The 430,935-nt window shown below is 53.5% G+C and overlaps 149 protein-coding genes across 149 annotated transcripts, besides 1 other annotated feature; 78 read left to right on the forward strand and 71 right to left on the reverse strand.

The window, feature by feature from the left end:
* Window positions 1-5,863: 5,863 nt before the first annotated feature.
* CTAM01_06022 (calcineurin-like phosphoesterase) lies at window positions 5,864-7,081 on the forward strand (the record flags this gene model as incomplete). Its single annotated transcript, XM_060522052.1, has 4 exons — window positions 5,864-6,043; window positions 6,141-6,542; window positions 6,619-6,918; window positions 6,983-7,081. The coding sequence occupies 4 exons, from the start codon at window positions 5,864-5,866 to the stop codon at window positions 7,079-7,081; spliced, it is 981 nt and encodes a 326-aa protein (XP_060383242.1).
* A 1,571-nt stretch (window positions 7,082-8,652) lies between these two features.
* On the reverse strand, window positions 8,653-9,751 carry CTAM01_06023 (selT/selW/selH selenoprotein domain-containing protein; the record flags this gene model as incomplete). Its single annotated transcript, XM_060522053.1, has 2 exons — window positions 8,653-9,294; window positions 9,644-9,751. The coding sequence occupies 2 exons, from the start codon at window positions 9,749-9,751 to the stop codon at window positions 8,653-8,655; spliced, it is 750 nt and encodes a 249-aa protein (XP_060383243.1).
* Window positions 9,752-11,863: 2,112 nt separating this feature from the next.
* On the reverse strand, window positions 11,864-12,133 carry CTAM01_06024 (uncharacterized protein; the record flags this gene model as incomplete). Its single annotated transcript, XM_060522054.1, has 1 exon — window positions 11,864-12,133. One exon carries the CDS (start codon window positions 12,131-12,133, stop codon window positions 11,864-11,866), a length of 270 nt encoding a protein of 89 aa, XP_060383244.1.
* Window positions 12,134-13,127: 994 nt separating this feature from the next.
* On the reverse strand, window positions 13,128-13,775 carry CTAM01_06025 (guanine nucleotide-binding protein subunit gamma; the record flags this gene model as incomplete). The annotated part of the gene is made up of 2 exons (XM_060522055.1): window positions 13,128-13,248; window positions 13,357-13,775. The coding sequence occupies 2 exons, from the start codon at window positions 13,773-13,775 to the stop codon at window positions 13,128-13,130; spliced, it is 540 nt and encodes a 179-aa protein (XP_060383245.1).
* A 660-nt stretch (window positions 13,776-14,435) lies between these two features.
* Window positions 14,436-14,880, forward strand: CTAM01_06026 (uncharacterized protein; the record flags this gene model as incomplete). The annotated part of the gene is made up of 2 exons (XM_060522056.1): window positions 14,436-14,584; window positions 14,661-14,880. The coding sequence occupies 2 exons, from the start codon at window positions 14,436-14,438 to the stop codon at window positions 14,878-14,880; spliced, it is 369 nt and encodes a 122-aa protein (XP_060383246.1).
* A 1,613-nt stretch (window positions 14,881-16,493) lies between these two features.
* CTAM01_06027 (eukaryotic translation initiation factor 3 subunit A) lies at window positions 16,494-20,003 on the forward strand (the record flags this gene model as incomplete). Its single annotated transcript, XM_060522057.1, has 3 exons — window positions 16,494-16,496; window positions 16,650-16,913; window positions 16,977-20,003. 3 exons carry the CDS (start codon window positions 16,494-16,496, stop codon window positions 20,001-20,003), a joined length of 3,294 nt encoding a protein of 1,097 aa, XP_060383247.1.
* Window positions 20,004-20,930: 927 nt separating this feature from the next.
* Window positions 20,931-21,284, reverse strand: CTAM01_06028 (uncharacterized protein; the record flags this gene model as incomplete). Its single annotated transcript, XM_060522058.1, has 1 exon — window positions 20,931-21,284. The coding sequence occupies one exon, from the start codon at window positions 21,282-21,284 to the stop codon at window positions 20,931-20,933; it is 354 nt and encodes a 117-aa protein (XP_060383248.1).
* Window positions 21,285-24,352: 3,068 nt separating this feature from the next.
* On the forward strand, window positions 24,353-26,203 carry CTAM01_06029 (WSC domain-containing protein; the record flags this gene model as incomplete). Its single annotated transcript, XM_060522059.1, has 2 exons — window positions 24,353-24,578; window positions 24,633-26,203. The coding sequence occupies 2 exons, from the start codon at window positions 24,353-24,355 to the stop codon at window positions 26,201-26,203; spliced, it is 1,797 nt and encodes a 598-aa protein (XP_060383249.1).
* A 2,997-nt stretch (window positions 26,204-29,200) lies between these two features.
* On the forward strand, window positions 29,201-30,706 carry CTAM01_06030 (uncharacterized protein; the record flags this gene model as incomplete). The annotated part of the gene is made up of 6 exons (XM_060522060.1): window positions 29,201-29,218; window positions 29,455-29,473; window positions 29,544-29,699; window positions 29,791-29,895; window positions 29,983-30,040; window positions 30,091-30,706. The coding sequence occupies 6 exons, from the start codon at window positions 29,201-29,203 to the stop codon at window positions 30,704-30,706; spliced, it is 972 nt and encodes a 323-aa protein (XP_060383250.1).
* Window positions 30,707-33,593: 2,887 nt separating this feature from the next.
* On the forward strand, window positions 33,594-34,445 carry CTAM01_06031 (uncharacterized protein; the record flags this gene model as incomplete). Its single annotated transcript, XM_060522061.1, has 1 exon — window positions 33,594-34,445. The coding sequence occupies one exon, from the start codon at window positions 33,594-33,596 to the stop codon at window positions 34,443-34,445; it is 852 nt and encodes a 283-aa protein (XP_060383251.1).
* A 162-nt stretch (window positions 34,446-34,607) lies between these two features.
* CTAM01_06032 (major facilitator superfamily transporter) lies at window positions 34,608-36,574 on the reverse strand (the record flags this gene model as incomplete). Its single annotated transcript, XM_060522062.1, has 2 exons — window positions 34,608-36,021; window positions 36,078-36,574. Coding segments are annotated over 2 exons (1,911 nt in total), but the record flags the coding sequence as incomplete, so codon positions are not given.
* A 610-nt stretch (window positions 36,575-37,184) lies between these two features.
* Window positions 37,185-39,556, reverse strand: CTAM01_06033 (uncharacterized protein; the record flags this gene model as incomplete). Its single annotated transcript, XM_060522063.1, has 3 exons — window positions 37,185-39,309; window positions 39,381-39,459; window positions 39,517-39,556. The coding sequence occupies 3 exons, from the start codon at window positions 39,554-39,556 to the stop codon at window positions 37,185-37,187; spliced, it is 2,244 nt and encodes a 747-aa protein (XP_060383253.1).
* A 1,395-nt stretch (window positions 39,557-40,951) lies between these two features.
* On the forward strand, window positions 40,952-41,716 carry CTAM01_06034 (uncharacterized protein; the record flags this gene model as incomplete). Its single annotated transcript, XM_060522064.1, has 1 exon — window positions 40,952-41,716. The coding sequence occupies one exon, from the start codon at window positions 40,952-40,954 to the stop codon at window positions 41,714-41,716; it is 765 nt and encodes a 254-aa protein (XP_060383254.1).
* Window positions 41,717-44,368: 2,652 nt separating this feature from the next.
* On the forward strand, window positions 44,369-45,007 carry CTAM01_06035 (uncharacterized protein; the record flags this gene model as incomplete). Its single annotated transcript, XM_060522065.1, has 1 exon — window positions 44,369-45,007. The coding sequence occupies one exon, from the start codon at window positions 44,369-44,371 to the stop codon at window positions 45,005-45,007; it is 639 nt and encodes a 212-aa protein (XP_060383255.1).
* A 60-nt stretch (window positions 45,008-45,067) lies between these two features.
* CTAM01_06036 (uncharacterized protein) lies at window positions 45,068-45,923 on the forward strand (the record flags this gene model as incomplete). The annotated part of the gene is made up of 2 exons (XM_060522066.1): window positions 45,068-45,298; window positions 45,357-45,923. 2 exons carry the CDS (start codon window positions 45,068-45,070, stop codon window positions 45,921-45,923), a joined length of 798 nt encoding a protein of 265 aa, XP_060383256.1.
* Window positions 45,924-48,236: 2,313 nt separating this feature from the next.
* Window positions 48,237-48,413, forward strand: CTAM01_06037 (uncharacterized protein; the record flags this gene model as incomplete). Its single annotated transcript, XM_060522067.1, has 1 exon — window positions 48,237-48,413. A coding segment is annotated over one exon (177 nt), but the record flags the coding sequence as incomplete, so codon positions are not given.
* A 1,298-nt stretch (window positions 48,414-49,711) lies between these two features.
* On the forward strand, window positions 49,712-51,883 carry CTAM01_06038 (uncharacterized protein; the record flags this gene model as incomplete). Its single annotated transcript, XM_060522068.1, has 4 exons — window positions 49,712-49,734; window positions 49,793-50,145; window positions 50,196-51,451; window positions 51,518-51,883. 4 exons carry the CDS (start codon window positions 49,712-49,714, stop codon window positions 51,881-51,883), a joined length of 1,998 nt encoding a protein of 665 aa, XP_060383258.1.
* Window positions 51,884-57,217: 5,334 nt separating this feature from the next.
* On the forward strand, window positions 57,218-58,904 carry CTAM01_06039 (uncharacterized protein; the record flags this gene model as incomplete). The annotated part of the gene is made up of 5 exons (XM_060522069.1): window positions 57,218-57,327; window positions 57,500-57,780; window positions 57,884-57,988; window positions 58,143-58,246; window positions 58,857-58,904. 5 exons carry the CDS (start codon window positions 57,218-57,220, stop codon window positions 58,902-58,904), a joined length of 648 nt encoding a protein of 215 aa, XP_060383259.1.
* A 1,596-nt stretch (window positions 58,905-60,500) lies between these two features.
* On the forward strand, window positions 60,501-60,875 carry CTAM01_06040 (uncharacterized protein; the record flags this gene model as incomplete). Its single annotated transcript, XM_060522070.1, has 1 exon — window positions 60,501-60,875. A coding segment is annotated over one exon (375 nt), but the record flags the coding sequence as incomplete, so codon positions are not given.
* Window positions 60,876-61,121: 246 nt separating this feature from the next.
* On the reverse strand, window positions 61,122-61,427 carry CTAM01_06041 (uncharacterized protein; the record flags this gene model as incomplete). The annotated part of the gene is made up of 1 exon (XM_060522071.1): window positions 61,122-61,427. The coding sequence occupies one exon, from the start codon at window positions 61,425-61,427 to the stop codon at window positions 61,122-61,124; it is 306 nt and encodes a 101-aa protein (XP_060383261.1).
* A 971-nt stretch (window positions 61,428-62,398) lies between these two features.
* CTAM01_06042 (PHD-finger domain-containing protein) lies at window positions 62,399-64,735 on the forward strand (the record flags this gene model as incomplete). Its single annotated transcript, XM_060522072.1, has 2 exons — window positions 62,399-62,406; window positions 62,596-64,735. The coding sequence occupies 2 exons, from the start codon at window positions 62,399-62,401 to the stop codon at window positions 64,733-64,735; spliced, it is 2,148 nt and encodes a 715-aa protein (XP_060383262.1).
* Window positions 64,736-65,543: 808 nt separating this feature from the next.
* Window positions 65,544-66,358, reverse strand: CTAM01_06043 (uncharacterized protein; the record flags this gene model as incomplete). Its single annotated transcript, XM_060522073.1, has 3 exons — window positions 65,544-65,582; window positions 65,644-65,672; window positions 65,794-66,358. The coding sequence occupies 3 exons, from the start codon at window positions 66,356-66,358 to the stop codon at window positions 65,544-65,546; spliced, it is 633 nt and encodes a 210-aa protein (XP_060383263.1).
* Window positions 66,359-66,913: 555 nt separating this feature from the next.
* CTAM01_06044 (uncharacterized protein) lies at window positions 66,914-67,534 on the reverse strand (the record flags this gene model as incomplete). The annotated part of the gene is made up of 2 exons (XM_060522074.1): window positions 66,914-67,222; window positions 67,388-67,534. 2 exons carry the CDS (start codon window positions 67,532-67,534, stop codon window positions 66,914-66,916), a joined length of 456 nt encoding a protein of 151 aa, XP_060383264.1.
* Window positions 67,535-68,529: 995 nt separating this feature from the next.
* CTAM01_06045 (NAD dependent epimerase/dehydratase) lies at window positions 68,530-69,977 on the forward strand (the record flags this gene model as incomplete). The annotated part of the gene is made up of 3 exons (XM_060522075.1): window positions 68,530-68,932; window positions 69,002-69,590; window positions 69,653-69,977. 3 exons carry the CDS (start codon window positions 68,530-68,532, stop codon window positions 69,975-69,977), a joined length of 1,317 nt encoding a protein of 438 aa, XP_060383265.1.
* A 371-nt stretch (window positions 69,978-70,348) lies between these two features.
* Window positions 70,349-71,227, reverse strand: CTAM01_06046 (uncharacterized protein; the record flags this gene model as incomplete). Its single annotated transcript, XM_060522076.1, has 1 exon — window positions 70,349-71,227. One exon carries the CDS (start codon window positions 71,225-71,227, stop codon window positions 70,349-70,351), a length of 879 nt encoding a protein of 292 aa, XP_060383266.1.
* On the forward strand, window positions 70,413-71,078 carry CTAM01_06047 (uncharacterized protein; the record flags this gene model as incomplete). Its single annotated transcript, XM_060522077.1, has 3 exons — window positions 70,413-70,463; window positions 70,545-70,674; window positions 70,840-71,078. 3 exons carry the CDS (start codon window positions 70,413-70,415, stop codon window positions 71,076-71,078), a joined length of 420 nt encoding a protein of 139 aa, XP_060383267.1.
* A 1,305-nt stretch (window positions 71,228-72,532) lies between the features above and the next one.
* On the forward strand, window positions 72,533-73,552 carry CTAM01_06048 (NmrA family protein; the record flags this gene model as incomplete). Its single annotated transcript, XM_060522078.1, has 2 exons — window positions 72,533-72,805; window positions 72,866-73,552. The coding sequence occupies 2 exons, from the start codon at window positions 72,533-72,535 to the stop codon at window positions 73,550-73,552; spliced, it is 960 nt and encodes a 319-aa protein (XP_060383268.1).
* A 160-nt stretch (window positions 73,553-73,712) lies between these two features.
* Window positions 73,713-74,985, reverse strand: CTAM01_06049 (uncharacterized protein; the record flags this gene model as incomplete). Its single annotated transcript, XM_060522079.1, has 2 exons — window positions 73,713-74,839; window positions 74,916-74,985. The coding sequence occupies 2 exons, from the start codon at window positions 74,983-74,985 to the stop codon at window positions 73,713-73,715; spliced, it is 1,197 nt and encodes a 398-aa protein (XP_060383269.1).
* Window positions 74,986-75,048: 63 nt separating this feature from the next.
* CTAM01_06050 (para-nitrobenzyl esterase) lies at window positions 75,049-75,499 on the reverse strand (the record flags this gene model as incomplete). Its single annotated transcript, XM_060522080.1, has 2 exons — window positions 75,049-75,140; window positions 75,220-75,499. The coding sequence occupies 2 exons, from the start codon at window positions 75,497-75,499 to the stop codon at window positions 75,049-75,051; spliced, it is 372 nt and encodes a 123-aa protein (XP_060383270.1).
* Window positions 75,500-77,186: 1,687 nt separating this feature from the next.
* CTAM01_06051 (uncharacterized protein) lies at window positions 77,187-79,602 on the forward strand (the record flags this gene model as incomplete). The annotated part of the gene is made up of 7 exons (XM_060522081.1): window positions 77,187-77,253; window positions 77,422-77,551; window positions 77,599-77,688; window positions 77,740-77,895; window positions 77,947-78,169; window positions 78,219-78,788; window positions 78,841-79,602. 7 exons carry the CDS (start codon window positions 77,187-77,189, stop codon window positions 79,600-79,602), a joined length of 1,998 nt encoding a protein of 665 aa, XP_060383271.1.
* Window positions 79,603-80,092: 490 nt separating this feature from the next.
* On the reverse strand, window positions 80,093-80,833 carry CTAM01_06052 (UVI-1; the record flags this gene model as incomplete). Its single annotated transcript, XM_060522082.1, has 3 exons — window positions 80,093-80,218; window positions 80,312-80,557; window positions 80,636-80,833. The coding sequence occupies 3 exons, from the start codon at window positions 80,831-80,833 to the stop codon at window positions 80,093-80,095; spliced, it is 570 nt and encodes a 189-aa protein (XP_060383272.1).
* Window positions 80,834-83,576: 2,743 nt separating this feature from the next.
* CTAM01_06053 (repetitive proline-rich cell wall protein) lies at window positions 83,577-85,769 on the reverse strand (the record flags this gene model as incomplete). The annotated part of the gene is made up of 5 exons (XM_060522083.1): window positions 83,577-84,128; window positions 84,197-84,532; window positions 84,609-84,776; window positions 84,832-85,069; window positions 85,243-85,769. Coding segments are annotated over 5 exons (1,821 nt in total), but the record flags the coding sequence as incomplete, so codon positions are not given.
* Window positions 85,770-86,780: 1,011 nt separating this feature from the next.
* CTAM01_06054 (uncharacterized protein) lies at window positions 86,781-87,933 on the reverse strand (the record flags this gene model as incomplete). The annotated part of the gene is made up of 2 exons (XM_060522084.1): window positions 86,781-87,087; window positions 87,437-87,933. 2 exons carry the CDS (start codon window positions 87,931-87,933, stop codon window positions 86,781-86,783), a joined length of 804 nt encoding a protein of 267 aa, XP_060383274.1.
* On the forward strand, window positions 87,725-87,994 carry CTAM01_06055 (uncharacterized protein; the record flags this gene model as incomplete). The annotated part of the gene is made up of 1 exon (XM_060522085.1): window positions 87,725-87,994. The coding sequence occupies one exon, from the start codon at window positions 87,725-87,727 to the stop codon at window positions 87,992-87,994; it is 270 nt and encodes an 89-aa protein (XP_060383275.1).
* A 1,274-nt stretch (window positions 87,995-89,268) lies between these two features.
* Window positions 89,269-89,589, forward strand: CTAM01_06056 (cytochrome P450 98A3; the record flags this gene model as incomplete). The annotated part of the gene is made up of 1 exon (XM_060522086.1): window positions 89,269-89,589. The coding sequence occupies one exon, from the start codon at window positions 89,269-89,271 to the stop codon at window positions 89,587-89,589; it is 321 nt and encodes a 106-aa protein (XP_060383276.1).
* A 126-nt stretch (window positions 89,590-89,715) lies between these two features.
* CTAM01_06057 (uncharacterized protein) lies at window positions 89,716-90,856 on the forward strand (the record flags this gene model as incomplete). Its single annotated transcript, XM_060522087.1, has 2 exons — window positions 89,716-90,609; window positions 90,677-90,856. 2 exons carry the CDS (start codon window positions 89,716-89,718, stop codon window positions 90,854-90,856), a joined length of 1,074 nt encoding a protein of 357 aa, XP_060383277.1.
* Window positions 90,857-92,174: 1,318 nt separating this feature from the next.
* On the forward strand, window positions 92,175-94,139 carry CTAM01_06058 (uncharacterized protein; the record flags this gene model as incomplete). The annotated part of the gene is made up of 9 exons (XM_060522088.1): window positions 92,175-92,307; window positions 92,370-92,546; window positions 92,608-92,828; window positions 92,880-92,972; window positions 93,025-93,163; window positions 93,218-93,293; window positions 93,352-93,500; window positions 93,556-93,700; window positions 93,755-94,139. 9 exons carry the CDS (start codon window positions 92,175-92,177, stop codon window positions 94,137-94,139), a joined length of 1,518 nt encoding a protein of 505 aa, XP_060383278.1.
* Window positions 94,140-95,091: 952 nt separating this feature from the next.
* Window positions 95,092-96,800, reverse strand: CTAM01_06059 (LysM domain-containing protein; the record flags this gene model as incomplete). The annotated part of the gene is made up of 3 exons (XM_060522089.1): window positions 95,092-95,185; window positions 95,258-95,965; window positions 96,145-96,800. Coding segments are annotated over 3 exons (1,458 nt in total), but the record flags the coding sequence as incomplete, so codon positions are not given.
* A 1,048-nt stretch (window positions 96,801-97,848) lies between these two features.
* Window positions 97,849-105,148, forward strand: CTAM01_06060 (glycosyl hydrolase family 18; the record flags this gene model as incomplete). The annotated part of the gene is made up of 5 exons (XM_060522090.1): window positions 97,849-100,676; window positions 100,762-103,204; window positions 103,302-103,426; window positions 103,499-103,553; window positions 103,679-105,148. 5 exons carry the CDS (start codon window positions 97,849-97,851, stop codon window positions 105,146-105,148), a joined length of 6,921 nt encoding a protein of 2,306 aa, XP_060383280.1.
* Window positions 105,149-105,557: 409 nt separating this feature from the next.
* Window positions 105,558-106,616, reverse strand: CTAM01_06061 (uncharacterized protein; the record flags this gene model as incomplete). Its single annotated transcript, XM_060522091.1, has 1 exon — window positions 105,558-106,616. One exon carries the CDS (start codon window positions 106,614-106,616, stop codon window positions 105,558-105,560), a length of 1,059 nt encoding a protein of 352 aa, XP_060383281.1.
* A 623-nt stretch (window positions 106,617-107,239) lies between these two features.
* On the reverse strand, window positions 107,240-109,587 carry CTAM01_06062 (uncharacterized protein; the record flags this gene model as incomplete). Its single annotated transcript, XM_060522092.1, has 4 exons — window positions 107,240-108,054; window positions 108,122-108,333; window positions 108,384-109,136; window positions 109,190-109,587. The coding sequence occupies 4 exons, from the start codon at window positions 109,585-109,587 to the stop codon at window positions 107,240-107,242; spliced, it is 2,178 nt and encodes a 725-aa protein (XP_060383282.1).
* A 1,051-nt stretch (window positions 109,588-110,638) lies between these two features.
* On the forward strand, window positions 110,639-112,300 carry CTAM01_06063 (arylsulfatase; the record flags this gene model as incomplete). The annotated part of the gene is made up of 1 exon (XM_060522093.1): window positions 110,639-112,300. One exon carries the CDS (start codon window positions 110,639-110,641, stop codon window positions 112,298-112,300), a length of 1,662 nt encoding a protein of 553 aa, XP_060383283.1.
* Window positions 112,301-112,535: 235 nt separating this feature from the next.
* CTAM01_06064 (uncharacterized protein) lies at window positions 112,536-112,796 on the forward strand (the record flags this gene model as incomplete). The annotated part of the gene is made up of 2 exons (XM_060522094.1): window positions 112,536-112,582; window positions 112,631-112,796. The coding sequence occupies 2 exons, from the start codon at window positions 112,536-112,538 to the stop codon at window positions 112,794-112,796; spliced, it is 213 nt and encodes a 70-aa protein (XP_060383284.1).
* Window positions 112,797-112,814: 18 nt separating this feature from the next.
* CTAM01_06065 (uncharacterized protein) lies at window positions 112,815-113,126 on the reverse strand (the record flags this gene model as incomplete). Its single annotated transcript, XM_060522095.1, has 2 exons — window positions 112,815-112,819; window positions 112,877-113,126. The coding sequence occupies 2 exons, from the start codon at window positions 113,124-113,126 to the stop codon at window positions 112,815-112,817; spliced, it is 255 nt and encodes an 84-aa protein (XP_060383285.1).
* A 1,845-nt stretch (window positions 113,127-114,971) lies between these two features.
* On the forward strand, window positions 114,972-115,724 carry CTAM01_06066 (uncharacterized protein; the record flags this gene model as incomplete). Its single annotated transcript, XM_060522096.1, has 3 exons — window positions 114,972-115,028; window positions 115,078-115,635; window positions 115,680-115,724. The coding sequence occupies 3 exons, from the start codon at window positions 114,972-114,974 to the stop codon at window positions 115,722-115,724; spliced, it is 660 nt and encodes a 219-aa protein (XP_060383286.1).
* CTAM01_06067 (uncharacterized protein) lies at window positions 115,252-115,503 on the reverse strand (the record flags this gene model as incomplete). Its single annotated transcript, XM_060522097.1, has 1 exon — window positions 115,252-115,503. One exon carries the CDS (start codon window positions 115,501-115,503, stop codon window positions 115,252-115,254), a length of 252 nt encoding a protein of 83 aa, XP_060383287.1.
* An 844-nt stretch (window positions 115,725-116,568) lies between the features above and the next one.
* On the forward strand, window positions 116,569-117,557 carry CTAM01_06068 (uncharacterized protein; the record flags this gene model as incomplete). The annotated part of the gene is made up of 2 exons (XM_060522098.1): window positions 116,569-116,717; window positions 116,804-117,557. 2 exons carry the CDS (start codon window positions 116,569-116,571, stop codon window positions 117,555-117,557), a joined length of 903 nt encoding a protein of 300 aa, XP_060383288.1.
* A 334-nt stretch (window positions 117,558-117,891) lies between these two features.
* CTAM01_06069 (uncharacterized protein) lies at window positions 117,892-118,320 on the reverse strand (the record flags this gene model as incomplete). Its single annotated transcript, XM_060522099.1, has 1 exon — window positions 117,892-118,320. One exon carries the CDS (start codon window positions 118,318-118,320, stop codon window positions 117,892-117,894), a length of 429 nt encoding a protein of 142 aa, XP_060383289.1.
* A 922-nt stretch (window positions 118,321-119,242) lies between these two features.
* On the reverse strand, window positions 119,243-120,471 carry CTAM01_06070 (ABC transporter; the record flags this gene model as incomplete). The annotated part of the gene is made up of 2 exons (XM_060522100.1): window positions 119,243-119,738; window positions 119,843-120,471. 2 exons carry the CDS (start codon window positions 120,469-120,471, stop codon window positions 119,243-119,245), a joined length of 1,125 nt encoding a protein of 374 aa, XP_060383290.1.
* Window positions 120,472-121,952: 1,481 nt separating this feature from the next.
* Window positions 121,953-123,869, reverse strand: CTAM01_06071 (uncharacterized protein; the record flags this gene model as incomplete). The annotated part of the gene is made up of 6 exons (XM_060522101.1): window positions 121,953-122,659; window positions 122,711-123,010; window positions 123,061-123,124; window positions 123,176-123,460; window positions 123,521-123,725; window positions 123,793-123,869. 6 exons carry the CDS (start codon window positions 123,867-123,869, stop codon window positions 121,953-121,955), a joined length of 1,638 nt encoding a protein of 545 aa, XP_060383291.1.
* A 1,218-nt stretch (window positions 123,870-125,087) lies between these two features.
* Window positions 125,088-125,249, reverse strand: CTAM01_06072 (uncharacterized protein; the record flags this gene model as incomplete). Its single annotated transcript, XM_060522102.1, has 1 exon — window positions 125,088-125,249. One exon carries the CDS (start codon window positions 125,247-125,249, stop codon window positions 125,088-125,090), a length of 162 nt encoding a protein of 53 aa, XP_060383292.1.
* Window positions 125,250-127,780: 2,531 nt separating this feature from the next.
* On the reverse strand, window positions 127,781-129,573 carry CTAM01_06073 (uncharacterized protein; the record flags this gene model as incomplete). Its single annotated transcript, XM_060522103.1, has 2 exons — window positions 127,781-129,226; window positions 129,466-129,573. The coding sequence occupies 2 exons, from the start codon at window positions 129,571-129,573 to the stop codon at window positions 127,781-127,783; spliced, it is 1,554 nt and encodes a 517-aa protein (XP_060383293.1).
* Window positions 129,574-131,454: 1,881 nt separating this feature from the next.
* Window positions 131,455-131,637, reverse strand: CTAM01_06074 (uncharacterized protein; the record flags this gene model as incomplete). The annotated part of the gene is made up of 1 exon (XM_060522104.1): window positions 131,455-131,637. One exon carries the CDS (start codon window positions 131,635-131,637, stop codon window positions 131,455-131,457), a length of 183 nt encoding a protein of 60 aa, XP_060383294.1.
* A 5,589-nt stretch (window positions 131,638-137,226) lies between these two features.
* On the forward strand, window positions 137,227-138,792 carry CTAM01_06075 (triose-phosphate transporter; the record flags this gene model as incomplete). Its single annotated transcript, XM_060522105.1, has 4 exons — window positions 137,227-137,490; window positions 137,628-137,803; window positions 137,946-138,168; window positions 138,373-138,792. 4 exons carry the CDS (start codon window positions 137,227-137,229, stop codon window positions 138,790-138,792), a joined length of 1,083 nt encoding a protein of 360 aa, XP_060383295.1.
* Window positions 138,793-139,973: 1,181 nt separating this feature from the next.
* Window positions 139,974-145,525, forward strand: CTAM01_06076 (3-oxo-5-alpha-steroid 4-dehydrogenase; the record flags this gene model as incomplete). Its single annotated transcript, XM_060522106.1, has 3 exons — window positions 139,974-141,557; window positions 144,473-145,088; window positions 145,137-145,525. The coding sequence occupies 3 exons, from the start codon at window positions 139,974-139,976 to the stop codon at window positions 145,523-145,525; spliced, it is 2,589 nt and encodes an 862-aa protein (XP_060383296.1).
* Window positions 145,526-145,545: 20 nt separating this feature from the next.
* Window positions 145,546-147,105, reverse strand: CTAM01_06077 (calpain; the record flags this gene model as incomplete). Its single annotated transcript, XM_060522107.1, has 4 exons — window positions 145,546-145,911; window positions 145,988-146,227; window positions 146,298-146,812; window positions 147,000-147,105. 4 exons carry the CDS (start codon window positions 147,103-147,105, stop codon window positions 145,546-145,548), a joined length of 1,227 nt encoding a protein of 408 aa, XP_060383297.1.
* A 1,268-nt stretch (window positions 147,106-148,373) lies between these two features.
* CTAM01_06078 (uncharacterized protein) lies at window positions 148,374-153,201 on the forward strand (the record flags this gene model as incomplete). Its single annotated transcript, XM_060522108.1, has 3 exons — window positions 148,374-152,325; window positions 152,377-152,606; window positions 152,665-153,201. 3 exons carry the CDS (start codon window positions 148,374-148,376, stop codon window positions 153,199-153,201), a joined length of 4,719 nt encoding a protein of 1,572 aa, XP_060383298.1.
* Window positions 153,202-154,247: 1,046 nt separating this feature from the next.
* Window positions 154,248-156,461, forward strand: CTAM01_06079 (TGS domain-containing protein; the record flags this gene model as incomplete). The annotated part of the gene is made up of 7 exons (XM_060522109.1): window positions 154,248-154,268; window positions 154,378-154,398; window positions 154,699-154,981; window positions 155,087-155,615; window positions 155,805-155,913; window positions 156,098-156,185; window positions 156,442-156,461. The coding sequence occupies 7 exons, from the start codon at window positions 154,248-154,250 to the stop codon at window positions 156,459-156,461; spliced, it is 1,071 nt and encodes a 356-aa protein (XP_060383299.1).
* Window positions 156,462-157,903: 1,442 nt separating this feature from the next.
* Window positions 157,904-158,038, reverse strand: CTAM01_06080 (uncharacterized protein; the record flags this gene model as incomplete). Its single annotated transcript, XM_060522110.1, has 1 exon — window positions 157,904-158,038. The coding sequence occupies one exon, from the start codon at window positions 158,036-158,038 to the stop codon at window positions 157,904-157,906; it is 135 nt and encodes a 44-aa protein (XP_060383300.1).
* A 1,099-nt stretch (window positions 158,039-159,137) lies between these two features.
* Window positions 159,138-159,485, reverse strand: CTAM01_06081 (uncharacterized protein; the record flags this gene model as incomplete). Its single annotated transcript, XM_060522111.1, has 1 exon — window positions 159,138-159,485. A coding segment is annotated over one exon (348 nt), but the record flags the coding sequence as incomplete, so codon positions are not given.
* Window positions 159,486-160,705: 1,220 nt separating this feature from the next.
* CTAM01_06082 (uncharacterized protein) lies at window positions 160,706-161,385 on the forward strand (the record flags this gene model as incomplete). The annotated part of the gene is made up of 2 exons (XM_060522112.1): window positions 160,706-160,962; window positions 161,019-161,385. The coding sequence occupies 2 exons, from the start codon at window positions 160,706-160,708 to the stop codon at window positions 161,383-161,385; spliced, it is 624 nt and encodes a 207-aa protein (XP_060383302.1).
* Window positions 161,386-165,007: 3,622 nt separating this feature from the next.
* CTAM01_06083 (uncharacterized protein) lies at window positions 165,008-165,271 on the forward strand (the record flags this gene model as incomplete). The annotated part of the gene is made up of 1 exon (XM_060522113.1): window positions 165,008-165,271. One exon carries the CDS (start codon window positions 165,008-165,010, stop codon window positions 165,269-165,271), a length of 264 nt encoding a protein of 87 aa, XP_060383303.1.
* Window positions 165,272-166,763: 1,492 nt separating this feature from the next.
* On the forward strand, window positions 166,764-168,571 carry CTAM01_06084 (centromere binding protein B; the record flags this gene model as incomplete). Its single annotated transcript, XM_060522114.1, has 2 exons — window positions 166,764-167,302; window positions 167,359-168,571. 2 exons carry the CDS (start codon window positions 166,764-166,766, stop codon window positions 168,569-168,571), a joined length of 1,752 nt encoding a protein of 583 aa, XP_060383304.1.
* A 221-nt stretch (window positions 168,572-168,792) lies between these two features.
* Window positions 168,793-169,191, reverse strand: CTAM01_06085 (uncharacterized protein; the record flags this gene model as incomplete). The annotated part of the gene is made up of 1 exon (XM_060522115.1): window positions 168,793-169,191. The coding sequence occupies one exon, from the start codon at window positions 169,189-169,191 to the stop codon at window positions 168,793-168,795; it is 399 nt and encodes a 132-aa protein (XP_060383305.1).
* An 82-nt stretch (window positions 169,192-169,273) lies between these two features.
* On the forward strand, window positions 169,274-169,363 carry CTAM01_06086 (uncharacterized protein; the record flags this gene model as incomplete). Its single annotated transcript, XM_060522116.1, has 1 exon — window positions 169,274-169,363. The coding sequence occupies one exon, from the start codon at window positions 169,274-169,276 to the stop codon at window positions 169,361-169,363; it is 90 nt and encodes a 29-aa protein (XP_060383306.1).
* Window positions 169,364-170,071: 708 nt separating this feature from the next.
* Window positions 170,072-173,436, reverse strand: CTAM01_06087 (PXA domain-containing protein; the record flags this gene model as incomplete). The annotated part of the gene is made up of 3 exons (XM_060522117.1): window positions 170,072-170,639; window positions 172,050-172,851; window positions 172,908-173,436. The coding sequence occupies 3 exons, from the start codon at window positions 173,434-173,436 to the stop codon at window positions 170,072-170,074; spliced, it is 1,899 nt and encodes a 632-aa protein (XP_060383307.1).
* Window positions 173,437-174,326: 890 nt separating this feature from the next.
* On the reverse strand, window positions 174,327-175,948 carry CTAM01_06088 (uncharacterized protein; the record flags this gene model as incomplete). The annotated part of the gene is made up of 3 exons (XM_060522118.1): window positions 174,327-174,357; window positions 174,413-175,070; window positions 175,120-175,948. The coding sequence occupies 3 exons, from the start codon at window positions 175,946-175,948 to the stop codon at window positions 174,327-174,329; spliced, it is 1,518 nt and encodes a 505-aa protein (XP_060383308.1).
* A 340-nt stretch (window positions 175,949-176,288) lies between these two features.
* On the forward strand, window positions 176,289-180,259 carry CTAM01_06089 (pre-mRNA-splicing factor rse-1; the record flags this gene model as incomplete). The annotated part of the gene is made up of 3 exons (XM_060522119.1): window positions 176,289-176,532; window positions 176,680-178,759; window positions 178,945-180,259. The coding sequence occupies 3 exons, from the start codon at window positions 176,289-176,291 to the stop codon at window positions 180,257-180,259; spliced, it is 3,639 nt and encodes a 1,212-aa protein (XP_060383309.1).
* Window positions 180,260-180,585: 326 nt separating this feature from the next.
* On the reverse strand, window positions 180,586-181,511 carry CTAM01_06090 (uncharacterized protein; the record flags this gene model as incomplete). The annotated part of the gene is made up of 2 exons (XM_060522120.1): window positions 180,586-181,275; window positions 181,347-181,511. The coding sequence occupies 2 exons, from the start codon at window positions 181,509-181,511 to the stop codon at window positions 180,586-180,588; spliced, it is 855 nt and encodes a 284-aa protein (XP_060383310.1).
* A 1,494-nt stretch (window positions 181,512-183,005) lies between these two features.
* On the forward strand, window positions 183,006-183,275 carry CTAM01_06091 (uncharacterized protein; the record flags this gene model as incomplete). The annotated part of the gene is made up of 1 exon (XM_060522121.1): window positions 183,006-183,275. A coding segment is annotated over one exon (270 nt), but the record flags the coding sequence as incomplete, so codon positions are not given.
* Window positions 183,276-185,479: 2,204 nt separating this feature from the next.
* CTAM01_06092 (uncharacterized protein) lies at window positions 185,480-187,003 on the reverse strand (the record flags this gene model as incomplete). The annotated part of the gene is made up of 4 exons (XM_060522122.1): window positions 185,480-185,796; window positions 185,859-186,344; window positions 186,401-186,617; window positions 186,833-187,003. 4 exons carry the CDS (start codon window positions 187,001-187,003, stop codon window positions 185,480-185,482), a joined length of 1,191 nt encoding a protein of 396 aa, XP_060383312.1.
* Window positions 187,004-188,473: 1,470 nt separating this feature from the next.
* On the forward strand, window positions 188,474-189,001 carry CTAM01_06093 (uncharacterized protein; the record flags this gene model as incomplete). Its single annotated transcript, XM_060522123.1, has 1 exon — window positions 188,474-189,001. The coding sequence occupies one exon, from the start codon at window positions 188,474-188,476 to the stop codon at window positions 188,999-189,001; it is 528 nt and encodes a 175-aa protein (XP_060383313.1).
* Window positions 189,002-192,350: 3,349 nt separating this feature from the next.
* On the forward strand, window positions 192,351-192,815 carry CTAM01_06094 (uncharacterized protein; the record flags this gene model as incomplete). The annotated part of the gene is made up of 1 exon (XM_060522124.1): window positions 192,351-192,815. The coding sequence occupies one exon, from the start codon at window positions 192,351-192,353 to the stop codon at window positions 192,813-192,815; it is 465 nt and encodes a 154-aa protein (XP_060383314.1).
* Window positions 192,816-195,298: 2,483 nt separating this feature from the next.
* CTAM01_06095 (uncharacterized protein) lies at window positions 195,299-195,622 on the forward strand (the record flags this gene model as incomplete). The annotated part of the gene is made up of 1 exon (XM_060522125.1): window positions 195,299-195,622. The coding sequence occupies one exon, from the start codon at window positions 195,299-195,301 to the stop codon at window positions 195,620-195,622; it is 324 nt and encodes a 107-aa protein (XP_060383315.1).
* A 125-nt stretch (window positions 195,623-195,747) lies between these two features.
* Window positions 195,748-196,034, forward strand: CTAM01_06096 (uncharacterized protein; the record flags this gene model as incomplete). Its single annotated transcript, XM_060522126.1, has 2 exons — window positions 195,748-195,755; window positions 195,815-196,034. 2 exons carry the CDS (start codon window positions 195,748-195,750, stop codon window positions 196,032-196,034), a joined length of 228 nt encoding a protein of 75 aa, XP_060383316.1.
* Window positions 196,035-196,344: 310 nt separating this feature from the next.
* On the reverse strand, window positions 196,345-198,474 carry CTAM01_06097 (peroxin 8; the record flags this gene model as incomplete). Its single annotated transcript, XM_060522127.1, has 1 exon — window positions 196,345-198,474. The coding sequence occupies one exon, from the start codon at window positions 198,472-198,474 to the stop codon at window positions 196,345-196,347; it is 2,130 nt and encodes a 709-aa protein (XP_060383317.1).
* Window positions 198,475-199,003: 529 nt separating this feature from the next.
* CTAM01_06098 (uncharacterized protein) lies at window positions 199,004-199,543 on the forward strand (the record flags this gene model as incomplete). Its single annotated transcript, XM_060522128.1, has 2 exons — window positions 199,004-199,314; window positions 199,423-199,543. 2 exons carry the CDS (start codon window positions 199,004-199,006, stop codon window positions 199,541-199,543), a joined length of 432 nt encoding a protein of 143 aa, XP_060383318.1.
* Window positions 199,544-199,625: 82 nt separating this feature from the next.
* CTAM01_06099 (galactoside O-acetyltransferase) lies at window positions 199,626-200,724 on the reverse strand (the record flags this gene model as incomplete). The annotated part of the gene is made up of 4 exons (XM_060522129.1): window positions 199,626-199,933; window positions 200,023-200,120; window positions 200,187-200,309; window positions 200,525-200,724. The coding sequence occupies 4 exons, from the start codon at window positions 200,722-200,724 to the stop codon at window positions 199,626-199,628; spliced, it is 729 nt and encodes a 242-aa protein (XP_060383319.1).
* A 1,957-nt stretch (window positions 200,725-202,681) lies between these two features.
* CTAM01_06100 (isoprenylcysteine carboxyl methyltransferase) lies at window positions 202,682-203,929 on the forward strand (the record flags this gene model as incomplete). The annotated part of the gene is made up of 2 exons (XM_060522130.1): window positions 202,682-202,701; window positions 203,020-203,929. The coding sequence occupies 2 exons, from the start codon at window positions 202,682-202,684 to the stop codon at window positions 203,927-203,929; spliced, it is 930 nt and encodes a 309-aa protein (XP_060383320.1).
* A 152-nt stretch (window positions 203,930-204,081) lies between these two features.
* On the reverse strand, window positions 204,082-205,817 carry CTAM01_06101 (MBOAT family protein; the record flags this gene model as incomplete). Its single annotated transcript, XM_060522131.1, has 4 exons — window positions 204,082-204,308; window positions 204,365-205,370; window positions 205,431-205,471; window positions 205,526-205,817. 4 exons carry the CDS (start codon window positions 205,815-205,817, stop codon window positions 204,082-204,084), a joined length of 1,566 nt encoding a protein of 521 aa, XP_060383321.1.
* A 1,794-nt stretch (window positions 205,818-207,611) lies between these two features.
* On the forward strand, window positions 207,612-209,793 carry CTAM01_06102 (WD domain-containing protein; the record flags this gene model as incomplete). The annotated part of the gene is made up of 3 exons (XM_060522132.1): window positions 207,612-207,723; window positions 207,898-208,013; window positions 208,075-209,793. The coding sequence occupies 3 exons, from the start codon at window positions 207,612-207,614 to the stop codon at window positions 209,791-209,793; spliced, it is 1,947 nt and encodes a 648-aa protein (XP_060383322.1).
* A 609-nt stretch (window positions 209,794-210,402) lies between these two features.
* CTAM01_06103 (DNA/RNA non-specific endonuclease) lies at window positions 210,403-211,467 on the reverse strand (the record flags this gene model as incomplete). The annotated part of the gene is made up of 1 exon (XM_060522133.1): window positions 210,403-211,467. The coding sequence occupies one exon, from the start codon at window positions 211,465-211,467 to the stop codon at window positions 210,403-210,405; it is 1,065 nt and encodes a 354-aa protein (XP_060383323.1).
* A 2,001-nt stretch (window positions 211,468-213,468) lies between these two features.
* On the forward strand, window positions 213,469-215,217 carry CTAM01_06104 (ZIP Zinc transporter; the record flags this gene model as incomplete). The annotated part of the gene is made up of 3 exons (XM_060522134.1): window positions 213,469-213,532; window positions 213,611-213,741; window positions 213,814-215,217. 3 exons carry the CDS (start codon window positions 213,469-213,471, stop codon window positions 215,215-215,217), a joined length of 1,599 nt encoding a protein of 532 aa, XP_060383324.1.
* A 1,264-nt stretch (window positions 215,218-216,481) lies between these two features.
* Window positions 216,482-219,185, forward strand: CTAM01_06105 (uncharacterized protein; the record flags this gene model as incomplete). The annotated part of the gene is made up of 2 exons (XM_060522135.1): window positions 216,482-216,838; window positions 216,927-219,185. Coding segments are annotated over 2 exons (2,616 nt in total), but the record flags the coding sequence as incomplete, so codon positions are not given.
* A 3,244-nt stretch (window positions 219,186-222,429) lies between these two features.
* On the forward strand, window positions 222,430-223,434 carry CTAM01_06106 (S-formylglutathione hydrolase; the record flags this gene model as incomplete). The annotated part of the gene is made up of 3 exons (XM_060522136.1): window positions 222,430-223,110; window positions 223,180-223,284; window positions 223,345-223,434. 3 exons carry the CDS (start codon window positions 222,430-222,432, stop codon window positions 223,432-223,434), a joined length of 876 nt encoding a protein of 291 aa, XP_060383326.1.
* Window positions 223,435-223,883: 449 nt separating this feature from the next.
* Window positions 223,884-226,511, reverse strand: CTAM01_06107 (spindle pole body interacting protein; the record flags this gene model as incomplete). Its single annotated transcript, XM_060522137.1, has 3 exons — window positions 223,884-224,303; window positions 224,360-225,604; window positions 225,663-226,511. The coding sequence occupies 3 exons, from the start codon at window positions 226,509-226,511 to the stop codon at window positions 223,884-223,886; spliced, it is 2,514 nt and encodes an 837-aa protein (XP_060383327.1).
* Window positions 226,512-226,772: 261 nt separating this feature from the next.
* Window positions 226,773-227,836, reverse strand: CTAM01_06108 (uncharacterized protein; the record flags this gene model as incomplete). Its single annotated transcript, XM_060522138.1, has 3 exons — window positions 226,773-226,990; window positions 227,272-227,475; window positions 227,560-227,836. Coding segments are annotated over 3 exons (699 nt in total), but the record flags the coding sequence as incomplete, so codon positions are not given.
* A 1,149-nt stretch (window positions 227,837-228,985) lies between these two features.
* Window positions 228,986-229,900, forward strand: CTAM01_06109 (uncharacterized protein; the record flags this gene model as incomplete). Its single annotated transcript, XM_060522139.1, has 2 exons — window positions 228,986-229,427; window positions 229,485-229,900. The coding sequence occupies 2 exons, from the start codon at window positions 228,986-228,988 to the stop codon at window positions 229,898-229,900; spliced, it is 858 nt and encodes a 285-aa protein (XP_060383329.1).
* Window positions 229,901-231,483: 1,583 nt separating this feature from the next.
* Window positions 231,484-231,816, forward strand: CTAM01_06110 (uncharacterized protein; the record flags this gene model as incomplete). The annotated part of the gene is made up of 1 exon (XM_060522140.1): window positions 231,484-231,816. One exon carries the CDS (start codon window positions 231,484-231,486, stop codon window positions 231,814-231,816), a length of 333 nt encoding a protein of 110 aa, XP_060383330.1.
* Window positions 231,817-233,377: 1,561 nt separating this feature from the next.
* On the forward strand, window positions 233,378-235,599 carry CTAM01_06111 (tetratricopeptide; the record flags this gene model as incomplete). The annotated part of the gene is made up of 3 exons (XM_060522141.1): window positions 233,378-234,026; window positions 234,083-235,244; window positions 235,296-235,599. The coding sequence occupies 3 exons, from the start codon at window positions 233,378-233,380 to the stop codon at window positions 235,597-235,599; spliced, it is 2,115 nt and encodes a 704-aa protein (XP_060383331.1).
* An 87-nt stretch (window positions 235,600-235,686) lies between these two features.
* CTAM01_06112 (uncharacterized protein) lies at window positions 235,687-235,887 on the forward strand (the record flags this gene model as incomplete). The annotated part of the gene is made up of 1 exon (XM_060522142.1): window positions 235,687-235,887. The coding sequence occupies one exon, from the start codon at window positions 235,687-235,689 to the stop codon at window positions 235,885-235,887; it is 201 nt and encodes a 66-aa protein (XP_060383332.1).
* A 706-nt stretch (window positions 235,888-236,593) lies between these two features.
* On the reverse strand, window positions 236,594-237,147 carry CTAM01_06113 (transcription factor subunit Med10; the record flags this gene model as incomplete). Its single annotated transcript, XM_060522143.1, has 2 exons — window positions 236,594-237,036; window positions 237,108-237,147. 2 exons carry the CDS (start codon window positions 237,145-237,147, stop codon window positions 236,594-236,596), a joined length of 483 nt encoding a protein of 160 aa, XP_060383333.1.
* A 667-nt stretch (window positions 237,148-237,814) lies between these two features.
* Window positions 237,815-239,113, reverse strand: CTAM01_06114 (uncharacterized protein; the record flags this gene model as incomplete). Its single annotated transcript, XM_060522144.1, has 2 exons — window positions 237,815-238,765; window positions 238,814-239,113. 2 exons carry the CDS (start codon window positions 239,111-239,113, stop codon window positions 237,815-237,817), a joined length of 1,251 nt encoding a protein of 416 aa, XP_060383334.1.
* A 643-nt stretch (window positions 239,114-239,756) lies between these two features.
* On the reverse strand, window positions 239,757-241,341 carry CTAM01_06115 (tyrosinase central domain-containing protein; the record flags this gene model as incomplete). Its single annotated transcript, XM_060522145.1, has 5 exons — window positions 239,757-239,861; window positions 239,970-240,568; window positions 240,639-240,714; window positions 240,791-240,947; window positions 241,085-241,341. 5 exons carry the CDS (start codon window positions 241,339-241,341, stop codon window positions 239,757-239,759), a joined length of 1,194 nt encoding a protein of 397 aa, XP_060383335.1.
* Window positions 241,342-243,644: 2,303 nt separating this feature from the next.
* Window positions 243,645-244,353, reverse strand: CTAM01_06116 (RNA polymerase Rpb6; the record flags this gene model as incomplete). Its single annotated transcript, XM_060522146.1, has 4 exons — window positions 243,645-243,681; window positions 243,788-243,907; window positions 243,998-244,267; window positions 244,319-244,353. The coding sequence occupies 4 exons, from the start codon at window positions 244,351-244,353 to the stop codon at window positions 243,645-243,647; spliced, it is 462 nt and encodes a 153-aa protein (XP_060383336.1).
* Window positions 244,354-244,882: 529 nt separating this feature from the next.
* Window positions 244,883-246,388, forward strand: CTAM01_06117 (uncharacterized protein; the record flags this gene model as incomplete). The annotated part of the gene is made up of 1 exon (XM_060522147.1): window positions 244,883-246,388. One exon carries the CDS (start codon window positions 244,883-244,885, stop codon window positions 246,386-246,388), a length of 1,506 nt encoding a protein of 501 aa, XP_060383337.1.
* Window positions 246,389-247,407: 1,019 nt separating this feature from the next.
* On the reverse strand, window positions 247,408-249,795 carry CTAM01_06118 (RNA recognition domain-containing protein; the record flags this gene model as incomplete). The annotated part of the gene is made up of 1 exon (XM_060522148.1): window positions 247,408-249,795. The coding sequence occupies one exon, from the start codon at window positions 249,793-249,795 to the stop codon at window positions 247,408-247,410; it is 2,388 nt and encodes a 795-aa protein (XP_060383338.1).
* A 9,349-nt stretch (window positions 249,796-259,144) lies between these two features.
* CTAM01_06119 (asparaginyl-tRNA synthetase) lies at window positions 259,145-260,983 on the reverse strand (the record flags this gene model as incomplete). The annotated part of the gene is made up of 2 exons (XM_060522149.1): window positions 259,145-259,271; window positions 259,359-260,983. 2 exons carry the CDS (start codon window positions 260,981-260,983, stop codon window positions 259,145-259,147), a joined length of 1,752 nt encoding a protein of 583 aa, XP_060383339.1.
* A 1,207-nt stretch (window positions 260,984-262,190) lies between these two features.
* Window positions 262,191-263,978, reverse strand: CTAM01_06120 (arginase; the record flags this gene model as incomplete). Its single annotated transcript, XM_060522150.1, has 5 exons — window positions 262,191-262,305; window positions 262,402-262,996; window positions 263,119-263,448; window positions 263,543-263,630; window positions 263,850-263,978. 5 exons carry the CDS (start codon window positions 263,976-263,978, stop codon window positions 262,191-262,193), a joined length of 1,257 nt encoding a protein of 418 aa, XP_060383340.1.
* Window positions 263,979-267,201: 3,223 nt separating this feature from the next.
* On the reverse strand, window positions 267,202-268,412 carry CTAM01_06121 (cell division control protein 42; the record flags this gene model as incomplete). The annotated part of the gene is made up of 4 exons (XM_060522151.1): window positions 267,202-267,267; window positions 267,367-267,745; window positions 267,967-268,086; window positions 268,393-268,412. 4 exons carry the CDS (start codon window positions 268,410-268,412, stop codon window positions 267,202-267,204), a joined length of 585 nt encoding a protein of 194 aa, XP_060383341.1.
* A 2,199-nt stretch (window positions 268,413-270,611) lies between these two features.
* Window positions 270,612-271,338, reverse strand: CTAM01_06122 (uncharacterized protein; the record flags this gene model as incomplete). Its single annotated transcript, XM_060522152.1, has 2 exons — window positions 270,612-270,862; window positions 271,083-271,338. The coding sequence occupies 2 exons, from the start codon at window positions 271,336-271,338 to the stop codon at window positions 270,612-270,614; spliced, it is 507 nt and encodes a 168-aa protein (XP_060383342.1).
* Window positions 271,339-272,519: 1,181 nt separating this feature from the next.
* Window positions 272,520-272,901, forward strand: CTAM01_06123 (uncharacterized protein; the record flags this gene model as incomplete). The annotated part of the gene is made up of 2 exons (XM_060522153.1): window positions 272,520-272,562; window positions 272,702-272,901. Coding segments are annotated over 2 exons (243 nt in total), but the record flags the coding sequence as incomplete, so codon positions are not given.
* Window positions 272,902-274,772: 1,871 nt separating this feature from the next.
* CTAM01_06124 (uncharacterized protein) lies at window positions 274,773-275,513 on the forward strand (the record flags this gene model as incomplete). The annotated part of the gene is made up of 1 exon (XM_060522154.1): window positions 274,773-275,513. One exon carries the CDS (start codon window positions 274,773-274,775, stop codon window positions 275,511-275,513), a length of 741 nt encoding a protein of 246 aa, XP_060383344.1.
* Window positions 275,514-276,210: 697 nt separating this feature from the next.
* CTAM01_06125 (uncharacterized protein) lies at window positions 276,211-278,255 on the reverse strand (the record flags this gene model as incomplete). The annotated part of the gene is made up of 3 exons (XM_060522155.1): window positions 276,211-277,422; window positions 277,472-277,778; window positions 277,834-278,255. The coding sequence occupies 3 exons, from the start codon at window positions 278,253-278,255 to the stop codon at window positions 276,211-276,213; spliced, it is 1,941 nt and encodes a 646-aa protein (XP_060383345.1).
* Window positions 278,256-278,847: 592 nt separating this feature from the next.
* On the forward strand, window positions 278,848-281,776 carry CTAM01_06126 (voltage gated chloride channel; the record flags this gene model as incomplete). The annotated part of the gene is made up of 6 exons (XM_060522156.1): window positions 278,848-279,669; window positions 279,720-279,872; window positions 279,926-280,040; window positions 280,091-280,182; window positions 280,231-280,416; window positions 280,466-281,776. 6 exons carry the CDS (start codon window positions 278,848-278,850, stop codon window positions 281,774-281,776), a joined length of 2,679 nt encoding a protein of 892 aa, XP_060383346.1.
* A 2,306-nt stretch (window positions 281,777-284,082) lies between these two features.
* Window positions 284,083-284,935, reverse strand: CTAM01_06127 (uncharacterized protein; the record flags this gene model as incomplete). Its single annotated transcript, XM_060522157.1, has 2 exons — window positions 284,083-284,772; window positions 284,846-284,935. 2 exons carry the CDS (start codon window positions 284,933-284,935, stop codon window positions 284,083-284,085), a joined length of 780 nt encoding a protein of 259 aa, XP_060383347.1.
* Window positions 284,936-286,243: 1,308 nt separating this feature from the next.
* On the reverse strand, window positions 286,244-287,490 carry CTAM01_06128 (uncharacterized protein; the record flags this gene model as incomplete). The annotated part of the gene is made up of 4 exons (XM_060522158.1): window positions 286,244-286,272; window positions 286,438-286,798; window positions 287,079-287,204; window positions 287,380-287,490. The coding sequence occupies 4 exons, from the start codon at window positions 287,488-287,490 to the stop codon at window positions 286,244-286,246; spliced, it is 627 nt and encodes a 208-aa protein (XP_060383348.1).
* Window positions 287,491-288,683: 1,193 nt separating this feature from the next.
* Window positions 288,684-289,461, forward strand: CTAM01_06129 (uncharacterized protein; the record flags this gene model as incomplete). Its single annotated transcript, XM_060522159.1, has 2 exons — window positions 288,684-289,013; window positions 289,078-289,461. 2 exons carry the CDS (start codon window positions 288,684-288,686, stop codon window positions 289,459-289,461), a joined length of 714 nt encoding a protein of 237 aa, XP_060383349.1.
* Window positions 289,462-292,630: 3,169 nt separating this feature from the next.
* On the forward strand, window positions 292,631-293,893 carry CTAM01_06130 (macrophage migration inhibitory factor; the record flags this gene model as incomplete). The annotated part of the gene is made up of 3 exons (XM_060522160.1): window positions 292,631-293,017; window positions 293,073-293,468; window positions 293,522-293,893. The coding sequence occupies 3 exons, from the start codon at window positions 292,631-292,633 to the stop codon at window positions 293,891-293,893; spliced, it is 1,155 nt and encodes a 384-aa protein (XP_060383350.1).
* A 1,474-nt stretch (window positions 293,894-295,367) lies between these two features.
* CTAM01_06131 (uncharacterized protein) lies at window positions 295,368-295,595 on the reverse strand (the record flags this gene model as incomplete). The annotated part of the gene is made up of 1 exon (XM_060522161.1): window positions 295,368-295,595. The coding sequence occupies one exon, from the start codon at window positions 295,593-295,595 to the stop codon at window positions 295,368-295,370; it is 228 nt and encodes a 75-aa protein (XP_060383351.1).
* Window positions 295,596-296,203: 608 nt separating this feature from the next.
* On the forward strand, window positions 296,204-297,521 carry CTAM01_06132 (uncharacterized protein; the record flags this gene model as incomplete). Its single annotated transcript, XM_060522162.1, has 3 exons — window positions 296,204-296,445; window positions 296,504-296,605; window positions 296,663-297,521. The coding sequence occupies 3 exons, from the start codon at window positions 296,204-296,206 to the stop codon at window positions 297,519-297,521; spliced, it is 1,203 nt and encodes a 400-aa protein (XP_060383352.1).
* A 129-nt stretch (window positions 297,522-297,650) lies between these two features.
* CTAM01_06133 (uncharacterized protein) lies at window positions 297,651-298,878 on the reverse strand (the record flags this gene model as incomplete). The annotated part of the gene is made up of 5 exons (XM_060522163.1): window positions 297,651-297,704; window positions 297,756-297,917; window positions 297,972-298,142; window positions 298,201-298,505; window positions 298,554-298,878. The coding sequence occupies 5 exons, from the start codon at window positions 298,876-298,878 to the stop codon at window positions 297,651-297,653; spliced, it is 1,017 nt and encodes a 338-aa protein (XP_060383353.1).
* A 959-nt stretch (window positions 298,879-299,837) lies between these two features.
* On the reverse strand, window positions 299,838-302,565 carry CTAM01_06134 (anaphase-promoting complex component Cut20/Apc4; the record flags this gene model as incomplete). Its single annotated transcript, XM_060522164.1, has 7 exons — window positions 299,838-300,181; window positions 300,244-300,393; window positions 300,446-300,503; window positions 300,556-301,266; window positions 301,318-301,903; window positions 301,954-302,281; window positions 302,334-302,565. 7 exons carry the CDS (start codon window positions 302,563-302,565, stop codon window positions 299,838-299,840), a joined length of 2,409 nt encoding a protein of 802 aa, XP_060383354.1.
* A 646-nt stretch (window positions 302,566-303,211) lies between these two features.
* On the reverse strand, window positions 303,212-304,975 carry CTAM01_06135 (adaptor complexes medium subunit family protein; the record flags this gene model as incomplete). The annotated part of the gene is made up of 5 exons (XM_060522165.1): window positions 303,212-303,301; window positions 303,355-304,162; window positions 304,214-304,416; window positions 304,473-304,916; window positions 304,973-304,975. 5 exons carry the CDS (start codon window positions 304,973-304,975, stop codon window positions 303,212-303,214), a joined length of 1,548 nt encoding a protein of 515 aa, XP_060383355.1.
* A 615-nt stretch (window positions 304,976-305,590) lies between these two features.
* On the forward strand, window positions 305,591-308,389 carry CTAM01_06136 (uncharacterized protein; the record flags this gene model as incomplete). Its single annotated transcript, XM_060522166.1, has 1 exon — window positions 305,591-308,389. The coding sequence occupies one exon, from the start codon at window positions 305,591-305,593 to the stop codon at window positions 308,387-308,389; it is 2,799 nt and encodes a 932-aa protein (XP_060383356.1).
* Window positions 308,390-313,417: 5,028 nt separating this feature from the next.
* On the forward strand, window positions 313,418-315,046 carry CTAM01_06137 (uncharacterized protein; the record flags this gene model as incomplete). The annotated part of the gene is made up of 7 exons (XM_060522167.1): window positions 313,418-313,434; window positions 313,536-313,579; window positions 313,641-313,666; window positions 313,754-313,844; window positions 313,901-314,152; window positions 314,206-314,497; window positions 314,557-315,046. The coding sequence occupies 7 exons, from the start codon at window positions 313,418-313,420 to the stop codon at window positions 315,044-315,046; spliced, it is 1,212 nt and encodes a 403-aa protein (XP_060383357.1).
* Window positions 315,047-316,147: 1,101 nt separating this feature from the next.
* Window positions 316,148-317,144, reverse strand: CTAM01_06138 (40S ribosomal protein S3; the record flags this gene model as incomplete). The annotated part of the gene is made up of 2 exons (XM_060522168.1): window positions 316,148-316,907; window positions 317,122-317,144. 2 exons carry the CDS (start codon window positions 317,142-317,144, stop codon window positions 316,148-316,150), a joined length of 783 nt encoding a protein of 260 aa, XP_060383358.1.
* Window positions 317,145-318,395: 1,251 nt separating this feature from the next.
* CTAM01_06139 (uncharacterized protein) lies at window positions 318,396-321,317 on the forward strand (the record flags this gene model as incomplete). Its single annotated transcript, XM_060522169.1, has 3 exons — window positions 318,396-318,410; window positions 318,504-320,702; window positions 320,844-321,317. 3 exons carry the CDS (start codon window positions 318,396-318,398, stop codon window positions 321,315-321,317), a joined length of 2,688 nt encoding a protein of 895 aa, XP_060383359.1.
* A 325-nt stretch (window positions 321,318-321,642) lies between these two features.
* On the reverse strand, window positions 321,643-321,927 carry CTAM01_06140 (uncharacterized protein; the record flags this gene model as incomplete). The annotated part of the gene is made up of 1 exon (XM_060522170.1): window positions 321,643-321,927. One exon carries the CDS (start codon window positions 321,925-321,927, stop codon window positions 321,643-321,645), a length of 285 nt encoding a protein of 94 aa, XP_060383360.1.
* A 290-nt stretch (window positions 321,928-322,217) lies between these two features.
* Window positions 322,218-324,221, reverse strand: CTAM01_06141 (phenylalanyl-tRNA synthetase; the record flags this gene model as incomplete). Its single annotated transcript, XM_060522171.1, has 3 exons — window positions 322,218-322,263; window positions 322,342-324,075; window positions 324,169-324,221. 3 exons carry the CDS (start codon window positions 324,219-324,221, stop codon window positions 322,218-322,220), a joined length of 1,833 nt encoding a protein of 610 aa, XP_060383361.1.
* Window positions 324,222-325,959: 1,738 nt separating this feature from the next.
* On the forward strand, window positions 325,960-328,225 carry CTAM01_06142 (uncharacterized protein; the record flags this gene model as incomplete). Its single annotated transcript, XM_060522172.1, has 8 exons — window positions 325,960-326,025; window positions 326,117-326,222; window positions 326,276-326,427; window positions 326,480-326,971; window positions 327,024-327,283; window positions 327,335-327,435; window positions 327,484-327,821; window positions 327,872-328,225. 8 exons carry the CDS (start codon window positions 325,960-325,962, stop codon window positions 328,223-328,225), a joined length of 1,869 nt encoding a protein of 622 aa, XP_060383362.1.
* A 441-nt stretch (window positions 328,226-328,666) lies between these two features.
* On the reverse strand, window positions 328,667-329,602 carry CTAM01_06143 (S-adenosylmethionine-dependent methyltransferase; the record flags this gene model as incomplete). Its single annotated transcript, XM_060522173.1, has 2 exons — window positions 328,667-329,429; window positions 329,550-329,602. 2 exons carry the CDS (start codon window positions 329,600-329,602, stop codon window positions 328,667-328,669), a joined length of 816 nt encoding a protein of 271 aa, XP_060383363.1.
* A 1,337-nt stretch (window positions 329,603-330,939) lies between these two features.
* On the forward strand, window positions 330,940-331,418 carry CTAM01_06144 (uncharacterized protein; the record flags this gene model as incomplete). The annotated part of the gene is made up of 3 exons (XM_060522174.1): window positions 330,940-331,095; window positions 331,172-331,246; window positions 331,317-331,418. The coding sequence occupies 3 exons, from the start codon at window positions 330,940-330,942 to the stop codon at window positions 331,416-331,418; spliced, it is 333 nt and encodes a 110-aa protein (XP_060383364.1).
* A 338-nt stretch (window positions 331,419-331,756) lies between these two features.
* Window positions 331,757-334,687, reverse strand: CTAM01_06145 (uncharacterized protein; the record flags this gene model as incomplete). The annotated part of the gene is made up of 2 exons (XM_060522175.1): window positions 331,757-332,820; window positions 332,869-334,687. The coding sequence occupies 2 exons, from the start codon at window positions 334,685-334,687 to the stop codon at window positions 331,757-331,759; spliced, it is 2,883 nt and encodes a 960-aa protein (XP_060383365.1).
* A 409-nt stretch (window positions 334,688-335,096) lies between these two features.
* On the forward strand, window positions 335,097-335,747 carry CTAM01_06146 (uncharacterized protein; the record flags this gene model as incomplete). The annotated part of the gene is made up of 1 exon (XM_060522176.1): window positions 335,097-335,747. The coding sequence occupies one exon, from the start codon at window positions 335,097-335,099 to the stop codon at window positions 335,745-335,747; it is 651 nt and encodes a 216-aa protein (XP_060383366.1).
* A 2,992-nt stretch (window positions 335,748-338,739) lies between these two features.
* CTAM01_06147 (uncharacterized protein) lies at window positions 338,740-339,998 on the reverse strand (the record flags this gene model as incomplete). The annotated part of the gene is made up of 4 exons (XM_060522177.1): window positions 338,740-338,843; window positions 339,042-339,345; window positions 339,555-339,704; window positions 339,984-339,998. The coding sequence occupies 4 exons, from the start codon at window positions 339,996-339,998 to the stop codon at window positions 338,740-338,742; spliced, it is 573 nt and encodes a 190-aa protein (XP_060383367.1).
* Window positions 339,999-342,985: 2,987 nt separating this feature from the next.
* Window positions 342,986-343,783, forward strand: CTAM01_06148 (uncharacterized protein; the record flags this gene model as incomplete). The annotated part of the gene is made up of 3 exons (XM_060522178.1): window positions 342,986-343,166; window positions 343,285-343,516; window positions 343,624-343,783. The coding sequence occupies 3 exons, from the start codon at window positions 342,986-342,988 to the stop codon at window positions 343,781-343,783; spliced, it is 573 nt and encodes a 190-aa protein (XP_060383368.1).
* A 1,687-nt stretch (window positions 343,784-345,470) lies between these two features.
* On the forward strand, window positions 345,471-347,282 carry CTAM01_06149 (Pro-kumamolisin; the record flags this gene model as incomplete). Its single annotated transcript, XM_060522179.1, has 1 exon — window positions 345,471-347,282. One exon carries the CDS (start codon window positions 345,471-345,473, stop codon window positions 347,280-347,282), a length of 1,812 nt encoding a protein of 603 aa, XP_060383369.1.
* Window positions 347,283-348,855: 1,573 nt separating this feature from the next.
* Window positions 348,856-348,927: a sequence feature (Short protein (CTAM01_06150, KAK1501425.1) was converted to a misc_feature.).
* Window positions 348,928-352,726: 3,799 nt separating this feature from the next.
* CTAM01_06151 (uncharacterized protein) lies at window positions 352,727-355,660 on the forward strand (the record flags this gene model as incomplete). Its single annotated transcript, XM_060522180.1, has 5 exons — window positions 352,727-353,143; window positions 353,203-353,748; window positions 353,802-354,544; window positions 354,600-355,243; window positions 355,302-355,660. 5 exons carry the CDS (start codon window positions 352,727-352,729, stop codon window positions 355,658-355,660), a joined length of 2,709 nt encoding a protein of 902 aa, XP_060383370.1.
* Window positions 355,661-356,650: 990 nt separating this feature from the next.
* Window positions 356,651-357,413, reverse strand: CTAM01_06152 (60S ribosome subunit biogenesis protein NIP7; the record flags this gene model as incomplete). Its single annotated transcript, XM_060522181.1, has 3 exons — window positions 356,651-356,905; window positions 357,006-357,094; window positions 357,188-357,413. The coding sequence occupies 3 exons, from the start codon at window positions 357,411-357,413 to the stop codon at window positions 356,651-356,653; spliced, it is 570 nt and encodes a 189-aa protein (XP_060383371.1).
* A 455-nt stretch (window positions 357,414-357,868) lies between these two features.
* Window positions 357,869-359,983, forward strand: CTAM01_06153 (nucleolar complex-associated protein; the record flags this gene model as incomplete). Its single annotated transcript, XM_060522182.1, has 1 exon — window positions 357,869-359,983. The coding sequence occupies one exon, from the start codon at window positions 357,869-357,871 to the stop codon at window positions 359,981-359,983; it is 2,115 nt and encodes a 704-aa protein (XP_060383372.1).
* A 778-nt stretch (window positions 359,984-360,761) lies between these two features.
* On the reverse strand, window positions 360,762-362,439 carry CTAM01_06154 (uncharacterized protein; the record flags this gene model as incomplete). Its single annotated transcript, XM_060522183.1, has 2 exons — window positions 360,762-362,182; window positions 362,232-362,439. 2 exons carry the CDS (start codon window positions 362,437-362,439, stop codon window positions 360,762-360,764), a joined length of 1,629 nt encoding a protein of 542 aa, XP_060383373.1.
* Window positions 362,440-363,890: 1,451 nt separating this feature from the next.
* On the reverse strand, window positions 363,891-364,765 carry CTAM01_06155 (uncharacterized protein; the record flags this gene model as incomplete). Its single annotated transcript, XM_060522184.1, has 3 exons — window positions 363,891-364,509; window positions 364,595-364,645; window positions 364,701-364,765. The coding sequence occupies 3 exons, from the start codon at window positions 364,763-364,765 to the stop codon at window positions 363,891-363,893; spliced, it is 735 nt and encodes a 244-aa protein (XP_060383374.1).
* A 1,772-nt stretch (window positions 364,766-366,537) lies between these two features.
* On the reverse strand, window positions 366,538-366,840 carry CTAM01_06156 (uncharacterized protein; the record flags this gene model as incomplete). The annotated part of the gene is made up of 1 exon (XM_060522185.1): window positions 366,538-366,840. The coding sequence occupies one exon, from the start codon at window positions 366,838-366,840 to the stop codon at window positions 366,538-366,540; it is 303 nt and encodes a 100-aa protein (XP_060383375.1).
* Window positions 366,841-368,109: 1,269 nt separating this feature from the next.
* CTAM01_06157 (ubiquitin carboxyl-terminal hydrolase) lies at window positions 368,110-376,324 on the forward strand (the record flags this gene model as incomplete). Its single annotated transcript, XM_060522186.1, has 10 exons — window positions 368,110-368,818; window positions 368,881-369,046; window positions 369,103-371,800; window positions 371,853-372,210; window positions 372,259-372,562; window positions 372,614-372,830; window positions 372,882-372,991; window positions 373,050-376,042; window positions 376,094-376,150; window positions 376,227-376,324. The coding sequence occupies 10 exons, from the start codon at window positions 368,110-368,112 to the stop codon at window positions 376,322-376,324; spliced, it is 7,710 nt and encodes a 2,569-aa protein (XP_060383376.1).
* Window positions 376,325-383,106: 6,782 nt separating this feature from the next.
* Window positions 383,107-383,454, reverse strand: CTAM01_06158 (uncharacterized protein; the record flags this gene model as incomplete). Its single annotated transcript, XM_060522187.1, has 1 exon — window positions 383,107-383,454. One exon carries the CDS (start codon window positions 383,452-383,454, stop codon window positions 383,107-383,109), a length of 348 nt encoding a protein of 115 aa, XP_060383377.1.
* Window positions 383,455-384,540: 1,086 nt separating this feature from the next.
* Window positions 384,541-386,067, forward strand: CTAM01_06159 (uncharacterized protein; the record flags this gene model as incomplete). The annotated part of the gene is made up of 2 exons (XM_060522188.1): window positions 384,541-385,202; window positions 385,272-386,067. The coding sequence occupies 2 exons, from the start codon at window positions 384,541-384,543 to the stop codon at window positions 386,065-386,067; spliced, it is 1,458 nt and encodes a 485-aa protein (XP_060383378.1).
* A 305-nt stretch (window positions 386,068-386,372) lies between these two features.
* CTAM01_06160 (uncharacterized protein) lies at window positions 386,373-387,563 on the reverse strand (the record flags this gene model as incomplete). The annotated part of the gene is made up of 1 exon (XM_060522189.1): window positions 386,373-387,563. The coding sequence occupies one exon, from the start codon at window positions 387,561-387,563 to the stop codon at window positions 386,373-386,375; it is 1,191 nt and encodes a 396-aa protein (XP_060383379.1).
* A 395-nt stretch (window positions 387,564-387,958) lies between these two features.
* CTAM01_06161 (stress-activated map kinase-interacting protein) lies at window positions 387,959-390,492 on the forward strand (the record flags this gene model as incomplete). Its single annotated transcript, XM_060522190.1, has 3 exons — window positions 387,959-387,981; window positions 388,037-390,305; window positions 390,376-390,492. The coding sequence occupies 3 exons, from the start codon at window positions 387,959-387,961 to the stop codon at window positions 390,490-390,492; spliced, it is 2,409 nt and encodes an 802-aa protein (XP_060383380.1).
* A 4,375-nt stretch (window positions 390,493-394,867) lies between these two features.
* Window positions 394,868-395,176, reverse strand: CTAM01_06162 (uncharacterized protein; the record flags this gene model as incomplete). The annotated part of the gene is made up of 1 exon (XM_060522191.1): window positions 394,868-395,176. The coding sequence occupies one exon, from the start codon at window positions 395,174-395,176 to the stop codon at window positions 394,868-394,870; it is 309 nt and encodes a 102-aa protein (XP_060383381.1).
* A 1,489-nt stretch (window positions 395,177-396,665) lies between these two features.
* Window positions 396,666-397,165, forward strand: CTAM01_06163 (uncharacterized protein; the record flags this gene model as incomplete). Its single annotated transcript, XM_060522192.1, has 2 exons — window positions 396,666-396,713; window positions 396,770-397,165. 2 exons carry the CDS (start codon window positions 396,666-396,668, stop codon window positions 397,163-397,165), a joined length of 444 nt encoding a protein of 147 aa, XP_060383382.1.
* Window positions 397,166-397,946: 781 nt separating this feature from the next.
* CTAM01_06164 (acetamidase) lies at window positions 397,947-403,565 on the reverse strand (the record flags this gene model as incomplete). The annotated part of the gene is made up of 10 exons (XM_060522193.1): window positions 397,947-399,036; window positions 399,653-399,707; window positions 399,765-400,044; window positions 400,101-400,276; window positions 400,352-400,623; window positions 400,691-400,914; window positions 400,971-401,083; window positions 401,113-401,541; window positions 401,608-401,666; window positions 402,175-403,565. The coding sequence occupies 10 exons, from the start codon at window positions 403,563-403,565 to the stop codon at window positions 397,947-397,949; spliced, it is 4,089 nt and encodes a 1,362-aa protein (XP_060383383.1).
* Window positions 403,566-404,218: 653 nt separating this feature from the next.
* On the reverse strand, window positions 404,219-404,383 carry CTAM01_06165 (uncharacterized protein; the record flags this gene model as incomplete). The annotated part of the gene is made up of 1 exon (XM_060522194.1): window positions 404,219-404,383. One exon carries the CDS (start codon window positions 404,381-404,383, stop codon window positions 404,219-404,221), a length of 165 nt encoding a protein of 54 aa, XP_060383384.1.
* A 445-nt stretch (window positions 404,384-404,828) lies between these two features.
* On the forward strand, window positions 404,829-405,035 carry CTAM01_06166 (uncharacterized protein; the record flags this gene model as incomplete). The annotated part of the gene is made up of 1 exon (XM_060522195.1): window positions 404,829-405,035. One exon carries the CDS (start codon window positions 404,829-404,831, stop codon window positions 405,033-405,035), a length of 207 nt encoding a protein of 68 aa, XP_060383385.1.
* A 1,046-nt stretch (window positions 405,036-406,081) lies between these two features.
* Window positions 406,082-411,368, forward strand: CTAM01_06167 (ABC transporter transmembrane region; the record flags this gene model as incomplete). The annotated part of the gene is made up of 6 exons (XM_060522196.1): window positions 406,082-406,384; window positions 406,455-407,261; window positions 407,316-407,931; window positions 407,987-410,494; window positions 410,633-410,701; window positions 411,034-411,368. The coding sequence occupies 6 exons, from the start codon at window positions 406,082-406,084 to the stop codon at window positions 411,366-411,368; spliced, it is 4,638 nt and encodes a 1,545-aa protein (XP_060383386.1).
* A 10,189-nt stretch (window positions 411,369-421,557) lies between these two features.
* CTAM01_06168 (uncharacterized protein) lies at window positions 421,558-423,204 on the forward strand (the record flags this gene model as incomplete). Its single annotated transcript, XM_060522197.1, has 3 exons — window positions 421,558-421,703; window positions 422,097-422,306; window positions 422,772-423,204. The coding sequence occupies 3 exons, from the start codon at window positions 421,558-421,560 to the stop codon at window positions 423,202-423,204; spliced, it is 789 nt and encodes a 262-aa protein (XP_060383387.1).
* A 52-nt stretch (window positions 423,205-423,256) lies between these two features.
* On the forward strand, window positions 423,257-423,507 carry CTAM01_06169 (uncharacterized protein; the record flags this gene model as incomplete). Its single annotated transcript, XM_060522198.1, has 2 exons — window positions 423,257-423,271; window positions 423,325-423,507. 2 exons carry the CDS (start codon window positions 423,257-423,259, stop codon window positions 423,505-423,507), a joined length of 198 nt encoding a protein of 65 aa, XP_060383388.1.
* Window positions 423,508-424,822: 1,315 nt separating this feature from the next.
* On the forward strand, window positions 424,823-425,161 carry CTAM01_06170 (uncharacterized protein; the record flags this gene model as incomplete). Its single annotated transcript, XM_060522199.1, has 1 exon — window positions 424,823-425,161. One exon carries the CDS (start codon window positions 424,823-424,825, stop codon window positions 425,159-425,161), a length of 339 nt encoding a protein of 112 aa, XP_060383389.1.
* A 2,382-nt stretch (window positions 425,162-427,543) lies between these two features.
* On the forward strand, window positions 427,544-429,541 carry CTAM01_06171 (uncharacterized protein; the record flags this gene model as incomplete). The annotated part of the gene is made up of 5 exons (XM_060522200.1): window positions 427,544-427,669; window positions 427,723-427,921; window positions 427,975-428,457; window positions 428,516-428,752; window positions 428,802-429,541. The coding sequence occupies 5 exons, from the start codon at window positions 427,544-427,546 to the stop codon at window positions 429,539-429,541; spliced, it is 1,785 nt and encodes a 594-aa protein (XP_060383390.1).
* Window positions 429,542-430,935: the final 1,394 nt, after the last annotated feature.

Below are 430,935 nucleotides of genomic sequence, written 5' to 3' on the forward strand. Positions count from 1 at the left end.
ATTGAATCGGTGAGAGAATGACGGCCACCACGACCAACCCACCACTGCGAAGAGGTGAGTGTGCCTGATGGGGGGACGTCGCGGGGCAGTCATGTGATGCGTACCCACCCGCCGAAAAGTTGGGGGATTGACCAGGAGGAAGATGGACTTGGAAAAAAAAAAAAGGCCTTCATCTGAAGGGAAAAGCAGCATTGCGTGGCTTGTACCTATTCAGAGAATTGGCTGAAGGGCTTTTCTCATTGGACGCTGGAAAGCGCAAAGGTCAGCCAGCGGGCGGGGGGAGGGACGTCGGTATGGATGGGGGGCACCGCCAATTGGATCATACAAAGTACTTGACTTGATGTAACTGGGCCACTTTTCCCCGATTGCCCCTCCTTCCCCCCCTCTTCATCGACTGAGAGCGGCGGCCATGGCATCTGTTGGATAGGAGGGGAACCCGAACTCAGATGTAGATCCTTCGGTCCTGGCCGAAGGCTGCGAGCGAGTTTGTACTGTAGTCGATGGACTCAACTGATTACCCATCCAGCAGACTGCCTAGTAATACCAAGGAGGATGTGCTGCACGACATGATCCTGACGCACTCTTCATACACTTACATGCTGTACGGCTTCCGTGGATGCAGGCTGACTGACAGGCAGACAGACACATGACTGACGTAGTTGGCATACTTTTGCTGCGGTCGAAGTCTTGTGCCGTTGGTTCCGCAGCTTGCGTCTCCCCATAGTCACTTTCTTGTTGAACATTTCGACCCTGACGTGACGTGAGGTCCCGTTTCGTCCACATTTCCTGCATAGAGAGATTGAGCGGTATGTGCCGGAATTCCCTCAAGGATCGACTGCGGAATTTTCAAATGCAACGAGGCTACCCCAATATTCTACTGGTCAGACAGTTTTCGACTTTCGGGTGATATCTCTCCATTGAGTGCCCGTGCCAAATCTTCGCCTTGACCGCTTCAAGTCTCGGTGGTCAGAACCTAGAGCGCATTGGTGGGTGTAATTAAGAGCCGCCGTCAGCCTCTGGTTGGCAACTAAGAGCTGGGCAAGGCTCTGGATGAGGGAACGAATAGGCATCGAGCCGGTCGAATGAACGGGGTCAGTTAGCCCATCTTAGCAGCTCCACAGCCCGTCTGACGAAGCTGGCCTTTGATGTAAGTTGAGAAATATCACCATGCTTACGGTTGGATGCTGCCCTTGAAAGTGCTGGTCCCGATTCAAGTCGATTTGTGAGAGTATGATGCCCGTGTTCTCAACGGTAGCGGTTGGCTGGGTTGATATCGGCACCTAACTGTGGTCACAGTGGTGTTAGAGCCACATCTCTGTCGATACCGCGATGTGATCGACGCTAGATTAATATGTCTTGGTCTGAGTCACTGGGTTTGTTGCCTCGCGGATTTGATCTTACAAACAAATCGTCAAATGTTCGGGCCGGATGCGAGGCCTGGGAGAGAGTAAAAAAGAGGGCAACAATGTCTTGCATCGAGCTGGCTTGCATGTCTCTTCAGCTGATCTTCGAAGCGTTGGCGTTTTCCCTCAAATGGCCGTGCCACGCGGGGAAGCTTTTGAGTAGAGGCTAATCTTGGCATCTGCTGAGTACCGTAGTGAGACGGAGAAGTTTTCGAGGGTTGGGGTATGGGCGGGCGGTGTCTGAAAGCGACCATGGACCGAGAGCGTCGCTCATCGAACAAGACAAATGCAGGACTCAAGTGTCACTATCTCATATTCTACTGGCATGGAGCAGCGCCTGCGAATAATTGGATGCTTGAGGATTTCCGACGTACAGATGTTGACTGTCCCTGGACGCGGAAACATGGAGCGTCTGGTCTGCGTACGACTCGCCGTCGTCTTTAACAGCACTGATAAAGTTCAGGTGCGAGAAACACACGACACGTACACACGATGACTAGTGGTAAGGTTGGTTGTGTCGAGCGCGAGCGGCTTCAGATGAATGCGGTGAATGGTGGTATTGGCGAGCGCCTTGACTTGTGTGGCCACCCGGTAGACCGTCTGACATGGCGTTACTCAGGGGCCTATTCGGGGTCGGACCCTGATGATCATGGTGTTATGGTTGAGGAGTGACACTCAGTAACCACCAGCTCGTAGGCGGAGACGAGGAAGGGAGATGCCGAGGGAGAGCGGCATGGATGGGATTGCTTCCGTTGCGCTGTTGGAGAGGAGGCACAAGCTGGGTGATTGGCGGTCCAGAAGGGGTCATCGCTGTCCGTCGTCGGTCTCGTTCAAGCCTGTCGGCCCAGCGTCCCAGAGGCTGCAACATGTGGAATTTCGAGTGTCATACATAGAGTAGAGTTGAAACGGAAGACTGGTGGTTTGTTTAGCAAACGATAAACCACTATGTTTGTTACTTTTCTGGCCCAAGATGTCTCGCAACTTAGACTTGTGAATGGATGATGGACGAAAACGGCCATGGCAGACATCTTTCTGTGTTGTAAGGTGCCAGTGGACAATGAGCGTCAGGTCTGTGACAGGCTTGGGGGGGAAGGGAAATATCTTACGAAGCAAATGCCAAGTTGTATGAAGGCAAAGTTTAAGGTAAGAAGGAAGTCAAGCTCAGCGCCCGCGCAAGCCACAGGTGGAAGGAAAGAGACAGTCAAGTGGGAGATAGAATGATCTTCCACTTGACTTATCTAGATCCCTACTACTATGATTACTATTTCTTTTCTCTTTGCCCTCTATCTATTCTATGAATAGTACATGAAAACAATAGTAAGAAGAAATAATAATAGAAAAGACAAGTACCTTACAGTATGAAAGATAGCAGCGGTAGGGCGGTAGGCGATGGAACTTGCCTACCTCAGTATGTTGGGGCATTGGCCGGCATAAGGTACTATTTTGTCCAGTGACGTATGGAAGGCTTCAGGCGGCAGAATGGCATACATACCTTCCTCACAGGGCACCTTCCCGAGGCAAGTAATTCAGAGAGGCTCGCTAATGGTACCTACCTAGGTAGGGTTGCATAGAATCAGAACAGAGGTACTAATAAACTGCATGCATAGGAAGGAATTCATCATAATGCAATACCAACGACCTACTGCCTATTACCTAGGTACGTAAGGTTGGGCAGATAATCTCCGTCCGAATGTTTGACTCGCATGGGCTGCACTGTCAGTTTGCAAGCCGGATATCTGGTTGCAAGGGAGGGAAAGCACTCCCACTCGGGGATTTGGAGAAACATCTCTAGAAGTAAACAAACCAGATGGGGGCACAGGCGATGACTTTGGCACTAGACGCTCGGGATTATCAAGGGGGAGGCTGAGCCGGATGTGATATTCGACGGGACGCCGCCATGATACAAGTTTAGAACAGCGGTATCTCCAGGTCCAGCTCCAGCTCCCGAGGCGGGTCCCGTCGATTCGATGACTTGGACCATGGTCAAAAGCCAGTCGGTCCGGCGGGTGGGGTTTTTCATCTCTTCATGACCCCCGGTGCGTGACACCTTCATCCACCAGCACCACGTCCGAGGCCCCCAGCCCAACGTCCACTCCCACGGCATACGGAGACGGCCCACAGGGTTCCGCGCTCATGGAGTGTTACCGCTCCCAACTGAGGAGCCTCACCTCCCGCAAGCTTTCAGGCTCGATGAGGCCCCTGTGGCTAACCCTTGCTGCTGGGTCGTGGATTTGTTCTCAGTGTTCCACGGGTGGGCAATGCCCCAGACTGGCACTTCAGGGACAATGCCATGGCAGATTTGCCATCATGCTTCCTTGGATAGAGTAGGAATCCTAATGGCGCATCTCCCAGTAGCACCCTCTGGCTTCAACACCTTGATAAAGATAAAAAGTCCCAGCCTGAGATGGTCGCGAGCCACCTACCTAAGCCCGGTAGATAGGAAATGCACATGCCTCATGTAACATGTCAAAACCAACCAAATTATGTAGGCCGTACAGATGTAGATGTGTCTGATCCAAGGTGAGGCAGGTACTCCCAAGGCGTGTTGCGGTAGTTGCCGTGGCCGGCAAGACGGGTAAGGTGAGAGGCAAGCAAGGGAAGACACGAACAAAATCAAGGGCAGGCACCCCCTGCCGCACCTACCCTACCAGTCAGTACCTTACGCATGCCTGGGTCGCGCTTTCCCATTCCTCCCGTCGCCGAGAAAAACGTGCCTGCCACTCCTGCCCAACCTGAAGCTCCCTGACTGGTCGACGGGCGGGCGACTGGCGTGCTGAGAAACGGACAACGGGAGGCGCTTGCCGATGCAAAGACGCGGTGATGCACCGAAATGTGCCAACCCAACCAGCGACACGCTTCAAAACACCACACCTTCACTTTCTCGCTGGTGTGCTTACCTTACCTGTGGAGGGAGGGCATGTCTTCCTTAGCAGGCGGGAGGACGTGGAGCGATGCGCCTACGTACCTTAGTCGGGGGCGGCATCTACCTACCTAGTTGGCAGGCGCGATGGGAGAGAGGGAAAGAAGAAAAAAAAAAAAAAAGAAACGTAGATACGGATTAGACGGGGACTGAGGGAAAAAAAAAGTCGAGACCAGTACTACGACCCCAATTTTATCCCGTCCAGATCTCCCTCTCTTTGATTTTTTTTCTCTCTTCGTCCTCCACCTTGCCTTATTCCTGATCACGATCCTCGGCTTCGCTTTTCATTTTCGTATTATGAGGCCGCTTGTCCGTTCTCAAGCGACATAGTGAAGCAGCGGAAACGCGAACAGAAGAAGGGAAAACCCAAACCCCCATAAGTAGGCATAACATAATACCTACCCGGTCTCACATTGTTTTCCGTCTTGCATCCTTGATATTCGCACAAAGTGCAAGTTCACCTCAAAGGCAACCTAATTTAATTTTGTCTGTCGCCTCTGGGTTTGGCATCTCTTTCTTGCCCGTCCTGCCTGCCTTTAACGCTTCGAGAGCCCATAATATCTGCACCACCCACACCCATCAGCGATCACTTAGTGCCCATAGCACTATCCCTCTTTAGCCATCCCCCCTGTAGTACGAGCGACCCCCCTCACGCTTTTCTCACCCAGACGCAGGCAGAGGAGACCAATCCCTCCACACCTCTCTCTTTTCCTCTCCCATTTTCTGCGCTCCTCCTGCCGACTCCTGCCTTTCCGACCGAGCAGCCCGCCGCCGCCCAACACAAAACACGAAAATCCTCCCCTCAAACCCACCCTCACCTCTCCCTCCCCCCAAAGCCTCTTTTTTCCCCCACGAGGCCACCTCTTGACCCAACGGCGACGATACGTCTATTCAAGACGACAACGCGATCTAGAGATTTCCATCTCTTCAATACATTCAAAACAACGACGATCAATCAAACAGACGAACTCCGCATCGCTGTTTACGGCAAGAGCGGCACCTGCTGAAAAAAAGGCGAAGCTATCAACAGACGGCCCTATCTCCAGCGGCGAATCCCACCCCATACAGGCGAACTCGATCCCGCACAGGGACGACGAAAATTTTCTCAACGACGACGCGAGACGCTACCACACTTTCTGGTCTGCGAATAATCCATAACGTCGAACATTTCTGTCGCCGCTTTCTCTTCCTCGGAAAGAAAGGCCTACAAGAGCTGAGATCACTTCGCCGTAAGTCTTTCGCCCTGTCCCGCTCGCGCTTCCCCTCTCCTGCCTACTCACAACCACGTTGCCCTCAACCTCCCCGCGCCCTTCCCAAACAAAGCGGTTAAACAAGTATTTTACCATCTTGCGGCATACTGACCACGCGTCTTTTCCGAACAGACACGAGAAGTGCATCGTTCCCGTAAACTGGGCATTCTTTGTCTCTGGCCGCTGCAAAGTACACCCCCCCCCCCCCCCTTCAGTGCTCTTGCTTGCCGCAGTCGCGAACAATCCCCTCGGTATCAGCGGGCCATCTTTCTGGCTGGTGAGGATTTAAGATGGCGGACCAACATGAGGTCGACCTTGACTCGATAATCGACCGCCTCCTCGAGGTTCGTGGAAGCCGTCCCGGTAAGCAGGTGCAGCTTCTCGAGGCTGAGATCCGCTACCTCTGCACCAAGGCTCGTGAGATCTTCATCTCCCAGCCCATTCTTCTCGAGCTTGAGGCTCCCATCAAGGTACGCTTAATCTTTGGGCCTGGGTAGGCCAACTTACTTCCCCATGCTTTGCCTTCCCCGAGTTGCACAGACCTGCTGACGCCAACCCCTCACCCAGATCTGCGGTGATATCCACGGACAATATTACGACTTGCTGCGTCTCTTCGAGTATGGCGGCTTCCCTCCCGAGGCCAACTATCTCTTCCTGGGTGATTACGTCGATCGTGGCAAGCAGTCCCTCGAGACCATCTGCTTGTTGCTCGCCTACAAGATCAAGTACCCCGAGAACTTCTTCATTCTCCGCGGCAACCACGAGTGCGCCTCCATCAACCGTATTTACGGTTTCTACGACGAGTGCAAGCGCCGCTACAACATCAAGCTATGGAAGACATTTACGGACTGCTTCAACTGCCTGCCTATCGCCGCTATCATCGACGAGAAGATTTTCACCATGCACGGCGGTCTCAGCCCTGATCTGAACTCCATGGAGCAGATTCGCCGCGTCATGCGACCCACTGACGTATGTTTGCACCCCTCACGAAGCCAATTGCTGGCCTCGTCTCGAATTACTTATTGACTAATTCTTCAAACCACAGATTCCCGATTGCGGTCTTCTCTGCGATCTGTTGTGGTCTGATCCCGACAAGGACATCACAGGCTGGAGCGAAAACGACAGAGGTGTCTCCTTCACTTTTGGTCCCGACGTTGTGTCCCGGTTCCTTCAGAAGCACGATATGGATCTGATCTGCCGTGCCCACCAAGTCGTGGAAGACGGTTACGAGTTCTTCTCCAAGCGCCAGCTCGTGACCCTGTTCAGTGCACCGAACTACTGCGGAGAATTCGACAATGCCGGAGCCATGATGAGTGTGGACGAGAGCTTGCTCTGCTCGTTCCAGGTGAGAAGACGGCGATGGAAATTCTACTGTGCCGGCCAAGTCAACTGACGAGACTCTCCTACAGATTCTGAAACCTGCTGAGAAGAAACAAAAGTACGTCCCTGGTGGTCTCGGAGGCAACAGCCGACCAGTCATCTCTCCCCGGAAGTCCGCTTCCAAGTGAAATCAAGAGTTTATACGAACATGCACATCTTTTTAGGTTCGGCCGTCGTTAAATGCCTCCCGTCCATATCGACCGCTCTACTTTTACGTCCACCGACGCGGGTCTCTCGCGACCCCTTCACACCGTCCTCCCGCCTTCTCGATCCTCTGAGTCACCATCCGTCCACTCTTCGACTTGTCCGATTCTTCCCGAGCCCACCCACCGACTACAACCCGCGCAAACTGTTCACGATTACGGCTGTCTGGTAGCAGAAGATAAACACACAAAAACACTGGAATTTGCAATGGCTATCACAACGTTTCACGTGCCTCTGTGCGAAGCCCCTCGGTGGACATGAACTCACCCAGGGGTGTAATAATGAGTGATTTGCACGCCAATAACGCGCCAAGAGCAGCCTCGATTTACTGTTCCATCGTGGGAATACTTGTCCCCTCCCCCAGCCGCCACTGCCACAAAGGCTTGTCCAAAAGTCATTGTGCTGAGGCGCCAATTGGCAATATCCACCGTGGTCACGGGGATCATATGAACTTGAACATCCGCTATTGTGCCCTCGAGCTTGCGTCGCGGCCGTAGGGGGCCGTGTCTCAGCTCAATGTCGTGGTGGCACTTGTAAGACTATAATCTACTCGGCATAGACAGAAGCAAGCCCGTCGCGGGGTTGGTATTCTGGTTTCTCAAAGGAGGCATTGCTCATCGGCCGGGCAACGGGGGGGTTGGGTGTCGCTTTTCACTTCTTTTTCTGCTTGTACTATTCTCCATTGACTCTGGTCTTTTTTTTTTCCGTCTTTTCTTGTAACGCTGGAGGAGAAGGGGCGTATGGTCGGCAGAGGTCTGTTGCTGAGACATGTGTTCAGGGGATCGCTGCACAGATCACTGTGTGTACGATCTTGGAATGATGGGGTCTAACAATCCGGCTCCGAATTGATGGTTTCTGTGAACAGTTCGCTCTAGGCATTCCTGTGGGGTTGACCCGGCGTGGTCAGGTTCACGTCGAGTTCTGTCGCAAAGGAGGATGCTGCGGCTAGTAATTGCAATGAAAAAAGCCAACCTTTATACGTTTGATCAACCTGACCGGATTTTCGGATGCGGAAGTAACGTGCTCATTGTGTATATTGTCTGTGTTTACTGAAGATTGTATGCTCCCGCTGACGGAGAAGAGAGTTCTTGAAATCATGCATTGCATGTTTTGTGTTATCTAGTTAAACGCTACATGCCCACGCGTGCCACCTAGATACCGCGTAGACGTTCCCGTCCGTGCCGATCCCCAGGTCCGAATCACTAGTAATCCCGGTTCGCATTCCAAAGCCCTTGCTTACCGCCCCCAACTTCCCCGGCCACTGGGCAACAGAAGTTGAGAGACATATTGAAATACCTAGGGGTAGCAGTTGAGGCGAACATTGCGAGCTTGGGATCCCGTGGCCATGGTGCTACCTACGGCTAGCCCCGCGCTCCGGTCCCCCGCGCCAGGCCTAGCAAGGCTGGCTACACCAGAGTAGAGCAGGGCAGGGCTGAATACATTGGCCTACTAGACCAGATCAGGTGCCGATTGTATCTATAGGGACCCGGGTTTCTCATGCACAGTCCTCGCACTTCTCCTTGTTGAACTTGGCCGGCGGATCGTCATATTGCTGGCCAGGCAGCTGGCCTGCGGGCGAGATCTCGGCCTTGGCCTGCTGTCCCTTGTTCGCGCGAGCTGCGCCGATGGCGTCTCGGGCTGCGTCGCTTAGAGAAGAGGATTCATTGTGTTCTTTGCTCTCGGAGGTGGGCTTCGTTTCGCTGCCGGCTGGGGAGTGGCCTGCGTTGGCGGGGTGCTTCTTGAGCTGGGAGACCACGTCCGAGGCGGCTGCGGAGGAAGGCATCGTCATTGTCGGCGCCGCGGCGAGTGCGTCGGAGGCCAGGGTCGGTGGTTGTTGGGTAGAGGTTTCGGGTGTGATTGCTGTTGCTGTCGTTGAAGTCTGATCCGTCGTCGCGTGTTTACGGTCGACGTGGCCGAGGTCTCTGTCGGGCTGGATGACGTCGCGGAGACGGCGCTTGAGCTCCTTGGTCTCGGGGAAGCCTCCTTCGGTCTTGCGGTCCCAGAGGATCGTTGAGGAGGTCGTTGTCGCGCCGTCGGGTTGGTGGGTTAGCGTCACGGTGAAGGTGCCGCCTGTGGAAGGTTGGAGGGCGACCTCGCCGATGGAGGTTCCGAATGTCGATAGGAGCTCTTGGGCGAACTGTTTGTGGTGTAAGAGAGGTGTTTTTTTTTTCCCGACTTGTGTATACCTGGCTTTTGAGTAGGGTAGAAGGGACGGATGATGGGCTTGATTCACGGCGGAAAGGGCAACACTAGGCCAAGCACGAGTTGGAGGGGTTGGAAAAGGAGGTTGAGGGTGTCAGGGATGTTGCCGAGGATGAGGTCATCAACGGCCACCTCCCGTATAGAGGTAGGACCTGTGTAAGTGTATCCTACCTTGCGGCAGATAAAGGTAGGTGTTTACAAATTAGGAAAGGCAGGAAGTAAAGATGGATGGCAAAAGACCCGGCAGTGAGGTCTCCCCCTCCTGCCCTTTGGCTTGTACTTACATATGCTGCGCGAAGCATCCACTTACACTGAGTGCAGAACTGGATCGCGATGCGGGGCAGCGGCGTTGATGTCGACGCTGACTGCGGTTCGGTAGATGTTTCGGCCATTTCGGGATTGTTGCTGTTACCTGGAACGAGGAACAGGAGAGTAGACTACTGTGCAGACCTTTGTGGTCTCCTCGTTGTAGTGATTAGGTAGGCTGCGCGAGGAGAGAATGGGATGGTGAGGGAAATGGCGTTCTATTCTCTTGTTCTTCCTGCGTCATTGGCGGCCAGCCAGTACTTTTTCGGATTGGGGAAGAGGGGGGAGGAGGAGGGGCGGTTGGTGCCATCCCAGCTTTCCTCTGATGATCAGGTAAGCGTGCAGGAAGCTGTGGCCATGCCGGCGCTGGTTCCATTGAGACTGGGAGGAGTGGAAATGGAAAAGCCACACTTGCTGGCTTACGAAACAAAAAAGGACCCGGCGGAAGTGTGCACGGGGAGATGGAGTGGAGGGACCTACGGAGTATTGTAAGAAACTGTTCGGATCCGAACTCGCACTCGGAAGGACGGTGATGCACCAGCCAGCCGGCAAGAGCCTTGCTCTCAGCCGTGACCATCTGGCGGCACATCCCATTGAGCAACGAAAAGAGAAAAGCCAGGCACACGCCAGAAAAGAGAGAATAACGGGCCCGCATATGAACTTCCCTCCCAGGACATTCCCCCCCCAGAACCCAGCACGTCGGTGGCAGCCAGTGGCTCGAACGCCCTGCAGCAATTCAGGTACGGGTGGGCCAGCACCAGGGATCAGGGCCGGCAGGGCTTTTCTTCGGACTTGTCCTGTGCTGCAAAATAGCAACACCAGACGGGGAGTGAGTCGTGCGGAAACAGTGTCTGTTGTTTTGGGACGCGTTTGCGCGCCGGGCCCTTTCTCGACTGACGACGTTGGGAAAAGCCGGTCCTGAGTCGACTCCGAGGTAGAATAGGCAAGGTAAGGTACGGATACGTGTGCATAAAGTGCGCACACGTAACTCCGGGGCCGGGAAGACTTTTGGAAACACGTGTGTGCCCGTGGGACCCGTGGAAAGTGGTTTCCGGAATTTCCTGACCGTGAGGTGAGGTATCTTACCTTGCTGCATAGTGATACAGCCAGCGCCTGCAAAAGCCCCAACGTCTGCAGAACACTGGCGGTGGGCACATCGCCTTGATCTTGGGGGTTTTGCTAGGAGGAGAGGACGGTTATCACCCACCTCGGGTACAGCAGCAACCTCGGGATAGGGGCGTAGTAACAGGGGGTGCTGGAGTACGGAGCCCCGTCCGGCAACGAACACCACAAGGCAAAGATACCTTGGACCAGAATTGAAAGGAAAGATTTGTGGTGTTGCAGCGGCGATGGCGGGAGGGAGAAAGGGGAAAGGAGAGCAGTAGAAGTAGTAGTAGCCATCATTCAGTATCTGGACACAGTGAAACACCGTATGAAGCAAACCAGAACGTTGAACCTCATCTAACCAGCGTTTTATCGAGCGCCGTACGCAGTACAGGCTACGGATACAACGACTCCAATTGGCAATGGCGGCTCACCGACGGTCCAAAGAGAAAACCACAGGTCCCACCACTACTGTACTCATTCTTAACCCCCCCCCTCCCCCCGGTAGCCGAAGACTCGAAGCGAAGGGGAAAAAAGATGAGTTGACAGGCGGACCAGGCCCGATGTAATCCTCGGGAAATGAAAGCTGGAGCTCTTGTAGCTCTTTTCGGCCTCGAACAGGCGGAGTGCGGTAACCTCCCCCCCATCGGCATCCAATGATCCAATCCCAGGATTTCGAAAGTCGGCGCCGAACTGTTCATCCCCCAGTCTCGCTCGGCCAGGGCGCAGGGGGTCATGAATCCATAAATCTGGCTTTATTCATAATTTCACAGTGAGAGAATGGAGGTGAGGACAAGAACGAAAGAGAAAAAAAGGGACGCTGCATATGTCTCAGATTTCCTGCTCTCTCACCTGTGACCTGAAGTGGTACCAGCCCAATCGTACCCCCCCAGAAAGACCGCAAGGCGAGGAAGGGGGAGTAAAAAATACCACACGAAAAAGCTTGTCCCCCATTCCCGTTTTTAATCCCTCTTTGCTTTTTCCCCAGAAGTCTGCCTGTCTCTCTAGGTATCCGTAAGGTAAACGGCCCTGATGTGAACTGGTTTGCAATGTCTCTCGTCTTTCCCTACTTCCAGGACCCTGGGTCACCACCCTCACTCCCCCTCTCGCTTGCTTACCAATACGCGATCGGGTTGGCCATCATTTCGAAGATGCGATGCGGAAATCTGGCTCAGGTCACGGGAGTTCCTATTACTTTTGCGTAAGCCTGTAAGGTAGTAAACCATACCTGAAGGTAAGGTCACGCTGCTTCTCAACCTCCCCCCCAAATTGGATTGGCTGCTTCCCCCGGGGTCCCGCCAATGCGGCCATTGGTTGGCCGAAATGACCTGATATGGGACCACCGCAGATGCGAGTGATTTCATGGCTCCACGGGGGGCGCGCGAGATGCAGGCTTGAGGAGGGTTTTGGTGATCTGCCCTCTTGTGAAACCCCCCTTCAGGCTTCAGGTATCCGTAACATGCACACCACTTTTGTTTGATTCATCGTTAATCGAATTGCTGTCCATGATTGCCGCCGTCTATCCGCCTCTTACCTACCCCAGTGATCGATCAACTGCATGGCACCAAGCACCCCCTGACATCAAAGTACGACGCGACCGTAAGCCGTGGTAATTGCTCGAATTGTTATCTTGTTTTTTCGTGGAGACCAGGGAATTTGATGGATTGAAGCTATTCACACACTCGGTGCGGAATATAGTGGACAAGGGGGAGACCCGAGAAGGAAAAAGAGTACAGGACATCAAGAGAATTATTACATGCTGAAGAGCTGCCCGCCAAAAAGCCCTGCCTCCCCAACGACAACCTCCCAATAACAACAGAAAAAGAACAACATAGAAGCATTATCGTAGCGGGGTCCGTTGCCTCTTCAACTCTCAAGCATCTCCCCTCGCTTCCTCTCACCCACCTCCTCCGCTGACGGAGCTTGCTCGCTTCTCCCTTTTTCACTCACTCTCTCAAGTATTACTAACCCGTGTCGCTGTCCGTGGCTTTTCGTTTTGATCCGTCAAAGGGGACAAAGGTATCTGTCGTTTGGCTGGCATTGTAGAACCCCCCTAAACCCTTCCTAACCCAGGAAACTTTTGTTTGCTTTTTCTCTTCGACTCCAAGCTGGTCCAGGGCTTTTTTGGGATCCCGATGATTCCACGACCGCGTAAAAGAATAATCAGCAGGTGTCCTCTGTTTTTCTTTTCCGGTTCTTCGAGAAGAAGCGATCGTTCGCTGTTTACGGAAGGTTGCTGCATTCCCGATGGCCCTCGGGGGTCTTGGTATTCCACGCGTAAAATAGAAAAATGACAGTCCGATCGGAGCATATCGACTGTTCCGATATCAACATCGCTAACCCATAATATACGTTGCTTTACATCACCAAGCAGCATCCGCCGCTTTGTTGTGGTGCGTAGGGGTCTTCGCCGCGGGGGACAGCGCCCCAAACCGATGGAACCATGTAGTCCCTCGTGCTGTTGCAGTAGGCAATGATGCTAGAATGATGTGAGTTAGTCGCTGATTCGCCCGTTCGCGATGGAATCAATGGCTGTTTGTTCGCATTGATTTGCATCGATGATGATGATTGATAATCCGAGACCTACCTCTTAGAAGCATTGCTGACCGGAATCCGTTCCCTTTCGAGATCCTCGCGCAGGCGGTTGTTGAGTTCCGTCAATCGTCTCAGCTTGAGGTCGGCCATCGACTGCTTGTTCTTCTTGATCTGCGACGGGTCGCCGACATCGCGGGAGGTGTATTGAGGCATTGCTGTCGCGGATCGGGGGGCTGGAGACTTTGATGAAGAAGGTGTCGCGGAGGATGAGGCGACGGCGGCGGCGACAGAGGGTTCAGCGGCGGCGGGTTGTCGTCGTGATTGTTTGTCGTCGGAACGAGGCTGTTGGACCTGATCCTGCCGCTGGCGAGAGGTGGGAGAAGTGGCTGTGGTGGCTACAGCAGATGATTCGGCGGTGGTAGGAGAGGTGGTGGTGGTGTTGTGAGAAGAGCGTTCCTGATGAGAGAGCATATCGTGTCAGTTTGATTAAAGTTTCCCTCTTTTGACTCCGCTTTGGCGGTGGTTGCCGCGTTTTCCCACCACCCCGTGGTACGAGCTCAGGATCGGAAGCGGGATGGGGAGGATTTAAATGGCCAGTAGGGGGGCGAAAAAACTCACAGCAGCGAGAACCGCGGGGGAATTGAGAGAGTGATCAAGGCCGGTTTCGATCGAAGCGAATCGACAAAGGAAAGAACGTCGGGGGTGATTGGATTTGGGGGGGAGGATTACGAGTGTTGGAAGAGATGGGTAGGTTGGTTGCTCGGATAATGGGTTGGGATTTGGAAAAGCAAAGGAGAGGACGGGACGGGCGACGGGGAAGGAGGAGGGAGTGAGTGGAAGGAAAGGTAGAGGTAGAGGTAGAGGTAGAGGTAGGTAGGTGCAGGCAAGCCGCAGGTGCAGTTGGGAATTGGGAATTGAGTAGGTGAGAGAGAGGACGGGAGGGAAGTCACGTACTGCTAGTGTCTGGGAGACGGGCTGGGACTGGGAATTGGGACTGTGGACCAGGACTAGGAAGGCTGGGATTGGATTGGATTGCGGAGCCCTTGGGAAAGATTCCCCTAACGTGAAAGGAAAGGTCAAAGGTCAATGGACGCAAGGTTACCTTCTTGCGCTAGGGCCACCAGGTGCGCCATGGAAGCAACGACCGCCCCGTCCCTGGAGGGTACCGAGCCGCATTGCATCTTTGCTGTACGGAGTACCGCGCGCGGATTTTTATGGAGCGAACCGAAGCGAGAGTATTTGCCAGCTGCTGCCAGACCATCACAAGTTTACATCCTGGGGTCTACTGCACAGTACCTGTGTGTGCTTGTGTGCATGTTTGTGCATTTGTGCAGGCTGCATGCTGCACTGCTGCAGGTCAAGTGCGTTTGCGTTGCTGTTGGCAGCACCCTCCCCTGGGTGGAGTGTGGTACCTGACAGTGTGTTCCAAGCGGTTAAAGGTACATCCACTTTCTTCTCCTTAGTCATCATTGTGGCTTTTGGATTGGACAGCGGACGGGTCGGCAAGGGTGATGACTGGACCCGGCGCCGGCGGGGGTGTTCGCTGAGGTTCCAGTCGCCTCACAAGAAATACTGAGATTGTACGTACGTACTTGTAGAGAAGCGACTTGGCGCACGGACCCCATCTGTTGTAGACCAGCATTGGTGGGATTGGTTGGAAATTGGCCGGAGCGGGCAATCTCCCATATTTGGGTTTCCCCTAGTTGGCCGGTACCCCGATTGCGCCCAAAGAACACGGATACAGTCATGACGATGAGCACGAGACGCGACACCACGACCGTACAGAGTACTCCAAGTCGCAGCATGTGGTGTAGGTTGATGACGATGAATGAGCTGCACATCTTGGGCATCAGGTGTGGCGAACCCAACATTTGGCCTTCGTTTTTCTCCCCTTTCTTTTGCGATTCCCGTGCCCAACTGCCATACCAAGACCCGGCATCTCGATCAGACTTTGACTCTGCACTGCCGACTATTACACAGAAGTCTCCCATATATCGTGCGGCACTCTCTAGCCGGCTCGCCTCGATGCCGAAGCCAATAGATGTCGCGAAGTTTTCACGAGGACCGTCGTATGTATGATAGGGTGTCAACGACATTTTTGCTTTTAACATTGAGACGTGCCATGGAACTCTACCTCATGACGTTTTCAGTTGGGCTGACGACCCTTGGCCCTCCGGCCAGACAAAGAACGGAGAGCTGCCGAGGGGCTAGCTGAAAGAACACGCTCATGAGAGATGCCCACGGCGCCATGCTCTATATCGGGAATATTCATAATAGATGTACCGATTTATATCGGTCCTTTTCTCGTCTTGTCCAACGCGAATTCTTTGCCAGCTTACCCGAAGTGACGACACGCTTATACTTACGCAGAAGATACTCGTAACTTACAAGCCTGTCCGAGGAAGTTATCCATACTGCTGCCCTACCCGTTCACGAATGTATAATTATGCACATGTCCCCTGTGCCTGCAAGTTGGAAGTGAGGAGATTCGATTCAAGATTGGTGATTCTCGATCTTCCCGCTCTGCCGAAAAAAAGTGTGTGAAGTCGCCATCTACCTCGGTCTCGGTGGAGCACAACGGGAGCATGCCCCCGTCCGTATCCGGGATTAAAGAAAGTTCGGGGAGGCTTTTGACTAGAAACCGACAAGGCTGGCAAATAAGTCTGAAAATCACGGTTGGGACCTATCAAGTGAAGTGACGGGAAGGAAGGTTTCGAAGAGACTTGGTGCAACGGAAAGCGCAATGTTCACTCGAATTGGACATCATCTCAACAGTGGAATCGGCGACTTCGTTCCCGTGACGGAATTGAGCCATGGGACAACAAATGACATCGGAGGTACCTCAGTCCTAGCCTGCCCAATAATTTGGGACGGGACGACAGAAGTGAACTGAGGGACGGGAAGGTGCAGCAAACCTTCAGTGGTAAATCAGTCAGCCTCGGCTGACATAATCTCTCATCACGTGATATCCGTTTCGCACAACGCACGGACGTTCGGAGCCCCTCAGGACTCGCATAGCGGCCACACACGAAATTGAAAAATTCGTCTTTGCTGTGTATAGCATCAACGCCAACGCACCGAGCGACAGCCAAGTCAATATCTCGCTCGCACGAAAAGGCTTGCGCTGCAACTCCTCAAACCAAGGACCCTCTCGAGAATAGTATTTTCCCGCAGAGGAGGTTGCCCATCATGGTGAGTTCCTCTGTTCGCTTTCTCAACCTCTGGGCCCGCCTGCCCAAAAATTTCCCACATGGATTTGACGCTACCCCTCTCCGACTTTGCTATCACGGGGCGTCATCTTGCTTGCTGCTGTTGTCGAACTGAAGTACTGACAAGAAGCCATAGCCTCCTCCACCTCACCAGAAGCCGGAGAACGTCCTCAAGCGTGCTCACGAGCTCATCGGCGTCAACCAAGTCCCGGCCGCCCTCACCCTCCTCCACGAGCACATCACCTCGAAGAGAAGCCGAAATGTTCCCATCGCGTCGCTGGAGCCGGTGATGCTCCTGTTGGTGGAGCTCTCCGTCGAACAGAAGAAGGGAAAGCTGGCCAAGGATGCCCTTTACCAGTACAAGAACATCAGCCAGAACACCAACATCGGCACCATCGAGGTAAGCCATCTCGCCGCCGCGGAAATGGGTTAGGGCAACCGTTGCTAACAGGGATATGCGCAGCTGGTTCTCAAGAAGTTCATCGAGCTCGCCGCCGAGAAAGTCACCGTTGCCCAGGCCAAGGCCGATGAGGTCCAGTCCAGCATCGAGGCCAACACCTCCACCACCAACGTCGACGACTTGGAGGCTAGCGAAACACCCGAGTCCATTCTCCTTGCCACCGTCTCCGGCGAGCAGTCCCGCGACCGTACCGACCGCGCCATCGTCACCCCGTGGCTCAAGTTCCTCTGGGAGGCATACCGCACCGTTCTCGACATTCTCCGCAACAATGCCCGTCTCGAGATCCTCTACCAGAGCACTGCCATGCAGGCCTTCGACTTCTGCCTGAAGTACACTCGCAAGACCGAGTTCCGCAGACTTTGCGAGCTGCTCCGCAACCATGTTCAGACTGCCGCCAAGTACTCTGCGCAGATGCACGCCATCAACCTCAGTGACCCCGACACCCTGCAGCGTCACCTGGAGACCCGTTTCCAGCAGCTCAACGTTGCCGTCGAGCTAGAGCTCTGGCAGGAGGCCTTCCGCTCCGTTGAGGACATCCACACTCTCCTCAACCTCAGCAAGCGCCCTCCCAAGAACATCATGATGGCCAACTACTACGAGAAGCTCACTCGTATTTTCCTTGTCGGCGAGAACTACCTTTTCCACGCCGCCGCCTGGTCCAGATACTACACCCTTCTCCGCCAGTCCGCCGCTGTCGTTGCCAGCGGACAAGGCAAGAAGGCTGACAACCCTCCCGCTACCGAAAACGACCTTCAGAAGGCCGCCTCTTTCGTGCTGTTGTCTGCTCTCGCCATCCCTGTCATTAGCACCACCCGCTCCCGCGGTGCCATGGTCGACTTCGATGAGTCTCGCAAGAACAAGAACGCCCGTCTTACGCACCTGCTCGGCATGGGCCAGGCCCCTACCCGTGCTGGCCTTTTCCGCGATGCCCTCGCTAAGCAGATGCTGAAGCGCGCTCGCCCTGAGATCCGCGATCTGTACAACATCCTCGAGGTCGACTTCCACCCTCTCTCCATTTGCCAGAAGATCTCCCCTATTCTCACCAAGATCGGTGACGATGCTGAGATGGAGAAGTACATCCTGCCTCTGCAGCAGGTCATCCTCACCAGACTGTTCCAGCAGCTCTCCCAGGTGTACGAGACTGTTGACTTGGCCTTTGTTGAGAAGCTTGCTCAGTTCCCCGAGCCTTTCCAGGTTACTCGCGGCACCATTGAGAAGTTCATCATGAATGGTAACAAGAAGGGTGACTTGGCCATTCGCATGGACCACGCCACCGGTGTCCTCAGCTTCGACAATGATGTCTTCTCCTCCGCCAAGGCTGCCCACGCTGGATCTTCTGCTGGCTCAGCTGAGGCCGACGGCAGCTCTGTCCAGCGTCTCCAGAGCACCCCCTCTGAGATTGTCCGCTCTCAGCTTACCCGCCTCGTTAAGTCTCTTCACACTACCTGCTTCTACATCGACCCTACATACAACCAATCCCTTGTTGCCGCAAGGGAAGCCGCTCTGGAGCGTGCCCGTGCCGGTGCCGAGCAGGAGCACCACTCCATTCTTGCAAGAAAGGAGGTCATCCACAAGCGCAAGGAGGAGGCTTCTGAGGCTCAGGCTCGTAAGGAGAGAGAGAATGCCCGCCAGAAGCGTCTTCGTGAGCAGCTGCTCCAGGAGGCCGAGGACAAGCGCCTCGCCGCCGAGCAGAGAGAGCGCGAAGAGAAGCGCATGAAGGCCGAGCGTGACCGCGTCCGCAAGGAGGAGCTGAAGAAGCAGATTGCCGACCTCAAGATTGGCAACAAGACGATTGACATCGACATGGACAACTTGGAGAACCTCGATTCCGGTGCCATTCATGCCATCAAGCTAGAGCAGCTCAAGCGTGAGAAGAACGACGTTTCAGAGAAGCTCCGCATCGTCTGGAAGCGTATCGACCACTTGGAGCGTGCCTTCCGAAAGGAGGAGGCCAAGAAGCTGCCCGAGGACTACAAGAAGCAGACAGAGCAGGACCGGGCGACCTACGAGGCTGTCAAGGCCCAGACCCTGAAGGAGGCCGAGATCAAGCACAAGGAGAGCGTCGAGCTGAAGCACCGCCTCACCCGCCTGATGCCCGAGTACGAGTCCTTCCGCGCCAACCTCCACGAGCGTCGCCGCGACGAGTTCGAGAAGCGCCGCAGAGACGCAGAGAGGGAGCTGGAGAAGCAAATCGCCGCTCGCAAGAAGGAGTACCGCGACCGCAAGCTCCGCGAGAAGCGCGAGCGCGAGGAGCAAGAGAGAGTCCTCCGCGAGGCCGAGGAGCGTGCCGCCAAAGAGAAGGAGGAGCAGGAGAGACGTGCCGAGGCCAAGAGAGCCGAGATGCAGCGCCTCAAGGAGCAGCGCGAGCAAGAGCGCCAGGAGGGTCTCGAGAAGGCTGCCCTCCAGGCGAGACGCGAGGAGGAGGCCCTGGCCCGTCGCAAGGCCGAGAGAGAGTCTCAGCGGGCCGCACCACCTTCCCGCGTTCCCGAGCGTGGCACCGATTCCGTTCCCGAGGGTCGTCGCCCGCTCAACCTGCCCGGTGCCGGAAAGTGGCGCGAGCGCGAGGCCGCCAACAAGGCCGCCTCCCCCGCCAACGCCGATGCCGCCCCTGCTGCTCGCGCTCCCCCATCCCGTGGCCCGGAGCGTTCCGAGCGCCCCGAGCGTTCTGACCGCTATGAGCGTCCTTCCGAGCGTGCTGAGCGCTCTGAGCGCCCTGAACGTTCAGAGGACCGCCCCAGTGCCGGAGGCCCGCCTCGTCTCGCCCTCGCCGGCAACAAGCCCAGCTGGCGTGAGCGCGAGGCCGCCAAGACCGCTTCTGGTGGTGGCGCGTCGTCCGACAGTGCCCCCCCGCCCCCTCGCGCCTCCGGCGACCGTGGTGGTGCCCCCCTTAACCGCGGAGGCTCCGGACGCGATGACCGTGAGAACGGCCGCCCCGACCGAACTGCCTCGCCTGCCACGCCGGCAGAGCCCCTCAAGGCTTCCGGCGCTCCCGGCAAGTGGGTTCCCCGTCACCTTCGCGACAAGGCCTAAATGTGTAGTGTCGATAAAGACACTTATCATGGCAAGAGTCACATAGGAAGGACAACGAAAATTGTGGGGGAGGAGGGGTAGATGGAAGTGAAGGGAAGTGGTTACCGCAAGTTCTGCATCGGCGTTCTAGGTTAGGCAGGAAGTTGTTTTAAAAAGGATGTAACTCTAGAAGCCCCCCGGGAAGGATGGTTTTCTTCTCTAAAAACCCGCTCCTTTAACAGAGGGGGCAAGCTAGAATGGAAGTAACAGATAGCCTTTAATCGTCGATCAGGACGGGGGTGAAATGTGACATGACTTTTTTTGGCATAGCTCCTGGCTGGAATTGAATTATTTTTTGCACTTTTACCCGTCTCCTTCTTTTACGGTGATGCTCGAATGTGTGCTGTTGATGTTGTCGGTGGTCTACGGTGGACTAAGGTTACGATGCTGCCCAGTAAGTCGCTATCAATGGCGTGTAAGAGCATGTTGACCTCGTAGCGGTGGTCGACGCGGCAGGGAGGGCATCGGCATGGTTTGGCTCAGGCGCAGACAGCAGCTTGATCGCTTTATTGCCTAATATCCTCCACACCAGACTGTCGACTCGATGAAGGCCTCACGAACTCTTAGCGCCTAGTTCTAGCAGTGGTTTGGTTTACAGTCATCACGAAGCAGCCTCGGTTCGAGTTGCGAATGAACATGTGCGATGTAGGTCAGACTGATAGGGAGTGAGGAAGTCAAGCAAGACGAGAGGAAGACGAGAGGAAGACGGGAAAGGAACAGAGAACATCTCCAAAGTTCATCCTGCTGAATCGGAAGTCCCGACGTGTCCAAACCTTCAGTTGGTCCGCATAAGTCTAGGCCTTTGAAAAGGTCCAGTTAGGGGGTAAGGTAAGCGATAATTATGGCGATCCCGACGATCTGCCCAGAGCCTCGTCAGGGGTGACTACCCTACATCTGCTCAGGAGGGGTCGGCATCGCGCCGGACTCCGCATTCGCATCGAACAGATCTCGGAGGATTCTAGGAGATCCACGGGACGCCGCGGGTTTCCTTGGCTGAGCCGTCGTCGGTCTCCCGTCGATACGAGATTCAGCTTTGCCCCCTCCAAGGTGGAGTTTGAGGATCAAAGCCTGTGGAGTAACTTGGTGAGAAGCCATCACGGGGTTTAGATCCAACACGAAGACGATACCGAGAGCCGAAGAGGTGGCCTTGGCATCCACGGTGTGGCGCCGGCGACCATCAGCGTTGTTGAAGAACTCAAGAAGCCGTTTTGGCTGGGCGCAGATTTTCGACCGAGCAACCATTATCCTCAGTTGATGGGCGGTCGGACTTTTGCAGACTAAACAGTCTAAAGCTGGCTTTCTTAGCTTAGCTTCCCTTGGAAAGGGGTGTTCATTAGCCCATATTCTCAGGTGGGCATGGTTCAGTTGCATTGGCATTTGGGCCGGCGCCGTCGACGGGAGAATGGGGCGCAGCTCTCTCCTTCCAACGTCCTAGATCTCTACTTGTAAGAACTGCGAAGAGGTTATCAATAAGCTTATTGATTGTACAAAGGAGCCGTTGCCTTGGGAGAACCCTGTGTTGCGACTCCAGTCTGTGGCCTGTATGGGGTAACAGAACGAGGAAGAGTCGAGCTGCTGGCGTAGACGATTCGTTACTTTTCTCGGCCGCTTACACTGGAATGTCTAGACACCGTGGGTCTTTGGTCAGTCAGTCGAACAGAGGGCGCTTTCATCCCAAGTTTGCAGTCCCTGCAACAAAATTTTTGGGAGCTGAACAGAGGGTTGATGTGACTAACAGCGCAGACCACTGTGGTAGGGCCACTCTCAGTTTGTCGACAGTTACTTCGGTCAGTGGCTCGTTGAGTCGTTCAACATCAGATGCAAGCACAGAAACCCAATTAATCGTTTGCAATAAGATGTTGTCTTCTGGTACGGCCGTTGGAAGGCTGATTTGATGTTTCCACTTCGGATTCGCTGCTCACTCGTATTCCGTGTTGACTTTGCATTGGAGGGTCCGACTGTGCTCACCTGCAGTTGAGAGGTCTGTGTCTCGTCGTTCATCGCCAGCAAGGCTGTCAGTCCTGCCGACATAAACCGCGCGATGAACGACTCGAGCAAGGTGGAGGAGGCAGCCGACCCCTGTTGGCGGGAGTGCCCTTGATCTGCGGTGCTCCATCTCAAGCACCACTACTGCGTGTATTGGATCAAGACCACCCCGCATACGATCGACAGCTGAAGTGTCCGAGATGCAGTTGTTTATACGCACCGACGCCGGAGACCCGAGACCTTGGAAGGGAGAAGGGATACGAACCACGGAACATGAAGTTTGCGCGGGCAGATGCCAGAGCATATTTCGGGATTTTCGTCCGAGGTTCATGGTGTTTTCGTGTAAAAGCCGGGAACATTGCATCGATGTTCAATATTTTGTCCGAGCGGGTGCATGTTACGAGGCCCTGCAGCAATTGCCCTGTGCTCTGAGACGGTGCCCACTGCCAGCGGCTGAATTGTTGTCGACTGTAGAAGCAAAACAAAAGAAAACTGACGGAGGGTCCTATCAAGGCCCTAGTCAGTGTCTTTAGTCAACCGGGGGGTGGACTTCAATATTGCAACCCGACTGCATTATGCATAGTTGAGAGGGGCGCAGCGAGCGGCGAGCGACTGTGCGGATCCTGACAGGTCGACTGGCCTAGACGCACGAGCAAAAGACTGCTTGTACGATATTGGGCTTGGATTTTACGCTGCTAAGAACCTAAGAGGGTCCAGTCCACCACGGTCGTGAGTTGGAAATGAGAATGACGCTGGGACGCAGAGACGAGAAGAGAAGAGGAGAGGGCCCGGCCCGAGTCAGTGCCTCTGTCGGGTATCTTTGTGGTGAGGACAAGAAGAGTGGTCGATGATGGAGGCTTCTGGGGTGGTCGTTCTTGGAAGGCATTCAATGTCAAAAAGATATTCTTAGCAAAAGCAAAAGCCGATTACCCCTGATCGAGATTGCTTGGAAGAGGAAGCATAATCCATAAGCCACGTTCGACGTCGGTGGCTAATGTGTGCTTGGAAAAGGTGATTCCAAGGAGATTGAATCTGACAGCATGATAGAGACTAGGAAAGCTGGCCAGCTCAAGCTTGTTTAGGGCACTTTTGGTAAGCGGCAGATGGAATACGTAAGGTAAGGTACCTAGTGGGAGGCTCAAGAGACTCAGAAGTCTCCATGGGCGGGAGGCAAGGCAAAGAGGGCAAGAGGGCGAGATGAGATTAGCAGTCAAGGAGAAAGCGGCCTAATGCAGGTACGGACTTTGGAAGTACCCCTGTTCGCCTGTCGGACGGGATGAACTGGGATCAAACTGAGCTTAACACTCGCTGTAGCCAATAAGACTGAGCCCCTGGCCTGGGTATGGGGCCGTCATCCTTCCCGATTGGGAGGCACCCTGGTTCTTGCCTGGGCTGCCCGGTTTTTGTTTTGTTTCCTTCCTCGCGACTCTCTTTTTAGTCTTTGTGTGTTTTAGCCCTGGAAACTGCACCTAAGGACCTACCTTAGATATGGTATGGTATCCATGAATCCTCCCACCGTCATCCGACGACTTCCGCCGATCCAAAAGGAGTCTGGTCTCTTCCTTCACTTTTCAGCTCTAATCCACTTCTGGCGTGGGCTACCTTTGCTCGGACTCCTCGACTTTGCCCATTTGCACCTGTCCGGCCCCAACTGGGCGGGTAATCCAACATCAGAGCATCTCGGCCCTTGCCTCTTGACCCAAAGAAGCATGGCATTCGCTGACTTGGGTCCGTAGACCTGACTACTGGCGCAGGTGAGGATACACCGACCGCCGCCCCCCTAACGTTGCTGTCTAAACTTGTATCCCTCTTCCCCTCGAGGCGCCGCCCACTTCTGTCACCTTGCCGAGTCTATTCTAGCTTTTCACGACCTGGCATCACGGGCGCGATGTGACCGTCCCCGTCACCGTGGCTTCCGTGAAAGACGTGCATGCAAACCAACAGTTCCAAACAATGTCTGCCAAGGCACCGTTCACGCTGGGTATCTTCCATGCTTTACTCTAAATATCACACTAACTCTAGTCGTGGCGCTCTGCCCCCGTCCAACCTGACACCACTCTATCGGCCGCTACTCGCATCACCCGTTGAGTTTGTTCCCCTGATTGTGACTCTGCCGGCCGGGATGTCTATCAATCACTCTTGAGCTGCCCGATATGATCAAATTTCACTATATATGATGGCCCTCGATGCCTCTCATCCCCGTCTTTTTTCCAGCTCATCACTCACAACCCAATCTGGGAAGACATTCGCTCGCTCTTGCACACTCGTTTCTTGCAAAGAGATATCACATTCTTTCTAATAACTAATACACACCATCGTTTATAATGGCTCCCATCATCCGGGCCCTGGCTGCTCTCGCAGCTGCCACCCTCTTTAACCAGGTCACCGCGACCACCACCGAGCTGCCGCCTTGCCTCGACGAGTTCCAACCCTTCACCTACCAGGGATGTTTTCAGGAGAAGGGCACCAAGGGCGAGAATGCCCTCGATTTCCGCTCCAGCCTCAACCAGCAGAACATGACCATCGAGACATGTGTCGATGCCTGCAAAGGTAAGCCGTCCTGACCAGCTTGATGTTTGACACGAAAGCCTAACACGATGACAGGTAATGGATACCGCTACGCCGGTCTCACCTACTACGGCGTCTGCTACTGCAGCGCTACCATCAACAGCCCTACCCTCGACGAGTCTGTTTGCAACTACAAGTGCACTGGCAACAGCTCCGAGACCTGCGGTGGTCCCTCGGCTTTCTCTGTCTGGCAAGATCCCACGTTCCCCTCTGGCGGTGCCACCGTCGACGACTACACCTCCATTGGCTGCTACACCGACGACACCAACCATGGCCGCACCATTGCTGAGCGCCAGGACTCTGTTGACTCTGCCACCATGACTCCCTCCACCTGTCTCGCCGCTTGTGCCAGCGAGGGATACGCCTTTGCCGGTGTTGAGTACGGTGGTGAGTGCTACTGCGGTGTCGTGATGGGCAACTACACCACCGCCACTACCATGGACAAGTGCAACAAGCCTTGCAACGGCGACAGCACCAAGAACTGCGGTGGCTCTGCCGTCATGGAGATCTACGTCGCCAGCAAGCTCAAGTCTCTTGAGCCCTGCGGATACGTCCCTCCCGTCAACTCGGTCTCGTCTTCATCCACCATCTCCATCAGCACTTCGGCCACTATCCCATCCATCAGCATTCCTCCCACTACCTCCACCACCTCGACCACCATCTCTACCCAGGCTCCTCCCTCCACCACCACTGCTCCTGTTACCACTTCTCAGCCTCCCGTGACCACGTCTAAGCCTCCCACTACCATTGCGACCACCACTACTCCCGCTGTCTGCACTACCACCATTGTCACTCCCGCCACTTGCGAGTACGGCTGCGGTAGCTGGTGCAACAAGAACCTCCCCGACTTTGACGACAACGACAGCTGCACCAAGGCCCACAACAGCTGCAAGCTTCAGGTCAGTGCCTGCCTGAAGAACGCTGGATGGCCCGGCTCTGCCAGCTGCATGGACTTCAAGGCCTGGTGCAGCGATGTCAGCAGCTACTGCTCCAGCTCTTGCAAGGGCAAGGGATCCTGCTCCAAGAAGGACTGCTTCGCCAAGAAGGCTCCCAAGGGTTACAAGCCCGGTACCACTTCCGTGTCTACCTTCCCTTGCCCCTCCAAGCCCACCACGACCTCCACCCCGGTCACCGTCGTCCCTCCTCCTCCTACCGGTGTCTGCAAGCAGCCTTCCAGCTGGTGGTTCGGATACGGCCCTGGCAACCCTGTCGGTGGCATCGAGATCCCCATCGTTACCTGCAATGACATTGCCGTCGACTTCAAGGCCGGCAACCAGTTCAAGCTCTACCTCCAGGCCGACACCAAGCTCTGCAAGTCCTTTGGCCGCGGAAGCGTCGCCAGCGTCTGCCAGGATGCCTGCAAGGAGCAGTACAACGCTTGCCAGAACACCTACGCCCAGGGCTGCAAGACCTGGAACAACCGCCGCGGCCGTCGCGACGATGCTGCCGTCTACGCTCGCGCTCCCGACTTCGCCAAGCGCTGGTTCTTCTCGGACAACTTCAGCGTCGCCATTAACAAGTGCACTGTCCAATACACCGACTGCCTTTCTGAGAACCGCAACTCCTATGCGGCCAGCAAGTGCGGTTCTTTCGGCACTGGCTACTAGAGAGCTTGCTTGGCTCGCTCTCTCGGGGATGATGCTCACGAGTAGATGTGATGGATGGGGAGTTTGATTTTTCCACTTTAAAAAGGCATTGGCGGCAACTTTACACTCTTTAGATGGTTGAAACCTTATCGGTATTTAATGGCTAGTCTTCTCAATATAATCGGGCTTCGGCTCATGTTCATACTCATATTTGCTCATGATGCTTTTGGAATTTGATGGAAACGACAATGACAGAGACAATGAGCTGTGACACTATGCTACGCCGTACCCCTATGGGAGTCCGTCCCCCAAAGGCTGCATCACCATCCCGACCACGCTTCCCTTCACTACCACGAATACCGACTTATGTCACTTCCGTGAAATTTTTGGGTATTGAGGAAGACCACATTGGCACATTGGGGTCTTCTAGGCCTCCCCGTTATTCTGACCGAGGTAAGCACGTGGTAAGGTAAGTTGACTAGGAACTAAATCTTGCGCTTGAGATAGAAGCTAGTGGGCTTGTGGCGTGATACTAAAACCGGGGTAAATTGGATGCTAATGAACTTCCGAGGTAAAGTACTTAATCCAGGTGGTCTTGAGTATAATATTTGAAATCCAGCACTCGAGAAAGCAGTAATCAATAAGTGCGGATCGAAAACCTGGGATCTGGGAAATAAGGAAAACTGTTTCCCGGTATAAGCTTGAGCAATGAGGTGAGGTCAGACACGATCGGCCCACTGGACTGCCTACCCAAGGAAGGAGAGATTGATTAGGGCTCGTGCGGCTTTGCCGATGCATCGCATAGCTCGCCAGCATGGCCAAGTGGTAAGGCATCGCACTTGTAATGCGGGGATCCTGTGTTCGATCCACAGTGTTGGCACTGCACGAAAGTTGATTACTATCAATCTTTGTTCTTTTTGATTTTCTTTGATATCGGGCAATTTTCTTTTGTGTTTGGTTTATGGATCTGTAAGGGATGGGGGCATGCCGTTCGATATTTTTGGTTCAAGGTTTGTATTCTTGTCTTTGAGTTTGGAGGTGATGGAGGTAGGGTAGTATTGGGGTTGCTGGGAAGTTGAGTTGGATGTCATGTGAGGGGCGAGACGTTGATTAGGTGGCAGGCAGGGGACCTTGCTGGGCAGGACCATGGCTGGCTGTAAGACTCGCAACCATAACTGCGGATGAGGGCAAAGACACGCGAGGTTTCTTTCTATGATCATGTCTCGGTAGTGAGAATTTCCTGCTGGGGTTGGTGCTGTCGTAGATGATCTGTCTGAGTTGCGTCAGTGATACCTCAAACAACATGATATGTCTCGTGGGCCGGGGGTTTCTTTTTCTCTCTCATAGTTCGGGGACAGTGGCCTGATGTTTCTCAGGAACATTGGGTGAGGCGCGATTTTAATTCCAAGTTGAATTCTTGAAAGGATGAAGATCAATCAAGTGCTCGATTTTTTCAAGGGAGGATTTGGAGATAACCAGTTGTTACCGTTAGTATGAAGGAATACTGTCATGTTGGACCGGAAGTTTTAACATGTCCTAAACCACGACGGCGGAGTGATATGCCAGGTTGCGTCTTACGAGCGAGTAACACCACACGACATCACTGCAAGCTTGGGACACATATACATCTCACAACATCATAGGAACATGTGGTGCACACCGAAGACCCGGGTATGGGCGGCTGCGAGCTTGCGGAATGGTAGCGTTGCTCGAGTCGACGAAAGTCCTAATTGGGATTGAGTTCGCCGTCTTCCCCAGCTTTGTGGAGCTTCGCGCTCAGATGGTATTGGCCGTCATCGGGTAGCCACCGAGGAGGCTTGGCTCGCATCTCGCGGCGGGGTGAATACGGTGTGCGTGTGTGTGCTTCGACACCGAGAGCTGGGTTTCAAGAGCTGGGAGGTCAGGGCAGAGAGGGGCACCGAGCTCCCTCGTTGACCATGTCGAACCTGCCCCGCACAATGTCATGCTCTCTTGGGATTTTAATGGAGGGGGAACAAGCGATGTCAGTTGAACTGTTGGCAGCAGCGGCAGCGACGACAAGCGACAACGACAGCGGCAGCGAATACGGATGAGAGAGTTCGGTGCTCGGTTTGGTTTCCGTTTCGGAGCCGGGGGCGCCGGCTGGCACAAGATAAGGGACGATTGGTTGCCTTACGAAGAGGATGTGCCGAGGATCCCGCCCCTCCTTCATGATTGTTCTTTCTCACAATGGTCCTCACCTCCTCGGTTTTCGCGCAAGCAGCATAGACCTGGAGATTGTGTTATGCTAGAGCGAAGTTTGGACGGGTCGAATGATGCTGGAGACCATTCGGCACCGGAGACCGGGACCTCAGATTGGCCGAAGCCGTCGAGACCGGGAGCTAACAAGGTGAACCAAGATTTGGGCGGCGTGATGGGCAAAAAGTGAGGTAAGAGGGTACATGGTGAGGTACCTAAGGTGAGGGGGGGGGGGAGAGGCCGACGCGTCTAGAACCCTAAACACGGCAGGTTGTTCACACTGAAATTGGCAGGCACGGCACACAAAATTGGAGGTCGGAAGAATTGCTAAGCGAGCCGGGAACGCAGAGCGATGATCTCACACCAAAACTGCCCTTTGCTGGGTGGAAAAGAAAGAAAGACAGTGCCCTTTCCCCCCCCTTCTACAGGGCTCAGCGCTGTGCTCCCGGCGTGTGCAATGCCCGTGCTGAAGCCATTTCCGGGCTGCCATTGGGTGAAGGGAGCACAGCGTGCCCTTTCTGCCTGACCTAATTTGCTCTGTGCTTTCCCGTCGCTTCCCTCTCTTGCGCTGTGTGTGGTGCTGTGATTTGTCCCGCCCGGAACCCCAGTGGCCCCATCGTGCGCAGTTTCTTCACCTCAGGTCCCATCCGTAACATCACCAGAGCACCGGCACCAATTGGTCCCATACCCCCCCATTGAGCATCACCACCACCGCCAGGTCATGGTGTTCTAACCTTGTCTCTTACCCCAATCATCATCCTAGACTAGGTCGCTATTGTACACCACAATCCAGGCGACAAGATGTCGGTCGCAAGCAAGGTAAGCTGAACCTCTGTCTCTATTCTCGATGTCGTTTTGCGTTTTATTTTGGTGCGAGTTGTTTGTCGACGGAGTTGTTGTGTGTTTGTGCGTCGACCTCGTCGGCCTCGTCATTCCCCTTGTTGGCGGCCTCCTTCTCGATGTTGTTTTGCTCGACTTTTTTTTCTGGCTTCGCTCCTGCCATACATGCCCTTGGGCTCCAAAGACAATGAAAACTAACAAACGTACCTGTATAGAACCTGTTCGAGCTCCTCGGTATGCGTCTCCCGAATGAACGAACCGACAAGTCGTACCTCTGAACCAATGCCCTAACTTCCCACAACAGGCAACGATGCCGAGGATGACACTCCTCAGGCGCCCGTGAAGACGGTTGAGAAGAACTCTCTGCGCTCAACCAAGCGCGGCGTCGAGCCCGAGGCCCCTTCCCGTGCCCCCGCTGCCGGTGGTGCCCGTCGCAACAACGCCTCTGGCAACGAGGCTGGTGAGTCTGCTCCATCATCAATTTGCAGACCTCGGGAATGCAGACCCCGCTTTAGACCTTGACCCGCTGACACGACTTCTCCCGCCCATAGCCTTCCGTGACCGCGGTGCTGGTAGCGACCGCAACCGTGGCAAGACCACCGACGAGCCTGCTAGAGGCGGCCCTCGTGGCGGCTACGGTGCCCGTGCCCGTGGAGGTTCGTGATGTCCCACTGTCCCCATGCTTCGACGTCGCATGCGTGGAGAAAGGATGGAACTATTCGCGTACTAACAAATACAATCAGGCCGTGGTGGACGTTTCCCCCGTGAGCGTGATGACCGCCAGTCTAAGGGTCTCGCCAGGTAATTTGAACCGATTCACGCATAACACTCCACGTACTTACTCGTCGCAGCGGCTCCGAGAAGCAGGCTGCCCAGTCTTGGGGCGCCACCGAGGGTGAGGCTGAGCGCAAGGACGAGGTTGCCGGCGAGGCCATTGCCCAGGCTGAGGCTAAGGACGCTGAGGCCGAGGCCGCCGCTCCCCTCGAGCCCGAGGAGCCCGAGGAGAAGCAGGTCTCCTACACCGAGTACCTTGCCCAGCTGGCCGAGAAGAAGCTCGCCATCGAGGGCAACAACAAGGTCCGCGAGGCCAACGAGGGCACCAAGCTCAAGAAGGAGTGGGCTTCCGCCAAGGAGGTCTCCCGCGATGAGGATGAGAACTTCATGATCGGCACCGGTGGCAAGACCAAGCGCGAGCGTGAGCGCAAGACCAAGCAGCTCTTGGATATCGACCAGCGTTACGTCGAGCCCGAGCGCTCTTCCCGCGGCGGTGCCGGCGGCCCCCGTGGTGGCCGTGGCGGTCCCCGTGGCGGTGCCCGCGGTGGTGACCGTGGTGACCGTGGCGGTCGCGGACGCGGCGATGGTGCCCGCGGTGCCCCCCGTGGTGGTGCCCCCCGTGGCGGCCGTCCCCAGGGCGCGCAGATCAACACTAAGGACGAGTCTGCGTTCCCCAGCCTCGGCGGCAAATAAATGCCCACCATAGGTCGCCTATATTCGCCCACATATAGGTTGAGACAAATGTGCTCCGACACATATATCCGGCTCTAGTCAACGATGGAGAATGGAAGGGAAGGACCAGTTTTCGGGGAAAATTTGCAGAAAGGATTGGTTGCGTCAAGGTTTCCGAGGACTGGGCCGGCTGATTTCTGGTCGTTGCACGATAAATGAAAGGCTTTTTTCTATCTAGGTACTCATGGACGGTATCGTTCAAAAAAGTCAAAAATGGTCTCGTTTGCATTGGTTTTTTAAAGAGAGTAAAATGTCCCATCCACTATCGTGTGTTATTTGACGGCTGGTTATTGAAATGTTTCGATCATCCATTATGTTTGTGACAGTAAAGGGGTAATACGTATCGAGGAAGCTCTTATGCCTGTCTGTCACATTCCCATGACGATATTCTTATGATCATCAGTCGGTCTGTCTTTGGTTGTAGATGGTTATCACATTGGGTAGCTTCATCCACCAACGTCGGCCTAGTAGCTCCCCGTCTGAGCTGATGGAACAGCACATGCTTGGCTGAAAGTAAGCCCACCTGACCTCCACGCGAGGTCATCATCTTGTCGATCATTATCTTTTAGGAAAGCTCAGGGTCGTCGAATCAACTAGTGCACGCGAGAGCTCGCTTGTCTTCATACCAACGGATGTTGAAACTGGCAACGGCAGCGACAGCCTCTTACTGTGCTTACGAGTGCCTTCAACTCGGGAGAGCATGTTGTAAGTTGTAAGTAGATCCTGGAGAAGACGTTCCTTATCATTCAACAGCGTGGGAAAGCTTGAGGAGAGTCAGCCAGATAAAGAAGCGGCTTTTGTAAAGGATGTAAGTGGTCCATGATACTGGATTCTGGGAGGGTTTTTGCGCGTATAGCCAATTAGGCCGCTGAGATATCGACGACGTTTAAGGCTTTTGTTTTTTTGCTTTTTTTTTCCTTTTGGGGAGATGGCCAAGAGATATGAGGAGCAGCTACTCTATGTACAACTATCAGATAAGGCTGGACATGATGTCAAATATTTGATGAACCTATTTATAGCGCTTCCGAGGCGGGGCGAAAAGTAGGTTTCTCAGACCCTTCAGGTTGTTGTTTGCCATGATGATGATGTCGGTGTTTGGGCTTCACATTCGGCGTGAAGAGTAGGCATCGTAGAACCATCCCCAAAACTCAGAAACCAGCCGGCATCAACCCATACGTATAGCCCTCCACATCTCACTGCTTTGCGGCTGTGTGTTCTAGAGTGAATACGCTGCGACCTGGGGAAAAGACAACCCAGAGCGACAAGCTACTATTCGCTACCTAGTGGTGCGGGAAATGAAGCCACGAAAATGACAACTCAGACCTGACGAAAAGATGATCCAGGGCGACATGCTGCCATTCATTAGCGGTGCGGGTGACGAAGGAACAGAAATGACAACCCATGAATCACGCTGTATACCAAAGAAGTAGAGCCGCAGCCTGCATCTTTGAAGACGACCAACTCGGAAATTTGGAATCTTTGAAGTTCGAACCAATGCCGGATTGACACTTCCGCGTCCTGAAAATCCATCGTGCTGGATATGGATATTTGAGGTTTCTGATACTAGCAGTCACGGGCAAGCTTGATGGCAGAATCTTTGGTTGACTAAGGAGTCGATGTTGTCGTGTGGTGTCCCCTCTACCGGCGAGGGGGAATGGGTGCTCCTGACAATTATGGCAAATCCGTTCCTGAACTTGCACTGAAACCCTGGGCCGAGGGAATCGTTTGCCTGTATTCACCAGGGCGCGAAGCAAAGCATGAAGAGATGAGTAGAAAAGGCCATAAGTTCTGTAGGTAGCCTGTGCTTATGGTCTCAAGCGCCATGCAGTCATCCCCGAGAAAGCGTGGGTATTCGATATACAGTGAAGGCAGCGTTTGGGGCCACCTACAGCTAAACTTATGAGTATCAAGTACCTCAGCAAACGGCAATATCATGCATAGCTCATTACATCTTTTGAAGCCATGAGGCATCCGCGTGACTTTGAAAACACCTTACTTATGATCATGGAAGTTACGGCAGATTTTCCTCGGGCGATCCCTAGGCTCGATCACATTCGCAAGGTCTGTGTATTGGCAAAAAGACTCAAGAGGCTACTGGAGGTGTTGATTTCGGGACTTCATGACGCAAATTATTGATGTGCTCCTCGTGATCCAATGTCGACCCGTAAGATTGGTAGCAACGACACGCATTGGCTGGGGAGCAAATCTGAGCTACTATTTCCTTGAAGGTTGGAGAAGAGATACGCAATACTGCGGTGTATCTGAACCAGCCCATTCTTCAAACTTCCATTATCTCTGTTTTGTATTCCTCAAATATAGAGTATGAGAGAAAAGAAGATACTACCAAGTACGCGATCTACAACGCGACGTGGCGAAGACCTTGTAACAGAATAGAGCTCTTAATACAAGCTGATAAATGGTACTGATACGACAAAGAGACGTGCCATTCAACACACAATCCCGAGAAAGAACATCGAGATCTAAAACAACAGCCCCTCGTCAAAGTCATGGAGAACCCACAAAGCATCATCTATTTCCTCAGACAAAGGACTTGACCTACCAACGTTCCTGTTCAACACAGAGGGGTGTGCAATGCCATGACTGTGTTACCGAACATTGAAGAATGCATTTGTCCTCAACGTCTTTGATGGGCTTGTTGTAGAAGACAATTCCTGGCCCATGCGAGCATTGATGAATATATAGAAATACTTGAGAACCCCCAGCCTAGACACTGTAAAAACAACTGGACTTGTCTATCATCCTCAACATATACTGGGCTCACTGACCTCTGACGGATACACTCACTTACACAGGCTCCGCTGATACCACGGTATCAAACCCCTTCGAAATGAACGCGCCTCCTTACATCCATAACTGCGACGATTCCAAAGGTCCCTGGACCGTCAGCAAGCGATGCTCACTCTGCATCCCAGCCCGCCATGACGCAGGCAAAAAGCCCGGCAAGTCCGCCGCCATCAACCACCGCCTCCGCCGCGCCACTAACAAGCTCAAACGCCGCACGCCACCCCCATCACATTCCGTCTGCTCCGAGTGCGGCGACGAGGGCCGCACGACAGTGATACTCACCGAACCAGACTGGAGCCCAGAGCCAGAGCCAGAGTCAGAATCATCGTTGTCCGGTTCTGCTGCTACTACTACCAGCCAACGACCAACTGACAGCATAGGTCCCATGAACGAAACCCCAGCCGACTTCGTGTACAGGCCGCTGATTCCGGGAGATCACAAGTACCGCCACGAGAAACCCGCCGGAGTGGACGAGTGGTTCTGGAGCAGCGGCTCCGGGGAGAGCTACAACACCCGGTTCCCTCCCCCCTCGCTCGCAAAGAGACTGATCTACAGTTTCTGTTGCTTCTGCGTCGTCAGCATGGTGGCGCCAAAGCCCCCGAAGCTGACGGAATCAGAGCGTCGTAAGAAGGAAGAGGAGGGTTGGAACAGACTCCAGCGGGGCAAACGCCGTTCTCGCCCGTGGATCCGGATGAGCGATTGGAAGGCTATCAAGGCCGCCGAATTGGAGGAACGGCAGCGTGCAAATGATGAGGCCGGCGAAGCCGCTGGTCTCGGAACTATCGTAGAGGGGACAGTGACTGGAGACGAATGCGAATTAGTCAGATCAGGAGTCTTTGATTCGGACAGGCGTACTGCACAGTGGAACATCAGGATTCATACAAACGGAAGGTAACATTGGCAATCTGCACGAAATCAGGATTAGATACACAGCTTGGCTTATGGGAGACACCAGCATAGCAAAGGTATGTTTTTTTTTTTTTGGATAAATAGACAGTTCACAGAAATGATAATGATACATCAAGGTAGTAATACGTGTATTTCGTAAGTCATACCATCACTGCTTGTCCCTGTAAAAACGAGCAGCATCAATGCCCAGACTGGTAAAGAAGAGGATGGCATTGAAGGAAGCCATCATGTAAAACGGGGCGCCATTGGACACCGCGTCGAATAAGTAGCCTCCTAGCTTGGTAAGAAGCAAAATAGCTGCTCCTCCGAACCAGGAGTACATGCCGGCGATGGAGCCCTTGAGTCGCACTCGCGACACGGCATCCACGCTAGCGTTGTGTTGTAATAGAGGCGCAGACTCTGGGGAAGTCTCCATGGTTTCTGCTGAGTCTTCGACCGTGTCGATGACCTGAGACTTGGGGATATCTGCAGTCAGAACGCCACGGCCAAGGAAGCCGAGACTGCAGACAATGGCACCGATCTGGCTGATGCCGATTAGGATCACGATTAGGAAAATGGCAGGGCTGCCGCCTCGGCCGTCGACGTTCTTGTATTCCGGGCTCTGCAACTGTGGCAGAATAATGTAGCCAACGATACCGAAGGCAGTGGCAAGGAGAATGGGGTAGTTGACACGACCGCGTCTTCTGTTGAAATATCCGAACGCAGGCGCAGCAAAGAGACCAAACAGCTGAGCTACGCCAGTCAGGATTGACGAAAGCAGGTAGGCGGCCCGACACTCCTTCTTCAGCTCTGGCGAGGGGTCATGCGGGGAGCCCTGGCAGAAACCGTTGCTGATATAGTAGGTGTTGATGTAAAGGGGGATGAAGAGCGAAATGGCAACAGTGGATGCGCGAGCCACAAAGCCGCCCAGGTATCCCAGAGCGATCTGAGAATCCGTGAAACCGAGAGTTACGGAGTCGCGCAGGAGGCGGAAGTATGGAAGCACCTTCTGTAAAACGTCAGCAATTTCTCCAGAAACATTTACGAGGTAACGTACCGGCCGGGTTGGGTGGTCTGCCCTGTTGTCGTCAGACTCGTCTTCCGAGTCCGAGTTCGTCTTCAGACCCAATAGAGTACTCCAGCCCTTGCCTTCCTCGCCCTTGAGGTTTCTCAAACCAAAGAAAACGAAGACCGAGATCACAAACGCCACAATTCCCACCACATAGAAGCTGTCGGCGACAGCCGTAGCAGGTGTGATGCCGTCAATCTCACCAAATCGGGCGGGAAGCGGGAGGAACAGGGAAAGCGCGACCAGCGCGCCGCATCCTGTGAATAGCCCAACGTAGCCCGCCAATGACGAAGGCCTTCCAGCCTTTGCCTCCTCTCTCTCACTCGCTGTCGCAGTTTGTCCGTCTCCGCCGAAACCATGGAAGCGCGCCGGGGTGATAGTCATGTCGGATTCGAGGGACATGGCCACACTGTTGCGAGGATTATGCGTCGGTTTGTTCGCAGCGTCAGCGGAGCTGTCTGAATTGTCGCCATCGTCCGTCAATGAAGGCAGAATGGCCGTTACCATGGTGGCGCTGAGGGAAGCATATTAGCACATGTTGCCTGCTCTCGCTTTCTGTTTGTCACTTACGACGCTGTGGCGCCAATGGCAAAGAAGATGCGCGCCAGGAGTAGCTGCGGGTAGACATTCTTCGCCTGAACGAAAATAAGCAATGCTGCGCCGATTACGGCATACCCGATGACAGCCACCCATCTCACACCGAGCCGATCCGAGACGAGACCCCAGACCGGACATGCGACGAGGGCAACGAGCTCGTCTACGAAGCCGAGAGTGCCGACAATGTCGCCAACGCCATCCTTGACGCCAATGAGGTCGGTAATAACGAAGGATATGCTGCTGTTGAGGAAGACGAGAAAGGAAATAGAAAAGAGAGATATGCCGAGAAGGTATGTCACTGCTTGCAGCGTAGTAGTTGCCTCGGAGAAGGGCAGATATCGGGAGAGAACCGCCATGATGGAAAAGTCGAGCGCCGTGGTATTTGGTCGGGCGATTGAGTTGGTTCTCGTTATTTGCCGCAGACCACCGTTCAGGTCCAAGCTTACATCTCGCGGCGGGGGGAGGAGATGCTAGGAACGTCGGGCGGTTGAGTTTGTTGTTGTTGATCACAAGGGAGAAACGTGAATTAAGGTAGGAAGTGGGTGGGTAGCTGCGCACCTGCTGGTAGTGAGTGCCGGTGCGGGACGTCGGGTGAGCATCATACACCTGAATTGACCTGAGCTCCCTGCTCTAAACTCCGGTCGAGCCGCCTTACATAAGCCCCTTTATGACAGTCCAGAACGACGACCTTGCAATGACCGCCTCATTACGACCGGTACACACCCGTCCGGACACCCGCTACAGTGCGGACCCCGTGGCCGCCGACGTCGACAATTCCGGTCAGTAAAGTGCATGTTACGTTTAGGTTTACGAAGCTCCCTCAGCTCCAGAATTTGAAAGTGTTTGGCAATCGCCTCGGATTTACGGATACTTCGATACGTTTTCTCACAATACCTCAAAAAGTTCAACTCCGGAAAGTAGTCTTTCGTTTTGACACCAAACGCCATTGGCTGCTAGACGTTCCTTACGACTTTTGCCTCCATAAATGCCAGTTCCCGAGTGCCATTGTTCATTCCCCGACTCCGTTGCTTTCTCGTGATCGCATCCTCCGTTAAGATATTCTGCCGTTGTCCTTCCAATTTACCATGACCAGAGCACCTTGTGGTGCAGCACGCGAGCCCCCAGTCGTTCGAATTCGAACGGCGTGACCCAAGAGTCGTTGGCCGGGAGTTTGGCGAAAACGCTAGCTCCTTTCCAGGTCACAACCTGCTCGTCCATATCCCTGGCACTTCGACTGACCAAAATGCGATCGAAGAGATCAGGTCGCCGTGCCTTGAGCTTTTCCTCAAGCACAACTGTGAATTGGGGCGTCTTCGAACCACCTCCAATGACCATGATACTGCCCAGGTAATCACGCAGCTTCTTGTCGTCACCCTTGGCTGCGTTGTAAATGCTGGTCAGAATAGCAAGATCCAACGGTGCAGTGGGCAGAACGCCGTCGCGTTCAACTGCTATGGCCTTGGCGCTGCGCGCAGAGGCGTCAACGAACATGCCCGGGGGCGGCTGTGGAACAGCTGTGCCGTTCGGGCCCGGCGTACCGCCGTTCCTCACAGGGGGAGCGGGGCTTCCTCCGTTAACGCCCTCCTTGCTTCCGCCGAACACGAAAGGAGCTGGCACAGGCGTGCTGACACCCTCCGGCGCTGGCGATGGAGCATTGGACCCAGATGGAGTGCCGTTGATGCCGTTCTCGCCCCGCTTCAAGAAGTCAAACGGCTGTAGTCTTTCCTTGACCGGCGTCGATACATCGTTCTGCGATTGGGTAAAGCCATTGGTAGGCGCAGAATTTAATGATGGCTTGACGAGAGCCAAGATTCCAAACTGGGCTGCTGATGTCGGATCGTCGGGGATATCCACGTCGTATGCATTGTATGATCGGTCAAGCAACTTCCTCCGGCCTCTTATCTTGGTGCTATTGTCGAAGATGGCCGGATCATAGAAGCCCATGGGAGCCAGAATGACCTCGTCATACGTCTTGAATTGGTACTTGTGGGTCGGTTGGTTTGGAGCTCGCAGATGGAACTGATATAACTGGACAGATATGTCCGCTTGCGCCATCGTGCAGTGCTTCATCTTGAGCTCCTCAGCCAGGAGAAAGTCATGTCGCCTCCTAAGATTGATGTCTTGATAGGGGAAGTTGTCGTAGAGGAGCATCTTGACAAAAGTCTCCGTCACATCGTACCCGCCGTACTTCAAGTTGATGCGAGAGTCTTCAACGCAAAGGCCATCTTCAACGCAGGTGATCGATGTCTTTTGCGCTCCCACATCAACGACGCAGGCCTGAGTGTAGCCTGCACCGAACGTAGCAGCCATGCCTTCCTGAATAAAACATACCCGGTTGAACTCGAACCATGTCATGCAAGATCGAAGCACCTGCTCCACGTACTTCTTGTCGTAGAGATCTGGGATGACGAAGACGCAGCTGTACTGTCTCCAGGTGCTGTTCTTGGTCAGGCCAAGCTCCTGCCTGATTGCCTTGTCGAGGAGGGTTTCTAGATCGTCAAACATGTGTTCAGCGTTCAGGTACTCATCCTCGTTCATGTGTCCATGCTGAATGGGCCACCAGAGCTTGAATTTAGGTTGAGAATCGTCTGGCACTCTTTGCGCTTGATGCCCGATGAAACAAGACGCGGATGATTTGGGGTCGTCGAGATTGTTGACATCGGTCCAGTCGATTTGTAAAGGGTCGTTGTGTGTTTGAATAATTTCGGGCTCAGTCCGGCGGTTATAGTTCAAGACAAGTTCCTTGGAGTTGGGTAGAACTTTGCGCTTGTTTGCACGCATCTCCAACTTGAGATCGCTGCACATTTTGGTGTACTTCTTTGACCACTCCTCGCCGTATTGTTGGTCTTGTGTCTTTGCTTCGAATTGGCGCCGGGGAAGCGCTTCGTGCATTTCCGCCTCGGTCTGAGGGAACTTTGTCGCAAGTGTCATGGGGATGGACTTTGGAAGTGCGTCGCTGGCGAACCCAATTCGGAGGTTTTGACTGCCAGGGTGAATGACGATAACTTTGGAAGGATCGAGACCGGCATTGGCATCGGCAGGTGCTTCGTCAGGCTGAAGTTCGGGTATAACGAGAGGGACCTCGGCGCGCCCACTTTGCGCAAGAGCACGATCTCTGTCCTTAGCAGCTTGAACGATCCTGTCGCGGGTGGCGTCGCCTTGAAGTCGCAAAGCGAGAATCTGATCATCGCGCTTCATATAATCCCTGTTGGACGAGGAATTGTCAGCATCGCCGCAATGGAGATAACGCAAGGTAGTCTGTTTTCGAAAACATACGTGTAGTAGTTCTTCTGATTGATCGGTGTGACGTCTGGCCAGCTGGTCTGCTTCATTCCATTGTCGGTTCTCTCCAGGCCTATGGTACACGGTCAGCTTGCCGCTCTAAAGGGTGAAGGACTCCATTTCCACTTACCCTCCCGAAGGAGAACCCTCTCGCTGACTTTGCCTACCATGCTGTCGGCTTACTGCTCGGAATTGGAGCCAGAGAGCGAGCTGGCGTTGGTGTTATGGGTTTCCGAGCGGAAAGGCAGTGAGAATCGCCAGCCTCAAGGTTCGGATAGCTCTCAGCCTCCTACATGCAGCCAACCATCGCGACTGGCAGCCTGCTGGCCCGTGCAGAAAGGTGTGGCTGGTGTCATTGTCTCTGGTGGAGGAACTTGGAGGTCCGTGGCTCAGCACGTAGGGGCGGGAATATAATAATCCGAGCCCATCCTATTATGTAATAATCTCGATTTCGCCAGGTCCTGCCTTCTCCGCGCAGTGTATGCCCAAAGGAACACCGTCGACACGTAGCATGTCACGTCTCGACTCTACCCTACGACATAAACACTTTTCTTGGCGCGGCACAAAGTGTGTCTGGTGGAAGCTGCTCTGTTGACCACATTGGCACGATGTCCACCAGGCGATCCTTGTGGGATCGTTGCATTGAGCGCACAGTTGGGCACAGTTAAGGTCAAGTCAGGTCCTCAACGATACAATTCCGTTCTCTCGTCCAAAGAAGCTTAGATTCGTGACTCAGGGCGGTCCAAGCACCACGCGGTGGCAGACCATTTTGCGGCTCCAGAAGCAGCAAACCATTGGTCATGAGCTGGGTTGCTCGGACTCGGCCTTGGATGTTTGGTTGCTTGATGCTTTGCAGCTCAACTGTTGCTTGTTTTGCATGAGCGATCACTGAGTGGATGAACTTGACACGACTTCCGCCGAATCAAGATTTCAAACAACACAATTCGATACCAGCATCTCGTGGAAGCCTTGGCGAGAGCCATTCAACTTACCATTGAAGGTTTTCGCGTTGCAACTGCATTCTTTGCCAGGATGTGAATTTTGGTAAGCGATGCTGCGTCAGGTTCTGCGACTTTCAGCAGTTTCCTCTATCGACTTTAGTGTATGGTGCCTAGTGGGCTATTGTTCACTTTCCTCTTTGTTCACATGGGTACGATGATGACTTTGTCTCCTCTCAAAGCGACGCGCCCTTCCTCTTTCCAAGGCAGCAATGAGTTCAAGGTACCTTAAGCCGTTGGTACCTGACGTGCTCACCTTCCAGGACCAGGCATTTGACTACCAAAGTGGTAGGCACCTCACCTTGAGTCACCTGACATCGCCCCAACCATCAAGCAATGACGTCGTCACGTAAGGTTTCGCCTGCCAGATGGGAAACCACACATTGTGCCACGTTTGCTTCATGACTCCGAGCCGACTTCAGACACATCTCACTGAGAACGCTCGCGATCTCGCCCATCTCAACTAAAACCCTCCAACAGCCTAGACCTTTCCACTGTTCGCAGGCGCCCAAACCCCACGGCTTAGTCCCCCCTCTCATACCTAGGCCAAGAGCATCATCATCAACCATGCCTGCCATTCCCATCTTCAAGGACACTCCGATCAACGCCTCCAAGGCATCGGGAGCCACTCCGCAAACCGAGGAACCACAAGCCAAGGACCATTCCAATAACGTCGCCGAATTATCGCAAAGTCAAGTCGGCGCACCCGCACCATCATCCACCGGCCAGCAGCCATACCCGCCGGCACAGCCTGGTGCCGCCCCGTCTCTCCCTGTCCAGACAGCTTCCGCACAAGCATATCCTGCTCCGCGCCCAACTCCCACTCAGAAGACGAATGATGTCAGTCCTCCGCCGCCCCAACCAGGTGCTGCCCCCGTGCCGGTAGCGGGTACGTCGACTCTGCCTCCTCCGCCGAAGGCAGGCCAGACCTACCAGCCTCCAGCCCCAACACCCGCCACTACGGCCACCGTTTCTTACCCTCCACAAATGGGTATCCCTCCTCCAACCATGTCACACGCGGCGTTGCGAGGATCTTCCACGTCTACTACTAATGGACCTCAGATGACTGGGCCGCGACCTGTCCCACTGGGAGGCGATCCTCCACTCAGCCTCGAACACCCTCCAGGATATCAGCAAGACGTTAGTGCGTCTGAATTCAGTAGCCATCAAAGAGCTGCTCACCAAGCTGCGGTAGCATCATCGGCAGAGAAAGGCTATCAAAGTCAGCCGGAAGAAGGAGTATGGGACACTGCGAAGAAATGGGCACAAGCTGCTGGTGGCAGTTTGGCTGCGGCCGAGCAAGAAGTCTGGCGAAGAATCAACAAAGACTAGCACAGTCAGTCATGAGTTTTCCGTGTCACCGTATCAATCAACTTCACACTATCAAATACCAAGCCCATCACTTTGAGCTCTAGCTTTGAATAGACACCTTTGTGAATATAATGAGGATCGATTCGAAGCTTTGCCATCGGCGTTCTGCGCCATCTTGGCCGGGTAAAGCTGGCGATATGTTGTCAGTCTCCAACCGTAGGCATCAGGCGTCTAGCTCTTTAGGCCCCTCACCCTTACTCGCCTATTTCCCAGGTTGATCCATCCTGACACCTCGCACCAGTCGACTAACTAGCGCAGGGTTTTTTCGGCTTCGCGATTCCATCATTGTCTCCCTGATCACTTCTCGCGGTCTTGCCATAGTTGCAATCACTTTCTTTTTTGGAGTAATCGAGACTTGCCCGGGTCACAATGTGGCAGCAGCGCGCCCAAGACCGAAGGCCAACACGGTCTATGTCACTTCCAACCTTCTATTTCCGTCGTTGCCATTGTTGGTGCTAAACTTACACTAACGTTAGCCGGAACTCCTACCTTGTCCAGCCCGTCATTTCCTAGCCGTCCCGTCAGAGAGCTGGAATCATTCTGGCTATGGTAAACATCAAACACATCGATAAGACTGATAAAACGCCGACTAACATAGCGTACTGGAAAGAGTTCATCGCTACCCTGTTCGCCGCCCCTTTTCCCCTTGCGGCTGCAGATGTGATCTTGTCAGCCTCCCCCAATGATCCGCCTGATGTCTGGTACCCAGTATCGAGTCCAGTCGACAAGCAACCGATGGCGGGGTAAAGTCGCGTCATCATTGGTCTATGATCTCCATAAGAGCCGAGCTATAGACAGCGGCCACGGCTGGAGAGTTGGCGTAATTTCCCAAAACGTCCGAGGTTGTTATGCAAGCAAGACAGCCACTCCTTGTCGGCGGCCAGCCCGGAGGATCCACAGAACAACTCATCGAAGGCTCGGTAGAAGCTGACGGCGGATACTGGGGGCTCTTGGAGGCCACCGGCGCGAGACGTTGCATCTTCGCACAGACAAAATTATCAAAGACGGCCTCGTATGTGGTTGCTCTCAGATTCGCACGTCTGATCTAACGGGAGCGTCGTTTGTCTAGATGCTGCTCTACGGCGTAAGACGGTCGAGATGGATACCCGCGACCGTTGCCCGACTGAGGAAGACAACGCTAAGTTTCACTAACGCTGTACAACACACAGAGCCTTACGACAGAGTTTTTGGCGGACAAGCGATGTGCGTCGTTAGCGCCACGTCAATATTTACGGCGGGCAGACTGTCGCCAACGGATTCGCTCAACAAGCTTTAACAGCACACGGCCTTCTTCCTAGCGACGAATGATGGATGGCGGGTGCCACTTTACGCGTGTACAAGCTGTGCCGGATGGCGGTCCCCGGGCGTCAAGTCGCGCCCGCAATCTGGATAGCGATGGCGGGAGCTGGCGACCGTCTTAGGCGAGGGTATTATGGGTTCTATCAAGGACATCCATGGTTTAAGGAGCTATAGCGGGTGACCATTATATGGATGAACGGCTCTCCACCAACAACACGAATAGAGCAGCAAAGGCCAGAGGCATTAACGTGACGCGTGTTATTGCCGCCAAGTCGCCGTAAGTTGCTGAATGATTGGTCTTTTCTTCACTGATTCTTGGTCACAGGAGCAAGAAGTTCCTTTTCCCGTTTACACTGGTTCTCAGCCGGCTTTCAGCCTGACCCATGGCTGTCAAACCTGAGTCTTTTTTGGCCATGATCCACATCAGCTCATCGTGGTAGTATAGGTGCTTAGAGGGGCAACTTTGTGCGCACACTAGAGCAGACGATGGAGCGAATCACAGGCTGCGGGCGGCGAGGTGGGCGCGGCTCGCAAACAGGCGCGTCAATGAATGACAACTCGGGTTGAATGTGAAGGGAAAGAGGAGGAACAACCAGTCCCTTAGTCAGACGTGTTGGATCGCCAGCCCCGGTGAACCCTCTTGGCGCAACAGCCAAACCAAGGATGTCTCTACGGAATACAACAGGCAAACACGTCAAAGGGGAAGACCAGATTTAGGTTGCGACACCCAGAAGGATTGGTTGAGTAAGCGGACAAGTCACGACAGACAGAACAGAAAGTCACGTCGAAGCAAGTCGACTAGAGCCGAGCTCACACTGGGTTTCGTCCTGAAATGACCAGTTCTGGACAAGTCTCACGTCTCATACAAGAGCCCAAACGCCATCATCTGTGCGGCGTATTTGAATTCGAGGCCATCTTGATTTGATTTCCGTCAAAGCCAAAGTATTGGCAGAGTCTCAAAGAAGACAGTTTTCAAGAAACAACAGTAGATGGGGATGAACCTCACGGACAGCGCCGCACATGTCTGATTTGGGACCAAGCAGGGCTTGTCACAGCTGGTTGACGGCCTTCGCAAATGAAGTATAGGTGCAAACGAAAGCGAACGGGGTTAGAATGAAGCCGGAGAGCAGCTGACAGTTGCTGCTGCTGTAGGCGTGGCGTGGCAGACGCAGTGCCAGCTGGCCATGTATGGAAGCAAATGGGACGAGGCGGGCATCCAGATGCTAGGCAGATCGATCTTAGACGGGGTGACAGGCGACGGATCACTAAAGTTAAGGCACTACGGATCCATGTGGGAGGAACAGTTATCTGGTGATGCGGAAGATATGCTGCACGAAGATGCATAGCATCATTCTCGAGCACCTCCAAACTGGCATCCCTCTCATCAGGACACTGCACGGGACGAGACGGCATATCGTCGTTTGTTTGTGTTCCTCACGGCAACACGATCGACTGCCTTTGGCAGCTGGCAAGATTGTCGAGAGAAGGCCTGGCAGGCCATCGACATACGAAAGGCGCGGAGAAAGCAAAGGATGCGAGAGGCAGGCCGTTCCGGCGGGGATGAGGGCAACAGTGACAGACTCGGAAAGAGAGGGACTGCGGTCAACGGTCAACCCAGTCGAGGGGCTGAAGCGAGACAAGGGTGTGTCGTTCTGCGACAGATCTGAGACAGCTTCTGCCCCTGCTCAACCCCTGGCACAGCCCCCGCGTCCCCGGTGGACTTGCAGTAGCCTGGACCCAATCCAGCGAGTCACGACCACGAGTCAGCGGCGATGGGTGGGATTCCGACACGCTGTACAAGATAGTAGTGTTCCACTATCAGAAGCCGAACAACTTTTCCGTATGGCGTACCGTGGTTCTCTTTCTACTGCGATGTGTCACTGTCAACGCCTGGACATGGCCAATGATCCGCGGAATGGAGAGGACGGTACGCTACGGTACGCTATAGGATGAGAACGAGGCGAGAGTCGGACGAGATCAAAGACACGGCAACAACTGGCCAAAAGTCTGAAGATGAAAAAGCGGCCTAGAAGGCCCAGTGGGAGCATATCGGAGGACAAGACGGGATCGAGACCGGAGAACGTTGAGAGTGTTCGGCACCGAATAGGACGCAAAGTTTGGCCCGTCGATTTCAGAGATGGATCGCATGAGAGAATGATGAACTTCCATCATGATAATCCGCATCATCCATCCGTTCGTAACTTTCAGACTCAAGAAAGTATGGATGGTTGGAGCAATAGGCACGTATGAGCTATGGACGAACAACTTCAGTACGGGCAGAATACCTCACGGATATTCGCAGGTAAACGTGCCAACACTGCAGTCTGCAAGGCACGCCGCACCGTACGCTACAGCACAACACCACACACACACAATCATCCACACACTGGTGCATCCATCATCGAGTCTGACGAGGCACGAGGCACGCGGCACGACGCACAAGAAGCAGAGAGGCAGAGAGAGGGGACGAGCCCAATGGGTACGTACTGTCGTCAGGAACGGAACAACGGGACAGGAAGAAACCAAGGCCAAGACCAACCAACCCACACACCCGCAGGCTGCAGCAGTGCAGCACCCCTCCTACACCCCCCCTCGACCGCCCCCTGCAGATGCTTACCTCAGCGACAAATCATATTGCGCCGCCGGGCAGCTCAAAGTCAACTTCAAACGTGCTTGCTCCGTGCCACCACCAGCAACGGCAGCAACAGCACCACCACCCTCGCCCTCACCATCATTACCACCACCCTCACCATCACCACCACGATGTCTGCCGACCAACAATGTCAACGATGTTGACGACGTCCCAGCTCCATCATGGCGCACTCATATACCCTCCTTAATTGTTGATTACGGGCACGCCTACCTATGATCTCGTTCCCCCCTTTTCAAAATGCGTCTTTGGTCTGGTAATATCCGCGTGGTCTGGTCTCTCTCTCTCTCTCTCTGTCTCTTATGAATCCTAGGCACAAGAAGGTTTCTGTGCGGCAACGTGTCGTCCTTTTCGGAGACGCGATGCCTGTCGCGTGGACACACTCTCTGTTCGGCTCGTGCTCACAGTCACTGCTGCTGCTCAGCAACTGCGGTTGACTCCTCTCACTCAACCATGTCCAAAACATTTGAACCCACTCGCTATCCTAGGCAGACAGCCAAAAGATTCCATTTCTTCGATGGACCGCCTCAGGACACCAACAAATGGACTGGCCTGGAAACTGCAACTGGAACTGGAACTGGAGCTGCGACTGGAACTTCTTCGTCTGACCCCCTCATCCACATGGTCCCGAGGCTCCCTCCTCTCGGCAACCCTCCGCTCCTGAATCCCCTGCAGCCCTTCCGGAACGCAGCCAGACAGATATCTGGATAGACAGACAGACGAAATATGGAGAGACGAACAAACCGTCATCCACTCGCCGCAACCTTTCGCGCATTTTCTCCGATCTCCAGCCGTGTGTGCTCTGCATGCTGCAGCTAGTCAAGCTAGCTTAGCTCAAGCTCAGCTAGCTAAATCAAGCTGCGACTGAAGGCAATCTCTCCTTCTCCGCAGCCGCCGCTGCCTCCGTCGCCGAGCCATCAGCCTATCTGTAAACTGACATTTTCCTATGTACGCATCGACCCAGGAGCACATACCTGCATCTGTGCTGCTTTATGCCTGCCGCTCCTGTTCTCGCCATTGGCACAACGGCCGAACAAGAAAAATGAAGCCCGAGAGCGGATCTGCTGGAAAGGATAGGATGCCAGGTTCATCATGTGGGGAACCAGGGATTTGACAAAACAGGAACAGGTGTCATCCCTGTACCGCACTCGCTGCCAAAACAAGAGCCCGACGTCAGGATTCTCTTGCTTCTCCTGCCAAACACTCTCGTTCATGATCTTCATACCCGAGCTTGATTGGCCCCAGGTACTCATGGGTAAAATCTCAGGTTTCCACACCAGTCACTCTGCAGTCTCTGCCCGAGGCCCCTCCCCATGGCCCCCATGCCCCATTGGCCTGGGACGGGATGAGGGACTGGGCCTTGTACCGCGGCGGATTTACCTTGCAGACGTGCCGTACTCGGCCTACTGACACTCCAGACCAAGTCGTATCGTATCATTCCGATACTGGACTGAGGTTCGTCCGTGAACCCTGCCTTTTCCTTGGTTTCCGCTGCGAAAGGTTGGAACGCAACGCAAAACTCGTCCGCTAAAAGAGACGAGAGAAGAAGGGTAGAGTTACGGACAGGGGGTGGACAAGAGAGTACCTTACTGTCCAGTGTCACCTGTGGTCACTGGAAACTCCCAAGGAGGGAAACCAACAACGATGACTGAGGTGAGGTGAGGCCCGCTCCAGATCAGGCCCAGTCCAGGTGGTTTCGGCTCCGCTCCCACTTCTCAGTAATCATACATTCAGCAAGTTCAACGTACCGGCCGCCGGCTGCAAGCCACTAGCAGTAGCTGTGATCCATTCCGCTGCCTCACTTTCTTCCTCCCCGATGCTCCCCTTCTAGGCTCTGCCCTCTGCCCCTCGGCCCCTGGGGCCATGTCGCCACATGTGGGTGTATGGGATGAGACAAGCCACCTCCTCGGGAACTATTTCCTTCGGATCGCTAGGGTCCTCGCCAATTCTCAGCCCTGAATAACTGACGGCCCTAGTCGGAGACCACCGAAAGTGCCCTTCTAGCTCATACGTCAAGTGCGGTTATCGTCGATACAGGGCGATCTAGTGGATGGCCTTTGGTCCAAGTTTGGTCCTGTATTTCGTCACGACGAATTTCTCTGCTACAAATCCACAGCTGCACCGCCGCCGTGGGCTGCACAATATGGCGAGGGGACGGGGAGGTGAGGGGGGGCTAAAAGGTCTAGAAGGGGGAGGGGGTCTTGACAAGGTCTTGCAGGTGTATCCGTATGGAAGTGAATGGGTGGATGGGTGGATGGAGAACCAGGCCAGACTCGAGAGTAAGTGAGAAAGGAAGTATCCCATGGCCCATGGTTTGGTGCAAGTGAACCTCCTCCATACGTTATGGCAATTGTCTTTCCTACCGTCTACCCTCTTCCTTTCCGTCCCATCACTACTTTCTTCCTGACTGGCTAGTCTTGCCATGTTCATGGGCTATTCCTTACACTTTTTACTCCCACTCTCCATATCTCTCTTTTTCTCTCTCTGTCTGGGTTTCTCTCGGCCTTTCTGTCCGTCCTTTTTTTTTTTTTTTTTTTGTCCTCCACCCCCCTCCGACTCTCAGTCCCTCGGACTCTCCACACCACCATCAGCCCTCCTCCCCTCTGCTTCCTTCATCATACTCTCTATCCGGACCTCTCTCTGCCTCTTCCTCAACTATATTTCCCATCACGCTCTCATCGCGGACCCGAGTTCGTGCCATATACATAGTTTATGAGCATACATCCATCATCTGGGTACAGCCCTGTCGGCGTGTTTGATCCTTGTCCCCGTCTTCCAAAAGCAGTCGGGAGTAGGCCGCTCCCTGGTTCATCGGCATCTTACTCCCACACATCCACATCGACGAACAGATGTTACCTTGTCCACCACCATAAGAACCCCCCTGCAACTCTTGCCCTCTCGCTGAGCCAGGCCAAGCAGATTCTCGCACACCTGCCTCTGGCCCCAAGTTCACAGACAGGAAGAGGTTTGTATCAGGGAAATCCGGCTTAGCTCCAACCGACGTTCCGAACCTGACCGTGCTGACTTATTGGTCCGTTCATGGATGATGCTTCTTTTTCTACACTACTTCTTTTATACCTCCAGGATCCGTCTGCACCGCCCCTCGACCTGTCTTCTTTTTTGCTCTCCTTTCGCGTCCCACTTACCAAGGCCTCACTGCCCTTGATTCTCTGCTAGTCACTCCTTTTTTCAAGCCTTGTAACCTATAATACTTTTTTTCCTTTTTCGAGGGGGCTGCCTCTTCGCATCTATAATACCTACTCTCCGGGAGCTGGCTCTCTTCATCCCGCCAGGAACCAGGACGGCCAGCTGCGCGCTCCAACACTCACACACACACACACACCTTCAGCCATCAAAGCACCAAACGAGGTTGCCGATTATTGCAAACTCATCACGCTCCTTTACTGCCTTTGAGGATCGTACGCATACATACATACAATATAAATACAGAGTACCCAACACAAAGACTCTTATTACAAAAGATCCTCAACCGCGCTGTCTAGCTGAGGACGGGAACCCCTACCGCCTCCATCTATACACCACCCACTAGCCTCATCGCGAGGAACCGCTGTCCTTAACGCTCATCATCGTTCTCCCATCCCCGAGGGAAAGAGACCGGAAAGGGACCAAGAGAAAGCAGAAAGAGAAAGGAGCCAAGAAGGGAAAGGAAAAATCTACGCGTCCCCTGGCCCCAGCAAACATAACCACTCACGTCGCCGTCCATTACTCGTCCAGTCCGGAGATTATTTGTCTCTCTCCGCTCAGGTTGGCCACTGCGCCAGATTCTTCCAAGTAAGTTCCTGGAAGCCCTTCTCTGTCGGCCTGCCGGATCGCGCTCGTCGATACGTGGGCAGTGTGGATCCCCCTCACCCCCCGACTGCCGTCAGATACAACTGCCACCCTTGATGTCCCTCGTCCGAGGATCAATGCTAACAACCCACCGTCCCCGTTCAGCATCAACCCGATAATTGATTAACCGCACGCTCCCTTGTTCCTGTCTAAGCACCATGGACTCTGGTCAGGCACAGCTGTAGGCCCCATCCCGTCCCTGCAGCTTCCGGCATACATGACTTACAAGTACATTTTAGTCGGCAACAAATACACACATCTTCCTTCACCTTCAACCCTAACAACAAGTTCAGAAGAGACGTCCCGCATCGTACATCGACCATCATCAACATGAACGGTAATGATATGCCCATCAAACAAGAGGGCGTGGGAGCACCCGCCGGTGTATGGACAACCCCAACGTCTCAAGGCATGAGGCCCAGACCTGCGACCATTCACGAAGGCTTCTCTTACAGCATGGGCGATGACTACGGCGCCCTCCCATCGTGGGATTCTTCGCCACTGCCGATGCAGCAGACTCCGAGCGATGCCATGTCCCGCCCGGTATCAGTCCATCAACAAGACTTCTATCCCGTCACCACCATGGAGAACAGTGAGTCAACCTCATCCGAGGTTAACCCTTTTGCTAATCATTTCCATCAGACTGGCAACAAAAGCCATGCGAAGACACTTTTGAGTTCCATGGATTGGACACGGAGATGATTGGCCAGGCATACACCACCGATGAAGCCATTCCTGTGCTTGATCTGAGGTACCAGCAACAGGATAACGAACCGTTCAACTTTGACTGCGGCCCCAACCCGCGACGCATGTCTGGCTCATCTTTCACCATGTCCACGTCCGGTGCCCTTTCAGACATGCCTTCGTACGAAGACTTCTCAGCTGCACTGTCAGAGGCGCCATCATTCAGTTCAGACTACCCACCGCCGTCTAACCGCAATTCATTGATGTCGTCGACTCAATTGTCGCCGGTTGCGTCTCCTCGGATGACTCCCCAGAGCCGATCTGAACTTGTCAGGACTCAAAGCCGCGGTCGTGCCTCCCCTTCGCCTCGCCCAGGCATGCGATCTGCTCCCTACAGCGTTGAGCGTGGAACGACAAAGAGGTGGTCGACGGGATCGTACGGAACTCAGCAGAACAGACGTCAGACACCGTTCGTGTTTCATCAGGGGCACGATGCATTTGGTGCCCACCAGCGCATGTCTTCGAGACACTCATCGCCGACGATCCAGCACCAGCAGGTCCCATTGAACTTCACCAATCTTCAAGCCGCCCAGCAGCATCCCTTCATGATGGCCGCCCCGCCGCAGTACCAGAGAAACAGCATGAACAGTATGCTCTTGCCGTCGCAATTGCCCTCCAATGGCTTCCACCCCGACGCTCACCACTTCGAGGCCCCGCCGCCGCTTCTGTCTCATGGCCTCTTCCGCATGCTCCAGAGCAACGCCGATCCTCACTCGCTTCACAGCCACTACACGGATCTGTCCGACCCGCCCGACTTGTACGCTTCACTTCACGAGGAGCAGATCCCACCGCCTCCCGAGGACATGAACCCGTCTGACCCCGATCTTGTCCCTCACGAGCAAGAGTTGCGGTTCGAGGGTGACCTTTACACACCCAGATGGGTGAGAGGTCACGGTAACAAGCGTGAAGGATGGTGTGGAATCTGCAAGCCGGGTCGCTGGCTTGTACTGAAGAACTCGGCCTTCTGGTACGACAAGTCGTTCACCCACGGTATCAGCGCCGCCACGGGCAACCCATTCCAAGAGCCTCAAGAAACGCGACGAATGGACGGGAACCCGGATGTGTGGGAAGGTTTGTGCGGCAGCTGCAACGATTGGATTGCGCTTGTCAGCAGCAAGAAGAAGGGTACCACATGGTTCAGGCATGCGTACAAGGTATGTGGCACGGCATCGATCGTGAAGGGTCTTTTATCGTTGCACAGCAGGCTAACATTCATGTAGTGTCACACCCACCCCAAGATCAAGGATGCGCCAAAGCGTCGACGTGAGAGCAATCACAACCGCAACCTTGCAGCATCTCAGATGGCCAAGCCAAAGGTTGAGCCTCAACAGCCACAGCAAGCACCTCCGATGCCGCAGCAGACTCCAATCACGCCTCAAACTTCGTCGGCATCCGTCACAAGCACGCCTACGCCAGCGCAGATGCAACAGCAGCACCAGCACCAGCATCAGGTTCAACAACACCAACACCTTCAACAGGTGCCGCCGCCCATGCCTCAAATGAACCAAGGGCAGATGATGGGTCAGAACCAAGTCCAGCAGAGGAATGTCATCAATCCTATGGAAGGCATGCCTGGCATGATTTGATGCGGTTCCTTGATCTTGATATGGCAGAGAAATAACACAAACACGACTGATACCACTTTTTTTCTTCCTGTTTTCTCTTTTCCTTTGTCACGCAGACTTACCCCCGCCGCAGCGCGTGCCTGTGGTACACTACCGAAACGTCGTCACGAAAAACAACGAACCTTTTCCTGACCTACCTTTTTATAGACTTGGGCATCACGGGATACCTTTGGAGGATGGGACAAAAATTTTGGGGATGGTACTAAAGGGTGTTGGAATCTTTTTGGACGAGTCAAGAAAAAAACAAAAGAAAAACTCCGAAACTACTTCCCCCGGATGACAGAGAGAGAAAAGGGACAATGTGTCATGACGATTTTCCAAAACAATCTTACTACCTTTTACCTCAGCACCACCACAATATCCATCACTACAACCATCCACGATTTGATCTTTTTCATCTCCTTTTCCTTTCCTTATCTCGAGTTCCGCTTCCTGACCGACGTTTCTGAATTCATTTGAGCACGACCACCCCATGTTTTATGCCCCGAAAGAGGAGGATACCAACTGTTTGGTTTCGCACGTTGGCCTTTCCAGCCTCGTGCAAAACACGACACCAGAGTGCAGGATTTTCTTAATGGCCCAGCTTCATCACTCCATCAACAACCAACGGAAGAGACATTGGAGGGGAAATTTGGAGGGGCAAGTTTTGTTCTGTTCAGTTCGTTCGCTTCTTCTTTTCGATTCTCTGATTCTTGTTCAGTCCTTTCTGTTTTTTTGGTTCTTTTTTTTTCTCTTTAGTTTTTCTGTACCGCCCCACCATTCCCTTTCCCTTTTTTACACGCTCTTCCACACCAACTTAATCGTAGATAGCTAAATAGTGAGACCCCCAACGACTGGATCTGCAGTCGTAGTTTTGAATTTTTGAGGAGGACATACCAATGATATCAAGGGGAGGAAAAGGTGGAATAGGGAATAGGAAAAACTATGACTTGGACTAGGGCGAAAAAGGCCGGGACCGGAAGGAAGTGGAGGACAATTTTGTGGCAACGGTCTCGAAGGACTGTTCTTGAGGAAGGGGGATGGGGGCCAAAAATGGGACAAAATTCGTTTGTTATCGTTGGGAAACAAAACCTCGAGGGGGCAAAGCCAGTACTAGTTAGATTTTTTCGTTTAACCTGCGCACAATGAGGAATACACGGTCATTTCAGAATGAGGTCTTTGACTATTAGTGAACTTGGTGATACAGCATCTCACAAATATCTTCAGACTGCGTATCACGGATCTTGAGTAAGAGTGACATGGTTGTGCGATTTCCGGGCTCTACTGCATCTCCCGAGAGGAACGGGGAAAACTACAGACGAGATGGACGGCCGGTCTCACGGTCTTTCGCCGGCAGTTGGAGGGGACAGAGGAGGAAGGGGTTCCTGATCTGTTCCGTCAAAAGACTCGGGAGTCACGTAGGACCCGAGCATCTCTGTCTCTCGTGTCGAACTGCCATGCCATGACTCCTCGACCCCCGCTTCCTCGTGCCTTGCGCCGCCCCCTCTTAGTCAAGAACTCAACGCCCACTAGCACCAACCGCTATCAAAGCCATATCCCGACCGTTGGAATCGCGATGGTGGATGGACGGGGCTCGTGGGAAGACCGAGAAAGATGTGCCGCAGAAACACATGGAAGACAAGATAGGGGACATGGGGAGTCAGTCAGGGGAGTGGAAAACGGCGCGCGGGATGGGTTCAGGGGGTTTTCTTGGGCATGCGTAGTATAGACTTGTAGACTTGTCGAGCTGGGATGGAGGGGGACTTGAGGACGTGGCATTGCCCAAAGGGGGAAGGACGATGAGCAGCAGACGAGGGAAAGGAGGAGAAGGCCGGCGGGAGGTGATTCGACTTTGACGCTGCGCGGGATCCGGGGACAAGGCAGGGGTGAGTGTAAGTCGTGAGGGACCCCCCCGGCCCCCCGACCCCCGATGCCGATGGGTCGAAGATCGGTGGAGTCCTAAGAGGGGCAGGTCGTTTATTCACACATAGCCGGACAGTTGGCACTTTGCAGAAGATGGGCCTGGGCCAGAGCCAAGGATGGGTGAATGTGCTGCGGTCTTGGGGTTGGGCAAGGCGTGGGCAGTTGGTGCCGCGTTTTGTGAGTGTGTGCTTCCGTGTGGATATCTGTACATACTGCGCATGCTTCCCGTACCTACATATCCCGTACCCTGCGTGCGTCTTCTCCTCCAGTGCCTGGTCCAGGAACGCGGTCAACTGCCGATCGAGACTGGTGTGGTGGGGGAGAGACGGACGATGGGTGGTATTCCGTAGGACGACGACGTTTTCTTGGCTCTTTGTTGGGTTCTGCACTACTTGATCTCCCTTTCCCTTCACTGTCTGGATTCTGGAGTGAGGAGTCATAGCCTTCTGGGGGCTTGGGAGAACCGCGAGAAGAAGCCTCAATGCTCGTGGGTTTACCGGGGTGGTGGTGGTGGTGGTATTGCAGGGGAGTTTGGGTACGTGGTCAAAGAAAGCGGGTATGTGTAGGCTACGGATACCACACACACACACATTTACTCGCCCACGCACTTATTATGTACATGGGCAGATACGGCAAGTGCTTGTCATCGTCGAGGGACCATGCTACAGTGGACGAAAGATGCCAGGGGTTTCCGGGTTGGGGGCAGGGGGGAGGAAGAAGATCAGACCAGGAACCGGAACCAGACTATACTACGATGTGGTGTTAGGCGCAAAGCTGAACTACAAGGGGAGCCTCCCAAACGGAAACCCGGCGTGTCCGGTGGAGGTGGATGTGGATGATGCTCTTCCCTCCGGAGGGGGAAGCCGGGAGGGGCACTTCGCTTCGATTACCTGTCCGCCATGGAAGGGGGCCAGAGGGCATGAAGTATGACTGCGGGTGGATGCTTTGGACCTTCCTTTTTGCTATGGGCTTGGGACTTTGGAAGGTGGTTCAGCTGGCAGGGGGATAGACACCAGCAGAGCGAGCAACCTATGGATGTTTTGGGCTTGTGGTACGGGTGTTTGTGTGATGGCCATGGGGAAGAGATATGTTCTGTTATGCCCGTTACAGTGCTGGAAGGGAAACAGAAACGACGTTTCGTCTCTTACACAAACGCTCTGGCACCGCACTTGAGGTGACGGCGGCTACTGTGACAGAACATTGCATAGTTTGGACGGAAAACCCGCGCGGAGATGTGATAGACACACGACTCGACGTATGTTGAATGGATGGGCGCCGTGAATCATGGCTGGCCGATTCGACGGACAACCGGGGGCCACTGATCTTTGGTCTTCGGATATCGGAGAACGGCCGCTCCAGCTTTTCCTTTACCTTTGCAACCTCTGCCTGCCTTCTTCTCCTACTCTGTCGCCCGGAGAGACCCCGGGTTTGACAGTCCGTGTTCTCAGGGATCTTCCAGGAACCTCGGTCTCTAGCAAGAACTTCCTTCTTTTCTTCTGCGGCTAGTGTGATCTCTCCCCCGGGTCCCTGACATGTCTTCGGGTTCTCACTCGTTCTATGGACCATTTGCGGTTGTTTCGGTTCGGCGGAGCATCCCAGAGAAAGAGTCTTTACATCCCGGAAGAAGATCCATTTAGGCAAAGGGCAGAAGATCAACCAAGGAATTCTGTTGGTTCGTGACGAGTGCGATGGGAAAAGGAGCAGAAAAAAAAACCCAAGAACCACCTTCACTGGACCCCCTCCCGAAAAAAGGAGGAATAGGAACCAGAGAACGCAAAGAAGTGTTCCTGAGAGGGCTGCATGCGTATGTGCGTAATCTCCCGGAATTCATGCATCTCGACCGGGAGACCCCGCCATTGTTTATATATCCTGTGGGCTGTACCAGGGGGGAGGACTCTGAGGAGGGGCAGCGCGCGCCGCGCACAGGCTTTTCCCATCTATTTTCCGGGCGCTGGCGGGGGTGAGTGATTGGCGGGCGATCGTGCTTATTCTTTTCTTGCCCTACGAGAGTATCCATATTTACCATATGGGACACACGGCAAAAGCTGCAGAAAGGGGAAAAAGTGACGCAGAGTACTGGGGGGTTTAAGGAAGAAGTGGAGAGAGTTGTATCCGTACGTTCAACCGTTGGCCGCCGTCGGCCGGACGAGGTTCCAAGTTTGTGGTAAAGTCCCGGGCCCGGTGAGGGTAGGCAGGTAACTACCGTAGTCCGAGGTCGTATCCGGATTCTCTTTTCTGCACGCAGTGTCGGCTGCGGGAGGGGAAGGGAGAGGAACGGTGGGATGTTGCCGGGAAGAAGGGCAAAAAGGGGGACAAGCTACATGCTGGGGTCATTGACGATTCACGAGGCGGTTTTGGCCTTGACGTCGATGTCGTGCTTCCTGCATCCATTCCCTCCCCTGCTTCCTAGGTAGACCCAGTGAAGCTTCTCCAGCTACCAGCTTGCGAGGTCTCTAGCGACGCTGCAACTCTCGCATCGCACGATGGCCGAGGATTCAAGCAGGGGGAGACTACCTCGGAGCTAGTGATGGGCTCTGGGAGTTGTAATGTGAACATAGACGTTCGGCGTTGGCTCGAAAGAAGCCAGACCCAACCAATTACGTTCAACTGCAAGCACTTAAAACCCCTTGCAGCTTGCAGAGACCACGAGCCAATCGTCTATCAGCACGACACCCTTCTCAACCAACTCAGTCCCCAGCCACTTCCTTCTCCGTAGCATCCAGGAACACGGTCACAATTGCTGCCGGGAAGTCATCTCATCCAATCGTTTGCTTACGAATATTTCCTCATGTCACGGTCTAAGCTGGTCCTCCCCTGAACTCTGATATAACCTTGATTTGCGATTTGAGTTCATCGCTAGGGAGGCTGTTTGAACTCTGCTGAGAAGATGCCGCGCTTTTCTTACGTTTTTGTTTATTCTCTTGATTACTCTCCTTCGCGTTGTCGATGAAGCCCCAATATCGCATACATGCCTTGTTGCGCTGAGGCTCTACTTTTTGCTCAAACGTTTTGCCAGTGTTTGACTCACTTTAGATTCCTATCATGAGTTTCTACGATGTCGTGATGCCCCAACATCCGATCATGATCTCGATGCAGTCGGTCATTCTGAGCGTCTCAAGACTGATTGTTAGTAGGATTCAAGAGATTGATCACGCATTGAGTGCACAGTTCGTGATTTATGCAAGACCCCTCACGTTCACAGAAGATGAATGATCGCTGACAATGCAGGCCTGTTTAACCTCAACTCTGCGTCCTGACGCTCGTGTCGGCTAAGATACGCTTCCGTCGCGATAGTATGGCCGATGAGAAGGTCTACTTGTTATTGAAACTCCTGGCTGGGCCGAGTTGACGTGGGCCATCAGACCGAATCTATTCAGCGCGGAGTGGTCCAAAATGCAAGATCCTTTCGACTGTGTCGAGGACATGCATCTCTCCGACGCTTACACTGTCATGCTCGGTGATAATGTATCGCCGTATCGCGAGGACGACAAGGCCGCGAAGAGGTCCCACATCGCGCTGTTGGGATGGCCGCAAAGGTCGATTGTCAGACCGAATCTATTCAGCGCGGAATAGTGTCGAGTCTGGCCATGAGGACGCCGCGCAACGCCGAGCCCAGGAGGACGAACTTGTAGATATCCCAAGATGCAGATGACAGCTGTTCTGACTTCCGCGAAGGGCCCAGAAAGCACAACAGCTGGCCACGACCCAGGCAAAGCTTTCGCTCGACCAGACATTGGCAACTTCGGCCACGTTCGAGCCTTGCATCAACAAAAAAATAATGAACTCTGTTGCCATGGCGCAGTGGGAGGCAAGACCACGGCAATATCGCTCGGAAGTTTGTCCCTCAGCTCAAGAGGAGAGGCATCTTCGTGACGGCCTTGGGCAACCAGAGACAGGAACGATTTTCGAGGAAAAAGAAGCACAATACGTTATTACCAATTCAGCCCTTGCCGCTCGTACAAAAACCAGCATTGGCTTGGGTTAGACGAGGCGAGTTTTGCTTGCGAAGTCGCATTCAATTGTGAGGAGCTTCATTTTGCCGCACCGGATCATTGCTAGGCCGTATCTGCGTCTACCCCTCCATCGATGAGCCTTTTGGGGGAGAGGGTACGAGGCAAGACTGCGCGCTTGCGTGGAACGATTTGCCGACCGAGGCGAAACTAGGTGAGAAACGTGTAGCAGGATTCCTCAACGTGATCTTGGCAACAGCAACCCTGAGACGCTGCAGTTCTGCAGCCGCGACCGTTACGATTGTGAAGCAAGCAATCTCGTGTAAATTCTACGTCGTGCTTTCTCAAACACGTTGACACATTTCTAGGTCAACTGAATATGGACCGCCGGGCTGCGTGTCTGGAAGTTGGCATCTGGGAGAGGGCGGCCGAAACAGAGTGGACAAGAGAGGTCACCGACTTCAAGCGTCGGGTGTGTGATGTTTGTTGCGGATTGCCATCCAGTTAGGGTACTCTTAAGGGGCTAAAATGTAGCCGCCCAGTAGCACATACTTGTTCCGCGATGGCGGCGGTTGTCTTTGGTCATCTACTGAGTTGGCAGAAGAGCCATCAACTCATCATAGAAAGGACCCAAACGTAAGAGAGTTCAGCTACCGAACAGATAGTTCGGAGTTGAGATGGAGACGAGATCGCTACTGGATGTCGATGATTGAGCCACCAAAAAGAAAGTGTCTCAACCCGTCTATCCTCTTGACCCGGGTCCGTTCGGCAGATGCGCACTACATCTTGCAAGTTCCAAACCGTCTGAAACTCTGGACGACGGACGAGGGGAAGCAGGAGCGGGAACGTCTAAAAGAGGCTCGTAGGTCCGAAGCTCAATCGCTCCATCGGATATCGGACGGAAAGCTGCCCGGTTTTGCTCGCGTTGTCTATCCAACCGATCGATCTGGGGAGTTTGAAAGATGAGAAAGATTTGAGGTTTGCCCAGCGAGGTTTCAGGCGTGCAAAGAGAACCAAAAACCTCCCTGCCCCGCCCCTGGCGAGGCGTAACTGAAGCGAGCTGAGGTCCGGCCCCGAAACAGTGGGGCTCTAACCGGAGCGCGGAGGGAACGGCGCAGGTCGGGGAATAGTGTGGGCATCATCATCGTGACGGTTCACGGCTCGCCAAAGTTTCGTAGGTGAGACGATGGGCGGATAATTGGTGATACGGCAACGTGATCGAGTTCCAGAGGAGCACCTTTTTCTCGTTCAGCGCACAGATGACATCCTGTAGTCTGGTGCTGATGCAGGCTTGCAGGAGGATATACGAGTACTAGTTTTCAGTAGCGCAGCGCCGCGTTGACTCACCAGTCTTGCCGCTTACATGCCGGGGCCCCAGGAGTTTCTGATGACCTGCCAAACACAAGTTCCGAGACTTCGACCAGTGCTGGTTGCTAGGTTATCTCTGGGGGGATGTATCCGTGGAAATGGTTTGGTGGTAGACTGACGTGATGTGCATAACATTGTAAGAAAGATTGGCTCGGTGAGAGAGAGAAGGAGGGGAAAATTGTCTTGCTCACAAGGCTGCAGAGACTTTCTGCATTCGAAATTATTTCGTCATGACTGCATCGAGCAACAAGGTTCAGACTCGCCGCTGTGTGGATGGGCATTATTGAATGGTATTTGGCAGCTGTCATATCGGTTTCTACTGCAGTTTGCAGACTTGTTGGCTCGTTTTTTGACAGATGTCGCTCATCCTATCATCGCCTGCCCGCCATACACCTGCAGTAAGACTACAGCGAGACTACAGCCCAGATCGGCATGGCGCTCTGCAAGCTGTGCCTGCTTCCCTGTCCACAGGAGCGAACGGGAGAGGACTGTTCTGGAGATTCCCTCCTCTCCTTCTCCCTCGCTGGCTAGCCAAGGTTTGTACCTGGCCGTGTAGCCCCCCCGCCTTACGGTGCAGTCGCGAAAGATATGGCTGGCTTTGGTCAAGTACCTTGCATGGGCTCTCTGCAGACGATCCTTCCTCGCATCGCATTCTACATTTCGCTTCGATGGACAGCCGAGCCCCGTTGCAACCAGCAACCGGCTAACTTGTCTCGGCAACCGCATCAGCAACTGCCATCAGCAACTCTTGGAACAGAGCAGCAAGAATGCGGAAGCAACTTTAATAAGCTATCCTTACAGATAGCTGAGACGTAGGTGGTGACTGTCACCATTCTCAAGGAATGTATGAATCGAGGTTCGGAGACCGAGCGAGTGAGAGACGGGAAAGACCAGGGAGTATAGCTTACAGGGCTCAGATCGGGGGGGCAAGTCAGGCCAAGATCAGGCCAGGGCAATTCCCATGTGGTTAGACGGATGCTGATTTGCATGCCTTTGCTCCCATTTCCCTCCTCCCCATCCCCGAGACATGCCCATTTTCAGCAGGAACATCCTTGAACCGGCCCCTTCTTCAGCCTCCCTACTCACACAGAGGACCTGGAGGGGGGTTCATCGCATATCTCTTGTCGGCAAAAGTGCACAGAGAGGTACACCGTACGGAGTACATGAGCTGCTCTCCCATCGCCGAAGCAACACAGCAGTGAACGATAGCCACTAACAGTAGTACATTAGCTGTGTTAGCCGCCGCCCGGATCAAACATGAACCCCAGCAGACCACTACACCACCCACCACTGTGCCCGTGCCTGGCAAGCCCGTTCATGCCATCTGATTGCGCCATTCCCTTTAGACGGGGCCTCGAAGGTCGTTGGTTCGCTGTATTCTCTGGCTTGGCTCCCCAGGACGACGACGCCGGTCGAAGCTTGTGTGCCGCCCTCATCCCGTGTTTGCCCACGTTGAAACCCTAGATAGGCGCTGGCGTCTGTCCAAGGAGAAGAGGATCTCGACAACGACACATCTGGTCACCAAGGAAAACAGAGACTGCAGGCAGGGTAAAGAGCCCCCTTTGCAGTTGGTACCGTGGGCTGTTTCAGTTGGCACAAGTTGCGCTCTGGCTCGGCGACCAGAGCCTACAGAGTATCTTAGTCACAACCTCTGCTATCTGTACTTGCCCATCACCAAACGCTACAGCTGTCAGCACAGGTGCCCAAGGACACCCTTCCGGCCTCCTTGTTAAGCCACGTTGGCCTATCTTTTCCTCCATGGCGTTGGCCGAGTTTCCCCTCATCGGTCAGCTTCTAGCCTGGAAGCCAACGCCGTTAGGGGGCGTCGTGGCGATCTGGTCAGACTGGACTCAACACATGTGGCTTTCCCTTTGGTCTTTGTCTTCTGTGGAAGAGAAGCCAGAGAGAAAGAAACAGAATATCTAGGGTTAGGCACGTGTAGTCAGAGATTGTTTCGTTTGTCTAATTGGCCCTATAATCTAATTACGAAATAGCAGAGCACTTAGCAGTCTATCCACCGGGAAGCTCCCAGCAACATGGGCAGTCAGTCGGACGAAGCGCCTGTAACTTTCGCATCTGAGTTTTAATGGTAAATTGTAGGCGAGCAGCGAAGTCTCACTAAGTGCGCTGTGCTCTCCTGGACAGTGCTCCCATCCCGCTATCTTGTCAAGCCTCGCCCAATGAGATATGCTTACTGCTAGGGATACGTACCGTCCCACGACCTTAACTCGAGGTACTTCCTTGCATTTCCACCCCAGGTTGTTCCTCTCTGTGTATTTCTGCATCCCTACGGAGATGAATTAAGGAATAAAAAATAGCCAACTCCAACGAGAAAGAGAGAGAGAGAGAGAGAGAGAGAGAGAGAGAACAGGCCATCTCTACCTGCCTTGAGGTACCTTGGCTTGCGGCTTGCCATCTGCCATCTGCCAACTGCCAATATCTACGTACCTAGTACCTAGCATTGAGGCACAATTGTGCGCCGTCCTGAGGTTACCTTTCCTCACCTGGTTATGCAGTACCTTGCCATTAATTACTGCATCGGCTGCGGCTGCTGCTGCTCTTAGGTACCTTACCTGACCATTTCGTTTCCCAGGTGTTGGTCTTTTGCACACTCTACCTATCCTCTCCCTCCCACAAAGTGAACGATTGGTTCCTGGACGCTCCTTAGCACTTCTTCACCATCTCTCTTCTTCCCCCTTCTTGTGCTGCCTCTTCTGGATTCTGCCTTCTGCTTGAACCAGGAAGCGCCCTTCGCTGCAGACCAGTCTTCGCATCTGCCGTGTTACGATTCTGACGACTAGATATTTCATCTGCTTCTGTAATCACGCTCCCACCGCTCTGCTCTACAGAGAGTCCCGATACGCTTTCCGCGCCGCACCTCACGGACCTCCCTTTTCACAAACTTCCCCTCGACTCCCAACCTCCCCCAGGCTCGAGTTCCTCCGACACCTTACGCATACAATCCTCTTGCTCACGCCAGCTCTTCGCCATCCGGTGTAATCAGTTTTCTCCCCATGAAATTGCCGTCTTGGACCTTCTGTAATGATCAATGATATACGCATCTGACGTCGCCCCCGCCTGATATCTACCTACCTACCTACCTCACATTCACCAACCGACCAATCGACAGCACTCATTCTTCGCTTCCCCCGACCCCCAAGCCGCCGATTGTACCCCTGGTCTTCCTTTGGCTGTCCTCTGAACTCCTCGATATCTTCAGACTTGCACAATTCCGTTTGTTAGGGTGGTTCATGTCATGCTCAAGTTAGGGTTGTGTGAACTACAGTAGAATTGCTATGAGTGGGGATCAGCTGGCGTCCAGGCAAGAATTCTACCAAACCCGCCCCGTTCACGTTCGTCTTTCTGTTTCTGCCTCTCGACCAGGTCGCAAAGATTGGCAGGCCGGACAATCTATCAAAACGCCATTTTGCTAACCAGAAACTCTGACAACAGCTTTGGAAACCCAAACGCTCAGCCGCCCACCCCCAAACAGACTCCCACCTCCGCCGTTTTCCCGAGCCCCGTTTTCGAAACTCCCAAGCAGTCCCAGGGTCACTTTGACGACGCTGGCGGTTGGACGCCTCGCTTTGCAGAGGAATACTCCGTCTTCAACACAACTCCAGGTAACCTTCGAGGCTCTCCGGGGTCCTTTCCCGACTTTGCCACAGGTGCTACTACCTTCCCTGCTTCGGCAAGCCTCAAGAGGCCTCTGTCCGCCGAGAGCCTCGCTGCTCAGATAGCAACACATGCCAACCACTTCTCTCCCAACACGAACCTACCTCTACCCCCGGTCACCGCAGCTCGACGACTGCCCTCTTCTCCCAGGCCCCCGATCGAGCAAGCAGACTTTTCCAGCCAGGAAGGCGGTTCGGCCAGCCCAGAGCAGGCGTCACAAGACAACATCGTAAAAAGTTCACAAGGCAGGGAGAGCGTGGCGGATCTGAACGGGCAAACGGCAACCCCTCCCCCATCTTCCCACAAGGGTGGCCGGAAGCTTGCTCCTAAGCTACAGGACGACAACATGCAGAATGACCATGGCTACGGCCAGCCTGACTTTTCTGGAAACCCACAACATCCCAACATGGCGGCCTTTGTGACTGCTACCGATATGTTCGGATATCCCATGTCGGCTCCGGCCAACGCTTCTGCAAGCTTCTGGGATCCGAGTGCCGATATGTCGGGCATGGAAATCGACTTCTCCTTTGGTCCTAATGTCTTTCAAACTTCGGGACATCGCCATATGCCTTCCTTTGATGCCTCGCAAATGTTTCAAGAGCCTGCTACCCTGCCGCCGTCAGGTAGCCAAGAGACTGCCCAACCCATCAAACGGACACGGCCCCTGGCTCCCAAACCTGTCATGAACAATGTCCAGTCCAGCTCGGCAGACATCTCCATGGTTACAAACTCGTTCTCAACCTCCATGGAGGACCCCTTCGGTATTATGAGTCCCGGCGGAGTCGATCCTGGTGTCCTATTCGGTCGACCGCTATCTGCAAACATGGGTGCAAACATCCCCGTCACACAAGGATCGGCACAGTTTGCCCTTGCAGCGGCTGCAGAATCACAATCGAGAGCGCCTATGCACGGCGATATTCGCCGCTCCCTCAGTACCAAGGAGCTGGGTCAAGGAAGGCCATCCGGTCATGCTTCTATCAATTCCCCGGTCAAAATGAATGGGCGGCTCAATGGACTGCAACGAAGTGCCAGTGAAAATCGTGGAAGACGCGGACTCGCAAAGCCGTCACTGCCTAAGCTCGCTCCAGCCATACAGCCGAGGCCTCAGGTGGCTAATGGTCCCGTAGCTGGCCCAAGTAGGCCACCGAGCCGCCCGTCTGGCAGGATATCGCCCCTGAAACAGCAGCACTCTCGCCTCTCGAGCTTGACTTCGATACCCGAGTCGGCTCCTCCGAGACCTCGCACAGCTGTGAAGTTCACGATTGACTCAAGAGGCAGGGCGCGGGCCGAGACCACCATGGTGATGAATGAGCCGCGACTTGAGGAGGTACGAAGACTACCGGTGACACGGGAAATGCCGCGCAGGGAGAAGAGCTGGGAATCCGAGGATGACGACTCTTCGACAGACGACGAACCAATCATCATTCCCAGCCGAAATACTTCGTTCGCATTACCAGATCCCCGTCGACCGTCGTCGGCTTCCATGTTCCATTCGTCTCGAAGGAGCGTTAGTGAACATAGCTCGAGCAGCTTGGGGGCGTCGGTTTCGCAGCACGAGGCTGAGAGCGAGGCGGAGACCGTGATGAACGAGGCACAGGGAAAGGGGGGGGACGCAGCAAGCGAGCTACGGAAGCTCGTTGAGAGCCGCCAAAAGCGTGGCCATCAGGCACCTGGCAGTCAACGATCACAGCGATTTGCGTCGGGCAGTTTTCAAGATCACCTCGGGGGTATGATGTCACCGACGGGTTTCACGGAGGCCAGCCTACCCTCGCCGACGAAAGCGACGTACAACGTTCGATGCGTCTGCAGGAACAGCACGAATAGACAGGGAGAGTACATGGTCCAATGGTATGATGCCGTCCCCAGCCTGCCTCGTAAAGATGGCCGACTATCACCTATGATGATTCAGCAATGCTAACATTCCACAAGTGAGTCCTGCGAAATGTGGCTCCATGGGTCGTGTATCAACATATCCAAGCGGACACTTCCATCTGTGTACATATGTGCCTTCTGTTCAAACACACCCAACATGCGAGGCGGTCGACTCCGGGGTAATGGCCCGACGCTGGGACCGCCCGGGGCGAGCCCGCTAGCCCGCAAATCATTCAGGTAATACGTGAGTGCATTTTGGAGCACAACGATAATGACCGGCCCCGAAAAGTCGATGACGGCACGTGAGGAAAAGAAAAGGTTTAGAAAGAGAAACGGGGCAATCCGTCATCAGGTCATCTTGGATTATTGATGAGTATATATAATTTCCGAGTACATACCTTGCGGCTTAATTATGAATAACAAACGAGAGGATGCTAAGAAAAGAGAGTGCTGAAGATATCGTGAGATGACTGGAATTATGCAGAGTGACCAAGGAAGCGAGCTGAAGGCGGGTGTACTGATCTTCGGAGTTCTCAGCAAAGGTCTAGCTGGACCTCGCCGGTAGCTCTGACACCAAGGAGACTGGCGATGCTATCGTTGCTGAGCTGACCAAAGTTCTCAAGGCACCAGTGAGAGCGTGAGTAACTCGTATTATGGTTGGTTTACAGTTTCCACAGCACGATCTGAGAGGACCTTTCAACACGCTAATGCAATCTTCCCTGTTGAATTGCGACAGCTTTAAACAATCTGCATTGGAAAGAAGAGTGCTATGCCGACGTGACTTCTGCCGTGCCGCGACTTTCCTACCTTTTTAAGCTTGCAAGTGCTTAACCTTAACTTCCTCGAAGAGACCCTCAACAGAAGGAAGTATTGATGTGCGTGTATCCGTAAGCCTGGAGCACAAGTTCAGCCGGCCATCCCGTTAGGGTCCAAACATTTGGAGGTTCATCTCACCTTTTTCCATCCAGGAATTGTGAGGTAGGCTGTACCATTTCAAAAGTCAGCGCGCTCATACACCTTTACACGTCCTTGCAAGATTTTCTACATCAAAGACTGGGAGGGGGGGGGGGGGGTAAATATAAAGAAGAAGAGGAAGAAACTCACCACACTCCATATACCCATCCCCATTCCTGCCCCCGCAAGCCCTGGCAGCCCACTCGACGGCATCAACCCACTCCTGCACAACACACGGGTTCCCGCCGTCCCTCCCGTTGCCCACGTCCCCGCTTCCGGCATACGAACACATGTACGCCACCGCATCGCCCCAGTGACTATAGATTTTCTCGCGGTAGCCGAGGCGTTTGCCGTTGAGGGCGGCGCACTGCGCTGCAAAGGCGTTGCGGGCGCCGTTGGGGTTGGAGTTGAAGGCGGCGGTGGTGATCCAGGGGCTATCGGAGCAGAGGGGTTTCGTGTCGGAGGGCCAGGATGTTGCGTCGCGGCGGGTGAGGTGTGGTGTAAGTGGTGGTGTGGCTTGGGAGAATGGGGAGAGTTTATCTTCTACGGCGTGGATGTCGGGGATACCGGAGACTCGGGTGTGGAGTTCTTCGCCTTCTGGGGTGAGGGTTACGATGTAGGTTCCTTGTTGGGAGCCTGGGGGCACGAGGGTTGACAGGACTGGCCCGGCTGATGCTATGAGGATGGTTAGGTGGTGGAAGGGCCTGGAAATCATATTTGCTTGCTATTCGTGTCAAGGTCGGGATCAAGAAGCACGTGGTTGCAAGTACATGATGATGTGAGGGGTCATGGGAACGCTTGGAGGGAGGCTTTACTTATACTTCATGTGTCAGAGGTCCGTTATCGAGTTTTGGTGTTTCGTCACATCCGTTCCGTATCTGGCAGTCGCCAGTTCCAAGATCGCGCCGGACAGATCCCGTTGTTTGAGTTGCGGATGTTCTCTACCATCATGGCGGTCGCCAATCATAATAAAAGGTAGGATACTCATACAAAGCGATGATTGAAACGAAGTGCTCACACGTACCATATCTAGTCACGAGGTTAGACTCGAGCAACCCGATCGAAGATGCAGCCCAGCACCGGTGACCATCGGATGAGCGAGTGCCACAGGTAGAACGAAGAAAACGAACGATTTCTCGTTGTACATTAATCAGCTGTCTTACTTCCTTCTTATAACCAAGAATGTAGGATGTGTCTCTTTGGTCTATTGCTTTCCTGCCCACCGTGTCCCATATGTCGTAATTGCAAAACGCCCCTCCCCCATCTATCATCATCCCCTTTTCACCATACAGGCGACCGTCGTCGGTGACATGTTTAACATGGAGATCAAGTCCTCGTGCTCGTGATCGTAGACCAGAGCGTTGCACCTGATGTTGAACTTGTTCTGCATCGAGTCGTCCACGATGATGGTCTCCTCATCCTCACCGTCTTTGCCCCTAGATCTCACCGAGATGTGCCACTCTGATGGGTCGCGGTGCCGCGGTAGTAGCTTCACCGCGTGGAAGTTTGTCTGTTGTAGTGAAGATACCTGGACAAGCACCTCGCGGTCCCAGGCTTGACTGTCTGTTACTTCACGGCCCTAGAAAGAAGTTTGTGGTGTTAAATCATGCAATGATGAGATAGAAGCGGTGAAGATGGAAAGGAGCATGAGAGCTTGAGCACAAAACGGACTCCAACTTGGAGTCAGGGGATGAGTAATGGAATATGACTACCGAGCACATGTGGTCTATAGGGGAGGAATTACATTTGATGACGTTGGTGAAGAACCGCCACAGTCTGATTTCGACCTTGAACGAGCTTCACTTTGCAGACGGCGAGTACCTCGCCCTGAAGGGTTCATCCTCCAGTCTTCTGAATGCACGACATCGACCGTCTGGAAGTAAATCTTCATCTTTACGAAGCGAGTCGGCGGACGAACGGGGATATCGCGGAGCCTTTGTGGATTATTTGCTGAAAAGGATACACACGCGCGATGTTGGATTACAACTTCATCAGGGGCTCTCTCCGGGACAGACGGCGACTTTAAGTCCCCACAACAAACTTCATCCCGCCGGAGGTGGGTAAGTCCCGTTGGGTCGACAGATCCTCGACGCTGCCCGTCTATCGGTACCGGCTTGCGGGGTCCCAAGCGGCGAGGCGTCGTTCTGCAGCCCCGGCGCGCCATCCTTTAGGTCTTACCGTCTTTAGCCAAAGGATTGCCTTTGAATGGCGGTGGACCGTGGGCCGTGTGCCGTGGGCAGAATACCCCACTTGCCTCGGTCTGAACCGCGGCAAGGAATTTTGGTACGAAACTCGGCCGTACAAGAGGACGTTGCTTGATGAACTCGTCCGTACGGGATCTCGCATTCTCGCTACGCATCGCAGACTGGGCCACCCGGATAGATAGTTAGGCCGAAGGCTCCACCGATATGTAGATCTAGAACGTCAGAACCGCGTTCTGGCGAATACGCCGTTGGAAGAACACTACGTAATGACTTACATTGAGTGAGCTGCTAGATGTGGATCGCTGACATACATTCAACTCAGACTTTGATGCGACTGTGAACACTTGCTTTTCATAATGTTGAACGTCTCTTAAGCTGTCGAAGCTGCGGAAAACATATCCCGCCGTGACCTGTCAAATGGCAAGAGACACAGCTGTAGGTATGCGTCGACACATCTTCACCCACTTGCAGCCGGTGGGGTGGTGAGACGAACATGACCAATTGGCAAACAATCGCCTCTTGCGAGGGACCTTCTCCAACTCAGGGCCTCGGTAGTGTACCGTCCAATGTTTGTATAAGTAAAGGTTGAGTGTATCCAATCGGCAATGGATTTCCAGTAATCGGTAGGTCAGATCAACATTTCGGAAACTTCAATCACGCAAACCATTCATACACCGACGCGATGTCTCAGGCCCTCCCTCTTCAGAACAAAGGCATCTTCCGCAACTTGCCAACTTTCCCATCGGATATCACAGACTTGACTGCCCTCATCACTGGCGCCAATGGCATCAGCGGATTCCACACCCTCAGGGTCCTCCTCGACGCACCGCAGCGATGGAAGAAGGTCTGGATAGTGTCGAGAAGCCCCCTCTCGGAGAAGATGATGAGCTTCTTCTCCGCCGAGCAGCAGGCACGCATCGAACACATCTCGCTCGACTTTCTGGCGGACGCGGACGTCATCGCGCGGGGTCTAAAGGAGCGTCAAGTCACGGCGGACTACGTCTTTTTCTACTCCTACCTTCAACCCACACCTGAGCCCGGCGCCGCGGCTTGGTCCAACGCCGAAGCTCTCGTCAAAGTCAATTGTATGTTTTCACACAAGCGCTTTTCCCCGCTCGAGGAGAAAAACCACTCTGGTTAACACTCTTGGCCAGCCGCCTTGCTCCAAAACTTCCTAGGCGGACTCGAAAAGTCCTCCATCCGCCCCAAACGCATCATCCTGCAGACCGGCGCCAAGAACTACGGCGGCCACATCGGCCAGGCCATCTCGCCGTTCGTGGAATCAGCGCAGCGCGTCACCAGCGAGCCAAACTTTTACTACCCGCAGGAAGACGCTCTATTTGACCACTGCGTCAGGACGGGCGCAAAATGGAACGTCTTCCGCCCCTCCTGGATCATAGGCGCCGTGGAGAACGCGCAGATGAATGCGTTTTACGGGCTCGGCGTCTACGCCGCCGTGCAGGCTCACCTCGGCAGGCCGCTCGAGTTCCCCGGCACGATGGCGGCTTGGCCCAAGGACCACGCGCACTCGCATGCGCACCTTACCGGGTACCTGTCCGAGTGGGCTGTTTTGAATGAGCATTGCGGGAATGAGGCGTTTAACTCGAGTGATCAGGGGTCGTTTAGCTATGCGTTGTTCTGGCCTGAGCTTGCGAAGTGGTTTGGAATTTCAGAGGTTGGAAGGCCTGAGTTGGATGAGTCGAAGATGCAGACGATTTCAATGCCTGGCAAGCCGCCTATCGGGTACGTGTCTCTCTGATTCGTTGTGAGGATGACGCCCTTGGCTGACTTTTTTCTGTGTCTAGTTTCGGCCCCCGTGCAAGCTTGAAGTTCTCCTGGTCCTTCGTCGCCTGGGCCAAGGAGTCCGAGAACCACGAAGCCTGGAAGGAGATTATGAAGAAGCACAACCTGCTCACTGACCCGTTCGAGGACCCCGAGGGCCAGTTCATGTTCACGGACGTCGCTGTGGTGCCAGATGCCTACGGCCGCCTTAGCCCGAATAAGGCCCGCGTGATGGGTTGGAACGGATTCCTTGACACGGCGGAGGGCATCTTTGCGACGTATCGCGAGTTTGGCAAGCTCGGTATGCTGCCGCCGATGGCTGTGGAAGAAGCTCGACCGTTGATCTAAGAGAGGGTGGGGGGAAGCTGTCGATTGTGACGCAGCTCGAGGGGTATAGTAGTGTGCGAAGCAGAAAAAAGGATGGAGTGAGTTGATGAGCACGGAAAAGTTTCAATTGGTACTATTTAGTGTGGGAATGGTATTCATGAATGCTTGCTTTTTATTAACTTCGCGATGGGGAAACGGTCACAGAATGTTGAATCTGATAACACACCCCCAACGGTCTTCGAACATATTGGAGAAATCTCAACTAAGTTTGATTAAACATGGTTATTTTCTATTAAACTCAATTATGTTATGAATGTGACCGGAGGGGCAATGAGAGATAATACAGGCCATGACAGAATGCAACCTAGGGCCTGCAAGACATGAACCCATGTCTAGACAGGGTTGGTTGGGACGGCGCCCGCGAGAACTTGCAGATTGAAGAGAACTCCGAAAGAGATGGAAGCAACTCCTGTGGAGCTCGCCGGCGTCGAAGGGGTGTCAGATGAAGTAGGGGATGGAGTGATGGACGGAGTGGTGGACGGAGTGGTAGACGGACCAGGGAAAGCTAGACCGATGGACGGATCGTAGACTCCCTTTGTATCGGAAGTTAACGTAGGCGAGACGACAACAGAAGAGGATGACGACGACGGAGTGAGAGTGGTGAGAGAGCTGGTCAAAGAGCTGGAAGTTGAAATCAGGACGGCTGAGGAGTTGCTTGGTAAGATAGAAGCCGAGATTGTGGGCACACTGATCGAGGAGAGAGAGAGCAAGGAGGCACTGCTGCTGCTGCTGATGCCGCCGAGAGTGCTGCTGATGCTGAGAAGGCTCGTGGCCAGGCTACTCAGAGATGTGCTGCTCGAAGATGAAGTTGCCAAGCTGCTAGTCAAAGAACTTCCCAAAAAGCTAGCCGAAGAAGTTCCAGAGCTGACCGTTGAAGAGCTTTCTAGACTGCCGGTAGACGAGCTAGTGCTACTAGCAGATGCCGTGCTGCTGGTGTCTGCGGTAGACGAGCTGGAGCTGGATATGGTGGGCGTAGCGACGGTGCTTCCACTAGAGTTTGAATTGCTTGAACTTGAGGAAGTAAGACTGTCTGTGCTAGATGAAGCCGTGTCAGTGCTATAGGATGAAGAACTTGTTGTTGTCGGTGCGTCCGTAGAAGAAGACGAGGTAGAAGAGGACGTTGTTAGGATTAAGGTAGTAGAAGAATCAGTCGAAGTAGAAGAGTCGGTAGAAGTGGGGGAGGTAGAAGAGGGCGACGTAAGAGTAGGCATGGTTAAGGATGATGAAGAAGACGAAGTTGAAGTGTGACCCGAATGCTCGGTATCACACAGCAAGACAGAACCGTTGAGTAATGTATGTCGAGGTACAAGCATAGCTACTTTCAACGGGCCGTTTTCAAAACCAGTAGAAAGAAGTGGAGTGATGATTTCTCAAGCTTTTGATCAATTGCGGCTCATTTGAAAAGATCGGGACACTTAGAATTATCGGATGAGATGATGGAGATCAACTTTAGCAATGGAGGGAGCCGTCACGTTTGAGGATCTGTGAGAGTTCTACGGGCCGGGGCGATATGTGGTTTTGTCCCTCTTCGGCCCGGTGATTACATGAAATACAGACACAGGCTTCGGTATCAGAAGCGTTTCCTCTAATGAAATCATTTTGTTGCATTCCTCGGCTGATGAGTGGCGAGACAGCCGTCGGGAAGCCGACGTTTGGTTTTACGTGCCAGCGAAGCCCTAGGCCAATGGTCAACGTCATGATACAGAATACTAACGCGCACCAGAGAGATCCAGCTATGAATCTTCAAAGTTGCTGAGGGATAGGTCTATAAAGAAGAATGCCCGCTTGCTAGATACCTACTTAAGCTTAAAGGATCAAGGCCCATTCCGAGTACGAGTCTCAAAACCCGACATAAACCAAAGTGGATGTAGCAAATACAGGCAGCAAAACGAGAACTGACCGCCGCAAACGAATAGCCATATTGAAACGGCACAAAAACAATGAAGCTTTCGTTCGGACTAGCATTCCAATCCTAGCCTTCTTTCATCCCGCGGGGCCGGATCAAGGGGGCCGGAGGCGAACGGTCGAGGGACCCGCTTTTCCCGGTGTGAGGGGCGGAGGCGGCATTTCCCCGACCGGTGACTGGTCCGGGGAGCACTGCGAACTGAACTCGTAACGAGTGAGTAGGAAAATGTCGCCTTGAATCTAGGGCTAGAACAAAGCCTTACATTCGAATGCTTTAACTCATGATTTTTTTGGTTCTCATGGCCTCGTAATCAAGTCGCGCCACGGACTTCAACTCAGAAATTTCGTCTGCAGAGTGATTATTCAGCGATGAGCCGATTTCTAAGGTCGAGCTTGAGCGAAAAGGAGACTGCTTGAAATTATCCACCGAAACTACCCACTTCACTGTTATCCGGTGTTCCACGGATTACAAGGGGCAAATGTGACGTTTCTGCGTCTCAAGTGAGAGGAAGTACTACTTAATGATCTGAGATGAACCGTCCAAGTTGTCTCGAGTTTCGTAAAATAACCACAATATTCTACATTATCAGTCTATAATTCGTGTAACAAAAATGAGTTCATCGACGCAACACAAAGTTGGAATTTTCCCCGCCTCTGGGGGTATTGGCGGAGGCACTGCAAAGCACATTCTCCAGCGCCTTTCTCCATCGAACCTGATCCTCATCGCTAGAAACCCCAACAACCTTTCGCATGCACGAGAGCTGGGAGCAGACGTTCGACAAGCTGATTACGATGACGACGAATCGATTCGGAACAGTTTTCGCGGAATCGAGACCTTGTTTTTGATCTCGTATGCATCAGTTGAGGTTGAACACAGGTTTGAGGTAGGGCTTTACTATCTGAATGACTTTAACATGTATGAGAGCTAAGAAGATCACGCAAAGCGGCACAAGTTTGCCATCGACACTGCCATTGCAAGTGGTGTGAAGCACATCTTTTATGGGTCGTTGGGCTTTGCTGGATCTGCAAAGAACCAGGAGTCAGTAGCTCACGTTATGAAGGCACACCTCATTACTGAGGGATACCTTCGAGCATGCCGTAAAGAGCATCCCGGATTCGACTTCACGATCGTCCGCGAGGGGCTCTACACTGAGTCTTACCCACTCTATACCTCGTTCTTTGACCCTGCTCGACCTGTCAATGAGATCAAGATTCCTCATGACGGCGCCGGCCCCGGTATCGCATGGGTCAAGAGAGAAGAGCTGGGGGAAGCAACAGCTGAGCTCATATCTCGCTACGTCACAGACCCTGACGGTTTCCCCTACCGCCAACAGACGATTCTCTTTTCGGGAACAAAGACATTGACCCTGTCGGAAACAGTCAGCATCCTCAGCGAGATCGCAAAGGTTCCAGTCCAAATCAAGCAGGTTTCGGATGATGAGTTCGCCTCCCAGGCTCAGGTAATTCCTAACTTTACCTACCGTGGAGTTGACTACTCGAAGCCGTGGGCTTCGGCCTTTGAGGCGTTTCGTAGGGGTGAGGCGGCTGCTGCGTCACCGTTGCTGAGTGAGCTTTTGGGAAGAGAGCCGGAGGGTTTCAAAACCACCGTGATGAACTCTCTCAAAGCCTAGATGAGGAGTTGAGTAGCCTAACAAACAAGCTGGTTTCTTTCGTATGAATTCATGCGCCTGGTCACATCATCGTTATTTTAGTCAAGGTGAAGGTTGAGGGTGATTAGCGATCGAATTCGCGCTTAGAGATGAAGCAACCTATAGCTCAATTGTGATGCTACTACACTTTCCTAGCGTATGACGCATCAAAGAGATTGCAACGACTATCGATCACATTTGAATCTGTCATAGATACTCCGTCCCCGACAACACCACCCAAGTTTCCCAGGTCCATCGCCCCAGGCTTGCCAGAAAATTGCGTCCACGCAGGCACTCCAGGTCCATTGGCGGGGTTCTTGGCAAAGTTGGCCCATGCCGTCTGCATGAACTTGCTCAAGGCAAGAGCTTGGTCAGGTGTTGCCGGCGGCGGCGGGAGATTGCCAAAGACGAAGCTGATCTCAGAGCCGTGTACCGGGCGAGACAAGATACCTCCGGGTGTTGGCGGGAACGAGGTGGAGTTGAAGAGATATCTCCAAGTTGGCACCCCGGCTTGGGCCGAAAGACGAGCTTCATGCGCAATGCTGCAGCTCCAATCCAAGTCCGTAGCGAATTGTGTAATTGCATCCTTTGGAGTTGAGAAAGGCATCCCGGCTCCGACTGGATATCCGGCAGTCACAGCTTTTTGCAACGCATCGTCGCCAGGAAATGTTGCTGCGACAAAGGCATCCAAAGCGGTCGGTGGCTGACCCATCGTGAAGATTTCGGCTTCTCTGAGGTTCGTTCCTATCATCATAGGTATCTTGGAAACCTTGCCGGAAGCCCGTGTAGCATCAGGTGAGGTCGGTACGTTTGCATCTCCGTCGGCTACAGGTGGGAAGTTGAAAGGACCTTTAGAGAGTACGGACACAAGGGCGTCGACCGGAGCGGCTCTAACGCAATCAAGCGGCTTCTGGCTGCCGCAATTGAGCGAAGCTGCAAGAGTTTGAAATGGGGTCGTCATGTTTGGTCTGCCCAAGAGGCCGGTCATGAGTCCGACGATATCTCCGCCTGCTTGGGGTCCAGTTACGAGATATGCGGTTCCAGACTCGGTGATCACCGCACGGAACGGGGGCTGGGCACCGCTTGTGAGTAGTAAGAGGTCGACTGATGAGCCACCAGCTGACTCTCCGAATAAAGTCACCTTATTTGGGTCACCACCGAAGGCTTTGATGTTACGCTGAACCCATTGAAGCGCTAGTTTCTGGTCCATAAGACCGACGTTGCGCATTTGCTGAGGTATGCCCTCGACATCGCCTGGGAATCCGAAGACTGCAGTCAAAATAATCAGCAACGCCCACCTCCAAAGGCATAAGGGTGCTCTCTCTCATCAACAATGGTTACTCACCACTCGTCCGGTAGTTTGGCGTCACGACGATCACGTCTTGATTCTGTGCAAAGCTCGAGCCATCGAACATCGGTGTGTTGGCAGAACCAAATTGAAAGCCCCCGCCATAGTACCATACCATGACAGTTCTTCCTTAGGCGGGTGAAGGAGAAGAAGGTGCGTAGACATTGACGAACAAGCAGTCTTCGCTTTCAGGACCGGACGGCATCATGGCAGCAATCGCAGCTTTTGAAAGTCAATGCCATGATCAACCGGAGTAAAGCCCCAGACGAGCTCCGATGTGTGTTAGGGGACGTTCACTCACCAGGTATAGCCTGAATACAGGATGGAGCGAAGGCTGTCGCGTTGATTACGTCGTTATGAGGCGCCATCGAAGCAGGCACCGGTGGTGCAAAGCGTTGTGGTGGTGCCGCATACCGAATGCCCAAGAATTTGTTGACGCCATTCGCTGTTAAACCAGAGTATGGTCCATCGTCCAGCTTGACTTGTACTGGTTGTTGCGCAATCACAAGTGTAAGTAAAGTAAGCAAAGTAATGCCGATAGTCGTCGATCGAGGAGACCAGCCCCTTCGTGAGAACTCCATGGTTGGCTTATTAGTACGTTACACGGCTGGAATTACGAGATCAAAAGAGAATTTATCGTTGTCAATGTTCGTTTCAATATCGCAGTCTATCGAAATTTCACGAGATCTGGGCTTAGTTCCTTTATGTCTTCGACTCTCAACAGGGTTTAACTTGGTTTTCTCGGGTTTTCCGTAGCCTTTCCATGTTCCAACTATGTACTATACGCGACTTGGCACTATCGTAAAGTAGTAGATCATTTTCCATGAGACCCAGGCGTTTGGAGAGAAAATAAACTCGGTGGAGAAGCCGCAAGGAAGACCCGAAAGCTTGGATTCGGCCCATTACTTAATTGGAGAGAATGGACGGACGAAACCTCAAGTGGCACAATGAGCGGGTGCACCGGTGGGATAAACAAACTTGTTGATATTCACAGGAAGTCTATTCGTCGCGTCCACCCCGCACGTGTCGTTTCACACCTTTGCCAGGTGGACGGCCGTCAAAATGGGCAATGGCGAACGACAGCTATAATGCGTTGTGCTACATTACACTAGCAATGCCCAGAGGCTGAAATGATGGCTAAACGGAAGACCCGGCTCTTACAAGACTCATGGTAAGCATTGGGTAATGAAACATATTCAGCCGCAAGAAACGAGGAATGATTTTGAGGAGTGGAAACGGGAAGGAGAGCTCCGAGAGCCCCATGGGTAAACCGAGGTGTTTGCGTCTATCGAATGAATGGGGACTTCCCTCGCGCAAACATCACATGCGGGTGTGACTAGATTTCGGGATTGTGTGAATAGTCTTGATTTCACAGAGAGAAGCTCCATCAGTTTGTCATTCCTCTCTATTTCGCTTGTCCGGCGCCCAGAACACCACTTACTGTCGCACGAACCGGCGCCGAAACAGTCCCACTTGTATTGCCGGACGCGGCTTTGGCCGGCCCGCTTTATCGGCCAGCCGACCGCGGGCTTGTCTAAGGGCTATGCGCTTGTCCTCAGGTGCTATGAGTGATGAAGCAGCTGGTGCAATGAGAACCAAATTCTTGCACAATGTCATAGCCCTCCATAATGCGTACTAATAATGGACCATCTTTGAATCGAGTGCACGGAGCGGGTGATATTGGCGCTCGTAGACAGCATGGTACTACCTTGTCGCATTTCACTTTGCTCATTATCGGGGCATTCATGAGTTCTCAGCAGTACTAGCTTAAGATGGGGATTGATTGGATGAGACTACCCGCTGTTCCCATCGTAGTCTGTGAAGAGATGAATCTGGCAAATTAAGAGCATTGCGCGACTTTGCTTTCTCCTCGCGAAGAGGAACACGGACGAAGACGTTGCACATCAAGGCTTATTGCCGTTCTTTCACGTTGGTGTCGGAATAAGGGGTGTAAGCTGACCACATTATCTCCGAGTGGATTGCCCTACGCCAAGGCCGCCAACCAAAGCTCATCGGTTCTTTTAAACTTCACCAGTCCGCCAAGGACCGACTATAACTCCGCCAAGTAACGCTCAGTAGAAAATTGCAGGCTGTGCTGGTGAGCAGCGAGTCGACAATGGGTTTAGCCTCACATGACCGGAACCCTGCTAACTCATCGCAGATGGAAAACTCACCATAGTTCCGGTATTTGTTCTACAAGACAGACTGCTACAATGAAGGATTCATGATCTGGCCTCCTCAGCCACCAATTTTCGCGTTTGTCACAGCATGCGCAATGAGGATCTGGACGGTGATGATCAAAACTTGGCAGACACTATGACGACGCTTTCAAGTTGTGCGTCCAATGCTGGATACATGCTTCTCGCGGTGATGCTTTGCACACTTCAAAAAACCACTGTTGCAAAGGTCTTGGCATCATGATATATAAAAGAACACTGTCTAGCCGGTGTAATTAATTGCTTCAATACAGCAGATACAAACACGGCAGTCAAACGTTCTTCAGACACGATGATGAAGCTTCTTTCTTTCGCCTTCTTTCTACCCCTCAGTGGCAGCGCGGCTGGAAGTCCTCTCAACGATACAGCATATGACTATGTTGTAGTTGGCTCAGGACCTGGAGGTGGCACTCTGGCGTAAGGATATCGCCTCCGACTATGCTCTTAATGCTAACATTTCTCAGCGCAAGCCTTGCACGCGAGGGTCATTCTGTCTTTCTCATTGAAGCTGGAGGCAATATGGGTGATGATCCTCTTCAACAAATTCCCGGCTTGTGAGTTTCCAGACCGCTCGATATACAAAGCCATGTGCTTATACTTCACAGAGCGGATGTCAACTCGGAGGACCCCGCCATGTCTTGGCAGTTTTTTGTGTCTCACTACCAGAATGAGACTCAAGCCCGTCGCGATCGTTACTTCACCTACCGTCTTTCAAATGGCACACTCTGGTACGGCATTGATGCCCCCGAGGATGCAACTCCGTAAGTCATGCACCAGACCGTTGCTTGGTAAGTCATTAACCACCGGTTCAGACTTGGCATATACTATCCCAGAGGAGCTACGGTTGGTGGTTCTGCTATAGCGAATGCTATGAATGTGGTTCTTCCACCCGACAGTGACTGGAACCACTTCGCCGAGGTTACAGGAGATGAGTCCTGGGGCCCTGAAAACATGAGATCAATGTTTATCGAGCTTGAGAGAAATACCTATACGCCTGAAGGGACGCCAGGGCATGGTTTTGATGGGTATATTTCGGTACGAGGAGCTCATCAACCGCAATGACTATATGACTGACAGGAGATAGACGAATAGAAACAACATTTCTTATGTTGTCGATCGTCCGGGCGTACTTCGTGTGGTCCAGAATGCCATCTCCCAGACCGAGGGCATTGAAGCACCCGACCCCGAACAAGTCATCGAGCTAATGGAGAGAGACCTGAACCGCCCTGATAGCAATCGCTACGAAGTCCCGGGCTTGTACCAAATACCACTACACGTTGACGAGAACCGCCGCAGAAGCAGCCCCTGGAATTACATCACGGATACTCTCGCTTCCAAACATGAAGATGGAACGCAGCGATACCCGTTGACCTTGAGCACTCACAGCCTCGCGACTCGCATTCTGATGAAGAATGCTGAGGCCGGCTTGAGAGCCTACGGGGTAGAGTTCATGGTTGGAGAAGGACTTTATGAGGCCGATCGGCGATACGACCCCTCGGTCGAGCCCCAAGTGCGCACTGTCAGGGCTAAGAAGGAAGTCATCATCTCAGGCGGTGCATTCAACACCCCTCAGCTTCTCAAGTTGAGTGGAATCGGACCTCGAGAAGAGTTGGAGAGATTCGGCATCCCAGTTGTCGTTGATCTGCCTGCCGTGGTAAGTATCGGCCTCCTCATAGGACTTCTCTTCATGCTAATGAACCTCTTAGGGTGAGTTCCTGCAGGACAACTACGAGGCGGGCATCAACGTTCGGTCAAACATCGTATGGGAGAATAGCCCCTTCGCACAATGCACACCTGGTAGCCCCGAGACAGATCCCTGCCTTGCACAATGGGAAGCCGGCTATGGTGCATATGGCGAGGCCGCCGCCCCAATTTTCATGCTGCATCGTAGCAACCAATCCAGAAACGCAGACTGCGACCTCATCATCTTTGGTGCGGCCGGTGGTGTGTTTGATGGTCACTATCCCGGGTTCAGCGAAGTTGCGTGGCCGCCAACATCCTTCTTCTGGGCCGTCGTGAAGATGCAAAACGGCAATCCGACAGGCACCGTGAGACTTCGATCGTCCAACCCCCGAGAGACCCCGGAGATCAACCTGAACTTCTATCAAGAAGACGCCGATGTCGACATTGCTGCTCTTTCCGAGGGCATTGAACATCTCATGTCCATCATGAACGTCACTGGAGAGCCGTACCAGCCCTTCCAGGTCATTGATCCCCCGGCAGACCGTTCACTTGAGCAACATATCCGGGAAAACACTTGGAGCCACCACGCAGCCGGCAGCTGTAGGATGGGCAAGACAAATCTGGACAGTTGTGTTGACTCAAAGTTCCGAGTTCATGGTGTTCAGGGACTCAGAGTTGTTGATGGCTCAGTCTTCCCGAGAGTGCCCGGCGGGTTTCCTGTTGGTGCGACATATGCTGCCAGTCGTAAGGCATTTCATGATATAGTCAGCAACGAAGGAAAGTGACAGTGTTCCCTGTCTTGTCTGTTGTAATCTGATTCGGACTGAGCTTTCACAACGATATGGCTATGGGTGCTTTTTTTGTTCTTTATCGCCGGAAAGTCAATACAGGATTGTCATAAGTAGCCGCACACACACACATTCATGACTTAGTATGCAGTGTCTGTCTCATTTGAAAAGTTCACCATTGGCTTTTTAATTGCTTTGGAGCCCACAGGTGATGTTTGAGAAGACTCTAGCTTAGTGACAATGCAGTCATCTCGCTCCTAAGGATGGTGTTCAAGCAACCACTCTGAATAAAAAAGCATGCTTCATTAAACAAGAAGATAATAATAGAGAAAGATAAGACTGTCGTAGCGTTGAACGCAAGCTCCCGTGGTTGAGTCCAACCTAGAAGCTCCGTTCCATTGTGTCAGCACCAAGAAGTGAAATGGACCTGCCCCCTGGTCCAAAATAAGCCCATCCTTACTCGTTCAAAGACAAATCGACAGATCATTTAGTTGAGTTTGAGGCCCTCGTAGCGGTCGATGGTGGTGGTGATAGTTCCGGTGAGCATGCCGGCCTGTACTTGGAGGTCGGTGGCTCTGCTCTGCACGGCGCTGATGAGGGCAAAGGCGACAGACTTGGGGAGTACGAGGGTCAGCCACCACTTTTCTAATCTTTGAAACTATGAAGAATCCTTGAGAGGGCGGGCAGGCGGGAGGGGGAGGCTCACATCGACAACACTCTCGACCTGTCTGAGGACGGCAGCAATAGGTGCACCGATTAGGGGTACAGTCGAAAAGAGACCGGCCTTGCCGATAAGCACGTTGAGAAGCATCTGATGGATGCGCACGAACTCGCGGAACGCCTCAAAGATGGCGTCGGACTGGGGGCCGGCCGGAACGGGAGGCATGCCCTGCATTTGGGCGAGGGCCGTGGTGACGGTGCTAACAATGTCTACGAAGCCAGTGATGATTTTCTGCGGATAAGAAAGATAACGTTAGCTTCTGGAATTTTGACGAAGTTCCTATGCGGCAACAGACGGGGCCCGACTTACCGGGAAAGGACCCAGGCCGATGATGAGCAACGGCCCGCTGACGAGGTCAATCTTTTGCGCGGGGGCAATGAGGTCGTTGGACTTTTTGGTGACCATGTCGATGTTCTGGACGACTTGGGCTGGGGTCGTTTGGCCGAGGACGGAGTCGCTGCAAATTGCCAGGGCGGCGACGGCAAGCTTGAGGATGGAGAACTGCATGTTTTCTGATTTGAACCGAAGGGAGAAAGGGCTGCAAATATGGATGTTCAGCTTGGAAAAGATGGGCTGGGCTATGTCGAGAAGATGAGTATGTGATGAGAGCTGTGATGAGAATGGCGATAATGCCGGGAGATGAGTAGCTTCTTATATTTGGTTCTGCGTAATAACTCGATGCTTTGGATACATCTTCAACTTGAGCTTCAATTAACTTCAGACTTTGCGTGCCTCTCCTGCCGACTGAGATCTTGATGCGCTCATGGCTTACACTGCCGTTTTCATGCCAGCAAACTTGGGCACGAGGTATGCCAGGCTCCTCCATTAGGAACGATCAGCAACTTCACGGATCTCTTCATCTTGCTGAAAACTTTTGATTCCAGGCTAATTCGGAGCAATTCTGGCAGAAAAAAGTCAAGAATCACGGGCTTGAGCGAAAGAGCTTCAATGATGAGCCATCATCAATTTGTTGCCAAGACACCTAGTATGTGTGTAATCAGAGACATTTAAGATCCGAGACAGCAACGGATCCAACTTCTTTAGCCCGAGAAACTTGTCTCCTAAACAGGCAACATCTCAAAGTTCTCCCTTCCGGATTCTTCAAAGTGGATATCTTACAGCAACCCAAATCAAAGGCCGGTACCGCGGCGGAGCGAGCATCTCGGGTATTCAATCTCCTGGTCCCAAGATCTGCAACGGTTTCACTCAAAGATTCCGACTGGCCTTCCTCCCAGTCCCGCAGAAGACCACAGAGATACCCGCTTCAGGGAACGTCTCGTAGGATGAACCCAATTGTGATCTAGGTTAGCGTTTAGGCAGCGCGGCTAAGGCTTGCGAGAGGGACAACGCGACGACGTAGGTGGCATCTTGGCAGTAGAAGCTCAACCTCTAAGAGCCGGAGCCAGCCCACTTTCGGCGACTGTAAAAACTGTGCTTGATGTAAGCATAAGCATTCCCGAACGGTTGTCGTACTTTGAGGTTTGGCATTCGACACTGGCGTGGGCTAGGGCGGAAGCTTGACTAGATCCCGAGATAAAGGTTGATTAGAATGCGGGACTGGCCGCCGTCAGTCAAGTCCCTCCCACTTCGGCCTCTTTCGTCTACTGTGTCGCCAGCGCGCATGCTCAAGCATTCGAAAGACGGCAGACGGAGATGCGAGACATAGACGAAGCCTGTTACGACTCTGTTAAGAGATGTATTCATTCGATGCTACACCGGGCCGTCGAATTAGTATCAGCCTACTTCATCTCTCCCCTTGACCCGTTCCTGAAATGGTCCGCCATAGGTCTCAGAGTCTTCAACACCGACCAGAACGGACGTATACTAGCTTAAACCCGATTTACCGCTTCAGGCTTAACGGTGTTTCTCCGCATGAGATGTTAGATCTCGGGCTGGAGACGTGCCGGGCAGTTAGGGGCATTCCAAGAGGCCGCTTGGCTGAGTCCCTCCGAGTCCAGGGCAGTGGGGAGGGAGACACTCTGTGGAGCCCGCGGGCGCTGATCTTCCCGATGATTTGCACATCTCGACAACGGCGTGTTGCTACAGTCGGAAGTCGAGGTAGGGAAATATCAACGTTTGAGAGTTTTTATTGCGCGATTTGATTTTACGGTGTTTTTTTTTTGTCCCGAGATGAACGATGTCTAGTGTTGGCTTGCATGCGGTCACCGTGCGAAGTAGAAGGGTGAAACGGATCCTGACCGTGGGCGAATTAACCTCCTCTGAGAAACGGTGTCCCTTTCGAGTCTCTGGCGGCTAGTGGCCAAGAGAAAAGGGAAAAAGGAGTGAAATTGTGGCTTGTTAACGCCGAATCCCAAAGCTGCTAGATACCTGTCCAGGTACTCTCCCGTGGTGACGGCGTTACCGGAGTCGGACCCATACATCCGGGTTATCCCGCTACCGAACTCCCGAGGAACCCATTTCCCCAGACTTTCACACTCCCCTGCCACCATTTCCAACTCAAAAAATGACGTCCAATCCTACTACACACCACCACACCACCAGCCCCTCCCGCAATTGACAACCACACTACGACCACCGCACCACACCGCTCGCGCGGGCCAAGAGCTAAAGGTCACATTGGGCATCCCCGACACGAGGTGACATCGCTCCGATCGACGGCCAGCACATAAACAATGCGAGCAACGCAACGATGTCCGGGGGTTGGGTGGGAAGCCAGCAGTCGTCACCATCCAGTCATTCGCATCAGCGGAATACCATGTTTTCTTGCTTACGCAGGTATTCATTAGGTAGTATGAAAATGCAATGTGCTACATTATATTGATAAGGCTCATATAGCCACCTTTGAATCCTAAGTCCTCTGTAAGTCAAAAGTGTCTATGTACATGAAGTGAACCCGAGGTCTGCTGCAACTGGAGTTGCCTTGAACACCCCTTTTCTGAGAGAGTTTTGCACGACCTTTCTGCTGTCAAATAGAATTACCCTCCATAACCATTCTCCTGGGATATCATTACTCCAGTCATCTGGATGCCATGTGCTTCTTCCCATCATTCCAGTCCTTCCTTTTACCGGTTGATCATCAGTGAGTGTAAGGGGTATATCTGTATATCCGTGCCGTCGTAGCATTGAGCTTGTCGTCAAAGTCGTATGGATGTGATCCATTATTAAAGGCCCGACCGTCCCGGAAGAGACGGGCATCAGTGTAGAAATGAGGTTATTAGTGCCCTCAGAGAAGTAAAATGAGAGAAAGAAAAGTTCGGAAACAGATGGTCCATCTTCCAGGACCAAATGTCTAGAGGAGCGCAACGGCACCAAAGAGACCAGCCAGGAAGGCAGCTGCCGGGGCTCTGCGGGCGTCGGCAGCAGCAGTAGGCACAACCACTGGAGCCTGGCTCGACACCGTGACCGGGGGAAGGATCACGGCGCTTGTTGTAGGGACGACGAGGGTGCTGGCTGGCCGGGTCTGCGTAGCGTACACAGTTCCCGACACGGTGATGTAGACCCATGACTTTTGCGTCACGACACTCTCGCCGCCCACGGTCACGGCCTGGGTGACCTCGACGTGTGCCGTCTTGGTCTCGACAATGACTTCCGTCAGGGTGTGGACCTTCTCGACGGTAATGGTTTTGGTGCCTGTGGCAGTGATCCAAACCGTCTCTCCGTGCTCGATGGTCTGATAAGTCGTCACGGGCTTTGTAATGGTCTCGTAGACTTCTGTGGAAAGATGCTGAGTGGTCTTTACGGTCGTCCAGACGTCCACTTTGGTGGGAACTTCCGTGACGATGGTTGAGGTAGATGTGTAAGTGACGACTACCGTCTCTCCGCCAATAGTCTTGGTCTCGGTCTGGCCATCATGTTAGCTCGGGGAGGTCCGGGAAGTCTTGGCTGAGGGAAGGGGTTCTCAAGACTCACCACAGGGCAAAGAGAAGTGATGGTGGTGTACTCGACGTCCTTCTCCGTCTTAGTGACGTCAGGGAGCTTCTCAGTCTGCCAGACCTTGGTAGGAACGTGAGTCACAATGGTGGATGTGGTGGTGTACGTCTTGGTCCAGGTCTTGCCGCCCTCGGTGTAGGTCTCCGTGACCGGGCAGAGGCTTGTGAGGGTTGTAAGCTGGACATCCGTGGCCGTCACTACGGCCGTCGGGCCGGGAACGGTCTCGATGATCTTGGTCGGCTTCTTTTCGACGACGGTGCTGAGTGTGGTGTACACAACAGTCTTAGTGGTGCCTTCTCCAACGATCGTCTCCGTCTGTAGGAAGTGTTAGTCAGGATGCCCTTTGCTCGGAGCTTTTGGCTGGGAAGCTTTGCTTGGAGGGACCACTTACAATCGGGCAGTAGGTCGTGTAGGTGGTGTAGTCAGTGTCGATTTCCGTCACGACTTCAGTAGCGCCTGGAAGGGTCTCATAGATCGTCGTGGGGTGCTTCTCTACAACGGTGGACGTGGTGGTGATGGTCTCATACTGAGTGGTGTGTTCGCCGGGCTTGGTGATTGTCTAACAAGGAATGTAAGCCACGCCGCATCATAAAAAGGGCTCGAGGTCTACTTACAACAGGGCACACAGTCGTGTACGTGGTCAGGACTTCCGTGACAATAGTCTTGGTCTTATCCTTACCCCAGTCGTGGTCCTCGGTTGCAAGGGCAGTGGCGGCCAGAGCCAGCAGAGCAGTAGTAAACTTCATGGCTGCGGGTGGAGGTGAAATTGAGAGCTTTTCAAACGAGAGATACTCTTGAAACGATGGGCGGAGGAAGCGAGGCTTTAATTCGAGCGAGAGTCTCTTAAGTAACCTTAACGAACGAGTTACTTGATAGCACAAGATCACGAATATGTGGTTGGCTGGGGGATGGAGAGAGGCTGGTGAGAGCTGCAAGAGGATGGAGAAACAAGAGAAAGGTTCGAGCAAAGAAGAGATGGCTGGGTAAGCTTATATCTTGAGGCCATGAACAGGTGGCCGGCATACCCGGTCTGCCTGCAGGCGGACGGGCGAGGAGAAGAGGAAGCAGAGTGCGAAGGACGAGATGACATCTCTGCTTGTCGACCAACAGAGGTTGGCGATCTCCACTGCGGCTTGCAGTAGTCTTGGGCCATGTGGACAGCAGACCGGCCGCGGCCTGATCCATGAAAGAGGACCTTGGGTAGGGTGTAGAGGACAAGTACGCCAAGTGTGTGATACGAGGGAAGACGATCTTGGAGATGCAGCCTAACAGTTGGGAAGAACCTGGAGCTCAGTGAGTGGCTGGAGGAGAGCTCGATGGGATAGGTGAGAACGCTGGTGTAGGACGAGTCCTGTGGTGTGTATGGATGAACGACTTCGTCTCGGCCGAATGGCGACACGACAGCCAAAGGCGCAATGGTTGACTCGAAATCGGAAGATGAGGCATACGCCACCCGGTGTGCGTAGTGCAACTGCAGCCAAGAGACGAGGTTGGACGACGACGACGAAAGACGAGGACGGCGAGGCTCGACAAGGTTCAGCGACACCCATGTCGCTTTTGGCCGTCAGACGGGTAGCTTATGTGATGACTTGAACGAATAAGAGCGCGAGTATTGACTAGGGCCGATGGCATTGCAGCTTGCAGAAAGACGACTAGGTAGGCAGACCGCCATCCCCCGGCTGGCCATGTTGCCCCGGCCGTGATGCCGTTGTCAAGGCTGTCAGCTCAGGCTTTGACATCCTAGCCGGCTGGTGTCGGTAGTGGCCGACTGATGATGACGGCACAAGGAGGGGCATTTAATATAATCCAGGTGTCTTATGTGGTGAGCTTTGGGAATCCCTTGGCCCAATGATAGCCTTATTGACACGACACTGGCTGCGAGCAAGGCATGCCAACATTTCCAGGGCTTTTCGTCAATCCTGTCTGACTAGATGCTCGAAAAGGCGGGCAAGGCAGCACTGCAGGCCGCGAGGTGACGAAAATGTTCGCTGGCGATCGAAGAAACCCCCTCACTTTGGACCATCTGTGCCTTAGTTGCTTCACACAACCGCGTTCTTTCTTGAGACTTGACCGATCAAGTATACCCGAGTAGCAGCAAAGTTGAGCGCCAGCAAGGAGCGGCGTCTTCGTATTGCTGATAGATGTTGAGCCTTGCGCTGTCAGTTCTTTTCTAGCCGCATCTACTTTTGATTAAATTTCCGCCGTCAGAAGCTGGGTATGAGGCGGACTCGACCGGCGCATAAGTTTCTTAATGTCGGACAGACGTAGCTCGATGCTTGCTGTGTCCTCGAGGGGGGCTCGTGTCCATGTCGTGGCACCAAGCTCAAGACCTGCAGCTCGCGGGAAACATCCAATGAAGAGACGCACCAGTAATGCAGTCCAAGTCGTTGGTGTACAGGAACGCGTCCAACCAGATCCAGGGGCCGGCTCCGAATGAGCACAAAACTTGTTTTGGTGTGGCCGCCAAAATTCTGGAAAAGAGCCAAGACAGCGGTAACCAGGCCAGCGCCGGGCAAATCCAAGAGAAATAATGTTTACAAACTAGACCTCGGTCATCCGTTTACTAGCCTTGCTTGGAAGATGCATGCCCTTCGAAATACTCCAAAAAAAACCATCGTCGGGTTAAATAGAGCGGGCTGAGCCATTGCCCGACTGTGCCCTTGGCAGCCAAGACGTGAAGCAGCTTGTTGCCCGTGAAGCTGGCGTGCTCGTAGGTTGATAACCAAAGCTCGGCACAAGTTCCCCAAGTGCCGCCATTGCCAGAGGACGATCCAGTGATCGTCCAAGTGGCCCAATGTTTCCCGCGGGGTACCCCTGACTCGCCCCAGCTAGGACCAGCCGCCCTAGACTGAAGTCTGATGTGTTGGTTTCTATCAGGAATAGCAACAGCTAATACCGATAGCCCCAAAACATGGCCCCGGGAGGGCAGGCATTTGCTGGTGCGAGACGCCGGCGACTTTAGAGTCGATGAAGAAGCTATCTGATAAGCAAAGCACGCCATAATGGCTCGGGTGTGTTAGTCGCGTGTCGGCAGGAGCGACTGACAAGGAGCGGCTCAAGAGCATTGAGCATTGGGAATCGAGAATCGAAGCTATGACAAACGGATCATATGGTGCATGCGACAAAGGCTCCAGCCTCTTAAATCTGTGCGAATAAGCCGCGTCGGGGTGGCGCCATGGAACATGGGTGAGCGCTGACAGTCAGCAGGAAGTTGGCTACCTCGCAATGTTGTCGCATGCCCCGCCATCTTGTGTTGACGGTTGACGGGGAGTTGAGGACGCGGGGCCAGTGGCTTCATCTGCGCCGTGCTCTTCGGGCACTTGCGCAGTCAATATTTCTTTTCCCAACTCTCCGCACTGCCCGCCGTTGCCGAACGACAGCCAACGACGTGCAGAACAGGGAATAGAGGTAGGCAATTGAGTCTGGGGAACTTTGGTATTGAGGGAATTCCCAATGGTCAGGTGCGTCAGACCTTCTGGAAAGTAAGCCAGTTGGCAAGCCGATGCCATGGGTGCCCATCCTTCTCTACACAGTAGAGCAAGGTCTCCGGGCAAAGGACTTCCCTGGCAACAGAGCGGCACAGCTTTCGGTAGGAGCCCCGCAATGGTCGTCAAAGATGGCTGGCGTGATGATGATGATGATGGACGCCTCGGGAGCGGCACGGTTGCCCAGACTTTGACCAAAGCGAGGACCAGGAACTGGCTTCCAGTGGCCATGCACGAGAAGACGCCGGGCCGGGTACAGGGGTTGAGCGCGAGAAAAGAGTGGATCGAGTAAGGCGTTCAAATCCGATGCATGATGCACATTGGCGTGGGCATCGTCGACAGGGATGTGTGGAGAGGAAGAGGGAAATATTGGAGCCAAGGACGGCACGAAGAGGTGAGAAGTGACGAGCAGGCAAGTTGGAGCGAGCCATCGACATCGTGAACCTAAGGTTGAGGGAAGAACACACTGAGCGATTGGATGAAGCGGAGAGAAGAAGAGACGAGGGAAGGTTGGTTGGGTTCAGATGATGGCTTCTGCCGTCTTCCCTTCTATTGTGTAAGCATCCCATGCAGAGGACTTTCTCCCCACATCGTTCCCACTTTGCGACAGCTCATGGATTCAATTTACAGTTCTGGCCCCCAAACCTAATGACAACGGACGCTGTGAGGCGGGAGCGCAGCGTTTCTGTCGTCTGGACTCTCGGCATTACCTGCAGCCACATGCAGCTCGACTTGAAGGTGAGCAGGTACGTAGTCACGCAATCTACCAGCCATGTGTATTGCATAAATCGTATATTCAATTGTCTATACGATAAAGAGAAGCGAAGACCTGGAGTCTGGCAAGTAGGCAGGCACAAAGGCAAAGTGGACGACAGTGGGGAGCGGGGTAGGATTTACATAGCATAGGGCAGCAGTGGGAATGCCTCTTTCTCCATCGCCCCTCCCGGCACATGTCCCACCAGGTCCCACCCGCCCCACTCTGCAAGTTTACTACCTAGTGTACCTTTGCCAGGCCCGAAGCGGCAGGAAATTTCTCCGTTCATACTACTGTGTAGTTACCTTACGAGAGGATCTTGATGGAGGCTTGGTGGCAGCAAAACGAGGTATGGCGAGCGCGTAGCAGATGTCACTTGGATCGAGACGGAACCGTGTGGCTCCGATTAAGGACCTCAAACTGCCAGTTATCAAACTGCAACGGGAGTCTCGGCCGAGCCCGAAAAGAAGCCATCCCGGGGCAGCGGAAGCCTCGGCCGACCCAGAAATTGATCTTCGTCTCTCATGGAGATTTTGACCTGTCTGTATCTCATGAAGAGGAAGCGAAGTGCAGAAATATGAAAACGAGGCTCACCTCGTTTGCGTTCCCAGACTCGAGATTGATCAAGTCGAGCGTCAAGAGGCTATTGTCGACTTATTCCAAGACTTCAAACAATGTCCCTCTCGGATTACCTTCCAGCAAACTGGGACAGCCCTTTGCACCTGGCAGCCTTTTTCATATCAGGACCCATCATCGTTTTTCTGTTATGGGTTCTTGTTTCTTATGGTCGGGTGTTGTACTTGAGATCTCGCATGCCACCCGGTCCGTTCCCATATCCCATCGTTGGAAATATCGGGCGTGTGCCCGCAGCGAAGCCCTATCTCATCTTTGAAAAATGGTCAAAGGAATATGATAGCCCTCTGATCACTATTTGGACGGGAAACCGTCCGACGATCGTTGTAAACGACTGTTGGGCAGCGTCGGATTTATTGGACAAACGAGCCCAAATCTATTCGTCGCGTCCACATTCCTACCTAGCCGATGCATTTGACGAAACAGAAAACAATCAGACCAGCCTCGTATATGGAGACAAATGGCGTTTACATCGACGTATCACGGTCAGTTGCCTATAGCGATATTGTTGCTACCTGCGTTGTCTTTTATTGACGGCCTTCCAGCATACCGTAGTTGGCAGCCAAGCCGTTCGGGGACACCGAACATTCCAGGCCAACGAGTCCAAGATATTGATTCGTGATATCATGGAGACCCAGCAGTTCGTCTCGGCTATTGAGCGATACGCATGCTCAGTTGCCGCCATTATCGGATGGGGCCGTCGAGTTCGATCGATGGATGACGATCTTGCTAAGCTTGCGTTATCATTCGTGCAGACAGGGGCTGGCTTTTCCGCACCGGCTCAATATTTAGTCGAGGCCTATCCATGGATCAGCAAGCTTCCTAAACGTATCTACCCGTTTCCTTCCATGATATGGGATGAGGGGCAAAAATTGCTAAAATACTTCTATGCCCTTACCGTCGAAGGGGCTCAACTTGAACAGGATAGCTTCTCCAAGCGTCTCATCCAGGACCAGGAGAACAACAACAAGTTATCTCCTAAAGAAATCGCCAGTCTGACAGGTAATTTGATCGGAGGTGGCGTAGATACCACGACGACCACTATCATCGTCTTCATCTTCGCCATGTGTGCCTTCCCGCGCGTTCAGCAGAAGGCACAGGAGGAAATTGATCGCGTCCTGGCAGGCGAACCCCCTACTTGGGCAGATGAGGACTCTCTTCCATACTGCAAGGCGCTTCTTACGGAAATATTCCGCTGGCGAGCCGCGATTGCACTTGGAGGTCCCCCTCATGCACCTGTTCACGACGATTCCTACAAGGGCATGTTTATTCCCAGAGGTACTTCGATTATTGGAAACCTTTGGGCCATCCATCGCAATCCACGAGACTATCCTTACCCCGATGAGGTACGACCTGAGAGGTTCTTGGAAGAGCGACTGCCAAGTCCTAGCAAAAAGGGCATCTTTACGTTTGGTTGGGGTCGACGCCTTTGTAGTGGGCAACCCCTTGCTGAACAAGGTATCTGGTTTACCATCGTGGGATTACTTTGGTCATTCAAAATGCGATCTACCGATGAATATGTGAGTGAACTGCGGATTCGCCGCAATGCGTCAATTGATCAGTTGCTGATGATTTGACTCAATTTAGGGAAATTCCAAGGACCTGGATGTTTTTGCATTTAATGATAGCCCAGCCCCAAGGCCGCTGCCATTCACGGTGGAGTTTAAGCCCCGGACTAGTAATACCAAAGGCATCATTCAAGCTGCTGCTTTGAAAGCTGAAGACGAGCTGCGCAAGTACGACGTCAATAGTAAAGTAGCTATATAAAGCTTCCAGTAATCGTGTAAATAGTGTTTCCGGGCGAACTTTCCAGTGAGCAATTGGGAAAGGGGTGGGGTTGCTTCTTCGCAATATACAGCGTCCCTCGTAAGCAACTCAATCAACCATGAGGACCGAACTGGATTTGGCTGCGACACTGTTATGCCATGATTCACTATAATCAATCATCGAACGCCTACTAACCGAAACTTTCCAGACATACAGCAAGACAGACCTCGGCCCCATGCCCGACGCCCGAATGCCCGCCCGAATCCTGTCTTCATGTAAGGAATCGGCCACACCACTCTGTGATCAGATACGCCTGGCTCTCGTAGTTAGATTAGTCAAGTTGCCTTCACGAAACTCATGTGATCATTAATCTGCCATATCGGCGTCGATATTGTCGTTATCTCTACTGACTACGGCCAGCCATGAGAATCTGAGATACCTCGAGCTAGAATAGTATATGTGGCGTTCTGAGAGGAACAGAGACCTTCTCCCTCCTTTTTGAGGATGCATACTGGTTGTTGCCAATCGATATCTCGGGTTTGCAATGGTCTGGAAAGAACACTCATTTGTCAATGCGTTACAGACCGACCTCATGCTTGGCTCATGGAAACCCAGTTTTTTGCCATCAGGCATTCGATGTCAAACAACCCCAATGCTGCTTTCTCGCGGATTCGGAACTGATGCACTCAATAGCCGTCCTATCATAGGTTATCATTATTCAATCCGAGCAATCGGGGTCAGTCTGTCGAAGATGAGTGCGATAGCAAAGCACAGCATAAAGCGACACTCATAGATGATTGGCAGTGCCCGGCCAATTTCAGCGCCTGGGAAAGTTCGGGGAATCCGGGGAAAATACACCGATGGAATTGATAAACGTCAACCACGGTTAACGTCAACCACGGTTCCCTGATTGGCTCAAGCTGGGCCGTAGGCACTTCTCTCGCTGATAAGCTGCCAGGTGTGCTCAGATTTACTTGTCTTCTGCGGGTAAGCCACTCAAAAGGTTGCGATAACTTGGGAATAGCTACGGATTCCTCTTCCTTGACCCTGGACATTAATGCCAGGCTCTGCCGTATACTATGCTTATCTAGCTGAGTCGAAGGGGGGGGGGGGGTTGAAAGAGGCAAGCTGTGCTCTACTCCAAAGCCGTTGAAGCTATGGCTATAAAAAGAGCCCATGTCGGGTGTCGTCTCCACCCCACATTAGTTGAGGCTATCTACACTTGCTACATCTTTGCAAACCCAGGCAATGTCAGTGCTTCATCGGAATTTTTATCGAAATCGTTGAGGCACAGTCATTCGAAACACGTTGCGCAAATATGGCTTCGCTGAAACTGGGCAGTACTCTTTCGTATGCGCTGATCTTTTGCGAGGCAGTTTTCAGCATTTGCATTATCTCCTACGATGCCGCCATGATCAACAACCTGAACGCCGTCGTGCCGTACCGACAACGTGGGTTGACTAACATCACATCTGGTATAAAATGAGCCACCTTAATTGACAAACTGAAACAGATTTTGAACTCAATAGTGATATGGTCGGTCTCAATGCTGCCATCATCAGCGCCGGGTGCATCGTTGGCGCTCCCGTTGTTGGCCACCTCGTCGATCGCTGGGGGCGCAAGACTGGTCTTGGGCTAGGCGCTACGAGCATCATCATAGGCGTCATATTAGAAGCATCCGCAACTAAAGGTGAGTGCGACATGTCGGCTTCTCTCTCACCAGGACCTTCACTTACACACATGTTCCTCAGTTGCACAACTCGTCTGCGGTCGCTTTCTCATCGGCTTTGCTACTTTGATCAACGGTTCTGTGCCGCCCATGTGGGTTATGGAGCTGGGAGCGCCCAGATATAAATCAATGCTGGCCAACGCCGTGCTAGTCTCCGCGCCATTTACCGCTTTTTTCACTACATGCATCTTTTTAGGGATATGGGATAAGCAGTCGAACTGGGCGTGGCGTGGAATCATGCTTGTGAGTGACTTTTGATGACGACGCAGACCGTAGCTGACTTGTTGTATAAAGGGAGAAGCGGTGCCATCTGTCCTTGCTCTATGCCTCCTACCATTCGTTGACGAGAGCCCACGATGGCTCTTCCACAAGGGCCGCACTGAAGAAGTATGTAGCTGTATGTGATATAGGCCGAACCTTTGTGTCTAAAACTGTTTAGGCCATCGAAATTCTTGCTCGTCTGCATGCCAACGGAGATCGCCAACATCCCTTGGTGATCGCAGAGACTCAGGAGATCATGGGAACTTTGGAACATGAAGAGCAACACGACGGTGGCTGGAAAGAACTCATCGCGCCTGGTAAAGCGGGTCCCTGTTCCTCTATCCAGGTCTCAGACTAACATCTAACGAAAGCTTCCAATCTGAAAAGATTCATCATCGCCGTGCTGATAAATATTTGCTATCAAATTATAGGGGCAAACGCCATTCTGTAAGTCTACACGTCCTTCCAATGATGCGCGAGCTGCCGCCAACTTATGCACACCCAGATACTTCTCATCCTTCCTAATTGCCGGACTAGGAATTGAAAACTACGGTACTATCATCCAGGTGAACATGGGCCTACTGTTATGGAACGCCTTTTGCAGCCTTGCCGGCGTCTTCGTCATTGACAAGATCGGCACTCGTAAGGCTCTTAGTAAGTTTTGCTACTTTGATCAGTGTGACGCGTGTGATTCACAGTATATGTCTAGTCTTTGGCACAGCTGCAACTGTCGTCCTCTTTGCTATTCTTTCCGGCCTTTCGTACCTTGCAGACCAACATCCCGACGACCATCGATATGCCATTGGCGCCATCGCTGTTGTGGGCTTATTTCTTTTGGCCGTGTCTTTCAGCTGGTAAGCCTCGTTATAGCCTCGAAGACGATGCAGATCAAGCTAACACGATTGAAGGATGCTCCTTGCCTATACATATCCACCCGAGATCTTGAAATACTCACAGCGGTCTAAGGGTGTGGCAATTGCTCAGGCCATTGGCTATGCTTTCAGCTTTCTCAATCTCTACACGGCGCCGATAGCTATGGAGAAGATTGGCTGGCGGTACTTTGCCATCAACGGCGGGTGGAACCTCGCAATCTTGGCTACTGCGATTTGGTTATTCGTTGACACAAAGGGCAGAACTTTAGAGGAGATTGATGAGATCTTTGACGGAATGGGTCATGCCGATGGCGTGATTATAGGAACGGATACTGCTCATAGCTTTGAGCTAGATACGACGGGCGAGGCAGGAAAGATTGTCAAGAAGAAGCCTACATTGGCCTCTACCAACACGAGTTAACTAGGGGGCCTACAAATATGGGGAGACGTCTGGATTGCAAGTTGAATTTTTGGTCAGCTCAGTTTCGGTCGACGGAGAGAAGTGGATGGCATCCGCCCCTATGATTGGGTTTCTATCCGATGCACAGGTCTTACCGACGAAACTATTAGAGATTCTGCCCTGGGCGAAAGATAGTTGAATGAGCGATGAAAGCCAGACGTTGCGTTAAGAATGACCGGGTGCTGAGCCCCGCATGTCCGCGCCCCAAAACGTTAGAAACTCTATCGGGCGTGGCTGGTGGACAGTGCACTTGGAGCACATACCCCACCTTGGTTCTGTGTACGTACCTCAACTCCCATCCTCCATCCATTTCTCTTCTCCTGCCAACTCTTACCAACTATCCTCTTCGGCAGACACAAAATACAGTACAATACTCATGATCCTTCGTCATCTTGAAACACTCTTGACTGATTATTCTATGGATCCACTACAGATAATCATCTTTCGAATTCCTAGCAGAGAATATTGTGATCGAATATGTGTCACTGCATGTCATTACCGACCTTTCAAAGCTTATGACCCCTTCAACCCAAGGGATACTTATTCGTAATTGTGGAGGCTAGAATAATACTTGACGATAGCAGACACCTTTATATTCAAATACGACCCTCTACATTCAGTCTTTCGAAACGCCAAATCCTCAGCCGCGGAATGACAAAGCTATTATAGTATATTCTCGATGATGTACCGCAGCACCTACTGGATATAAGTCATTCCCTTTGAGATCTAATTGGGACTGACGATGTTCTCCTTCTCGCTGCCTGCTATACGTCATCGTTCTCCCGTACAAGTAGCTCAAGCCCTGTCGAGACAAATTTTGAGTACTTCTCTTCTGTCAGTTGTGGTTTTTGACTGCATGATAGATGCTCCGAGGAGGCTTTTGAGATATCGGGCAAAGCCTGATTTGGTCACTTCAAAGTTCCTCGTCGGCCCAAATCGGGATCGCGCCCACAGTGGTGAACCCATTATTCATAGGAATTGGAGTCATGGGTAGGGTGAAGACAGTGCTTTGAAAGCCTTGTTAGCTGTAACTCATCACAGGGTCCGTAGCCGCAAGCAACTTGCTGGGGCTCACTTACTCAATGTCAGACGTTGCGGTTATGCCCGATCCGGTCGTGGCCGTGGGCTGGGGGTTTGGATCGACCCAGCTGCCGCCTGGGTTGGAGGCGCACACAACAAAGCCGACATATCGTGCGACGTTTTGACAAGACCGGCCGAGCTCCGGGTTCCAGGACACAATCTGGGCCCAGGTGGCCTTTGCCGAGTTCGCAATTGTGGTGCAGGTGTCGTCTGCCTTGACCACGTATGGCTTGCAGACGGCCGCGGTCGGGATGCAGAGCGTGCTCCCGGCGGCCGTGGGGAAGTTGAAGAAATTCGCGACAAGGTTGTTCGCGGCCAGCAGCTGAACTGTGTCGATGCTCTGCTGCTCCGCAACGGACTGGCACGTGTCTCCGGCCTTAATGGTGTACTTTGTCCCGGCGCATGAAGGCGACGCCGCCTGAGCTCCCGTCGAAGCCGTGACGGGCGTGTCCATGACACTCACCCAGGCAGGGCTTGCAGACGGGGGAGGTGTGACGTTGACGGTTGTCTTACAGGACGAGGCGATCATGCTGAGGCCACTCGCCAGGTCGGCGTTTGAGGCCAGGGGAGCCTCAACCTGTGTCTTTATGACAGAGAGGGCGCACTCATTGCACATCACGCTGGGGTCCGACGAGCCGGTGCGTTGCTGGTTCTCCGGGTTGATGCCGGCAAGCTTTCCGATGACCAGGTTACAATTCTCACCTGCACTTGTTTTTCGTTTAGTGTGAGCCTTCAGCTTAACGATGCCACGCCGCTCCTTCTTGTGAAACACATGTGAAGTGAAGAAAGCATAAAACACACCTACGCACCAAAACACACATACGAAGAGAGAGAGAGAGAGAGAGATGTACAGAAATGGGTCGAAACGAAGGAGAGGAGAACCTACGCGTTCGTCGCGCACAAGACGTTGAATCTCTCCCAGGCCAGTTCGGCGTCGTAGCCGGCGTGATAGCTGAACCCATTCTTGTCGTCGGTGTAACGACTCGTCTCGCAGGCGGACTTCACCTCATCGAGATAGACGCCGAGAGCAGCCCTGCAGGTGGGCGTGCACAGCGAGTTAATCGTGTCACTGTCGTAATAGTAGTTGATCTCAGTCGCCCAGGTCAAAGACTCGTTGCAGTTGATGTCTTGATTGAGAACGCCGATGCAGGTGTCGTTGAGGCCGGGAGTGCCAGGGGGGATGTTGGCAAGGCGGATATCAGCCACAACGCGGTGGGCGAAGACCATGACCAAAGAAGCCACACCCTTGAAATTCTTCATTTTTCCTGATTCTGAGTATATCTGATGACGATGGGGGAAGCTTTCGCGGCGTAGGAATCGGCCGGTAAGATAATGGATGGGTGAAACAAGACGAGAAGGACTCAGTTGTCGAGCCGGAGTGAACTCGCCCAGCTCGAAGTGCGGCTTTTTGATGCCGAGTCCTGGTCGTCTGCAAGGTCCAGATTTGCCATGGTCTGAGTATGAACGATAGTGGAGCCATGGCCCTGTTGCATTCAAAGAGCTTGTTGCCTCGATTAAACTTAACGAGCCGCTGCCGTGCGGGTCTGCCAAGTCGGAAATGTCACACTATTTGAGACTGGTGTACGGGGTTCGCATCGTCGGCTTCACCTATCGACACATCTCGGATGTCAGCGCCGGCAAGGCTCTACTGTTACCGGAGGGGCGTACAAATGACCATGGAGCAGTAAGAGTGAAATCCTTGCTGCACCGACATTAGAGATGCCTGAGTGGGTACGGAATAGGTGTATGGAAACAAGCTTCGGCTTGTTGGTTGTTGGTCGTGTCGGCTGTGTTGGTCCAACACGCTCGAGTTGATCTATCCGTAGGCACCAACCGGACGTTCTCCGACGAGCTGTCCACCGCCAAGTGTCCAACCTAAGCGGGCCGGCAGGCCAGCTAGTCAAAAAAAAAAAAATGGGAAGGGGTTCTTTTGGACCCTGTTCCAACAACTTCACTTCCAACAAACTTTGGTTGCAAGGGTCCAGTTGCCGTTTTGAGTCTAAAGCAATCATCGTGGTTATCCTCTCGAGCCTCGTGATGCAGTCGCGTTTAGCGCGCTGTGTTTATACGATTCGTTTCTCGCTGAAGAATCTGCTCATGGTGGAGATAACTAATTTGCTGCTCGCAAATGTCAGCAACAATCATCAGCCATGGCCGGCCTGGAACCAAGTCGTGATCCATCCGCAAGACAGGGGCGAATGAGGTTCTTCTCCGAGGCTCGTTGCAGAACCGCCAGTAGATCAGGTTCTCGGAATGGACGGAGCTTCAAGAGAAGATAATTAGAAGGCTAAACTAGAGAAAAAGAGACACTTCTTGCACATTATTCCCTTCCTCCTCCCGCTCTGTCCTTCTCTCACTTAGAAGAGACTCCCTCTCAAATCTCAAGAGCGTGAAGCTGCGCTGAAAGCTGCCACTCCTTTGGTATTTTACTTGCCCATAATTTTGTTCCATCATCAAACGAAACTTCCAGTCTTTTTTAGTTTTCCCTTTTTATTTTCTATTTTCTTTTGGTTTTCGTCATCGTTTATACCAAGACACTCATTACCTTCACTTTCCTTCGGCTGGCTACGGCCTCATCATCATCAGCACCATGCTGTTTTCCCCGGTTCTTCTTTTCCTACTGGTGCTTAGAGTCACCAGCGTTGCCCAAGGAAAATCCGTCTTCGCCCACTTCATGGTTGGCAATACAGAAGCCTTTGGCGTCAGCAACTGGGAGGCTAACATCGAGACTGCGCAACAAGCCAAGATCGATGCCTTTGCCCTGAACATTGCCCACGGCTGGTCACATAATGACGAGCAGATAGCCAATGCCTTCACTGCGGCCAGCGCCAAAGGCTTCAAACTGTTCTTTTCTTTTGACTACGCCGGCGGCGACGTTCCTTGGCCGCTTGCCGAAGTCAGAGCTCTTATTCAAAAATACGGCGCCAGCGCGGCGCACTTCCAGTACCAAGGCAAGCCCTTCGTGTCTACCTTCGAGGGCCCTGACAACGCCGATGACTGGAACACGATCAAGGCAGACACGGGCTGTTTCTTCATCCCGGACTGGTCGTCCCTCGGTGCTGGCCCGGCTTTGGACGCCGGTGGCGGCGTAGCCGACGGCCTCTTCAACTGGGCCGCCTGGCCTTACGGCGAGCGGAACATGACGACCTATATCGACGCCGCGTATCACGGACTGCTGGGCTCCAAACCCTACATGATGCCCGTGTCACCGTGGTTCTTCACAAATTTGCCCGGATACAGCAAGAACTGGCTGTGGAAGAGTGGTGATCTGTGGTATGACCGCTGGAAGCAGGTCACTTCAATGGACTTCGAGCCTGAGTTCTTGGAGATCATCAGCTGGAACGACTACGGGGAGTCTCATTACATTGGGCCCCTCGACGATTCTCAGTACGAAGCCTTCACTGTTGGAGATGCCCCTTACAACTATGTCAAAGAGATGCCCCACGACGGATGGAGAACGCACCTTCCGTTTCTCATCGATCTCTACAAGACCGGCTCGTCCTCCGTCACCAAGGAGAGCATGGTGACTTGGTTTCGCACATCTCTCAACGATGTCTGTGCTGACGGCTCCACTACCGCCAACACGGCTAGTCAGCTACAGTTCGAGTATTTGCCGGGCCAAGTGATGCCGGACCGCATTTACTTCTCGGTTCTCTTGGCCAGCCCGGCCGAGCTGAAGGTCTCCTTCGGAGGCACCGACTATTCCATCAGCAACTGGGACTACATGCCGGACGGCGGTGTCGGAATCTACCACACAAGTATCCCGGTCCTTAGTGCCGGCGGCGCTTGGCGTGCGCAAGTCGTGAGAGGAGGCAGCGTGGTCATCGACTACTCGGTGCCCCAGGGTATCTCTGGAAGCTGTCCATCCGGTGTCGTCAACTGGAACCCGTGGGTAGGATCGGCTTCCGCGAGCGGCTCCGTCTCCGGGAAGCCTCCGCGTGACCTGTCCGAGCAGACTTGCATCCAGGGCTGGGGCGAGGGCAACTTCAACGACATCTGTAAGTTCACCTGTAAGTACGGCTACTGCCCGTCCAGCGCCTGTGTCTGCACCAACATGGGTGAAGCCATCAAACGGCCCAAGTCGACAGGTGTCCTCGGCTACCCTGCCAACGGCGATGCCAATTACGGCGGGTTGTGCAACTTTGCGTGTAACCTGGGATACTGCCCTTCCACTGCATGTTCTACGGAGAAGCATAACCCGTACGTACCCAAGACTTCACCTTTCAACCCAAACACCTGCACCGACGGCGGGGGACACGGGACCGTCTCTCGCCTCTGTTCGTGGACGTGCCACTACGGCTTCTGTCCTATTCACTCCTGCTTCTGCACCAGACAGGGCCCTCTCAATCTGCCTCCTCCGACGGTCAAAGTCAGCGGCGTCAAGGCCAACTTTGGCAACGACAACGGCCTGTGTGCTTTCGCCTGCTCTCACGGATACTGCCCTTCGCCCGAGTGCAGCTCCGATGGCGGTGATGGTGGCGGCGACGACGACGGCAATGGCTCCGGCGGCGGGAGCCCCGCCGTTGACGTGGTCGTCGGATACTTCCAAGCAGATAGCATCACCCGCCGAGGCTGCGCTCAGAGATCCGCCAGCTTCGTCCCGACGAACTCGGTGACGCACGTCAACGCGGCATTTGCGTGGGTCGAAGCCGGGAGCTTCTCCTTGATCCCCGGCTCCAGCACCGGGATCGATCAGCTCAAGCAGCTCACTGCGCTCAAGAGCCAGGCGCGGGGGCTTCATGTATGGCTCACACTCGGGGGATATGACTTCTCAACCGGCTCGCGTCGGGCATCGGATACGGAGGGTATCTTCGCCGACATAGTGAGAACCTCGCAGAGTCGGCAGAAGTTCCTGAACAATCTCGCCTCCTTCATGCAAGAGTTCGCTTTTGACGGCGTCGACATTGACTGGCAATGGCCAGCGGCCGGTGATGAGTCTAAGAACTATGCGCTACTGATTCAGGAGATGCGGCTGTATTTCAACTCGCACTCGGCGACGTCGTCGGCCTGGGGTATCTCTTTCACGGCGCCAGTCGAAAAGGAGACTCTCGCACGTTTCGACCTCGCAACCATGGCGGATGCCGCCAGCTGGATCAACCTCGTCGCCTACGATGCTGACAGCAAGGATCAGAGCGTCACGCGCGCCATGTCGGACCAGAAGTCCATCGAGGCCGCAGTCGACGCGCTGGGTAGCGCAGGCGTCCCGGCGACCAAGATCAACCTCGGCATCGGTTTCTTTGGCCGCTCATACACGCTGGGCTCGACATCATGCTCCGGAGTCGGATGTGCTGCGGTGGGCGCCGGAATCTCAGGACAATGTACCGGGAGACCCGGCTTCATGTCCTACGACGAGATGAGTTCAAACCTTGGTCTTCGTAACAGCAAGGTCGATGAAAGCACTGGCATCAACTACCTGAAGTATGTTTCTCATGTTTCCTGCTTGCTCTTGTGGGCTTTGTTGCCCGTGATCGGGACGTTCATGATGGCTAACTCGCTTCCTCAGCTACGGCGAAGATAACAAGCAGTGGATATCCTACGAAGACCGCAACTCAATCATCAAGAAGGTCAAATACGCTCAAGGCAAGGGGCTTCTTGGAATCGCGGTCTGGTCCATCGACCTAGACGATGACGATCACCACCTGCTGAACGCCACGTTATACCCAGGTGGTCTGGGGAGCTTTGCGTTGGCGACGGGCACCGACCAGGCCGACTCATCCAACTACACCTCGGTCGAGATCAGCTCGTGTGCCTGGTCCGACTGCGGGACGTCGACGAGCCCATCGTGCCCGCCCGGCCAGCAGGTCCTCACGACCGACCGCTGCAACGTGGCCTCGGGAACCGGAGAGAAGCTCTACAAGGCCTTATGCTGCCCGTTCGGGCAGACCCCCGACTCTTCGACTTGCGATTGGAACCGGTTGGACGGGGGCGACTGCGGCCGGGGCTGCGCCGACGGCCAGGTCCCCATTGCGTCGGACAAGTGGCTCATCAACAAGAAAGGGCAAGAGAACTACTGCTTCTTCGGCATGGCTGACTACTGCTGTGCCGCCGAGGAGTCAGGCCCCGCTGTATGCGGCTGGGAGAACAAGTGCGTGGCTATCGGGACCAACGGGCTGCCCACGTCCAGCACCAACGTCTGCTCGGCAGGTCGCAAGTTCGTCACGTACGCAAAGGACTCGCCCGTCGTCGGTGCATGCAAGGGCGATGGGAAGGTCAACTCCTGGGTACCTTACTGCTGCGACCAAGACGTCGACGTGTCGTCGTTCAAGTGGTCAGGGGTCGCAGGCACAGCCGGAGATGGCTCCGACAAGTGCAACGACGCGAGGATCTGTCCCCTGGGCAAGACCTCCATCGCCACCTCATACCTGGGCGCCGGAAAGGACTGCACATACTTCCAGCAAGGGTACGCACTCTGGAGCGCCCAGGCGTTCCCCCGCGACGTCAAGCGCACGTTATGTGCGGACCCAAACGCCCTTCGAAGGACCATCAAGACTCTCCCGGTGCCTTTGGAGAACATCTTCCCGCACCCGGGCCCGGGCACGGACGAGCAGAAGTGGCAGGTCGAGCTTGACCCAACCATGGGCGGCGCCGATCCCACCCCCGAGGAGAGTACCAACGCGGACAAGAACTCGTTCGGCTGGTATATCATGTCCGGGCCGAAGGCCGAGCTCACCTCGCTGGACAAGCGGGACGGATACCACTGGGAGCTCTTCGACTGCGAGCCGGGCGCGAACCACGAGGGTCGGCAGACCGTCAGGGCCGTGTGTACCGACAGCTCCTACGAGAGCAACTGCGGCGTCATACACGAGGGCCACGGAGTCGTAGGAACTGTCATCGAGATGCCTGCCGGCTGCGGTCCCGGGAGATATGCCATGGCCGTATCTCTCGAGCCGTCCCAGAATCAGTCGCTTCCTCGACATCTGGAGAAGCGAGCAGACGAGCTGGCCGACTCTCCCATTTTCGACCTCACCTTTGACTACGACTTCTCCCCCCTGAAGAAGCGGGCCGGCGGCTCCAACGTCCTGCTTCGCATCGACTACAGCGACGATCCCGGCTACTGGAACCATATCGTTGCCGCTGCTCCGACCAAGGTGAAGCGGTCAAGACGGGAGATGGAGGAGGAGGTCCAAGGGACGCACGGCGGGAACTACCACCAGTATCTGTACCACTTGTGGACGGTGGACAAGCGGTCTACGCCGGAGGACGAACTACACGACCTGCACGCGCGTTGGTTTTCCAAGTCAGGCGCCATCAAGGACTGGATCGACCGGCTACACAACGTCGACACCGAGTACGAGCTGGTTAGGCACACGGTCAACGAGCAGTTCCGCTGGAACATCTACGATGAGTCCGTGTTCTGTAACATCAAGGGCGTAGACACGACGGGCTACTTCACCGCGTGGGCGGATCTCAACGTCAACATCCAGTCGTCGGCCCTCGTGACGCTCATCGGAAATCTGCAGGACCTTAACTCCTTCGACGAGTCCCACGTGCTGTTCCGCAACAGCGGTTCCGTCAAGGCATCCATCAACGTCGAGGCCCTCGCCCGCCTCGAGTTTCTCACGGGCGAAATCGAACTCTTCGGCCTCGAGAACTTTGGCGGCACCTTCACCGTGCCCGGCATCGTCACCATCGGTCCCAATTTCCGCGTGCTCGGCCAGCTGCAGGGTTCCGCGACACTTCACGGAACCGCGCGCGTCGACCTCACCCTCGCAGAGTGGGACTACTCGCAACAATACCCTGACGCCGATGGCGGCGCCGGCGCCGGCGCCGTGACGGCGGCTAAGACGCCCAAAGCGGCCGGTATACGCTCGTCAGACTCGCAGGCAGCGCTGCAGGCCCCAAAGTTCTACTACGACGTTGACGCATCTGGCGAGTTGACTTTGTCAGTGGTGCCAAAGGTGACGCTGGGCATCGTTTTCAAAGACGAATTGGTTTCGGACGCATCCGTAAGTGAAAAGAATTCACTTGCCCCTGCCGTCGAATTCAACCTTGAGCCAAAGACAAGGACCTCATCTTTCTGCTGCTAACTGGCTATTCTCACAGATCGACTTTGGTGTGAATGGTCGAGTCACCTTATACGGATCGGCCGGTTCCAGCTCCAACGCGGCATGGGAATACTGCTACGGCGTCAACGGAGATGTTGAAGTCTTTGCCCAACTGAATGCTCCGTAAGTCCTCGGCCCTGGATCGCCTGCTTCTGTTTTCTTTCCGTAACCTGATGTCGCTGATCGATGAACTAGAACGCTGTTTGGCAAAAACATCAACACATATTTCCCAATATGGGGAACTGGATTGGTAGCTTTCTCTCTTTCTCTTTCACTTTCTCGCATTCCCACTTGTTTCATTACTGTTTCTTATGTTTATACATATCTATCCAACATGTTGTCTCTTCATTTACTAATAACACGTGCGAGCCTTAGTTCCCCATTGTCCAACAAACCTGCGCCGCAGCCGCTTCCTCAGTCTCGAAGACGACCTCAACGGTCCAGCCGGCCAGGCTGATCAAGCGCGGCGACTTTATCGGATCACTTATCTGCCCCGCATCGTCATCGAGCTCAGATGACGTGACACCGTGCCCTTTCTGCTGGGAGTCCACTACTGGCGATGGAAGCAACAAGGTCCGGAAGCGATACGGTTACGTGCTGGAACAGCGCGCCGACGATGCTTGTGAGTTGCTCGCTCCGAGCGACCCTGGCAGCCCCAGCTGCACCGTCAACGACCTCACGACCCGCGACACCATCCTCCGTCGTCTCGATAGAAAGAAGGTGGAAGTCAAATACGGCGCCACCAACATCGTCGTGGACTTTGGGCAGTTCGCGACCTGCGGGGAAGCCAGGGTGAGCAGCAATATTCTCAAGTCGCTGATATTCAGCACAGAGGGCCGGCGGTGTAACGCCAATATCTTCAGGGCCACAAATAGAGAGGCTAGAGACGTCAAATTGAACACCGACCACGTCTACGAGGCGCAGACTCTCACCGAGTTCTTCATGTGGCTAATGAGAGGGCCCAGCGTGACGGTCGGCAGCTACACCATGCCGACGGCGGAATGGGTGCTGGAGGTGTTGCTGGGTGTCGACATCCCAGGGACCCAGCCGTACTCTTTCATCATGAACACAGCGCCTCTGGGCGTGAACATGCCTCCGGCGACGCTGGAAACTGTCATGATTTGGGGTTTCGGGCGGTCCGATGGCGTCGGCCCCTCGCCCTTCACCAAAGCACGCGGCGAGTCCCACCTGGTGCTTGTCGACGAAGTGGTCAACAACATCAAAGGAACATTCATGAAACTGCAAACTCCATCCGTGTTACCCCGCGAGAAGACCCTGAACAATTATCGGACCAAATACCGCCAGGTCTTCGGCGTATTCGAGTACCTAAGGTGGTCACCCCCGAGTGGCACAGCGGGTTCGGGTCCTTTCCCGGTCGTCGAGCCTGTGTGGAATAAATGGATGCGCGTGTCCAACTGGTTCGACCTGGTGCTTTGGGAGTTTGATAACCAGTATGCCGGACGGTGGAACGAAAGGTCTGGGGCACCCGTGAACAGCAAGGGCAGCCCTTCACTCCGCGCTCTCTACGCTCGGTACATTGAAGATTATCTCTTGTCCATCGAACAGACAGCTGCTAGCCAGAGCAACGAGGCCAAGGCCAACTACGAGGCCGAGTTCAAGAGCGTCAATGCATTGGGGAACGTGGTATGGGCTAACACCGACGACCCGGGTTGGTTCGACGCCGCTTTCGGCGCCGGAGGCTGGGCCAGTCCGGCCGGGGCCAGGTTTCCGCGCCCAGGATCCGGGGGCATAGGATGGTCCATTTTCGGCGCTACCGGAAATCCTGCCCAAACCATCAACGGACAAGGCAATGCGATCAACATTGGTGCTCCGGCTCGCATCTAGAAGATAATGATGTTGTTTTTGTTGTTTTTTGATGCTCTTGTTCAGCGGTTGATTGTTGGACGGCTCCTGTGGCGGGAGCAGTTCTCAAATGTGTACTTCTCAATAGATACCCATTCTAGCACCTGTAATTCTGTACAACGCCTGATTCAAGTGGCAAGTATGTATACAGTCATGAGTATGAAGTCTTCATTTGACGCGCTTTCGACTAATCAAGGATCAACTTCTACGGCACGTGAGATACATGCAGAAAAACTAGGTTCAGTAACCACTTAAGACATGTTTCTTTCCTCAAAATTCCATAACCTTCCCGACTGGTCTAGTGTAAAGAAGCGTGGCCACCTCTTTCAACATCAGCGAGGTGTAGGCTGTCGACACTGCCCGACTGATAAAGGCGAGCAAAGGGTCTAGTCTACATCGGCAGGTCCACCCTATCGTCTGCTCCTCGTTCACGAGCCTTCTCTCTTTCAAAATCGAATATGCCGTCGGGAAGGAAATGCTCATAGAAGGTTCTTACTCCGTATCGGGAGGAAATTAACACCGACTTCCCCAGCATTTCAAACGCGATCTTATCCCAGTTGAGTGGCAGTGCTTCATCGTCCTCGTCGTCCCCGTCCTGGTCGCGAGGCCGCCAGTCGACCAGCAACACTCTTCCGTACGGGCTGCTATCAGCCCTCTCCGCCCTATTCCTATCCGGATTTCTTTGCTCGCTTGGAAGAGAGTGTGTCCAGGCGAGCGTTTCCTGCCAACGGGTAGGCCCGGGTGGGTTCTTGGGTTTATCCTCAAGCCTATCGACAACCACAATCTGACGGGTGAACTCGGCGTCGCTTAGACCTTCTGGGAGATACCACGAAACCGCCTCCGCCCTGTCCGCAATGGCCAGGCGGTTCTGGACTTCCCGCTCATGATGATTTATGCAAGCGGCGGCATGCTGGAGACAGTGTGCGTTCTGGGGGTCTCGCGACGCGCGTGCGGCGAGACGTGCGTACCAGGGACTCTCTCGTGAAAGGACGAGGTCAAGCCCCACGTCCTCGGCAGAACACGGGCTCCCAGTCTCGGGCAGAGGTGGAAGAGGCATAGCAAAGACCTCGACTCTGTCCGGCAGCCCGCAAGAGCTGCGGTTGTCCTCGGTGCCGTCGAATATGGAGCGGGCCAGGTCCTCGGCGCGTCCCGGATTAAGCGCGCCAGGAGAAGTGTCGTAAAAGACGTAGGCGTACGGTGGGCGCAAGGGCGTCAGGTCGGCATCCTCCGGAGTGTCTGCGGGGACTGAGTATGCCACGACAGCTGGGATGCCGTCATGGCTAGGCGCCGAGTGAACGATGGTCTTGGGGTTCGGTCGGAGCTTCTTTCGAGGCGCCGGTCTGTCGAAGTCTATTGGCTGCGGCAGCGGCTCCTCGTCCTCCCGGTCGTGCACTGGGTCAGGCGGGGGCGAGGGTCTCGCGAAGCCGAGTCTGCGGCAACCATAACACATTGTTTCGATTTTCTTCGGCAGTCCAAGCAAGCAGTAAGATTGGATTAATGGGCCGTCATGAAAAAGGTGTGTGTTGGGCTGCGGGCACAGTTGAATTCCTTGAAGAATGCTGACTAATCATAATCATCCCAAGCTGTAGTTTCACCAGCATCACCACAGCCGATGCGATGAATGACTGACTAATTGCATATCATTTTCCCCCTACCTCTTAGTTGACTACTGCTCGTATCCCGTTGTTTCCCATTTCTTGATATACATGGAAATTATCAACTGTGTATTCTCCGGTACATTCTTCAGAAGTTTACTCCTAGAAGCATAGTTGATGGGAATATGGTGGTGGTAGATCGCAGGGGCACCTATACACTGACCGGCACCTTATCTTGACTGCCAACCCTCCGCTTTGACAGGCATGAAATCAGTCTTGAATCTCATTGGTGTAATTAAAAGCATTGCTCTTACAAAAATGTCTTCGTGATTTCTATTACTAGAATAATCTTCTGCAATTTGCCATCCCCCGAGCGCCAAGCAGCAGTAACCTTTTTGACAACATCGTGTTGCACAAGTATCGAACCCCACAAAGCCGTGCCTCTGTATGTGTGCTCCAGCCATTTTTATAACTGCTGTCATGATTCTCCAGTATATTCGTTCAATTGAGGTGGAAGAAACGAGTCCCAATCGACCAAGGTACTCGCGGATTCTTCCCACTGCAACATGTCACAGTCAAAGCCACTGTCGGGTGGCATCGAAATTTCCATCTCATCTAGAAAATAAGTCGCAGGCTCCTCAGCTAACGAAGATTTCGGTATCTGAGACGATGGGTCCCCCGCAGAGTCTTCTTGCGGATGATTATTCATGTTGCCAAAAGTTTGCGAAGAGTCCCGCTGTATGTGCCGCGGGCCCGTCTCTTGAGGCTCCTGGTCACAGAAGATCTTTCCGCCCTTGGAATGGGGGGTTGCCGAGTCTGGCTGAACCAATGTCTCATGAGAGGCTACAGAAGTTGAGCCTGGATGAGAGAAATCTTCTCTACCATAAAGGGGTAATTTGAATGTCACCTGCGATGGGTGTGATGGCCCCAGCTCCTGTGTATCTGCGGTAGCTCTTGAGAGGCCGTGATCCTCATCGACAGATATGTTCTGAGACCCGACCCGTTGGCCACCCATCATTCCTGTAGTGGTCGAAGTGAATATGTCGCGAAATTGGTCTGCAACTTCCGGCTTGTGGACTACGACAATTTCGTAGAGTCTCTTCATCATCTCGCTGATCATGTTGCGAGATGCGCGAAATTCAGTCGGGCTGGAGACCTCGCCCCGTTCGAAAGCTTGTTGAGCCTCAGAGTCAAATATGGAGCGAGAGACCTCTTCAACTTTTCCTATAATGAAGTCCCCGTAGTCATTGCAAAGTCCGACTTCTGTGATAAGATTCTCATCGTCCTCGCAGACTTCAAGAGTGTTAGTTTGCAGAAAAGTCATCGGGCTGAGCCTTAGGAAGCCGACGCGAGGACTTACAAGGAGACTGGGTCCAAGGGCCACAGTCTGGAAAGAGAATGCTCCAAACTTTCTGGAAAGTGCCCAGATGCTTTTCATAGGAAGCGTCGGTGCCTTTCTTGGGCCTCGTTTTGCTGGCTTCCTTAAGTACTTCTTCGATGGCTTTCCAATCGTCCTCGTCCATGTGAAGTTCATCCTGAGAGCACCCGAAGTGCATCGAGTGCAGGTGATTCCTAATTGATTTAGAACGCCTATTGCTCTTTGGGACGATGCATCAACTTACTTCAGATCACTGAACGTCCTGAACGAGGTCGGCGCTCGACAAGCTCCACCCACCAAGTTCCGATACCTCATGAAGTAGGGACAGAGCAAGTGTTTGCCTAGCTCGTCACACCGAGCCTTTTTAGCCGGCGGCACCTCTTGTTCCTTATCTTCATCCTCATCGTCATCCCTACCTCTCTTGATTTTCGAAGGCGGTGATAGACGGGCCGGAATGGTAGCACTGGCAGGTGTTGCTGAGCTTTGCTTCCCTAGCCCAGTCGAGCGCTTTCCTTTTGAGGAACTCCCTCCATCGACCGCTTCATATTTCGCATGGTTTCCCAAGGTGCATAGAATGCCCGTAAGCAGTGTTGATACCTCCGAAGAATCATGGCTACGCGGTATGAAATCTTGAAGTCGACGTTGGAGGACGTCGACTACGGCGTCGGCATACTTTGGGCTGGCAGCTAGCACCCTTCGAATAGAAATCTCCAGTGAATATTGGTCGTCTTGCCCAAAGTTGTTTTCGGAGGAGTCATCACTGTGCTCGCCATCTATGCTGCAGGGCTTTTGGTGTCCTTCTTGAAACTGGCCAAGGGTATGGTCTTCAGAGAACGTGCTGGCTGTCGTATCTGAGATGGACTGCTGGCTGACTTTGTCGAATATCGACCCTGTTTGAAGAGTCGAGTCTGCAGCTGAAGATCCGGATTCTATCCGTCGTTCAGATCTTTCCGAAGTCGTTTGCGCTCGCGCTTGCTCAAAGAACGCTGCCCATGGACTGAACGAATAAGTTAGCGTCCCACTGTTGCGCAAGGGTGAGAGACAACTAACACTTTGGTGGTAAACTTTCCGTTGTGCTCGGTGCTTAATTTTGGAAATCTCTGAAGCCAATTCGCCCGATCTGCCGAGTTTTTTGTGAAAGCATTGTCTAGATTTTTGATTCTCTCTCTCAAGCGTGCTAGGTACGATTTTCTTGGATCATATGTGTTTCCTCCATTGACAAGAAAATCATCTGAGCGATTGTAGTCGTTCTTGAACGCAATCAACCACCCAGGCGAGGAACTTTGGTGCGATGGTACTCTCGTTGCATGGGTCTCCGCTATGGGATTGCGGGGGGCTGAAGCCTCAACTTCTTTGTCGGGGCAAGTCGGTTCCACAGGAAGTCCCGCTGTCGTTGGTATCACCGCGCCGTTGTCATCACCGCTACCGCAAGGAGGGGATGGAGGCATGTCGTACACTGAGAAAACCCTTTTTATCGCCCACAATGCTTAGGAAATCTAATAATTGAAGTTGTAAGGCGATGACAACATAGGAACGATCTCAGGCGGGCCGCCGACTTTTTGTACCAACCCGAACACAAGTTAGCAAAAGAAAGGGGTTAACTTGTCCAGAATCGTGGACAAAGATTTTGGTTGGCCTGCTTGGTAAAACGCAACGTCGTCGTTCGTACCTTTCCCACCTACCCCCTGAGGTAAGGTACTTCAAGTCCTTGTATCCCACCAAAGCAGGTAGGCTGTGGACGTTTGTGGCGTTCATCGACCGCTCTCATTGGAAGACATCATCGTTACAGTGCTTTGTCTGCCGGGCGCTAGGTATTTCCCCAGATGTCCTCGATTGTGGGAAAGTTCGACGTATATGACGTACCTCAAGCCACGATTAAGCAATCTTTGGTACGCTCGTGTGATCAAATTATGTCCAGAAACTGAGGCTCAAATTCCGCTGGCAGGGAATTTCCAAGACCATACAACGGCGTTCTTCTTCATCGTTATTAGCCTGAAGCTTCTTTACGATGTCGATAAGATCATCCAGGAGCGCTTCAAGTGAGTCTAGGACTCGGGTTTCCCCCGCATAATACCCCGGATTTCGAGGAGGCTGGTGGTTTCCACATTGTCCACCTACTTTATTCGTCCCGGTGCTTGAGTGCCAGGGTCAAACATCACCGACAGCCGTTGAACAAGTATGTAGTTGTTGTGCTCGGAAATTCCGAGCGCAAGCTCTGAAGTTCTGAACTTCGTTGCCAGAAGAGTCTTGGAGTGGTACGTGCTGGGAGCAACCCCGCAGATCCGGTATTCCCGCAGCGGCACCGGCTCGGGCCTCTACCTGACCCTGAGACCCGCCGAGCAGTGAAGCATCTATGCGTTTCGTCTAGTCCAATAGCCATGATAATCTGTAATGAAGCGGCTACAACTGTGGTATTTGAGCTTTCAAGCCTCTTTGACAACTTCAGCTTCTCGCGATAAATAATACTTTTTTTCGCATACTTTCTGCTGACTTTCAGCCATGCAAACATCCAAACGACCCAACTTTCTCGTCATCGTCGCTGACGATCTGGGGTTTAGCGATACAGAGCCATACGGCTCCGAAATATCCACCCCGGCTCTGCAGCGTCTTGCCAAGGATGGTCTGCGTATGACAAACTTCCATACGGCCCCAGCATGCTCGCCTACAAGATCCATGCTTCTCTCTGGCACGGATAATCACATTGCTGGACTGGGCCAGATGGCCGAGTTCATGATGGGTGCGCGACAGAAATACGATGGTCACCCAGGATACGAAGGCTATCTCAACTTTCGCGTTGCTGCTTTGCCTGAGATACTTCAGGATGCCGGCTACTTCACTCTGTGCTCGGGGAAGTGGCATTTGGGCATGACTGCCGAAACCTCGCCCTCTAGCCGCGGTTTCAACAAGTGTCTTTCCTTTCTCCCAGGCGCTGGGAATCACCACAATTACGAGCCGCAACTTGATGCGAGACTTCCCCCTTTCATCAAGAGCTCTGGCTTCTGGATGGAGAACGACAAGTTCATCGATCGCAGCAAAGACTTGCCCGAGAACTTCTACTCGAGTGACTACTTCACCGATCGCCTGCTCGGCTTTTTAGATGAGCGCACAGGGGAGGAGAAGCAGAAGCCCTTCTTCGGATATTTAGCATACACTGCACCACACTGGCCACTGCAAGCACCACGGGAGAAAATTGCCAAATACCGTGGGTTGTATGATGATGGACCGAAAGCTCTCCGAGATCGACGTCTGCGTCAGCTTCAGAAACTGCATCTGGTCCCGAAGGATGTCATTCCGGCACCAGTAGACGTACCTGGTGCTGTTGAATGGAGTGAAAAGGGTGAAGGGGATAAAGCCACGGCAGCCCGAGCCATGGAAATCTATGCGGCCATGGTGGACAAGCTCGACGACAATATTGGACGTGTCATCGATCATCTCGAGGCCAGTGGCGAGCTCGACAACACATTCATCGTCTTTATGTCTGATATCGGTGCCGAGGGTTCCACCATGGAATCCATGCCCATCATGGGCTCACTGGGCATCCGGGAGACACTTCGCCAATTTTATGATAACTCATATGAGAACATGGGAAATGCCAACTCCTTCATCATGTATGGGCCGCAATGGGCCCTTGCTGCCACAGCACCTTCGCGAGGCTTCAAAGGTTTTACCACCGAGGGCGGCATACGGTGTCCGTGTATCGTGCGGTATCCTCCCCTTGTGAGGAAGGAGGGAGGCATCAGCCACTCCTACACCAACGTCATGGATATCCTACCTACGATGTTGGATCTGGCAGGCGTGTCGCATCCCGGTACTACTTTCCGCGGTCGTGAAGTGGTCGCTCCACGAGGGAAGTCCTGGGTCCCGATGCTTAGCTCCAAGACGTCCGAGGTATATGGCGAGGGTGAGGACGTTGCCGGATGGGAGCTTTTCGGCATGAGAGCGATACGGAGAGGCAAGTACAAGGCTGTGATGTTGCCTCCACCTCATGGCACCGGCGCATGGGAGCTTTATGACATTGATAGGGACCCAGGCGAAACTAAAGACCTGGCCGCCTCAGAGCCGGGAGTTATGAGCCAGCTGCTTCAGGACTGGGAGATTTATTTCTCCGAAACAGGAATGATCGAGTATCATGTGAGAGGGGAAAAAGTTGCAGGCATGTAATATTCTGGAAAAGATGCATAACAGCTTAGCGTGGGACGCATACAGCAGGGGAAAAGCATCTATTATGTCGTGCTCTTGTTACTATATATTGGACTTTGAGTGATTTATTTTTCCTTTTGTACATGTATCTGTATGTCCAATTGTTATGAGCTCCGAAGCCGGTGAGAAATTTGTGGTGATGGTTGAGATCTGAACTGTAGCAGCTGCTGATGTCCACTTGCAGTTCCCACGCTCTATGTTTATAAGCCTTTTTATTCTTCTTCGTGTCTCTAATCTTGAACGGTATGTACTTGACAGACCGGAGACTGTTCATCATAGCTCTTTTCACAGACAGTGTCTCACCAAGTTCCCTGCTCTCATTCTCGACACTGAGACCGTATTAGTCGTTGACTTTATCCACCAACAGCCTATGAAAGCTTCGCTACCGCGCAAAACCATCCAGGCTTCCTCTGAGGGAGACTGCACCATCTCCACACTCCGCCCATCAAGCATCTAGTACATGCGGAGAACATGCTCAACCTACCGCAAATATATCAGTATCAAAGCTACCAGTTCTCAGCATCAAGGGAAACTTACAGCCGGGCTGGGGCTTGCAGCACTTCATCGTCTCCATACCAACGGTGCCGGGCTCAGATCGCTGCCTCTCGCCAGTGATCTCACAAGTCGTCTGGCAGGGCAAGTCCTCAGGAAGATCACAGACCCACCCATTGGTGAGGCCTCGCGAGATAGGACCGACGTCTGACTTGCAGACCTCGGGGGCGGAGCGGCAGCCCGCCATGACGCCGAGGGACATGGAAGCAATAACGAATGCCTGGGTGAACTTCATGATGACTGATTTATATGTAGAAAAAGGATTGAATGTGATATTATTGCAAGATCGACTCGATGTGGCTAGCGGGTAGTTACATTCACATCTATCCCCAGTTTCTGTTGGCGAGTCTAATAGATTGGCTGGTCGTGAGTTCTGGCCTCATACTGGCTTTACACTGTTGATCATAATCCCCATGGACTTTTGATTCATGATCCGCTATTCTTCTCCGTACTGGCGAGTCAGTACGAATAAGACGAACGGGTCATCCCACGCGGCGACAAGCGAGTCATTGTACGTCGTTGAGCATCACCAGACTACACTGCTTCATGCTGACCCTGAATACGGCAGGCTGGCCAATCGGTCTTGCAAACCCCCACGGGGAATGAGGGTCATAGTATGACTCCCGCGGTGGTCCACTCGCGGTCTCAGTGTGGAGTCACCGCGTCAGGAGGTTTCCGCTGTGTGATGGTGTCTACAGAGTACTCTCTCGGGTCGTTAATCACTCTATAGATATCCTCTTCCTTTTATATAAAAGTTATGATAGTATGAAGCTCTCAATATTGGAAATTGGACCTTTTGGCATTCTATACCGCCTCGAATGACGTTGTAACGGGGCAACATACGATGCCCAACTATCTGTGCAAAGATAGAGTTCACCTCACACCTGTGTCTGATAAATGAACGGGGCAATGCTGCGGGCCGCCCACGGGCAGTGGAAGTTTCTGCAGTTGCGGCTATAACCAAGTGTCCGTGTTTGCGGCTCAACAACGTCCCGCGTGTTAATGAGCCCGGCCACAACCACAAGGAAGACATCGTGAATCCACTTTAGCCCACCAAAACTTCAAAAACATACAACACCAGGTATTCGCTGGTCGTCACCGACCCAACTACTAATCCGGCCCTCATTGACTTATCTATGGGAGAGCGGACGGGATCCCGAGTTTTCCAATGGGTATGGTCGTATGTGGTTGTTGACAATGGTGAAGCAGTTGATAGAGGCAGCTGCAAGTTGTGGAAGCTGGACGTGGCTGCACTTCTGGCTGCACAGTGCCACTAGAGCTGCAGGCAAACAAAGCTCCGCCCAAAGAGACCTTGAAAATGCTCATCTCGGTTGCTTTATTCATTAGCATAGAAATTCGGATAAGTTAGGTGCACCCGAATTCGCAGCTCAAGCGACGCGCCGGCCTTGAAGAGTGAATGAAGCTGGAGCGAAGCTATTTCCCACTGGTCTCATTGGCCAATTGAGTTTCCCTGCACACCTGCCTGTTGGGTCAGCGTTTTCCAACCTGAGCAGGGGTTGGGTGCCGTGTTAGTGGGGCCGGCCGGCCGGCCGAGAATGACCGCCGCTACCCCTCAAGGGCGGGAGCGAGGGCGGTGCTCCCCGAGACACTTGCGTGGTAAGTATCCTGCCATGACAATGGAACACAAGAAGGGTTCCTCGCTCCTAATCATTGCATTCCAAGCTCTCGATAGACCTCCAACGTAATTGAAGGTCACTGGACCTACCTTAGTTGCAGTGAGGTTAGATCAACTGGAGCCTGATGAAGTGGGGATTTGACGATAGATTCGACGGTATTGTACTAAGACCAGCCCGGGAACACGGCCAATACCATTTTGTGAACTGCCGAGAGCCAGTCAGGCCGGACTCTATTCTGCCCTCTTAGGTCGATCTGTATTTTCTCGAGATCCAGCGCTGTATGGTTGTCTTTCCATAGTGCAGAGTTTGCTGATTATCAATCACGGTGAAGATTAGCACACAGCACCGAGCACAGGTACTTATATGCACTGATTTCCCATCATGAGACGAGCACAGCTATCAACGAGAAAGCAATGGGAAGACGTTCACGATAGCCGTTCAAGATGGGTGTCTTCTCACCTGACAGTCTTCCGTCAGAGATTCTCCACGATATACTCAAGGTCCTCGAGATTAGTGATCCATGAAAGCAAAACGACTAACACGCTATAGCATCTAAGCAAGCACGACCTTTGCAGCCTGCGCCTAGTAAGCCGCACATACGCAGCCTTCGGCCTCCCCCACATCCTCAAGCTCATCGCGTCAGAGCTCCAAGAGTCTCCAAAGAAGCCATTCGAATCACCATCCTACATCCATCGGCTGACAAAAAGCTGCTTACACGATATGCTAGAGTCCGTCGTCAAGCTCGGCGTACCCACCGACGAGTTCAACGCGCAGGGGGAAGCGGCACTGCATGTGGCGGCCCGTCATGGCTGCGGGAGTGATTGCATTCGGATCCTTTTGGCTGAATCCGCGAACCCGGACGTGGAGAGCCGTCTTGGGTGGACGCCGCTCATGGTTGCGGCGAGATACGGCCATGCTGAGGCTATCGCGGAATTGATACGCGGCGGTGTGCGGCTGGATCGGAAAGGGTTTCATGGCTGGACGGCTCTACATGTCGCAGGCCAGAACGGCCGAGAGGATATCTCCGGATTGCTTGTAAGGGCAGGCGCAAGTCTGAGGATTGCCGATAATGATGGTTTGAAGGCGACCGATACTCCTGTAGGAAGGGTAAGTAGTCATCTCCCATGCCAATATGTGAGGAGGCCACACAGGCTGCTGGTTTCCTCCGGTATCCCACCGCCATGATTCTGGAATGAGACAATCACGCGCTCGGCTTTTGTAGATGAATTGAAGTAAAAATACATCCAATTGGTATTGCCGCTAACTGCCTTCATCACACAAGAGTATTGTGCGCATTTGTGCATGCCTCGCCGAGCTGAGGACAGGGTGTGCTCTCTCCTCATGATTACTGATCTATCGTTTCTGCTTACTCAATCTTCAACATCTAAATCCTTCACCGAGCCCTTCACCGAACATTACATGCCATTGCTAACCCGACGTGGACTGGGCCATTTCCCTCTCTGGAGAATACGAACACACGTGCCGTCGTGCACGGTACTTCCGAGTCGAGGAGGCAGTCAAGGTACCTTACGGCGTCGAGTCATCTGATTGCCGAATCGAGTCAAAAGCTGTAGTGTGTATAAGTATTTCCCAGACCGGGATCAGTAATCACCTCACTCCCGGGAAGCATCCGATGTACCCAGGGGCAAAGCACCGGCAGCCCCATAATTCGCTCCGTCTTACGGCATTAGCTTGCTCAACCGATCTCCGGACACACTGCCCCGCATTGCGGGCCGTGGCGTCTGTCTTACACTTGCGAGCGGGGCACCGGGGCTAGCCTATCGGGGAACGCCGTCGCGGCCGCTAGGGCCTGTATTATGTATAGCATATGATTCATCGCGGCTATGCGGTTCCACGTGCAGATCACCCGTACACAGGGTGTCTTGCCTGCATCGTACCAGATGAACACTCCGAACCCTGGTTGTGTGTGTGTGTCTGTGTGTGTATCTGACCTTATTATGAAAAGTAGAAATAGTCACTGACTTCTCTTCACTCCTGGCTATCTCAACTGCCCAGTGTCCTCCAGACATTGAGAATCACATGAACGCCACATCAACACAGTCCGACAAGCAGCGCTTCAATTCAGCTTCGCCCGCCATGGACGCCTCGAACAAGCCCACAATCACCTTCTACGACATCATCCTCGACCCGAAAGCCTACCCAATGGCACCGAACCCGTGGAAGACGCGGTACGTAAAACACCCCCGCCTCCGCATCTCATTTTCGGGGGGTGGAGGGGATTGGGGATAACTTCGAACCGACTAACATTCTACAGCTTCGCACTCAACTTCGCCAAAGTCCCCTACCGCACAACCTGGGTCCCCCTCAACGCCGTCGCCGAGACGCGCAACTCGCTCCAGCTCCCCGCTAATCGCAAACATGACGACGGCACCGACTTCCCCACCCTACCCATCATCTGCGACCCCCTCGCGTCTTCTTCCGGCTCAGGAGAGAGTGAGGAAATCCTGGTGGGTGACTCGTTCGACATCGCGCTGCACCTGCAAAGAACCTACCTCACCGACAAAAAGCACCAACTCTTCCAGGACGGAGAAAACGGCAGCAGCACGGTATCTCTGCACCGCATCTTCAACGCTTTCGTAGACCAAGTCTTCAGCCAGTACGGCGCCCCGCTCGGCGGCTTCTACATGCCCCTCGACCCGCGCACCGCCGAGGCCGACAGGCAGTCGTTCCTGGACCGGTTCCCAGGCAAGAAGTGGGGGGACCTCGAGATCCCACCCGGTTCGGAGGTAAGGAAGAAGATGCTGGCGGATTTCGAGACGAACTTGGAGGCTAAGCTCGGTCCCTGTTTTCCTGCCGGGGGAGCAGGTCCATTCATGGACGGGCGCGAGAGCCCCGTGTATGCGGACTTTATTGTCGGTGGCTGGTTACAATTCATGAGAGGGTGTTTGCCTGAGTGGGAGCCGTTGAGGAATGAGTGGTCTGGTGGGAAGTGGGGGAGGCTCTTTGATGCGCTTCAGGAGTGGACGGGCGTAGATGGGCGAGAGGGCGTCGTCCCGGCGAGGCCATGAGAAGACAGTCTTCCCGTAGACAAGGGTCTTCTCAGCAGGTGTTCACTCTGAACTCTACAAGTATGGTGTTCTTGATCGTAGGGACTGAATTGGCTCCAAAAGGTACGCGGCTTTCATAGTACAAATGTTTGCTTGCTTCAAATATTATCCTTGCCATGAAGCGTTCGTGGTGTGGACAAAAGACCACACTATCCCGTCAACATACGCTTGCGAGCAAGTCTCGCTACGCTCCCACGACGAATCGAGTATTCCGACCAAACATCTCAACATCTGAGGAGATCCAAACAAGACGCATCAGCCTTCAAACCTCCCCACCTTTCCACTCCCACCACACTTAAGCGGCACCGCAGTAAGCGCTCTTCCACAACAATCCATTCGAGCTCCTAGAAGCAACGCAGCCTCCCGAGCCGCTATTAAACCCAATCCGCCCCTTGGCGCCACCGCAGTTGTATCCGTCATACAGATCGCACCCGCCGCTCGTCTGGGCCCCGTTACCCCGCCACGCGCCGGCAACGTTGAGACTCCCGCTGGCGCCCGGCATACCGAGCGAGAAGCAGTCGCCCGCGCTCCCGCCGTTGACGTACTCGGCCGCGCGCGGCGAGCGGGTCCACCACGCCGCCGTCTCGCTGGTGTAGGCGGAGCAGCCGGAGTTGGAGTAGAAGTTGATCTGCACTGCTTTGCCGGATTCATAGTTTGCTGAAACGGGGGTCGCCAGATGGAGGGCTGCTGCTGCGAGGAGCGTGAGGATGGATGGGGTGTACATTTTTGCGTGGTGGAGGAGCAGGTTTGTTCGATAGTCGTTTGTGAGAGATGGAGGAGTTGATGATGGGCAATAGGAAGTTTGCTTGAACTGGATGGCTAAGGGCTGGATGGTAGGTGCTACAACCGCCCGAAGCTGAGGTTATATACAAATCCTGCTCTCGAGATTTGAGGCTGCTAGCTGCCATTACGAAACCATCGACTCCATTCTGTAAAGCAGACAGACATTGAACCAAAAGTTGATGCCTAGACTAATGGAATTCCGACTGGCTTCTTAGTAAGGACTTCCTTGGTACACTCTGCTAGACAATTCTACCTTCCAGTCTCGTCCCTAGGAGCCCGTAATCGTGGGGACTCTCAGGAGTGGGCGCTGATTCAGCTGATCCTTTGATGCAACCTAAACTCGACGGGATGAACCACGCGGGAGGACCCGTCCCGCTTATTTCGGGCTGCAGCATGTACGGGCAAGGGTGTACCCTGCGGGTTCGGTAGCGGAATTCCGCCAGTCTCGGGAGCATCGAGGAAAAGAGGATAGTTGAGTTTCTTTGTGTGCTTAGTTAGTCGAGACAACGGTGAGAGGACTTGTAAAGGCTCCGGAAAGATGTCTTGGATGAGCGATGACAATGTCAAAGTCACTAGATCACACGGCTGAGCCCAAGGTGCGAGGAAACGTAGACGCCTGAAAATATCACCGTTTTCAGTAAATTCTCCTACTTTGGTCAAGATCATCTGCCGATGGTAAGATACTGAGAACTTCTAGGCCTCATCAATGCTGAACCTAAGGCAGTCAATAACAATGTCGAGCCGATGTCATCGCCTCGATGACACTCCACTTCGACTCTATCAACCAATTTTTCTCAACTCTAATTCAATACCTATCGTCTCCAAAGCCACAGCTCCTGAAAACCCAACTCCTAGGGGAGGAATCACAAATCATCAATAAGAGGACTCAACCCCTGCGCCGTCCCAATCTTATCCTCAAAAAACAGCTTCAACCGCTCAACACGCACCCGGTCCCCCATAAACCTCTCAAACTCAACCGGATTCGTCGTCTCGACATCCATAATCCCGGGGTACCCCGACGGCGGCGCCGCATCCTTCCTCACACTCCATGACCCCGCGGCCGTCGCCGCCGACTGATACTCGTCGCTCAGCATAAAGTTGTGAAGCAACTTCGCGCCCTCCGGATGCGGCGCGTCCCTGAAGATAGCCGCCCTCTGCGCCCACGTCACAAAGGTGCCATTAGTGGGTATGGACACGTTCAGCGGCGCCGGGGGAGCGAGGCCGATGCCCGCGGTGAAAGTGGCGGAGAGAGTCGTGTTGGGCGAGGTGAGGAGGGTGACGGGCGTCCCGGTGCCGCGGACCCAGCGCGGGTTCTGCGCGAGGAGCTTTTCGAACCATTCGTAGCCGAACTGTTGCATGCTGTTGAAAGAGAGTGTCAGCTGAGTCTCAGCTACGATCTGTCTGGACAAAAGACTTGGCTTTTGGTTTGGGGGGGAAAGCCCGGAAGAAGTAGCTGTACTCACATCAGATCAAACGCATACAACACCGCATCATCATCGTTAGGATACGTAAGAACAAGCCGATCCTTAAACCTCGGCTCCAAGAAATCCGCAAACTCTTGAGGGCCATCCTCCTCCCGTTCCGCATTCCAGATGAACGTCCACGCAAAAATCGAAACCCCGTACCACGCGCCGCGAACGTCCCGGAATGCGGGGTGGATCTTGTCAAAGTTGACGGGCTGGTAGTGCAGCAGTGCGCCCTCGAGGTCCCAGCGCGGGTAATCGTGCAAGGTCTGCAGGATCGCCGTGTCGACGTACAGCGCGCCGGCACCGCCGCCGGCACCGCCGAGAGCGGAGAGGGCGAGCTGGCGGTCAATGTTTCCGTCGTGGAATTTGGATACGTCGACGGTGATGTTGAGCGTCATCCCGGGGAACCGGGACTCAAAGGCCCGCTTGAGGCCGTCTTGCTGGTTCGTCTCGTCGCCTCCGTGCCAGGCTGTGACGATGCCGCCCTCGGCGAGGGCGGCTTGGTGGATCTCGTCGAGGGTGCGGGTTTCGATGATGGGGGCGCCATTGAAGCCGAACGTTGTGTCGTATGCTGCGGCTATGGTGGCGAGGCTGGTGGCGGTCAGAAGAGTTAAGCCGATCATCATGGTGAGAGGGATTGGTCTAAGTCGATGATGAGGGGGTGAAGTGTGTAAGTATAATCCAAGTCGTGGAGGGAAGCTGAGGATGACGAGGATGATTTTGCTCTGATGAGAAGTCATACTATGAGGGATGCTACATCCGCTATATATATCAAAGTTGAACAACACAGCTATTGCTTGGAAACATCTTGCCTTGTAAGTCTACAACGAGACTACGGACCGGTCAACAGCATTGATTCTCCCACGGCATCTCTGTTCAGACCACTCCTCTGCTGAATAATTCAAATCATCCAGCCTATGCCACCTTCAAGGCTCAACGTCGCAGAACCTGCATGTTCTGGCTCGACCCAGATCGCGACGACTTCAAGAAAATCTCAATGTTGGTAAGCATCGCGGTCACAAGCAGTGTCTACTCCAGAAAAGGTGGTGAATAAAAGAGCCGACGCGCGCGGTAGACTCACAAACCCAGTGGGGACCTCCAGCCCCGGCCGACCCCACCTCATGAAATAATGTCGCCGTAAGGTATTAGTCTGCTTCTCTCTAGCGTCTTCTCCCCTCACTACATCGACCACGCCGCATTTTCTAGTGTTTGTTGGAAAGAATATCTGCTTTGCCCTGTCTCCGTAATCGGAAGTATGGGCTGACACATGCCACGGCCGTGGCCACGGCCGTGGCAGTCAGGCCAAGTTCCCTGATGAAGATGAACTCTGCCGAGATATCGTGCAAGAACGGAAGAGGGCGAAAGTTGATGCCAGGGATTAGTTTGAATTCACATTACACGACGCACCGGGGCCATCCAAAATTTAAACAATAAGCTTATTCCAATACACGCCGCCGAACATTCTACAAGTGCACTGTACAGTATTTCGAGCGTTGTTGAGCCCCATGTAAGTAAACTCCCGACAACCTCTGATCGGCAAAAGCCAAAGTGAATGAGTGAGCCAGACTAGGTAGCGGGTTCAATACTGTATGAGTGACGATAGCCGCTGCGGTGAACATAGTCGTCGTTGTCGTTCCTGCGACCATGATAAAGAAATTCCCCAATTAGGAAACATGCTTGCCATGGATGAACCACTTTTGCATCTTGACCTCGTGCTCGTTTTCGGATCGCCGGCCGCTTGGGGCCTGAGAGTGGGAAGGGGTCACTTCCCGTAGCTTGGTCAGCATCGCATGATACCTAGGCAACAAGACTTCCTGATCGGAAGCTGGCGTCGGAAGCGGGCAGCGCCATCCAATAAGGGTCCGACATGTTTCTATAAGACCACCTTACTGACCAATGAAGAGACGTGAGTCTCGTGGATTTCTCGTAGAATCATTATTTCCCTGAAGTGGTGTTAGGAGCGAGGGCTCGCACTGACAGCATAAGACAGAGAATACAATGCAAATCTATTAATCTAGTACCATATTGAGAAAAACAGCCAAACTCCAAAGCTATGCTACGAGGGAAGGGGGTATCTCAGCTCCGGACCATGCTACAACACCTAGCACTAGCTGCTCTCTGCTTCCAGAGCGCGCTTAGTGCCCTCCTTTGATGCCACATACTGATACACATTGGGGTCACCACCGGTTAACTTCAACAGATGACGCTCGTACGGCCCGAGGGGCTCCTCCACCAAGGTCCTCCCTCTGGGACTAGTAGGAGCGTTCTCCTTAGGGCCACAGTACTCCCAAACCCAGCGACCATCAGAGTCGGCGTCGGCAGGATGCTTCATACACTCTTGCTGATCCGACTTAGGTTCCCAGACTGGATGGTGCGGAACCGGGTCTTCATAAGCCGCATTCGAGTACACAAGCCGCCAATTCTTCTTCATAGCCGGGTTGTCCCACTCTCCAAGGTCATTCAACCCCAGGCCCTTGCAAGCCAGGCGGATACGGACCGATGAATGGATGCGCTCGTTCGTGTCCGTGAGGAAAGTAGCGGTTCGAGCATCCGTATGAGCATTGACTTGTTTGTACAAGCCAGGCGAGCGAATGATCTTTCCGGCCAAGGTGTAGAGAAGGTTCGAGGTCTTCTGAATAGAACCGAGACCCCAAGGCCGGAGGGGGTGGTTCTGGCCGTAGACGGGCTCCATTGCCCACTTGATGTTTTTGTCCTTGATTTGTGCCCTGTAAAAAGAATTGGACTGCTGCACGCAGCGTTCGAGTGCGAGATGGTTAAACTCGACACCAATGGATGCCAGCTGATCCATCATCCCTGGATCGCAATGTTAGGTATTGACCAGATACATCATGGAGGTAGACTTACAGGCAAGAGTGATGTTAGAAATTCCCTGATCGTTCCAGCCGCCACCGCAGTTTGAGTGGTTTCCCGGGAACCAGACTTGTCGAAGATCAGTCGTATGCCTATTAGCCTTAAGACGTTCCCAGACAGCTGGCTGAAAGGAATAGCGCGTCTCGTCGAGAGCCAGAGCCTGGAATGCGTGTTCGACTCTGTCAGACAGGCTCGTGTCCCAGAATCTAAACTCGCGGTTCGACGCGTAGATCCCAAGCTTGTTCAACCAGGCAATTTGAGGGATGCCCAGGCTACCGACAGTGTCCCAGACGGCTGTTTTTGGTGTCAGTTGTGGAGTTACACTAGGGTTGGGGGTTCCTTACCAACTGCTTTGACCTTGATGATATCCCCTTGGCCCTCATTCTGTTTGACACGGGTCATGCCGAGCTATGCAGGTTAGCATCTAGTACTCTTCATCACAGGGAACGTCGGCTTTACCTTTTCTAGCCTGGCCCTGTACACCTCCGCCGCCCCCTCACCCTTGGGTTTGTTGTCGAACGGCATCGTGGGGAACTCGTCGCGGTAGCGGTGGTTGTTCCAGTTCTCCATGTCTTTAAAGATGGGCCAAAAGTGCTCGACACCTTCACGGGTCAAGAGTCCCAGGTCGGAAATCATGCCAGCGACGGAACGAACAATGTAAGCGCCGCGAGAGAAGCCGACAAGGATGATCTCGTCGCCGTCGCAGTAGTTGGCGCACAGGAAGCTGTAAATGTTGCGAACTCGCTGTCGTGTATATTAGTACTTGTTCAACCCCCCTAATCAGATGGGAAAGGAGTCACGTACCTCTCCGAGACCGAGGCCGAAAGCACCGCCAGTAAGGGTGTCGAGGGTATTGCTGCCCGTGCCGACGCCAGACTCGTACTCGATGACTTGCATTCGACCATCGCTGCACCTCCGGCGAAAACACCTCGAGATGCGAGTCACATTTGAGGGAATCTGCAGCGACCCCTTGGGCTTGAGGAGCGTGGGCTTAACGTATGCACTCTCTCTATGGGGTTTCAGTCAGCAAACAAGATCAGTGATACCAAGCTGGGGAAATTGATTTAGTGACATACGAATTCATCCAGGTGCCGTCGCAGCACACGATCAGTCTCTTTGGAGAGTAGCTCATGTTAGTGGCTGGGGCGACCATGGCGAGCAGTAACCTGTCAGCAAGAAGAGGGAGGAGGACGGCGTTGTCTCGTAGGTTCTAGGTGTAGGTAACGAGAGGCGATGGGAGCAGAAGAACTGATGGAGATGAGGCGGTGAACGGAGGGATGGACGTCAAATCAGAGTAGAAGGGAGAAACGGGAGTCAAGGGGGGATTCCGGATCAGTTGCCGAGTGTTTTGGTTGAGCCTGGGTTTCTTTGAACGTTGAGTGGATATCGTGAGACTTGCAATCTTTACCTTCCCAGGAAGCAGAAGCGGATGCTCCCTTCTTTATAACAACAGGGGGGGCGAACTGTGGGAAGCGCAAAGTACCGAACAAGGCATGCGGGAGGCACAGAAGAGGCATGAGAAAACGGAGCTAGGGAATCCGTAAGGCTACCCTATGAGGAGCTGTCGGGGAGGCATTCGCGAGTGAGATCCGGGCATTCCAGAGAGAGAGACATGAACAAGAGCAAGAGGAAGGAACCTGGAAGCGCGCAGGCGCGCCCTTCTCTCGCATCGCTCGCTTCCATCCACCACAGTTGCCCACTTGCGCGAGAAGGGTGGGAGGGAAAACAGCCAAGAACGAGGCTGAAGTCTGACATTGGGAGCACAGAATAGGTAATAGGGAAGGACCAGGCAGGCGTTGCGGTGAGGGATGACTCTTGTGGCTGTTTGTTGAGCAAGAGCCCGGGGGCACAGCATTGCAGAAGAGAGGCGGGGCAAGAAACAGTCCAGGCACCAGAATAAGAGTTTGTAGCATCGAATACCTACCTTTGCGGCATTGGATGGTTCTTGCCGCCTTGATTGGTCGCCTTGCGGCTTACATCGTGTTTGAGCAGTGTACCTACCCTTGGGAAGGTATTTAGTACCTATGCAATGTAAGCGGGAAAGCGCAAATGTGGTGTTCTTGTCATCATTTGGGTGGATCGTGGGGGTGGGTGGTTGCACAGGGCAGGACTCGCTTGGCGGGGGCCGCCTTCCCATCATTGAGGACTCAATTTTCGGTGGCTTCTTGTGATTGGTGACACAGAGTTGCGGTAAGAGAAAAGGCATCTATTGGGTATCTCCGTTCAAGAACTTGAACGACAAAGACGAGTCTTGGAGTCACTTGCCGTGGAGGCGCTCAGCCTCGATGACATTACCAGTCACCTGCTCTCAAAGAATGGCTGAGAGGAACGAGTGTGAGCTCAGGGTAGTAATAGAGGAACAAACCCATCGTCAATTGGATGGGAAAGGGGGCTGCAATTGAATGGCAAAGCCTCCACAACGGACAATTTTAGGAATTTGCAGTCTCATTTGAGCCGCTTGCCATAGGTCAGCTTCTTCAATCGCTAAAGAGCTTATAGAAATGAGCAGGCGGGCAGTGCCGCACATCTGCATCTCGCTGAGCCATTGAAGAGAGGCGTCTGGGCATTGGCAAGGAAGAGACGGCACAGGGGAGAGCGACGGACTCTTGCCTCTTGGGGCAGGTGACTGGGAGGTTCATTTCCACCAGAGGCGACGAGCAGGCGAACCAATTGACTGCAGACGTCTTGGGAAAGGTACTAAGGCAACCGTTTTGAGGCTCTCGATCCAGGGAGTTTCATAACAAAATATGTCAACCGGGTTATGGAACTTCAATGGTATTGTTACTAGGTAGTTCACTGACATACAAATACAGTTGCACCAATTCGGACTAGACATATGTCGTGGGATGGGCATTATGTTAAACTGACTAGACAAGTGACGACAACAATGACAGAATCAGAGTTAAAAGGCACCACATTACCCGTCTGCCACTCACCATTCGGCAACTCTCAATCTTCCACAACCTTAGCTTCACGGGAAAGCCGTCGTGCATACCCCGCCAGAAATGACTGCATCAAGCATCAGTTGTAAGACCATACCCATCAACATCCGTCCATCCATCCATCCATCCAACCAGCCCAGCCCTACGATCGGGATCGCCCAGTCCCGCATCTCACCTCAGATTTCAGAACCACTCCCTGCTGTCCTAGACCAACCCTCATGAACCTCGTGATCGTCAATAGCGCACACTGCGAATGCCCGTCGTGAGACCCTGCCTCAAGATCAGACTTTGGAGCCGCATTAGACTATGCCGACGAAATGCGGGAGCGGGCATTCCGAGTAGTCATGATGGGATGAACCATCCAGCCTTGAACAACATCAGCCAGAGAACTCTACCAAGCACTCTGTTTTCTACAGGAAACACGTTCCGTCTTTCGAGTAACCGAATCAACGAAAATACGCACCAGCGCAAGTGCTCACGCAAAACATTCAGTAATCAACCACTCCCAAAAAGCCTCCGCCACACCCGTATCCCGTCTGACTGACCCTGCAGCCCAAACATCTCGAATGACTCCCGTCTTACCTACCCCTCCAGCAATGAACCTTACCTAGTCTCTCATCCAATCCACATCCGCCTTCTTTCCTCTCCCTTCCCAAATCCCTAACCTCCAAAATCTCCCGCACGAAGGCCGCCGAATTTCTCACGATGTAGAACGCATCCACTAGCACCCAACTACCCACCACTGGCCCCCACAATCACACGCAAAACCCACCCGTAACCCACCACGATGCTTACCTGGGGCAATTCTCCCCTCCAATGCCTTCATCAACTCGCCCAGATCGTCTAGTTGGTTAGGATGATACGTTGTGGTTCTTCTATACAGCGATCCGTGTTGACGGCGGTTCGAATCCGCCTCTGGGCAGTCGAAGCTGGTCCACCTGGACCAATTTCATTTTTTTCTCTTTTAAGTCTGCATCTCGAGAGTTTCTTTTTTTGGCTGCCCATCTTTCTTTCCTTCTTTTGCGTACATTCATGCTTAACTCAGTCGAGTCTCATCCCAAATCCAGCCTCACTACAAAACCTGTCTCACAATCAACCACTCCCTTTGATGCGTCGCAGCCTAAACCCGTCACATCACGAGACCTCTCAGGTAGCTAGATTCTCAAAGGACGCCAAAGTCTCAATCTCCAAAGGGTAATTAATACCTACCAAATCCGACCAAATACCCCAAGGGTGGGATTGGCCGCGACCCGGTTCGTCTTGGCAAGCCTCCGGACCACCGCCGCCACCGAAGAAACTTTCCAACGCCATCAGCCGCAACACACCAGGCTCCAACCAATCACGCCAAGAAAGTGACCCCAATACCATCCAAATTCGGAAGGAAAGGACACAAGGCCAGAATAAATAAATAAAGAACCTCAGCTACTACCTGCAAGGAGACCCGGAAAAACCTTAATTATCGAAAAACTAGAAACGCGCCATCTCATCATCCCGGGATAGTCATGTACCTACCTGCCCTCCTTCAGCTACTGCGAAACATTGCCGCTCAATAGTTTTCTTTTCAATCCCCAGCCCTACATCAGGTCCGAACAGTGGCGCGGCAGCGGAAGCAGGGAGAGGAAGAGTCAAACTTGACTTCACCTTGTCGGAGCAAGCCCGAGACTGCCAAGACTGTTGTTCTAGACACGTCCAGTCACCGGATAATCCATCAAAACACATTGAGCTAATGTCAAAGTTGGCATGTCTTAAATTTTGCCGCCCGTCGTTCTGACGGCGGTCTGTCTATTGCTTTTTGGTCGCTATGCTTTACGTACTCAAACACGATATCAGACATCGCTAAGATATGTGAATAAAAAAAATCAGGCACACAAACATGGTGGGTATTGCATCGTAGTATGCTCAGCGCAACATGCAAACCGGGCCGTTTCATTTTGTTGTAGTACGGATACTCTTGTTCCAGTACTGACTGCAAGCAGCTCTCATGCTGCGAATCTAGTGCAGGTGGTTCCCTTTGAACCTGCACTGTATTTTCCAGACCTCGTAAACCCAAGGTGCTCAAATATGCTCAAACCAAGTAACACGCGAGAAAATCCTCCCTTCCGCCTTCACGGAGAACCCTTACTTAATCTTCCCCAAACAAGATACCGTGGTGCTCTGCGCACAGCTGATCGAATCCCAGCCAATACACGGTCCCGTTGTCGTTGGCAGTGTCTGACCAGGCACCTCCATCGTTCTCCCGAATGTCCTTGGGATACGGGTGTGCGGGATACCACACTCGGCCGTCAATCAGCTCAGGCATATAATGTTCCTCCTGCTGGAACCAGTTGATAGCGGAACGGATCAGGGAGCGGCCGTAGGGGAAGAACCACATGCGAGGCCAGAACACGTCCAAGGCTCCCTTCTCTCCGGTGACGTGCAGCAGCGGGAACGTCTGCTTGGTCACAATGTTGGCGCCGAATTCGGACTTGCGGATCAGCTCGTTCACCGTCGCGCCCATCGTTTCGTCCTCGGTTGTGTTGAAGATGCGCTTAAGCGACTTCATGCCGTCCGCTTGCATATGCAAGCTCCAAGGCACAAAGGTGGAACTGTTGCGATAGTTTTGTGAGATTTCGACCGAGTACAGGGGGCGGTCAAATTTGCGCCAGTTCACCCACTCGCCGTAGCCAGCCCATGTCTGGAACATCAGACTCCAATAGTCCATGGCGATGTGGAAGTTGTAGCTGTACGCGGGCTCCAATTCGGGAACCCAGCCGTCTTCCGGAGGCAGCATGACAGCGGCATCGGGATTTTCTTCCTTTTGCATCTGTATTCTCTCAAGCTCCTGCAAACCCCAGACGTCGCTCATGTAGAACTGGTCGCTCTCTCTGAACTCGTATTCCGGGTCGTACACTTCGTTTATTAGGTCGAGAGTGGCTCGGAACATCTCGCGGACCTCCTTGATGGGACCAATAATGGTGCCGCTGTTGAGCCATCGGGGGTGGTTGAAGGCCATATCCTCGCCAGTATTCGTGAGAGGGCCGAACTCGTGGCCGTCCATGTTGGGCACCGGAGGGACCGCCCAGCAAGCCGGACGCCGCCAGTCCACGGGCCAGCAGACCTTGTCCGCGCCGAAGAAGATATGTCGGCCCATCGGACCAGCCAGACTCTGGGCCCTCTCGGGTCCCAGCTGCTGGATGATTCGCTCGTCTTCCTTGGCCGCTGCCTTGAAATATCTCTCAATCAAGACATCGGGGCCAAACTGGAGAAGGACGTCATAGCCATCAATCATCATGAAGAGATCGTCGTTGCTGGATTCGGGCAAGTCTTCGAGGTACTTGGTGACGACGCGGATCTTGGCCAAGTGGGACAGAGCAGCATCGTTTTCGCCGGTGCCGTTCCATCCTGCAATGACTGGCGCGCCGAAGCGGTTGGCGGTAGATGAAACGAGGGCGCGGCAGAACTGCAAGTTCGGGGCGCTGGCGGCGATCAGGAAATGGAAACGGCCGGTGCCTGCGCGGGCGGGTTTGGCCCCCTTGGTGGATGGCGCGGAGGATTTACTTCCGGTGGGGAGAGAAGCTGAGATGTCGGACTGTGGGAGGAGGCCATTGTCAGTACAAATGTCAAGCGCAAACAGCTACAACGGGTGTCTCAGAGTCCCGCATCGAGGAGTTCGGTCGAAGTTTCAGCCCAAGTCGGCACGTGGGTGCGCATTCTTCCTTTCCTGGGGGAAAAACTGCCCCAGTAGACGGGGGGCTTGCGACGGCGATCAAAAAACGACAAGAAGTTTGAAGTAACGACAGGAAACAAAAAAGAAGGAAAGAAGCTTACCCAGCTTAGGTTCTCCGGGTAGAGGGACTGTGAGAAGATGAGAAGCGCCGAAACGATGACGAAAGCGGCCAGCAGAACGAGTCTGCGGCCTTTCAGAGCCATCAACATGGGTGCGACTCGGGTTTCATTTAGCTGCCGGATTGGCTTGAGATCCAGGTTGGGCGATTTTGGGGGGTTGACAAGCGGGCAAGCGGGCTAGTGCAGTGCAGTGCAATGTTGGTTTGCGACGGCGGCGATGAAGCGATATCCACGAGAGAGAGAAGAGGTCGAGCGTGCAACTTGGGGTATTAGAAAGACGGTAACGAACCAAATGAACACCTAAGGGCCGGCAGTAACGAGAGTAAGGAAGGAAAGTAGAGAAGAATATGCACACTCCCAGGACTCGAGGATCGTCGTCGTTGTTAAGGGGTTGGAGGGTAAAAGAAAGAGAAGGGAAAGAAATGAGTGGAAGAGGTCGACAGTGGCAAGAAATGCTAGGTGACAGATGGCGGATGGAGATGGGCGGGGAGTTTTTTTCCCCTTGGGTTCAGGTTGAGGGCCAGGAATTGCCAAGGCCAAGTGCCAAAGTCAGTATGTCCAAGAGCTGTCAGGCCAGAGGAACAGGAGACGCCCGTTGCCGCTGAGAATGCTCCTTTCTTCCCACCCTCGTGGTCGAACCCCTTGGTCTCGGTATCGTCTACTTTTGTCTTGGTGTGCTGCTCTTCTCGGTAAAGACAGGCGTGTGGGTGGTCATGTGTCGACGCGGAAGAGAGATGGAGAGAGACACAGGCTGTCGACCGATACGGCTGTGACTTGAGCCGCACTGAAGTTTGAGTTGGTGAATTCCAGTTCAGGTACCTCTGGATCCTTGGGACAGATACGGGTAGTGGACTAGACTCCGAGAACGTCGATAGTCCTTTCGAGTCCGGGGAAGCAGCGGCGGAAAGGAAATTGGAAGCAGGGTCTGGCTAAGTGGACCAGCTGCACGGGATGATTCGCCCAAGATTGGATTGGACGAGCGGGAGTCTCGAGGGGGAAGGAAGAGGTCAAAAAAGAAGAATTGTAATAATACAGGACGGAATAAAAGGGAGGATTAGGGAAGAAGGAAGGACAGACCCGGAGTGACGACGACTCGGAGGAGCCAAGATTGAGCTAAGACCAAGGTACTTTTTGGTGGTCGATGACCACTGCACATCAGGTATCAAAGTATCCATAAGGTAACGGTAGTCAGGGCAGGTACGGATATTGGATTGTTATTGTTGCTGCTGCTGCTGCTGATGCGGCGGTGCGGGCGGTGTCCCAAATGATTACCTTACGATGTACCTCTTGTTCAGCGCATGGCAGGAAGGAAGGGATGGGTGGGCGGCACTAAGAGAGGAGGGCGTCGGAGCGGGAAGCAGCCACGCAGCCCCATGTGAGGTGCGGAAGGAGCAGGGAGCCGCTGGTGAAGGTGCGGTGCAGGTGCGAAGAAAGGCACTAATGCGAGGTACCTTCCTCGGATAGCAATTAGGGGGAGGCAATGTCCAGCGTGGCGTAGCGGGCGGGACGCCGGGACTGGCGGAGAGGGAGAGGTCATCTCACCGTCCGCCTTCCAACACTCCCCATGGAAGTTCCAGGTGCTATTTGGTTCATCAGGTCGGGTACATGTTAATCAGCTTGACCGGCACATCAATCTCCTTTCTCATGGCACGCATGTTTTGAAGAGTTGATAGACAGAGGGAGTCCCTGGCGTCCTGAGCGATGCGAGGAGAGGGACACGCACACAGACGTCTCAAAGTTGCCGTCCCGCCCAGACACTCACACACACTTTAGCGGTGGACGTCGCGGTGTCGCATGGCATGGGCTAGGCTTGTCATTGTTCTGTGTACGTCGGTACGCCAGTACGCGTGTTAGGAAATAGCCTACTGGGTCCAGTCGTGGGCACCCAAGGATCTTGGGACCATCGGAATATCAAGCCATGGGGAGGCACGGAGGGGGGGCGCTGACAAGGGCCGGATGGCATTGGCTAGCTCAGGGCCCGGCTGACGGTGACGGTCTGATGTTGGTGGTTCGGTGGGTGAGGTGGGTGATGACCCAAGATATCAGACTTGCCGTGTCGTCCGGCTTGGATGCTTGGTATCGCCGCATCGGTGCCGCATCGGTGACGGTTGAGACCTTAGCCGTGCTGCCTCTTGTCTTGTCTGCAGCCAGCATGGCGGGACTTGATTGACTGATTGACTGACTGCCTGCCTTAGCTCAGCAGTCTGCAGCTGTTTGTGCTACCTGCAAATACGCACAGAAGTTTTCCAAAGTCGTACACGGGAATACCCCGTACTGCTCTTCGTTAGAGTCAGACTCAGACACAGTGACAGACCACCCTCGTCCCTGGTGGCCTTTGGCTTGGCGCATTGCTTTATTCTCCTACCTTGCATCGCCGCTTGCCTTACGCACGGCAGTCGACAGGGAGCAAGCAACATGTTCTATTGCCAGAAAGACTCGCGGCTTTTTCATAGAGCTGGAGTTGAGCACTTGGGGCAAGCCGCGAAAGGGAGGGCGCACTGTCCACTACACAGTACCTCCCGCCGTCAATTGTGGCTGTCCCGGAAGAGCCGTTGCCAGTTGACCAGTTTTAGCACGGTAACTAAGTGTGTAACACCGCTCCCGCCAAGAGAGGCCGCGGCAGAGTGGCTAAATTTCCATGTTGTCTGAGATGGGCTACCGACCGTTGCAGACGCCACCGTCCTCGTCGATTCGTCCGTTGTGCTCCCTTAGTGCTTGGAGAGTCTTGGGGTCTTGGAGTACCTACCTATCGTAAGCAGGTATTGTCGGTACCTTACCTGTTATGCTCTTACTTCTCTCTGGGTCGATACATTGCACGTTGTGCGCCGCATCGTGGATGGATACCTACTCTGTCCTGGCTAGACGTTGATGATCTGAAATAGAGGCTGTAAATTGTGAGCGGCATTTGTATCTCCACGATGGTTTCATTGTGTGAATCTACCTGGCGCAAGAAGCGAAACTGTGGGTTTCCAATGGGAAAGAGATAAGATGCGAATTGCGTGCTGAGGTAAGCGGGGCCATGTTAATCTGCGATTCTGCGCAGTTGCACCTTCCGTCAGTGACCTCACAACGAAGAAAATAGAAAGATGACATAATGGCCCATGATACGTACTTTTTTACATCGAACTGGAAGTGTTCCCGCCGCCATCCTGAGGTCACACTGTCTCCACCGCATCCCGTCCGTTCCCCTTTTCCACTCCCACGGCGCAGCCACAATCCTCCTCCACCTCAGTGTTCTCTGCTGCAATTGCTGTCATGAGCCCCAGTGTCTTGGTTTGACGTGCTACTTGTGCTGGAGCTGGTGCTGGTGCCATGCTTGGCTCGACCATACGCAGTTGGGTACCTACGACCTCCTACTGAGCTTTGCTTCTTGGTCCTCATTTCCCGCCCTGCATCTCTCCTCAGCCAGTCGCATCCAATGTCTTTGAAGTGTCAAGGCTGCTTCCCGCTCGGTTTTCCTTTGGTTTGCTTGCAGCACCTCGCGGCTTGGCTCTGCAGCCGTCCCTTATTTGCTGTCATCAACCATCACCCTCTCCACCGAGCTTCCACCGTTCCGCTCCTCCCTCCCCTAAAAAAGCCAAGGGAGGGAACCAAACCCAAAATATGAAGGAAAAAAGGCTGGGCATCGCCAGACTTCGGATTCATCGGCTTCTCTTTCTTGTCAGCACACTGCAGCAAATCAAATTGCGCCCAGCTGATCAGCCAACTCAATAATCCGAACACAGTATGTGCAGGGCAGCCTCCTCCTCCCCCTCCGTGCAGCAGCTGCAGGGCCACAGACAAGAGAGTAAGAGAAACATGAGACAGGCATCGCCATGCTGCCACGCGCACGTCTTTCTGCTGGAGCCCTGCCTAACACTTATCCCTCACCTAAAGCTAGAGTGAGACCTGCCAAATAAACCTCCCGTGCCATGACAGAACACACGGTAGGGTACTTACTGATGATATCAATGGGCCGAAACCTGTGAGCAGCCGCAGACAGAAGACGAAGTATCCAGATAGATTGCCTTCGGTAACTACTGCTCTTCAGACTTCTCCGACAGCCCCTACATCATTACGGAGTATTCAACCTTTCGGCTCGCTCGCTCGCATCTCATCAAGCTAGATTTTCCTCCTTGGATGCTGGACCCTGCCTAGAGCCGCATTTAAATGAGATCGGCCAGTGATAATGACTCTCTTACCCACGCGCTAAGGAACGTATGTATACCTGAGTATTCGTACCGAGCACACAGAGCACTAGAGTCGCTTTACCCCCACTTTTCCGCCTGCTTTTTTGTTTTTGGCTTTTTTCTTGATATGAAGAAGGGACGACAGCTGGAGTCTTGGAGAGTCAGTCTCCAAAGTCTGTTTAGAAAGCTCGGGCATGCGCAAGCCTTGTAGCTTAGGTAGCTTTACGGGAATACCTAAGTAAGTTACGTAGGGTCTGAGGCTTTTTAGATCAAGAATTGATAACAACGCGACAAGATGCGGATTGCCAATCATGCACCAGCAGCAGCGGCCGCTCAACTGGAATCAATCACTCTGTGGAATTTCTCCAAGTGATCCCACATAGATAAAAACCAGACTTTGAGACATCAACAAGACCCGCCGCCTAAACGCAATTAAACGTGTTCTAGAGCTTGATGGACTGATCCAGCTTTTGCCAGTGATCACTGATGCTCCCAGACTCACCTTAGCTAACTCGAGCTTGCTCGCCAGCTAAGGTAGGTGTGCTCCAAAAAATGCTTCCATTCCACTTTATCCAGGTTTCTTCATGATTGATCCCGCCGAACCCCGGCGGGGCACAGTCCCACGCAATTGGCCAACCTGGTGGCAGGTATTTGCCTTTTCCATCCCACCCCTTCTTGTTGATGTTCTCCCAAGTTCCGTACTCCAGTAGGTACCTACCGTCCCCCCGGTCTGCCAGAGATAATAGCTGCCCTTCCTCCAATTGAACCACATCCCCGGTCTCTCATCCCGCAATTACACTGTATCTGGCTCCTCTCCTTTATTAACTGGCCCCGTTTCGCTAGGTACTTGGCCATAGGATTCTTGTGGTTCCCCCTTCCCCCTTCCCCCTTCCCCCTTCCCTTGCCGTCCGGCCGCACCAGGATGAATCAGGGCCCCAGGCTTACGCGGCTGCCAAGGGTGGTTATGAGGGGCGCTCTTTTCTTCCCAAGACAAAGCTCAACTTCGGACGCAAAATCCCACCCGCCACCGCACTGTACGAAAGTACATCCCACCGCATCTTTGGCCCGTCGGGCTTGTTCATCCCGCCCACCAGTCACAGAGCTCTATCCGTACGGTACCTACCACAGGTTGAGTGACTTTCACTCTTTCCCAGACCCGCGAGACCCTCCAACCACCCCCGCCAGTCTCCAGACTAGAAATGAGGATAGATGACGATGATGACCTGGCAGCCACTGATCGATGATGGAGAACTGCACCCCGAAGCCCTGTCGCCCCCATCTAAACCACCACCACCACCTCATCCAAAGTGAGTTAGAGCGCACTCATACCATTGTATAGGTAATCAACCCGTGAGAGCAGAGGATCCCGAATGGGAAACACGGCGGCATCCGCTCTGCTTTATGTAGAGCAGCCGCCAGCACGCTGTAAAACGAAGCGGCGTCACGGTGAGCCGGCCAGTAGGTAGGACACTGCACTGGAGTCTGGTGAGAGAGCCCGGCTACTAGCTGCCGTTTAGCTCAAACGGGCGGGCAGATTTCACGCACAATGTACATCACACACACGACGCCGGCGGCGGCCCATCACCACCAGCGCCAGCGTTAGCACCAAAACGACAGCGACAGCGCGATCGACTACGAGAGGCCGTTCGAGAACGATGGGGTCGCATCGAGACTAGAGCAAGCCGAACCGGCCAGATTTTGCCGATGTAATTATCCCCAAACGCGCAAGCCTAGGTTTGATAGGCGGATTGGACATTCAGGCTTTTGAGTTCTGTTGTATGAAATGTGAGAAAAAGCGTTGCGTACGTGAGCGTGTCCACGACGCCTTCTGTCCACTATTGAGTATCGCCTCGTGACAGAAGATGCCGTATCGCCCGTGGCCGTGGCTGAGTCCTGCTTTCGCTCCCTTTACTGTGGTAGACACGTCGTAAGCTCTCCCATATAAGGGCGGGGGCGATAAAGCGATAAAGCCAAAGTGTATGAGATGAGAAGCCGTGATGCCGGGTTTCGTTTCCATTCAATAGACTCGGGAGAAACCCAGACAGATCTGAGAGACCCCTTACTGCGCACCTGCACTGCTACTCTACGTACGGATAGTGGCGGAGGATCAAGTCTTGTTTCTGGCTTTTTCCTTTTTTTTTTCTTGCTGTCTCGATGTGGTGTGCTCTCCTGATCTCCGAGCCTCGAAGTACCCTTACTGTTTGAGGAAGCTCCCTTGGGTTAGCCAGACCAGCCCAGGTACGTGTGTAATTTATCGTGTGCCGGGGCCGGGAGATGGTTGTAAGTCACCAGCTCACCCACTCAGCCCACTTACTCATTCGCTCAATCATTTACTCACTCATGTCATTCTCATTCAATCACCATTGGAGGATGCATCTAATGTTTATTGTTGGAAAGTATTCCGAGTGAGAGTCTGGCAGTCTGGAATCCGTACTTCATCTCTTGTACACCGTAACGGCAAATGAACAAGAAGGGGGCTCGAAAAAAGGAGGACTGGCAGTGAGCAATGCCGCCAGCCGAAACGTCATTGATGCCAAGCGCGGAAGCGAGAAAGATGCCCGTTTGAGTATCTCGGCATCCTCTGCTTCCTCTTCTTGTCCTTCCACCCCGGTGGGTCATGTCTCCTCTGCCATGATCCATCCCTCCCTCCCCTCTCCACCCTGTGCCTGTCCTCAATCCCGTGTGTTCACTCTCTGAGATAGTCAGTCTCCGTACCGTGCTTCCCACTCCTATTCCCACCCTCACTCCCGTCCGTCCTTCACCTGGGCTACCTGTCTTGCCGTGTGCCCGTCTCACCACTCACTTCACTCCCCCATTCCTTTTCTCTCCACACGTCCTTTCAACCCTTCCGGTTCCTGTCGTTCCCTTTTCTAAAAACTTACCTTAATCCTGCCCTGCCCCCCTGTTCCCAGACCCTTTCTGAATACATTGCTGCGTCGGATTTAGCTGACGCCTCGCAAAGCCCGCGATCCGAAGTCTTGGGTTCATCTACAGCCTGTTCCACTGAGCAAACGCCCTTGCCTTGTGCCTTGTACCTCCCGTCTCTACTATCCGCCCCCCAATTACCACACCTCACACCTCATCTACCTCCCTCCATCTATCCAGGTCCCTATTTTCTTTTATTCCTTCTTCCTTCATTCATATTGTCAACCACACACTCCTTCGATCGCTCTGCCTCTCTCGTTTGGACCTTTTCTCTCTTTTATTTACACTTTGTCCGCATCGTCCGCAGCCGTTCCTCCATTCGTCGCTTTTTAGTCCGATATTTTTTAAGCTCGACTACCTGACGCACGCCCGTTTGCCGCCCAAATCCCCCCGCCCGCTCGGGACCGATCTACGTCGTGAAACCAGGACAGTCGTCAGCTTTCTCGACTTAAACCCCCCCTAAGCGACAGGGAACTTGTGGACGAACACACGGTCTCTAAACAAATAAACGAAAGAGGATTCCAACACCTTGCGACGAAAACGTGGAAAACCCAAAAGGCTCAACCTCTTTCTCAACAACGATCCAAACGCCAAAAACCCACCACTTCCCACACCCTACCGTTCCGACGACGAACCCTTTTTGGAAGCAATGGCGGAATCCAGCAACCTCAAGAACGAGGCTCGACGGAGCGAGGAGGGCCACGGCCTCCTCAACGGCGATGAGAAGCGAATCGAAGAGAGCTACGATCTCGAAGCCAACAGCACTGCAGCCACCGAACAACAAGCCAACGCCGACAGAGTCCGCAACCCCGTCGAGTACACCATCTCACCTCAGGTCAAGTTTGGCTGGTTGAGCGCCTATTTCATGTTCAGCTTGGTTTTGACCCTCTACAACAAGTTGATTCTCGGAGCGGTATGTACATTGCCTCTATCATTGCATGCGTGAGCTCCGAATTCTCATCAATATCGTTGAGAAAACGAATGAGCAGCGATGAAATGATGGGGAAAAAAGCACCCTTTCCGATGAGCTTCCTCTAACTTTCATTCTAGTTCCCCTTCCCGTGGCTTCTCACCTCACTTCACGCCACGTGCGCGAGTTTGGGTTGCTACTGCTTGCTGCAATGCGGCTACTTCACCATGTCCCATCTGGGACGCCGCGAAAACCTCATTCTCCTCGCCTTCAGCTTGCTTTTCACCACCAACATCGCCGTGTCGAACCTGTCACTGTAAGTAACCAAAATCCTTCCTCTTTGGGCCTGTTCTGTGCTGCGCCGCATGATGGTGCGCATTCCGCCCGCACCTCCGCCGCCGCCGGAAGGGGCGGAACCCGAATAACTTGACGAGCAATCATGCTAATTCGCTGCGCAGTGCCATGGTCTCCGTGCCATTCTACCAGGTCCTCCGAACTACCGTCCCCGTGTTCACGGTTCTCATCTACCGCGTTGTCTTTGGTCGCACTTATGAGAACATGACCTACCTGACGCTGGTTCCCATCATGATTGGTGCTGCTCTGACCACGATTGGCGAGTACACTTTCACCGACCTGGGCTTCCTGCTCACCTTTGCGGGCGTGGTGCTTGCTGCGGTCAAGGTACGTTATTTTGGGTTTGCTCATCTCCCGTCCATCATCCGAAATACAACGCTTTGTCGAGTTTGCGGAGAGTGGTCCCGGCGACTCCAATTGGGTCCGCCATCTCCGCCCTCTGCGCCCTCTGAAACTCAGCCAGCAAACCTTCGTCCCATTTACAGTGCTACTATCAATGCATTTTACAGTTACTAACGAACATGTTAACAGACCGTCGCTACCAACCGCATTATGACCGGCCCCCTGGCCCTCCCCGCTATGGAGGTCCTGCTGCGCATGTCGCCCTTTGCGGCTATGCAATCTTTGGCCTGCGCCATCGCCGCCGGCGAGCTCGGAAACCTCAACACCATGCGCGTGGAGGGTAACATCAGCCTCGCCACCCTTATCGCTCTCCTCGGTAACGGAATCCTCGCATTCGCCCTCAACGTTGCCTCTTTCCAGACGAACAAGGTCGCCGGTGCCCTGACGATGAGCATCTGCGGTAACCTGAAGCAATGCCTGACGGTTGGCCTCGGCATTATCGCCTTTGGCGTCGAAGTCCACCTCTTCAACGGCTCCGGCATGATCCTCACCATGATTGGTGCTGCGTGGTACAGCAAGGTCGAGCTCGACCGCAGAGCCCGCAAATAAACTGGCTCACATGGATTGGCGAGCTGCGCATTTCATACTGCGCGTGTAACGAATATCAGTAACGGCCGAATATCATATAGAACCGGGCGCAGGCAAAGCCGGGTCAGCCTGTGAGGGTGTTGGGGTGTATCGGGAAGGCTTCTGGTTGTATCAACCACCGGAGCCGCGGTCGACGCCGTCCAACAGCCACGGAGCTACGGGACAGGGCAAGACGATCTGCCGCACATCGTGGCGTCGGGAAACCCGCATGGGTTAGGGCGGCGCCGGCGGAAGCCAATCAAAGCTGGCCGTCCAAAAAAGCCGGTATCGCTTCCGCCTGCTTCCCCCCTTTCCGCTAGGGAGTTCCTTGCCGACGCACCGCACTCTGGACAAGATGATGCCGCGTGTAAGATGGAGGAGCCGAGTGCACCAACGAAACAGAAGCATGCATGCCGTGGGCCATAGGGTTCGCGCATCGATTTATACCCTTCGCATGGAGTAAAGGAAACGGGCATAAACACGGGATGTTTTCATCAAAAAGGGCTAGGGAAAAGACTTCATTTGTCCTCTAGAAACCCTGGGCTTTTTTTTTCTTTTTTTTTTCTTCTTTTTTTTTTCTTCATTCACTTCTCAATTTACCGTCAGGTAATAATACAAACATTCAAAAAATGATCTTAACCAATGTTCCCCATACGTTTTCGTTTATGAGAGGTAGTGTTGACTGTTCCGGAGTGCTCACCTCAAGACCAAGTGTGATGATTATTCCCGGACTAGATGACGGGTAGTCATCTGCAAGACACCACCCCACGCGGGCACATCCCGTGGGCGGAGTGGGTGTGGTCGGAGTTGTTCATCCCCCCCCCCCCCCCAATTCATGCTGCCCTTTCCCGGAAAAGCCATCTGCTGCAGAAAAACGACATGCGCGAGCGCTGACCGAGAAAACGCAGGCGGGAAAACCTGCTGATGGTGCCGTCATGTGAACTCGATTGGGACCCCATTTTCCCCCACACGCACTACCTACTCAGCTCAGCTCACTTCACTCAGGTGAGAGATAGAGATTTGATAAACGCTGCTTCCATCCATCAACTCTTCCCACGGGTTTCTCATGAGTGTTAATTGTAATGTTTGTTGTACAATGGCAATTTGGAAACCGCCTTGAAAGAAACCCCGATAAAAAGAAGAAGAGATAATCTACCTTAATAATGTCGATTGATACCCGACCCCGCAGAGATGACGACAATCTCGCCGTCGCGAAAGCTTCGAGACAAGGCCATGGAGGGTTTACTTCGATGATACCGTCGATTCTATGCGATGCGGCAGAGATCAACCCAGTTCCGGGGTCAGGGGCCCGGGACGCGGGTGGGCAAGGTACCACCGACGGCAAAGACATCGAGACCAAGGACACCGAGACCAGAGACGACGACGGCAAAGTCGCGGCGTTCCTGGCGAGGAACCGACTCCACCCCTCCGCCATCGCGGCAGCGCACGAGTTCGCGCAGGCAATGTTCCCCGGGTACGAGGTCGAGAGGGCGCCGTTTCAGGGGTACTGCTCTTATACGCTGCTCCTGAGGCCGCTTCCCGGTGGAGCGGCGGGACGGCGGCGGGATAGCGGTATTGAGGCCGGCGGAGGGGAGAGCGTCGAGAGTCAGAGCCAGAGCGAGAGCGGTACGAGTTGGAAGAGCGGCGGCAGTAGTGGCGGTGGCGGAAGACTCGTTCAGTTTCGACCTCGGAGGCACGGTATTGATGTCGAGATGTGTGTCGAGGCTAGGGGCGTACTTGGGGATGGGGTCGTGCCGGGTGTGGAGGGGCTTGGTGTGTTAGAGGGGCTGGATACGACGGCAACTCGTGGCGGAAAGGGGAAGAAGGACGGGGAGTTGTGTGCGTATCTCCTGGAGAGGGTCGGCGGTGTATCCTTGACGGGCTTCCGGAGGATATCTGCGGGTCTGGAGACGGACCCGAGAGCGTCGAGAAGGAGGCTTGTTGCGGATCTGGCTGTTGTCTTTGCGGATTCGTGGAGGGGGAGGCGGGAGGATTTCGGGGACGGACGCGGACACGGGGGTGCGGGCGGCAGAGGGCGCGTGGGAGGGAGTTTGGCGTGGCGGTTGGAGATTATGGGAAAGGGGTTGCCTTGTGAGTTTCGGGACGTTGTGAGGGATGTCAGGAGGGATCTTGGGGGTATCGAGAGGTTGCCTTGGGTTGTTACGCACGGGGACCTCGTGCCGGATAATATCATGGTTCATCCGCCGCGCGAGGAGGCAGAGGACGAGGGCGGCGAGGCGTGGGTGAGGCGGAAACTGGGGTGGGGGAGGGAGGAGAGGGCTGGCGGGCTGGTTGGGTTGATTGACTGGGCCGAGCTGGAGTGGCTGCCGTTCGGGGTGGGCATGTACGGGCTCGAGGAGGTGTTGGGGGAGGATGTTGTCGTTGGTGGGAGTAGCGATGTTGACTTTGTTGCTGGTGGGAGTGCTGCTACTACGACGGCAACGATTACGACTACGACGATGACGACGACATCAACGAGATTCGAGTACTATCCCGAAGCAGCCTCCCTCCGCGCACTCTTCTGGGACGAGGTCGGACGCGTGGTGGGTGACGAGGAGGTCATTCGCCGGGCGAAGAGGGCTCAGGTCCTGGGGGTACTGCTTTGGAGGGGCATTGCCTTTGATGATGGCGCGCTGGGGAGGGTCGTGGACGGGGCGAGGGACGCGTGGGACTTGCAACGCTTGCGGGCTTGGGCTTTCGAGGATGGGGGTCTCGGGTTGACTCGTGGCAAGGTCGAGGTTGAGGTGGTTCGTGGGGGGAGCGAGAATAAAGGTAGTAGACGGTTGTTGAAGAAGGTTATGGGATGGATGAGAGGGTGCTTTAAGGGGTTGTGAGATGGCTCATGTGGGTGTTTGGCTGAGTATAGAATTGGGAGACTAGACCATATATGGAGTTCCGGGTGATCTTTGAGGGTTTCCAAGACTTCGAGACGGATTTAATCAATTCATTTGGGCAATGAAGCATCATGAATGCCTTATTGAGAATGCGGTTTCGACTTCAAAGTACTCGCAAATGTGTACAGAAATCCCTTCTATATACCCAACCCACTCAGCATCCTTGTGAGCGACGTGACTCTAAGCCCTTTCGTCATAAGTTCTAAAATCTTTTGCTTTTTCAATGTAGTTTACTCTCATGTTCACACCTTGGTTCCAAAAACTGGTCCAAAGTGAAGAGGAAGATGAGTTTAGGACGCCCCTTGCTTTTCTTCTGTGAATACGAATAGTAGAAACGGACGAGCTCCACGAGGCAGAGAACAATCTAGCAATGTTCACGGCCTAGAATGTTGATAAAAGTGTTCTGGTTTCCCTCCTGTTGGCAGCATCTCTAGTGATAGAAAGTGAGTATACTATATGTTTGTAAACAAACGTCGATAAGCAAAAAAGATCGCGGATTTCACATCTCGGAGTTCACGAGTATTGATATACGGGCAAAAAAGATGAGTTTTTTTATCCCGATTTAGTCGTGGCTTTAGGCGTTAGTATGCAAATGACCTCCTCTCCATGTCCCAGGCTCATCATCATTAGCACTACTAGAAAACCAAATCGGGGACTCTGAAAGTAGCAGCAAGGTTAGCAGTTCGACTTATCTAAACATGTTCCTACCCTTCTTGTCTAGAGATTTGGCAGCGCCTTTCCAAATGAAATTTGCCATCTAGACGAGTGATCACCTAGGACTGAGGTTTTGTAGATTGTGCTTGTGGGCAGAGGCATCATTCATGTTACCCAAAGTTACGGATGGCCCGAAGACTCTCGTGAGAATGTTCCTCAGATACGTGGTTGACAAATTGAACAGAAACTGACGAGGGCCGAGTTTAATAGAACTGGCCAAGGAATTCCAGTTCTCTGGTCCTCTCATTACTCACTTGTCTGTGTAAGTGCCTTGGCTTTGTCCCCCTACAATTCGAACAGAAGCGGTGATGAATCATGTTACTAGACGAAGTTATCCACCTACTATGTCCTGTGTGATAACAGACGAACAAGAGGGCCGTCTCCTAAGATTGACGCATCCGCCGAAAATCCTTCAATGGCTGCATCATGAGCTTCTATGCCACTCTTCTCCAAGGTCTACGAAGCAAGTTTGACTGTAGTTACACTGTCACATAGTCAGGCCATCATCTCCTTGTCCCAATTACTTTACTACACAAGGTTACAGTTCCGATTCAACCGAACCAACCCCGTCAATTGCGTATGACCGTCCAAACCCCAAGCCCCAAAATCCCCCGCCCGCCCCTTTTCTACTATTCCATACCCAGGTCCGGGCCATCATACATTCAGCCAAAGCTCTTCGAAGTAGTAATCAGACCCACTACCTGTATACTGCAGTAGATCAACTGGCTACATTCCTTATCTATTCGGGAGGAGCTCGCTAAAGCACAATAACAGGTAAGATCACGTATCAAAGGGCGATTGCCACCTTATCACGCTGGTCACGATACGGTAGCCTCGTGAGCAGAGAGCAATACCCTACGAGCTTCACACGGAAGATGAGAGACCGGGTAGAGATGCGGCAGAGACTAGAAGCGTGCCCGGACTGGGACATATCGTTCGCCGTCACGGTGTAGGTCGCGAAACGCAATGGCTAGATGCAGTCTTGAGATGTGCGCAGATGGGCCAAGTATCAAAGTGAATGGTACCAACACCAAAGAGGAGAAGGACGGGACAATTGTGATTCGATGCTTCGTGATGAGAAGATGGGGGATGGACTGGATTTCTGGGGAGCGGGAAACCCCTTATATACGCAAATTCCAAGGAGGCGGGCGAACCACGCTTCCCACTTGATTCATACAATCAGCGCCAGCCACACCAGGCGAACCAGGCGGACCAGCACCAACGCTCACCCACATCAGATGTAAGCCATGATCAGGCTATCGCCGACCTTCTTCACAGCGAACACGCATGCACACTATGGAATGGAACTTACGCATGCCCTGTACAAATCATACTTCCACTTTCCCCCATCAAACATCTAATCATCCTTACCCGACTATCCAACAAAAAGAAAGCCTGGAGCCCGATGCCTTGAAGGCGAAGAGACAGGTTGAGAATCAGTGTCACCGGAGACCACCTCAGTAGTTACCAGATACTATATTTCCCGATTCAAAAACAAACATTTCCCGATTCCAACCAGCCAACACGGCAAGCCACCCCCACGCGCTTCGAGAGCTAGAAGCCGGGTTACAACGAGGCAGCTTCCAGGCAGGCAGACAGGAGAGAAGCCTGCAGCCTGCCGCGGTGTTGCAGCTGGGCTTGCAGCCTGCAGAGCCGTCGGCCCCCAAAAGATGTGACTGCGCCTCGAACGGGCCGCCTTGCACTTTTTAACAAGCAACAAGAAAGACGGGAATGCGTTGTAAGCCTCACTTTGGCCGGGCGAAGCGGGCGGGAGGACGCAGTGTGCTGATCTCCCCCCTCAGCCTGCATGTGGCATGCATCTCTGGAAAAGTCCAATAGGGGTTGTTCTTGGATGTGACCCTGTGAATGGCGCCCTCGAATAAGTTTCCCGAGGCACCTTGAGTCTCGAGGGTTGAGCCGCTGCTATACGCCCGCATATGTCATCGGGAGCGGCTGGGAGTTGTTCCGATTGATCCGGCTCGTCATACTGGACCGTATCAAACAATCCCGCAACACTGTACAACAAGTAACCCCTGCTCTAACCTCAACCACAGCTTACAACAACCGCTCATCATATACCGGCCACGGCCATGGCCTCCCTTACACCGACGACGATGATGGATGCTCTCTCAACCTGGCCGCCGGCCCATTGGTGCCAGATATTCTTCGGGCTCTCAACAGCAGTAGTGTTGGCTATCCAGGTAGTGCCAAAGACGACCCAGCGTCTTCTTCTCGACTACGGCGCCCGCTCGCCGGCTACTACCACCGACACCGACGACCGGACCAAGGAGCCCACTGGTCCCAATAGATTGGACTTCTTCACGCAAGCCGCCAAAGCTGTGACTTCCTTTGGTCAAATCCCACACGCGTGGTTCATGCACTTCTACGTCGCGTCCGTTGCAGGTTCGGCTTTCTGGGCATGGCAGTATTTTCAAAGCGGTTCAGTCATGGCCATCATCTCTGGCCAGCAGGCGGCTTCGGGCGGCCCGGTTGTGAGCTTCGAGCAGACAGTGCTCGTCTGGACATTGATGGCGCTGCAAGGCACGAGGAGATTGTACGAGTGTCTCTTTGTGATGAGACCGGGGTCTTCTAGGATGTGGTTCGTTCATTGGCTGCTTGGTTTGGGTTTCTATCTCTGCATGAGTGTATCCGTCTGGGTTGACGGCTCAGGTGAGGACCGTCATTTTCCACTTTCAGATACACACTCACCTTTCCCAGCCGCCTTGAGGCAAGAATCAAGGCCAAACTTGGAAGGCCTTCTGTCACCTGGGGTCGCCGCTGGGACCGTCGCGTACCTCTACGGATGGTCTAATCAGCATAAATGCCACAAACACTTGGCCAGCCTCAAGAAGTATTCATTGCCGGAGGAGGGCCTTTTTCGGTATCTCATCTGCCCTCATTACACTTGCGAATGCCTGATCTATTTGGGCCTTGCCATGATAGCCGCGCCAAAGGGCTACATGGTGAACCGCACCCTCACGGGTGCTTTGTGGTTCATTGTCGCCAATTTAGGCACAACGGCAGATGGGACCAAGCAGTGGTACGCGCAGAAGTTTGGTGCTGAGAAGGTCGCCAGTAAATGGAGGATGATACCCTTTGTCTTTTAGACACACTTGCGCCTCGAATATCACTTCTTTCCAAACAAGCCAAACTTGGCCCCGAGTTTCGACACCTGCATGACGTCCCGGTATGTCAGACTCGTCCTGGTCGCGCGTGCGCTTCGGCCAGCAGAAAAGTCATCCTGCGAACGCAAAAGGTCCCAATTCACGATCGTCTCGGCAGATAGCTCAACGTCCTCCTCGACATCGGCTATGCCGTGGAGGTAATCGGTATAGAGGTCGTCGGTGGTGATAAGAAGACTCCTGGGCTCCTGAAGAATGCGTCCCACAGGCTCTGGGTCCATGGCACCATCCTCCTTGGTTTGGTATAGGTTCAGACACAGACTTGCTCCAAGACTGACAGTACACACAACTGGATGATAGGCAGCCCCGTCCTATAGCCAGCATGAGATTCAAAGCTCTTCACGTGAACACCTACCATGTACTCAACTTATGCGGCATGATTCCTACTCCCGAAGGATACTCGTTTATCAGCACGTGGTTCGGTCGTTTGTGAGGACTGCTAGCGAAGAGATTGGACGAATCAGAATCGGCGGCAAGAGGTAAGGAAAGAATTCGCGAGATCACAGGCTCTTGCAACCACTGTGGCAAGGGAGCATCGATCAGCTTGTTGTTGACGAGATCGGACGGCCATGTTTGGAGACGTCGATGAGTCAGTTGCTTCCAGCGGGGTTTCGGCGCCTCAGCTATCTGTTGGTTTCAAGGGCAAGTCAGCCACAGCTGTTGGCTCGACGGACGTCGTCGAAATAAGTTTCCGTACCTTTTGTAAGATTAAGCGTTCCTCCTCCTCTGATATGAAGTCCGCAATGTAGTAAGAGGACGGCGGAAGCTTCTTGACTCTGACGTCGTCGAGGGAGGCAGGTAAGTTCACGGCTGCCAAAGGCATATTGCTGGCTTCGCCTCGCAGCTGTGTGGTCGCAGACGTTTGATAGTCGGGACACAGGTGGTGTGATCTGGGGCTGCGCCCAACTTTATGGATGGGGATCCCAAACGAAGTGACGTGATGTTGGTTGAAGGGGTCGGGAAACCTAGGTCGCCGAAGCTTGTCGCAAGTTGGCACGAGGTGCGCAAAGGTCGTCGACGTAAGATCCAAGCTCCGGCTGCAAAGCGGCATAAGAGGCCAAGAGTCAAACGGTTCTGCGTCCAGCTGGGAGGATCCAGGCAACGACGGAAGCGACGAGGACGGCAAGGTTGGGTGGAGAAGCAAGGACGGGAGCTGGATCATGGATGGATGGAAGCGACAGGGCAAGAAGACGTCCAACTCCAGTCTCCGACCTAAGACTTGAGCGCGCCTGCTTGTGGTTGTCAGACACGCCAAACCTGAGGTCGCCAGTTGCCTCAAGCAGTCAAGGATGGGAGGTATTGCACTAATAACAAGAAAAGGCGAGAACGGACACCTGCTTAGAGTACACTAGGTCTAATCGGGAAACGGCAGGTCGATTAGTCACAGGCAGCGTGTGACTGACGGTAAGGTGTCCGTTCCCAGTGGTAGTGGTGCTATCCGCCACAGTGGGTGATTGGCTGGTCTGGTCCCGCTTCATGAGCTCTCCGTTTTGAATGTCGCTCATGATTCGCCATTTGAATTCAAGATGCGACGGCCGGGGAGGGGGAAGAGGAGCCTGCTGCGACTCTGGAGGGGGCTAGGATTGGCCGAGGTGGGGCATGGGGAATTTGGAGGCTTCGATACGTACCATTCGAGTCGCACCAAGAACACGCACCGGGCAGATTCGAGGTTTTCCACCAGCGGGAGAAAGACGAGTTTTTGGACTAGCAAACCACAGAAAAAAGCCTTGGATGGACGAGCTACTCGTTTTGCATTAGAACCATAGGAGATTTCCGCAGGTTAGTGTGTCCAGGGTCAGGTGGCCTAGCGACAACGTGCAGCCAGCGATGCAGCTTGCGAAGAGAAACATGACGGCGTTGCTATCTCAATCTCACCCTATCTTTCTGAAGCAAGGTGGGTGCCGGGGCTAACGTCCAGGTTGAATCCTAGGTCGTTTGGTCTGCCACCCAAGGAGGCAGCGTACTTTTCGTCGACGCCGGGTACTTGTAGATACTGCAAAACTCCGGTGGGATCCCAAGTACCGCTTGTCGAATTCGACCCCAGTACGTACCTAGTGCCGACTGCTGGCTGATGTGGCCACCTCAGTCGTCAGGCTGCCACTGCCAGTGCCGCTACCACCAGGTGCCTGCTGCACACCTCACTTTCCATAGCCTGCTGCTTGCCTCAGGGCTGCGTGCTGTGTGCTGTGTGCCTGCTTGTCTGATGCCCGGCTGCTACTGCTGCTTTCTCTGTCAGGTCTCCTGTCTCCTGTCTCCTTTGCTGGTTGTGGCTGTTCCGTGTCCCGTATTCTCGAGCAAGTCCCCTCCCCCCTGGTCGGGCCCAATCAAAGAGGTGGCGATCAGACTTTTTGACTCTGAAGACTCGCTCGCGGCCCCATTTCCACCTTTCAGCCAAATCGAAGCATCAAGCGTCACCAACAGTCTCTTTTCCCGCATTCTCTACCAACGCCCGCCTCCGTCCATCTCGCCCGCATTATTCTGTCCCGGCCAGGCGCTTCCTCAGTCGTTTTTCTGTTCCTTTCATACTCGACGTGATCCGATATCCAATACGCAGCATTTTCCTCCCCGTCCGACACCCACGCCCAACGCCTTTCTCGCGCGCGCACCCCCCCGTGACTGACCTGGCCACTTTCTCTTAGGGGGGTCACCTCGAGCGACTGAGAATTAGTCTACCGGCCGTCTTCAATTCAATCCGCCTCTCCAACCCTCTTTCTCGCGGCCGACCTTTGGCCAGGATGGTGCTGGCCAGTTTTTCGACCTCTAGATAAATGATATGGATGCGCAGAATGCTGCCGGGTCCGACAAGTCGAAGCCCGTCGCTGCGGCGGAGAAGCGACCGGGCAATCACCAACCTGACGAGTCTCACGAGTCCAACAGCAAACCGACCAAAAACGTGGACGATTCCATCAAATCCCCGCCTCATCTATCCAAAGACGTCAAGCCTAGCGTAATCGTATCTCGCGCCCCTCCCGTAGCCGACGATGCTCCTGTCGACCGAGATTCTGATGCCGAGACCATCGTACTGCCTGGCAAGGATGGCCATTCGCCCTCCAAGGCGAGGAAGGTAAAGCACGAGGACCGCAGCGATGGGGAACCCCCGGTTCTCCCCGTTCCCCTGGTTCCCCGGAAAAATCGTGATGCGAGTGCCAGCAGAGATGGCGACAAGGAAAAGACGGCCAATCCTGCCCGTCTGTCCGAAACGGCTTCCTCTCTCGGGCTGAAGAAGAAGCGCCTTCACGATCAATCGGCCAGGAGCAAAGATGGTTCCAGCGGCCTCAGCTCGGCTCCTGCATCCCCTCCCCACCACAGGCGTCGATCTGGTGGGCACTCCGATTCCGATACGGGCGCTGACCGTAGGAAATCCCCCAAGCTGTCCCTGAAAGACCGGGCAAAGTCCATCGACAGAATTCCCCACAAACGCAAAGCTTCCAGGGCAGACTCGGATGATGAGGCGGAAAATCGAAAGGTCCGACGGCAACGAATCTCGGATCACAACACCATAGAAGCTCGAGCTCGCCTACCCAAGGAACCAAAGTCTTCGTCTTCGTCTAGGAGAGAACACGACGGCCACTCAGGATCACGCACCAGATCCGTCTCTCCACACCACCCACGTGCCCACAGGCGGAGCGTCTCGACCCAACTTCCCGCAAACTCGTCTAATGGCCTGAGTTACAAGAAGAAACGTCTGCCTCCGCCGCTGCAATCTACAGACTATCACTCGGATGAATCCTCTGCCAGTGGTAGCCCTCATCCTCGGAGCTCCAAGCTGCGAAACCTCTCCACCCCCGCCACCGCCGAGTCAAATATGTCGCCGGCCAAGATTGCACCACACAAGAAACACCTCGACGCCCACGGCCAAACCTTCCTCGCTAGGGCATGTGCCCGAGGCGAGTACGACCTGGCCAAGCAAAGACTGGGAGAGCGACCCGAGGATCTCAATGTGGCCGACTATGCTGGCAACACGCCACTTCAGATTGCTGCGATTAACGGATACGAGGACATCGTCAAGCTCCTCATCGACGCGGGCTGCAATTTGGATTGTGTCAACTATGACAAAGACACGCCATTGTTAGACGCTGTCGACAACGGTCACTTGGGAGTGGTCAAGCTGTTGCTGAATGCGGGGGTAAATCCGAGGAAAGCCAACCTGAGCGGAGAGGAACCCTTGGACCGAGTCAGCGACGATTTGGAGAATGCAGACGATTTCCGAGCCGCATTGAACGAAGCCAAGTCACGACAAGGAGAACGCAGACGTACATCCGAAGATCACCACCCTACCGACCAATTCGACAGTAGATCATCTCATGGCCCAGACAGCCCTCGTCGGTCACCTGCACCATCTGCGTCCAACGCCAGCGGTCGGCGAGCCGGCACCGTCAGGGCAAACAAGACAAGCAATCATCTCTTGTACATGTCACTTGACGACAAGACGTTACGGCAAGCTGCAGGAAAGGGCGACGAAGAGACTGTTACGCGGATTTTGCAAGTCAAGGACGGTTGCGATGACTCAGAAGCCATGGTTGCTGCTGCTCGTGGAGGCCATGAAGTGGTGATTCAACTGCTCCTGGCTCTTGGTGGAGCGAACCCAGACCCTGCACCTGTTTCGAGCATGCCACCCGAATTCGCCACCCCAATGTTGGCGGCGATCGGCCAGGAAAATATTAAGGTCGTCAGACTACTCTTGGACCAGGGGAATTTTGATCCGACTCGCCGATTCAAAGGCGAGACCTATCACGAAATTGCCCGCCGTCGACAGGGAACGAACTGGAAAGACGAGGAGCACATGCTCAAGGAGTCTTACGATGCCTATAGAAAGTCACACCGCGACATTTCGAAGACAAAATCTCCTGGCAGACGCGAGCGTGAAAAAGAACGCGAAAAGGACCGCGACAGAGAGCAGGACCGCGAGACAAAGCGCCAAGGTCGGAATGAACTCAAGGATGAAGCGCGTGCGCACAAACGTAACCTCTCTAGCCCGTCCCGTGATCCGGAGAAGAGGAAGAAACTTTCTTCTGGACGAACCATCACAAGTCCAAAGGAGAAACGTAGGGCGGATTCATTTCACGAAGATCAGATCTCACCGAAGCGTGGTCCTGGCAGGCCGCGTAAAGAAGACCGAGTACCTACAATCGCTGTTTCAGACCGAGAGGCTTCACCCGCACTTTCGCAGAAGCAGGCTGCTAAAGCAGCGAAACGAGCCGAGTCCGACGTCGCCGCGATGTCCTCTGAAGGAGAGGCTGCTAAGCCGCGCCGTAAGCTCGTATCCAAGGGGGAGCTTCGTGGCGAGAGAGAAAAGAACCGACGAGCGAGCATGGTGTCCACCACATCATCATTGAAAGATCCTTCGAGCCCCCGCGACCCAACAAAACTTGACGATCATCCCGAGAAGCCAAAGGGCGAGCCGCTGTCGGAGAAGTACCACGATCGCACGAAAGCTCTCAAGAGGGACGAGTCTCGAGATCGGCTATCGGTGTCTGGCGATAATTCGTCCAAACGACATCGTTCTAGTGTCACGCCACCACACTCAAGCACGGGAGACAAGGATGAAGGGGAGGCACCCGTGAAGCGTCGGCGGCTTGATGTTGAGGGTAAGGAGCGACGACCAAAATCGACCGCTTCACCCGATGATCCTCACAGGGCACCTCGTGATGGCCCGCCTCGATCCAAGTCCAGCTTGAGAGACTACGACGACAGCGATCGGAGACCGACTAAGGCTAAGGCAGATGTCGATGGCCACAGACGAGAATCCGGCAAATCGAGCAATAGTGATAAGTCTAGTATCCACGTTAAATCTGAGGATTTTGACATCGAGATGCCAGATGCGTCGGATGTAAAGGACACAGTGGAAGCGGAACCACGAATCAAGAAGGAGCGCGACGACGAGAAGCGGCGTCTCGAAGAGAAGGAGCGTAGGAGAGAAGAGAAGCGTCAAGAAGAACGAAAGCGCCGTGAAGCTGAGGCCGAAGAAACCCGCAAAAAAGAGGAGGCTCGTCAACGCGAACGCGAGGCTGAAGAGAAGAAGCGAGAGGCTGAGCAGAAGAAACGTGAAGCTGAGCAGAAACAGCGTGAGCGCGAGGCTGAGGAGAAACGCCTGAAGGAGGAGGAAGCAGCAAGACATCGTGAGGAGCAGGAACGTAAGCGCAAGGCCGAACTCGAAAAGAAACGCCAGGAGGAAGAAGAACGGCAGCGGCGCGAGGCCGAAGAGAAGAAGCAACGCGAGCGTGAAGAAGAAGAACGAAGGCTCCGCGAGGAGGAGGAGAAGAAGAAGCGACGTGAGGAGGAAGAAACGAAGAGGAAAGAGGAGGAAGCTCGCAAGCAGCGAGAAGAAAAGGAGAGACTCCGCAAGGAACGCATCGAGCGCGAAGCTGCCGAGGAAGCCAAGCGAGTTCGCGAAGAGGAGGAACGGCAAGAGCGTGAGCGCAAGGAGCGACTTGAACGCGAGGAGTTGGAGCGCAAGCGAGCTGCTAAAGAGGCCGAGCAGCGCCGTATCCTCGAGGAGCAAGAACGCGTGCGCGTGGCGAAGCTGCCTCCTCTGTTGCGCTGGCTCGACGCTTGCCCGAACCCCAAGACTTCGGAATACGCCGCCAAATTCAAGCATATGCAAGGCGTGCGGTTCGACACTATTCAGCCGCAAGCAAATGGCACGGCAAACGGTAGAGAACAGTGGGTGCTAAACACCCATGTTGCGCTACTCCTCGGGGAGAAGGACCTCTCCTTGTCAAAATGTAAGTGCTCACAAGATCTTTCCGCGTTGATCATTACTGACGGAAAATTAGATGCGGCTTGGGAACATGTTTCCGTGTCCGACCTCGCTAAAAAGGTTATCTGGAGACTCGAGTCGGATTGGTATGCCTTGCTTAAGGAGAACTTCTACGAACTTGGGACTGGCCTTTCAGATTATTACGGAGAGGGCGAGGATCCCTTCAAGATGAGCTTCCGCTCAAAGGAAAAACTCCGTGGCGAGGCCCGTGAGAAGTTCTTGAAGATGGACATGTTCTTCGTCAAGGTGCGTCTTAATTTTGTCCGGTGATGATAATGTGTGGTTGGGCTGACTCGGAATACAGGTGTCGGATTTGATGTCGATTGCTCAGGACGTTCCGCATCTTCGGGACCTCAAGATGAGCGTTGAGTATCGCGAACTACCAGACAATGAAGGCCAACTCTACGGATGGCAAGTCCCGCAGAAATGGAAACAGGACCCCGATGCTGATCGATTCTTGGGATTCGCGCCGAGGAACAAATATTATATCAACGGTGTCATGGTCGAGGAGCAGATGCCTGGTTTGTCTGCTACAAGCAGCACACCGTTTCCCGAGAAGCGGGTCCCTCGAAAGGGATTGCAGCAGGTTTTCCCTGGCGACCCCGATTATGCCCGCGTGTGCAAAGAACAAGGGCTTGACTTCCTTTTGAATGGCACGAAAACGCCGACGATGCCCAACGGCGGACATTGGTCGCCACGGAGCCAGTCGAATGCCACAGAGGCAATGGTCGAGACCGTCAATGATACCCAGCCGGCAGCCTCCGCTACAGCGCCCGTGTTGCCCGAGCCGAGACTTGTTCCTAATGGCGTTAACGGCGTATCGGCGCCAAGCACCAACTGAGTTGAGTTGGATCACAAGTAGATCGAACGAACCAATATTTAATATACACATGTACACATTGCCACAGCAATCCCCGGATCTTTACGCACCGAGTGCCGATGGAACGTACCAAGGCACCGCTGTGCATCATCAGAGATAGACCCAGCTGCCTATCTGCCCTTTAGCTGGCCTTGCGATCCTTACGATAGGGGCAGTTGCTTGACTTCGAAATGGGGCTGGAGGATGCTCAAGGCGTGTTACTCACGCCAATTTGTGGACAGCAACACCATGGTATTTACTCTTTAGGCCCTGTTGGGTGATAAGACACTATATCGACAAATGGAACTTTCATAGTTCATGAAGCGCAAGAGTCAGCTCTTGTGTGTGGTCAGTTGATGAGCAACGGATTGGATGGCCATGATTAGATCTGGACGAGTGCCGAGAATCAAGAGCTTGGGAGCCTGGGAAGCATTACTAGTTGGGATGGGACACAGGGTTAGGGAAGGTAGACGACGAAAATAACACATTCACAATGCTGTCAGTCCTGGTCATTTCTTCGTGCCTTTTTCAATATCTTCAATAATTGTTGCGCATCATCAATCACCAAACCAAGTGCTGGCGTTTCTTACCTAAGATATGAAAGACTTTTGATTGAACGATTCAGGTTTCTGACATCACTGCGTTCAAAAAACCTGTGCAGCCAATGAAGGCGGTGCATTCCCACCATGCCCCGCTGAAATTTCATGTGCAGTACCTTAGCCTTTTCGCACAAGGTGCCAATGTCCCCGCCATTTTGCACCCCAAAATCCACCACCAGGTGCACAACCAGAATCACCAACTGCCAGAACCATCAACCCAAACCTGGGCAGCGAGACAGAAGTTGGACGACGACGAACGTTACTTATTTGATACCCCCACAAACTCTGCGAGCCACGGCACACTTTCTATTCGCTTTCTCTTCTGCCCGCGGCTTGGACGTCGACGTCGCAATCGGAAAAGCTAGCCATCCATAAATCGAACCCCTCCATACAGCGCAGGAACGTCTCGAGTGACGAAACACCGCAATCATGGCGACCACAGTTGACAAGGTAATGTTTCTCGCCGAGACCTTCATAGCCGGCTAGATTGGATTTTCCATCCTTTCTCCCTTATCTATTCGCGAGGACACCATCTTGACTAACACTTTTGTTCATGTAGATCAAAGATATCGAGGCCGAAGTACGTGTCCAACCCCTCCTTCCCCTTCACCTTCAAACCGAGGGCAACCCTCGTCCCGCCCCCTTTTCCGTCGTCGACGATGTCGAGAAAACTCGAAGGCTGTCTCTGTCTATGACCAGAACGAGGGAACATGCGTTCGTGACGTTGGCGACAGACAGGCATCCGCCCCCGAGAAACCCAAATCTTCGATCCGACGACATCAGGAAAAAATCCCCCTCCACCCTCTACACAGATATATTAGACAAGAACACGACGCGCAAATCAGCAAGCTGACGGAATGGTTTCTCTTCCCTCAAATAGATGGCCAAGACCCAAAAGAACAAGGCCACGTCCTTTCATTTGGGACAACTGAAAGCCAAGCTCGCCAAGCTCAAGCGTGAGCTCTTGACACCCTCGGGTGGTGGTGGCGGCGGCGGTGCCGGCTTCGACGTTGCGCGTACGGGTGTCGCGAGTATCGGCTTCATCGGCTTCCCGTCCGTGGGAAAGAGTACCTTGATGAGCAAGTTGACGGGCCAGCACTCCGAGGCCGCGGCGTACGAGTTCACGACATTGACGTCCGTTCCGGGTCAGGTCACTTACAATGGTACGTTTTGACAGATTTTATGTGGTTCGGGACGACGATATGGCAAGAGAAAAGGAACGAGGAAGTGAAAGGTCGAAAACGCTGACATTCTGTTGCGTTCCTCAGGTGCGCCGCTGCAAATCATTGATTTGCCGGGTATCATTGAAGGAGCCAAGGACGGCCGCGGTCGTGGTCGCCAGGTCATCGCCGTCGCAAAGACGTGCCATCTCATCTTCATCGTCCTGGACGTCAACAAGCCCCTGACGGATAAGCGTGTCATCGAGACGGAACTCGAAGGCTTCGGCATCCGCATCAACAAGTCGCCGCCAAACATCACCTTCAAGAAGAAGGAAAAGGGCGGCCTCAACATCACGAGCACCGTGCCCCTCACCCACATTGATCACGACGAGATCAAGGCCGTTATGAACGAGTACCGCATCAACTCGGCCGACATTGCCATTCGCTGCGACGCCACCGTTGACGACCTCATTGACGTCCTCGAGGCGAGGAGCAGAAACTACATCCCCGTCATCTACGTCCTCAACAAGATTGACGCCATCAGTATCGAGGAGCTCGACTTGCTCTACCGTATCCCGAACGCCGTGCCGATCAGTTCGGAGCAGGGCTGGAACATTGATGAGCTGATGGAGGCAATGTAAGGATTTTCTAACTTTGTCTTCCCCCTTGCCTTCATTTCCTCGTTAGCCGTCGGACCTTCGGCCGGTTCTCGCCTCCCGGAGCGACACGATCGTCGTCCACGACAAGGATGAACCCGCTACCCCTAAAATTGCACTCACGAGACCAGAGAAGCTAACGTTTTTGATTTTCTTTTCTTGGCGTATAGGTGGGATAAGCTCAAGCTGGTTCGCGTTTATACGAAGCCAAAGGGCAAACTGCCAGATTACTCTCAGCCCGTCGTGCTCCGCTCAAACAGGTGCACGGTCGAAGATTTCGTGAGTAGCCGGTCCTCCGCGTGACATTGCGTCTCGTCCCGAGCGAACCCGTGTCGTAGGGTGAACCTTCTTTTCTCTCCCCTGCGACAAAGGGGCGCGCGAAAGTTGGACGGACGGAAGCGCATATTGCTGCGGCTTGCTCTTGCTCGCTACGCTTAGCTAACCGGTTCGTGTTTCCGTCTAGTGTAACCAAATTCACAGGAGTATCCTCGAACAGTTCAAGACCGCCATTGTGTACGGCAAGTCCGTAAAGCATCAGCCTCAGCGCGTCGGTCTATCTCATGAGCTAGCCGACGAGGATATCGGTACGTTTTCATCTTGTGTCGAGGATTCCCCCCACCAATCCTTAGTTTCCCTGGTCGTCGTCGTCGTCGCCGTCGTCGTCATCATCATCATCTCAAAACCTTCATTTGCCCCCGCGAACTACTCTACAAGAGCCGGCGAGGAAAGGAAGCGTGCCTCAAGTCAAGTGAAGTTCGGTTAAGGAAAAGCAAAACAATGGCACTAACATCTCCAAACTACTCGCAGTCACAATCGTCAAGCGCTGACGAACGCGGCGACGAGCTAAAACTCGGCGGCGCATGGCGGCCGTTTGTCGTCATGCTTCTCCCCACGCCGCCTCAAAATGCCTTGCCTGGCCAAGGAGAAACAAGCCCAGCCCAGCCCAGACCCAGACTTTCAGCCCGCCTTCGGGGTCCTCCTCGTCCGCAAACCCCCCATTTTGGCGAAGGGAACACAAAATTCAAGCCACTTGCCTCTTTCCTCCGCCATCCTCCCCCCTCCACGCCCCCTTCCCTCCAAGTTACCATCTTACTCGAGTCCCGATTCCATGGCATCGTGTGCAAACTCAAAAGAAAAGAAAAAGGAGAAGCACGTTACCCTACCTCCTTTCAAAAGCGAACAGTGAAACGAAAGGAACCGGCCGACCCCTACTGCATCTTACGCGCGTAAGCTCTAAGCCAAGGCCGGGAAACACAATGGCACTGTTTGGTTGCGACTCTCTCTCCTTTTCCCAAAGGAACAAGGCTGAGCTGGGCGAGTAAAAGAGTGTGTGGGGTTTTTGCAGTCTTGGTACGCTACCTACTTTTCCTTACCGAGCATGGGATGTGGGAATGTGTGTTGGCCGCAAGCAGACATTTCGTGGCGGGTGGGGGGGGGGGGGGGGGGGGGTGGGGGTGGTGGGGGTGTGGTGGTTGTGGGTGTGTGTGGGCTTTGGTTGCGGGGGGGGGGGGGGGGGGGGGGGGGGGGGGGGGGGGGGGGGGGGGGGGGGGGGGGGGGGGGGGGGGGGGGGAGGGGGAGGTTAAAGCTCCCCCCTTTGATGGGCGGCGTCGAGGCATCTTCCCTGCTCTCTATCTTGTTTTCTTGCCGCCGAGATTTCGATGGGAGACGGGAGCTGGGGAGGGATGGAAGGATGGATGGGAGGATGTGTGTTTGACGGGGATCAAGGGCGACGTTGGTTTCTGCAGTCCAGGCAAGCGTTTACACGGTATCACCATGCTGCTTTTTGCATTACAGAGGAGAGACGAAGATACAGAGATGAAAAGGAAGGGAGGGAAAAGGGGTGGTGGGAGTTCAGGCTTGCAACAAAAAAAAAGTGATTTGTTCTCAATCAAAACGGCTTCTGGCAGCAGAGAGAGAGAGAAAAAAAAACAATGTTCATCTTCATCTTTGTTGCGTTCAAATCGTTTTTCCCATCTCCACCTGGGGTATCCTTCAACTAGGAAACAAACATTGTACCATTGTATGCGATCATTGTAACGAATTTGGGTTGGATTGGGAGCGGATGGACCGGTCCAGTTCGCGCGTTAGGGTCCAGACTCCCACGGTACGGTAGTGAAGCCAAAGCCCACACTACCTAGACACTTGACTGCCCATCCCGTCCATAACAGTTCGAGTGATCCGTGGTTCCCATCCTCGCCGCGAAGCCGTCGGGCACTAAAGGCTGGCTGCCGGGCGGCGCGTGCCTGACAGGACAAGCCCGCCGTGCCGCCTAAGGGGGAAAAAAGAGAGAAGGGCTCTCTTGCCAGTCTCCAACCCGTGTGGATACGGAGGAGCGTGGCTTCTTTTTCGTTAGCCAGCCGTGCCAGCCTCGCGCTCGTGCGTGCGTGCACGGCACCGCCATCATCTTGCGCCGTCCGCTTTCGCGTGGCTGCCCTTCAAAATGTCGTCGTCGAAGGGGGCGAAAAGCGAGATTCTGGATGGAGTACGGATATAGATAGACTGTCGTTGGAAAGCTGCCCCCATCCCCGCCCCGTCCCTACCCCACACGCGCCACCATCTGAAGTTCACCCAGCAGCAGCAACTCAATGGGAGAATAAGTCACGGAGCCCAAATCGTGGGCGAACCTGCATAGCCGAGGGCCTCTTGTGATGCGGCCGCAGATGCCTCCCAAGAGAAGCGTGGGTTGCATATTCTTCTTTCTGCAAGAAGGCTCAACGCATGTGTCCGTACCGGGCGTGTATCCCCTTGGCCAGCTTGCACTACTTTGCTCCGCGTGCGAATGGGAAAGGAAGAGGTGGTGGAAGAGAGACAGAGAAAGGAACTAGAGCAATGAGTAGCGTGGACGAGACCATGCAGCTTCCGCGCGCACACACCTCTACCAACACACACACACACACACACACACACACACACATATCCGCAGACACACACACTTCGTCTTCTGCCTCACTCCTCCTACAGGGCATGGGGTGACAGGCAGAGGAGGGGTGGGGGATGGCGGGCGGGTGTGTGGGTGAGCCAGACGGGGGACTCCCTGGATCGAGGGCAACGTCGGCGCTTAAAGCAGAGCTAAGACGACACCCTTTCTCTGCTCTCTGCAATGCTGCTCTTCATAACTCCGCCTTTTCTTCTGTCCTCTCATCCCGTTGCTGCTGACGCTTGTCTCGAGACGGACTCGGCACTACCTACTGGCGCGATGCACTTCACTGCAATTCCCCGACGAGAAACGTGCCCGGCGGAATGACAGCAGCCACGGACCTGGTTTTCCTCAGTAGAACGAAAATAAAAGAGGGGGGATGGAGGGCTTCACCACCAGTCAGATGCGAATCCTCCTCTTCCGCCTGCCTTTCACAGGGCTTGCTTTACCGCCCATGTCTCGCGGTCTCTTTTATCTCCCCTTCCTCTCGCAAGTCCCGATTTTTGTTTGCTAATGCTGGGCGGGACGTGCTAGTTGGTGGTGGGTCGGCCGCGGCCTTCGCAGCGAGCCGTGATCTCATCTCATCTTATCCTCGGAGGATGATGGGAGGAGCTTGGACGAGGGGTCCCGGGTCCGAGTCCGCGATATGCGAAGCAAGGAAAGGTCGATTGCGGAGTATGGTAGCAGTCGACATCCATCCAGCGATCTTGGCCCTTTCGTCTCGAGTTCGACTCGAGATTGCTTGCGAGCAGATGAGTGTGTCCGTACCTTGCATCAGATACAGATGAGGCGAACGGCGGGCGATAGGACACAGACCACGGGAGAACGGCTGCAGGGAAGGGTAAATAGGCGCAGGGGCAACACAGACGGCGGCGGCGGCGGATGCTGCGCTGCAATGTTGCTCGTGCTGCCCAGGTCCCCTGCTCGCTCCAAGGCGACATGAGTCGACCAGCCCAGTCAGTTCCAGCGGGTTTTGGGGGAGGGCTCGGGAACAAGCAAGCTGCGCTCCACCCGAGCACTGACGCAGCTCTCATCTCCTAGACTCCTCCTAGATTGCTGCTCCAAAGGGCAGAGTTGGTAGAGGACGTCTCGTGCGTGCAGGCGTAGGTGGTACTTTCAAAAAGACCAAATGCAGCCTTGATCGGAGGTAGTCTACCAATGGACCAGGCGCTGAAGCAGGCGTCGAGGAGGGCAATGACTAATTGGCATCTTGCCCATCATGTTCCTCGAGACATGAGAACGTGGATGCGGTCATCCGCTGTGTCAAATGAAAGTCCTCGTGTCTGGCTAAATTCCCAAAGCCCGAGCTTCTCATGGCTTGAAACAATGGCTTGGTTGTGAATTCCTGCTACTTCGACCAGGTAGAGCAGCTAAACGTGATTAGCCACGGCTGACAGCCACTGACGAGGCGAGTACCAGAGCCTGAGATTTTCCCTCGTATCCGAAAGCTTCTGAAATAAAGTTGATGGGCAGACTACTCTCGCCGTCGTACTAGCATGGCTTCAATACCTAGTGATATCGTCAGCCTGGCTAAGACGCGTCAGTCATGAACTCATGGAAAACCCTTACACTACCTAGCGGCGGGAAGATGCCAAGGGAAAGATGGAGTAGATGGGTCTCCGAATCAGCCTTCTTTCCTGTTTAGTATATTCCCCGGCCCGCCCATCATCATTATGCATGTTGATTGCCCAACGTTGTCGTGAAATGAGAGCCCATTCTCATGACTGATGCGAAGCTACGGTTAGAGCGATCAGATACTGCTTCGGGTGAGGGTTGAGTCGGGGATGCTGTGGTATCAATTCAGCCTGGCCTAGGATACCGTCGGCAGGGCCCGCTTCAAATTGAGAACGGCGCACGTTGCGGGCCACCGCGGGTGGATGCTGGTCGACCCTGGATCGCAACCTGGATCATGCCCCAATCATAGTTGTACCTTCCGGCCATACTCTCCTCTCCGTTGAGGTAGGTATTCACATTTGCGCGCCATTGCGTCGAGGCTTGGCCAGACCATCCGTTTAACGAAGCCTTTCGTAGATGGACCCACGGCTTAGCAAGTCTTTGTATCCGTACGTGACCATCTGGCCAACTGAGAATCAGTCTGGGTCTCTCAGTGGCCTCGCTAGGACCGCCTCATGCGAAAGAAATCTTTTCCATCCAATGACCAGCCCGAAGCTGGTGACGAATCCGGAATTTATGTCCAATGGGAATACCGAAAACGATTTGAGCGCTGCTGTTGGTCAGCAATCCTTCTTCAACTCTGGTTCCCTAGACCGAAATGGCGCTTGTGCTTGTCTTCTGACTGCCATATCAAGTCTTGTGACGACTGCAAAGGTGGTCATGGAGCTGGAGCTACCCAGAGATCAATGGAGTTCAATGCCTCACAAGAGTGGACCGGATATGGGCGAGTATCCCCTGTTCTTGACCCATTGGTTGTAAAATGAATGTAAAGGTCCGGCCTATGATGAGCTAGCCAGATCTATCCAAACTGTATCGACTCAAATCTCCAACCGCATGACCGCGGCAGCTCAATTGAATGGGAGATGGGCCACAAGATGGACGGCATGGACCGGCGATCTAACCGAGTACAACAAGCTATGATTAATAGCGAGAGCATTGCGTTCAGCGTTGGAAGAAGGGGAGGCGCCCATCGCGATTGCCTGGCCGTCCAACGAGGGGCGTTGGCTGTTGAGCGACGCTCCACGATGAGTGTGACGGTGGTGGATGCCAATTCCATGAATGTTGGATTGCGTCGCGAGGAGTCCTTGTATCTTCTACGGAAAGCTGTCGGGAACGGCTTTGGCGATGTCGTGGCGGGTGCGTCAGAGTGGTTCGGTTAGTTCTTAGTTCAACATCGGGCAGCAGCAAGGCTTGACAGACTGCCATTGACGTCGCATATCAAACTTGAAATTAGAGATCAAAGCGTTCAGCAGACCTTGGCCTGTTTGACGTCGGAATTCTGGTGGGATTTGAGTGTTCGCAAATGGATTTTGGCGGGAGGTGGTTTGAAGTAATCAGACCAGACTGAAGAGGCCCCTGTGGTAGAATGCATTGATCGCCATAAACTGCCGCAGACGTTTATGCTGGCAACGCCCGGTTGACTTGATTTGAACAGACCGAGGCTGACAAAATGGCACGCTATTTTGATACTTGCTGACAAGGGCCTGAGGGTTGCTCGAAAGGCGATAGCAGTCCGCGAGTGAACGACAGGATATCCGCAACAGGTTCTACGTCTATCAAACCACACCCCCTCCCTAGACGGTCAATGGCCTTGTATCCGTACTTTGAACGGCTCAGAGAAGGGTGGGACGTCGGGGTTGCCCCCCTGCCCTGACAACGCCAGACAGGGATGGGTCAGGTCGCCGGCGGGCCATTTCTCGTAGCATCAGTCGATCGCTTGACAGCTTTGACGGACCAGAGACAACCAAGCAGGCTTGTTACTTGTACGGCGTGGTAGGGTCGGGGCGATGTATCCGCGAGGCGTTTGCGAGTTGGGGGACTAGATTTGGAGAAGGGCGAGAGCAAGAGGGGAAAGGCAAGTTTCGCGGTTGGCGTGCGGCGTGCCGAGTTAGGCGCAAATTGAATCGGTGAGAGAGAATACCATCTATACAGCTCTGAGCTAATAGGCCGTGGTGGGAACAAGGTGCGATAGGAGGTCAATGTGGCACGGAAGGCGCCTCTTGGTAAAGTATTCGCGCATCGCAGGCTCTTGGACTCGTATCCATGGAGGAATGGCGAATCGAGGTTATAACGAAGTGTCGGTCAGGAATCAGGATGGGTATCCGTAGCGGGAGTGTCAGATGATGAGGCCGTTGAGTGGATGTGTTTCTGGCAGGTCGTTCACATTGTATTCGTCCATCGTCCAAAGGTAGCTTGGTTGGGATGGAGTGTACGGATAGCTTGGTGGGAGCGGCTGGAGACATGGAGGCAGGCGGCCGAGCGGTCGAATGAAAGTGTAAGGTGCCGAGGGACTAAGGCAGCGGGAAGGTAAAAAAGTTGGAGCCCCGATCCAGTCAGGGTCTTTGAAGTGCAAATGAGACTGCTACTGGCTCGCTGTAAATGCCCCTGCGACGATGTCTGAGTAAGGTATTCATACGGAGGACGGAGTAGAAGATGCTTGTTGACAAAATGGGAAGAGTGTACTTCGTGAAGCAGGAGAAAGAGAGCCAGGCGAGCATCCATGAAATTGAAGGCATGGAGCTTCATGAGTCGCAATGAAGGAGCATTGGGCAGCGATGGCCCTATGAGAAGCAACAGCAGCAAAAGACGACCCCTCATAAGCTGGCCGGGGTATCATGGAAATGGAAGGCAAGAACGGGACGGGACCTTGGTGGTTTACCACTTGCTACTTCCTTTTTTTTTCCTTTGCTCTCCGCTCAGGGCAGGCAGGTCCCCCGGTCACCAAGTGTTTCTGTCCATCTCTTGCCCTCCACTGTTTGAGCTTTGAAGCTCGTTCATTCGGGGAAGGTACGGACCATGGCGGTAAAAGGTGGACCCGTATGCTTGAAGTGGGTCCGCCGTGAGGTTAAGAAGGCGGAAGGTCAAGGTCTTCCTGCCACCCTGGAGCAGCAGCTTGAGATGGGAAGGAAGCAAGGATTGCAGAGCTCACAGTGCACATGTTGCTCCTGCTCTCTCTTGAGTGAGAGTCTCCTTCCCCCTGCTCAGATATCCCTGCCCCGTGCGTCCTTAGGGCTTGTGGTGGAGCAGGGAATGGACGGGTGAGCCAGTCAACGCTTGCCCGCCGGTCCACTGCCCAAGATGGGACGACGTTGTTTCCTTCCTTTCCTTTTGGCGTCCGTATCCGTCCAAGTCGTTTCCTTCCATGCCGCCCGTTCATCTCAGGTCGACTCCAAAAGACGGGCAGGTCTGAATCATCCGCGTGCTGAGGCAGGCACGGCAGACACCTTATCCAAGACCACTTCTCCGAGAAACATGGCACTGGTATGGAACCGAAGCGAGGAATGCAAGTACCGTTACATGTCAGATACCTCAATGTTCCATTCCAGACTTCAACCACGTACCTTGACAGGCTTTAGGTAAGCTGTCTTCAGTTGACAATAGAACCGTCAGGAAATGCGTTACTGCCCAGCCTTCGGCAGCTACCTCTGCACGCTTTCCTTAGCTTCCATACCCTTTTCACCCTGGGGAACAGCTAGATACTAAGAAATAGAAACGGCGGCTTCATCTACGAATGCCAGACTAACACCCTTTCTCATTTACTTCTCCATGTCTCGTTTTTTGCCTCGTCTCGTCTCGTTCTACTTACTCACTTGTCATATTGGGATGATCCCTCCATCCGCCATCGCTCACACTACTCCGTAGGGATACCTCAACGTTCCGCCTTGTCCTGGCAATATCCCCACGCAAGCCGCCGCACCGTTCATCTATATCCCCCTCTTCTCAATCTAACCCCTTGTCGGGGCAACACTCGCCAGTACCTACCGGTACTTCGTACCCATCGCGGAAGCAGAGGGAAGGGCAGAAGAGAGGAGAGGAACCGACCGTCACACCATGTATGAATACCTACCTTACTACGGCGAGCGAGCAAGGCAACGAACCCGCTCTTCTCGCCTAGGCCCCGTCTCCTACTAACCCGATCTTGCTCTCAGTCTCTCCTCTCACGCAACTATAGCTCGTCAAGGGTGCAAATGCTCCGTCCGTCTTTGGATCAAGACCTCTCGTCGTCTCTTTTCCGGCCACTACCTACACAGCACTCCAGTGAGCATGTTTCCTAGTGCGTGTGTGTGTGCGTGTCGTGTGGGTGGTAATCTCAGCGCAAAGCAGGTCCTGATGTCAGCTAATTGGCGCGCGATTCTTCCGTTTCTCGACCCCGACTCGGCTTTTCCTGATTATTGAGCACCCAAGCAACCGTTTTCTGTAACATCTCGCTTTCCCCCTTTCCTTTTTTTTCTTCCCATCCGTCGGCTCCAGGCTCGTTGTCGTCTGCCATTGTATTCCTTGGGTGTTACAAATTCGGCTTTTTCTACAGAATCTCTCCAATCCGCACCTCCGGGCCCTCCATCCCATCTGCTGTCATCATCTAGCATGAGGCCGACAGACTCAGCTCCACAACCCAGGGGCCAAGGATATGGCTAATCTCGACTCTCAAGAGGCCAGAAGCAGCCGCAAGCCGCAAGAGAGGGCAGCATATTTCGCCCCGAGTGGCTAGTAGCCGTTCGCCTACCAGCCAGCGTTGGGGGAATAATAAGACATCAGCAAAGTCGAGGCGAGCCGCGAGGCCAGGTCTAGACAAGGCGCTATAGGACGAGACGAGACGAGACGAGACGGAAGCAAATCAGCATCCCAACTAGTGTCTGTGTGTGGCTTGTCCCATTCCCGTCGACAGCGTTTTCCATATGGTCCGTCGTTTCTTCCCATGCGGCAACGGAGACAAACTGAGCCAGTGGCTTCTTCTAGCTCCTCCTCAATACTCTAGCCGTGGCGGTTGTCAGTGGTCTAGACATGAATTCTAGGCCGACTATGATGTCTTCATTGATGAAAACACTCACACCATCGCAGAAGATACGCAACCTCGTCAACGTCAACAATCATCCCCCATTTGCCTGGAACTCAGTTTTACGGCATTTGCCTTGTCCCCGTTTTTCTCTCTTTGACTCTCTCATTCAATCCCGCCGGTTGCGAGGGATCTCTTTACTGCCCTCGCGGAACCATTCTCCATTCTACTCTGTCTCATTCCCTGCCAATATCATGATGCTTCATGCATAAGACGGTGCTGTACTCGAGTCCTGACGTCGCACCTTTGCGGCTTTACCATTCTCTTAGGCCTATCACAACCACTCTCGTTGCCGGGCGCTTTCTTCTGACGGGCAAGTTGCATTTGCATTCTCATTGTCTTGATCAACACATCGCTCATCAACCAGACTTTCACCTGGCCGACGTTGCGCGTGTCTACTCTTTTCCTCCATCGCCTCTCAACGCCTACCTAATGACCACGCGGTTGTGGTACGTAGAGAACTTCATCTTATCCTTCGTAAGGTCTGGTTTACTGCCACACACCCCGAGGGGCCGAGTCGAGACCCCGGCTCTACTGAGATTCAATCATACCCACCACACCCCCAGGAGAAGACGAGACACACACCCCAGACCCTTGCCGGTAGTGTACTTACATGGGCATGGGAAGCATCCGCCGTCGCTTTGCCTGCAGAGCTTCTACATATGTACACTGCGGCCCACCGCCGCCCACACAACCTTCATCCTTCCGTGCGCCTGATACCTAGTATTACTATCTAGACAAGCCCGCCTACCCCAACCTCGACCTGCTAGCTTTGTCCTTCAAGCCTTGCCTTGTGCGTCGCGGCGTCTGATTCTTGCAGCATACCGCTGTCTGATTCACCCCTTCTGAGTGGCCCGATCCGACTTTCCAGTCCTGTCAGGCTCGTTCGCCATCACCCTCAACTGGTCGACCGAATAGACAGACAAGCCTTCTCCCCAGGAACAGCACTCTTTCAATAGTCGATCATCCCTCAAACATCCCTCTTTCCTCCCATCCTTAGTTTATCGTTGCGAGGCGTGTCTTCGCCAGCACCCGACCAACTCGCCAAAGACCGGCACAACAACCTGAGCCCGGTTAATCCAGGTAGTTTCAACCCGTAATACGGTCAGGAAACCCTCTAGAACAGACTCTGGGTACTCGCTGGGGGTTCTTGATACGGCAGAGAACCAACTTGGCGGTTGCCGCGACAGGAAAGGGTTGTTGGTGTTGCACCCGCATTCTAAGCACGACCTCAAACTCCAACTCCAGAACCCGCACACCAGACCGGCACTTCTCGTTTAAGGAACCCACGGAGAGACATACGGCTAGCTGGCCCTCCAACTCATAGACGACGTTGCCCCCGACACCTCTCTGCAGCCTGCAACGCACTTGCATCGAGTCACCCTGAGAGGCCCAGGGCTTCTTGACCTACAAAGCAGACCGCCTGCACAGCGCGCTTTCAGGAACCAATTGGCCACCTCTGCCATGCATGGTGTCTTCCTTTCTTGAAGCCAAACCCACCAACATCTGTCGGGACCAGCAATCCCCACCCTTGGCCTGAGTGTCATCCCATCAGTCAAGGCGAAGCCTTCGGCGGAACCCCTCCTCGCAATCACCAACCTGGAACCTGGACTTTACGACAACAGGCCAGCCAGACAGTCTCGTTTTGAGTACTGCCAAGTTGGATTTTGGGGATCGAATACGCATCTTACAGTTATATAAGCAATGAACAACTCCATCGTGGGGACTGCCACCATGGACCAGGACAACCACCTCACCCAGGACGAAGACACCCATATGGGTCACAATCACACAACCTTCGGCGCCGAGAGCTGGGGAGATATGAGTCCATACGGCCATCAGAACAGCATGTCGGATTTCGGAGGTTTCACGTTCATGCCATCAGTCACCCATGGATTACCGTCTGAGTCAATCGGCAGAATGCCTCCTCCGCCAGCTCCTGTGCAGCCGATGCAGACTCATCAACAACAGTCTCATGCCCAGCTACCGATGCTCATGATCCCTTCTCAGCCAACGTGGCCCAGCATGTTGACCAACCCCAACAGCTATTCGGCACCTCCCTTGGGAATGGCACCCGTCGTTGCCCCAACCCCTTCAAGGCCTACACGGCTGACAAACGGCCCGCAGCCGCAACAGCGAAGGGTCTTGACCGACGACGACCGGAAAAAAATGTGTCAGTATGCTGCTGAGCATCCCAACGTGAAGCAGACGGATATCGGCGCCATGTTTGGCGTTGAACGAAGGTGGGTTCAAGCATGTGCATGAAGAGTGCGTTGAAGTTCTAACCTTGACATCCCAGCACCGTATCAAAGGTTCTACGCAACAAAGAGAAGTACCTGAACCCGGAGGCGGACAGAAGTCAATCTCCCGCTGGCAGGCGGCACACCAAGGGAAAGTTTCCTGACATCGATCGGGCTGTTGCGGCATGGGTCAGGAGACAGCAACAAGTCGGATTAACACCTAGCGACGATGAGATTCTCGATCAAGCAAAGCACTTTTCTCGTACCACCAACGGCGGACCTGAGGCCAGCCAGATGAAGTCCATCAACACCACTTGGTTGGAGAGGTTCAAGCAGAGGAACATTCTGGTATCAGGGAAGCTCTTGCGAAGAGCATCGGAAACGAACATCACAGACCACGCGAAACTATCTGGCTCTCCCTCTCTTGGAGCATCCGGCATCTCACCGGCATCGCCAACAGGACACCCATCTCCACTTTCGGCCGACAGAAGTGATGAGGACGCTGTTCACGGTCTCGGTTTTGTCGGATATGGTGATAGCGGCGCCTACAAACACACCAACTCGCAAAGCACTACGTCTCTCAACAGCGCGTTAACCGATGCGGGAAACTCGTCCTTCTCGGGAAGTGCGATGAGTCCCACCGCCACATTTACATTCTCCCCTGACCCCAACGCCGGCCAGTTCCTCCCCAACGATACGTCACGCCAACTGCATGGAGGGGCTGCTTCAAACTTTCAGAGACCAAGAAGCCAAACCTTTCCCACTCTCGATCTGGAGTACATGAACCAGGCCGCATCAACCGAGCCCATGACTCCCAAGTATCACCCGGCGTCTACGGCGCCTTCTTCTGCTTTGGAATCGCCGGTTCACGAAATGGCAGCACCCCACTTTGGCCTAGATACCGCCATTACTTCATCGCCGCATCTGCACCACAGCAGCAGCAACAGTAGCATGGCTGGTCGATCAGCCACGACTCCAGCCGGGTCATCTCCGACATCACCGACACAAGAGGATGCTCGAAAAGCTGCGGACACATTGCTGAGTTACATCCAAAGCACCAATGGGGGAGCCTTGTTGGACCAAACGGAGTATGTGGTGATGGTCAGGTTGACGGAGAAATTGCGCCTACAACAGCATCAGCTTGCGAAATCCGGGGTACCTCAATCCCTAGGCATTTTGGACCGGATACCTGAAGGAGACACCGAGATGGCACCGCAACACGTTCACTCAATGTCGCTAGGGGTCAAGTCCGAGCCCGTCGTAACTCAATGAACACCCGGCCTGATGCTTCGGCAAATCACTTTGCAAAGCAAAATCATATCAGCTCGCGTATAATCTCCTTTTTCGGCAAGAATATTATTCGTCATTCTTCAAGGCGTTTGTTTGTTTGTTTGCTTTGATTCTGGACTGGATTGGGAAACAGGCCATCCCGCGCATGGCATGCGTGGGCATCTACAACAGGACGACGACCTTCATTTTGGTCTCACCAATCTCTAGACCCGACGAGAGTTCTGCAAAGAGCACATCCCCCTCGCCGGGACCGGATTTCCGATTTTTGGGAAAACTAAAGCCCACTTCACAATGGCGATACCTATCATGGGGAATATGACACCCCAGGAATACACGGTCAATGTCTCACGACAGCCCCGAGGCTTTTCTCGATTGGATCTTGAGGCTTCAGACTTCGCGACAATAATCTCGGGCGCCTGTGTCTTCCCACCACCGGTCCACAGTCTCACGACAGTTGGAAATATGGGCAAGTAATTATAACTTATCAATACAGGACCGGGGTGGACACTGGCCAGAGACAACGGCGCGGAGACATTTTCTCTATTACCTTGAAACAACAGCATCACTATTATCCATCCCATTCGAAACTTCAGTCGAGACATCCATATACCCCATTCTTATCGACGCTCACGCTCCCCTCGAGGGAAGACCATTCCGCTCACGCGAAACACCGCAAAATTCTCCATGCGCCACATCGATTCAAGCCTGGTTTTCGATAGTCATCTTTTTCTTACTCTCTCTCTTTTTCTGGTCCATATCTGTCTCTCTCCATAGTTTCCCCGAGCACGAAATTCGCAACCATTTCACCATTTTGATACTGTATTATCCTAGCCTTCTCTTATACACTCTCTGCATCTGTGAGGCGACAAGGATAGGAAGTAAGGAGAGGATTCCGGTTGGTTGGGAGGTGGCCGGTCAGCCAGGCACGGTATCTACAAGGGGCGGGTGTCACGGAAAGGGGCAAAGGCTTTTTGAGCCGGGCACGGGTTATCATAATTGATCAACGGGCTAGGAACGAAGAAAGGCGAGAGGTCGAGAAGGCACACACAAGACAGAGGGATGCTCAAGGAACGTTAAGGGGAAAAGGCACGATGCGACACGTACGCAAAGACTCATCATCTAGCCCCGGCCAAAGAGTCTGCGTGGGAAAAAAAAAACGAAAAAAAGGGTGGCCCCTTTTGCATTTGATTTCCTAGGGATATGCCCCTTTTTTTCCTTCTTCATTCTCTCCCTCTTGCCCCCCCTCTCGACCAGTTTGCGAATATACGAACATCACAAAACCATTTTCTCTTGCCTTTCACGATCAAAAGTGCGTTTGTGACTGGCCCCGACCATGTGTCATGTTCTGAGGTTCCGATGAGGAACATTATCTAAGAAGGAATGCACTGCTTCATCATGCGGAATTACAAAATGCGTTTTTCAGACTAACAAGGGTATCTAAAACAGGCAGAAAGGCATAGAAACTCATTCATAATTTATCCGTCACAGACTCAGACGCTCCTCCCAGAGTTCAACGACGCCCTTCTCCACCAGCTCCGGCATCAGTCTCACCAGAATCAGCTCCAGGATGCTGTACACCAAGTGCTTATTGCAGTATTCGTCTGAGAAGATATCGAGTATGCTCTCTTCGATCTCGGCCAGCATTCGCTGCTGATCCTCGTCCTCATTCTCTTTACTTTCATTACCTAAATCATTAGTTCTGTTCCCGTTAGTGGCATCACCCCTGCCAGGAACATCGGCCTCGCTCTCGCTCATGGGCAAAGGAGCAGCATCATCAGCAGCACCAGGCCTTGACTCCGGTCCGGACCGCCACCGGAAGCCAAGGCCTCGCCCGCCTAGATACAGGCCAGCCAACCAGGGCGGGATGCTGGCTAGCATGGCGCTAGCGCACCTGCGGCGTAAGGAACGCAGCTCCTCGTCGGAAGAGGGGGCCACCAAGGTCGAGACGCCGGGGGCGTTGTTGGGGAAGAGAGCGGCGCGGATGGAGCGGAGAATGGTTGGCAGTAATGCGGCGTCGAGAAGACGTTGGTGAATGGTGTGCGAAATGAGCCTGTATTTCGACGCGGCAAGCGCTCCATGTCAGCTTCTTCCCGGGTATGCTTCCGACTCGGACAGTCGCGACGGTCAAGTGTGTGGGGGGTTGCAGGGGCTTTTGTGTGAACCGACAAAGGGAAGCAACGATCTGCGGGAGGGGAAGTGAGAGAAGGAGGGATGTCAGGAAAGGAATGGAGACGGCTAGGTCAAGGTGACACGAGGTTGAGAGCAGGGGTAGCTGAGCGCCCCCCCCCCCCCGATGACGAGATTGCGACGGATGTTGTTGTCTTTGGTTGTTGAGATGGCTCAATGGCTTCCTGGATTGACGAGCAGGTGTATCTGGATTTTGAGGCCCTTTGCTGGCGATGGGGACAGTCTAGAAGGCTCTGATTTGGTCCTGTAGTCGAAGGCGCGTGGATGATATTGGTCTTAATGTCGAGATGTGTTCCTTCCATTGCGGTGAGGTGTATGTGAGCACATGGCAATGCGCAGAGACCCGGAAATGCCAGCCGGGATACAGCTAAGCTCCCAAGCTTGAGTCCGCCCAGCTTCGCATCGGTCCATGGAGGGCAGGCAATTAGGCGCTGAGCGGGGACCGGCAAGCTGCTAGCCCGTTTTTCGGGACGGATCGAGTGACTGCCCATGGCCTGGACCGTTCCGGCCTGATTATACGCATCGGCTGGCGGTCAGGGACGGAAGCTTGCGATCAGCCCAAACATGACCAGATGGTGAAAGAGGCCGCGCAGGTAGGATTTGCGTCCCGATATGCGAGGCCGCTTTCACCACCGACTTCGCAGCGGGGCGTCAGGAGGCGAGCAGGACTGATAGCTTTCCGTAGGTGACCAAGCGTCGTATTTTCGTAGGCGTGCGCTGGGCAAAGAAGATGACGGTGATGAAAATGAACCCCTGCAAAATGATGCTCGCTGTTGGACTTGGGCGCGTAAATGAGGCTTGCTGGTGGATGGAAGCGCAGCCCCGCGAGGGCCCATCGAGCAATCGGAGGCGAGCAAAGTTGACGCCTGCTGCGATTGGTCGGAAGCCACGAGGTCCTTGGGATGCAACCGCATGTTTTGAGGATTCGGGGGGACGAGGTCAAGTCAGGGTTGGGTCGCAGAATGGGCCAGGTGTGAATGTCACACAGCATATTTCGGCTTTTTCGCGCAGTCCTGCAAGAGACTCGACCCCCATCGCTGCGTGCACCCCAAGGTGTGTGTCGCCATAGCCCGTATCAACTCATTCACAAATCCATCCCCAGTGCAGCCAACTAGGCTGTCGTGGGAAAAGCCATCCCGTCTCACTCACTCGCCTGACGGGGCGCTGCTGATTGCTCACTGGAGCTGGTTAAGATCCAGTGACCTGAACCTCATGCGGTGTGACGTGAGATTGCTAGAGAAGGGGAGGGAGAAACAAAGTGATGGTTGCCTACCTGTCCATGGCTCCATTGAGACCAGCAATACGTCCTGGGCCGCTCATTGCCCCGAGCTGGAAAAGTGACATGATTCCACTCAACCAAGGCATGCGAGAGTCCATTTCGATCAAATCTGCTACGCAACTCCACAGCTTGAAGGCAGCAATGGGTGTTTTGACAGGCTGCCCTTCGTTCGAGCTAGCTGGAGGATTCAACGTCTTCGAATGCGATATTTGACCAGTCGCTTGGTCCTTTTCATTCAGCTCGCCGTCTAACCTTGGTGGCAGGGATGAAGACATTGCGAGAGTGATGACGAGGAAGCGGACAGTCGAGAAAGCGAGAAATGACCATTGTACGAGCGACCAGAACGCGCCCTGAATGGACCAACTGCGGCGAACAGGCCTGGGGAGGGCGGATGTTGACCCGGCCTGCAACGCCTCCGCCACTCCCTCTTCGATAGGCTCTGATGCTTTCCTGTCGAGAACTCTGGTGAGGATGATAAATATTTCGTAAATGAGCCATGGTTGCGAAAGACGATTGGCGAGGACGTTGCCAATGATGAGCTCGGAAAAGATTTGGCCAACCAGAGAGGTCAAGCAATCGTTTTCGAGGTCTTCGGTCGGTAGGAGAACAGCCAGGACGCCCTGTACCAACAGCTGACGATAAAGCGTCTCGTTCTCTTGCTGTCTCGCAACAGACGAGGGGTCTTCGGGGCGAGGTATGGGCGTCAAAGGAGCCAAAGGGCATAGTGAATGATAGATTTCTCGTGGGTCTATTTCAGTTGGTGGTCGAGACACCGGATCATGCGCCGCGCGGTAGGCTATCGAGTGGACGTTAGTGAAAGACTGGCCTAATAATTTGCATGTCTTGACTCACCGAGGATATGTCTATCCAGTAAATCGGGAAGCTCGTCAAACAAAAGGCTCTCGAGGTCGACTTCTCGCAATCTCTGCTCCAGGGCCCTTGTACAATGGGCGATTATTTGGACGACTTCGTCTACAAAAGTGTCATCGGGTGTGATTTTGCTGTACCACACTTGTACGTATTCCCTCAGAATCACAGATATGAGTGCGTATAGCTGAAGATCGACATCGTTTCGGCTGGTCAGGGGTGGCAGTAGTTCCTCGATCGGGGACGGTGTTGCCCTCCCCCTTTCGGCGAGGTGCTTGGAGCACAGGACACGGCGGATGAAGGCGGCGGTTGCTTTGTCGGAGAGATAGTCTGTAGGAGTAGGTCGAGCAGATCGGCGAGCGGAAGGATTGGTCTGTAGCGGAGGGCGGGTTCGTTCGGCGCCGGGGGTGGCCAGAGGTGTAGGAGCGGCCGCGGCCGGATCGTTCAAGAAGCTGACGGTCGCGGGGGCTTTCGGTCGCGGCGTCGGAGCGCGAGGGGTAGCGACAGCTGCCATGGCCGTCTATGGTTGGCGCGACCACACTATCATGGTACGAAGCTTCGAAGTCTGTCGCGTGTAAGCCTTTGACGGTGGCAGTCAAAAGTCGCGAGAGTGAGCTGTCGTCAAGTTTGACTTGCAGCCAGCAAGATTTCGGACGACGCTGATCTGTGAGGTGGTCGAGTGACAGCAGGCGGAAACTGGGGACCTGCCCCCCGGTACTGGTCGGTTACAAGGAAGGGCTTGTCTCCCGTTGCAGGTGCGTTTAGCGGCTCAATGGCCGTGGCCCTGTGCTCTGCAGGCCGCTAGGACCGCCAGGGCGGGCGCCTTACATAAGGTACCTTGCCTTAAGTCCCTTCCATTCCATTAAGGAGGCACCTGCCGGAGTGGCCCGCATCTGCAGAGGACAACCCGGCACTTGCCCCGGCCACCGGACCCGACCTGCCGGAACATTTGACAACGCATGCGCTTGTCTTGCCTTGCTAATGCGAGTTAGCCTACCTACCTTGTCTTTGGTGCAAGGTTGGCGCAACAGAAAACGTCGAGAATCGCCCCATCTTAGCACAGCTCAGTAGCATGACTGAACTACGCACATGTTCAAGTCGAATCCCGAGCAGCGTTATACTTAACCGTAGCTGCCCTTCACTCTGTGATCTTCGTGCGTCATGATCCTCGCAGTATCTTCGGTACAGATCATACAATTCTTGGATCGGACAGTCAGTCATGAAGAGGAGGTAGGACACATTTTACAGCAAAATTGATTACAGAGTCGACTTGGTCTTGATTTTTCTCCCCCCTTTCGTGTTATACAATGCACATGCCGGTGAGTATGATACACTTATTTACAGAACCTCTATAAGTGGTCCAACTTCATTCCCATTTTGATTCATCAGCAATATGATGAGCGTCTACTCGTCATCCTTCTTAGTCGTCTCATACCTAGGCATTCCTTGTTAGCGACCGACCACATCAATGGCGACTGTGCATTGCATACCTCTTTCCACGGAACGCCCACACTCCCCAATTTCCACAGCTGACGTCCTGGGGATCCAGGTCATTCAGATCCCACCTCAAGCTGCGGAAAAGGTTTTCGCCAGGCTCCAACAGAACATCAAACTCGCCAGCAGCGGTCTTTCTGACCCATTCGATATCTCTCTCCATATCAAACTGGGTGTAACCTGTAGCAATGATCGGGACCTTGGTCTCCAGAAGCATAGGAAGCGTCTCGGTCCACTCGTGGCTGCTTGCGGGATGGCCCAAACCAGGATGGAAGAGGCAGAAGCAGTCAAAGTACGGGTCGTAAGGCGCAAAGTATCCGGTCTTATGGATGGTGTGGTAGTAGTCCACGATGGTGCTGATCTTCATCTTGTGCGATATCCGGTCCTCGATTACCATACCAAATGGGTTCTCGGGCGTCCGCTGCGGCAGAGGGAATTCATCGTCTCGGTTAGCCATGCTTTCGGGGCCAATGAAGATCAGATGAATCTTGCTCTCTGGGAAGAGATGAGCAAGCTGGAGCCAGACGTTTCTGGGCAGGGATGATTCGGCACGCGCTCCCAAGCAGAAGACTCTCACGGGAGGTGCCTCAGGACGAAGTTCCTTCATGGTAGTACCCTTCCCGGAAAGAGGAGGATGAAGAGTATACCGCAAAGCTGCCTTCTTGTCAGCTCATCGCACTCGTGAATTATGCAACTAACTCACCACTCAAACTCTTCAAACCCTCGCTCGTCAACCTCTCCCCCTGCTTGACGCTGTAAGGGCTCAACTCATGCAGAACACTGCCAATTGTGATGGGGTATGTGAGCATCTTCGTGACCTGTCGCATGCTGCGCTCATCATTGATAGCCTCGAACTCGCGGCTGTACATGAAGGTGTCCCAGTTGGTCATGTTGACGACCGCCTCGGGCATCTGATCATCTGCCATAACGAACTCCGGGAAGGTCCGGCCAGATCGTAGGTCATGGTCATCCTCGTTGATCTCCCTCAAAGTATCGCAGATCTCGAGGTGAGCCTCGTAATCGTCCATCCAGTGCTCCTTGCTACAGGAGACGGGAATTCCACAATCAGGACACTCGAAATCGACATGCGCCGGCGCCAGCTGACCCGTTTGCGATTGCTTCTCCTCGCCATGGGGTGCGACAGTCGGAACCCTTGTCGCGCGATGATCGGGGTGAGAACAGTAGGCATGTTGGCGCATGAAAGCCGCACGTCGTCGAATCTCCGGGATGGGTGAATTCGTGAAAGAGTGGAACAGGTCGTCTGATCGGAGCTTGGGGGTCGACGATTCGTTGGCAGAGGGCTTTACAGCAGCCGCCTCGCTCGAGGCTTTCGGGGACGAAGAGAATTGTCTTGTGGGCACATTGTTGGCCTTCGATCTCCTAGAAACGGTGGAATGGAGGCTTCGGGTCGAGTGGGCTGATGCGATGCGAGGGGTGATTCTAGGGACTCCGTTGGCAATCAATTGCCTTCTCAATGCTGCAGAGCATTGCCCGCAAGCGCTTGACGCTGCTCTTCTGAAAGCCGGCTCCATAACGCCCGATGGTATACGTAAGTCCAGTAAGTCCAGTTGCAGCCTGCGTTGACACCAAGAATACTCCCTCTCTCACAAGCTTCCAGAGAGCTCTGTATCGACGACGGGGCCGACCCGAAATTTCGGGGGGCTCGGATCAACAAGATGCCGACGCCGCGGGTCTCCACCACGCAGGTCTCAGGCGCCAAGTGGGAACCTGGAGCTTCTGAAATTTCGTGCTGGAGCTTTCCAGCCTCCCAACCCACCATCGCTCCAAAAACACCATCGCGTCTTCTGCATCGCCCATCCATTCGAGCTCTAATTTTGAGGCCGCGCAGGCTATCTGCGCTCACCTGCAAACATGGCGACGACCTCGAACATGTTTCTTTACTCCCTGACCCTTCAATCGCCTACCAATGTCACACAGGCGGTGCTGGGTCAGTTTTCTGGCACCAAGGAGCAGAACATTGTGACAGCATCGGGGTCGCGATTGACTTTGCTTCGCCCGGATCCGTCACAGGGGAAGGTCATTACGCTCCTCTCGCACGATATTTTCGGCATCATCAGGTCTATGGCCGCCTTCCGCTTGGCTGGAAGCAACAAAGGTATGTCTCGTGTCCCACATTCCATTTTAAGCTTCACTTAGTGATTTGAGAAGCTTGCCGGTCGCGACAGGTGTCAATGCAGTCAATGTCGCTCGACCTCGGATGTGAGACTTGATTGCCAAAGGACTTTGCTGACCTTGCGTCAAGACTATCTCATCCTTGCGACTGACTCTGGAAGGATCACAATCGTCGAGTACATTCCAGCGCAGAATCGGTTTCAGCGTCTGCATCTGGAGACTTTTGGCAAGTCTGGGGTACGACGAGTTATACCTGGAGAATATCTTGCATGCGATCCGAAAGGCAGAGCGTGTATGATCGCGTCAGTCGAGAAGAATAAGCTCGTATACGTCCTCAACCGCAATTCGCAGGCCGAGCTCACGATCTCTTCGCCTCTCGAGGCACACAAGCCCGGAGTCCTGGTGCTATGCATGGTCGCGTTGGACGTCGGCTATGCCAACCCAGTCTTTGCTGCGCTCGAGATCGAATACACTGAGGCAGACCAAGATCCTACAGGAGAGGCAGCTCGGGAAGCAGAGACTCAGCTGGTGTACTATGAGTTGGACTTGGGATTGAACCACGTCGTCCGGAAATGGTCCGAACCCGTCGATCCCACGGCTTCGCTGCTGTTCCAAGTCCCAGGTGGTCAAGATGGCCCCAGTGGAGTCTTGGTTTGTGGAGAGGAAAACATCACATACAGGCACTCCAACCAGGAAGCCTTCCGTGTGCCCATTCCGCGCCGAAGAGGTGCAACGGAAGACCCGTCCAGGAAGCGGCACGTGGTGTCTGGCGTCATGCACAAACTGAAAGGTAGTGCCGGCGCCTTTTTCTTCCTCTTGCAGACTGAAGATGGGGACCTTTTCAAGGCGACCCTCGATATGGTTGAGGATGCAGATGGCAATCCCACCGGCGAAGTGAAGCGGCTTAAGATCAAGTACTTCGACACGGTGCCGGTATCATCTAGCCTCTGCATTCTCAAGAGCGGTTTCCTCTACGCTGCCAGCCAATTTGGCAACCACCAATTCTACCAGTTCGAGAAGCTCGGAGACGACGACGAGGAACTGGAATTCTCAAGCGACAACTTCCCAACAGACCCTAGGGCTGGTTACGAAGCGGTCTACTTCCACCCCAGACCGCTGGAGAATCTTGCTTCAGTCGAGAGCATTGACTCCATGAACCCCCTTCTCGACTGTAAGGTGGCCAACCTGACTGGTGAGGATGCGCCACAAATCTACACAGCCTGCGGCAACGGTGCCCGTAGCACATTCAGGATGTTGAAGCATGGCTTGGAAGTCAACGAGATTGTGGCGTCCGAACTGCCCGGCATCCCTTCGGCGGTTTGGACTCTCAAGCTGAGCCGCGGCGATCAATACGATGCGTATATTGTGCTATCTTTCACCAACGGAACTCTGGTTTTGAGTATCGGTGAAACGGTAGAGGAGGTCAGTGATTCCGGTTTCCTGACATCTGTGCCGACTTTGGCAGCACAGTTATTGGGCGAAGACGGCCTCATTCAGGTCCATCCCAAAGGCATTCGTCACATCCGACATGGCCAAGTCAACGAATGGGCCGCACCGCAGCACAGATCCATTGTCGCGGCAACCACCAACGAGCATCAGGTAGCAGTGGCACTCAGCTCGGGTGAGATTGTCTATTTCGAAATGGATGGTGATGGATCCCTTGCCGAGTACGATGAGAAGAAGGAAATGTTCGGAACTGTCACATGTCTGAGCTTGGGTGAAATCCCCGAAGGACGCCTGCGAAGTTCGTTCCTGGCTGTGGGCTGTGATGACAGCACTGTACGTGTCCTGTCGTTAGACCCCGAGTCGACGCTGGAGAGCAAGTCAGTCCAAGCCTTGACTGCTCCTCCATCATCCCTTGCAATCATTGCCATGGATGACTCCTCGTCCGGAGGCTCAACACTCTACCTCCACATCGGCCTTCACTCTGGTGTCTACCTCCGTACAGTGTTGGACGAAATCACTGGAGAGCTTACGGATACGAGGCAGAAGTTCCTCGGTCCCAAGCCGGTGCGGCTTTTCCAAGCTACTGTTCAAGGACGGACCTGCGTGATAGGGTTGAGCTCCCGTCCGTGGCTTGGCTATTCTGATCCCATCACTCGAGGCTTCCTGGTGACGCCACTGAACTACGTTGACCTCGAATGGGTCTGGAATTTCAGCAGCGAGCAGTGCGAAGAAGGTGTCGTTGGCATTCAGGGCCAATCATTAAGGTAAGCAAGCATCATGAGTTTCTTAGCTCGTTTCCTTTACATGACATGATGAGAAATTTGGGATCCTATGCCAAAGCGCCATGAGGTCTTACGCAACATACCAATTGTTCCTACTGAGTCATTCTTCAGCCTTGTTATTTTCTGCATGCAAATTCTTTTGATCAATAACTGACGCAGAGGATTAGAATCTTTGCCATTGAGAACCTAGGAGACACCATTACACAAAAGTCGATACCCCTCACCTACACTCCGCGACGTCTACTCAAGCATCCTGAACACCCCATGTTTTACACGGTCGAGGCAGACAACAACACGCTGCCACCTGACCTACGGGCCAAGCTCATCGCAGAACCTGGTGTCGTCAATGGCGATGCTGTGGTGCTCCCGCCTGACGAATTCGGGTACCCTAAGGGCAAAGGCCGCTGGGCTTCTTGCATCAGCGTCATCGATCCCTTATCAGAGGATCAGCGAGTTCTGCAGACTGTTGACCTTGACAACAACGAAGCAGCTGTCAGCGCTGCGATCGTGTCGTTTGCCAGCCAGGACAACGAAAGCTTCCTGATTGTTGGCACCGGTAAGGACATGGTTGTCAACCCTCGCCAGTTCTCTGAAGGCTACATCCACGTCTACCGCTTCAGCGAGGATGGCCACGAGCTAGAGTTCATTCACAAAACAAAGGTTGAAGAGCCTCCGTCAGCGCTCCTTGGCTTCCAAGGCAGACTACTCGCGGGCGTTGGCAAGACCTTGAGGATTTATGACCTCGGCCTGAGACAGATGCTCAGAAAGGCCCAAGCCGACGTAGCTCCGCAGTTGATTGTGTCTCTGAGCACGCAAGGAAGCCGTATCGTCGTCGGTGACGTCCAGCATGGCATCACATACGTCGTCTACAAGGCGACGACTAACAAGCTCATTCCCTTTGTCGACGACACCATCTCCAGGTGGGTTACGTGCACCGCAATGGTGGACTACGAATCGGTTGTTGGAGGCGACAAGTTTGGCAACATGTTCCTCGTCCGCTGCCCTGAGAAGGCAAGTCAAGAAGCCGACGAGGAGTCAGGCGGTCTTCATCTCCTCAACACGAGAGACTATCTCCACGGCACACCACACCGTCTGAACCTCCTAGGCCACTCCTACACTCAAGATGTTCCTACCAGCATCACCAAAACAAGCTTGGTCGTCGGTGGCCAGGACATTCTACTCTGGAGCGGTATCAACGGTACTATCGGCGTCTTCATTCCATTCGTGACCCGCGAGGACGTGGACTTCTTCCAGAATCTCGAGCAGCACATGCGTACCGAGGACGCGCCGCTCGCCGGAAGGGATCACCTCATGTACCGTGGTTACTACGTCCCCGTCAAGGGCGTCATTGATGGTGATTTATGTGAGAGGTACACCCTTCTGCCTAGCGAAAAGAAGCAGATGATTGCCGGTGAACTTGACCGCTCAGTGAGAGAGATTGAGAGGAAGATTTCAGACATTCGAACAAGATCTGCCTTCTAAGGGCTTCCTTGGCCGGGAGGGGTTTTTGTTTTTTTCTATTTGCGGACACATTCACCGATCGAGTACATCTCGCATAGGAGGTATCGGGATATGTCACGTGTATTGTGTACAAAGCGTTACAACGGTATATGGTAGCGGCGTTTTCATACAGGCCAAACAGAGCCATACAGATGGTTGAGGACATGATGACGACGCAATGAAGAAGAGCTCTAATAATACCAAAAGTGCCCAAACGCCCGTTCCCAATTTCCGTTTCGCAACCAGTGAACCTACGTGGGCAAACAAATCGAGTTCCCACTCATCCGACTCCGTACATCCAACCCCTGTTACGCAGATCCCCTCCAAAACGGGCCCCGATTCCGCGGTGCAGCTTTGGACTTGTTCTTCCCCCTGCTGCCGCCGCCGCCGTCCTGGACGGGATGACTCTTCTCCCACGCCTCGTCGTCGGCGTACGCCTCCATGGCGGCGGCGAGGTCGTAGCCGACCTGCTCGAGGTACAGGACGGCGACGTCGTAGTCGGAGACTTTGCAGCCCGTCATGAAGCGGCGGATGCGGCTCTTGCGCAGCTCCTCTTCCTCGCCCTCGACGGGTCGCGGGGAGAGGCTGACGCCGGCGGCGTAGTAGGCGCCCGGGACGAGAACGGTGCGGCGGCCGTGGAGAAGATGGTCGCTGGTGATGTTGTTGCTGCGGCGGAGGACGGCGGCGGGGACGCCGTAGCGGAGGGAGAGGGAGGCGATTGTGTCCGTGTCGTGGTTTAGGAAGTGGAGGGTGTCTTCGGGGGGCGTGGCGGTTGAGGAGGAGGAGCCGCTGCTCTTTTCGTTGAGTTCTTCGTCGACTCCGGCGTCGGGTGAGGTGTATGTGTAGGGCGGGGGCGGGGCCGCCGGGGCGCCGGAGGAGAGGTGGTGGGTTGGCGGGACAGAGGTGTACGACGGCGGGTCTTTGAGGTTCGGGGGCAGCACTGAGGGCGCTGTGGATGTCTGGCAGTATGGGCAGTAGGATGCGAAGCGGGTGTTTTCCTGTATTACTGGTCAGCGTTCTGTTTCCAGTGGCGGGATTGGTGATATGAGCATTTGTCCAGCGGACGCACATGGATACAGTTCCCGCAGATTACACGAGCGCAGCACTCGAGTCGCCTATCGTCCGGGAGAGGCTTCTCGGTGACAGCGCTGTACCTCGGCACGGAGCTGAGCAGCTTCGCGCAGGTGCAGCAAGCTTCGTCGGATGGATTTATGGTTGCGTCGGTGACCTTCATGATTTTTGAAGATGGACGACGGGGGTTTACGATTATTTCGCTTCTTCGTCTACCTTGAGTATTCCCAACAAGACGGTCAGGAAAGCCTGCATGACGCGTTTCCTGCGAATTCAAGGAGGTGTCGACGGGCCGGGAAGTTGCGTGAACCTTAGTCCGCAACGATGAGCCGTTGAACGGCCTGGTGTCACGGGCTCTCTCCCCCCGCTGTCTTGCCACCCCCACTACTCCGCACCGCCACCGCGGCCGAGTCGGCCGGCGTTTCGACTGACGTCTTCCATCCGATCGGGCATTTTTGCTAAGGTAGCCACTGATAAGCGAGCACAGAGTGATCGGGTGGCTCGTACTTCGTGTAAGACGATGGTAACCCTTTCACGCTTGATCAATTCCCGAACTGATGATGGATGTGCCTGGACTACGAAATCGATTCTTTCAACGACACACTTCACTTGGTGCAATATGACCTCAGATAGAGGTGCGTATGAATATTCTGAGTCTACTTGACGCGCGGTGTAAAAAGGGGTTCAAAAAATGGCGAAAGACTTCATGATGGAAAGTATCTTGAGTAGCTAGGCAATTGACGAAAACCTTGCAACGTGTTCCCCAAGCTGACAGCATTCCAAAGGAGGGGCTTGCGGGATTGCCTCATACTTTTGCTTTCCCATCGTTCCTGTGCATCGCCTTGCGTGACTTCGACCGGCTGTCGATTGTGCTCATATCGAACCATCGGCAGCCAGCCAGCTCTCAATTCACATGTAGTCATTTCTCAGCGTGACCGAGACTAACTGAGAATATAGCATTTCGATGAAGCGTGGAAGATGATGCCTGAACGCGGAAAAGGAGAAGCATAGTGAACAAAAGAAAAGCGATCATCCATAGGGAATCGAACAAAAGGTTAGGTTGAGTGAGGCTCGACGGTTTCTGAGTTAGTACATCGACTCCCCCAGGTACCCCTCGACCACGTTCCCCTTGTGCCTCTTATGACTGGAGACGAGATGAATTGACCGAAGTACCTCGATTCCTCCCTTCCTGGAGGCAGTGGCTGAATATAAGCTGGACGGTATACGTATACTGAACACGCGGTGAACCTGACACAAGAGGAACTGATCAGGTGCTTGCAATATGAAAACATCATCATTACCTGATACGTACCAGCGAATACACAATCTCTCGATGATTCAGAACATGACTAGGTGAACGTGATACAACCAATTGCGCTCACGTTTTGCTCCGGTTCATGAACTGTGAGAAGCCCCCCAATATCTCAGCTCACCGGGAGCTTGCCCCCTATCATGAGAATAACGAGCGACCCGCCTTCGCTCGAAACCGCTCATTTCGTCCAGCCCATTCTCTAGATCTAGAAGCGTATCAAACTCCCTCGCCGAAATCACTCTACAAGCCGTTGAGAAACCACGTCACAGTTACCAAGCCATACGCCTCCTTGGCCTGTCCCAAGCCAAGCCTCTATACGTACGTACGTACGTCTGAACCAACAAGTCGAATCCCACACCCGGTCCAGACCCAAGGGCCCCTCGTCAACCAAGCCAACCGCCGTTCCGAAACCCCGTCTCTGCCGCCCGGACCTCCCGGTCTCTCTTCCCCAGCGTTCCGGAATCCATTCCCCGTCTACCCTCCCTTTTGGCTCTCCATCTATACACTTATACCTCCCAAACAGGCATCTCTCTTACAAACATTGCATACGGAAAGAGCAACAAGATAAAATCACAATCTCACGCGGATACCTGGAACAAGCCCCCATCTCTATAAAGTCAAGAAAAAGTCCTACTTACGTAATTCCCGGATGCCCTCGGTGGGAACAAACTGGGCCCTTCACGGGAAACCGAACCCAACCTCCTCTCTCTCTCCGCCCCCAAATGATCCATCTCCCGCAGTCACGGTGGACCAACAGCTCAGCTTCGAACGGGTTATCATTAGGTCATGGAAACGTCCACATGCCCCCGGTCACAAAAAAACAGGACGCACAAAAGCGTAACCCACTGCGGAGTATACGGAGTAGTAGCAGGGCAGCAACAAAAATTGCAATCACTCAAATCAAACGAAACGGGGGGCGGCGCTGCCCCAGATTCTTTTCCCCGTCTTTTTAATATCAATCTCGCAAAGGTTCCAGACGGGGGGGCCAGCAGTCACACACGGCTGTTCCCATGCGTACACATTCCAGTAGACCCGCCCTTGCAAGGTAAGGCAGACAGGCGGGCAGGTTCCATGTCAGCGAGTGCCGAACTCAAAGCAATCACTTGTCCAAACAACCTCTCATACCCTCGGGGTCACAACATATGTTCTTACCAGCCCAGAATCTCGTATATGTCACTTCCAAGTCGGCTCACCGATCGGAATCCAAGGAAAACGCAAAGATTGTAGCTTTACCGCAAGAAAAATATAAGTCCCAAAAGCCTTGGAGATGGGGAAAAAAAGAAATTCACATGATTTCAAACCCTCTTACATTCTATGACCAAGAGGAATCCAGGAACACGCAGCTCGGACCAAGGAACACCTCCCCCCCCCCCCCCCCCCCCTTGGCCTCTCCCTCCCCTCATCCGGGCTCGTCCCCTTTCGATCCGAGTGAGAGCTCATCGTGACTCGTAATACTGAAGGAAACGACACACACCCAGAAAAACTTTGGTAAACCTGAAGCTCCCCAATCCCAAGGCTTTCTTGATACGCACATATCCCGTATGGTAACACCACGTGTCTTCATTCTCGAACCCACCAGGATAGAAGGCCCTTGGCCATTACCTAAACTCCCAATAACGACGTCACATGAATGCAACCAACACTGCATCCTTTGGTTCCAGATACCAAGAGACAGAGAGAAGACACCAATCGAAATACAGAAATGAAATCTGTAACAGTGAACACGCAATCCTCGCCAGCTTGCTCGTAATAATGACGCCTTTTACATAAAATAAGGTGTGTAAAGATATTCACAGTGAAGAGAAAAGTACACAAAAAAAGCTTGAGCAAAAATAAACGTCCCGATCAGGCGCCGGGTTTCATTCAGCTAGTCACTTCAACTCAATTCAAGCCAACAAAGTCTCTCATGTACGGAACCAAGTCCGAAACCCGTTCGCCCCGTCTTGTCCCAGACGCGCGGCAGCCACAAGTGGGCGCGGGTTTGTCCATTTCCCTCCCAGATGCCTCCGTGTTCCCGCACTTTCCGCCGTCGGCCGATCTGGACCCCACGGCCGGGAGGGCCTGTAGCAACGACATACCATCAGTCCCAAAACCGTATACACCTTGCAAATGATGAGTGACGCTGACTTCACAGAGAAGATTTCAACCAATATCCATTTCACCCAAGAGATAAAGACTCTGTCTTTTTTTTTTTTGAAATCCGAAATAGAAAAACTTTTTTTGGTTCCGCCTGTATCCTATACACCATCAAATATGCGATGTGTGAATGATGAAAAATAAACGCCATTAAAAACAACCGCGGGGTTCCATTGCGGAAAGCTTCCCGGCATATAAAAACATAAAAATAAGAGACAAGTACTGCAGGCCGCCAAACCTCCCGTGGGGTATTTCCGCCGCCCAGTTTTGACTGTCCAAATTTCGAAAGAGACAAAATGATTTGTTGGTAACTTTTTTATGTCGTGATCGCATTTCCCCGTAGATGACCGCACGGCGCGGGTATTGAAAGCCATCTTGATAATTTTTGTTTCCCCTCGCTAGTGTTTGTTGTAGTTAAGGACGCCGCTATAGGCTTCGCCCAGAAAACAATCTCGCCGTCCGAATGCTGATGTCGTGTCGTCTCGGGTATCGAGTTGTCTTCGCTCCTCGCAAACCTCCCATGTTCACATGATTAAACTTCTTTTTTTCTTTTTGAATCAAAGACAGCGACCATGTAGGCCTTGATAAAACAAATTTGGACAGATCCTCCTCTTTGAACACAACGATCCCGGTCCACGTGCAGGTGTCGAGAATTTCGATTCTTTCACCGTGGGGGCGCAGGGTTACCGCATGTTGCTGGTATCGAAAGAGAATTGTGATGGGAAGGCCATGCTGGCGCTCAGCCCAAAGGGATCCCAATCAATGCCGGTATCCAAGAGCTGGGTCATGGAGGGATATGCACCCTGGGTCGTGTGGGTAGGTTGTGCTGGCTCGGCCTGAGACGTCATGTGCTGGCCGTGGCCGGGACCAACGGAGTTTGGCGAAGTCATCATATGCTGCGGTGCGTCGCCAGAGAAGCCGCTGGGATATGGCCCAGGCCCGCTTGGGGTGTCGATCTCGGAGTCTTCAATCATGTCCGCTGGAGCATCATACTCTTGTTCTAAGCTTGGTGTTAGGAACAAGACGGCAAAATTCATCAGTAAATAGCGCCGGTTGACTTACCTAGCTGCTCAATGTGGTTCTGGAACCCAGGTGTTGGGTAGTATGAACCGTTATTGCCGACGCGAGGAGGGCCTCCGGACATCATATGAGCTCGAGCGGCCGGGTTCATGGGACCCATGGGGCTGAGTTGAGACTTCATGGACGGTGCCATGCCAGGACGAAGCGGTCCGTGGTCAGAGGCTGCCGGTGAAAGAGCCTGCTGGCCTCCATACGGTGCCGTGCTTGATGGCGAGTTGGAGTGTGATGAAGGGGTGGGCCGGCCCTTTGGTGAAGCAGCAGAGTGGGCTGCTTGTATCGGCGGGGGCAGAGGGCTGATGCCGGGCTCCAGCTTCGGGGCGATGCTCGAATTGGATCGGCGAGACTGGTGATGTCGGTTCAGGATGGCTCGCTGGATAGGCGGTGGCTGGACCATATTTTGAGGAGCATGAGTCGGCCCCAAGTTGGGGCTGCCAGTTTTGGCACGAAGCTCAGCTTGAACATCGATGCCTAATGTACTGTTAATACTCGAGCATTCTCGACCAATTGACGGCGTGTCAACGTACCTTTCTCCAAGAGGATGCGTTCCAACAAGGAGTTTTTGTAGCGCAGCATCAGACACTCATCGGCAGCAGTGCGATGAGCGGCCTGAAGGTTGTGCAGGTTGGACTCATGAACACGAATGGCTTCCTCGAGCTGTTTGATGTACTCTGTGCGACGCTCGCGGAAGGCAGCTTGAGCCTGGCGGTTGCGTTGCTTACGCTCCTCGGAGGTGGCGTAGATCTTGGGGTATACAATTAGCCTTCCTCTTGAGTGGGAGTTGAGATAGGACCAAACAAGGTTTCGTCCCAGGTGAAACCTTAAGATTGTGTGACACAGACGAAAGTCTGGGGAAGTTGTGGTGTTGATAGAGAACAACAAACACCCGCAAAAGATCGCACACTTGAGTAAAGGTGTTGATGCTGAGATAGGCATTGAGGGAGTAAAGAGATACTCACAGGCTTACGGCCACCCTTTCGCTTTGGTTGCTGGCCCTCAGCAGCACCATTGGGATTATTTGAAGTGCCATTAGGCGCAGGCTGATGTTCGCCCTCGGGACTAGAACCCACGGTCTCTGGAGTATCCTCCTTGACGGGATCTTTGTTGTCGATGGACATCTTATCTGCCATGCCTTATCTGGTCCGGGGGTTGAGGCAGGTTGCCGGTCGGCGTTGGCGGCAGCGGCAGCGTGAGCGGCAGCGGCAACGCAAGCACGGGAGGATCTGTATCTGGATCTGGATCTGTAGATAGGACGCCGTTGTGACGTCGCGTGTTCCACACTCCCAGCCCTACGATGTTCTGGAAGTGTTCGTTGTATGGGTGTTTGGCACTTCTCGCGCGTGGTTGCGGGCGCAAAAGAGATGACAAGCAGGGACGGGGTCGTAAAAAATTGCCCGAAAAAGGGATATCCGGGGGAGAAGTTGCCAGTGGCGCCTACGAGCGCCCGCACGAGAATTGGGGCGAAACCGCCAGCGTGGTAGAGGGACTTTGAAAGGGTGGGAGAATCTAAACAGCCGCGAGATAAGGTACGGAGCGGTGCGCTGCTGAGACTGTGACTGGGGGGAAAGGCATCCAAGCGGGCGCAATTGAGCTTCAGTTGAATCTTTGACAGCTTGTTTTTGCCAGCCCAGAGATAAGGGACGCAGCGATGAGAGGTTGCAGTGTGTAAGGAAATGGAAGAGAGCGGCGGTCTTTTATGTAATGATAATAAACTGGCAGCTTGAGGGGGGGCGCACTCCAGCCATTCGCCTAGACCCAGACTTTGCGGCTTGCCAGACACCACCGAGCAGGGCCGCCGGCGTGGGAGTGGGCGTGCAGCGACGAGCGGAGAGGGGTGAGGGATGAGGGATGGATGGGATGGAATGGGTGACTGGTGACTGTGAGAAGAGACGGTGGGGATGGAGGGGATTCAAGGAGGAGGAGGGGGGTGTGGTGAGTACGGATACGTGTGAGTGACCCTCTTGAGAGGAGAGATCAGGAGAAGACTTCCGACTGTGAGAGAGAGGGAACGAGGGGGTGTGTGGGGAACAGGCTGTAGGCCAAGCTTGACCGGGTCGTTGTTCCTGTTAAAAAGGACGGGATGTTCTGCTTCACAACGTCCACACAACTTGACAGGATGGGACCTGCTTGTCTCTTCTCTTTTCCTTGCGGTTTGTGTGTCTTGGTTCTCTCCCACGGTCTTCCCCACGTTTTGGTGCAGATGCTGTGCAGACACACAGACAACCGGATGTTCAATTCGTATGGGTGAGAGGGTCAGGTCAGGCCTCTTTCTCTCACCTAGGGTCTCTGTCACTGGTTGTCTCGATCTTTCTAGACCAAGCACACACACACACACACACACAAACACACACACCACACACAGTTATGAGAGCTGAGTGGCTGGTTGAGTTGGATTGGTGGTGGCTGCTCCGACAACGTGAGAGGGCGAAACTGAGAGAGAAAAGAGGATCGGGTGAGCAGCAGCAGACGACGAACGATGAAGGGTGTGTGGTGGCAGAATCTGTTGCCTCTTTCTCTCTTTTGACGATCCAAACGCAGCTGGGGCCGCCAATATGTTGTGGCACCTTTGACGACGAACAGCCAGCAAGCACGAGACGACGATGCTCGTAGGATGGATGGATGAGAGGGTCAACGGGACGATATGTCGCTCCAATGGTGAAGGTAACCCAACAAGGAAAAGGGGAAACAGGAAGGACAACTCGGGCCTGGTGCTGGTGCTGGTGGATGGATTGCTGCAAAAAGCCTCCCAACCGATGCTTCGCTTCCCGAGCTCAGCTCCAACGACGATGCAGTTCGCTGGGCAAGTTGCGTGGATGCTGCGCCAGCTCAGTCAAACCCCGCTTCTCACACTCGCGGGAGAGGGAAGGGGGACGTGGAAGGTAAGAGGGGTCGTAAAGGTAGGCGTGCGTCTCTTCCCTCTGGGTTCCGGCTCTGGGCGTGATGATGGCTTGCTGCGCGATGTCGCTGTAGCGCTGTCTCGGCCTCCCGTCGTTCGTTTGGTTGTAGTCTGGTTGACGGCTCGTACGGATTTCAACGGCGTTTCGATGTGCCCTGCATCCCTTTTCTGGGTTCTCGCAGATCAGGCGTCCTATATCCAAGGACCAAAGGTCAAGTTCAATGATGTATGAAAACGTTTGGGACGGCCAGAAAAGCTTTTCAAAACCCTTTTCCACCAACAATCTGCACACGAGGTGGGACTCTTCTTGGTTATATGGCATTGGAGAAGCTAGGACGGGGTACGGAGTACTTGATTGGAAGTCACTTTTGCTGTCCAGCTGTTACTGCGTAGAATGCGCCCCCTCCAGAACCACACACACCCCTGGCCAAGTTTCCCAACTGGCATGTTTTTGTGGCACACAAGGCATTAACATGAGCATTCGTCCCGTGGAAAAAAAGGTGGGAAGCTGGGCCAGAAACCAAGGCACTTGCCTCGTCCTGTAAAGTGGGCAATTATTGGTCCAGAACCTCCGTTCCATCCAAGGCCAACCAGGGCCAAATGTGTCAGCGACGACCACCGGTCTGAAGTCTCTGGGAGGAGTCTGTGAGCAGGAGCCTGCCTACTATGTACTTCGTAGTGTGTACTCCATACACTAGGAGGAGCCTTAGGAGGTGGCTGTTGAGCTGTTCATCGCGCCCTATGCGATATTGTGCCGGGCAGCCTCTTTCCTTTGACGGCTTGACCAGTGACCACCACCAAAAAGCTTGAGTTTCTCGACTCTCATCACGTTCCTGAAGTAATTCGAGGCCCCGTGCCGTCTGACCAGGACCTGCCCGCACCATCTCTTGGCTCTTTTGGCTCCCATCTCCCTCTCACCCTCTCTTGAAGTCGAAGCTCAGGGAAGGGGTCATGTTGGGGAACCTTGCCCCCAATCACCGTCACGACACCCCCAAAAGAGGTTGTCCTCGTCGGATCGTTGCGGCAAGGTTCGAATACGGCACACTTTGCCAAGCCTAGACATGCAACGCAACACCTGCTCCGGGGAAACTAATTGCTGACTCGGAGACGTGAATTTTGCGGTTGCATTCGTGACAGACATGGACAATAGCCGTAGGTTGATGCGCTTGTGCGAACCTGATATCATACCAAAGGTCAACCAAGTCCATCCAGTAAACCGGAATCGAGGATCCATCCGCGCGTGTAAGAAAGGGGACGGCAGTAGGTACGGATACTCCGTACGGCTCCTCAAGATGCATCATTGATGCAAGATGCAATTGCCCGCCGTTGGACCTATCTGCCCAGGTCCACCGTTCAAGGCTGGCGGATTGCGATGGTCGCAGATGAACCCAAACAGTGATGCAATGTTAAACTTCCATCACGACCAATCTCCCACACTCCGATTCGGAGATGCTCCACAGGCACTTCCCTGCGTAGCCAAAAATTCGTCAACAGGGCCACCGCAAGACCCAAGTGACACAGACTGGTTCTGTCATTGAACCACGGTTGAGGCATCATCACCACGAACGACCATCCTTGGCGCAAAGGGAAAAGAGGTCATTTCACCCAGCCCTTCCAGACGCAGAACGTCCCAGGCCCAGGCGTGCCCTCGCGGCAGGCCGGCGTCGCTGGCGACTGGTCGCGCTCGCTGGGCTTGGGGTCATCAGACGAAGCTGGGGCCGGGCTTTGAACAGGAGCGGAGCCACGTTCACAATCGATCAAATTTTCAGATCACCTGAGCTCTAGCCAGGCATCCGGGCGGCGGAGAGCTCCAACCTCAGACCTGGTTGCTGTCCAGTCCAGTTGCGCGGCACTCTCACACACACCAAAAACCAATGCCCCTCCACCAATGTGGCATTTTGGAGGTACCTGCGCAAGATGTACCTCTGGCTGGCGAAACGTTAGAAACGTTTCGATGGCCGTCAACAAAACAAAGAGTGCGGGTGTGGTGGTGCCTGTCGGTCTCTGCGAAAAAAGCTGCGTAGATATTTCCGAGTTGTGTCCTCCAGTCGGAATGAGGCTGAGATGCGTGATTTGGGAATCGGAGCCCCCATGAACTTGAAGATAAGAAGCATCAAAAACCTATCCTTACCCCAGCTAATGATCGCCAGTTGGGGGGCTTCGACAAGGCAGAATGAACATTTGCTATCCGTAGACTGGCATCCTCCCCCCCCCCCCCCCACGGTCTGAAGGCTGAAGGCTGAAGCATCTGGTGGACAGTCTAAAAGCATTGGCATCACACCCAGGCTTCGAGCACGGCGGTACCGATGCAATGATCAGCGACGGGCAGCATTGGGAAGTGCCGTAGGTTGTAACAGCCCTGAAAGCGTTTTGCAGGCTTGTAGGCTTGCAGCACAGATTGACACGAATTGGCAGCCCCCAAAAGGCCTAGCGACACTTAGACGGTATCCCTGCGAGACTGCGCGGTAAGGCAACGTTAGCGACCACACTAATGGATGCCTGCCTCAGATCCTTGAGAATGCAGAATTTGCATCTCCGCGGAGCGCCCCTCTCCAGTTGTGACGAAGGCCAAAGGTCGGACGCGGTTGAAGTTTTGGTGTGGTGGTCTATCCTGGTGTGGGAAAGGTTTGGAAGAGAAAAAAGAATTGGCGGCCAATAATTGAACGATTTTGTTGCCCATTCAAGACAAAACGCACGCCTCTCATTGTTACGGCAGGACCCGAGCATTCGGGAGAGGGCAATGGCGGCGGCGTTTCGTCACACCTTCATTCGTGCTGCAGCTGCGATGTTGAAATATTTTTCCAACCCTCCGTCATGCTTGGAGATGTTCTCCAAAACAACCCCCAACGTTTGGTACACTCCAATTCTTTGGTTTGGGTTGGCGGCTGCGCCGACGTCGTCTGACTTTTCCGAGCATAGCCGCCAAAGTTCGTCTTTTCGCCAGAGATCGGGAGACCGTCACCAGGGAGGAAGCCAAGACTTGTCGGTTGCAAACGAATTGTTGAGTTGGCAGTCGATCAGACCGTGCAAGTGCAGTACCTTGCGTCGTCCGTCGTCTATCGTCCGTCGTGTCGTCCTTGAACACGGTGGCCGGTCGACGGTCAAGAGAGAAAGTCGCCAACCTCATTTCGTGGCTCCGTTCAGGTGACCGTCTGGACGAATTGGTCCTGGCGTCGGATCGGGGGTCCAGGTGGTCCGAGCCTCGGTACGTATCTGAAAAACTGAGCAGAACGAAGAGCGGGGACGCTCCCATGTTCTAGAAAAATTCTAGTCTTGAGACCAAACCGGGCAAGTTGCCAAGTCCTCCTAGCCTCCGAGTTCCGGACCATTTCCGCACAGCGCGGTCCTGCCATCGTTCGCCGCGGCATCCGAACATCGGAAAGCCAATGGTCTGACACAAAAGCCAAAAGGACCTTCCGCCGCGTCGCATTCAGTCGCACTCTTCCATTCTCCCACGTTCCCTTCCCTCCTTTCTTCCAGGTTTCCTGCAACGTAACTCATCCCATCCCGTACTTGGTACGCGAAGCCCTAGGGCGGGGCGCTCCCCTCTGTGCCAGTGCCAGAGCCAGTGCCTCTCTTCCATGAGGTGGTGGACCGCGCTGGTGGAGAATTCGAAGACGGGGAGGGGATTCCTTCAGACGCAAGTCTTGTCGTTTCATTGCCTCTTTGGGCCAAGCTCGTGGAGGTGTGTGGGAGGGGGTAGCTGGCCGCCGGCCACTGCTGCTCATGTCAGCACCTGGCACGCCGCACGTAGTGTAGTACTCCAACGGTCATCGCAAACACCATGTGCAGCAGTCAATAGTCTAGACTGCAGCGCGGTTACGTCGGTCAGTCAGGTGACGAGGTTGACGAGGATCGCAAAGCCCCCAGGTACCAACACAGATACCCGTCAAGGTTCGCGAGATCGTCATCTCTCGGGGCGCTGCGGAGGGGGTTCCGGGGAGGGCATGAATACCTGCAGGCTGCAGTACGCAGTAATTAGACATTTGGCATTCCATGGGAACCTTTGTCACGTCGCGATGCTTGGCTTGATGCCTCACAAATAAGCGTTCGGACTACATCCGTCGTTTTGCCAAGAAGTGTCGATGCCGCCGCGTCCGATGTTCATAATCTTCAGGCAACACACTCCAGTGACACCACCTCAATGTGAAACCTGGTCCGTACCGTGGGACGAAGAGAGATGGTTCGGGAAAATCTGCTCAAATCCCTTTCGTTTCTTCGGGCCAGGGTCGTTGTGTTTAGCTCTGTTCATGATAAGTTTAATGCTGAGCGAGACAGAAGTCAAATCGCTGTTTCGAGCAAAGAGAAAGTGAGTTAGTTAGTCGGTGGCATGTCGGGCAATTCTTGAACGTCTTTTGAGTAAACTAGGCAAGGTCAACTCTCCAGAGCTCTCTCCCAACTCAAGGGTCGGCGCATTGGCGGCTCAATGCCAACCATGGGTTTTCTCTATGTGAACCCTGTCTTCCGACTGCAGGTAGCAATTCTCAATTGAGTTGAATATGGAAACTTGCAACAGGTTCGGCTTTACGCTCGAGTCACCACGATGTTAATTGCCATCAGACTGGTCCAGAAACCAAGCAGTTCAGAGCCGTTTGAGGATCACAGAAAAGAACCGCCCTGTCAATGCACATTCCACCAACCCCAGACACGCCGCTAGTCATCCTAGTAACGGAACAACCAATCACAGACATGGTTCTGCCAGTATATACTAACTATTGGCAGCAAGAAAACAATCCGGCATGGTGTAGCGGTTAGCATACTCCGCTTTCAATCAATCAAATGATTCAAAGTCCCGGAGAGATCCGAGTTCGACTCTCGGTGTCGGAACACCAAATCTTTTGATGTTCTCTCGAAGTTTGCTTTTTGATGGTTGTTGGTTTGCATACATGTTTTTGGGACCGGCTTGGCCCAGAGCGACTCTGAGAGCATGAGATAGAGTTTAAATTTGGTGCCGCGTCTCTTGCCTCTTGACTTACATGCCTGTTACACGACTTGATCTGGGTGACATTGGGGAGACTCTTTGCTACTTGAAGTAGAGACATGCATTCGCATGCTTGCAGACTTGCCATGAGAAGTGGCTTTTGACTTTGGTCTGGGAAGAGCATTTTTACTGGGGGTTCCTGTCTCTTTGGTCCGACTGCGTTCAACACTGAGAGTGCCGACCGTCTCAGGTTCCTGCTAGAGGGCAATTTTGTCATCCAAAATTGCCGGACATTCCCTCGCTGTCCAGCTGAACGACCCAGAAACGTGGCAGGAGTCGTCGATCCTCGCTAGACCGTGATGGCAAACCACTGCCTTTCGATACTTCAAGTATCAAACCAATCTAAGCCAGCTTGAACATAGAGTGGCAAGATTAACAGTCCATGGTGTCCTGGCGACGGCCCTGGATTGCAGTGCTTCTCGACATATACTCCCAGGCATGATCATGTAAACGCGAAGAGAGGCGAGCCCCTGCTGATCCGACTTGAGGCTTCAGGTTATGAACTCGCTCTGACCACTGCAGGCCTGATATTATGCTGCTGAATCCCAGAATACTTTAATTTGAAGTTGAGGCGTGCGATATACCGACATTCACGCGAGGAGTATTCTCTGGAGCACATCTCCTACAAATGCAATAGTTTTGGGAATGAGAGATGCAAGGTCTACCAATCATTGCCATATGTTGGCATCCAAAACAGGAGCTTTCGCGTTACTTCTCTAACCAGACCAAATGCCCGCTCATCTTCTCTCCTTTAATGCGCTTCGTAGGGCATGGCCTTTTCCAGATGCGAGGAGGCATGGCAGTCATCCAGAGAGATGAACAAAATGAGCGCTGAGATACTGAAGAGGTATTTCCCACTGTCAAACAACAGTCATGTGCCCCATGGAACCTTGTAGATTTGATTCGCTTACGCGCAGGAAATCATGGTTGTCGAGCTTTTTCATCGGCTGTCGTCTCACTCTGTTCCTGTGTTACGCCGCGTTATCACCCCTATAGAAATCAAGTGAGAACTGAGTTTGAATGCGAAGAGGAAATCTACTTGCTCGTCCCTTGAGTATATCAAAGCAAGCTTCTCGGCTACGTGTCATCTCTCGGTTTCCTTGGTTCTGTAGAATCACTACAATGCAGCATCAATAGCCACTGGACAAATGCAAGACGGATCACGAGAAAAGGGAAACAAGCCATCACATCTTGAAATGAATATACTCACACCGATGATTATTCGGATGAGAAGGGGGGGCGGGGATGAAGCTTGCTCGTAGCCCGAGGCCGGTCCTTCCTCTAGACCATGATGTCTTGATCGCTCCTTCCTTCTCGCAACCCACAAAACAAAACCTTCTCTTTTTCTTCTCTGCCTCATCAAAGAGACATCTGTCCCCCAAGCAACAAAAAGAGATCGTACAGTCCTACAACATCTCCTTGTCCTCCACATCACTAACCTACGACAACTCACCTTATCCTCACCAACATCATCACCCATCCCTCTTCACAAACAAGGAAACCGTCACTTCTATCCATACACCTCGAGCAAATCCATCCCCTCAAAAAATGAAGACCAAACGAGCCAACGCGGCCAGAGGCCCCTCGGAAATCCTCTCCGACGCACCAGAAATCACCCGCCAGGAACGCATCGTCATCACCCGCCTCCTCGGCGGCCGCCAGTCCTTCCACGTCAACCCGCTCACGGACAAGGAGATGGCCGTCCTGAAGAGAGTCGTCCCGCGCCTCATCAAGGCGTCAAAGGACCCGCGCATGCCGGACGCCGACAGCTTCTTTGACCGCAACTTTGAGACGTACCTCTTCATCTTTGACGACGCGCTCCGGGTCGTCATGCAGTTGAAGAAGTGGTACGGACCTGTGGTGTCTCATTGATGTTGATTTGATGATGGTCGGCCTGCTTTGGATGTGGTCTCCTTTCTTGCACAGAGGAAGAGGGCTGGATAGCTTGCTTGCTTGCTTTGGCTACTACCCGTAGCATCTGTGGATTTCTCTTCTGAATGTTTGGGTAAGGCAAGAACATAGGCTATATTTCCTACAGCATCAAGCTTTCTAACTATTGGCTAGCAGGCATTCTACTCGTATTGGAACAAATTACAGACACCAAAGGAGCCTCGCGAGTACTGTGGGCATCGGGTGGAGAGCACGCCGGGCACCAGCCAGGGGAAGTGGGAAAACAACGTTGCAGAACCACGACTGTCGGGAGGACTACAGAAGCAGAAGCAGGGCGATGCATCACCACTACATACGACTAGCGAGATACAAATACGGAACATCAGTTCAGTGACAGTGGTCACCCTGTCCCGTGATACATGTCCATCTCGTAGAGCTCATTACGTGACGCTCACAGGCAAATTTGGATTCTGACCTCCTTCCCTTTTGCGTGAGACTTGCTACACGTGTCTGTACATCGAGTCCTCATATCAGAAAGAGCAGTCACTTGACACGTCACGGATGCGATGATGGTAAACTCTAGATTCGACAGTCTTGGCCTTGAACTCCTCCTGCTCATATTAATTTTTCATTCTACATGATATATCATCTCATTGCCGCTCAGATACACAAAATAAATCACACGCTTCTCTCTGACCACAGTCTTACAGCCTACTCGACTTACTCTCATCCATAATCGCACCACTCATCAACGGCATCTGCTGCTGCTCTTGCTGCTGCAGCAGAACCTGATCCCTCCCGACAACAAGCTCCCGCCCGCCCTTGGTAGTCCACCACGCAACCCCAATCGTAGCCCTCTCGACATCCATCTCGCCACTCACCAGCACCTCCCAGAACCGATCCCTCACAGGCCGCCGCACAGCCGGGTCCGCAATCTCGTTCATCGCCTGCGCCGTCAGCGTCAACCACTCCTCGACCAACGGCAGCGGCAGGAACGGAAGCGAATCCACCAGCGTCAGCACGAGCGAGCTCTGCTCCGAGAGGACCTCTGTTTGCTCGGCGGTCGCCTCGAGGCCCTTCTCAGCCTGCGCGAGCGCGTCGTGCGTGGCGGGCAGCGGTGCCGTGCCCGCGCCCAGCGCCTTGAAGCGCACCATTTCGAGGAGCGTTTCGGAGAGCTGCGGCTCGGCGAGGGATATGGGGAAGGGTGGCGAGACGATCTGCATGACCGTCTTGAAGGCCACGCGGAACTGCCGCGTCGAGATCTGCGCCGGGAACGAGGCGAATAGGGCGTCGATGTAAAAGGGAACGAGGGTGACGGTCAGGGCGCTATTGTGCGGGCACGAGAGCACCGAGAGGACGGCGCTGTGGGCTGCTTCAAAGAGCTCAACCGTCGTCGATGTGAGAGCACCCGTGTGGGTGAGGTAAGCTGTCGCCGGCCGGACGATCAGCGCGTCGCAGGCTTCTGTGAGCATGTTGAGGGGCAGGTGCTCGGCGACGTTGAGGTAGAACAGGTCTAGTGTTCTGTCGAGGGGGCCGGGGGGCACCACTCCTGCGTGAGGGGGCTTCGTCTCCGTGAGGAAAGAGACGCAAGCATCTCCGAACCGTGCGAGGATGTCGAGGGATGTGAGGTAGGTAAAAGTGTACGCCTGGAACGAGCTGGCTCCGTGCCTCGACGAGATGAAGAACAGAAACCGCAGAGTGAGCAGTGTCTTGGTCGCGACCTGAGGACCGATGACATCGTTCCTCATGCGCGGATCAAGAAGACTGCGCCCAACGATGGACTGCAGAACAGCGACCGTGGCGTACATTGTCTTCTTCAGCGTGCCCCAGAGGACCGGCCAGGTCCCCTCGAGCGTGTTGTGCTCCAGCCGCGCCGTCTCGTCCGCGGCGTCGACCGTCGACAACGGGTTGCGCTGCCACTGCTGAAATAGCTTTTGCGCAAACTCGAGCAGCGAGTCCTGCGCGTCGAGCACGGCCGACGAGTCCGTCGCGTTCGTGACGGCAAAGGCCGCCAGCCGGGACAGCGGTCCCATGCCGCCCATCAACGGCTTGCCCTCCAACGCCTGCTGCAGCCTGAACGACGGCGACGCGGGAGACCACTCCACGAACGGACCGTTCTGCTTGACGTCCCTCCGAACGTCCTCCAAGAACCCGCCGTCCTGGAACCCGTCCTCTCCCGTGATGGCTAGCACGGTGATGGGCAGCAGTGCGTTGTAGTTGATGGCGGACTGGTGAAACTCGGAGAGGAACGGAAAGACGTAGTTGAGCGCCAGTACGATGGACGCCGAGGCGAAGGACCCGTCCTGGCGCTCCAGCGCGAGGTTCGCGGCCGTGACGACGGCCTCTTCCAGGGTATTGCGCAGACCCCGCGACAACGAACGCTTATCGTTGCCCTCCATGCCCATCAGGATACCCGTCAGGACCAGCAGATGCTGCCACCTGTTGGAGCGGTCATCGGCGCCCTTGACCACGGCCCGCACCCACGTCTCGCTGCTGAGACCGCCACCCTGCCTCGTCGGTGTCGGTGTATGAATCGTGCGGGAATCATTGTTGGCGACCGAGGAAGCCTTTGCGTCGTCGAGCTCGTTCTGCCGCACCCGTATCGCGGCGCTGTTGTAGATTGAAATGATGCGCAGACTCGTGCGCAGGCCGTCACGGCGGTGCCAGATGGCGGGGGCGATGAGGAGCTGGGAGGTGAGGACGCCGAGGTTCAGCGGATTCGAGAGGGAGGTGAGGAGGTTCACGGTCGAGCCGACGATCTGGTCCGTCTTACGGTCGTCATGGACGTTTTGGTACAGCTGCAGAACCGTGTTGAGGAGTCTGTCGGCCGGCATCGTGTCGGGTCGGGTCGTGTCGTATCGTTTCGCGAGACTGGTGGATCATTCGACGGCTATGCTGGGAGGGAATTAACCATAGACGGGGAATAAAAGAAGTTTCACAACGGAAGAGACGGTGGTGGAAGGAAGGTGCGGCTGGTGATGTTGCCGGTGGATTGCGATATCGAAGCCGGTGCCGATAGCAGGACGTTCGGCGGGCGGGCGCATTTGCCGAGGCACCTAGAGACCGACGGGACACGCCCCTAAAGCCACACCTCGAGCTTACCTTAAGCTGCGCCATCCCTGCAACACCTCCCGCCCACCTCAATTGGCACCCGAAGATCGTCCACTCAACCCCAGCAACATCGTCACCGCGCGCAGGAACTGCAACTACCTACCTATACTAGGTACGCCAACAACCTCCGAAAACCTCGAACAAAAAGGCCAACGACCTCGTACTACCTACAACTCTCGCCGCCTACATCCTCTCCTTCTTCCAACGTCGAATCGAACCGGAACCGAAAAAGAACACCCGACACCCCGAACAATGTCGCAAACGGCGCGCGACTACCCGCCGACGAACTACAAGACCCCCTCGTTCCCTAGCATCAACTGGCAGCTCCGCGACCTGACGGACGACCACCGCTGGAGCCTCTTCTACATCAACGACATCTGGCGCTTCACCGTGCTATGGACGACGATAATCTACAGCGTCGTGCACCTCGGCGCGGCGGCCATCACCATCGCCATGCACACCAACAAGCGCGGGTCGCTGACGTACATCTGGGCCGTGCCGCTGCTGTACCTCATCGTGTCGGGCGTGCAGGCGCTGGTTGCGGGTAGTGTTGTTGGGTTGATGTGAGTTCTCTTTCTCGTATTTCGCACTCGGATCAAAGATAGGAGTGCAGAAGATAAACACAGAGAGACAGATAAAGAGAGAGGCTAATATGGGATACTGCGTCACAGCCTAGCTGCGGTTTACCGTGCCGGTTTCTTCTCCATGTCAACTTGGATCCCGTTACTATGGGGCGTCGTCAACGTCCTCGTCCTCATTATCGCATCCTTCACTATTCAAGGTGGTCTATGAACACGAATACGACATGAATACACATAAACACCTATACATACTACACGCACGATGAAAAGCCAGGCACGCGAAAACTGTATTACTACATAGTAGAGCTAGGAACGATCCTGTTTGGCACTTCGTCCGACGCCTTTGTTGTCGTCGGCTGCGACTGCTCGACAGTCTTGATTACCCGCGCCGGGTTACCCGCCACGCATACGAAATCCGGCACGTCCTTGGTCACGACGCTCCCGGCGCCGACGGTCACGCCCTTGCCGATAGTGATTCCGGGCAGTACGATGACGTTGCCGCCGAGCCAGCAGTCCTCACCGATGGTGATTGGCTTACCCGATTCTGGCCCGCGGGTGCCGTTGCGGAGACGGGGTTCCAGCGGATGTGTGCCGCTGTAGACTTTTTGAGAGGTCAGCTTAGGTAATTCGCGGGTCGCGGGTTGCGCCTGATGGGGTATAGTAGAAGGGAGGAGAGAGGAGGGGACTTACACGAGCAGTTTGGACCGATGAGGGTGCGGTCGCCCACGGTTATGAGACAGGTGTCTATCCATGTGCTGTTGGAGTTGACGTAGACATTCTCACCGAGCCTATAGGCGGTGAGTACGAGGCGCGCTTCACTTGGCTGTGGAGATCCGGGGGTGGATGTTACATACTTGACATTGTAGCCGTAGTCCATCTTTATCGGAGTATCGATCCACGGGTAGTCTTCAAGCAGGGCATCATCCTCATGATGGCGGAGACGTGGCGGAGGGAGAGGGATCGTGTCCCGGTTGATGCTGGGTGGGTTCTCAAGTCAGATCCTTTCACTCCTTATGCTAGGTACGGAGTATACATGAGGTAATGCAAAGTTGCGGGGGACAAGGGAAGCTCTCAAAAGGTCTGGAAAGTTGCCGATACCCAAATGATGCGGGGACATGGCGATACGCGCAAATAGAACCGGGGGGTGGAGATAGTGAAATAGAGAAATAGAGAAAAGAGAGAAGGGACTCACTCTTTCCACATGCCAACGAGGGTACGGCGGCTGACATCGCCAGCGTTGTTTAGCTTGTCGCAGGCGGCTTTGCAGCGTTTCCTGTCGGCGATGAGATCCGGGGTAAAGGCCCAGTAGAGCTCGCCGTTTCTCATGCGCCTCCTGTTTTCTTCCTTGTCGATGGTGCGGATGTCCATGGCTACGTCTTGGAGGATGAGCATGTGGGATGTGTCTTTTGTGCGCGGTCGCGCGTAAGGTATGTATGTGTAGGGGACGTAGGTATGAGTTGAAGTGTGTTTATGTTTGCCAAGCTTGTGTAAGGCGAGGTAAAGCGAGGTGAGGTGAGGTGAGGTAAGTTCAGAATGGGGGTCAGGGGAATCTGGGGTGGAAACAACCGACTTGTCGGTGAGTTGACAAGAAAAAGGATATCCACAGAGATGGACAAGGGGGGGATGAGGAGGAGGAATGTAATTGATGGATGGAAGAAGCGAAAACAAGGTGTTTCTATTGAAGACGGGGTCGTTTGGGAAAACCTAGAGCACACCCCACGACTTTTTGTATGATGAGGAGGAAGAGGAAAAGGGTCTCTATGGAGGAGTATGCAGTAGTGTAGGTACGGAGAGTAAAGTAGTGTGTATTGGATCTCGGATGCCAATTGCCGGCCGTTGTCGAGCTATGGCAGTAGTCTGGTAGTTTAATTCACGAGCTGGCAACCCTGAAGAAAGAGGCATTAAAGGATCAAGTGACCAATTGAAGCAATGGAGCTAGGAAGGAGAAGGGAAAGGGAAGAGAGCCCAGAGGCTACGCAGCAGAGCTAAAGGTGGATGATCTGGTCGGTGAACCCGAAGCAAGGTACGTGTAAACGGGGACGGGGGGGGGAGACGAAGAAAGAAGGGGACCAGACCTGGACCATGTTGGTTGCTGGTGCTGCTCCTCCCCAGTGCCCCCCCCCCCCTCCCAAAATGGGAAAAAGAAGCAGCTGCCAGCAACAGCAGTATTTTGCACGACACCTAAGAGCAGTCAGTCAGTGTACGAAGTATCCGCAGGTGTTCAAAGCGCATCGATGGCCGCGGGGGCTCCACGCACTTGCGTCACCCGCCCCCCTTAACTCGGCCCGCGCTCGCGCTTGGCCTTACCCGCGTCAACTCTGTGTGTGTGCACCAGACAGACACGACGCACTCACTCCAGGTCGTCATCTCTATCCGTCTGTCTCTATCTGTCAGCCACAGCAAAACATTGAATTGCCAGATTCCGTTTCTCCCGTCCCTCCCTCGTATTCTTCCTCGTTGAATACCTGGGGCAGGGAATTGTTGAAGAACCCATTGAGTAGAACAGCCTTACCTGACATCACAACGGGAATAACCTCAGCATCCCCTAGCTGGGCTGAGGTGGAGAGACTAACGCTGGAAAGAAACGGTGGGGGACGACACCTGATTCCGCATCTTGGATTCCACAGTCTGCGCAGTACAGAAAGAAGGATCCAACGTCTGTGCAGTCTCACGTCCACATCTCCACGATTCTTGCTAGTATAGTACATACTCGAATACCTCCGAGAATTGCAGCAAACGACCGGGAGAACGCACCCCATCACCCACACTGGACGTCGGAGTCTCGCAATTCACGAATCCGAGAGACTCCGTTTCCACGCATGTTGGCTGACGAACGCCGACTTCATACTTTACTTTTACTACCTAATTCACTCCATCGCAAACCCATCACAAGCCCACCGCCACAGAACCGCCATGTTCTGAACTCGAACAGAGTTACCAGCACTGCCAAGTTTTTCGTTTTCCTCTTTGCCCTTCTTCCCGCTTTTCCCTTTCGTCGCAACTATCCGTAGACGTCTGTGTCAGTGTTGCAAAAAACGGGAAACTTGGGCTCGCATTGGTTCTTCTCGCATGTAAATGACGGCCACAAAAGAAGCTAGAGCCAACTTGCCCCGCCACAAACAGCGCTCTTCCAGTCTCAACGTCGTTCCGCGGCTCGTTGAGGCTCTGTTTTTTCTCGCAACGTAAACTCTGCCACGCTCGCATCTGCCCCTTTGCCGTATCCCGCATCCCGCGGCCGCCACCACCACGACTCTGCATGTGGGCTCCCGAGTGGCTTAACCCGACCTGCTTGGATTCACAGAAACATCGGATCAACGCATCTTTTCACACAAGTCAGCCAGCCACAACCATGTCGACTTTCCGTCGGGTGTAAGTACCTATCTACATTGCCTAGTACCTATCTCTCTCTACCTTTCCCTACCTTACCTTGCTATCCGTCACCTTCCCTTTCCTGTGCCTTCCCTTTCTCGTCTTGCTTCAACCAGAGCCGCAAACTCAGCCACACCACCCTCGGTCCCGGCATCAATCACAAGAACACCGCCCCGATCTCCCGTACCCCGTTTCCTCTCCGCACATGTCCGGTCCCGTACCGTCCTGTCCTGTCCTGTTCTGTCCTATCCCTGGTGGGAAGTGAAGTGAGGCGAGCAAATGTGGCTGCGACCTTGACGTCCTCGGACACCTCCAAAGGACGTCCAGTTCTGCGAACCTCCTTCTGCCCCTCAACACCAAGACCCCCACCATCGCCATGTCTTCACGCACGCCCACGAACCCCCTCTACTCCCAACCATCAAACCTCCCGAACCGCAACCACAACCGCCACAAAGACCCCCAAGCTAACATCCCCCCCAGCGACGCCCGCCCCCAGGACCCCCCAATCCCAGGAAAAGAATACTACCCAAACCAACCAAAATCCCTCGCCGGCATCGCCCTCCGCGCCTTCCTCCTCGGCACGACCTTCACCCTCGGCCTCCTCTCCCTGTCCCTCCTCCTCCTGACCACCTCGTCCCCGCTCTGGCGCCTCCCCTTCTTCCTCTCCGCCCTCTCCCTCTTCCACTTTCTCGAATTCTACACAACGGCAGCCTACAACACCCCGCAAGCGACAGTCCACGCCTACCTCCTGACAGCAAACTGGCCCGCCTACGCAATCGCCCACGCAACAGCCTTCCTAGAGTGCCTCCTCACGAACCTCATCTTCCCCGACAGCGCCTGGGCGCCCTTCGGCCTCCGACCCTCCTTCCTGATTGCGGGTCTGCTTCTGGTCGGGCTGGGCCAGGCGGTCCGCTCCGCGGCCATGGTCACGGCGGGCCAGAGCTTCAACCACACCATCCAGCACTACCGCGCAGAGTCCCATACCCTCGTCACGGGCGGCGTGTACGCCTACTTTCGGCACCCTTCGTACTTTGGCTTCTTCTGGTGGGCTATCGGCACGCAGCTCGTCATGGGGAACGTGGTGTCGCTGGTGGCGTACGCCGTCGTGTTGTGGTACTTTTTTTCAAAGAGGATACGACACGAGGAGGAGCTGTTGGTCAGGTTCTTTGGACAGGATTATGAGGACTATCGCAAGCGTGTCGGGACCATGATTCCCTTTTGCGGGTAGTTAGTATGGGCACGTCATGGCACGCAAATTGAAGAATGACATGTTGAGCCAACTGCCAATTATTGTGTTTCGTCTAAAACCCAGAAATCATAGTGTACATAGAAAGATTACCAGGCCAACGCCGTGCCCCATTTGACGATTGTTTTCGCTAGTTACGAGCTTGCAACCGAATTACAGGCCATTTGCCTGCTGACGCTGCCGTACTTGGCCTGCCACGCGTAAAAGTACATCAAAGCTGCAAAGGGCTGCCCGAGGATGGTAAACGAGACCCAGAAAATGCAGTTGCCGAGCATGCGACCCGTGGGAGACTGCATCTTTTCCAGGGGGGTGGTGAGGGCAATAAGGGGAAGTTGGAAGAACATGCCCGCAAAAGCAACACCTGTTTTTCTTTGTTAGCCGACTGACTGTACGAGTATTTCCCCCGGGACGACTTACCAATAATGTTATGTGTCGGGATACCAACAAGAACCTCGTGCAGGACGGCAGACGCGAAGAAGACGGCCAGTTGCGCGGCCCTTGGGCTCCATCCTCGGCCAATGAGGGGTGAGTAGACATGACGCTTGAAGTACTGGTATACGGGCTTGTTCCACAATCGCCAGTATGCACCCAAGCTCTCGCTGTTCCACCAGTCCTCGTAGAAACACCGGTCACCGAACCGGGTAACTTCGGCGAGAGCGTTGAGAAACGATTGGAAGAGGGCAAAAAAGCCGGCGAGCCAGATGACCAGAGAAATCGTCGAGAGTTTCATCAGCCGCTCGAGAATCTTGGGGACGTCCAGAGAGGCAATCTTATCAAGAGAGTTGATGAGGACAGGCGCGGCGTACTGGGCGCTAGCGAACCAGATAAAGACACCCAGGCCAAACACTTCTGCCATGCGCTTCGCGACAAAGACCCATCTGATCTTGTCCGTCCTCGGATACGCGGGCTGGTAGACCAATGTCGGTGCCCACCAGAAGTATGCCAGGTTGTGCATCGAAATGTTCTGAGGATACGGGCACTGCTGGTAAATTTCGGGCATGGCGGCAAGTTCGCCCTTGACAGGATGCAAGTAGGCATGACGCAGATCTCGGTTCGTAAAGGCGTACGACGCTGTCTTGAGCCAGACGATGATGGCGTGGAGCTCAGTCAGGGTGCCGATCAAGGGGTGATGAATGTGGAAGTACACGACGTAGGATGTAACGGTCAGAGCGAGAGTGATGTTAACGGCGTGGATCCAAGCGATAACCTTCCAGGTCGAGTTAAACCTCGCGCGCTGGTCCTCTGTTGGGCTGGCGGCTCCGTCTTTCGATTTCGCCCGCAGGCCCCTTGCTTGCTGGGCGGCAGCCAGTTCGATTAGGTACGCGGCGATAAGATGACAAGGGATCAGAAGATATAAGCCCAAGCCGAGAGCGAGATCTTGCTGGCGGAAATCGTGGCAGCGAACACAAATCAAGACACCGTACTACAAGCGCCTGATTAGTGAGGTGTGTCTTCATATCAAGAACAATTCGTTGAAGCCTACTTTTTGAATGTTCTCCATCATCAGACGAAGATTACCGACAACTATGCTTGGTTAGCCAATGCCATTGAAGCAGCTCCGGCATCGGCTCGACGTACTTAATACAATAATCATTAAGTTCCTGAAGCCAATGAAGCTCGGGGCCGTGTTAGAGTCATGGCTCAGGGTTGATGGGCGCGATTTGGAGTGGACGGCAGCGACGTGTCTGTATTTCTTTTGAATAGCCCTCCTCAGCTCGTCGGTCGTGCGGTTGGTGTCGGGTGTAGTCGGCTTGACGGCGGCCTTGGGGTTGGAAGTGCCATTGGAGGTGCCATTGTGCTTGTTCCGCAGAGAGGAGGAGGTAGTGGTGGTGCTTGAGCTCTCAAGGCTCGTCACCGTGGCCGTGTTCATGACGGGCAAGACGTCCCTGGAGCTATTGGGTCCTCAACAAGAATGTAAGAGAGAGGAGGAGGGAAAAAGGAAAAGCGGCCGTAGTGGATGACGAGGGGGAAAGATGGGTGAAAGTATAAAGTGAGGAGACGTGTAGGTAGGCTGTCAGGGAAGAGCTATGTATATGCAATGCAGGGAGTGAAGTGGTGGCAAGCGCGATAAGATATCGGACTCGTTAGTATAGATCTCTAATGCAAGACACCGCGCGCGGCCGGGTCAGGCAAGATGAAGAGTACGGATTGACTTTGTAGCCGGCGTTTCCAAAGGGAAAACGGACGGCGCCCGCGAATCGATTTGAGCTCCTTTCAGAACTGAGGAGAAGCTATTTTATCTGGATTGGATGGACCAGGTAGGGCGCATTGGCCTTTTGGCTGTGCCTGGTGAGGGGCAATGGCTGAGGTGCAGGAAAATGATTGAGTGGTGAGGTAGCTTTAAAGAAGGGGGTACGTCAAGGCACAGGGGGGGGGAAAGGTAAGTGAGGTATGTAGTCGGAGGGAAAACCAGGTGGAGGAAGCTAGGCCGACGCCATTAGGCCTTGTAGCGTGGGGATTCGTTCATCAACGTGGAGGAATGATGGAAGAGGAGGCGCGCTGACGACAAGAATGCAGACGGCGTGCAGGACGGGCCAGTTGAAGAGATGCGATGCAGAGAACTGATCAGAGACATGGAAATGCAGGAGAGATGAAGTAAACAAAACAGAATTTACGAAAAAGAGAGAGACGAGTGACGACGGGCCAAGGTACTAAGGTAAGGTAAGGTAGATACGATGGCACGGCCCATTGGGGCGGGATTGGAAGGGGGGACCTTGAGAATGTCAGGGTCGTTGAGCTGTCTGACCCGGAACCTGGCTGGATCAACGGAGAGCGCCTCAAAGCCAGCGCTAATGCATGACCGCAGAGAAGGAGACAGCCCAGAGAGACAGAGAGCAAAAAGCCCGTTGTGTTTAAAATCACCCAACACATCCTGCATCCTGACGCCGCCAGCCTAGGCAAGTTGAGGCCTTGAGAGAGAGAAAAGTCGCATGCATCCAATGCACGCCAAGGGTCTCTACGGCTCCACGGATAGTGACGGCGATCCCCGGTGGCAGCTCTGAGTGGTCCAACATGGGGTTCACCTCGTGGGTCCAGGGAACTTGGGAGTCAGAGTCTAGAGAAAAACGAGGAGGGAGCCGTGGCTTTGCAACTGAAAAATCACATGTGAAAGTGCCTGACTGACTGAGCAGTGGGGAGAGGGGCCAGAAGAAATCGCACCTTGCCATAAATTATCACCTCACGAAGAATCGCGGGATATTTTTGGGCATTCGTGGCATGGGAATGGAAATTTGGGACATGGGCGCCCCGATATTGGCCCGGATAAGAAAACCGATAAAAACCGTGGGCCGTCGACCTTCCCGGGAAGTGAACGGGTACGTACCCAGGCTGCATTAGCTCATCGACCGAAATTGACGACGTTGGAAGGGACGTGCCTCTGTGCATCCTTCCTTCAGTCCACAGCAGAGCTCCCAGCTCCCAGCTCTCAGCTCCCTGGGTCATGTGACTGCGAGAAAAGTAGCTGGCCTGTGCACGCGTCGCGGTCGTTTTCACTGTCATTGGCGACGTACCAACCTCGTGGAACCGAACAATGCTGAAGCTCCCTCACCAACAAACGCCATTTCACATTTCACTGCAATTTCGGGGTTTATTTCATCAGCCATAAACTACATATGAGCTCAATATCAACAAAGAGAGATTGCGAAACCCTCATGAGAGTTTAAAGATGGCGTATGATCCTCGAGGGGATCACCATGGCAGGAGAGGAGGAGGAGGAGGAGGCCCAGGCGGTGATGGAGATGGTCAAGATGGCGGTTTCGTGAGAGCCAGGGGTCGACGTGAGTTTTTACCTAGATTCTCTAGCACGAGCTCATGCGTAGAATACCCAGAGCGGAAGCCCTCAGCCTACATGATGAGAGACAGGGGCGAACACCATCTGGACTTCTCATCTCAAACTCCTGCGCGCTTGAGACAAAGACTAGCTTCCACGAGCATATAACTGACGTCCCCAGGTCCTGTTACTGATTATGGCTCAACCGTCGCCAACTGGATGCGCCATCGCTCGCCACTTGACGGCGATGCATACACCGGAGAAGTCGAGAGGCCAAGTGCCAGCTTCATCGTTGATGTGAGTCCTCTACAAGGTCGCCTTCTCCTCATCTGCATCCCTGACACTAACATGCTCACAGTTCATACCACCCGCCGCGAGGAGGACAGATCCCGGTGACACAATCCCAGTGAAGCACCTACACTCATCACTGAACAAGATCAAGCACCCGGTCAACGTCGTCAGGTGGACGCCAGAAGGACGCCGCCTGTTGACCGCGTCGAGCAGCGGAGAGTTCACATTATGGAACGGTACCGGATTCAACTTCGAGACCATTATGCAGGCCCACGATTCCGCCATCAGAGCTCTCGCCTATTCTCACAACGACGACTGGCTCATCTCTGCCGACCACGACGGAAGCGTCAAGTACTGGCAGCCCAATTTCAACAACCTTCAGAGCATCGCCGCACATAACGATCCGGTCAGAGACCTCGCATTCAGCCCCAACGACTCCAAATTCGTCACTGCATGCGACGACTCGACGCTCAAAATTTTTGATTTTGCTGGAGGAGTGGAGGAGTCGACCCTCAAGGGCCACGGCTGGGACGCCAAGAGCTGCGACTGGCATCCGACAAAGGGCTTGTTAGTATCAGGCTCAAAAGACCATCTGGTCAAGCTGTGGGATCCCAGGACAGGCCGGTGCCTGACCACCCTCCACGGCCACAAAAACACAATCACAAAGACGCTGTTCGAAAAGGTCCAGGGCGACTGCCTGGCAACGTCAGCACGAGACCAGACGGCCCGCGTCTTCGACCTCCGAATGATGCGCGACATCTGCCTGCTCAAGGGCCACGAAAAGGACATTTCGACCATCGCCTGGCACCCAGTCCACTCCAACCTCCTCAGCACAGGCGGCCACGACGGCTCCCTGTACCACTACATCCTTGACGAGCCCAACACGCCCGCCGGTCACGCAAACTCCGTAGCCCCCTACGACAGCTCCGACCCGTCGACGACCCCGGCGCAGACGATATATCCCGCCCACAAGGTCCCCTTTGCCCACGACTTTGCCATCTGGTCTCTCGACTGGCACCCGCTAGGCCACATCCTCGCCTCGGGCTCGAACGACCGCATCACGCGCTTCTGGTCTCGCAAGCGGCCCGGCGACGCAGACGTCTTCCAGGACCGCTACCACGTCGGCGAGACCGCCGCCGAGGCCAACGGCACATGGGACCGCCGCGGCGGGCGCCGCCAGCGTCAGGAGGAGGAGGAGATGGAGATGGAAGACGAGATGGACGGCCTCGTCGACCAGAAGATGCCTCTCAAGCAACCCATGGTCCCTGGGTTCCCAGGCCTCCCTGGTCTTCCTGGACTACCGGGCCTACCGGGCCTCTCGATGCCGCAGAACGGCGGCGCAGGTGGTCCCGTCCCGCCACCGCCGATGATCCCCGGCGTCGGCGGCGCAGGTGGCGCACCCCCTCCGCCCCTACCCTTCCCCCTGCCCGGGCTAAACGGTGCACCGCCGCCGCCCATGATCCCAGGTCTCCCCGGCGGCATCGACCCGAGCAACCCAGCCGACCTGGCCAAGATTGCCGAAATGATCCAAAAGGCCGGCGGCACCTTACCTCCCCCGCCACCAGGTGGCTTCGCGCCGCCGCCCGGCATGGTGCCGCCGCCGAATTTCGTGCCGCCGCCCGGGTTCCCGCCCATGCCCATGTCCATGCCGCCGCCTCCTGGCGCGAACAACAACCACAGAGACCGCGACGACGGTGGCCGTGGCGGCAGGCGGGCGCCGCTTCCTAGTCAGGAGGAGAGTCTGAAGCAGGAGCAGCGACGTGGGAACTATACGCGGTCCCGTTAGGAGAGCGTAAATGTATTGGGGCGGGCGTAGGGGGCGTGGAAACCGCAAACTGGTGGTAGGAAGGCAAAATACGACTCGGAAGTCGTCGATTTGGATTTCTCCGGCACTCGGCGGTCCTTTCAGTGTACGAATAGTGGCTTTGAGGAGGAAGTAACGGGTTGATGATACCCTGGCGCTGGAGGGGAACCAAAAAACACACAAGTCAAGTCACGGTACTCGAGGAACTCTGCATCTTTGGACAATGTGATGATATACGTATGCGAAGGCATGCTGTCGACAACTGTCGACTGACCAGGCTTGTCTAGTGTACATGTGCCCCACAGCTTGTGGCTTGGGATCCCTTCGCATGATGCTTGTGTCGTAGCTCTGTGTATACAAATATGCGATGCAGCCGACCCCTGGTCTGTTTCTGCCTCTCTCTCTCCTCGGTCGCTTCCCCCTTTCAAGGTACAGTGATGGTACATATGTGAAAGCAAAGGACAACTATGGAGAGCCAGCTCGGCCTCATGCTAAATCCCCGCCAAATAGAAGAAACCCCAACGGTCCATATCGGAAAGCAACCTCCCCACGCACTCCTCCGTCATCCTTGCGCAACCCCGCCGACCCATTCTATGAACGGCCCTTGCCGCCACCACCAATCTGCTTCTGCCTATCCGCGTACTCCTTGACGACAATTGCGCACGTCGCCTCGGTACAGAGCCTCTTGCGGCGCTGCGGCGCAAGCTTGCTCGCAAACTCGAGTCCCGCAGCGCGCTCCACGGCCTCGAGCGGCATCTCAAACTCTGATAGCGGCTTGCTGTTGGGGATGGGCGCGTTGGGCATCACAAAGGCGCCAATGGCGACGTTGCCGCCGGCCTTCCCGTCCTCGGCGAAGATGACCTTGTAAAAGTGCGTCGGCACAGCGACGTTGGGCGGGTTGCCGATGACCTCGTATTTGGTGTACCACTTGCCGTCGACGGGGTCGCGCTTGGGGAGGTACAAGGGTCCGGTGACGATGCGGACAGACGGGTACCGCGTCGTCAGGCGGCGGCAAAAGTCCTCGAAATGGGCCCAGTAATCGCGGTTGAAGCCGTCGCCGACCTGCGGGCACATGTTTGTGAGGTAAAAGGTGTCGTCCATGGCCTTTTGGGACCACTTGCAGTCGGCGGCGGGGACCTGGTGGCCGCGGTCGTAGCCGCTGCGGAAGTAATCCTTGAGCTTGGCCTGGAACTTTTCGGGGACGGAGGCGTCTTCGAGGAAGACGCTGTGCTTGCGGTCGCCGTCGCGCTGGGCGAGGGAGGCGGGTGTGATGTGCTCGACGACGTAGTGCGGGTTGCGGGTGCGGCGGTCGAAGGAGGAGACGAGCCCTTGCCGGGTCGCGAGGTCGGCTACGGGGCCCGGGAAGCCGTATTCGAAGATGCCTGCTGGGTCGACGGGGCTGCCTGACGCTACGGGAACGGGACCCGGGCCGCCGGAGGGTGAGGGAGGGAGCGGGACGGCGTTGGGGTTGGTGAAGACTTGCGTGCTGGGGACGGGGACGGTGGGAGCTGTCGAGAAGGAGGAGGTTGTCGTCGGTGCCGTTGTCGTCGCGGTGGGAGGTTGCTTTTGGGAGCGCATGGAGTAGATCGAGGCCGTGAGCGCGGCGCCGCCTCCGGCGCCTAGCGCCATGAGGGCGATGGAAGTGGTTTTCGACATGGCGACGGTTCGGTTCGTGGGGAGACGGTTTCGGCCTTTTTTTTTTATTTGTCTCTTGCAACTGACACGATATGATGGCGGGAGAGGGAGTTGGAAAAGTTGCCCGATTTCAAGGATCCGCTGTTGCTGACACTACTCTGGCCACGGGGCAAGGAGAAGAGGGCATGTGATGATGTTGCTGGTGTTGGTGTGGTGGGTGTCTCACCTCATGGGACGGGGATCTGGAGCTCGGAGCTGGAAAATTTTGGGCAACGGTCGGCAGCGCATAGCCCGGGGCGGCGATTTCCAGGGACCTACTCGGAAAAGGAACAGCTCAGTGCGGCAGCCGGCAGGAGATGCAGCCACGCAGCTTCCTTGTCCCGAGCATTTGCCGGCGTGAGGCAGGTGGACCGTGGATGTGGGGTGGGAAGGAAACCAGAGCAGGGGCCCATGGGAAAAGTTGAGGTCGACGACTTCGGTGTGACATACTCACCGGGATCGGTATCTCGGTGAGGGCGGGGCCTTGCGGATGACCAAATCCCAGTCTCCGATTCGTGGCGCAATTCTGCCCTGCGCGCGCGACGTAAACTCTCTTTTTGAAGAGGGATCCTGGCCTACTGGCATCAAGCATTCAAATAAGACATAACATTAGCATGCCGCTTCCACCACAATTGCAATATAGATCTTTCACGTGTTGCGCAGTCTTCTCTGTTAGCAGGGCGCTTCGGGCGGCTTCAGTGAGTTGGCGGCTAGCGCAAATCACGGGGCTCGAGGAATAAGGTACTTCGTAAGGTCAGGTATGGTACGTGGATACCTCGTCCCGCCATCCGGGTTCTCAAAGCCAAGACTTGATCCATTCACGGACGTGAGCTGTCAACATGCCTTGACTCGGTCTGGGACATGGGCGAGGGATCCCCAACAAAGGGGCGAACAATAGCACCATTCTGCGTTGTTTCGTGACTTTGCCCGGCTCAGCAGGATCGAAACAACCTACGTTCTCAGTGTACCTAGTGTTGGCTGGTTCATCGCTTCAACTCTCGTTAGAAAAAGAGCCGCATGTTTCCTGCATCAGAAAGGAAGAAAAGGTGGGTTGCTTTCGGGGAGGGTCAGACGGCAAGCTGCAGGGCGGCAATCGACTAAAAGAAGGATGAATAAACCTAGTAGCACCAGCCTGTAGGTACGAGACCAAAACAGAAGAAAGCATGCAAGTAAGAATGGAAGGGAAACGGACTCTGTCGGGACATGAGACTCCCTCATAATACTAATCAGTAAGGTGACGAGTCTGACTGGGAAAGGCCATCAAGGTTCTCAAAATCCGGTGCAAGAAAAGCCCATGAAAAAGGCAGGCCCATAAGGCCCCCCCCCCCCCCTCCCCAGCCATGGACCATCACTGGGAAACAACGCACCGGCCCCGCCAACAGAGCCAGAGCCAGAGCCAGATTCAGCGCCCCCGAATCCACGTCCCACGCAGGTGGAAAGCTTAAGGCGCAGAAGTCTCTCCCAGTCTCCCCACCAGTCTGCGCGCAAAGACGCATTTGATCTACTAGCGGCCATCGACATCACCACCTTACCTTATTCTCTCTGCAACATTACCGTACACTCCTTCGTTCCCTAGACCTACGCCTTCACTTCTCCTCCTCGCTCCTCTTCTCTCCTCTCCTCACCAACCCGTGGCGAATACCTTCAAGGCCTCACCTTAGCACCCTGATATCCTTTCATACACCAGCTATCCTACCTGCGTCTTCCACGACCAACCTACGTACCGTACACCACTTGCGATTCAACCGGGTCCTTGCGCACATACAACCTTACCCTACGTCAGAGGCCTGCCGCTCTGCTGCGGACGCAGCCACCTAAACCATATACCGTATTCAAATTCCTAGGATTGCGACGATACTCGAGAACCATATAGGTCGAATCGCATACGAGAAGAATATCAAATCACGCATCCCATTCTGCATGCGCCGAGCACACAGTCATCCTACAGCCATCGATTGGAGGTGTTGAGCTGAGCTGCCCATCATGGAGTCGACGGAACTTGACAACGACACCAGGGGGTGGATCATGTGCATCGTGAGCGGAATAGGTGGGTGATCAAACACACACTGCGTCCTGCCTTGGCCTCCTACGACGAACATGGGCTAACCTTTTGCTTGCTTGACAGCTTGTGTCGTGGGCGCATCTATCATCTGTGTCGACCTCGTTATACGATACCTCCCCGGGAAACGCAACTTTAGGATACAAGACAGCAATGCCTTCCTGGCATGCTCTCTTAGTCTGAGTTTCGGTGTCATGGTGGGTTGAACCCCAGAAGCTCACGCAATTGGATTCTGGCGAACGCATACTGACTTTATGCTTGCAAAACAGCTTTACTCAGCGTTGAACAACATGCTCCCATCCGCAAAACAATACCTTAAGGAGGATGGCTTCCAAGACCAGATCGCTGGGTTCCTTATCATGGCCTGCTTCATTGGAGGCTTTGTTGGCATTCAGGTCATTTCACGCCTACTGCATCAGTACATGCCATCTCACGTTGTCGATTGCGATCACACACATGACCATAACGAGACCGATACCCGATCGCGCAGCCAGAGCAGAAAGACTTCTTTGTATACCTCTAGTCGCCGCTCTTCTCGACGGCCGCTTGTTGATAGAATAGCAAAGAATGGCCACGCTACCGAGTCTACACCACTTCTGAATGGAGAGGTTGCACACGAGAACGGCGCACCACCCATGGCGAAGCGCCATGCCTCGAGTAGGGGCAATCTGAGTCTCAGCACCAATCACGCTACTCCCACGACCCGACCCTCGCGAAGCCGTGGCCCCACCGTGGATAGACGACCGTCCATGGCCCAAGTCCAACAGCGGGTCATGTCCTTCGTCAAAGACACGAAGACGAATTGCGACGAAGAGGGGCCATGCTTTGGATACACGGATCCTTGTGGTCAGGAGTGCTTCAAGCACCTGAACGGCCGCTCGACATCCACATCAAAGCCTCCGGCTATCCTGCGCACCAATACAGGGCACTTTTACGCTCATAGCCATACGGATTTGGAAGACTTGGAAGAGGGTGGTTCCTCGTGTAACTCTCCAATCAGTGGGACAATGCGAACTAGCCGCGCAGCTTCGAGGGAACCTCTGCCGGTGCCGGAGCACGATGAGACGCATCACCACCACGACCACAGTCACAGTCATGGCCACGATCAACCGCATCACGATCATGACGCTCACGGTGACGGCGAACACGCGGACGAAGATGTCGAGGCGCAACATCATCATCACGTACCTACCAATGCCTTCCTCTCTCTCGGCTTGCAGACTTCAATCGCCATTGCGCTTCACAAGTTCCCAGAGGGTTTCATTACTTACGCAACGAACCACGCAAACCCGGCACTGGGTTTCAATGTCTTTATGGCGCTGTTCGTCCACAACATCACTGAAGGATTTGCCATGGCACTGCCGTTGTACATGGCGCTTGGGAGTCGCATGAGGGCTATGTTCTGGGCCGCGATCCTCGGTGGCCTTAGCCAGCCTTTGGGTGCGGGCATTGCTGTGTTGTGGTTCAAACTTGCGAAGCATACTCACCTCACACCGAATGCTGTCTCTTACGCTTGCATGTTTGCCATTACCGCTGGAATCATGGTGAGCGTCGGCCTTCAGCTCTTTGTTGAGGCGCTAAGTTTGAACCACAATCGGAATCTCTGCATCTTTTTTGGTTTCATGGGAATGGCCTTGCTGGGCATCACAGGTGCCATCGCTTCTACGCATTGAAAAGGCGGCGTAGCATTGGTAGGATCATCAAATTAAGAAATCAAACCTCTCTCAATCGGCGGCGTTAAGGACTGTTTGTTTATATTGGCGGGTACACATTTTAACAAGGATAGGCATGGACAAGGGTGGCAGGGCACACATGCATTTATACCATGGAATAGTCTACGGCTGTGCGGGTGCCAACTTTATAGACTGGATAGGTGGCTCAACATTGAGGCTTCTCGTGAGCATTGGGCCTCTGGCCCTAACAGCTTGGATTGGGATTTGCTGCAACGCATCGACGACCGCTCGGAATTATAGATAATGGCCATCGAAGAATGACGTTTCAAATCATATTGACCTAAGTCTTAATTCCAAGAGTGATATAAGATTGTGAAATCCGAGTACTATTTGAAAGCAATCATTCGCTAATCTCTGATGGTAATATGTGTGATATAGATCAAGGTAAAGTTCATGTGCTTTCATGAGCTATATGGAAGCCTATGTACGAGACAACATTGCAGACGTGATTCACTGCGAGACAACGTGAAAGCAAGAGAATTTCAAGTATCGCTGAACATTAGCCCTCCGACAAGACCAAGGGCCAGGACTGAGAAGCAGAGGTAGAGACTGTTCCCCACGGGATTGGCACTGGTCAATCTACGCAGTAGATACCGACGAGAATTGAGTTCGAAGCGCGGGCCATCGTGGCTCACGCTCGGCTTGGGCTATGCCTTCGGCACTGCTTAGATCCAACGGTCTCTTTGCACCGCATTCCTCGGGATAAAAGAGACAGGAGCACGTGGACGGCCTGCTATACTATATAGGCGATAGGCAGTGTGCGGATACAACATGCCATGGGCCAAACAAGCTGAGATACGCCGGTTTTCTTGAAACAAGAGAGGGTTCGAGAATAAGTGGCCGTGGGTCCCTAGCCAGGCGCTCCCCTTGTCTTCTGACCCACGAGGAGCACGTCGAGGGCCATCCGAGTAAACACTGGTCGTACTGTAATCGTGAAGAGAAGAAGCACCACGAAATTTCCACTGTGAATTCGCAGCCAAAAAAGCGTAGAAACCCATGGCTTCTCTGAACTTTCACTGTGCCCCCCCCCCCCCCCCCCCCCCCCCCCCCCCCCCCCCCCCCCCACACCCCCCACCCGACCCCCCCGCCCCCCCCCCCCCCCCACCCCCCCCCCCCCACCGCACCACCCACCACAGCCACCACCAACACCAACCCCCCCCCACCCCCCCCCCCCCCCCCCCACTTTCATCCCGCCAAAGATCACAGAGCCAAGGGGTCCAGAGCTTGGGCCGTCCCTCAACTGCCATCCAATCACAGCTCAGACCACAGCGCGCAATGTAAACAAACGAAGCGGCCCCTCTCCAAAATATCCCCGTCGCGCTCTACGTACCGCAACCGCAGCCCGGAACCCCCATCCACTCCTCTCTCGCCTGACATCATCAACCCTTCCTCTTCCAAACCAGGGACTCGCTGGCTCGACTTCTTCCGTCTCTTTGCTCTCCTCTCGATCGTCACCGACATTCACGCATACGAGCTTGACAATTCTCACTCGCAAACAGTCAACATGTCGTCGCCGCCTCGCCGTCGTTCGGCCCGGTTGGCCAGCACCAACACGCCCAAGGTAAGCAAACAGGCTACGCTCTTTGACCGCTTCTGTAAACAAACGGCGCGGCGCCTAACTCACACAATTTTTTTTTCTTTATCTATAGCCGAAGGCCAAATCCACTCTGGCCTCTGTTGCCGAACGCGATGATACTCCTCCTGCTCAAGAGGTCGCTGAGAGTCTGAATGCGCTCGCCGTCCCGAACCACGACCCCGCGACGCCCTCTTCCCACTCAAACATTAAGGCCCCGTTGTCGGAAATGCACCCGAGCAAGGTTCACCCCACCGCAGCACCTCCCTCCGCTACCTGGCTCGGCTTCAGAGATATGGACCCCTCAGACAAGAAGGCCGATCCTCAGGCGACGCCTTCCAAGACGCCATTCAAGGCCACGGGCGTCCCCGAGTCGCCCTTCACCTTCCGCGTCGCCCAGCCTACCGGCGATAATGGCTTGAGCAGCGATGCCCAGCAGATGATGAACGAGCTGCGCGAGGAGGCAGCCAGAATCAAAGCCGAACTGCTGGCCAAGCGCGAGCTGGAGAGAGAGGACGAAGAGATCAACGGCCGCAGGATTGCCAAGGCCAGGGGCAAGTCTGGCCGCTTCAGCGCTGTCCACATGGCTGAGTTCAAGAAGATGGACTCTATCGAAGGTCATCCTTCAGCCTTCCGAGCCCAGCCTGGCCGGGTCACTCCTCTCAAGAGCCTGAAGCGGACTCAGTCCAAGGCGAACCTGGACGATACGCCTACGCAACCCAAGTCTAGTTTGAAGCGATCGCCCTCCAAGGCTAACCTGGATGACACGCCGACGCAGCCCAAATCTGTTCTGAAGCGATCTCAATCCAAGCCGAACGTCGACGATACGCCCACTCACCCGAAGTCGATCTTGAAGAAACCGTCCAAGATCAACTTGGGCATCCCCGATACGCCCTCGCAGCAGAAGTCTAGCCTCAAGCGCTCTCCGTCCAAGGCCAACCTGGACGATGCGGACTCCAGCAGTTCCACAAAGTCGACTCTTGGACCTCGACCCAAGTCTCGTATCTTTGCCAACATTGAACCGCCCTCATCAGTCAAGCGTATGCGACAGCGTTTCGAGGACGATGCCACCACTGCCCGGCCAGTTTCTCGCGACGGCAGCTCTCTCCCGCGTCCTAAGTCTAGCGGAACAGATGCGCCTACTGGCCTTCGATCTCAGCCCAGTCTGGCCTCCCTCACGTGCCCCACTGCATCTTCCCTGGCTCGCGCTGCTGGTTCCAAGATGCCCTTACCTGGCACTCTCACCAAGTCAGCCAGCAAGCCTGACCTGGGATCGCTCGTCAAGTCACCGTCAAAACCCGAGCTTGGAATCCTCAGAAAATCGCCCTCGAAGCCTGATCTGGGTGGCCTCACAAAGTCTGCCACTACCAACAACCTTGGTGCGCTGGAGAAGACGGCCGAGCTGAAACGCCGAATTGTGAGCCCCGGTCGCTTCGAAAGAGTCAAGTCGATTCTTCGTGGCGGAAAGGGAGCCTTGAACCAGACGAAGAGTGCTCTTCCCAAGCCCGCTTCTAGCATCTCCCAGACTCCTGCACCGCAGGCTGCAGAGAAGACGGTTCCCGCCGTTCCGTTCACGACTCCGCGAAGAAAGTTGTTTAAGAGAGTCGACTTCACCCCGGACACTAACCGAGCCGCCGATGTTCCGAATACAGTTGCACACCGAGCCTTTGCGAGCATAAGCCCTATCCGTAAGAATGGAGAGGTTGAGTACCCCAGCCTCGACGCCATGCTCGGAAACGGCAATGTCACCCAGCGAAAGAAGGGCGAGGATCTCTATCCCGAGCTGAATGTTGGAAGCCCGTCTGACAAGGCGACCGAGAACGCCAGTGAGAGCATCAAGCCTCTGCCTCCGACTGTACCTGGCACATTCACTTTCCGCAGCGACCACACCATCCGGTTTGGTAGCGCCTCTCCGACTGGTTTCGGCTCGACTGCTGGACAGGCCAGTGTCCGTCATGTGCGGGCCTCGCTTGACATGCCGGGCAGCTTCCCCACTGGCCCCGAGTTCACCTCCAACAAGGAGAATAGGTCTCCCATGCAGTTCCTGGCCGGAAAGCCTCATGGAATGACCAACAAGAAGCGGGCTCGAGCTCGTGAAGAGGAAGGAGACCTTGAGGTGGATTCTGGTGATAGGGCCGGCAAGAGGCGCAAGGCCGAGCATGTGCCCGAGGGCGATGCTCTCCTGGCCCCCAGACTGATGGGTGCTACCCCGGGCACAATTGGCAAGAAGCTTCAGAGCCCTCGCGTTGCTCAGTCGCCGAGTCCCACGAAGAAGCGTGGCGGTATGAGTCTGAGTCGACTCAACATGCTGGCAAAGCCAAAGGCTCGCAACTAAGGGTACGAACAGGAAACGCCCGACAACTTGGTTAATCAAAAGGCACACAGCCACTTACACCAGTCTTGTTGGATTTGTATAATATGACGAAGAATGCGGATGTTTGGCGAACTGGACACGCTGCTGTCGATCGCATTGCATCTTCAATAGTGCTGGTCCAGAGGAGAGAATTACGACTGGCGTAAACAAGGATGGCTTACGGAATGGAATAGGCTGGACCAATGGCGGTTGCATGGAGGGGGGGCATATGGACTGGTCTTGGCGTTTGTGTTTTGCTTTATTTTTGTACAATACCTACCGGGCGTTGGGATGAGATTGTCTTTTTTTTTTTTTACTTTAGTTCTTGGCCGGAGGTTCTCTACCTTGGCCGAGCTTCAGGTCTATGAAAAGTTGCACATCCATTACGTACAGAAGCATGTTTCCAGTCGTCTGCTCATAGGGAACCCAGCTTCGTTCTGACATGGTGAGAAGGTCGATGAGCCGATGACATTTCCCTCAGCGTATTTACCTAGCATGGCTCCGTCGCGAACCTGTGTGAGAAATATGGGATGAGCAGGTGGCTTGTAAACTGAATCCGAACTCGAGCAAGAGATGGGACACGAGTCAAGCATGCATTTCTTCGATCGTCAAGAATATCGACAACGAGGCCAACGAACGAGCAATACCACGAGTCCGGAGAACTACTCCGGGCTCGAGTACAGGTGTATTCTAGTCGCCCAAGCGTACGAGCGATCCCGTTCGCCGTCGTTGCGGGTGTAGTTCTCTCAACTCCCACCCAGGGGATAACCTGGTTCTCCTAACTGCCCGGGCAAGCCGGCCCGTCCGGAGGTTTTGCATGACGTTCGTGCCATCATGGACCCAAACACACGGAGGTGCCACCTTGCGGCCCGTCACCCGAGCGATCTCTTCCGGTTCGTCCGCCTTGGAGGGGGCGATCGCGACGAACCACGGACCAGATGCGGACGTGTCGGGTGCAGGAGTGGAATCAGTCTCCAGAGGGCGGCTTCATGCTTCATGCTTCTATGCTCCCTCGAGCTCGAGTCTTTCGCAGCCTTTTGGCGGCGGTCAGGTATAGCAGACCCGAAGTCTGCACCCGTCTCTATGCCGGACCAAATCATACGCAGGCGAGTTGGCTAATTCGTTCAGTTGGGCAGTCCGTTGCGAGAGTTAGCATGTTGTGCCATGATCCATAGAGCTGTTGGCGTGAATGCTGGGATTGCCTTTTAAAGCTCAATCAGGCGCCAAATTATGATCCATATTCGCGATTAGCGGGTGCAAAACCGAGTGGACCAGCGCATACTCAGAACCGTCTTGGCATCTTGTTCCCCAAGAGCCCGCCATCCAGAGAAAACCTCGAGGCTCTCGTCTCTTGTCGCCTTGCTGACGATGGCGCGGCTCGATCTACAAACCCTCAAGCCTCCAATATAGTCATCCGAACCCGAAACCACAAAACGGTGTGAATCATGGACTGGTCTTTTGAGTCCTTGTGTGGCGGGCGCCTTCCTCGCTTTCCCTTGCGTGGCGTCGTTCGAGAAAGCGTGGAACAGACTCTCAATCGGCTCTCGGGCCCTCTGCGAGTCCATCCCAACTGTCGTCCCTGTGACAAGACAGCATGAACATCTCGCATGCAGGTTTGCGCTCGGTGGCAGCGAATCTGGCATATGCTTGTGGTAGCTTCTCGCTCCCAATGGCTGAAGAAGTAGAGTCCAACTTTTGGCATGCAAGCAAATTGATCGCATGCTTCTAGCGAGTCGTTCGGGGGTTAGATTTGCTGACAGCTGGGGAAGATGAAGAAGAACAATTGCGATTGGCCGTCCACAAGCTTTGGTCAGTAGTCGTGTATTTCTCGCCAGCTGTAGAGCGAAGAGCACCCGGTAGGGAGCAAGCTCGCCGTCCATCAAAGCCTGCTGCTCATGTAGTAAACTTTGGTGTGTGCCGCCAACCCGCCGTGTCCGACTGAAGCCTTCTCAGCAAGGACCAGCCGATCCTTCGAAATCGAGTTCACATCGAGTTCACATGTTGACCAATGCTGGGGAACCGGGCATGCTCGTTGGTCCCAAAGAGGATATACGGTCAATATACACCAAACCACGATGGAAAAGTTTCAATGCCTTGAGTCGGGACTTTGACTTTCCGCGCACTGAGCGTTCCCTCAAGAAATACATACTGTAGAACAGCAGAGACAAGAGCGAGAGAGATTACTGTGACGGAGCAGGATGAGGCTGTTGTATTCTTGGAATAGCATGGCATGGTACGAGGGAAAGCGTCTTGGTAGTCGGAAGTTGGTAGTTGATGTGAGAAGAATTAAAATAGTACGCCGGGAACTTTGAAGGGAACTGTCATTCTGGGGGACCACTCAGCTTTCGGGACAGCTACCGAACATTGGTACCGAATTATAAGCAACAGCGGGTACCTTCCCGGGAAAGTGTCTCCTGGGCTTGCCCCTCCATGCCGAAGGCTGATGACGCACACCCCACCTTATTAGTTCCAATGGTTGTCAAGGTAGGTTCAACCTCACTGCCCAAAGATAACTGCCACCGTACGAAGTAGAGAAAGCTCTCCCCTCTCTCCGGTCCCGCAGGAACAATGCGGGGTTCGTCGCAGCTGAGAGCATGAAGTGAAAAGACCTCGCACCCACACAATGCATTACAAACGCAAACTGGATCGCCGGGCGATAGATAGCTTAGGTATTCGTACGGAGTAGCTGTAGCTATACCCAGCCGTACGTAAGTACTTTCCTCTGCCGGGTAGCTTTGCCACCTTTGGTATGTTATACGCCTAGCAGCACTTGTACACGGCACACCTTGCTGGGTGAGACCTTGGAGGGGTTCGCTCCTGCATCCCTGCTGGGCGTTCGGCGGTCCATGGTGGGGTAAAATCGGCATCATGATGAAGGAGGGACAAACGGTCAATGGCAGGACGAGGCGGAGGGGGGTAGAGATGAATCCAAGCCAAGCCAAGCTCTCTCTCTGTGCTCCTCCTCCACTTCTCCGATCTGAATTCGAGTGGACTTAACTCGGTGTTTTTATTTATTAGACCTCCTCAGATGCCGCCCTTCCTCTTGATAACCCCCAGGTCCTCTCTTTTTTTCCTTTCTTCCAGGCATAGAATAATTTCAAGCTCTTCTTCCTCCCCCACTCCCTTCAACATCTCTCGTCTTGCTTGATAACGAACAGCATTATATACCCCCCTTTCAACACCCAATTGACACATAGTTGATACCCAAAACAGCAAAATAGCAACAATGGCCACCGCAACCTTCCAAACCAAGGCGACCATCACCTCCTTTGGGGGCCAGCTCCTCAAGCTGTCCCACAAGTCAAACTCCACCGGCACCGACATGGCCGTGAACCTCTACCTGCCCCCGCAGGCAACCACCCGCGCCGTCCCCGTCCTCTTCTATCTCTCGGGCCTGACCTGCACCCCGGACAACTGCACCGAAAAGGGCTTCTTCCAATCCCAGGCCTCCGCCCGCGGCCTCGCCGTCGTCTACCCAGACACCTCCCCGCGCGGCCTCGACCTCGCCGGCGAGCGCGATTCCTGGGACTTTGGCGAGGCGGCCTCCTTCTACGTCGACGCCACCCGCGAGCCCTTCCGCCAAAACTACAAAATGGAGACCTACATCACAAAGGAGCTCCCCGAGCTGCTCTTCCGCGAGTTCGCAGGCAAGCTCGACCGCTCCCGCATCTCCATCACGGGTCACTCCATGGGCGGCCACGGCGCGCTGTCGCTCTACCTCCGCCACCCGGGCATGTACCGCTCCGTCAGCGCCTTCGCCCCCATCGCCAACCCGTCAAAGTGCCCCTGGGGCGAGAAGGCCTTCACGGGATACCTCGGCGACGACCGCGCCGAGTGGGCCAAGCACGACTCCACCGAGCTCGTCAAGAACTGGAGCTACGGTCCCCTGAACGCCCTCATTGATGTCGTAAGTTACTTGAGCTCATATGATCACAATGACGCATATGGGAGCTGGCACTAATACAAGAGACACCAGGGCCTCGGTGACAACTTCTACATCCAGAAGCAACTGCTGCCCGAGAACTTTGAAAAGGTCGTCAAGGAGAAGAACCTCCAGGGTCTGAGCCTGAGATACCACTACGTAAGTTGAGCCCAATTCATCGTCATATTCAAACTTTTAGACGCTGACTAGAGTATGTAGGGATACGACCACTCCTACTTCTTCATGGCCTCCTTCGCCAAGGACCACGTAGACCACGCTGCCAAGCACCTGGGTCTCGGCTCCGCGTGACTCGAAGGTCGGACAAGACTGTAAACAAAGTAAACGATAACGTTGACGTCAGTGATCAGGGAGCACGCAGTGAGGGAGGGAAAGGAACCAAAGGTCAACCCGGGTCGGAATACCAAAGATGTCGAGAGGACAAAGAGACGTTGCGTGCGCGCAGTCGACATGTAGTTCTTCTTTTATAAGTAGGGTAGTAGTAGGTTGCTGCTGAGATTCTTGAAATTTGAGAATAATAATCGACGTTTCATCCACCCCGTTCCAATCATGACCTTCGTGAAGAGAAAAAAACAAAACCCCCCAAAAGCACCTATTCTCCTGCCGCATGGAGTATTTTGCGCATGACATGAGTGTGATATAGCAGAAACGCCGGTGCCGGGTAATATGAGAGAGAGAGAGCGCCGGCCGTGATGGGAGTATATCTAGTTAGATGCAACCGAAGAAGTCAGGAAAAGCGCCTAGCTGACCCGTTTCTCCACCTCGGGACTCAAGCCCTCCTTTTCGAGCTTCGCCCGCATCTCGGCGTCCATCTCCTTGCGAATGCGGTTGTAGGCCAGTTTCTCGAACCGGCTGAGAGCCTTCCACCAGTGCTGCCCCGCCTCGTGCTCGCCAATGCGTTCCAGCAGGTCGGCCGTCTTGAGGCGCACTTCGCGGTCCTTGTGGAAGAGGCCAAGTGCGACGTAGAACAGGCCAGCATGCGACTCTGGCGCAACGCTCAACAGCAAACAGATCTCGTCGTAAGAGTGGACATACTTGTGAAACGCTGCGTAGATTTCCTTGCTTTGCATCGGGTTGAGCCGTTGTGTCCGTAGTCGGTCGTGCATGTGGTGTAAGTCGAGGCCCTTCAACGGCCTCACTGTGTAAAGCAGTGCGAGATCCTACGACGACTAGTTTAAGTCCTTGAGAACAGGGACAGATTCCGTGGCTCCCTTACCTGGATGAAGCTGTAGTAGCTCCTTGTGTTCCTCCACCCTTCGATCCTCGTCACATTACCCGCAAGCTCCTTGTGTTTCGATTGTTCATCAGGCCACACGTAGCCGTGCCCGTTCACGCCCACCGGACCCATCTCTAGTTCGTCGCCGCCAATGTAAAGAGCACTTGCGCCGTACACACTTTCCTCAAACGCAGCTGCGATTCGCGTGAATTTGATAACCCAGTCTCGCCATTTGGCGCGTATTACTCTCTCACCGTGCCTTGCCGCGATACTTCGTAGGATATCTTGCATGAAAGCCGCGTCGCCTGTCAAATCACTTTCGGCCGCGACCTTGGAGGTGCCTCCGACAAGCCCAGCATATGACGGGTTTTGCTGTTGAAAGTAGACCATCCCCTCCGTCACTGGAGCCGAATCGATCTTGCTACTGATCTTGACTCGGCCTGTAGGTAAATCGCACAATACATCCCACCACTCGGGGTGCAGTTCGAATGTCGGATTGGTGACTCCAGCAATGAAGCCGGGAACATTGAGGAGATCATCAATCTTGGTCAAGTCGGTATAAGGAAACGCGTGACGCGTGAAGCCCCTGAGCGTACCGCCGGATGCCAAGGCGCAGGCCGCCAAGACTGCCTCCGCAACCTCGCCTGATGGCATATTGTGCCCCAGGAAGATCACCCGCTTTTGCGTCAACAACGCATTGACCAATACAATGATGGGGTGCGTATGCGGGCCGTTTGTCGTCAATTGAGGATGCAGGGGGAACGGTTGTGGCGCCTTGCCTTGTGGCTCCGAAAACTTCTGGATCAGTTTGATCAAAGAAAAGTCGCCCACCGTTTCCGGCATGACAGCAACGGGAACTTTGATGGGAATTGGTATGCCCTTGTACATGACTCTGCTTTCAAACTCGTGTGTGTCCCTTGGAACCGAATACTGCGATGCACCTTCGACGTGCGCTTTTGTTCCTGCTCTAGAAACACCCGGCAGTTTTGGAGGGTCTCGACTTGCATCGAAAGGCTGATCTGAGAGGTGTTCGCCGCGGTCCTCGGCTATCCGCATTTGAATCATTTGCTCAAACTTTTCCACGAACAGATCTTTGTTATCACTAGCCAAAAGCAGGTGCCTCTCAAGCAGGCTAAGCTTCGGCATGAGAGACAGGTCCATTGCGTTGACGGCATCGTAGAGCATCGCCAGCGTCTCGGGAACGGGCGCCTTAAAGTACTCGTCCAAGGCAAGCAACAAAAGGGGCTGATATAAGTAAGCCGGCTGATCAAGCGAGGGGAGCAGAAGGCTAGCAAGCTCTCACCTTGTATATATGCAGGAAGGGATGCCTCGTGCAGATTGCCATCGCCTTGACAACAGCACCTCTCTTGACCGTTTTGTCCTGCTTTGTGTTGACCAAGTTCAGAACATAGATCAACGGCGGGCCTGCTCCGCCTTCGGGTTCGCCGTCGTCCGAATCCTCGTCGTCGTATTCGTCTAAGTCATCGAGGTCCCCCTCATCTTCGTCCAAGTCCGCGCCGTCATCTTCCTCATCGACGATGCCAGCAGCGCGATTGCGCAAACGCCTTCTTCTCCTCTTCCTGGCCTCTTTCGCCTTACGTTCCTCGTCCTCTTCCTCTTGGCTCGTGTCCTTGTGTAAGAAGAAAATAGTCCAGTCCTGATTCCGAACATGGGCCTGATCGGGCAACATGAGTTCTGCGAGCATATGTTCGTCGCCGGTAATGGAAACAGGGTATTGGTGCTCCATGACCGGGCCCCGATCTATATCGAACGAGGCCACCAAGATGTACTCGACATGGTTCTCGGTGGAACCTCGCGGGTATTGCGAGCGCAACTTGCGAGGAGGATGCGCATCCGGATTGTATCGCCTCGGGGCAGACAGCGACGAGTGTTGTGACGAGACACCGGTAGACGGTGTCTTTGACTTTGAGCTCGGGTTCGAGGAGCGGTCCGTCTCGGCAATGGGAGGCGGCTGGGGAGATCGCGACGGGCGAGATGTGTTGGACATTGACGAAGGCGATCGCGAAGCTGGGAAACTGGAGAGTGAAGTGCGACGACTAGGCCAAGGGCCGTTGGGCGGTGGAGGGTACTGGGTCTGCGTGTTTGAATAGTTGCGCGTGAGGAACGGCAGCGCAGCTTGGGTCGAAGCCATGCTTGTGAAAGCAATGTTAAATTGCGGAGTTGTTCAACGAGTCGGTAGCTGGGGGGTTCAAGGTGTTGCGCAGGCTGCCGGTGGCCACAGCCATCCAAATGCAGTCGAGAGGTCCGTTCGTGGAGGTGCAGCAAAAGTAGGTTTGTCTCCGATCGAGAAATGCGACGATGGTGGGAGCCCTTTGCTGACAATTTCCCAGAAAGATTAACGGCTCGCAGCCAACGACATTCGACGGTGATGCTGCGACATTAACAAGGGCAATCAAGTGATTATTTGCCAGGTCGTCGTCGCTGAAATCGTACAATAGGTGATTGGAGGTCGGGCGTCCTTGAAGCCGAGTGCGAGTCGATGGGCCAGGATGCAAGATGCGAGATGGAGGGGGGGGAAGGGCGGCGACGGAAGGGTAGATGGGTACGAAGCACGGAGTACGAGGGAACGGGAGGACGGAGTTGGAGAGGCGGTATAGTACGTAGTTGTATCCTTAGGTGCAAGGTAGTCCAGGAGCGGTATTGGTAAGGTGGTGTAGGTATGCGCGGTAGGTAACCGTATTCAAGTCCAGGGTAGCGCGTGGAGGCGTTCTCAGACGATAGCCGAATGCGCTCTTCGAAACGTCAGATGCAGGCGAGTGACTGACATTTACCAGTCTTTGCCAACCAGCGGAAACAGGATGGCCCCTCCGGCACACGAGGGGGAGAGAGAGCAGGTATATCCTGTCGGGGGACAGATGCAGAAAGCGTCAATGCGTGGAAGAGAAAATCACCGAGACATGATCTGCTTCGACGTTTGGTCTGGTCTTCTGGTCTCGTCGGTTCTAATTGGGTTGCTCGCAGGCGTTCTTGGTATCCTTGACTTCTTAAAGGTAGGTTTCCGTACGGAGTAGTGCGTACAGAAAGGTTTCTAGGAGTCCCAAACCAGGCAGGACTCCTGACAGGGGATAGTTGATAGTGCGGTGCTTCTTTTTCCTCTTTTTTAAAATTGTGCAATCCAATTCGATCCCCCACCGGCTCGAATAATGCTCAGCTAAGGCGCGCCGAAGCAAGGTACGCACCTCTTGGTGCGAACCAAACAGGGCGTCGGATTGAGATGGAGGGGGGAGGTCTTGCAGTGTGCCCCTGGATGGATTGCCGCGACAAGGACCTCTGGTTGGTGGTCGCCGGACACTGGCGGCCCTCCGCGTGTCGCTCGGGGCTAGTCAAAGGTGACGAGTAGAGCAGGTCGTGGTTACGGATAGATTCAGATTCAGAACTCTTCAGCGCGCGTACCTCGGAGGAGCCAGACAAGCCAGGGCCAGCTGGTGGGCAATCGACCGACACACAGACGGGCAATCTGTCAGTCAAGTCAGACACTCAGCCCGGGGACAGACAAAGAGGGAAGAACAGACACGAGGCGGCCCTACGTTGCTGTTAGTGTGTCGTAGGCAGGCAGGTAGTTGACAGCGAGTGTGGGCTCAAGCTGGGATCCGTATCCGTGAGCCAAGTGGGCAGTGTCTGCGAGAGAAAGCGAGAAAGCCTTGGACGAATGCGTCGGGAACAATGCTGATCACGGATTCTCAGTGTCCTCTTTTCCCTCCTAAAATCCCTCTCAAGCCCCCCTCCATTTGCGGCTTGCCCACCACCTGGCATCAGTGACCACCCACCGACGAATACCTTCCCTTACTATGGAACTGGAAAGGCAGGGCCTTCTTTTCTCGGCTGCCCCCAAGGACCCCCTTGGTCCCCTCCTGCCTCTTCCCCTTTCCACGTTCCTCCCCCCCGCCTTCCCATGTCCTTTGTGCTTTCCCCTTTTGAGAGATTGGTGGTCCGAGCTGTCGCTCTCAACCTAATTTTTGCTTAGCGCCCCAAGGGACCTTACATGAAACCCATGTGGCTGGAGAGTCTCATTTTGGCAGCTGACACAGGGAATTGTGATCAAGCCACATATTGACAGCCACACCTCCCCCCCTCCCTGAGGGATGAGGCTCTCCCCCCTTCCCCCCGGAATTGCCATGCACGGACGGGAGGGTCATGCAAGGCTACGGTTGTCACGGAGAAGACGCCTCTGTTTACATTCATCTGTCACCCAAAGCCACCTATTGTCTCTGCTCTGGGTCGGACCTTTCCACAATTGAACTGCAACGCCATTTTAAAACCAACGCAGAACCATTCAACAATACATTCTATTCGATACTGATACCAGAAACGCGATACGCAATTTTAGCAGTTGCTTTTCTTCTTCACATTGCCGTACTCTACTTGTCTCTCGTACGCTTACCGTCGTCTCTCGGCCCAATCCCCATATTTCTCATTGTTTACTTTGCTGCCAAGTGGGCGCGCGGCATCAAAGATCCAGAGCAAGGCACTCCCTATTTCCCACCCACAGCTGCTCCCGCCCCGAACACCTTTTCGATATGGTAGGCTAGGGCCCATTTCGCGCGCGGATCATTACATCTCTTAGAAAGTCGCATGAATTTTGACCTGAAGAACCCACAACAGGCAATGCCCGCTGGCTACAAACCTTCTCCACTAGGGCCTCATGGCTCTCCTCGCAGTTCTCCATTCAGACGACCAGAATCTCCAGCATCGCCATCAGCAGTCCGACAGACCTCAACGACCCAGGTGACACAAGTGACGCCTTTCGGGTCGCCCACGAAGGCATCCTACGCTACGAATAACGGGCGCTTCGGCAACCCAACCACCCCAACAGACACGGCCGAGAGCAAGACGCCGCGAGTACGAACACCAACAGCCGAAACCACCACCATGACCTCGCCACAGCCTCTGCGGCCCGGTTTGAAGAAGACAATGAGCCATGGGAACGCCATATCGCATTTACAACCTGCGCAAGTCAGACAGCTTCGAGAGGGTTTCGAGGTCCTGGATCGCGACAGCGATGGCGTCATCAATAGGGAAGATGTAGCCGACATGCTGAATCAGTTGGGTAAGATTGGAAAACTCAACATATCAATCGAGTTCCCTCGTTTAACAAATTTTCCAGGCCTGCCGTCCAAACCCTCCGACGTGTCAAACTTCTTCCCGCCATCAACACCTCAAACGATGACAATGGCTGCGTTCCTGAATTCCCTTGCTACGATGCTCGCCTCCCTATCACCACAATCTGAGTTGCTATCTGCTTTCTCAGCGTTCGACGACGATGACAGCGGACAGATCGACCTCGCGGAGCTGCGGGATGCGCTTCTGCACACCGCGCCAGAGCCTGGCGAGCGACCGCTTACAGAGACCGAGGTTGAAAAGGTCATCGAAGGATTCACCGGCAGACGAGCTTTCAACCGCAACATGCAAGGCGGTTTAGGAAATCGCCGTGAGGTGTTTAGATACCAGGACTTTGTCAACTCCATCATGGGGAGCAATACGACATCCGAAGCCGCATCGGCGGAGGGATCTGAGGATTGAGCTTAATTCAGGCAAGGTACGCGGCGCATGGGGGAATCAAGGTAATTGTTGGTGACGACATGAGCGAGAGGCACGTGGGGACAAACCTCTCCGGGATGAAAGCACAAATACATGGAAACGAGGATTGATGAACGCATTTGGACATGACTGTACTTTATTTGCATCAAGCACATAGGAGCACGGTAATAACAGGTATAATTTCGGCTGGGTTTCACAGCATGGCAGTTTGGTTTCCGTTTAGCGCCGAGTCCAGGGTGACAACGTGCAGCCGCAGGCACTTGATGTGACCACCGACAACATGAAGAGTGAGGGAAGAAGATGTGTGACTGAGATCGGGTGGGCGCAGCTCCCCAAAGCTCGAGGACATCATCCAAGCTCGCAAATCGAGACGCGATATGGGATTCTGGGTAATGGGAAAGGCTGGGAGACAGGCACCCCCGTTGAACGGGCAGTGCATGCACGATGTATGACTTTGGCTTCGACCTGCATGCGTGAGAGACGTTGACGACCCGCTCGCTCCGCTATACTTCTGTAGCTCTTGACTATGAGAGAGCAACGAGATCTGTCAAGAAGGCGGAAATTGTGAACCGGCAAAGAGGGCGGCATGGGATGGGCCATGGTGATGCCATCAGCTCGGTTTGCAGGAGGTTGGGGATGGGATTGCTGCAAATCAGCCAGTGCTAGGCCCCCTTCTGCAGCCTGCACTCGCACCCGCAGTGCAGCACACATATTTCCAAGGGGCGGGCGGTAGTGGCGACTAGGACATGGGTCCTTGGATGGTCTGGTCGCTGCGTGCTCCAAAAACTAGGGACTTTTCATCAGTCCTGACACGGAGAGAAGTCTGACCTGAGGCATGAGGTGAGGCCCTCTCCCACGCTCCCACGGTGCAGGAAGTGGTCGGGTGTCATCAGAGACGGTAACGCTTTTCTTCGGGCGGTTCGGCGGACCACCCCAAGCAGCCTCCAAGGGTTCCATGACAGCGGCCAACCGTCAAGGTTGATTCGCTGACTGTGCAGGGTCCCGGGACGGGGCCCCACCGAACCTTCTCGAACCGGCCCGCTGGGTTGCAGCGAAAGAGAAGGAAGGGGTCACCGTTGGTTGCAAACGCCCCGATATGGCGATTTTCGTCTGTATCCGAGCCGGGACGTCGGACGGACGAGACATGAGGTGACGGCAGGTGCCTTTGGGCTAATACCTACCTTACTGTAGCATTTTAGGCTTTGACGCTCCTGTCAGTTGGGAGCCAATTCAGATGTAATGTATTCCTGTTGCCCGTCAACAACGTCCCTGAGTTTAACATCCGTTCTTCTGTTCGTCCCTCCACATGATACCCATCACATTCACTGTAGCTTTTGAGACAGGTCATTTGGGTCCCTGCAAACGCCTTGACGCCATCGCCTTCTGGGGGTCCCGTCTGGAAATGGAGACCCTCTAAATGGAGGCTGAACAGCTCAAGCTCCCCCCTCTCTCGCGAAACCAAAGTCTAGCCATCATCCTAGTCTGTTTCTATTTTCTACTGCGTAGTCAGTGGAAAGCCCAGGTCCCATATTCGTATGGACTCCGTACGGAGTACAGACATACGGATGCATGATACGGATACCCAGACGACTTTCAACCTGGTCCCCTTGGCAAGCTCCGCGAGAGTTCTTGCGCCTGGTATACCATTGGTCATTGGCCACCAGAAAAAAAGACAACAAGAAATAAGGGTGGCTAGGAGACGACAGGACACCAGGTCAACACTTCAACAACGGTCCAGTGGCGGTCGTCCGACGATCCCCTTCATCCACTACGGTGCAGGTATCACGGTAAACAAGTTGCGGTCCCCAAGCGTACCATTGGCTCCGCGGGGACTGCCAGTAGTCAACGGGGGACGGGACTGGGCCGTTTGGACAAGCTTCTTGTGGGGTTGGGTTTAGTGGCGGGCGACTCTTTGTTTTTTTTTTGTTTTTTTTCCAAATCTCTTGGTGCTTGAGGTAAGGTAAGGTAAGGTATTAGGTAGGTGCCAGGTGGTGCTTGGTTACATCTACCTCGCATGCAGAGCTCAGCACACGCAAGTGACACGCAGTTCTGCATGTACTCGATACCGAGTTGGGTTGGGTGCCGTTGGTGATGGCCACTCCCCAATGGGAGTTGCCATGTGCCAGTTGCCCAGCAGAGCCGTTATTGTACATCCACGTTTGTGTTTCTCTGCGGTCGCAGCGGTCCTGCTTCTGCGCTGGTCCAGGGGGGGAGGATATCTCCTGTGCCTGCCGGGTAGGCTGTGGGCGTAAGTTTCGTACCATAATCCGTACAATGTACATCTTTTTGCATGGCAAGCTGTGTATGGACAGCTACCCAGCTAGCACATTTTCCACATCACGCATAGCCAGCCCAGCACATGGGCATACGGTGGTGACCTTGTCCAGTCTCCGTCTCCCCCGTAATCCATAAGGCACTGGACAGCGGACGAATAGGCAAACCAGTCAACAGGCCTGGCAGACGGGAAAAAGCAACAAGATGAGGATGGAAGAGTGGGAGAAAAAAATTGTGCACAGCTGATAAATCTACACGAGTCCCTCCCCCTGCCCGGAGGTGGGAGAGACAGCCACAGCTAAGGCTCGTCTCGCTTGATGAATCCTGGGATTTTCGGTATTTCACCTTTGGCCTTTCTTGTCCCCCTGCCTTGGATTACCGAAAGATGACAACAGAAAAGCAACTTTGTGCATCCCGCTCCTAAAGCTTCTTCTTCCTGCTTTGCTTGCATCGTTACTTGCCTCTTTCTCTCGAATCTTTTCCTCTCTCTCGCTCTCTCTCTCCACAGATCCCGCCCCCCTCCCCCTCCTCTATCCATCGGCTTTGCCCAAAAGTAACGGATACTTTTTTTGCTCTGCTTCCTCACTGGAAAAGCACCCTGCAGCTTGCGCCGGCTGTATCTCCCCTCCAGTGCCCACTCCGATGGGCTGTGTGTCTTCTCGCCGAGCCTCTTCTCAATAGCCTGGGCTTCCTTCCTCTTTTCCCTCCTCATCCGCCCTCACCTAACCTTGCCTTCCGGGAGCAGCCAATCCGTCTTGTTCTTCTCTCCTACCTTACTCTCACTCACACTTCAACTATCTCGCTCACTCACACCACACTGCCTCATCATCGTTGTATTCGTCGGGATTCTTCGATACGAACGAACATACTGGGACGGCCATCTGCAATCAACTTCCGCACAAGCCGCCCTCTCCCGTACTCATCCATCCGAGTCAAGGCAAGGTTCCGCTGCCTTCCGCTGGACGCACCCAAGCAGCCCAGAAGAAAAAAAAATAGCAGGTGCTTTTTTTCCGCACTCTTGCCTGCCCGCCCTCCTTCACTAGGCCCGTTATTGTGGTTTGGGGAATCTGGTGCACAAGCATAACCTTGCATCGAGGTGTACCGACCCTCCTTACCTAATTAACCAACAAAAAAAATAAGCCTGCGCATTCTTTGGTTCCCCTCAGAGGGTCGCCTGCTTTATCAATGAAGCTCTTCGCAAAGAAATCGTCCAAGAAGCAAGGTCAGGACGACGACGACAACCACCAAGAATCGAGCTACTTCCCCTCCTCTGAAGCTTCTTCTCCCACAAAGTCGCCCACAAAGCCCCGGTCGCCCATCAAATCGCCGACAAAATCCCCCACCAAAAAACCCTCCCAACCTGCATCCCCAGGCCCTCGGGAGACAAAGCCGTCGCGCACTTCCCGCACCTTTGGCCGCCACCCCACCGATCCCGGCTCACGAAGGAGCAGCAAAATCGACCTCGATTCTCACCCCCTCAATCTTCCTCCTGAAGAACGTGCAAAGAGACTTTCTGCACTCTCAGCCATGAGTGGAAACGCCATGGATATCGACCGTGAGTCGAGCGCGGCGCCTTCTTCGCCTCCTGCTGCTGCCGCTCCCGCTGCTGCTGCACCCCAACCCTCTGCGCAGACTTCCTTCTCCGTGCCCAAGCCAAACGGCATCAACACCAATATTAACGGCAATGGCGATGCTCCAGCCCCTCCTCCTCACAAGTCCAACCCCTCCAGTCCAGTCCCCACGACTGAGGACGAGGCCGAGGCCTACAAGGCTGCTGGCAACAAGTTCTTCAAGGAGAAGGACTACAAGAATGCCATTCTTCAATACTCCAAGGGTAAGTGTTGCCGATTGCGAATCTGTCTAGGCTACAAATTGACAAGTCTGCTCCAGCCATCGAGTTGGTCCCCGATTCGGCTACCTATCTGAGCAACCGCGCTGCTGCATACATGTCCAACACCCAGTACGAGTACGCCCTCGATGACTGCACCCGTGCCTCCGACTTGGACCCCGAGAACCCCAAGATCCTTCTCCGACTTGCTCGCATCTACACCAGCTTGGGACAGCCTCAAGAGGCCCTGCTCGTCTTCGGTCGCATCAACCCCCCTCCTTCAGCCAAGGACCAGGCTCCGGCCAAGGAGATGCTGAAGCACGTCAACGCTGCGCAGAGTGCCTTGAGAGACGGCACTGCTGGATCAATGGTGCTCCACGCCCTCGACCAGGCCGAGCGTCAGCTTGGCTTCGGAGCCTCCAGACCCCGGAAGTGGCAGCTGATGCGTGGTGAGGCGTACCTCAAGATGGGTACCGTCAACGCCCTCGGCGAGGCGCAGAATCTTGCCATGGGCCTGTTGAGAGGCAACAGCCAGGACCCCGAGGCCCTGGTGCTCCGCGGTCGTGCCCTCTACGCCCAGGGTGAGAACGACAAGGCTGTCAGCCACTTCCGTAAGGCCATCAGCTGCGACCCCGACATGCGGGATGCGGTTAAGTACCTCAGAATCGTGCAGAAGCTCGACCGCATGAAGGAGGAGGGTAATCAGGACTACAAGATGGGTCGCTGGCAGTCCGCCATTGAGAAGTACAGCGCCGCGCTCGAGGTTGATCCCGCCAACCGTGGCACCAACTCCAAGATTCTGCAGAACAGAGCGCTGTGCAAGATCAAGCTCAAGGAGTACGACGCAGCCATTGCTGACTGCGAGCGCGCCATCAGCTTGGACTCAACATACCTCAAGGCTCGCAAGACCAAGGCCAACGCATATGGCCAGGCAGGCAAGTGGGAGGATGCTGTGAAGGAGTGGAAGAACATCCAGGAGTTGGATCCTGAGGATCGTAGCATCGCCAAGGAGGTGCGCCGGGCTGAGCTGGAGCTGAAGAAGAGCCAGCGCAAGGACTACTACAAGATCCTCGGGGTTGAGAAGGACGCGGATGATAACCAGATCAAGAAGGCCTACCGCAAGCTAGCCATCATTCACCACCCGGACAAGAACCCCAACGACGAACAGGCTGCTGAGCGCTTCAAGGATATTGGAGAAGCCTATGAGACCCTGAGTGACTCTCAGTAAGTTGATACGTGTGTACGTTATCCACTATTTGCTAATCCCGTTTGCAGGAAGCGTGCCAGCTACGACAGCGGCGAGGACCTTATGGACCCGTCTGACATGTTCAGCCACGGTGGTGGCATGGGCGGCATGGGAGGTATGGGCGGCATGCACGGCGGCATCGACCCCGAGATCCTCTTCAACATGATGGGTGGTGGCGGCGGCTTCGGCGGCGGTGGCGGCTTCAATGGAGGCGGCTTCCCCGGCGGAGGTGGCGGTGGTGCGCACTTCAACTTTGCCGACGGTGGTGGCCGCCCTCGTGGAGGTGGCGGTGCCGGCGGCTTCGGCGGACGCGGTTTCAACTTCTCGACCTGACAATCCGAGTCGGAGGAAGAAGCAGAAACATCCGACGAGTCAGCAGAGTCGGGACGAAATACGGGCGGCTCATTCGCTGCAAAGCCGATGAAGAGCCACACGAAGCGGCGCCAAGAAGAAGGCGACCGGATTGTGGACAAGTTTCGCCAGTATGGAATCTGGATCGTGGCCGCCCTGGTCCTTGTCCCGTTCCAGCTCCTGTTGCTGGTAGCGGCAGCTGTGGGATTCGTGTACATTTGCATCATAGGGGCCCGGAAGCTGAGCATACGGCTCCGCGGCGGGGAATGAGTTTTGTGTTGTCTTTTTTTTCGACTGCAGATCCGGATAGACTACAAACGCACAGAAAAGTGTCACGGGCGGCGTTTTTTACCCAGGCATCGATCGACCCAAATCGTCCCTTTTTTTGACGTTTCTCTTTGCCACTTTTTTTTTCCTTTTCACACCTTTACAACCCTTTTTGTAGAGACATACCAGGGACAGAGAGGGAAGAGGAACAGAGAAGAGAGAAGAAGAGTTCACGACCAAACAATATCCCTCAGAAACCAATCCGAATTTCATGACCGAACCTGGGGAAAGGATGGGTTGGAAGGCGTCTTGCATATCTCATTGAAAGGGGCATATGAGTGATGATGCCCCTACAAAATCTTGTCGTGTGTTTTCTTCTTGCGCGCGAAGTTAGTCATAGTTAACCAGCTGGAAATTGACTCTGCAAACGTCGTGTGGAAAAGACTTGCTAGCACAAGCTTAATTTCGTTGCTAATTAGTCCGTATATTCCATTATGGTGCGTAACGTGCTATTCACACGACTCTGTCTGTCTCTGGGTATCAAACTCTCTCCATGCACCTTCACCACTGGGTATCCAACCCTGGCGCTTGGTCGTCTCCAGCTTGCGCTCATTTCGTCTGCCCGGATTCCCCGAAGACCGCATGTCCTGATCCTCTCAAGGCCTCCCCCGAAGCTCGTAAACCAAACACTTCCGAAAAACAGCGCACCTCACAGCGCGCCACCAGGCTTCCCGCTCCCAACAACCTTGCCCCCCTCAAGCACCCGCCCAACATCCTCCCTCAACTCCGGCATGCCCCTCTCGACATGATCCGCAAGGACATCCCGAAACTGCGCAAACGCATTCATCTTGCCCTTCATGAGCTGATTCCCGCGCCTAACAAGCTCCACAAACTCGCGCGTGTAGATGTCCGGGTTCCGCCCGTTCTCGACGTACTGCACCAGCTCGGGCGGGATTTTCGGCAGCGCGCCGGGGAGGTCGGGGGAGGGCGGGGCGCCTGCTGTGGCGGTCATGTGGACGCGCTGGAGGGAGTGCGAGAGGGCTTGGACCGAGTCTGCGAGGGCCGGGGCGGTGGGCGCGGAAGGGGTCGCGTTGTAGGTTGTTACTTGGACTAGGATTTGGTAGAGGTCTTGAATTGTGTCTTTTAGTTGCTCTGTTTTTTTGGGGGCACGCGTGCGTTAGTGAAATGCTTGGTGGCGCAACGTGGGTGAGGGTTATACGTACGTTCCAGCTCTTCGGGGGTTGGTTTGTCTATCGGCGCCATTTTGGGTACGGGTTCCCGCGATATCTCGCTGCGTATTGTCGTATGTGTAGTTGTTGGCTTTAGGTAGAGGGTAGCAATGCGACGCGGATGGGAGAAGCGCCTCGGTCGAGAAACGGTTGATGGAAGTTGTGGTGGGTGAATGTGAGGTTGCGCTGTGAGGGACGAGGCTGAGAAATTAGCGGGATGCAGTGGAAAGTAATCAAGGTCGAGGTTGTGTCTGGATTGATTGATGGATGGATGGATGGAATTGGTGCTAGCCAGTTGGCGGGATGGGCCGGTGGCACACACCTTGTGGGTGAGTGTGGGGGCGCTTGCAGGGATGACAAGTGCGACTGCAGACGGGGTCCCTGGCGCGACCAAGGCCGTTATGTCGCGACCCCGGTCTTTATTTGTGAAGAGGCTTTCCAGTCTTACAACCCCTCTACATGAATATCAGAGGGATGATGTTACAGCCAGATGGATTAGTTATGCTTCTCGATTCAGCCATGCTGTCGAGGCTCCGGCAAGAGCCCACAAAGTTGTGAGATTAGCACTGAGGCATCCATTGCTGAAGATATAATCTATTCTCGAATGTTTCCCGCATTCCACACTATCACTAGCGGTACAAGATACTTGCTCAAGTGCTATTCCATCTCTGGGGTCTGGCATGTTTGCCCCGCCACTTTCCTCACTTTCCGCTGAACAGCTTTCGTAAAGCCTGCAAATTCCTCTTCTTCCCCGCTTCGCCTGGCGAGTCGGCCCCATCCGAGAGAAGCCTCTCCATGCTCTGGTTCGGATCTGGAGTCGGGCCATTACCATCATCCTTAGTCGCATGCCTCGACACCACCAAGCTGGCTCTGGCACGACTGGGTGGACTGAACGCTGACATGACTGGTCGTGTGATCCGTGGTCGCGGCGACGGGGACCGGATGGGATTGTACCGCTCTAGGTACTCGGACGACTGAGGCGGAGGCGTTCGACGCACGGCGTGACGCCGTGGGACACGAGCAGGGACCAGTGGACTCTGCGGCCGCACTCGCCGTAACTGCGGCTGCGGCGGCGGCGGTGGGGTGTTGTACCGCGTCTGCTGCTCGGAGGGCGTCTCTGGCGGAGTGACATAACCCGACGACGTCGTCGTGTCCGACTTCTCGAGACGGGACGCAAATCGAGAGGACGGCCGCTTGAGGGGCTCGTTGCTGACCCACGAGAGAGGTGGTGCTCGTCGAATTTCAGACGGCGTCCAGATCGAACGAGATCTCGGCGGTGTTTGCGGCGGCGATGTGGAGCGGGCCGGTGTAATTGGTCTGATGGTCGGTGTAAGTGAATTCGATGACCCTATTGAGGGGGTCCCGGAGATTGACGTCACTGGAGTCTGCGAGAGGCCAGAGAGTGGATGAGACACATAGATTTCTTTTTGCTCTTCACTGGCCACTTGCTTAAGGCCCCGAAATGGCTGCATCCATATCGGTATAGGCTTCGTTGGACTTGGCTTGAAGGCAGGTTGGCCGATGGGATCGTTGATGGAGACGTATATCGTAGAGTTTCCGGGTGGTGTTGCCAGATACCCTCTGCTCTCGTCGTGGGATCCGTCTCCTATTCTGCGGAATGATGACGAGTCTGGGCTGAGAGATCGGATAGACTAGGGTGAAGTCAGCATCGACTCCCTCATCACACTCAGATAACTTACCGCCGGAGCCCTTCTCAACTGCCCGGCTCTGGTCTCACCAGCACCCCATCTCGCGCGGCCGAGTCCACCATCAACCCTTTCAACCCTCCTCAACCCCTTCTGCACCACGTCCTCCCCCTCCGTACCAACACAACACGCAGCACAAAGCGGCACCGCCTCCACCTCTTTCATGTTCCCCTTGCCTTCCGTTCCAGCAATCCTGCCAGCCATGCTCCTCCCATCAACAACGGCATCGAGACCATCGTCAAAGAGGTCCAGCACAGGCACCCCTCGGTAGATGAGCTTGCTCCCGTAGAACATACATCCATAACACGCGCGATGCCAGAAGCACTACCCCAAGCTGACGCAGTCGTCTCCCCGGTAGACGATCTCACCGCAAACCCAGCAGATGGCCAGATCGATCAACGCGCCGTAGCAGGGCGAGCAGCTTAGGCGGGCTTCCCGGCCGATGACGTGTGAAGGGCCGTCGGAGGGCTGGAAGCAGAAGGTACAGGTGAACGGGGTAGGCGCCGTTGATGCCATATCTCGTGGAGTATGTCCTGATCTGGGACGGGCATGAATAGTCCCTATCGTAGGAATGAATGGATATCGGTACTAAAGTCTGCGGATAAGTCTGGAGAGAAATGCACCGGTAGCATAAGAGTAGGTAGGTGCTTCAGGAACTGTTTATTTATTAATGCAAGTACTTTAGATACAAGTAGTGGTTGCAACTACTATAACAGTCCGAGACTCCGTTCCTTCCCATGCGTCCCATCAAGCCGCACATCGCGGCTGCTGCAATTTGGCAAACATCACTTGTCACTCGCTCGGTGCAAGAAATCGATGATCAGCAGTTCTTCTCTATTATCTTTGTCTATCTTACACACATGCACCGCTATTATGAGAAAATGAGAATGCTATATCGCAACTTGCCAACACAGACTAACTCAAGCCCCTCCAAAGCTCACCTGACATAAAGCGGTCTCCTCAGTCCGATGCGTAACAAGTCGTCGAGTGTCACATTGGCGCTAGCCGGCTGGTTCATGGTGGTGTTCGTACCGAAAATTGTCTATGGCGGAAGTTAGTGCCTCATTCATTGATCATCACAAAGTAAGGAAAAGAAGATGAGCGGAAGGCAAGTAAGTGAAAGCAAAGACTGTGCGAGTTGATAACTGACCTGACGATTCTGCCAGTCCAAGTTCTGCCAGATCCAGTAGAGACGGTCCATCTGAGCGTGATGAAGATAGAACACGGGATCACCAGGGCTGAGGTAGACGTCGCTCGAAGGGTCCCCTCCTAGCGCATAGTGCCCGCCCCCGTGGACGCCTAGCTGGCCCGTTCCGACGTACCGCGAGTCCCCCTGTGCGACGGCCTGAAACCTCTCAATGTCAGCGGCGTCACGGATCAGGTCCGTCGTGTTGCGGAGGCTGGCCCAGCGCTGGAGCGGGTAGACGTTGAGATCGCGGCGCAGGCATCGCGGGTTGTCGTCGGTGGGCGTGGCCGAGTTGTAAGAGGTGACGTTGCCGTAGTCCGGCATGGCCTGCGGGCCGAGGTGGACCGTCTGGTTGGCAAACGGGGCCGAGGACGAAGCCAGGCAGCCGCCGCCTGTGCCGGCGGGGAGTACTGTTGTGGTGTTATCCCACGCGTTGACGAGGACGAGCCCTTGGTGAGGGGTCGGGACGCCGTCGCTGCCCATCGAGGTCGCGGAGCCGTCAAAGACGGGGCTCGCGGAAAGGTTGGCCGTGTCGAAACCCCATTCCCAGTAGGGGAAAGATCCTGGCGTGGTGTTAGTCTTGCTCATCTTGCTTTCATGTTAGAGCATGTGTATAAGGAGTGATAAGCGTACCGTTGTAGCCGCACTCCGACTCCAGCTTGTTCTCATATGTCCAGATGTAGTAGCGATGCCAGAGGAAGAACGTTGCCTGAGATGAGTACTCCAATTAGCGGGAGGTTCTCCTACACATACAGGAAACTGCTTCGTCTGGGTCGATAACCTACCGACAGGTGGACGTAAAGTGTCGCTGCCTGGTGCAGGGCCACAAAGTCATCAAACATGGACTTGGACCCGGCAATCTCGGTGAATAACTCCGGCTGCTGCTGGAGGCAGGTCACGGCATCGGTGTACCTAATGCGCTCTTCATCCGGCATGTTTCTCCTGTAAGGCAAAGCACAGTCGATGTCAGTCCACAAGTTACTTCCCCTATCAAATTGTCTGCCCTATCCTCTTCCCCCTTTCCTCAAGACTGGGCCAGGAACAAATCAGACCCAAAAGACCGGTATCAAAAGACTCACCACTCGCGACGGACTCTGACATTGTCTTTTGTGCACTGCGCGGTCCCGTTCTGACCGGCCGCAGTCGCGTTCCCGAGACGAGCAAGAACGTTGCTGTAGGCCTGTTTGTTGAGATCAGACAGCACAGCGCCAGAGTCGATGGCTTGTTGGGTATAGTTCGTCGCTCTGGACGCCACCGCGAGGCCATAGACGCCGCCTGGGACCAGCAGCGTCAGCGCCGGCAAGACGGCCGCGAGAACAGATGCTTGAGGGAGCATTGTGAAACTGAGAAAGGACTTGTGGACCTAGGCGGAAAAGGGCCTTATAGAAAAGAAGCGAGCATGTGCCGGCTTGGAAAGGCTCTCTGCTGCTAATGGAATATACCGAAAAAGGTATGGGGAGGGGGAAGCCAGGCTGAGGATTGGAATGTCTTGCTTGTCCAGCCATCTTCCTCTCGTCGAAAGGGCGGTCACTGACTCTACTCTTTATACTGAGTTGGAAGTCCACAATGTTTTGCCAAGAGAAAGGGTTAACATGTCGTGCCATGGGCTCGGCGATGATCAACGTGTTCGAAGCTTCATTTTCCCCCTCTGCCGCCCTTCGTCTTCCTCCTCTTCCAGAGAAGGTGACAAGCACAAGCAGCTGCAAAGCTACCCGGCTAGTCGGGATACAGACCCACAGGGATCACGACGTACAAGGGGGGGAAGGTGAGCAAAATAGACAGACATGACGACGCTTTCATGGCTGTGAGTATACGTGTACAGGTTGGTGGGAAAAGGAGGGCAAGGGCGGGAAAGCGCCAAGAGTTGTACTTGAGAAGCACGGCGTAGTGTTGGAAGTGAAGCGGAGCCAAGAGAAGTATGTGAGAAGCCCGCCGGTTGGGTGAGGGCCAAGCCGGACAGCCGCGGTCTCGCGTTCGGGAGCTGAGGTGTGGTGTGGACGGGATGGTGGTGGTTCTGGTCTTCCGGGTGACGGGAGAAGAGATCCAGCTTGCTTTCCGTGATGGACGGCGTGATTCGAGAGGCCAGGCGGGGAAGAGAGGGGGCCAGAGTAGGAGTGAAGGCTGTGAAGCAGAGACGATAACCCGCATGCTTCGTGGACGGTGGACATTGAAGACGTGGTCGGCCGAGCGCGGCGGAGGAGGTCCGAGCCAAGGCGATGGGAAAGTGATGTGGGATATGTAGAAGGGAATGGAAGGCTGCAAAGGAGAGAAGACCGCCGTGTTAGCAAGCGTCGTCGGTCCTTGTCCCCCTCCTTCGTTTTCGCTCTCTGTTCACAATCAAAGTGTGGGAAAATGGATGATGCTGGTCGTCTTGGTAGTTGCGCCCGGCTCGATCCGTTGCGTTATCCAGATATCCTTCATGCCAAGAAAGAGGCGATTGAAAGGCTGAGTGTGTATTCGTTGGAAGCAATAGAGTGTGAACTAGTCTAGTAGACATATTTGGGCGGATCGAACCACGATTGCCAGAAGCTTGGATCAGAAGGTAAGCTATTCGGCGTCAATTACCCTTTGACGAGCATCTGGGCCAATGAAGACAAGATCCAATACGTCGTTTAGGCATGGTCTTGGCTAAGCTTTTCCCTCTCGGTCTTCTCTCCCAACCTTCTCTAGCTTGCCCACCAGCCTCAGCCTCAGGTGCAGGCCAAGTCGTCGCCCATAAGCTTCTTCGTGCCACCCCGGCAAGCCTTAGTTGAAAGAAGGAAGGAGGTACATGGGGGCGGTGGGGAGGTAAGGGAAACAGAAACAACCTTGTACCTAGGTTAAGTTGTGAGATATCGGACGAGAGGTGGGACCTGGGGTGAACGGGGCTGTGTAAGCTCAGATAGAAGAAGGAAAACGTTGTTGTTTACGTTGACGTTGCCGATCCTCATCGATAAGGGGACAGCTCCACGGCTTGACGGCGCCGAGGTCCGTGGCCCGTCGCGCTCCGGAAGGCGGGAGGCTCGCGGCCGGGAAGGAAGCGACGATCGGTTCGCTGACTCGCCAAGCCGGACACCTCGCTTAATTTCGGCGGGGGTTGGTAGGGACGCTTCTCAGTGTTGGGAAGGTGCGTACCGGCTCGTCTCCCACTCTCCCACTGGTTACACTGCAGGCTGCCACTCGAAGCGAGGATCTGAGCAGGACCACGTAATCCTGTGATGAATCACTGCAGTCCGCTATTTTCAGCCCGGAAAAGCGAATAGAAACAAGAAGAAAGTGACGAGAGTACGAGAACTGGGATTCAAGGTTTTCTTCTCACAATTGAGATGGTTCTTTGATGTCTGAAAATTCCAATTTCTTTCCTAGAAAACGCCACGCTCAATGCAAAATCAAAGTACAGCACACTAACCCCTGTGGTGTGTCTTCTTTTTATAACGGTTTTTGGATGGAACGTCTCTTCTCAAGCTTGCCTGCGAGCGTCTGGCTCAACGGCGAAGCGAGCTGGTAATGAGATCCATGGTAGGAAACTCTCTGCTCGGACATTTGACTACTCTTGAGGCAACGACGATAGGAGATGGGTATAAGGTGCCTTGCATCTAGTCGCGCGTCTCTCTTTGTCCCCCGAAAAGTTTGGAGAGAAAAAAAAAGTCAGTAGTCCCCTCACTGGAGAAGCTCCTCGCAGGTCCAATCCTCGTAGCTATTGGCGCGCAAGGTTAGCCGGGCATGGCTCAAGATAACGGTGCAGAATGGCCACGAAGCTTGCGTGGACAGTCCGGGGGAGGGGTTTGTCGTCCGGCACTTACTATCCGTCGGGCATGTAGCGGCGCACAATGAGAGGGATCTTCTTCTCTCGGAGCTCCTTGATCGCGATTTGAAGAGGATCCGTCTCTCCTTCCAAGTCCACCAGCACCGGCGCATTCATACTAATCCCATGCATTAGCTTGTTTTTGTCCGCGTGCATCGCGACTTTATCGCGGGGTATTTGCTTTGGGTGGGATTGCGGTTTGACGAACCTGATCTGCAGGGCGCGGGTTCCCAGAATACGGGCGCGCTCGTACTTTGTCATGTAGGGAGTCGTCGTACGCTGGTCATCGGGAATCTTCTTGTCGCGGTGCGACTTCTCGTTGCCCTTGCCCGCGTTCGCTGCCGCAGAGGGGTCGCCCGATGCAACGACATTGTCCGCGTCCTCCTCGTCGCCCTCTGCCCTTCCGACTTCCTCATCGTCCGCAGGAACCTCGGGATCCCAGTAGTCGGCGGCCTCGTCCTCGTACATGGTCTCGTCGCTGAATCGCGGTTAGCAGTCGCGCCGCAGACGCAAGTGCAAGTAATCTTACCCTCCGCCAACATCGTCATCGCCAAAGTCAGACATCTTGAGGTTTCAATTGATGGGATTGATGACTTCCGCAATGGTGTGGTTCGTTGCTGCGTCCTGGTTCCTACGTTCGTCGCGTGATGTTGGATTGTCGCAAGCGGAGCGTCTGCTGGACCCAGCCGTGAAAAAATATTGACGAGGCTGCTGCGATGGACAGAGTTCCCCCTGGTGGGTCCGCACTAGTCTTATCAGCAAGAGGAAATAGCTTATCCGGACCGAGTCGACCCCGGCCCCTCGTCCCGTGGCTGGTGCAGCGCACAAAATTTCGCCAGACCGCCCGGGAATCCGCCAATTCTGCCAGGAAATAAGTTCATCGGCTCTCGAAAAGTTTGGCAATCGACCTCTTTTTTCTCATCGCCCAGGCAAGGCAGGCAATGCTCGATCACAATTGCTCCTCATGACGAAACGGAAGGCCCAAGAGGCTTCCGCCTCCCCGGATCTGAAAAGATCCAAGGTAGCGGCGCTGGAAGACACCGGTTGGTGAGCCCGCTTTCGAACTACAACTTGGTGCGATTTGGCTAACACGATGGGAGGGAAAGCTGCCAGCGACGACGACTACGATGATACAGCCAGCAATTCCGGCTCGACCGCCGACGCCGAGGTAGAGTCTGTCATGACAGGCCAGACCTCGGTCACCACTCGATCCCGCAAATTCCCCTCAGACCTCAAGACCATCCCGTGCACATATCCAGACTGCGACAAGACGTTCAACCGGCCCGCCCGTCTGGCCGCCCACCTCCGTTCCCACACGGACGACCGACCGTTCAAGTGCACCTACCCCGGCTGCGACAAAGACTACCGCGAAGAGAAGCACCTCCGCCAGCACGTCAAGGGCTCCCACACCCAGGAGCGGGCCTACGTCTGCACCCACGAGGACTGCGGCAAGTCCTTCCTGACGGCGACGAGACTGCGCCGTCACCAGGACGTCCACGCCGGCCAGGAGCGCTTCCGGTGCCGCGACTTCCCGCCGTGCGCCCAGAGCTTCCGCAAGCACAACACCCTCCAGCGACACATCCGGTCGGAACACCTGGGCACGCACGCATACCCATGCACGGCACCCGGCTGTGGCGCCGGCTTCGACTCCCAGGGGGCTTTGCGGAACCATACCAAGCGCGACCACAGCGAACCGCAGTTCTGGTGCGAAGAGTGCGGCGGCGGCGACGGCGAGACCAAGGTCGGCTTCACGTCCATCTCGCTGCTCCAGGCACACATCCGCAAGGAGCATCTCAACTGCATCTTCTGCGAGTACAAGTGCACCGGGCAGTGGGAGCTGGAGAGGCACGTGGAGATGCGCCACTCGGGCATCCCCGTCGACGCCCGCAAGACGGTCGCCTGCACGTGGGAGGGCTGCGACAAAAAGTTCACCAAGAAGCACAATCTCACCGTCCACATCCGCACCGCGCACGAAGGTTTCCGCTTCGTCTGTGGCGAGGTCGACGTCGCGGGCTCCCCTGATCTGGAAACCTGGTCCAACCACCAGGGCTGCGGCGGAGGCTTCGTCACCAAGGCCAACCTCGAGGACCATATCCGCTACGTCCATCTGGGCATGGAGCGTCCGGTGCCGAACCAGAAGCCACCCAACATCATTGACGATCTCGCCGGCACCAAGCGCACGATCCTCTGCACAATACCCGGCTGCGGCGCCCGCTTCATCCGCCACCACGACCTACAAGTTCATCTCGAGGACCACCCTCCACCAGTGGTGGCCGGCGCCGGCGACGGCGACCCGCAGATGGACATCGACGCAGCCCTCGCCAGCTTCGCGGCAGGCAACCCCAACGGCGAAGCCGACCTCGCCCCCTTTGACGGCGACCGCGAGATGCCGGAACTACCCCTGTACGGCATCATCCCCGGCGTCACAGACTTTGTCGGCGGTGACCCGGCCAACCCGAACGACGACTTCTGGATCGGTGCCGCCGACGACTTTGGCACGCCGCCGCAGACGTGGCAGGAGGAAGAAGCAGCCATGCGCGCGCTCATCGACGAGGACTTTTCCCAGTTTGTCGATCCTGCGTTGGGAAATATCGTCTGATTTGGGGGGGGGGGGGGGTGTTGGCGGGAACCAGACCAAAAAAGGAAGGATAAGACGAAAGCCGGCAAATTTGCAACATGATTTTGATGACAGTATTAGATACCCGGCCACGGAAACGGTGAGCCACGACAAAAAAAGCCTGATAGACAAAAACAAGGGCGTCACCAAAAAGTTTGTTGCGTTTTAAACTTGATGAATACTGTATATACTACAAAGGGCGAAAATGGAAGAGGTGCTTAGCTACTAGCGCTCAAAGGATATCAAGAAAACTGTATTGAACCCAGCCTTTTACACCTTTAATCGTTTCCCTCTTTGCAAAAACCAGAAAAGGCATCAGGACGAAATATTGGAATTCTTCCTTGGAGGAAAGTACCGCTGCGGGCGGAATGTCTCCTTGCTGAGGAAAGATGCGGGGCAACTACTCATCGATCGACTCACCTTTGCATAGTCCACATGCTCCGTACACAGTTCACGTTAGAGGGAACAAAGTTTGCAAACAAAGATTCGCTTGCATTTATCCAGGGAAACCATACTTTTCCTGAAGTGCGCTCTGATAGACATACAAGTGATTGATGCTGGCCCATGAAGCCAGCATCGCCTCCTTCTGCTGTATCCTATGTCTCCCTCCCCAGACCTGAGCCAGCCCCCTCTCATTTCCATTCCACGTTGGCGACAGATCGTGACTGCCATGTTCCAGGCAGATCATAATCTGGTATCTGCTGCTATGTTCGACCACAATCATATGCATGAAAGAGGTGGTGCCAAAATTTTGTGTGGTTAGTCTCCCCCGAGCTCTGGGATCGAGAAAACAGCCCCTGACCACTTTGCCAAACCGGCGATGAAATTATAGATGAGAAGAGACAAAAAAATGAAAATAGAATCAAGAATCAAGGATGAAGTGAGAAGACGTGAGATGCAATTACAACAATTAACCAATCTTTACGCTATGTTCCTTTTGCATCATGTGCAGGGGGTGAGAAGAGCGCCGAGAAGGACGCTATGAGATAGGTTGGGTACCTCTAGTTGGCAACCTCCTCTTCGACCCAGCCGTTCAGGCCACCTTGAATGGCAAGACCGTAGCCAGCGCCCATGCCGCCGAAGCTAGCCTGGTACTGGTGTCCACGGCGTTGCTCGCCGTCGTGGCCCGAAGGGACGCCGCCGTTCTCGAAACCGGGGTTCAGGGCGGGCAAGCTGACGGCACGGTTGTGTTGGCCGCGACCGTTGCCAGGGGCCAGAAGACCACCAATGGTAGTCGGTCCGGAACCCGATGCACTCTGAGGGTATCCGTTCGAGATGCTGGCCGACTGTTGGTGCCCAGAGATGGGACCCTGGGATTGCACATCGATGGAGAGCTCGCTAGGTGATGACTGGGCAGTGCCGAACAAGGCCTGTTGCTGAACAGCAAGTTGCTGGTGCTGCTGATGCTGTTGATGTTGCGCTTGCTGAGAGACGTGGTTCAGGTACATCGTAAGGGGATGGTTGTTTGAGCCGAACATCGTGGCTGACTGTTGGGGGGTGTTGCCGTTGGTGGGAGAACCAGAGTTCTGGGAACCATTGGGCGGAGGTGACGAAACACCATCGGTACGAGGAGACTGCGCCTGTTGTTGAAGCTGACGGGGTGCGTTTCCGCAACGATCCTTGCCGAAGTTGACCTTGAACTTCTTGTACTCGTCCTTGCTGCGGATGGCCTCGATAGCCTTGATAGCGTTGGCAATGTTGGTGAAGTTGACAAAGGCGCAGCTCTTCTCTCTCAGGGTGTTGACCAGCTCAATCTCGCCGAATTCCGAGAAGTCCTGTCTCAGTCGCTCTTCAGTCCAGGTCTCATCAAGGTTACCAATGTAGACATTGCGAGAAGCTCCTCCGCTGACAGCAAGGGCGATGGCCGGCGGCAAAGCACCAGAGTGCTTGCCCCAGCCAATCTTGAGCCTGCGATTGTGGATCATCAAGCCCTGAAGGTTGCTCAGAGCGTAGAAAGACGCCGCGGCCGTGGGGTCGATGAAGGTAACGAAGCAGATGTGCTTGTCAGGGATGTAACGGATGTGGTGGAGAAGACCTCCGCGCACAACGTTGCAAATCTCCTCAATGGTCGTCTCGGGGTGGATGTTGCCCAGATAGATGGTGCGGTTTCCGAGGTTGTTAATACCACCGGCGGTCGTCGCAACAGCAGCTGCTGCAACAGATTGCTGAGCCAGCGCATTGGAGATCACGTCGCGGTCTGCACCAGTAAGCATGTGCGCATAGCCAGGCGCGATACCCAGGTATTGAGCAGCGTTCTGCTGCTGCGTCTTCGAAACGTAGGCGCAACGGTCCTTGCCGTAGTAAACGCGACGAGGAGCCTGCCACTTTGGCTCTTGAGGAAGTTGAGAAACAGCCTTGATTGCATTGGCAATGGACAGAAAGTGGATGAAGGCAATGCTCTTCTCACGAACAATCTTGACCGTGTCAATGGCACCGAACTTCCCAAGGTCCTCACGAAGCTCCTCCTCGGCAATATCCTCCGGTAGGTTACCCAAGTACACGTTACGGGAAGCACCTGACTGCTGGACAGCCAGAGCCACAGAGGTGGGTACCTGCGAAGGCTTGCCCCAGCCGACCTTGATGTCCTGGCCCTTGATGCAGAGCTTTTTCAAGATGGCATCAGAGTGGAAGTGGGTTGCGGAGCTGGCGTCGAGGAAGGAGATGAAGGCACAGTTCTTATCGGGCAGAAGACGGACGGACTCGATTTGTCCGCTACGAACGTGACCCAGAATCTCCTCAGCGGAAGTGTCGGGGGGAATGTTACCGAGGTAGACGGTGCGGCTGGTACCAGTGACCATGCCAGGGCCCATCGAAACGGGAGAGCTGGGCTGCATGGGAATCTGCATGTTGTTGAAGCTACCACCGGTGGGAGACTGAGGCTGGAAGAACTGGGGAGCGCCGTAGGTCGAAGGAGAAACCATGGCCTGGTACTGCTGAGGAGACATGCTCTGCTGAACAGGACTCTGCAGGCCATTGTGCTGTTGCTGCTGTTGGCTCTGGTGCTGAGCTTGCTGGAAGCTCTGCAGGTTCTGGAACTGAGGGCTCGCGAAAGCCGCAGGAGTTCCAGGCTGGAAGGGGCTTCCGAGCAGCAGCTGGGAGGGAAGAAGAGGCGTGAACTGCATGTCGAAAGCGGTGCCAGGAGTGGCCATGTCGGCGGCGGAAGGGGGCGCCTGGTGCTGGTGCTGATGCTGGAGCTGGTTCAGGGGCTGAGTGTTGATGGTGGGAATGTTTCCACGACGAGGGTGCCTGTCAGCGAAGCCAGAGATGTTGGAAGTGAAAGCTCCGTGAGAGAAGCCAGTTTCGCTATTGGAAGGCTTGGAGGCGTGGCCGAAGCGGTTCCCAGGAGCACTGGGGCCGCCTTGGCCGACGGGTCCTTGAATTTCCTGCATCCCGAGTAGATGCGGAGGGACAAGGCTGTCCCGACCGATTTGAGATAGAATCGCCGTTTTGAAAGATTAGACGTGCCCTGAGCAGGCACGAAGAATCGAAGACTGGCGCGTTGGAATGCTACGATATCCGAGGAATACCGTAGTTTTCAACGTGTGATTGGGTATGTCTCAAAATTCGTCCAAGGGGCAAGCCAACGATGTCAGAGTCCAAGACAAAAGGTGGAGCGAGACTGATGGTGCTAGCTTGGTTAAACCAAACTATCAACGGGCCGTTTGGTGAGGTGTGTGGCGAAAGGGTGCCTGGTGCCAAAGTCGAAGTTTGTGAATTATATGGATCGAAGCAACAAGACCTAATCAGGCAGCGGCAAGATTGAGGCGGCGGCGACAGTTTGCGACTAGAAGCCTGGGTATCTCCGTTGTTGCCGTAGAAAGCAATGTGGTGCAAAGTATTCCGAGTGAGTTTGTCGGGGTCGGAGCAATGTTGGCCTGGAGCAAGTCGTATAGCAAGTAGGTCGAAGCAACAATTTGCAGGTGATCAGCGAGCGTCGGATTCGGATCGGATCGGTGTTGAGATGGGTGCTGAGACTGATCACTCCTTGCAGGCAGACCGGGTGAAGGTCAAATAATTATGGACGAAGGATATACGGGCAACGAATGTAGGAGCCAAGGCGAAGTGTCGATCAACACAACAGCAGCGGTAACGATCGCATAGGCCAGTGAGTCGACGGCGGCGACGAGCGAAATAGCCGAAAGGGTGAAGAATAGAAGATGTAAGAATAAGGATGAAGGCGGCCGGAGGGAGGAGGTGAAGAGGAGGAAGAGGATGTAGAAGGGAGGTATAGGTGATGGAGACGGGAGGGTGAAGAGGAGAAAGAGAGGTGAGGTTAGGTTAGGGGGTTAGAAGTCCAAGGGTGGAGGTAGGAATAGGAGGGAGACAAGTAAGGTTAGGTAACAAGAATAGGAGCAGGGAAGAGCCAGTAGAAGGAGAGAAGAAAGAAGGATAGAAAAGCTCAAGGAAGCGAGAGTGAGAGAGCGTGAGAGAGAGAGGAGCACGCACACACACGCGCAAGGTGGAAGGGATGGAAGGAGAAGAAAAAAAAAAAAAAAAAGAGGTGAGCAAAGGCGTGAAAGCGGAGTGAGGAGGAGTAGGTAAGGTACAGACCACGGTACAGCGTAAGGTAAGGTACGTGAGGTACCTACTCCATATGTGAGGTACGGGAGGAAAGGTAAGGGTAGCAGGAGGGCGAGTGGTGGACTGTGGGAGACCAGGAGAGAGTGGACGGGGGGGTTCGTGTAGGCGGTAGATTACCCAAAAGGGTCGAAAGTAGAATTGGCTGCGCTAAGTTTAATGAGACGGGCCAGGGATTACGGCAGGAGAACCCACAGCACGAGAGCCCACCAGTCACCAGAGGAGAGAGAGATTCAGATCAGAGAGAAGCCAGAGAGACTAGGAACTACGAGCCCGGGGGGATGGATGGGTTGGATCATGAACAAGGACAAGGACAGTCTCTGTCTCGGTCTGCTTCTGCCGTCCTTCCAGCTGGTTGCTAAGGTACGGAGTACTGGTGATGGGTGATGGGTGCTGCTCTCTGTTCCGAGGATCTAGAAGACCTAATGACAGCTGACACTTGTAACAGAGAGAGGGGGGTGAATGGCAGAAGAAGCGAAAGGCTGATTGATTGATAGCACTTGATCTTTCACCTTGACCATCAATGGCCGAGGCCGTCGTCAAAGAGGGACTGGCCCTGGACCAAAGAGAAGAAAACAAGACGAAAGAGAAGAGTTGCGCAAGGCACCCAGAGCCTAGAGGTGAAAGGTGCTCGTGCTTTGTGAAGCGTGCTATGAGTAAACATCCCATGTTGCCATGTATCTTTGCTTCCTTTCTCTCCCCTTCACCCACTGCACGGCTCTGCTGGTACAACATGGGTGACTTGGCTCTGGTCTGGCCCCTATGAGCCTGCTCTGCTTACGTCCTTTCCTTCCTCTCTTGCGTTGGTCTTGCGTTGCTCTTTCGTTGGCTCGGCTTTGGCTCTGAGCAGCATCTGGTCCATCCGCCCACCCATCACGAGTTCCCCATGACAGGAACCTGACACTGTCGGTCCGTGGTATCTTTGACCTGGACAACTGACATCCCTTTGGCCTGTTCCTGACGGTTAGACAGCCGGTTCGCAAGCCCTTAGAAGGAGCCTAGATGAATGATCAACGGCTTGCCGGACCGCCCGACTTCTGTGTCTAGTCTGTCTTCATTTCCAGGGCAATACCTCCAGAGCATCTGCCAAGTGACATTTCCCATGCCAACGGGCCCTTCCCCAGGTGCATAAGACGGCCCCCTTCTTCTCTCTCGTGTACCTCGCTCTGGAGATTATATATCAAAGATACTTTCAACGGCGTGATGGCCCCTTCTGGGCGCTATGCACGGTTGCATTTTAGGGGAAAGAGCAAAAAAAGGGGGGGCACACGCTGCGATATGGGGGCCAATAAGACGAGTCATCTTAGCTCACCTCAAGGTACCTTACCTTCTTGTGGTAAGTCAAACCACCCACTTTTGGCCCACCCCCCCTTTTGGCCCACCCTATTTTGGTAGGGCTACACCAAAACCTACTATTTTTAATTACATACTTAACTAGCTTATTTATATATATTAAATTATATAAAAAGTAAGTCAAGTAGAATATTAATTAAATTTAAAGAGTATAGAATTTTTATAGTTATATACTAGGTTTTTACTACGTAATAATACTAAAGCCTTAAATATTAAAAATTATATAGTTAAGAAGTATTATTTTAAATCTAAATAACTTAAGTAATACATAGTTATATACGCTAAGATTTAGCTATATATAACTTACTTATATAGATTTTTTTAAAAATATCTTTTTTTAATCAGTAGTATTTTTTCTCGCTTAGTAATATTAAGTTAAAATTTCCCCATAGTAAAGTTTATATAGGGAAAATTGAACTTACTATAGCTATATAAGTATATATTATATAATATTAATAACTATTATATATACTATCTTTAAGTACAAAGAACCTAAATAAAGTTAATTTTTCTTTTTTTAATTATAAATAAAAGATTTATTTGAGGTTTTTAAATGTTAGTATATACTAGTAATTTGTATATAAACACTAACATTTCTCTAACTTTAGCTTTAAGTTACTATAACTACTTTTATACTTATTATTACGTAATATAGTATTTTTTTATATAAATAATATTTATTTTGCTACCTATATAGTAAGTATAATAAATAAATATATAAAAGTGGATTTATTAGATGTATAATAAGAAGTAGAACATTTGGTGTAAAAGGGGGTAAAAGGGTGGGCCAAAAGGGGGGGTGGGCCAGAAGGGGGTCTTTTGACTTACAGATGCTCCATAAGGTAGTGTACCTTATGGTTCTGACCTCGCGACACTGACAGAACAGTGGGGGACGAGGATGAGCTTGCAGTGAATCGTGTCCTGTCCACTGTCCATGTCCAGGACGAGTCTTCTTCCATGAAGAGAGAAGATGGGGCCGGTTCAGTAGACGAGCCCGCGCGGGCTGTGGGCACGTATTGCTCACAGCATATTCCTGGCTGACCAGGCCGATCTGCACAATTAATAGAGCCTCTGGCAAGGTACATCCGTACATGACATGTACATTGCATAAGGCAAGGTGGCAAGCAAGCAAGTCGACTCTGGAGAAGTCAGAATATGTACATACTTCGTAGCCACAGCTCGCCCCATTTTCCTAAGGAACCCTCCGATCTTCAGGGCGGCAATCGTCGAACTGGCACTAATAATTGACAAGACAGGCGCGACAAGGAGGCACTCAACCACCTTCATCCTGATTGGGATCTACTTTGTATGCAAGTCTGCGTTGGAGACTGCTGCAGCAAGCACCACCTTGAAAGATATCTACGGATACCTCAGTAGTCGTAGTACAAGGTGAGGTAGGTACGGAGGACTCTCAGGTGGGCCAAACCAGACTCACCAACTCCAATAATGTCTGACTATGTGTCCGTAGGTACCTACCTGTCGACTTGCGCGGCGTGCCTGACTTGTCTTGATGAACCAGCACTACTCCGTAATCGAGTATCGAAAGTTGCCAGACATTGGTAGCTGCAGCCGCCGTCAATTTTAGCCAGCTGCGGCGGGTAGGGCCAGCCACAACCACGAGACTCGAGCATCGACCGTCACCGTGGTATTTTGGCGTACGCCAATACCGCCAGTCCAACTTGCCGAATCATGAACGGAGAAACGGGAGCCTACCACCTACCTTAGCCTTCCTTTATACAGTAAGGTACCGGTAGGTCCTACGATACCGCTTGGTGATGGCCAAGGCTCGAGGGAACCAACGAACGAAACATGCTCACTCTCCCATTCGCTCGCTCGCTCGCTGGTTCACACTCTTGGGGCGAGACAAGTCATAGTTATATCGACTCAGCTATGACTGGTACGGGATGCCGTGCCAGTCTCGTCTTGGCTGATTGAGTTGATATTGCGAGCGCTGCAAAATGGAACAGCACTGAACACTCATTCACATAACACGGATAATCATCAGCCTTTTCCATTTGGTCATCAACACTTCTTTTCAACAAACCAGCCAACCGCCAGCCCGGATACATCTCCATACTGCCTACACCCGTTCTCCGCCCACCCGTCCGATGTCACCAGCCATACGACGCCTCGATTTCTTACGCAGTAGTCGTCCTTATCCACATGAGCAGCTTTCATCTCCCCCCTGTTTGGTCCCCTTTTTGGCCCCCCATCCCTCGGATTACCCCTCGGTCTGGTCCCCCATTCTCGATGCTCGGAGTCGGAGCCAGGCCGCAACCAGAGCCTCGTGAACTTGTCGCAGTTCAAACATTTGAGCTCCGGTCGTAGACTTTTACTTTGACATCTGGGCAAACAAACGGACATTCCAAAGAATCTTGCTCTGAACAGAGTTGATCCCATTCCCGATGGCATCAGTATATCCGTACGTCGTACTGTCCTGGAATACATAATACCGTGAGCTTCCGATCTGGACGGAGATTTTGTGCTTTTGCGCAGCCAAGATGCGGATATTGCATTCCAACTATATGGGGGGGGGTTTCTTCGCGCAGATTCCCGACCCTTTCTCACACTACATGGCGAGCCTGCGAGGTACATACTCTGTTTCCCCTGGTCTAACCGAAGACACCGCGCCGCACCCGACATGGCACTTTGATACGCTACTTTGACGGTACATTGCCGCGAAGCTCCTCGCTCCGTGCGGGTGGCCCCCTGGAACATGGACCTTCCTATCCCCCTCCACCTGGCCCCTTCCAGCCTCCCATCCCTACTTTTCCCCTTGCCTCCCACCTGGCCGACAAGCATAGCCAGGGGAAGGCACCATCCTTTCAGGCTTGGTCTGTCCCCTTCTGAACAGCCTCCCCGATCCATCCTCCAAACCTCCAAGGGTTCATCTTGTTCTCTTCCTCCACCCCAAGCCGATGGATCATGGAACTGGCAGCCGCCTTTGCCAGCAACAGCAGCCAGACACCGTCACACCCAAACTTGCCAGAGTTCACTGTTCACTGTTCTCAACCTCAAGCAGGCTGGCTCACGTGGCTCCACCCCTTTTCTTCGCTTTCCGTTGCTGGGGTCATGGTTAGCAGGTACCTGCACACTACCTACTTACGCAGTGAGAAGTTGTATTCATAGCTTGACCGTTTTGTATCTTACTCTATTACTACAAGCTGGGCCGACTTCGTCCCTCGATGGTATAATGCAACAGAAAAGTGGCGTTCTAGACATTCTTGCCCTCCACGATTTCCCCCAGTATTGATAGACGGCAGTTGGTATTCTATTCATCATGGCCATAGACAGTTGCCTTCAGATATACCGACTACGGTACTCATCAGCTATGGCGATACAGCGTTCTGCTTTCTGATTCTGGGAAAGGGTACTTCGTACGAATACAAGACATGGGTCTGACAGTATTTGACTTCCTGGAGCGTCAGGCATGCGGCTGCGCGGCATGCTGTCCAGCTGTCGTTCGTTCTTTCGCTCGTTCGGATTCCCCATATTGGATGTGTCCCCCCTTAGCCCAAGCCGCCCCCCATAGGCCCTGTCTTGCATCGACTCTGATGAAGAATTGAAATTGCATCAGCTGCATCTCAATCTCTTCCACCACACTCTTGGATGTTCGCCTTGCCCATCACGCTCTCGGTTCTCCATCTCTTACGAGGCTCGCACAGCATTATCCGACTCCACGTTACATATTGCCAAAACTCGTCGCCGTGCCAGACCCAACATTGCTCTATGGATACGGGTACACTATGGATACAGTCTACTAATCACACGCAGAGCCTGCTTCCCCACGGTACGACGGGTTTCGCAGACTAAAGTAGAGCCTCCAACTACGGACACTTTTCGCTGTACCTTGCACAAGTGTTAGCTAGTGGCTTTGCACTATGCAAGGAACAGCATTCCTCGGCCCTTACGGATACCCTGAACGGACACTTCTAATATGATACAATGGTGCACAGGAATACGAATCGCCAGCAGCTTTGTCGTCGGAATAGCCTCCTCCTTCGACCTTGCAACCGCTTTTACTCCTTGCAATTGTGGTTGCTGCATCCGTGTTCCAATATCGAACCCCCTAACCTCCACATCTCTCCAGCTATTCGGATGAAACGCTGCCGCAGGGAGCCTAGGTTCGTCGAAAATAACCCCAGACTGTCACAGAAGCTTTGGGACAATCAAGTACGGAGTAGAAGCTCGTGACCTCAAACTTGTCAATCAGCCTGGCTCCGTCTCTGGTGGCTCAGCTTTTCGATTGTGTCTGCCATCCGTGGCCAGCCTGGCCTGGACCGGCAACGAGAGAAACGACGGGCAGAGTCAAGTTTGAATACACGATATGGATACAAACCTCGAAACTGCTTGGCACCAAGCATTGCCCAGGGGCAGTCGAGCACTGCATCCTTTGGCTGGCCACAATGGCACACGATCGCCATCTCTGACCGTTCAAAAGACTTCCGAGCTCACCGCTACCTGATGCGTTTTATCTTTGACCTACCTCGCCCACAAGTCATCATGGCTGGAAACCTTGCCCTCGGGATCAGCCCGATCCATAAATCAACTTTCCGTCTCAATCGTTGTAGTCTCCCTGAGCCATTCAGTGAACTCTGTTGACGGAACACGCACAACTTTTATCGATGCTCCCTCGCACTTCTCAAACACAACTTTACGCTCCACGCCTTGCCGACCGGATCCAAAGGAAAAAAAGACGGAAGTGGTTGGTAAAGGCTTGTCGCTCGTGGTTGTGCCTTACATAGCCCCGACATGTATTCGTTCTGCATGGCACCAAGGCAGTTCATTGCCGCCGGTCCAGAATCCCGAGTGCAACGGCCGTGCCCCCTAGATGGAAGTTTGAGCCGGTAGCCAGCTGCAAGCAGGATCCGCAGCGCCGCGTTAGATCCGCCTTGCATCAAGTCGTTTCTGATCCAATTAATTCTGACATCGGATCATCAACAGACCACACAACTGTCTTTCTTACCTGTATCCTGTGGAGTGTCGACGATTCCCTGGATCACATTCTCCCGAAAATCCATTCCTTTATACAGGATACGCGCCTCGTCTTTGGAACATTAGGACGGGGCTGGCCTCAAGACTGTCCTCGAGTCAAGAATATGGGCGCCGATCGCAGCATCGTTATTCAATACTCAGTAGCGTAGAGCTGATTGGTGCCTTGGTCCGGCATGAGCCCTAGAAACTCTTCGTGTGCAGCGACTATTGCTGTGGTGTCTGCAAGGCTCGAGGTTTAAGCTTCGCAATTAGCCTCTCTAAATACTACGCTGCAGGCCTCCTTTCCCGACCAACTAGTCATGTCTACGCAACCAACCAGTACTGACAACCACAGGCCAGAGCCTCATCTAAGGGCGCCTGATCTCCTATTGTTTACAGGAGCTGACTGAGATGTTGCTCAGCAAGTATCTTCGTGCTCGATTCTGTAGTCTTCACTTGCCTGTTGATGTTGCTGACCGTCACCTCAATACACAAGTCGGGGCGATCGATCGCCAGAACTTGTCAATGCGTACGCGATCTGCGTATTCGACTGCAGCTGCAACGGTAGATTGATGTTTCCATGCACGACGGTTGAGCCGCCGCTTTGGGCTACATCACTCTGGGTCGGGTTCGATAATCGGGCGTCAGACATTCCAGAAAGGTAAACGAGTTCTTCTCGACTGTTCAAGGCTCTGGGACCTTTGATGCAGGCCAGATGAGTTGGGAGACACGCGAGGTTATCACGATGTCTTATTGGGCCACCTACACCTCTCCCTACTACTCACGGTCAAACGCTCGGCTCCCCGGCACGACCCTACCTGCACAGACATGATCTGAATTACAGATAGCCTGTAACCACTACTCTTCGCCGCCCGACATTCCTTTTGAGACGGGAGAGCATCGAGACCTTCGAGAAGGAGGTCTGATGTGTGGTGGCTTCAAACGCAAGATCGGCCGAGCAAGCACGAGCTGCAAAGGCTCTTTGACCCATGTCCGGACTTTTCACCAGCCCGCTTCGCAAGCTCGCGACGAACACGGATCACAAGAAGTCCCGACCCCCCAATTGTCGACCATTGCGGCGCGCACCATCCCGTTCGGAGCCGGGGCCTCGGTCTGGCAATGATTCAAGACTCTTACACACACCATCGAACATTAGGTGAAGAGAGAAATAGGAGAGAGAGAGTTCGTGTCTGACACTTCCTACCGGCAGTTCGTGTTAGGTTCGGCCTAGGCTCGCTGCGTCTCGCGACTTTGGCTTCGACTTTTGACAGCTTCTTTTTTTTTCGGGCTCCCACCTCGTGGAGGGCATGGACCCCTGGATGGGGAAAGGCTACGCCGTCGTCGTCGGTCAGGGGACGCGATTTGCTGAATGTTGGGACGTAATAAACGCAGAGCAACACGGCTGAGGTGACTGCCTTCTCACCCTCGTTGGAAGATTGGGAGACTTCAAATCGTCTGGGTCACAATCTCTGCCCACTTGCTTGAATCACTGCGGTGGATAGCTCAATCGTTTTTGTTGTCTTCTTTCTCACTGGAGTTTCAGCGCTCCGATGGAGATTGTGGTTGTGATATTCCGTAAAACTCCTATCTAAGCCCACCGACACCGTCTCTGGTTACCCTTTTGCAGCAAACCGCTGTCAAAAAACCATTTGGAAAGCCCCTCCCTTCGGAAACCTGATTGATCTCGCTCATACCTCTGCCGCAGCGCTTTTTTTGAAGCACGCCGGGCCGATTTTCCTTTTCCCTTTCTTCCCCTGTTTCGTTCCTCTCATCTCTCTCGTATCTATATCTTTCTTCCTCTTCAACACCGGACCACACACACTGGCTATTTCTCTAAGGCTTGCAACGTCCCATGTAGCGGGGGTACAAGCATGTCGTACGGACGGTGTGCTGGTTGGCCAACCAGGCCAGGAAGCGCTCGAGGCCGAGACCGTAGCCGCCGTGGGGGGAGGTTCCGTACCTAAAGCAGTGTTGTTAGCAATCGTTGTCCTTTTTGGTCTATACAACAGCTTCGAGAGGGGGGGGAAAGAAAAAAAAGTAAACTCACTTTCTCTGGTCAGTGTACCAGTAGTAGTCCTTTGACGGGATTCCCTCTCTGTCGTAGGCGGCGAGGAGCTCGTCGTAGCCCTCCATTCTCATGGAACCACCAACAATCTCTCCGACACCGGGCATCAGGCAGTCGACGCTCTCGGTGACGCGCGGGTCGTTGGGGTCCTTCTTCATGTAGAAGGCCTTAATCTCTGTGGGGAAGTGGGTGAGGAAGATGGGCTTGTTGATGATGTCGGTCATCCTGCGCTCGGCGGCCTCGGCAATGTCGTCGCCAAACTTGTGGGTCTCGCCGTCCTCGTTGAGGATGGGGGGGTCTTGGGCGTTGAGCCAGTCGATGGCGTCGGTGTACTTCATGCGCAGGAAGGGGCGGACGGGCTTCTTAAAGTCGGGGTTGAGCTCCTTGACGTAGGCGGCGATTTCCTCGTCGGCGAGGACATTGTCGATGACGCGGCACATGACCTCCTCGAGATGGGCGAGCAGGTCGGGAAACTCGATGAAGTCGAGCTCCGCCTCGACATGAGTGTACTCGGACAAATGTCTGCGGGTCAAGCTGCGCTCCGCACGGAAGGACTTTTCGATGCAGTAGACGCTTCCCAAGCTGGGGAGGACGGTCTCGAGATACAGCTGGGAGGACTGGGTGAGGTAGGCAGCCTCGTCGTAGTAGGGGACGGAGAAGAGCGTGGAACCGCCCTCGACCTGGGTCTGGACCAGGGCCGGGGGAGAGACCTTTGTGATCTTGAGGTCCTTGTAGGTCTTGGTGAAGGCCCACTCGACGGCGGCGCGGATCTTCATGATCGCGGAGGCGTTGTCACCGCGGAGAACCAGGTGGCGGTTGTCCAGCATCTGGGAGTCCCACTGGTTCTGCAGCAGCGAGACCTTGTTGGTGATGGCATCTTCGTCCGTGGGCGACGTGCCAATGACCTTGTAGTAGTCGACGTGAAGTTCACGGTTATCCGGGGCGGTTTGGCCCTCAGGGACCTTCTTGAGCTCGCCATAGACCCAAAGGGAGGTTCCCTGGGCAAAGGTAAGGGCGTCGTACGTCTTTGTGAGGTCGCCGGCCTGGAGCACGCACTGGAGGTGTCCGTAGCCGTCGACGAGGGTGATGAAGGTGGCCTGCTTCTGGGCGCGCAGCCTGTGAATGCGGCCGGCAATCTTGACGCGGTCGCCCTTCGTATCGCCCTCGCCCAGCACGACGGTCTTGTCGGCGATGGTGATGCGCTTCGCCTCGGGAAGGGACTCGTCCTCCTTGATGACGATCTGCTTGGCAGCCTCGAGGGCCTGCTGGCGGGCCTTCTTCTGCTCCTCCTCCTTGGCCTCGATCTGGGCCTGCTTGACGAGCTTCTTGCGGTGGGCGTCGAGGGCGGACTGGGCCTTTTTCACGGCGCTCTTTGCAGGCTCCTTCCACTCGAGGCGAGCGGCCTCGTCGTCACCCGTCTTGGAGGCGCGGGTGAGGAAGTGACGCGATGTGACGGACTCGTTGTTGGCGATGTAGGCGGCGGCGAGGGACTTGAAGGGGGAGGACTCGGTGCCCTGGGTCGAGGGCTCGTCGGCGCCGACGTCGATGTCGATGTAGACCTTGTCCTCCGTCTTGGGACGCTCAGCCAACTCCTGTGGGGCGGCCATGGTGTGTGGTCGAGGATTCTTTGACGTCTAGGGAGAGAAAGGAGTTGCGTCCGTCGACTATTGACTCAAAAGCCGGTTGTTTGTGTGCAGTCGAAGTTTTAGGAAATTTTTGGGATGGTTTCTGGATGGCGGGGTAAATTATTCGGATTGAGTTGGTGGGAGGGACGGAGGGGTGAGGGGAGAGGGTGACCTGGTCTGATGTACAGCGTCGGGTATCTTTTTTGTGACTATGCTGCGTGAGTCACTTGCAACCGCAAAGCCAACAACAATTGGGAGAGAGAGAGAAAAGAATCAGGAATTGGTATTACAGGAGAAAGTCGTGCAATTGGGTTCGGTCAAAGGCAGAACCCTTTTTTATCTAACACAGACTATCCGGACCTGACCTGACATGTTGCTCGAAGCTGTGTGAGTCACCTCTGTTGGCTTTCCAGTGTCTGGGGTTTGTTACAGTGCAATTACACCTACCCCCTTGATACCTTTGCTCCCTGAGATCACCGCCGGGCGCCCAGTGGAGGGACACCGGGAACTGAGGTGCTTTTCAAAAGACATTACCCTGCCCAATTCCCAATTGAGCGTTGTAATTGCTCAGAGATAAGGGAGCTCGGGCCTTACGTTACGGGGGCCCTCTTTCTTTTATGAGCGCCCGCCCGTTTGGCATTTGCTGAGGATGAGGTTGGGTCTCGCCCAACTTTGCTCCGAAGATAGGAAGGTAGGCGGGTGCGTAACCGTATCTAGGTACATCTGCTGGGTCTATCCCCCCTTGACTCGGGCATCTGAAGGACAAAGCGACGGTGAGGCGGTTTGCGTACTCACCTTGGGGTGGCGGTGAGAATGCTGGAAACAGTGAACTGAATAAAGTCTCGTTATTTTGGTTCAAGCGTAGAGGGTGCAGAATGAGCGGTACACTATACTACTGCGTACGATACATTATTTGTGAGGAAAGCTTTAGATTGTCCGCAACTGTTATAAGTCGAGATTACCTCAGGCTGGGGATGAGATTCGGGAAAGGGGAATCTTGATATCGGGAAGCTTCACAATGCACCTATTGAGATTTACTTACAGAGTATGAATCACTCGTGGGAGTCCCAGCTGGTGCCAACTCGTATGGTGTATCGTCAATGACTTTTGTCTATTTCATTTACTCATTCTTGTCATTCTTCGTATAAGGATGGCTGACGTGACAAGTCGCCCTAAGAAACCCAGCGTCTTATGCAGGTCCATAATACCCAACTCGAGCTGCTGCCGTTCCGGTGAACATGCCAGAGTTTAACAAGTCCTCCTGCTCATTCCACTTCTCTTCCTGACATCCAGAGACCTGCGTTCTGCATCTTATCAGCGAACGAACCACACCCCCCCCCCCCCTTCTCAACTCCCTTTTCAAATGCCAAACTCCATCTCATCCGAATCAACCAACTCACAACTCATCCTTCTCATCTACAACAGCAGCAGCAGCCTTGCCCTCCTTCCCCATCCCCTCAAGCCCCTTCTTCACCATCGAGCTGAGAACCTCATAAACAACCTGCGCCGCCGCCAACGCCGTCTCCTCCCCGGCATTCTGATACGCAGGGCTCACCTCCACAACATCGGCACCCACCAAATTCAACCCCTCGATGCCCCTCAGAATCCGAATCAGCTCGCGCGTCGTCCAGCCACCGGGCTCAGGCGTGCCCGTACCAGGCGCGAACGCCGGGTCCAGCACGTCGATATCGATGGACAGGTACACGGGGTCCTCGGTGCCCAGCGTCTCCATGATGGATTTGACGATACCCGCGGTGCCAATCTCGTCAATGTCGTCGGCGGCGATGCGCACCCAGTTCTGCGCCGTGTCGTCGTCGTGGTCGGTGAAGTCGGTGCCGGAGAGGCGGGTGCGCAGGCCCGCGTGGACCGAAGGCTGGCTTGAGGCGTTGGAGAGGAGGCCTTCGTTGCCGGCCATCCAGAACATGGAGCCGTGGTTGAATTGCGTTGCGGTCCAGTAGGAGGGGTACTTTGCCGGGTGCCAGGTGTCCAGGTGAGCTGTGTATTTCGTGATATACGTCAGCCATACCATTCTTTCTCAAGCATCTGTGACGTGATCCCATTCCTTCGCTCCGTCTGCCCGTCTCGCTCCACCTCAACAGGGACACGAAAAAACTCACCGTCAAAATGCAACACCCTCAACGGCGCTCCGTATGCCTCCCTAAGTGCCCTCAGCGCGGGCAGCGCGAGACTGTGGTCGCCGCCGAGGGTGATGAGCTTCGGCCTGCTCAGCGAGCTCGACACGGGCCTGCGCTGACCCAGCTCCTTGAAGGCGGCCGACATCTGCTCCACGGCGATGACGTTGTCCATGGGCGTGACGGGTATGTCGCCGCAGTCGAGGATCGTGGCCCAGTTGGCGTACGGGTTGATACTCGCGCGCGGGTTGAAGCCGCGGAACGACGTCTGTCTGCTCGAGGCCTGGCGGATGGCGCGGGGGCCGAAGCGGGCGCCTTTTGAAATTCAGTCAGTACCTTGTTGGCAGTAGCAGCGATTGTGAGTTGGTGAGGTGTAAGATGTGCAGGGGGGAACATGTTTCCTGCTCACCTGGCCTATAGCTGACAGCCGTGTCAAACGGCGCGCCGATGATGGCGATATCGTACAGCTCGGACGGCGTCGTCAGGCACTTGACGTGCTTAAGATGAGCGAAAGAGCCGATGCCCGTGAATCCTAAATCAACATCGTGAGCCCCTCAATGTTCTCCTCTCATAACCCATTTACTCTCCTCTGCGGTGACTGGTACTAACCCCACTGAACAAATATCAAGTTAGCCCTCCATTCTCTCGTCTCATCTCATCTCATCTCATCACCAAACAGCAAGTCAATGACTTGTGAAGACATCCATCCGACGTACCTCGAAACCCCATTTAGCCTCCAACTCATCCAGCTCGGCCTTGGTCCACTCTTTCTCGTCGCCGTGGTTGCCGCACGCGGCGGCCAGCAGGGCTGACGAGCAGCCCAGCAGGAGAGACGTCAACTTCATGACGGCTAGGTCTCGTTGTTGTTCTGTTTCCCCCTGTGATGTTTCCTGCACCGAGTCGTTGTGACAATCACAAAGTAAGAACGGTCGTGAGAGGGGTTGTTAGGTGATGATGAGAATAGCAAGGATGAGAGAATCCTCAATTCAGGGCAAGTCTATCAGAAAGGAAAGAAGCAACTCCTTTTAAAACGAGGGAAACCGGGCCAAGGTATATCGAGGACCGGAAGCGTTCAGAACGGGTCACACACCTCGACCGGCCCGGCGCGGGTTTGCGCGCGCACGCGCCCTTTGTGGTTGTCTGATTCGAATGGCTAGACCGACAGCTCGCTCCACGTGTATTCGGGGGATATACATAATGGATCTTATACTTGCAATGAATCCCGCCTATTGCTTGTTCATTATTGGCCAATGGGCATTGCATCTGCTGATATTCACCCTACTCGATAACCCCAAAGTTATGAGCTTGCTTTACGTACATGGTGGGACACGGTAATCAGATCCGGGCTGTCACCAGGAAAATCCAGGATTAAAGGTGATGACTTTTGTCACCTTGTGGCATTCAGTAAACCCAGCGGAGAACGTCCGGCGGGGAAAGTCTGATGTGGGGGTTGCAGGAGAGCTTCCTCAGCCAGTCGATAACGGGCATCTATCGTCCGAAAAGAGTGCGAAGAACCCCGCCGATGCCGGTAGTGTAGACTGAGTGAGGAAATAAATTGTCAACGAATGCATTAGACTAAAATGCCTGGATGCGGTGCGCCGGGCTTTCTCCAGGATGCCAGTAGTAAGGTAGAGGTAGACCGTAATATGGCGGGCAATGCGGGGTCGGTGGTGCATCGTTCCTGGCCGCCGGCGCGCGGTGGGGATCATGGAGCCCGGATATGTAACTACACGGTATCCGATCTCTTCCCGGGAGGTGGGGTCTCCCGTTAAGGATGGGCACGTCGGGGTGGTGGGACACCCACCTCGAGAGCGAGAGAGAGAAAACGTCCAATCGCAAAAGTGCGATATTAGGTGCTCGTTTATTTCATCATTTTCAGCGTCCCAAGTTGTGGTCCGTGGATGAGGTGAAGATGGTGGGCTGCAGAAGGTCCCTGGACCGTACGCCCAGAGAACCTAATGCCATACCTCACATTAGTACAAAAGCGACTCTTCCCCCAAGTAATAAACTCCCCAGATCCCTCGAAGCCTGAACCACATCCGGATTTTCCATTATTCCTCTCGAACCCCCCTTATCTACCTCCATTACTCACGTACTTTGACATCCTTTGCGCTCCCCGCCTCAAATCTTCCAGGTTCCCCAGGGAAACCCCATGAACGCCTTCGTGGCGTTCGCAACGCGTCTCGAACATAGCCTCCGTCACGGTTGCAGGCACCGCTACCTAGGCTAGGTACGCGGCACCACAGGTGTGTTCGTAGGTAGGTAAGCAACGTCAGAACTTGGAACGAGAACTTGGAAAAAGGGGATGGTGTCTCCGTGTATGTATGGCTTCGGAGGCGGGTAAGACAATAACGCCTCCTTCTGCCTTTCTCTCTCTCGCTCTTTCTCTTTTAATCTCTCCTCTCTCCACCAATCCATCGGCCGTTCCATCTCTCTTGAAAGAAAAAGAGGCACACAAACAAACCGATTGTAAATACACACGCAGAGTGAGAGAGAGCACAGGCCCGGGAGTCCCTGAGGCGTAAGCGTTTTGAACCACGCGAACGCCGTAAATCCCGTTGGGGGGAGGGAAAAGACACAAACGGCACACTGTCAAGTTTTCCTTAACCGCATCTGTCTCGCATTGATGACCGATTCCTTCGGATGGACGACGGCACGCCGAGGCTGCGACGTCATTCTTTTATGCGATTCCCTTCCCCCCCCTTCCCCCTCCCCTACCACCAGCAACTGTACTAGTCCACCCCCCAGAAATCCGTCCTCTTTAACCTCAGACCCCTTCAAAGACTGCTGGACTTTTGCCCAAGAAGTTGGGCGGGCATGCGCTCAGGCAGACAGATAGGAAAGCGCGGCCAGTGAGAGTGAGGGGTTGTTGGTGGCCTTTGCGCTAATCATCGCGCGCCGCAAAAAAAAAAAAAAAAAAAAAAAAAGAAAAAAAAAAAAAGGTCAAGTAGAGTTTCAAGAGGGCGCAGCTGGACAATAAAGAACATTCCAACGATAAGATTGGCAACGTTAGGCATCCCAGTTGAGAGTCCTGGGCAGACGGAACGAACGTCGGGTAGCTCGCCAGCATCATAGTTGAGCATGCTTTTGGTCCAAAAAAGCTACTGCCCACCGTCCATTACTTGCGCGCTTCCAACGTACGTGCCTTGCTTGCCATATCTCTTCTTTCCGTGCCCCCACAACGTGCAGAAAGAAAAAATATGTGAGTGAACGGATGGCGTGTACCGAGGCGGGCAGCAAACGGGAATGACTCGCCTCGTCGATCCGATGTTGGAGGCTCTGATCCGCCCACGCATGTTAAACATCAGCAGTCAGTGGGTGATGATCCCCACGAGGCCATGCCTTCCAGCTGATCGGTGCTCGCTCCGCGCGGGTTGTGGCTGTAGATGGAAAGTTGCGCGCGTACAGACACTTTGGGGGTTCAGCGCGAAGAAAAAAAAAGACCATCGATTTAAAGTGCACTCCAATCGCCAAACTGTCCTATCGAAGTATTCCTGCCTGCGTGATGAATTTACCCATCCCTAAATGTAGAAAGAAGCAAGAAAGACCACCAAGATCCGGGCCAGAGCAAGGCGTATTGGGGGATGCGAGAGGGATGAGGGGCTGGATTTGGTAAGAGGGCATGGTATGAGGGAGAACTTTGGGGATTGGTGAACAAAATATGGAAGGGGGGAAACACAGCCCGTCGACTTGCCCATTCGTCCTCCTCGCAGTCCCCAACCAAGATATGCCTAGAAGCCCGGACCGCCGCGGCCAGATGATCCAATCCAAACCTTCGTTGTCGCTGAACCAGGAAGTGCAATCCATTAATTCGCGAGGAACGACCGTTCTTGATCGGTCCAAAGCTGTGACTGATCAAGACCTAAGCGTGTCCAATGCCATGCGCGCTGCAAAAAAAGGTCCAAAATGCCGTTCAAAGATGGAAACCCAGAACCGTTTGCGCGCGCATCTGGATGGCAAGAGAAAATGTCCAAGCCTGGTTCTCGGCTTTTCCGCTCGCCGCCAGAGCCAGAACTGGGTGGGCATGGCGGGAGGAAAGCAAGACCCATGCGTCAAGGGGTCCCACGATCAAAGCACAAGACACTTGTGTGACTTCTTCTTCGGGGCAGGAGGCTCCAGAGCCGCAACAATTGCCTGGGGAAGTAGTATGTTAGTAACAGATCTAGAGCTGCGACATAGGCAGGTGTAGGAGGGGAAAGAGCAAAACAACAGATCCAACGGGAGAATGCATACCTCGTCAAAGACGTCCTTCAGCTTGTACTGCGTCAGAGCACTGCACTCGACGTACTTGACCGCACCCAAATCCTTTGCCATCCGCTCGCCGTCCTCTTTCCGTACCGGAGACATCTTCTGCTTAGAAAGCTTCTCGCGGACGCTGGGGTCCTCGCGCAGATCGACCTGGGTGCCGACGATAAGGCAAGGGACGCCGGGGCAGTGGTGATGTACCTCGGGGAACCACTTCTCGCGGACGTTCTCGAAGGAGGCAGGTGATGTGACGCTGAAGCAGACGAGGAAGACGTCGGTCTGGGGATAGGAAAGGGGGCGGAGTCTGTCGTAATCTTCCTGACCGGCGGTATCGAACAGTCCCAGTGTGTAAGGCTCGTCACCGATCCTGCGTAAGAGAAAAATCCACCATTAGCGAAATGGCCTACCAACAGTCCAGCAACTTCTCGTCTCTTGCGGCTTCTTTTCTCTCTCGAATCCCCATTGTTTTTGATTCATCCACTCGTCGGCTCCTCCGCCCTTTGACCATCTCTTGGAAAGACCCTTTTGTCTATGCTTTGTGGAACCCGATCTTGGATTGTTTTGGAGGTGTTGCAGGGGAGGACTCACATAACAGTGACGGCATAGTTATCGAAGACGGTCGGAACGTATTCGGAGGGGAACTTGTTCGTCGTGTAGCTGATGAGAAGGCATGTCTTTCCGACCGCACCGTCACCGACGACAACACACCTAGAGGAGGAGAGAGGGAATTAGTTTTTGTTGCAAACAGAAGTGGCTAGTGACATGCGCGCTTTGATGGCTGCCCATTTGCCGATCGTCAAGTTCAAGTCAGGATTGGCAACGGTGAAGGGAAGCCTTCCCAGCGACAGGGAGCAGTGGAATCCGACAGCAACAGCGACGATGCAGACAGGGCAGAAGCAGCAGGCAGGCGAAATAGTGGAAAGGGCGACGACAAGCCGTCAGGTGTCAGGTGTCGGGAAGGGGGGGAAAGTGAGAAAATGAAGCCTAGCGAAAAGAGGCTCAAAGTGTACGCACTTGATAGTAGCGACGACCATTGTCTAGATCAATGTTGTTCCTGTGCAGGAACAGAGACCTGTGGAAAGAACAATTAAGACCGGTCTCTCAGTCTCTCCCTTATCGCGCGGCGCGTCGTGTCGTGTCGAGTGTATTGTCTTGTCGAGGTCGGGGTCGGAGTCGGGTGTGATTTCCAGGCGCAGGTAGTTGGGGGTTAGAGTGGCAGCGGGCAAGAGGAGTCGAAGCGGGTGGTAGGTAAAGTGTGGTGGTAGTGGCAGTGGTAGTGGTAGTAGTATTGGTACGGAGTAGCAGCAAGGTATGGAAGAGACTAGGAGCAGTGGCGGTGGTGGTTGCCGTTGCTGCAGGGCGGAAAGATGAGGTGGGTAGTGGAGACGGAGAACGGGGTCGAGGTCGAAATGGGGGGGCGGCGACGACGAAGGGGAAGAAAAGACGTGGATTGGGTCGGGTGCCGGTGTGGTGGTCTTTTTTTCTTCTCTCTCTCTTTTGGGTGCAGGTGGTAGTGGTGGTAAGAAGAAGGTGAAGTAAGAGAGCAAGGCAAGGGACAAGGTGACAAGGTGACGGCGAGGGACGCCAGCAAGGTAAATGGAAAGAGTAAGGCGAAGGATAACGGAGCCAAGGCAAGGTAGGGAAGGAGCGAGTGAGAGAAGGAGGTGACAAGGTGACGGGACCCAACCAAAGCACAAGGACGTCTACGCAGTAAGGTATTGTGTACGCAGTACTCCGTATAGTCTGGGAGGTCACAAGTGAGATGTCGTCGGGGATTTTTTATTTATTTTATTTTAGCAAGGTAGCGATGGCGTCGGCGGTGGTCTCGACACACGCTGCAGCGGTGCATCAGCGGCAGAACACACGCGGGAAAGTGGGACACCTCAGCAGACTGCCAGACTGAATCTGGGAATAGAAGGGGGAGGACGGGGTCGGGTAAGGTAGCAGCAAATTCGACCTTGCGTCAGGGGTTTTGAGTTTTATAAACTCCCTGAATTTTCTTTCTTCTTTTCGTCGAATGAGGTCAGCATCTGGGTGAGAGGAGAGCGAGGGGAGAACAAGAAAAGATGAAGGCGTAAGGCAGGTACCTAAAGGTAAGTTGAGTCAACAGACGGGTGGAATTGACGAGTGTCAGTTGGTGTCAGTGTCAAGGCAAGGCAAGGCAAGGTAATGGGAGGCTAGAGGAAGAGAACGTTGCACACACCACACGTAAGTAAGGCAAGGTGCAGAGACAGACGAGACCGAAAGAGTTGTATGAGGCGCGCGTGGTAAGGCATGTGTTGTATGCTGAGATATTGTGTGTCTCGACACTCTCAGAATGAAGACACTCAATCACTATTATGTATACCTCTCATGTTGTCATCTTCGATTCGAATGCAAGGAAACTGAACATCTGCCCTGGGTTGTTTCGGCCAACTATCTACCCGGCGACAACCATACCCACAAGTACTTATTCCCGAGTACTTATTCCCGAGTCCCATCTCCAGGCCTACTGAATGGAAGGACGAACAAAGACGTCCATCATCTATGGCAGTTGACAGCAAGAACCTGGGCAAGAAGTACGGCTAATAAGCACAGGGCAAGTACAAAAGGATGTAGCTGCAGCATATACAGGAACCGTCCCTTCCTGTTTACCCAGGTTCTGGTTCTCAGCAGAGAGGTAGACTCCAAGGTACTTTACAAAACCTCGCAGAGAAGTATCCTCACGAATAATTACTGTCCAAAGCAATTCGGAAGACCTCACGAGGGCAGCAAGCCCCCAATGAGTGACAGGGTCATGAAAAGGAGAGAGATGGAAAGGGGGACCCCTCGTCTCCAGTCAATGGGCAGTCGAAAAGCAAGCAATTCCAAAGCCTCTCGTCTCATCTTTTCCTCATCAAAGTGACTTGTTGCTGGACCAAGTGTCTCGTACCTCGTGCCCTGAGCCTAGGCGTCAGGGTGAGCCAGGCTGGGGGCGGGTAGAAATTGGAGAGTGCCCGTGTCGTGTCAGGAGGGTCCCTCCAGGTCTCTGATCTGTTTACCACCACAAGTCCATAACCGCCGCCGCCTCTGCTCTTCTTTGCTCCCGCATCAAAGTCAACATGTTAATTTGGTGTTTGCAAGGCTGGTCTTTGCAATAATTGGGGTTGGAAGGGGTGGTACTGGTCAGTGTTCCAGAGGAATGGATAGCGCCTGATCGGTTGGCGTTGGGGTGCTTGAGATAGCCTGGTGCAGTGCTAGCTGGAGGACATGGCCTAACCCGGAAGGTCAAGAACGTCCAGCCATGTTCCCTTGGTCCTTGGATTGTGTGGAAAGCAGTAAGGTATGTACGGAGTACGAATAGGCACCAAGGTATCGAATAACCCAGTGCAGGCCGCAGACGTGGGTTGATGCCGCTGCTGGATTCTGGAACAAATAGCCTGGTCGGGGGTGAGCGGGGCCTTCTTCACCAATCTTCCTTCTCGCCGGCTTCCATTCCCTTTAATTTGTTCGACGCTCACCTCAACTTCCAGGGGTTACGTAGCCAGCGTCGGTGCCATGCCCCGGTCTGCTCATCTCAGTCTCAAGGGCGAGTCCTCCCTCCTGTGCTTTCCGCTAATATCAGAAGGGAATGAGATGCGGTAGGTATACGGACGGGAGGGCAAGCAGCCACCCATTTGCCCATTACGGATAGGTATTTCGTATGAAGGTGAAGGAGGCACCAAGCCAACCCCTCATGCGCTTGTCTTGGATACCGAGAGGTGCGTTTGTTGGTGCCATTGCCGATGTTGCCCGATACAGCGTACAGCGTAGTTCTGCCCTCCCCATCCGCACCAAGAACCTGGCCCAACGCTCTCCAGCAAGTGCCAGCAAATCTACCCAAGCGGACCTAGGTAAGGTGATAAGGTAGGCGCGTGGCCACGATGGTGATGAGTTGGACAAAAGTCTTGGGACCCTCGGCTTGATGGTTCCGTCTGGCTCGGGGTTGAGGGCGCGGGGCATTCGTAGCTTGCTCCTCGTCTTCGTCTTGGTCCTTCACCGCCCTCACTGACCACTTTTTTAACCCGTAAAGAGTGGATCGTCCCCCCGTCTTTGAAAGAGCGGCATCCGCTGGCTTGGGTCGAGCTGAGAAGATCTTTGGACCGGCTTCGACTCCAGCAGCAATGGCGTTGCAACTTGCGACTGCTTCTGGTAACCAAGGGACCAAAGCCGCAAGCTGTTTGTGCTTGTGGTGCCAAGTGGTGTTGCGTCTACTATGTAGCGTACCCGAAGTGTCGAGTTTTGACAGTCGCCCAGGTGAGGTATCCGTACATTGAGAAACCCTCGTCACTTCTTTGCACATTGTGTAGAGGGACTTGGGCCTGAGGCGTTAGAATTCCGTTCCCCACCATTCTCATGTTGCAAAATGCATGTGCTTTTACCTCTGTTGAAGTATACGTAACTACGTACCTGGTAAGCTTCGACGAGGAAGATGCAAGTGCAGAGGTAGGCAACCACCTGCCTGCGTCTCTACCAAAGGTACAATAAGGCACCTTAAGGTACACTTTTAATCCGCGTAGGTACGCTCGATTCGTCTTGGATGAACGTCTATGGCGGGCAGGAGCATTTACATTGCTAAACCCTACTCGGTCCATCGTCCAAGCTTCTGCAGCAAGTCCCAAGTAGCACAGATTTAGAGTACTCCTCCACCAGCAAAGCACGAGCATAGGTAACTTAAGGTAGGCACTGTGTGTGCATCACGGTCCCGGCATCACGCCAGCGAACCCGCATATTGCATTGGCCTTTCATGGTAGGGACGCTTCCCAACGCACATCTCGCCAAGTGCCGTCTGCCAACGGTTCAATTGTCTCTCTCGCACCTACCATAGAGGGATCATTCTCGTCCAACTAACAACCCTTTCGCAGCGGAGCGAGGTGGAATGTGCCCATTCCCACCAGTGCTGTATGCTCTTGCCACTTTGCAGAGACGCCTTTTCACCAGAACAATATCAGACGATAATAGACCGGCACCTTGACACCTACTCCATAGATGAGGTAGGTTTCCTCAACGCATGAAAAAGAAAGGAATGCCCTCATGTCATCAACAACTCAGCTCAGCCCAGGTTTGTCCAGCAGAGTTTTCACCAAAGTTTGCCTGATCTATTTTTCTTCACGTAACCGTCCCATGCCTCTCTCCCCTCCCTAGGACCAATCCGTATTGACGCCTCCTCATATCAGCATGGAAATCGTAAGTTCAACCACAAACGTCGGCGACCTCCCGCCACTCGCGGCCTGCTGCGGCCGTTTATCGAGATGGGAAGGGGCACCGGATCCAGACCACACATTGCTGCTCTTCGTTAATGCTGCAATGCACTGCGGGATCTAAGCTACTGGGCCCCACCGTCTCAGACCGACACTAATTAATGATCGACCTGGTTCTGAGATGGTCTTCTCGGGCGGATCCGCACCTCCATCGACAGCAACGCGGACCCAGAATAACATGCATTTGGGTATCGACTACTCGACTTCGTCTTACGGTTCACATCGAAGCATGGTCGTGAATGCCCTTCAAGTAAGACAGGCGTGATAATTACGCTGTCGTGCGTCAGCTGTCATTGCCACATCGCGAAAAAAGGAAAAAATACCTAGGCTGGATAGTACTTGGAAGCGCGGACTGACCCTATGTGTGGCTCGTTAACCTAGAAATCAAGCCGGCAATCCCTTCTTTGTCTTCGGCTCGACCACAAGGTCTTGAACCTCGACGTTTGACACTGACACGCCGCCATTTCGTCGCTCGCTCCCGGCGTGCCGTGCCAATTCGATTTCAATCCCTAGCAAGTCTTTCTTCTGCAGTTTGCCGTCCCGGATGCTAAGGTACCCTCGCTTCGCGCTGTCAAAGTGGGCATCGAAACACCGTCAGGCCCGCGAAGTAGCCCTGGGGTTGGACGATGCCTTCCAAGTCATATGGACGACACGCGTTTGAGGCAGTCTCTCATGTACAGGGTATAAGCTAGACGGGAGTCCGCAGCCTTCTTTAATGCTTCGATCCATCCGTCGCTCACGCTTGGCGCGATGGCCCGGTTTGCTTCCCTTTTTGCATTGCGTTGTACGAATACTGTTCTCGATTATTCCTCATGGTCTTCGGCCGAATCTCATCATTATTCCGAGCTGCGTTCAGAAGGCCAAGCTCTGAGTGCCTATTTTCCGACCATCCTCCCCAGTCCCACCTACGTTCATCGCTCAGGGTCCTGCGAGATAGATCACCGGGATCACCGACATAAAAGGACTATCCCCGGCTCGTGCTCGACAGATTGGCGCTGACAACGGGGAATCCAAATAGGTCCCCAACAGGCAGTTGGACCCCATGGCGGCGTCGGTCTGCGTGGCCATCAGTTATCTTCATTTCTGTCCATCATGTCTCCCTTTCAGACGGCATCCTTCCCTGCTGGGCGCACGGGAGCATTCGACAGCAAATCGTATCCATCAATGTCGAAAGCTGAAACAGGAAGCTATGCCAGAAAGGTCGCATTGGTACGAACGCATTACAAACAACCACCAACCCGACGGCCATCCGACAATAAAAGTACACTGGCAGGGCATGACAGGACCCCAAAGGATCAAAGGAGAGATGTATCCGTATTACTGAACCCATGCTCTCCATCCATCCGTCTTTGTTCTCGCTTTGTTTGCCGCCGAGCCTCGACATCGCCTCAGTCCCTTTGTACGTGTGTTCTCACGTCACCGTTGCTGTCGCATCAGGTTTCCTCGCACGCTTGTTTGCTCAGCCGTTTTCTCTCTTGTCTTTTTTTGGGAAGCTTTGTCTTGGCAGGTGGCATTACCCGTTGGAATGTCTTGACCGCGGGATCGTCGCATGTCAAGAACTTACACGGGGAGTTATTTTGATTAAAAAGTCGCTGGGCTGGCGGCTCAAGGCGGACAAGCCCAAAGTAGAGTGACTTGACAATACTTATATTAGAGTATTGTTTGAGCGATGAAAAGGCGCCAAGGATGGATGAAGTAAAGTATAGGTACCGATTGCCGCAGACTCGGGTATTGCAGTCCCTATCTAAGGTACCTACACAGTAAGGTAGCTCAAGGCTACCCCTGCATGATAGTGCCGTTCCTTCTGCGCAGATCATCACTCAAGCCACAAATCTCCAACGCATGTGAGGCTACAGCCAACAATCACCCTCATGCATAGCCCTACGGGACCATCTCATCTTCATCGCTCAGAGTCAGCTGCATAGGCAACCTCGGCGACACAACACGACAGGTCTTTACCTACCCGTACATGCTTCTGAGTCCCCTTCAGCCGCACGCCTCAGCCACAGCAGCCCGACCCCTTGCATCTTTCAACCTCTCCCATAGCGCTTTGCTCACCTTGAACCCCGGCCGCCACATTCTCATATCCCACACGCCTCGCAACTCACAACCCAACACGCCAAGGCAGACAAGACAATGGAGACGAACCACATCGATAGCCTCCTGGAGCGCTATCTCATCCTGCTGGACGAGTACACGGCCTTGCGCGAGCGCCTCAGCGGGACTCAGGCGGGCATGTATCAGAACATTGCACGAGCCAACTTCTCCGCGGAGAGGGGCGTCCGTTACGGGCCGGATTACTACGACGAGCGCATGCGGGCTTCGAGGACCCTCGAGCTGGCCGTGGATGACAGGGGTACCCCCCGCTTTGAGGTTGTCAAGGTTGTGGAGGGGGCTGATGCTGTGACGGAGCCGAAGACGGAGACCACGGAGGCTGCAGCGGCGGCGGCGGCGGCGGCGGCGAAGAATGATGATGTCAATGAGGCTCCGAGCGTGGAGCCGGAAGGGGTAACCTCCGTTGATGAGGAGCAGACGGAGAATGAGGCCGGGAAGAAGGATGAGGCGGAGAACGAGAGGGAAAAGACGAAGCAAAAGAAGAAGAAGAAGAGTAATGATCCCCTCCGGTGGTTCGGGATCCTGGCGCCGATGCCTTTGAGGCAGGCACAATCGCTCTCGGTGCAGGCCGTGCAGGACATCATCCCCCGGTTAGTCTCGGTGGACGCCGAGATGAAGGATATCGAGATCGAGGTCCGCCGGGCGAGGAAGAGGCGAGCCAAGGCTGAGGCTGCGGCGGCTGCGGCGTTGAAGAGGGACGATGTCGATGAGGGCGCGGAAGCTGTTCGGCATGAGACACAAGCCCCGATGGCTGCGGTCTGAGTTGATGTGAGGGGGTTTCATTTCCTGTATCGATGGAGATTTCGATATTGGTCTGTAGCCATCAATGTGAAGTTTTCTTCCGAGCCGGGAAGACTATGAACTCTACAACCCTTTTGTTCCTCGCGAGACCTTCGCCTAGGCTGTAGATTATGACTGTTCATTTCAAGGCGATAATTTAAAAAATTATGAACCTACCAAATCACCTTACTTGGGAATAACGACATTTGAGCGTGATTTTCGTTCCCTGCCTCGATTACTCTGACATTCAATCGCAGTGCCCTAGAACGAACTTCCTGAGTTGTAAGTCACTTCGTACAATAAGTGAGATAGAGGGAGAGAGAGACGCTGGTTCTTTCTTTATTTTTTCCTTTTTAACTTTATGAGTCAAACTTGGTATAGTATTCCGTTACAGTTAGCTCAACTGAATTTTGGCACTACGCAAGTCGTACAGCCCATATTCATATGTGAGGGTGGTTTACAGAAAATCGTTGTTAATTTCATTGACTCATCAGAGTACCTTAGTTGATGGATATTCTCATCTATCAACCTCGCGGCTTCGTGGTTAGATTCTCTCAGCATCATTTGAGCGGGTAGTCACTCAAACCTTTGCTGGCTAGATGGAAATCTCTTGCCACGTATGTCTGCGCACATGGATTCGCCAGTTACAAATGATCTGGTTGTCTACGAAGCTGTAAAACTAGCGAAGTCTATCTAACGTCTGCAGCACATCGTCCAAGGACTCCCTCAGCGGGTCATCCGAGCTCACGTGCTTCTCAAGCTGCCCAGCTATGCCCAGCACGGCGCTCGTGGAGTGTACGTAGCGCTGCCTCATACCATACGGAGCACCCACCAGTAATGCGGTGGTGAGCTGGAGAGCCGCGATGTGAGCCTCCTGTACCAGCGCGGGATGCTTGACTTCGGGAGCGTGCCATGCGGCTACGGTCGTCACGAGGGCCATCCACTCTTCCCTCGAGCCGGTTTCCTCGCCCTCCACGATCGGCAGAAGGATGCGGACAATCTCGATGGCGCGCGCGGCTTCGCTTTCGTCACTTGACGTGGTTGTGGATTGTAAGATGGCCACGAGGTCTTTGGTCAAGACGTCCCAGCCGTTGTGTGTCGTGAACTCCTCCAGCCCAGTCTTCTCGACCAGCGTCCCCTCCAGACCTACTAGGATCGGTGATCGGAAGTCGAGACTTGACGGTGAGCTCGACTTGTAGAGGTCGAGGAACATGTCCGTCAGCCCTGCTCCTTCCTTCCTCAGCAAGTCGTTATCGTCCTCGCGAAGCCAGATGGCCAGGGCTTTGACAGCTGCCAGGATTAGAGGGTCCTCGTGAACGTTGCTCTTCTTTGACTCCCAAGAGATTGTCAGTCTCTTCCCCATGGAGGTATCGGTCTCCTTTGCACGCGCTTCGGGGTGTAGGCCAAAGGCGCCTGCCACGGACGCATCCCACCTGTCTCGGAGGAACTCGATCGCGAGAGACAGGGCCTCCGAAATGGTCCGACGGATCTTTAGTAGAAAGTCGGGAGGCATCACTAGCGCAGCTGACGATGGACTCTCATCGTCGAGGCTCTTCACCAGATAGCCAATGAAGTGCGTTGTGACGTCAAAGGCCGAGCCCAACCGTTGTGCGATGGCTGGGTAGATAGGATCATTGAGAAGCTCAAGGAGGCGGGGAAGGCTGGCTCTGGTGTCGGTGAGGAGGAGAGTGATAAATAGGTACGAGAAGGGCTTATCATCCTTCTCATCGCTGGTGAACAAGAGTTTTGATGCTTCTGAGGGGTATACCTCAAGCAAGGATGCAGCCGCAATGGTATAGGCGTTCCTTGCCTCTGGCGTAGGCCGGCTGGCCAGAAGTTTCTTGATGAAGTCTGTGGATGTTTTGATCCACTTCGGATTCGATGGTAGGGACTATTCAAGTGTAAGTCAGCTGCCTGTATTGTCGTAAAGGGGAAGGTACCTTGGGATCCGAATTTCGCAGAAATTTGCCGAGGAACTCGAGCAAAGTAACACCATCCGTGCCGTTGAACGTCGACACCAGAGCTTGAATTGTCTTGTCTATCTTGAACTCCAGGACGATCCTGTCTTCTGCAATGTCCATGCAGTTGATCCAAGCAAAAGAAAAGATCTCGAGAGCAGATGGGTTGTTTGGGGCGACCTCAACTAGGGGAGTTACATCCTCGATGTCGAAGAACACCTTTGCTCCTTCAGGAAAAGCGGCCATGGTGAAAAGGGTCTGAATAATCATTTCAGAAGTTTCTCCAGAGCTAGATATATTGTAAGTGTGTATACCAAAGTTTTTTCTGTAGGATAGTGGCATACCTTCGTAGCAAACTGGACACTAAAAGAGGCATTCTTCCAACAAGTCGTTTGTCTCTTTTCGCTTGATCTGGCAGAAGCAAAGCAAAAGTATGGATAACTGATACTGAGAGGTCCAGCATGTTTTTTGCGTCCTTCTGGCCAGATTGCGTAGATGAGCCTGTCTTCAGCAGCCGGTCCAGAAACTTGGGGGATATAGATTCCCAAAGACCCGAGACGGTGTCTGCGTCGTTGCGCAGCTCCTCCGAGTTGTCGAGTACACTTTTCAACAGAGCTAAGCCAACGAATCTAGAGGTATCATCTTTGGCCTTCAACATACTCTGGATTTGGTCGAGTGATGCGGTTTGCTGCGTTCCCGGCGTCGACTGAGAGACACCAGGAGGTGCTTGCGCCGCGGCGGACTCCGCAGGAGCTTGGTCTGCCATATTTACGTCTTCTTGTTGTCGTCGATGTTCCTGGAGTTCTGCGTTGACGTGAATAGTAGTTCAGACAAGGCCAAAGAAGTGAGACAGCGTGTAAGTCGAGTGTCTGAGTTCTTGAGTCGCAAAACCAGTGGGCACCACACACACGGACGACATGTGCTACAGCCTGGCCTCTCAAAAATAATGAGCTTTCTTGTTTAAGAAAGTGTGCGATAATTGCAGGCTGTCAACCCCACAGGAAATGCGCAAGATGCCAAGATCAGACGAAAGGATGCCGTCGTGAAAAATTGCCCCGCGCTGGAAAGACCCAGATCGCTGAAGGAAACCCCCCCACCGTCAGATGCATTCCATCAACAAGACCCCTGCAGGTGGTCCCCTTGGCCACTTGCCCCGGCGTCGCATCAGCCGCAAGACGGACCGCAAGGAGGCCCGAGCTCCCACACCGAGTCAGCCACGCGCGGCTCGTCACCGAACAGGTATCTATCCGGCGACGGGGAGGTGATACCGTTTCCGTCCTGTTCAAGAGAACCTTGAAACGACAACAGGATGGCTATGATCTGAGGATACTGGGAGTCAATGTCGCCAGATTCGCACCATGGCCGGTCCTGTACACTATGATTCGTCTGCCTCGTCTTCATCGCGTCCGCTGAATAGCGGCGCCGGCAACAGCAACAGCAATACAGACCCCGCCGATCCAGACGAATTGGACTTCTGGAGCGAAGACGAAGACGTCGCCGATGTCCTGATCGAGGACCCGATACACGAGGACCTCGACGAACCCCTATCTTTCAAGCGAAAACAGAAACAAAACGCTCTCTCAGCTCCGAGCCGCCTCCTATCCGCCTTCACCGGTTCGCGATCAGGCACTGCCTCCCCTCACTCCTCGCCGCGAGCGCGAACGCCTACCCACGATCCAAACCGATCACCTCGGAGAGCAGGCGCACATGGCCTTACGAGCCAGAGTACCAAAGATGGCGCGCCGCTAGATTGGTACGTGGAAGGGCCGGGAAGGAGAGTGGGATACGAGGATTTGACGGCCATCGATTGGATTTTCGAATACACAAAGGAGCGTCAGCGTCTGCGCGTCCTCCATTCAGGGGCGCAAGGGCTGCTTGGGCTTTTCAAGCAGCTCGTAGATGCCAGTGAGGTCTGGATCATTCTGATCTTGACTGGCATGGCTGTTGGCGCTGTTGCTGCTGGCATCGACATAACCACCGACTGGCTTGGCGACCTGAAAACAGGGTACTGCTCCAGCGGCCCAGAAGGAGGCGCATTCTACCTGAACAAGAACTTTTGCTGCTGGGGTTACAACGAGATGTCAAAGTGCGGCGGCTGGACACCCTGGGCGAAGGCTTTGGGGGTTTCTTCCGGCGGTGGAAAGTGGTTCATAGAGTACTTCTTCTTTCTTGTCCTTTCTGTAAGTCTCGCACTCTCACAACCTCGCGCCTCTTTGCTGATGAGTTGAAGGTCATTTTGGCATCTGCCGCAGCTATGCTAGTCCAGGAGTACGGAATGTATGCCAAACACAGCGGTATACCCGAAATCAAGACGGTGTTGGGTGGTTTCATTATCCGAAGGTTTCTTGGCAGCTGGACTTTGATCACCAAGTCATTAGGTTTGGTAGGTCATAAGTTCGTTCTTTGCGTTCGTACCACGTCGACTAACCCATACAGTGTCTTGCGGTTGGTTCAGGCATGTGGCTAGGCAAAGAGGGACCTCTGGTTCACGTTGCATGTTGTTGCGCCAATCTCTTTATCAAGCTCTTCAAGAACATCAACGACAACGAGGGTAAGCCAAGTCTGCAAGGCAAATCGCGTTTTTTACTAATGTCCCGACAGCTCGAAAAAGAGAGGTTCTCTCTGCTGCTGCCGCCTCTGGAATTTCGGTCGCTTTTGGCTCGCCAATTGGAGGAGTGTTATTCAGTCTAGAGGTTGGTACGACCGGGATTACTCCCTGTTCCATGCTAATCGCATACTAGCAACTCTCATACTACTTTCCGGACAAGACCATGTGGCAGAGTTTCGTCTGTGCCATGACTGCTGCCGTCGTTCTGCAGGCATTTGATCCGTTCCGCACCGGGCAGCTTGTCATGTACCAAGTCAAATTCAGCACGGGATGGCACGGCTTTGAACTGATTCCGTTTGTCTTCCTTGGCATCCTTGGTGTAAGTGCATACCGCCGTAAGCCCATGACCTCAACTAACAATCTGACAGGGAATATACGGTGGCCTCTTCATCAAAGCGAACATGGCCGTAGCACGATGGAAGAAGAACACGCCGTGGCTACCAGGGCCCATTACTCAAGTCGCTGCGATCGCCCTTCTGACGGCGCTCATCAACTATCCCAACCATTACATGAAGTTCCAGACGTCGGAACTTGTCTCCAACCTATTTGTCGAGTGCTCCAAGTACGTCGACGACCAAATCGGTCTCTGTAAGACTGGGGCCGCATCAGCACCAACTATTGTTCTTCTGATATTTGGGGCTATCCTTGGTTTCTTTCTCGCCACCATCACATTCGGCCTTCAGCTACCTGCTGGCATTATTCTGCCTTCAATGGCTATTGGAGCTCTGACCGGCAGAGCCGTGGGTATCATCATGGAGATCTGGGTAACGAACCACCCAACGTTCTTCGCATTTGCCTCCTGCGAACCAGATGTTCCTTGCGTAACACCGGGAACATATGCCATCATTGGTGCTGCAGCTACGCTTGCCGGCGTCACTCGAATGACGGTCTCAATTGTTGTCATCATGTTCGAGCTCACAGGAGCTCTGACCTATGTACTGCCCATCATGATCGCTGTCATGCTGTCTAAATGGGTGGGAGATGCGTTTTCCCGAAAGGGAATTTACGAAGCATGGATCCACTTCAATGAGTATCCCTTCCTGGATAACAGCGAGGAGATGGTCATCCCCGATATTCCCGCCTCGCAAATTATGACTCGCATCGAAGACTTGGTTGTGCTCACCGCGACGGGCCATACTATTGGCAGCTTAAAGAACATTCTCGACACGCACGCCTACAGAGGGTTTCCTGTTATTTCAGATCCCCGTGAAGCCATTCTGCTGGGATACATCTCCCGTGCAGAACTCACCTACAACTTGCAAATGTGTTCGCAGCCACCGCGATCGCTTCCGCCAGAGACGGAAGCCTTCTTCTCCCACCAGCCCCTCGCAGACCCACGTACGACGCTTGATCTTCGACCGTGGATGGACCAGACGCCCATCACTATGGCGTCAAGGTCTAACCTGCACCTTGCCGTCAGCTATTTTCAGAAGCTCGGCCTGCGCTATGTTCTGTTCAGTGACCGCGGTGCTTTACAGGGTCTCTTGACCAAAAAGGACGTGTGGTACGTTCTAAATGGCGCAGAGGAGACGCGGCGGACGAGTGGGTTGTCGAGAGATATGGGTGTCGAGACCGGCCTCACGAGAGAGGGCGGCGGTGGCGAGCATCAGGGTCTGTTAAGGGATGACGGGCATGAGGAGGGAATTAGTCCTGCAGAAGATCGGGGTCCAATTTTATAAGATAGAGCGTTATATCGTGATAGTGAATGATTGTACGGATACTTTAGACACATACATGCATAAATGGGAACTTCGGAACTTGGTAGCTTGGTAATTCGCGTGGCATAACGCGGCCCCTGTCAAAATAGTATGCTCACTCAGCTGGGGCTCTGTCTTCTTTCCGAATATCAAGCCATTGATCGGCCCAATGCCCGCAGGTGATAGATCAATGGATTGTATGGTGGTTCTTGTACCTTGTTGGGGGAACTTGAAAAACTACCGCAAAGCCAGTATCTAGTTTCATGTATGGAGATGAGTTGATCTGCCGTTCTCTACTATTAGTAATGAATATACTTGGGTTTGGAAGCAGACCTTCTTTCCTTCCCACTCTAGTGCTCACTCACCACGGGGTCACGCCGAGAACCTATCCTACATTAAAGCCTATTCACGACCTTCTCGAGGCTCTCAAGTTGGCACGACATGATGAATCTCAAGTAGAAAGTACCAACGAAGACCCAGCTGGAGCGTCGGCTTGAAGAATCTATGTTCTGTAGGAACATGGACCTGGCCGGTTCGCTTGGTGGGTACACTGCATAGTCTTTTTGTCTGCCGTTCCCTCCCTCCCTCGTCTCCCTCTGTCACCGTTTATTCCGCGACAACACTACCAACATGGTTAAGGACGGAATATTCGAGATAGCAAGGTGTTACATACGTACTGGCTGAGGAATTTCGAAAGGCCAGAAGGATCCAATACGTTACCCAGAAGCCTGCAGGCAATGGCTCTCTTTTGGAAGGTCACTTGAAAGAGATCGATCCATCTGCCCAGCGTTCTGGCCATGGCGTGTGGTATGGAAAACTAACCTCCTTAAGTACTGTTTCTGGCATTGATGGTATTCACGGTCCACTGCAGTGGACAAAGCGTCTTGATATTATGCCCGAGTTCCAAGTAGATCTAGGAATGAAATTGCCGAAATTGTCGGTGCGATTGCTTCAGTTCCTGCGCTGGCTCGGCACGAAATTACCACGCCGAACTCTAGGTTTGAGGCTGAGAATTGTCCGTCACATCTCGCGGATTCAACTAGATTCGCGAAATTGTTTGCGAGGATCTATGCCATTCTCATGTTACACCCGCAGATCTGAACGGCGTTCTTCTGATCCAAACCCATGTATTTGACCTACAAAAAGGAATGCCCGAACACACTACTGCCCTGGATAATAGAATCATTCTCTCGATACAGCACATAGCAAAGGCGTGGAAGGACAAGACCAAGACCCCCGTGTCTGAAAGAGACTTTACCCATCTTATGAGTGTATTGTAGCCATTGTATCTAGATTGATTTCCGCCGATTGAGTAGCCTCACATACTTGGTCAATCTTACACATATGCCGTTTACTTCTAACAGACATCATGAAATAACTATAACAAATTCACATCAAAGCTCAGAACGCGAGTTGCAATGCTTCTCAAATAACCCTTCAAAGCTACCAACTCGGAAGTTCCGAAGTCACTCCCTACTAGGCCCATAAGGGAACCAATTGAAGTGGTTGTGAGCATTATCCTAATCCGGGCTCAACTTTCGAAAAGAGATTCAAACATCACGCCACTCCTTGCGTCTTTGTCTCAGCAATGTCCGGGACGGTCATCTCGGTATTGGTTCCCCCACATCACACAACACTCGAACATGATGGCATTCTTAAAACTGCGAGGTTCTGTCCGACGTACATTAGGCTAGCTAATAGGTATGGCAAGGTGGGTTGAAGATTTTGAGCGGAAGGGTTAGGGGATGGAAGTCATGTTGAATATGATGTTCATTGGTTTTCACATGCGTTTCTCTTGCATCCCACTTCCTCAAGCGTGTAGTTTTTCAGTAGCAAAACTCGCCCAGAAGACAATTTCTAATGAGATCACCTACATGGATTCAATAGCCATTTTCCTCAATGACGAATGAGGAAGGCAAACATCAATCACAGTCGTCTCTGTGCGATGAAAGAACTGAAAAAACTTCCCTTGTTCCCGCTTTACATGGTTGAAAATTATCACCCACATGGCTCGTAAATGCTCCCTATCAACACAGAGCTGAAACAATTTCTTCGCAATACATTGCTAGTGTTCCATGACGCTTAAACAGTAGAAAAGACAAAAGGGGTATCTTGAAATGCAGTCTGACCAGCCCAATACAAAGTCTTGAAGTTCATGCTCGTGGCAGATCCACCTCCCTGCCCATAAAAAGGCGGACGTTTCATCGACGCCTTGCCTTACTGAAGAGAACCGGGATTGAATACGCTGGTCCGTTAAGGCCCTATCATTCGAAGTGATCCCGGGGGGGCTACGTCGACCCGAGAGCCATAATACACCACCGCGGCGGTGTCCAGTCCGGAAATAAGTCGCAAACGGCTTTCATCGCCGCCTCCATTTGCCTCGCCATCTGCTGCTCGAGCACGCCGTTCGAATTTGCAGGCACTAGCTCAACCTCGTCGTTGTAGACAGGGTTTTCGTCCCGCGGCACAAAGACGAGCTCTTCCAGCTTGGGCATACGCGCGCGGATCTGCTTGAGGACCTCCACCGTCAGGTTGGCGGCGCTCATGGACTGGTACATTGTGTCGACCCAGAAGAGCGAGTCGTTGATGGCAAGGCGGCGCACTTGTGAGATGTCTTCGGGATCGCAGAGGGCCATGACTGTGCGAAATTGCGCCTCGGAGGCCATATAGCCGTCGCGGGCGCCAAAGTAAAGCACATCATGGACCTTGTCGAAGAAGATTTGGCCCGGGTTGCGCGTCATGCCGAAGCTGAGGTGGTACGACTTGAGGGCCTCGAGGCGGGATTCATGGCAGGCGTGGAGGTTGGTGGGTACGGCTGTGTACGAGGTACACCCGCTCGACGAGGGCCTTGGTGACTGGGCGTGGGAGGCGAAGGAGAGAGACTTGGCACCGCACCGGATGGGCACAACCCGCGGTGGTGGGAGGTTGAGGTTCCAGATCTTGAGGCGGAGTTCTACGGGCAGCCTAGGGAAGAGATGCTGTGATGTCTTCGGTCAACGGAGCTGGGCGCGGCAACGGGCTATACGGGAGATCGACGGATCTGAAACGTACAAATTGGGTTAAGGACTGAGGTGGTATCGCTTGCGCGGGGCAGCCGGTTGTTCGCGTTCTTGGAGCGGAGGTTATCGTGATGGTTGACATGATCTGTATGAAGCGAGGCCTGGCGCGAGACTAGCAGAATGGTTTTGCAACGTCGAAGTCCCGCAATGTGAGAATGGATGCCGAGAAACGAACGGATGTGTTTGTTAGGCCAGTGCGGGACACGACGACAGGTTGATGGAGGGGTGGCAAGCGTGAGTGGTTATTATATCGGCCGCGACGCCGCGGGTACCAGCGCTATCCCGGGCAAACGATACAAAGGATAAAGGATATGCCTGCCAGTCTGCGTCCCACAAGGTCCAAAGCGACCCGAGACATCATTAGACTTCTTTGACAAATACCCAGCCCCGGTTCTCCTCACAACACTGGGGTAGGAGGGAAAGCTATGTGCATGCCATCTTTTTCGTGATTCATGACCACTTGACGAACACGCCCCCCAGACTGCATATGTGTGTCAGGGAAGAAAGTGTGGCTGCCCAGAACCCGAGGCTTTGGGTCGGGGCGACCAGGGATGTTCGCGCTGCTGCTCGCAGGATTCTGACGGTCATTTCTCCCATTCCAGTTAGAGTGTCATCGGTGACATAGTACTCCGTACTCCATAGTCAATTGTCAAAGTGGTCGGGAAGTTCGAGGGCAGGGTGCCGTTCTAAGGGATGGTCAACATCCGTCTGCACGATAGAACTGGAGAGATATTGGCACTGAGCCATGACTTCAGGACTCTCGTAATTACAATGATATTCTGCCGTATTCGAGCCAATGACGTTTGATGTACCCTTGAAGATGGAATAATCGTTAATCTCAATGTGAGAGAAGAGTATGAGAGGTTCTCTGCAATGCAGGTAAAATATAGAAGCCTTGGGAGTCTCGAATTCGGGCCAAGGGGTGCAGATCTGCGGGAGCGCTGCTGGGAAAGCCAAAGCGGTGCGAATTGTGATGGGCCGGACCCATCAGGCACATGTGAAAATGCTGCGGATAGACAAGGAGGGCTTGCTGGACCTGGCTAGCACCTGTGTGGGCAATCAGGATTCCCGTCCGCTGTTACCTGCTTTCCTGAGTCTTGTGTGCCTGTTTGGTCCTCCCGGGAGTCGAAAGAAAGGAATTCGACCGGCCCGGCCGTAAGTTGGTCTGTAGATCATTAGAATGCAATGACGGGTGATGAGCGCCTGGTTGGTTCCAGTCAGTTGGGCTGAGCCAGGGGTCAGGGGCCTGGACAGGGGATGTCTCGGTGGCCGCTGCAGTCTGCTTATGCTGTAGTCTGTGTGTCTGTGTGTTGAACCAGGGCCTTTCTGACGAACCATTGAATTTGGGTGGTTCTCAAGCGTCGTATCCCTCGCTTGGCTATAGACAATCTCAGCTGAAGCGGAGTACGTAGTCCCGTCCTGGTCCGGACTTTTAAAGTTGCTGTATTGGATGACATTCAGAGAAACCCTGCTGCAAGGAGGACAATGTCGCCTGTCAAAACCCAATGATACTCTGTAATTCGCACAAAGAGGCAGAAAAATATCGTGTCTGCCATGCGGGACATGGATCAACGACTGACTGACCTGCTGCAATGCATCTTGATGGTGCAACAGGAGTCAACCCGAGCATCTGGGACACCCAAACCCAGAGGGATGGACTTGGGAGCCGTGCCGCAGTGAATCCCCGTGGCGCCACGGTGAGACTTGAGTCGGCGATTCGACCTGTCACTTCGTAGCCGACTTGAATGGGCGAACCGTCACCCCACAGTCTCTGGCTGCCGAACTCCGAGTCCTGGGCCAATACTTGCAGTAGCCAGCTGAGTACGGTAGCCGCAGTGCTGTAGCTGGCAACCTTGAGACCTTTGGCTTTCGCTAATGTGCTGACGATGGCTTGCTCGACATTCCACACCCGGTGGACGTTGAGAGCCAAGCACCTAAACTCTCGCTTCCCACCGATGTGCAGTCACGTCTGCCAAGTTCATCGTTCGCCAACTGAAGACTGGTTCGCTAGTCTGTCCAAACTGTTCTGACACCCTGGACGAGCTGGGGTATCAGCTAGGTTCGGCCGCTGGCCCGCTACTTTGTCCGTTAATGGCCCGCGGGCTAGTGCAGACAATTGTTGACATGCGGAGCAGTCGGCCCTACCCGGCGGACGCCAATGTCTCTTGCAGTGGAGGCCAAGAACTAGGCCGGACTGGGCCCAAAGGTATGGTCGTCTTACCTACCTGTGAAAGACCTTTGGACGAGGCTGGTGCCGCAAAGAGCTTCGTGTGCCGGCGATAAACCGACATGGAGTTCGGATCAATGCTTTCTAAAACCATACAATGGCCGCTATCCGTGTCTAGGTGCCGCTGTAAGTAGTCGTCATCTCTAGTCCGACATGCCGGCTTATTGATGGCTGCAGAGTTTTGACAGCCCCAACATCAGTTTGATAACCGCAGCCGGCTGCAAGGTTGGTACAGCCTCATCTGCAAGCCTGCAGTTCTTCTTGTTGTATGTACGAATACAATTGCTTGCTTAGCTCACCCTTTTGTGGAGGGGTCTGATACCCTGTCGTCCAGACGCCCCTGGTGATGTGGAATCATTACCATCGCTCTCGGAAGGTGGAAACGCCATTGGTTGAGCAGTGTGCTGCATGTCGCAGCTCAGAGATGAGACACACTCGTGGTCATGGAGAGTTCATCGCAATCCAGCCTTCAGGAACGAACGTGTCGGACAACGTCGCAGTGACCACCAGTTGTCTCGTCCAATCTCCGTGCCCGTACTCCGCAACCTTGTAGTTCCGTGTCCGTGTATGTCATCAGGCCTCAAGGAAGAGAGACCAACAGCAGGCTTCACAATTTGACGCTCAAGTTGGGCAGCCTTTCGTGAAATCCAGCTGGCGAAGTTGTATATTAGTTTTGCAGATACGAAGGAGCGCATTTCTTTTTCGTCGGCGTCGGCGTGGGATGGAGTGGATGGTAAGCCGTCCCAATATGGAGATGAACAAGGTCAACTTGACTCGCCAGCTGGTGACGCAGCTAACCAGTTGTCAATAGAGTAGGTAGGAAGGAAAAGTATCACGTGATGACCCCACTTTCCCCATGGCACTTCCCGTTCATCAGGTGAAAACAAAAGAAGCTTACCTAAGGTAAGTCGCCTGGCCTGGATCAAGGATGCCGGGAGTGCATTTCATCTCCACTCTTCCCGCTTGACGTGAGCTTAATCCTCGGATTCCTTTTGACGGCGGCAAATAAGAACCTCCAACATCAAAATCTGATTCTATAATCACTGACTTGCAGCAACCTCAATTGTGGTCACATCCTGATCAGCGAATAAGCGTTCTTGTCTCGATTTTCGAAACGAGGTTATCTGCACCTTATCATTGGCCTCCCGCCATTTTAAGCGCCGGGGATGACCGCCAATGGGACCGGCATTTGCGGGCTTCTGACCAATGTGAAGCTCACCGGCTGTTCAGGGGTGCCCGATGATCGCCTCCCTCAGAGCCCCGAGATGTCGCCAGCGCGGCTATCTTGCATCGGCGCAACGCTCGTCACGATAATTTTGGACACTACCTTTCTTTCCCCATGTGTGTTCAAGATTACGTGCCGTGCCTAGACACGGCACACGGCGCGTATTCAGGCTATAGAGAGGTTGTATATGTACGCTCCATGATCGCACTTTCGTAGGTCTGTGATACTGGAAAACCACACAACTGCCTGACTGCCATCCCGTTTTCTCTTCTCTTACGTATTTTCTTTCCTGGAGATTGTTTCTCACATTACGTCTAGTCATTCTCCATTGTAATACACCTCATTTTACGACAATATTTCACGACTCTCTCTTTAGCCATGTCTTCCGATCTCAAGAACGTCACGCAAACCTCGGACTTTGAGGTCGATTCTGATGACGCTCACTACCCTCCTCGCGCACGTCTTCTTAAGACAGTCGATACTGCAAGAGTCAGCTTGACGGCTGTAGCCCTTCTCATGAGCATCACCATCCTTGGTACATCAGCAGATGCCCTGGCTGTCTACGATGCCACCCATGTATCAGCCGGCTTCATGCTTCCGCTGTGGCCGGACGCCTTTGACTTGCGTCCAACAGTCGCGCTCGTGGTTGGGAGCTCCATTCTCATAATCGTCAATCTCGTCTCTCTCCTTTTCAGTCGAGTTCAAAGCGTAAGTCAGGTCTGCTTTTTGACATCGTACCTTTAGGAAGTCAGCTCAGACTGACATCAAAAAGCTGCGTGGTCAAACTCTCATCCACAACTCATTGGCAGTGGCCGCCCCATCGGTTGGATTGGTGGCATCGATCATTGCCATGTCCTTCTTCTACAGCATCAACGCATCGATCACGGTCGACACCCTACAGAGCTGGAGCTGCCGCTGGTCCGATGTTGTGATGATGACGAGGCCGCATTTCGGTACCCTCTGCAAGCAAAGCAAGGCGGGCCTCTACCTGTCCATCCTGCTGATCCCGATCGAGGCCATCATCGTGGGAATGGGCGGCTATCAGATGATGCTCGAGCGGTACATTAGCAGGTCCAACAGAGTAGTACTGGAGCAGCGCAAGTCTGGCAGCCCGGTGCCTTCATCAGTCCGCGACGTCGAGGGCGATCACCACTGAGAGGAGCGGCTGAGTGTTCGTTCAATAGGCCTAGGTTAACGGTCGTGGTCTGCTATGTATCCACAGGTTGGGTCCAGGGGATAAAGAGGAAGCCGGAAACGGAAGTTTTCCATGCTTGTAATCAGGCGTCAAGGATGTGTAGCATTAGCAGAGGTGGGAGCCAACTACGTCACGTATCAGCGTAGGTATCCAATTATTCAATGTTTTCTGAAGTTTTCGCGTCCCTCGTCTGCAAAAGTGAATGGCGCTTCTCGACTTGCCGGTACCAACTCAGGGTTTGATCCGATTTTCATCCTTTTAGCAGCTATGCTCCTCGATCGAAGGCTGCATGCGGCATTCCCCGAGGTCTAGCAGCTTGAAGCTTGCAGCCACCAGGGGATCTACGAGCCGCCACTCGAGTGTCCGCTGACGCAGGTGTATCCTCAACGTGCATTTAAGTTGGTGAAACCTGAGAAGTTCCTCGATTATGACCGTTTGCGGACGAAGTGCTACTGCACTGGAGTGGATAAGGGTCGATGGAGCTGGCCGCCCCTGCTCCGGCACGATATGCTTAGCCGCCCCTCTAAGGATATCGGCATGTAGATTTTTGTTGCTACTTATCCATGTAATCCTCGAGTCTACGCAAAGTAGCAAGCGAGGGTTTGGGCCATAAGCGAACGAGTTTCAAGCTTATAATCTTGTCGGTAAAAGAGTCAAGGTGAAGTCTCGCTCAGACCGCTTGAACCCCTTGATAAACGACTGTAAGTCCCTTGGGCGCTGGAAACCATCCTCCTATCTTGGAGAGAGCTTGTCCCCTATCTTTGAGTTTCAGTGAGACGCCTTCAAGCCACCAAAGACTCGAGAGACAGCCAAACCGGAGTGAAGGGTCGTAGGGGGACTCGGGAGTCGCTACACCAAGTTAGACGCACGACTGACGACCACGGCTAGGGCGGCTAGGCGCTGCCGGGCGACAGGTCGACGCGGAACGATTGGCCCGAAAGCACAGCGCGTACAGTGTGCTTGGTGAAGTTGGACTTGGGGACTTGGGATGAACATGGAAGAACCAAAATGAGCGCCGCTTTGGCCCTCGACTAACAGAAAGTGGCCGTGAATTCTGCTCATAACCCCGTCCTTAGCGTGATCCACCTCTCATCTTTTCTCCGGTACGTACCCTAGCGTATCTGCACCTGCACCTATGAAGGTACCTCGTTTGCTCCAGTGCCCACTCATGACTGCCAATGGCTTCCCATTTCCCATGTTTTAGACTACCCGGAAACATAGTCATTCCGTCCAATCTTTACCAACTCCGTCGAACCCAGCAGAAACACACTCGCCTGTTGTTAATCACCGTCTCCATTGTATTGACATATTCGCCTTTGACCCGGCCTTGTTCCTGTCAAGACGGCGCAATCAGAACCGAAGGATGGAGCCAGACGGACGTGAGGGACTCGACTACTTCGGACCAACCCTCCAACCGTGAGCTTGCCCAGCCAGTCCAGACGGCTCCAGAGCCCAGAGGAAGCAGACTTGCCACCCCACAAACCACGCGAAATCAGCAAACAAGACAACTTCTTTCTCCCTCTCTTGTCAGCGCCTTCCGGATGTCGCACAGTCCATGATGCGGCTGGCCGAGCAGCTGGCTGCGGCGTGCCTTTGACCTTACCCTTCTCGCTCTCGTCTACCGATATTTCAGGCACCACACTCTACTACCGACGTACCGTAGACCGATTTAGGCGCTACTACATTCCAGAGCGGCCCTCGCGTACTGAACCCTGAATTTCTGGTATCCAGACTGCCTTTGACCATGTCTCTGGCCCATGCCACATTAGCACTGACGGCAGCGGGAAGGCTCCAGACCTGCGGAATCCCAAGCAATCTCTCGTGTCGCAGACATGTAGCTTGATAAGTTGAGGGCTGCAGCGGGCAACACTGCCGAGAATGGCAGAGGTAAGGTATGAATGAACCAAGGCACGGTAGGATGATTGCGGGTTTCCAGGTTGTTCACTTCGTGTGCCACCCACATCCAAACTCCATGGTCGCAATCAACGGAGAACCCTGGCAACACACACGTTGTAGTCCAGCCGTAGACAACTTTAGGTAACACGGCCATGCCTCGCCTCCAGACATCGCGTGGTCAATCAACATGAGGTGCAGCCCTCCCGCACATTTGCTCTAGAGTAGTTCAAGTAGTTTGTTACCTGGCCACATAATCTACGGTCTGCTACCGAATCTTTCCCATACCAACCGAAGTACCAGATGAGGCAAGTAGCCCTACCTACGTAACGTACCCTGAAATCAGAGAGCACCGGTATTCAAGTGAGGCAAAAGAAGATGCGAGCTTGGGCAAGCTTCGTCCAGTCCATTTCAGTCCAGCCCGCTTTCTTTCTCCATCTTTCCTCCTTCCGTTCGTTCTGATCGACCTGTCTTGCGTTGAAACCGGGCTTCGTTAAGTGGGAAGAAAGACGTAGAGTGCGCATCTGGCCTTGGCTTTTTCCGTTTTCAACCATTTCCTCGCGTTTCTGGGTGGCTAACCGCCTCTGCATCGATTCCGTCTCAACGACTCGCGCCCCCATAGCTCCTCCGGCTGACGACCAGCAACAGCTAGCACCAGCCATCTTCACCTCATATAATAGTCCCCCGAGTCACCAGGCAGTCGGATCCTGGTTTTTTTGGTATTCGCTCGTCCAGCTGTTTGTTTCCCGTATCAAACACCCTCGGAACTCCGCCTGTATTCCGCCCAGCGCGTCTCGTCCCCTTGCCACATCTTGTAAGATCGGCAAATCGACTTCTATCAGTGGCTGGTCCTTTGCATCGACCTTCTGCGCCTTTATCATCCTTTCGGCGACTGTTTCTAGCCCTAGCCGCCTCGAGTACGAGAGACTCCGTGCGCGTCGACCGCTCGACCTATCTACACTGCACTTTTGACAGCTGAACATATTACGCCAAGTCCAAGGGGAATCTAGTCGTCCAGACTTGCTCAGTTCGCTAAACATCACTCGACGATAGCGGTTGGTCTCTATTCGGTACGTGTTGAGCTAGGTGGTTTATGGGCGATGGACGACACTAACACGGCCGCTACTAGTGAAAGACGCCGTTCCCAGACAGCCACGTCTGATACATCAGCCCAATTCTTAAGCACCGTCGAAACACCTTTATCTCAGCTTCGGGCCTTCGAACATCGTCGCAGAAAATGGCCGACCCTGTCTCCCCGCCTTCTTCCCCTCCCGCGGACTCTGTCACCCCTAGCACGACCAACTCTCACCCACCCGTCACCCCCGAGAACAAACGTCTTTCGCAGGTCGGCGGTATGTCTTTTGCTGAGAGACGGATGAGTCGTCGTCCCTCCACCGCACCCACTCCCATTGTCGAGGGAGACGGCCTTACCAGAGACGTCATTCACTCTTTGCCCGGCGATACTCGCAACAGCAATAGAAAGTCCAAGACGCAAGCCGACATGGCCAAGCGCCGCAGCTCTTACTACGAGGAGGCTTTCCAGGGCGATAGGGAGTCCAATGTGATCAAGGACCGCGCCTATGCTGAGGCCATCGTAATGGCAGAGCTCCGCACCAACGTCATTGTATGTACTCTCCTCGTGTCACGAGTGGAGAACCTCAACTAATTCATTTTCCTAGATCAACGACGAGTTCAGTTTCATCACGGACTTCTCATACCAGCTGTCGGTTAGGTACCAGCGGCCAGTAACTTCGATCGTGGTCAACCTGCAGCATGGAGCTTGCATGCTCTTTGGAGGTACCTTTGAACCGGCCTACACCATGTCGATTCACGCATTACCGCTCGAGGTCGGCGTAACCAAGAACAAGAGGAACACGGCTCTGCTTCAGAAGCACCTCCACGAAGCTCTCGGCGTTGCGCCCGTCCGTGGATTCGTCAAGTTCGTCGAAGTTCCTGCGGAGAACATGGCTGTTAATAGCAAGACTACCGCTTCTCACATTGCAGAGATGACCGGCGAGGAGGAAGAGACCATTGCCGAGCGCCGTGGTCGCAACCGCAAGAGTATCAGTGGCAAGGTACGTACTATGAAAATCATGGGTGAATACGAGAGATATTAACAGACTTGCAGTCCATGTCAGCTCTGCGCCACGGCTCCATTGTCGGAGGCAGGAAGGGCTCTGTCTTTGACTTTAGAAGAGAATCTGTTGCTCCTCGCAAAGATTCAGTTATGCCTCCTCCTCATGAGCTTACTCCTCCGCACAGCGCAACCGATGCGCCTCCGATCCCTCCCATCCCCGAGGCCCACGCCAACAAGACCACGGCCCCGGTTCCCGATGAGAAGTCGGATGCGCCTATCAAGGAAGTTGAGAAGGCACCTACCAACACTTCTGCATCTCTCAAGAAGTCCAAGGTGGCAAAGCGCAAGAGCAGCTTCGTCACTTCCCTGTTCTCTCGCTCTCCCAGGAACACGCCCGCGCCGATGCCCACCGTGGCATCGTAGATGGTGGCTCTACTTCCCTCGCCCAACTGAAGTCCCTCTTTCTCTTTGTTTCGTATTGTACTCATTATCGGGTCTGGAGCAGTGGTCAAATTGGAAACTTGACGAGGTCAAGAAACAGAGCATTGCATCGATAAAAAGGGAGACGGAGTTCTGCATTACAGCCCGCTCGGGCATGCTGGAGTCATAGTCTTGGAATTCAACCATTTGTAATCGTCTCTGTCCTGTCTAATAGTAGGAGTTATGATTGGGAGATAGACTGATCTGTACTCGTCTCAATCAAGCTCGTACGTGCCAAAACTAGGCATTCACTAATTATATCACACTGATAATCAACCATCTTTCGGACCATGTTCTTCGCCTTCTAAGTGACGTTCAAGTAATTAGCCAATAGCACTTGAGACATCAAGTGCTATAACTTCTTCGATGACAGATTGTTTTGGAAATGCCTCCTTGGTCGACGTTATCCGATTCTACCGGGCTTCACGAAGCTCCGTTAGAAATCTGTGTGATGAATTTAGTCCCGGAAATCTCATTGGCAACCTGGTCGACTCATCAATTGAGGTGGGGGTGGTGAATGCAAGCAAGTATGCCTTTTACGATGAGATGAATGGGGTGACAATACAGTCTGATTGAAGTAGGTACGTTAGTACCTTGGAACCTGCAAGGTGGGTCTCGCTTAAATTGCCAGCGCTGCCCGCTCAAACGCGCTCAGCACGGGGTTTTCATCAACTCAATGTTTACGTTATCTTATCGCTGCTCCTGCATCGTCATTTCTCCGCTACCGCCTTACCACTTAGGTACGCAGTACGGATACCTTAGTAGTGTTTGATTGCCTCGCCCGCCCACCCGCCTTGCCCGCTCCACACGTCTGATATGCAACCTGGAAACGGTCACGGCATACAGATACGCATCCGTTGATAGGCCAGAACCTCTCTAACATCCCGTACCCAAACGAAACAGGCTTCTTTACTCAGCTTCTCTACAACCACTGTCGGAGGGTCGGAAGGGGTTCTACCAAGCAAGAGAGCGGCACATATTTTCGCACCTGCCTGTGTCAGCGTCCATTTCGGGAAACGAAAGGGTCCTATCAGCGGCCGTCGCTGTGGAGTGAGGCGACCCAACGACTGAGGCTCGACAACGATTGACCTGCTCAACGGCGCAAAGCAGGCTCGTCTCGTGAACTAAACGGCAGGACCTGAAGGAAATAGTTTGGGGAGTCTTGGTGGAAAATGGAAGTGAGTCCTTACAGTTTCTTAGTGTCGTGGTCTTCATGTCCTACCCAAGCTACTGCGGCTCTTTTTGCCCTGCCTTTTCATACACCATTTACGCTCCCCCGGTGAGGCTTCGACATACCAGTCCCGAATACAAGACGAATCAACCATATGACTATCCGGTATATGCCTACTTAGGGTTGACTCTTGGTTCGAACGCTCCATAGCAGACCCAAGCTCGTTTGAGGAGACAGATTCACTTCTTACAAGGAAGTTCTGAGCGACTCGAGCATTGTCAGCATACGCAACGCGTCGGCCTTCTGCGTCACCTCAATGGTCATGCCAGGGAGGCCATCGGACAACAGGAGAGCCAGCATGGGTCGTCCGCGGGAACGGGGAGTCAGGTCGCTGTCCCTCGTCAGATCAAGCGGGAAGGGCTGAGCCACGGTGTCATGGATGATGTGGTGTCTGTACGACAGTGAGATCAGCATCGAGTCAAAGCTAGTTCAACGCTCTTGGGCATCGACGTATGATTCTTCTCGAAAGGAGACCGCATGAACGCCAACTTTTTCTCAACTTTCCGCCCCTGCTTCCCAGCCACGTTTTCTGTTACGAAGATGCGCCAGACCTCGAGCCGGCAGATCTCTCCTGCGTGTGTCCGTCGATGGCGGTCGTAATCTTTCGACGTGTCTGAGAAAAACAAGCTTTTCAGATCGGGACATCTTGGAGAAGCCGCGAGCGAGTTGATGCGAGGGTTTGGTGGCAGGTCAGCCAGGGAAGCGGGAGCTCCCAGGGCCTCGCTGGCAAAAGTTTTGTTTGAGAGACTCGCCTCGATTCCCGGCACGGATCGTTGCCAGGCTTGAGATCCGGTCGACCTCATCAAAGAATCCGCACAAACATCGAGTGTCCCCTCGGTCTGTGGCATCCATCTTCCCGAGACAGCAACAAACAAAGAAGGGCAAGCAGTCTACGGCATTGCAACCAGCCCGGCGAGACTATAACTCGCTCACACTCGAGCCCTCGTGACTTGTCTGCATACACGAGTTACGCATCGAAGAAAGCTGGTTGCCTTTCAACACGATCCCCCCCCCCTTGTGAAATGAACAAATCGCCCCGTTCTATAGATTCCATGCTGTCCCAAGCGGTAGATGGCTTAGGTGTTTCTTCTTACGGGGGTTCTTTGCGATCAAACGGCCGTCTAAGTCCAGCTAGGCTAACACTCCAGCGTGTCTACGATCAGAGTCAAGGAGTGCAGCCGCAGGATGCGAGCAAGATGGTAGAAATGCCTCCGGGCCCCCCTGCAAAGGGCAAGCCCAGACTCCTTTTGATGGGTCAGAGAAGGTATGTCATCCCTCCATGCCGGTGCTTCATATGGATTACATACCAATCACAATGGCAGGAGCGGCAAGTCATCAATATCGAGCGTCGTCTTTCATAAGCTCCCGCCAAATGAGACGCTTTTCCTGGAGTCGACAGCTCGTATTCAAAAGGACTCCATGGCGTAAGGCCTCAAACCAAGCCAATGTGACGAGCAACCTGTCCCACTGACTATCTTCAGATCCTTCATGGACTACCAGGTCTGGGATTTCCCTGGTCAGATTGACTTCTTTGAGAACCCAAACTTTGATATGGACGCCATCTTTGGCGAGATTGGCGCCCTCATCTGGGTGATTGATGCGCAGGACGACTATCTCGAAGCCGTAGCCCGTCTCAACGCCACGGTCCTAAACCTCCAGCGCTTCTACCCGAACATCAACATCGAGGTCTTTATCCACAAGGTCGATGGTCTCTCGGACGACTACAAGCTCGACATTCAGCGCGACATCACCATCCGCATCCAAGACGAGCTCTCGGACCACGGCTTCGAAAACGCCCCCGTCACATTCCACCTCACGTCCATCTATAATCACTCCATCTTTGAGGCCTTTTCCAAGGTCATCCAAAAGCTCATTCCCCAGCTCGGCACCCTCGAGGCCATGCTCACCAATCTGTGCCGAACCTGCCGCTTCGAAAAGGCCTACCTCTTTGACGTGCTCTCCAAGATTTACATCGCCACCGACTCCGCCACGGCCGACATGGCCTCGTACGAGATCTGCTCCGACTACATTGACGTCATCATCGACATCACCGAGGTCTACGGCTCCTGGCCGCGGTCCGACGGCCAGCGCAAGCGTCTCGAGGCCGAGCCCTGGAACGCCAAAGTCGAGGACCAGGTCGCGTGCAACTGGGCCGAGAGCTGCATGGTCCTGCACGACTCGCAGCGGCCTATCATGCTGCGCGAGGTCGATCGGTACCTGGCTCTTGTGGCGATTATGAAGGAGGACTCGTATGACCGCATGCCGCTCGTCAATATGAATGTGGAGGCTGTCGTGCAGGGCGTCACGGAGTTCTTTGAGATTACAAAGTCGAGGAAGTGAGACTGGTTTGGTGGGCATGTGTAGTCTGTAGGGATTGAGTCTATGTTAGCCACATGTGGCTGTGGTATAGCCATGGGGCTTAGATATATATACACTGTTCCTCCTCGAAGCAACTTCCAAGCCTCTTAGCTAGAACTTCATGTGACTAACTAATTCCAGTGAGAGTCTTTGGAGCTTGAACTCCTACGTAGAATAGGTTAGTGAGGAAATCGAACAGAGGAGGGAAGGTCTTACATTAAGTATCTCGCCCACGCGACAATGCACGTCTAAGAAGACTGGGTCTGGCAGCGCGACTCTGGGGTCCGTAGAAGTGAATTCTACTGATTCGGGGTAGTTCTTGAACATGCTGTAGGCGGGATTCCATCCGCAAAACCAGCGAATGTTGTATTTCGTAGTCTATGAGGGTTTAGTTGCGATTCAACAGTTTTGACCAAGACGATGACAACTTACCGAACCATATTGCTGCTCGAACCCGAAATCAAAACCCCCGAAATCGTTATGGACCTCGCCAAACATTGTAAATGCGTTCCCCGTCTGATTGACGGTGTCGGGGCCGATCTTCCCTTTGAGATCTGGGAAGTATCTCCACAGCGCCCACCAAATCTTTGCCTTCGTACGAATCTTTTGATCTTGTTAGTATCATAGCAAATACCTTGTTAAGAAGATTAGAAAATCTCACCTGCATCGACCTCCGATCATCAAAATCACTAATCGAGAACGGGATGATGTGAGCGCACTCCAAGATGGCTATGCGGCCTTGGGGCATCATCTGGCTAGAGAAGTTCTTCTCCACCCAGCTTCTGTCAAAGATCTTCGTGACAACACATTGGCCTCCATCCCGGCGGAGACAGTCCCGCCTTAACTTTGAACCACGGTTAGATGAGTCGAGCTGCCAATGGAGTGAATCTGGACGGTCTGTGTCGGACCCCGAAGCAGACACTGGCGATACGATGTCTTCGCTTTTGCGCTTCGAACAAGTTTTGACTAAAAAGGCGTTAGCTTTGAATCAAGCGGGAAAAGCCAATTACATACGAGGCATCAAGATAGCTTGGGCCAGGAAGTCACGAAGCTGTCTCAGTCTGACTGGTTGGCTCTGGTGTCGCTTGATCTCGGAGAGCAGGATAAGCTGTCCATTGACTGGGAGTTTGCTCGCGAAAAGACGAAGGACTTTGGTAGTGTCGTCCTGTGCTCCGAGGGGGACGTAATCCGCCAGCATCTCTAAAACTTCCCAGTGTGACTTAGCCCAAGTTCCCGTGTCTGAAAGTGCTGATGTGAGCTGGCTGTCAATCACGGAGTTGATGTCTGAGTCGCCATCTGGATGCTCTCCAATTTGATTGAGTTCCGCACTAGATGCCATGTTTGACTAAGGCCTTGAGTAGGCTGAAGAGAGGTTCCCTTATATAGAAAAATCTTGAGATTGGTTCAGAAGAGGAGGGGCTAGAGAGAGGGGAGGTTGAGGAGAGGAGAGGTTGAGGAGGGGAGAAGAGGCCCCTTTATATAGAAAACTATTGACGACCTTGACGACCTTGGCGGTACCTATCTCCGGACTCGGACTATTTAGCCAGGCCAGATAGCTTCCAATTACCTATTGGCTGGTCACATATCATGCCGCAGTGCGCATGCTTCTTCTATCTGCGGAAGTGGAGGTTTAAGGTCTGAGGTCTGAGGTCTGATTTAGATACCGTAAGACGCCACGATATCCATCTACACAACCTCAACTCAGCAACTCGATATTATAATTGTCTTGCTCACTCTTTTGCAGGTCTCGGAGTGTATTCTTAGAGAATATGCGCAAAGTGTAAAGACCTAGGTGGAAAGGACCTTGTGGTTCCATTAAGAGGTGAGATAAGGTTCATTGCACCAAGACCTTGACAGATTGTGGCTGAACTTGCCAGGAGATTTTGGCAGCTAGGCCGAGAGGGCCTCGTTACACGTTGTCTAGGTATCTTGTAATCGAGAAACCCAAACGCTTTTCATGTGAGTCGCAAGTACGAAAATGTAGTTTCAATAAGACAGTGCAGTGCCCACCCAGATGTTCCGTGTCTGCCAAGGTTGATGTAGGAAAAGGAGTGCTCATGCAATTAGCTTCACAGTAAGATACTCTGATTCACTTATCCACCTGTCCCAAGTCATGAAGCTAAGATAACTTCCTCCCGTCCTACTCTAACAAGATTACTCTCGATGGAAAAGCTCATCTAGCCTGGCAGCCTCTAGCCCCCTCATGTCCAGCACAGCCATGCGTTTCTTGCTGCGCGGCGTAAACCGCTTCGGCGGCACCCTGAACATGTTACCCGGCGACAGGGGCACGGGCAACTTCTAGTCGCCGCATGCCGCTGCCGCTGCCGCTGCCGTTGCCGTAGCCGGTTTTCGCGGAGCGTCCTTGTCGTCATGGCCGGACGCGAGGCTGAAGACCCTGTAGACCGAGCGGTTGGCGCCGAGGAGGCACACGCGTGCCGGGACTTCGCCGCGGGCGTTCGTGACATTCTGTACGTCCATCCGTATCGGCGTGAAGGACTGGTCTTCGGGGAGTGTGGTCGTGACGAGCCCTGTCTGAATTTGTTTGGTCAAGGGTGTAGAGACTGGTAAGTCGTTCTCTTGGTAGGGAACATAGTTGATGGCGGGAGACTGTATAGGTACCATGATGACATTGGCGGGGCTTCCTAGAGAGAGATTTAGTAGAAGCCTTACTGATGAGCTATAAGATATGCAGGTCTTGGTGTACCTTGTATGTTCACGAGCAGAACTAACGTAGTGCTGTCCATAAACTTGACCTCAGCGATCTTGCCATTGTCTACAGATAGAGCAGCAACCGTCGTGGCAACGCTGCTGCTGATGCCGTTGATGATGCGGATAGATGTTCGGAATATGAAGACTATCAAGCTGTTAGTATGAGACTCGGCTTGCTCTCGCGAGAAAGTACTGACACTCTTGGTCCCGGCCCTCTCCAGTCAGGGCGGTAAAGGTGAGGCCATAAACTTCGTCCTGCAAGAATGTCAGTTATACGTGTCAACAGTTGAGAGATTTCAAGACTTACGTCTTGTCGTTCCGAGCACATGGTAGAGTCAATTTTTGCAATTTTCTGGCCCAATCCGATCTTTGTCGGCTGACCAAATCGAACGCTCCTTTTTTGTGCTTCGGCAATATCCTTGAAGACTCCATTTACGCGGGCAGTAAGGTAGTCGACGAGGAAGCCAACGTTCGGGAAGGCCTTCAAATATTCTTGTCCCTCTTCCTGGCGTTTGAGTTGGGTATCTAGCTCTTCGAGCATTGACTTTCCGCTTTCAGCTCGTTCCCAGTTCGCCGAGTAATCGTCTGTGGCTACTTCGTCCAAAAATATGGCCATGGGGCTCTCGACAAGGTAGCGCTGCACGTAGACAAGGACCTTGCTGTTCTCCATTGTAGCCTCCTTCTCTGTCAGTTCTTCGCTCGCCGAGTTTGGGGCCGCAAAACGGTCAATCTGGAACCGCATCCATGTAGAGAAGGCATGGAAGAGGTCCAGTTCGTCCATGACGTTCAGGAGAATCTTGTGTCCGACCATTGTGAGGCAAGATACGATATCCATTGCGCGAGTGATCTGGGCCACAGAGAAGCCAATGTCGTCGCGTGAGTCGTAAAACTGAGCAAGTCCACGCAGGCGGCTGAGTATGATGGCACATCTTTCCAACGACGGGAGTAAATTTTCATGGATCAAACCACGCAGGTTCTCCAGTCCTGCCGTCACAGCCTTATCCCAGCGTTTGTGGCCCTTGAGATGTTGTCAGAAATGAATCACATAGCGAGAAAAGCGTCTACTTACGCGCTCAGCTAAACTGTCGACCAACCATTCTCGGAGGGGCTCATGCGCATGGCCAGTGACAACCGTATGGAAAAGAGCTTGAACAATGTTCGTCGGCCCATGTGCTATCTGTTCCAGGTCTCCCTCAACACTACGCAAGAACTTGGACGGTAGTTCTCTCGTGTTCTTATACTCTACTTGCATGTGGAGCTGTGTCTGCTTCACATAACGCAGCAGCTTCTGTAACGTAGTGAGTTTTGACGCCAGGAGAGAGATGTTGATGGGGGACGAGGGTATAAAGGGCAGATCCATGGGAACCAAGTATACTGGCTGGTCGTTGTCGGCTGAGGATTTCAGGAGGAGAGTGTGAGTGGAAACTTCTGGATGAGAGGCATGTTGAATGAGCTGGAGAACGCCTGGTCTGTACATGGAACTTGGAAGCGTGTATCGGAAGTCACCGATGATGAAGGAATCATAGATGCTGAGATGGAGGCGCCCATCGCTTGTGCCTACCACCATGACGAAGACTTGGTCACTATCTTCTGTGTTGAAGGGCTGGAACAGGAAGTCTATGCCAGTTCTCAAGGTAAACACCAGGCCATCTTCGCTAAAGCCACAGTCAGTAACGACATCTGAACCATGGCAGACTTCACTTACCCTGCACCAGCACTGGAACTAGGTAGAGGACTGATATTTGGCAAGGCAGAGTCTACCTCCAAGAAGGTGAGTTCTCGGGGTAGATCCAACGGGGCCGGGCTGCCGGGCAAATTCAGCTCCTCTGACATGAGTTTTTGCCATGGCTGCGCAGGCGACTGCCGGGCCATCTTCTGCGGCTTGCCCACAATGTTGCGCGACCAACCGATGTGAGTGATGTTTGGCGTCGCTGTGTCGTCTCCACAGACGCGAATGTGATGTGCAGCCTTGTTGTTCTCCAGGCCCATCAACCTCACGTATCCGTCGCTCCAGCCAACAGCAAGGAACTGCCCTGTGATCAAATTAAAAAAATTTCTATAGATATATTGAGTGCATCTTCGTACCATCTGGTTTCCATCTTACAGCTTGGGGCTCGGGAGCCTGTTGACCGGGCTTCGCGAACTGATGGATTTTGGATACAACGTGTTCCCTTGGGCGGTAGATCAAAAGATTTTTCCCGTGTGCGTCCCAACTGACCGAGAGGTCAACCGTTGGGTTACTGCATGGAAAGCCTTCGGCGACGCGGTGGTCGAACTTGGTATCGCTGTAGTGCCGTAGCTGCATGGCTTCATCCATTTCGGATATACGAAGCTATCCGGATTGACAGGGGAGTGGTGACGCCTCGAAGGACCATTGCTAGTCCCGTAGGACGATTTGCTGACAGAAATTACCAGATGTTTGGTTATTGAATTTCAGGAAATCGAGCTGTGCAGTCCGTAGTTCAATTAGGTATCGGCGAATCTGCTTCGCGCAAATAGCCGTTGTTGTTTGGAAGGTTCACTCACGACTTTTACAAATGTAGAAGTGAGTTGAGGTACATCAAGCAGGTACTCCATACCTCTCAATCCAATGTCCGTTCTGTGGGAACTGCACCCAAGGTTGTACCTGCCACTGACAAGGATGAGTTAGCGCCCCGCGCAACACTGTCACTGCAAGGCGTGGTGGATCAGCACCTTGATCGAAATGGAACACTTTCTTTTCAGTGCAGTAGTCAATTCCAGGGCAAAGATGATGTTAGTCGACAAGGTAAATAACTTCTTTTACTCGAGGCTTTCGCATCCCCTAGACTCTCTAAGATACGTTTCATTTCATGCAGCCAAATATCATGGCCGTTTCCCAGCACCGCAAGTCAACCCGCTGTTTGGAAAACTCATCAGTTGGCGCCGAGCTTTTGCTACCCCTGACTATCCCGCTCCAATCTCAATCTAAAAGTACCTGCATTCTATTCGATTAAGAAGTTGTCTGCGTGAGACTTGATCTCCTTCGAGAAGGTAACCTCCTCGTCCTCTTCAATCAAAGAGACAGTGGTAACCTAGTATGTGCATTAGCTTTCTGGGACATCAAACTGCCAGAGTCGTGACTTACATCAACATCGATGAAGGGCGAGGTCTTTGAGAACCTGACTGTCATTGGGAAGAAGTCGTTCTCGTCATTGGTCTCGGCCTCGAACTCGAAAGAACCGCTAGGGTTCTCGTCCGAAACCGTGCCAATGTTCCACTCCAGCGAGTCGCCAGAAACCTCATACGAGGCATCAAAGCTCGATACCACAGGTTCACTGGCCTGGTAAGGGATGATCACGCTAACGTCCTTCAACGTGTCCCCGCCCGTCAGCTCGTACTCGACGGTCATGTTGTACTTGTCTGCATCCTTGTTGATCCAAACAGTGAATGTAATGGGGCAAGCGCTAGTATCGTCTGCCTTGGCCGTTGCTCTCCAACGCAGGACACCAACGGACTGGTTGATAGGGAAGCCACGCGCGGTGTTGCTCATCTGGATGGTCTTGGAGCTGTTGAAGAGGTTCTTGTCGACGTTGGGGTGCGTGCGGAACTGAGCACCGTGGGAGGCATTGGCAGTCAGGTTCAGCTTGACCTTTGTCAAGCTTGGGTCCGAGATACGAAGGTTCAGGTCACCGCTTATCGCAAGGGAGTTTAGGGCGCCCTCTCTCGACAGCTTAGCACTAATAGCTTCGTTGACCACGATGTGAATGGCGTCCCGGTCAAGAGTAGAGGAAACACGAGACTCTGCTGCAGGCTCGGGAACGTGAGCCGGGGTTGGCGTAACAAGCGGGGTATCATCGACTTCGGCTCCCATTTCGCCTCGAACGCGCTCGAACATGTCGGTGGTCTTCGACTTCTTGCCGAGTTGCATACCCTTGCCCTTCGGGGCACTCAGCCTGTAGATGTTAGCCAGCAGCCTCCGCCACGCATATCCAAGGGTCGCTTACTTGTTGAAGGTCTTGTTCTTCTCAGCTTCGTACGAGTCGTACGTATCCGTCGGGGTCGGGCGCGTAGGTGGGGTGTAAGTCGGGTAGTTGGGTGTTCTGGGCATTCCACCACCGACACGGCCAGCTCGAGCCGACTCTTTCCGCTGCATCTCCAGCTGCTTGGCCTTCCGCTTGCGCTCCTCTGTCGCCTCCAGCTCCTTGTTCTATTCTCACGATCAGTATCATGTATCTCAACATGCTGGGTATCGGCTAGACGGACTCGTGCGATGATCTCCTGGATCCGCTCCTCGTGACTCTCCATCTCGAGGAAGGTCTTGATCTGGCTGATGGTCAAGTTCTCGCGGTATCCCAGCGTTACCAGCTCATCGAAGGCGCTGAGAAGTTCGTATGCATTCTTCAGAATCTCTCTCTCGTCGAGGCTCTTGCATGTGCTGGTCACAACCTGAGCGAACAGGTGCAAGGAATCGATGTCTTGGAGAATGTTGGATTGGCGGTTGGTAATGAGTACCATGTAAAGCTCGTCCAGGGGCTGATAGACAAAGCGCACATTGTCTTGTTCAACGGTCGTGTGTTGGGTACCGCTGTCGGCGAGCTTCGGGAAGGACGCGAGGAGGGCTTCAATGCGGGATCGTGGCATCTCCCTGAATTGGCGGGAGAGGACAGCTTTCCCGCCGCGGGTGCAAATCGAAGCTGCGAGGACGACCTGAAGGTGTAAGCATGTCGATACGGAAAGTGCAGCAGCCGAAAGATTCCTCTTACCATTTTGACGGAGTATGATGAGAGGTATAGGACGAATTGGAGATGTAGGTGGACTGTCGCAACTCGACTTCAAGGTCCACGCCAAAGGAGGGACCACACTGGGAGCTTGAATATTGAGGTCGGAATTGTGAATCTGGCCAGTGCACTGACCATGCTACCTTACGTACAGCAGCTGGGGCTAGTCCAAAAGTGGTAAAGCGGCAGCTGCCTCCAGAAGGCGCGTCAACCTGCGCTTACGGCACGTAGAGGGGCTGCACCTGGGACCTTTTTTTAAATTCCCACGCGCTTTGGTCAACTCCACCTCATCCGCACTGCTTCTCAACTCGCCATATCCATACTCTTTGTTACCAAAGCTCCCTTTCCTCCCTCAGTCCATACCTACGAAGACACCTTGAAACGATAGCGTACCGGAGACTCAGATCCCTAGGCATACGAATCACTACCGACGTGACATTCAACCGATACCTGACTATTGAGCTTTCGTCAGCGCCATCGAGCGGACATCCGAATCCTTACAGCCCGAACCTGCCAGACAAAGAGACAAGCGTCCCAACAGAGGCAACGAAATACCTACCGCGAAATCGAACATCGCTCTACAACTTTTCAGTTGTAGTAGGGATGACTACTGAAGCAGCCCCAGCCCTGGGCCTCGAGGGCCAACTCCACGAGGAGTATATCGACTACTCGGAGGACGATTCGGCAGCTCCTGCTGTCGTCGTAGAAGGCTCTAACATCACCTCATTTCCTGCCAACGCCCATCCTGTCACCGATGAAGTGGAGTACACTGGAACGAGCGCATTAGAGCCGGACAACCAGACCATCGGCCAACAGGTCGATGCGGAGATCGATGCTATTTCTATCGCCGCCGATGCCTCACTACAGCCAGGCAACCTAGACCCCACTAATGAGCTTCAAGTGGATGGCGTTGATTCTATTAGCGCGATAGAAGCTGAAGACTCTTACATGAACGAAGATGAATCTCTTGCCTACGCCGATGTTGCCAAGCCTGAAGATGGGTTGGCCGCCGAGAATGAGATTAGTTGGGAAGACGGCCCGGCAAACGAGGAAGACGCAGCTCAGAACGAGGAAAATGAGCACGAAGACAACGAGGTCAAGGACGGTCAAGACGAAAATAGCCAGGATGAGAGCCACATCACTCTCGAGAAAGATGAATGGCAACTAGTGGAAGAGAAGGACAGCCTCCCACGAGGCGGCTTGAGCCCTGCGAACAGTGCTGGGGAACAAGAAACGGAAGCCCACGAAGTCGATCAAGAGCTTGCGGACCCTTCAAACGATGCAAACAACTTGAACGCAAATCTTGACGCATTTGACGTGGCCGATGTTGATGCTGGCCTAGATGAACAACAAGTTGCCGAAGCCGACAATACGGAAGTCAATGACCTGCACGAGATAGACTTCAACGATGGCGGCAACGTAGCAACAGTCGATGCTACAGTGGGTACCAGTGATACGCGTTCAGAGCATACTCCAGAATACCAAAAGATCGATGGCGATTTCCCGACGAAACAGGATGCTGAAGATCATCCCATGGGCGTAGATACGGAATCGCAGCCGGAGGATGAGCTTGAGAGCATCATGGGCGTTGCCGACGCTGACCAGGCCAATGATGAGGAGAATCATGATGATGTCGTCAACGCCGACGACTATGACGCAGTTGCTGAAGACTTGTCTGTTCCCGAGCACGTGGAATTTGATGACGAAGTTCTTGCCGACGTGCGATCGTCCGTATCGGCTGAGACGCCGACTCACGAAGAGATGGAAATCCCCGTTATCACTGTCTCGTACAAGGGCATCGACTATCCATTCTTCTATGGGTCCCCAGACAGCCAAGGCAAGGAGTGTTTCTTCAATGATCTGACTCTATTGCACTGCAAAATGGAGGGTGTATTGGCAGGCTTCCGTCGAGAGCTTGCCAATGAGTTGGGCCCTTTTGACGAACTTGTGTTCCAAATCGACGAGCTTGGCCTTGAGTTCACTGAAGTACGTTCTCATCCGCCTGAAACACAAGCTCTGCTAACATATCCAAAGTCCAGCCAAGCAGAAGTCTTCTCGGACATCACGTTGGGCCAGATAATTTCCGTATTTGACTCACTGGTCAAAAACCAGAATGCCGATGCATCCAAGCCCCTCTACGCCTACTTGACAACGCGGCCGAACTGCAAGAAGCGCTGGCTTTCGCTCGTTGACGATGCCTACAATGGCAAAGGACTCGATGAAATTAGCTACTATTTCGCATCTCGCGCACAGAGCGAGGTACTCGAGATCATGGATGATGAGCCTGACCTGATAGGGGAAGAAGATAACGCCGATGCTGCCTCTTGGCCGCAGTCTCCCGCCGTGAGCGGACATGGTGAGCACAATTTGGACGAGGCTGAAGGCGAAAATGAGGAGATCAACGAAGATGACGATGTCGGTGATGGCATTACCGGAGAAGACGATATCCAGTCGCAAAACGCACTTGAGGAGAACCCCTTGCAGCAAGACGAGAGCGCTATCTCGATGCCGGATGCTGAGGCTACCATGCTTGATACCGAAGCTTCTCTGTTGGACGAAACCACCGCAGTTGCAGACCTGAGCGTTGTTGAAGACAGCGGTGACGTGGAAGATGCAATGGAGGATCAGCAGCCTCAAGAGAATGGGGAGGCAGGTAAAGACGACCTTTCTCAAGTCACTCAATGCTTCTTCCCTAATTTCTGTCTCTGCGCCACTTGTACTTCGACCTTTGTCGCAGACCAAATGGCGGAGGAAGACGACTTTCGATTCGAGACCTTGGTGCGAGTGGCCAAGGAGTCTGCTCGACAGCGAGGGCGCTCTCTCTTTAGCAATTCGCATTTGGCGCTTCCCAAGAGACTCCTCTCGCGAAGAACGTCCCGCCATTTGCATTCTTGTTCAGATTCCAGCATTACATTTTCTTCGACTGCAGACGCTGACGCTAGAACCCAAGCTCCAGAGATTGATGAATCTAACCCACTCGCCTCGGAAATGCAAGACGCAGCCATTCTCGGCACTGCTATTGACGCACAGAACACGTTTGACGACGAAGACGCAGCAATCATCGCAGATGAGATCGTCGAAAACGCCAATGAGAGCTTCGCAGAAAAGGTAACCCCCGATACCAGTGCCACGTCTACCTTGAACGGCGACGAAGAGGTCACCTACGAGAACGAGCTTGATATCAACGCCGACCTACCTGAAGCCGAGGTTGTTGAAGCCGAGGTTGTCGACGAAGATGATGGGCTAGCGGAGATTGACTGGAGAGAATTCTCCGGGCAAGGGGATGACGAGATTGCCGTAGAGTCCCCTTCAGCTTCTGGCAAACGCCAGAGGTCGGATGTGGACGACCTGCTGGATGCTGAAGCTCAACAAGGTACGCTCAAGAGGCTCAAAAGAATCTGAACACGATGAGCTAACTTAGTGCTAGACGTCAAGCGTCGTCGCCCATGAGCTTTGGGTAACATCCCAACTAACCCCCCTTTGGTGTGTCACTCAACGCGACCGGATCTAGGTCCACGGGGCTTCCCCCTTCCCGCCGTAGACCAGTCCGGCGACTAGGGCACAAAACAGCCTGATTCCATGATCGCCAACATTTAAAAAACATGGATGATACACCCGGCAAGTAGGGCATCGCAATCGGAGCGACCATATAGCCCTCGAGGTAGGTTTCCAAAATTGTTATTCCCACTGACTTACAGCTTTTCCAATTTCCAACCATCCCCAGGCGGTGACCTGGCAATTCCATGAACGACATACCCTTAATGCCGTCCTTCCCCGGAGCTTTCGATACCCCCTCTGTTCTCTTGCGATATTGGTGGATTCTGGCGTAGAATGGGTCTCAAAAGCAATGCGATCATCTTCGTGGTTATGGTCGATCTTTCTTGTACAATAAGACGTCTCAAGGATTTGAGGGGTGGTCATGGATGTGGCCACCAAGAACGGCCCGCTCAGCAAGGTGAAGTGTACGTCTGTCTTTTTTCGAGAAAGAGTTGGACGAGATCAACATCTGCATCCGTTGGGATATCTACTTGATGATCAGTCACTTTGGGGCACTGGCTCGAAGGAAGATATTTCAAAGCATCGAGCTGAGGCGTTGATTTTCTCGAACAGAGCAACCGGAATAGTTATACCTGAGTTATCTGACGAAGAATACGCATATTTTACTTGCCTTGATGAGGGGCTTTGCGTGTCATTGTCTAAATAAGCGGCTACACTCGCACCTGAGCTTCATTTTCCTTAAATGTCATCACAGTCACAGTCCGGCCGTTGAGCCATGTCAATACTGAACTGGCTCTTTTGCGCGAACGCTTCTTGTTCGTCTTATAGTGCGCCTCCATGGTTTCTCGAAGCTTTTCTAGGGCTCCCTAGTAGACGTCTAGGAGCCATGACAGCATGAAGATTGGCACGGGGATATAAGCAGTCAGCCCCCCACACCCCTTGCAAAGGCAGAGCTCCAGCGTTTTCCGCAGGTGATTAAGAGCTAGCAGTCACTGGGGAGGGAAAGTATATCACGGTTTTGGGTGATTTAGCTGGTAAGATTAAGGTCTGCCAGTGATGGAGTTTTTCTGGCCTTGTTGGAACTCTATGTGTGGTAGTATGGGCACACACATAGTCGCACCGTCACAGACGCTAATAGCTGGGTACCCGTACTCAAACTACATATATTAAAAAGGTTGCAGACGTGTTGATCAGGTACGGAGAGTGATAGAGTTCCCCTTGAGTAGTTTGCTGCCGTTGGAAACTTGGACGGCATACACCCTGGAACGGTGACAAGACGTGGGAATCCCTGCTATTGTTCTGTCCGATTTTTTTGCGACATACGCTCGTTCGTTTTCTTCTTCCTGTCTCGCTTCTCCAATTCCTAAAAGGACAGATAGTGGTAGACTTACGGGTAGGTCGCCTCCGTAACCGAACTTTTTGGGTGGTGGGCTTCGTTTCGACGACCGTTCGCGCTCAATGCGCTACCTCTACTCCGTACCGTGGTTGCCACTTTGCTTGAGCCCCCCTCTCTACTCCACCTGGTCTTCCCTTCTTCCAGGGCTGTTAATTGAAATGTATGGGTTGCGTGCGGCAGCGGAGGAAACGAGCTGTCAGTGACAGACGCATTTCTCTTGCTTGATTGTTTCTAACGGCTCGGATGGGGGATCCGGGGGACGATGTGAGGGCCAGCTTGAGATATTGACAGGGGGAGCGAACGGTCTCGCATTTCGAGTTAAGTGAATGGTACTCCGTATCATGGCTACCGTTTATCACTTGAATTGAGCCCAATCCGCATTACCTAGGCACCTAGGGCCGACGGTCCCATGTGAAAGGCAAAAGGCGTTGGTCACGAGTTACGGCATGGGAATCGCGCCTTTCATTCCTCTTGTCGTGGGCACTCTTACCTAAGATATGGTAAGGGAAATCAAGGGTTTGACACGACGAAAGGGCTTGGAAGGGCTTGGGATGTATGGAAGAGGAAGGGGGCAGACGGGCAGAGTCTCCAGTCATCTGCTTGATGGCTGACTGATCAGTGGTACCTGAGTCTCTCTATCTCACTGTCTTTCAGGTGGATAAGAAAAGACAGAGATAGAGACAGAGAAACGGCAGACCGTCGCCGGCTTCGGGCCCTATCGGCAAAGCGGACTCGAGATATTCCCGTCCGCTGGGTGGCAGACTGGCAAGATGGGCAGTGACGAGTGACGACGACGGCTTCCGCATTAAGGATGCGCGGTAAGGATGGCCAAAGAGTGAGATGGTGGCTGTGGCTGTTGGTTTAATTAACGAGGGCCAGTTTTGGTGGTCGTGTCGAGACCCGTGGGTGCCATTGTGGGTTCGGAGGGTGAACTGGGAGACGGCGGATGGTGGTGTCCAGTCCAGGGGAGGCCGCAGTCACCAGTCACAGTGTCATTCGTAATGAACCTGTTTCAATGGGACCCCACATGGGTTGTGAGAGAAAAATAGAAATGCCGATTTCTCTCGTGGATCGGATCTTCGTATGGAGATTTGCAGGGGTGGAGGAGAAAGCACTGACTTGTTCTGTACGGATAGTGTCGACTGATGGCCGAGAGGACCAAGCCTCCTATCATTTTTCGTATAGGCCCTGCTGTTCACAGGGAAGAAGGGTGATATTTCTTTGCTGTGTATACGTACATAACACTAAAGACATCATGCCAGCGGGTGTTCATTCAAGGTTGAGCGAGAGTCTCCTGTAGGCTGTACTCTGCTGACTGCAGTCCGTTTCGTTCAGGGGTTCATGGGCTCAGCGTGGATCGAGGACGAGACTAACCAAGGAACCGCCCCTCAAGACTGACACTCCAGGAGGAGAAGGTCTGGAGACTTGGGGAGACTTTGGGGGGAGTCGTGGGAGTTTGCTGCCAACCACGGCCCCCTGCGGATAGAGGTGGTGTCCTCCTTTGGCGCCCTTAACACCCCTGTCGGAGTTGAGTCGAGTTGCGTTAGCACAGGTAGTACTACGTAGTTTCCAGTTGTGACTTGTAAGCCCCTGCTTGCTGGCTCTGCGATGACCTCAGTGATGGAGGATAAGAGTTAGTATGCTAGGCAGGGTGAAGGCATCGTGAGATGCTTTGATAGTTAGCATAGTGAGAAGACGGCGAGATATGTTAGATGCATGGATAGACATGGGTAGATGAAGGAGAAGAACAAGAGAGTTTGAACACATAAGAAGAAAACGGTACGGACGAAGAAGCAACGAAGTCTTGGCGTCCCTGTCAGGAAATCGCCTTCCGTCCAAAATCGCATGCGAAGCCTGTTCCATCCTCACTGAATTCCGTCCGACATCCGTCCAAGGCTTCTGGTCGCACTGCTGGTATGCCCAAGGTGTATAAGATTCGAGTATTGGCCACTGCCCTGAATCGTTGCATGTTGTATCAGTCCAAGGCATGTTTGTACAACACCGTGGTCTGCTAATGAGGACTGGACCAAACCAAGTCGGGCCAAACCCACCAGGCTGAGCGTTTGGTCATGACAGAAAATTCGGCGCTCCCCCGTGCCTCTAAGGCGTGCCCACTGCAAGGTCCAAAATGGACAGCTTGGCCTGGCCCTTTCCTCTACGAAGTAGCGGCAGTAGCCCCCCATCCGGTCGGCCTCAGCCCCTCGACCCTCTCCCCCGTCCGGTCGACGAGCAGCCCACATGTAGGTAGTGTGGTAAGTACCTGCTCAGTCAGGTAGCCGTAGCTAAGGTACCTTGCTAAACCCCACCCGCGCTCAACAAGTCTGGCGTCCGCGGCCAAGTTCGTTCCCGTTCTTTCGCGCAGGCCCGTCTGGTATTTTTAGGGACAAAGTCACCTTTTTGGGGCTGTATTTCCACAGGTACCTCTCATTGGTAGCGCTAGGTAACTATTCGCCTAGGTAGGTAGCTAATATTCGAGCACCACGACGACCCCAGCTGAATAGCACAAGGAAAAAAGAAGAAGAGAAAGTGCGCTATCGTCAAGAACGCGTATGCTCTAATCTGCCAACCCAGGTTTGCCCAACAGGAGATACCTGGGTCACCTAAGGTAATGGACAAAAGTGATTGGAGGCATAGCAATACCAAACACCTCTGTCTGTATGGATCAGATACCTAGGTGACCTGTCCTGCTTCACATTTCGCTGCAGGGCACCTCTTCAACCCTTCCCAGGGGCCTCTGAAACTCAAACCTGTCCCTATCTGGCTGGCTGGCATTCCTCGACACGCACCTACCCACCGGGAAGTCAGACAAGACCACCTTTTTCCTGCACCTCAGTATTCCCAAGATCCCACCACTTGCTTGCCTTACCTAAGAAAAGGTACCTGTCTACACATACTCTTGACACCAAGATACGGAGCACTGGACGGATACCTGACGTACCTCACTTATCGACCGATGCAGCAAAGGTACCTTGCCATCCCGTTACCGCCAATACCTTGTTTGCCTCTGCATCGCCTCGCCTTGCGGTATTGCCGCACCTCGAGAACCCTCGAGAGGTACCTGTCACGCTACGTACCACTCTCACAGTTTTATCTGCAAAATCCCACGAAACACTCTCCCTCCCCTTTCGGCTTTCCATTTGCGCCAACCAACCATCCCCGACCCCTACACACCTCTCAGTGACACCAAGACCACGACGACTCCCTCGACTCAATTTCGAATCCCCTCCACTCGAACTCGACGACGAACGGCCACGATCCATCACGAACGCCCATCTCCTCTCTCTATCTCTTCTCAATTACAACTCCCCGACTACCTAGAGTCACCCGGGTTCCAGATTTCCATGTGTCGCTGCTGACGAGGTTCGACCTACCACTCCAAATCTCTCTCTACCTCGCCCGGCGCGAGCCTCGCAAGCTCCCCTTCACGGGACACGACACTCTCTACAGCGACCGCACTTGCCTCGGCGCACACCTCTAATCACCACCGACGCTCTTTTCGCTGTCCGTCGCAGTCGACGCGCTCATTTTTTGGCAAGATGATGTTGGACGAGAAGTACGTTTGCGACTCGGTCGGCCTTTTGGCCGCCCTCCAGACCCTGCCCATACGTCCACCTGGCCTCGGAACTCGAAATCGCTGACAGACCACCCGCGCAGATACATTGGCCTAGGCCTCGCCATGGCATCCAGTTTAGCCATTGGTATGCATTCCTTTCCCACAGTTTCTCGTAGGCTACATCGCTGACAATGCTCGTTTCACAGGTATTAGTTTCGTGGTTACGAAAAAGGTACGCGCGGTTCCTGATCGCTCGAGTTGCCCTTGGCACTACTTACAATTAGTCCTACACTGTATGGGAGCTAACCTATGGCTATAGGGTCTTATGCAAGCAGAAGAACGTCATGGCTTTGAGGGTGACGGATTCGTATATTTGAAGAGCCCGGTTTGGTGGGCTGGTATCTCAACTTGTGAGTCTGCATTAGGACCTCGACGAAAGGTGACGAAGCGGCTAACACATGGGTAGTGGTCGTTGGAGAAATCTGCAATTTTGCTGCCTATGCATTCGCGCCAGCCATTCTCGTTACACCTCTTGGAGCTCTCTCTGTCCTGATCGGTGCCGTTCTGGGTTCATACTTCCTGAAGGAGGAGCTTGGAGTTCTGGGTCGCTTGGGCAGTGCAATCTGTCTAATCGGCGCCGTCATCATTGTGCTGCATGCGCCCCCAGATGAAGATATCCAGACTGTTGACCAGATCCTGCACTACGCCATTCAGCCGGGTATGTCAATAATTCTGCATAATAATGCGCCTGAGGACTAATCCCTTTGTCAGGCTTTTTGTTGTATGCCTTCACTGTTACCGTCTTCGCAGTGGTCATGATTTACAGAGTTGCGCCGCTCCACGGAAAGAAGAATCCGATCATCTATCTCTCCATTTGCTCAACTGTTGGATCAGTCTCGGTCATGTCTGTCAAGGCCTTTGGAATCGCCCTGAAGCTCACATTCGCCGGAAACAATCAGTTCAGCCACCCTTCGACTTACGTTTTCATGATCCTCACCACCGTTTGCATTCTGACGCAGATGAACTACTTCAACAAGGCTCTTGCTCAGTTCCCCACCAACATGTAAGTCAAAGAACGCCGAGCCTGTGATTGCCAAATAGCGCTAATCGAGGACCATGTAGTGTCAACCCCCTCTACTACGTTACCTTCACGACGATGACCCTATGCGCCTCCTTCATCCTTTTCGGCGGTTTCAATACAACCGACACGGTCAACACGATATCCCTTCTCTGCGGTTTCCTGGTCACTTTCACCGGCGTCTACTTGTTGAACCTGTCGAGATCTGACCCGAACGGACACAAGTATGTTGCAGGCCGCGGCGGCGACGATGCCACCGGCACGGACATGATCTCTACAATTCAGACTCGTTTGAGTATGCAGGCACGCCGGAGTGGAGACCCCCACCGGATGAGCATTGGCAGCCGTCACGGCGATACAACAGGGTTGATGAGGGCCTACGATGAGGAGGCTGGTGCCGAATTCGGTCTGACCGATCTGGCCGATGAGAGTGACGACGACAATGACCGCCACAGAGCCAACGGGTCCGCCAACGGCCATTCGAAAACATACAATGAGACAATCGAGCTTCAGAACCAGAGGTCCGATAGATGAGGGACCTGGAGGATGAACCGTCTGTTTTCTAGCTATCGGCCAACACCGAGGCGGTGATTGTCTTTTTTCTTCGAAGCATTTCTTACCAGGGGCCCGAATGGGGGCAGCATTGTACATTTTCGCGAAAGTCAAATGACTGAGAAGTTTTCCACGACATGATCGGATTCATGAAAGAGGCAAAGACCCACGGAACAAGGCGCGCGTCCCGAGTGAGGGAGGGGGGAAAGCACCAAAGGGAAAACCCAGAATCGAGCTTTTCCCCATACTATTTCACTTCTGCCACGGCACGAGGAGTATTCACTGGGCAACGGGAGGGATCACTACTTGAGGGGCGTTTATCGGGGTTTCCAATGGATACTGGGTGTGCGGAAAGCACCTCTTGTTGTACGATTAAGGGCAAGGCGAATGGGGGAGAGGTGCATGAGGGCGAGAGAGAGAGTGAGAAGCATACCCTGGTTCGCCTGGAGACTGGCATCTTCTGTTCACTCTCCAAAGCATTTCAAAAACCATAGACGTAGGCTGAGGCCTAGAGCCTCGCGAATTGAGCATCATGGATCGACTACAAACCACCATCATCTAGCGACAAAGTGACAGGATGGGCGAGTAGAAACGGCTTGGACTGCTGTGCTAATCAACGAAGACGCAAGAGTGAGGTGGCTCATGACTTAGACGGCAGGATCTCTGATTATAGTCGGTGGATTATAGATGGCGTCACGTATTGGGCATGCAATTTACTTTTGAATGATTTCGTTGCTCATTTCATGGTTTGTTCTACCATTACAAGCCAGTCGCAACTATCCGAATTCCCTTTCGCAGAGTAATGCAAATGTTGATCAAGACGCCTGAGTAGTTATTCCACCCCCGTCCTCCCATTTTTGCTGGTCTTTTCGCGCGAAACACCCCGTTTTTTGTATTCCCCTAGTCTGGTATTGGAAGAAAACTAGAGTGAACTAGAAGACAGAAGCGTGCGACAAAGAGAAGCAGACTCGAAAAATCCCCGCTTCACGCTGAACAGTTCTCCAGTCCCCTTTTGTGGGTTTACCAACCGGCGGGGCTGGAAGAGTCAGCCTGCTCGAAAGAAACCTGCAGCTCGCCAGTCTCCTACGACTGAGCCTCAGCCTCCTCGCCAGCCTCGGGCTGCTGCTCCGCTTGTTGCGCCTCAGCGGCGGCCTGGGCCTGGGCGGCCTTAGCGCCGTAGTCCTGGGACATGGGCTGGACGACGGACTGCTCCTCCTTGGGCTCAAGGATGGAGACGGCGTCGGGGAGGGTCTTCTGGGGGCCGGCCTTGCCCTCGGGGTCGGAGCCGCGCATGATCTTGACCTTGATGCCGAGAACACCCTGGCGGAGGAGGACGTGGCGGGTGGCGTGGTCGATGAAGTCCTTGGCGGGCTGACCAGAGTGGATCATGAAGCCGTCGGTGAACTTCATGGACTTGGCGCGGGCGGCGCGGAGCTTGCCGGAGACGACGACCTCGCAACCCTTGGCGCCGGACTCCATGATGAAGCGGAGGACACCGTAGCAGGCGCGACGGACGGCGAGACCGTTGAGGAGCTTGTAGCGGAGGGACTCGCACTGGGCGACGGCGGAGAGACCGCGGTTCTGGACCTTGGCGGCGTAGAGGGAGACGGAGTTCTCGGGGAACTTGAAGCGCTTCTGGATGAGCGAGGTGAGCTCGCGGATGCGGCGGCCCTGCTCGCCGAGAACCTCCTGGGTGTGGGTGGCGCGGATGATGATGTCGGTTACCGTGGGGGTGACGCGGACCTCGACGCCGGAGTAGCCCTCCTCGGCCAGCTCGCGCTGGAAGAACTCGTTGAGCTCAGCGTAGAAGACGCCATCGGCGACGAACTTTCTGCGCTTGGAGCTATATTGGGGGGAAAAGACGAATCGTCAGCAAAGACTGTTCCTCCAAATGTTCATTTTGTTTTCCTTCGCAACATTTCCATCCCCGGAGCATTTCATCCACCGGGGGAAATTCGAGATTGGCGAAATTTGGTCGATGGGCGGGGAGGAGGGATCTCGAGGAAATGTTGCAAAGGCAAAGCCACCATTGGAAACAGAGGAAGGACAATTCTTACATCTGAGTGCCTGGAACAGCCATCTTGACTTTCGTTTGCCCGAGTTTGTCGAAAGGGGGGGATAGTTGGACGAATTGTTGGAGTGTCGACGGTTTCGTTCGGCGGAGGGGCGGAAGGTTGAGAAGTGAGGTTGTTCGAGTAGTCCACACTTGCCCAATCGTCAGTGCCCCGGATCGATTTTGCGCTGTAAAAATTGAGCAAATTCTGTGTGCCCTAGAGAGGCGGGCGATAAGGGGAAACCTTTGGCCTTTTGTGGTCTGTGCTCTATTCTTATCGAGACGCGCCAGGTCGCTGGCAGAGGACCCCACTTGCCAGCTGTGGTGACCTGCCAGGCGTAAAGTGCATTTTCCTCCTTGTCTGCCCGCCCTGGTCAGCAAAATCGATACGTACCCCATTCGAGTGCTCTTTGCACGTGCTGGCTGGCTGATCATCGGGACATCGGGAGAGAGAGCTCCGTCGGCCGGTAGTGGGGTTTCAAGGGGCCAGCTTTGGCTTGGTGGGGACCACAGTCGCGGGAATTTGGAGGTCCCCTGTTGGGTTGCAGGCTTGCAGCGTGCTGGCCACGACGGTGACGGTCACAGGGGAGCTGAGAGCGTCAGGTGGGTGACATTTGATGCTCTGGATCCAGATCAACATGCGATTCAGTACCAAGCGCCTTGCCTCCTGGTAAAGAATTCCCCCGATGGACTTTATCTAATGATTATCATATGGCATCTGATGGGTAGTCAATAATCGTAGAAGAGTTCAACTTCTCGAAAGCGCAGTTTAGTTTCTATGAAAAAGGCTCCATCACCCAACTTTGCTGATTTGGAAGAGAGCACTCAAGCACTGACACTGAAAGCCGTGACGTCGGCTCTCTGTTCTCAGCCCCGCGCTAAGCTAAGGGACCAGGTAGATGGTGTGGATCAGCCGTTCCTTCTCTTCCTGCTGCTCCTGCTCTTTGCGACTGCGCAGCAGCAAAATCAACCCCAGACAGCCGACCTCCGACCTGACAACCGCAACCGTCCCTCCCCACGTTACCTGACCTTGCCTCCAAACCTTACCCAGCCCAACCCTCCGACCTCCAACATCGTGTGGTTGCATTGATTTTTCTTTGGTCTCTTCTTTTCCCTATTCAACCTTTCTACCCTCACTGAAGTTGCGCAGCTTTTCTGCTGCTCTTCTTCCAGTGAATTTATCCACCTGCAAACACTTACCTCCCGGGCCTTCCGCATTTGCGCGCGGCCATGCTCCAGTAGCTCAAAAAAGCATCATCTTCCACATTGCACTTCACCATGGAGGCTAGGAAGGTAAGCCATGCGCGTTTTTCACAGACTGAATATTCTCACACGATATGGCATGAAACGGAAAAAACTGACCATGTCGTGATTGCAAAAATACAGGTAGTCGAAAACGTCCAGTGCATCAACGGAGGACTCACCTCGGTCGGTACCTTGCGCTTGACCGATTTCCACCTTGTCTTCTGCGCGCCGCCACCACCTCCCAAGAACCAAACCGCCGACCAAGCCGATAAACCTCCCCCAAAACCTCGAGAATCATGGATCACCTATCCTATTCTATCGCAGTGCATACTCCGACTCATGCCTCCTACTCATGGCATTCACAGCTCTATCCGCATCCGCTGTCGCGACTTCATCTTTGTCACTTTCAACTTTGAGGACAATAACGTTGCTCGAGACGTCTTTGAGTTTGTGAAGCTCAGAACTTGCAAATTAGGCACCATCGAGAGGCTCTTTGCTTTCAGTCACAAGCCCTCCAAGGCCGAGCGACAGATCAATGGCTGGAGCATCTACGACCCCAAAGCCGAGTTCCGGCGCCAGGGCATTAGCGAAAAGTCGTCAGACAAAGGATGGAGAATCACAAACATCAACAAGGACTATACTTTCTGCGACACTTATCCCGCCGTTCTGGTGGTTCCCTCTTGCATCTCAGACAACGTTTTGAAATACGCCAAGGAGTATCGTTCCAGACACAGAATTCCCGCCCTGAGTTACATCCACGCAGACAACAACTGCACTATTACCCGCAGCTCGCAACCTCTTTCAGGCATTACCAGGAAGAACAATGTGCAGGACGAGAAGCTGGTCTTGGCGTCATTTGCACCTATCATGCCCCGAAGCAGCATTGATCAAGACCAGCCTCCTCGCCTGAGCCAGTCAGATATCTCTGAAAAGTCGTCCACAGATGGAGAGCTCTCTGAGCAGATTGTCGCAGACGATGAGCCCAAGATGTTTGATGAAAACGGCAAACGCCTCATCTATGGCGCCCAACAAGCCAACATGATTGTCGACGCCAGACCTACTGTGAATGCCATGGTCAATCAGATTGGAGGAATGGGCTCAGAGCCCATGGACCGCTACCCAGGTGCCAAGAAAGCCTTCATGAACATTGAGAACATCCATGTGATGAGGAAGTCGTTGGAGAGTGTTATGCTTTGTCTCAAGGATGCCGACCTGTCTCCTTTGTCTCCTGACCAGAACGCCTTGGCTGCCACCAACTGGCTGAAACACACGCAAGCTGTTTTGAATGGAGCCGATATTGTCGCCAAGCAAGTATGGTTGAAGCAGTCGCACGTCCTCATTCACTGCTCCGATGGCTGGGACCGAACCAGTCAGCTTAGTGCTCTTGCACAGATCATGCTGGACCCTTTCTTCCGAACTATCGAAGGGTTCATTGTTCTTGTCGAGAAGGACTGGCTTGCCTTTGGCCATATGTTTAGGCTTCGATGTGGCCACTTGAACCACGAGGACAACTTCAAGGTCCAGAACGACTCGATGGCAGGCTCAACCATTCAGCCTGGAGAGAATGACGGCCGCGCAGATGCCTTTCAGAATGTCTTCACTGGTGCCAGGCAGCTGTTCAATCCCAGCAAGGAGGACAAGGCTGAACTCGATGCCATTACCGAAGGCTCTACCGGAAAAGTCGCAAAAGACGAGGCTACTGTTCCTAAGATGGTCAGCCCCGTGTTCCACCAATTTGTGGACTGCGTCTATCAGCTTCTCCGCCAGAACCCGACCAAGTTTGAGTTCAATGAGAGATTCCTTCGTCGATTGATCTATCATCTCTACTCCTGTCAATATGGCACCTTCCTCTACAACTCCGAGAAACAGAGACACGAGGCTCATGCCTCTGAGCGCACTTCTTCGGTCTGGGACTACTTCTTGTCCCGCAAGCCAGAGTTCACCAACAAGGACTATGATCCGACCTTCGATGAGTATGTTAAGGGCCGCAGCCGTATCATAGTGCCAGATATGACCAACATCCGCTGGTGGCACCAACTCTTCAATCGGACCGACGAGGAGATGAATTCGCACCTCAACGCCGTAGCGACCGCTGCAGCCAACAGAGCTACAGCCATGAACGAACTGCACCCGACTACGGAGGATTCTTACGCGAATAGCCAGCCTGGTACCCCACCCCAATCCACCGCAAGCCCCAAGCCGCCTTCTCTCCCTACCAGCCAGTCGGTTCTGGGAGGTGTAGAGAACACGCACACTACTTTGACGCCCAATTATCAAGAGCGACAGGCCCCGGTTCTCCGTCGAAGTGTGTCGGCCGAGAACTCCAATGCCTTCAGTGCAGTAAGAGATGGAATTGCTGGCTTGAACATTGGCAAAAACGTCAGCGGAATGCTGAACAATCTGGCCGGACGTAACGCCAGTCCTGCTTCCACTTCGAGGGTTACAAGTCGCAGCGAGCAAGAGCTCCGGGAGATGACATAGGGCGTCATGTTCGAACGAATGCACGACGCGCCGTATACCGTCGAGGTGACTAGTGCTACAATGAAACTCGACGCCGAGCTCTTCTACCAGGAGAATTGGGCTGACTCAACTTATACGTTGAGCAACTGGGGCGATTCAACAATCTGGGAATGGGGTACTAAAGCCGTCGCCAACGTCGCCAACTTGAGCAACGACTGGTCAAACTTGACCGATGGCTTGGCCGAGGACACCCCTCATGGAGATACTTGCGCTGACAATATCGCCCGCGATGATGATGATGACGATGGCGTCTGTGTCACTGTCACTGGAGATGCGTCAACCGACATTGACGCCGGTTCCGACGCGTCCTCGGTTCATTCTCTCGATAGTGTCTTGACAGGGGATGTTGCCGATGTTGGCAACTTCATTTTGGTGAACACGAGCACGGAGGCCGTGTCTGCCGAGAACGGCGGATCTGTGACTCCCAGCCACTAGCCGCAGAAGACTTCCTAGTTCAACATTTCAGGAGTTTAGCATGTACTTGCTGCATTTTCACCGCACAACTACGAAGGGCACGAAAGAAATGGGGTCTCTCAGCGAACGCAATTCCAACACGTTTGCCTTGGAGGGGACGAACTGATTTACGGCTTTTCATGACAGCGAGCCGGAGTTTTGTACAAGTATTACGACTTTTTTCTTCCTTTTTTTTTCTTTTTTTGACGCATTCGCCCCTTTTTCTCTCGACGTTCGTCGTGCTGGATACACCGCAATTCTTTTCCCCCTTGCTCTGTTTTCCGGCGTCCAAGAGGTATGATTGCGTTCAAGACTGGTAGAGGGAGGGTTCAAAAACGGATCTGGGGATGAAACGGATTCGTTCATACAGCAGCAACGCGGTTTGGAAGGGTAGGGGGGGCAAGAGAAAAGTTTGCGTGAATGGACATACGCACAGGGAGACACGGGAGCAAGACAGAAAACGAGAGACGAGAGATGGGAGAGAGGTGGAGAGGCTTTGGGGTCCGTGGTATAGATCCACTTGGATTTTCGAACTCCTGTGTACTCTCGATTCCATAATTCTAATCAGTCTGAAGTTAACCGTTGCTCCCATAACGATGTGCGCGATAACATGCAGCGGTCGCCAGGCGCGTGCGGCATATCCAACTATCATGGCTTGTAAGAAACCTACCCTCGGCACTCAGTAGGTAGGTCACGACGGGTTTCTCTTTTTGTTTGATCTTTTTTTGTTATTCTTGGGTGCCCGTTGCCTCATCTAGCTCGCCTAGTGTAAAGAACAAAGTCTATATCCGACCGCCTTACGTCTAGCAAAGCCTTTTTTTACGTTTTTAGAAAACTATCCGAAGCCATTCATCATGTCCGTATCCCATCATGCTTCATCAACTACAAGAAGACCTCGAGGTTGATCTCGAGGGTGCTCACAGGGTATCTGTCGTCAACGTTAGCATCCAATGGTCATTTACCGTAATTAGAGAGGGAAAGAGGGAGGGGGGCTGTTTAATATTACCTCAAGTCAAACTTCTCCAACACAGTAGGGTGCAAGATGCCGAACTCGCCGATGCGCGCCTCCTTGCCACCCAGACGCAGGTAGATGGCAGCCGCGTGGCCAGCGAAGAAAGTGGCCTCGTCAATCTCCTCGATCCAGTAGCCGTCAGGCTTGCTGGGGTTCTCAACGACCTTGAAGTCAACGCTCTTGCCTGCCTTCAGTCCCTCGTCATGAGTGAGGAAAGCTGTACGGAGCATCAAGAGAACACGGTCCAGAAGACCGTGAACAACCTCGAAACCACTGGTCTTACCATACCAGGCAGCAGCGAAGTGGCGCTCATTGCGAGCCTTGCGCTCCAGAGACTCGTCCTTGAAGACGACGTCAGCTGACTCAAAGATCTTGATGGGGACGCTGTGCTTCTTGTTCTCGCGGATGGTCTTGAGAAGACCAGGGACCAGGGATGTCCGCACAACCTGGTACTCGGCAGTCTTGGGGTTGGCAAGCTTGACAGCAGTCTTGCCGTCATCCTTGCGGTTCAGCCAGCCGAAGTTCTCGTCGTGGCTGCACAGAATCAGAGGCATTACTTCGCTCCAGCCAGACATGGCGGCCTCTGTCCGCACAATATCAGCGAGCTTATTGATCATGAGAGGCGCTCCAATGGTAGCGCTCTTGTTGGGAGAAGACCTAGGGAGGTTGTTGTAGCCGTAGCAGATAGCCAGGTCCTCCATGACGTCGCATTGGTGGAGCACATCGGCACGGGTGACAGGGATTGACACGCTGAGAAGGTTGCTGTCCTTGTCGGAGGGCTTGGCGATGTACGCCATCTTGTTCAGGAGCTGGCACATCTTCTCGGGTGTTTCGCTAAGGCCAGTGCAAGCGTTGAGGTAGTCAATCTCAACATCGATCGTGCGGGGGGCGAGGGTTGGTGTCGTTCTTGATGCGCCGTTGTGCTCGGAAACGATCTTGACGGGCTCAACGGTGAAGGGCTCGGAGCAGTACTGCGAGAACATTGTAACCATCATGTCGCAGACAATATCGAGCTTGGTGGCGTCCGTTGCTGTCATCTCGATGAAGACGTTCTTGGTGTTGACGGTGATCTTAGAGTGGTCGCCGTTGATAATGGGCGGCAGCGAGCAGACAGTCCGGTTCTTGTCGTAGATGACGGGGTAGACGGGAGAGTCCTTGATGATGTGCAGGTACCTGCCGAGATGCTTGTCACTCTCGTAAAACTGCATCAGCTCCTCGCCGTTCATCTCCTTGGTCTGGTTCAGGGGCTTGAACTTGATGTCCTTGGCCGGCAGGGCCTCATATGTGAAGGGGCCTTCTATCGTGTCGAGGTCGTGAGTTCCGATGGCCACCAATGTTCTCTGTCTCGCCAAGTTCATGTGCAGCTTGTCCTGGAGGCCGATGAAGGAGTCGTAGCTCTCTTGGGTGAACTTGATGTTTCTAAGAATGGCACCAGCAACGAGGGGTCGGATTTTGCTGGTGTCCTGGGCGACGGTAATGACGGAGGCTTCGGGGTTCTTGGGTTCTACGACCTTGTAGTTGGGTGCGGCAACCTTCTCTCTGAAGATGTTGAGCATGAGCGCGATACCCTCGAAGCACAGCATGTCGTATCGGTTGGCGGGGATCTCGATCTTCAGCTGGGGCGGCTCCTGCACGCCATTGACAATCGGTCGGTCGTCATTCTCGGTGTCCTCGTCGAGCTCGATACCGAATTCGAAGCACAGGTCTTCGAACTCTTGGGTGGTGAAGCTGTGCGGGCGACGATCAGCAAGAGGCAGTATAGGGATGGCGGGGTCAAGATGTCTAGATCGGGGCGGACGGTGCCAGCACGGCGCAACTCACTTTTGGCCTAGGGCCTTGTACAGATCGTACTTGTTGACGGATATGGTAGGCATGGTGAGAATTGGCGAGAGTCTCTCGAGGGTGCAGAGGTCTGTCTGGCGTCAGGGGCAGGAGAGGATTCAAGCAATGGTCAATTTCCGTCTCCAATATGGCCTTGAGTCACAGAAATTTTGGGATACTCGGAGGTGAAGCAACTGCATGCACGCATGGAAGGTTCGCCGGGGCGGGATGAAGTTGCTGCTTTAAGAGGTTAGTGGGAGTCATTTCGACTTCATCGCAGCCATTGGAGGGGCTGCGGGGTTGAGGGGCAGCAAAAGCAGCGGTCGCACTCGGCATCTCAATTTTCCAGGGTCCGATGTCAGAGAGTGGTCCGTGTCAACCGACACCGGGACGGGTTGCAGCGCAGCACAACGCAACCCAGCGCAGGCAGGAGAAATGGAAGCCATAAATCACCATATTCCTCTTCGGTGCAGGCCCATCGACAGCTGGCGGCCAGTGCACACAGCCGTGCGCATATTCCAGCCACGACATGTTTCGCCGCTGGTGGAAGGTGGGAGGGACACCTGAGCTGTTTGCTGGTAACGGGAAAGTTTGGCAGATGCCTCACTGACAGCTCGTAGCTACCCACGGCGGTGACTAAAGGTATGGTAAGGTATTTCACCACCTTACCTAGGTGCTGGCCAAAATGCGCGCGGAGCAGAAAATGCTGGATTCCGATTCATTGCCTCAATCACAATCATGCGTTTCCGAATACCCAGACTCGGGACAACGTTAAATATGATGTAGCTGTCCCATAACCCCTCCCCTCCATGAAGGTAGTGCATACAAAGTACCTACCTATGATCAGGTAGCTTAGCTGCAGGCTGATGACCCCTCCTCGGCCGGTCACCTGGGAGACATCTCACCAGGCCAAGAAGGTATGAAGCTGGACTTGAAAGTTGGCATGTCTCAAGCACAAGGTAGTTAGAAGAGTGCTACCGATGGTGCTTATTGTGTTAGCTATAGAGGGCATAGAAAATTCCAAGGAACGTGAGGACGTTGGAGGAGCGATACGTCAGTTAGTACCGAACCTGTGCTGCAAGTCCGCTTTTCAGCTGCTACGAAGATGCGGCAGCAAACGACAAGCAGCAGCCCCTCACCAGAAGAAAGGAAAGAGCACCTCCTCCTGGCTCCTGCACCCCTGCCTTACGACATCCACCACCAAGAAGTTACGGGTACGTACCTTCCCTCTGTCAGACCTTGCCCAAGGCGGTCACAGATACAGGCTCTCGTAGGCGCCTAGAAATGCTGTTGCCCATCACCGAACGACTAAGGTGGCCACCGCAGCTGATAATTTAGGTGCGGTAAGGTAGCCCATTTCTGGTCGGGTGGGACAGCACCTGGAGCAGAAGCGAAAGACGAACCTCAGAAACAGCACGTCAAACTTCCCTTCCCATGCCTCGTGCTTCCACTATCTATCTCAAATCAACACCCGGCCACGCTCTCCTCCACCACTGCCACACGAACTTCACCACGACAACTAGCTGTGCCTTTCGCCAACCTGACGTCGGATCGTTGGCATGGTCTGCATGCTCGCAACCTCCTGATAATATCTGCCATACCACTATCCTGGTTGCGTCGTCTCAGATTTTAGAGCCCCCCCAATCCCACAACGACCGCCGCTCGCCCTCAACCAACCCATTGCATCACCCGCACGCGATCCACTCCGATCGCTCACAACCACGACGTCGACTCTCCTGAACATCATCCGACCCTCCCATCGATAAACGCGCCTGCGCAACCTCGCTCGCCATGGCAGACGCGCCGAATACCCAGGACGAGCTCTACCCCATCGCCGTCCTCATCGACGAGCTAAAGGTATGGCGGTGACTCTGCCTGTCTAGCCCAACCCCGACGTCAGCCTTCAGCCGCCAGCGCACAACACATTGCTAACCCTTTCGCGATCCAGCACGACGATGTCCTCCTGCGTCTCAATGCCATTCACCGCCTCTCCACCATCGCCCTCGCCCTAGGCGCCGAGCGCACGCGTGAGGAATTGATTCCCTTCCTCGACGGTATGTCTTGCGCATCCATCCCTATGTGAGCCAATATCTAAACTTTCAACCAGAGTCCGTTGAGGACGAGGATGAGGTGCTAGTCGCTCTCAGCGGCGAGCTGGGCAACTTCATCGAGTATGTCGGAGGCGCCCAATGGGGCCATGTCCTCCTCTCCCCCCTCGAGAACCTCGCTGCCATCGAGGAACCCGTCGTGCGGGACAAGGTAGCTATTGCCCCCTGCTCCACCCACCAGTCACATCGCCTAATCAAAGCAGGCCGTCGAGTCCCTTAACAAGATCTGCGAGGAGCTGTCCTCCCAGCAAGTCGAAGAATACTTCATCCCCTTGACCATCCGACTTTCAAAAGCAGACTGGTTCACCTCCAAGGTGTCTGGCTGCGGTCTCTACACATCGCCCTACAAGAAGGTGTCCCCGGGCATTCAAGAAGATCTCCGAAAGCAGTTTGGACAGCTTGTCCACGATGAGACACCCATGGTCAGACGCCAGGCTGCCACCAACCTGGCAAAGTTCGTCAAGGAGATGCCGGCCGCTATCGTTGTCGAAGAGATGATACCCCTTTTCCAGCACCTCGCCCAGGACGACCAGGACAGCGTCCGCCTACTTACCGTCGAGATCCTCATTTCCATCGCCGAGGTCGTACCCAAGGAGCAGCAGTCGAGTCACGGCGTTCTCCTCACTTCTCTGCGAAACCTGATCGAGGACAAGAGCTGGAGGGTTCGGTACATGATTGCAGACAGATTCGAGAAGGTTGGCAGGAATGAATACGCTCGTAGGGAGGGCCACGCTAATGCGCAAACAGATTTCCAAGGCTGTCGATGAGGAGGTCGTTTCAAGGGATCTGGTGCCATCTTTCGTGAAGCTCCTCAAGGACAACGAGGCAGAAGTCCGGACTGCGATTGCTGGACAAATACCAGGATTCTGTGCGCTTGTGGACCGCACTGTCCTTCTGAATGATATCATGAGCAGCGTGGAGGATCTCGTTTCCGACACCTCCCAGCATGTCAGAGCTGCTCTCGGTACCCAGATCAGCGGTCTCGCACCCATCTTGGGAGAGCAAGAGTAGGTTCTATGAAGGCTACACTTCCGCCACAAGCGACTAATTCGTCACAGAACTATCGACCACCTTCTGCCCATGTTCTTGCAAATGCTGAAGGACGAGTTCCCCGAAGTTCGCCTCCACATTATTTCCAAGCTTGAACTCGTCAACCAGGGTATGTGCTAGCTTCTGAAACAAAAGCATCTTACTAACCCCTCTGCAGTCATCGGAATCGACTTGCTCTCCCAGTCTCTTTTACCCGCCATTGTGCAGCTTGCTGAGGACAAGCAGTGGCGTGTGAGACTGGCCATCATCGAGTACATTCCTCTTCTTGCCAGCCAGCTTGGAGTTAAGTTCTTCGATGAGAAGCTGAGCAACCTCTGCATGAGCTGGTTGGGCGATACCGTCTTCTCGATCCGCGAGGCGGCGACGCACAACCTGAAGAAGCTTACAGAGGTCTTTGGAGTCGAGTGGGCGAGCGAGGCGATCATTCCCAAGGTTATGGCCATGGGCAACCACCCCAACTACCTCTACCGAATGACAACCGCCTTCGCCATCACCGTAAGTTGAGGTCTTCGCCTTTATGATACCAGAGATGCTAATGATTTCAGACCCTTGCTTCTGTTGTGAGCCTTGATGTCATTGCTGACAAGATCTTGCCCATGTTGGACAAGCTCGTCGACGATGAGATCCCCAACATTCGCTTCAACGTCGCCAAGACATATGGCGTTCTGATTGACGTCCTCCGCCGTTTGCCTGAAGAAGGCACGATTTACTCCCTGGAGAAGGAGGGTGGCAGCTTCACCGCGTCTCCCAGAGGCATGGAACTGATCCAAACACGCGTCATTCCTAAGCTCGAGAAGCTGCAGAAGGACGACGACGTCGACGTGCGGTACTTTGCGACAACGTCTGCGAACCAAGTGTCTGGACCTTCTTCTGGCGAACCTATGAATACATCACCATAGATGAGAGACGTAATGAAGCAATTCCCAATCTTTTTATCAGGACCGTCCCAAGACTCTTACCTTGCATGCTTCGACCAAACGCTACATGGTGCTGGGTGCTACTTCGGTTCCCCTGTCAGGCTTTACAGAAAAAGAAGAAGACTAACTAGACAGAGAGAGGCGAGGTTTTCACTGGTGGTTAACGTTAGGAGAGATATCTCCAGGGGCATGGAAGCGACCATAGATGGGGCACAATGGAGGACGTGCATGGTTGAGCGTAGGTGACGTTGCCTGACATTCCCCCATTAAAGAAACACATTGTATGATACACCAGCAGCCGTCAGAGAAACGAGATGCAATAACGAAGAATGTTATCTAGTACCGTCGTGACCGACGTTCTTTTGCGGGGTATCTTGAAGGTCTTGTCATTCGTCTAACTCGTTGCATGATGCTCTACCTTAGCTATGCCTGCCTCTGGAAGCACAAACTGCTGATGGTCTGGCCTTTGGCCCCGCCAAAGGTGAAGCTAGGATAATCCACCTTGCCCACAGCAACAAACTTGCCCGCATCTCCCTCATTCGAAGGGCCCTCGAACCACTTCCTGAGCTCCTCCTCTGTCCAGTTACAGCTCGTGATGAGAAGCAGGCCGCCGGGCTTGACGAGGCGGAGCGCGCGGCCTCTGTATCCCTCGCAGATGCGCCTGCCTTGCGCGTCCTTTTCGTCGCTGAGGCAGATTGCGTCAAAGGTGCCCTTGTCGAGGACGACGTCCCAACCGTCTTTTTGGGACCCGTTGAGCACGGTTTCCCAGGGTCCGTTTAGGACATCCCACTCTTCGAATTCTGGCTCTCTGGCGTCTGCCTCGTCGTCTTCGTCCCCGGCGGGTGCGTCGGACATGTCCTCATCCTCCTTGGCGGCAGCTTGCTGTCTCTGCGCCGCGATGCGGCGCGCCAGCTCGACGCTCTGCGGGGCGTAGTCGACGCCGAGGGCGCGGCCGGCCCAGCCCTCGTCGCGGAGGGCGAAGAGGAGGGAGCCGTTGCCGCAGCCGAGGTCGAGGAAGGTGGCGTCGGCTTGGCGGAGGGAGTGGTCAAAGGGGGCGGACTCGGTGAGGTCCTCGAGGTAGGTCAGGAGCTTTGACTCGGCGTCCGAGTCGTCGAACCAGACTGTGCCGCGGTCTTCAGGGTTCTGAGCGTTGTTTGTGAGTTCGGTTGTGTAGAGGGATGCCCAGCTGTTTCAGTGGACCTGTTAGCTGGGGAATTTCCTTGGTGATGTAAGGGGGTTGGTTGTTGAGCGAAAGGGGTATGTCATTCACTCGTGGCGTGGAGGGGTAATGAATTGAGTGACGAACTATTCTTTTGTCCCGAGCTTGGAGGGCTCCAGGTGTGCTGGGGTAGATGCCATTTTGGGTGCCGTTGTTGTCAGAACCGGAGTTCGAGAAGTAGTATGATAGCTTGGTAAAAGGACGAGTTCTTTGTGCCGAGAAAATGGACAGTGATGAGCTATCCTTCAACCCGACACTTTGGATCCGAATTTGATGCCATCGCGAAAAGAAGTTTGGCGGGGTGTTGTGCCGTTGTCGACCCGGAGTGGAAGGCGGTGAGGCTCTTTTGGCTGGCGGGTGGGACAACCCCCACTTCCTTGCCTGGTCTCTGTTCTGCCTATGGCTCAGAGGTGCTAGGGATCCTTGCCCTGGCAATGGAGGGGTTGAGTTGGAAAGTTGCTGTAGGGCCAAAGGTTATGGCATCTGGCAGCTCGACATTGGTTGGTAGGATGTGTTTTGGGAGAGCAAGAACCCAAATCCAGATGGCGGTTCTGAGCAAGCTGCGGGGTAGAATTTGATGGGATAGGAGGAGGAAGACGACTGGCTTGCATTTGGTGGATTGATGAAATTGGTTACATGTCACCCGGTTCTTGGGGATAGGTACCTAGTTTTGACCTGTCTCTGCTTTCTCAAAAATCAGACCAGAGGGTAGAAGTACAGAGATAGGACAGCGGGAGCATTGACGTTTCCAAAATAGTTGGTGCGGTGCCAATGGTAGAACATACACCAGACAAGCTACTGCACCCACACGAGCCTCTCTCCCTCCTCCTCTCAGTCTCAGTCTTAGTCTCCCATGCCTACAAATACTTTCGCAGCGAGGAAATGCAAAACCGTTTCGATGGCAATAGTACCCACGTCCATCGAGGGAGAAGAGAAGTACAGATTACATATAAGCTGAGAAATAACGCACAGCTGGTAAGTGATGACTTCTCTGGATGGGAGCAGAGAGAGGGGTCTGTGTTTTACTAAACCCATTTGCCTGGTGACCCAAGTACCTCCTACACCAGGCGACGACATCGCCACCCATGTGTTTGCTCGTTGTGATACTTTTCGTCTCAAATGTTTTATTGTGCAAAGAGCACGACCGCGCCCTGCTGACAAGAGAGGAGGGGGTTTGGGGAAGGGGGGAGAGAGGAGAAAGGTGACGTTTCGTCTGGTGTCGTGAGGTTCGTTCATATACAGACACACAGCGCACGCTGACACCGTAACAACCCGTCGCCCTCTTTTTCTTCATCCACTCGTTCTCCTCCTTTCTTTGGCGTATCGCCAGACTCCTACTGGTGACTTCTTTTGCCTTCCAAAATCAGTTAATCAGAGTCAGCTCTCGATGCTCGCTCTATCACGAATCGAATAGGATAATCATTAATCGACAACCTGACAGACTCCTGCCATCTATCGAATAGAAACGGGAGCCATAATGTATAAGTTTCACCTCCTCCTCAGCTTCGCCCTCTTCCTCTTCCTAGCTCTCAGCGCAAGCGGCGCCGTTGCTGCAGCACACCATATCGACCGCCGGCAGGTTCATCTTGGAGCGCGACAGACTCCGGGCCAGGAAGAGACCAGAACCAGAGGAGTAAGTCTTTCGTAAAACGACGCGAGCAAACCTATCGTAAAGTCGTTCTTTAGCGGCTGACGTCGATATGAAATAGACTTGTACGCAGATGAGCAACAAATGTAACTTGACAGGGCGAGATGCCCAGGTCTGCCCGGCGGACTACAACAGAGTCAGTCACCTACCTTGACATCACGGGTGCGAAAAGACCTCCAGTCGCACGAGCTAACATTAGCCCCCAGTGTCCCTTCGACGGCGCATCGTGTGTCCTGATTGAGCCAAAAGGGGATTCCAGCCGCAAGCCTGAGGTGCGTTGCGGCTATCTGGGCAGTACACGTTCGTGAATTAGGAATGGGATGGTTGTGAGAAACGGCAAGAAAGTAAGCAACTTGTGAAGGTACCCTGGAGACTATCTAGGCTCTCTGTTTTCAGTAGAGAGCAGACATCCAAGTGTTCCTTCTGGTATGAATGTGAATCTTCAGTCATGAATTCCGCCCTTTCCATCCGCATTGTTGATGGTTGACTCCTGTCCCCTTCCTTCTGGCCAAGACTCTTCAACCAGTATGGACCTCTTTCCATGCTCGTAACGCAGCAAATTCGATTGGATATACCGCTCATCTACATGGACTGCCGCCAGGTCACCAAAGCATCTTTCTTCGCACTCGGCTTATCTTGAACACGCTCAAAGTGCCCAAACAGTCGCCTTGACAAGAACCTGGCGACCACGAACTTCCACTACCGGGAAGCCCGCAAGTCTCACCGTGCTGTTGTCCTTAGGGGGAAGAGCTGAAGGAAGGGCGGTATCAGTACTTGTGCCAACGATTGACGACGCAGTGCTGCCCTTGCGGCCCGCCTGCGGTCCACCGCTGAGTATATTTGTGAACATACCGCTCTTGGTCTTGTCCGCCCGTTGGTTCTTGCCGCTCTTGTCCTTATCGCCTTCATCGGCCTCTGCTTCGCCCTCCGCTTTTTGAATTTCCAAAGGTGGAAGCGGCGTCTTCTCGACATCCATGATGTTCAGTTGAATTGGGTCTCCAGGTAGGGGATAGTTAATTGCGACATCTCTGCTCTCTAGCGGCAGGTTGGCAGCGATGCCAACGGCCAATTCAACAATCATGGACGCGCTGCCGTCCACTCCAGCTGGCGGCGGGTCTGTCATGTACTGGAAAAGTGTCGCCGTGAGGTTCGATGTGCACATCCGAGTAAAGTCCGCCCTGTTGTCTGCACTCTCCGGGGAGTTGAGAACTCTCTGCAGACCCTCAAGGGTAGCCATTCGCCAGCTCACGACCTTATTTGTCAATGCATCGAACTCTTCTTGGCTGCTCATCGTGTACGAGAAGCGGCGGATGTTGAGCTCAATCTCCTTCAGCTGCCGGCTGAGCTCGAAGTTGAGGCCGGGATGGAAGCACTTGTTGAAGATCTCTTCTACAATCCACCTAGTAATGACGGCACGACCAACGGCTGTCATCTCCTGTTTTCCGGTCTTAAGAGCATCAATGCTGACGAACATGTCTAACCACTGCGGTACTGTACGCCAATCTTTTCTGATATTGAATGACAGATTGTTGATAGCACCATTCAGACGGCTGAATCTCGTTATATACTCGCTGTCGTCGAGGGCAGTCCGCGACTGTGACATTCGTTGGTTGGCGACTGCATTTTGCAGCACCTCAATTTGAGAGTTGAGGTTATCGATCTGGGTCTTGCCGTCAAAGTACAACCGCTTAACATTCTTATACTTAGTTACTGTGACTTGTTAGCACACTTCCAACACAGCAATCATGTCCTCCTTACGAAGCTCCTTGAATTTGTCGGGATCTGTGCCGTCGCGATCGGGGTTGGAGGGCTGTGGGCTGTTCCGGCCTTGCTCTCCGGTGGCGCCTTCAAACTGCCGCGAGTCTGGAGCACCGCCTGGTCGGAAGGCAGCGTTGGCGCTGCCAGTGGTGGGAGGCATGGTCTGGCTTTGTCTGTAACCGGGAGGGCCTGCAGATGCGTCGACCTGACTGCGCAATGCCTTCTCTGTCTCTTGGGATCGTCTGTTCGGGGGAGGGCCGCCAGAGGGAGGGGCCATATTCTGCTGCTGCGACTGCTGCTGCTGGGCTTGAGGTCCTCCTTGCTGGGCAGGGGGAAGTGTTGGGGGCAGCGGGCTGTCTGTGGTCTGTACGGCGTACCTCACTGCGGGGGAGGTTTGGCTGGAATGTACGTTTGCCGACAGAGCGTCTGAATCAGTGATGGGTGATTCATGCGACAACTGGGAAACAGTCTCGGGGTTTTGATGCGAACCGGCACCCAAGTGACTAGTATAGATCGTGGGTGGTCCAGCTTGGTACTGACCAGGCTGCTGGTTGGAGTATTGTTGCTGGTACTGCTGCTGTGAGGGGTCGTAAGCAGGCTGCTGACCGTGTTGGTGCTGTTCCTGTACGGTCGGGATCTGCTGTGGCTGGCGATCTCCGTAGTCGGCTTCTTCGTAGGGGGTATTGTCGAAGTCGGTCGGGACGTAGCGAATGGAGTTGCGATTGGAATCGGGGTTCTGTAGACGAGGGTCTCTGTTAGGGTCTTGTGCAAATTGGTGATGCTCGGTCTCGCCGACGCCCTGTAAGGAAGAAGGTTGTTGATGAGGTGCCGTAAGCGGCCAGTCGACAGATTGTTGGTCCAAGGACTGCTGAGACGGCTGCTGGGACAAAGTAATTCTTGCGGGTGGTGGGTTGCTCACTCTTTTGGACGGTCGGCGAGCAAGACCACCGGTGTTATCGTAGGAACTTGGCGGGGTAGGTTGGGGGGGCGGGGTGTTGTGATGATCGCGGCCCGATCCGCCCAAAATGTTCCTGAGCAGCTTTCGTGCAGATCGCTTTTCGGGGACGGGGGCGGGTTGCTGTTGCGGAAGAGGTGAGGTTGCTTGAGTTTGAGCGGAGGCGGGAGCAGATGAGGTGCTGTTGACGGAAGTTCTGAGGTTGTCGACGGAGCTAGATGCAGCACCGGTTTTGGCGTTATTGGAGTAGGGGGCCACGCCGGGCGGGTAGCGCTGTGACTGGGAGCGGGAGACGGAGTCGGTGTAATCCTGCTGACTCCTCTGGCGCAAATCAGCTATGGGTGGATTGTGGTGCTGCAACAGGAGGGAGTTGCGCGAGGTTGAGGCAGGAGGATGGTAATCGTGGGGCTGTTGCAGTGGAGATGGCCCTTGCTGCCCTTGCTGGTGTTGTTGTTGAAGGAGTTGTTGCTGCTGCTGTTGTTGTTGGAGCTGATGTTGTTGATGAGCTGCCAGCTGGTTTGGGTGGATGTCAAAGGATTCGCTGGAGCTGAAGGCGGTCGACGAGGCTGAATGGGGGGTAATTTGATTGAGACTATTAGCGCCGGCGGCGTTGTTGGCTGTGGTTGTGCCAGAGCCTGCACTCAAGGCAGGAGCGAGGGAGGAGGAGTGAGAGTGAGATGAGGAGGAAGGAGCACCGGCGGCACCAGCAGGGCCGGAAGGACCAGGCGTGGGATGCGATGCCACTGAACCTCCTAAACCTGAACCTGAGCCTGAGCCAGATCCAGCAGCAACCTCTCCGCCCGGATCAACAAGTGCTTGCTGCGAGCGGTTGTGGTGCCTTCCAATGCGACCGAAGGCCGGCATTATAACACTGTGATGTCGTGGTGCGCAGCCGCCGCAGTCCAACCTGGCTTCTTTTTTTTTGTTTATTGGCCTTTTTTCTTGTTCCCTTGTTGCTTGTTTGGGACGCTTGCCCTCCACTAGAACACTGCGGGTAAAGAGAGTAGCAAGCAGATCGATCGTCCTAGGTATGCCAAACGGCACAGCCCTTGGGTTGACTGACTGAACAGACTGAAAATGAGAGAAAGCAGAGACAGACAGATACACAAGACCGGATGGTGGACCGAACGCGCAGCTTTGCTTGCTTGCTTCCGGGGGTACGCAGCAACGTAGCGGGACAGGCTTCGCTTCAGCTCAGCTTGGCTCAGTCAAATGTCGGCTCGAATCTTGTCTGTCCGTCGATGTGCAAGGTCGAGATGCAGTGGCAGAAGCAATGACAGCTAGCAACCAGCGGCAAGCAAGAAAGGGAAGCAAGAGGATGGCAAGACGAGAGATTGATCAGCCCGTCCTGCTGGTCCCTGTTCCTATTTTTTGCGCGCCTGCGCCTGCGCCTGCGGTTCTGCGTCTGCGAGACCCTGTCTGTCCACTTCTCATCCAAGTTCAATCTAACCTACGTGTGCAGGTGCCCGCCAAAGGAAGCACCACCACCAGAGCAACAGGCAGAAGAACAGATGGATTGGTTCGGGTTGGCTACCCAACCTGCAGAAGCGGATGCCGCGCTGGGCGACTGGGTCTAGGTCTGGGTTCCTTGGAGGGGCTTCCTTGGGGCTGTGCACAAGTCAACCCAGGTCGCCGTACGGATACTCCTCGCAAGCTGGAGAGCTGGATTCGCTTATGGCTTGATGCTAGGGTGCTGCCGATGGCTGCTTTGATAGAGGCTGTCAGACGCTGTCTGTATGTCCGGCCAGTCCTGGCGTGCAACGCTATCCCGTTCTCGACCAGCAATCGCAGGCCAGAGACGAATAGCTGCGAAAGAGGGTTGAGGGACGCGCAGTCTCCTCCCTCGAGTCTTTCTGTCGAGTTTCTCCTCTGGCTGCCTCTATTACTGGCTGGGGTCACCTCTCTTCAGACGAACAGCGGTTAAGGCTCGATACTCGTGGGGGACGATGAGCGACACGCTACAGCTGCTGCGGGGGAGGGATCTGGGGTCGTTTGGTGAAACACAGGCTGGTTTCGATCCGCGTCCTCAGGGGTCGCCGTTCGAGGTCTTGTCATCGGCAACCCAAAGATAAAGCCTCGAAAGCCAAGCGCTTGGGTGGCAGAGACAAACGATGAGCGGTTGGACAACGAATTGATAATGACGGGCGAGAGTTCCGGGTTGCTCAATGGTCAGTTGTGGATGTCAACGGTAAATTCGATTCAACCCGATGGAAATTGGGCGGAATGTGGAAGAGGGGGGCGTAATCAGAACGGAGGAGAGGAGGTGAATGGTGTCGTGGTGGGATCCCACGCCAGGATAGGGCTGATCAATTACCTTTTCGCCGGTTGACCTTCTTCTTCCCACTGAGAACGAGCTACGGACACGAGACGTTGCTTCGCGAAATGAATTATCGGATGGGTAATTGGCCATTCAGAGGAAGCCTTGAGAGAGATAAACCGCCAAGGAAATGACACCAGATCCGACATCTTCCTCACTCCGACTCTGAGCTTACTTACATGCAATGTTTGTGTCCGGAGCTCGCGGCAAGCAAGGCAAGCTCAAGGCTAGCAAATGCTTGCCATCTGTCAGCACCAGCGATGTATCTGATAGTTATTAGGGTATCGGCACGGGCTCAGGCATTTTCAACATCAGATCTTCCGAAAATTTGGCTCAAGTCTGGACGTAATAGGCTCAAAGATCGTCGGGCATCGGATTCACACAAGCCTTCGTCCGAATTACAACCACGAGCTCATTCACCTTCCGTCAGCAACGACCACCCTTCGTTGTTCAGCAAGACCCTCGTTCGCCTTCAGTCACCTTCTTGGCCACTCGGTAGTGCGGGAGAGCTGCTGCCACCCTGCACCGAGCAGGCCAAACCCAGCCCAGACTAGCCGGCCCTTGGCCTGCATCCCCGTTGTCAAAAATCACCGACTACGCAACAACGTGCGGCCCTGCGGCTGACACCCAGCCCCGAACAGCATGCGTAGACGGGGAAAGCGGACCACCCATAATCCGTATGTTGCCCAAGCTGAGCGGTACAGCCCAGAGGGGAAGGGGCAAAGAGGGTTGCCAGATCCCAGGCTTTGCACCCAAGCATTGGGCTACGACTTTCCCGACAGCATTGAGCACTCACTCACGTCTACCCTGGGAGCGTGCAGAAAAGCGCACGCCTCTTGCGGCCGTTCTTCGTCTCAAAACAAGTCAGGAGATAATGCAAACCCTCGTCGATATCTTGATATTGAGGACAGATTCGACATGCTTGGGCATGCAATTTTTGGAAATCTGGGAAATGATGACATTTCACAGCAACCGACACAGTTTGAGATGGGCATCTGGAATTACTCTCCCCAGAGGCTATGTAAGTACCACTTACCTTATCCCCGCCGAACAGGCGCAGCTCGGACAGCTCAGCCCTAACGGAACCTTGTTCGTGGGCATAACTTTCCTGGTGCGGCGTGCCAAGATGGTTTCTCTTCGTGTGTCCTCCTCCTTCACTTTAACTGCAAATGAGCAGTGGGGAGCTCTCTCACCTTATTCTCGGCGAAGGCTTGCTGCCCGTGTCTCCTCCCCCACCTCACGATGCTTTGTCTCGCTCCAATATGGGACAGCGTCACCATGAGGCTTTAGCTCCATATTCGCAGAGGTGGTATCATTAACATATCAACAAGCATACGGATATCTGCAGCATGAACAAGCCATTCCACCTATAACGCTACGTCCGGCTTGGCATTCCTTACGCCGTGTTTGCAAGAAACTAAGCTCCAGCCTTTCAATCGTCTCAAGATGCTTATCAGCTGTTCTAGTCTCCGGTTCGTTTTATGCATCATCGGCGATGGGATGTTTCCTCTAGACACGCAGAGCTATTTTCAGGGTATAAACAGGAAACGCGGTTGCCACGATATCCTACTTCTTTGCAGCGACTAACAGGACTAACCTCATAGCTAGATGCTATCTTTACAACCGAGCAAATGAGCTCTGGCAAATCATTAGACCTCGAGCCTAGCTAGACAGCTTAGGTGGAGTCGTCTCCAGAGCAAGATGAAGCTACCTACCAATCAACCTACTGGGGACAGAGAAAACAGGGCCAACAGTACGGAGTAAGCTCAGTAAGGTTCTTCATGTTGAATGAAGTACCGATGCCGTCTACGTAGCACAGCTCATGGCAAATTACAAACACGTGTGCTTTTGCAGTGAAGCTACCAGGGGGTGAAGCTACCAGGGGGTGAGTCATGCTGCGTCATTTGAATTGAATCGCGAGAAATGACATTTTGCTGTACGAATGGACGAGGTAGAGTGAGTCCACAAAGCTACTTTGTATCTCTGGAGCAACTGTCCAAAGACCTGTATCTCCGGGTCTATGGGAACCAAACGAGGGCTTGACGATGCCGTCACAGAATGCAGCATTTGTTCGCATCGTCTTCTTCACCCGTTCAACCGACTGCAGCGCCCTCTGAGCTTGATTTTCTGCCATTCAAACCTGGGCAGTCGTTCAGAGGCTCGCATATAGCTGGGAAAAGCATGCCGACGGCCGGCCAAGCGATCCAATGTCGGCAGGGGTCTTGTACAAAAATGGGGTTTGGAGGGGGGCAGAGGGGAGACCCTTTTGCCTCAAGGTCCTCTACAAAAAAGTTTGTTTGTGGTTAGGGTCTATTAATAGACCCCGTCGTACTGGGAGAGGATGGAAAGCGGGTCCCAGCCCTGGACAGGGTGAATCCGATTTGACTATTCGTGCCATTCTGGACTCGCAGTCTTCAGAGAGCGGACTTCCATTGGCGATGGAAGGCGACTCTCTCTCTGTCTCTCTATCTCTCAGCTCTCTCTCCGCAACTGGACCTATCCGAATCAGGGATGGCTCGGGCTCTTTCCAGCTCGCCTCACCTAAGACAAACGACAGGGGGGCAAGCGGGAGGAGGAGGGGCTCCACGGTCCACCAGGTTCACCAACCCATATTCAGCACCGGCCGCTGGGGACCGCAGATCTCGCCGCCATCCACAATGACACGACACCGCAATGCCATCTGATCTTTCATGTTGATGATCCCTAAGAAATCAGCAGATCTAGCCATGTCTACTGCATTCGTGGCTGCCAGCAAGTCCAGGAAATGCCGGCTTTCAGGTTGGGAGAAAGTGCTTTTGGATGGAATTGAGACGTAGTGATCTCCATACCGGATGTTTCTCGGTGTAGAGCTTTGAGTCGTGACAAGCAAAGCAGTGGTACTCGTAAACACTCTTCGTCAACAACTGATTGCATTTCGGCGGGCATCCTTTAGAGTACCGAGGGTGCCCTTCTTCTTCTTCTTCTTCTTCTTCTTCTTCTTCTTCTTCTTCTTCTTCTTCTTCTTCTTCTTCTTCTTCTTCTTCTTCTTCTTCTTCTTCTTCTTCTTCTTCTTCTTCTTCTTCTTCTTCTTCTTCTTGTCATATGCATCATGCAAGGCTGATGTGAAGGTATGCAAGTAATCATCATCATGGCTGAGTCCAATAGATCCGGGATCTCGGCCGAAATATTGGTTCTCTGCAGCAGAGCCACGTTCTAGAATCGAACACTAGCAGAGGAATACGATACATTGGTCGTACGCCTTGTTTGCTTGCAAACCAACCATGGTTGGTCTAATGGATGCTTTTAAATGGTTGGTAGCTACTTCTCGTGATCCCTCGACGTAAGGCGATCCAGTATGGCATGAGAAAGTCTGTACTCTCAAAAGTTAGGGAATCATGCAGCGAGAGGCCGGGATGGATTTAACTCCGCACTAACGATACCAGGAATGTATGATGATTGTCTGTAGCCCAGAACATCACTCTGGTACTTGGGACCGAGGGGTCCTCCTCGGCACGCCTGCGGTTCCGTTCCGTCTGGGTCTCCGTGGTCCGCGGCCCGCGGTTTACTCAGCGGCCCCGGCAGACACTATAAGTCAGCGAAGCCTGCCAGCCGCGGTTCGAGACTCGGCCCTGTCCAGGACGTGTGGTTATATGTTGAGACATGGACGATGCGGGCCATCACATGACAGCCTTGTAACCGGTCTGCTTTGAGTCGTTTCAGGTGATCAATCTTCCGTGCTGTATCTTCTGGCATTGCAGTGGGACGGCTCTCAGGGTATTGATAATATTTGTGGCTCGGCAGAGGTTGATGATGCGGATGATTCGATGAGGACCGTGGTTGGTAGTGGGCTGGGAAGACCATCACTACAGAGTTGATCATTTCGAGGGGGCCTGTGGGGAAGGGCCAGTCTCTGGGGCAAATTGAGGAAAAATTATCAACAACATCAGTTCTGGATTACTGCAATCAGAACGCAGGCCTGTCACCTCGGGCTAGATATGACGACGACTAATATTCAAACCATAGAACGTGATATCCAAGTGATGGTCAAATCACTAGCTTTTGTCGTTAGGATTGGCTCTTTCAGTAAGTATGAGGAGACAATGACTGACTTAGAGAAGAAGACGCCAGGAGTCTCAAACTCAGAAGATTGACGGAATATATATGTATATATTAACATGACAATGAAACCCTCGAGGTCGTTTCATTTAACTTAGCTTGCCTCTTGACTTCACAATTTTGCCATCACAAGCACGTTCGCGACTCATGGTCGCTCTTGGCCCAGATCGATAGAGGCAGGACTAGTGACTCTGGAAGGATTACATAGAGAATTGCTAGTCGGACGCACTCAAAAAATGATCAGGTATCGTTGTTTCCGTCTCAAGGTATGTATTGGTAGTTATTTCCTATTGTTTTCAAGAGAGACGTTTGGCTGCTCATTTATTTGAGAACAGCTTTCCCAGTTTGTTTTCAGGTGTCCCGTGGCAAGATAACACACGGCTGGTCGCTGGTTGCGCTGCTATCCTTTGCCAAGTAATGAGACGTTATTACGATCAATTTGCAGATCTGGCTTTCCACACAATCCAGCAGAGTTCTCGTGAAAAATTGTCGAACCAAGAACTCATACACCGCCGTTGGCTAGGGTGGGATAATGATTAAGATAGAATCATTTTCTAATATTCCAGGATATGATGTTTAAAGTAGTGGACTATGGTTTGAGGTCATGGTGTCGAGATTCGAAGTCTCGAGGAGGTCTTTCCACTGACGGTTATGACCCATCTCCGTTGAGCCGTCTACCAGAAGCCGGACCATAACGAAGTCGTCGACTGTGTCAAGAATGTGCAAGCCTTGGTAATGCTGTCTACGTCTCATCTCAGCTGCCAAAACAAGTCCTCAATTCACTGAGAGACCGGTAGAACCCAAGGCGAAATGCGTGCCTTATTGTGTGAAAGGTCTGTTTAACCTTTGCCAAGTCGTTGCTTCAAGACACTCAACACCAGCAACGCCGTCTGTCGTTTGCCTGTCACAGGTGGAGCCGTCAAAGAGACTAGTCTGTGCCTAGATTCCACCGTCCGACCTACAGTCCTCGTGGCAATAGGTCCTGTTGGGGTTTTCAAGATCAATCCTGGTTACATCGTGGGCTGGCAACACGAAGCTTAGTTACCCAGGCTGTTTTTCGTGAGCAATTACATGGACCGGTGACACGAATGCTCTGCACAAAACGCTGTGATCGCTTGATTGTATTGTGAATCGTATAGTCAGCGTAGCTGTGTGAAGAGCGGTGTGAGTGCTGCGAGACTGTTAACCTTAGCTTTGGCTATCAGAGTAGCATATGCCATTAAACGTGTTGTCCTGTCTTTCGACTACAAGCCGTGGGACAACCAGTCAAATGCCGAGTTAGCAACAGCTGCGCTGCCTTCCAACGGCTTCACCTCGGAGATCGACAATGGAAACACCACAAGAATTGCCAGAACCAGCCTCGTATATCTATTGGATGTCTGAACAAAAATCTTACCGCTCGATCGCTGCCTCCCATACTGGAAGGGGAATCATCAAGCGACCCCCGATAACAGCTCTAAAAGCCTATAAGCGGTATCACGTCAAAGATGCGTTGGCTACCAGAACGACAAGGCTTTGGCTTACTGCTCTGCAGCAGGAGTTGCAAGATCTGTCTGGAAAGGAATGGATGGCCAAATTCGGCTCCATAGCTCGCTCATTCCGGCTCAAGGGCGCTGCATCGTCAGCTGGATGGCTGCAGTTGATCACGCTACTAGCTTACATTTCCAGAAGACTGGATATGCTTCTTGTTGGAGTGCCGATGTTCCGTGAATTATCAGAGGTGGGACGAGGGAAAGAGCGTGTATCAAGCAAACAGCTGTCTGCGGCATCTCTTCCGCTGTCCAGACGAAGTTTCACAGTAGAGGCAGAGAGGCAATTTGCCGTTCCCGGTAGCACCAGGAAATATCATCTGTGATCTGCCGTTGCTTATATGTGATTTGATACGTCAGTGTCCCTTAGTCGAGGACGCGTGGTATCCTATGGAGGATGTACGATCAGAACCGGCTCAGCCTGGCACATAAAATTGAAGATTTCCCGCTGAATGGAAGGCAATTGTGTGTGCGGGCCGAGCGTACATGACAAGTGACAAGGCCATCAAATTCCTGCGCGGTACAATGTGGTCATTGGGATTCTTGTAGTCCTCATTTGTGTTGAAGGTCAGGGTTCCTCTTTCTGTCCCCTCTGCCGCCTTACTATGACCACATTAGCAATTGGACATTATAAGCCATGGTTGATTTTTGATCGCAAGGGCTGTCACGAGTGGCTTCTTGTGGACTACGTCACTTCTGTCGAACGTCGGTAGCTCTTATTACTTGCTAGACCTGTTTTGCCTTGAGCAACTGTATGACTGAGGCCTAAGATGAGCAGCGATCCGGACGTGTTCAGGCACATCCCATCATATCTGTACCTTCCGCATTCGTCATTCCTGGCCGTACTGCCAGCTTTATCTGGCCACGGTTGATAGCTCGTATAATCCACAGTCGCCATGGTGTATGACCACGCACAACCGCGGATGCTCGCACCGGGCCGCGTGAGCATACCGTCGGTTGCTTGCATCATGATCCGTCTTTGATGGCAACCTGGTCAAGGGCGGTCTGGGCATATGACATGCTACCACCGTGAAGACCAGCGAAACCGTCACATGCTGTCTCCCCGAGATTCTATAAAGCTCTTCCAAGGACTCGCATCGATCCTGTGTCTAGTTCCAAAGGTCGAGTGGCATCTATTTGAGTTAACGATATTGTAAAGCTCTTGACCTATCTCTCAGCAAGCCAGGTTATCTATTCTTGAAATCTCTTTGAACGCTCATCATGAGATTCCTCAGATTGTTTCCGCTGTTGTCTTTGCACTCTTTCGTGTCAGCATTGCCAGTACTAGAGGCACAGGAAGCTGCCAAGTTCCGGTATCCATGGAAAGACTTCACACTCAGCAACCTCGAGTCCGTCTGCCGTAAACAGGACGGAGACCAGCGATACACTTGCACTCTCAGATGTGAGTAGTAATCAAGTCCGGTTGATCATCAAAACCGTACCGGCGCAACGCTTGGCCTGGACTGGTGCCACGCACTCCTTCAAGACTAACTTCTGGGGCGGCCGCCTACCCTACCTAGTCGACGTTTACGATTTCAACACGGAAGACGTCGTGGAAGTCAGCGGAGCACATTGCGGCACGGCCTGGCAATGGGACGGCATCACTCCAAACCAGGGCCCGGATAATAACTACCCCAGCACCGGCGTCCTCTGCTGGAGCGCCGGTTCAGACGCCTTCCAGTTCAGGGTGGCAAAGTTTCGTTCCGCCTCGAACTTTGAACTCTACGTCAACCACTTTTACAGGGACACGCGGTGAGTTTGTATCCGGCCAAACCTTGCCTTCGTACTCGCAAGTCATTTCAGAGTTTTGTTTCTCTGCTTGTCTGGCTGACGAGTTCAAAATTATCGACATCGTGCAGATACTTCAAGCCGCCGTATGACGGGAGAAAGGCTCTGGTGAATATTGTCATCCCGGATGCCCATCCTCTTCCACCAGTGGCTCCCTATGTGCCTCCTGTGAATCAATTTGAATTCATCGCGACGGCAACGATCTCGAGACGCACAGACGGGTTGTCATAGCGGGACAGAGTGTAGGTACTGATGGTGTTGTGTCAGTCCCCTGTACCCTTTTCGAAGGTTGTACTGGTTCGTCGTGAGGGCGCTCGGTCGGAAGAACTTTCCGTCGTGTTTTAGTACCGCCTCATGTTGTGGAAGTTGAGATGGGTTTTTCGACCCCTGACGGAATGTTTATGGGATAATGTGTAGTTTAGCAGAGACGAACGGGGAAATAAAATGAGCCTAAACAGAGAATTCATCGAAACCGCACTAAGCACTCAGAATTGTGAAGTTCCAAAGTGAAGATGACTTCACAATGTTCATTGTCTTGCCTGTTACTCATTGATGAAAAGTGTCGAGGAACAACGAAAAAGGGTTGGCATCAAAGGAGTATAGCTCGGACTCGCGAGTTGCATTTTCCGCAAGGCCACCCTTGGGCTTCGCAACTCACCATGTTCCCAAACAAGCGCCGAAGAAACCGCAATTGAACTCGCTAGAATGAGAATGAAGAAAGGTTGTCGTAAACTCGCTGGACATTTGGTTTTTGATATCTGCGGGCGGAGCCATAGTTAGGTGATGTGTTCTCGAACGAGACTATACGCGCGTCTGACATGAACGTGATCGACGATTAGAGAGCGGCACGATTGCTTATCACCGACGATTTGCGGGGATGTTTCTCGGTAGTCGGTAACGGGCATCAAGCTTTTTTGAATCGCCAAGAGATGCAACCTCTTGTCATGTTCTCTCTTGGCTTGTTTTGAACATCACACTGGCGATCGGTTCATCCTCCACCCCCACAGATTGCAGGGAAAGCTGCCTTCTAGCCATGGACTAGAACAGCGGAGAGTAAAGCGAAAGAAACACCGATCACGATGCAGGGCGGATGATCGACAAATCATATTCCAAGAGACCTTGTGCTGACATTAGACGCTGCTCTACTGTCTACACTGACAGAGTTAATCAAACACAAGCTCGAACTCAGGAGCGAGTAGATCATGAGGCTTGAGGATGGCAGACCGCAAACGAGATAGCATACGACGACCGAGTGAGAATTTGTGTATTGTTCGTCGAAAGAAGGTTAATTGTTCCTGCATTACACTTCTCCATGGACCATGACTAGTTATTAGTCTTTCCGCCGGCAAGTTGCGAAGGCGGCACTGGACAGGTAAGGGGTAGGGTTCGTGTGTTGAAACGTGCAGATTTGCAATTGTTTTGGAAACCTGTAACCTTAAGTGGGATCAAAACGCGAGCAGAAATGTTGGGACGAAGAAGGCCTCCGCCGCGAAGATCCTACGACAAGTTCTGTCACAACTGTCGCACCTGTCCTAGTTGAAGCATTAAGTTTCTCGAGGGGAGATTCAGTTCCCGGCGCTAAGGGGGAACCTTTCGATGGCCGGCCGAGACGTGTTCCCTGGCGAGACGGGCACTTCCGTATGGTAGGACCTGAATCCCTCTCTGTTGACTCGTGATCGTTTTCGTCCCAATCGGCTCTTCTTGCGTTTTCTCAGATCGTTATACAAACTGGTCCTGTAATCCGCATGTGCTTCTCATTCCCCTTCCCTCCATAGCTGGGCTATCTGGTTTGTTCTTCTTCCCCCGCCGCGCTCTCTTACGTTCGGACCTCTGCGAGACACGAACGAACGGCGCCGATAATATCATCAACCCGTCTTCGTGCACTTCATAGCAAAAGAGACAAGGAAGGCCAACCAGAATGGCTCCTCTCAAAGCCCTTTTGGCCCTAGCGGCCGCCTTCACCGGCATCGAAGCCCGCCTCATGTCCAGGGCAGCCGCGCTCGCCAACGGTGTCCAGATGACAAACATGGCCGCAGACGACCAGCAGATCAACCTCCAAATCGGCATCAAGTTGCAAAATATCGACAAGCTGGAACCCATGCTCAGGGACGTCTCCGATCCGGACAGTCCTAAGTACGGTAAGTACCTGACGGCGGCTCAGGTCAACGACATGTTCAAGCCAGCCGAGGCCTCAGTCAAGGCCATCCAGACCTGGCTCGCCAACGAGAACGTCACAGACGTCTCGTACACGGACAACGGCCGCTTCGTCAACTTTGCGACCAACGTCGGCACCGCGAACAAGATGCTCGGCGCCACCTTTGCGTACTATGACGTCCAGGGCACCATGAAGCTGCGGACGACCGAGTACTCCCTCCCGAACGCGATGACGGAGCACATCGAGCTGGTGACGCCCACGACGTACTTTGGCAACATGAAGTCCGACCCGGCCTTCACAAACGCCCAGCTGCCACAGATGCCCGCGCCGCTCTCTCGCAGACAGGGCACCGGGCCCAGCGCGACCGCCAACTGCTCTAAGGTCTTCACACCGGCGTGCTTCGAGCTGGCCTACAACTACGGCGCCTACCAGGCGGACCCGGCGGCAGGCAGCCGCGTCGGCTTCGCCAGCTTCCTCAACCAGTCCGCCCGCCAGGACGACCTCACGGCTTTCCTGGGCAGGTTCCAGCTGCCAGCTCAGAAGTTCACCAGCGTTCTCGTCAACGGCGGACAAGATCACCAGGATCCCAAGGGCGCCATCGGTGAGGCCAACCTCGACGCCCAGGTCATGGCCGCCGCCGTCAAGACCCTCCCGATCACGCAGTACCTCACAGGCGGCAAGCCGCCCCTGGTCCCCAACCTTCGCACACCGACGCAGGCAGACAACCAGAACGAGCCATTCCTCGACTTTTACCAGTTCATGATGACGCAGGAGAACGAGAAGATCCCGCAGGTGCTCTCCGTCTCATACGGCGACGACGAGCAGACCGTCCCCATCGAGTACGCCACGCGCGTGTGCAATCTCATCGGTATGATGGGCCTGCGCGGCGTCAGCGTCCTCGAGTCCAGCGGCGACACGGGCGTCGGCGCGCCGTGCCGCGCCAACGACGGCAGCAACCAACCGCAGTTCACGCCGCAGTTCCCCGCGACGTGCCCGTACATCACCGCCGTCGGCGGGACCCAGGCATTCGGGCCCGAGACCACGTGGGTGGCGTCCGGCAGCGGCTTCAGCAACTACTTCAAGCAGGCGTGGTACCAGGAGACGATGGTGGCCCAGTACCTCCAGACCGGCATCCCCGCTGACGTGAAGGCGTACTACCAGCCCTTTGCCAACTTCACCGGCCGCGGGTTCCCTGATATCGCAGCCCACTCCGCCAGCCCCCCGTTCGCCATCGTTAACGCCAACAAGCTCGTTGGAACCGGTGGCACATCAGCTTCTGCCCCGTTGATGGCCGGCCTCGTCGGACTCCTCAACGACGCTAGAATCCGTGCCGGACAGCCGACTATGGGCTTCATGAATCCGTGGCTGTACAAGAGAGGCTTCAAGGGCCTCACCGATGTCACGACCGGCGTCGCCCAGGGTTGCGGAGGTACGGATTTGCAGTCGGGCAAGCCGTTGCAGGGCTCCGGTGTGATTCCCTTTGCGACATGGAACGGCACTCAGGGTTGGGATCCCGTGACGGGACTCGGCCTTCCCAACTTTGAGGAGATGAAGAAGATTGCTCTTACTAAATAGAATCGCTCTGCCTTCTCTCGCCCCGGAATGATTGGCATTTGAGAGTTCATTTCAGAGGCTGGCTAGCCTAATCGTAAATACACTTGAATTACTGTTACCGTCTCATTCTCCTGATAGAAACGACCTTTGAAATGTAAAGTTCTGTGATAGAAGTACGATGTTCAGTAACTTCAGTTGTACTTTGTCAAGCTGACGCCGAATAGAAGTAATCAACCACGAGAGAATTACCACATGCCAAAGACACTTGCAGACTTCTCGTGGTCTTGCTCGCGTGGCATCTCGCAGCGCTTGCGAGACCATCTCTACTAATCTTAGCCTTGTCCAAACCGTATCTAGGCAACTTTGCCTAATTATTCGGGTGTTTTTGTCTGATAGCCACTTGACCATCGCAGACGAGACCAAGAATAGATAGGTAGGCAAAATGCGAGATCAGACGTTGACAACTGAGAAATCTAATTCGTCAGAATCCGACGAAAAGGAAGCGTTTGCTCAAGATAGGGCTGGGAAGCTGGGGACGAGAGACAAGTGAATAGACAATGAAACAAGACATTCTTGCTCGACTTCACCGAATGCAACCTAGTTTCAAGGGTCCTGCGATGCGATCCCGGGACCGTGGGAAAGGCTTCGTACGCATCTAATGAGCCCGGCTATTCTCGTCGCGTGGCTTGCCTGACAGATTCGATGTCCCGAATTTGACCATAGGTCCTCTTCGAATTTCGATAGCGTGCTCTCGGCGCGTGGCAAGGTCCAAGGTCCGAGCCCCGCGCCAGTCTCGCGGATGGCTGACAGCTGAAGTCTTGGCGCCAAAATAGAGGCTTTTCAGGGGTAAATTCGATCCTCCTGAGGAGCCTCTGCGAAAATCTAAAAGTGCAAAATTTCTTCCAGTGCGGCTGTCTTTTCAGCTGGCCTTTCCGGATATGGAGATGTTGCCGTGTTTTCTCTCGTAGAATACAGCGAACGGCACTGTTTAAGACGTGAGCGCTTTGTTGATCCCATGCCCCCGCGACGTTGCGACGGATGATTCAGCCAGCTGTCAAAGTCCCATTTCGAGAGTCGACACTTTGTTCAGATGCAAGGTTGCTTTTCGCCGTTTTCATCGTGTCTCTTGCTGATTCGAGGGGTCTGGTAACAACCTAGAATAGAATCGTGACTGGCCCATGCAGGCCGAGGCGGGAAAGGAGCTGCTAAAGTGACCAGAGTCTTATCATTTGACAAAGTCAATGTGATATCGACAATCCAGATCGGATGGCCACAGAAAGCGGGACCAGGCTGCGACGAGCTGGACGAATCCGATTTATCTGGGCGGCCGCATTATCAATGTGATGAAGTCGTCCTTGCCTGCAGTAGCCAACAAGAGAATTCTTCCTTACAGTCGCGCACCCTATTTGCCTGTTTGTCACAATGCTATTCGACATCTCCCCCGAGATGAAGACATTTCAGTAGATTCATGTTGCGTATGCCAAGGTAGGTTCTCTCGGGAAGAGCAATGGTCCAGCAGTCCTGGGCGTAAAAAAGAAAGGGACACTAGTGAATAAGGGCCTTCCACTTTTCGAAGTTTCTGCCGGCGTTCGCGATGTTGGTCACAGCGCTGCCAGATGCCGCGAGCCTGGTCTCGACCTTTCGACGCAGTCCGACGTGGGACTAGCTAAGGTCTGAAAGGGCGAAGGCTGCTCTGGAGAGTTCAGGGTCACAACCCTTGCAATCTTTCACGATGTCCTGAACAACTGGACGGCAACCCAGCTCTGGCTGAAAACCATGAGTTCGTAAGGTTGGCGAGACGGGGCGTTGCAAGGATTCGATTGGACAGTTCTTGGGCGGAGATATCGTGAACCGGGAAAATTGTATGCGGGATGGCAATAGTCGAAAACGGGATCTGCGCAGGCTCAGGGGTTGGCTAGATAGGCAGTACAGAGTTCAGACACGCCGACAGCTGAACTTGATGCATAAGGTTGACCGGTATTAGCGCTCGCTACGCGAAAAGAATGCAATTGCCACGTTCGTCGTCAATTTAATAGAGATGATGCGTTGAGAGCTGAAGCCAGCATGTGTTGAGTAGTCTTTGCTCGCGAATTGAGACAGAAACTATTCGTTCAACCGCTGGGCTGAGAGATCTGCCATCCATTGTTAAGCAGCACACAGCGGACGCCGGCAACAAGACCGCGTCCTGGGCAGTGTCGATCAAAAAGAGAATCCAGAGACTTGACTGATTCGGGGCAGCAGACCGACACTTGCGTTTCTTGTTTCCTTTCAGCAGATTCAGCGTTATGGAGGCTTTCTAGTCAAATTGACTCGCGTCTTTGTTGGGATTCACCGCACCCATTGTTCAGCCTGTTCGGACTGCTCAGGCCTCTAGCGCAGAATTTGGCCGGGATGGCGAAACGAATGCATAGACCCAAGTCGAAAGATGAGGCGATGATACCCAAGTGGATTTGAAGTAGCTGAGGTCATGGGAAAGACCGAAAAAGCGCCACGGTCGGGATGAATGGAAATCGGCGCGACCAGACGTTGGGAACTTCAGACCAATATTCTCCATTGTGCAGCATTGCAGCACAAACGTAGCTGAGAGTCGAGATTTGAACGTATCACAGTCGAGCCTGGTGCCTAGAAAAGCAAGATAGTCGTATGCAGCCACATGGTATCTGCAGCGTTGCAGTGGGTGTTGCGGGCGAGAGATTTTGGATGTTTGATTGTCGTGACCCAAGGCGAAAAGGACCAGTAACACAGCTTACCTACCTTAGGTACACGGCGGCCGCTTCCCGAAGAGCCCGATAGGACGTTGCGGATATGCGAATATGCCGTTCAAAGTGCATATGCTCTGGATCACGTCATCCAATGGAACTTCTTCACGGTAACGAGTACGCAGCTAAACAGCATAATGAGCAGCTATACGTGTAATGACATGCTCGTTTCTGCAAGGCACAGGCGGGAGGGAAGGTGCCGGTGGAAGGATGCCGCCGAAGCAACCAAGACACCACCTCAAGACACAACCTCATCTAACCAAATGCAGAAACGACATCCAGGATCTGCCGCCATCCGTGACTGCGCTGCCGCTGCCTTGCAATCTGCATGTATCGCCATCATCATCACCTTGGGCGGCGTGCCAGCTTGCCTACCAACGTGCCAACGAGCCAACGTGCCAGCTTGCCTAGCTTTCCCGTCCCTCCTCCACCCTCTTTCAATCGGGTTCCATCGTCTGCCTCTGCCGGCTTCCTTCAGCCACCATTGTACGACCAACACATCTATCTACGACGTGCATGGAATGGGCCTGGTCTATGGAATACTTACACACTAACACTTTTTGTACGCCATACCACCCCTGGAAATCGGCAGGACCAGGCAATGTCACAGGTTCAGCAAGCCACTCTCGCCCACCTAATCTCTAGCCATCTCATCTCAATCATCCCATATTGACAATTCCGCCCGAACCTCGCCGCTACATGGGATGACGGTGGTTTCCCGTCTTACGCCCAAATCCTCTCCAGTCATTCTGCAAGTTACCGTCATGCATGGCTCTCGGACGAGACAATGACTGAGAGCACACCATTCCCGAAACATTGTTGCATGCCTTCGTGGAAAACACCGTATTGCTCCCAAAAAGCAAGTAACAACGGGAAGCCAACTCCTTTGGGGTTAACGAGGCAAGAATCCACCTCCACTCCGCCAGAGGTGTGCTTCAGGTCGGCCCCAATACGTGATTTTTCACCACCGCTCACAACTTTCACCGTGGCTAGTGCCAAGCGGAGAACTGTGAATGCCCACCAATCTTAGATGTAGGCATCCAACCGCCCTTCTACTTCCTCGAAAAGACCGATACCTTATTCTAGAGCCAAAACACACAAACCTTATGTGAGGACTCGGTCTGAAGATCGCTCTTATTGTACGAGCGTCCCCCCACCCACGACGCAGAGACAACGGGAAACCTACTGCGTAGAGAGACACTCGGCCCGGTCAGCGTTATGTCTCTCCCAAAAGTGGGATACCCTCGCAATCCCAGGGTTGCTCGCCCAAGTGGTCAACGAATAAGGTTACCAAGACCTCGGAAGGCCCTGCCAGCTTGCCGTGACCAGGGTTCTGGGACGAAAGTAGCTAGAGGCCAAAAATCAATTGTCCTGCAGCTTGCGGTATGCCAATTTTAGCGCCCACAACCAACTTGGCCGGCGCAAGCCAAGTAGACGAGCGGAGGTTTTCAATGGTCAAAGACCTCTCGGAGGCTTGCTTTGCGGCAAGGCTAAGCTTGGTCAGGAAAGGACTGGAAAAAGGCCTTTTCCTCTCTCGGCTGTTGATATCAGCTAGCTGTCTTGCGCTTCTCTGCTTACACGACTTCCTTGAAAGCACAGTCTAGAGCCTCAGGAGATAGCCGATTTAGACCACGCTAAGTCAGGACGGCTCTGGTCGTTCCTGAGCTAGACTGCCCCATCATCCGCCGTTCTTCTGTCTCTAACCTTTTGTTTTGCTAGCATGTTGTTGATCACCAAAATCGCCGGGGTTTTCTCTGGCCGGCTTCGACTATCGTGTCTCCGGCGTGGGCGAGTGCCCTGATCAACACTGTCGTTGCCGGTGTCAGTTCACAGGCAGTCTCCCGGCTTGATGAGAAGAACTTTTTCGCGATCTTCCCGTGTCGTCCCGCTTGGCCAGTGGCCTGTAAACAACTCGCCTATTCCAGATCGGCATCATCATCATGATGGCACTTGACCAAGGCAACGCCGATGAGCTAGCACACCTTTGCCTTCGCAGGGGTGTTTATGGCTGTTTCTCAGTCTAACGGCTTGGCCATGCAACGCTTGGAGAGCCATCGTTTGTGCGATAAGGCCTCGACTCTCCTTTGTCGCCTCCATCCACGCTACCCCCTCACGATGGGGGAAAGCTTCTCTCCTTCTTTGTACCTGACTACCGGGTTTCCACCCAACGCACGGGTGGCGCCAGCTTTCGAGCACCAAAGTCAGGAACCATTTCGCTTGTCACCAGTCCCATCTCAGCTAGGAGTCCGTCTTGAACGGACGACTTAGGCTTGTGGAACCCAGGTTTGCGTGCGTGGTCGACCGGCGAGTGCTGGCGAGGCCAACCGTTGTTTGTCCCCCCCCCCTCCTCGATACGATCCTTGACTAACGCCTTTCATTGCCGCATTGGAGGCGTCCATGGCCGCCCATATCGCTCCTGGCGTACTCAGCTAGACCAGATAATATTGCTCTCAGCTGCCGGTGCCCCCGTGTATGCGGCTTGACTAGACCTTTGTCCCCAGGATGGATGCCCTCCGCACTTGCAGAGTCTCTACTATGGTCCCGTCTCACATATCTTGAACCGATTTCCCGTCCCCCTAAGCTACTGGTTACCCTGACCAACACTCATTCCATTCGCTCACAATCAACCATCCTGTTCTCTCTTCACCTCAAGGCGGGAAGTGGTTTGACCAGTTTGTGGTTCGTTCGTTTCACAGTCTCCACAAGATGAAGGCTTTCAAGACATACTTCACGCCCGACCAGGCGTCGGGCCAAACCGAGGCCGAACCGTCGAAGCCGACTACTTTGCAACCGATTGCACCGCAGCCGAAGCCGCAGGCGGCCGAGAGACCGGCTCCTTACCGGACACACAGCGCCAGAACATCCGCTCGACAGTCGACAGTGAGCTTGGCGCTCACTGCCGGTATGAGGGACAAGCATGCTAGCAGTATCATCGACCTCAGGGCAGATGTCACTGTCCACAGCATCTACCAGGACCAGCTCAGGAAGATGTATGCTTCGGCGTGGAACTTGGGTGAGGGTGTTGTTCTCAAGAAGGGTCGGAACGATTATGTCTGCGCTCCTCCTCAGCTATCCACTGTACCCAATGGTTTCTTCGATATGGTCACCCAGCTGAATGTCAGCGTAAGTACTCACAGGCACTCGTCATAGTAGCCAAGTTTCCAAGTTAACCACCTGCTTAGTGTGCCATGACCGTCAACACACCTGTTATCCAGTCCATCATTCACGGACTCCTGAACAGCGGCGAACCCTTGAACTCAATTCCTCTCGCTGGAGGCTTACAGCTTCAAGTCCTCCAGAGGATGACCGATCTGCCCAGATGTCAGAAGCATCACTTTGCAGCCTTCATTCTCGACCCTCCCCTGCTCACCGTCTGGGATGATGATGCCAACAGACTGCATGCCCGCGCAGAGAGCCTGGAGCACATGATCATCTCCTACATCTGGCGTAACGAGGGAGGTGATGAGGAGGATGGCGACGAGAAGAACGAGAAGCAGGCCGGCGTCAATGTTGAGGAACTCTCGCCTGCCGCTCTTGAGGAAGCCCTCAAGGCTGAGGTCAGACCAGTCCGACTTACCAGTTCTATCATGGTTTCGGCGGCGCTTTGCTTGTCTGTGGCGTGCTTGGGTCTCGGTTACCGTAATCTGGCTCTGGAGTCCACCATCGACGGCAGCTACACGCGCTGGGCACTCCTGGCCGTTACCCCGCTTACGCTTTTCATCAGTCTCGTGAGTATTGCGAATCTGAATTACCTGATTGTCATGAACTAACGCACCACAAGTTCTTCTTCTTGTCTATTTCCGGAAATATCTTCCAGATCCTCGGTCCCATCTCGTCGGTTCACGCAAACTCCAAGAACTACTCTGGTAAGGCACCGCGTCGCCTTGGCCCTCACCGTGGCGAGCTTCCCCACGTCACCATCCAGATGCCCGTCTACAAGGAGGGCCTGAACGCTGTCATCAAGCCCACGGTTCTCTCTCTCAAGACTGCCATCTCCACCTACGAGATGCAGGGTGGCTCTGCCAGCATCTTTGTCAACGACGACGGTATGCAGCTCATCAGCGAGGACGAAGCCTCGGCCCGTAGGGAGTTCTATGAGGAGCACAACATGGGATGGGTTGCTCGCCCCGGCCACAACCCCAAGCCTTCAGACCCCACCGTTCAGCCTTTCATCCGCAGAGGCAGATTCAAGAAGGCCTCCAACATGAACTACGCCCTGATGACTAGCAACAGGGTTGAGGAGAAGCTCAAGCAGATCAACCGCGGAAGCAGATGGAGCCAGGATAGTGAGGATCAAGCCTACGAGCAAGCTCTTGCTGAGGTTCTCGAGGAGTCTGAGGGCCGAACGTGGGCTGAGGGCAACATCCGCATGGGTGACTACATCCTTCTTATCGACTCTGACACCCGTGTTCCCCGCGACTGCTTTTTGGATGCTGTTAGCGAGATGGAGGCTTCTCCCGAGGTTGCCATCATTCAGTACACCTCCGGTGTCATGCAGGTTTCCGACTCTTTCTTCGAGAAGGCGTAAGTTGATTCGAGTGATCATTCCATACGCACACCAGCTAATCTCTTTTCACAGTGTCACATGGTTCACGCAGATGATTTACACTATGATTACCTTTGCCGTCGCCAACGGTGATATCTCGCCCTTCGTCGGTCACAACGCTATCCTCCGCTGGTCTGCTCTCCAAGATGCTGCTTCCTACATGGAGGATGGCTACGAGAAGTTCTGGTCTGAGTCTCACGTCTCCGAGGATTTCGATATGGCTTTGCGTCTGCAGACTTCCGGTTACTCTATCCGTTATGGTGCCTACACCGGTGATGGCTTCAAGGAGGGTGTCTCCCTCACTGTCTACGACGAGTTGGCCCGCTGGGAGAAGTACGCCTACGGATGCAACGAGCTGCTGTTCCACCCCTTCCGTTTCTGGCTTACTCGTGGCCCCTTCACGCCCCTCTTCAGACGGTTTGTCTTCTCCAACATCGCCTTTTACAGGAAAGTTACGATTCTGTCCTACATCGGCACCTACTACGCTATCGGAGCATCATGGATCCTTACCTTGATGAACTACTTCCTGACTGGATGGTTCTTTGGTTACTACGACAAGTACTACCTCGATTCGTTCGCTATCTTCTTCTCCATCATCGTCGTCTTCCCTCTCGCTGGAAACGTTGCCTTGGCTGTGCTCAGGTACAGACTGGGCCAGAAGTCTCTCCTTGGAGCCCGTAAGTTTCCCTCTCTTCTTCTGCATCGACACCAGACAGCTAATCTTTTCATATGTAGTCTGGGACAACTTCAAGTGGATGCCTGTGTTCACCATCTTCCTGGGCGGCATTTCACTCCACGTCTCCAAGGCTTTGCTCTGCCATTTCTTCGAGATTGACATCCAGTGGGGCGCCACTTCCAAGGAAGTCGAGAACTGCAACTTCATGGAGGAGATCCCCAAGATCATCAAGAGCTTCGCGGGCACGTTCATCTTCACAGCTCTGGGAATCGCTCTCATCGTCTGCGGATACTACGTCTTCCCCGTCCAGTGGCAGATTCGCTACTTTGCGACCATCTTCCCCGTGGCTATCTCCATCACTTCGCACTTCTGCCTTCCGGTACTCCTCAACCCCGCTTTGATGAAGTTCACCTTCTAAACCGGCACTCATTTTACGCGACCATTTAATGAACATACCATTCACTTTATCTTAGAAATCTATAGACGGAGTTTAATTTGGCAGAAGGGTCCTCCACGGAGGTATAGACTGTTGATAGCGTTCTGGATGGGTCTTTTACTCACTCTTTCCTTCCATCTGGTCTTGATGATGACGAGCATCGTCACGGATACAGCATGATTTAATGTTTTCAATCTCTCTCTCTCTCTCTCTCTATATATATACCAGGCATGTCTATGATATCCAATAAAAGAAGATAAGTAAAAGCTCATTCACAACAGAGACAGTGCCCTTATTCCCAATTGCCAACTAAGAATTCATTAACATTGCATCCGAGTGTTTGATAATCCTTGCGAAGGTAGAACCGGGATCGGCAAGCCAACTCTAGGGCAGTGTTGACCATCAGATTTAATAGTCCAAATCTGCGCTGAAGTAGACACACTCGCAGCTATAGAATCTGTTTTCGAACTCGATATCGAGGGACCGCATAGTACAAGGCAAGTAAATCATCAAGATCCTAGCCGACGCTACTGACCGTAAGAATATCAACGTCATTATCAAGCCATCGCATATGAGACTCATTGCCTTCTCAAACATCTTGCAAAGAAACATGATATGGCAGTCGATGAAATTTCGCAATATATGCTAGACAGCCAGCAGGTCTTCGCAGACCCAAATCCTGGAGAGCCGTAAGCTAACAACAGCTAACTGCGAATTCTTCCCCCCAAAAGTAAAACGATCAAGATTGCCCATGACCAACAATCACAGTAAAACGCCATGTAGAAAATGCCCCGCCGTTCTTCAAGCTCTTCTTTTTTGGTGAACCCAAAACGCCGTTCCAAATGTGCCAAACATGAAAACCCAGAGGGTATCGAGAGCAGCAGCAGCAGCGGCGCAGCTACCACAGCCATTACCTCACAACGACCCCCCACACCCCTCCTCTTCTAATATCCCATAACAAGACCGACCCATCTAACTGTTCGTCGCAAAGAGGGTATCTTCGTCACGAAGGTACTCGCCGGCGTCGGACTGCCTGAAGCAGACGACACCGGTGGGATCGAGACGGCGCGCCTCGGCCGTGGAGCGGGCGGTGACGCCGAAGCCGAGGGGCTTGTCGTCCATGGCGTAGACGATGACGCCCTGGTGCTCGGGGCAGTCGTCGGACCAGCGGCCGACGTGGGCCTTTACGATGTTGCCACCGTACAGGAAGGGCATTTCTCCGTTGGGCTGAGGGATTTTTTCCCTGTTAGCATGTCTGTCCCACTGTACATGCTTCCTTTCGCGGGCTCCAATCGAACGAATTGGGGGTTTTTGAAGTCTGACATACCTTGACCCAAATCTTGTATCTTGCGTGCTCGCTGAGGACGGGAAGAGCGGTTACGTGCAGGCGGAACTTGCCAGTCTTTGTGAACTTTCCTATATGGCGAAAAAGGGGCGGTGGTTAGTCCATATATACACAAAGACTTGACTGAGAACTGGGGTTGGCCTTGCACGCGCACAGGAACATACCGAGGCAGATACCGATGCTGAGAAGCTTATCGCGGGCGATGCTGGTCGCAAGATTGGCGACGGAGAGGCGCACATAGTAGACACGGTCCTTGATCATGCGGAAGACGTAACGATCGGGCTCGGGACCGTTGTCGAGCGGGGCGATGAGGTTCTTCAGCGAGCTGCCCATGTAGCTGGCCAGCTTGTTGAAGAGGGTCTCGGTCTCTTTTTCTGTGAGGGGACGCATCTTGGGCTTTCTGGTGGTTTTTTGATTTCGATTCGAATGTGCTCGGTTCGGTATCGGTGTAATCGGATTGGGACTCGGCGAGCGTTGGTGGATAGGTAGGATCTTTCACAATAGAGGTGCCGTTGCCGAAAGGTGGGATGCAGGTGCATCGCGATGCGAAAAAGGTTGGAGTAGCGGCAGAAACCCAAAAAATTTCGGGCGGTCTGAGGGTGTTCCGGGGTTTCCATTGGCTCAATGGCCAAAACCTCCACTAAAAAGTTCTCGATGGTCCCTCTTCCCGCTGTTGGCGGTCCCAGGGTCCCCAACTCAATCCCACCGTACATTGAGAAATCTCTCTTTCAGCGAGGACGAGAGCATTCTAAAGACCAGCGAAGCGGCGAATCCCACAAAACAAACTCCTTTCGAAGTGTTCTATCCCTTCCGATTGATATTCCAAACAAATCCGTTGTCCCAAAATGTCTTCTAGAGCTTCAAAACGCCGCAGGCTCACGCCGCCGCCCGACGACGAAAACGATCACACCGGCAAGTCGTCCAAGAAGATCCAAAAGTCCTTCTTCAAGAGCGCTGCCGGCTGGAACCTAGAGCAGGACTACGAGAGCCGCCAGCGCAAGGGAAAGAAGGACAAGAAGGAGAGCACCCGCTTGCCCATCAAGACAGCCGACGGCCGCCTCGAGCAGTACCGGTCCCTGCAGGGCGACGATCACAACGACGATGCCGACTCGGTCGCGAGCGACGGCGAGTGGCTTGAGGGCCGTGAGGACGAGGAGGCCACCGCCGAGGCGGCCAACGAACGTCTGCGCCAGGATCGTAGGAAAGAAGAGGAGGAGTCGAACCTGCCCGAGCCCGTCCAGATCCACCAGGCCAAAGAGGAGCTCGCCAAGATTGCCATGGCGCTGAACGAGGATCCAGAGGAGAACGTCTCGGCCTTCAAGGCCATTGCAAAGATTGGCCAGTCGCGCATCCAGGCCATTCAAAAGCTCGCGCTGGCCACCCAGCTCGCCGTCTACAAGGACGTCATCCCGGGCTACCGCATCCGGCCCGTCGCCGAGGACGCCCCCGTCGAGAAGCTCTCCAAGGAGGTCCGGAAGCTGCGCGCCTTTGAGCAGGCCCTCGTGTCCGGGTATCAGGGCTACGTGAAGGAGCTCGCGAAGTGGGCAAAGGCCGATATACCGACCACGAGGAAAACGGGGCAGAGCATCTCGAGCGTCGCCATCTCGTGCGCCTGCACGCTCGTCAACGCCGTCCCGCACTTCAACTTCCGCAACGACCTCCTGAAGATCCTCGTCAGCAAGCTCTCCAAGCGCAAGATCGATGCCGACTTTCACAAGTGCCGCCGCGCGCTCGAGACGCTCTTCGTCGACGACGAGGAGGGCCGTCCCTCCATGGAGGCCGTCTCCTTGCTCGCCAAGATGATGAAGGCCCGCAACTTTGGCGTCGATGAGAGCGTGCTCAACCTCTTCCTCCATCTGCGCCTGCTCGACGAGTTCGCGGGCAAGGCCTCGCAAGATCGCGTCGACCGGGAGCGCGACCCGGGTGCCCCCCCGCCTCAGTCACGCAAGAACTTCAAAAAGGAGTTCCGCACCAAGAAGGAGCGCAAGATGCTCAAGGAGCAGAGGGCCATCCAAAAGGACATGGAGCAGGCCGACGCCCTCGTCAGCCATGAGGAGCGCGAGCGCATGCAGTCCGAGACGCTGAAACTTGTCTTTGCGTCCTACTTCCGCATCCTCAAGATGCGCGTGCCGTGGCTCATGGGCGCCGTGCTCGAAGGCCTGGCCAAGTACGCCCACCTCATCAACCAGGACTTCTTCGGCGATCTCCTGGAGGCCCTCAAAGATCTCATCCGCCACGCCCAGGAGGACGCAGAGGGCACCAACCGCGAGGAGGACGACGACGACGGTGAGAACCAAGACGAACAAGACGACGACGACGATGACGACGACCTCGGCGGCGCATCCCGCAACACGAGCCGCGAAGCCCTCCTCTGCACAGTCACAGCCTTTGCCCTCCTCGCAGGCCAAGACGCGCACAACTCCCGCTCCGCGCTGCACCTCGACCTCTCCCACTTCGTAACCCACCTCTTCACCTCCCTCCCTTCCCTCTCCCTCAACCCGGACCTCGAACTCACCTCCAAATCCCTCCACATCCGCCCCGCCCAGGCCGCCGCCACCCGCGACAACCGCGTCAACCTGCAAACCACCACCGTCCTCCTCCTGCGCTGCCTCACGGCTGTCCTCTTGCCAGCCTACCAGATCCGCTCCGTCCCGCCCCTGCGCCTCGCGGCCTTCAGCAAGCAAATCATGTCCGCGGCGCTGCACATGCCCGATAAGTCGGCGCAGGCGGCGCTCGCGCTCATGCAAGACGTCGGACACACCCACGGCAAGAAGATTGCCGCGCTGTGGTGTACCGAGGAGCGCAAGGGCGACGGCAACTACAACGCCCTCAGCGACAGCGTCGAGGGAAGCAATCCGTTTGCGACGACGGTGTGGGAGGGCGAGCTTCTGCGGAGGCACTTTTCGCCCAAAGTTAGGGAAGGTGTCAAGTTATTAGAAAAGGAGATTAATAGCGCATGAGGATGAGCATGAAGTGTAATTGGTTTGAGGCATCAGTCGAACGAAATCTAAAAAGGAGTTGGGAAACATGGGAAAAAGTGACAAAAAGGGGTTACCTTTTTACGGGTGTTGCGGGCTTTGGCATTTAGAGACCACGTACATATTACATACACCGCCCATGAACACCGGAGCCATCTTCAGGTTCGATCATGATCCCTTTGGTAGTGCCTTTATGTCTCATATTGAATCAAGCCCTGGCATTCATGGAATTTTGAGAAACTGTGGATTGACTATCTACCTAGACGGCCTGTGAGGTATCATTCCTGAGCAAAGTGACCTGGGCGGCGGACTACCTAATACCTCCAGACGCACAGGGCGGCTTCTGTACGAGATAGCTCGTTCCGCTTCCCCAAGTTGAGAGACCCCCAAAGCCAATATCAAAGTCAACCTTCCATCATCATCTTCATCATCAAGAACTCTCTCTGCCTTGTCGAACCCCCACCATCTTCCGACGATCCGACGACGATGCTTAGTGGCGTCCTCCATGCCCTTTCTCTGTAGCAGCTCAAGGTCTTGCCGCTATAAGGCATCATTAAAGAGTGCTAAGAGAGATCAGAGATGCTGTCACAACTTCAACAATATGAGGATACGGCTGCGGAAGTTTGCCTATCCATATCGCGTCCATTTACTGTCAAAGTAGTGCCCCTCAAAGGATTTGTTATTGTTGCCCGATCATAGAGGAGCAACGATTCAAACATTCCAGAGTTGGCGACGGTGAGAGATGCATCCCGATGACGATCTAAGCCCACATCGATTCGTTGATGCCTCTACGGCGGCGGACAGACGGCTGTGGGACTGGAGCACCAGCCAAAGGAGGACCGGACGAGTTGTTGAAGGCGACAGCCAAACTATTCGAAGCGCCGGGCGAGTTGTTCTGATGGCCAGATGAATTGATATTCCGAACGGGCACACTGCTCGAGGGACCGGATACGCCGTCCGAGTCCTTCCATTGGATGACCTGGAGATGATCGTCGGGGTCATCTACCATGGCAGGGCTGGCGCCGAAGTGAAGAGGGAATTGGGCAGCAGCCTGAAGCAGCTTGGGACAGTCTGGGTTCGAGTGCTCGTGGAGGATTACGTTGACCGCGAACCTGTTCTTCACTGCATCCGACGCACCTTTCATGCGAGTGAGGTCATGATCGCCGTCAGAATCCGTGTTGTAGCATGAAGCCGCCAAGCCAATAATTGGGTGGCTTCTCTTAGGGCAGTTGCAGTAGGGTTCCTTCATTTGAGGCTCCGCTGTTTTCTTTTCGTCGGTTGTCTCCTGCTGCTCAATGAGGGACTGAGTGTTGTTGATAATTTCGGAGTGAGCATCAGTGGCGGGCATAGCGCCAGACATGTTTCCGACTTCTTGAGCCATGCGAGCGTGGAACTCATGGTGGCCAGGAAGTTCCCGGCCACTTTCGAGCTGCGCCAGAGCCCATTCGACGGAACCGAACTTGAGCTCTGACTTAACAGCAGAGGTCTCAGTCTTCGTGGAGGAGGAGGCTTCAGCATATTGCTTGTTGTGAACGGTTTCATGAAGGAGAGGAGCCTGTACGTTGTTGTTAGACTGCGGCTGTGTCACCAACTCAATGTCTTTGGCGAAAAGAGCGAAAGCTTTGGCATCCAAGTTGGAACTGACAGTAGTTCCCACTCCGCTCATATTATTCTGCTTCCTGACGACTTTTGCCTCGTGAGCGATCCGCAAGCTCTTTCCTAAGCCACTCGGCTTCGAACGGACAGTCGTCTCAGGAGGGAAGACAGCCTCATTTTCCAGAGAAGGCGGAGGAGCGTTGGATTGGAACACAGCTTGAGCATTTCCGGGAACGGCGGCTTTCGATGTCTCGGGGCCATCAATCTTGGTGACAGGTATGCTTGACGAGGCACGGCTGGTCGAAGTCTCCTTGGGAGAAGCGGCAACCGGGCTAAGCTGGGGTTTAAGCCAGCTGGCGAGTTTCTGATCGATTCCCATCGGAGCGTCAGAGCGAGCAGGCACTGTGTTCGCGGGAATCGACGGCATCGTGGGCGTCACCGGCGTCGCTGGACCAGTCTTAGGCGTGTTTGCCAACCAACCCGCGAGAGTGGGATCGACACGAGTGACGGCGGAAGGCTGGACTCTGGCTCGATTGACTTGCGGCTGCGTGAAGACAGGACGCGAAGAAGAAGGCATAGGACGGTCTGCAAGGATTAGCAAATTGAACAATGGTCTCTCAAGGATTCGACTCACTCATCTGAGTCGGAGGAGCATCGTATCGAGTAGGGGTTGCTCTTCCGATGCCGCCAGGCCTGCTGCCACTGCCGCCATCGTTCATGCGTCCTCGTCCGCTGTTCCTGCCCCTACTGCTGCCTCCCTTGGCTTTGCTGAACTCCGCGGCAAGAGCTCTTGCTGCTGCCATCTGTTCAGCCTGCTTCTTGGGGTCCATGTTGGCAAACATTTTGGCAGCACGTCCTCTGTAGCTGATAGTTCAGAACTTTCTCCAATAGATGTCTAGTGATTTGATTAGTGTCAAATTTCTCCTTGCACCTGGAAATAGACCGGGATATCTGCCGATCAATGGTCAATGGTTTGGAAGCATTCAGCAAACGCAATGCAGAAGATATAGAAAGTGTTGAAGTCGAAGATTTCGGCACAGATTGTCATGATTGTGAAAGGCATAAAACTATGAAAAGGCATACGCGACATCAAGCTCGTTATCCCAAGGAAGGGGCCTTCGTAGAGAAATGCCCTCAACCGAGTAGATGAACCTTGAAGGAAAGAAATGAAGAGGATGTTTAGTACTGACCTTGCCTAGGTAGAGCCTCTTTCTCTGCCTTTTTCTCGTTGCTGGAAAGAGAAAACTCGTCTGTTGGTGTCCTGCTAAATTCGGCGTCAATGTGAATGTTGGCTGGGGACGGCGCCCAAGGTGGGAAACCAGATATGTTTGGATAGGAACTTGGGTAGGTAAGTAAAACTGACGAGCGCTGAGAAGAGTAGTCGAGTGCAAGGACACGAGACTGTCTATGAGATGTAGAGAAGGAACCTTGCCCAGTGGTCCAGCGAGGAAGGATAGCTTGCCTTGCCAACCTGGACAAAAAGGGAAGGTAAGGTTGCTGGGCAGGTGATCTTCGAGGAAGGTAGGAGCTTGGGAGAAAATCCAGGGGTCAAAGGCAGGTATAGGCAGGTTGCTTTGGAAGAAAAATCAGAGTAAACAAATATGGTTCACCCGGCTTAGGGCATAGAGAAAAATGAGACGGCAACAGATAATGGGACGGAATGGGTCTTTGGGACGGTTGCTGGGACAAGTATATGGGACTGAAGAAATGTTTTTGTTGGGAAGGTGTGAGGACTATCACCAGATGATGTTGGAGAGTAGAAGTATGCTGCTCTTCTTGTCTGTCTCATAGGGCCACCGATTCATGTGGGAAGGCTTGACGGGCTGCTAGGCTGGGCGTGAAGGGCTAACACATAGCTGCAGCAAAAGTAACAAAACAGAGGAATCAGAGAGCTCTTTGTTAGATATCCGCCTTATCTGGCACTCGTCAGCTGAGGTTCATGTTGAAGAAGAAGAAGAGACGTCTACTTCAGATGTCAAGCAGGGAGCCAGTATAATGCCAAAGCACCTGTACAAGACAATTTTCGCTTACATTTGTGGGCGTCGCTCTTCCTCGTCATGAGTGGATGGGAGAGGCACATGTACTGACAATCGGTCCCCTTATTTACCTCGAATATCTAGCATATGCATACCATCAAATAAAAGCTAATTCAGCGAGGGCAGAATGGGAAAATCTGGGTATTCGAGTTGGCAGGTCGATTTGCATTGCTGGGCGAGCTATGGGTATCTCATGACCATCTGTATTTCGCTGTAGTTCTTTCAAGTCGAGCAGAAATTTGGCGTTTCCTATTATCTTATGCCTTGCCGCTCTTCTTGGCCGGTACCATCTTTTCTTCCACCTTCAACTGCGTGGAACGGTAGACAGCATCCTTTGCCTCGTCCAACCAAGCGACGTGGATAGGCGAGACATGCTTCTGAACGTAGTCTACCAGCGCCTTCGACATGGGGGCACCGACCCGGATTCCAATCGACGAGACCCTCGGGATACCGACGGCAGCGCTGAGTTTCTCGCCACATGGCTTGGAGTATCCGACTAGTCTTGTTGCAGACGCTGGTGCAGCGGTATTGGAGGCCACGGCTACCATCTGGGGCAGTTGACAGTTGAAGGCCGATGACTGGCCGGAGCGGACGACGAATATAAGGGCATATGGAGCAGGGGGGACTGCCGCCGTGCTGGCTCCATCGGTGTCTGGCTCTGATCCTTGCTGCGTCGATGCGAGTCGTTCGAGGTTACGGGTGATACTTGCTAGACCAACGTCGACGAAAGAGGCGATTTCTGGCAGTGGTGGACGTTCGCTCTTCTCGGGCTCCTTGCCAGCAGCTCCTTCTTCCTTTCTCTTCCTTTTGGCGGCCCGTTTACCTTCCGAAGCCTTGACGTGCCTTTGGCGGTGTTGACCTAGTGGTGTCAACAGACTGTGTGTCTGGTCAGCTCAATTTCAATGTAGACACGTGCCAGTAGCCCGAGCCAGTAGCCCGAGTATGAATCTCAAAGAAGTACCTGCAAAGTAACTCTAGAATGGCGTCTTGATCTTCAAAGGCGACCTCGGGCCTGTAGTGTGTAAGCAATTCGAGTACTTAAATAGACCTGTCAAAAGCACTCCTACCATTGTACTGCTGAAAATGGTGTGCCAACTGAATGCACCAACTTTTTACGCAGTTGGTTGGCCATTTTGATGTCTTATTCAACGTGACCAGACGTCACGATTGGTCGTTTGGTATGCAAGTCAAGGACTCGAGTCGGGAGCGATACCAGCACCGTGCCCCAGAGAGTGAGTTTCCAGGTGAAGCAGCCGAATGAGCAGACGAGTAGAGCGTAATGGTAGCCCTGTGAATTTCTGTTGCAACTGAGAGACGTTGGATTTGACGGTCCACTGGAAGTAGTTTAGGGGCTAGCAAATCAAAAGTCGAAGGTTGGAGTTGGGTGGCTGGTGCTCGAGAAGTTCAAATCATGGATGGGTATTGACCCGTAAGGCTTGGTCGATGCTTGTAGGAAACAGCAAACAATCGAGTTGAACTTGGCTTTTCCAATCGGGATAATTATAGCAGGAGGTGTCATGCAATTAGCTGTTGACCAAAACGCACGGCTGGAGGGGTCAATACCAACACTTGCGAGTCGTTGCCCAAAGAAAAGAAATAAGGACAAAAATAAAACTCGTCAGTCGGAAGCAACAAGGGGACTAAGGTAATTGGCTTTAGCGGCCGATAGACAGATAAGCGAGGTGGCACTAGCGCCACATGATGGATCATTAGAGGAAGGAAACAGATGAACGGGCATCGAAAGCTTCAAACTTTGGAAGTTGGAGGGTGATGATGAGTCGGGCCAGGAGCTTGGCACACGGCTGGAAAGTAGGTAGTGACAGAGGTCGGTCCTTGACTAGGGCCTTTGGACGCCCTCTTGAGCTCTCTGAGGTACCTGATCCCAATCATGTCGATGCGGGCAGTCGGCTGAATGTCGACGTTGGGGTCGTTGAGGGGAGTTTGCATGGACATGGGCCGCTAAGAATACCGGCCCCGCATGAGCTCCAAGCCCCTCGGGGGGGCACGGACAGACAGCTGCGGATGGAAGAGCCGGGTCGCGCAAGGGTCGCCGAGAGGCCGAATGCGACGTTGAGTTATGACCAAAGTGACGGAAGCTTTTCATGTGTCATCTGGTCGGTTCCGATACGAGACTGGACTCCGAAAGAGAATGCTCATATGGCACGACTCAAATGTGACAATGCTCTGTGCCGGGTCGGAGGCTGCTCTGCCTAGGCATTTTGCCCTGGGCATACCCAAGGTCGCCGATGTAATAACAAGCTGGGACTCCGACTGATCCCGTACAGACACACGATCGTACCTTATGGATGGAACTAGGTAGACCGGAACATGGAGGAGCCCGGCTCTGGGTTGCTGCCTGCTATGAACCAAGCTACCCATCCAGGGTCACCTCTCGCCCAAAGAAGTACGGAGGACTCTCTGTCGAGATTCATGAACTCCATTCTATCTCGTGCTCTCCAAGGGACTTCGACACTGAAGACGATGCTGTTCGAGCTTCCATAGGCGCATCTTGACATTTCAAGTAGTATGGATTGACCAACTCTGGTCAGTGGACGCTAAAGAGTGATTATGATATTTGACGGCATACCCTCGGCCAAAATTCCTTTGGCGCATTTCCAGAGCTCAGGCCAAACTTGGAGATACGAGCACATTTGACTTCAAGTCGCATTTGGGCGTTAGAATGTCCTTGACAAGGTGCACTACCTAGTGTCAACGTCTTTGGGCTGGTCACTCACTGGTTGCTGTACCTGAGTGCATTGTTCAATGACAATACCTCATTTTTTGTCTCACGTTGCTGGAGTATGGCCATTCCTTTCTTTACCTGGATGCATTTCGTGAATGAAAGGCCGAAACCTCTCCCTAGGAAGAGACGAGAGCTGAAGTTTTCATAAATACAATTGACCGCTACTTGTTTCTATGTAGCTTCCCATTCTTGTCCTGTCTATTTGTGTAACTTGAGTTAGGCAGGTACAGACCATGATTTGTGCTCCTCCCTCGCCCGTGAGCCACAACCTGTGGACCGATTGTAGTTTCAGTACTTAAGCAGAGTTGGCCGCTTGTCTGGTGCCAATCCATCAGATTGTAATTGTTCTTCCAAGCAAAAGATGGAACTCCTTGGAAATGTAGCGATAATGGTTCATCGCAAAGCAAAAATAAGGTGATGGTCAGCAAAGAGAAGGGCTGCTTGATGTCGCCGTCACCTTCCATGTGTCGCGAGAGCCTGATGTGCAACTTGCAAGGTACCTATCTACCTACGCCTAGAAGGTCCCGCCATCTCTGGCTGTCTCCACTTTCGTCTCTGGTGCCTCAGGTACCTTGGTGCCCTGATTATTCGTTCCGGTAGGTAGGTACCTATTCTCCTTGAGCTTGAGCCACATGGGCACCAAAGACCTCGCATTGCACCGGCACCCCACCCCGCACCTATCATCTCGAGGATCTATCTTATCGTCCAAAAGCTTCTGCCAGCACCTTATCCTCAACCACTCTGACCGGCGAGTGCTGTCCTAGGTAGGTAAGCCAGAGAGACCCAGAGAGGTATGCCTTGGGTCTGTCACGCAAGGAGAAAAATTATGTAAAGGCAGACATCCAATGCTCATCTAACACCTCTCTTCAGACTCAATCCAGCTCTTTTCACTCCCGAACATCTTTCACCTGCGCATCGCCCTTCTACCTACCTTTCGCCAAGCGCCTTGAGGTAAGGTACATAGTCAAGCTATCGTAGCTACACACCTTACTAGGTACCTTACTTATCTCATAACGCGAGCCAAGATTTACCGGAAGCTCAAAGGTTCCATTTCTCACAGACGGGAGCTACAACTACCAACACTCCCACCACCCAAAGGTAAGGTACATGCCCTGCTCCTCCAAATCTTGCACCAAAGCAGGTACCTAGGTCTCTGCCATTCTTCCTCATTACCTCATCTCTCTTCCCCCCAATCTGTTCGTCTCCAAAACAGACGAGTCCCCCCCTCCCCCTCCAAAGCTCTTAGCTCTAGTGGATTCACGTCCTCCACGCCTGCACCGCGTCTCTTTTAAGTACCCGAAAGGACCGACGTGCAACCCCTGCTCCCTCCCCAAAAAAGCCCACCTTCGACACGCCGCCGTGTGCTTTCCATTTGACGTTCTTGCTGCGTTAGACCTCAGCCTGCACGTTGCTATCGTCACTGTCACCCTCACCTTGGCATCTTAGCGCCGACCTCCCCGACTTTTTCACCTTACCTTCTCTCGCCTTTGCTTTGAGGGATCAAGCTGCTGCAGCCTGATCACCATCTGTTATCCACTTCTCCAAGAGAAAAAAAACAACCCCCCATCATCACTACGCCAACATACCTCCATCGCGGCTCCAATCATCACTACCAGCCTACAAAAGAACCCACATGCTAATTTCGACCAGCTGCTACCGAGTCGTCTCTCGCGCCCGAGTGACGTCTCTGGAGCTCCAGGACCCGCGCTGCAATACTTCATTGCATCAACCAGATGGACCTACCAACAGGATCCTCGGAAGCACCAGATCGCGCGGTCTCCTCAGAGCCTAGCTCAACGAGGCCGAACCCCTTCACCGACGGCGACGATTCTTCTAGGAAACGACGCCGAACGTCCATGTCTGGTGGCTCCCGGAGCCTCTCCGTCGATAGTACCAAAGCGAGCATCGATACCTCGAGCTCACCAGCGGCAAACCGCCCCGACGAAGCTGCCACACAAGACTCTGCCATGAAGATAGACACACATTCCTCTACCCCGCAAACACCAGAACGGCAGTCGACAGTTCGAGAGCCTCCGACAGAACCTTCCTCTAGCCGGGTCACGATAAACCTACGCAATGCCACCCAGCCCGATCCTCTCTCCTCCTCTCCTGTCTCGCCGACACCCCGGACCATACCAGACCCACCAACTGAACTTTCGGAAGGTGTGAAGAAGAGCGTTGAAGACCTGGGCGAAGTCGACATGGCGCAAGCTCCTATCGAGATCACAGATACCCCACCTTCTTCGTCGTCAAGCCCACAGAGCCCCGAGGTCGAGGTGGTTGCAATAACCGACGATGACCAGGATGCTCCGTACGACGACGATGTCAGTATCATTCGCGAGGATGCTGCATCCTTCGACCCTACCCCCGATTTTCCGTACCACGAGGCTCACGAGTCACTTCCTGATACTGTCACGAAGCTAGTTCAATATCTAAGTTCCCGTGAGTGCTGTGCAGCTCAAGCTCAAGCTCAAGAAAGCTTGTACTGGTCTAACTGAGTATAGAAGCGCCCCCGGAAGAAGCTGTGCTAGAGTCTCTGTATGCCTGGATGGTCTCATACGTCAAATACGTTGGCCTTGTTGGTGGCAGGGTCGCCTACGAGTCTCAAGTGGCTTATCACACCTTTTGGCACATGTTTCCCGAAATCGCCTGGGCTTTGGCGACTAGAAAGTAAGTACTCTGATTCGTCTTATTGAAATGGTTACTTACTCACACATCTTCTTCAGACATCCTATCCCACTGGAAACACGGCAAACGATTGGCCAATTTTTTCACGCCTATGCCAGGATGACCGCTCATTTTGTCGAATTCGATTTCATCACAGCTCAGGCTTTTCAGATGTCTCCAGGCGACGAACGGCGTCAGCCGGAATTTCTTCTCTTTCGCTTTTTGCAGCCCTTGACGTCATTCGCTAAGAGAGAACATAGCCGGGCTCAGAACGGTCAAATACCTGACGAAGAGCTGCTCAGCACTGACATGCTGAACACTTTCCAGGCGGGAATCGGTGGTATCAAAGGATTGATCAAGCTAGCTCAGATACACTTGAGCAATGCGCCGAGATATCAACATTTGATGGACGTACTCGCGCCGATTTGCAGCGTTGCTGCACATATCCTTCAAAAGGTTGTTCAGGGTATCCACCGAGAAGCCTCCCCCCAGAGCCTAGAGATGGCGAAAGTAAGAGTGGCGGACGGTCATTTGCTGTACAACCTAGCTTCCAACGCGTTTTCCGCAACGATCGAAAACAAGGTAACTCAGCTCTCAAACGACACGACAACAAATCTCATTCATTCGCTTTCGGAGGTTTTCAAAATCTGCCTCAACGGTGAACACAGACTGGCCACAGAGCGCCTGAGAGCGTACCAGCAAAAACACCCTGAGTTGCCCTCCAAATTCATCCCAGAGGCCATCTCGCTGGAATGGCGACTTGGAATATACGGAAAGCTCATCACGTCGAGTCAGATGCAGCTGCGTGTCCTGGCAGCATCGAACATGTGCCATGATCTGGTTACCTGCTGGAAGAGGTACAGCGACAATGAAGATGAGGAGTGTAAGCAGTTTTTGAATTACGTGGCCGAGTACCTTCTTCGAACCAAGTTAGTCGACTACATCTTGGGACCGACATGCCATCCCGAAATCACAGTCGAGAGCGGTAATATCGTCGGGTTCCTGGTCGTTACTCGCCTATATCGTAGCGGGCAAACCGATCTGCTATGGCAGACCATCACCACTGCTCAAGATCCACGAGTTTCAGAAGCTTTGATTCGCATGACAACGGGCATCACAAACTTGTTCTCCAAGGAGGAGCTGCACTACTTGTGCGAGAAGATGCAAACCTTGCCCATCGAGAATTTCACCGCATCTTTACGGGGTCTTTGCGACCAAAGCCTGAAGTCTCTTCAGCACAAAACCCAAATTGCGGGCGAGTCGCAGAGCGTGCTGCCGTTGAGTATCTGCATCCGACTTTTGCGAGAATCCTCGATATATGTTTCGGATTCGGTCGTTGCTTACCCAGACGTTCATCACTTTGCAATGAACAAGTTCAGAGAACTAGTGAGAGACGGTATTGAACCCGAAGTGCGGAAAGAGATCTACTTCGACTGCATCAAAGATATCGCTGCAAAGACATCGACGACATTGGGCACTTTGTCATGTCTCTCAATGGCATTACGGCCTGCTGTGGCGTCCGAGCTACGGACCTTGACGACAGACCATAACTTGACATCATTGGTTATTGATGAACTTGAGCATGCGATTGAGCAAGGGAAGCACAATGGCATCAGAAGGACCCTCGGCGGGGCGGTCAACCATTCTCGAAGAGATCTCATTACCAATATCCTGGCTTACGAGCCGTCAACAGTCACATCAGACCTGGGTCCACGCCTTTGGGATATGCTTGTGGGCCATGGTGCAGCGAGTCAAGACGATCGGGACGACGGCTGGAAGATTTTGAACTCCCTCCCCAAAACAGCATTTGGCAACCCTTTCCTATCAGTCTGCTTCAGCGACTACCTACCGAATCTTCCCCGCAATTGTCTCTGCGGAGGAGCATTGGAATTCGTCAGAAACGCCGTTCTTCCCCGTGTCAATGACATCAATGATATCATACTGGATGACGTTGAGAGTCTCGCGCAGAGCGGAGTTGAACAGCTTTGGCGCATGATTCTTGACGCTGAAGATGGAGTTATGGTTGCCAAAGACCTGCCATTCGTGGATGCTGCGATTCAGACGCTCGTAGGTGACATCTATGTCGATAGTAAGTCTATTATGGCATACCCTCATCACAGAGCTTGCCAGGTTCATCTGGGCCTCGTAAATCGATGCCTCGAGCAGATGCTAGACGCTGCGAAGCGGCTGGAGGCTTCCGACGGCAGCAAGCCTAGCGACGATGAGTCTATGGCTATCATATCAACCGAGGAGCAGACTCTGGAACAAGAGCGAACTTTCAGCCGATCTCTTGCGGTTCTGCGGCACTTTATGAAAGCTCACCAAGCCAAGGACCACTTCTCTGCTCCCGACCTCCGCGCCTTGACACCTGGCTCGCCGAGTATAGCCGAAGGAGAGTCAGCTGAGCTCAAAGTCCAGTCCTTCGATGGGAACAAGCAGACAGACATCATTCCTCTCGAAGTCGGACGGCAGAATACAGCCGCCTCCCTTTTAGCCACCATCAGGCAAGCAACGGGCTTCGATAACTACCGCATTTACTACCGCGGCCACCCGTTTGCACCCAACGAAAATAACGTTTGTCAGTCTCTCGAAGATTTGAAGATCCACGATGGTCTCATCCTGGTCAAACGGGAGGAGAACGGTACAGCCATGGCGTCTAGAATCAAGCCAGGTGCCTCCCTCTTGGAAATAGAAATCCTGGGCCACTTCGAGCAGCTTTGGGACTATTTGAGTATGAAAGAGGTCATTGCCACAGAGGTTTGCACTCGAATTATCCAGGCCTGGTTTCAATGAGCTAACTCAGTCACAGATGCACACGTTTCTCACGGGGTTGCCTGCCGATACACACATGTTGGCTACCTTCGATTCGTCAGATGCCTCATATCGACAAGTTTTTCCTTCGGGCCAGCCATTCAAGTCGCTATATGCCCTGTACGCCATGACGGAGTACATAGGAGCTGCCGGCCGTCGACTGACCGAGGCTGCGGCGACACTTACCGATGCCGTTGATGCAGATGTTGACGCGTATCTAGACGCGCTCGTCAGGGTGAGGGCGCTGGTTGTGGCGGCGATCTCCGATCGTGAAATCCTTGGTGACTGTGCCTCTGGAGCTCTCCAGAACCGCCTGACTTACAACTTCATGAACGTCTACGGACTGACTTTCAGAGGTGAGTTGCGGAGATCTTTAAGACTTGGACAATCTAACGTCGCAATAGACCCTGATGTCGACGAGATCGATGTACGGCCCAAGCCGGTAGCTATGGCGCCTGCAGACCGCCTCATCGAGATTCTTCGGTCCGCGGTGTCTGCTCCTAGCCACAGCGGCTTGATTCCCCTCATCGCATCGACTTTTTCGGCCATTCTTCGAAGCGCAGCCGTCGACTCTGCCTTCTGGATGTCTCTGAAGGCGTTGCCTGATCTCGAAGAGTTGATGGGAATCTTACTCCTCGATGAACCGTCAGATGCAATTCGTGCAAACGTCGCCAAGCTATTGGAAGAAAGAGTCATCGTGCCCTACGAGTACGTATTACATACTAGAGAGCATCTGCCAAGCTCTGACACATCGAACAGGTCCAACACGAATACCAACTCGTTCTGCGCATTCCTGTGGCCAATGTTGCACCAACTGATAATCAGAGCAGCAAAGTCTCCCAAACAGTGTCAGCAGGTGTTTGACTTGTCGCTCGTCCTGCTACATCAGATGGCATTCGATGAAGCTGCCGTTGTGGACATTCCTGCTTTGGCCAGCGACTGTGGCAGGCTCCTACTCGAGCACGATTCTACCGAGGTAAGCAGCGCTGCGACGGACTTTTTAGATTAGTGTGCTGACCATGTCAAGCGACTCGGGCAAGCCGGGACCGAAGATGCTGTGGCCAATGGTTTAGTGAGACTTATCCAGAGTTGCCTTGACGAGGGATCGGACGTGGATTTGGAAAGCAGCCTTCCAGCGTAAGTGAATAACAGGGTACCATGCAAAACTCCGCATCGATACTGACTATCAACGCAGAAACCTTGGCCGAAAGCTGTTCTGGAGACACTTGTTTCCGCAACCAGGGCAGCATAGCCTGAGTTCGATTCGAAATTTTCTCCTGTCGACGAATACTAGAGGAATTCTTGCCGAGATCATCTTCGACCTAGTTCGCGATCGAGACTACGAGTTCCTCGCTTTGATAGAAGCTCTTGAATCGCTGGTTCCGTTTGATGAGTTTGATAACGGTTTGCTCACCCATTCCTTTACTACTGAGGGGCGCGGCTTATGCAGAAGGACAGATCCATATCTCTACGAATTACAGCCTTCATTCGACAGGATGTCTGCCGTGAGGGCTCCTTGTGGCTACGCCGGGCTCCGCAATCTGTCCAACACTTGCTATCTGAACTCGCTCTTCACACAGCTCTTCATGAATACAGGCTTCCGTCGATTCATGATGAACGCCCGCATCCCAGCCCAATCGAACACCCACGGTCTGCTCAGAGAGACGCGCAAACTCTTCGCTTTCATGCAGGAGAGCTCTCGAAAATTCATCGATCCTAGCCTCCTTGTCGGGTCTATCAAGACATATGAAGAGACCGTCATCGACGTTCACAACCAAATGGATGTCGATGAATTCTACAACCTGCTTTTTGATCGCTGGGAAGGACAGCTTTCAACAGCAGATGACAGAAAAACGCTAAGATCCTTTTACGGCGGTCAGCTCGTACAGCAAGTCGCCTCCAAGGAGTGCGAACACGTTTCTGACCGACTAGAGCCATTCTCGGCGATTCAGTGCGACATCAAGGGCAAGAGCACCCTCCAAGATAGTCTCCAGGCTTATGTCGACGGGGAGATCATGGAAGGAGACAACAAGTATAAATGCTCGAGCTGCGACCGACATGTGGACGCAGTGAAGAGGGCTTGTTTGAAGGACATTCCGGATAATCTGATTTTCCATCTCAAACGGTTCGATTTCAACCTGCGGACGCTGATGAGAAGCAAGATCAACGATTACTTTTCGTTTCCAACTCAGATCGACATGCGGCCCTACACTGTTGGACACCTTGACTCTCCCTCCGAGCCTGGTGAAGAGGATATGTTCGAGTTGGTCGGTGTGCTCGTTCACGCTGGTACGGCAGAATCCGGTCACTACTACTCATACATCCGGGAAAGACCAACGGCGGCCTCCTCGGAGGCTTGGTTCGAGTTCAATGACGACCTTGTCACCCCTTGGGACCCAACCAAGATGGAAGAGTCGACTTTTGGTGGCACGGATGGGTCTCTGGAAACCGGCATAGCTTACGACAAGACGTATAGTGCATACATGCTCTTCTACCAACGGTCTTCGGTGTTGAAAGCAGAGCAAGAGAAGTTGCAGCGCCAATCTATCCCGACTCCATTGAAGGTCGAGGTCCCACTCGAAGTCATCGACCATATCAACGGGGAAAATACGTTGCTCCTACGGAGACACTGCCTATACGACCCAAACCACTCGAAATTCGTGCTCCGGGTGTTCCAACATGCCATGATGCGAAACGGTGGGAAATGTTCTGACACACACGTCGTTGAGCAGCATGCGATGTTCATGTTCCTTGGCCACCTTGACCAAGTTGCATCCCGAACCAAAGACCTCCCCGACTTTGAAGAATATCGAGACGAGATTGAGCATGCCATTGTCAACTGTGCTAATTGCGCTGCGGACTTCTTTGATTACTTCCAGGAGAGGCACGAAGCATTCCGGCAACTTTTGCAGAGAAACCCGGACCCTGCCATCAGATACTCGATCGGCAGTCTCTTCCTCACGGCCCTGCGGCAGATCAAAACTTCTAGGCCAGAGATGTGGGGGCTGTCACAGGACGAGCTGGTCGAAGACCCTGTTATCATGCAGTGCGTTCAGCTGCTCGAGGCGCTATGGAACAATTTCCACGCTAATATCAGGTCATGGCCTGAAGTTTTTCAAACTATCCTGGCCTTTGCGCAATTGGGCACAATGGAGACTGCTGTGCTCATGGCGGAAAATTGGTTCTACAGGGTGCTACGCATTGTCTTTGCTGATGCCAACATGGACCTTCCCAGCAACTACGCTCGAATGCTTACGAACGTCATTCGTCGTATCAGCAATACGCGCTCAACATCGTACGAAATGATCATCCAGCTAATCGACCACTTCATGGACGCTCTAGAAGATGTCCTTGACGTTCACACAATCGTCGAAAGTGCCGAGATGCGATTGGATATTTACATGGAACATCAGGCGCCGAAAATGTCATGGACCCCAGAAGAGATCAACGTCTTAACCCACGAGTGGAAGCTAGACGCAGGCAGTACTTTTGTCAAAAAGCTGATCGATATCGACCAAGAGCCTGCTTACACAACATCGATCATCAAAAGGATCATTCACCTGAGCCCCGACATGGATAACAGAGTCTTCACACTCCTCAGAAATACGATAACAGGCGGCGCAGTACAGTATTCCAACGCGCCTTACATCAGAGCAGCTGCGATATACTCCCAAGAGAGCAGAAACGCAGCCAATATTCAGGCCCTCTTCCGCACGATAGCATTCCAGTGCAGGGCACTCCAAAACACGGACGGGCAGGCCTTTCTGGAGTTTTTCCGACTTGCCTATGTGCATCTGCAGAACGAAAGAGAGGAGATTCGGGCTATGCGGTATCCTCAATACGTCGAGTTTATCCCTATGTGGGCACCTCCTCTGTTGGGCTACTACGACGCAGATGTGCGACAGGGCACGGAAACCCTCCTCTGTATGTGGTTCGAGAACCATGACTTGCTCGATGATGAAGACGAGAGTTTGGCGGCTGCTATGAACGCAACGGCACGGAAGCTTGCCATGAGCTGCCTGGTATACCTTCAGGAATACTTTGTCAAGCGACGTGCTCAGGTGGCAAAGCATTCCACCGAACACCTCCAGGCCATTATTGCCAAGTGCGAACCCTTCTTTGGGGTCGATCTGGGGCTCGAAAATGATCGCCTCATTACCTTTGCAGAATACCAAAACCTCTACCACTGTAAGTAATCAAGTGTTTGACGATTGAGTCACTGCTAACACTCAATGCTAGCTGTCCTTGAGCCATTGCGCCGCATGACGGTTGAAGAATTGGAGGATGAGGGCTCCGGTATGTCTCCAGGACTCTACAGTGATTCAGACACCCTCGGCTCGGAACCGTGACGGCTGACTGGACGGCCGTCAAGACTGGGAGAATTCGTGCGGGTCCTCTGAGCAGCTGGAAAGCATTGCAGACATCAGTATGCAGGCGGCTGGCGACCTTCCAGAGCCAGATCTCCAGTGACGGAAACCCCCGGCGACCCTGACGAATTGAACGACTACGACATTACTTGTGAACATAAATGGTGCGACGTGGTAGGAAACAGGCCAACCGCGTAAGGCGTCTAGGAGACGAAGGACGGGTCCTGAAATTAGCAGCAGAGAGCGCTATACATGGACGGCGGAAGCTTCTTGCATTTACATGGCGTGTAGGCGTTTGAGGGCCCAAGGAAGGGTAAAAGTTTTCAAGTCCAGCAGATGGGCAGTAACGGCCGAAGGGACAGGGTATCATGGTCAGGTTCATACATGGCCTTTGACGAATTGCTGTAAACTGGGTCTTTTTTTTTTCTTTCTGGACGGATGACTACGAAGTAGGCGGATGCGGAGATTGCGAGGAAGTGTGTGATAGAGCCAGAAATGGGTCTTGATGCCGAGATCAGCATTATCAGCAAGCCCCTCGCAGCCGGGTCTCATAGAGAGATATCAAGTCTATGAATTATTTTTGGCACACTTGCCTAGTCGATTAGGAGTAAAGTAAAGAGCTGAGAGCTGCACAGTGACTGGTGAGATGAAGCGATGGAAGATCAAGTAGTACCCGCGGCTCTTGCTAGTGAGTGGATATGAAGACGGGTAACGTGATGATGAGCGTTCAATATAGTGATGATGCTACGGGATTGTTCCAATATTAGTTCTTTCCAAGCGGCTTAAAGGAGTACCTATAAAGCGACGGTGACGGGAGGATTATTGGGTCACTGTGGTATCCTGTGGCTCCCTCGTAGCCGCCGGGCCATGGAGGGGTCGGTCAACTTGCAGAAAGTGGAAGTCTAGGTTGGATTTCATTGGTGAGGGACAGGGGGTCGCTCAGCATGGTTGTCGGGTGGGCACGTGGAGAGATCTACGGAAGTACTCCTGGAGACAGAGATGGATTGGAAAAAGGAGGAGAAGCGAACCAGGGTCTGGGGATGGGAATTCTCTGTCTCCCTTTTGGAAATAGAGGAGGGGCATGCCAGGCCTAGATGCGGGGGGGGGGGGGGGGGGGGGGTGGGAGGGGGGGGGGGCGTGGGGGGGGGGGGGGGGGGAGGGGGGGGGGCGGGGGGGGGGGTGTGGGGGTGGTGGGGGGGTGGGGGGGGGGGGGGGGGGGGGGGGGGGGGGGGGGGGGGGGGGGGGGGGGGGGGGGTTGCCTACGGAGTATGGGAATACTGCGAGAGGCCGGCGTTTATGGGGGATGATGGCTGGGTAGAGGTTGAGAATTGGCTATGGGGTGGTTAGACCCGAGGTTGGGGATGACTGGGGGCAATCGCTGTGGGAAGCGATTTTCATGACGTTGCGGCTGGAGGGCCGGAATTAGATCTCTGGTGATGACGTGGTGTAAGGTAGATGGGACGTGTAGGTAGTTGTTTCTCGTTTTTTTTTTCTCGTTTGGCTGAGGGCCGCGCTGGTCGCAGGTCGCAGGTCAGCGCCCCCCCCCCCCCCCCCCCGGGGCGGGGGAAGGGGAAACCCCGAGGGGGGGGGGGGGGGGGGGGGGGGGGTTTTTCGGGGGGGGGATATGGGGGGGGGGGTTGTGGCCGGGGGGGGGGAGGGGGCACTTTGGGGAGGGCGTGAGGAGGGAGGGGGGGGGGGGTTGGGGGGGGGGGGGGGGGGGGGGGGGGGGGGTTTTTTTGGGGGGGGGTTTTGGGGGGGTGGGGTTGGGGGGGGGGGGGGGGGGGGGGGGCCGAATTTTGGGGAAGTGGGGGGGGGGGGGGGGGTTTTTTTGGGGGGGGGGGGGGGGGGGGGGGGGGGGGGGTTATGGGGGGGTTACTTGTTGCTAGGCTGCGATTGATTTGGTTTACGAGAACCGTTGGTCAACGAGGAGAGGAAAGGTGTCCATCCGATGTTTTTTTTTTTTTTGGGAAGGGAACGACAAGTGACGTTTATGGTGTATGAGAAAAGCGAGGTCTTTTGGGGACGGGGGGCTCAATGGGCTAGCCTAGACTTTGAAGCTCATCGGGATCGGTGCACATCGGGGACCGGCGAGCTTACAATGTTCCGGGGCGGGGGGTCTCGGGGGCGGTGCTTGGCGGGACCGTCGGCATGTTGTGGGTGTTTGAAAAAGTACTGTGAGGGTGGAATGTGAGGTCATCCCGTGATGCCCGTTTGTTGTTGTCGGACGAATGGGTGAGAGGGAGGAGAGAGAGAGTTTCTGAAAATGTGGCGATGATTGCGCTGGTAAGTTGTAAAATCGGCGGTTTTCATCGCGGGGTAGAGGAGAGATATCTCTTGGCCGGTGTTTGGCTGGGCGAAACAGAGTTGGTGATGTTCGTGTGGAGGGGAGGGGTTGAGAAGAGTGATGGATGGGTGGATGATGACGCAGGCGACAGCTGATGAGGAGGGGAGAAGAGTACCGTGGAACCCGCGAAGCTAGTAGTCGGGATAATAGAAAAGCAGGTTTTGGCGGGTTGTTTGACGGTTTCGTGTGGTTGCTATCAAAATGGCGGGATGATGGGATGAGGCTCGGCTCACTCGGGTTGCACTACCAGACCTCTGTGCTGCTGTGCATGAACTGAAGGGGAGGGAGAGAGGGGGGAAGAGTTGAAGTGACGTGCTTCAGAGTTTCGGCGTACCACACCACTGGGAAGGTGAGGAGTTAGGTAAGGTATGCTGAGTAGGATAGAGAAGTTGGTTGTGGTTAATTACGAACAACTTCAGATGAAGGCGAGGCGCAGGCGCGGGGAAAGCTGCCGGTGAGTGGGTGGGTTGTGGTGGCGGTGGTGGAACGGAAGTTCAAGGCAAGCTAAGGTAGTTGGAGGTTCGTTTTCTCGATCCGATGTGATGTGTGAGTTGTCTGGCTGACAAGATCTTGGCAGGCTGTTTGAGCCAAGAGAGATGTAGACCGCGGCCAAAGAGGGAGAGAAGACGATGCTGGTGTGTAGTTCTCATGCGATGGTTAGGATAGGGATAGAAATCGGCCTTGGTCTCGATCGTGATACGGTATAGGATGATGGGGTGTAGTTGAGATGAGAATGTCACGAGACGCTCGGGAAAGAGCCAATATGAGGAGTTGTGGCTTTTGCGACGGATCCGAAGAAACCTTCTTTTTTTCTGCCTATGATCGACTCGAGGAGTTTACAATTCTATATTGGCCGTTTCTCGTCTCTTGGTATTATTTTGGTAGTGTTTCTTATTTGGTCCTTGCCTACCTAGTAGGTAGTCTAGTGCACCATTGTATGTATCGTCGACAAGAATTGCTTCCAACGGTGACAGACAAGAAAAGCCCAACACGCCAAGCTCCTTGGCCCCGTTTCCAGTTGCCCTCGTCACTGACTCTCCCACTCTTCTTTTCCTATCTGTATGCAACTCGTCTGTTCTTTTCATCGTCGCAATCTCGATGAGTGACCATGAGATTGATCACCCGCCAAGCTTCTTCGTCACAGCCCGACAACATGGTAAAAGGTGGAGTGAACTCAGGGAGCGGGGAGGGGCAATTTATCTCGAGCGGCATCTCGAGACGAGACGTTGTCACTGCGAAAAGGTTTGTTTTCCTGGGGTATATTGAATTGATTGATGTTATTTTCCCGTGGCCCTACTATGTCCTGCAAGCTGAAGTCTTGTTACGGCCAACCGTCAAGTAAATTGAGCGAAGCTTAACACCTTCTCCACGTCCATTGAGAGGCATCTTGGCATCGCCATAACGGCGAAGAAATTAATTTACTTCTCGCCTGCCGCACTAGCGGTTCCCTCTTTCGGCAACCCCAATAATCCCGAATCGATCGGACTGAAGAAAAGTCCAAGAAAAAGACAGAGAAAGTAAGTGATGGTTGCACGAATTACTTTGCGGTGAGCAGTCCCGCCAGAGTTTGAAGATTGTTGTGCCATTGTTTGGGCGAAAGAGAGGGAACCCGCTTTACCTAAGTGGTTCTTTGTTCAACGTTCTCTTTTGTCGTTGGCGATCCTCGTTTACCTGTTTACCGTGACGAACGTCGGTAATGCCCCTCCCTCTTTGTTCCTGCGTTCCACAGAGAACAAAGGCGTTCGCCGTTACTGGCGGCCACGCCTCCCACGAGTTCGCCATCGCCGGCCTCCACATTGGAAACGGTCATCTCCACCCCTATTCCACCCCAGCGGGCTGGCCTCACCGAAGCGTTGGACGAGGTAAGAGAGAAGGCGAGGGTAAAAGAGAAAGAAAGAGAGATACCATGCGGTGCCACGCCATGCCCACGCCACGCAGTAATCTATTTTTGTGACGCTGGCGAGAACGGCGGGCCCGCGCAAGGTTCAAGCAGAAGATCCACCTGGCACCATGGGATCCTTGAGATGGGATGGGAAAATCATGGGATAGGAGCAGAGCAGAGCAGCACACCTACCACAGTACACCTGTTCAGGGATCCCATACGTTAGCGCAGTGAATTGATAGGGTAGTTAGGTCATATGCGCCACCTACCTACTTAAAGTACTAATTCTATTTTATTTACCTATTTTTTATAGCTAAATTTAGAGACGGTATTTTGAAAATAAAAGCTGATATCCCTGCTTAATACCGATATCCTATACCTTTTTCTACAATTAACTAAACTACTATAGATTCTACGATTACGGCCTTAATTACGGCCTTAATTACGGGCCTAATTATACTACTTTTACTTATTTTTACTTCGTTAATTATACCTACTTCTACTTTATTAATTATACTACTTTTGCCTACTTTTACTTTGTTAATTATATTACTTTTGCTACCTACTATGCCGCCTACTTCTACTTTACTAATTATACCTCTAATAGCTACTGCTACCCGTGGGCTGGCTATAAGTAATATTATGTTATTTTTTATACTTATGAAATTATATATAAAAGAGCTCATAAGAGACTAAAAAATCAAGATCCGCGCCTTTTATAAGTACTTTAATTAGATATATAAATAAATTATAAAAACTATATTATATATATATTACTAAGTTTAATTAGCTTATACGGAGTCTTAGCTACTTATACTATAGAAAAATAAGTATTATAAGCTAGTAATTCGTATATTATAAAAAGCCTACTTATAAGAGTAGCTTTTATTTAACGATTTATATAAAAGGATCTTATAGCTAGATTTATTATTATTTTTACTTCCCGATCTCTTAGTCTATAAGTAATATACTATTATAACTACTTTATACTCCCTAGGCTACTACCGGGCTATTTAACCGCGCTAAATTCGTTAAACTAAGGTTAATAAGTAATAACAGGTTAAATTCGCCTAGATATACTTCTAGTTATAGCTGCGGCCTAAGGATTAAGAAGATATGATTTTTTTAAATAAGACTTAGGTAATTACGGACCCTATATAGAAGTAATAGGTAATAGTATATAATATAGAGGACCTAGCCTCCTTTACTTTTATATAAATAAAACTATATAGCTAAATATTTTAGAGAGCTTTTATTAATAGAATTAAGGGCCTAGGTTTTATTTAGGAAAAGGAATAGGGAGGAATTAATATTATAAAGTACTTTTTTTAAATATTATTAATAATTGTTATTTTCTTTTAGGAGTACTATTTAAGCCTATTTTAATATAATAATACCTTAGTTTATAAAGCTAAATAGACCCGTTTTATTTTAAAAATACTTAGAGTACTAGTACTGCGCTAGCTAGTATATAGTCCTAACCTTAACTTAATAAAAAATATATAGTTTTAGATAAAAAATTGGGTAGAATTATATTACGATTTATAATTATTTAAGCCTAAGTAATTACGAGCTACTATCTAGGTAGCGTAGGAGGTAGTACTTAAGGAGTAGTTAAAGTAGCTAGTATATTCGATGCCTCGTTAACTATAGCTCGTGATTAAGCGAAATGGTGAAAGTATTAGGTACTAATTCTAATAGGTAATTCGCTATTAATCAAAAGTATATTTACTTTGTAGAATTTGTTCTGATTTGAGTAAAGTCCGTCTCTGCAAGTACTGTACTAACATATGGGATCCCTGAACAGGTGTACATGCATACCTACTACATAAGGTGGAAGCCCCCACAATCATCATGCACGTACACCCCTGCACCGGCACACAGCGCCCACCCACGTCGATCCGAAAGTCGATCCCCGCGCTCCGTCAGAATGACACATGATTGGCCTGTCGCGGGCAGACGGCCAGTGACAGATTGCTGAAAATAGCAGCGTAGCCGCCCAGAGGGACGGGACAAGGTGACGCTAGAGCAGTGATGCAGCTGGGGGAAATTCTACGATTGGACGAAAGGTGTTGAAATCATGAATTCCACACCCAGAAGCCCAAGACGCAGGGCGGACAGACGGCTTTTTTCTTTCTTTCTTTCTCTCTCTTGCAGGATCACTCCCGTCGTTCAAATGAACTGTTGTTCAGGGGGAGAATGCACGCGCTCGCAGCGGTGCATCTGATCTGGGCCGTATCTTGGGCCCGGAGAATAAGGCAGCATTCGGAGTGGTTGATTCGCTCTTTCAATTCTGTAATCTGATTTATTTCTGGAATTCTTACCTATTTTTCGTCTTCATTTTTAGGTACGGGGACGCGGGTATGTCGTGTGATCGGAGTGCAGTAGCTTCCGTTTCTGCACTCAACTCATTTGCCTTTTCGATTCTTGATTTAGAACATGACTGAGAAAACCAGACTCCATCTCACCCAGTCCAGTCTTATTCCCAGGCAAAGGAAGAGTAAAGCAAGCTTACCGGGCGGCATGAAGTCGTACGCGTAGGTCGTCAGGTACTTCGAGCTTAGCTCACTTCACCTATCGGGGACAACGGCCGACAGCTCTCTCAACTTGAACGACCGGCCCTCACAATAATTAGTATACCTCGGGTTATGGTGCTAGGTCAAGGGTCGGGAACGCGTGGTATGGCTGGCGGCACGTTTGATGACGGGCTGAGATAGATGACAGGCGGGGGCCCTCTCGGTTGCTGTTTCCAGGTTTCCCCACCCCTCTTTCTTCTGCTTCTCTTTCGCAGATACCATCCCTCACTCGTGCGAGTGTCTCCCACATTCCTTGGCAGAAGAGCTCGTTGTCGCCTTCGCGTGGATGTCACCGTCCGGGTTCTAGGTAGGTACCTGTGTGGAGGGGGCGGGAAGGCCATGATGGAAAGGTGGTGCTGCGTGCATGGCGTGTAAACTAAAGACGAGAAAACGAGGAAGATCATGAAACAAATCCTCGCCCACCAATCCATAGCTCCCCTTTTACTGAGTACTCTCTTCGCCGCCGTCCGCCCTCCCCTTTGGGAACCCCTGCTTTTCTCCGTGGGTTGCCCCCTTGGGCTCTACCATGACCATGACCAAAAAGCCAGAGCCACGATACGCACGCGGCGCACCACGTCGTCCAACATTGTCATCTAGAAGAGACGGGTTTCATCTTTCTTTGGCGCTGAATGAGTAGCCCACGCACCTTACGTAGTCGACGGTAGAGTTTCCCTTGTCACATACGCCACGCCACGCCACGCCAAACCTTTTTTTATCCCACTTTTTCGATCTACCTCTTCCATGTCTCCCATCATCGTCACCGCCGTAGTATTGTAGTCATTCCATGTCCCTTTCTCACCGCATCTCTATGCGACGGGTACCTCGTGTGGTGGTCATTGTGGTGTGCATTTCCAATGTACCTACCTCACCGGCCGGCATCTGCGGGGTGAGGGAAAGAGACGACCCATGTCCAGGGTACCTATTCGTAAGTGTCAGTGGGGTCAACGTCCGAGGTATCTCATCCACACCTCGTGTACGAAGTACTTCGGCAGATAGCTGCTTTCCCCTTCGGAACTATAGGGACTTACACCAAAGGAGGAGGCGGCGGCCACACGCCCACCTCATTCTTCCTCTTTACCCATAAGGCTGTTTTGAGTTGCATCGCAGCAACAACGAGACGGGCTTACAAGGGGGGACTCCTCCTGCATACGAGTGTGCTCTTCTGCGTCTTGTTTCAGATTTTTTTTTGGGTAAACCCTTTTAACCCTTTTTGGGGGGTGATACATGCACGTTTGCCAACAGGCCGGTTTTGTTGATTGATATAACATCATCCATCCTCCCCCTTCCATCCACGATGTAGAAAGTTGTTCAGCAGTAGTATTTTGGTGTTTGTGTTTTCTCAACATTCGCGCAAATCTAAGCCTGGCGCTCAGTGTCTCCTTATCACACTCTCTTCGAATAGTTCCTTTTTAAATTTGTAACTTTCATCGACCTGGCGTCACCTATTTCGGCTTTCTACTACATTGTTCTCATCGACAACGGAAAACATCTCTAAAAAAAACCCACACTACAACGCAATGGATCTCAAGAGTCGCATCTCGTCGCCTCTGGAGGCCGGCACCTCCATTCTCGATGTCCAGCACTTGCCGCCCCATCTCAACGAGGCTCTCGAGTACGCCTCCAAGCGCCTCGCCAGAAAGGCCCTCCACGTCACCCTGGTCGTCGCCCGCCGCGAGTACCAGCTCCCCACCCTCCTCCCTTCCTCCGCCTCCTCTTCGGCCTGCTCCTCGGTCCTCTCCTCACCGACAATGTCGCCCGTCCCGGGCTCGGCATCCAGCACCTCCTCAGTCTCGTCGTCGTCCTCCCGCTTCAACTTCTCCACGAAATCGCCCGTCTCCTCCTTCAAGAAGCTCGTCCGCACAAACACCGGCTCCAGCGTCTCTTCCGTCTCCTCCGTCTCATCGGCCGGCAGCAACGCCCCTGAGAGCTTCGTCTTCACGCCATCCTTCCTCATGGACACCAACGGCCCGAGACTGAGGTGGCCTCTGTCGCCCGGCATCCCCCTTTCGCCGCCGCCCATGACACCGTCGACGGCCTCTTCCACCATCACCGACGCCTCCGGCCCCATGTCGCCCAACCCCTTTGGCATCCGCCTCGTCCACGCCGACCTGCTCACCGACAAGCAAGAGAGGACTCTGCGCCAGACCATTGATCGGGCAGAGAGGAAGTTCCGCATTGGGTACGCTCCTTTCCTCCAACACCAAACCCCCTTCCTACAGAGCACCCACTAACACATTCTTCCCTGCAGAACCGAATGGCTTCCCCCGGTAGTAGACGGCTCCGCCTGCGGCCTAACAAGCAGCCTCATCCGCCGCTCCATTGTCCAAAACGAAGTCCTCTTCGCCTCAGAAGGCCTCACCCTCGTCTCCCTCGATCGCCTCTACACATTCAAGGCCGCCCTCTCAAGCTACTCCCGCACGAACGCCCCTCTCCGTCTCGAAGACGCCGTCGACGAGCTCCGCCGTCTCGTCCTCTCCCGCGCCGGCAACAAGGTCGCCAAGGCAGACATCCTCCGCTCCTACGACTGGCTCAGCGTCACCGATGTCGCGCTCGCGGACGTCGACAAGATGTACCGCAGGGCCTACGGCGGCCCGGATAGGGTAGGCGCCATCGAGGGCGTTGGCGCTGCGGCGCAGGTGGCGAGGACGGTGAGGGAACTCGAGCGCGAGGTCGACGAGACGCTGGCTGGCACGGTAGCCGCAACAGACGGCTTCATCCGCATCGCCAAACCGCCTTCCCCGCCAAAGGGCCCCGTCCTGAAGCTGCAGACAAACTTTGACGTCAGGAACATGGTGGCTGCGCCAGAGGAGGTCGCAGAGGAGGACGAGGACCTCACGGCCCGGCCGGAGCGTCAGCCGCCCGTGTCCATCTGGAGCCCCGTCTCCATCGCCGAGGTCCTGCACGAGGACCGTCGCAGCCAGTCGGGCCCGATGACGCCCAACGGCTACGACGATATCTCGCCCATCACCCGCGGCGAGTGGGGTTTCCTCATGGGACCTGCCGGTGTGGGTGGCGGTCGCACTGCCCCTGTCATGACTTGCTGAGCGGTGATTTCGTTCATTTTCTTGCTGCGTTTGAATTATGTGAAGAAGATGTAGGAGCGGTTTGGTGCATTCTTCTGTGTGTGTGTAAGATAGCTTTTTTTCCCTTTCAAGTGTTACGACCTTCACGAGTACATTCTTCTTCTTCTTGGGGATACCAGGTCAGGGCAATGCCAGACATCATGTACATTACCTGCATTCAAATGGCAAAAAGGGCAAATGCCCCTAAAATTCAGACAAGAACACAAATATTCCTCATCATTAAGATCTCTCATCATTTCGGGTATCATACTTTGTGTCTCTTCTCTCTACCATCCGTACCGACTCGACGCCTCCTTTCTGTTGCTCTTCCCCTTGGCGAAGCTGTCCTCGAGAGCCTCGCGCTGATTCTGCACCTGGTTGACGAGCTGCTGCAGGCTGTGCTTGCCCGGCGCGATGGCCCGCACGGGGTTGTGGATCTGCTGCTGGCCCGCGGCGCGGATCTCCTCATTGTGCCTGTACTCCTGGTCCGTGTTGAAGTTGATGACCCTCGACGCCGTCTGTGGCGCGGCGCCGACGTTGCCGCCCTTTTGGCGGCCGAAGAGCTCGCGCCTGGCTGCCGCTGAGAGGTTGAGGTCGTTGGCGATGGTGTCGAGAGAGTCTGAAGCGTTGGGCGCCGTCGTCGGGGCCGTGAAATGTGCTTGTGCTGCGTAGTCTGCGTAGCCATTGTCCGCTGCTGCCGGCTGTTCTGTTTCGAAGAGAGGCTCGTATGTGCCGCTGGTTCCTGACGCAGCGGTATCTGTCGATGTCTCTTCAGGCTCGATGGAGAACAGGGAGACCTTCTTTGGCGCTGGTGCGGGTGCAGGTGCAGGTGCCGCCTCCGGCTGTAGAGCTACAGTCGATGCGGGCTTTGGCGTCGTAGCTCCTGGTGGAATGGAGTTCACCGTCTTCTTCTTTGGCTTCCTGGCCACGGAGAGAGGCTTGAACATCATCGGCTTTCCCACCAGCTTGACCTCGTCCGCAGGCTTCATCCCCTCTGGTATTGATGGTTGCGCTTGGGCTTTGGGCGGGGGCAGACTGAGCCCGCCGGCCCCGGAGCCTGGCAATCCATCCGTGTCTGATCCTCCTATTTCTCTGCTGAATCCAGGTTCGGCGCCTGTCTTTAGTTGGAACGCCGGCCGCGACGAGCTGCCCCCGCTGCCGCTGCTTTGCGCCGAAGCAGCGGCCTTTGCGGCAGCGTTCTTGGGAGCTGGGAGGAAAGAGTTGAAGCCGCTGAATCGACCACCGCCGTTTCCTGTCCGCGCGCGCTTCGCTGGAGGTTCGTCGTTCTGGAGGGAGCCCTTCGAGGCTTCGGGTTGTGTCGATGGCAGACTGACGACGATCTTGCCTGGGTTCGACCGGTCGACGACTTTTTGGAATGGCTTCTTGCCTGTGGCAGTAGTCGTTGGCTTAGAGACGGTTGGCTTGACAGGTGCCTCGTCCTCTGATCCTGATGATTCCGAATAGTCTACCAGGCCCATCTTTGCTAAAGTCTAAGTCGTTTCGGTGGATATGGATTAGAGACGGAAAATGTATCGATAGCAAAGTGAAGTTAACAGGGTGCAAAGTGCACCAATGCGAGGCTGGTCGCCTAGTCCAGGGCCGTGCGTCATTGTGGTGCACGAGCCACATCTTCAACACTGCTGTTTCACAAGGCTGAGGGAGGTACGACCGCATCTCGCAGCTACCCCTCGGCGGCCAGTTGTTTCCTTTTCCTCACACTTTCCACCAAGCTTCCTTTGCCATTCTGTGAGCTGAGCTTGCAATTATGTTCTTTTCCCGATCGCGGGCGTGGCTTCTTTCGATCTGACAGCCCTTGGGATGATCTGTTACTGACCATTTCCTTTCATTTCCCGTTGACCGGTAGCTGCCCATTATGTCGGTCATTCAGAACGAAGAGTACGTGGGCATTGCTTTCTTTAAGAGAAATACTTTACTGATTACTTTCTAACAGGCTAGTCGCGTATCAGCTACGCTGCGGCTACCTCACTGAGATCGCCGATGGAGTAGGAGAGCGACTGATCACCCTTAATGAGGGGTTCATGAACTCCTCAGCTTTCAAGGCGGTCGCATGGCAAGCCAACCCCGACCTCGTCAAGCGATGTTACTCCCCTCCAATTCCAACCGCGATTGCCTCCGAATATTTCCAAGCCCCTAGACAGGCTGCAGTGACCCTTGAAGATGAGCCCGACGAAGCTGGAATGTTGACCGGAGGAGGCACCGATACGCTTGGCCCCGGTCTTGCTACAAGAAGAAGGAGGCGGCGGGAGAACCTTGAAGATGACGATAGTAGCGATCTGAGCGATGAGAGTGATGACGATGACGCCGGTCAGCGAGCGGCCCAGCAGATCAAGTTCGCCAAGATGCCCGTTCGATCGAGGGCCGGCTCCAGTCCGATTCAGTCATCGCAAATTAAGCAATCCCCAGCCATGTCTCCTCGCGCAGCCCCCGGCGCACGTCGAGGCTCGCAATCTGCGTTGGAAGTCGTCAAGGAAAGAGCACGGAGGGATACAGTGACCAGCAGCGAGGTATCATCCGAGAACGAGTTTGACGCGTCCGGGTTCCACAAGCAGCGAGAGGCTGCCAGAGCTGCGGCCAAGTCGGTGAAGCTTCAGGCTAAGATTCTGGAGGAACCTAGTCTTGGGATCAAGCGCGCTGGCACGCAGTTGCTACCAGAGGAGGAAGAGGATGACTCCGACGGATCAGATATGTCTGGCGCCTACATCGAAAGTATCGACTCGGCCTCTATTCTGGATGCCGTTGAGAACCCGGAGCCTCCCCCGCACAAGCAAGTCGTTGGAACACCTCCCCGAGAGTTCACGCGAACCTCTACTATTCGAAAGTCGCAAGCGCCACCTCGGATCTTGCAGGCTCTACCACCACCTCGTCCCATGAGCACAATTCGGCCCATGAGCATGATTCAACCTAAGAGTCTGCTATCTGCCGCTCTCAGGGCTCGGAAGACAAAGCCGAAGGTTCCTTTTGAGGGATTTGCGGCACTTTCGGGCCAGGGCGAGAACAATCCCATTGCTGTCCGCATCTACGCTGCCTTCTCTGAAAGCCCTACGAAACCGTTTGAGGTCCCCATCAGACGCATGGTGCATCATGGCGAGGGTGGTGATCGCCCCGTCACTGTGGCAGATCTCATTGGCCTGGCACTCTGGAGATACAACGAGGAAAAACGACAGCCACCTATACCTGCCGATAAAGCCAACATCAACTGGTTCACGCTGAGAATGGTGGAAGAGGACGGAGAGGTCGATGACGACTTCCCGCCCTTTGAGCGCAACAAGGCCTTGACGTCTTTCACTACAGCAAACAACCGAGCTGCCGGAAGAATGCGAGCCAACTCCAAGACTTATGATAACTTTGGATTGGTCCAAGCAAGTCAATCCGAGTACGCCGAAAACCAGAGCATCACTCCACAAGAGGAAGAAGAGCCGGCCGAGGAAGTCGATGAGGACTTGACTCCGCGCAACACTCCGCAGCCGAATCTCAACTCGTTCCTTCCCGTCGCCACAGAGCCTCGCCCGAACCCCGTCACGAATACTACCTATCGTCAACAGCATAGTATGTTCGCCGACGCACCTCAGGCGCCAGCCGCGGCGCCCAACACGAGCCGGGGTCAACAGAAGCTTTTGCGCGTACATCTCCACTCGACCGATGTGGCTCCCGGCCAGCTGGTCACGCTAGACACCACGACGGAGACGTACATGGCCGAGGTGCTGGACATGGTCTGCCGCAAGAGACAACTGGACAAGGCCAATCATGTCCTCAAGATGCCTGGCGGCGGCCCCGTCATCTTGCTTGACACCAAGGTCGCGGCAATCGGCAGCTTGTCGGATCTGGAATTGCATCGACGCCGTTTCGCTACAGACGGCCCACTCGCCATGACTGGATCCCCTGGAAGTGCTTCGCCAAAGCTTCTCCCCTTTGTGGGCGATCAGCCTGGCCGCAAGTCCAAGAAGCCGCATATCATGGGAAGTCACCCGCTGGCTCAAGAGGCCATCAAGCAGGCAGAGCTTACCAGTGCATATCACAAGGCTTGGGTCGTATGGCGTTTGCGTACCGTCCGGATGATAACACAGTCCGAAAAGCGATTCGAAATCGATGGAGAGTACGTGCACATCAAACCCACCACAAGAGATTCCAAAACGACCACGGCGCACATTTCTCAAGTAATTGGATGCAAGGTGTCTAGCAAGCACCCGAACCAATTCAAGGTGAGTTGGCACCCATATTGCCAGGCGGTCTGCCGCACGATGATCAGAAGCTGACTAGGGACTTCAATAGCTGTTTATCTACCGGGACACCGAGAGTAAGCGCTACGACTTCGAAGCCAAATCGGTGGAAGAAGCGCATGAGATCGTCAACGAACTTAAGAAGGGAGTTGCACAGGTTATGGGCTGAGCACCTTGATCACACTTCGCATGATCTGACGAATACGGGGCTGCATCACGTCTAAGCTGTCTTGTTTCCGCCACAACGCTACGCCACGTATACACCGCCACACACACCAACTGTTGAGTGACGTTGCGGAAGAAGCGGCGTCGAACATTTGGATGGGCTGAATGAAGATCCACTCCAATTGCTGACTAGAACGGGCATCGGTTGGTCGGGATGAATCCGCCCTCTGTGCCGTATGCCGGACACGGTGATTACGCGTCACCGCCATTGGGGGGTGGGTGGCCACTCTCTCACTGCTTAAGGTATTCTAGCAGGGGGAACTTGCTGTCGCTGCGGACTCTTCGCCTTCCTCACAATTGGGGAACGAGAATTATGTAATATGTACCACGGCCGGAGGAACCAGAGAGACAAACAGGATTGGGCCCCCTTGGGGTAGGAAATGTGGAAAGGGATTGAGGAAATGGGGATGGTCTCTTTCTGGGTGTGGGGTACATGTCCAATTAAGGTTCGCATCCTGGCTTCTGCGTCATGCAGATCAATACGATTGGAGCCGCGGGCCGGGATGCTTGGCGCCGCGGTCGCGCTCTCTGCTTTGGTCGGGCTCGGCAAGGCTAGGCACATTTCGGTTATGAAGGGAAAGTCTGGGACACCCGAGGTCTGGACACAAGGCCAGGGAGAGAGGATGATGGCACGATGGATGAGCGAGATTAGGCAATCAGAGGCCAGGGAATTGGGGGAAGGGGGAGGGGGTTGTCAGTACATGAGCTGATACTATTTTCCCTCTCAGATCCCTTTGCGGCAGGATTCCCCTTCTCTGGCCCTATCCTCTGTGCCTCTTTTGTAGCTTCGAGCACCTTAGACTAAGCAATCAAAAGAACGTATTTCAACAGAACTTGAAACGCCGGAGAGGCGGCCGCGTCAAGGCTGACTGCCTCGTCACGCTCATCTACATCTTCTGCCTGCCTGCTTACGGAGTACACTGTTTTGCCTGGCTGACACAGCAGCCTCCAAATGCTAATTCGCGGTAGTTTCCCAGGCGAGGCGCGTACAACATATGCTTATTGTTATGCCTGGTGTAACTGCTCTACGCCACTTGGGGGGAGCGAGGGGTCGGACAAAGCTCCATTTCATCCCTAATCCATGGGTGCAATCACCCGAAAACGGGGAGAACTCTGAGAAAAGACCCAAAAGTTTTGGACGGTGATTAGATATGTCCCGTATTATTTTTCGGTGGAACGGTCCCATCGACAGGGCGAAGCCTCATTGATTTTCTGTGCGACCAAGGCGTCACAGGCTTTGTAGCGTATGCTGCTTCTAGCCTTGTCTTGCACATGCAAAGACGGTACGACATTGGCAAGGCGGCGAGCCAGCAGGTACAGGCAGGCAGGGAGAGATGCAGAGGTATAGGTAGGCGGTGCTGAGAATAAAAGTTCGAGACTTCAAGCTTTGAGCCATCTTCATTCTTGACGGGGTCTTACGTGTCTCCAAGGCGTGCGTGAGGTACGTCGTACAATACCGTCCGTGTTGACCAAGCGTGCCACACGATTGTAACTCGGTTCAAATTCCCACGAGCAAGACTTCTTCTAATCTGAGGATTTTTGAGTGTTCATCGTTTGGTCCCCGAAACCCACAGTAGCAACACAGTAGTAGGTAGCAGGTATTCACGAACTTGGAGACTCGCAGGGCTTGTGACACCTCAAAAAGAAGAACGCGAAGACACCGAGGGTCGTCCGGTTCGCGGATTGACTTTCTAGCCTGATGGCGAGAAAACCTTCCGCATTGACCTCACCTTAATCCGAACTTCCAAATGGAAAGAGGTGACGGCGCCGTCACCAAAAAAGAAGCGTGGTTCTTGAAACGAACGGTAGGTAACCTCCATCCATGGCGGTTGGCATCCTGTGACGCAATATGATTCTCTTTCCTCTTCCTTTCCGAGTCACGGAAGTTTGGGGTGAGGAATCTGCTGATGTTGCTTTGGATTCGGAGACACACCCCCCCATCTTCATGCTAGCAAGGCTGCAAACAGGTACTCATTTCCCATGCGCTTCCTTTCCAATCTCCTCATGGCTCACAGGACTTTGCCAGTCTGTGCGCTCTAAATTATCGAGACTGGATGCGCGTGCATGAAGTGGCAGCCAGACAGACGCAGGAGTTCGTACTCGTCTGCAATTGCTCATACGCCTGATCTGAAATTAAGATTTGATTTTCACCCTTCCATACGCATCGGACTGCATTGGCGCGGGCTGTCGCCAAGGGTTTGACACTGTCAAGATTCGGATAGGGCCAAAACTTCGAAAAGACGAGGGTTCTGCCATGGAACTTGGAGATGGGAAGACGGCACGGCGGGAAGCTTCGACCGGTCGAGACCACCACGCCTCTCTCACGCTTCTCAAATTCGACCAGCCAGTAAACGGTCGAGACTCACAATAGCCCCTACCTACGACCTGTAGGAGTCTAGAGTCTGGAGACTAGCAAGCTAGGTAGCGAGCTCCCAATTTCCAACGGCCGGAACCCCAAGCAAGCAGCTCCCCGCAACCCCCCGTCTTCTCCATGGTCTAACAGACCAAGCGAAGTTCATACATACATTGATAACCAAGCTTCGAAGCTGCGAACCGGAGCGACGGGAGATGCCATCTTTTTCCTCCGTCTCATCTTGCATAATTCCTCCGGGCTCCGAACGTGATGCTAATGATGGGGCCTGCGAGTGGAACCTCCAATGGCAGGGGGGCAGCCACATTCATACGTCATAGCGATAAATCAAACAGAGGCCCACCCCCTTCCGCGGATGACGGCTCATACCATGTACGTACGCATACAGCGAAGTTCGGCTCGCGACACTGTCCTCTTTTCGCTCTAGCCTCCGGAGGTGGTGGTGTCCTGACTTCATCTCCAGACAGGACGTGACAGGCCAGAGAAAATCTTACTCTCAGATGGCAATATTAATGAGGGCTCAATTGAAAGGAGAGAAATATGAAATCAGCGCTGTGTGAGGATCTTTCGAAAGGGCCTGTGAGAAGAAGCATGATGCCTAGCGGCTTGCATTGACCTTGCCTTGCCTGTGCCTGCCCACGTCAGTGCATCAAGCTTCCGGGTAAGCGTAAGAATCCTTGGCAGATCAGATTCCACGAGCAGAAAGAAAGTTTGCTCGTCTTTTTTTCCCACGCCTGTCAAGAAACCCAACAGGACCTCTGTTTTTGAGTTTTGAGTTCGAGCTGGCAGGCTGGCAAGAGGCTTATTGCAGACTTTGGAGTGAAAGATGGGACACACCTCTCATTGACAGGTGGGCAGTGTTCTGTGTCTGCTTCAGCTCTTTCTCAGCTGCGCCAGCTGGCAGCCTCAACAGAGACCCAACGAAGAGAAAATGTCGATCCGGGGGACCCGACAGTCAGTGAAGCTCCGCCCTCTCTCTCGCTCTCTCACATAGTATGTACTCCGCATGTACACAAGCCTCATCCTCTGAGTCTCTGGTTTGTTCCATGGTGCTTCCTCCTCCTCCTCCTCCTCCTCCTCCTCCTCCTAGGCTTCCATCGAAGCAAAGCCTTGTCTTCTGCCGTGAGACTGTGAAACTGTGGAACAGCACCTCAGGCAATTGGCCGAGAGCACTGGACAAACAGTACGATTGTCTGGACGACCCTCCCCCATGTCACCGTCTCTTTCTTTTTTCCCTTGCCCATTTCCCCTTCCCTTACGTCTTGTGACTCTGTGAGTTGATCCACGTTGGAGAGGTGTATCCATTAGTAACACGGTGAGGTGCAGGTACGTATCCATATCCGATGTCGACGGGACTTTGTCATGGCTGGCGGTTTCTCCAGTACGGAGCATGGGCCTTATGGGGGGCCTCTAGACGCGGGAATAGCGAGCTTTGACGAATCATATCCCTCCAATCTCTTCTCCACCTCCTGTCGATCTCCTCCTCGCCGCCGTCGCAGCGCCCCAAGTCCTTGGCCCATGGTGTCATTGCATGCGCGGGAAGGTACCTACCTTCATTACCCATGTCCATGTCTCTTTCTTTCCGGTTGGTGTCTGCCACTGGCCCAATGCCTGTCTGCCCGAGTAGGTACTCCGTACCTTCTCCAAAAGGAACCCCCCGTTTTTTTTTTTTGTTATTGTTGATGACATGTTGCTATTCGTTTTTGCATTTGTTTGCTTGGACAGCATAGGCCATGCTCGTTTTCCCCCGTCCACCACCGCCTCATCCGAACCCACAATACATTTTGCCAATTGACTCGCTTCTCCCGGCTGAAAACAAAACGGAAAAGCGGACGACGAGCAAGGAAAGCGGACTTGTTTCTCCGTTATTGATGTACACATGCAATTGGGTATGCAAGCATCGCATCGAGCCGAGGGCTGACGTTGTGGATATAGCGGGATAGCATTGTCATCCTCCCGTCAATGCCTCATCCTGCTGCTCCACGCCGTTGGCTGTGTACGTCCCGCGTGGCTTGCGAGCATAATCACTGCTGCTATCTTTGGGAACACCAAAGCCGAGAGGCATAGCAAAGCTATTGACGGATCTCAGGTGCCTAACAGCTGGTAGGTACCAGTTGCGCCGGGCTAATCCCTTGATGCTTTCATGAGCCAAACCGTTAGCCACGCAGAGCGCCACCGTCGTCGTCCTCCTCCGCCTCTCTCGGCCATCGTCCTCGTAACCGTCGACCTTACGGCTGCCGCTCGAGCCTAGCCACATATCCACACGTCTCGAGCGTGGGCTAGATTCGAGTCCGTTTGGCTAAAAGATCCGGCCTAATGTGGCGCTTGTTTCTCGTTGGGGGCGGACGACATCATTAGGTGCCCATCCCAATTGGAAATGTTGCCTCTCTCTCGGCATCGGATTCTTCGACGGTTCCTGCACGGTTTTCTCTGCTTTGGAACATACGTACACTTCAGCTGCGTTTAGCATGGCCGTCCAGCGTTTTGTCCTGCAGGGTGCTCACGGTGTTAGTGCTTGATGGCCACGGTCAAATCATCGCCGTGAGAAAAGACCAGTGGCTGAGAAAGACAGAGGAGGTGGCACAGATTCAGCACAGCAGACAGCAGGCTACCTCGGAATTCCTGATCTTTCCCAAGATGGGATCATGATCCCCGGTATCCCCAGTCTCAGACATGCAGGCTTGCCAGAGGGGCAGGTAGGGAGAGCTTTCCGCTTTGCCAATGCCGACCATCCAGCCTGTCACGCCTGTCCGTATGCCCACCGGCCAGCCGTGCCAACTCAGTCAGCTCAGCCATAGCCTGGCCTCTTTCTCATAGCTGCTCCAGCTGGCCACCATCGATTGGGCCTAGTTGCTAGAGTCTACTGCGTAGAGTGAGAAAGAGTACCGAGAAGGCAGTTGGGAAACTGCATTGTTACCGCGGGGATGACGTGAGGAAGTGGGTCTTTGTCGTTCGCCCTTTGGTCCTACGGAGTCACAACCCACAGAGACAGACATAAACCACGAATAGAGCACACCTCCTTCACGACTGGGAGTCTGGCACTCGCGCATTCTGGGATGTCTGGGATATCCGAACATGGGTCTCCCCTCCCCAGCTTCGACCTTGGCCGGGGTACGTAGCATCAAGTCTCGGAGTGCCACCCGTGGTCCGCTAGACTAGCAACAGCTTAACCAAGTATTCCCCTAGCCTCCTTGGACTGACCTCCACCCCCTGGTTCCGCCTCTTAGCCCTCTCGCCCAAACGAAAGGAGGCGAAAACGGGGAAAGGAATCCCATCATCGCACCGCCCACGCCGCGAGTACGGTGTACGGAGTACCTCCCCTTGCCTACCACAACACACCAACGCGCCAAGTATTCTTGGTGCTAGGCTTGCGTGCCCGGCGTTTGATGGAGGATTCTTGTGGTGGTGCCTGGCCTCTCTCGGCGTGAGGGGGGTGTGAGATGAATGTGAATGACGAACGGTTCATTGGGGGTGTGAGGTAAGGAGAGGAAGAGAGGTGAGTGAGAGAACGAACGGGGTACAGGCGGCTCGGCTTGGCTCTCTCTTCCCAGTACTCCCCTCTAGATGGTCTCATCAGAAGATATATAAGACCTCTGTCCGTCAGCCCATCCTCCAGTCGTCTCCCTTCCCTCCACTCTATCCAATCAACCAAATCTCATACACATATACAGTCCTCGACTACTCGATATCTAATTCAATAACTCCATTCCCTAAACACCAAATCCAACAAACTTAAATCAGTCAAAATGCGTTTCTCCGCCGCCACCGTCTTCGCCCTGGTCTCCCTGGTCGCCGTAAGTTGAATCTTCATCACACTCTCTCCTACCACATACTGATAAACCGTCTTCAGGCCCAGGATGCCTCCACCACCCCCGCCGTCCCCGGCGCCTCTCAGGTCAGCTCCCTCATCGGCTCCGCCTCTAGCGCTATTGCCTCCGAGGCTTCCTCCATCCTGAGCGGTGCCTCGTCCGCCGCCGGCGCCGCCTCTTCGGCCATCGCCTCCATTACCTCCTCTGCCGGTGCCGAGGTCAGCTCCTTGAGCCAGCAACTTACCTCCGCCACCGATGCCGCTGGCTCTGCCTCCATCTCTTCCAAGATCGCTTCCGTCACCAGCAAGGCCAACTCCGCCGCCTCCAGCGTCGCCTCTGCTCAGAGCACCTCTGCCCCCGGTGCCGCCCCCGCTCAGACTGCTGCCGTTGCTCTTGGTGCTCTCTTCGGCGGTGCTGCTCTCGTTGCCAACCTGTAAATTGGGAATCTAAAACAATGATCATGGGAATTATGGAACGAAATGGCTTAGCGGAAACGATTGAAATTTCCGGTGCGTGGTAAAGGGTACTACACAGCATTGTTTGGGCTTTTTTGGGATTATCAGAGATATCAAGATGTAATACCAGTACGAATTGTACATCAATCAAACATCAATTGTATATTCAACCACCTTATGACTCGAACTCGTGATTGATTCATCCTACCATCCAAGCTATGTCTCTACATCAAGTGGGAGGGAAAGTGCCACAACAATAATTACCGCTACACGACAACCACATTTCTTCTGGCATTATTCTCTGGTGCCCAAATATCTCATGGCGTTGCTGTTTGGAACGTGAGTAACGTCGGGGTTGTTTTGTACCCGATAAATGGCGCTTTGCTCCAACAACACAGTGTTGCAGCAGGCCACGCTTGTCCTGCACCAGACTTCGTATCCGAACCATGCACATCTACTAGTGCAAACACCGTAGCCAGCTGCAGCCAGCCACCTCACTCTCCAAATGGGGCGGGCCCTGGCAAGGCAAGGCAAGACAAGCAATGGTGCATTTCAGGTCCCGCCACACTGCCTCACCCAATGTTTCACCGTGTGAAAAGCAAAGTCGAACATGGGATTGATAGCTCGCGATCTCGATCGCACTTGACCTCTCCCGAGACGGTTAAAACAAAACACCCCGTACCTGTAAATTACCTTTCTGCTATTGCGCCGTATGATGATCTGATGGTCGAAGGCTTTTATCCGCATGTACTGTATGCTCAAATTACGCCTTCGACCGGGTATCTGCCCATAACTTATCAATGATTTGGAAAATCGCCGTAATATCCTTCATAACCTCGTCGTCCACCTGTCCGCCAAGCTTCTGCTGCATCTTGTCGGGATGCCACCGCACGCGCTCCTCGCGCAGCTTCGCAGCGAACTCCTTCTCGCCAATATCCTCCAGCCCGAGCCCGTTGACGATGAACCGCCGGACTTCCTTTTCGTTAATGTCTCTACGTCGACCGCTTTCTACGGGCCAGGGAATCTTGTCCACGTTGTTGGCCCACTCCGTCCAGCCTCGTGTGTACTCTTCCCACAGCTGGACCCATGCTCTCTTCTTGCGCCGCTCCTCCCCGCGACGCAGGCTCCGCTCCATGTCTTCTTGGAGCTTCCTATTCACCTTTTCCTCTTCCTTTTTGCGTTTCCGTGCTTCTTCCCGACGGGCCCTCTCTTCTAGTAAGCCCTGGTGTGTCTTCTCCCACATCTTTTGCCTGACGTGCTGGGAGTATTCTTCGTCCGTCATCCGCTCGAGCTCGCCTTCTGGGCCTGGCCTCTCGTTCGAGTAGACGTGTATCGGCTGCCCGTAGACGCCCTGCCAGTATGCCGCGCCCTCGTCGTCGGCCATCGCGTCGAATAGGGATTCGCGGAATGCGGCGTCTGGGTCGAGGGCCTGGGGTTCGTAGGGGTTCGGTGGCGTCGGGGACCGTGAACGTCTGCGATGTCGCCGGCTGCTGCTGTGGTGGTGGTGGCGGCGGCGACTGTGGCGGTGTTCTGAGCGGGACTCATCATTGTCGGCGGCGTCTGGATCATGGCCACGTTCACGGTCGCGGTGACGATGCGATCGGCTCGACTTTGAATGTTTGGATTTTAATCGAAAGCGGGATGATCTAGGTCGCAGGTTTTCGCCGTCGCCTGGTTCTGCTTGCGCTTGCGCTTCTGCTCCTGCGTCTGTTGGAGCGGGCGGCGATTTGCGCTTGGTTGGCTCTGGTGTGTTCTCGTGACTGTCGCCGGGATTGACAGACGAAAGGATATGTCGCCGTCGCGGCGATGCCGGCGAACTGGTCATCGTGATCTCTTTCGCCAGCACGCAGCGGCTACCAGATAATCAGTCGGAAAGTACCGTTGACGCCAGTGTGTAGTTGAATAAAGTTCGGAGGAAAGAAAGTTGTTGGAGGGGTCGTCCTGGATTGACGTCGTTGGGTTTTGGCTTATCTTATCTTGCGTACCTACCTGTACTGGTGGTTTCCTGTTTGCGGGTCTTGGCTTCCCGCGTGCCTGGATCATTCCTGCCACTCCTGCGAGATAAGCTTAAACCCAGGCGATAGCCCGCCTTTCCCCGGACAAGGAAGACAGGTACTTTTCTTGTCGTATCTTGAGGCTCAGCAGACTGCAACGTCGTTTAGCTATCTAATCAAGCTAGACTGTATGGGTATAGATAAGGTAGGTACTCTGACGACCCCTGGCAGACGTTTCTGAGGAGAACACCAACATACCGTTAACGATGTCCGCTTTAAAAGTCGGATACCATCATTCACCTGAGTTTTCTGTGATATTGTCTCGACTCGATTATTTCTTCGATTCACGCGATACTAGTGACAAAGCATTTCTAACTGTCATATTACGATATTGTGCTTTGTGCTTTTCAAGGTTTCGACCTCCAGAGCATCCTTTACGACTTTTGCAACTGAGACACAGTTTTCCTCGCCATACTTTCCTCCAATAATCTGCACACCAACCGGCATGCCGCGAATCTGCTCAAAATCATCTAGTTTTTCATTAGTATGTACAGCCCTTTGAGAGGCGAGGCCGTAAGAATGCTTACACAGCTGGTAGTTTATCTCATCGCTGTTGTTCCATGGGACATGATCAGTCCACTGCTGGCTCGGGGCACCATCGCTTTCAGCTCGCATTACGGGGATCGTCAAGGCTGCATAATCAAGCCAATTCCAGTGCGAGGTGTATCCGACGTGAGGCTTTGACCTGGCCCACACTCTGGGTCTCATCCCGACCCAGGGTGCCACCGGCGTGATGAGGGCGTCAACACCTGCCTCGCTCCAGCGCTTGAGGTATTCTTGCTCATACTTGAGCTTTTTGGCAGCCAGCTGTGTAATTTCATTAGTCGAGGTAGTGCATATCATCCGTGCTTGAGTTGAGTTACATGGCGAGACTTTGCAACTGAGAGTTTGTCTTCTTCAGTTCCAACGAGAAGCCCTTTGACTAACGGCTCTCCGCTGGCCTCACTCAGCATCCTGTGAGACTCACCGCCATCAGCGAATGTGGCAGTTGTCCAATCCTTGTAAGCTTCGGCATGCAAGGTGGGGTCCCATTCGATCACTGCGTGCGGTGTGTTAGCACACAGGCACAGCCAAGGCCAAAATTTCCAAGAGCGAGCAATGGACCAACACCCACAAGTGTGCCCTGCAGCCGTGAGGCTATCAACGACAGCCCGTACCGCACGTTCAATAGGCGGCTGTATACGGACGACGTTGTCATTGATGTAATATCCGATCTTGAGAGGCTTGTCTGGCTTGGCCGCGAGCTCCTTGCCCCACGGGATGGGCAGCAACGTCGGATCACTTCGCCACGGCTCACAAGATAAGATGCCATCCATGAAGGTCTCGATTGTCGAGAGGCTGAATGCTAGAGGACCAGCCACTGGCGGTGCGATAAATTCCCATTTGCTGCCGTCCCACTCTTGTTAGTCAACGATGCTTTAAAGCAACCGAACGTTGGGGGGAAGCAACTTACCTCGACTCCTCGAACGGTAGTCGTCCAACAGTCGGTTTGAGCCCGTTAAGTCCCTGCAGAGCTGCTGGGATACGTATGGAACCGCCGGGGTCTGTTCCGATCCCGAACAAACTACCATGACAGCCTACGAGTGCCGCTTCGCCACCTGATCTGCCACCAGATATCAGTTCGCGGTTGAGTGAGTTCAAAGATTGTTTGAAAACATGATTGTAGGAGTCCGATAGCTAAAGTTCTATATGAGACTACGGTCTTGCAAGTGGATGTTGGTGGAGGTTCTTACCACTAGTGCCTGCGCAACATTCGTCTTGACAAAAAGCACAGCTCCTTGAGCTATGAGAACGTCTGACAAGACGCTGTTTTCTTTCGCCGGCTTCCCAATGGGGTTAACCCAGCCTTGGAATTGTTAGTATCACACTGGCAACCTGCAATCAGCGGCTTGCCGATGGTAGAATCAAACCCTTTGACGTCGAATATGTTCTTGAGGGATACCGGGAGTCCATGCAATGGCCCAACTACGGAGCCTGTCCACTCTAGATGGAAATCTAGAGCCTTGGCTCGTTTGAGAGCCTGTTCAAATATGAGCTCTGTGCAGCATTTCACTAGCTGCTGGGCTATGGCTGCTCGCTTCGCGAACGCTTTGAGGACTTGGACTGCGCTCAACTTTCGAGTCGCAATCTGCTCAAGTAAGACTTGGATGTCTTCAACTTCCGTACAAGCAAGCTCTTCCGCGCTCAAGACTCCAGATGAACGAAGAATGGTGTCCATGTCTTTGGGAGGGGGAACAGTTTGATCGATACGCCATTCAACGGGAATCTTGGCGTATTGTTCTGCGCGCTTCTGCGCGGCGCGTACTTTCTATGGCGGTGTCGGTGTTTGTGTATTGATCCCAGGCTTTATTGTAGGCAGCCTGGTGGAACCTTCGCTTTCCGAAGTGAAAGGCTGATCTTGATTATCGCCCATTTTCAACGTAACTTCGCTAGGTCGTTTCCGATTAGAGTTGGATTATGGATCAAACAAGTTCATGTAAAATGCGTTCGATCTTGTTTCTACCAGACGACTTAATAGCAGTGGTGAGGTCATCATAACAATGCCTGATGTCCGTATCTTTTCCATGGACCTTGATTCCATGACTTACGTACTCGGTCATCAGACAACTAACACCCCTTTTAACGATTACAAAACTTTTAGACGAAATTTGAATTATAGGAGAATTTATGAAATTAAGTAGAAAAAGTAGATAGTCACCTGAATGTGCCATTTATTTTGACAACCGCGTGATAGGGCCACTATGAGATAAAGCCTGTTTCCCAACAGTTGGGAGTCTCAGACTGGGAACCTGATAGCCCGAAACAGTGATCAATTTATTTCCTATTCTAATGTTCGGGACTAATTTTTACGGACTTCTCTTGGCCATCTCCCGTGCATATAAGAAGTTGGCGAGCTTGCCTTGTCCGTAGAGAGAGGATTATCCTAGAGTTGCGTACTATCTCTGCTTCTTGTTGTTGTTGCCTTTCTTCGTGTCTGCTATAGAGCTTGAAGAACCCGGTATCGGGCTCTGTGAAGCTTGCATAGAGCTTGAAGGACCAGGAGTGGGACTTGAGGAAGCCGTAGCAGAATTTGGAGGGGGGCCGCCCATGAATAGCTGCCTTGCAGCTGAATTTCCATGCTCTTCGACTCTGCGGAGAAACTCGGCGGGCATTGTAGCAGAGTCATCTAGAATCTTGTAACTCTTGACTAAGTAGTGGCCCTTGAACTGTTCCCAAAGCATCCACTCTTGGGATCCCTTCTTGTAGCCAGGTCTTGGATAGTATGGGTCATTTTCCCAGAATGCTTTGACAGCATCATCAATGCCCTTGGGAGTGGGCGGCATTCTTCTGCATTGATTGAAATCCAGTAAGAAGATGCTCACGCTGCGTCGGAGAAAGTTGATGCCGCTTGATTTCGATTCATCCATATTCCACGTCGTGATGATATCCCCTTCAAGGTCAATTGAGTCCAGGGTTTGAGCAGATATGCGACGCTCGGGAGAACTGCCAAGAACGAATTCGACATCTGCACCATCAATCTGAGCAGCCCAGTGCATGACCGCCAAAGCCTCAGCCATTGGCTGAACATATTGCTGGGGGTCTACACCCAAGATCTCCATCTTATCGAGCGTGAGCTCAAAGTTTCGCAGAGAGAATTTGTTTTCGACTCGTTGATTCATGCGTCTGCGTCCAAGGTAAATGCGTATCAAGCAATGCTTGTTTGCTGGGTTGTTTGAAGCGGCGGCTTTCATGTCGGACGGACAGAAGACGGACACAAGCGCCTCACGGATGCTTCGAGGTAGTGGGAGAATACGTTCAGATACCATGATCGCGCTGGGATCGAAGAAGAATCCTGAGTGACTCTTGATCTCCTTGCGGTGAGCAATCTTCCAAGCTTGAAGGTCCTCGACTTGTACGATATATGCAGGTCTTGGCATGGCGTAAGACTTTGTGGTTTTCGAAGCCTCCCACATCTTGACGTGAGCCACATGATCAGCCCACATCTCTTGCTTCTTGTTTGATCTACCGGCCTTTATGATGAGTCCCCTGCTAGGGAAATCGTATATCGCACCGCAAAATCCTTCTCCGATGACCTGAAGCGGAAGATCTTGCTCTGCCGCTTGTTGTTGGCGGATAGCAAATGACGATGCTGTGCTCAGAACTGCGTTTACCGAAAGAAAACGTTGGAGAGTCGTAGTGCAGGATTCATCATGTTGATCAATCTCTATAGCGTCACCTTGCTGGACATACTTGGTCGCGATGGTAAGGTTTTCAACAAGCGATGGTGAAATGGAGTATCCCGACTCGTCGGTTTTGTTTCCCTCGCGTCTTTTCCGGGGATCTGACATCCTGATGATAGTTTGATGAAGCTCTCTCTGTGTGATCGAGAATGCAGGTATGACCAGCTTCGAATTAGTATTGTGAATTGTCTGGGGGAGGGAGTTGAGGTGGAAGAGAGGAAGAATTGAGAGAGAAGTGTAAGAAGAAAGGGTGGGAAGAAATCTGAGAAGGAGGTATAGAGGTTTCCTTCCTACTTTGCAAGCGAGTCGATTTGTTCCTGCCGAAGTAAGAGAAAAAAAAAAGAAGCTGGAGGCGTGAGGCAGGTCCTTCTTGTATAGAGAAGGCAAGACCGTATCGGAGAAAGAGCTCTTGACAAGCTCAGGAAGGTGGGCGGTAGGCACCACAAAGGTCATCTTGCTCATAAGAATCTCAACAACCCGCACAACTGTGTACCTTTGAGGCGCGGCTGGGGCGATGAGACTTTGGCTCAAGACACCTGTTCGGACTTCGTCCTGGGTAGGAGTTAGACACATTTCATCCTCAAGTTTATGGTTGTCACGAAGGGCTATTTCTGGAGGCTATATTTTGTACTTTTGCTGGATCGTAGGCCCGTTTTCTACAAATTGCGCGCTTTCAGATCCATGAGTCTGGAGCCACTACTCCAGGTGTAATCTTTCATGACAGTCAGGGTAGTGAACCCGTCCCACGATGTTCAATGATATCAGATGTTGTTTCGACGAACATCGGCCACGGCGCCGATAGTTGTAAAGTAGACTCGGCAATGAAGTGCTCTGGAGAGCCGTGAAAACTCAAAAGCTTCTTTGGAAGCACGGCTGGATGGGCAGCGCCCTATACATTGCGATAGCGGACAGCAAGGTACCACCATTCACAGGACGGAGACAGCTCTCGTCCTCAAGACTGAGTAAGAGCCTGACACTTCTGGTTGCGGATGGTGAATTACCCCGCGAAAACGCCGCGAAACGGGTAAGACATGTTTGATCCGCAACGGGTTCTAGATTCCATTGCCGCTCTGGAACCTGTCGTTGACTGGATGCGTAGATCAAAACCGAAGCCGAGACCAGCTGAATGGTATTTAACTTCTTGAGTCCGCCGTTCCGATGGCTGCAATTCAATTTACGTTGACCTTGGGATTTGAGAGTCACCATGACGAGACTTGGGGGACTTCATGACGGAAGGCAGATTAGCTGCCTAGAGGAGAAGCGTTCGGTGGCGTCGGAATGTGGCTCTCTGACGGGCCAGGCAGATGGGAGCGCTTGTTAAGCAGCCACCGCAGCCAAAGACCATGTCGACCATGTCGGATTCAATGTTTCATGGTTGTACATGAGTCGCGGGAAACAGAGGCAGTTGAAACTCCCGACGATCGCATCGCGATAAACGCGAAGGTGCTGTCTACAGAGTCAAGGGTTTCACCGAACTCTGAATGTCACGGGTCGGGGAAATCAGAAAAGCAATGTTGCATGCAACGTCCCGCAATGTGTTTCTGTCTTGGCTATCCGGGGAAACAAGGCTTGTTGTGAGTTGTGACACCTCAAGGTAGCTTGCCAATACCTACTTGCTTATGTAAGGCGAGCTACCGGAGCTACGGTGCACTACCGGTATGGTAAAAGCCGTCTGTGCTTCAGGCCATACAGCTCATCAATTGTTCGATGTTATCCGTTAGGTACCTGCCCATACTACGTACTACCTACGTATGATGTGCCTACCGCTCCTCCGTTATCGCATCCTTTCCATTGCTGACGAAGGACCTAATGTGAGGAGGCACAATGCGGTAAGCGGTGCATGCAAAATACGGCAATACGCGGCACCTGGTGCCGGACTCAATTATCCGAGCGTCTTATCTGAAAAGACTGAGATGCAAGACGCTGACACGCGCGACCCTCGTTTACAGGGAACATGTCCCCTACTCCACGACGTTGGCGAGTGATGGCTCTGCGAACACTGAGTTGTGCATGCATCGGAGGTACCGGAAATGTATCGCGAAAAAGCCGAATGCGGGACAAGGCTGCAATGCAGGTCGTCATAGCTCCCCACCTTTCCGTGAGCTAAACTGCGGTGAGCCCTATGGTTGGGTAAGCCGCGGGATGGCTCTCCGAACCCGAATGTGTGAGACATGGACCAGTCATCAGTGACCGCGACGGGGAGGTGCCAGGTGCTTCTTTACCCAGGGCCCAGCGTCCACAAAGCTGACAAACCATGCAGCGGAAGTGGGAGGGCAGCAGCGTCACTCGCACTCTGGAACCACAAGAGCAACACCGAGCTGACTCTCCACCACAGGGCACCTCCCCCGTCCACTTCACGGTACGTCGCATGCGTTTACTCCGACTCGGTCGTCCGCCCTCAAAACTTTTCCCACGTCGCCAACGTCGCCCCTGTGACGATTTCCTGATCTCTATTCCAGTGTATACGTCTAATTGCACTGCTCAACAATTCCGATCAGTCAATTCCACCTCTACTACGAGAGGGCCCCACGAACGACCGACCGATAAATCCCCTTCCGAATAGTACTTCTGTCTAGCATGCGTTAAACAGGCGGGTTGGGGGAAACCGCAGAAGAGCAATCGCCATGGACTATTCCGACTACTCGCCGCAGCGCATTCTGCACACAGGCTCGTTCACCGGATTCCATCGCCTGGGACAGCTCGGTAGCAACTATCTCTCTGCGACTGCAGAGATCAAGCAGCCGCTATGCGGCAACGAAGAGGGTTGGGGTCCGCTGAGCCCTATCCGATATGACTTTACACCATGCTTCATCGATGTCTGGATCGCCTCTGTGGCAGCATTTGGTCTCATCTTTGGATCTCTGGCCATTGTATGGCTCATCCAGCGCAGGAAGCCTTCCGATGCCCCTAAAGACTGGCATTTTTGGGTCAAGCAGGCAAGTGGTCGTTTAAAATGCTTTCTTATCTCGTCTGTAGCTGACCAACCGCCCTTTTCAGACACTCCTCGGATTGATCATTGCCGACGTAACAGTACAACTTGCTTTACAAATCGTCAATTATCCCGATGTTTGGTACGGCGACTTCCGATTTTGGACAACGGCTGCGACAATCCTATCTCTGGGCGTCATCTTTGCCACTCAATGGCTCGAGCATGCGCGCCTGCGTAATCCCAACGGTGTCGTCCTCTTCTACTGGCTCTTTCTCTTGATCGCATACTCAGTCAAGCTCCGGTCCTTGATCTCTCAGCAGCTGTACGAGACTAGCCCGGCCTACTTCATTACTTACACCGTCGGCTTCGGCCTCTCTGTAGCCGAATTCCTGGTTGAGTGGTTATGGCCAAGGAAGGTCAGTGCATACGAGGCTTTGATCGACGAGGAAGAGTGTCCCATTGAATATGCCACCGTATTCTCCCAGTTGACATTCTCCTGGATGACTCCTCTGATGCGCTATGGATACAAGCAATACTTGACTGAAGATGATCTTTGGGGGCTTGCTCAAAAAGACCAGACCAAGAACACTGGTGACGCGTTCAACCAAGCTTGGGAGTACGAACTCAAGCACCACAAGAACCCATCCCTGTGGCTAGCCATGTTCCGTGCCTACGGTGGCCCATACGCCATAGCTGCGCTCTTCAAGGCTGTTAACGATGTTACGCAGTATCTTCAGCCACAACTCCTGAAGTATCTTATTGCATTCATAGCTTCTTACGACACTGAGAATGATGAGAAGGAGCAGCCTCCGATCAAGGGTGCTTCCATCGCCTTGGCAATGTTTGCGTGCGCCGTTTTGCAAACCTCCATGATCGTGAGTTCCATATCGTAAGAGTTAGCAAGACGCAGCTCCACTAACACGCGCCAGCATCAATATTTCCAGCTAGCATTCGTCACCGGTATGCGGATCAAGGGCGGTCTGGCATCGGCCATTTACAAGAAGTCAATGAGACTGTCCAACGAGGGACGCGCATCCAAGTCGACCGGCGATATCGTGAACTACATGGCTGTCGACGCTCAGCGTCTCCAAGATCTGACCCAATTTGCCCAGCAAGTCTGGTCCGCTCCTTTCCAGATCATCATCTGCATGGTATCATTGTACCAACTTGTTGGCTGGTCAATGCTTGCTGGTATTGGCGTCATGATTATCATGATGCCTGCGCATGGTTTCATTGCCAGAATCATGAGAAACTTGCAAAAGGAGCAAATGAAGAACAAGGACAAGAGGAGTCGCCTGATCAACGAGATCATCAACAACATGAAGAGCATCAAGCTTTACGCTTGGGGTGCTGCTTTCATGAACAAGCTGAACTTCGTTCGCAATGATCTCGAGCTCAAGAATCTTCGCAAGATTGGAGCAACCCAAGCATTCGCCAACTTCACATGGAGTACGGCTCCATTTTTTGTGTCTTGTTCCACCTTTGCCGTGTTTGTTATGACGCAGGATAAGCCGCTGACCACTGAAATCGTCTTTCCTGCCCTCGGTAAGTGATGCCGTTCACCTACAATAAGTGCTAAGCGCTGACTCTTGTGACTTAGCTCTGTTCAATCTGCTCACGTTCCCTTTGGCGGTTTTGCCCATGGTCATAACCTCTATCGTGGAAGCTAGTGTTGCTGTCGGTCGTTTGACCTCCTTCCTCACTGCCGAAGAGATCCAGCCCGATGCGATTACGATCAAGCCCGCGCCGGAAGAGATGGGAGAGGAGACAGTCATTGTCCGGAACGGAACTTTCTCCTGGAACCGTCATGAAGACAAGGAGGCTCTGAAGGATATTGACTTCACTGCCTACAAGGGAGAACTTTCTTGCGTTGTCGGTAGAGTTGGCGCTGGCAAGTCGTCATTCTTGCAGAGTATCCTGGGCGATCTTTGGAAAATCAGAGGTCAGGTTGAAGTCCACGGAACCACGGCTTATGTCGCACAGGGAGCTTGGATTCTCAACGCGACTGTGAAGGAGAACATCATCTTTGGCTACAGATACGACCCGGATTTCTACGAAAAGACGATCAAGGCATGCGCTCTTGTTGACGACTTTGCCCAGCTGCCCGATGGCGACGAAACTGTTGTAGGTGAAAGAGGCATCTCCCTGAGTGGTGGACAGAAGGCGCGTGTGGCCTTGGCTCGCGCCGTCTACGCCAGAGCGGACATCTACCTTCTCGACGATGTCCTGTCAGCCGTAGACTCCCATGTTGGAAGACATATCATCGAGAATGTTCTCGGACCCAGAGGCCTTCTGAACACCAAGACCAGAATCCTCGCCACGAACGCCATTGCCGTGCTCACAGAGGCCAGCTACATCACCATGATCAGAGATGGCGAGATTGCCGAGCGCGGAACGTACAAGCAACTCGTGGCAATGAAGGGCATGGTGAACGATCTCATCAAGACTGCCGGTCAAGATTCAGGCCCTTCTTCTTCGGCCAACTCTAGCGGCTCCAGTAGCGAAACGTCCACAATCATCGAAGCTGAGGGCAGCAGTCAAGAAAAGGCCGAGTTGGAAGAGGCTCAAGAGCAGCTTCCTGAGATGGAACCTATCAAGACCGGCGTTTCAGTAAGGAACAAGAAGCGATCTTCGAGCATGGCAACGCTGCGCCGCGCTAGTACCGCCAGCTTCCGGGGACCTCGGGGCAAGCTTACTGATGAGGAAGTTGCTGGCAGCAAGTCCAAGCAGACCAAGGAGCATATCGAGCAAGGAAAGGTCAAGTGGAACGTGTACATTGAGTATGCCAAGAACAGCAACATTATTGCTGTCGCCATCTACATGGGTGCTCTACTGGCTTCTCAAACAGCCAACATTGGTGGCTCCGTATGGCTCAAGACATGGTCAGAGCAAAATGCAAAATCACACACCAACGACCATGTGGGCTACTACATCGGGATTTACTTCGCCTTCGGTATTGGCTCTTCTCTTCTGACCGTCATCCAGACTCTCATTCTGTGGATTTTCTGCTCGATTGAGGCGTCGAGGAAGCTACATGAGCGGATGGCCAACGCCATTTTCAGATCACCCATGTCATTTTTCGACACTACACCTACTGGTCGCATTCTCAACAGATTCTCCAGTGACATTTACAGGGTCGACGAGGTTCTCGCCAGGACCTTCAACATGCTCTTCGTCAATGCTGCTCGGTCAGGCTTCACTTTGGCTGTCATTTCGATCACGACTCCTCCGTTCGCCGCGCTCATCATTCCAATTACTCTGATCTACTACTGGATCCAGCGGTATTACTTGCGCACTTCTCGTGAGCTCAAGAGACTTGACAGCGTTACCCGAAGTCCCGTATACGCCCACTTCCAGGAATCACTCGGAGGCATCTCGACGATCCGAGCGTACCGCCAACAGCAGAGGTTTGAGCTGGAGAACGAGTGGCGTGTCGATGCCAACCTCAAAGCCTACTTTCCATCTATCAGCGCGAATCGTTGGCTTGCGGTCCGTCTCGAATTCATTGGTGGTATCGTCATTCTTGCGGCTGCCGGATTTGCCGTCGTCACAGTCGCGAACCACGTTCCCTTGAGCCCTGGTCTTGTGGGTCTGGCCATGTCTTATGCTCTACAGATCACAACGTCGCTCAACTGGATCGTGCGCCAGACTGTTGAGGTTGAGACAAATATTGTGTCAGTTGAGCGTGTTCTCGAATACGCGCGCCTGCCAAGCGAAGCCCCCGAAATCATCAAGAGTAATCGCCCACCTGTCGCCTGGCCGGCCAAGGGCTCTCTTGAGTTCAAGAACTACAGCACCCGGTACCGCGAGGGCCTGGACAACGTGCTGAAGAACATTAATTTGGACATCAAGACTCACGAAAAGATCGGTGTAGTTGGGCGGACGGGAGCAGGCAAGTCTTCATTGACCCTTGCTCTTTTCCGCATCATCGAGCCGACTGCTGGCCACATCAGCATTGACCAGATCAACACATCTTCCATCGGACTGCTAGACCTGCGTAGAAGACTGGCCATTATTCCACAGGATGCGGCGCTATTTGAGGGCACCATAAGGGATAACTTGGATCCCGCCAATGTGCATGATGACACTGAGCTATGGAGCGTACTGGGTAAGTAATACAGGTCGACGGCCACCCCTCCCCTCTCCCCGACCTTTTTGTCATCCATTACCGGCCCACGCCTCTAGGAGACGGTGTTTCTTCCCCTCCACCTTCATAGATTGGAGCTAATGCGCTGCGCTATCACAGAACACGCCCGACTAAAGGACCACGTTACAAGCATGGAAGGCGGCCTAGACGCAAAGGTCAATGAAGGAGGTAAGTCACAGCTTATGGTTCTCTTTCGCTTTCTATCGGCTCTAGTCTTGGGCCATTCGACATTAGTTCTCACGGCTTTTTGCACTTGTGTACAACGGGATTTTGGCGAACGTCGAGTTGCTGCGTCGGACTCGAAGTGTTCAGCAGCACCGTCATCTTTCACATGCATACATCGCGTCGTTAAGAGTCCCCTGCATGATCTCCCACGCATGCAGTCAAAGTCTCGTGCTAGCCCCTCTCATTCTGCCTACCATGTTTTCTCGTTGCTTTGCCGACTTTGACTATTGATAAGCCGCATACTTGAATGGTGATGCTGACTCATTCGTGCTTAGGTTCCAACCTCTCACAGGGTCAGCGGCAGCTCGTGTCGCTCGCCCGTGCAATGCTGACGCCTTCCAACATCCTTGTGCTGGACGAGGCAACCGCTGCTGTCGACGTCGAGACAGACGCCATGCTGCAGACTACTCTGCGCTCGCCAATGTTTGCCAACCGTACCATCATCACCGTCGCTCACCGCATCAACACCATCCTCGACAGCGACCGTGTCGTCGTACTAGACAAGGGCGAGGTGGTGGAGTTTGACACACCGCAGGCGCTCATCAAGAAGCAGGGTGTCTTTTACGGATTGGTAAAGCAGGCCGGTCTCGATACCTCAGAGTCCTCGTGAAATAGAGGACGAAGACGGCGGACAGCAGCTTGTGTGACAACCTAAAAGAATTTTGGCGAATGGAAAAGTGGTGACGGCGGCGGCAGCGGAGGGGGCAAGAGGATAAGACCGTGTAGTCTATTGTGTAACTACACCGAGTTGTTTTCCCTCTTTGAACTAAAATGTATAGGGGAAAGCCCGGAGCGAGAAGTGAGAGCGGTTGGTAGCGTGGATTGGAGTGCATTATCGGCATCTGTAGATTTACTCGAAAAGACCTTGCATCTACTTGAACTGTACCGCGATAGTACAATGTGACACTTCTCGCGGTTGCATTGGATGAGGTTGCTATTGTCCGACCCCGATAGTAGACCGTTGTGTGCGTTGTTCCTTTCCTAGTCGCGTTACCCTGCCACACTCAGAACATTGACTTGCCTCACTTCTTCGTCGCATCCCGAGAGGCAGGTCGTCGGGTGTTGGAGTTAACCCACCCTCTTTTCCACACACACCCCTGGTCGCACCTCCATCGACGAATTTCCTTGGCGGAGATAACCATTGGAGAGGGAGGGGAAGGCGGGATGTTATTCTTCTGTGTAACGTGAGATGGGCAGACGCGGCAATTGATGGCTCAACGGTCGTGGAAAGAGATGGGCGGTGATTGGGTGAAAGCTGGTTGATGGTGACGGCGGTCGGCGAAGAGAGGCCGAATGGACATGAAGAAGCGGAGGATAAGAGGCATTAGTTTTGTGGAATGATTGAGAATGGGTAGATGCATTGGTTGATGGGGTGTGTGTGTTGTGTGGTGGCCTTTGGGGAATGTGACGGCATCGGCTGGGTTCATGACCTTTGGTGAAGACATCTACTCGTATGATGAAATCGTCATGATCAGGTTTGGCAGAGCGCTGGTCAAAGATTTCGAAATGCGCGTTGTGTTTGGCCTACTTTAGCCTATCTTCTTTTGGTATCGTGATGGCATCGTGGGAGGTGGGAGCCATATGAGACGGGCACCGGAAGACAATTATTAGCTGTCTTAACTTTTCGCCAAGGCCCGCCTCTTTGAGGGATCTTCAGTTGCGAGGACATGGTGATCGCAGTCCCGGGTCACTCATGTTGCGCCTGTGTGCGACGTTTGTGAGGGTCAGACCGAAAGAGCAGGCCTCTCTACCGTGCGTCAGCAAGCCAATCACTTGATGAGACTCTTGGTGCATAGAATTAGGCATCAAACAGACCGTCTGTATACCTACTTGCTTGGCCAAAATTTGAGCTGTGAGCTGCTGTCTTTAACATGACGAGAGGCCGTGTTGAACGCTCCGGGGCAGTATGGCTCTTCCACGGTCGCTTTGTCACGATGCAGGATACGCTGCATGCCAATGAAAGTTTTCACGACTATAGAGCGAAGAACATCTGTCTGAACATTGCCTCGTAGAAGAGACATCCGATTATATAACCTAAAGTTGTACTGGCTGGTCGAGATTTGTTGGTTTGGTAACGTTGTAAGTGATTTCACGTGGGAATGAAAGCTACGATTATCCTTGCCGAACCCGGCGAACATTGGCACTATAATGAATGCCCTCAGCAGGAAGACGGTGACACCAGTTTCATTCTTGAATAAATAGTGAGCTCATTAGACTCGAGGCCCCATGGGTCTTTCTACCTAAGATAGTGATATCTGAGCATCGCAGAATTCGATCTCTGTTGTTCAAATCTTTCGCAAAGTTTCTCACATCCCCCGCGCCCTTTTCACCACCTTTGGACCTTGATTCGTGTTTCCAACAACTTCAAGTTCAGACAGCTGCATTTCAAATAGTCGGTGAATTGTCGCCTAAACCATGATAGGACCCATAGAGATCTGTGTTGTATTGGGATGCTTGCTTCATCTCGTCATGATCTAGTACTACTTTCTCCATCTTAGAGCTCGTCAACAACTTATGAAGCCAATATGGTGTCTGCTCACACGAAGCTTGAATGTGGCCCTGACATTCGAATAGCTTGTACCACGTCGTTCATCAAGCCACTGTGCAGGATTCTTGGTAAAGATTGATGGCATAGAGGGGCATGTCCGAATGTACAACTAAGCTTGTAAGACAGAACAAAGGGCACCGAGCTGCCATGACCTCGTCCGTCCCCCCCCCCCCCTTTTTTTTTTCTGAAGCGACGGCCATCAAATTGTCGAGGAGAAGAGAATTGGACGTTGAGGTCAGTCGGTATCTCCAAAGTCCATCATCGGCATTCTAGAAGCTCGACCCAGAGCAACCCCGTTACTACCTATCGTCTTCCCGACTACAACCCCGAGTCCAAATTAATGAATAGGACATACACTCTCTTCCACCTCTCTACGCCGCCGGGTTATTTACCCGTCATCGACGACACACACGCGTTGTGACTCGGAACACAAACGACATGCCATCATCTGCCGGCGCCCGAACAAATGCTGTTCCTCATCCTCTTTTCTTCTGATAGACTGCGGCCAAGCGCCTCGCTGCCTTGCATGTTCAGATCCCGATGCAGCTCCAGACCCCGATGATAGAGCAACCTGATTCCGGCATGAAAGGTCTTTGAGAGCATCGGTGGGGGTTGTCATACCGAAGGAATGGACGAGTCTTTCTACGGAATTGAGTTGGTGGAGAATAGTGACTCTGTGTGAGAGAAGATCCATCGCGTTATTGATGACCAGGCGATCCTTGGCCATTGTCTGACTTCAGGTTAACGTGTTCATCGATTGCGGTCATACGGTTGATCAAAGACGGAATTTCGTTGGTTCCCTGCTCTCGTGGAGTGAGAGGACATCTCTAAATAGACTCGATACCGCATGCGGGAGCATCGGAAACATGATTCGGTCTACAAACCGCCCCGGTCGACTTGCTTGCCTAAAAACCATATTGAAAATGTCATCTATCAAAAACAAGAACTCCTTGGATGGAATGTACCACAATACCAGAGATTTTTTCACAGCTGTCACTGCCTCGATTCGTTGCGTAAAAGGGACCTGTCTTCGAGATAGGAACATTGGACTGTGATGGTTACCATAACTTACACCAATACGGAGAGTCTAAGCGAGAAACTAAGGGACTTGACCGGGGCATATATCGGGATAGAGCGAGAGCTATCATCTTCTTCCGATCATGATATGAGACGGCAAGCCTTCTCCAATCGCAAAGAGAATGATGATCGTTTAAGCATAAGGGAATAAGTAAGCAGCCGCGCCAAAGCATCGCCAGCTGGTGGCGTTTGTTCCTACTCACAGACCAAGAGTACTACTGCGATCTATCTTTTGGAGAACCCCTCTTCGAACAAATTAATCCATGGAATTGACGCACCGGGGTCCGGCCTGGTGGAGGGGGTACATGAAGTCGAGCTCTCTTTTGCTGCTTGAGACACAACACAGGCGAGTGCCGTGGCCTTCATATGATAAGTATGTATCCGTTGCAACATAGGTAAGCTTCAATTGATCGGGGTTTTCCCCATGCTCCTCGAAGGACTGGCAAGAGAAACATACGCGACTATCTCATGTGCGGCTAGCAGCTGAGAATGATTGTCAGGGTTTTCAAGCGTCGACACTTTTCATTGGAGCAGTCCTTGTCAATGTACGCACCCTCTCAGCTCCCTACGCGTTGGACTAGATCAAGTTCTTAATGTGCCCGTCATGACTTAACTCCCGGGGGCCCGTCACGATGTGTGTTTCCTTCTCTCGATCCCGGATCTGAGGCTCATATCATACGCGCTTGCGCCCACCTCTCGACCACTACCACCAGCAGTAGGCTGACTCGGATCGCACACAGAGAACCATCAGACATTCATCAATCCATAGAAGATAAGTCCTGACGATCATGTGAAGTGTATGCATCAAGAGGATACTCTCCCCCGAAAGCGAGCGCAAAGGAAAAGAACACCATTCCAAGCGGGCTTCATAGAGCAATAGCGTGTTAACATACTGCATTTCGTCCGTATTAGATCGAGTCGTCAGACACATCCCTCCCCCCGTTGCCCCCTCTTTCGCCATGTATGCTTGATGCTTACAGTCTGACCAAATACAAATTACGCACCCTACTTGATTAGGCTATGTCCAAGGAGATCAGCACACCTGCCCACCCCATTTTGGTTATCATCCATCAGCTTGGCTTGCATCGTCCACGAAAATAGTGTCTGTTCCCCTTATTGGAAATATACCCTACCTATATATTGCATTCTCACCGCCGCACGTGGGAAAAGCCCCAGCAAAGTCTGCAGCAAAAAGGCCCGTGGGCGGGAACCCCCCTAGTCGCTGCAAAGGCTTGTCGATGCCTCGAAACGTACCACAAAGGTCGCAGAGCACGGGAGAGAAGAAATCCGTGTCATGATAAACACAAATACAAAGATACGTTTCGTGATTCAAAACAGCTGCCCAATGGAAAATGAACCTGGACGCCAGCGCTCAGGCAACAATCCTTTCTCCTCGAGCGCCGGACCTTAATACAATGTTTAAGGGCCGGGGGTGTAAATGGTGTGGGAGGGACGGTGTGGGAGGTAGGTGGTCAAGCCAGGTGGGAAACAACGAATCATCCACCTCTTTCGCAGGAGAGCCTAAACGTAGGGGCCTGGTCGGTGGTGAGCTTCTTCTTCTTCACCTCCCAATACCACCTAGGAGTGCTGGTGTGGGTGTGTGCTTTGTAGTCGAGCATCCAACGGCCGAAGCTGTGTTACCGTTGCGTCTTCCTTTCCCACAATCGAGCGAAGGGGTAAGGGGTGAGCTACCTACGAAGAGGAAAGTACGGTAGCCGCTTAAGCTGTTGTGTCACCGCCGATGCCGTGTAACGCCAGACGAGTACGCGGATGCGATTCGACTGCTGTTTACATGGCGCTGGGTGAGAAAATGAGTAGGAGGACAACAGACCAAGCATTGCACCATTGCGTTACCGTATCATTGTGATTCTTTGCCCTTGATTACTTGATATCATCCTCGGAACAACATCGTGCAGGTCTTGTAAGTAAACCAGTCTCAGCAAGGGGTTTTCTCGAGGGACTTGAACCGCATATATGGAATATCTTGATATTGTGACAACCCGCTATTCTCGAACTTGACGGCGTAGCCGTGGCGTAAAATGGCAATTGGGAGAGACATAATCGGTGACACTGCAACAAGAGCGGAATTCGATAGCAGTGGCTCGTCGCAGGAATCTGACAAGATAGTTGCTCACCCGATGATGAACAGTCGTTATCATTTAGATGATCGAAATCACCCCTGATTTCGGTTCAATCCTATGAGCTTCGTGAAGGCAGCCTCCTTCTATGTTCGCCCATTGGAAGGCATGTTGGTATAGAATAGGCGGTCATGATGCAATCATAACCATGAAGATGACTGGCCCAGTTCGCCTCAATTTGGCTGGAGTCTTGTGTGACGATAAAGAGCCCTTGTGAGCCTCGTAATATTTACTAAACTACAGCCTACGACTATTGTCCTCAACGCGCCCAAGAGAGAAATCATTGGGATGAACACGCCTGATAAGGCCTCACACGACAACTCCCTCTCCCACGAGCATCTCATTGCCCTCGGACGCGAAGTTCCAGACGACCATGGCGGATGCGGCTTTGAAAGGAAACGAACTCCGTTGACATCGGAGATCGCATCAAATTAGGCCGAGAACTCGTAAAGCAAGCTTGGTATGCCCTCACAGCCCCCACCCCAGTCCATAAGCTCCTGAATGATCTATCCGCCAGGCTCCGAGACAGCCTGGTCCGGAGAGTGACGACAAAAGTAGATTAGAACAAAGATGGGCCTGGGATTCGGTGATGATCTTGGCTCTTGTCCCCTTTCTCTTGGTCTGTGAGCTATTGACAGGCTTCCCTGTCGGTTCAGAGGGGGTGTCTTATGTAGCGTACATATCAACGGAGGGCAATGCAGTTGGTCTGCGGTCCTCGTTACCACTTTGTTGGTAAATGACCAAGAGATAACATAACATCAACGGTTGCGGCGTAGCAAATAACGGCGCAGCAAGCAAACACCTGTCAATCACATGCCTGAAAATGGTGCTGTGCCCGTAAACCTAAGACTTCCGACCTGGCTGGCGATTGTGAAGACTGGCGACATCGTCGATGTCGAAATAGAGTTGAACGTAGAAAACGACAGAAAAAAGAGCTAATACAGAAGCGTCAAGTCAATCTGGGAAAGTGAGGTTGACGTAGAATTTGCTGGCGCACAGCTCCCGGATCAAGCAAAGCGTCCGGCAGCGAACCCGGCAACACAGACATTGAGCTAAACTTTGAAATCAAAGCAACACCTTGCCGCCGCAATCTGTTGCTGGGGAATTACGGAAGAAACGTAGACAGCTGGGGACCGGCAGGCAAGAATTGGTTGACGTATCGGATGCGACCACCATGCCCATTCATTCAGGTCGTCCGTGAGGCCCTGAGTAAGGTGACGAAAAAGAGGGAATGGGGGTGGAGATGGCTCCAATTGTGAAGTGAAGTGAGCTGTCAGAACCGGGCTGTATCCGTAATGGCAGGTAAGGTACGGTTATAAGTGGAGAGGCCAGCCGGGGACTTCCAGTGTGAAATGTGCGAATGCCAACGGCCTTCCAGGGACTCTCCAGGGCCATCCCCTGATCCGCTCAGCAGCTGGATGAGTGCGTGGCTTGGTGATGTGACTGTTGGCGGCGGTGGTGGTTGTGGGGACGGAAATGGACGCCCGTGATCCCTGTAATGAGGACGAATCACTGCACGGAAGCCAGGGGAATTGTCAAAGATTTTACGAATCACAGCTTCGATTCAAGTCCGAGACCCCATGCCTAGCTTCAAAGGGGCGTAAAGATTGGGGATGCTGTAGGAGTTTGGAGCGATGATATCCTAACAGCCAGTCTGTTAGAGATTCAGTTGGCTGAGGCGTGCGGACCAACCCCGCTTCGTCGTTCCTTGTGTAATCTGCTGAGTAGATAGGTTTGCTTGCGCCTGGCTCCAAAGTATCGTCCTTGTCTCCGAGGTCCGCCTGGTCCATGGGCCCGCCGTGGTCGCCGTCGAATTTCCAACCTGAGAAGTGTCGAGTCAGGATGTGCCTGAAGTTCTCTGGGAGACCGACTTATAGTCAGCATGTGTCTGCAACGATTTTCACCGAATGTTGTCGCGACAATTCCGAGATTATTTAGTTTGTCGCGAAGCATTTAGAAGGCAGTCGGGTAAAGGATGCCAAGAGACTCCATCTGGGGCGCATGGTGGGAAGCCGAGGATGAAGCTAGCAAATAGTTGATGTAACCCCTCTTGGTGTGGTACTCCCTGCCAGACCTAGCTGGCAGGCAGGCCTTTACCGACCTATCGACCGTCCCAAGGGAGTGGTATAGTCTTTTTTCTTCACGCCGGCCGCTTCGTGCAGACGGAATAGCGGAAGGTGACCAGAGAGGTCGAAACGTGCATACCTGCTCCACGAGGCGTTCACTCACACTATCTCGTCATTGTGAAGTGCTGGTAAGCACCCGGCAATCCTGCGTGGCCTCTAGCGGTGACGGGGCGTTAGCAACAATCAACGTAGCAATAACCAACGTTTCCCATCGACTGGAACAGACACTTGCGGCGTCTGGGCAATATCATGTTAGGTGTGTCTCGTCGCCTGGAGGATACCGAAACCGGATACGATCGAGACACATCCTTTTGGTGCGGGTCTTGATCAACGCATCGCCGCTTGTCTGTAATGGGGGTTGTCATCTAGAAATCGGGGCGTCAGCAGCACGACTAGTCTTTTACCAAAAGATTAATTTAGCGTTGAGCTCATGCAGCCTACGACCGGCCCTAAGCGGCTGCTTGGCTCAAAATGCAGAGGTCATTGAATCGGGAAAAACAAACGACCCGATCGTTGCGCGCTCTTCGGCGGAGTAATTGCCGTCTCAGAGGAAAAAGCAAGCAAGACAACAGGTGGTCTTTGGCTTTATTGCTTTTTCTTGTGATGATGGGCTATAGCAGCGGGGTTTCGTGTTTTACGCCGAGACGTCGAGTTTTCCCACTAACCACATTGCCTCAGACATGCCTTTGACCATTGTGGCCATGGGATTGATGGTTGGCTGGCAACTGTACGAGTATCTGGGCGGCGGCCGCAAAGAAGGTGGTGGTCTCGGAGCATGAGCATGCATAGCTGCAGCAGCTGCAGCACTGCAAGACCTTCTCTAGCGTGGTGGAGTCGTGGGTTTGTCCAGGCCGGCAGTTTTGGATCGATAGGATGTGACGATATCTTGCTTTAACACTATCGCTCGAGACGAGCCAGTGCAATATGTGACAAACTAGGCCGAGCGAGCCCTCCAATGTAGGGCGGTAGGTTCCAGGTGAGTCGGCGGGCGATGGGTGTGAGTACTGCTGCAGTGTTCGAGCAGAACGAACCATTGATGGGTCAATGTGGGCGCGTCAAATGGTTGGATCGGCCCCCGGCTGACCACCTCAAACCCGTAAGCAATGCTTTTCCAGCGCCATTTTCAGGAAGGAGTTGGTTCTGCACAGGAGCGTGGACAGCCTGCTGTGTAACAGGACTTGACTAGATGCACATGTATCCAAGAATGGACGGCGTCATCACCTCTTTCTTGAAGAGCACAGCTAGGTATTCAATGCATCCACAGTGCCTGAGCCGGAAGTGTATGTGGCTTCAGGCGAACAAGACGGGCGGTTACGGATACAGAGCGTCCCAACTTTGCTGTGCTGGAGGTCCTACTCAAGAAGATGCGTACCTAGATGAGTGAGGCGCTAGGGCGTGAGACATGCCGCAGACGAGGGATTAAAATGATGGTGTTGCAGAGAAGTTCGTCATGGACCCGGTGATGGATCTCGACGGGGTGAGAAAGGAGTAGCGTGGGCTAGACAGACGAGGATGATGAGAGGCCGCGCGATGTGATGATGTAGGTAGGAAACATCGGTGGTACTGACGGAATCATGAAGTTGGAAAGAGGCGGATCCTGTCTGGAAAGAAAGGTGAGACCTCGGCGGCCAATGAGACGCTGTCTTGTCCATGGCTTGGGTTTGGAACTTGTAGAGCAAAGAGGGGGCGACTGTCGTTGGTGATAGTCGGGACCTGGAAAGGGCGAGAAGTGTGGAAGAGAAAGCACGCTGGTGGCAGGGCACCTTCCTCCCTGCAGTAGTCTAACCAAGTTTGCGACCTTCAGTAAGCGGGAAAAGACAAGTGCATCTTGGTGCCTTCCAGTCTGGGTTTGCCTCTGAGCTGGAACCAACTACCTTACCTAGTAAGGCAAGTTTTCTGACATTTGGGGCAAGAAGATTCGGGGCAAGAAAATCTGGGAAAAGAGAATCAGGACATTGAAGGCGGCATGGAACACTTTCTTCCCCTCCATTTCTGACCTCGGGGTTGGTCATGCTTAGGGTCTACGGAGTACCGTCCGAGGAAAAAGAGACACGATCTATCTTAGCCTAGAATTGTGCAAGGACCTGGCCGGGGCGGGAGTCTGAATTTTGGGCCGAAAATTGGACCCTGGAAAAATCGTGGGCCCTTCCAACGTATTCCCGGTCGGCAAAGTTGTGTACATAGAGCACCAGACTTGGTCATAAAACCAGCTTCTAGCAATTTGCCAACCATACCCAGTCTCGTGTATCTGTGCCTAGCAAGCATGCCACAACTGTAGGCAGACGAGGATGATCAGCATGTATAACAAAGGATGTTCATGTTCGTGAAGTTTTCTTCCATCATGTGGTCATGAGGTATCTAACCGGCTAGCTAACATATCTGACCCATTTGCTATACTGTGCGAGGCCGAGGTGGTCACGCAGGACTCATCCTAATCAATGTGGTCGTCGATGCAGGCAGTGAGGGAGCCGAACTCTCGGCAAAAGGCATGACAAAATATCAGACCATGCGTTCCCCCCATAGCCCTCAAAACGGGGCCGAAAGAAAGTAGGGCAGTTTTTTTTTTTTCTTTCTTTCCCAACTCCTGTTTCTCGCCGTCCGAGTCCGTCCGAGTCCGCCAGGTTGTCAAAAGGCGCAGTCGACATTGGACGGACCTAGGGTATAAAAGATAAACCTCGCCGTAACAGTAGGTAGGTTAGAGACGGTCGATGGTCGGTGCCACCGGCGTGACGATCGGGCCGTTCCTAGCACATAGTCTACTTCAAGCCCGAACCGATGCCGAGGACCCCGTCCGAAAACTTCCACAGGCCGGCGGGAGGGAACATTAATTTACCAGTGTTTTCACCAATGCAGCAAGCAAGAACTAGCGGACCATAGGTACATACTTCGGTACCGAGCAGTCTTTCGGGAATGGACGAAAAGAATGAGGAAAGCAAAGGGTCCAAGTCTGCACCCGCGTCAAGCAGGTACCACGGTTCATGCTTATTGTTGGCGTTGGCAAAAGTCCCTCGAACCTCTGAGGAAGCGAGCACGGATACTCAAGCCTATCACCAAGGGTAATGGCTCGCCCAAACATGAACCAAGGGATGAATGACGCTGATCTCAGGGGAGAAGCTTAAACACACTGCATTGTCGATTACACGAATCTGTATCTGTGCATGCAGCATGTATCGTCCGAATCTGCTAATTGGTTAAGGCACCCTACCAAGACCCGAAGTTATCCCCGACGCCTCAGATAGACGGTGCAAGTAGGCAACAAAATCCGGACTTAACGTCGTTTGTCTGCCGTGCGAGTCCCCCACACTCCCGTCCGCATGCCAGAACGATAGGTAATCACACAGAGAGGAGGAACCATCTTGAAGTTGGAAAGCCGTTGGTCTTGGTCCTGGTCTTGGTTTGCAGTTCTAATCCTGGTTCGGCCTGGGGGCGTACGGCATGCGGCATGCCAGACTGTCCCCTGGGCCTGACATAACGCTCAGTGCGCCCATGCCTGCTACTGACGGAAGGGAATCGCGTACAGAGCGTGAGAGAGAGAAGGAGGGAGGTGCGGATAGCTTATCCCGGCAAGATGACAAGGTTCGTACGGACGCTACCCTACCTCGCGGCTTGGTACAGTACGACGGTGCAAGAGCGGGCAGTAGTGGTGTACTGGTCCATGGGTGAGTTGTGGTGCATTCCGAGATACTTTGGACTTTGTATTTGGCTCCGAAGCTCCGTGCGGCGCGCCTGTCCTTACCAATAAGTGGAGTGTTTACCTAGGTACGTAGATGGGCGGCCGCACCCTGTTCCCACCCGGAACGTGCTCCTGCGGTACGTACCTCTCGGTTCACCTGGCATGGAAGTTTGACTAGACGTTCCCGTCTGGGTTGGCTGACGGTTCTGTCAATCACCACTCCGTTGCCGCTTTCCCCCCAAAATGCAATGCAATCCATCTAGTCCAATCCAGTCCAGTCTAATTCCGTCCAATCCTCATCCCCGCCATTTTACCCGAACTTCGTGATCGGTCTCCAGCAGTTTTCTTTTCTCGACTCACACTCCCTCCCCTTCGGTCACCCGTCCATTCAGCATCAATCGAAGCTTGCCCACCGACGCCTCTGGCTCCAAACTACGGCCTACGAATATAGTCTACTCCGTACTCCGTACCTACAGTCCATCGCCGGCTCAACCTGCCATCGCCTACGGGTACTGTGCGGGAACATCGCACCCGACTTTCCGCTGCCCACGTTCCTTTGTCCCACGCAACTGCTCCGCGCACTCTGGAAGCCCGGCCCAGGCCCGCTGCTAATCACCCACCTACCAACCACTTTCCCTGTACCTCTTCGTAGAGGGAGCAAACATGCGTTTCTTGGCTTCAACGTTTACTGCATTCCTGCGCCGCCTCCAGCACATACCGATACCTACCTCTTGAACCCTGGAATGGAGCCGTTGAACGATAACCGCGTTCCCTTCCAACCGTCCTTTGTCCTCGTTGCCTTGTCTGTTGCCTCGCTGACGTCGACATCTCTTCAGCCGCGCTGGACGAACAACGGCGATAGCTTTGCAGTTCTTCGCCGTTAGCTGCGTACGGTCGCAACTGTACTGCAACGCTAAGTTGTCAATCTTGGCCATCATGGCCATCCATACAGTATTACTCCGCATGCCTGAATGCCTACCGGATGGAGCTGACAATCTCACAAGCGGACGTACAAACTACAAACACCTCCAGTCAAGGATCAGACGCCTCTGGCATGCGACAAGACGCCAGGGCAGGACGCCAAACAGGTCACCCCCCGTTCGGAACCCATCCCCGACCGCGCCATGCTTGGTTCTGATCCGCTCCCTATGCAGGCTTCATCCCATCTTGCGGCCCCGGCCTTATAGCATGCCCTAACCACCCGTCTGACGACGTCCCATTGAGCACGGCCAGCGGAGGGGCCTTCTTGCTGGCAATCCAGCAACCAGCCATGCTCGACCCTCTTCCATTCTCCCTGCCCGCGGCCTTCTCCTGGCAAGAGCAAACAAACCGTCTGAATGGACATGCACCTTGCCATTCTACCACGGTTAGCGACGAATAAGAAGCATTCCCCGCATGTTCCGATGGGGCACCGAATCCCCATCAAAATTTGTTTGCTTGCCATGCCAACGTACTAACTTCCGCGCCGTACCGCTTCCCGCAGGTGGCCCTGAACTGTCAAAATTTTCGTGAAGCGCCTTCAAGTCAACGCAACGGAGTCATACACCGGCCTCTGCCTCCTAAGGCCCCCGCTCAACCCCGTCTGGAAGCAAGGGCGAACCTAAGCGCTAGAAATGGATGCTACAAACACTACTTACTTTTGAAAGCCACACAAAACGCACCCGCGCTGGCATAGCGAGCTTAGCGGCGAACTCAACATGGCTATTTGGGGGTCATTTCCGTTCCTGCGAGACTTCGGAATGCCAAAACGACGATGATGGCTACTACTGGTAGGGAACGGCCGAATCCCTGCCATTGATCTTTGGAGAGAGCTTTGAGCTAAGAGAGCGCTTGGTCAAAACTTATGTTGAATAGACTGGACAGTTATTGTCATGTAGGCACCTCGATCCGTGACCAAGCGGCGATCTTGAATGGCACAGTCCTCCTAACTCACAGATCTCCAGAATGAAGCTTCCCGAAGGCTACTCACAACAACCCGCGAGTCACTCTAGTTGCTTTTTGTCGTCTCGCTAGAGTTAGACAGCACGCCAGCCGTACAATAGTCGAGAGCCCTGATTACTCGAAACAGGCGATGTGGCAGCATGTCATTGTTATATCTCGACGCGTGTAGCATCTTCGGTCTTGAGTCCAACACGACTTGTACCAATGGTTTTCACTCTCTCCCTCATTCAACAACGACCCACCGTTCGATATTTCTTACTAGCAGTCCTAGCTTTCCGAACCGAAAAGCCTGAATGGACATTCATTATTCCCTGCTTGGGTTGCAGTCTCCATGCCATCAGTTACCTGATAATTCTAATACTTAATGAAGCTTTTCAAAAGTAATTAGGGTGCTCCAGGAAGTCTTTCAAGGCTTATTTAGCGTGCAACAACATCACGAGAGGAAAAGAAAGCCCTGAGACGAACAGCGCGGGCTCGAATGATGCAATGGCCATCCAGAGATGCAGCCAATGCCATGTAATCAATGGAGACCCGTATAACTGGCAAGGCTTTTGCCGACCGATGCGCCGTTCAGCCCGGCCCACCGCTGTCTCACTTCGACCCCTGCTCTTCGACATGGGCTGTCTCCCACACCTTCATGCACTCACACAAATTATGATTTTTTGTCTGGCCTTACCTCTCGCAACAGCCGGCTACTCAGTTCAACTGAGAATGGACAGAGCGGTAAACGCTTCGACGAATTTAGCACCGGCTCGCGAATCTCGCACCAAACAGGTGTTCGAGTTGCTAAACGTTGCCACAGGATGGAATCTGTCCATCGCCTTGTGGTCCCCGTGGCCAATCTGCCCTCATCTGTTGCAAACTCAGACCTTGAGAGGCCAACCTCGTCGACTTATTTGAGGTGAGTGGAAACCAGAGAAATGAAGAGACATCTGCAAATCCAGATACTCCGGGCTCTGGCCGATCAGAGCCTTCAACTTGCGGGCCATTGCAGCAGTTTTGCTCAGTCTGCAGACGGTTGGCAGCGGGGGTGCCTGGGGAGGATGACCAGGGCTACGAGGATCGCCCTCCGCAACCCTCGCATTCAGTGACAGCACATGGTGGGTTTCTGGCCGGGAGGACTACGACTAGGGTCTCCATTCGACCACATCTGGCTGTGTTTGGTCTGGTACAGGCCTTGTATGCACGAAGATGCGTACCGCCCATGTCTGGTATAGTACATGCTCTACTTGGTCTGCTCACAGTAGTGCAAACACCATGGATGAGCTGGGGGGGGGGGTTGCCTCGGGAGGGGTGGGTGTGAACTGTGGTCTCCTGCAGACCACCTGTTGGGATGTCGAGCTGCGGCATTGGATGGGATGGTGGTGTATCCGTACGGGAACTCTTGACTCTCGAGCACACTCTTCCTCCTGGCTGGCACCTGCCACACCTTATCAGGCTGCGGACCAGGGAGGGAAGAAAGTGGAGGTTCAACCTAGTCCTACTCTCTCCCCTTGCACAGCTTCACAAGTATCCGTACGGATACCCTGACCACATTCCACCACGTCCACATCTAAAGGCTTACCTGAGAAAGCCTTTTTATTCTATCCCGCCCCCCTTCTTTACTCCACTGTCGTCAGTCCCGCGCCGGAAAGACTTGCTGTTCTGCTTCAGGCGTGTGTGCTCATCCGTTTTTCTTTGCCTTTTCATATGGCACTCAGACGGACACGTCCTCTCCATATTACTGCGGCTCACCAGTCCCTGGTTCTTTCAACTTGCAGTCCAGCCAAGAGCTGAAGGAGGGTAGAAGCTCACGCTGACTAGACCAGGGTACCTCCTGGTCTGACTTCCTACTTTTCTGCTCGTTCATGTTTCCACAACTGCGGATGCCGGTCTCGCTGCCCCTCGACCTCAAGTTGTCTGCGCGGCCTCTCTGCTCAAACCCCCCCTCGCTTGCGGGACACTGCTTCTCGCCCGCACTCCTCAGCTGGCTGTCACATACCACGGCAACAATCGAGATACACTAAAAAGCCCTAACTCAGATCATTACGAGAGGTACGGGACCCGTCGACAAGCTCGACTCGCCTCCGCCTTGCAGGTCCATCCTTCCTCCAAGATCCACCTCAGCCCGCGAGCCTCGAACTCATCTAGGGCCTTCACCCTCCACTGCTCCAGTTCGTGGTCATTGGCTCTTTCCTTCTCCTCTGATTCTCTTCCGAAGACAGCCGTATCCATTTTCCTCGTGTCGGCCTTGGAAGCATCGCAAACGCATTCTTGTTGGCTGCTTTGCTCTCTCCCCCCTTCCTACTCCCCAGCATCACCTTTTTCTTGGTCTACAGTCCATTCTACACATCACCCTTCCCTCCCCGAGACATTGCGTGGAGAGTTGCGCTCTAAGACAAAACCGCGAACCAGTGGAGAGGCTCTCCCCCCGATGTCTCAAGCCGTCTTGAAAACAAAGAGGACTTTGAGGTCCGCCCTGGCGCCCAGTCTCGCGAACTGATAGATTTGTTTGAACCACCCGGTCCCGCTCTCTCCGCCGACCTTTTTTCCCCCAAAACCCCGTAACGCCCCTGACGGATCACAAACCTCCTGCTTTGTCGTATCTTTCACTTGGAACGTCAATTTCGTCTCTTTAGCCACGAAACAGCGTCTAGCAATTTCACTGCACCAAGCAAGATCCACGCTCGGAAGCTATTTGTCTAGCCAACACTTACGATCCGACGCAGCATCCCGCTCCTATTCTGTTGGTCTGCTCTGGATCCCAATCTGGCTGGTATTCTTCGGCCGGACTTTGGAATATCTACTGAGCCACCCGCTAAACAAACGTCGGGGCGAGTCTGGCTCTTTACTCCGTCTACCCTCGCGCAGTCATTTCGACATATCACAGCCAACCTCCAACAACATCCCGTGGCCATCAGGCTTGAATATCCCCCAAAACAGTACAATCTTGCCTTGTGCTAGGCTTGATCACGCCGGGATCACATTGAGGTCTGACTTTTGTGGTCCTTTCCTACACACCTACTTCTGTTCCACAACAATCATCTCTCAGAAGTCCCACCCTTTACCACATATTGTAGGATATTCGAATGCAGATATCAGCACCTCAATGTTGTCTAACCATTGTGTAGTTACACATCGTATTCGTCCCATCACCTTCTGTATTTGGTTGGCAGCGTTACACACCAAAATCGCTTACGATAGCCTCTTAAAACTCATACGACGACTCGGTTCTCCTGCCTTAACAAGTGGACGCACTCTTCTTCCTTTCGGTTTGCTCTCTGATCTAATTGTGCCGTGGCCATGGTCCGCGACTACAATCGGGAGCCTTACCCTCGGCAATGGCCCCCTGAACGATTTCCAATTGACCATCCACCCCCCGAGGATGGTAGATACCACGAAGCTCGCGACGCTCGCAGACCTCCGATGGTGAGTAGGCGCAACGCTATCGACGTCTGGCGTAGATCACTTACAGTCAGTAGGATATCGAGAAGGCCCTCCGTGATCACTGCAACATTCCAGCCAAGAGATTCTTCATGGTAGCCGTGTTGGATGATGGCTCTACACAGATGTTCATGAATACGCCGGAGAGACAACCCAACGCTTACAGCAAATTCTTCAACTTGAAGAACTTCGTTCGTCATGTGAATAACGTCAACCACGGGAGTGGTGTGCGTCCTGGTGGGTTATCCAAACTGTGCCGTACTATATGGTTACTAACCCCCACAACGCAGTTGCCACCCCTGTTCATGATGATTCCGAATTCAGCCTTGACGGTGATGGCTATCAACAAGCATTTGGTGGCAGCTATGGTCATCGACACGATCGTCGTCGACTTGGCGGCGATATCTATGACGAGGATGGAAGCTACAAGACGCGCAAGAGGCACAGAGCAGGTATGGGCGGCGGCTACCGGAGACCTACCAACGACGATGACGACGTTGCGATTGTGGTTGCATCGAGCTCCAAGAAGACATTGAAAGTGGGCGACGAGAAGGACTTGTGGAATCTCTACGAGCAACGATTCAAAAACTGCCAGCAGACAGCCTGCAAGCTCATCGCCAAGGCTTGGGTCAAGGTGGTTGAGCCTAAGAAGCAGACGAATCACCCCTATACTGGCCAAGACGAAAAGGCCCCCGACTGGTGGCCCAAGCCATGGGGACCTACGAAAGAAGAGAAGGTCAGACACAAGGAGCCTGATCATCTCTATAAGCGAGGTAATATCTCCTTCTAGCAAGCACCTTTTCTAGATGCACCTACTAACGATTAGGACAGAGCGAGTCCACCTTCTGTGTCACATACTTCGAATGATCGTGGAACCACCTGAGAAGCAACACCCGGCCATCCGCAAAATGAACTTGAGCATTTTAAAGCTCGAAGAAGCGACGACGGAAGCAATGTCGGCTTTCTTTGCGGATAAAGAGAACAAAACAAATGCCAAGAAGAAGCCGTATCTAGATGAGATTTTCAAGGTTGCCAAGATGGAGGAGAGGTACAAGAACGGTGAAGTTGGTAAGCGCAAACTTTGTCACACCGACAGACTCGCTGCTAACAGTTCTAGACGGGGATGCTCAGGTTTTCGTCATGTCGGAGGACAAATTTTCAGAGAATTATCCCTCGGACAATGAAGACAATGGCTTTGTCAAGGAAGAGGACGAACATCCCTCAATCACATCTAGCGTATCGCCATCGAAGACGGGACCACAGCACGATCTCTTGCATAACTCGACCAGCGATCATAGCCCAACAGGGCCGTTGCACGGAGGCCCTTACATGAGCGACATGCCGATGCGCGGCCAACAGCAATACTCGACACAGATGCTTTCCTCAAACATGCATCCCGAGCACCATTTTGTGGAAACCAACAACATCCACCAGTCTGGCATGCCACTTCAAGACCTTGTACCGACGACACACGATCCGCACCGTCGCACGTCCCTGTACACTTCACCTACGGAGTACTCAACTACCAACAATGCCGGGATCTATTCACAGCCATGGCAAGGGAGCTCAGCAGCACCTGGTGGCGCTTCCGTCTACTCGTTCACACCGCAGCAACCCGGAACCGGACAAGGACACTTTGCGAACCCTAGTGTGCCACTCAACCAAAACCAGTACATTCCCACACCGTACGACAACATCTCGCGGAGCGGCTTTGATCAGGTTTTCCGGCCTGTAAGCGCCAGTCAAACGCCGGTGCAGAACTCTCAGGGGTTCCCAAATTACCTGCCTACCGACACACGCGGATTACCTGGGTCGGGCGGGAAAGCGGAAGCACTCGCAAGAGGACAAATGCATTGATTTGAGACGAAGTGAACCTGGGACAGATGGTTTGGCCAGCGCGAGGCATCATGAAGTCTTCCGCATATTAAGAGGGGCTGGAAGTAACAGCACAGCTCAGGACTAAAGCCCATTGCGGCAACACTTTAACGGCCTACACGATCTTAGGGTGACTTGGGCACGTTCTCTCGACTTGACGACCACCGGGATTTCCGAAGCAAATCAACAAAATATTAGGCGCGACCAACACAGCAACCACAACCTCAAGGCTACAGGACTAGGTACATCGGAACATCAGAACGGGAAACCAAATGACGGCGTGAAAGGTGCTTTCCAGGATTTTAATGGGCACGGCCATTGTTTTCACTTTCCTAGGGAGCGGCAATTCTACTTTCGTATCATCATCTGCGGGTCAAGAAGCAATCACTTGACAACGGAAGCATACCGGAGCGCAATAACCAGCGACAGCAGTCTTCAGACCACATAAGCAGAATATGAAGCAAGGTGGGGTGGCGGGAACATTTGTCATTTCGAAGACGATGACGACGACGACGACGACGGGTCGAGGTCGCGTCTAATAGAGCGATGAAGCGTGTCGATTTGCTGGAGTTTTTGTTTCTGATTTAAAACGAGGTCGACGCTTGGGTTTTCACACAATCTTCCCGGCGGCTATCCGATACTCATGTCACGGCATTCACGCTGTCATGAGAGAAAGACACGTTTCCTTTTGTCCAAATTTTTTGGCAGTGTCTTTTTGCTTCTACTTCATCTTCGTATTAACCCCGAGCATCAGCATATACGGATTGGTTCACTCGGAGGAGAGGATACCTCTACGACAAGGACGACTGGTTTTCTTTTGTTACTTTTTTCTTCCTCTACTCTTGTGATGTTGCTGGCTTAGGCCGTTTGTTGTTTTTGCTTTTTGTTTTTGTTTTTTTCGAATTTCATGCCAGACGAGGCGCTTGGAAGAAGAGATGGGGAGTGTTCTTGAAAATCGTGGAAACGGCTGCAACGGGTGCCAGGGGGACGGAGAAAAGGGTGTCAGAAAAGAAAATGCTATCAATGGCTTGAACAGCGGGAGAGAAAGTAAGATTTTTACATGATGTGATGACGGGAGTTTGTTTTCACGCGTTGTGTTCTTTTTTGGGGAGGTATGACTGGGAAGAGGGAGACGAGCAAGAGTTGTCTGAACGACCTCGAGAGTTTGATTACCTTTCTTTTGGCTTTCCGGCTTGGACATTATGGTCCAACTATAGATAGTCAGTAATGGAACGGCAGTTTGCCCGAGAGTACGACGAGCCCCGCGACGACGACAAGCTCAAGTATTTGCCCGCAAAGTACAGCAGTCACGGTCGCAGCAACAGCAAGTACGGCAACGAAGCCGAATACGCGCCCCAAAAGCCGCCTCGCCCAGA

Source organism: Colletotrichum tamarilloi (genome assembly GCF_030869305.1).
Source record: "Colletotrichum tamarilloi strain Tom-12 chromosome Unknown Scaffold_16.1, whole genome shotgun sequence".
NCBI lineage: Eukaryota > Fungi > Ascomycota > Sordariomycetes > Glomerellales > Glomerellaceae > Colletotrichum > Colletotrichum tamarilloi.